This window comes from Cetorhinus maximus, chromosome 2 (genome assembly GCF_964194155.1).
Source record: "Cetorhinus maximus chromosome 2, sCetMax3.hap1.1, whole genome shotgun sequence".
NCBI lineage: Eukaryota > Metazoa > Chordata > Chondrichthyes > Lamniformes > Cetorhinidae > Cetorhinus > Cetorhinus maximus.
In genome coordinates this window covers 47556381-47960653 of record NC_135880.1, presented here as the reverse complement: position 1 = coordinate 47960653, position 404273 = coordinate 47556381, and the positions used below count along the sequence as shown (strand labels likewise).

Genomic DNA, 404273 nt, shown 5'->3' with positions numbered 1-404273 from the left:
TGTTGAGGATATCCTCCAATCTGTTGTGTGACACTACCACCGTGCTAAATGGGATGGATTTAGACCAGATCTAGTAACTCGTAACTTGGCATCCATGATGTGATAGGCAGCAGCAGAATTATATTCAACACTATCTGTAACTTCATGACTGGGTATATCCTTCAATCTGACATTAACATCAAGCCGGGGGATCAATGGTGGTTCACTGAAGAGAGCAAACCAGGTGCAGCATCAGGCATTCCTAAAATGAGATGTGAACCTGGTAAAGTTACAGCACAGGTCTACTTGCATGCCAAACAGTGGAAGCAACATTCGACTAACAGAGCCAAGCGATGCCACAACTAATGGATCAAAGGAAAGCTTACAGTCCTGCCACATCCACTCGTGAAAGGTGATGGATAAATAAACAACTCACTGGAGGAGGATGCTCCACAAATATCCCCACTCCCAGTGATGGTGGATCCCAGCACGTCAGTGCAAAGGACAAGGCTGAAGCATTTGCAACCATATTCAGCCAGAAGTGCAGAGTGGATAATCCAACTTGGCCTCCTCCTAAGGTCCCCATTATCACTGATGCCTGTCTTCAGCCAACTTGAATCACTTTACCTAACATCAAGAAACAGCTGAAGGCACTGTATACTGCAAAGGCTACGGGCCCAGACAACATTCCAGGAGTAGTACTGAAGACTTGTGCTTCAGAACTAGCTGGGTGCCTAATCAAGCTGTTCCAGTACAGCTACAACACTGGCATCTACCCGACAGTGTGGAAAATTGCCCAGGTATATCCTGTCCACAAAAAGCAGGACAAATCCAATCCAGCCAATTACCGCCCCATCAGTCAACTCTCAATCATTAGCAAAGTGATGGAAAATGTTGTTGACAATGCTATCAAGCAGCACTTACACAGCAGTAAGCTGCTCACTGACACTCGGTTTGAATTCCACTGGGGCCACTCAGATCCTGACCTCATTACAGTCTTGGTCTGAACATAGACAAAAGAGCTGAACTCCAGAGATGAGGCGAGAGTGACTGCCCTAGACATCAAAGCAGCATTTGACCAAGTGTGGCATCAAGGAGCCCTAGCAAAACTGAAGTCAATGGGAATCAGGGAGAAAATTCTCTGCTGGTTTGATTTATATCTAGCACAAAGGAAGATGGTTGTGGTTGTTGGAGGTCAATTATCTCAGTTCCTGGACATCGCTGCAGGAGTTCCTCAGGGTAGAGTCCTGGGCCTAAACATCTTCAGCTGCTTTATCAATGACCTTCCCTCCATCATAAGGTCAGAATGGGGATGTTCGCTGATGATTGCACAATGTTCAGTCTTGATTCCTCAGATACTGAAGCAGTCTGTGCCCATATGCAGCAAGACTTGGACAACATTCAGACTTGGGCTGATACAAGGCAAGTGACATTCATGCTACACAAGTGCCAGGCAATGACAATCTCCAACAAGAGAGAATCTAACCATTGCCTCTTGACATTCAATGACATTACCATTGCTGATTCCTCCACTATCTTCATTCTGGGGGTTACCATTGACAAGAAACTGAACTGGACCAGCCATATAAATATTATGGCTACAAGAGCAGGTCAGAGGCTGGGAATTCTGCAGCAAGTGACTCAACTCCTGACTCCCCAAAGTCTGTCCACCATCTACAAGGCATAAGTCAGGAGTGTGATGGAATACTCTCCACTTGCTTGCATGAGTGCATCTCCAATAACACTCAAGAAGCTTGACATCGTCCAGGACAAAGCAGCCTGCTTGACTGGCATTCCATCCACCACCTTAAACATTCAATCCCTCCACCTTCAATGCACAGTGCCAGCAGTGTGTACCATATACAAGATGCACTTCAGCAACTCTTCAAACCTCCTCAACAGCACCTTCCAAATCTATGACCTCTGCAACCTTGAAGGACAAGGGCAGCAGATGCATAGGAACACCGCTGTGAAGGAATGCAGCTATAAATACAGAGCTATATGAGAATCCAGCTTTAAATAAGGAGTTATAAGATTAAAATAGTGATTCTCCTATGAAGTAAGGATTAAAAATTAAAAGCAAAGTTCATTTGATGGACAAAGCTTTAAACATTTATAAACATGCCTGGGCACAACTGTGTGCTCAAGGACAACAACATCCTAAAGCATAGAATATAGTATATTCTCTAACAGAAGGCAGTACTGAAAAAAAAAACAGGAACTGGCCTCTACTTTACCTCAGCAAGGCATTGATAAATTGTAAGATACTACAATCTAAAATTGGATAACCTTAAGGATGACCCTAAATAACTTGTCAATTGAATTCTGGAAACTGAATATCGTGACCGCTATCTGCATCTCTCAGTATTCTGTTTGCTTGAAGGATGTTGACTAAAATAAAGGATGTTGACAAAAACAAAGGATGTTGTCCAGCGTGAGTGCTCAACATTCCTGTTGCTTCCTGTTAGTTCAGCTCTTTTATGGTATAACTATTGAACCACACAGTAGGATTTTTTGATTTGTTGGATTCATTCCAGCATCTCTCAAAGGTAAAAGGTTGGCACACAATTGTGCCCAGGCATGTTTACAAGCTTTTAAAGTTTTGTCCATCAAATGAACTCTGCTTTAAATTTTTAATCCTTACTTCATAGGAGGATCACTATTTTAATCTTATAACTCCTTATTTAAAGATGGATTCTCATATAGCTCTGTATAGCTGCATTCCTTCACAGCCATGTTCCAATGCAGTGTAGTGATGACAGTTCTCCCCTTAATTGGAATAGTGGTACCTTGCTAGGCTCGGTAGCTTTCTACACAGAGATTTAAGGTAAATGCTACTATAAATATTGATGGGTATCTTAAATATATTTATGTAATACGAATGAGACTTGGATTCTCTAATAGAAACAAGATTATGCTTACTTTTCCTAGAACTGTCAATGTTGCGATTATCATTAAAAGTGAATTGCATGTTCGGTCCTTTAATAAAGTTTTAAATAACTTAGAAAATATATTGTCTCTGTTAGTTTTCTGTATGCAAATTGGAAAACTCACCTCTGTACACTCTTTAGTGGAGAGGTACATTGTTGAGGAGAGATGCCCAGATCTTTTTCATATCCAGGCAGTTATCTGGCTGGACATCTGGCTGAGATGTGTTAAAAAGACTATCTGGAGGACAGTAATATTATCTGGATTCTTTTCCTTCGGGGAAAGTTAGATCAGTTCTTCAGACTCATTTAAGTGTATGTGGGGCCTACCTTTCTCAACCTTAAGTGAGAGTGATCATCTGAGGAGTATGCCTGACCCGGAATAGTCCCAAAAAGGGACAAGGATTATAATTCACTTCACCATCACCTGGAAGATCACCCCCAAGCCACATATTTGGAACTGTATTGCCATTTCTTCACTGTCGCGGGTCAAGATCCTGGAACTCCCTTCCTAACAGCACTGTGGGTGTACCTGGAGCACATGGACTGCAGCGGTTCAGGATGACAGCTCACTGCCACCTTCTCAAAGGTAACAAATGCTGGCCTGGAGAATGATGACCGCATCCTGTGAAGAGTAAAAAAAAAGAATTGGTGGAGCACAGAAATTCCAAAGGGTTATAAGGCTGGAGAAGTTTACAGAGATAGGAAAGGATTTTAAAGCAATAATGAAAACTTTTAAATCAAGGCATTAACTAGGAAAATGTAAGTCAATGAGCCCACGGAATGGCGTACATGGAGCAGCCTAGAATTCAGATATTCCCATAAAATTAAGTTTGTGGGTGCGCTATTGAGACAGGCAGGGTTGGACCCATAAACAGTCCCTGATGTCAGGTTCCTGATGTTCGCAGCAAAGTTCAGCCCAAAGAGTAAGATTAAATGAGCCATTTAAGGGTCAGCAGGCTGTGGCTAATCAGCAAGGATCAGTGTTGTGAAGAGGATGCAAAGTGGCTGCAAAGGGATATAGATAGGTGAAATGACTGTGCAAGAAGGTGACAGGTGTAGTATATTGTGGCAAAAAGTGAGATTATCCACTTTGGTCAGTAGAACAGAAAAAGTGCATATTTTTAAAAATATGATGACTAGTAAATGTTGGTGTGCAGAGGAATTTGGGTGTCCTGCTTACACGAATCAGATAAAATGAATGTGCATGTACCACAAGCATTTAGGAAGTGGCAGGGAGGCAGTGGCATAATGGTATTGTCACTGGACAAGTAACCCAGAGACCCAGGGTAATGATCTGTGGGACCTAGGTTCAAATCCCACTATATTTGAATTCAATAAAAAATCTGGAATTGATGACTATGAAACCATTGTTGTAAAAAACCCTATCCATTAGGGAAAGAAATCTGCCACCCATACTGGACCTGGCCTACATGTGACCCTCAGAGCCTTTGCAATGTAGTTGTCTCTCTAAAATGCCCTCTGAACATGGGCAATTAGGGATGGGTAATAAATGCTGGCCTTGTCCAATGAATAAAAACAAATGGTGTGTTAGCCTTTATTACAAGGGTGTTGATCTTGGTGAGATCACGGTGTATTGTTTTGGTCTCCTTAAGGATATATCAGCCTTGTGGGGGTTTGGGGGTGTTGCACCAAAGGTCACTAGATTGAACCATGGGATGAGAGTCCAATGCTATGAAGATTGAATCAAAGGGGTTTATATTCTCTAGATTTTAGGAGAATGAGTGGTGATCATATTGAAATATAGAGGGCTTGACAAGGTAAATGCTTGGAGGCTGTTTCCCCTGGAGAGTCTAGAACTATTGCTCAGTCTCAGGATAATAAGTCAGCCATTTAGGACTGAAGAGAAATTTCTTTACCTAGAGGGTTCTGAATCTTTGAAGTTCTCTATCCAAAGGCATATGGATGCTCGATTTTTGAGTATATTCAAGGCTGAGCTTGATAATTTTTTAGATACTGAGAGACTCAAGGGGTATGGGGATAGGATGAGAGTTCAGATAGAAGATCAGCCATGATGGTGCTGGAGGTTCAAGGTCTGCTCCTGTAAAACTGGAGTCTTAATATACTCAAATTTTGGCAAGCAATGATCTGGGAATTAGTGAGCATAACAAGACTAACATATGCTATTGGTGCTATAACACAATGTTATCTTAAAAGTGCTGCAGGAATTTCCTCATGGGTGTTCAGGGAGGAACTGGGTGAAATAGAGGATTCCCAACATTGCTGGCCAGCAATGGGTTCTTTACTCTCCCAGCAATATCTAGGCTAATAACTTAAACACAAAAATTACACTTAAAGTTAATAACTAGTTAAAGATGTAATTATTTGATTACAATTTCATGGTATAAATCAAATATGCAGCAGTGGATAGTCGGTGTACCAAAGCACGATGCTACCGACTGATAGGAAAGGAGGTCAGTGGCTGTAATTATTCTGCATAGGCCTGATAGAGGCGCAGATTTAAGAGCAGCAGGATGGTAGGGAAATCAGCAGCCGAATTATTTTACCCCTTTTTATCATGTATCTCCCAATGGAAATGTTCTCATTTGTGGAAGCCTGGGAATAGATTCCCTGGTCACTTGTATTGGAAGGGGTGGGGGGGTGGAAGAGGAGGTTGTGTCGGAGCTAAAAAAAACTTTTAACAAGTTAATGGCCCTTTTTAGATATTGTAATCATATATACATTTGTAAGTAAGCCTGACTTTCACAATTTGAGCAATTTAATTTGCTTTTTTTTATTCCGATAACTTACTTCTCTGTATATTTATTTATTTATTTATTTATTTTGCAAATCTATATGCTTTTAAAAAAAATCGCATGATTTAAAATCGCCTGACCAAAATCTTTGGGAGCAGAAGGGCAGGATATGATAGCAAATATGGCACGGGTTCAAACAACTCTCCAGCTGGCTTCATTCTTTTAATTACGCCGAAATTTAAATGCTCATTACACCTACTAATATTTCGCATTACATGTGCAAGAAAGACGGATGCACCAGATCTTTAAATGTGCCTCTGGCTCCCAACTTTGTTGTGGCAAGCCACTGCTGTCAGACAGTGCGGGAGGAAGCAGCATTAACTTCAACAGCTGTTTCTTGACCCCGGCTGTCAGTCTTCCCAAGAATAAATTTTTGGAGTGTCCCATTACAACCCTGTAGGGGATTATATAATACCGAAAGCCCTGCCTGCTCGCGGCGGAGCGCCAGGAAAGCCGCCCCGGCCGAGGGCCGGCTAAAAAGCAAGGCAAGGGGCTGCGTTTGCACAAGGCGGCGCCGGGCCGGAGGAACGCTGGGTGCCGCACGGCTCGGTGTTTACAAAGTGCGTTTCCCCTGTTGGGCGAATGCAGTTAGAGGGAGTCCTGCACAGACTACAGTAATTCCCCTGCAAGGGCGACTTGAAACCGGCTGCGCTGAATAGCATTTACTCTTCCCGCTGCCTCCCGCCGCTGCAGCGATACATACCCCGGAAGTTTAGCCCTTCATTGCTCGCGAAACTTTCTCCACACTGCCTGTTTTTTTAAAAAAAAATCTTTTGGGTATGTTGCTGCATCTTGTGTGTGTGACTCCATCACTTACTCTTTCTTTATATATATATATATATATATGTGTATATGTATACATAAAAAAAGAGCACCATTGATTCTTTAGTGGGGGGTTGGGGAAACCGAGTGAACAATGAGATGCGAACCTGCTGTTTCAAACTGCTCCATGCCCCATTTTTCCTAAAAAAAAATAACTTGTCACCGCGAGTTAGAATTGCTCCATATATTATTTTTATTTTAAAAAAAGACATAATATTGGAGATGCTTTCGGGAGGGGCGTGTATCTGGTGTGGTTGTAAATAATTAGCTCACCAGAGATTCTCTCTGATGGGTGGTTCCATGTTTTTTTAAAAAAAAAGCTGCCTAAATCAAGGATGTGTTGCAGTGTGCACTTGGGTGATGTTAAATTATCCCGGGTTAATTGCTGTAGGTTACAAACGCAATGTCTTTCGTTGCTGAAAGTCATGAACAGAATGACTCGATTTTGCCCCATCTCTTGTCTCTTTCCTGTTTAGCACTGCATTTACCATTAAGGGTTGTACTGTCCTGGTTCATTCCTGCAATACAATATGGCTTAACCATTCTTGATAAATAGTACTTTTGTACAGAATTCTAGCTTTTGTGCTTCAAATCACTCACTGAAATTTGATGTTTATTAAGGTGAAGTGTAAAATGTTCTACCTACCACCACCCCTGCCCCCCCACCCCCACCATGTATGTTTGTACATCCTCACTTGTGAAGTGAGGGGTGTGATAGAATTGGCCCTTGTAATTTTTTTTATCCTATTACTTATACTTGAAGGAATGCATTTCTCACACTTTTTGGGAGGAGGAATATTTATTACTGGCAAATGGCAAAGAATGCTAATGATGCAAATATTTGATGTATAAACGTTACTGTTATTTGTAAGGGAATGTATATGCGGTCTCGCAGGAAATCAAAGATACTTATTGTTGTGAGTGCATGCTGGTAAAACAGTTCTTTGCTTGGGGTGCCTTTTTAAAACAGAGTTACTTGCTCGGACCACTCAGGTTTAGAAATAAATGCATTTGGATTGTGGGTGAAAAGTATATGATGGCTCATTCATTATGTATTTTTCTGCTCTTCATGAGGGCCATGAATGCACAAAGCTCCTATAGCTGGGATAGTAGGTTGTCCCAATTATATAATTTTTTGTAACAGTTGGTAGTATTCTGTAATTGGTTAACAAAAGATGTGCTTGCAACTGAAGTGGTGAAGAAATGCAGGCACCATTAGCCATTGCCGAGCTTTTCTTCATAGTTGATAATGAAAGCCCCAAAAGCTAAAGTGATCCTGTCATGTCTCCATTATGACTGTCTATTTTCAGGTTGACGTGGCCCTACAACTTTAGCATATTTGGTGGTCATTTGGGAAATTTGAATTCAAATGTCAGTTGCATCTAAAAAAATGTTTTTCTCTGCTTCACAAAGTAGAGTAGTTTGCATCTGGCAGGATTTGGAGGAGCAAACTAATTGTTTGGAGAGTTGTTCTCTTGTGCATCATTCAGGTGGACCTCAAAGACACTTGATCAAACAATTGCTTAGACTGTATTGATTAGGTTTTCCCAACCTCCAAACTGCATAGAATATTGTGGATTGAAAAAAGGGGGAGGCAATGGGAAACTGACCAGCAATAAAATACCTGTACATCTAAATCATAGGAACAAAGTAGTCAAGATTGTAATTTCTATCCTATTGGTTGAGATGTTTTTGAGAATGTAATTTTATTATCTCTAATATTTTCTACTAGATGAATTTGCATGCTCAAACTGCAAAGCCGTGCGGTTACCAGGAGGCTGTTGGCGCATTAATTTAAGAGTGACATGGCAATACTCTGTTCTGTATAGACCTGTTGCAGATCCTGGCTGCCAGTGTTTAAGGTAAAATTTGGTGATCGGGATACTTTGGTAGCCCAGCTATTGTTGAAGCTTTTCAGTGGACATGAATATAATGATTTGTGGTGAAATATCTGAATCTGAGTGAAATCTTTTTGGTTAATGTATTTTGGTATATGTAGTTTTTGTTTTCTCTTTGTAAATCAGTGTCTTTTGGTGGGATATGGTTCCATAAGCACTTGCTGCTTTGGATACTTTATTGGAATGGGTTTTTAACACGAATGAGTTAAGCAAGTGAATTGTAGCAATATACCTTTCACACCCTTAGAATGCCTCAAAGTGCTTCACAACGAATGAATTATTCTTAGAAATATGGTCACTGTTAATGTAGGCAGATGTAGCAGTCAGCAGTAAGGCCCCACAAAGATCAATGAGATTGACTAGTTGAGTTTTTTTGATGCAGGTTTAGGGATTAATATTGCCTAAGACCCTGGGAGAATTCCCAAACCTTAGTTGAATAGTAGTAGGGGATCTTTTACAACCAACTGAACAAGCAGATTGGTTTAAATTCTTAACCAAAACATGGCATCTTCCCTGCACTTAAAAGTCTCAACTTGGACTTTGTGCAGGGGTCCTAGAGCAGGGCTTAAACCCATTCCCTTCTGACACAGGGAACTGCTATCAACAGAGCCAAGCTGACACCCTAATCCAAAATGATTTAATTTTAAAAAGAACCTTGAAAATTTTGCTTCAAAGCCTAATTAACCATTTAATAAGTTGCCAATATAAACTAAAAAATATTCTCATGCCCAGGTTAAGTAATACATTGTTAACTTTAACATTTCAATTTAGGGAGTCCTCTATATGAGCCATTTCCCTTGTGAACAATTCATCTTGTTGATAGAACACATTTGTCAACACCAGCACAAGTATGCATGTGTATGTTGTAATGTCACCAATGCATTCCTGACTTTTACTGAGGTCAACCTACCTATGGCTAGAATTAAAGTGATGGCAAGTGGTGCTGGCAGTGGCAACAGCTATTTAGCTCTGTCTATGATTGTGCTGTACGGAGACAAGCAGAGGAACCTCTCCTGGGGAGGGTTTGGCGGCACTGGCACCATATTATTCACATTAGTAAGGCTGATGGTGTGATTCTCATGGGAGACAGTGCTGCAAGGTAGATGGCATATAATATCTGATTTGCTTGAATGAAGAGCTAAAGCTCTCCAAATGTGACCATTATGAAGTCTAAAAGAGGGATTTCTAAGTTCTAGTATCTGCTGCAATCCTCAAAAGGTGGATTTCAGTATCCAGCTGTACCATTCAGTCTTCTACTTATGTTTTGTAAAAGGTGACCAAGTGATTGAGAATATTTGTGGTGAGATCTTTGACGGCACTCTCTCAATTAGCAGAACTTTTTTCGGTTTTGGTTATGTAAAGATTAATTTTTTAAGCATCGCGGATTATTTGAACAGGAAATACTGTTGTATATGGAGCAAGCAATGTATTTACAGCTTCGTATGTTTGCATTCCTCAATCTCCCTTTTTTAAAACTGAATTACAAAGGAATAAAGCATGATGTTTTTAAAAGTACGGGGTCCTTTATGAAAGGTTCAAAACCTATTTTAATTCTATACCCTATCAACGTTAGGATGAATGAAGTTTTTTTCAATATTCCAGTTTCTTGAATGCTATGTTCCAATCTTCTATCTCTAGTAGGTTGATTTCTCTCTTTCTATGATCCCAGTCTTTTGAAGAATTTTGGTTCATTCCCAATTGTTTATTAATTGGTTTTCTGGAATAATTTTTTGATTTTTCCCCCTCTCCTGGCTAGTCTTTATTCCTCTGTGTGCATATCTTCCTGCCTCCACTCCTTTGCCTCTTTATTAGATACAGTTGGAAATCTGGGCTCTGTGGCAGAGAAACAGATAAAATCATGTTGTTACTGGAATTTTGTTTAAAAGCATTGGTGTCAAAACAAAGCAAAAAATTCTCTTTACCATTGGCAACCTGAAAAACAAAGTTATTTCCAGTTTTTGCAAAACATCAGTGCATTTATCCATGTACCTCCAATTTTCAGTTTCTCATCTTGCTGTTGCTTAAAATTTTCTGTCCTGCAGCTTTTTGCTGTGCCTACTTTAATGCCTGCAACACAGGTTTTTTTTTTAACAATGCCTATAGATCTCCAGTGAGCAACAATACAATTGATTTATGTGGATTGATCTCTCACTGCGGTTGGTCATGAGTTAGCCTGTTTCATTGATAGTGGACCAGGAGTAGAGGTTTAGGCCTCAGGTCCTCCAAATTGTTTTGTTTGCTCCTCAGACAGTTATCAAATATGTTCTACACATTGGGTATGAACTAGGCTGGACTGTGGAGGTCAGAGGTTTGGGCTGATCTCGTGCAGTCTTTTATTTATTCATTTACAGGATGTGGGCATTGCTGGCTAGGCCAGCATTTATTGCCCATCCCTAATTGCCTTTCAGAAGGTGGTTGTGAGCTGCCTTCTTGAACTGCTGTAGTCCGCCTGGTGTAGGCACACCAGTCCACATGGATTGCAGCTCGCCACCAACTTTTCAAGGGCAACTAGGGATGGGCAATAAGCGCTGGCCTAGCCAGCGAAGCCCACATCCCGTGAATTAATAAAAGAAAACAGGGTCGGAGTTCCAGGATTTTGACCCAGCCACAGTGAAGGAACGGCGATATATTTCCAAGTCAGGACGCTGAATGCCTTAGAGGGGAACTTGCAGGTGGTAGTGTTCCCATGTATCTGCTACCCTTGGCTTGGAGGGGAACTCCCATGTGTCTGCCGCCCTTGTCCTTCTAGGTGGTACAAGTCGTGGGTTTGGAAGGTGTTGTCTAAGGAGCCTTGGTGAGTTCCTGCAGTTCTTGTACTGCTGCTACTGTGTGTCGGTGGTGGAGGAAGTGAATGTTTGTGGAAAGGGTGCCAAGGAGTGCGAGTGGAAGAGAGTAAACCCTAGATCTGTCCTATTGTTGAGCTCCAGTGGGATGAATCAGGGTAAACAAGAAGGAAGGGGTATTATTTGAAAAGGAAAATGAGCTGAAAGGTTATGTGAATTTTTAATTTTTTTAATGTATTTATTATGAGATTCATTTTTAGCAGTGTAAAAGGTTTGGTGGTGAGGAACATATGGCAAATAGTATTTTTGATCTGGGGAATTTGATTATGCCCAGTTTTCAATAGACCAATAATGATGCTTGATAAACAGCTCTAGAAGTCTTATCTGAGGATTAAATAATTTATATGTAATGTCTAATTAAAACAAATGAAGTATACTGCACTAAATCATAATATTATGTCAATCACACACTCTGTACCCTGTGATGCCCACTGGTTGTGGGCAGACTTGAGCATACCAGTTAACACGCATGGTTCCTTTCCATGGCCAACTGGGCACAGACAGGACTACTGAAGAAACAGGCAACCAGCACCAATCATTGTGGGGCCTGAGAGAAGCCGGTTATGTAGCTAATTTGTAGAATTTGTTGGAAGGATCTTTCTCTCTCTGTGTCTCCCTGCAATCTTTTTATAGCAGCCATAGAAACTTATAGCAAATCACTTGTGTTGTAAAGTTTTTTGGTGTCTCACCAAGAGGTCTGGAGGCGTGTAGAATTGCACATAAACTGTTTATTGTTAACACACATGTACACATCTCCAAGGTATAGCACCTAGACAGAGCTATCTTCATTCTGACTTCTCTCAGACACACTCTACACAACTCTGTCTCCTGTCATGTGTGTCTCTACATCACACTGTAGGTGGTACTGTTCTCCTGCCCCATATTAGCCCTTGATATGCCAAACACCCTTATACTACACACCCCCAAAGACAACATATTTACAATACAATTTTTCTTTACCCACCCTGCTACAACCCCATCTGCTTCCTCCCCCGCCCCCTGACTTTATAAATTCAAACGGGCTGTAGGCTCGACAATTCTTCCAGATCTCACTCTGGCTAGGGGAGTGTTAGGCCTAGTTGCTTTGGGCAAGCTTTGTTGGCTTGGAGTTGAAATCATAATACTCTGTTTCCAGTATTTGGGTGTCGCCATCTGATTTGCTTTTTGCGCTCCTTCGTGTTGAATTTCTCTTCATCAACCACCCGCCTTGCAGTCGGATACCATTTGCTTATCCCATTCCTTCTGGAGGGGATGTGTGCTCTGTTCATTCATAGACTTAAGGATAATATCGAAGTGAAAGAAAAACATACAATGTGGCAAAGATTAGTGGTAAGCCAGAGGATTGGGAAAATTTTAAAAACCAACAGAAGATGACCAAAAAAAAAATAAAGAGGGAGGAAATAAACTTTGAGGGTAAACTAGCAAGTAATATAAAAATGAACAGTAAGAGCTTCTTTAAATATATAAAAAGGAAGAGAGAGGCTAGAGTCAATATAGGCCCCTTAGAGAATGAGGCTGGGGAAATAATAATGGGGAACCAGGAAATGGCAGAGGAGTTGGATAAGTACTTTGCATCAGTCTTCACAATAGAAGACTATAGCATACCAAAAATACTAAATAATCATGGAGCAAAAGCGGGGGGAGGAAATAAATACAATAACTATCACTGGAGAAAAAGTACTAGGGAAACTTAATGGGGCTAAAGGACGATAAGTTATCTGGACCTGATGGGTTGCATCCTGGAATATTAAAGGAAGTAGCTGCAGAGATAGTGGATGCACTGGTAGTAATCTTCCAAGAGGCCTGAGATTCTGGAAAAGTCCCAGAGCTATGGAAAACTGCCAATTAAATTATTCAAAAAGAGAGAGAAACAAAGAGCAGGTAACTATAGGCCAGTTAGCATAACATCTGTCATTGGGAAAATGTTGGAGTCTATTATAAAGGATGTAATAGCAGAGCATTTAGAAATGCATAATATAATCAAAGAGTCTACAGAGGAATATAGACAGGTTAAGTGAGTGGGCAAAAACGTGGCAGATGGAATATGTGGGAAAGTGTGAGGTTTTCACTTTTCCAGGAAGAATAGAGGAGCTGAATATTATTTAAACAGAGAAAGACTGCAGAAAGCTGCAGCACAGAGGGATTTGGCGGTCCTCGTGCATGAATCCCAAAAAGCTAACATACAAGTTCAGCAGATAATAGGTAAGGCAAATGGAATATTGGCCTTTATTTCAAAGAGAATGGAGTATAAAAATAGGGAAGTTTTGCTAAAACTATACAAGGCACTAGTTAGACCACACCTAGAATACTGTGAACAGTTTTGGTCTCTTTATCTAAGGAAAGATATACTGGCATCGGAGGCAGTCCAGAGAAGGTTCACTCGGCTGATCCTGGGTATGGAGGGATTTTCTTACAAGGAGAGGTTGAGTAGGTCGGGCCTGTACTCATTGGAGTTTAGAAGAATGAGAGGTGACCTTATTGAAACATATAAGATTCTTAGGGGGCTTGACAGGGTAGATGCTGAGAGGTTGTTTCCCCTTCTGGGAGAGTCTAGGACCAGAGGTCATCATCTCAGAGTAAGGGAGTGCCCATTTAAAACAGAGATGAGGAAGAATTTCTTCTCTCAGGAGGGTAGTCAATCTGTGGAATTCATTACTGCAGAAGGCTGTAGAGGCTGGGTCATTAAAGTTGAGATTCAAGGTTGAGATAGACAGATTTTTAATCAGTAAGGGAATCAAGGGTTATGCGGAAAAGGCAGGAAAGTGGAGTTGAGGATTATTAGATCAGCCATGGTCTCATTGAATGGCAGAGCAGACTCGATGGGCCAAATGGCCTACTTATGCTCCTCCGTCTTATGGTCTTATGGCCTAGAGTGGACTTGGAGTTTTTTCCATGGGGTCTGCCCCTGTTCTCCCTAGAAGTTGACTTTTAAAAATGGAACCTTCATTTCCACTTGTTTCGCAATTTCACCAAAATATTTGTTTACTCTCTTATTTTCCAATTCTTTTTCAAGCTTCTAAATCTTTTCATTCAGCTCAGCAACTACTCTGGTGAGTTCAGTTGTTTTTGTTTCAGAGTTATCTGCGGAACTCTTAGACTCCGAAAGGAATTAAATGCCCAAGCTTGTTAAGCTTGTATTCCATCGCCACTGACTGCTCCTTAGACTTGTTCAATTCACTCATTAGATCCTGAACCTGTTTCTTAGCATTTTCTTTTATTTGGTTTTAAAGTCTGAATTTGCTCTTGTATGCTGTGCATCTCACCTTTTCGTATGTGAAAGTTGGCACTCTACGCTGAACAGTTTCTCCTTAGCAGAGCCTAATTCCCCTCTGCTATTCCTGAAGCTCACATTTTTAATTTTACTTCTGCTAGTTATTTCTGAGACTCTTCACGCTCCATTATGAGAACTTCTATTTTCTCTTGCAGCTGTTCACCTTTTTCTTCACCGTCTAGGCTCTTGATTTTCATTTCAGCCATTTCATTTTTCAACAACTCAACGGTTCTCAGTAAGTTTGAGGCGACCAGTGCTTTTCCTTCTAGTTCCTTGATCTTCATCATCAGGTTTACATCTTACGATCTTATTTCTGTCTTTTCTTTCTCCACCTGCAGCAGAGCTTTGTCCTTCATTTTGGTTTCGTTGTTGGCCAGGCCTGTCTCAAGCAAAGTTTTAATTTTGTTTCTGTTCTGTAATTGTGCTACTCATGGTTTCATTATCTGCTCGCAGCTTGGAAAGCTCTATGGCTTTTCCTTTCAATACTTCCTCTTTTCCTTTCAGGTGATTATTCAACCTATCAATTTTCACCTCTTTCAATTGGGTTTGCTGCAAAAGCAGTAGAGAATTCATTTTCTGTCTGTCGAATTGGAGCTGCTAGTTTTCTACTTTTTGTTGCCCCTGTACATAGGGATTCTTTATCTTTCCCTTCTCAGTCTGCAGTTTTACACTTTGCAGTTTGATCTCTGCATACTTCCTCACACCCTCATCCTTTTCACGCATAGCATTAACAATCATGTTTTTCATTCCTTCATATATATCTTTGGAAATGTACTTCCAAGTTTTCTTCCAAATATCCAACTGTTCTCTTCAGCTCTACAGTGTCTTTCTTATACCTCTTGGTTTCCTCCTAGGATATTGAACATTGTTGAGTCTTCTCTGCCAGCTGGTCCTTCAGTTCTTTTGGAGTGACATTAAATTCATTTTGCTTCTCTTTGTAATCTTGAGGAACAAGCTTTGACCTGAGGGATCCGTGTAGCATCTGATGGTCCTTCAATAAGTTTTCCTTTACTTTGCAAAGCTCAATTGCTTCGACTTGTGTTTTCTTGTAATTCAAGAGTCTTTGATATTTTTCTGCTGTTCATCCATTCTGTTGTTCAAGGCAGCCTTCATTTCTTCATGCTGCTGAAGGGTTACGTACTCCTTTAGCATTTGATCTTGAAGGATGATTAACTGTTCTTTTAACTGTTAATTTTCTTGTTGATCTCTTGCCAACTCATACCACACTTCAGTGCATTGCTTTGTTGCTACTGATAGTTCCAGTGCAGTTTTTTTGAAGTAGTGTTCAACATCTATTTTAACTTCATCTTTTTCCAGAGGCAAATGTCGATTCTTCAAATAGTTTTTCAAGGTGGCAGGTTCTTTGAGTATATTTTCTGCCTGCTGTTGTGCCTGGCTGTACTTCTGCTTGAGTTCTTCCAACTCTACTTTGATACTAACATTTTCCTGTGAAGTAGCTTTCATTTTCTTTTTGCAGGCTTTGTTGCTCTTCAGTTACCTCACATAACTTTCCTTCATTCACAGCCATCTGCTTGCTCTGCACTGCCGCCTGCTGCTGCAGTTTGGGTACTGTGTCAGCATTTTCAAAAAGCTCAATTTTTAAGCCTTCCGGCTGCTTCTCAGCCTTCTCTTTCCTCTGCACTAAACTCGTTGCCGTGCACTTCATTGTGCAGACATGGTCTGTGACCATTTTGTGTTTTGCTAGGGTATTGTCTTCCTCACCCTGGGGTCTCCTAGCCCTCTTGGTGCTTTATTGGGGGTGTTCTATACCTTTTTTTAAGGTCAGCACCCTCCATAACATGGAGTTTAAAATACTTGTCGAATGTGGTTGAGGATTCATCTATACCTTGTCTTACCTTGTAGGCAATTTCACCAAATAGATACAAGAATGCATTAACTTGCACTTTCTCTGATTTCCTACTTAATCCTGATTTAGCCCTGTAATCTAAATTTTTTCCTCTCTATGACACCCAATTTTGGGCCTGGTTTGGCCTTTGCATGAGCTCAAATTACCCTGGTAGTTTTGGTTTACTATTCATGGCTGCTTTTCATAACAGAGGGGTACTGCTTTAAATTTTTCTTTTTCAAGATGGCGCAGCAGTGACCATTTTTTTTCTCCATTTCCCACTTGCTGGTTCAGGCGATTTAGTTGCAACCTCGGAGCTCTCTTTAAAACTTTGCAATTCTGCAGGAAACCTTTTAAATTAACAGTTCTGGCCAGCGATTTGCTTCTGAGCTTGGGAAATCAATTTGAAGGTGGTTCTTTTGTTTTGCTCTGCCTTCTGTTTAAATTTTTTTTCATTCGTTCAAGCTCGACTGCCACGTGATATGGTGCTGAACCCAAACCTGGTTGCAGCATTCTTCCAGCTGCACACGTTAAACAATCAGTATGCTCTGCCTGATTACTGCCGTGATTATTTTTGAAAGGTTAGTTCACCCTTTTAGTGAATTTTGCTTACTTTTTTTGTGGTCTGGCTAGGCCCTTTGACTCTCCATTCGATCAGATTTGGCAGTGGACCTCCACGTGCACTGGTGGAATCTTTCTTCTGCCCTTTAGCCTCCATGCCTGTATTGGAGTATTTTTAGGTGACCTCCAGCTGTCTCTTCAATTTAGGTGCAATTCGCTCATGTCAGGCTGCAGTTTCTTTACGTTTCCTGTCTTGGGATTTTGGGGTGCTTCACTTGCTGCCACCATGCTGTAAGGTTGTTTTGTGTCTCACTAAGAGGCCTGGAGGCTTGTGTGGTTGAATATAAACGATTTATTGTTAACACACAACTATATGCATGTCTCCAAGGTATAGCCCTGCCTAGGTTTCCCCTCATCTTAGTCCTAAATGGTCTGCCCTGTATCCTGAGATTGTGACCCCTTGTTCTAGACCCCCCTCCTCCCAGCCAGAGGAAACATCATCCCTGCATCCAGTCTGTCCGGCCCTGTCAGAATTTTATATGTTTCAATGAGATCTCTCATTCTTCTAAACTCCAGTGAATACCGGCCTAGTTGGCCCAATCTCTCCTCATAGACAATCCTGCCATCCCAGGAATCAGTATTTATCTAATTCTCTTTTAAGTGTTACCATTGAATCTGCTTCCACCATCCTTTCAGGCAGTGCATTGTAGATCACCTTAAATCTGTGATGTGGTCCTTTACATTGAATTGACTTCACCAATTGCCATAGGCAGCCCTGAAGATTTTTCATAGTTGTTTTGAAGGTGATGTTTTTTCCCAAATGTTAATTTCTCTGGAGCCCAATGGTTGTACACCTAAATTATAAACAATATTTTTGAAAATGACATCCTAGCTTGGCTACTTCAAGCTTTCTATTCTTTCCTCCTTGCGGAAGTGCAACCATAACAGTAGCAACCCAGTGTTCTAGATTAAGAACCAAAAAAGGCTGGAAAAGCTCAGCAGGTCAAGCAGCATCTGTGAAGAGAAATAGGGTTAATGTTTCAGGTCAATGTCCTTTCATCAGAACTGAAGAGAGGTAGGAGTGTAAGAGGTTTTTAAACCGGTGGAAGGGGGTTGGGGGCAGGAAGAACAAAGGAGAAGGTCTGTGATCGGGTGGAGGCCAAGGGAGATTAAATAACAAAAGAGTTCATGATGCAACAGCCAAAGAGAGTGGTAATGGATATAGTAAAGAAACAAAGGTTGTGTCCAAATGAGGCATTCAGATGTTTTTTTATGTCATACTGTATCGCCTCATTTAAACACAACCTTTATTTCTTTATCCATTACCACAATCATTTGTTATTTAACCTCCCCTGGCCTCCACTTTATCACAGAGCTTCTTCTTTGTTCTTCTTGCCCCCAAGCTCCCCCCACCCCGGCTTTCTTGAGCTCTGATGAAAGGTCTTTGGCCTGAAATGTTTCTTTGTTTCTCTCCACAGATGCTGCCTGACCTGCTGAGCTTTTCCAGCTTTTTTATTGTTATTTTGGATTTCCAGCATCTGCAATATTTTACTTTTGTATCAGTGTTTTAGATTCTCTGGTGAACAGGATGAGGAGATACTGAAACTATGTGAAAGTGCCAGTAAAATCCTAGGATCAGGGGGTTCAAAAAAAAAATTTGGCCCTTAAAAGGGAGAGTTACTCATTCCACTTAATCTGTCAGGATGCCTTTTACTGTTGAAAGAATTCACATGCTCTCATGTGAGAGTAGGAAATGTTTAAACTGCTAATAGAGAAACCTTTTTACTGGTAGCTCACATCTACCTCGTAGCAATGGTACTTTACACAAAGGGAAATTGGGTTAGCAGTAATTGGGGCCACTTGTAGACCAATGGTTTGCAACAGGTGCTCAGGAAATGAATTGATGGATTATTTAATGTGTTTTGAGTAGAGGTGCAGGTACGTTTCAATAGGTAGTTCACCCATAAAGTTATACAACAAGCAAATGTCATATTTTGCAGGTTCCCTTAGGTTTTAGACTGGTTGCCATTCTCATGAAAGGTCACAGACCTGGAAGATTAACTCTGTTTCTGTCTCCATAGATACTGCCAAACTTGCTGAGTATTCCTAGCATTTTCTGTATTTATATAGTGCCTTTAACATCATAAAAAAGTGCCAGAGTGCTTCACAGGAGCATTATAAAGCAACATTTGACACTGAGCCATATATGTTGTCGTGAAGGTGGATGGCCAAAAGCTTGGTCAAACTGGTAGGTTTTAAGGAGTGCCTTAAAGGAGGAAAGAGGGTTGAAGAGGTTTAGGGAGGGAATTCCAGAGCTTAGAGCCTAGGCGGCTGAAGACATGGCCAACAATGGTGGAGCAATTAAAATGAGTGATGCTCAGGAGGCCAGAATTATGAGTGCAGATATCTCTGAGGATTGTGGGGCTGGAGAAAATGACAGAAATATGCAGGGCTAAGGCCATAATTTGAGGACCGAGACTTTCAAATGAGGATGAGAATCTTAACACGGAGGCATTGCTTGACCAGGAGCCAATGTAGATCAGTGAGCACAAGTTTGAAGGGTGAACAGGACTTGGCAGCAGCTTTGAGAGAGTAGAACATGAGGTGCTGATTAGTAGTGCCTTAGAAAAATTGCTGTAAGCGAGTCCTTTCCATCGTTTTGTATTCCTCCACCCACCTCCTTTTCACAAAATGCTTCTAGTTGCAGCTGTCTTGCAACTATAAAATGTCCTCAATATAATATTGCTTCAATAATGCTGCTTCTCAGAATTGAGGAACCGAAGAAAAAAATGCAGTGTGATTGGCTTTCACTGTTTCAGGAGTTAAGGTAAATTTAAATACTTAGCTGGAGCAGGTATTTGTTTTTAGAAAGTTTCTCTAACTTTAAAACCATCCAATTTCCTTATCTTTAAACAATAACCATTATGTTTTATAATTGTATAATTAGGAAAGAAAAATTCTGCTGAATGACACTTATTCAGAGTTGGACAACCACAACTCGTTTTGTAGCACAATAAGTAGAATATTCTTCCACTTCAGGAGGAATTTTCAGCTCAGCATCTTAGCTGAAAAGTTTCTCAGGCCATTACACGTGTCCCACAAAGTAATAACTGGAAAAGCTTTTCCCTTGACTTTGACATAAATCAGCCCAAGACCAACATACTCTAAAAAATTCATTAACCTTTGTGGGATCCTCCTCCTCCTTCAGATACCACACTCTAAGAGGGCATGGGTAACCATGGACTTCCATGGGATTGGCCCATGATTATGCTAGGCAAAGTACTACAGTGGTTTGCCGTTGCCTTCTGCAGTATGGCTGACCAGGAAACTCTCCACTTACTGCCTGTCATTATGTGTGTTGGAAGGATTGGCAGGCTGTAATCAACTTATTTGGTCATATTATGAATGCACCTTCCATGGCCATCAAATCCTGAAGTGGGACTTGAGCCCTGAGCTTCTGGTCCAGATGCAGGGCCGCTACCACTGCGCCACAAGACCTCCCTCAACCTTATGGAATAGAATGCCCAAATGCAAGGACTTGAGCTCAGAGTTTTCAGAATCTAGATGGCATATAAAGAACTGGCCTCCTATGTGACTGTGACAAAGGTAAGCTTTTCCATCTCATCCTGATGATTTGTCTGCAGCCTGTGACATGGTTGGCCACACTATCCTCCTCTCATGTCTCTCCAGTGTCCAACTGGATGGGTCTGCTCTCATGTGGTTCCATTCTTATCAATCTAATCGTAGTCAGAGTATCACTTGCAATGGCTTCTCTTCATGCTCCTGCACCATTATCTCTGGTATTCCCCAAGGATCTGTCCTTGGCCCCCTCCTATTTCTTAACTACATGCTGACCCTTGATGACATTGTCCAAAAACACAGTATTGGTTTACACATGTGTGCTGACAGCACCCAGTTCTGCCTCATCACCACCTCTCTCAATTCCTTCACTCTTGCTAAATTATTGGACTGCCTATCCGGCATCCAGTACTGGATGAGGAGAAATTTCCTACAATTTAATATTGGGAAGATAGAAGGCATCGATTTCAGTCCCTGCTCAAAACTCTAATCCCTAGCTACCAACTCCATCCCTCTCCCTGGCAACATTGAATGAAATCAGTCTGTTTGCAACTAAGTGTCACATTTGATGAGCTTCTGACCATAGCTGTGGCATCACTATGACCACTATTTCCACCTCTGCAATATCACTCACTTTTGTCCCTGTCTCAGCTCATCTGTTGCTGAAATCCTCATTCATATCTTTCTTACCCCTAGACTTGACTATTCCAACGCACTCCTGGGTGGTCTCCCACATTCTACCCTCTGTAAACCTGTCTTCCAAAACTCTGTGTCCTTGTCTTAGCTCACACCAAGTCCCATTCCCTTATCATCCCATGCTTGCTGACCTACATTGGCTTCAACAAAATTTTGATTTTAAAATTCTCATCCTTGTTTTCAAATCACCTCATAGCTTTGCCCCTCCATAATTCTATAATCTCCTCCAGTCCTACAACCCTCTGATACATCTACGCTCCTCTAATTCTGACCTCTTGAGCATATCTGGCTTTAATCGCTCCACCAGTGGTGGTTGTGCCTTCAGCTGTCTAAGCGATAAGTTTTGGAATATCCTCCCCTCACCTCTCCACCACTTTACCTTGCTTTCCTCCTTTTAAGAAGCTCTTTAACCAAACTCTTGGTCAAAGGGGTTTCTTTTATCTGACCTAATATCTCCTTGTGTGGCTCCGTGTCATAGTTTGTTTTATAATGCTCCTGTGAATCGCTTTGGGATGTTTTATTACATTTTAGATGTCCTAGAAATATACGTTGTTGTTGACTATCTGGCCTTCAAATATTTTCAGGCTCTGCTTCAGGGTTGACCAGTGTGTTAAAGGGCTGGCAATCACGGTGATATGTTAAATGTGTATTTTTGAAAGCACTGGTATATTCATTTTTAATTCTGGTCTGATCTTGCAGTGACTTGGCAAACATCCCTCCCTCAGCCAGTATCAAAAACATATTAACCTATTGTTCATCTCATTGTAAAGTGGTTATTTAGTGGCCATTTGCCTATTTAGAAGTACAACTGTGTTTTAGCAAGAATGGGGAGTTGACTTATTAGGGCAAAGATAATTCATAACTTGAAGTATTTATTTTAAATTTGGCTTGAAAATTTGAAAACAAACTAGTTGAGACTACTTAGTGCCACTTGGCAAAGTTCAAATAACATTCCTAATTATCATGAAACATTGGCCCAAAATATTCTATTTGAAAAATAAGCTTCACTACCACTTAGTACAACAGTGGGAAATTAATGCTGGACGTGTATAGTGATAGTGTACATGTACATAGAGCACAAAGTAAAACCAAACTTGAAATAATTAATTTTCTATCTAACCTCATAGTCTCATTTCCCCTGGAGACCTTCTCTCAACACCTCCAAACTCATAGTTCCAACCCCTAACTGCCCATTTCTACCTCCTCCCCGAGATCCAAAAACAGGATAGCCCTGGTAGACCCATCGCTTTGGCCTGTTCTTGTTCTACAGAATTCATTTCTTCCTATCTTGACTTTTCTCATCCAATCTTTCCCACCCACTCTTCTGATATCCTCCACCACTTGAACAGTTTCCAGCTTCCTTTTCATTCTGCACCTCCATGCCCCACCCGGATGGTCTGAGAGCTCCCAGTCCCCATCCACATTATCCTCCTCTGCCTGACTAAACTTTCTGTCACACTGATCAACTCCTCTTTCAAATCCCCTCACTTCTTCCAAATAAAATGTGCTGTGTATGGGTCCCAGCTATGCCTGCCTTTTTGGGAACATGTGGAACCTTGTTCTAATTTTGCTCAGACCACCTCCTGCACCTCTTTTTCTGGAACATTGATGTCTATACTGGCTCTGTTTCCTGCTCTAGCCTGGAACTGGAACATTTTGTCAACTTTGCTTCCAATTTCTACACTTCCCTCGCTTTCACATGATCTACCTCTAACTCTTCCCTTCTGTGACTTGTCTGTCTTCTTTTTCTGGGGATAGGCTATCAACCAATATTCAGCATAAGCCCACTGATGAAGTTCCGTACCTGCGCTTCTGATGTGCCTTCCTTTTCCTCAACTGAAGACTCCAGCCTTTTGCCCCCCTGCCCCCCTCCCAATGGTGTGGTTGACAGGGCACTTCTGCTCTCGCCTCTTTCCCCATCCCCCCCCAGAACAAACAAAAGGATTCCCATTCACCTTCAGCCCCACCAGCCTCCACATTCAACGTATAATCCTATGCCATTTCCACCACCTCCAGCGTGATACTACCAGCAAGCACATCTCACCGTTCCATTTTAGGATTCTGAAGAGACTGTTGTCTCCACACACTTGCCAACTCCTCAATCATCCCAAAGTCCCCAAAATGTTAACCTGTTTCTCTCTCCTTTCCCACAGCATGTTGTCATTCAAGTGCAGGGGATGCAACACCTGCCCATTTTCTTTCTCCCTTCTCACCATCCTGGGCACAAACCCTACTTCCAGGTGAAACATCGATGTACTTATACTTCTTTCAATTTAGTATACTGTATTTGCTGTTCACAATGTGGTCTCCTCTACATTAGAGAGACTAAGTGCAGACTGGGCGGTCACTTCGCAAAATGTCTTTGTTCAGTCCACAAGTGTGACCCTGAGCTTCCAGTTGCCAGTCATTTTAATTCTCCAGTCCACTTCCACTCTGACCTTTCTATCTTCAGCCTCCTACACTGTCCCAATTAAGCTTAACTTAACATAATCTAGAAGTACAGCACCTCATGTTTCGATTAGGCACTTTAGAGCCTTCTGGCTGCAACACTGAAGTCAACAATTTCAGATTATAACCTCTGCCTTCATTTTGTTTTTTGTTTTTTATTTTTTATTTGGTTTTGTTTTGGATGGCAACTGATTTCTAACACCTTTTTGTTTCTTTACTTATTCCATTTTGCCTTGCATCGTCTCTTTTGTCATCTAACCTTTCCTGTTTTCCACCCTATCACAGACCTACCCTTTTGTTCTTTCCTCCTCTCTTCCCTTCCCCTACAATGTTACATCCTAATTTTTAAAAATTCTGATGAAAGATCAACCTGAAACATGGGGCGGAATTTAATCCAGGCCGGCGAGAGTCCTGCATCACCTTTTGGGGAAGGTCCACTGTATTAAGCGCCAGTCAGGCACTTAAGTGGCCAGTGGCAGGCGTTCCCCAGGATTAAAGACCCTGGGAAGTGGAAATCCTCAGAACTGCCAACCAATTGGAGCCCATCAGTTCCTCATTGCCATCAACATCACCAGGGGAAGGGTGCTAGCTACCAGCAGTGCACCCACCAGAGGCCCACAATCAGCAAGGGAGCCAGACCACAGATGAGTGAGGGCAAGATTGGGGTCATGGGGGAGGGTGTTGGGAAAGGGCAGGGGGTGTTATTCTCAGTTCCCATGCCCCCCCCCCTTCCCAGTGCTGGCTCCCTCAATCAGGCAATGAGTACCTGACAACAAGGGACCCCTCAGGAGTCCGCAATTGCTTTGTGGGCTTCCCGTGTGGAGACTGTCCTGCCTGCCGCTAGTTGAATACCAGCACTGTAAAGATGAGGCTCTTAAGTTGACATTTATTGCTCGCTTAAGGGCCGCAATTGGGTTTGGGGCAGGAAGGCTGTCCACGAGTCTTCCCGCCCGAGACTTAATCGGGGTGGAGGCAGGAATGTGGAGGGGTCCTCACCCGGCACCCTCTAGTGGATTAAATACCTCCACCACCTGCAAACTCACCTTGGAGGAAGGCATCAAGTTCTACCCATGATCTCTGTCCTCAGATGCTGCAAGACCTACTGAGTATTTGCAGCATTTTATTTTTTTTAATTTAAAGTAAGTAAATTAGACAAAATTTGGCTCAAAATTAATAATAATTTTCTTTTCTTGATAAAACATAGAATTCTCTGCCACAACCTTTCATTGAATCTCTGCAAATTCTTTCAATAAGGAATTAGCTGGTTGCTTGAAGAAGAGGAACATTAAAGGGTTTGTGGAGAGAGAGTTAACTAGATGGCTCATGAGGAGAAAAATGCCAACCTAGATGTGATGGGCTAAATGGTCTGTTTCTTTGCTGCAACATTCTATGATTCCAGATGAGGTAAAATTGTCAGTGGAGTCACCTTGGATTGTTCTTGCACAGCACCTAATGGCTATTTGTAGCGTGAAATTGGCAGAGGACAAAGGGCAGGTCACCTGTCCATCTTCATTCTGGAGGAAATGAAGAAAACATCGCCATTTTAAAAGTGAACCAACAAAATATTGTAGTAAAACTATTGGATGCTTTTAAAGCATGTACCATATTTTCCCATTTTAATATATAAATTTAATTTAAAAATTGTGCTAGCAATTCTGTTGTGATTTCTCTTGGTTCTTATTTTTTTTTTTAAATTGATAAATAATGAGTGATATTGCACAAAAACCTTCTTTTCTGTACCCCCCCTGCACCCCCCCCCCTCCCAAAACTTATAAATAACTTAGCTAAATTACTTTTGTTACGACTGGATGAGGAGGAGTGAGCTGGCTCCCCTGCTATTCAGCCCCCTCGGTTGGTCGCAACAAAAGTTTAAAAAATGATTTTCCCTGTAAATGCCTCTTCCAGTCCAAATATATTTATTCGTTAATAAGGAGTCAATCAACCCACGCTTTCTTGAGTCAGCAAAAGAGTAAGTTTATTAGTTAGTAAACCGAGAAAAAATAATAAAGGTGTGATGACAAACACACACCCGTGCGCGCGCGCACACACACACGCACACACAAACACGTGCGCAAAGATATCAGAAGAAAATTAGAGTCCAATAAAAGTTAAAATGATATACGATTAAGTTCTTTGATTGTCTTTGAAATGCAGATTGTTGAATGTTGCGGCCATTTGAAATTAGGTAGAATTGACATGGTTGAGGTCTGCATTTTGTTGAAACCACTCTTTTAGCTTCAGAGAAAGAGAGAGAGAAAGATCTTTACTGCTCTCTTTCAGCAGTGTTTTTAGATGGTTGTGATGTTTCTTTCTCTTCCTCCTCCTCCTTCTTCTGATTCTGCTTGGCAGAACCAGTTTTTAAAACTCCTGTCTGTATATTCCCAGAAAGGAATTTGATTAGCTGATTGCAGTCATTATTGCAGACCAAGTAATTCATTTTTTTGATCTCTTCATCTCTGAAACTTTAAACACATTTCAGGATAGAATCACCAGGAGATGGGGTTATTTCATCCTCCATAGTGGGATTTGAATATCTGATGAGTATCTGTCTGGTTAGCAGTTCTCCCTATATTGAAAGAACTACAAAGTCCAGCACTTTGCATTTTTAATGCCTTCCTTTCAAGAGAGTCCCTGTTTAAAGTGGACCTTGACCTCACCCCCCCACCCCCCCCCCCCAACCGCCGCCCCCTCCCACCCCACAACCCGAGGTGTGAAATTCCATGTAACAGGTCTGCAGTACAATTCATATAGAGAATTCATCTAGAGAAGTGGTCAACTTACAGAATCAGACACGAGATGACTCATGGCAGCCACTTTTTAATCAGTGCCATTTCTTGCATTTTTGTTTAAATAGGTCTTATTTAAACAGTTCAATATGTCTGTGGTTAGTTGGTGAAGTTGTAGATAGATCTCACTCTCAGTCTCAGCTTCCCATCGTTTCTCCAATAATAAACTACCCTGGCAGTTCTTTGCACACTCTATATATCGCTAAAATTACATATTCATCACATGGTTCAGACAGAGCTATATAACTTGTTGCATTACAGGACCCTGATCCAAGTTAACTCCAACATCATAAGGCCAGGTCAAAGACTCTGGCTGATCCTCCTCCTCATGCTATTACCTTCAGTTCCTGGTCCAGAAGATGGTAAGAAGGATGAATAACAGACCCAGCGCATATTAACAGAAAGGGAAAAGAATACATATGGACATATGAGTCAGGAGCAGGGGTAGGCCGCTTGGCCTTTTGAGTCTGCTCCACCATTCAATAAGACCATGGCTGATCTGATTGTAACCTTAACTTCACATTCCCACTTTCACCCCCTTGCTTACAGTAACAGAGAAACAAGGAAATTAACAGTAAAAAGGGTGAAGAAAAACACCAAGAGTGAGTGCAAAAGGCTTATTTACAAAGAGGAAAACAGCATGAGAACACAGGAGCCATGCAGATATGGGATTGCTGAGAGCAGCTCTTTGTGTCTAATAGCCCTTCCTGTCTTATTTGAAACTAGTCATGTACATTTTTAAATACTTTTTAAAATTAAAGTACTCTGAAAAGCACACTTCAAGTAATGGTAACAAAAATATTAATGAACAATTATTAGTTCCTTTACAGGTGATTACACTTATTGGACAATTCTGGGTAGTTGATCTGAGTTGGTGGGTCACAATTTTGCCTTTACACCAACAGCAATATAACTAACACAGCTCCTACATTTTTCTAAGCATTTTCTAAATTGCTGCCATTAAGGAAAAAAACTTCTGGACTCTTTGCTCACAGAAATGTTTTTCTTTATGCTCGTGGTGTGTTTCTGACTAGGATTGGTGTTGGCCCATTCATCTGAGAGATTAGCATGTGCTCTAGCCACCAGCCATCTGATTTTTGCTGCCTTTTTAATGGCCCTGAGTCCAGCTTTCAATATTGTTTTCTTTCAGAGAGGAGAGTGGGGATGAGGTAAGGTTTGGAAAATAGTTCAAGTTAGCTGGAGGTTATTGATTAAGGAGTGATTTCAGGAGAGGTTGGTTACTACATTACCAACCCTTTGGCATCAGGTGGCCAGGAGAAGTTATGTTATTTTTCATTAAGTAAAAGAGCTGGACTGGTTCCAGGACAGGTAGGTTAAGAGGTGCAGCTGAGTTGAACATTCCTGAGAATGTGGGTCAGGCAAAGAGATGGAGTAGACCTGAACCTTGCAAAGGAAGGTAGATGAGATTTGTTTCGGGTAGGGCAGAGAGGCTTAGCAGATCAGGACCTAACTGTGTAAGGGGGTGGGAGGGGGGCGATGTGGGTTTAAATGAAAGAATTATTAAACAGCATGCTATGTTTTCTTGTGGTGAGCTGGCTGATCCATAGTGTTGTATAGTTGGAATGGACCCACACCAGGGACAGAATTTAATGCCCTCCCATGTGGTGAGTTTGGAGGGAGAGCATTTAATCAGGCAGGAGGGTGGTTGGTGGGGTCCCTGCTGCCTTCCCACCTCCATCTTGATTAAGTTTGTAGCGGGAAGACCCGTGGATGGCCTTTCTGCCCTGCATCAATGAAAGACTTTAAGTGGGCAATTAATGCCAGCAGCGGGCGGGAGTCTCGGCATGTGGGGAGCACAACAAGCAATCCCGTGTAGGGTTGCATGAAGGCTCCCAGGAGGAGCCCTTTTGTTCAAAGTTATTCAGTGCACGGTCAAGAGACCTGGTATTAGGAATGGCCATGGTGGGGGTGCGGGGTGGAGGGGGGGGTGGTGTGCGGGGTGGAGGGGGGGGTGGTGTGCGGGCTGGAAGGGGGGGGGTTGGTGTGTGCGGGGTGGAGGGGGGGGTTGGTGTGTGCGGGGTGGAGGGGGGGGTTGGTGTGTGCGGGGTGGAGGGGGGGGTTGGTGTGCGGGGTGGAGGGGGGGGGGGTGGTGTGCGAGGTGGAGGGGGGGGGGTGGTGTGCGGGGTGGAGGGGGGGGGTGGCGTGCGGGGTGGATGGGGGGGCTGGCGTGCGGGGTGGAGGGGGGGGTGGCGTGCGGGGTGGAGGGGGGGGTGGCGTGCGGGGTGGAGGGGGGGGTTGGTGTGCGGGGTGGAGGGGGGGGTTGGTGTGCGGGGTGGAGGGGGGGCGTTGGTGTGCGGGGTGGAGGGGGGGCGGTGGTGTGCGGGGTGGATGGGTGGATGGGGGGCGCGGTGTGCGGGGTAGATGGGGGGGGCTGGTGTGCTGGGTGGATGGGGGGGGTGGCGTGCTGGGTGGATGGGGGGGGTGGCGTGCGGGGTGGAGGGGGGGGGTGGCGTGCGGGGTGGAGGGGGGGGTGGCGTGCGGGGTGGGGGGGGTGGCGTGCGGGGTGGGGGGGGGGTGGCGTGCGGGGTGGAGGGGGGGACGTGCGGGGTGGAGGGGGGTGGCGTGCGGGGTGGAGGGGGGTGGCGTGCGGGGTGGAGGGGGGTGGCGTGCGGGGTGGAGGGGGGGGCGTGCGGGTTGAAGGGGGGTGTGTGTGCGGGGTGGAGGGGGGGGTGCGGGGTGCGGGGTCGAGGGGGGGTTGCGGGGTGCCTGCTCAGAGCCAATCCTCTACCCTTGCTGCTGCCCCCCACCCCTGCTATCACTCCCTTGTGGCCTCGGATCCAGCAATGATCCTAGGCCTTGGGCGGATGTCGTCTCAACAGTAGCCACCGCCTCCCTGGTGGGGTTGTCATTCAATAGACCTGCCAGCAGAACTTCCACCCTCAGCGTCCTCCATCCTGAGCCCTTGGGAAGGCACGCTGCTGAGTGGCACTTAATATGACTGGCCTTCCCGAAAAGAGTCAGTGCTCTCCAGCCAGCAGGCGAGAACACCATCGCCTCCTTTAAATACCTCTCTGTGATTTAGTGTGTGATAGTAAGCGATCAGCATGGATTAATACTTGCACCTCCATGATGTTATCCACTAAACATGATCATTAAGCAATGTTTCATGTTAATTAAAAATCTTCCAGCTGCAATAGTTTATTTGTAATATTTTGAATCATGAACATATAAAGGGTACTAAAAGTGCAATATAATTTCATTGAAAGTTCCAGTTTGTCACAATAGAAGGCACAGAAAAACAAAGGGTCAGAATCAACAAGTTTTGGTACATTGTTGTATCATGTCGAGAAAGCTTTTAATTCATTATCAACTTTAAAAACTGTACTGAAGATTTAACATGAACTACAGGATAAGACCCTACAGAGCTCTGATGATAATTTGCATGTTAACCTGTCTTTCCTTTGGTGTGATGCTCACATACTTGATATGAATTTCCAACCTTTTCTGTTTTTTATTCAAGTCTTTGGCCTGTTGTCATATTCTGTTATCTGAAAGATACATTGCTTAATTTAAAAAAAAAGTGAAATTTAAAAATTGTGTCAACAGTAGTTAGCATCTTGATTAGAGAGTTTTGAGGCAAAAGTGTAAAGTGTTATAGAATATAAAGTGTTATAGACATCTGATTGAGACAGAACCAAAATCAGTAAAAAATCAGTGCCCTGATTGGGAAGCTGTTATTTTAAAATCTTTGAATCTTTCCCAGTTGTATCTGTGTACATGGCTCACACTTTATTCAGCTGTGACATTATTTTTATTGGGTTTCTCCAATTGAGTTTAGGTTAATATGTGAATAAGAATTGCTAATTAAAATCTAACACACACTCTAGTCAATTGGAAGTGACTATTTCCCCAAAAACCTACCACCCCACCTCCCCCCACCCCTCTTCACCCTGCCTTAGTCTCTAATAATTTGATAATTTAAAAAAATACATTGTCTTGGTAGGGGTCTGAATTGACTTGGAAGCCCACTGGACCATCACCAGACATTTGTCACGTTTTGCTACATGTTTACAGCAGGATTGGTGTCTAGTACCTATGGAGCACTTATCTGGCTGTTACCAAGGAAAATGTGAGAAAGCTTCCTATCAACTCCCTTAAAATAATCTCTTTGGGTTAAGTTAAGCAAAGTACAATAATTTAATATTTAATAAGTTAAACCAGTTTCAGTATAATAACACACAAATTGTATCCATGAACTTGAGATGATTACTAATTTTCACTCTTCATTGTATTGCAATGCCAGGATTCAGTATGGATCAACAAACTACAGCTCAGTATGTTAGAACAAACCTGGTTTTGTAATATATATTGTGCTAACTTCACTTCCTGAAGAATTGGCCTGTCTCTAAATGCAATCTAGTTAGCAGTTACAGCATTTAAATCTATTGCACTAGTTTTTTTCATCATGTTTCATTGTACAGGAAGTACTTATAAACATTTGAAATTATGTGCCTTTTGCCAGTTTTACCATCTTGTAATATCCTCAAGTTCTAGGATAATTTATGAGTAGAATCTTGGGCCAGCTGATGGTACTAATGGATGTCTTAGTTGAAAGGTACTAAAATGTTTTTGATTTGATGCTCACCAAACCTTGCTTAAATCAAAAGATCCCAAATTTTCAGAAAATTATTCCTTGCAGGCATATTTATCAGTGTGTGCTAGATATTTAAACTGATAACTGTTTCCACAATTTAAGGCCTGTATTATACAGCTGCTGTGGAAGAGTGACATATAGTTAATGTGTTTTTTTATAATACTAAGTTCATTAAACTTACAACATAGAAAGAAACAGACTATTTGGCCCGTGGTGACGTTTGCCATCCACATGGGTGAACAGTTCAAATTACATTTACTTATGCCGCTCCTTTTCCTTCATCCACCTATCAAATTTAATCTTGAACAGTGGCATAATGGCCTTTGAAGTTAATACCATAGCCTAAGAACTCCCTGCGTAAGGATGTTTTTTCTGTCCTCCTGATAAACATCCTGTCCTCTAGTTCTAGAATGCTTACTAGATCTTGTATCTGTGGTACCTCACTGAGCCCCTATAACTGCTGGAAACAGTCTGGCTTGGATTTTTGTTCCCAAGGCAGAGTGTGCAGAGTTGGGAAATCTCCCGGCTCACCCCACTTCCCTTAGGAAATGTTTCTCCAAATGGTGGGTCCTTCGTTCCGGGGTGTGGGTGGTGCAGGATGGAGAAGATCCCATTAGCCACTCCCTGGTCACAGATTGGAGGCAGCCATTGGGGCTGCTGAGTGTCAGGGCAGGCTGGTTAAAAGGTCCACCTCAGTTCTCTTGGACTTTGTCTCAGTTGTTTTCTAAGACATTAGGCCCTGTAAGCCTCACTCCTTGCATCTGCTCATCCCTCCACCACTTCACATGCCTATACATGCCAAGTCATGCCAACCTATGGCCTTTTCTAGCCCACATGCCAACTTAGTCCCAACTCATGCCAACCCTTACATGTTTCATGCCAACTCGCCCAATATCTATAACGGGCAGACCTCAGGAGCCATGCTGAGATGAAATAAGATAAAATTCTAAATATCTATTATAGGCTTCACTCTCTAAAAAAAAAACACACTCATTCATGAAAGCCCGTTCAATATATTTAAATAGGCTCAAGTGCTTAATCCCTTATAAAAACAAACACTTATATTCATAAACCCACAAAAAGACAACTAATCCTTTAATAACCTCTTTGAGCCATGAAATCAAACCGTGAACTTGCAGCCCCCAGCTCCCCTACAGTTATAATGAAAGGTTCTGGAAAGCAGTCAAGCATTAATAATGTTGTAATGATAGCATTTATTAAAGATGAGATTTCAGAATACTTGGAAGTGCATGGTAAAATCGGGCAAAGTCAGCACGGTTTCATCAAGGGGAGGTCATGCCTGACAAATCTGTTAGAATTCTTTGAGGAGGTAATGAGTAGGTTAGACAAAGGAGAGCCAATGGATGTTATCTACTTGGACTTCCAGAAGGCCTTTGACAAGGTGCCGCACAGGAGGCTGCTCAGTAAGATAAGAACCCATGGTGTTAGAGGCAAGGTACTAGCATGGATAGAAGATTGGCTGTTTGCCAGGAGGCAGAGAGTGGGGATGAGGGGATCCTTCTCAGGATGGCAGCCTGTGACTAGTGGAGTTCCGCAGGGGTCAGTGTTGGGACCACAACTTTTCACTTTATACATTAATGATCTAGATGAAGGAACTGAGGGCATCCTGGCTAAGTTTGCAGATGATACAAAGATAGGTGGAGGGACAGGTAGTATTGAGGAGGCAGGGAGGCTGCAGAAGGATTTGGACAGGTTAGGAGAATGGGCAAAGAAGTGGCAGATGGAATACAACGTGGGGAAGTGTGAGGTCATGCACTTTGGTAGGAAGAATAGAGGCATAGACTATTTTCTAAATGGGGAGAGAATTCAGAAATCTTGAGTGCAAAGGGACTTGGGAGTCCTAGTCCAGGATTCTCTTAAGGTTAACTTGCAGGTTGAGTCGGTAATGAGGAAGCCAAATGCAATGTTGGCATTTATTTTGAGAGGGCTAGAATATAAAAGCAGGGATGTGCTGCTGAGGCTTTATAAGGCTCTGGCCAGACCACATTTAGAATATTGTGAGCAATTTTGGGCCCCGTATCTCAGGAAGGATGTTCTGGCCCTGGAGAGGGTCCAGAGGAGGTTCACGAGAATGGCCCCAGGAATGAAAGGCTTAACATATGAGGAACGTTTGAGGACTCTGGGTCTATACTTGATGGAGTTTAGAAGGATGAGGGGGGATCTGATTGAAACTTACAGGATACTGAAAGGCCTGGATAGAGTGGACATGGGGAAGATGTTTCCATTAGTAGGAGAGACTAGGACCCGAGGGCACAGCCTCAGAGTAAAGGGAAGACCTTTTAGAACAGAGATGAGGAGAAACTTCTTTAGCCAGAGTGGTGAATCTATGGAATTCATTGCCACAGAAGGCTGTGGAGGCCAGGTCATTGAGTGTATTTAAGACGGAGATAGATAGGTTCTTGATTGATAAGGGGATCAAAGGTTACAGGGAGAAGGCGGGAGAATGGGGTTGAGAATCGTATCAGCCATGATTCAATGGCGGAGCAGACTCGATGGGCCGAATGGCCTAATTTCTGCTCCTATGTCTTATGGTCTTATGGTCATTTAGGGCTATGTTAACAAACAAGTATTGAAATTACAAAAACAGATTTTTTTCAACTCTCTCACAGGCAGGCAACTTTTTTTTCAATTTTTTTTAAAAGGCAGGCTATTTAAATAACTTGACAATTCTGCAGACCTTATCTTTTTTTTTCATGGGATGCGGGCATCACCAGCTTGGCCAGTATTTATTGCCCATCCCTAATTGCTCTTGAGAAGGTGGTGTTGTGGCGCAGCCAATGGTAAATGCTGAGCTGCTCAAATCCCAAACGGAAACTTGAAACAACCGCCACAACTGTTTTGCAATTTGTATATATTTTAAGACCACCAAGTCTTATAGGTTTCTTGCAAAACTAAATTAATCTTTTATTCATAAAAAAAGATTTTAAGCACATACACAGGTCTACAAATTACTAATATAATAACTTCTAGCTCCCCTGATTAATCTACTCCCAGTTACACCTCAATTAAGGTAACAGTAAAACACACAGATTTTAAAAGACCCAGGCAAAGTAACACTATACCCTAAACAGCCGAATTCAAAGTGAATTTTCTTAACTTCAGTTCTTGCCGACATCAGTTTAGGCACAGAGGCCGGAGGCTTTTCACACTCGTTAGATCTTAGTAGCCTTCCCTTGCACACAGCCTTCTCTCCTTTGTACACATTTTCCTCTTTGAGTGCAAGTTCTCATTGTTTCACTATGTCTTTGGACTTTGTCTCTCTAATAATAAAAATCTATCATCGTACCAATTTTACCAATAATCTTTGGGAAAAATAAACGCACTGTTTCTTAACTTCTCCTGGCTGAGCGAAACATTTCACCCCTTCTTTTGAATTTAGCTACTCTGGTTTATTTATAAATGCAAATGTTTTCTTTACACCTCACAGTCTAAAACTACCCCCATGTTCACCGACTTAGCATTTCGAACCTAGTTTCCCATCTGATACATCAAAGCACCCAGACCAGCTATCTGCAATTCAGTTAACTCCCCACCACCTCCCCCACAACATACGCATGCACACACAGACCCTACTATTACTCTATTTTACAATAAATTCTAAATAACATTATGAAAATTACTATATCTTCCTGACAATGGTGGTGAACCACCTTCTTGAACCACTGCAGTACATTTGGTGTAGGAGCACCCACACAGTACTGTTAGGAAGGGAGTTCCAGGATTTTGACCCAGTGACAGTGAAGGAACAGTGATATAGTTCCAAGTCAGGATGGTGTGTGGCTTGGAGGCGAACTTGCAGGTGGTGGTGATCCCATGTATCTACTGCCCTTAACCTTCTGGGGTGGTAGAGGTCACAGATTTGGAAGTTTCTGTTCAAGGAGTCTTGATGAGTTCCTGTAGTGCATCTTGTAGCTTGTATGCACTGCAGACATTGTGCATCGGTGGCAGAGGCTGTGAATGTTGAAGGTGCCAATCAAGTGGTTGTTTTGTTCTGGATGGTGGCGAGCTTCTTGAGTGTTGTTGGAGTTGCACTCATGGAGGCAAGTGGAGAGTATTCCATCACACTCCTGACTTGAATCTTTTAGTTGATAGACAGGTTGTGGGGAGTTACTTGCTGCAGAATTCCCAATCTCTGACCTGCCCTTATAGCCACAGCATTTATATGGCTTGTTCAGTGTCTGGTCAATGGTAACGCCCAGGATGTTGTTAGTGGGGGACTCAGCAATGATAATAAGGACATTAAGAGCAAAGAAATAGGAGCAGGCATAGGCCATTTGGCCCCTCAAGCCTGCCCCACCATCAAAAGGATCATGGCTGACCTGCCCCAGCTCTCGACTCTTGTGTGCCAGCTCCTCATAGCCCTCAACTCCCTGATATTTCAAAAATCTATCTACTTCCTATTTAAATACTTTCAGTGATCTAGCATCCACAACTCTCTGGGGTAGAGAATTCCAGACATTCACTACCCTCTGAGAGAAGAAATTCCTTCACATTCAATTTTAAATTAGTGCCTCCTTATTCTGTAGCTATGTCCCCTAGTTTGAGATTCCCCACTAGTGGAAACCTCTTCTCGACATCTACCCTATCAAGGCCCCTCAAAATCTTGTACGTTTCAATAAGATCACCCCTCATTCTTCTAAACTCTAATGAATAAAGGCTCAACCTGTTTCACCGTTTTTGATAAGCCAACCCCTTCATCCCAGGAATTAGCCTAGTGAATCTCTTTTGAACTGCCTCCAATGCCAGTATATCCTTTCTTAAATACGGGGACCAAAACCGTACACAGTACTCCAGGTGCGGCCTGACCAACACTGTGTACAGTTGTAACAATTCTTCCCTATTTTTAAACTCCAACCCCCGAGCAATATAGGCCAAAACTCCATTTGTCTTCTTAATTACTTGCTGCACTTGCATGCTAACCTTTTGTGTTTCATGCAGAAGAACACCCAGATCCCTTTGTGCTGTACTTTTTTAGAGTTTATCTCAATTTAAATAATAGTCTGCCTTTTGGTTATTCCTACCAAAGTGCATGACCTCACTCTTTCCTACATTAAACTCCATCTGCCAAGTTTTTTTCCCACTTACTCAACCTGTCTATGCCCCCTTGCAGATTCCTTATGTCCTCATCACAACATGCCCTCCCACCTATTTTTGTAACATCAGCAAATTTGCATACATTACACTCTGCCCCCTCCTCCAAGTCATTAATATAGATAGTAGAGAATTGAGGCCCTAGGACTGATCCTTGTGGCACTCCACTAGTTACATCTTTCCAACCTGAAAAAGACCCATTAATCCTGACTCTGTCTTCTGTGTGTTAACCAATCCTCAATCCATGCTAATACATTACCTCCAATACCGTGAGCTCCTTTCTTGTGCAATAACCTTTTATGTGGCACCTTATTGAATGTCAAGGGGAGATGGTTAGATTCTCGCTCGTTGAATATGGTCATTGCCTGCACTTGTGTGGCGTGAATGTTACTTAAGACTTATCAGCCCAAGTCTGCATATTGTCCAGGTCTTGCTGTATATAGGCAAGGAATACTTCAGTGTCTGAGGAGTTGCGAATGGTACTGAACATTGTGCAATCATCAGCGAACATCCCCACTTCTGACCTTATGATGGGAGGAAGGTCATTGAAGCAGCTGAAGATGGTTGGGTCTAGGACACTACCCTGAGGAACTCCTGCAGTGATGTCCTGGAACTAAGATGATTGACCTCCAACAACCACAACTATCTTCCATTATGATAGGTATGACTCCAACTAGTGGAGAGTTTTCCCCCTGATTCCCATTGACTCCAGTTTTGCTAGGGCTCCTTGATGCCACACTCGGTCATATGCTGCTTTGGTGTCAAGGGTAGTCATTCTCACCTCACCTCTGGAGTTCAGCTCTTTTGTCTATGTTTGAACTAAGGCAGTAATAAGATCACAAGCTGAGTGGCCCTCATGGAAACTCTTTCGAGTTATCAACAGTCACAGATTGCAACTCTTTCGAATACAATCACAGTTCTTGGTTTCCGGGAGTGGGACATGAACCTACAGCCCTCTGATTCAAAGGCGAGCGTGCTATGAACTGAGCCACAGCTGACACCTCGTGGCCCTCATGGAACCCAAACTAAACATCAGTGAGCAGGATATTGCTGATTAAGTGCCACTTGATAGCACTGTCTACGAGCTCGTCCACCGCTTTGCTGATGATTGAGAGAAAACTGATGGGGCAATAACTGGCTGGGTTGGATTTGCTCTGCTTTTTGTGGACAGGACATACCTGGGCAATTTTTCACATTGTTGGGTAGATGCCAGTGTTGTAGCTGAACTAGAACAGCTTGGCTAGGGTTACAGCTAGTTCTGGAGCACAAGGCTTCAGTACTATTTTCTACTATCTACTATTACTGCTGCTATTATTACTATCTGCCTTTCATGAGCATTTAATTCTCCTCTAACAATTTGTAATGTGCACAATGTCAGATAGGTCCCTTTCTCCAGCGAAAATGGGGCCTGGTTGAACTTGGCACTGTGTGTAAGTCACGTTCCCACCCAGTTCCCTCCCCAATGAAATTATGATCTGTCAGAAATGGAGGCAGGACTTTTGGGCCCAGTTCCTGCCCACCGTTTTTAAAGGTCTCCTGAATGTCCATGACTCTGTGAAATGGAGGCCGCTGTTTCATTTTGCCCTGACTTAATATTCATAATTTTAAGCTTCTTCTATTTTGTTGCCCTGTCATTTATATTTTGTGAGAAGCTCCAAGGAGACAGCTGAAGGTCTTTAACTCTTTACTATGGGCATGTGAAGCAGTGGTGTTCTGCTGGCATAGCTGAGCATTTGAAAGGCAATGCATAGAAAGAAGTTTGAATGCATGTGATGACCCAGGGGAGAGGGACTTCGGAAGGAGAGTTTGAAACCCTGGAGGTGGACCCTTGCGGAAGGCATCGGAAAGAAAGCATCATTTAGGAGAAGATTCCAAAGCAAGTTCTTTGACAGTGGAGATTGGAAACCCCTGTGTGAAAGATGGAGTTCAGTGAGACCGATTGGCTAGTGGTGTGACAAACATCTGGGAGTTGGGGGGTGGGGGGTGGTGGTGGTAGTTGTCGAGAGATCCATAGCATCTGTTTGGGGTGGCATCTGTCACTTGGTTTCATAGTGTGGTATGTCTGACCACATGGACTATGTACTTACTGTGAACATTAGAGTATAAGAGCTTTTGTAACTTGTGTATTCCCATTGTTATATGGTTCACCTTCTGTTGTATAATAAATGTTTATTCTTTTGTTAAAAGTTCATCAGCTGACTCTTGTGACTCTGTTCAGTAGCCACTCTCCAGGTTTCTAAACAAAAAATAAAATTTAGCATCTATCAATCTGTGTTCCACCCTGGAATTTGGTTTGTCCAATAGTAGCATCAGCTGGGATCATAACAATCTTTCCGAAGGATCAAGCAGTAGCCCAAGAAATAATTTTCTCTTTGTTTATAGTTTAGGTTATGCTACTAAGAGGCAGCTGCTCTTAATTCAGTTAAAGCAAGATAGCTGAAATAAAAATAAAAAAATCAGGAAATACTCAGGAGGTTTGGTAGCATCTGTGGAGTGAGAAACTGTTAACATTTCTGATGAAACATTAACTCTGTTTCTCCCTCCACAGATGCTGCCTGACTTGCTGAACAATTCCAGCAATTTTTGTTTTTATTTCAGATTTCCAGCATCCACAGTGTTTTGCTTTGGTTGTAGAGCAAGATAGCTATCTGTTTTCAAGTAAATGTCAGGAAGTTCAGAGGACGAGATCCTTCTCAATTAGTTTTAATTTTTAATGTTACCTGTGAAGGTTTACCTGATCAAATGAAATTTGGTATTTATTTTATCTGTTTGATGCGGAGGGTGGGAGGGGAATAGGCTTACTTGCCTGTCGATCAATTTTTGCAGTTGCAGTGTCTCCCCTATCAAATTTAATTACCTGTGGGAAAGCATCTATTGAAACTAAATTCGATCTGGCATATGTTTTAGTGTGGTAATAATATTAGTTTTTATCTACCCCTAAATTCTGCACATCCTTATTTTGCCATGCACATTGGAAAGGAAATTTGTTCATTGTTTCTTATTTATTTATTCTTGGGATGTGGATTTTATTGACAGATTTATTGCTGGTCCCTAGATTCCTTGAGGGAACTGCAATCGTGCATAGGAAAACTATGGAGGATAGTAGGTCCCCTTCCTTGAAGGATATTAGTGAACCAGTTAGGCTTTTACAGCAAAACAGCAGCTTCCATGGTCATTTTCTGGTGTTAGCGCTGTGAAATATCAGATTTCTTGAATTCAATTTTATGATTTTCCATGGTGGGATTTGAACCTACCACCACTAGATTACCGTACCCATAGACAATGGTTGAGTGAGAATAGCATTAGCTTTGGTTTGCTTCAATTTTATGTCCAGAGCTGATTTAGCCAAGTCCAGGAGGACTGTTGTTAATATATATATAAAAAAACTTAGATATAGAATGCTATTTTATCAATACTAAATGCTTTCTTATGTCTCAGTTTTAACTGTCACTATTTCAACAGCATTCATTGGGTAAAAGAAGTTTTTCTTGGGCTGAATTCTTCCGTCAGCGAGCGGAGGCGGGGCCTGCTCACCGACGTGTAAAATGACGCGCGGTGACGTCGGGCAGGCATCCTGACGTCACCTCGCGTCATTTAGATTTCCAGCTCGGTGGGCGCGCAGCTGTCTCGGCTGTGCGCCCGCCGAACTGCCAAAGGCCTATTAAGGCCTGCTAAAAACTAATTTAAGCAATTAAATGAGTTGCCCGTCCAGCCTTAAGGTTGGCGGGCAGGTGAAGAGCCCAGGCGGCCTTTGCATTTTTCATGAAACCTCATCCACGGGCAGGACGATGTTTCATGAAGTGCTTTAAAATTCAATTAAAAATTTTAAGATAATTCTTTGACATGCGCCAGCTCATGGGACAGTGTTACATGAGGGGACATGTTTTAAAAGTTTTTAATTGCATTATTTCAGTTTTTGAATATCAAACTGATCTCCCTGAGGCACCTCTGTGCCTCATGGAGATTTCTGCACTCGCTGGCCCCGACTTGGAATCCCCCCACGCCCACACAGGGAGCGCACAGCGCTTCTGGGCGAGTGTCAAGCTGGGCGGGCCTTAATTGGCCTGCCCACATAAAATGGTGGCGCAGCCCCGATCGGGGACGCCGATGCGGTTCATGCCCACTCCTGCACAACCCCTCACCGACAGGGGGAATATTTTTCCCCTTGTGTCGCCATTGCTTCTTTTGCCAATCACCTGAAATTGGTGTCCTCTGGCTCTCGATCCTTCTATCAATGGAAATAGTTTTTCTCTATTAACTCTGTCTAGACTGCTCATGATTTTGAATACGCCAACAAATCTCCTCTTAACTCTCTCTCCTCCAAGGAGAACAGCCCCAGCTTTTCCAATCTACTTATGTAATTCAAGTTCCTCATCCCTGGAACCATTCTTGTGAATCTTTTCTACGCTTTCTCTAATGCCTTCATACCCTTCCTAAAGTGTGGTGCCCAAAACTGGATGCAATAGCCCTGAGTTCAGTTCATGCAGGTTGATCATAACTTCTTTGATTTCGTACTTGATGCCCAAAAATATTAAAATATTGATTTTTTAAAAAAATCAAATGATGGGCCGTGGCAAGTTTTTTTGCAAAGTTTTAGACGAAAGTTTGTCAACTCTGTCAAAGGCCTTTTCAGTATGTAGGATTATAGTAATTGGTGGAGAGCATCTCATGTTAAAACTGTATGGTCTTCTACGAGGAGATTTAGATCAGTACTTATAAGTAAAATCAGTTTTACTTTTGCAGATGCTTTGCCTGAAGGGAGATTATATGTCATCTCTAGCTCAGTTGGTAGCACTCGTGCCTCTGAATGACAAGGTTCTGGGTTCAAGTCCCATTCCAGGGCTTGAGCACAAAAATCAAGGTTGACCCCAGTGCAGTACAGAAGGTGCCTCTTTCAGATGAAATGTTAAAATGAGGTTAAAACATCTGCCTGATCAGGTGGATATAAAAGACCCCATGGCACTATTTCAAAGAAGAGTAGGGAAGTTACCACAGAGTCCTGGCCTCAATCACCATTGCAAAAAGCAGGTTATCTGGCCATTATCACATTGCTGTTTGTCAGAATTTGCTGTGTGCAAATTGGCTGCCATGTTTCCTACATTACAACAGTGGCTATACTTCAAAGGTACTTAATTGGCTATAAAGCACCTTGAGATGTCTGGTGGTCATAAGAAGTGCTATATAAATGTAAGTCTTTTTCTCCTTTTTAATTTTCTTGTTTTCATCTTGCTGCCCTGAAGACAGTGACTTGAGATGAGGGTATGTGTTAGGACTGATGCAGTTGGTAAAGTGGAGTTATTTAAAAAAACCCAGGGGGGATCTTTAAGCAACTGTCATAACCAATAATTTTAAGTGTTATGTTTGAGATGCGACTCTAAACTCAGGAATCAGTCCACTAGTTCTTGAGGTTTTACATTAAATTGAATGAAATATTTTATTAATTTACACAGGTTAAAATATATATACACATGGCTACAAATTACTACTACCATAATTTTTAACAAATTCCCAACTAATCTCCATTCAGGCAACAACAACACATAGACTTAACCAAACACCAGGCAAAGCATTTTTACCTTACGAATTCAAAATGAGGTTCTTTTCACTGTGGAGCCAGTTGGAGGACTGCAGCTGCCTTTTGATCTTACATTGCCTCTGCCTGCACACCCGAAAACTACTGAAGTTATACCTACCAGCCGCATTGAATGTCAATTCTCATTGTATCAACAACCTTTTTGAACTTCGCCTTTTAACAATGAACCCCCTTTCATAATACCAATTTTATTAGTAATATAAACATATTGCTTGGTAGCTGCTAGAAAGGCATAAATTTTCACCCCAAATCTTGAATGCGCAATTCAAAAAATGCAAATGCACGCTATCTCTCTTACATATCAAAACTAGTACATATCAAAGCACCCAGACTAGCTGGCTTTAATCCAATTAAGACATATCTGCAGAATAAACCTGTATTTTAAAAGAAAAATATTTTCCAAAATATTATACACATTAATAGCTTCATGACAGTATGTGTTTTGAGCTGTGGCAGCCCTCTTGTTTCTTTCCCGATCAACCAGACTAGGGTCCTGACAAGGTGGATGTGTAGAGGATGTATCCTCTTGTGGGAGAATCGAGAACTAGGGGTCACTGTTTAAAAATAAGGGGTTGCTCATTTAAGACAGAAATGAGAATTTTTTCTCTGAGGGTGGAGAGTCTTTGGAACTCTCTTCCTCAAAAGGTGGTGGAAGCAGAGTCTGAATATTTCAAAGGCAGAGCTAGATAGATTCTTGATTAACAAGGGGGCGAAAGGTTATTGGGAGTAGGCAGGAATGTGGGGCTGAGGTTACATTCAGATCAGCCATGATCTTATTGAATGGCGGAGCAGGCTCGAGGGGCTGAGTGGCCTAGTCCTGTTCCTAATTCATATGTTTGTATGTAATGTTAGTGGAATACCCACAATGAGCTTGATCAGGTCCTCCTTTGATCTCCACACACACTTTCTAGCAGGGATCATTGACAAATGCTCAGGAATAGCGCTCCTGAATAATAATTTTCCTTCCTACATTGCGAGCATAATGCTAATATGACCCATGGGAAATTATCCTATGATTGACCTACTCTTGAAGATCCTTGTCTAGTTTAGTTGAAATTATAGCCAGAAAAATATTTAAGTTATCCTGATACACAATTATTAAATTTAACAAAAGACTCGAGCATATATGGAAAGATTGTATAACTTGTATATGATGACCAATCACCTTGGATTTTAAGGGATCATCCTATAATTGGGCTGTTTGTCCCACGTCCCGGGCTGTTTGTGGCTTGGATGCCATTTTCCCTACATTTGCGATGTTGGAGCTTTGCATATGCGTAGTACGCACTTGCGCAGGCACAGTGTGCCCTCCTCTTCGATCTTCTCTCTGGCAGTCTGAAAACCTCTGAGAGTACCCTCCTCCACTCTCACAGCTCTAGAAGCACTACCCTTCCCCCCCTACCGACACACACAGCCTGGGAGGAAAACGAACTCCCCTCCACAGTCACTCTTTTCCCCCCCCCCCCACCCCACTTCAGGAATGTGACAGTTGTAACTATCTTCAGGAAAGGAGATAAATTGTGCTGTGGAAACTATTGAGGTATTTTCTCTCTTGTCCAGAGCAGTGAAAATCCTGATGCATGTTCTCCTGAATCATCTACTTCCTGTGGCTGAGGAAATCCTGCCAGAGACAGTGTGGCTATAGACCTTCCAGAGGAATCTCTGACATCGTCTTTGTTGCCAGACAAATCCAAGAAAAATGTCAAGAACAACACCAGGAACTCTTTGTTTTATTCATTGATGTGACCAAAGTATTTGACTCAGTAAATTTCTAGGCTCTGCATCGTGCTCCAAAGATTTGGATGTCCAATTCTGCAATTGCTTCATGATGATTTGGCTGCAATTGTCTTGAGCGGGAGATCTGAAACAGATGCTTTCAAAGCCTGGACTGGGGTTAAGCAAGTCTGTGGGATAGCCCCCATATAATTTACAATCTATCACACAGTGATTCACCTCATCAAAGATCAACTGCCCTCTGGTGTCAGTATTAAATACCGCCTAGGTGGAAAATTCTTTAACTTCATTCACCTCCGTGTCAAAACTAAACTGACCACCATTGGTGTTCGTGATCTACAGTTTGCAGTGACTGCAGTGTCATTGCCCACTCTGTGCCAGATTTGCAATATGCTCTCAATCTCTTCAATTTTACATTCTAGAAACTCAGCCTGCCTTTGAAAATTGCCAAAACAAAACTTCCATTGCAGCCCACACATGGTCAGCCAAACATTCCACCTCCCATACATTTTGAAGGAGAGATTCTGGAATATGTTGAGCCCTTCCATACTTTGGCAGCCACCTCTCTCAAAAGGCCACCATTGACAGGGAGATCCAACACTGGATCAGCTGAGCCAGCTCAACCTTCAACAAACTACGGCAGTGAATGTTTGACAACAAAGACCTCTGCAAGTCAACAAAAGCCGTAGTGTACAGAACAGTTGTCGCAACCATGTTCCTGTACTGTAGCGAGACCTGGACTGTGTATCAGTGACACATGAGAGCACTAGAGAAATTCAATCATGAATATCTCTGCCGCATCCTCTGGATTCAGTGGGAGGACTAGTGAACAAGCCATAGTGTCCTTCTTGAAGTCGGATCCCCAAGCATTCAGACAAAACCTCTGCAAAATTAACTTTGATGGACTGGACACTCTGTCCAGATGGTTTAAAAACATCTTTCTGCCAGGTCCTGTTTTCTCCACTCTCAAGTAGCCAACGTTCTGGGGAGGACAAAGAAAACACTTCAAAGACACTCTGAAGCTTTCCTTGAAGCATGGAAGAATTGCCATTAACGATTGGTTGCTCCCAATGTCCATCAAGTTGCATCACGCTTTGCGTTGCAGCCAACATCTTAATGGTGAGGCAGGGCGGTGGCAGAAAAGAAAAGAAGCAAATCCGGATCTCATGACTTCATGGGATGTCCTGCCCCATGTGCCCAAAGACCTGTGTGTCGAGAATCGGCCTGCTCAGTGACATGAATAACTATGGCAGAAGCTCACGACCATGAGTAGACATTATTCTTAAATAGAGAACAGCTGATGACGATGCCACTCCCAGCAGATAGAGCTGAGAGACAATAATTTGTGTAAAATATTTCTTCCTTAAGCTGGGACCTACATATTCTCAACCAAACTGAGTATTTAGCCTTTAAAATGCTGTACTGTCTGTCTCGAATATCTTGAATATAGGCTTCTTAATATTATTAATGGAGTCAACTGAGCAAGCAGTTTGTTTGGTCCACTCTTCCATCAAAGTACCCCAAAAATATCAGTGTCCATATGTAGATACAACAGTAATTGTTATGTTATTGGAACTTGTAACTTAAAGCAGTCAATTTGATAAGCATTCTGTAACATTTTTTTGAAGCCCTTGCCTCAAGAATTTAGCTTTCTCTGACTTTGTGTATGTTTTTCCTGAGAAAGATTGCAACATTTTCAGTTAATTTATTGTTATGGTTTTTGGGAACCCTATCCTATACAGATAATCACATTTCATTGCACTAGATAATAGACACGAGATAGCTTTAATAATGAAAATGCACTATTGAACAGGCATATTCCTCCGCATCAGTGCCAAATAATTCAGCCATTCAGCATTCTTCAGTGCACAGTCTTGCTTTAAGAAAACACTGCTGTGCCACTCTTGATGTGTTGCTACATTTCTTGTTCACTCTAGAACATTTGAAATATTTTGTGGAAGAAGACATTTATAAATATTATTGATCAGGCCAAGCAGTGACAGATCATTAGTGGAAATATACACTGCGTGTTTTCACACTAGTGTAGTTTAAATTGCATAATGGGAATCTTAACTGCTTTTCTTGAGCACTATGGAACCAAAGAATTTAAAGCACTTTTAGCTTAAAAGTAATTCTTGTGCATGGATCAAGTGATGGCTCAGTAGTTCAATGTTAGATGCTGGATTATAGCTCGAAATGAGAAGTGGACAATGCATGCCCTCAACTATTGGTCTCAGAATAACCTTCACCCATCCATTGTTTTACCTCCGAAATCCTTGGACATCTACCACTCTTTACCACCCCTCCATTTCCAAATTCCCTCAAAAAACCTTGGAAACATTTTTCTGTAATTCTGTACATTTGAGGATCTTTTTCTAAAATCAGTTTTTAGCTCCAATTTAAAAAACTTGTTTTGTTTCAAGGATTTTTGATATTAAAAATAAATTGAAAAGCAAAGAGAAATTATCCATTTGGCAGTACAGAACTTGAGTATTTAGGGGAGGCAGTGGTACAGTGGTATTGTCACTGGACTGGTATTCCAGAGACCCAGGGTTCGAATCCCACCATGGCAGATGGTGATATTTGAATTCAATAAAAATCTGGACTTAAAAGCCTGTTGATGACCATGAAACCATTGTCGATTGTTGTAAAAACCCACCTAGTTCACGAATGTCCTTTAGGGAAGGAAATCTGCCACCCTTACTGGCCTGGCCTACATGTGACTCTAGAGCCACAACAATGTGGTTCACTCCAAACTGCCCTCTGAACAAGGGTAATTAAGGATGGGCAGCAAATGCTGGCCTAGCCAGCGAAGCCCACATCCCATGAACAAATAAATAAAAAGAAAAAAATTGCCGAAAAGAGAAACTTTTTTGTTGTACTCATCAGGACAATTCTCAAGAATGTAAGGGAAACACAAATTTATACTGTATGAGAAGAGAGTGCTGATTGGTTGGCAAGTGAACTCTGATTAAGACATTGCCATGGAGAATGCACGAGTTGATGGTGACTGACTGTTAACTGCCAAGCATTGTTTGAAATTTAAACCAGCCAGCTTGACTCTGGTCAGGGCATTGCCCTGAGCAATGAACCAGCAAATGGCTGTTACGTTTTGTTTAGCTGAAGTAGGCGCAATGTGTATACATGTTCTTTCTGTCTGCAAACAGCTGGGCCCTGTGTATTAATATATGTAGCTTCAGTAGTTGCAAATGCGCCACGCTGTGATCCCCACTGACAATCTTAAGTTAGCTGTCAGTGTAATTCTTAGCACATGAGGATTATTTAGCAAATGTTGTCCAATCGTGAAATCATATCTAATGTTGGACACTGTGTTTTGAATTTTGCAAGCATGGGCTGGTTGGGTACAGTGTGTACCTTGTCTGTTGCAAACAGCGGAAGGGGCGTGCTGTTTGGTACGATCCACCAATCTTTGGGACATGCGGTCTACATACCGAGCATCACACTGGCAGTGAAATTCATATACCACCTTACTCATTTGTGTGATAGGCAGAATGTCTTTTTGGCTTGATGGCAGCATCCTGTTAGTGGCGAATACCACTTGTGTTGCTACTACATAGTAGCAGTGTGAAACGGCTAGCTTCACCTGTTGCTCAAATTTTTGAGATACCTTTCCCTTCCAGGGTAATCAACTTTTCAGGGCCGAAAGTGATGACTTAGGCCTGTTCTTGAGCTTGTGCAATAAACGGTGTTTATTTTGTGCACAAAATGATCTCACCAGGGTAGCCTTTAAGGATGCCTTTGATGCGCCCTATTTCAGCATCATGCTTGCCTGGTGTGCAAATGGCTTGGGCCCTATATACAAGGTTGCCGATAAGGCCAATCTTATAGTGCATGGAAATGTAAGAATCCCAACAGCCAGCGAAGGTTGGCTTGTGGTAGACCGTGGTAGAGAATCCCCTGGCAGATTTCTCAACTAGTATATCAAGGAAAGGGAACTCATTTGACTGCTCCATTTCAAAGATGAATTTGAATGCAGGATGGAGCCCATTAAGACATGTAAGAAAATTATCACATGCAGCTGCAGATTTAAATATAACAAATATATCATTCACATATTGGAAATATACCAGGAGCAGGAGGTCAGGTGTCATTCCATCGAAGACCTGTTTCTCATAGAACCCAACAACGATGTTTGAGAGAGCTGGGCCTAGAGGGGATCCCATGTCAACACCATCTTGCCAGAATGCACTTGCCAACCAATCAGCACTCTCTTCTCATACAGTATGAATTTGTTGTTTCCCTCACATTGGTATTCTTGTGAATTGTCCTGATGAGTGCAAGACGAAAAGCTTCAACAAAAAAAATGCCTCCCTTTTTCCCCAGAGATTAGCCCAATCCCAATAAACTCATGCATATTTGAGGAAATTAGCAAAAATTACTACGTATTTTGAACATCACTAAATCTGAAGTAAACAAACAGGCACCAGCAGAAAGGCAAAGTACAGCTGAACAGCAACCAAGAATAATTTTGTGGACAATTCAAAATTTTTGTATAAATTTAATTTTCATGAGCACAAAATATTGTCAAGTTATTTAAAAAAAAACCCACAATGGCCAGGATTTTCCATTCGTCGGGTGGGATCAGCAGGGGCGGAGGCGGATTAAGGCCCGCCCTGCGTGGACCGTGAGTGGTAGCGCCGAGCGCTACCTGTGCGGGCGAGGGGAGGAGGGAGGGTGGGCCTGGCGCACAGTTCACGCTTGCATGTGAAAGAGTGCACGGAGTTGTCTCGGAGATTGAAGCGCTTTTTGTAAGAATTATTAAATACAACAAAAATTCAATGAAACATGTCCCCTCATGTGACTGTGTCACACGAGATGGGACGTGTTTTTAATTTCAAAGGAAAGTTTTTATTTAATTTGGAGCAGCTTTGGGAAACCTCATCCCGCTCGTGGATGAGGTTTCCTAAAAAACATAAAGGCCGCTTGGCCTTTTCGCCTGCCCGCCAACCATAAGGTTGGACAGACAGTGTAAAATTCGGGTTAATTAGGTCTTTAGTGGCCTTAATAGGCCTTTCAATTATTGGCGGGTGTGCAGCCGACCCCGGCGTGCGCCTGCCGAGCGAAATATCGTGCGAGTTCGCGATGACGTCGGGACGCACGCCCGACATCATCGCGCGTCATTTTACGTTCCGACGTGTCGGGCGCGTGCCCACATGCCAAATGTAAAATTCTGCCCAATGTTTGCGAATAGACTGCATGCTGCAAAAAAAGGTGACAGCCAAAATAAATGATTAAAGTAGCACAGCACCATCATAGTATTGTGAAGAGCAAATATTTTAAACATCTGACAGAAATATGAAACAGTTGATGCTAAAGTTTAATTTTGGAATATGCCCATGATGATTTACTGCAATGTATCTATTTTATAAATAATGTAACTATAGACATTATCAAAGCTTTTCAACATGTGCCCTAACATTATAGTTGTAATGTAGATTTATCTTCGGAGATGGTTTCTTTTTTTAGTAGGTAAACTGTGGGAAACTGAGTTTTTTTTTCCCCTTGGATTAGAGGGGAAATGAGATCCTCAAAGCATTGTTCCTCCTCCAATGATTCTTAGGGGAGAATTTTCTCCCCGTTGGGTGGGCCGATTGGGAGCTGGCGCGGGCAAGCGAGGAGCCAATTGCCGCCTGTGATTGCCTGTGCGTCACCATTTTGCTTGGGCAATTAAGGCCTGCCCAGCGTGACACGTGCCGGGAGTGCTGAGCGCTACCTGTGCGGGCGGGTGGGGTTTGCTTTGAGGAGGGAGAGTCAGGGCCTGCGTTCTTTCACACATACGTACTAAAGAGTGCAGAAATCTCCCTGAGGCACGAGGCTGCCTCAGGGAAATTAAGCTCCGTCATAAAGGTTGCAAAAAATAAAAATAAAGTTATTCGGACATGACCCCTCGTGTGACAGTATCACATGAGCTGGGACATGTTTATGAATTTTCCAAAAAAAAAATGTATTTAATAATAAACAATTCGTGAAACCTCATCCCACCCGTGGATGATGTTTCATGCAAAATGCGAAGGCTGCCTGGGCTCTTTGCCTGCCCGCCAACCTTAAGGTTGGATGGGCAGTCCTGACAATCACTTCAATTAGTTTCTTAATGGCCTTAACAGGCCTTTGACAGCTCGGCGGGCGCGCAGCCAACTCCGACGCGTGGCTGCTGAACTAAAGTTCGGAATGACATGCAGTGACGTGGGGACACATGCCCAACGTCACCGTGCGTTATTTTACACGCCGGCGAGCAGGGCCCGACCCCGCACACTGACCAGAAGATTCTGCCCTTATATTTTTGCCAATAACCTAATATGCATATTTCTAATTGTTCTGGAGGCTGTATCTTAACTCAGTGTCACACAATGTGAATAACCTGTGCCTTGCTTGGTGGGGGTGAGGGAAATGAGGACGTGCCTGAGTTGTTGGTGATAGTCATGAGGTTTTTTGTTTTTACATTGGGGCTCAGTGGAGAAATAGAAACATAATTTTGATGTTTACATTTTCGGAATAGATGGATTCCATTCACTCCATGCTGATGGATGATTTTTCAAAAATAGAAACCCAATAAATCTACAGCTGCACAGGAGTGAAACTACTACAAATAATGCTACTGAAACAGTCATGTGCTAAGGTTCTGTGTAATGATTTTTGATTTTGGCTATGCTGAATGTGAGAATTTAAAGCTGAGGAGCTGCAGAGTAGAAGCCCCTTGCCACAGAGGAGGCACTTTGAAGGCTGAATCTCTCAAGTTTTAATGTAGTTCACTTCTGGGTCGGTAGTTTATTGATATTTGGTTATTTACAGTCTTGGATAGTGAATTGACCTGAGGACTCCTAAAAGGAGAAATATTTATCATCTTGTACAAATCTTTGTATACTTTATCCCATCAGATTTTATATTTGCTGTGTGGCCACAGTTGATTGGCAATAAATGATCTGGTTATTTAGTCTGATAGCTGAGTAAACGCTGCCACACCAGCCTCTTGGCTCAGTTTACCTCACACCAGCCTCTTGGCTCGGTTTACCTTGGCTGTGAAGCAGCAGATTATGCTCAGGCTGGTATAAGTGGCTGTTCCAAATGTCCTGCTGTTCTCTGCAAGGTCGAAAACTTGCTCCTTTGCTGATGGATACACTGAATCCAAATAGTTGCAAAATCTAGGATAAGGCATTGATGTTGGATCATCCCCATTCAGCTTCGAGTCAAAAAGACTGATGCAGAGAACAGTCATCCACTCTGGAGAGATGACTGCTTTTCTTTCCAGATTCCATATTCATCTTTGTACCAAATGCAGGTTATTTTTTTCAAAATTTGTTAGGCTTGCTAAAGAAAGCAGCAAGATGTCAAGTGTTCTTTTTATTGAATGAATTATTCTGATTCTATGTGTTTCTCTTACTCTAATTTGAAATCATTGTTACAAAAGCAAAATAAATCCTGTTTCTATTGCAGCAAATTTACACATCCCACCTTTCTGATGGTTTTTTTAAAAAATGACAACGTATTCAGTGATGAAGTTATTGCTTGTGCTGTTTGTGAAGTTACTAATAGGTTTACTTTCTTGCTTTTAGTATTTGCAGATGTCGCATAACTTTAACCAAGATGGAAGTATTTGCCTGGGAGAACAGCAATTTCAGCAGTTCTGTAAATTGTTTATTGAGCATTCAGATGAAATCTGCAATGGCTGGGAGTGGAAGCAAAAGGTATGTTGGAACATAGTATCTATCAGTTAAAATCAAACCGCTCTTTAAGGAGATCAAATATATTTCACTTAATTCAAGTTCTAAATTTATATTTCTTCACTTTCAAAATTTTCCCTCTTTTCCCCCTCCCCCATACCTTGCTCACTTTCCTAACTAAATGTCCATTTTAAGAAAAACAGATCAAAGAAAATCAGTTGCAACTCTCCACTGAATAACATTTGGATTTATTCTGACTTCATCATGCTGCTCCCATGATGCACAGAAATGTCGGCCTCAATCTTACAGAGGATCCCCGTGGTGACCCCATTTCCAGCCACCCTAATATTAACGGCAGCATTCGACCCTGGATGAGGCTTCCGCTAAAAACACACATGGTTAACATGCAAGGGTCGTCACATGTTCTTGACGCTGCAACCCAGGGGAGTCTTAAGGTGTCTCTAGCAGGTGGAGGGATGTGATTGGGGTGGCAAAAGGGAGGCATGAGATCTTGGAGCTGCAATCAGGAGCAGTTGGCTGGCAGGGTGGGTGCGTGAGGGTGAGACAGAAGAGTCTTGGGGCTGGGGAGCTTGAATGCCTTCTTGTGAGGCTGGGGAGAAGCATTCCTGCTCTTCCTGTCCCATAAGAGTTCAAAAACAGATTTCAAAACTTATCTAGATCTCTTCTGACCAGCTTTGATGGCATCCGACTTGTTTACACTATTCATCCTGTGACAGGTTGCCAGAGATTGAACAAAGTAAGTGATATTAAAGCTGGGTAAACCATTTATGTTTAGACTTTTATTTAAATTGGCCCTGATCGATAGTCTATTTTTTATAACTTGGAGGAAGTAAACCTTGTGTAATAGGGAATGCAGATGTGGAAATTTCTTTCATTATTCAGTATCAGGATATGGGTGTCACTAGCACTGCCAGAATTCATTCTTGAGAAGGTAGTGATGGGCATCCCACTTGAACTACAGCAGTCTACATGGTTGAGTTATTCATATATTCCTACATGCTTTGAGTTAGGAAGTTCTGTGACTTTGACCCAGTCATGATGAAAGAAAGGTGATATATGTCCAAGTTGGGATAGTGTGATCTCATTCCCTTGCCCTACAAGGTGGCGGAGCTCATAGTTTTGAGAAGTGCTGCCATCTGTGGTGACTTGTTGCAGTGCATTCTATAGAGAGTACATGCTGCAGCCACGATATGGCAATATGGAGTGGATATTTGGGCTGATGGAGGTGTGACCCTCTTGGAGTCTTTCTGATGCTGATCACTACTGGAGGAAGTTCTACCTACTTCACTATGAAATCTTGCTTTTAGTTGCAATCATGGGGGTGGTTTGGTGTGTTTAATGAGATTTATGTAAGTTATTTGTTCCATGTGCGACACTAAAGCTGAAGCCTGGCAAATGTGATCATGTTTGTAAAACTGAGGAGGACAAGTGGAATCGATCAAGATGCAATATGTGGAACTTGTCTATTTGTACACGGATGCATTGTTATTAACTGTACTTTTTCACCAGATCATGTTATTCGTTGCTTACTGTGAGCTCAAATTAGATGATCTTGAAATTATTGCCGGTTAATTCTTTTGTTCAGTCAGTAATCAAAGCTTCCTCATCTATAGTTACCTGTACAACTGTGCCTAAGAAATTGAAATTTAAAAAATTCCATTTGGCTGTTTTAATTTCCTTGTGTACTGTACCAAGTGGTGTAAAATCTAATGACAAATGGCAGATTTCAGTGGCTGGGAACTTGTAATTCCACCTGAATGAGAAAATCAAGACTAAATTGGATTAAGGAAGCACATGTTGAATATTTGTCCTGCACATTAAATCCATCTACTTTTAATTCAAAATCACTTAATTCAAATTATGATTCAATTCTTGTTCATTGAATTCCCATTTTGCTGTGCTATTTATATTGCTTAATAGAAATTGTACAACAATTCAAATATTTAGTGCAACAAGCGTTGGATTGATCAGAAGATTGAGCCTCGAAGTCCCCCTAAGAAACTTGCAGTATACCAAATAAAATGGCCAATAATCTACTGTGGGGCTGATTCCACAGCAAAAAAAAAAAGGACTTTGGCTGCAGATAAATGTATTTGACTCTCATTCTACCCTGTTTTTATCTTCACAGGAGCTCAATGAGGGGTACATGGTAAAAGTACACTTGAGAGCTAAAAATTCCAAAAACGACTTAGTCGTGAGAGACCATTGTTTTCAAGGTGTTCAGTGTCACGAAGCAGAGCCTTCGTCTGAGGAAGAGGTGAGAATAACCGATAAACTAAACATCTGTCACACAATAAATAGTTTTAGATTCTGTTATAATTGCATTGTATGCACCAAAAAGCCTTTTTTATGTTGTCAGCATTATAAATGATTTTATCATGAACTCACTTGGAACAAGCACAATAGTAAGTGTCGCCTCTTAGTAACATTTTCTGTTAAAAGTTAAGGTTTGCTGTGTGTTAATGACATTTTTTTATTGCAATGAAGAGTTGTCCCACCTACTCTGCAGAAATGACTTTGCAATTTGCAGTAAAACTAATGAGACCATTTCCTCCCTGATGCCCAGGAAAGATTTTGGCATACAAACTCAAGTGTTCCAGAAGAATGATTAAGTCATTAGCACTTTAAGGACCAGGCTGAAGGCCTGAAAATAATTTTGCAGCCTAACTGGAAACTTTAAATTAATGACCCAGGTTTTGCAGCCATCAGTGAAGCGACAGCGCTTGCTGCTGACTTCAGAGAAAGCTGCCCACAATGATCTAGCAATCTCTGTGGTATGGGTTCCCTCTTTCCGAACAATAGTTTGAATCTGGCGCCACGTCAAGGGAATTTCCCGTTGCCGGCAACAGGCCTGTCATCAAGCAGGGAAATCACATTGAAGAATTCTCACAGACAGCAGGCCAGGAAGTAAAATGCACTGACCCTTTACTTTTATTTCATTTTCTGTAAAATTTTATTAAATGCTTTGGACATGTGGAATTAAGGTAGCAGGTGAAATTTCATGAGCAAACTTTAAAAAAAAAGATTAAAAATATGTGGGTTTTTTCCCCCCACATACTCCATACATTTCACAAATTTAAAAAATAGTTTTTCGGGGCCAGGAGGGTTTCTCAGCAGTAATTATGAACATAATATGCCATTAAAAACCCAGTTACGTCGACTAATAGTGTAAAAAGGAAAGTTGTCGTCACTTCGGTGAATTCAATTTTGTCGGGGGCTTCAACAGCAACCTATGGAGAAATGTAGAATCACTGAAAGCAGCTTCTGGTTTACCATGCTTAACTATGCATGTGCGGACCCCAGAAGCTGCTTTCAGCTTCAGGGAATGACGATGGTGAATGCTGACTTTTGCCATAATTACTACCACAAAATACGGAAAAATATATGGTGCAGGATAAGGCCCCATTCAGAAATTGACCTGAAAATAAACTCCATGTAACTTCAAGGAAAATAGCTTTACTGTCAATTAGCTGTCCTCTTAATCGGGGTGCTGCTGCCTGACTACATTTCTGAAACTGTATTTTGTCCTCCAGTGGCCTTAGATCTCAGCTTAGGTCTCGCTGCTTTCGGTAGAGTCAGAAAGGTTGGGATGTGATGCTGAAACTGAGAAACTGATGAATTATGAGGCCATTTCAGCAATTTGAATAGATCATGTAACTCGTTTAAAGATCAGATTATGTTCTTTGTTCAAAAGATTGAATGATTTTGTTCCCTTGCTTTAATTAACAGCATGGTTCCTTTGGTAGGTAACAACCTATCTGTTTCAGTGGATTTTTCCAAGTGACAACCAATGTGAAGATCACCTTGGGTGAAATTTTATGGCCTCCCACCCATGGTTTTGAACGGGGGTGGTCTTGTAAAATGTAGCACGTGGCTTAAATGCCGTCCGCCTGCCCGCCTGACCTGTCTCCCATTTTACAGGAGGTGATGGGGGTGTCAGGCAGCTAACCTGCCCTTGGGTCAATTGAGGTCCCTAAGTGGCCAGTTAATGGCCACTTAAGTACCTCAGCTCACCCCTGCTGCTAATTTACCCGTGGCAAGGGGAAGCCCACACCAGTTAAGTGGCCTGGCTGCTTTTACTGTGCAGGCTGGTATCAGGGAGGTGGGAGATGGGTAATTCCTTGGGGATCCCCTGTGCACATCAGAGGCACCCCCCCTGAAAGTCATACACCCCCTTTAACCGTCTCCCCTTGGTCTCTCAAACCAGGCCCCTCAGCCCCTTGCTGGCGCCTGCCACCCAGGTCCCGATGATACCCCAGACTTAACTGAAGTCCGGTATACCCAACCTCCTTTTCTTCAGGGCCTGCCTGTAGTCCCAGCAGTGGCCATTGCTCAAACCTGGTGCTGGTGGGGCTACAGAGCTGCTAGCCAATTGGATTGGCCGACAGCTCTCTAAGGTGGGACTTCCTTCCCAGATTGGGGTGGAGTTTTCAACCTTAGACAATTAATGCCTCGTGGAGCAATAATGACTGTGAGGCAACTGGGATCGACGGGGATGTGTTCCCTGGCGACTCTTAGGGTGGAGGTGCAGGAAACCCCACCATCCAAAAAATCCTGCCCCTTATCTTTTGAGATTTGAAAATTTGTATTACTTGTTTAGTCATTGTCTGTTGTGTGTAAACATGGTTCAGAAGAAGTTTACATATGTGCACACTTGCTGTGCATCAGAATTCAGATGTCTGCCACAATTGAGATGTCACATGCCATCTAATGCAAATTTGTGCTATTTAAGAGAAAAATAGTATAAACAAATAGACTTAGTCATTCGCAAAATAGCCTAGAAACAGAAGAAAGCAGAACCACAATGTTTGTAGGATCTTGTTTGACCTTTTCATGATCAAAGCATTATGATTCTGATCTCCAGGATGCATAGCAATTAACCTTTCGGTGAACTCACTCGGTGTTTACTTATTTATTGGACTTTCATGCCTTTATAGCTTGAGATAAACTTCTGACCACATATCTGTGCAGTCACTAAAATCACCTATTTCCACTTCCGTAACATCGCAAAAAATCTTCATTCATGCTTTTGCTACCTCTTGACTTGACTATGCCAATGATCTGGCTAGTGTCCCATCATTCACCCTACATAAACTTGAGTTCATCCAAAACAGTGCTGTCCATATCCTACCTTGCACCTAGCCCCGTTCACCCACCACCATTGCTGACCAACATTGGCTTCTGAATTGGCAAACACCTCAATTTTGAAATTCTTGTTTTCAAAGCCCTTCATGGCTTCACCCCTCCCTATCTCTATAATCTCTTCCAGCCGTACAACCCACCCAGATCAATGTACTGTTCCAATTCAAGCCTCTTGCGCTGCCCCGATTTTAGTGTCTTCAGCATTGGTGGCTGTTTCTTCAGCTGCCTAGCCCCTAAGCTCGAGAATTCCTCCCTAAATCCCCTGCCTTCCTACTTTTCTCCTTTAAGACGCAGCTTAAAACCATCCAACCTAATATTTATTTATGTGGCTAGTGTCAAACTCTGTTTGATAATACTCTTGTGAAGTGCCTTGGAAAGTTTTACTACTTTACAGATGCCAAATAATTGTTATAAAATACTTTAACAGCAGAATTATACAATATGCTTTATATTGTACAAGTACAGTCCTTAAGTAACAAATATCATACTTTGAGCAGTGTCATGGAAGAGTAATTTTCAAGATTATATAAACAAAATCTGTATCTAAGCACATTCCCTGTGTACTACGTTTCTTTAAAAATAAAGGACAAAGGCAGAGTTGTAGCCTGAACCCTTCAAAGTAGTTAAACCCTGACATCACCCAGGTTTTAGTTTGCAACATTTAGATGTTGAGAGTTTAAGGGACACAAATATACCTTAGTAACGGTAATACATTCTCCATTTCATCCAGCTTATTGTGAGCAACATCAGAGGAGACCTGCTAGTTCTATACAATGAATGGTGCATTTCTTTTTTTGTCATGTTGTACATCCTACATTACACTTTTGTACTTGATTTTTTGAAAAAATTCTTGCAGCAAATTTGCTCATTTATAAATCTCTTCCAACATCTATTAAAAAAGAAATCTAATTAAAGCAATCATTTGGACTCTACAAAGAAACTCCTCCAGCACCAGAAAATATCTTCTTTATTAATGCAGGAGTCAGAATGTCTGTCTGTGTAAGTTAAAACTTAACCTTACAGCCACACTTTGTTGAACAAGAAAAGCAGGCAGCTCTGGGCTCTGACTCACAGCTTAAAGAGCAATTAAACTGTGACCTCTCCTGCAGTTTTGTTAGTGAACAAGTAAACTCAGGTCAATCAATTAGATTTGTGGCCTTTCAGGACACAGATCCACCTTAGTAGTGCAATAATACCTTGTGTTTCATGGGATGATGCTTCTGTCTTTATTAAAATATTATGCCATAATTTGATTTACCGTGAGTAATGCCATGAGATTCAGTAGTATGTGTGAGATGTATGAAATATTTATATGCATCCCCTCTAGAACATTACATTTAAAAGTTATTAACTGTTGGGTTTAGGTTTAACAATTAAAAATTAAAGTTTTGGAATCACTAACCAATGAAGATTTCTTCACATTCTAAGGCTTTAGGGGAGATGGTGGTGCAGTGGTAATGTCACTGGACTATTAATCCAGAGATCCAGGCAAATGCTCTGGAGAGAGAGGTTAAAATACCACCATAGCAGCTGGTGGAATTTAAATTCAATTAATAAAATCTGGAATTGAAAACTAGTCTCAGTAATGTCGACCATGAAACTATCATCGATTGTCGTTAAAAAAAAAAACCCATCTGGTTCACTAATGTCCTTTAGGGAAGAAAATCTGCAATCCTTACTGTTGTAATATGCCTTTAAGGCATAGCAGCATGCCATCACTAGAAGGGAAGAGTGTCATGTGATCCAGCCTCAGTTTCACTTTGGCCTGCGAGCAGAACATAGCACACACAGCCCTGCTGCTGATGTCTTCAAATTTTCTATCTATGTATATGTATATACATGTTCTCATGTGCCTAGTCTCAATAATGAACCCACAACGTGTTTACACAATCTCTAATGAGTGTTTGGTGCCTTTATATTGTTATAAAAACATGACATGGTGTTCAGTGGTAGTCAAACAGCCTGGCAGCAAAATTGAGAACAGATACGACATGGTGAACAGCCTATGTGGCACGAGACGACCGTTGATGTTTTGATCAGACCTCAACGAGTTTGCCGCGTCGGGGAGTGTTGAAATCGCAGTATAGTGACTGCACGGAAAAGCTTTGAAGACGTAGTGCAGAGATGGTGTGCAAGTAAAGAACTGGTAAACAGACAGATCCCTCGTGGTGGGATTGCAGTGCATTACCTGTCAGTTCCATGAGTGGGTCAGCGGGTTGAGAGGACCAGCACCAGGTTAGCTCAGTAGGGAAAGGCGAGTGACCAGGGTGTGGATCGGATTGATAGAAAGTGAGGGAGAGTCGAACAAAAAGAAAACCAAATAAAGCCATCATAAAAATTGGGCCAGAGAAGGTTGCAATTATAAAGGGCGGCTTTGGTAGTTGCTGAACAATAAATTGAATCAAACAAGGAGGAAGGTCACAGGATATTGTCAAAATGCCCACAAAATTCCCCAGTTTTAAATAGGAAGTAGCTGATTTATTATACAAATTCAAAATGTTCAAACAAGCATACAGAGCTATGGTTTCTTGATTCGGATGTGTCTGAACCAGACAAGCAAGCCATAAAAATTTGCCTAGCAATTGGGAATGAAGGTCTACACAGGTTGAACATGTCAGGATTAACAGCAGAAGGGCTAAAAGATTCCTAAAAGATATGGACTACATTGGAAGACTGGTTCAGAATAAGGTTAAACCTCCATATTCATTGACTAGGATTCATGTCATTTCGACAATAGCCTGCAAAATCCATAGACACTGCATCAGCAGATGCAGAGAAAAGGGTATGCACTATGATTTATCAAATGCAGAGCAAGCAGACAGAATTGTTGAGCTGGTGATTGCATCCACTCCCATGGAAGCATTCCAGAAGATCTGCTAGACAAGCCCAAAATCTATAGCACTAAAGAGCAACCCAATGTTGGACGTAAGTATGAAGTGATCCTCGCAGATCGACAAAGCTTACAGGTCCTAAGTACAACCCTAATTGTTGATGCACTCACTAGCACATCCAATCTAGCAAGCCATGTGGAATCACAGAATTAGAATCACAGTGCAGAAGAGACCCTTCGGCCCATCGAGTCTGCACCGACACGTGAGAAACACCTGACCTACCTACCTAATCCCATTTACCAGCACTTGGCCCATAGCCTTGAATGTTATGACGTGCCAAGTGCTCATCCAGGTACTTTTTAAAGGATGTGAAGCAACTCGCCTCCACCACCCTCCCAGGCAGTGCATTCCAGATCATCACCACCCTCTGGGTAAAAAAGATTTTCCTCACATCCCCCTAAACCTCCTGCCCGTCACCTTGAACTTATGCCCCCTTGTGACTGACCCTTCAACTAAGGGGAACAGCTGCTCCCAATCCTCCCTGTCCATGCCTCTCATAATCTTGTACACCTCGATCAGGTCGCCTCTCAGTCTTCTCTGCTCCAACGAAAACAACCCAAGTCTATCCAACCTCCCTTCATGACTTAAATGTTTCATCCCAGGCAACATCCTGGTGAATCTCCTCTGCACCCCCTCCAGTGCAATCACATCCTTCCTATAATGTGGTGACCAGAACTGCACACAGTACTCCAGCTGTGGCCGCACCAAGGTTCTATACAGCTCCAACATGACCTCCCTACTTTTGTAATCTATGCCTCGATTGATAAAGGCAAGTGTCCCATATGCCTTTTTCACCACCCCACTAACATGCCCCTCCACCTTCAGAGATCTATGGACACACATGCCAAGGTCCCTTTGTTCCTCAGAACTTCTGAGTATCATACCGGTCATTGAATACTTCCTTGTCACATTACTCCTTCCAAAGTGTATCACCTCACACTTTTCAGGGTTAAATTCCAACTGCTGTGGCCTTCCATATGGAAATGTCCAGAAAAGGCCATTGGCAGTGTCAGTGCATTAGAGCAAAGGGTGATGCAGCTGCAAAGAGCTGTGCACTAAACCAAACAGAATCCATAGACCCTTCGTCAGCAGATACAGAGAAAAGAGTACGTACTGTGATTTTTCAAATGCAGAGCCAGCAGGCAGAATTTTTGAGTTGGCGATCGCATCCACTCCTATGGAAGCATTCCAGCAAGATCTGCTAGACAAACACAAAATGTATAGCGTTGAAGAGCTACCCAATGATGGATGTAAGTCCATCACAATGAGTCCCTTCAAGCTATAAGAACGACCATTTGGTATCCCGTAAGAAACATACATGAAGTGATTGACAAACCAGAAAATGACGATAATGTGCACAATGCGATAAAGAGCAGTGAACACATGTTTCACACTGTCAATTTCGTGGAAAACATAGTTACCATCGCACCATTTGAGGTGTTTGTCAAGATTCCAATTATCTGCCCTAAGAAAGTTAGTAACTGCTCGTTATTGGCCAAGATTGACACCGGGAAAAGCGCCAACGTCCTACCTCTGCAGATTCTAAAAGACACGTATCCACAGACATGGAAGGGCATGATGAAACCTAAAACTGCGCAACTTTTGGCGTATAATGGTTCACCATTTCCATGTGCAGGATCCTGGAGTGCAAGAACAATCGATTCTCCTGGGTGTCACAGAGAGGTTCTACATCGTGGAGACTAAAGCCCCGCGATCGCAGGTCTACTGGCATACCATGACCTTGCACTAGTGACAATCCATGGAATTAGTCAGACCTCACACGGCAGATCAACTTCAGAAACAACTCCTATCACCTCAGTTCATGACCTAACATCCAAGTATCTAAAATATTTCGACAAAATTTGCGGTTTCAAGGGAGCTGTAACATTGCACCTGCAGGAGAATGCAAGTCTGTCAATTGATCTGGTATATTTTGCACAGCACAAATGCCAGCAGCTACAAGAAGAAACGGAGAAAGATTCTACACTACAGAAACAATGGGCAGAATTTTGCCTTCGGCGTGCGGGGTTGGGCCCGACATGTCGATGTGTAAAATTACGCAATGAGGTTGGACATGCATCCTGACGTCATCTAGCATAATTTCAATATTTCATTCGGCAGGCATGCGCCGGAGGTGCCTGTGCGCCCGCTGAACTGTCAACGACCTATTAAGGCCATTAAAAAAGTAATTAAAGTTATTAACAATCAGCCTGTCCAACCTTAAGTTTGGCGGGCAGACGAAGAGCCCAAGCGGCCTTCGCGTTTTTCAGGAAACCTCATCCACGGGCGGGATAAGTTTTCCTGAAGGTTCTATAAAATAATTAAATGAGTTTTGCAAAATTCACAAACATCTCCTAGCTCATGTGACACTGTCACTTGAGGGGATATGTTTCAATAATTTTTTACTTTATTTATAAAAAAGCTTTATTATCAACTTAATCTCCCTGAGGCAGCTCCATGCCTCAGGAAGATTGCTGCGCGAAAGAGCGCAGGCTCCGACAATGTGGAATCTGTATGGGTAGAGCTGAGAAACACTAAGGGGCAAAAAACATTAGTGGGGGTTGTATATAGACCCCCGAACTGTAGTGGTGATGTTGGGAATGGCATTAAACAGGAAATTAGAGATGCATGGAATAAAGGAACATCTGTAATTATGGGCGACTTTAATATGCATATAGATTGGGCAAACAAATTAGTAACAATACCATAGAGGAGGAATCCCTGGAGTGTATACGGGATGTTTTTCTGGACCAATACATTGAGGAACTAACGAGAGAACAGGCCATCCTAGACTGGGTATTGTGTAATGAGAAAGGAATAATTGGCAATCTAGTTGTGCGAGGCCCCTTGAGGATGAGCGACCATAATATGATAGAATTCTTCATCAAGATGGAGAGTGATGTAGTTGATTCTGAAACTAGGGTCCTGAACCTTAATAAAGGAAACTATGATGGTATGAGGCGCGAGTTGGCTATGATGGATTGGGAAATGTTACTTAAAGGGATGACGGTGGATAGGCAATGGCAAACATTCAAAGAGCGCATGGGTGAACTGCAACAATTATTTATTCCTGTCTGGCGCAAAAGTAAAACAGGAAAGGTGGCCAAGCCATGGCTTACAAGGGAAATTAGAGATAGTATTAGATGCAAGGAAGAGGTATACAAATTGGCCAGAAAAAACAACAGACTTGAGGATTGGGAACAGTTTAGAATTCAGCAAAGGAGGACCAAAGGATTGATTAAGAAGGGGAAAATAGAGTATGAGAATAAGCTTGCAGGGAACATAAAAACTGACTGTAAAAGTTTCTATAGGTATGTGAAGAGAAAAAGATTGGTGAAGACAAATGTAGGTCCCTTACAGTCAGAAACAAGGGAATTTATAATGGGGAACAAAGAAATGGCTGACCAACTAAATACATACTTTGGTTCTGTCTTCACAAAGGAGGACACACATAACATACCAGAAATGCTGGGGAACACAGGGTTTAGTGAGAGGGAGGAACTGAGAGAAATCAGCATTAGTAGGGAAATGGTCTTGGAGAAATTGATGGGATTGAAGGCCGATAAATCCTCGGGGCCTGATAATCTACATCCCAGAGTAATTAAGGAAGTGGCCCTAGAAATAGTGGAAGCATTGGTGGTCATCTTCCGAGATTTTATAGACTCTGGAACAGTTCCTACAGATTGGAGGTAGCTAATGTAACCCCACTATTTAAAAAGGGAGGTAGAGAGAAAACAGGGAATTATAGACCAGATAGCCTGACGTCGGTAGTGGGGAAAATTCTAGAGTACATTATAAAAGATTTAATAGCTGAGCACATGGAAAACAGTGGCAGAATCGGACAGAGTCAGCATGGATTTACGAAAGGGAAATCGTGCTTGACAAATCTACTGGAATTTTTTGAGGATATAACTAGTAGAGTTGATGAGGGGGAGCCAGTGGATGTGGTTTATTTGGACTTTCAAAAGGCTTTCAATGAAGTCCCACATAAGAGATTGGTGTGTAAAATTAAAGCGCATGGGATTGGGGGTAGCGTATTGAGATGGATAGAAAACCGGTTGGCAGAGAGGAAACAAAGAGTAGGAATAAACGGGTCTTTTTCTGAAAGGCAGGCAGTGACTAGTGGGGTACTGCAGGGATTGATGCTGGGACCCCAGGTATTCACAATATATATTCATGATTTAGATGAGGGCATTAAATGTAATATCTCCAAATTTGCAGATGACACAAAGCTTGGTGGGAGGGTGAGCTGTGAGCAGGATGCAGAGATGCTTCAGTGTGATTTGGACAAGGTGAGTGAGTGGGCAAATGCATGGCAGATGCAGTATAATGTGGATAAATGTGAGGTTATCCACTTTGGTAGCAAAAACAGGAAGGCAGATTATTATCTGAATGACTATAAATTGGGAGGGGAATGTGCAACGAGACCTGGGTGTCCTTATACACCAGTCACTGAAGGTAAGCATGCAGGGGCAGCAGGTGGTAAAGAAGACAAATGGTATGTTGGCCTTCATAGCCAGAGGATTCGAGTACAGGAACAGGGATGTCTTGCTGCAATTGTACAGGGCCTTGGTGAGACCACACCTGGAATATTGTGTGTAGTCTTGGTCTCCTTATCTGAGGAAGGATGTACTTGCAATAGAGGGAGTGCAGTGAAGGTTTACCCGACTGATTCCTGGGATAGCGGGACTGACATATGAGGAGAGATTGAGTCGATTAGGATTATATTCGCTGGAGTTCAGAAGAATGAGGGGGGATCTCATAGAAACCTATAAAACTCTAACAGGACTAGACAGGGTAGATGCAGGAAGGATGTTCCTGATGGTGGGGGAATCCAGAACTAGGGGTCACAGTCTGAGGATATGGGGTAGACCATTTAGGACTGAGATGAGGAGAAATTTCTTCACCCAGAGAGTGGTGAGCCTGTGGAATTCGTTACCACAGAAAGTAGTTGCGACCAAAACATTGTATGCTTTCAAGAAGGAGTTAGATATATCTCTTGGGGCGAAAGGGATCAAAGGGTATGGGGAGATAGCGGGAGCAGGCTATTGAGTTGGATGATCAGTCATGATCATAATGAATGGCGGAGCAGGCTTGAAGGGCCGAATGGCCTACTCCTGTTCCTAGTTTCTATGTTTCAATGGTGTAGATACACCGATAACGCTGTTAGGGATGGAGTTCCAGGCTTTTGACCCTGCGACAGTGAAGGAACGGCGATATTTGTCCAAGTCAGTATGGTGAGTGGCTTGGAGGGGGACTCCCATGTGTCTGCTACCCTTGTCCTTCTAGATGGTTGTGGTTATGGGTTTGGAAGGTGCTATCAAAGGTGCCTTGGTGAGTTGCTGCAGTGCATCTTGTAGCTGGTACACACTGCTGCCACTGTGTGATGGAGGGAGTGAATGTTTGTGGATGTGGTGCCAATCAAGCTGGTTGCTTTGTCCTGGACAGTGTTAAGTTTCTTGAGTGTTGTGGAAGCTGCACTCATCCAGGCAAGTGGAGAGCATCCCATCACACTCCTGACTTGTGCCTTGTAGATGGTGGACGGGCTTTGGGGAGTCAGGAGGTGAGTTACTCACTGCAGGATTCCTAGCCTCTGAACTCCTCTTGTAGCCACAGTATTTATGTGGCTAGTCCAGTTCAGTTTCTGGTCATTGGTAAACCCCAGGATGTTGATTTACAGCAGCCATGGCTGTTGGACTTTATTTTTGAGGGTTATATAACAAAGTGTCTAAATTCCTTCATGTGCCAGATACAATCATTTAATATACTCATCTCCTCTCAGTCCTTTTAGGAAATTATCTTAATAGCTCACCACTCACTGGTGGAAACAGTTCTTTATCCCCATTTTTGATGAGCAATATCAAGATTAGATAATTTTTCCAATTAGTAGGAAAAGTTATTTCATTTTTGTGTTCCTTCACTTTCCTTTTTGTTGGCTTTTGTCCCTTTGTCTAGTATGTAAACCGAGTCCAGTGGACTTTGTCTCCCTTCAAGAAGTGCATAAAAAAATAACTCGTTCCATGCCTCGGGGTGCAGAGGGCTCAGTAATGCACAAGAAGTAGTCTCTACATCTATGTGACAACAATGATCTGTTATTGCACCAGTGCCGGCCTTTGTGGATTGTTCCAGTAGGGAGATAGGAATTATGTCAAACAATCCTTTCTGTTGAAATGAAGGATTGAGAAGTACAAAGTAGAGGAATATTCCTTAAATTTGAGATATTTCCTTGATTTTTAAGAGGAATATAAGTCTCAAGCAATTCAAAGCTGACTGTTTCTTGGCACCTCTTATACCGTAACTATTTGAGGAATGAGGATGACCATCCTTACTAAAGCAAATCTGGCATTTCTGTTAAGATAGTATCAATTTTTTTTTACTGTAATAAATATGGATAATAATTATTTGTTACTATATATGTGCTATTAAACAGCGTTGCGTTGTATGTGTATAAGTCTGAGTAGAAATTGTGTCCAGGTGATTTTAGCTTGTGGTAGTGATTCCACATGATTTAATTTGTGTGTCAGACTTGGCCATCTAGATGCACTTGGACTTGATTTTATATAATTAGAGATAAGAGTTCTGGTAAGAATTCAGGTCTGTGGGTTGATAGCAGAAAAAAGGGGATGTACTTGTTCCTTGTTGGTCTCAATGACCTTTACTTGTTTTTAAGAGAGCTTCACAATACTAGAACTTTGTTAGAACTCTGAATTTTGCAAGCATAATTGTCAGGAAATACCAAATGTTAAGGATTTTAAATATAAATATTGTGTTATGTATATAAAGTTTTGGTTTTATAGCAAGTTCAGGCTTAACTCGGGGATGGCAGGAAATCTGGAGTTCTTTGTTTCCATTCAGTTCACAACACGCAAGATTGCATGGATAGAAATATGCAAATAAACTAACAAAATGTAAAACACTGCAGATGCTGGAAATGAACAAAAAATTGCTGGAAACACAGCAGCCTAGGTATTGTTTAAGGAGAGAACTGGCATGTTAACATTTCAGGTGTGGAGGCTTGATAGGTACTAAAATATATTAGAAACAACCAGCATTTAAAAAGGAATAGAACAAGGTGAAGGGGAATATATGAATATTCATTCAAACAAAAATAGAATGATTTGTAAAGAGCTGAAGTAGAAACCAGCAATGAAGCAGGCACTCTCCCACTCTGTGGCACTAGACAATAATGCTGTAGCCTGCTGCTCCACTGTGCTTTTTAAAATTATACTTCTCCTCTACCCGTTCCCACTCATAAAACAGCAGCTAATTGTAGTCTTCTCCATCTGTGCTGCAGGTGAAAAACTGAACAATGGACTTACGGATCTCTCCATATTTTAAAATCAGATTCCTAATGTATGATCTATTTTCCTTTTTTAAAAGCACGTTAAAATCATTCAGGCGGTGGTCCTATATTTTAGTAGTTGTACATGGTATTACGTTCAAAAGCTAAATGATAGACATTATGTTGCATAAATGAATTGAGGAATGAAGTACAGAATATGTAGAACTCTTGAAATGTTTCCAAAGCTGGGTTTATAATGCACATTTTGGGGACTACCATTAGTGTAAGACAGCTTCCTAGAGGGGGCTTCCTAGGTAATTTATCAATGTTCTAAGTTACATTCCCACTTTTATCTTGCACTCTAAAAACAAGTCTGCATTGGCCCAGAAATGATAGTAAAAAATTTCAGCCTCCGTTGGTTTTTGACACTTACTGTATTTTTTTCTAACTTTGAAGTTATTCCATACTCCATTGTGACTTCCCTAAAAAGAGGTTCCAAATAGTAAAGTGATGTACTTCACTGTCCGATGCTTCGAATAAAGACAATTTCTTGAATGTCTGTTGCTGAAAAAAAAAGTCATGCAGTTGGTTGTTTGGTAGTACAGAACTTGAGTATTGCTGAAAAAAAGAGACATGTTGTTGAAGCTTTCATCTTGCACTGATCGGGACAGCTCACAAGAATGCCAATAGTAAAGGGGACAATAATTTTTACTGCATGAGAAGAGTGCTGATTGGTCGGCAAGAGTCCACTTTACTCCCTTTACTGTTGGTATTCTTGCGAACTGACCTAATGAGTGCAAGATGAAAAGCTTCAAAAGCATTTCTCTTCTTTCAGCAATACTTAAGTCATGCTGTTGCAGCTTTTTGTCTTGCACTCATCAGGACAGATGCAAGAATGTCAAATTTCAAAGGGAGCAACGATTTATGCTGCATGAGAAAAGGGTGCCGATTGGTTGGCATAAGACTTTGGTTGAGAAGTTGCCATGGAGAATGAACCAGGGAACTATGGTATGTTGCTTTGTCTCTTCGGCTGTTTGCAATAGGCAGGGTCCGGATCATATTCAACTGTGCTTGCAAAACTCAAAACATAATGTTTAACATTAGATGTGATTCTGCGATTGGATTGCACTAGCTGAACAGCCCCAACTGTGCTCAGAATTCCACTAACAACTAATTTAAGATTATCGGTCGGGCTTGCGATGTGGCTCACTTATGCTTGCTGGAAAATACATATAGTCATACACTGGGACCTGTCCACTGCAGGCAAAAGGAACATGTCATGAATGGTACTGAACATCATCAGTGAACATGTATATTTTTGACCTTCTGATGGTGGGGGGGAAGGTCATTGATGAAGCAGCTGAAGATGGTCGGGCCTAGAACACCAGCCTGAGGAACTCCTGCAATGATATCCTAGGGCTGAGAAGATTGGCCTCCAGTAACCATAACCATCTTTCTTTGTGCTAGGTAAGACTAGTGGAGAGGTCCCACCCCCCTGCCCCCGATTCCCATTGATTTCCGTTTTACTTGGGATCCTTGATATCAAACGTAGTCAAATGTTGCCATGATGTAAGGGGCAGTCACTTTTACCTCATCTCTTAAATTCAATTCCTTCGTCCATATTTGGACCAAGGTTCTTATGAGGTCTGGAGCTGTGTGCACCTGGTAGAACCCAAACTGAGCATCAATGAGCAGGTTATTATAGTGTAAGTGCCACTTGGGAGCACTGCCAAAGATAGCTTCCATTATTTGCTGATGGTCAGGAGGAAACTGATGGGAAGTAATTGGCTGAATTGAATTTTTCCTTTTTGTTAACAGGCAATTTTTCACATTGTCGAGTAGATGACAGTATTGTAGCTAGTGTGCGGCTAGTTCTGGAGCACAAGTCTTCAGTACTAGAGAGGGGCGAGGTCATGGAGGGATTTGAAAACAAGGAAGAGAATTTTAAAATCAAGTTGTTGCTCGATTGGGAACCAACTTAGGTCAGCAAGCACAGGGTTGATAGGTGAACAGGGCGTGTTGCCAGTGAGGACATGGGAGACCAGCCAGGAGTGTAGTGGAATAGTCAGGTCTAGAGGTAACAAAGGCATAAATGAGGGTTTCAGCAGCAAATCAACTGCAGAATAAGGGGTAGGCCATTTATGACTGAGATGAGGAGAAATTTCTTCACTCAGAGGTTGGTGAATCTTTGGAATTTTCTACTCCAGAGGGTTGTGGAAGCTCAATCACTAAACATGTTCAAGATAGAAAGCGATAGATTTCTGAACACTAATGACACTTAGGGATATGGGGATAGTGGGGGAAAATTATGCACAGGTAGGTGATCAGCCATGATCTGTTTGAATGGCAGAGCAGGCTTGACAGGCCAAATGGCCTACTCCTGCTCCTATGTGCTACAGCCTGGTTATCAGGTTTTGCTATATTCAGTGCCTTCATTTGTTTCTTGATATCACATCTTACCTTGTTATGACTAACTTACGTCTGCGATCTCCGACAGAGCCTTCATGTGTGCAGCACAAGTCAGTGGAGGCAGCTGACAGTGATTTCTCAGAGGAGCTAAGTTCTTCTAAGGGCGCATCATCACAGGAATATACCAGCTCGAACACACTTCAGTAACCAGTAAGGAAAATAGTTGTGTTTTCATGTGGTGACTCACTTCACCAAGTGAGTAACAGCAAATGGTGGTGACGGGCAGCAGTAGAGAGTCCCCAACAAAGGGCACGGCTCTCTCCAACTCTCTGCTTTGCTGGAGACAGATGCTGTATCTCGGGAGCCTTGATGAAAAAGTAATATTTGAGGAGCGGCAATGTGTGATGAACTGACAAGCCTTCAAAGAGGAATCGCCACTTTTGCAAAGGGATTGGAGGAATCTACCTTGAGCATGAAGGGGGTGCGAAGTCACAGGCCACTGAAGTGATGTCTTCTTTTTTGGAGAGAGTTGCTAGGACCATGGAGCATCAAATGAATGTGTGCACGCTGTTAACACTACCTTGCAGACTGTGGTGCCAACATGTCTGCCAACTTAAATAGGTTGACACATACGTTAGCCTTGGCCTTACAGGGCCACACTGACCCTCGCCAAAGTGTTCTCCAGCACAGTGGTAACTGTGAAGTATGGCTGGTTCATGAGATGGATGATAGTGAAAGGGGTTATGGAAGCTGGGAATCCACTCAAGGTGCTTCCACTTTTCACCTACACCTCAGTCAGTATCCCATATGCTGCCTGGTCTCCTGTTGGCTGAATCTACCCCTACATAGGGGCAGTCTTTGGCAACATCTCACAGACAGGGATCTTAGCAACCTCCATCTCCCATATCTGTTGTTACGCCTGTGAAATATGGTCGCAGATTTATAAAAAGATTGATACCCTCATTTTTAATAGAACAGAATGAAAGGACAATTTACTTTGACCCAAGATGGAGTCCAGGGGGTTACGTGGCTTTTTGTGTGTTTTTTACTGATACAGGGACAGACATGTCCAGACTTATCTGTGGAAAGTCACTTAAAATGCAAACTACCTACCCAGATGCTGATGACCGCCTCTCTCCATTCAATTGAAGAGACTTAAGTAACTATTTCCCCTCCGTATCATCACCCAACTTTGCCTCTGCCTCCATTCATTTCCTGCTAAAACGCTCAATCGTGTTTGATACATCTGGACTTGGCTATTCCAATGCACTCCTGGATGGCTTCCTGTGGCCTTACTTGCAACAAGTCCTGTTCACTTATCAACCCTGTGCCAGCTGACCTACATCAGTTCTCAGTCAAGCAACAACTTGATTTTAAAATTCTCATCCTTTGTTTTCAAATCCCTCCATGACCTTGCCCCTCCCTATCTCTATAATTTTCTCCAGCCCACAACCCTCTGAGATATCTGCACTCATCTAATTCTGGTCTCTTGAGCAACTCCCATTTTAATCGCTTCACCATTGATGGCCTTCAGCTGCCTAGGTCCTTAGCCCTGGAATTCATTCACTAAACCTCTTCAGCTGTCTACCTCTCTTTCTTCCTTCAAGATGCTCCTTAAAGCCTACTTCTTTGACCAAGTTTTTGGTCACATACCCTAATAACACCTTATATGGCTCAGCATCTAATCCTGCTTCATAAAAGCTCCTGTGAAGCACTGTGGGGTGTTTTATTATGTTGAGGGCACTATATAAATATAAATTATTGTTTTAAAGATTTTAAAAATGTATTAGAATTCAAAAGTGTGGTTGTTTACCTAAGTTATTAATGTTCACACTGTCCATACTTTGCAATGTATGCATCCCAACTTACATTATACAATGCATCTATTAAAACTGCATGATTTTTTTATTTATCAAAATAAAGGAAACAGTAGTACATAAAAGTGACATTTTGGAAAAAATCTGTTACAATTAAGAATACATTGAAAAGAATTGTACAAGAGAAGAGCCAAGTTTTATTTTAAAAGCAAAATACTGCAGATGCTGGAAATCTCAATTAAAACACAAAAAATGCTAGAAATACTCAGCAGGTCAGGCAGCATCTGTGGAGAGAAACAGAATTAACATTTCAGGCCGATGAAAGCAAAATACTGCGGATGCTGGAAATCTGAAATAAAAACAGAAAATGCTGGAAAAACTCCGCAGGTCTGACAGGGTCTGTGGAGAGAGAAACAAAGTTAACGTTTCAAGTCCGCATGACCCTTCTTCAGAGTTAAATAGAAGTAGAAATGTGATGAAATTTATACTGTTCAAGGGAGATGGAACAGGTGAAGCTGGATAGAAAGCCAGCGATGGGTGGGGGCTAAGGAGAGATGGACAAAAAGACAAAGGGAGTGTTAATGGCAGTGGTAAGGGCTAAAGAAGGTGCTGATGGTGGCATAAAATTAAGAAAGCAGAATGTGTTAATAACAGAACAAGGGTCAGCAGTCTGTGAAAGAATATATCTTTTTATTCATTTATTCATTGTTTTATCCCCTTTTTTTAAATCCCTTTTCTATTCTTTTTCCCCAACCACCACCCCCTCCCCCCACCTCACCCCCAATAGGGTTATCTGTTCCTTGTTGCATGTTGTTCTTTCGCACAGTGCTGACCCTTGTTCTGTTATTAACACATTCTGCTTTCTTACCTTTTTGCCACCATCAGTACCTTCTTTAGCCCTTACCACTACCATTAACACTCCCTTTGTCTTTTTGTCCATCTCTGCTTAGCCCCCATCTATCGCTGACTTTCTATCCAGCTTCACCTGCTCCACTCCCCTTAAACAGTATAAAATCCATCACATTTCGACTTCTCCTTAGCTCTGAAGAAGGGTCATATGGACTTGAAAAGTTAACTCTGTTTCTCTCTCCACAAATGCTGTCAGACTTGCTGACTTTTTCCAACATTTTCTGTTTTTATTTCGGGCTGATGACCTTACGTCAGATCTGAAGAAAGGTGGACAAGTAAGAAATTCTCAGCCAGTGGGAGGAGGGAGGGGGCAGGAAGAACAAAGGAGAAGGTCTGTGATAGGGTGGAGGCCAAGGGAGATTAAATAATGAAAGAGTTCATGATGCAACAACCAAAGAGCGTGGTAGTGGATATCGTGAAAAAACAAAGGTTGTGTCCAAATAAGTTGTGAATAGCGACTGTTATGATCAGGTGGGGAGGGGAAGAATGGCTTCTCTCTTTTCCCACAGCTCGTTTGACCACAACAGGCCTTTTAAAAGGATATGCTTGCTATTTCAGTGAGAGTTTAACTCTTTTTACATGCTGTGACTGTAAAAGACACACACTGACAGGTTTCCTTTTTAAAAAGAAAAGAGTACAGTGTTTATTGTACTTAACACTTGGTCTAAATAAAATTTAAAAAATGCCCCGACTTCCATGCACACATGCACTCAGGGCTCCATACACACACACACAGGTAAGTTACGAAGTGGGAGGATAGATTAAGCAGTTTTTTTTTTAGAACTCCAGTAAAGATTAGTGATATACAGATCTTGTAGATTGATGATTTGGCTGGTTCCAGGCTGGGCTCGATGCTCCCTCAGGATTCAGCATTGAGATGGTTTAAAGATGTTGACGGACGATTATATCTGTTCTTCTTGAGGTATCAGCTGCTGTTCTTAAAACACTGCCTGCAGTGTATGGATGCTCAAATAGCAGGCAGGGCTCCAGCTTGCAGGATGGATGGGGGGAGAGAGAGCCCCACTCAGTGTCTTACTTCTTTGGCATCTCTTCTGCTTCTGTTCAGTGGCCTGGAGAAAAGCAGTTTCCTAAACACAAGACGGTTAGTTGGCTCATCTCATGATCTCCTGTCACCACCTGCCAGTTACCCAAACATAGTCATAGCTAATTGATTTCAGATCTATGGTTTACACGATTAGATTATGGCTGGACGAGTTCCTTTCCCAGCCAAAGTTCATTGTCTGAAGTGATTACATCTAATGTTTATCCCCACCCTTGAGTACAAAGATGATTGTCTGCATGTTTTATGAATAGGTAAGGAGATGGTCCATTCACAGTCCTTCAAGGTGATTGTCTCTGGGATTTTCTAGACAGGCTGACTCCAGTTTAATGGCTTTGGAATTTGTGAGGTACAGTCATGTAAATGTCGGGCCACTGTAGCTGTTGTTTTAAGTTGGCGGATTTCAGCCCAATAAGTAAATAAAGTCATTTCTGATATAATGTATGGCTTTATAACACTACATTAAAAACCATCTAAATGCAACGTGAAGGGATAAAGAAAGGAACAAGCCAAGACAAACCCAGCAAAAAAATAGGAGAAAGCAAGGCACTTTGCCTCCATAGCCTCTGCCTCCATCTTGTCCAGAGATTATGATCTAAAGTTGTTGGACTCGATATTGAGTTCAGAAGGCTGTAGAGTGCCCAGTCAAAAGATAAGGTGCTGTCCCTTGAGCTTGTGTTGAGCTTCGCTGGAACACGGTAGCAGGCCATGGACAGAAAGGTCAGTATGGGAGTAAGGTGGAAAATTAAAATATCAAGAAACTGGAAGCTTGGGGTTGTGCTTGCAGATTCAATGGAGTTGTTTCGCAAAGTGGTCACCCAGTCTGCATTTTGCCTCCACAATGTAGAGGAGACCACATCATGAGCAGCGAATACCGTATCCTAAATTGAAAGAAGTACAAGTAAATTGCTGTTTCACTTGGAAGGAGTGTTTGGGGCCTTGGACAGTGAGAAAGGAAGAGGTGAAAGGGCAGGTTTTGCATTTCCTACACTTGCATGGAAAGGTGCTGTAGGGAAGGAAGGGGTTGTTAGGGGTGACTGAGTTAGGGGACTGGAGTGTTGCAGAGGGAATGGTCCCAAGGAAATGCTGAAAGGGAAGGGCAGGGGAAGATGTTTGGTGGTTGCATCATGCTGGAACTGGTGGAAATGGCGGAGGATAATCGGTTGAAATTGGAGGTAGTGGTATGAAAAGTGAGGACAAAAGGTTCCCTATCTTGTTCTGGGATGGAGGGGATGGGGTGAGAGCAGAGGTGCATGAAATGGATTGGACATGTTGGAGGGCCCTGTCAACCATGCTGGGTGGGAATCCTCGCTTGAGGAAAAAGGAAGGCATGTCTGAAGCGCTGGTGTTGAAGGTTGTGTCATCAGAATAGATGCGACGGAGTCGGAGAAACTGGTAGCAAGGTATGAGGAAATGTAGTTGAGGTTGTTGTGGGAGTTTGTGGGTTTGTAGTGAACATTGGTAGATAGGCTATCTCCAGAAATGGAGACAGAGAAGTTGAGGAAAGGAAGGAAAATGTCAGAGATGGACCTGGTGAAAGTGAGGCAGGGGTGGAAATTGGAAACAAAGTCAATTAAATTTTCCAGTTCATGGCGAGAGCAGAAAGTAACACCGATACAATCATCAATGATGCAAGAGATGAGGGAGGGGGCCTGAGTAGGACTGGAGTAATGGATGTTCCACATATCCTACAAAAAGGCAGGCATAACTGGGACTGATGCAGGTACCCATAGCAACACTTTTTTTTTTGAGAGAGTGAGTGGAGTTGAAGGAGAAGTTGTTCGGAGTGAGAACAAGCTCAGCCAGGCAGAGGAGGGTGGTAGTGGATGGGGACCGGTTGGGCTGCCGTTTGAGGAAGAAGCCGCGAACTTTGAAACCATCCTGGTGAGCAATGGAGGTGTAGAGGAATTGGGTGTCCATAGTGACGAGGATCTGGTTAGGGCCAGGAGAATTGAAACTGTTCAAGTGACATAGGACATTCGAAGAGTCATGGATGTCGGTATGAAGAGACTGTACAAGGGGAGCAAAACATAGTTGAGATAGGAAGAAATAAGTTCAGTGGGGCAGGAATAGGCAGAAGTTTTATTTTTTAATTGTATTTCTTTTGTGAAAGGAAATAATTACAGTGATGAACTAATATTTACTTAATTAACATGTATTTTAAAATTGTTTCAGTATCTTCTAGTCCCTGACATTTGGTCAAATTGAGCATGTGCAAGAGAATGTGCACTTGGCATTCCCTGTCAATCTGGATTTATGTGACCTGATTTTTGTAAAGACTGAGCAATATCCAGCCACTGTGACTGCTTATCATGGATCAGCTTTACAAAGCCCCTAAAGAGGAATATGATCCTCTTGTTTTTTCACACTGATTCTCTCATTTGTCTTGGCTTGTGCAGACAACCTATGCCAGCCACCTAACTCTACTCCATAAACCGGAGTGTAGCGAGTGATTTGTGCATCATAAAGTTACATTATATTTTACAAATATTCACGGGTTTTGAGCCAACTTTTATCAGCTCTTGTTGATGACATAGCTTCTGACAAAGCTGACATATTAGATATGTGGCGAATCATTCTTAATTGAGCAGGTAGTAACTTAGGCTGGATCCGGATCTGGCTATGATTTTTTTTTTGGTAGAATCGTGGTCCAGCTGCTAATGGAGTTTCCCTCCAGCCATGGAATGCCATCCTCTCCGAAGTAAGATAAATAAAAGCTTTTGAAGCCCTTTGGACAGAAGGATTCCTCTTGGAGAGAAAACTCATTTTGTCAATGGTTTACTATTTATCAACTGACTTCTTTCTCACGTGTTTGCAAGCCATTATTCCAAAACTTAATCCTCTCCAAATGTACCAATTTCCTCTAAATTAACGTTACACGAAAATGATTGGCTTAGAAACAAAAAGTCACTATTTGACTAGAGCCATACCTGTACTTACTGATTTATTTCATTCACAGGATATGGGCATCACTGGCAAAGCCTGAATTTATTGCTTATCCCTATACAACTGTATAGCTTACTTGGCCATTTCAGAGGGCATTTAAAAGTCAACGACATTGTTATAGGTCTGGAGTCACATATAAGCCAGACCCAGGTGAAGGGCACCAGATTTTCTTCCCTAAAGGACATTAGTCAATCAAATGGGTTTTGATGAAAGTCAGGATATCTCATGATCACCATTATTGATTCTAGCTTTTTATTGCAGATTTATTTGATTTACTGAATTCAAATTTTCCAGCTGCCATGATGGGATTTGAAAACATGTCTCCAGATCTTTAGTCCAGACCTCTGGTTTGCTAGCCCTGTAACATGACCAAATATGCTACTGTATCCCCAAAATAATGGCCTTGCTTAATTCTTTTGCTCACCAGGTGGAGGCAATGGGCTGTAACTTATGAGCTCCAGGGCCTCATATTGGGGAGGCACCCAAAGATGCGTTAGGGAGTCCCTTTTGGAAGTTCACAGTTAAGGTTTGCACGGCAATTGCCCAGAAGTGCAAACTTCCCCTGGGCAATTGTCCTGCACTGAGAACGATCTGAAAATGCAATTAAAATCACAATCTTCAGATGATTCCAACCTGCTTACACTAATAGTTACCCAGAAAAATGTTAGAAGAGGTTTTAACCTCTGGGTAACTATTGCACAGACCTAGACCGAACCCCCACGGGATTACCTCCCCTCATCCCCAAGGGACTACACCCCCAACGGGAACTCCCGAACCCATGGGATTTCCCCTTCTCCCACGGAGTCTCTTTTTCTCCCTTTCTCCCCACCCCCGCTCACCAGCACCACCACCACACACCCCACCCCCTCGCCAGGCCCAACTCTAACCACACCATCCTGGCCCAGCTCAACTCTCACCCAACCACCCCCCTTCGCCAGTCCCAACTCTCTCACCCTCCCAACACGCGCCCCCCCCCCCACCACCCGGTGCCCTCTCACTCTCCTCCAAGGAGTTGAATGGTGAAGACATGTTTCAGAGCCTTAGAAAGAAAAATAAAGTTGAGGAATAGATTACTAATTGGAAGGCCTTAAGAGATTGTAAGTACACTTTTTAGTGAAAGAGAATGATGCCTGAGGAGAGGGATCATTTGTTGGTATTGGTGAACATAAGATTTGGGTTGAACGGTGAGAACGAATGATACCTAGTCAGAGAAGTGAGGGTTAAGTTTACAAAGATGATGCTGATTTGTAATGCATTGATCGGACAAAACTTGGAATACTCTGCAATTCTGGTCATTCTATTTCAGCAGAGACAAACTTTACTAAGACTGCAGAGAAGAGTGACAAGAATGAAAATGTAAAGTGCATGAGCTCTATGGGAAAATTAGAGAAATTTATGCTCCACAGTTGAAAAAATTAAAGAGCGATCCTTTGAGATGGGTAAATTATTAAGATGTATAGATAAGTAGTATTATCAGAAGACACCTTCTGATCAGTTAGGGTAGCAGAACAAGGGGCAGGAATTATATTGGTTAAAAGTACATCTTAGAAAAAATTATTTACTTAAAACGCGATGAATCTTCCAGTAATTTATCAAGTAGGGTAGTGAAATCAAAAACATTAGGAAAGTGTAAGATGCAGTTGGATGTTTGGCTTGGTGAGTTTAAATATTGGAGCCATTGCTGTTACCTCATCCTTGAATTCTTCTTTTTATGTTTTTATGCCACTTTACTTGCTGGAATTCTTCATCTTGTTGGAAATGTCAATGATCTCTGGTGCTGAATATTAAATGAGGTATTTTTATGATAATATTCATGATTTATCCACCATTTTAAGCAATTTACAATCCATTTCTAATTTCACTTGAGGCTATGTGGGCAGCGGCCAAGGTACAAATTCCATACATGGATGCAACTGTTCAGGTGCTGCATCTAATATTGAAATGTGGAGTAGGAGAGGCAGTGGATCTGTAGTCCCTGTTGAAACCTTCAGTATGTCCTGGTGCTTGGAGTGGGAAAAAGATATGATACATCTACTTAGAATGGTGACCACACTGTAGGCATTCACAAATTTCTAACGTTGTTAATTGTCTACCTCACAGTGGTTTGAAAGATTTCGGTGATGTCCTCTGTGGTTTTCAAACTACGAGAAGCAGGCATTTTTTGGTCTTAAAATGAGCAGTTGCAGAGATTTTTTTTTTGCACCTTCTCCTCCAGAACAACATTTGTAATGTGAAAGGAATTCATTTTTGCATATTCTTCAAAGCTCCTAATTGTTATGCATTGTTTTACAATGGCAATAACAGATGTTTGTTAATGGGATGCTATAATTGCTTTTCATTTTTAACCATGGGGTGGCATAACATTTTGATTGAAGTATTGGCTACTGCAGGCAATCTAGTAAATAGAAAAGTGATGTAAATAAGGATCTGGTAATCCTGGCCTTCCCTTTAAATTGCTGTCTGCCTAACATAATAATTTTCATTCTTAAGTTTTTGTTATCCCAGATTTAAAAATGTATGAAGTACTTGCTTATTTGGTTAAACGGGTCATCTATCAACACCAGCATTTGAGAGTTTAGTGGGGTTACAGAAGTGAATCAAATGCCATCCTACATCAGCCACAGCCTTGTGTTGAGTTTTTATGTTTTTTTAAAAGAGAATAATGTTGGAAAGGTGAATAATACAGGCAAGGTATTCATTTTAAAGCAATGTTCTCTGACCATAAACTAAAAGTAATAATTTTAAACTTTTTAAATTTTGCATCACTTGTATTAGAGTTTAGAGATTGCTATTTCCATATCCAGTGCTAATTCTTCTCAAGCACCAAATAAAAAGTTCTAGCAGTTTTCCTCAAGTTCATTCACTAAGGGAATGGTTCACTAAGAGAGGTCGTGGCAGTTTCCCTTGGGCTTTGGGGTCGCAAGTTTGCACTTGCTGGCAGCAAGACCAGCAAAGCAATCTTCTTGGAGGTGGCCTCCTAATTGGCCGCTTCTGTGTTTGCTGTCCTATTAAACACGGTGAGCTTTTTTATTCGTTCGCGGGATGTGGGCGTCGCTGGCTAGGCCAGCATTTATTGCCCTTGTTCAGAGGGCATTCAAGGGTCAACCGCATTTTTGGGGACCTGGAGTCACCTGTAGGTCAGACCAGGTAAGGACAGCAGATTTCCATCCCTAAAGGACATTAGGACATGCTCCTGGCTCAGTCAGAGGGCCAGAAGCTCTGGAGCCTCGGTGGCCCCATTGGGAGAGATGTGGGCTTGCTAGGCGGGTTGGTGACTGCAACATGGAGGTGCCCTCACTGGTTTGCGCATCTGTCAATAAATAACTGGGATCTAGACCAGGAGGTCAAGCAGAGTGGAAGGGAAACCACTCTGCTGGATTGGGAGGTTGCCGCCAAGGAGATTTTGACCTCAGCACGCAGCATGGGTGCCGAACATCCATCGGCAAAATGCCAGCAAGGCTGCAATATCACCTCTAAACAGGCTCTTAACAATACTAATTGGTTGCCCATGTTCATGGAGGGAGTAGCCGAACCATCTCCCCAATGGTAGGAATGCGTCAGGAAGTTGTCCCAGGAACCCACCCCCTCTCCCCCCCCCCCCCCCCCAATCCCGGTGCCTGGCCTCACACCCCCACCCCTCCCCCACCCTCCCGGTCTCGCCAGTGCCCCCGTCACATCAAGTACTCTTTAGTTTATCTCCTTGGAGTTAGTCAGTCTGCAGCCAATACTTAAAAAAACACGATCTGGGTCAGTTATCTCATTGCTGTTTGTGGGGCCTGCTTACTCACATTGGCTGCTGTGTTTACCTAGACAGCAACAATGGCTACATTTGAGATGTCATTCATTGCCTGTCAAGTGAGTTGGAACATACTGAAAAAGTAAAAGGAGTTATCTAAATACAAGTTCTTTCTTGCTTTCCATACCTGTAGGACAGCAAAAAACATTCTAATATAGCCAGTGTATTGTATACCCCAAGGTAAAACCTTCTGAGAAAGATGTTATGATTTAACTTGAAAATGCTCCATTACACACAGTCTATTGTTGTTTCCATATCCATGATCACTTGACCCTTGCACTGTTTGTTTTTCAGTAAGTGGTTTTACCACAATGAAAATGTAAAACTTGTGCTGCTAAGAATATCCCTGTTCTTCCCCCACTATTAGCTCTGGCTGAAGTAGTGAGGTAGTTTATAAATCTAGCCAGAAACAGGCAATAATAAAGATCTTTTCACTCCACCTGGTCATAAGTTTATTCTGCTTCAAGACGTGGCATTATTGTTTCATAGCCTAATTTTAGGCCCTATGGATCGATTTTTATAGTGCTGTTGCAGCTAGTAGGACATTTTTTAAATGCTGCTGCTTTATTTCTTGTTGCTAAGATTTTTATAATTGGCAGCAAGTGGTGAAATGATGTGGCAGCTGTTGTATTATATGCTTTTGCTTTATACATTGTATGGATACTCAAACACGCATAATAAAACCCAGTACCGTTTTCTTCTTCTTCTAACATGTAATGGTGTACATTTTTGAAATTCTATCTACAATATATCTAAAAAATTTTGGACACAGTTCAACTGGAAAACCATTGCTACTTGTCAATTTTCCTTGCATGGTTGCTTTTAATTATACCTTAATTTAATTCAGTTCTAGGAGGTCTGTTTAAATATTCAGCTTGTTAATCTAATAACTGGAATATTGTGCACCATCACACAGTTGATGCCTTTTTTAGTGTCCTAAAGCATTTCAGAGTTATGCAGATTTTTGTTAAGCTGTGAATATTTTAGATATTCTTTCTGGGTCTGTTGCTGCTTTTTTTCTCTCTTGAGTCATTCAAAAGCAGGAATTGAAGCAGCAGTCTCCCTTTTTTCAGAAAAAGGCTATCTGCCAACATTCTCTTGTTCTGTCCCCTTGCTTACAAAGTATTTGTCTTGTCCAGTGGAAGGAGCAACTTGTTTTGTCAGTATATTTACACGTTGGTAGCTTTTAAAAATTTCTTAAGTGTGATCCTATTTGGATTCTATTAAGGACACAATCCTTAAATTATTAAAGAAATATTTCACGACAATGCTGTCAATTCTGAATTTGATCCAGTTGTGATCTGAAATAAGAAAAAAAAACCTCTCAATTTTCTGTTGAAATGGGAAATTTTGCAAATCCTTTTTTCCTTCTTGCAAAAATCACTCCAGTTTTTCTTGTTTCATCCAATCCTTTTGCTATCTGCAGCACCAAATTGTGATGCTGGAAATACACCAGCACCGAGATGCAGCTGTATAACTGACTTCTCCCCCTTAATGTGCCTATTTTTTTTTCAAAAACAGGCAAGAGTAGAGTTCTGCCGCTTATACCCTAACAAGTCTCACTTATTAATCTTCCATTATTAACTAATCTGAATGCTGTTTTCTTTCAAAAATCCATAGAGATGGAGCAAAAATTAGGAGAAATCATTTTAATTTTTCTTTATCAAAACACATTTTAATCTAAGGCAGCAGTGAACATAGATTAACTGTGAAAAATTCACCAGGGTTGATTTTTAGTCTGAATGTCAGAAACAGGAGCAATTCTCTGCTACCCATGTTCCTCTAAGTCAATATTACAGTTATTTTTAGTTTTCTCTTAGGAATATTTTTATGAGATAAGATCTAGCCTTTTATTGTAGTTTGAAAGCTTTCAGTAATAGAGCATTGAATTTACGAATCCAGAGTGAACCTAAAAATAGCCTGCTTTGCAAAGATTGCAGTCAATGAATTCAACTGGTAACAATGCATTTGCTTTTCTTAAAATAAAAGAATGTTAATAAAGTCAAAACTAAACTTCTTGTCCCTGTGCCCACCCTGCCATTGTGGAATTGAGTTTACATGAAGAGCTTTTATCATGCAATCTGTGAGCCTACAGCCTGCCACATTTCCTTTTTCCCCCAAGTACAGGTGTTTAATCATCTCTTGTGGTTTCCCGAGTTGTTATTCTGCCCCAAAGCAACTATGTATGACCATATAATTAAAAGTAATTGTACAAATATCCTTAAGGAAGACCCAAAAAGCTATTAATCTCCTGAATCTTTATAGGCCGATGAGCCTGCTGACTTAAATCTACATGTGTGACAGATACTTCTCTCCTGGAGGTAAAAAAACATTAGGTGAAGGCTTATCTTTGCTCCTAAGTTGGCAGCAATGCCAAACAACAGAACTGCTGGGGAATACTTGAAGAATCAGATTGGGTAGAGATCATCTACATGGATGAAGATCATTAAAGCCAATTATTGAGATTCACTATGATCTTTCAAATATTCCCTGCTCCTATGTCTTGACTGCTGTCTGCTTTAAATTAAGCGCAATTCCATCTGTGAATCAATTTTGGCTTTCTAGGCGTTTTCTCTTAACTGCTAATTGATGCCTCGAAATTCTCAACTAGCAGCTGATATCTGTCTGTCCTTACTCTTCTGTCCAAATCAATTTCACCCAGTGCAGATACTCCTTTTCACAGGAAAATGTTTATTTAGACTGCCTTTAACAATATTGTGCCTGTGGCCTTCTGACTCCGAGGCAAGAATGTGACTGACTGGACCAAGTCGTCAACTTGCCTCAGTTGGAAGCCTCCTCACCTCTGAGAGTCAGAAACCTCAGTCTAGTACTTTAGCACATAACGTAGGCTGACACTTCAGGAGGCGATGTCTTTCAGGTAAGATGTTAAAATGAAGCCCTATCCCTTCAGATGGTTGTAAAAGATTCCCATTTCAGAGAAAAACACCGAGTTCTCCTGGTGTCCTGACCATTGTTCTCTACTTACATAACATCACCAAAAACAAATTAACTGGTTATTCACTTCACTTGACATTTATAGATCTTGCTGTTCACAAATTGTTTGTGGTATTTACCAACATAATAACACAGACTACACGTCAAATATAATTCATTTTAAAGTTCTTTGGGACATCTTAAGTCTGCTATATGCCCATCACCTCCCCATTGCCACAGGCATTTTACCAGTGCGGGAAAGATGGCAGATGCCCCGCCTGCCATTAGGCCAATTTAAGGCTCCTAAGTGTCCAATTAAGGGTCTCTTCCTGCCGCCACAGGAATTTGACCTTGGGCACTTTGCCATGTGGAAAGGCGGCCAGATATACCCCCAGGATCCCTGCCAGTGGCAAGGGCTGCCCCAAATGAAAGACCCACCCAGCCTCACGAACAACTACCACCCCCTACCAGCAGCCCCCACCCGCACCCCTCAGGTGCCCAATTGGCCTCAGTGAGCCCGACCTGACTTGACTTCACTCCATTTTGGTGCCTTCCACCATCATGGTGGATCCTGATTTGGTTGCAATCCCAGCAGTGGCCAACGCGCCAAGTGGCACTGCTGGAACTGAAGAGCTGCAGATCTTCTGATAGGTTAGCAGCTCTTGGGGATGGGACCTCTTCCCTTAAAAGGATGGAAGTCCCCACTGCAGACAATTAGAAACATAGGGCAGGATTTTCCCCCCATCGAGGACAAAGTTGAAGGGCGGGTGTGCACTGGCGTGCTTCCGATCGGCGCCATTTTATGTGGGCGGGCCAATTAAGGCCCACCCAGCGTGACGCCCACACAGAAGCACTATGCTCTCCCTGTGCGGGTAGGGGGGTGGATCCCAAAATCGAGAGTGCACTCTTTCACGCACGCACACAAAAGAGTGCACTCATCTCCCTGAGGCTAAGTGCAGCCTCAGGGAGATCAGCTCTAAATGTCAAAAAGCTAAAAATAGAAAAATAAAATTTTCCTAACATGCCCCCTCATGTGACACTGTCGCATGAGTTGGGACATGTCCATAATTTTTACAAAACCTTTATTAAAATTTTAAAAAACCTACATGAAACCTCATCCGATGAGGTTTCATGCTTTTTCTAATTTGCGCCGGGGCTCCTGGCCTGCCCGCCAACCTTAAGGTTGGACGGGCAGGTCCATTAATTACTTAATTGACTCTGTTAATGGCCTTAATTGGCCATTGACAGGTCGGCAGATGCACAGCTGATTTTGCTGCGCCTCCATCTACCTGAAAATTTAAATGGGACGGGGTGACATTGGGAGTTCCGCGTAAAATCCTGCCCATAGAAATATAGAAAAATAGAAGCAGGAGTAGGTCATTCGGCCCTCCGAGCCTGCTCCGCTGCTCAATATGCTCATGGCTGATCCTCCATCTCAAAGCCATATTCCCGTTTTCTCTCCATACCCCTTGACACCTTTAGAGTCTAGAAATCTATCTATTTCCTTCTTAAATATATTCAGTGACTTGGCCTCCATAGCCTTCTGTGGTAGAGAATTCCACAGGTTCACCACCCTCTGAGTGAAGAAATTTCTCCTCATCTCAGTTCCAAATGGCCTACCCCGTATCCTGAGATTGTGACCCCTTGTTCCAGAACACCCCCCCCAACCAGAGGAAACATCCATCCCTGCATCCAATCTGTCCATCCCTGTCAGAAATGTATACATTTCCTCTCTCCAGTGAATACAGGCCTAGCTGGCCCAATCTCTCCTCATGTGACAATCTTGCCATCCCAGGAATCAGTCTGGTGAACCTTCGCTGCGCTCCCTCTATGGCAAGTATATCCTTTCTTAGGTAATGAGACCAAAACTGCACACAATACTCCTCTGGTCTCACCAAGGCCCTGTATAGCTGTAGGAAGACATCCTTGCTCCTGTACTCAAGTCCTCTCGCAATGAAGGCCGATATATCATTTGCCTTTTGAACTGCTTGCTGCACCTGCATACTTGCTTTCAGTGATTGGTGTACAAGGACACCCAGGTCCCTTTGTACATCAACATTTCCCAATCTAACACCATTTAAATTATTCTCTGCCATTCTGTTTTTCCTACCAAAGTGGATAACTTCACCCTTATCCACATTATACTGGCTCGTAATGTTAACTCTGCTTCTCTCTCCACGAGTGCTGCCAGACGTGCCTGAGTTTTTCCAGTATTATTTGTTTTTATTTCAGATTTCCAACACCGGCAGTATTTTGCATTTTTCATGGTGATGGTGGTGTCTTGGACATTGCCTGTCAGGTGTGGTTTGATAAGTTTGCCTATGTCAGGCTGTTGCTTGACTAGTCTGTAGAGCAACTCTCCCAATTTTGGCACAAACCCCCAGATGTTAGTGAGGAGGACTTTGTATGATGGACTGTGCAGGGTGTACCTTTGTCATTTCCGGAGCTCAGATCAATGCTGGGTGGTCCATCAGATTCAATTCTTTTTCGACTTTTCTGTAGCGGTTTGATACAACTGAGTGGCTTGCTAGGACATTGCAGAGGACGGTTGAGTGTCGATACCAATCGTCTGAGTGATTGCATATAATAGCTAGTCTTGGTTCAAAAGCATTTAAACTATTTTTAAGAGTGGTAGGGTTTAATACTTAATTCACATATGTTTATAGTTGGATGGAGCAATGTAGTGGAGTAGAGATGTGGAAGTTTGGAATGCATGGATCGTTGAGAATATACTATTAGAAGTTGAGCGATGTGCATCTCTCAAAAATATTGGCTTTGGCATTGCAGAAAGATGGCCGTAAGAAGGAAGGATGATTTCTAAACGTTTTAAACTTATTAAGGAGTGGCAAGATTTAACGTATCAAATAACTGTCAAACAACACCAGCAGGCAAGGTGGCAGAAGGAATAAGAAATTAATAATAAAGGCAGTAAAACAACTGACAATACCAGCGACTGACAGCTCATGATGAACAGATGGATTCCTGCACAGAAAAGGAGTTTGAAGGAAACTGTTATATTAGTTAAGGAAATTTAATTGTACCTGCACCAGAATTATAGAACATCAATAGCCAAATTTTTATGCACTTCAAAGGAGATAATTGGGTGAAACATTGTGATGCCTTTACTTATTGTTTGCCAAAACTGGTAAGTAACCTAAAAACGGATGTACATTTAAACCTGGATTTTTGCTGAGTCGTAGAGACTCAGGAGCCCTTTTAAAAATGGCAGGCAGGACTCGATTGCCATCCTGATTCTGTTTCAGGCGATTTTGCTGGCGTGGGAGAAGGGTGTGGACAGTCACATCCTTGCAGTACTCCCGCCCTAGCTGACTCCATTCTGGGAGTGGGCAGTTTAATGCTCTCTGCAATGCTTGTGGTGTCGGGCCCCTTTAGTTAGTAGTCGTGGTTCACGGCCTCTCGGAGGAGGCGTGAACCACGAGGGAAATCCCTGTACCAGGTGGGGGCAAAAAAGCTGCCACCTGCTCCTGGAATTATTTAATTGACAGGCTTTGAAATACAAAAAAAAAGTATTTCAGTTTGACTAGTTCGATACTGCATTGTAAGTTAGATGTGTTTTTACGGTTCTGTCCAGCAAAGGTAAGTTGACCATTACGTTGATCAGCATTGTGTAAGTGTTGAGATGAATTAGAGCACTTTCCCCATTGGGAAAAGTGTTACTGTGCATTCAAAACTGAAGAAAACATTGCTTGGGGTGTCTAGTGTAATACTCTGAAGTGCTTTAAATGGCCAGAGCCCTTTTAAGTTGGAAAAAAAAGCTTCACATTCACTTAGACAAAAGAGCAGATACTTGGAATGGAACTTAATCCAGGTGACAGGGAATTCACCCATCAACCAGAGACCCAGTGGGAACCATGTACCATGTCCTTTGGGGAAGGCCCCTACTGTATTAAATGTCAGTCATCTAAGTGGCCAGCGGTGGCCCTTTCCCAGGATCAAGGGCACTGGAGGCGAACCACGCCCCACCCCCCCTCCCCCCAACCCCCCCTCCCCCCCTCCCCCCCCCCCCCCTACCCAGTGTTGAGAGCTGCCTGCAAACCGAGGCCAGCAACGTTTCATTGCTGGCAGCGCTACTAGGAGTGTTAGCAGCTGTTGACAATTAATCCGCCAGAGTTCGAGGATCAACGAGGGCCATGGCCACAGGTGAGTGAGGGAGGGCGGGGATCTCACGCCCCCCCAACCCCTTCCTGATGTCAGATCCCTCAAGCAGGCAGAACCTGCACCCCCACCACCCCCAACCCCCGACAGTGAGCCCGCAAGCAAACATAATAGGATTTACTTTCAGGCTCCCTGTTAGGCAGCTGCTCTGCCTGCCTCAGGTTGAATACCAGGCAGCAGCATGAGACCCTTAAGTGGGCATCATTTCCCACTCCAGACTTAATTGGGACAGAGGTGGGATTGTGACAAGGTTCCCACCCCACAACCTTTAGCCCAATTAAATGCCCCTGCCTCCAAACTTGCCTGAAGGAAGAGCATTAAATTCATTCCTGCTGCTGGACTGCTTTGATTGACAGGACATCTGGTGTAGCTTAGAAAGAAAAAGACGGCCTGATTTTTCAGTTTCAGTAGACTTAATTGTTTGCATTGGTAATGGTTTGTTATTACAGCTGAGCCTATTATGAATGCTTACTGAGTTTCAAAAGCTCCAGAACCACTTAGGTCAGCAGAGGGCCGTTTGCACATTTTGATTGACAGTTTTATGAGGTTATTAAAGGATTATCTGCCTTCAATGTGTTTCCTGAAATATATTTGTTTTCGCAACAGGTTGACCACTGGCGGGGACTTTCATTTTTTGAATTGATTCTACGAATGAGTTTCTTTTCAGTGCGAAGTCTGTTTGAATGAGAACTCTATTAGATTGTTCGAAGTTTAACTTTTGTTTCATGTTAATTTCTAAGCCATGGCTCCTGAGGCCTGGCCATGGTGGATACTGGGTGAACGGCTATGGAGGAGGCATGGAGAGTATGAAGTAGTATGTGGGGTGGGTGGGAGGTGTAGGGGGTGAGAGTTTGAGGGCCTGACATTCCCCAGTAATTGGAGACTGGTGTTCTAACCAGTTGGCTGGCTATTCGCCTGCCTCCGTTGCCATCTCGTGCCTGCCTTCTGCGGTGGTGGGCTGTCTTACTCCACCCTCACCTCCCCGGAATGAAAGTAGGGTGGGCGGGGGCCTTTTTAGAGGAGACGGGTCTACTGGATCAGAAAGTTTCCTGACTTGACCTTCCTACCGTCTCCACGATAGCTGGCCCTTAGGGTGGGATTTTCTGCACCCGCCCGCCCGCCGGGACCTCCTGGTCCTGCTGCAAGTCAATGGTCTTCTGGCTGGGGCGTCGCCTCGCCCGCGGCGGGTCCTGTCTGTGACGGGGCCAGAAAATCCCAGCCTTAGTCTTTTTGTGACAATTACACAACTAGATTTAATATTGTATCAAAATATTACACTATTAATAATGACACAGTAAACATAACTTCAGCGAAGATTTTTATTTAATTACAGTAACCAAATTTAAATTCCACCCATTGCCCTGATGGGATTTGAACCCATGTCCCCGCAGTGTTAGCCTGGACCTCCGGGTTACTAGTCCAATGATATTATCACTACACTACCATCTCCCCTGACTCAAGGGGCCCATAACCAGGTAGCATAGATTTAGGGTAAAGGGTAGGAGTTTAGAGTGGATTTGTGAGGAACTTATTTCACCAAAAAGGTGATGTGGACCTGGTATTTACTACCTGAAGGGTGGTCGAGGCAGAAACCCTGATGGTGGTCGAGACAGAAACACTGATAACATTTAAAGAATACTTTCAAAAGTATTCTTTTCGAAAGAAAAAAATCGAAAACTTGAAGTGCTGTAACCTACAAGGCTACGGACCAAGATGTGGAAAGTAGGATTATGCTGAAATACTACTTGTCTGCCAGTGGGGACATAATAGGCTAAATAGCCCAATTCTGTGCTATAAATTAAAAAAAAATCTATGATCCATGTAATACTAGATGCTGTTTCACTGTAATCAATTAGTGGCAGAATATGCCCTTTTGGAATATTTTTGAGATTATTCACTTTTTAATATATTACAGATAGATGTTTTCTTTGGGGTGCCCTATTTAAATGAGGTAAGATTAAAATAAATGTTAAAGGGCTTTTGAATTGGATAAATCCTTTATGTTTTACTTGTATAAGAGTGTAATATTTCTTTTAATAATCTATTAAAAATTTAGGATTGTGCTCTGTCTGCAGACAAAAGATATATTCTCTCCTGATGTTTAATTCTATTACATTTCTAGATGTAACCAAATGCAGTAAATCTTGAGCAATGTGTCCGTTTTCTGTCATTCATGTTGCTTATATTATGCAACAAACATTTGGTGTGCAGTCTATTAACCAGTCAAATTAATAAAGTAGCAGATTTTAATTGTAGGTAGACTTACAACTGAAGCACACTGCCTATGTTCTCGACAGTGTTCAGAAGTTCTGTTTGTGAAGTTGCTTGTTTCTATCCCTTTTAATGTGTTTATTTCAGATTCATGTTTTGTTTTTGAGACTTTTTCTGCTGCTTTTCTTCTGAAGAAGATGACTTATGTTGGGGTTTAGTTTCATAGACACTGACTCTCTTGTAACATAATAATGTTGTGCAGTCTTCATGTTTGAACAAAGATAGTAATTATTACAGGCTGTTCATTTGAAGGGGAATTCCAAGCTAGACCCATTCCTGTCTCCTTGGATATCCACATGTACAGTACACACTATTTTATCTGTCGTTGCCAGATAACGATCAGGAATGGGTTACTTCTTTTCCCTCTATCTATCCCAGGGCAGTTGAAGCCAATTGTAATATTTCAACCACTGTGACTGAGGCCAATTAATGTGGCACAAATCAAGGCCAAAATTTGGACCTTCCTTGTTTGTGTGCTCTGCTCCATATGAAAAGGTACCGAATGGGCCATTGGGGGAGCCACGCAATTTTTAAAAAAAATACTTCACTGGATAATTATGATAAACACTACAGTTAAAGTTGGTAAATGGGTCATTTACAGAATAAGAGACAGGATGGATTGCACTATACTGTGGTCACATCAAGGTGTTGACATGTTAAATTATTCAAATGTTACAGCTGTGGCCTGTGATGCAATCTGAATTTGAGTTGCATTGCATCTTTGAAACCCACCCTGACTGGTGTCGTTCCAGATGAGGTGCATGTGGATTTATTTTTTTTTTTAGATAAGTGTTTGGGGGTATGGTAGTGGGTTTCATGATATCCAATGCTGGATGGTAAATTTTTGTGACTGAATGAAATCATTTTCTTTAAGATTGAATAGACTGGACTTTATTTCACTGCATATTACAAAGGAACAATATATCATGAAATACTTGATATATACTGTCTTTCAAATTGAGAATAGACTGAACAGAAGAAATCAAGCAATAGACAAAGGAGTCCTTAAATTCCACTTCTGAGTTTGCATTTAAAAGCCAAATACTCTGTGGTGATAATTGATGCAGCAGGATTGCTAAGCTCCTGATCCCACCTGCTGTTTTTGTTCGAGCGTTTTATTGTGTGGGCCAGTTCATTTAAATCTAATGACCTGAATGTTTTGAAGAAATAATGGTGACTTCTGATCTTGACCACTCTGCCGACAGAAACAGTTTCTCCCTATCTCTCAGACCCCTCGTGATTTTGAACACCTCTGTCAAGTCTCCTCTTAATCTTCCCTTCTCTTAAGGAGAACAGTTCCAGCTTCTCCCATCTATTCATGTAACTGAAGTTCCTCATCTCTGGAAACGTTCTCATGAATCTTTTCTGCGCCCTTTCTATTGGCTTCACATCCTTCCTAAAAGGTGGTGCTCAGAACTGGATAGAATACTCCATTTGAGCCCAAACTAGTGTTTTACGCAGGGTTACCACAACTTCCTTGCTTTTGTGCTGTATGCTTCCATTTATAAAGTCCAGAATCCCATTTGCTTTATTAAACACTTCCTTAACCACCTTTAATGATTTCTGCACATTTATCTCCAGGTTCCTCTGCCCCTGCACCCCTTTTGGAATTGTACCCTTTATTTTATATTGTCTTCCCTCATTCGCAGTACCAAAATGTATCACACGTGTCTTCATTAAATTTCATCAGCCACTTGTCTGCCCGTTCCATCAGTCTGCCTATGTCCTATTGAAGTTTACTACTACCCTCCTCACAGTTCACAATATTTTCAAGTTCTGTGTCATCCGCAAATTTTGAAATTGTGCTCTCTACACTTATGTCTAGCTCATTAATATATATCAGGAAAAGCAGGAGTTCTAAAACTGACTCCTGTGAATCCCCACTATAAACCTTCCTTCAGTCTGGAAAACACCCATTTAGCACTACTCTCTGTTTCTTGTCGCTCAGCCAATTTTGTATCCATGCTGCTACTGTTCCTTTATTCCATGAGCTTTAACTTCGCTGACAAGCCTGTTATGTGGCATTTACCAAATGGACATCCATGTATGCCATGTCAACGGCATTACCCTCTTCAGCCCTACCTCATCAAAAAAACTAAAGCAAATTCGTTGCACATGATTTTCCCTTGACAAATCCATACTGGCTCTCCTTAATTAATTTGCATTTATCCAAGTTACTGTTATATTTGTCCTGAATTATCGGCCGGGATTTTCTGGTCCCGTCGCGGGCAGGACCCGCCGTGGGTGAGGTGGCACCCCAGCCAGAAGTCCATTGGCTTGCTGCGGGACCGGACAATCCCGGTGGCGGGCGGGTGTGGAAAATCCCGCCCATCATTTCTAAAAGCTTTCTCATCATCGAGATTACAATGGCTGGTCTGTGGTTGTTGGGCTTTTCTTGGCACCTTTTTATTTGAATAAGGATGTAACATTTGCAGTTCTCCAGTCCTCTGCCACACCACTGAATCTAAGGAGGATTGGAAAGTTATGGCTGACACCTTTGCGGTTTTCACCCTTACTTCCATCAATATCTTTGGATATGCCTCGTCCAGCCCTGGTGACTTTAAGTACAGCCTGCCTATCTAATACCTCCCCTTGATTAATTTTTGGCACACCCAGTGTCTCCGCTCTTGTCTTTCACTATGACTTTGGCAGCATTATCTTCCTTGGTAAAGACAGATGGAAATCACTCATTTAGTACCTAAACCAAGCCCCCTGCCTCCATACATAATTCCCCTAATCAGCCTCACTCCTCCATTTACAAATGTTATGGGTATTGACATGGCATACATGGATGTCCATTTGGTAAATGCCACATAACATTTACCACTCTTTTACTGTTTAGATGCCTATAGAATACTTTTGGTTTATGTTAGCTGCCTGTCTTCACTCATGCTCTCTCTTTGCTTCTCTTATTTGCTAGCTGGAGACATTAATGTTAATCCCAGACCAAGTTACACCAGTGAAGTTAAAATTAACCAAATATAGTTGGGTGAATATAAGTCAATCCAAAGTGAAACAACGCAGGCAGCAGAAAAGATAATTTACTCCACTAAGACTCAATCAGAAGATAGATGGTCACATGTAACCAGACCTGCACGAGGTCAGCAATCTTCCAATACCAACCAAGACAGAAACAAAAATACAGGAAAGACCAGAGCTCCTTTTCAAAATTGTTCTAAATTAAACCCTATCAAAATTGTAAACATAAATTGCAAAGCTGTTAGAGGGAAACTAATTCAATTGGAGTTACTCACCAGCCAAGAAAAACTTGATGGAACTGAATCCAAACTTGATGAAAATATTCACACTGCAGAAATATTTCAGGAGGTTTCACTGTAAATTGTAAAGATAGATCTACTAAAGGCAGAGGAGTTTTTATTGCAGTCAAGAACACAATTCCAGGTTTCGCAAGACACGATTTCTCCTCAACAAACATGGAGTTAGTATGGTGCCAATTGACCTTCTGGGGGAGATGTTTGTGTGGGAACTTACTATTGGAAACCCAGCAGTCCCAAGGATTCACGAAAGGACCTAGATGCTAGCTTAACAACGCTTTGTAGTGCAACTTCGTCACTCTCCAACATATTCAGTAGGGATTTTAATGTCTCAAATCTTCCTTGGAATCAAGACGGCCCCCAATGTGCAACAAACCCACTTCAGGAAAAGTTAATAAATGACCACTTGTTAATGCAGATGGCCGATTTTACAACGAGGGGGCACACCGATGGAACTGAGAGCATATTGAATCACCTTGTTACATGTTCTGCTTTGATGACATCTGTTCGGCCCCATCCCAGTATTAGTGACCACTCAGCAGTATTGGGTGAGTATTGTGTCAAGGTACTCGTGCACTGAAAACCACAAGGGAATGTACCACAGTGGAAGGGTATCAATATTGATGCCATTAAGAGCCAAGTTGCACAGATGACGCAACAGTTTCTCAACAGCTCTCCTGAGACCAATGGACAAGAACTGGAAGGTGTTTACCGAATGCATAAATTATCCTGTAAATCTACATGTTCCTCACAAAATCTACTCTGAAAAGAGGAGTACTCCATGGTTTCCAGGCTATCTCAAAAAGAAATTCCACTGGGAGAAACCATATGCCCATGCTAAATACTCTTGGTGGAGCAATGATCCTTCGAAAATAGGAAGTCTGGATTAAGTTTGAACAGTACCAAACTGTGGTTAACAGAGACAGAGACAACGTGCCAAGTGTAAATACGAAATGTAATTGGCCAGGACAGAGAGCCCCAGGAAATTTTGATGATGCATTAAATCAAAAAGACAGGATAATATTGGAATTCTAATTCTGCACGTAGGGGATGTTGCTACTGGGTGGTAAGGAAAAAGCCGAAGCTGTAATCTCGCCATTTCAGAGCATCTTCAAGGAATCTGAGTACGAACCTGTAGTACAAGGGCAGTGTTATAAAAACATGCCTGATGTTATAATTACAACAAGAGGTGTTGAGAAACTCCTCCACAACACTGATCCACCTAAAGTTTGTGGACCTGATGACATCCCAAACCATGAACTTAGAACCGCAGCAAGTGAACTTGCTCTAATGTTACAATATATTTTTCAACAACCAATAAACATAAGAAAACTACCCGTCAACTTGCAATGAGCTAACAGCTCTCCAGTTTGCAAGAAAGGACCCCCTACCGATCCAGCAAAGTACTGATCTATTTCACTCACTAGTGTTTGTCGTAAATTACTAGAATACATCGCTGATAGTCAGCTAATGAGACATCTTGAAAAGCAGAATATCCTTATTGATGAACAGAATGCCTTTCAATAAAACCAGTTCAACAGAATCACAACTCATCCTTACCATCCACAATCTGACCCATAACCTTGACAATCGCATCACCACAGATCTAGCTATTCGAGGTTTTTCCAAGGTTTTTGACGTGTACCAGATGTGAAACTACTGGACAAACTAGATAATCATGGAGTCTGAAGATACACTATGCAATGGATCAGAACATTTCTTACCAAACAGCAACAAAGAGTCACAGTGAATGGGGAAGCCTCAAACTGGAAACCAGCCTTAAGCGGCATGCCCTAACGTTGCTCCTGAGCCCATGCCGGAGATGTTTGCAGATGACTGCCTAATCTACAGAGCCGTTACTGAAGCAGCAGATGAGGTTAGCCTCCAGGAAGACCTGAATAATCTCATCAAATGGGCCAATATATGGGGAATTAAATTCAACGTAGAGAATTGCAACATCATGTGAATCAACAATACTGGATGTTCATTAGTACCCAACTACATTGTGCATAATTTCCTCCCTTGAAGTTACTAAAGAATGCAGTTACTTAGGAATCCACACTTAAAGTAACTTAATGCGGTATATACAAGCCAAAAAGCACCTTCCAAGGTTTCGAGAAATAGAACTTCCATCATTATTTAACTACAGTGAAGGAAATGTTGTACCAAGCACTAGTCAGACCACACTTTGAGTACGCCTAGCCGCTTGGGACCCATATACTGCTAAAAACATTACCCCTCTTGAGAAAGTTCAACATTGGGCAGCTCGCTTTGTTACAATTGCTCATAAGAATACAAGATCACAAGTAGGTCATATGGCCCATTGAGTTTGCTCTGCCATTTAATACAGTCATGGCTGATATTGGGCTTTAACTCCATTTCTGCCTGCTCCCCCTATCCCTTAATTCTCTGAGAGACCAAAAACCAGTCTCTACCAGCCTTAAATGTATTCAGTGATGCAGCAGCCTCAACCCTCTAGGGTAAAGAATTTCAAAGATTCACAACCCTTTCTCAGCTCTAAACGATCGGCTTCTTATCCTGCGACACTGCCCCCGTGCTTTAGATTCCCCAAACAGCAGAAACAATCTCCATCAAACCCCTTTAGAATTTTGTAGGTTTCAATGAAATCGCCTTTCATTCTTAACTCCAGAGAATATAAATCCAATTTGCTCAGCACCTCGCCATAGGACAATCACCTCATCCCAGGACCAATTTAGTGAACCTTCGCTTTATCACCTCCAACGCAAGTATATATTTTCTTAAACGTGGAGACTAAAACTGCACAGTGTATTCCAGATGTGGTCTCACCAAAATTCTATACAATTGTAACAAGACTTCTTTATGCTTGTACTCTAATCCCCATTCAATAAAGGCCAAAATGTCATTTGCCTTCCTAATTGCTTGCTGACCTGCATGCTAACTTTCTACATTCCTTGTACGAACACACCCAAGTCTCTACGAACATCAACACATACAAGTTTCACACCTTTCAAAAAAAAATTGTGCTTTTCTATTTTTACGACCAAAGTGAATAACTTCACACTTCCCTACATTGTACTCCATCTGCCATCTTGTTCCCCACTCACTCAACCAGGATACCAGTGTCTCATAGTTGGTCATGAGATACCAGTATCTCCCAGTTGGTCACATTGCTAGGCTGGCACCGTCTTCAGAACCAAAGAAAGACCCCCACAGGTTGGCGTGCCTCTATAAAATATTGAATTGACAATTAAATATTTCTAGTAAGTAATGGAAGTCCTTGGAGTGAGGACGATGCTTGCCACGGCTTCCTAGAGTAGGGAGAGGGAGAGTGGGAGAAGAGAGTCTGTAAGAGATAATGGTGAAGCCAGTGTGTGGTATAGGAGGTGGGAAAGAGAAAAAAAAATCCAAAATGCACATTCTGCATTGGCAGTCAGTCATTAATCAGTCAGTTAGCCAATTGGTGTCGATGAGGGGTAGTGTGCCTTCTTGAACTTTCTCCTTGCTCTTGCATCTTTGACCTTCATCATCCACCCTGCTTCAAAACCAGTGACTATACCTTGGTGAAACAGGGTTCGCCATCATGGGCAGTCCAGTGCATTCTCTTCCTAGCTGATGAGGCCAAAGCCAATCCTCTTCAAGTAGGTGTATTTCTAAGTAGCACGCCAAGCCCAAACTTGAAGAGTTTACAACCAACAGCTCCAATTGTACACGCCCCAATGTGCTTCCTTTGCTGATGCCTTTTTCCCAAGAACAATTAAGGACTGGAATAACCTCCCCCAAGCCTTAATCTGCATTACTTTGTTACAGCTACTTCCACTTAGGCTCATACAGAATATCTTGCTTTTAAATATTGGCTTAAATAAGAATAACTAGCGATTAGTTTCACTACTAGCTTCACTGGGATATTGAAGAAAACTCATGTAAAATGGAAAACTGGTACCACTAGAATAATTTTAGCCTTGGTACCTTTCTGAAGGAACATGATGTTTGAGTACATTACGATTTGCATTGATTATAATACTTACTTTATGGAAATTTTGCTAAAGTGATGAAGCACATTAGTTGTGTGATAAATTGGGGCAAGCCAATAAAATGAGCAGGGACAATATTTTGAGTTCCTGACTGGACAGTTTGTGTGACATCCATTTAACAAATGATGTATTAAAAATGAAGGTGCTGATATTTTATGAAAGGTTTGTGGATAACTTGGGGGTGTGGGGGGGCACTCTGGAGAGCATTTATTCTACTAAAAGAACTGAAAACAACAGCTGTGTGCTTACAATCAGGAATATAGTTTGACAGTATAAGATCAAGGGATGTAGATTCCATTTTAGTGAAAAATAAATGAGTGTAAAGCATAAGTGGACACAACTACATTAGCAATGCTCTGTACAGGGACCACATAGCATGAAATATCTTTATGCCATGAAAATCTATTTTGCTTAAAGAAATTTGACTTTAAACCGTCTTGAATTTCGAAGTTTCTTGAATTGGAAGATACATCTCTATTTTGGGTTTCAAATAGAACGTTAACCCCTCTTAAACTTCACAGTTTATAAGTGTTCAGCTTAACTTGTACAGCCAACTAGTGAATAATTATCGGACCTACAACACTCATTAAACCTACCTCATCCCCTCTCCCTGCTCTGACACTGTGGAGAATGTTTTCAGGATATTGTGATGTGCAGAAATAATTAATTCTTGGGGGAATCGGACAGTTCCTCTAAATTCTGAAGCTTACGCCATTTGCTGAGATTATTCTCTGGTAATTTTCTGTAACGAACCATCCAGAGTAATTGCATTGGGGTATCATATTCGATCTGACATTCCACCAGCACTTGGATCATATGGCCCTGCTCTGCTGGCAATGTGCCCCGTCTGTAATTCAACTTTTTAAAGCAGCTGAGGCACAAAGTGGCTCATATATACTGGGCTGTGAGGAGTTCTTGTACTGCACGGGCTGACATGCTCGGATCCAGCATTTTGTCCTCTGTGGAAGGCGAGGAAGCAGTTGGAAGGCAGTCAGTTTATTTTTTTTTAATGAGTTGTGGTTTACAGAGGGAATCGCAAAGATAAATTATTTGAGTTTTATATTTTCTGAAGCATATTCCTGTAAGGTTATGTTACGTCCTGATGCTGGACTGACATTCCATACTCCCATTGGCTGAGTTAAAAAAAAATTGTTCTCAGTATTTGTGTGACACTGGCAGGGCTGCACTGATTGCCCATTCCCAGTTGTGCTGATGTTGTTCTTCAGTTGCTACAGTGGTGCTTGGTTCTCCTACACTGGTGTTCCCTCATAATAGCCCAATATGTTTCTGAGTGCTCAATCTTGCTGCTCCTTATCTCCAAATTAATTATGTCTGTTCCCCCCAGTTCTTGCAACATTTCTTGTTATTGAGAATGAAACTGTTTCACATCTTAAGTGGGAAGTGCAGGTAGCTTTACTTGCCAGTGATTCTCCAACTCCAATAGGAACATGGGAGTAGGCCAGTTGGCCCCTCAAGTCTGCTCTGCCACTTAACTAGATCATGGCTGGCCTTCTACCTCAATGCCATCTTCCCACACTATCCCCCTACCCCTTGATGTTGTTGGTATCTAGAAATCTATTGACCTCTGCTTTAAACATACTCAATGACTGAGCCTCCACAGCCCCCTGGGGTAGAGAATTCCAAAGATTCACCACCCTCTGACTGAAGAAATTCTGCCTCATCTAAGTCCTAAGTGGCCCATCTCTTATTCAGAGACTCTGTCCCTTGGCTCTAGACCCCCCCAATCAAGGGAAACATCCTTCCTGCATCTACCCTGTTGAGCCCTGTACGAATTCTATACACTTCAATGAGATCACCCCTCATTCTTCTAGAGAATACAGGCCCAGTCTCCTTAATCTTCCTTGTAGGACAATATCACCATCCGAGGGATTAGTCTGGTGAACCTTTGTTGCACTCCCTACATGACCAGTATATTCTTCCTTAGGTTCCACACAAGCAGGAGGGAGCATAGGCAATTTCAGTATAAAGACGTATAAATAGCTGGGGACTTGGGCACTCATTGGATGGAAAGAGCAATTCAGAGACATAGTTTGGATCAAGAATTAGGCAGGGAAAAGATTTTGTATTCATTCATGGGATGTGGGTGTCACTGGCTAAGCCAGCATTTATTGCCTATCCCTAATTGCCCTTGCGAAGGTGGTGCTGAGCCACCGCCTTGAAGCACTGCAGTCCATGTGGCATAGGTACACCCAGAATGGTGTTAGGGAGGGAGTTCCAGGATTTTGACCCAGCGACAGTGAAGGAACGACGATATATTTCTGAGTTAGGATGGTGAGAGGCTTAGAGGCAAACTTCCAGGTTGTGGTGTTCCCAGGTGTCTGCTGCCCTTGTCCTACAAGAGCAGGTCAGAGGCTAAGAATCCTGCGACGAGTAACTCGCCTCCTGACTCCCCAAAGCCTGTCCACCATATACAAGGCACAAGTCAGGAATATGATGGAATACTCCCCATTTGCTTGGATGAGTGCAGCTCCAACAACACTCAAGAAGCTTGACACCATTCAGGACAAAGTAGCCCATTTGATTGGCACCTCTTACACAAATATTCACTCCCTCCACCACCGACAAACAGTGGCAGCAGTGTGTACCATCTACAAAATGCACTGCAGAAACTCACCAAGGCTCCTTAGGCAGCACAGTCCAAACTCACAACCAGTAACAGGCAGCAGGTACAAGGGAACACCACCACCTGGAAGTTCCACTCCGAGCTACATACCATCGTGACTTGGAAATATATCGCAGTTCCTTCACTGTCGCTGGGTTAAAATCTTGGAATTCTCTCCCTAACTGTGGGTGTACCTACACCCCATGGACTGCAGCGGTTCAAGAAGGCAGCTCACCACCACCTTCTGAAGGGCAATTTGGGATGGACAATAAATGCTGGCCCAGCCACTGACACCCACATCCCATAAATTAATTTTAAAAAGTATAATGCTAACCCAATTCAGTTTCTGGTCAATGGTAACCCCAGGACGTTGATAGTGGGTGATTCGGTGATGGTAATGTCATTGAATGTCAAGGAGCAATGGTTAGATTTTCTCTTGTTGGAGATGATTATTGCCTGGCACTTCTGTGGTGCAACTGTTACTTGCCACTTGTCAGCCCAAGCCTGGATATTGTCCAGGTCTTGCTGCATTTGGACATGGACTGCTTCAGTATCTGAGGAGTGGCGAATGGTGCTGAACATTGTTCAATCATCAATGAACACCCTACTTCTGACCTTATGATGGAAGGAAGGTCATTGGTGAAGCAGCTGAAGATGGTTGGGCCTAGGACACTACTCTGAGGTACTCCTACAGTGATGTCCTGGGATGAGATGATTGCCTTCCAACAACCACAACCATCTTCCTTTCTGCTAGGTATGACTCCAACCAGTGAAGAGTTTTCCCCCTCATTCTTATTGATTCCAGTTTTGCTAGGGCTCCTTGATGCCACACTCAAATGCTGCCTTAATGTCAAGGGCAGTCACTCTCACCTCGCCTGGGAGTTTAGCTCTTTTGTCTATGTTTGAACCAAAGCTGTAATGAGGTCAGGAGCTGAGTGACCCTGGCAAAACCCAAACTGAGCGTCAGTGTGTGTTAAGTTGCAATAGCTGCTTGACAACAAAAACAGAGACCAAGACTGACTTATCCAAACAGAGTTTTATTCTGGTACATAAGACTCCACAGCTGCAATGACTCACCTGTTTTCCCTTTATATACAAACCAAGCGGAGTATTTAGCTTGTTGACTAATAATTACCATTTAAACTCCTTGAGAGCCAACAGTTACCTTCCCCAACAGTGAGCAGGTTATTGCTAAGCAAGTGCTGCTTGATGGCACTGTTGATGACCCCTTTCATTACTTTACTGATGATCCAGAGTAGACTGATGGGGCAGTAATTAGCCAGGTTGGATTTGTCCTGTTTTTTGTGTACAGGACATGCCTGGGCAATTTTCCACATTTCAGGGTAGATGCCAGTGTTGTAGCTGTACTGGAACCACTTGGCTCGGGGCGCGGCTAGTTCTGGAGCACAAGTCTTCAGTACTATTGCCGGAATATTGTCAGGGCCATAGCCTTTGCAGTATCCAGTGCCTTCAGCTGTTTATTGATATCAAGTGGAGTGAATCGAATTGGCTGAAGACTGGCATCCGTGAGGGAAAATCAGGTAAAAACCATGGGCTTAATTCGAAAAAATGTAAAATTGGAGTTGTGTAATGGCTTGGAATCAAATACAGATTTATGAACTTGTAAGAGCAGGGTTGGGAGCTTGAGTAAAATCCTAAATCTTTGCAAACAATTAAATCAATTTTCCGTCTTGGTTGCGTAGCAACAGTTCACCTGACCTATAAGACCTGCCCTTATGGCTATTGTGGAGGAGTTCACATCATACCAGGATATGTTGTGATGCTGCTAATCAGAGGATCCACACTACTACAAGAATCAGTACGTTTTCTTCTTTGGGTTGGAAAAAAAGCAAGTGAGGCACAGATTTTGGTTGCTGCAACTGCACTGATGCCACAAGGATCATTCATTCCTCAATGTAATTCAGTAATCACACGTTTCTGACTGTGTTAATCTGAGGTGCAATACCCCTTTAAGAGTATGTGAGCAGATTGACCACCTGATTGTATTACCCAATTGCTGTGTAGCGCGGGCTACAATGTAAATCAGTAGTTTAGAATAGGGTCTGGTTGGAGAAGCACACATCGTGTAAGTGCTCTGTTAATTGTGTTAATTAACAGCACGTGCTTCATCTTACATTGGTCTCTGCATCTGCAGTATCTTGTTTACCAACTCACTCACCAGTAGATAGGCCTGCAACCATGTTCGCTGAGCAAAGCGACCCGACAAAGAAGGTACATAACACTGACACAGGGCTGAATTTTCCCGTGGGCATCTGGAACCAAATGCCCACGATCAGATGCCAGACCCAAGCCTGTGCCTGTCAACAAGGTGCTCATTGGCACAACTTTACGTAAGGTGGGCTCCTAGTTGGCCACCATCAGCGTTCAACATCCAGTTAGGGACAGCGGATGGGTTCCTGAGGTGGGAGGTCCACTGATGAGCCCACAGCACTTTCCGGCAGGCAGCCCCACCAGGAGAGGTAGGTGTCTCTGAGGCAGAATGATGAGTGAGAGTGTGCCTCAAAATCAGGTGTTCTTGGACGCCTGTTAAAAATTTAAAATTAAAGGCGGCCCACAGTTGCTCAGGCCATCTGTGTGGAGGGTAAACCTCTCCCCAGCCAAAGCCAATCCTGAGGCGAGGGGCTTATGCCTTTTCATACTTTCATAATTGACTGCCCACCTCTGTGGAGGATTGGCAATTCCCATGGCAGCCCATCCCAGCCTCATCCGGAGATAGGGCAGTGTTGTGGAGCCATCCCAACTTGGTTTTGATTTCCCATTACTTTCTCGGCCCCCCCGGCCTCTCTCCAAACTGCTCTCCCAGCCCCACTCCAACCTGCTCTACCAACCCTTCTCCAAACCCCACTCCTCTCCAAACTGCTCTCCCAGCCCCACTCCAAACTGCTCTCCCAACCCTTCTCCAAACCCCACTCCTCTCCAAACTGCTCTCCCAGCCCTTCTCCAAACCCATCTCCTTGGGGCTGGGAAAATTCAGCTCATAATCCTCATTCTTTGATTAAATCTTGATTTCTCCTTCAGGTGAAGTAAGTGATTCCTATTATCGAATAGTTAATTAGTCTAATCTCAGATTTTGAAAAGCTGACTGGATGGAATAGTTGAGCTGGAGGGTGAGAGGAAAGCTGCTGGGACGGGACTAGTGTGTCAGCCATGATGTAGCCCAGTAGCACAATCTGTTTTCTTTTAATTTATCATCAGCAGATTGGGTGTTTCTGTTTTTTTTTGAAGGTGAGATTCCAGTTTATAATGTCCAAATTTGCATAAATGAATTTATGGTTGGATGGCAAACACTAAGAATATTTCATAATGGCTGAGATTCAATGCCAGAGATTTTAAATGCTAGGCTCTGTACAAAGGGATAAGCCAAGAATGATTTCATTGTGTCCGAGTTGTTGACTGCTGCTCCTGAAGGTTTTCTCCTCTCTCCAGAGAAGAGGCAACAAAGGAAGGAAGCTAAATTTTCACATGTTGCCCCGACCAAAGTATGATGAATGGCTTGGCCAGCCAGATTTAACCGCTAACTGGAAATTTTCACACTTTTACTTCTGACCTTCATGAGACGAGAGCTACCAGAATTGTATAGAATCAGAAGGGAAAGGTTTAGGATCATCATTCAGGTTTATATTGATTAGGATATTAGAATGTGCAGATTATGCACATTGTTTAGCAATCTGGAATGTGTGTATATTGTTTACATTCTGTAACTAGCTTATTTAAAATTGCCTTTGGTAATAAAGCTTTTTATAACTGTGGCCTCTGCCTTGTGGTAGTTGATTGGGACTTAATGCGCACTGCAGTGTGTAGTCTTATGCTGGGAAGAAGCCTGTATAATATGAATGTATTAATCTGGATGGGAAATTCAGGCATGTATAACTTGTCTTTAAAGACTGTTATCAGAGGTTGGTGTTAATCCTGAGGGGTGAGGGGGAAGAGGGCAGCGGATAAAGCAATTTTGAGAAATTTGCAAGTTCATGCAAATCTGAGAAGAATGAAGACTTTCCAATGGATTTATGAGTATATCCTCTTAGTAGGTTACCAGTGACCATATTACCTTTGGTACAAGAACACTTGCTTTAAAGTATTCTTCTTTACGTACAATTGTCTTCAGTTGATTGTTGAGTCAATTAACTTGCATTATTTAAATTGAATGATTGAATTAAGCAATAACAGATGCATGGGAATACAGCTAATTGACACACAGCTTGATTGGGTCAATTCCTTCACTGAAATTGTGGTTTCCCCCATTCCATCCTTCTGTATTAATATAATTTTTTTATTGCAAATTTATTATGTAAACTTAAATATTTAAAATAATTCCTTGCTTAGCTCTGCTGAGACATTAGTTAGTTCAGCAGAAGTAGAAACAACCATGTCAAATATTAACTTTATACAGCAAGTTGTTGAAGATGTCACAGGTGATTTTTGCTTTTTCAGTTTCAATCCTCCAGATAAAAAGTTGAGCATTTACTATGATTTTATAAATGCAGAGTTAAGAAAGTATAATCGCTCATGATAAATATATAATCCAATTGACAAATGTTCAGCAAACAAGGAAAGTAATGCAATCTGTTGGCACCTTAAAGCACTGCACAATAATGAGTTTGGACATCGCTTTGGATGTACAAACTGCTTTTGCAATCATGAGCTCCCAATATCAGCTGTGCTAATGCAGCAAAGTGTAAAATAGAAACTAGATATCCCACCATATGGAGGCAGAGTCATCCTGGGCTGATTTTACTTGCTTACTAGTCCTATTTTAGGGTGGTATTGATGACACCAACTTTCAGGTAGGGGTGATACCTGGAGGACTAAGAAAACAAAGATAAAAGCAAAATGGTGCGGACACGGGAAATCTGAAATAAAAACAGAAAGTAGAAAGTGCTGCAAATACTCAGCAGGTCTGGTAGCATCTGTGGAGAGAGAAACACAGTTAATGCTTCCAGGTCGATTAAGACTCCTTTGAAAGTCCTTCTAAGAAAACACAGAAATGCCCCCTCGCCCCGTCTCCTCCTGCCCAATGAAAAATAGAAAATGGGAGACTGCTTTATAACAGCTAACCAAGAATGCAATTCTGTCTTGTCTGTTGTTTGCTTTGTTTTGTTGATATGCGCTTCTGTGTTGAGTGAGAGGCAAAGTTGCAAGCCCAGAACATAAGCCTAGAAAACAAATTTATGATCCACAAGAAATATTCAGTAGAATGTAACTTACTTAATTAAAAAGAAAACTGGTTATTGATTTTTATGGTAAGAAACGATATCATTGTTTAGCATTCTTCTTGAAAGCAAAAATAGCAAGTTTCAGAATTCAAAGTATTTTTGCTAAGATCAGTAATGATGCTACTTAGATATTTCATTTGCAAGAAGAAAAAAATCAGATGATTAGAACTTATCTGCAGTACAGATGGTTTGATTTAACTATCATCCATCTTTGTCTACTATTCCACTTTTGTCCAAAATGTCCCCATGATTGAGCTTTCTCTCCCATGCAGTTCCTGGTAGGATTCCTTGGTTTGCACAGAGGCTGTTGATGGTTTAAATAACAAGACCTGTCTTCTGCACACATTGCACCAATTAAACCCAGAAAAGTTTCACAAAGGAAGTCTGTAACCTAGTCTTGTAGTATCAACTTGTATTACAGCTTGAAGCACTTGAAGAATGTTTATAGCATGAAACATTATATTGTCCTTGTTAATGCAATATTTTATTGTACCTTTGGGCTGAAATCCTAAACGTGATTGGCTGAAAAGCAATCTTATTTTGCAAAATAGTTTCCCCAGTTTTCTGATTTATTTCACCCTTCAGTCAATGACATCAATAGGCAATACAAGCAATGACTGTTGGCCATTGAAGTCACACAATACACACTATTAACTATTCCAGAATTCACTAAATATGGCTGAAAGCTTTCTTCCATTTTTATTCGATTTAACTCAAATGTATAATACAACAAATATTAACTTCAATTTTCTGACTATAAATAGTAAGCTATTGCTCTTTTTTGGATTGTAAAATGATGCCTTGTGTGTAGTAGTACTGTAATTACAAATCTCTGGCTAACAGTTTACCGTGTATCTAGTACTGTGGAGAATTTCTGCACTGGACCATTTATAGGTACAGTTGATTGGAGTTTTATTTATGTTTACTATTAACGGTCATGTTTATAGATCTGTGATTAATTTTATTTTGCATATCCACTGAAGCTGGTCATGCCTGTATTTTCCTCCAGTCAGAGAGTAAAGTGCAATTCCTTCCTGGTAGTTGGTGAAAATGTACAATAACAACTTGCATTTATATAGCACCTGTAATTTAGGAAACGTCCAAAAGGGCTTCACAGGACCAAATCAAGATAAAAATTGACACCTACGCTACGAATCTTTCTTGCAGTTATTTATCCATTGGGCTAAGACTAATTTTGAATTTTCCATTGCGTCACATAAGAGGTCATTGTTAAAGCCCTAAAATGTATAAGGCCTATGTAATCATATTGTGCTTTGCCCTCACTTTCTCCCTCCCATGCCCATTTTAATTCTGCTCTCAGCCAACTCAACTTGATGAAACACCTAATTTGAATGATTAACAGCTTCAGTGCCATTCACCAATGACATTTAAATAGAAACAATGGGCGGGATTTTCCGCACCTGCCCGCTCCCGGGATCTTCTGGTCCTGCCGCAAGTCAATGGACTTCTGGCTGAGGCACCGCCTTGCCCGCGACGGGACCGGATAATCTCGGCCTTAGTGATGAACTGGTTGGTACAGTGGGTTAGCACTACTTCAGGATCTTGGATTTGAATACAGTTCAAACTGATATGAAAGTCTCTCTGCTAGCTACAATGACTCTAAGTGAGTTGAATTTTAAAAATCATACTAAACTGGTAGTATAATGAGAAGATTGTAAGGATCGATTTAATGGTCATTTGCTGCTCTTATAAGACATATATAAGAATATTTGTGTTAAAGAATGGGTTATATGGCAAATCAAATCTTGCACCATGGTGGTATGTGGTGTTTTTATGGTGTTTCACTGAAGTTAATGTTAAGTATAGTGGTGATTTATTCTTCATTAATCTCAGTACTTAAAGCTGAAAGTGGGTGGCAAAAGTATTCTGTTCTCCAATTCCAACATTCCTTACCTTTCATTCACGTGAAAATGTTGCCTAGAATAAAACTCAAGATGAATATTAGGGCCTGGAGTTTCTGCCACATTTGCACCCAAAAAATCTGTGTACAAATAAATTATGTGGCTTGAAAGGTCACAGAACTTTGGGCGTAAGTGTGCACAATTTCAACACACCCAAGTCTCCTTGATTTATTTACGTCCACCTATCAAACCCTTTGACTGAACAGATCTCTGCTTGTAAAACCGACTCATACAAGCTAGTCTCCACCAACTGTGCTGTTCAAGATTGGGGAGGGGTGCGGGGCATGGTCTCAACATTGCAACCAGATTTTCAGATGCAGCAGGAAACAAAGTTATCTTTATGATCTTTTAATTGCAATTTTTTTTGTGTCCTTGTATTTCTAAAATTATGCTCACTAGGATCTGCTCTGAATTTTCAGTTTCTTTGAAAGCATTTTTATGGTATAAATTACATGAAAAATTGAAAAGCCTCCCCAGTTGCAGGTTCCCAAATGTGCTATACCTGATGTGCATGAAAGAATGGAAACTTAAACTTTACAACTTAAAAAAGAATTATACAGGAGTAATATCGACATTTCCATGCGCCTTAATTGTTTGGACTGATTTATACCCACTTTGTGTTCAGACATTTGCAAATGAGTATAATATTGGAATCTAATTTCCAGGTTGCGCCCAGTCAGGAAACTACAAGCCCAAATTTCTTTTTGTGGGTCATTAAAAGTAAGAATTTGTGAAGCTGAAAATGATTTGGTAAACATGGCCTAATGTATGGCCATCCTGAGACTACTGGAGAATCAATGTATATGCATCATAGAACTAGCAAGAGAAGTAAATATATAATTGGATGCAAAGTCTGCCACTGTGCTGACCAAAGTTGGGTGTATTTTATGCAATTAGATTCAGGAATTTGACACCTCCCGCTAAACTGCCAGATATGAAAACAGTTAAAATTAAATTTTAAAAATCTGTTTGTTACTAGAACTGAGCCAGATGTTGGGTTTTGAGAAAGAGAATACCTAAGATTGGAAGCATATTTGGAAACCTATTTTATTAGGTACCAAGGTATTTCTGAAGCAGAAGTTGTCCAAATTCAGGTATATTAAAATCTATTTAAGCACCGTTTAAGTCTCATGGACAAGATGAGCTCAAAGAGGGCATGGTGGAAATGAGTGAGAAGCTTGGAGATAGAGTGATAAGGATTATATGCTGAGGTTGTAGAGTGATCCATAGGGACACTTTGCTTGGTGGGCAATGGGAAGGGGAGAAACTAGCAGAGGCTCATTTCACTGTGGTAAAATGAAATTCATAAGCTTCTCACACTTGTTTTTAGAGCTGAAGGGATAGAGAGAGAGATTTACAGTGGTAGTTGGTGATGAAGAAAGAGAGCATGGTGATCTTGGAATAGTGAAAAATTTTGTTGGAGAACAGCGAGCCATTGTAAAATGTAATGTAGTCCAGCCAAATCTGATGACAGAGCTAAGTCAGTTGTGTGTCAAGTACACTCATGTTTGTGCCTTTTGGACTTGAGGGAATAAGGGTCAAAACAATTGGGACAGGAGACGATGAAGAAGAATTTGTTTGGGACAATGGTATCGAAGATGAGTGATTGAGCATATCAGCAGCTGCAGAAGCAATGTGGTAAAAACGGAACAAAAGCCCTTTCAACAATTCCAAGTATTTTTTTCTTAATACTTGTTACATACACATACGTAACTTCTCTTAAAACGTCACCCTGGTTAAGTTGAGGACTGAACAACAAAATAATTCCTTTGCTTTCCTGTTCCAAAATTAAAAAAAACAAATGTGCAAGCAACCTTTCATTTTTGGAGAAAATTGGAAAGTTTATTGAATTTTTCAAATACTCAGCACAGAATGAAAACTGAAAAAAGATAATTTGATAGCAGCAACTTGCATCTATATATTGTATGTAACATAGTGTAAAGCCGCAAGGTACTTCACACTTGTAGAATTTGGAAAAGGTTAAGCAAGTTGACCAAAGGGGTGAATGAAGAGATGGGTTTTGAAAGTACTTAAAGTCAGGACAGATGTCCAAGGATAGGCTGTGGGTGTTGAAATTCAGAACGTTAAGTTATGATAACTGACCAATGATGGAAAAAATAAAGAAATATCAACATTTTGGAAGGTGAGGTTTATCTTTTGAACTCTCCTGTTTACCAACTTTGCATCAATTCTCAGAATCTTCCTTACAATGCAACATATTTTTTGCCTACCTCAGCCTAGCCCCTCTCTTCCCCATCATAGTAATAATGTTAATGTTGCTAATAGTGGAGAAAGTGCCAGGAAGAGAGGCTTTGTCAGGTGAGATGGATGCAGAGATCCAGGTTACTCTTCTCCACACATAAGCCATCTCGCTCATTGCTCTTTTTTTTTGGGAAAGAGCTTTTGCCTCCAGCCCACCATGCCTGGACTGCTGCAGCTAGAAAGGCAGAAGGTTTAAACAAATGGTTTAAGAATGGCAACTCGGGCACAGTAAGTAAAACGACATGAGAGGCAGGAAACACAATTCCCATTTGGCCCGATATGAAAAAATAAATCTAGGATGATGAGAACAAGAAGACACATGCGTACTCACACATAAAAACAGAAGATTAGTGATGGTGGTGGAGCAGTGTCTAGTTTGAATCTCCTACTTCTTCTTTTCACTGAGGGGACTCTTGTATTTGCCTTGTACCCTGGATATAGGCCCATGTATTAATGCGTCCCTGACAACCATCAACCAAGTGGACAGGTAGGATTTTAACTTACTGCGCTGTCCTATTGTGAAATCCCCCCGAATGCTGTCCATATGCTGGTGTTTACTATAATTGTGACCATGTAATCAGGTGGCTCTGAGCATGTATAGGACTCCCAGCATGTAAGTAAAATCCACTTAGATATGTTAGATATTTGGAAGATTTATATTAATCTAGAAATAAGAAAGCGGGGTTTATATGTTGGGTTGATTATTGGATGATAATAGCATTAGTAATAAAACAACCATGAAAGAGGGGCTCTGAAGAAGGGTCATACAGACCTGAAACGTTAACTCTGTTTCTCTCTCCGCAGATGCTGTCAGACTTGCTGAGTCTTTTTCCAGAACTTTCTGTTTTTATTTCAGATTTCCAGCATCTGCAGAATTTTGCTTTTATGAAAGAGAGGGTGACGTAATTGTATCAATTAAATATGTGACAAAACCAAGATTCAGTAAGATTAAAAATTCTAATTGCAAGATTAATCATGATTAATTTTTTAATCACTTGACAGCCCTATCAATAACAGATCTTAACAATGTTCCAATATGTACAAATTCACAAAAACACCAATATGTAATATGAAAATTAGTTTTCAGCTGTGTACTTTAAGATATACAGGTGTTATCCCTACATAATGCATATTCCTTAGGGAAATAGAATGTATTTTTTTATAAGCTATTTTAGGAGATTTAATGCTTGAATCAGTTCCCAAATATTTAAAAGAAAGGCATGCTTTGTTTTGTGAAGCTTTGTTTGGAATGGCTTGTGCAAGATTTAAGTAAATGCATCATCTTATCCTCTTGCCCTTCCCGAAACCCAATAATGGTAACGACTGTACCGAGTAATCTCTTACCAGTTCCAGTAAGGTTAACTTTATGTATTTCAGTTTTGGAAAGTTGCTCACATGGTGAGACTGCTGTGCTTTGATTGGCTGTCCTGCATATTACAGTTTATAATACGTGTGACAACAGGCCTACACGATGTCTTCAGAACCATGTAAGATTGCAGGCTGAAGCATGTAGAACTTAAAAAGCTTAGCTCCATGATTGTTTAATAAAAAAAAAATGCTGGAAAGATCTGTATAAGATTAACATAACTGCTGTCTTTGTGGCTTCCTGTTTTGGATTAAATATGCCTTCAGGAAACACAGTGTGTCCCAGCTCTTCAAAGCGAGGATGCTGTAACCCTTTCTGTACTGATTTTTTTTTTTTAACAGCACAAAAGCACAAGTTCTTAATTTACTGTGATGTTAGCAATAAGTTTGGGGTTAGGGATAAGAGAAGTCATGGATTTGGATTGATATGACATTGTTTTGTCTGCCAACATGTTAACACCTTTATAACTATTAGACCTATTGAAACTTAAAGGACGAGGGCAGCAGCCACATAGGAGCACCACTGCCTGCCAAGTTCCCCTCCAAGTCACACACCATCCTGACTTGGAACCATATAGCTTCCTTCATTGTCACTGGGTCAAAATCCTGGAACTCCTTCCCTAACAGCACTGTGGGTGCACCAACACCAAATGGATTGCAGCACTTCAAGAAGGCAACTCACCACCACTTTCTCGAGGGCAATTAAAGGTGGACAACAAATGTTGGCCTTGCCAGTGATGCTTGCATCCCATGATAGAATTTAAAAAAAGCTTTGATTGAATTAACAAAATGTATGAAGTGGCATTTGCTCATGAACTGATTACTCTAAAAGTGGCCACAATTATCATGCTGAATCCTGAACAAGGACAAACATTTTTAGCTTGCAAAGAGATGAGTAACTAAATGATAGCTGACAATTCAGAAACATTTCCTTATCTCCTATTTTATGAATGGACTGTGAAGAGAGAAAATTACGACAAACAAATATTAAGAGTTACGTGAAACAAAACTAAAACTGTGGATGCTGGAAATGTGAAATAAAATCAGAAAATTCTGGAAATAGTTAGCAGGGTAGGGAAGGGGAGGCGGTGGCACAGCGGTAGTGTCAGTGGACTAGTAATTCAGAGGCCCAAGCTAATGCTCTGGGGACATGGGTTCAAATCCCACCAGTTGATGGAATTTAAATTCAAATAATTAATCTGGGATTAAATGCGAGTCTCATTTATAGTGTCCATTGTCGATTTGTCAACGTGTGACTCCAGATCCGCAGCAATGTAGTTGACTCTTAAATGGCCTAACACACCACTCAGTTGTATCAAAACTCTATGAAGTCTAATAAAAGGAATGAAACCTAGCCACTGGAAACGACGATGGCACACCCAGCCCTATTGACCCTGCAAAGTCCTCCTCACTAACATTTGGAGGCAACATTGGGAGAGCTGTCCCGCAGACTACTTGAGCAACAGCCTGACATAGTCATACTCATGGATTCATACCTTAAAGACGATACTCCAGACACCATCACCATCCCACCAGAGGCGGTGGTACAGTGGTATATGGTCAGGACGGAGTAGCCCCGGGAGTCCTCAACATTGACTCCAGTCTCATGGCATCAGATCAAACATGGGCAAGGAAATCTCCTGCTGGTTACCACCTACTGCCCCTCCTGCCCCAGCCCCTCCCCCTTAGCTGGTGAATCAGTGCTCCTCTATGTGGAACACCACTTGGAAGGAGCACTGAGTGGCAAGGGTACAGAATGTACTCTGGGTGGGGACTTCAGTGTCCATCACCAGGTGTGGCTCGGCAGCATCACTACTGACCGAGCTGGCCGAGTCCTAAAGGACATAGCTGCTAGACTGGATCTGTGGCAGCTGGTGAGGGAACCAACAAAAGGGAAAAACTGGCTTGACCTTGTTCTCTCAAATCTACCTGTCGCAGATGCATCTGTCCATGACAGCATTGGTAGGAATGACTTCATCTTGTGGAGATGAAGTCCCGTCTTCACATTGAGGATACCCTCCAGCGTGTTTTGTGGCACTAGCACTCTGCTAAATGGGATAGATTTCAAACAGATCTAGCAACTCAAAAGTGGGCATCCATGATGCTCTGTGGGCCATCAGCAGCAGCAGAATTGTATACAATCACAATCTGTATTCTCATGGCCCAGCATACCCCCCACTCTACCATTACCATCAAGCCGGGGGATCAACTCTGGTTCAGTGAAGAATTCAGGAGGGCATGCCAGGAGCAGGCATACCTAAAAATGAGATGTCAACCTGGTGAAGCTACAGCACAGGACGACTTAAATGCCACGTAGTGTAAGCGGCAAGCGATAGACAGAGCTAAGCGATCCCACAACCAACGGATTAGACCTAAGCTCTGCAATCCTACCACATCTAGTCATGAATGGTGGTGGACAATTAAACAACTAACTGGAGGAGGAGGCTCCAGAAATATCCACATCCTCAATGATGGGGGAGCCCAGCACATGAGAGCAAAATAGAAGACAAGCATTTGCAACCATCTTCAGTCAGAAGTGCCATGTGGATGATCGACCTTGGCCTCCTCCTGAGGTCCCCAGCATCACAGATGTCAGTCTTCAGCCAATTCGATTCACTCCATGTGATGTCAAGAAATGGTTGAATGCACTGGATACTGCAAAAACGATGGGCTTTGACAACATTCCAGTAATAGTACTGAAGACTTGTGCTCCAGAACCATCTGTGTCCCTAGCCAAATTGTTCCCATATAGCTATGACACTGGCATCTAGCCGACAATGTGGAAGATTGCCCAGGTATATACTATGCACAAAAAGCAGGACAAATCCAAACCAGCCAATTCCTGCCCCATCGGTCTACTGTTGATCATCAGCAGGGTATTGAAAGGGGGCATCAACAGCTCCATCAATTGGCACTTACTCAGAAACAAGCTGCTCACTGCCCAGTTTGGGTTCCGCCAGGACCACTCAGCTTCTGGCCTCATTACAGCCTTGGTTCAAATATGGACAAAAGAGCTGAATTCCAGGGGTGAGACGAGAGTGACTGCCCTTGACATCAAGGTAGTGTTTGACCGAGTGCGACAGCAAGGAGCCCTAACAAAACTGGAATCAATGAGAATCCGGGGAAAATTCCTTCACGGGTTGGAGTCATACCTAGCACAAAGGAAGATGGTTCCGGTTGTTGGAGGTCAATCATCTCGTCCCAGGACATCACTGCAGGAGTCCCTCAGGGTAGTGTCCTAACCATCTCCAGCTGCTTCATCAATGACCTTGCCTCCATCATTAGGTCAGAAGTGGGAATGTTTGCTGATGATTGCAAGATGTTCAGTACCATTCGCGACTTCTCAGATAGTGAAACAGTCCATGTTTAAATGCAGCAAGACCTGGACAACATTCAGACTTGGGCTGTTAGGTGTCAAGTTACAATCATGCCACACAAGTGCCAGGCAATGGCCATCTCCAACAAGAGAGAATCCAACCATCTCCCCTTGACATTCAATGGCATTACCATCACTGAATCCCCTATTATCAACATCCTGGGGGTACCATTGACCAGAAACTGAACTGGGCAAGCCGTTTAGCTACTATAGCTACAAGAGCAAGTCAGAGGCTGGGAATTCTGCGATGAGTAACTCACCTCCTGATTCCCCAATGCACAAGTCAGGAGTGTGATGGAATACTCTCCACTTGCCTGGATGAGTGCAGCAACAACAATCAAGAAGCTTGACACTGTCCAGGACAAGCAGCCCGCTTGATTAATGCCCCATCTACCACCTTCAACATTCACTCCCTCCACCACCAACACATGTTGGCAGCAATGTATACCATCTACAAGATGCATTGCAGCAACTTACCAAGGCTCCTTCATTAGTAACTTCTAAACCTGTGACCTCTATCACCAAGAAAGACAGGGACAACAGATCCATGGGAACACCAGCACTTGCAAGTTTCCCTCCAAGCCACACACCATCCTGACTTGAAGCTATATCACCATTTCTTCACTGGTGCTGGGTTAAAATCCTGGAACTCCCTTCCTAACAGCACCGTGGGTATACCTACACCATATGGGCAGCAGTGGGTCAAGAAGGCAGCTTGCCACCATCCTCTCAAGTGCACTTAGGGATGGGCAATAAATGCTGGCCCAACCAGCGATGCCCATGTCCTGCGAAAGAATAATATATTTTTAAAATGTCAGGCAGTATCTGTAGAAAGAGAAAATGAGTTGATGTTTCAGGTTACATAACTTTTTTGGTTCAGTGTAAGGTTGTGATGTAATCAGTTTTAAGCAAGTAGAGACAGGGAAAGGAAGGGAAGGGCAGTAGAGGAAAGAACAAATCGGAAGCTCTGTGATAGGCTGAAAGGCTGGAGAGATCACGTGACAAAAGGAATGATGGTACAAGGCAAGGTAAAATGGTAAGGAAACAAGTAAAGAAACATAAAATGGATGTAACAAAGATGTGTAAAGGAAACAACCATTGCCCCCAAAAAAGGGGGACAGAGATTATGATCTGAAATTGTCCAGCTCAGTGATGAGTCCAGTAGGCTGTGAAGTGCTTAATTGAAGGATGAGTTATGGTTCCTGGAACTTGCATTGAACATAGAAAAATTAAGAGCGGGAGTAAGTCATATGGCCCCCTCAAGCTTCCTCTGCTATTTGGTAAGCTCATGGCTGATCTGATTGTGGCCTCAATTCTACTTTCCTATACCCTTGGACTCCCTTGCCCATCAAGAATCTAGTGAACTCAGCCTTAAAAATATTCAATGACCCTGGCTTCACTGCTCTCTGGGAAGAGAATTCCACAGACTAAACGACTCTCTAAGAGGAAAAAAGACATCATGGGCTGATTGGCTTCCTTTGTGCTGTAAATTTTCTCTTTCCTGCCTGCTTCCCATAACCCTTGACTCCCTTGCAGAACAAAAATCTGTCCAACTTAGCCTTGAATGACCCAGCCTCGGCTATTCTTTGTGGAAGAGAATTCCAAAGGCCAATGACCCTCCTAGAGAAGAAATTCCTCCTCATCTCCATCTTAAATGTAGTTGTAGATTCCAGAGCGAGGGAAAACATCTTCTCAGCATCTACCCTGTCTAGCCCTCTCTTGTATGTTTTAAAAACATTATTTCTCATTCATCTAAACTCCAATGAGTATAGGCCCAATCTGCTCAATCCTTCTGCATAAGACAACTCCTTCATACCAAGAATCAGCCTCATGATTCTCTGAACTGCTTCCGAGGTAACTATATCCCTCTTTAAGGAGACCAAAACTGTACACAGTATTCTAGGTGCAGTCCCACCAATGCCCTGTCCAGCTGTAACAAAACTTCCCTGCTTTTATATTCTATTCCACTTTGCAATAAAGGCCAACATTCCATTTACCTTCCTAATTACTTGCTGAACCAGCATGCTAACCTTTTATGATTCACGTACAAGGACACTGATATCCCTCTGTACTGCATCATTCTGCAGTCTCCCTCCATTTAAATAGTATTCTGCTTTTCTGTTCTTCCTGCCAAAATGGACAACCTCGCATTTTCCCACAATTTACTCAATTTGCCATTTTTTTCCCACTCACTTAATCTATCTATATCCCTGTGTGGACTTTGCATTCTCCTCACAACTTGCTTTCCTACCTACCTTTGTGTCATCAGCAAATTTGGCTACATTAATGTTGGTCCCTTCATCGAAGCTATTGATATAGATTGTTAATAGTTGAGGCTCTAGCACTGATCCTTATGGCACTCCACTAGTTGCAGTATGCTAACCTGAAAACGACCCATTCATCCCAACTCTGTTTCCTGTTAATTAGGCAATCCTCTCTCCATGTTAATGTCACCCCAACTCCTTGAGCTCTTATCATGCGCAGTAGCCTTTTATTTTATTGAATACCTTTTGTTACATCCTCAAAGAGCCTTAATAAATTTGTCAAACACGATTTTCTTTTCATAAAACCATCTACTCTGCCTGATTATAGTATGATTTTCTGGATGTCCTACTACTACCTCTGAATAATGTATTTTAGCATTTTCCTAATGACAGATGTTATGCTAACTGGCCTATAGTTTCCTGCTTTCTGTCTCCCTCCTTCCATGAATAGAGGTGCTACATTTGCAGTCTTCCAATCCACTCAGACCTTTCCAGAATCTAGGGAATTTCGGAAGATCACAACCCAATGCTTCCACTATTTCTGCAGCCACTTCTTTTAAGACACTTTGATGCAGGCCACCATGTCCAGGGGACTTGTCAACCTTTAGTCTCATTGGTTTTCGTAGTAATTTTTTCCAGTGATTGTCATTGCTTTAATTTTCTCCCTTCCTTTTGGCTCCTGATTTTCTACTATTTTTGGAATGATTTTTGTGTCTTCTACTGTGACGACAGATACAAAATACTTCTTCAAAGTCTCCGACATTTCTTTGTCTCCCAATATTAATTTCCCAGTCTCACCCTCTCAGGGACCAATGCTTACTTTTCCCTTTTATCTACTTGTTGAAGCTTTTACTGTCTGTTTTTCTTTTCCTGTGTTGTGAAAATTGAGTTCATGGTTTGTTTTAAAATACAACTTTTAGTTCCAGTAATCTAACTTTTAGGTTGGAGGTTAAAGTATTAAGTGTAAGATAAGTTGAGAAATTGGTAAAAATAACCCTGATGTAAATACAACTCAAACAAGCCTGGGTTTATTACACTTAAAAGGTAGACTGTATTTATCCTGCAAGGTCAAAGTTGTTGTGAAAAAACTTGAACAATGAATGATCCATCTCTAAACTTGTAATGGAGTCAGGGAGTCTGGAGAAAGGATCGTAAAACTCCAATAGTAATATAAATTATTCATATGGGTTGCAGAATCAAAGTGTTATGTTGAAGGTAAAATAATTTATTTGCATTTTTCTTTGAATCATCCCAAAGCATGCTATGTTGCCATAGAGATAGTGATTCAGGATTATGTCTTGGTTAGAAGCCTCTTTTGTTTAATATATGTGTGTGCGTGTTTGCTGACAAAAGCAGGCAGTTCAGTTTGGATTTTATGAGGAAAAAATAGCTGGAAGATTTTTTCTAGTGGAAGAAATCTACAGTGGTCCTCACATCTATCCTGTCAGCGAGTATGGGCCCAAGCTGCTGGTTCCTGGCCTTGGTAGCCTGAATTATGGGAAACGACTAATTTGGAGCTTTCTGTCTGGACAGGAGCTGACTTAGAGGTGATTTTGTAAAGATATATAAAAGATAGTAAATGCTATAGAAGAAGGTAATTAAACTGTGAGTAGAACACAGGCTTAAGCTAATGGGGGTTGGATTTACCTGTGGGCTGAGGAGAACCTGACCTGTGTGCTTTTGCGCCTTCCAAAATGCACACCTCACCCATGTGACTTTTTCATTGTTTCACTTTGGTTGGGTTCACAATGCCCGTCTGTTCTCCAACACAGCAGCCCAGCTCCCAACATCATTTAAAGGCCTCTTAAACCCCACCCCTCCCAGACCTCCACCCACTGCCATGAGACCCCATGCCCTCTTAGACTGCCCATGCCACCTCCGCCCCCCACCCCCCCCAAACCAATGTACCATTCGTTGTACCTTACCAAGTAGCCACTGTAGGCAGTCTTCAGGAGCCATGTAACAGCAATGTGAATTATTTTTACATCACTGGAAAAAATTAAAACTCGAGGAATCAGATAAAACCCTGAATTCCAACCCACTATCATTGGTACTAGAAAGGAAATAAAAACCTATTCCAGTATTAAAAAATGTAATCCTTTAAATGCCAATTGGGTTTGTAAATGAACAAGAAGCCATATCAAAGGCATATTCTGTTACTACAGCTTCTTAAAAGTAGCAATCGTTCTTGGATCAATTGAGCACCTGCTGAGCTGAAGCCATTTTTTTATTATTCATTCATAGGTTGTGGGCTTCACTGGCTGGGCCAGCATTTATTGCCCATCCCTAGTTGCCCTTGAGAAGGTGGTGGTGAGCTGCCTTCTAGAACCGCTGTAGTCCATGTGGTATCGGTACATCCACAGTGCTGTTATGGAGGAAGTTCCAGGATTTTGACTCAGCGACAGTGAAGGAACGGTGATATATTTCCAAGTCAGGATGGTGAGTGACTTGGAGGGGAACTTCTAGGTGGTGGTGTTCCCATCTATCTGCAGCCCTTGTCCTTTCAGATGGTAGTGATCGTGGGTTTGGAAGGTGCCTTCGAAGGAGCCTTGATGAATTTCTGCAGTGCATCTTGTAGATGGTGCACACTGCTGCTATAGTGTGTTGGTGGTGGAGGGAGTGAATGTTTGTGGATGTCATGCCAATCAAGTGGGCTGCTTTGCCTTGGATGGTGTCAAGGTTCTTGAGTGTTGTGGGAGCTGCACTCATCCAGGCAAGTGGGGAATATTCCATCACATGCCTGATTGGGGCTTGTAGATGGTGGACAGGCTTTGGGGAGTCAGGAGTTGGGTTACTTGTCGCATTATTCTAGCCTCTGACCTGCTCTTGTAGCCACAGTATTTACATGGCTAGTCCAGTTCAGTTTCCGGTCAATGGAAAGCCCCCAGGATGTTGATAGTGGGGGATTCAATGATGGTAATGGTATTGAACGTCAAAGGGCGATGGTTGGATTCTTGTTGGAGATGGTCATTGCCTGACACTTGTGTGGTGGGAATGTTACTTGCCACTTGTCAGTCCAAGCCTGGATGTTGTTCAGGTCTTGCTGCATTTGGACTTGGACTGCTTCAGTATCTGAGGAGTCGCGAATGGTGCTGAACATTGTGCAATTATCAGCGAACATCCCCACTTCTGACCTTATGTTGAAAGGAAAGTCATTGATGAAGCAGCTGAAGATGGTTGGGCCGAGGACACTACCCTGAGGAACTCATGCAGTGATGTACTGGGGCTGATATGATTGACCTCCAACAACCACAACCACCTTCCTTTGTGCTAGGTATGACTCCAACCAGTGGAGAATTTTCCCCCTGATTCCCATTGACTCCTGTTTTGCTAGGGCTCCTTGATGCCACACTCTGTCAAATGCTGCCTTTTTGTCAAGGGCAGTTCCTCTCACTTCACCTCGGGTATTCAGCTCTTTTGTCCATGTTTGAACCAAGGCTGTAATGTGGTCAGGAGCTGAGTGACCCTGGCAGAACCCAAACTGGACGTCAGTGAGCAGGTTATTGCTAAGCAAGTGCCGCTTGATAGCACTGTTGATGACCCCTTCCATTACTTTACTGATAATTGAGAGTAGACTGATGGGGCAGTAATTGGCCAGGTTGGATTTGTCCTGCTTTTTGTGTACAGGACATACCTGGGCAATTTTCCACATAGCCGGGTAGATGCCAGTGTTATAGCTGTACTAGAACATCTTGGCTAGGAACACGGCAAGTTCTGGAGCACATGTCTTCAGTACTATTGCCGGAATATTGTTAGGGCCCATAGCCTTTGCAGTATCCAGTGCCTTCAGCCGTTTCTTGCTATCACGTGGAGTGAATCAAATTGGCTGAAAACTGGCATCTGTGATGCTGGGGACCACCTCTGGAGGAGGCCAAGATGGATCATCCACTCAGCACTTCTGGTTGAAGATTGTAGCAAATGCTCCAGCCTTATCTTTTGCACTGATGTGCTGGGCTCCTCCATCATTGAGGATGGGGATTTTTGTGGAGCCTCCTCCTCCAGTGAGCTGTTTAATTGTCCACCACCATTCACGACTGGATGTGGCAGGACTGCAGAGCTTAGATCTGATCCGTTGGTTGTGGGATCGCTTAGCCCTGTCTATCACTCGCTGCTTGTGCTGTTTGGCACACAAGTAGTCCTGTGTTATAGCTTCACAAGGTTGACGCCTCATTTTTAGGTACGCTTGGTGCTGCTCCTGGCATGCCCTTCTGCACTCTTCATTGAACCAGGGTTGATCCCCTGGCTTGATGGTAATAGTAGAGTGGGGCATATGCCAGGCCATGAGATTACAGGTTGTGTTGGAGTACAATGCTGCTGCTGATGGCCCACAGTGCCTCATGGATGCCCAGTCTTGAGTTGCTAGACCTGTTCGAAATCTATCCCATTCTGCACAGCAGCAGTGCCACACAACATGATGGAGGGTATCCTCATTATGAAGCTGGGACTTCGTCTCCACATGGACTGTGCAATGGTCACTCCTATCGATACTGTCATGGACAGATGCATCTGCGGCAGGTAGGTTGATGAGGATGAGGTCAAGTATGTTTTTCCCTCTTGTTGATTACCTCACCACCTGCCGCAGACCCAGTCTAGCAGCTATGTCCTTTAGGACTCAGCTAGCTCTGTCAGTAGTGGTGCTACCAAGCCACTCTTGGTGATGGACATTGAAGTTCCCCACCCCGAGTACATTCTGTGCCCTTGCCACCCTCCGTGCTCCCTCCAAGTGGTGTTCAACATGGAGGAGCACTGATTTATCAGCTGAGGGAGGGCAGTACGTGATAATCAGCAGGAGTTTCCTTGTGTATGTTTGACCTGATGCCATGAGAGTTCATGGGGACTGGAGTCGATGTTGAGGAATCCCAGGGCAATTCCCTCCTGACTGTGTAACTCTGTGCTGCCACCACTGCTGGTGGGACAGGACATACCCAGGGATGGTGATGGTGGTGTCTGGGACATGATCTGTAAGGTATGATTCCGTGAGGATGACTATGTCAGGCTGTTGTTTGACTAGTCTGTGAGACAGCTCTCCCAATTTTGGCACTAGCCCCCAGATGTTAGTAAAGAGGACTTTGCAGGGTTGACAGGGCTGTGATTGCCGTTGTAGTTTCTGGTGCCTAGGTTGATGCCGGGTGGCCTGTCCGGTTTCATTTCTTTTTTGTGACTTTGTAGTGGTTTGTTACAACTGAGTGGCTTGCTAGGCCATTTCATAGGGCGTTTAAAAGTCAACCTTTGCTGTGGTTCATTGCTGTGGGTCTGGAGCCACATGTAAACCAGACCAGGTAAGGACGACAGATTTCCTTCCCTAAAGGGCATTACAACAATCGATAATGGTTTCATGGTTATCGTCAGTCTTTTAATTCCAGATTTTTATTGAATTCAAACTCCACCATCTGCTGTGGCAGGATGCGAACCCAGTTCCCTAGAGCATTACCCTGTGTCTGTGGAACACTAGTCCAGCGACAGTACCGTCACCGCCCCATTAGGAGCTTGTGAAATCCAGACAAGCATTCACAAAGGCTACAGATCTCATAACAAAAGCATCCAGCTATATTGCGTGAAATTGACAGAACAGAATGGTGTCCAATTTACATTTCAAATCAAGATGCCTGTCAATCAATGGAGAGGAGCAGGTGCTCCTCAAAAGCAGAGTTTTTTTAGTGAGCCAAAGCTCTCAGTCAATTTAAATCACAGTACAAAGCATGACAGCAGAGACTGACAGGACTGTTCTTTTACCTTTTTAATGTATTATAGCACTCTTCAATGGGACAAATACTATTATTTATGACAACACTTACACAATGGTGGTCAATGTAAGGGTCAACTTACCTTTGCAGGATAGATCCTTCTGATGAATTATTGCATTAAAAACACATCTACATTACAGTATGGTATCTAATAGTGACATTTGAAGGTTTATAAGCATTTTACACTTATTTTTCGGAATGTTCCTGACTCCTCAGCAGGCTTCCCTCAGTGGTCCTGAACTCTTCAAGGAGATGCTTTTTTTTTTAGTCTTTTTTTTTGCCTCCAACACCCACCCCAATGCATAAAAATTTTGTGCAGTTGGAAATGCAATTTTCCTGTGGTCCTCACAATGAGAACCTAACCTTGGAAGACATACGTGTTTTACATCCAAGGCCTTCCTGAACCGTGAAAAGCTCACACGAGAATGGTATGGGGTCGGGAAGGCAGAGGAAAATTGTTTTTCCAGCCAAAAAATACTAAGCTTGGTGTTTCGTGACCGGATTTGCATCTCCATTGGGAAAAAATCCAGCCCATAATTTTAACATTAATATCAGAAGAGACACAGTGGAAAGAATAATAAACACTTAGAATGGACTACTTCCTGCAGTCAGCATCGCGGTGAAACAGTCTGGGAAGTGTGCCCCGCATTCAGCATCACGGTGAAACAGTCTGTGAAGAGTGTCCTGCAGTCAGCATCGCGGTGAAGCAGCCTGGGAAGAGTGTCCTGCAGTTAGCATCGCGGTGAAGCAGTCTGGGAAGAGTGTCCTGCAGTCAGCATCGGAGTAAAGCAGTCTGGGAAGAGTGTCCTGCAGTCAGCATCACGGTGAAGCAGTCTGGGAAGAGTATCCTGCAGTTAGTTCTTGTTGAAAATAACAAGAGTGACATCACAAGACAGCACAAGAGAGCAACGGGGAGATCATAACCAGCGTGAGTGTGGGGAAGCTTCAAAAAGTGATGTCAGCACATTGGTGAGTAATGGGTAAGTGTTTTTTTCCAGCTTTTTTTTCTCCAGTTTTTCTCCAGTTTAAAAAAGATTAAGCTAAGGAAAGGTAAGGGTTCTAGTTTTTATTTAAAGTACATAGATAATTTAAATTTTTTTTTACTGTATTTAACTTAAAGTAAGGTTTTTTTTTCAACTAGAGGCATGGCAGGGCAGCTCAGTCCCGTGTTATGTACCGCCTGCAGCATGTGGGAAGACCTAGACACTCCTTGCGCACTGATCGACCACGTGTGCAGGAAGTGCCACCAGCTGCAGCTACGTGAGCTCCGAGTTTCGGAGCTTGAGCGGCAGCTGGAGACACTGAGGTGCGTCTGCGAGGCTGAGAGTTTCGTGGATAGCACGTCTTTAGACGTGGTCACCCCACAGCTTACAGAAGTGCAGACAGAGAGGGAATGGGTGGCCATCAGTCAGAAGAAAGGTGTCATGCAGGTAGTCAGGAAATCCCCAGGGTGTATCTCGCTCAAGAACCGTTTTTCTGTGTTGGAAAATGGTGAAAGTGACGGTTCCTCTGGGGAGTGCAACCACGCTCATGGCACTGTGAGTGGCTCAGCTGCACAAATGGGGGGTGGGGAAGAGGGGAAGAGCTATAGTGGTAGAAGACTCGATAGGGGAACAGACAGGGGTTTCTGCAGCTGTAGACGTGATTCCAGGATGGTATGTTGCCTCCCTAGTGCCAGGGTCAAGGATGTCACTGAACGGCTGAGGGCATTCGAAAGGGGGAGGGCAAGCAGACAGAGTACATATTGGTACCAACGACATAGGTAGAAAGAGGGATGAGGTCCTGCAAGCAGAATTTAGGGATCTAGGAAACAGATTAAAAAACAGGACCTCAAAGGTAGTAACCTTTGGATTATTTCCAGTGCCATGCGCTAGTGAGTATAAGAGGTTAGTCCAGATGAATGTGTGGCTGGAGAGATGGTGCAGGAGGAAGGGCTTTAGATTTCTGGGACATTGGGGACCGTTTCTGGGGGCAGTGGGACCTGTACAAGGCAGACAGGTTGCGCCTGTACCGGACATCCTTGCGGGGAGGTTTGCTAGTGCTGTTGGGGAGGGTTTAAATTAACTTGGCAGGGGGATGGGATCCTGAGAGGAGGTTCAACAGGGGGAGATGCACAGCCAAAATTAGAAGAGAGAGCGAGTCTGGAAGGCATAGAAATTATAGGCCAGTTAAGGCACAAGGGAGGTTGGCAAGATTGGCTGGTATTAATTTTAATGCAAGGAGTCTGACGAATAAGGCAGATGAGTTGAGGGCACAAATTAACACATGGAAGTATGATGTCATTGCTGTCACAGAGACATGGTTGAGAGAGGGGCAGGATTGGCAGCTCAATATTCCAGGATGTTGGGTCTTCAGGCGAAACAGGAAAGGAGGTAAAAGAGGAGGGGGTACTGCAATATTGATTAAGGAATCAATTACAGCAGTAAGAAGGGATGACATCTTAGAAGGCTCCTCAAATGAAGCCATATGGGTGGAACTGAAAATCATAAAAGGAGCAATCACATTGCAGGGAGTATACTATAGGCCCACAAACAGTCAGAGAGAAATAGAAGAGCAGATATGTAGGCAAATTTCAGAGAAGTGTAAAAATAATAGGGTAGTAATAGTGGGGGTTTTGAACTTCCCCAACATTAACTGGATTAGTCATAGTGTGATAGGTTTAGAGGGAGCAGAATTCTTAAATTGCATCCAGGAGAGCTTTTTAAGCCAGTACATAGAAGGTCCTACCAAGAGAGGGGGCGGCCCTGGACTTGATTTTAGGGAATGAAGCTGGGCAAGTGGTAGAGGTATCAGAGATGGAGCATTTTGCAGATAGTGATCATAACTCCGTTAGATTCATGGCTGTTATAGAAAAGGACAAGGATGAGCCAGAAATCAGAGTTCTAAATTGGGGGTAGGCCAATTTTTAATAATATCAGATATGATTTGGCCGGAGTGGACTGGGAGCAGCTACTTTTAGATAAATCTGCATCAGAGCAGTGGGAGTCATTTAAGAAGGAAATAGGGAGAGTATAGGGCCAACATATTCCAGCATAGACAAAGGGTGGGATCAACAAATCCAGGGAACCCTGTATGTCGAGGGATATACAGGTTTGGATAAAGAGAAAAAGGGAGGCTTATGGCAGATACAGAGGGCTCAAAACAGCGGAAGCCCTAGAGGAGTATAGAATGTGCAGGGGGGATCTTAAAAAGGAAATTAGGAGAGCAATAAGAGGCATGAAAAAGCATTGGCAGGTAAAATAAAGGAAAATCCAAAAGTTATTTTACAAGTACATTAAGAGTAAGAGGATAACTCGTGAAAGAGTAAGGCCCATTAAGGACCATAGTGGTAATTTGTGTGTGGAGCTGGAAGACGTAGGTAGGGTTCTAAATAATACTTTGTGTCGGTGTTCACAAGTGAGAGGGATGACGTGGGTATGGAAATCAGGCAGAAGGACTGTGCTATAATTAAAGAAATTAGCATAGAAAGAGAGGAGGTTCTAAGTGACCTGGCAGGCTTAAAAGTAGATAAATCTCCAGGCCCGGATGAAATGTATCCCAGGCTGTTGAGTGAGGCAAGGGAGATAGCAGGGGTGCTGGCAATAATTTTCAATACCTCTCTGGCCACAGGAGAGGTGCCAGAGGACTGGAGGACAGCTAATGTGGTACCGTTATTCAAGAAGGGAGGAAGGGATAAACCAGGGAACTACAAGCCAGTCAGTCTAACCTCAGTGGTGGGGAAACTATTGGAAGCAATTCTGAGGGACAGAATTAATCTACACTTGGAGAGGCACGGATTAATCAAGGACAGTCAGCATGGTTTTGTTAAGGGGAGGTCATGTCTGACCAATTTGATTGAATTTTTTGAAGAGGTGACCAGGTGTGTAGATGAGGGCAATGCATTTGACGTCATCTACTTGGACTTCAGCAAGGCTTTTGATAAAGTCCCACATGGGAGACTGATAACAAAGGTAAGAGCCCATGGGATCCAAGGCAATTTGGCAAATTGGATCCAGAATTGGCTGAGTGGCAGGAAGCAGAGGGTGATGGTCGAGGGTGTTTTTGTGACTGGCTGCCTGTGTCCAGTGGGGTTTCACAGGGATCGGTGTTGGGTCCCTTGCTGTTTGTGGTATATATAAACAATTTAGACTTGAATGTAGGAGGGTTGATCAGTAAGTTCGCGGATGACACGAAAATTGATGGGGTGGTAAATAGTGAGGAGGATAGCCTTAGATTACAGGAGGATATAGATGGGCTGGTCAGATGGCCTGATCAGTGGCAAATGGAATTTAATCCAGATAAGTGTGAGGTGCTGCACTTGGGCAGGACAAACAAGGCACAGGGATACACGATGAATTGTAGGACCCTGGGAAGTACCAAGGATCAGAGGGACCTTGGTGTGCATGTCCACCGGTCCCTTAAGGTAGCGGGACAGGTAGATAAGGTGGTTAAGAAGGCATATGGGATACTTGCCTTTATTAGCTGAGGCATAGAATATAAGAGCAGGGAGGTTATGCTGGAACTGTATAAAACGCTGGTTAGGCCACAGCTAGAGTATTGTGTGCAGTTCTGGAATCCGCATTATAGGGAGGATGTGATTGCAGTAGAGAGAGTGCAGAGGAGATTTACCAGGATGTTGCCTGGGCTGGAGAGTTTTAGTTATGAGGAGAGATTGCATGGACTAGGTTTATTTTCCCTGGAGCAGAGAAGATTGAAGGGGAAGATGATTGAGGTGTATAAAACTATAAGGGGCATTGATAGGGTAGACAGGAAGGAACTTTTCCCTTTGGTGGAGGGATCAATAACCAGGAGGCATAGATTTAAGGTAAGTGGCAGGAGGTCTAGAGGGGGTGTGAGGAAGAATTTTTTCACCCAGAGGGTGGTGGGAATCTGGAACTCACTGCCTGAAAGGGTGGTGGACGCAGAAACCCTCATAACATTTAAGAAGTATTTGGATGTGCACTTGCGATGCCATGGCATACAAGGCTATGGGCCTAGTGCTGGAAAATGGGATTAGAATAGTTCGGTACTTGTTTGACTGGTGCAGACTCGAAGGGCCTTTTTCTGTGCTGTAGACCTCTATGACTCTGTGACTTGCGCTTGTGCAGAAAATGAAGCTGGGAAGTGTAGCATCATTAAAAAAAACAACTAGATGTAGTAATGGGGAGGGGGCTCTGGATGAAGTTATGGGTAAGAGTATTCAGCCCATCTTAAGTATTTTGTAACATTTTTATTAAATACGGTTTTGCGTTTTCTATAACCACACTTACTCCTTCAAAAATATAATTCTTTGAATGCAGCATCAAACATGAAAGGCCAATGTGGACCAGTTTGCACAAGCATTTTGCTACATGATAATGTCTGAATATGCTTTTATAAAATGATGAAAGGACTCCTGATATCATCTATGAAAATATTGGAAAAATGCAAGAGTATGCTTGCAGAACACATTATTACCTTGTTAAGCATTTAGTTTAAAGACTCAGTCGAATCTAAACCTAGATCCCAGATGTGAAAGGAAAAAATATCTTAAAATGTTATAAATGTTTGGAGTAACCTACTAGGTAAAGTAGGAATTAAAGATATTAGCGGCATTCACAATGCTAAGCTTGGGTGAATTAGAGGCCTAGATGAATGAACTTTCACACTCTTAAAGAACAAGAAAAGCCCACAGCTTTTTCTTCTGTTCCAAATACCAATGTGATCACTTAGTAAGTAGTACAGAAGTTGAGTATTGCTGAAGGAAGAGACATGCACTCATCAGGATAGATGCAAGAAAGCCAAATTTCAAAGGGAACAATATACTGCATGAGAAAAGGGTTGATTGGTTGGCAAGTCAGCTCTGATTGGTCAAGATGTTGCCATACCGAATGCAGCCATTGTTCCCCCATCCTTTTGCTTATTCAAAAAATCGTGCACTGTCTAGACATATTCATTTCACCTGTAGCGGACTGGTCCCTTAATATGAATGCAAGTAGTTTCTAGCAAGCATAAGTGAGCTATATTGCAAACTTGACTGATCATCTTAAATTGGTTGTTAGTGTAATTCTTAGCACACTTGGGATTGTGCAGCAAGTGTCGTCCAACTGCAGAATCCATCTAATTTTTAAAAAATTCATTCACGGGATGTGGGCTTTGCTGGCTCAGCCAGCATTTATTGCCCATCCCTAGCTGCCCTTGAAAAGGTGTTGGTGAGCTGCCTTCTTGAACCGCTGATGTCCATGTGGTGTAGGTATACCCACAGTGCTGTTAGGGAGGGAGTTCCAGAATTTTGATCTAACATGGACATCAGCGGCCTGAGCCATTTGCTCTACTTGCAAACTTGACACTGAAATAGGGCACATCAAAGCTACTCTGCAAGATAAGTTTTTAAAAATTCATTCATGGGATGATTTCTGATCTGATCCCTGATCAGATCATGCTCTCTGTGTATTGGGCACAATCATGAATGGGCCTAAGGCTGTGACTTTTGGACCTGAAAAATACCCAGTCAACCTCAGATTACCCTGGAAGGGTAGAGTATTACAAAGAGCAACAGGTAAAGCTAGCCATTTCACGCTGCTACTATGCAGTGGCAACATGTAATGTTTTCCACTAACAGGATGCTGCCATCAAGCCAAAGAGACATTCGAATGCATGATGAGTTTTGTGAGTTTCAGTGCCAGTGTGATACAAGTAGGTAGACTGTATGTCCCAACGACTGGCAGGCGGATCATATCAAACAGTACATTCTTAAGCTGATCGCAATAGACGGAGTACTGACCATCTCAAACAACCCATGCTTGCAAAACTCAGAATGTAATGTCTAAAGTTAGATGAGATTCTGCAATTGGACAGCACTTTTTGAACAATCTCGAATGCGTTAAGAATTACATTGATAACCAATTTAAGATTATTGGTGGAGCACGCAACAAAGCTCACTTACGCTTGCTAGAAGCTACATATATTCATATGCTGGGAACTGTCCTCTGCAGGCAAAAGGAATATGTCCAGACATTTGCACCTTTTTTGAATAAACAAAAGCACGGAGAATAATAGCTCCCTGGTGCATTCGCCATGGCACCATCTTGACCAGAGTTGACTTGCCAGCTGTTATGCATTGAATGTGTTGTTTAGCTTGCTGCACTTTGCAAGCCAGTGCATTATGAGATCACAGAATCCATGTTGTTTTGTTAGTTCTGTTACTGCAGTAGAATAAATGAGAGCTGCAATGTTCAATCACCTCCACGTCTCTGTGAGTATTGATCAGTCTTAAATTATTGGTTGTGCCAATATTAAAACATAACAAAATGGTGACGAGGACAATGGACCTTTGTGGTAAGGCCACTGAAAGTGAAACAGCTAGTAAAAGGAAATTACTAGTTAAAAAAGCATGCCTTCTCCCCTGGAACACTCCCAAAGTTCAGACAAAAGGGATCTGCAAGGCGAAGATAAAGAGACAAAAAGGGAAGAAATCGCTGCTGTACTTTTCTGAGCAGGAAAGGTGTTTAGAAGAACACAACTTACAGAAAAAAGCGAAGCAGCCACGTTTATAGAAAAAAGAGACCCATGATCACGGTGATCCCGAGAAAGCGTGGAAAAAATACAGTGACAGGGCCGCCGGCTGCAGACAGCCTCCGAAGTTCCAAATATACAGGACATGCAGTGTTGGAAAAGATGATACAGAGCGAATAACATGCTGCAGTTTTAAGAAGTTTAAAAACTGACAGAAAGAGAAGGTCCACAATTGCTGCAGTGCTTGCCAAAAACCCGAAAAATGCGGGAAAATCCGCAGAGACATAACCGGCAGCTGCTTACAGCCTGAATTTAAAAAAATAGTTACTGTCTTAAAGCAGTAACAGCATTTAAAGTGGTAACTACAAAAAAAAGGAAACACCAGTAAATGAAAAGTAACTGACGAAGAGGAGAAAATAAAAAGGTGGAAAATGACTACACTTACCAGACCTATGGGACATTTTGATGAGCCTGTAGAACAGTGGCGCTTCTACACTGAGTGCTTTGAGTTTTTTGTCCATGCAAATGGAATTGAAAATGATAGAAAGGTGGCAACTTTCTTAAGTGTGATGGGAGCTAAAACCTTTGGCTTATTAAGAAGCTTGGCGCAGCTTGACAAACCTGGCACAAAATCATATGTGGGCATTGTGAAAGTCCTAGAGATACGTTTTTCCCCTAAGCCACTTGTCATAGCAGAAAGATTTAGATTTCACAAAAGAAACCGAGATGGGGAAACAATTGCGCAGTATGTTGCCGTACGTAAAACGCTCACTGAACATTGTGAATTCAAGAAAGTACTGAATGATACCCCCTGCGATAGGTTGGTATGTGGCCTTCGTACTGAAGCAATCCAGAAATGCCTCCTGGCAGAGGCTAACTTCACTTTGCAGAAAGCCACAGAGATTGCAGTCTCCATGGAGCTGACTGCAAAAAAAGCACTGCAGCTGAGTGCTTCAACTCGAGTGCATAACGTGACAGCTGAGTGTGCACACAAAATAACAAGCAGCCGAGAATGTTACTGTTGTGGAAAGCCTGATCACCATCCTTCTGAATAGTGGTGCAGAGACCTTGGATGCTGTCGGTGTGGCAAGGAGGGACACATTGAGCGCGCCTGCAAAAACAAAAATGTAACAGTGAATCAGAAAGGCAAACCAGAGAAAAAGGAATCTGCTGTCTGGCGTAACAAAAAGAAAAATCTGCATGTCATACATCAGGAAAGGGTGGACCAGAGTGACACTGAGTCCGAGTTGAAGCACTCAGCTGCAGTGCTTCTTTTGCAGTCAGCTCCATGGAGACTGCAATCTCTGTGGCTTTCTACAAAGTGAGGTTAGCCTCTGCCAGGAGGCATTTCTGGATTGCTTCAGTATAAAGGCCACATACCAACCTATCATAGGGGGTATCATTCAGTACTTTCTTGAATTCACACCACATCTTGCCGGTGCCAGGTGGTTCACAGGGCTACTGGGTAACACTGCTGCTGGAGGACCCACCAATACGTCTGGAACTGGATACAGGGGCAGCAGTTTCTCTGGTCCCAGATGCTGTGTATAAGGAGAAGCTTAAACATCTTCCCTTGACACTTGCAAAATCATTCTGAAAACATATACAGGGGAATCTGCACCTATGATGGGCAGAATGGAAGTTAAAGTGGAATTAAATGGACAGACTGCTAAGCTACCACTGTTTGTGGGGAAAGGCAACTACCCAGCTTTAGTTGGACGGTCATGGCTTGAGATGATCCAGTTAAACTGGGCAGAAGTACACAGCCTTGCAGAAGAAGTAACTGGTCTGACAGCTGTATAAAAAAACATGCTGCTGTTTTCAAAGGAGATTTGGGAAGTGTGAAGGGAATCGCCGTAAAATTGAATATCAAAGCTGATTCTCAACCAAAATTTCTGAAGGCCAGAACTGTGTCTTATGTCATACAACCAAAGGTTGAAGCTGACTTGGAGCATCTGGTCAAGATTGGAGCCTTGGTACCTGTCTCCCATAGTGAATGGGCAACACCCATCGTTCCAATGCTCAAGAAAGACGGCTTCATACGCATCTGTGCAGATATCAAGGTTCCTGTTAACCCTGTGTTGTGTGCTGAACAATATCCACTTGCCCATGTTGAGGACCTTTTTGCTGGCCTGGCTGGAGGACAGAAATTCAGCAAACTAGATCTATTCCATAATGAAAACAAAAAATGCTGGAAAAACTCAGCATCCTTCATCTGAAGAAGAGTCATACAGACTCGAAACGTTATCTCTGTCTCTCTCTCTCCACAGATGCTGTCAGACTTGCTGAGTTTTTCCAGCATTTTTTGTTTTCATTTCAGATTTCCAGCATCCGCAGTATTTTGCCTTTATTATAGATCTATTCCATGCCTACTTACAAATGCACGTTGATGAAAAGCACAAGCATATCTGACCATCACAACACACACGGGACTGTACCAATATTGCTGTTTGCCTTTTGGAATAACTTCAGAGGGTTGCCTTGTTTCAGAGGGCCATGGACCAGATCCTGAGTGACTTGCTTGGAGTTCAGTGCTATCTTGATGACATCTTGATAACGGACAGGACTAATGAAGATCATTTCAAGCACTTGGATTGCCATCCTACAAAGGCTAGAGGAGTATGGCCTATGGGCTCGCAAAGACAAATGTGAGTTTTTTCAGTTCTCTAAGGAGTATTTGGGGTACATGATTGATGCTGCTGGGCTTCACAAAGCACCCTCCAAGGTCAAGGCTATTGTGGATGCTCCAGCTCCTCCAGAATATCAGCCAGCTTCACTCGTTCATAGGGCTGCTGAATTATTACGGGAGATTTATTCCACAGCTGGCAACCCTGCTGAAACCCCTGCATGAGCTTCTTTGTCAGAACAAAGGCTGAAAATGGACAGAAGCCTATATACTGCATTCAAGAAGGCTAAAGCAGCATTGACAGATTTCGAGGTACTAACTCACTTTGAACCACAGAAAAGTTACAGTGCAGAAAGAGGCCATTCAGCCCATCATGTCTGTGCTGGCTAGAAAAAAATGAAAAAGAAACTAGCCACTCATTTTAACCCCACTTTCCAGCACCTGGTCCGTAGCCTTGCAGATTACAGCACTTCAGATGCAGATCCAAGTGCCTTTTAAATGAGTTGAGGCTTTCAGTCTCAACCACTGACTTAGGCAGTAAATTCCAGATAGCCACCAGCGGTACATCCTTGACCCCTCCTTACCTCTACAACTTGCATGTGATGCATCACCTATGGAGCTGGGGGCTGTTGTTTCACACATCACGCCCTCAGGTGTAGGGAGGCCCATAGTGCTTGCTTCACGGACTTCAAGCAAAGCAGAGAGGCAATACGCTCAAATCAAATGTGAAGTGCTGAGAATCATTCTTGGAATCTGGAAATTTCACCAGTACCTGTTTGGATGGAAGTTCACGTTGCTGACTGATTATCAACCACTCACCTCAGTACTTTGCAAGCAGAATACAGCGTTAGCGTTGGGCATTAATGTTGATTGCTCACACATATGACATCAAATATCTAAAATCTACCTTGCATGGCAATGCGAATGGCCTTTCAAGGCTGCCGCTGGCAGTCAGCCATGTGGACACTGCTCAAAGACATTTTCTACTTCGCACATGTGGAGAACACACACATCACTTCAGTCTAAATCAAGAAGAGCACTCGAGTGGACCCAACATTGTCCAAAGTCATGGACCCTGCGATGCAAGGCAACTCTTGCCCGAACTTCTGAGTCTCACCTGACCTTCATCCTTGTGTTCCCAGGAGGATGCAGTTACCAGACACCTCAGGATCTTTGCTTTGGGGTGTGCGAGTTATTATTCCACCAACATTGAGGAAACCAGCGTTGGACCAACCGCATGTTGGACACTGTGGAATAGTTCACCTGAAAGAGATTGCAAGAAGCTGCTTTTGATGGCCTGGCCTGGACCAAGACATTGAAGCCATGGCAAGATCTTTTTCTTCATGTCAGAGTGTGAGAAACATGCCTCAATTGGCACCCTTCCATCCATGGGATTGGCCAGAAAACCATTGGCAGCACATCCACATCGATTTCGCTGGCCCATTTGAAGGAACAATGTTCATGGTGGTTGTGGATGTTCATTTCAAATGGTCAGAAGTTTCAGTGATGTCCTCTACTACAGCTGAGACTACGGTTCAAAGGCTAAGAGAAATATTCAATCATTACGGGTTGCCAGAACAACTTGTGACCGACAATGGACCTTTGTCTCATAGGAGTTTGAGAATTTTTTGAGAAGTAACGGAATTCAACGTGTCACCTCAGCACCATACCGCCCATTCACCAATGAGTTAGCTGAGAGATTTGTTCAAACCATGAAACACACTTTAAGTTTAGCACAAGGACATTCCTTCATTCAAAAGCATCTGGACACATTTCTGCTGACATACCGAAACACGCCACAAGCTACGACTAAAGCATCTCCAGCATTCCTACTAATGGGATGGCAACTGCGCATTTGCTTTGATCTGTTGAGACCAACAAAAGCATGACAAGTTGTGCAAGATAAACAGCACGACCAAGTGGAGAGAAGAACACAAAGATCAAAGCCAAGAATTTTCTGTTCTGGACAAGAAGTTCTAGCTCGTAATTATGCTACCAGAACTAAACGGGTTCCTGCTACAGTGATTGCTCAGACAGGACCTGTTTCATACACAGTCCAAACCACAAATGATCTCACCTGGCGGAGACACATTGACCAACTGTTGCCAAGACGAGCATCATCTAAGGATACACTTCTTATGGAAGAGCCATCTCCAAGTCAAGGAATGTCAGCTCTAGTCTCACCTCCTCAGTCTAGCTTGACTGAAATTGAAGTTGTCTCTCCTTCACCTGCATCAGACACAACTTCAGATTCTGCTACAAGCCCTAAATTGCCATCATTCTCTGATGAACATTACCCTGTAAAAGCACCAGAAGTCTGTCATAACCCACAACAGGAGAGAAGACCTTCTGAGCATCTGAATTTATAAAATCAGAGACTTGAGATGAGTTCAGCGGAATTGGAGGCCGTCGACCCTCTTTCCCTCATTCAGAAAATGTCTTGTTAAACTGACATTTCCAATAAGGGACGAGGAATATGTTATGTATTGAATGTCTTGTTTAGCTTGCCATACTTTACAAGCAAGTGCATTATGGGATCACAGAATCCATGTTGTTTTGTTAGTTCTGTTACCACAGTAGAATAAACAAGAGCTGCAATGTTCAATCACCTCCATGCTTCCGTAAGTATTGATTAGTCTTTAAAAAGTTATTGGCCGTACCATTATTAAAACATAACACCAACCGATCAGCACCCCTTTCCTCATGCAGCATAAATTTTGTTCCCTTTGAAATTTGGCATTCTTGCATCTGTCCAGTTGAGTGCAAGACGAAAAGCTTCAACAGCACATCTCTTTTTCAGCACTACTAATGTCATCATTCATTCACCATCCAATTCCCAGCAATGTGGCATTTCTGCACAGAAGTTTAAGTACAAGTTCCATTGTACCCTCTGTTAGTGCTATTTAGAGAATGCTGCAAATTTCTACAAACCTCCTTGAAAGTGTCCACAACTGTCTTCAATGGTATTTAGTAAAATAGTAACATGCAATATAAAAAAACTTTTCACATTGTGCATAAAGTGGAATGATGTATTGCCATCTACTGGGAGAATTAGAAGAATAAACAGAGTAAAAGATGGATCAAAAATCATCACCTTCATCATGTAACTGTATTAACTAACAGTAAGTTCATGGAAGAAATGTATTTTTATTTTATTATGCAAATATATCCATATATAAAACTGTATTAATATGTTATGCAATCATTTTGGGCTTGCATCCTTTCCCTTAATAACTTATTTTCTTATCTACCATCTCTCTTCCTGTGGCATATTCCATCCAGTTTCCCTTTGATCAGTCTCTGGCTAAGGGAGATTGGGTTGCATTATATGGACTTACTGGTAATACTGTAAGAATGGTCCCATGTTTTAAAAAATCCGTATGGAGCAGAGGTTTACTCATAAAAGCAGCGCTAGCAAGAAGGAAGGGAAGTGAAAACTGAGCGATGCAGAAATGTTGTGCAGTATTTTCTTGTAGCCAGGGCGACAGACTGGGATGTGGCTAGGCTGGCAAAATAACGGGGGAAACACATTGGGATGGAAACCGAATGTGTTCCTGCTGCTGATGGTTTCCTGGAGGTGGGCAGACAATTGAGCCAGTTAAGGAGCCAATTAACGTGTATTTTCCGGAGGGGTTTGCAGATCTTTCCAGGGCGCGCCTGAAGAACGGAACTTGAGAGTCGAGTCTCGGCAGTTCTAAAGAGGCGGCAGCTCAGCGGCTGGTCTCTGTTGGCTGCCTTTGTACAGGGAAGATGAGGGTGAATAAAGCACGGGAGTGACAAGCTGGAGGCTGGGCAAACTTGGTGAACACATTGGAGCCAAAAAGATTGACGGATGTTTCCAAGATGCATCTTGTGTATGCAAATTAAGGGTGGTCAGAATCCTTCAGGAGTGAGCGCTACAAGTTACAATGGGTCTCAGCTCAACAAAATTCCGCCCACTATCCTTTCACCTCTGGCACCATGGGCCAAATCCAGTTGGAACTGATGGGAAGATCTATTGTGCCTTTTTCTCCCGTCCCTCCCCCGATTACCCCCGAATGATGGGCAGAAACAGCACAAGAACTGCTGGTGTGGGGAATGAGCTCAGACCAGTGTAATTTTAAGGGCAGATTATCATAGATTATTGAAGTAGAGTAATGCTGTAATCGATCTGGGAGTGCAAAGTGTTTTCATTTTGTGCTGGGAATATAACGTGACTTCTACTTGGTGCTGAATTTTCACGTTATACTGTATATTGCAATCTGAAGTTGGTTCATCTTTGACCTAGCAGTACTCACTCAGATCGGAGTTGTGTTGCCTCGCTGGTTTGAATTTTTCCGTGATTTCTAAACCATTTCCTAGTCACCTTGTATGTGCATTCAATCAACATTAGCATGATAACTCACTCACCTTCATGCCTGCATTTTCAAATGCATCCAAGTGAATACTGAACTGAGAAACATTTGTTCAACATACAATGTACAACTTTAACTTGCTGTGTTCAGGCATTATCATGATTGATGCACCATGTTCATGCCACCTCCTCTGACAGAACTGTATACTGGAAAACACATGTTGTACTGTCACTTGTGAGTTTGAATTTAGCTTTGAGCGATCACATTTGCTCCACAATCACAGTGGGCTTTTTCCACCTACATTCTCAAGGGCAATTAAAGATGAGCAACAAGTGCTGGCCTTGCCTGCGACATTGAAATCCCTTGAAAGAATAAAAAAGACATGGCTAAATGGAGTCAGCGCTCATTCTAAGACCTGAATTGAAAAAGAATTTGCTTTGCAGCAACCCAAAAGTGGCTGTATGACACTAGCCATAACAGTCAATGCGAATTGTAGGGTTAGACCAGTTCTAGACAAGTAGTTTGATTCCATTAGATTAGATTCTGCTTTGGGTGTGTGACTACATTAAAGACACCATCTAAGTGCAACATATTGGGATGGACTATATTTGAAATTGTATTGGTAGAAGGTTGCAAATTTTACAAAACAAATGTGAGAAAGGGTGATCTGCTACTGCACATTGGATTTCATAGGATTATGTAGGATATATGGTCCGGAAACGGTCCAACCAGTGCATGCCAGAATTTATGCTCCACTCACGCCTCCTCCCATCATTTCTCAACTCAATGTACCAATGTAACCCTCTATTCCCTTCTCCCTCATATGCTTGTATAGTTTCCATTAAATGCATCTATGCCATTTGTTTCAACCAGTCCCACGTTCTTTTCTCTCTGGGCAAAGAAGCTTCTTCTGAATTCCCTGTTATTTTCCTTGGTAACCATCTTATATTGATGGCCTTTAGTTATGCTCTTCCCCACAAGACGAAATGTTCTCTCTCTATGCACACAACCAAAACATTTAATGATTTTAAAGACCTCTATTGGTTACCCCTCAGCCTTCTTTCCTGATATGTATACCCATGCATTTATTGTATCATCCTTGGAAATCTTCTCTGTATCGGCCTTCTTTCCTGATATATATACCCATGCATTTATTGTATCATCCTTGGAAATCTTCTCTGTACCTTCTACAGAGCTTCTATTACCTTTTCATAATATGGTGACCAGAACTGCAAAAGATACACTAAATGTGGCCTAACCAAGGTTCAATATGGGTTTAGCATAACTTCCCTACCATTCCCTCCAGCAATAAAACCTGGTGCTTGGTTTGCTTTTTATGGCATAACTTTCAGTGATTGATGTATTTGTACTTTGAGATTCCTTTGTTCCTCTATGCCACATAGACTTGCACCTTCCAAGTAAGAAGTGACCTTTCTATTCTTCCTACCAAAATGTAAGAACCCCATTTGCCAATTTTTTATCCATTCTGCAAGTCTATTAATGTCCTCCTGTAATTTGTTGCAACCCTCCTCAGTATTGGCTACCCCTCCCAATGTGGTGTCATCCGCAAATTTGGAAATTGTAATATTGATTCCAAAGTCTAAATTAATGTAATTTGTAAACAGAACTGGTCCCAGCACTGACCCTTGTAGAACACCACTTCCATTTTCTGCCATTCTGAAAGCCAGCCTTTATGTCCACTTTCTGCTTTCTGTCTTCAAGTCAGCTAGCAATCCATCCTGCCACTGTCCCCTGACTGTATATTCTCTAACATTATTCATTAATCTATTATGGTGGACCTTATGAAAATCCAGATAAGTTACACGTATTGCATTACCATTATCTACTCTCTCTCTTACCACCTGAATGCATTCAGTAGGTTGGTTAAGCAAGATCTTCCCTCTTGAAATCCACACTGACTATTCACTATTATATTTCTCATTTCTGGATGTTCTTCTTTTCTCTCCTTTAGTAAGGATTCCATTATTTTTCCTATTGCGGATGTTACTTTGTGCATTTGTGGTCATCAGACCTTTTGAGACTCTGCTCAGTGAAAAGAATCTACCAACTGGAGAAGTGCAGTTCAGTCCAATGATTTCAGTATCAAAATAGTGTCAGTTTTTCTTTAAGCCTTCTCTATTTTTGTTTCAGTCATACCATTCATTCAGGAATTTAAATGGACTACGTAACACATTCAGTTATTTTTATAATAAAACCAATTCATGCACAATATTTCTTGGCAAACTGATTATGTTTAATGGTGTACATTTGTACTGCATAAACTTTGACACCTTTCATATTTAAACTTAATACAATTCTGGATAATACATTTTTTTTATCTAGAACATTTTCAGTTATGGAGAGAAATGAGTTATTTGTTTTAAACAAGATATTCTTCCTTCATCATCCTGTTTATCAATTTATCTAATAGAATTGAATTATCTCTGACCCCCAGCCTGCTTTCCAGATTTAGTTTACCTCCATAAAGCGTTATTCAAGGTTTTGGAGGAGGTGCATTAGTTCCCTTTATATCCTCTGTAATGCCTGTCGATCTTCTTGATTGATGCACCTGAAGTGGTATCAAGATGGGAATGCAAACTGTTACAGACAATCTTGTTGTGAGCCTGCAGCTCGGGGAAGCACAAATCTACCTTACTACTTTTTCCTTGCTCTCCTCGCAGATGCGTAGCTGCAATTATGTATGTTATATGTGTGAAGAATTGCAAGCTGCAGCTCATGCCCCACCACTTGTTGCGTTGGTGATGCCACTTTCTGCATCATATTTTCTTTTTGGTGAAGTGTCAAACCCATCTAATGTGCATGAATTAAAGAAAACTGAATAGTTTTACTTTAAGTAACATTAAAATCATTCACCAGATTTATTCAAAACCATTCTGAAAAAGTGAACTGTTGATGTCATACTTTTGTTTTCCATACAGTCATACAGTACAAAAAAAGGGCATTTGGCCCTTCTTACCCATGCTACCTCTCTGAAAGAGTTAGCAGTTGGTGTACACATCTACTTTTTCTCCATGACTGAACACATTTTCCTTTTAAGTAGAGATCCAATTCCCTTTTAGTTAGTTAGTTAGTATTGAATCGGCTCCACCACCTTTTCAGGTAGTGTGATCCAGATCACAACAATTCTCTGAGTAAAACAAATTCCCCTCCTCTCCCTGGCTTTTGTGCCAATTATTTTAAATCTGTGAACTCTGATTACTGACCTTTCTGCCAATGGAAACAGTTTCTCCTATTTACTCTACCTCAACACCTTTTTATAGTAAGTTTTTCTTGCACCATCTTTTAGTTGTTTTTCTACAGTTGTCTTTATTATCACCAACATTACCTACAAAGTAGTGTTTGTGAATCTGAGGCTGTGTGCGCCAACAAAATATGTGGTTCTGACCTGTATCCCTGGTAGCATAAATGCAAAATTACTTGTTATTAGCAGTGGCCATTTTTCATTTTTTGACTGCTCATGGGCAAAATGCTGAAAACCCTGACCCTTCCAGAACTGGAAGGCAGAGAAGCTGTTATACTACTGTTGATCTTTATACCTCTTTCCCAGGTTTTGAGGAAGGTTTCAGTCAAAGAAAAATAGTTGCTCTTTGTAATGGAAGTGCCAGTGGGATTAAAGAATTTCTTCTGTCTTAAGTGCAGAATTAATCAAAAGGTGCCCGTCCCAGCTCAATTGCGGCATTCTGCATTTGTGTAAGGCTCACTGTTTAGAGAAGGGATGCCTCAGAGCACTTCAAAGGATGATCCTAAACAGCATTGGAGAACCTGAGGATGCCTACGGAGGCAAAGGCTGAATGGAAGTTCAGAGATGGGCAGGAGCAAGGTGGGGCAGGAATTTCAAGTTGGGAACAAGTGTTAGTTGATTTCGTAGGAGACCGGTAGAGAAGTAGTGTCCTGAGATGACGAGTGGGATTTGGGTTTCAGCAGTGATTGGGGGGTGGGGGTGGGGGTGGGGGAGGAGATGGGGTAGAGGTGAAAGAAAATAGGTGAAAGATCAATTATGAGGGAAGAACCTGAGTTTGAGCCAAAGCAAGAGGTGTAAATTCCACATTTCATGAGCTAACACTGATGAAATCAGTGCTAGAGTGGGGATAGAGCAGGAGGTGAAGAGAACAGTTTCAGTTTTGACAATGTTCAGCTGGAAAGAGTTTTAGCTCAGCCAGATCTGAGAGTCCTATTGGCCATTGGAGATAATGGTAATAATTATAGGATCAACAGAGGAAGTGGCGAATTTGATCTGGATGCCTTCTGCTTAAACATGAATCCTGACTCTACGCTGCTGGTAACATTGTAACAAGGGGTAGCATGTAAGTGACAAAGAAGAAGGATAACATTTTTGGATATGCCGGAGATGATCATGCAGGAAAGATAAAGTTAGTGATGAGACAGTGTGGGGGAGGTGGAAGAAAAGCTGGGAAGTAAAGAATGAACGAGGGAGGCCGAGAAAAGGAAAAATCAAAAAGAGTCATAGCTTAACAGAAACACTTGAAATTCAATGTGAAAATGTTCACGAACTGCTTGCAATGAAACGAGGAGACAGTTTGATAGAGAAAATAGGAGCTTGGAATTGTTCCTGCTATCCAGGAGTAATATAAAATGATGGTAGAAAGGGAGCCAAAGCCACTGTTTAAAAACTCCCCAAATATAAGAAAGGGAAATATGTATTTTTGTAGCTCAGGCTTTTGAAAACTGAGCTCTTTCACTAACCATACTATTTACATTCCTATGCATTTATTTCGACAAGTTAATAAGTTGTCTTTTGACAGTTTTGATGACAAACAGTTTTTTGGGAGCATTCACATTTCTAGTTAAATTGGATGCAAAAAACATATCCAGAGATTCCAAACCAGACAGAGGGTGAAAAAGGTGCCTAAGATTCTAAACACATGGCATTGATTTTCCTTAAACAAAATCCATTCACTTGTCTTGCTTTTCTGCTACAAAGCATATTTGCCTAAAATTTATGGTAGTGACTATTTTTCCTTCCTTCTTTTGACATGAAGCTTCCTATGGAGAAACAAAATGAAGTGGATAAAAAAAACCTATGGGATTAACATTTCCAACAGGAAGAATGGGGTGAGAGGGAAAGGGAGCCTCAAAATTATAGGTTTGTCGTGTTTTCCCGTGCTTAACTTGGCAGTCGTCTCTGCTGCAAAACTGATAATAGCTACACTGCTTTAATCAATAGTAGGAAAAATTGCAGCATTTTCAGTAAATATAATTTATTTCATTCTCAGCTTGCAGTTTAGCAAAATATTTGTCCCCGTGCATGGAAATAAATGATATGATGTAAAAGAATGATATGCTGCATATGTTCTGGATTAAAATGTACCGCATATTACTATGGTGGGTCCTCCTCTGAATGAAAACATTTGTGCCTACATTTTGTGCGTTAATCAGTTTAAAATGTTAAAAATGTACATATTTGGGTGGCCTCATGGCTCTCGCCATTTTCAACAATTCACTTGATGCTTAATGTTCAGCTGAACTGAGGGGAGCAGCCGACTTGAAAGGAGTAACGAGCAAAGTTAGCCTAGCCTGACAAAAACATACCTGCTGTCATTCAATTGAAATAACTGGCTGGTGGTATGGAAAGATCTGTATTAGCTATTCTTTTGACTGAGATACGTTACTATATAGTGGGAGAAGATGAAAATAGTAAATTTCATATATACTGATTTTGAATTTCCGTGTGAATTCCTGCGTTGGGGATGTCGGGTTGTGGGGGAGGGCGGTGGTGTGGGCAATGGGGTTCCGTTGATCTTTTGTGAAAATTCTGGATGGCTTTTTTAAATAAAAGTTGTACCTGCTAACTGCAGAATCGTCCAGGCTACAAAGTTGTATCCCATGACTATCACCTGAATTTGCTAACCTTACTTGGTTCTCTTCTTGTTTATTAAAGGTCCATTCCTCAGAGTTCTCTCTCCAAGAGACAAAGCTCAATTTTGAAGTGAAATATTTTGTGTTTGTCAAAGTAAGTGATTACTGCATCCAGATAATCTGTGATCTGTTGTCAGTATTTACTTGCAAATCTGGTACACCAGGGAGCAGATGCAGAACAAGTTGTTTTTGTTCTTTCTCAACAATGTATCTTAACCCAAACTGAAATGAACACTTGCAGCTATACATCTAAATTTTTCTATTTTCAATGTCAGCCATCCCTATGGATAGTTTATTTTTTATTATAGGCTGTCCCTCGCTAGTGAGTCTTCCTTAGTCTGAAGATGGCTGATGAGGCCGATTCGGGATCTGCAAATGTTATAGCTTGTAGGGCATTTGTTGTCGTGAGATGTCTGGTTGTGTAGTATCATTTCAGGTCATGACATGTTCTTTTTGCTGCTTTCCTTCTTCATTTTGTCATCGTTGGGTCTCAAAATGTTGGGATCCTTCCCACAGACTCTGCCGTCATCTGGTTTGGTCCAAGGTGATGGTCTCCCAGGAGCTGATGTCAATGTTGCAATTCTTCTTGTTGGCTTTCAGAACATCCTTGAAATGCTTCTTCTGTCCTCCTCTAATGTGTCTGCCCTGACTGAGCTGGGAGATTGGTATCTGATGTCCAAACTTTATGACCAGCCCAGCAAAGCTGATGGCGGATGATCACAGCCTCGAGGCTTGTGGTTCTTGCTTGTGGGACACAGCTGTTGGTACACCTGCCCTCTCACTTAAAATGTAAGATCTTCCTCATGGCATGACTCAGTGCTTTGAGGTGCCTCCTATATGTTGCCCATGTTTTAGCCCTGTATAGTAAGGAAGGAATCACGACCACATGGTAGATCATGAGCTTGGTTTCAGTTTTGATGTCGCGATCTTCAATTACTCGCTCCCTCAAGTGGCCAAATGCTGCACCAGCAGATTTCAAATGATGCTGGATTTCTTCTTCAAAGTCAGCCTTCTGTGAAAGATAACTTCCAAGGTTCCACATTTTCCAGGCACTCATCATGAATCCTAATCAATGGGATAGTAAATGGATCAATCAATGGATAGTTCACTGATGAACTGTGAACAGTTTTGTACTGTTCATTAGAAACCTGATTGACAGTACTCAATTATTTATGTGGAATAATTGTAGCTAGCAGAGGAGATTTCCATCCCTAAATCTCAGCTTTCCTGCACACACAGCAACTAAAGAGCTGATAATTGCCCTTAAAGGTGTGCTTTTCCTCTTGCAAATGTAATTGAGACAAAGTGGTCCCATTCAATGATCAGACTTTGTAGGTTCTTTTGCAACAGGTATCTCTATTTGATGAACAGGGCAATCCAGGAATGAAGACTACAGCCAGAACAGAATATTAAGGGCGACAATACATTCTCACCGATGGTCTGAACCTGGGAGCAGGTGAGGATTTTTTGACAGGGGCTAGGTAAGGTTGACAAAGCAAGTGAGCAAATACACAAAAACATCTTAATAAGTGCCTTGTCAAGTCTTTTTCAAAAAGCTCCTCACTGTAATCTTGCTACACCATCGCATAGGCAGATTGTAGAGATATGCAGTTTTGCCAAATGCTGTTCTTTGCAAATGCACTGGCATGTCTATTCTTTTCTGTTTACTGTGCTACATTGCCACAAAATGAGCTTAGGTACAGCACCCCCAAGTACAAAGTCTCTTACAACTTTATGTTGCCACTTGCATACAGTAGCTGATTTCCTGGTAGAACCCCCATTCTCATAATTCTCTTTCATTTACAAGTGCCTCTATTATACCTGCTTGCAAATGGAGGCTGCATGTAACAGAGATAATACTACAGTTGGCAGGGTAGAGGTGGGAGCTCGGGGTGTCTTCCAAGCTTTAATCTTTGCTGCTAGTAACTACAGCAGCGAGTGTTGGACAACAAAGACCTTTGTAAATCAACAAAAGTCGTAGTGTTCAGAGCGGTTGTCGTCACCATGCTCCTGTACTGCAATTAGACCTGGACTATGTGTCAGCAACACATAAGAGCGCTAGAGAAATTCCATCAACAATTCCTCCGCCGTATCCTTCGGATTCAATGTGAGGACTGTCGAACAAATGCTAATGTCCTTCTTGAAGCCAGCTCTAGTAGTATTCGGGCAAAACTCCTGCAAAATCAACTTCAATGAACTGGACAATGGACTGGATGGCTGACGAGCATTTTCTCACCAGGTTCTGTTTTCTCAACTCTCAAATGGCCAACATTCCAGGGGAGGATGAAGAAAATGCTTCAAAGCCACTCTGAAGTTTTCCTTGAAGCATGGCAGCATTGACATTAATCATTGGGAGGAGTTTGTAACCAATCGTTCAAAGTGGTGTAATCTTGTCCATCAAGCAGCATCATGCGTTGAATCACAATGTCTTCATGTTGAGGAAGAGCGGTGACAGAGAAGAAAATAAAAGGAAACAAATCCTGCACTCTGGGTCTCACTACCTCATTGGACATCCTACCCCATGTGCCCAAAGATCTGTAGGTTGAGAATCAGCCTGTTCAGTCACATGAAGACCCATGGTAAAAACTCATGACTAATTAGAGGTCATCCTCGAATTGAGAGACAGCTGATGATGATTGCAACGAGGAGGAGGCCTCAGGTCTCTGGCGCCAAGAATATGGAGAGCCAGCATGCAATGCACTTTTGGCGGCTGCCATTGCATTATTAGCACCATTTGTTCACTGCTGTGCTGAGGAGGTGTTGCATTTTAGGAGATGCTGTCTTTTTGATAATATGTTAACCAAGGCTTTGTTTGACTGTTGAGGTCAAAGTAAAGGATCCCAGTGACCCCCAACCAACATCACTGAAACAGATTAACAGGTCATTCATCTCATATGTTTTTTGGGATCTTGATGTGTGTAAATTAATTGCAGTGTTTGCTGGCAAAACAGCAGCGCCCTTAAAAATAATTACCTTGTTGTCAAGTAATTTGGTATATTGCGATTTCTATACTAAATATAGCAGGTCATGAGAAACAATTTTTATATTTAAAATTAAGTATAGAATGTAAACTGAAAAGCCAATTGATTTTTGGTATGATACCTTGTGTTAGTGGATCAACGTACCTCTTCCCACATTCATCTGCCTGAACAGGTGTGTACGTTTGTGTTTTCCCATTGTTGATTACTCTTTCACCAGTAGAGTATCAATCTTCCTCTCTTCTCATCCCACCAAAGTACTTCTGCCTTTAGTTGTCTTTCTCCAGTTCCTGATTCAAATCTCTCATTCCCTCCATTTTCCATTGAAAATTTCTGTTGCTTCCCCTCCAATCTCTGCAACATCTTCTTCCTTTCTATTCCTTCCCTATTCCCTGGAGTGCACGGCTGCTAAAATAACTAAGGATTTCTTCCTGAAAGATAGACGATTGCATTTTGTTTTGCCCTCTCTTCCGTCAATTCTCTCTTCCTCATCCAACTTTTAATTTTTCTGCCCGAACCCCTGTCCACCTTTCATTGCTTCACTCATTTCTTTTTTTACCATTCCATTTTAATTGTTTCTTCTCCCTCTTCCACCCTCCCATCAGATTCTGCAACATTTCTTCTTTCCCTATTCCTGCAGCATCTGTAACTGTTTGTGGTGTGTGTGTGCAGAGACTGCAGGACGTTGAAGTAAAGAAAAGCACAAAAAAGATTGAGAAGGAGCAGGCCATGATAAACTTCTCGGGGGTTGTCACTGGAAGTTTTAGCACTGGTTGATGAGGTTAGGAAGCAGACAAAGTCTTAGCAGACAGATGCCTATGCATGCTTTGGCCAACGAGTCTTATGGCTCATGGGAATTGCAGTTCTTGAGATTCAAGTGAACAAATTTAATAATAATTCTGCCCAGTTGTTTGTAACTCAGAGGGTGTGCCCAGAGCTGGAGATTTTCAGATGTCTGGCTGGTGGCCCTATGCTACTGGTTGAAGTAGTGGTAAGTATTGATGTGAATCTTTAGTATGGTTGTGTTATGGAAAAAAATATACTCTTGAAGATTTATATGGTGTCGATAAGGAATTGTCAAGGTACATTTAAGATGTTTTTTAAACTTGAATGTAATTGGGTAGGGTTCTTTTGGAGGAAACTGAGTGCATGAAAATATTTGGGTATTGTGATTGGGTAAATAATGGAAGAATAAAGAAAATGGAAAATAACCAGATGAAAAGTAAAAATCAGTTAGAAGAAGAAAAAGAAAATTAATGGATTGAAGCAAGACATTGGCAGTTAGATATCTGCATATTGTTGTAAACAAAGACAAAATTACATGCACTGCAGAGGCTGACTGAAAAGCGAACACCGAACCTGGGGAGAGGGAAGGGGATAACACATTGGGGTGGGAATTAATTTGGATGTTAGCACAAGTAACAAATCAGCAGCTCGCTTTACACTTTGCCCAGTTCTCTCTTACATCGTCCTTAATAGAAAAGAAAACTGGACTGGTGACTCGCTATCCACCATTTTGTTTTATTGTCCTGGATGAATTTTTCCCTCATTGAATCAAGATATTTGGGAATAAAATAAATGCATAGAATTTCACAGTACTAACAGTCAGTAAGTGGAGCTATCTGCAAAAACATCTTGCCAAGACATTGTCAGATCTGAAGAAAGAATTGTGATTCTAGCAAAACTAAAGAATGTCTGTAAAAGAAGTGCAGGAAACCCAGTGTGCCCTTGGAGGGGAAATAAATTGCTTCAAGCAATGTTTAGAAATGTTTAAATCTTGCCATTGGATTGAACAAAGTCTGGGGAGGGAGACGAGCAGAAATTCAAATTATGTTGCAATCTAGTAAAGCAGTGTTTTTCCGAGCTGCGATGATTTCTTTTTGTCCAGGTTAAATGCGGCATATTGATGCTGTTAGCTGTTCTTTTGTATGTCAGTGTCTGAGGGAAGCTTTACCAGACGTTTTTACATCCCCAAATGCCACACTGCTCTGTTGGAGAGACATAAAGAAATTGTATGGATTAATCGTACTTGCACTTTCACTGATGCAAACCCAGATTGCCAAGAAACAGCTGTTGAGTATTGGTTTTAAAGCTTCAGAGGGCTGGCTTAGATGATTTCCAACTCTTGTTCAGATGGAAAGCTGAAAACCTGCCAACCGTTACATGTGGAGCATGGGCTGCCACAGGCATTCTTTGCACACATGTTAGCATATGGTTCCATTTCAACAGGGAGCAAGCAGCGATTGTTAATTTGTTGACCAATTTATTATGATAAACAAATTCAAGCCTAGGTATCTTCGGTTAGTCAATACTATTAATTATTTATCTTGATTATCGATGCTAACTAATTAAAATCATGAGAAAGAGACTTAATTATCACCATTGAGGATACTGAGAAATGGGGGTGGACATTCAAAATGTTTAACTGTACCCAGAAGACATAGCTGAGTTTTGGATTTCCCATTGACTTCAATTTACTAGCATTCTTTGTTGCTAAACATAGTCAAATACCGTCCTGATGTCAAGGGCAGTCACTCACACCTCACCTTTGGAATTCAGCTCTTTTGTCTTGTTTTGGATGAAGACTGTAATGAGGTCTGGAGTAGTCCTGCGGTTTCCAACTGAGCATCAGTGATGCTTGGTTCCAATTGAAAGCACGGTCGATGACACCTTCCATCACTTTGCTGATGACTGAGAGTAGATTGATGGGGCAGTAATTGGCTGGATTAGTTTTGGCCTGTTTTTTGTGGACAGGACATACCTGGACAATTTTCCATTTTGTTGGGTAGGTGCCTGTGTTGTAGCTGTAATGGAATAGATTGGCTAAGGGCACGGTTAGTTCTGGAGTACAGGCCTTCAGCAGTGTAGCCGGGATGTTGTCGGGGCCCATAGCCTTTGCCATGTCCTTTGCCATGTTCACATAGAGTGAAATGAATTGGCAGAAGACTGGCATCTATGATGCTGTGGACCTCAGGAGGAGGCTGAGATGGATCATCCACTTGGCACATCTTGCAGGGGATGATGGCTGCAAACATCGCAAACTTGTCTTTTGTGCTGGGCTGTGCAAATTAAGGATGGAAATGTTTGTGGTGCCTCCTCCTCCCATCATTTGTTTAATTGTCCACCACCATTCGTGGCTGGCTATGGCAGAACTGCAGAGCGTTGATCTGATCTGTTGCATTGCTATGTCTATAGCATATAAAAACAGAAAATGCTGGAAAAATTCAGCAGGTCTAGCAGCATCTGTGGAGAGAGTCACAGAGTTAATGTTTCAAGTCCATGGACTCTTCCTCAGAGCTAAGGAGAAGTAGAAATGTGATGGATTTTATACTGTTTAAGAGGGGGTGGAGCAAAATAGAAGGTATGGGATAGGTGGGGGCACAGGAGAGATTGACAAAGATGTCATGGACACAAGACAAAGGGATTGTAAATGGTAGTGTTAAAGACTAAAGAAGATGCTGGCTGTGGCATAAAAGTAAGATAGCAGAATGTGTTAATAGCAGAACAAGGGTCAGCGCTCTGTGAAAGCAAAACATAGAAACAAGTGACAGATGGCCCTGTTGCGGGGGGGTTGGGGAAAATGATTAAAAAAGGAACAAAAGATTTAAAAATTAATAAATAAAAAAATACATTTAAAAATGGATTAAAAAGGGGGTAAAGTTGGAGGAGAGAGTTCATGGTCTGAAGTTGTTGAACTCAATGTTAAGTCTGGAAGGCTGTAAAGTGCCTGATTGGAAGAAAAGGTGCTGTTCCTCCAGTTTGTGTTGGGCTTCACTTGAAACATTGCAGCTGGCCAGGTACGGGCATATGGTCATGAGAGCAGGATGGTGTGTTGAAATGGCAAGCGACAGGAAGGTCTGGGTAATGCTTGCGGACTGAGCGAAGGTGTTTCCCAAAGCATTCACCCAGTCTGCGTTTAGTCTCCTCAGTGTAGAGGAGACCATATTGGGAGCAATGAATACAGTAGACCAGATTGAAGGAAGTGTAAATGAAGTGCTGCTTCACCTGAAAGGAGTATTTGGAGCCTTGGACAGTGAGGAGGGAGGAGGTAGAGGGGCAGGTGTTGCACCTTCTGCAATTGCATGGGAAGGTGCTGTGGAAAGGGGATGAGGAGTTGGGGGTGATGGAGGAGTGGACCAGGGTGTCTCGGAGGGAATGGTCCCTACAGAATGCTGACATGGGTGGTGATGGGAAGATGTGTTTCGTGGTAACCTCATATTGGAGTTGGCAGAAATGGCGGAGGATGATCCTTTGAATATGGAGGCTGGTGGGGTGAAAAGTGAGGAAAAGAGGGATCCTATCATGGTTCTGGAAGGCAGGGGAAGGTGTGAGGGCAGAGGTGCAGGAGATAGGTTGGACACAGTTGAGGGCCCTGTCAACCACAGTGGGGGGGAACCCTCGGTTAAAGAAAAAGAAAGACATGTCAGAAGCGCCGTTTCGGAAAGTAGCTTCATCGGAACAGATGCAACGGAGATGGAGGAACTTACAGGAAGCAGAGTGTAAGAAGCTGTAGTTGAGGTAGCTGTGGGAGTTGGTGGGCTTGTAATGAATATTGGTAGACAGCCTACTACCCGAAATGGTGACAGAGAGGTCAAGGAAGGGAAGTGTTGGAGGTGGACCATGTGAAGGTGAGAGAGAGATGGAAATTGGAAGCAAAATTAATTAAATTTTTTCAGGCCCAGAAGAGAGCATGAAGTGGCACTGATACAGTCATCAATGAAAAAAGAGCTGTGGGAGGGGGCCTGAGTAGGACTAGAATAAGGAATGTTCTACATACCCCACAATCCCCAAAAAAGACAAGTACAATGGGACCCATACAGGTACCCATAGCCACACCTTTTATTTGTAGGAAGTGAGACAAGTTAAAGGAGAGATTGTTCAGTGAGAGAACAAGTTTAGCTAGACGGAGGTGGGTGGAGGTGGATGAAGATTGCTCGAGCTTCTGTTCAAGGAAGAATCAGAGAGCCCTCAGACGATCCTGGTGGGGGATGGAGGTGTAAAGAGATTGGACATCCATGGTGAAGAGGAGGCGGTTAGGGCCAGGAAACTGGAAATTGTTGAAATGACATAGGGCATCAGAGGAACCGCGAATGTAAGTGGGAAGAGACTGGACAACGGGAGAAAGAATGGAGTCAAGGTAGGAAGAAATGAGTTCCATGCAGCAGGAACAGGCTGACATGATGGGTCTACCTGGATAGTGTTGTTTGTGGATTTTGGGAAGGAGGTCGAAGCGGGCTGTGTGAGTTTGGGAGACTATGAGTCTGGAAACTGTGGAGGGAAGATCTCCAGATGAGATGAGGTCAGTAACAGTCCTGGAAACAATGGCTTGATGTTTGGTGGTTGGGTCATGGTCCAGGGGGAGGTAGGTAGAAGTGTCTGAGAGTTGGTGCTCAGCCTCTGCGAGGTAGAGGTCAGTACTCCAGACAACAACAGCACCACCCTTGTCGGCAGGTTTGATAACAAAGGCAGGGTTGGACCTGAGAGAACAGAGTGCAGCAAGTTCAGAAGGAGACAGGTTAGAGTGGGTGAGAGAAGCAGAGAAATTAAGACAGCCGATGTCACGCCGACAGTTCTCAATGAAAATATCAAGAACCAGTAAGAGGCCAGAGGGAGGGGTCCAGGTAGAGGGAGAATACGGGTATACGAAGCGGGTGAAAGGATCTGTTGAACGGGGGGAGGACTCTTGCCCAAAGAAGGGAGCACGGAGACGAAGGCGACAGAAGAAGAGTTCAGCATCGTGCTGAGCCCGAAATTCATTGAGGTGAGGGCATAAGGGGATGAACCTGAGTCTGAGCACAGAACGTTCAGCATCAGAGAGGGAAGCTCCGAGGGTATGGTGAATAAACGACAAGGGATGGGGTCAGAGGGTATGGAAGGAGTGGAAGGTCATGAATGGGCGTTGGTATCAATAAGTTGCTGGAGCTTGTGTTCCTTGAGATGAAAGGGTAAGAAACGACACTTATGACATGTCTTCCTTTTTCCTTAACCAAGGGTTCCCCCCGACTGTGGTTGACAGGGCGCTCAACCATGTCCGACCCATCTCCCGCACCTCTGCCTTACCTCTTCCCTTTCCTCCCAGAAACATAATAAGGTCCGCCTTGTCCTCACTTTTCACCCCACCAACCTCGGTATTCAAAGGATCATCCTCCGCCATTTTCATCAACTCAGCATGAGGCTGCCACCAAACACATCTTCCCATCACCGCCCATATCGGCATTCCACAGGAACTGTTCCCTCTGGGTCACCCTCATCCACTCCTCCATCACCCCCAACTCCTCATCCTCTTCCTACGCCACCTTCCCACGCAATCGCAAAAGGTTCAACACCTGCCCCTTTACCTCCTCCATCCTCGCCATCTAAAACTCCAAACACTCCTTTCAGGTGAAGCAGTGCTTCACTTGTACTTCCTTCAATTTGGCCTGTTGCATTCGCTGCTCCCAATGTGGTCTCGGCTACACTGGGGAGACCAAACGCAGACTGGGTGATTGCTTTGCAGAACACCTTCAGTCTGTCTGCACCATGACCTAGACCTTCCTGTCACTTGCCATTTCAACACACCACCCTGCTCTCATGCCCACATGTCTGTCCTTGGCCTGCTGCAATGTTCCAGTGAAGCCCAACACAAACTGGAGGAACAGCATCTCATCTTCCGATTAGGCACTTTACAGCCTTCCGGACTTAACATTGAGTTCAACAACTTCAGATCATGAACTCTCTCCTCCCATCTTTATCCCTTTTTTAATCCAATTTTTAAATTTTTATTTATTTATTCATTTTTTTAACATGTTTTTCTCTTTTTTTATCCTTTTTCCCCAACCCCCCCACAGAGCCAACTGTCACTTGTTTCTATGTTTTGCTTTCACAGTGCGCTGACCCTTGTTCTGCTGTTAATACATTCTGCTATTTTACCTGTATAACACTATCAGCACCTTCTTTAGCCTTTAACACTACCATTTACACTCCCTTTGTCTTGTGTCCATTACATCTTTGTCAATCTCTCCTGAGCTCCCACCTATCCCGACCTTCTATTTTGCTCCACCCCCTCTTAAACAGTATAAAATCTATCACATTTCTACTTCTCTTTAGCTCTGAAGGAGAGTCACACAGGCTGAAAATGTTAACCCTGTTTCTCTCTCCACAGATGCTGCCAGACCTGCTGAATTTTTCCACCATCTTCTGTTTTTATTGCAAATTTCCAGCATCCGCAGTATTTTGCTTTTACCTTTGTGTCCAAAGCATATTGCTTCTGTTGTTTAGCATGAATGTAATCCTGCCCTGTAGCTTCACCAGCTTGACACACTTGGAGTGCCTGGTGCTGTTCCTGGCATGCCCTCCTACGCTCCTCATTGAACTAGGGTTGGTCCTCTCGCTTGCTGGTAATGGTAGAGGGAGAGATATGCCTCGTCATGGCGTTCCCGACTGTGGTTGAGTACAATTCTCTCCTGCTGATGACCCATAGGTGCCTAGTTTTGAGTTGCTTCATCTGTTCTAAATCTATCCTATTTATCACAGTGGTAGTGCCACACAACACAGGAAGAGCGTTTTCTCAGAGTGGAGGCAGAACTTTGTCATCAAAAGGACTGTGCAGTGGTTTCTTTTACCAATACTGTCATGAATAGATCCATCTGCAAAAGATAGATTGGTGAGGACAAGGCCCAATAGGGTTTTTTCTTGTGTTAGTTCTCTCAACCACCTGCTGCAGACCCACTCTGGCAGTTATGTCCTTCAGGGTTCAGTCAGTAGTAGTGCCACATTGAAGTCTCCCACCCATATTACATTTTATTCCCTTGCTACCCTCAGCGTGATGATCAACATGGAGGAGCACTGATTCATCAGCTGAGGAAGGTTGGAAGGTGATAATCAGCAGAAAGCTTCCTTGCCCATGTTTGATCTGATGCCATGAGACTTCATGGGATCTGGAGTCAATGTTGAGAACTTCCAGGGCAACCCGCTCCTGACTGTATGGCACTGTGCAGCCGCTTCTCCTGGATCTGTCCTGCTGGTGGGACAGGACATATCCAGGAATGTGGATGGATTTACACTTCCTTCTTATTCCTTGCATTCTTTATTTCACAATCCTTCAATCTGATTAGTTCAGAAGCTACACAGTTGCTTTCCCCGTTCACTCAGGTCCCAGATGTCTGGTTTCCGTCACTGTGACACTATCAGCTTGCACTTTCAGCAACTTACGGCACAACATATTGAGATTAAACGGGTGAAGGCGAGCCTAACAATCAGCAGGTACCGTTAGATTCACTCCTATGGTAAATTATAGTTCAATATTTTATACCTAATGACAATATCAACAAGGCTGGATGAGTACAGAAGAAAGCAGAGACTGGACTGGAAGTGGAATATGAATGTTATCCAGAGGTGTGAGGGAGGAGCAAAAGAATGACCTATATTTTCCATAGAAAATCCAGAAATGGATGTCAAGAGGTCTAAATGGCTGACAGATGAGCTGGATGGTTAAATTAATGAATATACTAATGAAAATAAGATACATTCACTACCCTAGCCTGCATTGTGGGTTGAAGCAGGAGATCTACTTTCTAAATGGGATGTTGCCTATGTCTTAAGAATAAAAGAATATAGATTTCAGTCTTCTCAGAACATAACACAGCATCCACATCATTGTGACTAAACAAGTCATTGGTATGCTATTTAGGAAATTGCCTGGGAGAAGGCTGAATTCATTGGGACAACATTTCTAGAATTTTATTAGCCTGCGTGGAGATAAACCAGACATTGCACTTGCTGGCTATAACTACTGCTCTTTGACAAACTGTGACTGAAGCAGAAAATGTATTTGCAATTATAGGACGCCTCAGGTTTCTTCTCGAGAAGTTGGAAAAGGGGCAAACTAGAACCAGGAAAATTTTTACTCTGCCTTTCTGGCTTTTAAACCCTCTGCATCATGGGAATTAAGTTTATACAGTTATCTATAAAAGGACTTAACTATAGTCTACATTTCTTAATTCAAAGATACTTAACTTAAATGATCTGTTCATTTGAATTGAAATCCTGCAAAAGAGCTTACTAAGTTGTTTTATTAAAATTGCTTGATTCATATGATTTGATATTAAGGATGTAATAACTTGATGTTGACAAGAGTAGACTGTATCATGCTGTGTTGTCTCTGTGTCAGACTAGAACACATTTCAAGTCCCATACCCCAGCCTTGCATCTTGACTAAATCCTTTCTTTTTTCTCTCTCTTTCCTGGCTCTTCTCTCTTTTTCCAGAGAGCCCCGAGAAATGGGAAATCCAACAGACAACATAAATGTGACTCGTGGCATTCCTACACTATTAAAGCAATAAGCTTACCACCTAAAATTAACTTGATAAAATTTATGGATAAAGTTTATAGGAAGACAGGAACTAAATTTTAGTGAGGAATGGAAAATTTAATTTGTGAAAGATATAAATTGCATTTATATGGTGCCTTGTTATTTCCTCAGGATGTCCCAAAATTATTTACAACCAACGGACTTTTTGAAGGCAGTTGCAATTGCTTTGTTGCCAAACATGGCAGGCAATTTGTGTACAACAACGCCCCATAAACAGCCAATTAATGATTAGCCAGATGACCCTATTTTGATAATGGTTCATATGTTGGCTGGGATTTTGTGAGAATTCTTTACGAATAGTGTTATGGGAGCATATAATCAGGAGTATAAACACCTTATTTTTGATCATGAATGGGTGTCCCCAGTAGTCTGTTTATTTCTCGTGCTAGAGTACATCCCAAACCGGTTTAAAAAAAAATATTTTTGCGGGTGGAAGAGAAGGGGCAGCCAAATATTGTTGCTCACCTTGTAACCACCATTAGAGACGGAAATAGGTTTTTGAATTTGCAGATTAAATTTAAGGAGTTAGGCACTGGACTAAAAGGAAAGATCTCAAGGATAGTAATCTCCAGACTGGTTCCTCTGCCACACATGTTCATGAGAGAAAGATTAAAAGCCAATGTGTAGCTCAGAGCTGGTACAGGAGAAAAGGGTTCATATTCCTGGGGCATTTGAGTGATTTCTAGAACAAAGGAAGGCTATAAAAAGAAGACAGCCAAAAAAGCACCAAAGTACTTGTGGAAAGTGTAAATAGAGAACTGGGATAGTTTGGACTAAGGGGGACGATTTAAACTAATTAAACAGGGGCCAGAGAAAGTCTAGGTTTGGAAGAGAAGTTGAATGAATAACTCTACTGGAATAGAGGTAGGAGGCTTAGCTAGAATAAGTAAGGGAAAGGAAAAGGCTGGAGTAGTGTGAGATAAAAACAGTGTTGTAGAAGAAGTAAGGGATTCAAAAAAAATTAAATGACAATAGCTGGAAAATCAATGAGTTAACATGAATAAAATTTGAGTTAGGATTTGTGTGAATACACCTAGCATTCAAACAGAATTGGAGATTAATAAGCATTGCTAACTATGGAGGGATGTGATATATTGGTTATAACAGAAGCTCAACTTTGGACAGGACTGAAAATATAATACTTTTGCTTCTTACGGCCCAGAACTTAAAATCCCAGGGAAGGCTGAACACGCGAGGTACCCCAGAAGATGTACTGGGGGCCCCCCTGGAAGTCTCCATGCAAGGACTGCTCGAGAATTGTCTGGGAACTTCTGATGGGCAATTACCCTGCACTGGGAACCCTCCAAAACTCTGATTTTAAATCAGAGACTTCGGGTGGTTCTAACTCCCTTAGCAGAATAGTTACCCAGGAAAAGTTAGAAGGATTGAAACCACTTAACTTCTGGGTAACTATACTAGTGACCCCCCTCGTCCCCCCACGGAACCGTCTGATTACACCCTGCCACCCAAAGCCACCCACCCTCCCCAGCCACCCACCTATCCCCCCACCCCTCCCAACTGAACACCCGACGCCCCCGACGTATGCTATGCCCCCATGACCCATCCTATGCTCCCCTGACTCATCCTATGCCCCCACCAACCCATTCTATCGCACCCCCGACTCATCCTACCCCCACCACACCCACCCCACTATCCTACCCACTTAGCTTACACGCTTACTTTCCTTCTCCCTGGCTTCTCAAAGTGGCTGGGACCTTAAACTTACCTGTTTTATGGCAGCTAGTGCTGTCAAAAGAGGGTGTGGCTCCACTTTCCCCATCACTGCTACAATGCACAGAAGGGTCCCAGTATGTTGCACATTTCTCACCAGGCCCGAGTCGGGAGGTTGAGCGTGAAATGTGCAGTTTCCCACTACGGTAAGTAAAAAGGAGTGGAGTGGCAATCCAACTGTGATTGCCTCTCCATGGAAGTTCTGGCCCAATATTTTTAGGAGAAATAGGGAGGGGAAAAAGAGTTTTAGTGAATGATATTGTCACAACGCTGGACTGTCAGAAGAGTTTGTGTTAAGATAGAATCCATATGGATAGAATTAAGAAATAGGAAGGGAAATAGTACAATTTTCTCTATTCCGGACGACCGAACAGGGGAATGAAATAGAGGTGGAGGTCTGCAGACAGTTGTGAGAAAAATGTGAGAATAGCAGAGAAATAACTTTGGGTAATTGTAACTTTCCTAAGATAGCCTCAAATAAAGGTAATGCATTTCCAAGTGAGGAATACTTTTTCGAACGCATCTGGGACTGCTTCCTAGATGAGTACATTTCAAATTCAACAAGGAACGAACCTTGATTTAGTTCTGATCAATGAAACAAATACATGGTTTAGTTCTGCCAAGTAACTGATAAGAATAGAAGAACAATTGGAAAATAATGACCATAACTTATTTAGATTCAATATATGAAAAGAAAAAGAGTCAAAGATAAAGGTGTCGAACTGAAAAATACAAACTTTAGCAAGATGAAAGAGACTGGGCCAAGTTAACTGGGAGCAAGTTATCAAACAGGCTGACAGATCAGCAGTGGGAAATCATCAAATATAAAATGCATCACGTACAAAGTAAACATATAAGGCAAAAGGAAATTCATTTTCATAAAGTATAAGAGTTTAGTTGGTAAATCAGGAAATTCGAACTAAACTGGTGCTTAAAAGGGAGGCATAGAATAAAGTAGAGTTAACAAGGCTAAAAATAATCATGGGGTCTATAGTAAAAGGGACACCAGAAGGGCTAACGGGAGTATGAAAGAAGTGTAGCAAATAATGTAAAAGGACTTTTGTATGAATATAAAGAGTAAGTTAGTAAATTAATTAGTAAATTAATAAAGGAGTAACATTCACGCCACACAAGTGCCAGGCAATGACCATCTTCAACAAGAGAGAATCCAACCATCTGCCCTTAACATTCAATGGCATTACCATTTCTGAATCCCCCACTATCAACATCCTGGGGGTTAACATTGACCAGAAACTGAATTGGATCAGTCATGTAAATATTGTGGCTACAAGAACAGGTCAGAGACTGGGAATTCTGCAGTGAGTAACTCACCTTCTGACTCCCCAAAGCCTGTCCACTGTCTACAAACACAAGGAAGGCGTATGATGGAATACTCTCCACTTGCCTGGATGAGGGCAGCTCCAACAACACTCAAGAAGCTTAATGCCATCTAGGACAAAGCAGCCCATATGATTGGCTCCCTATCCACCACCTTCAACATCGACTCCCTCCACCACCGATGCACAGTGACAGCAATGTGTGCCATCTACAAGATTCACTGCAGCAACTCACCAAGGCTCCTTGGACAGCACCTTCCAAACCTGTGACCTCTACCACCTAGAAGGACAAGGACAGCAGATGCATGGGAGCACCACCACCTGCAAATTCCCCTCCAAGTCTCACACCATCCTGGCTTGGAACTATATCACCGTTCCTTTACTGTTGTTGGGTCAAAATTCTGCAACTCCCTCCCTCCCTTGGTGTTCCTACAACACATGGACTGCAGTGGTTCAGTAAGGCTGCTCACTACCACCACAACCACATCAAGGGCAATTAGGAATGGGCAATGAAAATGTTGGCCTAGCCAGCGACTCCCATGTCCTGTGAAAGAATTTAAAAAAAGAATAATTAGAAAGGGGGATGAAGGAAGGAACCTCGATGGAGGATGCAGGTATGTTTGAGAGATTAAATATTTTACAAATATCCATTTGGTAGTACAGAACTTGAGTATTGCTGAAAAAAGACACATATTGGAGCTTTTTGCCTTGCACTCATCAGGGCACTTTGCAACAATACCAATATAAGGGGAAGAAAACAATTTATACTGTATTTTTTAGAAAACAGAGACAGTTTAAGTCAGTTATATTTGCACTTGTAGGTGTTAGGAATGAGTTTTAGCTTTAAAGTTTAAGTTTGATTTGTATTCGTGTTAAGAAAGGTCAAGTTGAGTTTTAGTTTCACTTAAAAGATGCCTGCATTTCTAATAAGTTTTACAGCTCCGAAAGAGAAATTAAGCAAACAAGAGTAGAAAAAACTGTGCTGTTGCCTAGCAACAGGAGTCCAGAGAGGCAGGACACACCCATACACACACACACAGAAAAACTAAAGAAAGAGCAGATGTGAGTTCAGTTGGGAGCAGCTGCCAAGCAGAAGCAACCTAGAAGGGGCAGGTAGCCAGACCCAAGCTAAACTTGGTTGAAAGTGGCTGCCAGAAAGAGACTGGAGCTAGAGGGACAGATAGCCAGTCCCAAGCTAAAGAAGGAAGTCCCTAAATCCAGTGTAGTAGAACCGGAGAAAGTCCCAGGAAGACCTAGTCAAAGGAAGGACAGGAACCTGGAAAAGGTCCTGCTAAGTTAAGTTAAAAGTGAGGAGCAGAGAAAGGCTTCAAGCTTAAAGAAATAAATGCTTGGGAAAAGTCAGAAGGTCCAAAGGGACAACTGAAGGTCTGTAACTCTTTGCCAAGGGCATATGAAGCAGTGGTGTACTGTTGATAGCTGAGTCAGTGAGAGAGAGTGTGTGGAGGAAACCTTGAATGCATGTGGTGACCCGGGGAGAGGAACATTGGAAGGAGACTTTGAAATCCTGGAGGTGAACGCTTGTGGAAGGCGTCTGAGAGAAAGCATTGGTTTGGGAGAAGATTCCAAGGTGAGTTCTTGGAGAGTGGAGATTGGAAACCCTCATGTGAAAGACGGAGTACAGTGAGACCGGTTGGCTCATGTCTGGGGCAGGGAGTTGATGAGGGATCCATAGCATCTGGTTCAGTTGGCATCTGTTACTTGGTTTCAGAGTGTGGTGTGTCTGACCACAGGTTGCCTATTGGTTTACATGGACTGTGTATTTACTGTGAGCATTAGAGTATAAGATAGCTTTTGGTAATTTGTGTTATCCTTACAAATCTGTAAAAGTATAGTTATGGGTGAAGGAGTATTGTGATATAGTTAACCTTTTCTTGTTTAATAAATGTTTTATTCTTTTGTTAAAAGTTCATCAGCTGACTTCTGTGACTCTGTTTAGTTGCCCCACTCCACGTATCTAAACAAACAAATTAAAAGTTAGGATTTATCAAGCCGGGATCCACCCTGGGATCAGGCTTGTCCAGTAGTAACATCAGCTGGGATCATAACGATGAGAAAAGAGAGTTGATTGGTTGGCAAGTGGACTCTGATTGGTAGATGAGCATAAGGTGATAAACTTTGATAGCAGCATCTAGTAGTAGTATCTAGTAGCACATAGGACATTCCATTTCTTCTACTGCTTCGAGAGCAGATTGTGCTCTGGGTTGTTTCTGTAGTGAAGATGCTTTTTACATGAACAGGTTATTAACTGACAACTCACTACCAGATACTTAAACAATAGTGGATGAGGGTCACCACTCCTTCCGGATGTGAGTACCTCACTGGTTGTTGATCCAGTTTTCAGAGGCTAGAGTTCTGATTTCTGGGTGATGGTGTTTTAATAAGAAGACATTCTACTTTCATCGGATGCCAAATCAAGTCAGTATTCAAGGATTGGAACTCTCTGCTTAATGTGGCAATGAAGTAAACACTTAATGGAAAGAGTCTGAAGAGTGTGGATAAATAGAGAGACCTAGGGATTCAAATAAATAATTTCCCGAAAGTGCAAGTGCAGGTTGATGAGGACATAAAAAAAACAGTACAGTTTGTCCAAAAGCAAACATTGCATGGACATTTTATATAACAAACAAAAAATGCTGGAAATGCTTGGTAGGACAAGCAGCACCTGTGGGGAGAGAAACAAGGTTAACATTTCAGTGTAATAACCTTACATGAGAAGTACAACCTCAAAGCTAGGTAAGGATTGCATTTTCAGTAGCGATGAACTTTTGTGCATCTGGCTGCTTCCAGGATGGAGCTGGAGGTATTTGCAACACCCTATGGTTTTCAGTCCACTGTTGAGTCAAGCAGGTTGCTGAGGCTTTCCATTCAATGAGAACTAGTTCAATTTCATCCTCTCTTGCCAGAGAGCAGCAGACAGATCAAGCACACAGCTTTATTCGAATTGTAGGTTTCTCCACAGTGTTGGTGCCATTAACTGTGCACACAAGGCTTTGCTGGTGCTGCATGTTGACTCTGCCAAGCTCCAGATTCAAAAGGGATTCCACATCCTCAGCCTCCAGCTGTTGTGTGAGTTTAGGTGACAAATAACCAGGGCATGCCAAAGGATGCCTAAAGGGCGACAAGGGATATCTGTTGATGAAATGGCCGATGACTCCATTGGACAACCCATGCACAAGTGAGCAGCATGCATACATTTGAAAGTGATGCTGTCACATAAAATGTGATAGGGTAGACCATGGATGTGCTGAAACAATGCTTCCACTGCTTGGACCACTCCGGAGGAGCCCTGCAGTACTCGACAGTGTGAATGTTAAGATTCAAGGCGGTCTGCTGTATGTTGCACATCCTTAACATCATGAATGGGCAGCCTTTGCCACCATATGGCGAGGAGCTGGAGCATGAGGAGGAGGAAGGGAGGAGGAAACCTAGAGAGGCTCTTCTGACCTGGGCTGCTTGTGAAAAATTCATCTGAGTACGGTACCTGTAACCACATCCTCTAATTACTTATTCACAGCAGTCCCACATCTTACCTTCCATCTGTCACTGACCATCACACCGTCCACATGGCTGCAATGCAAAAAATAAAAATTTCAAACCAAATTTATAAGTGAAATCATGTCAAATTGCATATAAAAGTCAATTGCCCTAGCACATTCCCTTAGTGTCTGTCTTCCATGTGCCTTTGCCTGTCCTAGTGCCCTAATGCAGTGCTACCCCAGTGACTGCAGCGTGGCTGGTGGTAGGCTGCTGACTTTCAGTGGTGGATACTGCAATTGCCTTGGAGGATGACCTCGAGCAGCCCCGGGCCAAGAAAACCTGGCTGTGTACTGCACCAACTTGGCATGGGCACCATCACTCTTGCCCAAACCTCCCTGTCGCTTGCCGTTTCAACACTCCACCCTGCTCTCATGCCCACATGTCCGTCCTTGGCTTGCTGCAATGTTCCAGTGAAGCTCAACGCAAACTGGAGGAACAGCACCTCATCTTCCAACTAGGCACTTTACAGTCTTCTGGACTTAATACTGAGTTCAACAATTTCAGATCATGAGCTCTCTCTTCCATCCCCACCCCCTTTCCGATCCCCCTTTTTCCAATAAGTTATAATTTTTTAACAAATATATTTTTCTTTTCACTCCTATTTTTAAATTTATTTCGATCTATTGTTTCATCTCCACCTTTTAGCCCATTTCGATCCCTTCCCCCCACCCCACCCCCACTAGGGCCATTTGTCACTTGCCACTAGGGCCATCTGCCACTAGCTTGTCCTACTTGCTGCCCTTAATGTCCCCATTAGCACATCCTTTAGATAATACGACCACCGTCAACACCCCTTTGTCCTTTTGTCTATGACATCTTTGGCAGTCTCTTCTTGACTTCCACCTATCACTAGTTCCCTATCGAGCTCTACCTGCCCCATACCCTCTTCCAGCTTATATGTCATCTCATTTCTATATGTCTTAGTTCTGATGAAGGGTCATATGGACTCGAAACGTCAACTGCATCCCTCTCCGCAGCTGTCAGACCTGCTGAGTTTTTCCAGGTATTTTTGTTTTTGTTCTAGATTTCCTGCATCCGCAGTATTTTGCTTTTATCACTCTTGCCTTGCTGGCTGACATGCAACAGCAGGGGCACTAGTGGAATGGCAATGGTGGGAGGTGACTGCTATTTTCCTGAGAGGGGACAATAAATTTGTGCTCCATGGAGTCAGTCCCACTCCCCCAGGGTGGTGCTTGTTGGAGGATCGATTGCTGGACTGCTGTGAAACCCTATAGACCAATTTGTACAGTCATGATGGCAACAGTCTAATCTTGCATGGCAGCAGCATTTGATCATTGGGTGGCTGCAGTTTGTGCTGCAATGGAAGCTGCAATATCAGCCATCAGCTTTCCATCATCATGCTTGGGTCCACAAGTGTGCAAACGGAGTTGGCCACCACTTCTATACTGGGTTCAAAACTGTGTTCGTGCTGGAATCTTCCATGATCCTTGGCATTGTCCCAGGCTTTCCAATGTATCAGAAATTTTTGTGTGTATACCCAGCTGTAAGTTGCCCCATTAAAATGTTCATCTGAGTTCTCTGCAGAGGAACCTATCTCTCCTCTGGGGAGCTGGCATGCGTGCTGTCCTCCCTGGCCCTACCCCTTGACCTGGCTGCAACCCACTCTTAGCTGATGTCTCACCAACTGCAGATCCTGTCTTGTTGCTATCAGATATATGCAGTATCAGTATCTGAGCTGGTGACTGCAAGTGTGAAATCAAGTGATGGAACTGTGTATTTATCATCACTCCCTTGTTGTTCTTCCACTACTTGGCTAGGCTGCACCTTTTAGCTATCTGAAAGAGAAAGGCACAAGGGCAGGATTGAGATGTACTGTGTTGGGGGAAATAAACGGAGGGGGCATTCTTAAGTCATTTGCAGCTTGCAAGTCAAAAGAGATTGTGTGCTGAGGAAGAAATGGGACATCAGAGGGAGGATTGGATATGAAGACACCATCAACTTAGATAGTTTAAGCCTGGCACTAGTCACAGCCTCAACAATGGACATCTCAATGATGGCCAACAATGACACCTCCATGGGATCTAGGAAATGCATGTGTGCCTGGCCCCTCTGGTTAACTCCTGTTGCCTCTGGTTGTAGGCCACTCTGTCTTGCAAGAGAGAGAGAGGGAAATGTGTCTGTGAGTGCAGACACGTGTGATTGGGTGATGTAGCAGCCATGGTTGAAAAGTTGACAATAACAACAAGTTTGATCCTGTCCTCACTCATATATTGTAACACATTATATTGTTTGTATTACAGCAGGCTCACAAAATGTTGCTCAAACCCAGGAACACAGAGATAAATGGATAATTATTTCCTATGCTAATGGCTGAAACATGGCGAGTGACTGACAGAAAGGGCTTGCAGAGTTTAAATCGCCTTTTCCATCGAATGTTAATTAAGACATTGTCAGTCATTTTTGTGCAACTGGTGGTATGAAATGTTAAAATTGCAGTGGTCCAAAAGCTCAGTGGCTGTGCTATAAACCGCGCCTGTTGGAGGCAGTAGATTAATCCTTTGACTTATCACATTTTCATTTTGGTGTTACTCTTTATGCCATTAGAGGTGCTGCCCCAACACTTCAGCCCACAGGTCAGGTGCATGAACTATTTTTTCCTTTACTCACACCACGATTACGTTGATACGTTTTGTGTCTGAAATTTGAAGACCATGTTTTAAGATGTGAGGGGTAATTTTGATTTAACCCGCCTGGTGGGAAACTCACTTGATTCAATTAGTTGCTGTTTCACACACTGCCCGATTTTATGGCATGACGAGCCTGAATCTCCAATTTATAGTGACACTTTTCCCTCTCTACTCTCCTAAAACATTTTGGCACAGCTTTCCCTTTCCCACCCAGGAGTTGGGACCCCAACTTATGACTGTAAACTTTGGAAAAACAGACACTGACCTCAAATGCTGACTATATAAGTGAAATGCAGATGATTGGTATGGTAATGCCTGTTCCTCTTCCCTCCTATTACTTTCTATAAGGTGGCTAGATGCAGAAAAAGCCACCCAGCTGAAAGAGATACAGAGATATAGTGCTACAAATATGAAGTTTGTCAGATTGTTGTGTTTTGGGACTGTGTCTTTAATTTGGGGTAAAATGGAGGAATGGAGGGGATCATGTGACCTGTTCTGAGTTCTACCTGAAACAAGCTTGGGTGACTTTGTTGTTATAGGGGGGCCCAGGTGGCCTTACTGGGAAGAGCTTGCAAGCTGTTCACTGCTGTAAACAATGACTAAGGCAGCTGTTCTGACAGTTAGTCGCCAACTCACAAGGAGGTGTTAGGAATGTCAGGTTTTGTATGTGGTTATACTTTAAACTTTCTGTTTGATTTCAAGATAGAATAAAGTTGGGAGTCTAAAGGATAGTTGCTTAGCATTTCTACCTGGGTATAAGGCCCATCTGATTAAAGTTGCCATGCAGATAGGCTTTGGGAAGGGAGAAATGCAGGATTGGGTTGCAGGTTCTTCTAAAAGATCCCCAAATCTCACAGAACGATCAGTCTGCAAGGATCTGGGGGAGAGAGAGAGAAAGAGAGCAGGAGGATAGAGGCAGCTGGTCCTGCACTTCAAGTAGAGAAACTTCTGGCCCTGTCGGTCACCATACAAAACACGAGTAGGAGTTCACACTCAGATTGATGAGTCGGAGATTGTGATGATTTTTAACAAGATTCACCTAACTTTGCTAAAGGGAAGAATCTCCAATCTGTTGCTAACCGTGGAAGTCAGTTCAGGGAAAGGGAAAAAGAAACAAGCCATGGGGACTGATTCCTGGAAAATAAGGTGTCCATTTAAGGGACAAAGTAAAGAATAAAGATGGAGAGGAATTTTCTGTTGTTCTAAGAGTTAAATGGGGGATCTTTTCTGTAGTTTAGAATATAAGTTGCCTACTGAAATAGTGATTAGTTAATATTGCTTTTAATTTTTTTATTACAGTAAAAGTCTTAAAAGTTGAAGTCTTGTGTGGTTGTTTCATTCAGCCACTGGAAATTTGAATATCTTTCTAAAAGTTTCAGTCTCTACAAGGATTGAAACAACAGATTAGAAAGGGTTAAACAGGCTGTACCAGGATGTATTTATGAGTTACCACCTTCCCTGGGGGGAAATACAGAGGGGAAAAAAAACTAGGAAAAGCTGCCAGGGTCATCTGGAAGCCAACCACAGCAAGATACCAGGTGCTAATCTGTTCCACATTTAATGTACATCAAAAAAATATGGTGTATGCAGTTTGTAATGTGCAATGACCTGCTATAACTGCAAACAAAACTTAAGTTCTGAAAAGACTGGTAACTAACAGAATGGCTTGATAATTTGATATCCAGGATCGTTAGCATGAAAGCACATTAGGTGCTGTTTCACCATAGTAACGAGTATGAAAACCTGAGGCCTAATTTGTTCCCAACGTTTCTGGTTGTTATGCAATACACTGGGAGCCTGAGCGCTAACAGTGCAATGGACTCCTTTAGACCTTCTTAAGTGATTCAGATTCAGGCTACACCACACAGTGGCCCAGATTGTGTGGTGAATGGTGCTTGCCATTCATTTACACCTACACTTGTCTTGAGTATTTTGTCAGGGAGCACAGAGTGATTCGGGAACCAAGTGCTAAATCAGGAATTTGGTGCAGAGAGGGAAGGAGGTGCTGCTTTTTCTTTTGGTTTTACCTCCAGTAGCTGATGAGTGCTCTTCTTTTGTCACCTAGATAGGAACTGTAACTTGCTAATACATTAGCAAACTAACTTACTAACGAATTGACTTGTCAAATAAATAAGGCTAGACAGACATGACAAGGCTGGTGGTGTGCTATCACTGCAACATGTGGAAATCTGGAATGCATTGCAGTCCTGGACAACCATATCTGTGTCAAGCGTCTGCAGCTTGAGCAACTTCGATTTAGAGTTACTGAGCTGGAGACTGAGTTTCAGACATTTTGGGGCATTAGGAAGGGGGAGAGTTACCTGGACACTTTGTTCCAGGAGATAGTCACACTCTTTAGGTCAGTAGAGCTTTAGAGCTGATCAATAGTCAGTGACAGGGTGTGACTGTGAGTCAGATAGGTAAGGGGATCCAGCATGGAGTGATATAGGATCCTCAGTCCTTGACCTTACCCAACAGGTACAAGGTGCTTGCTTCCTGTGTTGATGAAAACAAGAAACGCAGGATAGGTCAACAAACCATAATGCAGGATGCCATTCAAGTTGGGGGGCTGGGGGTGGGTATGGCGAAAATGAATGTGGGAGTGATTAGGGATAGTATAGTTATGGGGATAGATGCTGTTCTCTGTAGCCATGACCTGGAGATGACCAGCTCTGAAGAAGAGTCGTACGGACTTGAAACATTTCAAATTAAAAACACATCTGATTGTGCGAAGCACCCACAATAAAATAGATGAGCTAGTGCCACAAACAGAGATAAATGATTTTGATCTAAAGGCCATAACAGAGACATGGTTACAAAGTGACCAAGATTGGGAAATAAATATCCCAGGGTACACAACATTTCGAAAAGCCAGGCAGAATAGAAAAGGAGGAGGGGTAGCCCTGATTGTAAGGGATGACATCAGGGCATTATTGAGAAAGGATCTTGGCTCAGAAGATTAAGTAGTAGAATCAATATCCTTGAATAGTGGTATTCCACTTGCTTGCTTTCAATCTGCAGGATCATTCTAGAATCTCGGGAATTTTGGAAAATCAAAACCAGTGCATCCATTATCTCTGTAGCTATCTCTTTTAGAACCCAAGGATGTGGGCCATTAGGTCTGGAGATTAGGAATAACAATGGTCAGAAAACACTGGTGGAATTAGTTTATCAGACCCCTCAAAGTAGTTACCGTTGGACAGAACATTAAACAACATTATTGGAGCTTGTAAGGCAAGGTAATAATTTTGGGGGACGTTAATCCTCATAGACTGGACCAATCATATTGGTAAAGTGGTCTGGAAGGTGATTTTACTTTTGTGACAGTTTCCTGGAACAATACATTATGAAACCAACTAGTGATACAGCTATTTTGGATCTAGTATTGTGCAATGAGGCAGGGTTAATTGGTATTCTCATAGTAAAAGATCTGCTGGGGACTGGGATCATAATTAAATTCCATATTAAGTTTGAAAGCAGCATACTCCAATCATAAACAAGAATCTTAAACTTAAAGCCAATTACATAGGTATGAGGGAGAGCTTGCAAAGATTGATTGGGTAAATAGACTACAAGGAATGACGGTAAATAAACATTTAAAGAAACAATTCAAAATTTTCAACAAAAAAAATCATTAAAAAAACAAATGCCCAGCCCTGGATGGAACTTTCTTGCTTATGAAGGAAGTTAAGGATAGTATTAGATTAGAAGAAAAAGCTTGTAATGTTGCAAAGAATAATGGTAAGTCTGAGAATCGAGAGTGTTTTAGAAACCAGCAAAGGGCCACCAAAATGTTGACAAAAAAGGGAAAAATAAAATGAGAGTAAATTAGCTAGGAAGCTAAAAACAGATCGTAAGGGCTTTTATAAATATATAAAAGGGAGGAGAGTAGCTAAAGTAAAGGTTTTCCCTTAGAGGCCGACACAGGAGAAATGATCATGAGGAATGAGAAAATGACAGAGATATTAAACAAATATTTTGTGTCTGTCTGCACAGTGTAAAATACAAGTTATATACCAGAAATAGAGGATAAACTAGTGGCTAATAAGAGTGAGGAAGTTAAGGCATTATCAGCAGAGAAACTGGAGAAAATTAAGGGACTAAAATGCAACAAATTCTCAGAGTCTCATGGCCTACATCTTGGGGTTCTAAAGAGATAGCTGCAAAGATAATGGATGCACTGGTTATGATTTTCCAAAATTCCCGAGATCCTAGAATGGCCCTGCAGATTGGAAGTTAACAAATATAATACCACTGTTCACGGGAGGAGGGTAAGAGAAATGGGAACCACAGGCCAGTTAGTCATGAAAATGCTGAAATCTCTTAAAGTGTCTTAAATAAGTCTTAACAATGCACTTAGAAAATCATTGAATAACAAAGTTAGGATCCTTGAATGACAAAGTCAACATGTTTTTTGAAAGGGGAAATGGTGTTTGACAAATTTATTAGTTTTTTGAGAATATACTTAGTAGGGTAGATAAAGAATTCTTACTGAGCAACGCACAGCCTAAACCACAAAGTGTAAGTTATAAAACTTATTTCATGTATGGAAAGTGAAATAAAGGGAGGGAAAGAATTATCAGACTAAGAATTAGCAATAAAAGAGGAAAAAATGTACTTAAAATTTTATTTTTAAATTTTTTAAATCTCCAACAATAATTAAACTTTGAAGGAATAATTCTCCATATTTATGAATATAAATTGTTAATGGCAGAGAGGCTGTTCAGCAGCTGTTAAGACATATGCTATTAAAAGTTTGATTAATACTTCAGTGCAACATTTTCTGAATGGACTCACTTTTTATGGCATGTTTAGTGGGTAAGAATTGCAAATTCATGCCCTTCCAGTGCTGATAGCCACACATTATTCTTAACTGCAAATTCTGGGTCATTGTGTCTGGAGCACCCGAGCAGCATTACAGTCATTTTACATATGCAGGCTTACTTAAAAAGGTATTTTCTTAGCTGTGCCTTATACTGCGCTTAGGCCAACCTGCCTACCTCCTATTTGCCTGGTGAATATCAAAATATATATTTATTTTATAATTGTTCATGGGATGTGGGCATCACTGGCTAGGCCAGCATTTATTGCCCATCCCCAATTGCCCTTGATCAGAGGGCATTTAAGAGTGTACCACATTGATTTCCTCCCCAACCCCGCAGTTCATTTAACTGGAACAATGATCTTGGTATTGCGCAGCTAAGGCCACATCATCAGCCCTGAGTGATCAAGACTTAGACTGAAAATGTGAAAATTGTTTTTTTTCTAAACATCAGCTTCTTCATGCTTTTCCTGTTTCTTATGTTCATCCATATATTCTGAATATTTCATCCTGAAACTGCTTCATCTTTTGGGATGTTTTCCTGCTGTTAACATTCTGCACATGCATTACGAATAACAAAGGGCTTTTCTTTAGCCACTGAAAGTAAAATAGGAACAAAAGAGCAAACAAGGAAATATTTGATTTGGCCTCTGACAATAAAAAAGAGAAGAAAAGCCCTGCATTTATATAGCACCTTTCATGATCTAAGTACGTCCCAAATTTCCAGACTTAACATTGAGTTTAACAAATTCAGTACTACTGCTCCTAATTTTTCAGACAGCAATTTTTATGTTTTTGGTTATTGGGTTCGCTTTGGCCAGCGAACGCTAGCTGCACCCTTGATATAAAAACATTAGTTGGTGCTTTAAACAATACGGGCAGAGAGACCGATTAACTGAACAAACACTGGTAGCTTATTGGAACTAAGAACAGAGCACTAGCACCATATGTGCTTCTTCAATCACCTCCAGCTCTAGACTTCCAGTTACCCAAGAAGCCCCTGCTGTGTAGCGATTGGTCAATATAGTCACATAGCCAACTAACTGCATTCTCTTAAAAGTACATAGCACGCCACTTTATCACATCCCTCTCCCTTTACTTGAAAGTACAATTGACAAGCTTCACAACATCCCAATTATTTACATGAATAACTATTTACCAGTCAAGTCTCTCAGGAGGCTTCCTCGTACATATTAAGCATCGTAGTTCAACGGCCTTGGCTGGTTTTTCTGAGAACCCCTTCTCTGGGGTCAACTGTCCACCAGACTCTTTGGTGGAAGTGGACAAGTTTGTGTCTTCAACCCTTTCCGGTCCAACAGTACTTCCCAATCGTGTGACATTTCTTCCACGTGCGGTGCAGACTCAAACGCAAGTGATGACAGCATTCCTTCTTGTGGGACTGTCTCTCTCTCTGGAGATGAGCCACGTGTCATCTAATTATTCGGCCATTTACCGACGCATTATAGGAGAGAGGTCCTGTCACTGCACTCACTTCACCTAATAGCCAATTGGGCCAATCTCCAAAGTTCTTCGCGAGAACTGCATCTCCCATCATGAAATTTCGTTCATGATTATGACCATCATGTCTAGCCTTCTGGGCCTCTTGGCTTCTCTCCGCCTTCCCCTCTAAATTCGGCCTGATAAGAGTCAAACTGGTGCAGAGGTGTCTCTTCATTAGTAAATCAGCGGGTGCAATACCAGTGGTTGTGTGTGGCATCATCTGGAATGCAAACAAGAACCGTGATAATCTGGTGCTGATGGAATCCCCATCCAGCTTTTTCATCCCGGACTTAAAGGTTTGAACCGCTCGCTCAGCCAAGCCATTAGAGGCGGGGTGGTAAGGCGAGGTTTTGATATGAGTTATTCTGCTGAGGGTTGTAAATCTATGGAACTCCCTGCTGGTAAATGCAGTCCTGTTGTCTGACACAAGCACCTCTGGTGTAACCCATGCACTGCAAAACTCTGTCACAAACGGTCTTTGTGGCAGCAGATGTGGGTAACCAGACTTCGTAAACATCCATCCACTTGGAATAGGCGTCCATTAGTAAGAGGAACATCATGCCCAAGGAGGGCCCCACGTCATCACCATCGACGTGGAGCCGTACCCATGGCCGCCCTGGCCATTCCCAGAGGTGCAATGGAGCTAAGGGGGGTAGCCTTTGAAGGGGGGGCTGCCATTGAAGACAACTTTTGACTAGAGTTTCGATGTCCATGTCCATCCCTAGCCACCACAAGTAGCTGCGTGCGAGCATCTTTATCCTACCAAAGCCAGGGTGAGTGCTGTGTAATTTGGCCAGTAATGGTCTTCACCCTCTCGGGAGCAGGAAAACCCTTGCTCCCCAGAACAATATGCCATCCTGGCAGGTGAGTTCATATCTGTGATTGAAATAGGGCTTCATGTCATCAGACTTTGGCTCTCCTGACCATATTCTAGACCTGCTTCCAGGCGTGTGATAAAAGTGGATCTCGACTTGTCCACTCACAGATTTGTTTGGCCTGGACAGGGGAAGGATCCAAAATTTTTAATACCAAGACAATGTCCTGGGGAATTGGAACCTTCACGTTGTTATCTAGCAGGGGGAGGCGGCTCAGCGCGTCAGCATGTGCGATCTGGCTTCCCGATCGGTGAATAAAAGTGTATTCGTAAGCAGCCAATATGAGTGCCCACCTCTGGATGCAAACAGATGCTATGGAAGGTATCGCCTTATCCTCTCCAAATAATCCCAGCAGAGGCTTGTGGTCGGATATAATATGAAAATAGCGACCGTGGAGGTATTGATGGGATTTCCGAACAACAAACACAACAGACGAGCCTCCTTCTCAATTTGAGAATATCATCGCTCTGCAGCACTGAGCGTGCGAGATGTATAACCAATGGGTCGTTCGGAGCCATCGGCCCTTTAAAGCAGCTACAAAGCCAGAAATTGTCTCTCCTGGAAGCCTATGCCTCAAATTGAATTTAAAATGCTGCATAGTGACTGAGGGCTTCAGCTTCAGGCGATTTTTTACAATGTTTTCTAACTCGTCGAAAGTCTTCATATCGGGGGTGTTAGGTGATGTAAGGCTGCGGATCAGGCATACGTGAGCCATAACATTTTGCTCCCGCATGTGGACAAAAGAATCGCCCTCTTCTTGTCCTCCCCCACGATGTCGTTAGCAGTAAAGAAGAATGCCAGGCATTTGACATAATGAGACCAGCCATCGGAAATGGGGTCGAATGGTTCAAGATGCCCAACCAGTGGTATACTCGATGACTAAGGAGACTGCGCTGTCAAACACCTTTCAAGGTAGCGGTGAAGTAATGTAGCTGGCTTACTGCGGCTTTCTTGACCACCGTCAATTCATCCGGTTTATCCTCGTCACAAGTTTTATGTTTTTGGTTATCAGGTTCACTTTGTCCGGCGAAAGCTAGCTGTGCCCTTGATATTAACACATTAGCTGATGCTTGAAACAGTACAGGCAGAGAGACTGATTAACTGAACCAACATTGGTAGTTTATTGGAACTAAGAACAGAGCATTAACACCCTGGGTGCTTCTTCAATCACCTCCAGCTCTAGACTTAGTTACCTAAGGAGCCCCTGCTGTGTAGCGATTGGTCAATATAGTCACATGGTCAACTACCTCCATTGTCTTAAAGGTACATAGCACTCCACTTTACCACAGCAATGTTGGATATGATTCTGATATTGCCATTTACACCTCCACTAGACACATCTTTTGTTTCTTTAATTATCCCATCATTAACTACCTCCCCACCTTTGCCTTGCATCATCGTTCCTTTTGTAATTTAATCTCCCCTGCCTTCCTGTCTATCATAGGTTTCTCTTTTATTCATTCTTCCCTCCCCACTTTCCATACTACCTGTATTTGCTTAAAACTTATTTCTAACTTTTTCCAGCTTTGATGAAAGGTCATCAGACTGAAACATTAAGATAAAAGCAAAATACTGCGGATGCTGGAAACCTGAAACAAAAACAAAAATAGCTGGAAAAACTCAGCAGGTCTGACAGCATCTGCGGAGAGGAATACAGTTAACGTTTTGAGTCCGTATGACTTCATCAGAACTAAGGAAAAATAGAAATGAGGTGAAATATAAGCTAGTTGTGGGGGGTGGGACAGGTAGAGCTGGATAGAGGGCCAGTGATAGGTGGAGGCAAAGGAGAGATTGCCAAAGATGTCATAGACAAAAGGACAAAGGGGTGTTAACGGTGGTGATATTAGCTAAGGAATGTGCTAATGGTGACATTAAGGGTAGAAAGCAGGACGAGCAAGTGACAGCCCTAGTGGGGGCGGGGTGGGGGGAAGGGATCAAAATAGACTAAAAGGTGGAGATAAAACAATGGATGGAAATAAATTTTAAAATAATAGAAATCGGTGGGAAAAGAAAAATATATATAAAATTTTATATATGTTTTAAAAATTGTAAATTATTGGAAAAAGGGAGACCGGAAAGAGGGTGGGGATGGAGGAGAGAGTTCATGTTCTAAAATTGTTGAACTCAATGTTACGTCCGGAAGGCTGTAAAGTGCCTAATCGGAAGATGAGGTGCTGTTCCTCCAGTTTGCGTTGAGCTTCGCTGGAACATTGCAGCAGGCCAAGGACGGGCATGAGAGCAAAGTGGTGTGTTGAAATGGCAAGTGAGAGGGAGGTCTGGGTCATGCTTGTGGACAGACCGAAGGTGTTCCGCAAAGTGCTCACCCAGCCTGTGTTTGGTCCCTCCAATGTAGAGGAGACTGCATTGGGAGCAGCGAATGCAGTCGACTAAATTGAGGGAAGTGCAAGTGAAGTGCTGCTTCACTTGAAAGGAGTGTTTGGGCCCTTGGACGATGAGGAAGGGGGAAGTAAAGGGGCAGGTGTTGCACCTTCTGCAATTGCTTGGGAAGGTGCCGTGGGAGGGGGTTGAGGTGTAGGGAGTGATGGAGGAGTGGACCAGGGTGTCCCAGAGGGAACGGTCCCTAAGGAATGCCACTGGGGGTTGAAGGGAAGATGTGTTTGGTGATGGCATCATGCTGGAGTTGGCGGAAATGGCGGAGGATGATCCTTTGAATGCGGAGGCTGGTGGGGTGATAAGTGAGGACAAGGGGGACCCTATCATGGTTCTGTGAGGGAGAGGAAGGTGTGAGGGCGGATGCACGGGAGATGGGCCAGACACGGTTAAGGGCCCTGTCAACCACCGTGGGTGTAAAACCTCGGTTAAGGACGAAGGAAGACATGTTAGAGGAACTGTTTTGGAAAGTGGCATCATCAGAACTGATGCGATGGAGGCAAAGGAACTGAGAGAATGGGATGGAGTCCTTACAGGTAGCAGGGTGTGAAGAGCTGTAGTCGAGGTAGCTGTGGGAGTCAGTAGGCTTGTAATGAATATTGGTGGAGTCTATCACTTAAAATTGAGACGGAGAGGTCAAGGAAGGGAAGGTAAGTGTCAGTGATGGACCATGGGAAAATGATGGAGGGGTGGAAATTGGAAGCAAAATTAATAAATTTTTTCAGGTCCAGACGAGAACATGAAGCCGCACGGAAGCTGTCATCAATGTACCGGAAAAAGAGTTGTGGAAGGGGGCCTGAGTAGGACTGGAACAAGGATTAACTTGGTTACTTTCTCCACAGGTGCTGGCTGAGTAATTCCAGCGTTTTCTGTATTTATTTCAGATTGCCAGCATCTGCAGTATTTGACTTTTACATTTACATAATGCTGCTTTTGTGACTGTGTTGACATTGAAATTAAATATTGAAACCGTAACTTTGCAGCTTCAGCATTAAACTGTAATATTGCATTTAACCAAATTACTGAAGAAAACTTTGCCTATAAATGCTCCTGTGAAGAATCTTGGGATGTTTCATGACTTTAAAAGTATGATATAAATGCAAGTTGTTTTCTATATGGACATGGAAGTGAGTGGCCTTTGAGATGGAGATGCTGTAGGGTAGAAAGCACAGCTCAAAGTTAAATAAAATGGGCGGGTTGTGGACCCGAGGCTGTGGCCAGTGAGGGGTTAAAATTGGTGGCAAGGTTATAGAATTTGTGACTAGGAGTGAAGACAATCACTGTATTCTTCCAAATAGTTAACCAGAGATAATTCAGGTTCATTCAAGACTGGATGTCAGACAAGCAGGCTGATAAGACAAAGGTAGTAGAGGGGCCGAGAGATAGTGGAAAATTACAGCTAGGTGTAGTCATTATACATATGGAAGTTAACCATGTGCCTTTGCATGACGATACTAAGGATCAGCGTGAAGTTTAGGAAAACGAGGGGGCCAATGGGGGGGTGGGACAAACTGGATTGCTGTATGAAAGCCAACACAGACTCAATGGACTGAATGGCCACCTTCTGTGCTGTATTATGCTATGCGTTGATATATATTAATGATTTCAACTTGGGTCCACAGGGTACAATTTCAAAATTTTCAGATGACACAAAACTTGGAAGCATTGTGAACTGTGAGGACGATAGTGTAGAACTTCAAAAGGACATGGACAAGTTGGTGGAATGGGTGGACAACTGGCAGATGAAATTTAATGCAGAGAAATGTGAAGTGATTCATTTAGGTAGGAAGGACACAGAAAGATAATATAAACTAAAGGGTACAATTCTAAAGGAGGTGCAGGAGCAGTGGGATCTAGGAGTATATGTGCACAGATCGTTGAAGACGGCAGGGCAAGTTGAGAAAGTGTTTAATAAAGCACACAGGATCCTGGACTTTATCAATCAAGGTATGGAACCAAAGCAAGAAAGTTATGATGAACCTTTATAAAGCACTGGTTCTGCTTCAACTGGAGAATTGTGTCCAATTCTGGGCATAACACTTTAGGAAGGATGTGGAAGCTTTAGGGAGGGTGCAGAAATGATTGATGAGAATCGTTCCAGAGATGACCAACTTCAGTTATGTGGATAGATTGGAGAATCTGTTTTGTTCTCCCTAAAGAAGATTTGATAGTGGTGTTCAAAATCATGTGGGGCCTAGATGGAGAGATACTGTTCCATTTGCTGGAGGGGTCAAGAACCAAAGGATACTGATTTAAGATGATTGGCAAAAGAAACAAAAGCAACCTGAGTAAAATATGTTTATGTGGCAATTGGTTAGAATCTGGAACTGACTGCCTGAGAATGTGGCAGAGGCAGATTCAATCATGGCTTTTAATAGGGAGTTGACCATAAGCACCTGAAGATAAAAAATGTGTAGGGTTCTAGCAAAACGACAGGGGAGTAGGACTAGCTGAGTTGCTCTTGCAGAGAGCTGGTGCAGACTCAGCAGGCTGAATGGCCTCATTCTCTGCTATAACCATTCTATAACCATTCCATGAATTCGCCTGATATGTATTTAGCTAACTCTTAACCATTTCTGTGAGGAAGGTTGGTTTATTGGAGCATACTGTGCTGCGAGTTTTCTTTGAAACAAAATATCTTCAAATGGTACACATCTGCAACAAGGGAACTAAATGATAAATAATTCCAGTTGTCAACCTTTGACCCTATCTTAATAAGTGAGGAACTCCAAAAAGTTGTTGGTCTCTAAGTATAATGCACTAATGCGCTAAAGAAGCATTAAAAACATGTTTCCTGTTTTGTGTGTATGGCTCAATTTGCATATATGATTGTGTTAAATAGGTTTAAAAAATATACTGCTGCTCTGTTAAGTTTGGAACATATTTTTAATGTTTTATGTTTTGGTTGTTCCAGTATGCCTGCATGTAATTACTGCTCAGGGTTTTACAATGATGCCCTGTAGGTAGCATACCAATATGCAGAGTTTTTTTGACTAGTGGGAGGAGAAACAGTAAACTGAAACTCGGTTCAATGTATTACTGTTGTACCATCACCAAAAATGTGAAAGTCATTACTGTTTTTCCCTTGAATTTATTTGTGTTCAAAATTTTAAATACAGAACTTCAATTTATAGATTTTCATTTCATATAATGAAAAATATTTGAGTGGCATAAAACTGCAAACTAAATATTCAATGCACAAGTTAAATGACTTCTGTAGCATTTCTTCTTGTTTATTTTTGAAGAACTTTACAGTTTTCAATGTAGCTATTCATGGATATGCACGAAAAAGTCAAAAACGCTTCAATTTTTTTCTTGCAGTAATGTGGGGCAGGAGTGAATGTCATGATTTTAATGCAGCTTTCTAAATGGTCAACAAGCAGTGCACTTTGTGTGATGAGGTGATTCTCAACAATTTTGCCCTCATCTAACCCACCTTCACCTTTTGTGGAGATATCTGCTGCAATGGTTCTGTGACTTATACGCAGGAAGATATTTCTCATTGTTGACTGGCATTTTTTCCTCCAAGGAGTTAAACTTGAATTATTGTGGAAATCCAGCAGAGAAGAGACTCAGGATATGTGGTTTACATATTTTGGTGTCTGCCACAACCCCAGATCTTCCCAACCACAGTGATGTGAATCGTGTGTCTAATCACAGCAGGCACTTCCCTCTCCTTTTATGAACCTGTTTACTTTTAATCTACATTTTTAATTTTTGTTCAATTTCCAGTGTAGATTGATTGATTGTCTTCTCAATATATCCTAACCCCCCTCCTGGAAACTATGGGGCAAATGGAACACAGCTAAACCTAGGACTAATACTGCTTCAGTGCCCACTCTATCGAATTCTCCCTTGGGGTTTTCCACTATCGCCTCTGCTGTTATCTTGAGATGTCCATTCCATGCATTCACCACCCTCTTCTTAGTTTGAACCTGAGTTCCCCGGTTTTAGTTCGTGGTGATCTTGAGCCTACCATTGGTGACACTTTTATCTTTTTAATTAATCCTTTTCAAAAGACTCTCTCCTGAGTTTTCTTTTCGAGAGCAAAAGATCCTCAGCTTTTCAAACTCCCCTCATAATTCAAATACCTCAAGTTATGGTGTCACTTTGTTTTCCCTTTTCACATTATATTTAATGCCTGGATGTCTTCACTGTTGTAGGGCAGTCAGAATTGTACAAAGGTGTAGCCATACCAATGCCTTATACATATTCAGCTCCACCCACCTGGCCTTTGAGTTTTTTCTCTCTGGTTATGCGTCCCATGGTTGGGTTAGCTGCCCTTACTGTTGCTGCACACTGAGCTGCAGGTTTCAATAAAGTATCAAAGAATACCCCAAATTCCCCTCCTGCATTTTTCCTATACCATAGCGTCATTTCACTTTCAGTCTCACTGTTGTTGCCACCGAAATCAATGCCCACACTTCCCGAAACATCACATTTTAATCCCTCCAATCAGATTTCTGCCCCGGCTTAGTGACAAAACGGCTTTTAGCAAAGTTACAATGACATCCCATGTGACTGTGACAAAGGAAAACTTTCCCTCCTTATCCTTCTTGACCATACCAGAGGCTGAATGCAGGTAGACAATCCTCCTCTGTCACCCAACTGGGTGGGACTGTACTCGCATGTTTCCATTTTTATCTAATTATAACTAGAGAATCACCTGCAATGGCTTCTCTTCCTGCTCCTGCATCATTACCTCTGGTGTCTCCCCAGGATCTGTACTTGGCACCCTCCTGTTTTCCATCTACATGCGGCCTCTTGGTGAGATCATCCAAAAACAGTGTGTAGTTTTCACAAGAGCATTGATGATACCCAGCTCTACTTCACCATCATCTCTCTCAACTTCTTCACTGTTGCTAAATGATCAGAATGCATGCCCAATACCCACTATTGGATGAACAGAAATTTCCTCCAATCAAGTCTTTGGTACCCACGACAAATGCATTTCCTAGCTAACGACTCCATTCCTCTCCCCCACAGCTGTCTGAGGCAGAACCAGATTGTTTGCAACTTTGATGCCATACTTGACCCCAAGATGTGCTTCTAACCACACATCTGCAACATCACTAAGACCCCATATTTTCACCTCCATAACATCACCTGACTTTATCCCTGCCTCAAGTCATTTGCATCATCCAAAACTCTGATGCCTTCACACGCAGTATGTCCCAATCGCCTATCCATTCCCCCGCAATGTGCCAGCTGGCCTACTTTGGCTCATGGTCAGACAATGGGTGGAATTGGCTGGTCCTGTTTGTGATGCACATCATGGCAGGCTTGGGGGCACAATTTTGCAGGAGGGGCAGGAATTCGTTTTACGCTGACGTGAAATCACAGTGGGATCTTCTGATGGTGGTCTGCCATGGCAGAACATGAATCCCGCTGTAGGTCGGTGTGAACCCAATTTGCATTGGCGTGATTCCTGGTAATAGGATGCAAAGTAAGGCCTGACTGGAACTATCTCATCATGCCTAATTTACCATTACGCTGGCGGGAGAAAACGTCGGCCCAGAACACGTCTGGACAAGCGAGACGTGCAGAAGTCGGGACTCACCTTTAGGGCCTTGCTCAGATAGTGGACATTCGAGAATCAGAAGATGCTGGAGCCCTACAGCGACTGGACCCTGGAGGAACATGTGCTTGGCTCGCTGAGTGGATTCTCATGGATGTGGCTCCGTCGCAAAGCAACTCTCAGAAGGTGGGAGGTCTCTGTTGATGCTTTGGGTCTGCTTCGGAGCAGCATGGTTTTGGCCATAGGCTGCTGCGGATGATTGACGAGGGGGGAGAGAGGAAGGTCTAGGTGTGAGTGGCAGAGGAAGATGTACCGGGGAGGGGAGGTTGGGAGGGGGGTGATGAAGGTGTTGGTTGGGGTTCAGTTTGGGAGGGTATGAAGTTGGGAGGGGGAGGAGGGAGTATGGGGGGAGGAGAATGTAATGGGAGAGAATGCTGCAACTGGGGAGGAAGCTATAAGGGAGGGTGTACGTGGGGGGGAGGGAGTGCAGGGGGGGAGGTGTTCATGGGGAGGAGGGAGTGCAGATGAGGGAAGGTGTTTGGGGAAGGAAGGCATAAGGGTGGAGGAGGGAGAAGTGGGAGACGTCCAGGTGAACGTGCAAGGGAGGGGTCTGTACAGTTAATGACTGCCTCTTGGAGAGTGAACTGAGTGTGAGTGTGGTTGGGGGGAATGCTGAGTATGAGGGGGGCAGAGGGAGCCGGTAGAGTGGGAGGGTGAGGGTGCGATGGTAGCGGTACAAGGGATGACGAGGGTGGTTAGTGGGGACTTGGAGGTAGACATGGATCCTGGGGTGGGAAGAAGGAGGTTGGAGAGGTCAATGTGGATGGGGGCAGGATTCTCAGGAAGGTAGGGACCGTGCACATTCACCTGGACATCCTGGAAGTGACGAGGGTTAGGGTTGGGAGGTGACGGTGGGGAGGTGGAAGGTGATGCCAGGGAAGTCGACTGTGATGGGGGAAAGGACATGGGTGACTGGGGGAGGGGAAAGAATGGGGGAATTGACGATGTACTTGACCATGACCACGGTTGTCGAAATCGAAAGTGAGCGGAGCCTCGTGTTGGACGGGCACAGGTGCTGCATGGGAGTGCAGTCAGTGGGTGGGAGGAGATGCAGGTCAGCTCAGATGGACAACTGAAAGAGAACCCCAGCAGGCAGCATTGAAAATGGTCAGGACAGTGAGATGAGTGTGATGGATGAAGGCTCTGCTTGTGTGGGAGAGTGCTTGCACGAGGCTCCAAAAGGTCCTGCCACACTTCTCCCTGCAGAATTCCTGATGGTCCGGCTGTGTGCAGCTGAACTGCTATTGGGCGCGGTTGCAGCGGAGAGACAACATTACACATTATTCAGTGAAAGTGAAACTATTTTCAGATTTGTGACAAAATGTGTTCCCCGTGCAACCACTTGTGATCAGAATTTCTTAACTTTTCTAGAAGGCCTACCACTTCTAGGTGCTGCCCTGACATCCGCAACAGGGGTGAAGACAGCCTGTGAAATGATTGGCCCTGTTACCTCTGATGACTTCGGCGTGCGTCCTCTGGAGAGTCGAGGCCTTGAGGGTCCTAGCCTGCTTTGGCTGTCCTCCTGTGGGCCAGCTGCTGCCCGTTTGGTGACAGAGGATGAGATTGAGGGGGTCACAGGCAAAAGGGACTCGGAAGGAATGGACAACCTCTGAGACCCCTGAGTGGATGGCCCAAGGGTGTCCAGCTGCCGCCCCTTCTCCCTTCGGGTACCCGAGGGCCCGGCCTGACTCCTTGAGGGGAAAGAGCAACTGGAGGGACACCGAGGTGCCCCATTTCCCCTTCGCGGTGCCACTGCACAAACTCACCCATGGCTACCACGATGGAGTGCAGGTCTACACACATCTCCCGTGTTCTGCTGGACCAGGGTTTCCATTGCGTCTGCCATCCTTCCCATGGAGACCTCCATGCTTGAACATTTGAGCACCACTTCATCAGACAGCAGGTCAGAGAACACTCCTCCGACTTGCATGCCACTTTGTTGAGGGCCTCCAACAGTTCTGCATGATGTTCCTCTGCCTTCTGCTGACTCTCCACAATGAGTTGGAAGGCCAAATCAGAAGGCTTGTAATCTGACTTGGACCTCACAGATGCCTCTTCCCCAGCAGCCCTCCAAGTGCCGGGGAGCTCAGCTGAAACTGCCTCCTCCTGTTGTGGACGCAGGTCCGTATGGTGACCACTAGGTTGTGAACCTGAACCTGCTTTAGATTTAGGTTCCACTAAAGTGTGTGGCTCTGCACTAGTGGACGGTGTGGGTAAGCGCTGTGACTGGTCTTCCAGACTGCTTATTTCCAGCTCTTCAATGGAGCAGGTGTCCTTGTGGATGGAGGTGAGGACGTGAATGGAGCTGAGGGACTGGCTGGCTGAGGGTGTCGGTCACTTGACAGAGCTCCCTGTGAACCAAAGTAGAGATGATTAGTGCATGGCTGCACAGCCAAAAGCAGGAGAGAGAGCACTCACAGTTGTATTGAAGGAGGGATGATGTGGCGTAGGATCCTCACATGGGTGTTCACCATTGACCTCACTATTGTCGCAGGCACGGTCCACATCCTCACCAGTCAGCACAATGGCATGCTCTTCAAAATGAGTGAGGGGTCTAATATGGGCCACTCCATCCCCAGTCTGGGACCTCTCACTGCTGTTGTGAGCCAGGTTCTCCTGCATGAAAACAGATGAAGAGAGTGTGAGCAGGATGCATGGCACTGTGTGGAATGTTTGTCTGGTGAGTGGAACCCATGGATGGGATGAGAGAGCAAGCTCCAGAGGATATGAGCCCATTGGAGATGTGAGGGTGTGTATGAGAGTTAGTGGTGTTGTCCCTTGAGATGTGAGATCCCTGTGGATGTGTGATGGGTTTGTCAGTGTGAGAATTGAGAGCGATGAGTTGGTTGACCTTACGCTGGCAGAATGGATGAGAGCATTCATCCTCTTCCTGCACAGGATGGCTGACCTCCTCTGTGCTCCGGTGGCGCTGACTGCCGCTGCCACTACCTCCCAGGCTGGATTGGTGACTGGTGGACCTCCTGCGACCAGAGTCGGGATAAAGGACATTGCGGCAGCCGAGGACATTGCGGAGGCCTTCCACTGTGTCCGGCAGGCACCCGAGAGAGGCGTCATTAAGTTTGGGGACTGCTTTATTCTTTGATTTCGGGGCCATATGACGCCTGGAACAGTCCTGGTCTTTAGACATGAAGTAGGCTGCGGTCTGGTAAGCTTTAAATATGGTGCCCGAAGCGAATAAATGCTGAAATCATGGCATGGCAGGCAAATCCGAGCCTCCCTGCCAGCTATCTGGTGTGTTTCCCATGCATCATAAATGAAGCAGGGCACGCTAGGAAAGGGGGTGATATGGTGCAAAAACCCACCATTGCAGCCGGCAGGCTATATGTCGTTTTTCACATTGGCTACCGCACTTAGTGCAAATCTGAGACGATTCCACCCAATATCTTGATTTTAGAATTCTGATCCTTGTTTTCAAATTCCTCCCTGGTCTCGCCCCCTCATTGCTCTGTAATCTCCTTCAATCCCACAACCCTATGCGATACCTGAACTCATCCAATTCTGGCCTCTTGAGCATCCCTGATTTTAATCGCTCCACCATTGGTGGCTGTGCCTTTAGTTGCTCAGTCCCCAAGTTCTGGAATTCTCTCTTGGCACCTCTCTGCTTCCCTGCCTTGCTTTCCTTATTTAAGTCACCCCTCTTAACAAGCTTTTGGTTATCTGACCTAATATCTCCTTATGTGGCTCAGTGTCATATTTTGTTTTATGATGTTCCCGTGAAGTACGGTGGGATGTTTCAATACATTAAAAGGACTATATTAATATAAGTTGTTGTTTTGTTTATTTCCCTTCCCCAACCTTATGACATTGACCCAGATTCTACGGTCACCGGCCCTCATCAGGCATCACACTTACAGCTACCCACGGACGTATTGTGAGATTTTGACTGGTAACTTACTATTCCTCGAGATTGTTTTTGGCACGCCATCTTCTAGAGGAGATCTGTGGCTTGTCTGGGCAGGGCAAACAACAGCATGGGTCTTCAACTAGTCAGTTGGAAGAATTTTTACTGAGGCATGCACAGCCTAATTCTGGAAGTACAAATTAAAATACTTAATTCATTGTAAAAATATGTACAGAACGAGAAATCTCCAACAATAATTAAATTCCGAAGGTTTGAGATTCCACGTTTTAAAGATGGGCCGTTTGACAATAATTAAGACTTACACCTGAATGTACCAACGATAACTTTTTCTGGTGCGTTTAGTGGACAAGTATCCCAACTTCACGCCCTTACATGGATTTCATAATGCCAAGTCTCTGTGAGGTACTGTTGTAGCGGAGCCTATGGAAGAGCAGGCAAATTGGACAGCAACTTTCTTGTTTAACTGTTCGTGTGCAGACTCTGGAAGTTGCTGTCTGATTTACTACAACCTCACTGTTATTCTACACACAAAATCTTGGCCCATTTTGCTTGTCCACATATCAGTCCACCTTCTCAAACCTTCCAAATCATTTTCTATTTTCTTTGCTACTTCCCTACTATTTGAACCTTGCCCACATGTAATTAATGTACAAAATTAGACCACCTTTTTTCTGTCTTCAGCTCCAACTTGTTTTTATGTTCTGTAAGCAGCCGTGTCCCCAGCACCAATCACTCTGACATTTACAAAGTGCCCTGCATTGTTACCCTTTATTTTCTCTAGATCAGCCAATTTTCAACCCCCTCAGAAGCCTGCCTCTTATTTAGACCTTCTTACCTCATTGACTGTGTGGCACAATAGCAAAAGTCTTAATAAAATTGAAGTATATTACAGCAATACAATTTCCATTTTCAGCATGCATCTGAACTGAACTAGGACCAAGGTCTCAGTTCTGCTGAAGGGTCATGAGGACTCGAAACGTCAACTCTTTTCTTCTCCACCGATGCTGCCAGACCTGCTGAGTTTTTCCAGGTAATTCTGTTTTTGTTTAGGACCAAGGCCTAGCAGAAAGAAAAAGTAGGACTGAAGAAAGTACTTTAAAGTAGTAAACTGGGGTGTGGGAGGAGAGTTCAACTAGATATTAATAGGTAAGAAAATAAATTTATGAAAAAGTATTACGTACAGGAGAGAGAGAGAGAGAGACAGGCAAACTGTACGTATTTCCTCTCACCTCCTGTCTGTAAGCAGAAGGTGTTTTGAATTATTTTTAAAATATGCATTGGCTTACTTTCCCAAACCCTCGGTTTGTGTGATCCAATTTACTAATAACCCGCAGCAAACTTGAGTTATGATTAAATGGAAGGTTAGTTTATTTCAGTTTCAAAACCCAGGGGAGGAGTGTTCGCAACTTTCCACTCCACTATATACAGGCACACAGACAGACAGGCACACAGACAGACACACACACACACAGGAGGAAAGAGAAAAATCCCTCCCTAATTGCCCTTGCGAAGGTGGTGTATCGCAGATCATCAAATGAAAATATGTGAAGAGAAAAATATGTAGGAAAATCTGTATGAGTAAAAGATACAGAATCGTAATCATGGGAGATTTCAACAAACTGGATAAAGTGACAGGGGGAGGGAATGAATGTGCAAAAGGGAGTAGAATTTTTACATTGCTTACAGATTCCTTTCTGACCCAAGAAATCCTAGCACCGCTAAGTTTAGTAATGGGAAATGATATGCAAATGTGGGAGAACTTTTAAAGAGTAGTGATCACAGTTAGATTTAAGGTAACGATTGAGAGAGATACATATAGTACAAAGACCAAAGTAATAGACTGAAAAATCTATGATGGAATGTTGATGGACCTAAGGAAGGTAAACTGGAGAAAAATATTGATATACAATTATATATTTTAAGGGGAGATTAGTGGAATTGAGCTGAAATATACTCAACTAAGAATAAGATCAAACTAACCAATAATAAAATATCATGGATGGATAAGGAACTTCAGATAAAATTGAACCTAGAGAAATAGGCAAATACCAGGTACATAAACAATAAAGGAGAAGATGATGGAAGAAAATATGATGAACTGAGGAAAGTGTTAAATGGACAATTTGAAAGGTAAACTGAAAATTTAAAATTAAAATATCAATGATAAAAAGGGTTAGTGAAGTATTCCAAAGGCATTGAAGTAATGAAAGGGATATTAAGATAGGAATGGTGTCACTGATGAGCAACCTAAAAGCCCTGGATTTGATACTTAAATGGCAAGGAAGGTCGAGAAGGATATTACAACAGTAAATTAGAAAGAGTGAAGATACTGAACATGACCACAGGTCCAGATAGATTGTATCTGCAGATACCCAAAGAAATGTGTGAGCAGAGAATGTTAGTATCCATATATACAAACTTGTTTAAAAATAAAGAGGAATAGTGCCAGAGGTCTAGTGAATAGCAAGTTTAATTTCCATCCTCAACATGGAAAATAGACTACCCAAAGGGGCTATAGGCTACTTAGTTTAAAGTCAGTGGTGAGAAAGGTACTGGAATATTTTCCAAAAGATAAGTTGACAAACATCTAGGCCAGGATATTTCAGTCGGCGTGTGGGGGCTGGCCCGGCACGCCAGCGCATAAAATGACACACAATGATGTCGGGCGTGTGTCCCGACGTCATCGCACTGTCTCGTAATGTTTCGTTTGGCGGGCGCGTACCAGTGTCAGCTGCATGCCCGCCAATATTTAAAAGGCCTATTAAGGCCATTAATTAAGTAATTAAGTTCAACTTTACGCTGCCCGTCCAACCTTACGTTTGGTGGGCAGGCGAAAAGGCCAAGCGGCCTTTACGTTTTTTAGGGAACCACATCCACGAGTGGGATGAGGTTTCCTAAAGCTTTTACAGCTTAAATAAAGAGTTTCTATGAAAAATAAAAAACGTCCCATCTCATGTGACACAGTCACATGAGGAGTCATGTTTCATTCAATTTTTATCGTTTTTATTTTTTTAACAATCACTTCAATCTCCCTGAGGCAGCTCCGTGCCTCAGGGAGATTGAAGTGCTCTTTCGCGCACATGTGCGGAAGAGCACTGGACCCAACTCTCCCTCCTCCCTCTGCCTGCACAGGTAACGCTCAGCGCTACTGCTCGCATATTACGCTGGGTAGGCCTTAATTGGCCCGCCCACATAAAATGATGGTGCGGAGCCGATCGGAGCTGACCACTCCCGCCTGGTCCTGCCAAGCCTGCCCGACGCGGGAAAAATTCTGCCCTTCGAGTCTGGAAATATGATGCAAAAATAAGCATGGATTTGCAAAAGAAAGGTCACGTTTAACAAACTTTATTGAATCATTTGAAGAAATAAGGAGTAGGTGAAAGCAATACAGTGGATGTGGTATGTATAGACATGTCATGAACCTTTTTTATTGCATCTTATCGAATACCTTTTGAAGGACAAAGGCATGCGGAGTCAGAGGCCAGGTAGCAGAATGAATAGAATACAAAAAAGAAATGAATACAAAAAAAGACAGACGGTAGGAGTTAAAGGAAGTTTCTTAACCTGGCAGAAAGTGGAAAGTAGTATCCCACAGGGATCTGTGCTCCGACAGGTGTCAGTACATAGATGTATAATTTGAACTTAGAAATTGGAGGTTTGCAGTTGATACCAAATTGAGGATACAGTGAATATTATAAAGGGCATAAACAAACAGGCTTGCAGAATAGGCAAATATAATTCAATATAGCTAGGTGTGAGGTGTTCATTTTGGTAGCAAGAATAAAGGGGAGCCAAGTGCTGTAGAAGCATAGGCACGTAAATCACTATAAGCAGAAATACCGGCTGATGAAGGCATAAAGAGGGTAGACAAATGGCTGAGTTTATTTCTAAAGAAATGTAATATATAAAACAGTGGGGATGTTAAATTTATATAGGCCCTTGAGTGCTATGTACAGTTCTGGTTTCTAAACTTCGAAAAGGACAGAGTAAGCGTAGGAAAATATACATAAGATGTTAGCAGAATTGAGAAATGCAACTATCAGGAAAGATTGAGCAGGTTGGGCTCTTCTATTGGAAAAGTGAAGGCGAAGAGAAAACCTGGTAGAGATCTTTAAAAGTATGAGCAGTTCAATAAGGTGCTTGTGGCGAAACTGTTTCCACTTGATGATGAGTCCAGAACATGAAGGCATACAAGGTAAACCCTAAAAAGTCAAAAAATTAATTTTGGAAGTATTTGTTTCTGTAGAGAGTGGTGAGAATACAGAACTCACTGGCACAAGTAGTTGAAACATACCCCAGAAGGAAATATCAGTTATCACGTAGTCGTTTAGTAGTACAGAACTTGAGTACTGCTGAGAAAAGAGACAAGTCGAAGCTTTTTGACTTGCACTCATCACAATACTTCGCAAGAATACCAATATAAGGGGAAAACAGCAATGTATACTGTATGAGAAGAAGGTGCTGATTGGTTGCCAAGTGGACTCTGGTAGGTAGAGGCATTGCCATCAGTAATGGTGAATGATAGTTAACTGCTAAGCATTGTTGAAATTTAAACCAGGCAGCTTGACCCTGATTGGTCAAGGCATTGCCCTAAGGAATGAGTCAGTGAATAGTTGTCACTTATTTTGGTTAGCTGAGACAGACACAATGTGTGTATATGCTCTTTCTGCCTACAAAGAAGAGGGCCTGTGTATTAATATATGTAGCTTCCAGTGTACACACACATGTCACACTGTGAGCCTGATTGACAATCTTAAATTGGTTGTCAGTGTAATTCTTAACGTACCTGAGGATTATTTAGCAAATGTTGCCCAATTGCGGAATCACATCTAATGTCAGCAATAATCCGTTATTAACAGGTCTAGTTTTAAACAGGTATTGGAACTGGTCCATTTGACCTGCTTCCCAGTTGAGCTGCGCCCTGTCGGCCGGTTGAGCCGCGCCCTGTCGGCCGGTTGAGCCGCGCCCTGTCGGCCGGTTGAGCCGCGCCCTGTCGGCCGGTTGAGCCGCGCCCTGTCGGCCGGTTGAGCCGCGCCCTGTCGGCCGGTTGAGCCGCTCCCAGTCGGCCGGTTGAACCGCGCTCTGTCGGCCAGTTGAGCCGCTCCCAGTCGGCCGGTTGAGCCGCTCCCAGTCGGCCAGTTGAGCCGCTACCAGCTGATGCATTTAAGAGGAAGCTTGATGCACGCCTTATGGGGAATGAAATAGAGAGGTACCAAGGCAGGGTGGCAAAAGGTGAGTGGAAGGGGGATTGTATGGAGTATAAACACCAGCATAGGCCAGTTGGGCCAAAAGTTATGTTTTTGTGTGCTTGTTCCAATGTAACAAGGTAAAACATTTTTCCAAGATCTCCAGCCTATTTGTTAGGCAAGAATTCCCATAGATACTTCCTTTTTCATGTTTTTCATCACCAGTTGCATCACCACCACTTTCAAAACCTGCCCATACCTGGATCAGGTAGGTCCCCTCCACTTTTATTATCAAGTTATATCTCACACAAAATGGTGCCCTTGAACACTTTCTACCAGTCCAAAGTCTACATTACAATTGAGGTACAATAATTATGGACAACAAACTTCTCATTTGTAAGGAATTAACAATATTATATCAACATTAATATGCTCAATAATAATAGTTGTTTTCATTCCCACTTAGTTTCTTCTGTGGGCGAATAGTTTGTTGGTGGTGATTTCCCCAACTAATAAAGTTGATTTTTATCATAGTCAATTGTGGCTGTGTGATTTTTAGGCTGAGCAGGTGGTTTCCGAATCAAACAGTGCAACATGAGGTTTACTGTGTGTTAATACTTTGAGAGGTGTCAATATTTAATTTGGTGACCTGTAGCCACTTAATGATTGATGAATTTGTAATGAATTTGCCTTTCAATTAAAATGAAGTGTCAGTGGGAAAAACCCTGAGAATTAAAGGCTGCCAACAGTGAAAGCTTCAAACTAATATCTATCTGCACAAGCCTTGTGTAAATATTAACAGTTAAGTAAGAAAGATGATATTAATACTCAGTCACAGAGGCTTGTGAGTTTCAGTTGTAATTTATTTTAAGTTTTGTTAATGTGTAATAAATTTCACATGTATGAAACAAGGTGCAAACAAACCTCGATGCTTACTACCACTTGGCAACTGCACAAAGTTAATGGGCGCATGCCAGGTTTGTTATTTTACTGAACAGAGCTTAAGGTTTCTGTAAGTAACAAAAGCCCAAATCTTCTGGTCGCTAGATTGTCAGAAGTGGGGAAAAAATTGGGACCTGTGCGTCAGGACCCTGCAGAAATCCTGACGCACAGACATACACTGAAATTGCCTGGGAACTTTAAACTTCTGATGGGCCGATTTCCGTTGCTTGGGACCATCTGCGAATGTCTCCGACCCTGAGCTCAGGGTGCAGACTTGGGCCAGATGCACGGGCCTTCTTAACCAGGAAATATTACATAGGAACATAGGAATAGGCTGCTGAGCCTACACCGCCATTCAATTAGATCATGGTTGATCATCTACCTGAATGCCACTTTCCGAAACTATTTCCATATCCCTCGATGTCCTTAGTCTCCAGAAATCTATCGATTTCTGTCTTGAACATGCTCAATGATTGAACTTACACAGCCTCTGAGGTAGAGAATTCCAAAGATTCACCACCCTTTGAATGATGACATTTCTCCTCATCTCAGTCTTAAATGGCCTACCCCTTATCCTGAGATTATGTCCCCTGGTTTTACCCAATTTAATACCTGATCTAACTCAAGTGGTTAGCCAGTGTAACTCAACTGAGCACCACAACCGACCTGCCTATCCCTGGCCTGACTACCTCCCTGACCTGACTACCCACCTACCCATTCACCCACCTACCCATTCACTCACTCAGTTACTTAGTGAAAGACTTGGGCATTCAAAAACTTACCTGAATATGGAAGCTACTGTCATGAAAAGGGGGCTTGTCATTCCTTCTCCTGTCTGTTCTTGCGCCCGATGATGATCTCATGGATTGTTACGCTGACCCTTTGATCCTACAGCTGGGGTCAGAAGATACAGTTGAAAAATTGTAAAATGGCCAGATCATAGAAACCTTTTCAAGCAGCCTCAATTAGCACAGTATCCACACTGACTCGCAGATTTTGGTTATTGAGTCCGCTTCTACAGAGTAAACTCAGGGAATTTGATAAGTGGTGGAATTTTAGGGTTGATATCTTCCTAAAATTTAGTTAAGCTTTGCATTTAGCATTTAACTTCATTTAACCTTAACTTGTAGTTGAGGCGAAGCTGGACAAGCATATGATGGAGAATGGAATAGAGGATTACCATAATAAATTTAGATGAGGAAAGATGAGAGGATGTTCAAGTGGAGTAAAAATGTTGGATTTGTTGCAAATGCAAAGTATATAAGATTGTTACATTTTGGTACTGTCTCTTTAAGGTAAAATGGAGGACTGAAGGATTCATGTGACCTCTGAATTCTGCCTGACAACAAGGGTGGCTTGGTTGTTAAAGATTGTCTTACTGGGAAGGAGGTGTTAGATGTCCACACCTGTAGACGATGGTAAGAGCAGTTGTGCTGACTGTGAGTAGATTGTTAATGCTGGATTTTTGATTTCGATACGGGTAGCTCGAGTTGGGGGGAAATTTTTCAACTCACTGGACCCGCCTCGATAGGAAGTGCCCTGTCAGACCTAATTTTCATTTGGAGGCTAGGGGGAAGTGGGTGCCGGATAGAGTCAGGCCTGCCGCCCCCAGAAGTAGATCGAAGGTGGCCACAGAGGCAGCTGAGTGCCAAGGCAGTCTGATTGGAAAGCTACTTCGGTTGGATAGGTTTTAGGTCCATACCCGTCAATCTCCATTATTCACCCTCGCCCCACGACTCGCATGTTACCTCCGTGCCCTCATGCCAACTCATGGCCTTTCCATGCCCATGCACCCAGTATACACTATACACAGAACCAATGAACCCTATAATAACAATGGCAATTGTGAAACTGCTTAGAAAGAAAGCACCCATTCATGATTCTTTGAAAAAAATCTGGTGTTCCTACAACCCTATAAAACTGTCAGTCAAATAGACCATTAAGGTATCAATTACAGAAGCTTTGAGCATTTCACACTTCTTAGTTTTGTGCAAATAAACATTGAGATTTTGACAAACGATGTCTCAGAAAGAACACCTTATTATAACCACATAAAGATGTCAATCAAGCAAAGTCAACAGTTCTGTCCAGCTGTGTATACAACCTCCGGACTCAATTTTTTTATGGGCCTGGGCTCTCAGCCAAACCGCATTATACATGCTTCTGTTATTGATGCTTTAATAGTCTCTTTGCCACTTTTATGGGGTTGTAGGTACATCAGTTTTTTTTTCAAGGAATTATGAATGGGTGTTTTTTTATAAGCAGTTTCACAAATCCCATTGTTGCTATAGGGTTCATTGGTTCTATACATGGTATATACAGAGCGAATGAACATAGAAGGCCCATGAGTTGGCACTGGGGCTATAAGGAGCCATGGGGATCGGTGTTGAGCATAAGTTGACTTGGGGGGCATGGGTAAGACCTTTTGGATGTACCTTTCAAAAGGTTCCCAAATTCAGATTATGGTTCGAGACACTGCTGAGATTCATGAATCATGGAGAAGTTGGTTTGACTCCATGGGTAGAATTTTCCGCTTGGCATGCGGGTGCGCGCCTGACACGTTCGAGCATGAAATAGCGCGCAATATTTTGGTCAGCGGGCACGTGCAGGAGTTGACAGTGTGCCCAGCGACAATTAAGAGGCCTATTAAGGCCATTAAAGTAGCAATTGGCGGCGATTTTTCACTGCCCGTTCAACGTAACAGTTGGCAGGCGGGTGAATTGGCCAGGTGGCCTTTACATTTTTGAGGAAACCCCATCCAAGGGCAGGATGAGGTTTCCGTGATTAATTTAAGAAAAGATTTAAATGATTTGAAAAATTTTCATCATCCGTGTGTTGAGGTGTCTTATTCTGACATGTGGACATTTTTATCTGATTTTAAATTCTGTTTTTATCGATTTTAAATTTGTCAGCTCCCTGAGGCAGTTCTCTGCCTTCAGGGAGCTTTCCTTCCGTGTTCCCCTGCACCCATGCTGACTTCAGCACTTGCCCACCTCCCCCTCCTACCGCAGCAGCGCTGAGCCTTTCAGTGCGCCTTTCACGCTGGGCTGGCCATTAATTGGCCAACCAGCATGAAATCGAGGTCGGGGGTCAATCGCGGTTGGCAGTCCGTTCCCCGGCCCCTCCCGGGCCTGCCGATTGCAGCCACCTGCCGACCTGAAAATTCTGCCTATGAAAATTGAGGGGGCGGTGGTGCTAGGTGATGTTTACCTCCTTAATACAGCTGGCCAGATTGGGATTGTAGCGTGCGGGCTCACTACCCTTATCATGCCCCATTGTGCATGGTACAAATTGGGGGCACTGGAAAAGGGGGCAGGAATCCCACGATAGTCCAGCATTTTAAAATCCCTTGCCTCCATTCAGACGTGGTTAGAGACATTAAATTCTGGGCCTTAGTCTCTAAATCTCAGTGTTAGGAATGTCAGGCTTTATAAATGGTTATACTTTAAACTTTTTTAAATTTTTGCTGGTTAGGCCCATTGCCAATTGCTCTTGTTCAGGGAACATTTAAGAGTTGAGATCTGGAGTCACATGTAGGCCAGACCAGGTAAGAACATTAGTGAACATAAGTTTTTATGACAATCTTTAATGGTTTTGTGGATATCATCAGATTTTTAATTCCAGATTTTTATTGAATTTAAATTTCACCATTTGCCGTGGTGGGATTTGAACCCAGGTCCCCAGAGCATTACCCTGAGTCTCTGGAATTTTAGTCCAGTGACAATACCACTATGCCACCACCTCCCCTTAAATTAACCTATTTATTTCCAAGATAGAATGAAGTTGGGGGGGCCTAGAAGATAGTTTATTATCTGAAAATAAGTACTTAAGTGATTCACATTGCCATGGAGATGGGGCTTTGACTGGGAAAAAGTCTGTTGTAGTATCTGGTTGAGGGGTTTCTAAGATATTCTTGAATCACTCAGACACAAGGCAGTCTACAGCCATCTGAAAGGCGGACAGCAGGAGATAGAGGCAGCTAATCCTGCAGCTAGAGTAGAAAAAATGCTGACCCTATGCATCACGCAGGATGCAGGTGGGAGCTCATGGTCAGATTGAAGAGGTTGAGTTTGTGAGGATTTAAAGGAGGCTGGAAGGTTTGCCTAGCTCGAGCTAAATGGAAGGGATCTCTAGTGTTAACCCACACAGTGAAAGTCAGTTCTGTGATTGGAAGTAACTCAGCTGGGAAAGGTAAAAGGAAGCAGGCTGTCGGGAATGGAGAAAAGCTTAGGATTGGTTCTAGGAACATGAAGTGTCCACTTAGGGGACAGTGTAAAGTATAACCATAGTGGGGGATTTTTGGTCATTTTAAAAGATAAATGGAGAAGATTTTCTGTAGTTTAGAGTTTACGTTGTCTACAAAAATAGTGTTTAGGTAATGTTGCTTTTAGTTTGTTTATCACAGTAAATATCTTAAAACTTGAAATCTTGTCATGTGATCATTTCGACCTGTCACTGGAATTCAAATATCTCTTTAAAGGTTATTGACCTCTACGGAGATTGTAATAGAATGGACTGTTGGGCCAAATGGCCTGTTTCTGTGCCATATATTCTATGTAATTCTCTGGAGTTTCTTTCACAGTGTTAGTCAATGGTAAACAAGCTGCCTGCTAGTGGTAACTCTTGTAGAGTTAAAACAATTAACTAAATTAACAAAAACATGGGATAAATCAAGCACAGCCCCTAAGTCAGGTCAGCTGTAAAATCAAGGAAAAACTTTAAAGGAACCTTATAAACATTAAACCAAAATGTGATTAAAGGGGTCAACAAAACACCCCAGTCCCCGCGGTAGTTAGATCAGGGAATTAATGTCAACAGGGGCTAACTCAGGTCTTTGGAATTTTTGCTAGTTTAAGTATAAGAGGCTTTTGTTAAAGCACAGAGTCCAGTTCCACAGAGTACTAGGCTCGGGGAATTTGGTGACTGAGGGTATTTTGTACAGTGAGGGAAGAGATGCTGTTATGGTATTTAAAAATAAAATCAAGGAATGGTCTGAGATGGGGAGCAGGAGGCAGTGAGACCTGAGAGCTGAGATCCAGAGACATTCACTAAAATTAATAGTTTAAACAAGGAACTAACTAGATTCTAAAAGCAGGATTAGATTTTTTTTTAGCTCATGGATGGGCAGCTGAGACCTGTTGCTTATAATTCCTGTACTATGTGGAAACTTCAAGACATTTCATGTGTCTTGTGGGATTGCTTATGTAGAAAGTGTCTCCAGCTGCTTGAGCTTATGCTCAGGATTTCTTGCTGGAGTCGATGCAGAACATTAGGAAGGTTGGGAGTTTCCTGGTTCATACGTTCCAGGTGGTGGCCACAGTCAGAGAGAGTTCAGGATAGTAGATCGATGGCCATCCAGAAGAGTCAGAAGAGGCAGGAGATACAGAAGACTTTGGGATGTATATCACTCTGAAACCGGTACTCAGCATTGGAGACCGCTAGGACTTCCGACACCTTGAAGGAGTGCAGGCTAGTTCATGGCATGAATGAACAAGGGACTGCATAGGATGAAACAGCAAAGTGTAGAAAGGCAGTCTTTAAAGGAGATTCCATAGTTAGGGGCATAGACAGACTTTTCTATAACTGCCATCTTGAGCCCCACATGGTGTAAGATAATATCACAAGAAAGGAGTAGGCCATTCGGCCCCTCAAGCCTGCTCTGTCATTCAATACGATCATGGTTGATCTGATTGTGGCGTTAACTCTACTTCTCTGCTGGCCTCCATTCCTTGCCTCCCTTGCAGATCAGAAATCTGTCTAACTTGGCCTCCATTGCTCTCTGGGGAAGAGAATTCCAAAGAGTGATGACCCTCAGATATGAAATGTCTTCTCATCTCTGTCTTAAAGGGGAGGCCACTTATTTTTAAACTGTGTCCCCAGTTCAAATTCCCCCACTAGGAGAAACATCCTCTTAGCATCTACCCTGTAAAGCTCCCTCAGAATCTTATGCGTTTCAATAAGATCACCTCTCATTCTTCTAAACTCCAATGAGGATAGATCCAACCTGCTCAACGTTTCCTCATAAGACAACCTCTTCATCCCAGGAATCAATCTAATGAACTTTCTTTGAAATGGTTCCAATGAAAGTACATCCCTCCTTAAGTAAGGTGACCAAAACTGTATGCAGCTCTCGAGGCGTGGTCTTACCAATATCTTGTGCAGCTGTAGCAAGAATTCTCTACTTGTGTACTCCATATCGCTTGCAATAAAGGTCAATATTACATTTGCCTTTCTAATTACTGCTGTACCTGCATGCTACCATTTTTTGATTCATATACTGGGACACCCAGATCTCACAGCATTCTGTAGTCTTTCTCCATTTAAATAACATTCTACTTTTCTGTTCTTCCTGCCAAAGTGGACAATCTCACATTTTCCCATGTTATACTTCACTTAACCAATCCGTACCCCCTTGCAGGCTCTTTGGGAAGAATAATATGTGGCAAAAATGGTCCTGTACCACGCCCACGCTTATGTATTATCATGCGTGTTGACATTGGGTTGCTATGTCACTATGCCTGAATGTGATAATATGATAGGTGGGTGGGCCTAGAAATTGGGAACCCCTCCACCTTATTCAATTTCAATTAAATTGCTTAATTAAGCTTGTTAATGTCCCAATAGACTGGAATAATATGTGCTGGGAGCAATAAAACACTTAGAGAGTGTGAATCATGGCAGGTGGGAATCCATTTTTTTCACAAAGATTGTAAGGGTGACTTAAAAGTCACCAACTGGGCCCTTAGTGTGACCTCAGCAGCTCGGGGTGATGTGAGTGCTGCCAGTATTTGATATTGAAAGCTGTGTTTCCAGGGGATACATTTGCTGTTTTTGAGGTGTAACCTTTCCTGCAGAAAGGTGAATTTAGACCCTTAATTGTACCTCTGCCTTCTTGGTAGTGAAAACATGGGAATAGTCTCCAGTGAGGAGGAGGAGAATGAGAAGCAGAGGAAGAAAGCCACATGATGAGGTTCAGGATGCATGGGTGGTGCATGAGGATGACAGACCTGCGCCGGCGCAAGAAGCTGATGCTGGCATAATGCTGTAGCAACAGAGGTGCCAGTAGGACTTACGTTGCTAATCAAGTATTCTAGGCAGACTATATAAGCTACCTTCAGATGTCGGAGGCACAGTGCCAGAGGAGAGTTGGGCTTTCCAGAGCCACAGTGACCTCTCTTTCTGAGATGCTGGCAGGAGAGATAGCTTCCAACTGCGTTGGTGGTCACCCAGTGCCTGTGCGCTGTTTCTTTGTCACTGGATCCTTTCAGGCTCAGTGACATAATGCATCCTGCTGCACATCACTGCATTAAGATCTTTACAGATGTAATGTTCCAAAAGGCAAGTCAGTACATAGCATTTTCAGTGGATGGCCACAGTCAACTGGAAAGAGCCAGAGGTTTTTGCCAGGGGCAATAGACTGTGCTCACGTCGCCCTAAAGGCTCCAGGAGGCCAGCCCTATACATTCATTAACAGGAAGGGTTATCATTCCTTAAACATCCAATTGGTGTTTGACCACAATTGATGAATTATGCAGGTATGTGGAAGGTATCCGGCCAGCAGCCACAACTCGTACATTCTCCAGAACTCCCAGGTGCCAAACATGTTCAGTGGACCTGATGCCCTGGATGCTTGGCTTCTGGGTGACAAAGATTACCTTTTAAAGAGATGGCTCATGATGCTGGTGAGGGCCTGTAGAACAGATGTGGAGAGGAGCCATAACGACAGCCACGGAACCAGCAGGCAGTTGGGCTGCTAAAGATGAGGTTCCGATGCCTGGATAGATCAGGAGGAGCATTGCAGTGCGTGCTATCCAGAGTTTCACTGATAGTCATTGTATGCGGCACTCTGCATATCCTTGCCATTCAGAGAGGGGATGTCCTGAAGTAAGAAGAGATGCCAGATAGCGGGCATTCCTCTGATGATGAGGATGAAGAAGAGGTGAGGGAACACTCTAATGGAGAGGTGCAAAGCCCTGAACATGAGCACATGGATGGCCGTGATGTAAAGGGAGCCTTGATAAGCCAGAGGTTCCAATAGATCAGGGATTCTCAGCCTCAGAGATGTGTGCATTGCCTGTGTCTCAATGTCATTCCATCTAGAATGTGAGCTCACTGAGAACGTCCTGTCAGCACAATTACCATCTTGATTTCTCAGGCATTGTTGCATCGTAACCAATGTTCATTATTGGCAAGGCAGGAATATTTTCCCAATAAAATTCCTAGAGCGCTTATGGATAAAATGAACCTCTGCATGAGGGATAGTAAATTGAAGATTTATTTACATATTGGCAATGGTCCATCTGATGATCACATTTACCATGTGACTGGCTTTGTGACCAGTGTGGAGTTTTCTTAATTCTTCTCAGTTTGCACCGGCGCAATACTCTCCCCTCACTTGCTGCTGTGCTGGACAGAAGCTGCTGATCTGCTTGTTCCCTTGCCCTGGATGACTTTGGAGTGTGTCTTTTGTGCAGCTGAAGCCTTGAGAGCCTTGAGGTTAGAAGACTCCTGCTGAGTTGCAGGAGTAGCTTCTACCACTGTGGCAATCGAGAAGGACTATGCCAATGGCAGATGGGTGGAGGAGAGGCTGTCCCCATCAGACGTACCCTGAGAGATGCTTCCAGATGGTGGCAGCAGCTGCTCATCCTTCCTCACAAGGACCGATTGGTCCTTCCTGCCTTCCCGCTAAAAGCAAATGGGCTCCTCAGCTCAGAGCCGGGGCAATGCCGTGCAGGTCAGAGCGCATACCCACAAGAGCATCAGCAATGCGGTGGGTTTGACCCTCCAGGACAGTCGCCAGTCTGTCCATGGAGGCATCCTAGTGCTCTGAAGAGTGGTTCATTGCAGTGCACATGGCATGGATGGACACCTCTACAGTCCGGGCCGGAGCCTGCAACCTATCTGTTAAATCCAGCAAACCTCCACGCACTTTGCACTGCACATCCAGTATCTGCCACCTCACTGACTACCCCAGAGGCTCATCACCCCGTACCAGATTGTGCTTGTCCTTGTCCTTGTCCTGAAGTCCTAATCCCTGCCAAGGTGCCAGTATCTGCTCCGGTGCTTGGTTGAGGGAGAGGATGTGATGCTGCACCCTCCAACATTTCCGCTTCCTCCTCGAAGGCTAGTGTCATCCCCACAGGGCTGGTGGGGCCAGCAGAAGTAGGTTCACCTGCACAGAGTACACAGGAAAAAAGGGCGTTAATTGGCTTTCAGGGCCTTCATTGGGTATGCAAGGTCACAATGCTCAACACCATTAGCTGAATGTGGATTATGAGATGTGACACCTTGCAACCATTAAAACACACTTGTAGCAAGCTCTCAATGTTTCTACCAGGAAGTTTCCCTGTCTTTAAATGCATAAGCTACACATGTTGTATTCATTGCAAGCATGCCAGGCTTCAGTCCCTCTCCCCCTAGCCCTCTCTCCTCTGTGTCCCAGATCTGGTTTCAGCCCCTTGCAATCTCACCAGCCCAGGCCTTCCTCCAATCTCTATGGATCAGGTCATTTCCGTGGAGGACAGCAGCAGAACCTCCTCCTCCAGCGATGTGAGGGTTACAGCTCGGGTATGCCACCTCCAGTCCAGTTTCTCTCCCGGGCATTGTGGTCCCGCTTCTCCTGAAATGAAGTGCAACATTGCAATGATGATCACTCTCCGGTAACTTAATTTCAGCACTCCTCTAAGGTAAGAGAGGAATGCATGATCTGTACAACGGTTGGCAGCTAAGATGCTGTGTACCTTCCTCAAGTCTAAGGCCTTCCCTTCTAACACCCACTTCCCCACCCCTCCCCCCCAGAACAACATCTCCACAGAGGCATCAGGGCCACAAACTATGACATTGGTGTATAATGCTGCCTTGACCTCTTGAGGTAGTCACAAGGCTCGAGCATTTTCCAGCTTTCCCTGTAACTTCCTTGCATAATAATAGACTTACCCTTGCTGATCTCGAGAGGTCATTCAGCCTCTTCCTGCATTGCCTCCACTTTTGAGGCACGACCCCCACGTTGCTGACCTCCGTGGCCACCTTCATCCAGGCTGGAGAGTGTGGAGGGATTCATCATCTGGCCTTTCTTCCCTGCTTCTCCTCTCATTCCCTTGTCTTGGCCATCTATGGAGGAAAACATGCTGGAACTAAGCAGCTGCTCAATATTAATACCTTAACATCATGTGCATGATCAGATTTAATGCCATCTGTGTTCACTGGCAACAAACAACTCGAAGCATCTGCAGAATTTAGCACACTTACAGAATAATAAATCACCTCAAACAATGCCTGATAATATTTCTGAAAAGAAACATTTCCTTGTGGCTTTTACCTTTACACATTTGTAGGGTCACCTGACACTGCCTCATGCCAGGTGGCTCTTTAAATGAGTGGCCGTGATCTCCTTCCAGGTCACGGCCAACAATTACGGCCACTGGACATCCTGCCCTCCTCCTTGAATTGGATAGATGAACTTAAATCCTCTGACATCACTGGCTTAAAACACGCCCTGAAGCCTTCAATTGGCTAATTGCTGTTTTATATGGTGTGCAGCGATGGTGGGGGTGGGAGTCGGAAATCCACCCAATTCCCATCCACCGAAACGTGACATGTTATTCAGCCCTTTATGCTCTCCTTGATTTCCTACATATCTTTGTATCGTCAATGAATTTGGCTACAATATAGTCAGCGCCTCCATCCAGGTCAGTAATATGGATGGTAAATCGTTGAGACACCAACAGTGATCCCTGTGGCACTCCACTAGTTACAGTTTGCAAACCTGAAAACATTTCCTGTTAGTCAATCCCCAACCATGCTAATATACTACCCCCAACACCATGTGCTCTTATCTTGTGTAACCTTTTATATGGCACCTTATTGAATGCCTCCCTGTTGCCATGGTAAAGGATATCATGGTAAGGGTGCAGAATATTCTGCAGAGGGAAAGGAGTGAGACAGAAGTTGTGGTACATGCCAATACCAATGACATAAAGAGTGCAGGAATTGAGGTCCTATGGTCAGACTTTCAGGAGTTAGGCAAGAAATTAGAAAGTAGGACCTCAAAGGCATTAATCTCTGGATTACTCCCTGTACCATTTGCCAGTGAGACTAGAATTAGCAAGCATTGATGTGTGGCTTAAGGCATGGAGACATGGGTAAAGAGATGTATTTTTTTAGGTGGGAACAAATTAGCCCCCCCTCACTGCTTTGGTTGATTGGTTGTTAGGCACGGTTCTGTCTTCTTGCTGAAGGATGGTGCCCATTGGGCTCAAGACTGAACTGTCCCTGGCTGGTCCTTGGGATTATAAAATGTGATACCTGAAGTCAGATTCGATCATATGGCCACTTATATGCTTATGTTGTTCAAACAAATGAATTGAAGTTAGATGGCAATGCTACACAATGGGGGAACAAATGGTGGCTGTTCATAGGAAGGAGGGCTTCAGATTCTTGGAACATAAGGACCAGCCCTGGGGCAAGAGGCACCTATTCAAAATGGACATGATGCACCTCAGCAGGGCTGGGACCAATGTCATCATGGGGAGGTTCACTAGTGTAATTGGGGATGGTTTAAACTAAATTGTCAGGGGTTAGGGACCAACATATAGAAATAGAGAAGAGGAATAATGTACATAAACAAGTGAGAGTGTTAGATATTATTAGAAAAGGAAGTAGCACATTATTAGATAGGAGCAGGCTGAGAAGGGTTACGAGGAATACAAAGACAGGTTTAGAATGCATGGTGGCGAATGCAAAGTGTGGTGAATAAGTCTGGTGAGCTCCAAGTACAAGTAGCTGTGTGGGAATATAATGTTGTAGCAATACAGAAATGTAGTTTAAAAATGGTGAGAACTAGTGCTTTCATGGATGCAAAGTGATCAGAAAAGATAGGGGTGTGAGAAAAAGGAGATGGGGTAACAGTAGCGATTAGGGAAGACATTGTAATGTTGGAAAGGGGATGTCTTTGAGGGGGTAAGGACAAAATCCATTTGTTGAGAATTGAGAAGCAAAAAGGGCATGATTATGCTGCTGGAGATTATTCTCTAGGCTTTCAAATAGAGAGGAACAGTGAAATCACAGAGATGTGCAAGAACTATAGAATATAGATATTGGGGGACTTTAATTAACTAAATGCCGATTGGGATAATTTTAAAAGGAAAGGAGGAAATATCTGAAATGTGTTCAGGGGAACTCTGTTGATTGGCATGTTCTCCGTCCAACTAGGGAGGAAGTATTGCTGGCTCTGATGCTGCGGCCAAGTGGACCAAGTGCCTGTGGAGACTTGGGTAAAGAGATATATTGTTTTTTAGGTGGGAACAAATAAGCCCCCCTCTCGCTGCTTTGGTTGATTGGTTGTTAGGCACAGTTCTGTCTTCTTGCTGGAGGATGGTACCTCTTGTGTCCTATTGGTCTCAAGGCTGAGCTGTCCCTGGATGATCCTTGGGATTTTAAGATGTGATATCTGAAGTCAGTTTCGATCATATGGCCACTTATAGGCTTATGTTGTTCAAATAAACGATTTGAAATTAGAAAGCAATGCTACACAATTGGGGAATGAATGGTGGCTGTTCACAGCTGCTTATGATAAACTGGTTTTTCAACACCCTTTGTTAAGTTTTGTGTTAAAGACACTGTGTCTGGGGCACCATTATATTTGAGTTTCTGTAAATGCTCAGACAATAGGAGCTGTAAATTCACAATTGATTTCACATCCAGAATACCTTTTCAAAACTGGGGGTGGGTAGGGGGATTCTACCCAATGACATTTGCATTTTAATAACTTTCCAGAGACAAGAGTTAGTTCTTGTAAACACAAACCAGGTCAGCTGACCCTTGGCAGCCATCTTTCCCGCAGTATTTTGTTCTTTTTTTTTAAAAGAGAGGGTGCATTTCAAAGAGCCCACATCAAATAAAGTTTGTATCTTAAAAGTTAGGAATATGACATGTCTTTACTGGGCATGACAATATCAAAAACTGCAGACTGCAAAAAATGAAATCCTGGTTTGAAAACCTATGACCCAGAACTAGTCGTACCTTTAGCCAAGCTGTGCAGATCCAACACTGGCATTTACCTAGCAAAAGTGTGGAAAATTGCTCAGGTATGTCCTGTCCACAAAGGACAAATCCAGCCTAGCTAATCACCCCACCAGCGTACTCCCAATCGTTAACAAAGTGATAGAAGGGCCAGCTAGGCTATCAAGTGGCAACTATTCACCAATAATTTGCCCATCAATGACAACTCAGCTTCTGCCAGCTTTGCTCAACTCCAGATCTCAATACAGACTTGGCCCAAACAAGATCGGAATTCCAGAGTTGAGGTGAGAATGATTACCCAGAGAATGCTGCCAGGTACATCCATGATTGACTCTGCGGCACCTAGTGCTACGTGTAAGTGTGGGTGCCATAATGGGCTGAGATTGAACCCTCAAGATCAAAAGATAAATGATAATCAATCCCTGAGGATTTAACTGAGGTCCCTGAGGACCTACTTATAATGAGGAATAGTATAAATTTTGTTGCCTGTTATTGCCTGTCAGAATAACTTCTATGACCCCATGGGCACCGCAAAATGACTGCTGCCTGTGTAGACTGGGCATTGTGTTGAGCCCATTGTCACAGATGCCAGCTCCAATTATTTAAGTAATTATGGGATTTGGGGAGGGACCATGTTGGGAACATAGCAGCTGGCTAGATTTGCCCTTTGTGGGGGGAGGTGTAGTGGCATTGTGACTGGACTGGTATTCCAGAGACCCAGGGTAATTCTCTGGGGACCCGGGTTTGAATCCCACCACGGCAGATGGTGAAATTTGAATTCAATAAAAATCTGGAATTGAAAGGCTAATAATGACCATGAAACCATTGCCGATTGTTGTAAAAACCCACCTGGTTCACTAATGTCCTTAGGGAAGGAAATCTGCTGTCTTTACCTGGTCTGGCCTATATGTGATTCCAGATCCACAGCAATATAGTTGACTCTAAAAAAAATGCTCTCTGAACAAGGGCAATTAGGGATGGGCAATAAACGCTGGCCTAGTCAGCGACACCCACATCCCATGAATGAATAAAAAAAAAGGTGTGTGAAAATGGTTATGGAAAGTTGCATTGAAATTGCCCTTTCGTACCCAAATAGGAATAGAAGCAGATGTTTGGTTTTAAGTTTATAAATTGGTATACTGATTCAGTCACATCTTGCTACTGAGTTGAACCAGCCAGTTACTAATGGTTACCAGGTTTTTGCCACTGCAGACAGGCAGCTGTTAACATTCCTGCGTACAGCGCTTGAAAGTCTGCTGTTGGTTAAACCACACCAGTTATCATGCTTGAATCCCACTTAATTATTCTGTTGCTACAGGCTATAGGACACAATAGGGGAGAAGAATCTGGGAATGTTTGTGGATTGCTCACTGAAACCAATGCCACAGTGTGTGGCACCAGTAAGGAAAGTGAACCCAAACTTGGGGTATATGGACATAGAGGCCGAGCAGGAGGTGATAAAGATTGTACACAGGCCATTGTATATTTCTGTTGCTGTGCTACTGTAAGAATATCCTGTAATGAGGGGGACTGCAGAAAAAGGCAGCCAAACACGCCAAATTTCTGAGTGCAGTGAATTACCCTTTGTCCTTCAGTTTTGCTTTACTGTTTAAATATAAGAAATGCTTACCGATACCATTGGATTGTGTATATTTATATATTTATCATTGAAGCAGCTTTAGTCATGTTACTAAAGTGAAACAGACAAAGCTAAAATCAACACTGCATTTCTAAAAAGAATAGGGGATGGAATTTCCTGTGTGTTTGAGCACAGAGACCTGCATAAGCAGCATGTAAATCAAGTACCCAGGACAAAAGATCAAACAAACTTGGGTGCAATATATACTTAATGCCACGCCCAAATTTCTTAAATATTTCTTTTATGTCTAACTATTAATCCCTATGACTGAATACATCCTGATTTAGTGTAATGGTTCCAGCTCAGGCTAAAGAGCCCTATGAACGAATAATCTGCAATTCCGCTGGTTCAAATTGGATGTAAACTTAAGTCCAGAATTTTAGTCCCAGCATGAAACAATGTCATTTCTCCAGTGTTTTACTGTGAATTCTTTTAACAGCAACTTGCGTGCATATACTTGCATGCAATTTTCATGTGGAAAAACGTCCCAAGTCACTTCACAGGAAAATTGTCAAATAAAGTTTGACAACAAGCCCCAGAAGGAAAAATTAGGACAGGTGACAAAAATCTTTCTCAAAGAGGTGGGTTTTAAGGAGCATCTTCAAGAAGGAGAGAGAGGTGGGAGGTTTAAGGAAGGAATTTCGGAGTTTAGAACTCTCGCGGCATGGCCACCAGTGGTGGGGCAGTTAACATTGGAGGTGTTCAGACAGTAGCTAGGGAGAGGGATGAAGTTAGTGATAAGGGGAATGGAGTTTGTGGCATGAATTGAAAGCAATGACCTTGGTTTTCCCCATATATTTGGAGGAAATTTCTGCTGGATGTCGGACAAACAGTCTAATAAATTAGAGACAATGGTTCTTTTTATTTAAACCTCACTAAGACCTGCACTATATTTCCCAAGAACATTGAAGGAAGTGAGATTGGAAATTGTAGAGGCACTGGCAATAATCTTTCAATGTCCCCTGGATTCGGGGGAGGTGCCGGAGGACTGGAGAATTGCAAACATTACGCCCTTGTTCAAAAAAGGTTGTAAAGATCTGCCCTGCAATTACAGACCAGTCAGTTTAACTTTGGTGGTGGGAGAACTTCTTGAAACAATTATTCGAGATAGAATTAATAGTCACATGGAAAAATGTGGATTGATTCAGAAGAGTCAGCATGGATTTGTTAAAGGAAAATCATGGCTAACTAACTTGGTGGAGCTTTTGAAGAGGTAACAGAGATGGTTAATGGCCATTAATGTGTTGTATATGGGTGTATATGGACTTCCAAAAGGTGCTTGATACAGTGCCACAGAACAGACTTGTGAGGAAAGTTTAGGTCATAGAGTAAAAGGGGCAGTAGCAATGTGGATACAAAATTGGCTGAGGGATAGGAAACAGTAATGGTTAATGGGTATTTTTCGGGCTGGAAGAAGGTTTGTAGTGGAGTTCCCCAGAGGCCGGTTTTGAGACCCTTGCTTTTCCTAATATATATAAATGATTTAGAGCTTGGTGTGCAGGGGACAATTCCAAAGTTTGCGGATGACACAAAACTTAGGAGGATTGTAAACTGTGAGGAGGACAGTGTGGAACTTCAAAAGGACATTGACACAATGGTGAAGTGGGCAGATAGGTGGCAGATGAAGTTCAATGCAGAGAAGTGTGAGGTGATGCACTTTGATACAACCAACAAGGAGAGACAGTATAAAATAAAGGATGTGCAGGAGCAGAGAGGCCTGGGTGTATATGGACATAAGTGATTAAAGGTGGCAGGACAGACAAAGAGCACTGTTTCTAAAGTATACAGTATTCTAGGCTTCATTAATAGGGGCATAGAGTATAAGAGCAGGGAGATTTTGATGAACCTTTTATCAAGACACTGGTTAGACCTCAGCTGGAGTATTGTGTACAGTTCTGGGCACCACGTGATAGGAAGGATTTGAACACATCGGAGAGAGTGCAGAAGATGTTTATGAGAATGTTCCCAGGGATGAGACACTTCAGTTATGAGGAAAGATTGGAGAAGTTGAGACTGTTTTCCTTGGAGAGGAGAAGGCTAAGAGGAGACTTGATAGAAGTTTTCAAAATCATGGACAGAGTAGATAGGGAGAAACTGTTCCTGCTCGTAAACGGATCGAGAACCAGAGGGCACAGTTTTAAAGTGCTTTGCAAAAGAAGCAAACGCGAGGTGAGAAAAGACTTTTTCCCACAGCGAGTAGTTAGGGTTTGGAATGCACTGCCCGGAAGTGTGGTGGAAGCAGGTTCGATTGAGGCATTGAAGAAAACATTGGATGATTATTTAAATAGAATCAAAAGGCAGGAGATTGGCACTAAGTTAAAATGCTCAAGAGAGCCAGTGCAGACACGATGGGCCAAATGGCCTCCTTCTGAACCGTAACAATTCTGTGTTTCTGTGATTCTGTTTCTTTGAACACATTTTTATGGCTTTAGTGTGAACCATATTAAAAATTGCAAGGTTTCCATGACTGCATGTTCGAAAGATGGTGTGCCTAATGTGCGTGAACAAATGTTAGATGGCTTGAAATTTTAATTTTCGTACTGTTTATATGTTCTCCTCTGGCCCTGATTCATTCTGCTACATTTTAAATTTTAGTTAATTTGATTGGCAGAAAATTTAAAGGTGAATTGATAGAGACAAAATGGGCCTAATTTTGGGTGTATTTTCCTAATTATGCCCCCAAAGAAAATTCCACCCCGGGGAGGCGGAGGATATTTGGTATGACCATGGCCAGGATATTGCCATTGGTGTGCGGGGGTGGGTCCGACACGCCATCACGTAAAATGACGTGAGATGACGTTGCCGTGCGTCCCGACGTCATCGCGCGTCATTTCGATGTTGCGATCGGCGGGCGCGCATTAAGGCCATTTTGCACAATGACCAAACATGTCATCAACACTGTCACTTGAGGGGACATGTTTAAATAATTATTTAGGTCATTTATTGAGAAGTTTCATTATCAACTTAATCTCCCTGAGGCACGGAGCTGCCTCAGGGAGATTGCTGTGCCCTATCGCGCACATGCGCGAAAGAGCGCAGGTCCCAACTCTCCCTCCTCCCTCCTCCCTCCTCCTCCCGCCCGCAAGGCTGAGCGCTACCGGCCGTGTATTATGCTGGGTGGGCCTTAATTGGCCTGCCCACGTAAAATGGCGGAGCGCAGCCGATCGCAGGTGACGATTGGCTCTGTGCCCGTTCCCGCCCAGCCCGCCCAACATAGGTAAGATTCAGCTCTATATTACCAAGTTAGTTGAGAGGGGGAACAAAGGGAGAAATTATCCCAAAATCTCCCACCCTATCCATAACTAAACTACAATTGCTGTACCTTTTTAAAAGAAAACCATTTACTTCTATCGTTAGGCTTTCTAGGTTTTCGTTTTTGGCTTTTCAGATTTTGGTGTTTCACCAAATTCAGTGGGTTGAATTTTACGTGCCCTCAGCGGGCGTGTTTCCCGTGGAGGGGGGTGCACGTAAACTGGTGTGGGCGCTCATCTCACTACCTTCCTGACCACCCCCCAAGCTCGCCTCCATAATATGGGGGGTAGTTGGGTGCCGAAATTGGCAGCTAGCCCGCCATATCGAAATCAACAAGTAAGGGTCAATTAGGCTTGTTATCAAGTCTGTTGACCGTGATAATATGCTGTCCACCCTATAACACATTTGGCGTGGGCAACAGGGTGGGAGAATGAAGCTCGATTTTTAACCTGAAATGGTGAAAGGGTGGGGTGGTGGGGTCGCACTTTGGGGCCTGCCCTTAGACTGAACATCACCTTCCTTCCTAACTGCTCCCTCCCTTAAGCCCACCTTCTACCCCCCACGGCGCCACTCCCTAAACCTTCCAAGTTGAGACCCCGGACCTACCTGCTGCAGGGATCTGGGGCCTTGGGATCCACGCCTCTCTTGCAGCCCCGGCAGCTGCCACTGGCACCTTCCTGACAGCTCCAGAGGGATGTCCCGCTCAGCCCTCATTAATGAACCCCACAGTGCTTTATTGCTGCGGGGCTGGGTCGGCGTGGAACGTGTCAACTCCACACCGCCGTGGTTTCTGGGGGTCTGCCCCCAACCCCTGCCCCCGCGACTGCATATTATTCTGCCCCATATGTTTTTTGGTCACTGAAGATCATGTTTTTGCTGTCATACAAAGGAAGTAAAAAGAGTGGATGCATAATTAACCCGTCGAAAGAAAATGTGAGCATGAACATTTTGGTCATCAATTTCTAAACCAATTGTCACCTACAATTATGTTATTTTTTAAAAGCAGCTTGATGGACTTAAGTGGAGCTTTTGGTCAGAATGTGAATTCTTTCATGTAATTTTCTGGTGTTTGTAAGGTAAATATTGCAAAATTTTGTGTTGGTGACATTTTAACCCTGAAAACTGGGAATTTTAATAATAATGACCAAGTATAAAGTTATGCATGCTTTATTTTTATTTTAGGTTAATATGGAAAATGTTAGCAATGACACTGAGGAAGCCCAGGTCACAACACCCGAATTAATTCGGTACGAGTACCATGTTGTCTACTCCAGCAGTTATCAGGCACCTGTGCTGTATTTCAGAGCTTGTTACTCAGGTATGTCAAACTCAATGTCAATGGAATGTCTAATGTTTTAATCTCTGTCTCTTTTGCCTTTAATGTTACATGTCATGGCTGACACCTTGGACCCAAGCTTTTCTGCCTCTATCCCTGTTGCCTCTGGCTTTTAAACATCCTTCCCCTTTTGCCGTATTCCCTTAAAAAATTCTCTTGGCCTGTCTTGCTCCTTGGCTCTACTTTTCGCTGCTTCCCTTTTGAATTCCTTCTCTCCACCTACCCGCCCCTCCCCCATCAACCCATCCCAATGACTTTCATCCCAGCTGAATGGGCTTGCGTCCTTCCACTGGCCGGGATTTTCCATGCCCGCCGGTGTAGGGCATGTTCTAAAATTAGGGGTCGCCCTTTTAGGACAGAGATGAGGATAAATTTTTTTCTCTCAGAGAGTTGTGTGATGTTGTAATTCTCTGCCTCAGAAGGTGGTGGAGGCCGAGTCATTGAATATTTTTATGGCAGAGGTGATAGATTCTTGTTAGGCAAGGGAATCAAAGGTTATCAAGATTAGATGACAATGTGGAAATCGAAACACAAGGAGATCAGCCATGATTTTATTGAATGGCGGAGCAGGCTCGAGGGGCCGAATGGTCTAATCCTGTTCCTATTTCTTATGTTCTTATGTTTAGTGGCGTGAACAGATGATATGGCGAGAAGGCCAAAAATAGGCTTCACGATGCTGTGAAACCCATTTGCAATGGTCTGTGCTGTCTGCTGATGGCGGGCTGTGTTCCCCACCATCGGACGTTGGGAACCTCATTGTAATACATCAGCATATCATTATAAGGCCAGCCCGCCAGACTTGTACCCTCCCCCCCTACCCTTGCTGGATCAGCAAAATGTGCCGACTTGATTCACAACAGCCTAAGGCGTGCACTTAGCGGGTTGCACTTCACTCACTCGGGACTTCAAAGTTTGTTTGACTACCTTGCTTCATCAGCACCCACAGTCAGCCAGCGCCAGGCTTCACAGACAGCACCACATCACTTTTAGTGGGGGGTTCACGGGCAGGTCTCTCTCTACCAGATCAGTCATATGTGTTCAGCTTTTCAATGGCTGCAGGGCAAGGTCATGCTTGGGGAAGGGGGAGAAGTGGCCTCAGGCAAGGGAAGAGGCTGCAGGACGAGAGCTGTACTGGGGAAGGAGGGTATCCCAGGGTGTATGTGGGGGCACATGTTGATCTGTGCAAGTGGCTTCAAGATGGTGAGGGCTGAGGAGGCAGTCTCCAGAGGAGATGAGGCCAGATGGAGATGTGAGGGTGTGTGTGTGAGAGTGGGTGGTGATGTCCCTTGAGCCGGCAGTGAGTGAGATGCCAGTGAATGTATGATGGGCTTGAGTGTGAGAGTTTAGAGTGATGAGATTGTTGCCATACCCTGGCTATTGGGATGAGATCATTCATCCTCTATCTGCATTGGATGGCCAACCTCCTCAGTGCAACATTGGCACTAATCACCTCTGCCATTGCCTCCCAAGTTGGAGTGCTGCCCCTCCTGCGGCAGAGCAGGTTTAGAGGATATCACAGCAGGCCTCCACAGCGTCCAAAGGGTGCTTGAGGGCTGCAGTTGCCTTGCCTTTCAAGGCCATGTCTCTTTTGCTGCAGTCCTGGGCTGGAAGCATTGAGTGTGGCTTTAAATATGGTGCCTGACGTGTTGAAATGGCGAGGTGACGGTGTGGCAGGCGAATTCGAGCCTGCCCGCCATTGAAATGGCGTGTATCCCAGCAATGCATAATTAATGTGGCGGATTTGGGACAATACAGTGTGAAAAGCTGCCATTGCATGTGGCAGGTAAAATGTCTTTTTACCTGGCCGCTACCTCACTTAATGCAAATCTGGGACGATTCCACCTACCGTTTCAACCTAAGAGTCTGTCACTGTACTCATTGTGGCACTCACCAGTGCCTCCTCTCCTGTACTACCCAATTTGCCTTATTTTCTTTAAATGCACACTTTCCTTGCCAAAATACACTCCTGCAGTAAACCTCTCTAACTTACTTTCCATATCTTCTTGCTGCCTGCTTCCCCAAGTAAGTCTTCTCCTCGCATGTTGCCTCCCTGTATGCTTCCATTTAATACTAGGCTATACAATGCTTGCAGTCAAAAACAATATACACTGTAATCTCTCCAGTCTGGAATCCTTGGGACCAAGACATTTCTGGATTTCAGAATTTTCTGGATTATGGAAGAACGTTGGAATGTGTCCTTTATAAATGTTCTTTAATGCCTGTTAATCCCAGTGCATTCATAGTATACATCTGAAGACACCTGCGGTTATCTCATGTTCTTACCTAATCTGTACCCTCTACACGAGTGCTTCTCAAACTATTTCCCAATGTGACCTCATTTTAACACAATGCAATCAGCCCCACTTTTGGTCCAGTGCCTGCGAAGCAGAGTTTCCAGCTTGGAGTAAGGAGCCTGTACAACAAGCAGAAAGGAGCCGAAACACAGCAAAGTTTGAAGCTGCAACTCGCCTTCCCAGCACAGCTGCATCACCACCTGGTTTTTCTTGCACTCAGAACGCACCAGTCACTCAGAGTTACACTTGTCTGTTCTGCCTGCACGAAGTTGATACACAGATATCCCGGACCCGCTCGGCTCTCAGTACTAAATGTGTTTCCTAAGGTTTAAAAAGTGCTTTGAGCTCACGGTCCGCCCCTTGCTGTTTTGCAGCATCAATCCAGTGGGCCCAGGGTTCTCCTGCCAGACCCTCCAGAATGGATAGTTTCCTCGTCACAGTTACCATTGCTACCTCAGAGGAGGGGGAGATTGCCATCACCACATGAACTGCTCACCACCACCTTCTCAAGGGCAATTAGGGATGGACAATAAATGCTAGCCCAGCCAGGGGTGCCCACATCCCATGAATGAAATAAAAAAAAAAGAGACTACAACACCATGGGCTTGTTTGGACCTTGACTTACTGGTATCATCATCCTATACTCCATCTCTCTCAGCCTGCTTCACTCTACCTCTTTCATTTTCCTCCACCCCACTCACCTTGTTCCCTTCCATGCCAACCCACTTAATCTTATCCCTTACATTCACACATGAGAATCCATTTGACTTCATAATAAAATATTCAAGGCCTCTGGGCTTATGCGTTTTCTTCAATTGGAATGGAACAATGTGCTGATAAGGTACGTTGAAGTAAGTTGAGAGGAGACACATGTGAAGTATAGGCAGTAGTATGGGCATGTTGGACCAAATGGCCTGTTTCTATGCTGTAAATTCCAAGTAATTCTCTTAATTCATAAATGGTGTTCCACCCCATGACTTCTCCAGTTCAATTGTCAACTCTGAAGTGCCCAATTCGTAGATCATAAGCCAGAGTGCACATGGGAAAATTTTGGTGTGACCGCCTTGTTCTCTACTGTTTAAATTTATACTGCAAATCTTGTACCATCTCCAATATTTTTCTGTCCAGACATCTGCTGCATGTTGTTGCCTTGCAGCTATTTTTCCACCTATTCCTATTGCCTGTTCAAGCTCTTTCAGTCATCCAGCAATTCCTGTGATTCATTGTTCTCAGTGGCTCATCAAGGAGGATCATGTATGTCTGTAATGCAGCTTTTGTGGCTATTATTCACTATTGGGGGTGTGGAATTGGATCTTAGGTTGCATCATAAGAAAGAAGCTACAGCGGCTTGTCTTTGTAATCTAAATGCTGAAGTTGAATTATGATTTTAAATCACTGAAATAAGTTTGAAAAGGTCTGCTTTTCTATCGATGGCAACTGATTTCTCTTTTATGGTTCTGATGAAAGGTCAAAGACCTGAAACATTAACCCTTTTTTTTATTTCCACAGATGCTACCTGACGTGCTGAGTATTTTCAGCATTTTCTGTTTTTATTTCAGCTTTCCAGCATCTGTAAGTTTTTTGCTTTTGTTACTTTCACAGATGTCTGCTTTTTTTTTGTTAAAAGTAAAGGTGGAGAAAAAGACCTTACAGAAAGAATACACTGTGTGTAGTATTACCCTAATGTTGTAATTCATTCTTCAGAACTTTTTCATTTTTTAAAATCCTAGATGGCAAACCACTTGCATTAAAAGAAATTTGGGAAAATGCTCATGATTGCTACAAAGAACGCCTACTTCAAGGACCCTGGGGTACTATTACACAACAGGTAATCAATTATACATTTGAATACTTTGTGTCAGTGTTCACAAGTGAGAGGGATGACGTGGGTATGGAAATCAGGCTGAAGGACTGTGATATAATTAGAGAAATTAGCATAGAAAGGAAGGAGGTTCGAAGTGGTCCGGCAGGCATAAAAGTAGATAAATCTCCAGGCCCGGATGAAATGTTATCCCAGGCTGTTGAGTGAGGCAAGGGAGGAGATAGCAGGGGACTGGCAATAATTTTCAATACCTCTCTGGCCACAGGAGAGGTGCCAGAGGACTGGAGGACAGCCAATGTGGTACCGTTATTCAAGAAGGGAGGAAGGGATTAACCAGGGAACTACAGGCCAGTCAGTCTAACCTCAGTGGTGGAGAAACTATTGGAAGCAATTCTGAGGGACAGAATTAATTTACACTTGGAGAGGCACGGATTAATCAAGGACATTCAGCATGGTTTGGGGACCAGTAAGGGGAGGTCATGTCTGACCAATTTGATTGAATTTTTTGAAGAGGTGACCAGGTGTGTAGATGAGGGCAATGCATTTGACGTCATCTACTTGGACTTCAGCAAGGCTTTTGATCAGGTCCCACATGGGAGACTGATAACGAAGGTAAGAGCCCATGGGATCCAAGGCAATTTGGCAAATTGGACCCAGAATTAGCTGAGTGGCCGAAAGCAGAGGTGATGATCGAGGGGTGTTTTTGTGACTGACCATAAGACATAGGAGCAGAAATTAGGCCAATTGGCCCATCGAGTTTGCTCCGCCATTCAATCATGGCTGATAAGTTTCTCAACCCCATTCTCCTGCCTTCTCCCCGTAACCTTTGATCCCCTTACCAATCAAGAACCTATCTATTTCGGTCTTAAATACACTCAATGACCTGGCCTCCACAGCCTTCTGTGGCAATGAATTCCATAGATTCATCACTCTCTGGCTATGACTAGATGCCTGTGTCCAGTGGGGTTCCACAGGGATCGGTGTTGGGTCCCTTGCTGTTTGTGATATATATATATAAACGATTTAGACTTGAATGTAGGAGGGTTGATCAGTATGTTCGCGGATGACACGAAAATTGGTGGGGCGGTAAATAATGAGGAGGATAGCCTTAGATTACAGGAGGATATAGACGGGCTGGTCAGATGGCCTGATCAGTGGCAAATGGAATTTAATCCAGATAAGTGTGAGGTGATGCACTTGGGCAGGACAAACAAAGCATGGGAATACACGATGAATGGTAGGACTCTGGGAAGTACCGAGGATCAGAGGGACCTTGGTGTGCATGTCCATCGGTTCCTTAAGGTAGCGGGACAGGTAGATAAGGTGGTTAAGAAGGCATATGGGATACTTGCCTTTATTAGCTGAGGCATAGAATATAAGAGCAGGGAGGTTATGCTGGAACTGTATAAAACGCTGGTTAGGCCACAGCTAGAGTATTGTGTGCAGTTCTGGAATCCGCATTATAGGGAGGATGTGATTGCAGTAGAGAGAGTGCAGAGGAGATTTACCAGGATGTTGCCTGGGCTGGAGAGTTTTAGTTATAAGGAGAGATTGGATAGACTGGGTTTATTTTCTCTGGAGCAGAGGAGATTGAAGGGGGAGATGATTGAGGTGTATAAAACTATGAGGGGCATAGATAGGGTAGACAGGAAGGAACTTTTCCCCTTGGTGGAGGGATCAATAACCAGGAGGCATAGATTTAAGGTAAGTGGCAGGAGGTCTAGAGGGGATGTGATGAAGAGTTTTTTCACCCAGAGGGTGGTGGGAATCTGGAACTCACTGCCTGAAAGGGTGGTGGACGCAGAAACCCTCATAACATTTAAGAAGTATTTGGATGTGCACTTGCGATGCCATGGCATACAAGGCTATGGGCCTAGTGTTGGAAAATGGGATTAGAATAGTTAGGTACTTGTTTGACTGGTGCAGACTCGATGGGCCGAAGGGCCTTGTTTTGTGCTGTAGACTTCTATGACTCCATGGCTCCATGACTATGACAAGGCGGCTAAATGTTGAAGTTATCTAACTAGTTACATACTTCAATCAATGAATTTAAACAAAATGAATTATTGCTCACAACAGATTCATCAACAATCACTGTTCAGTTTAAGGCTGTGATCTCAGTGATATAGACGCTTAATGTGGTATCGAGTTTGCACTTTGGTGAAAATCTTTCAATTTGTTAAGGGTATTTGGGATAAAATTCAGTGGTTCTGCAGTGGTAAGGTGGCATGGACCCTGAATTGAAGAATGTCAATCCTGCCTCAAATTTTGAGGACAGAGTCTGTGTGGGGTGGGTGACCTGCAATGTAAGAGCACATCAGAGGTACCTGCCCCAATTCGCTAGGTGGAAATAGGTTGACCCTAGGCCCTTGCCACCCAACAAGTAAGTGACAGCCATAACGCTAAGCATAAGATAATCAATCCCCTTTGGAATTGATCATTTAAAAAAAATCATTCTCCAGATGTGGGTGTTTCTGGCAAGGCCAGCATTTATTGCCCATCCCTAATTTTCTTGAGAGGGTGGTGGTGAGTCTTTTTCATAAACCATTGCAGTCCATGTGGTGAAGCTCTCGAGCTCTCAGCTGGTCAGTGCTTCTACACTCTTGGAAGAAAGAACAATCTAATATGTATTTATGTAGCATCTTTCATGACTACAGGGCATTCTAAAGTGATTCACAGTTAGTGACCCATTTGGTGTGCAGTCACAGCTGTAATGCAGGGAAACATGGATGTAAAATGTGGAATATTGTTAGAAATTCCCAGAGACATGCCTTTGATGTACGGGTGTGGCAAAGAAGATCCACTTGTGCAACAACTTGCATTAATATAGTACTTTAATATAGGTAAACATCTCAAGGTGCTCATCAGATGTGAAATGTAAAAAATGATCACTGAGCCAAAGAATGGAATTTTTAAAATATATTCTTCCATGGGATGTGGGCGTCACTGGCAAGGCCAGCATTTGTTGCACATCCCTAATCGCCCTTGATCTGAATGGCTGGCTAGGCCATTTCTGAGGGTAATTAAGAGTCAACCACATTGCTGTAAGTCTGGAGTCACACGTAGGCCAGATCAGGTAAGGATGGCAGATTTTTTTCCCTAAAGGACATTAGCAAACCAGGTCGGTTTTCACGACAATGAATGATAGTTTCATGCTCACTATTAGCTTCGATTCCAGTTTTTTAAATGAATTCAAATTCCACCAGCTACCATGGTGAGATTTGATCCTGTGTCCCCAGAGCATTAGCCTGGGCCTCCGGATTTCTAGTCCAGTGACATTACTAGTATGCTACGATCTCCCCCTGAATATTAGGAGGAATGACGAAGTGGGTTTTAAGGAGATACTTAAAGGTGCAAGAAGGAGATTGAAGGTTACTTGGAAGGAATTCCAGATCATGCAGTAGATGATTGAAGGCATGACTGCCGGTGGTGGGTCAAAGAGTGTTTGGGGAATGTGCAAGAGGCCAGATTCAGAGGAATAAAGAGCTCTGAAGTGGTTATAAGTCTGGGGAGAGTGCTAAAACTAGGAAGGAAATTAAACACTACGTTGAGCATTTCAAAATGATGGTGTCGCGGGACTGTGAGTGGAACTTGGTGCAGGATAGCATATGTGTAGCCAGTTAGGAGTTTTGTAGGAGCCAACATGAACGGAAGGTGGAAGACGAAAAGCCAGTCAAGAGATCATTGGATGAATTAAGTCTGGAGCTGGCAAAAGCATGGGAGAGAATTAAAAACTCGGAACACCAAAGCCATATTCATCAGTTCTTGCCGCACGTTCCAGACCCTAGCCAACATTTTCATCCTGCTCCCCAGTTGCAGACTCAGGGGTGGAGGCAGCCGATGTAGAGAAGTGAAAGTAGATAGTTTTTGTGATGGAGTGGTTATGGGGTCAGAAATTCAGCCCAGGGTTGAGTAGGATGCTGAGGTTTCTGGCTAATGTGGTTTAGTTGGAGGCTGTGTCTGGGGAGGCTATATGGGATAGAAATGGTGGCTAGGGTATGGAGCTTGTTGCAAGAGCTGAAGAACATGGCTTCAGTATTCCCAGTATTTAACTGGAAGAAACAGTGGCTCATTCAAGACTGAATGCCAGATGAGCAGTTTACCAAAGAGAGTGGAAGGCACAAAAAAAATAGAGGTGGGTGTCAAATGTGTACTTGTGAAAGTTGACCCAATGCCTACTGATGATGTTGCCCTGGCGCAACATATAGAGGAGGAAGAGGAGGGTGCCAAGGATATATCCTTGGAGAAACTGGAAATAACAATCTGAGCATGGGAAAGGAAATTATTGCTAGAGATGCTCTCACTCTGATTGTATAGGTAAGAGTGGAATGACCCAAGAACAGCCCTACTGAGCTGGACATTGAAGAGCAGCATAGGAGGAACTTCATATGGGCAACCATGTCAAAGACTGCAGAGATGATAAGGAGAGATAACAAGCCATGGTCACTGCCACAGAAGACATCACCTATGACCTTACTTAAGGCTAGTGGCAGGGATGTAAACCTAATTGGAGATTTAAGCATGGAGTTGAAGAAAAGATGGGCACTGGTTTGGGAGGTGACAACACATTGTCAGACTTTGGGAAGGAAAGGGAGTTAGGAGTGGTAGCTGGCAATAACTAAGGATTCAAGGGTAGGTCTTTTGATCAGGGGATTGATGACTGTAGTTTTGAAAGGAAGGGAAAAGTGCCATTGGTGGCTGTGTCTTCCCCCACCAAGGCTGCACACTCTGGAAATTCCTTCTTAAACTCCTCTGCCGCTCCATCTCCCTTTCCAATTTTAAGTTGGTATCCACTGTTTTTTCCTGTCTACATCTCCATGAAGCAACTTGGAATTTAATTTTACATTCAATTCACTATAAAAATGCTGTTGTAGCACTGGGGAAGGAATGATGGTCAACAGTTTAGCAGGAATGCGGTCAAGGGAGCAGGAGGTCGGTTTCATGGATGTTGATGTGCTTGGAGAGGGGAAATGGGGACATAGGAGTGAAATAAGAGAAAGACACAAGTTCCATGATAGGGTAGTAGAGACACTGCAGAGAAGTTTAGCTTGATGGCAAGGTTGTAAGGAATGCAGCAGAGGCAGCTGACTAGATGGAGATTAAAAAGTCTACTTGTTACTGAAGATGAAAGCAGACAAGGCAGAGGAGAGGGGTTTAAGGAGGCAGTTGACAGTAAGGAAAGTGGCGCCTAGGTTATCTTTACCCTCCAGAATGATCCTGGAGTGGTGGATGGCTTTAGCAAAGCAAATTATAGTCTGCTGGTATAATAAAGGCAAAATACTGAGGATGCTGGAAATCTGAAACGAAAACAAATAATGCTGAAAAAACTCAGCAGGTCTTACAGCATCTGTGGAGAGACAGACGGAGATAACATTTTGAGTCCGTATGACTCTTCTTCAGATCTAAAGGGAGGTAGAGGTGTGGTGAAATATGTACTGATTAAGGAGGGGTGGAACCGGTGAAGCTGGATAGAAGGCCAGCGATAGGTGGAGGCAAAGGAGAGATGGCAAAAGACGTCATAAACAAAAGGTCAAAGAGTTGTTAATGGTGGTTGTACTGGCTGAAGGAGGTGCTAATGGTGACATTAAGAAATCGAAATGTGATAACGGCCAGACCAGGGTAAGCACCCTAGAAAGTGACAGATAGCCCTAGTGGGGGTGGGGTGGGGGAAGAAAGATCAAAAATAGGCTAAAAGTTGGGGATAAAACAATGAATGAAGATGGGAATGAATTTAAAAAATAATAATAATGAAAATAAGTGGGGAAAAAATTAATGAACATTTTTTAAAAAATGAATATGGAAAAAAGGGGAATGAAAACAGGGGGGTGGGGATGGAGGTGAGAGTTCATGTCTCCTCCATCCCCACCCCCCCCTTTTTTCATCTCCCTTTTTTCCATTTTCATTTTTATTTTTTAATTTTCATTCATTTTTTCCCCACTTATTTTTATTATTATTATTTTTAAAATTTATTTCCATCTTGATTCATTGTTTTATCCCAGCTTTTAGCCTATTTTCGATCTTTCTTCCCCCGCCCCACCCCCACTAGGGCCATCTGTCACTTTCCAGAGTGCTTACCCTGGTCCGGCCATTATCACATTTTGTTTTCTTAATGTCGCCATTAGCACCTCCTTTAGCCAGTACAACCACCATTAACAACTCATTGACCTTTTGTTTATGATGTCTTTTGTCATCTCTCCTTTGACTCCACCTATCGCTGGCCTTCTACCCAGCTTCACCGGTTCCACCCCACTTAATCAGTCTATATTTCACCACATCTCTACCTCCCTTTAGATCTGAAGGAGAGTCATACGGACTCGAAACGTTATCTCTGTCTCTCTCTCAGATGCTGTCAGAGCTGCTGAGTTTTTCCAGCATTTTTTGTTTTCCTTACAGTCTGCCTGTGTTTGATATGATTCAGCTGGGTCTGTTGATGAAGGGCTAAACCAGTTATGTGCCAGGTAAGCTCAAGTCTGCACCTCTTGGACTTGAATGGATGAAGATGGAGGCCGTAGCAGGACAAGAAACTGAGATAGGAAGAAATCATCAACAATTAGGCATTGCAAAACTCAGTGCAAAACTCAAGATGAAAGAAGGGAAAATATCATGGTGAGAGACTCAGGTGGGACAGGAGAAGGGTGGAACAAGTTGAGGTGCTCTCGGGAGAATGAGGTACCAGAGGAGTCAGGGTACAAATCAAAGTATGATTTGGTGTTGAAAGTCATGCTGCCACTGTACTAATTTGGGCAGGCTAGGTTGTGGATAGTGTAGCCTGGCAAGGAGGTTCTAGTAAGGAGCACAATGTCAGCATTTGTGATTCACATTTTAGTCAAAGTTGTTAGGTCAATGAAATCATTACAATAAGGTTGTGGATGACAAGGTCCTTGTTGTGAATGAATGGACATTCTGAAGGGAAATGATGAGATGGGCAGTGATGGTTGATCCATTGGCAAGTGAAGGTTGTGACAGGGAAGAAGTTCTAGCAGGTTTCTGCAAGCTGGTGTGCTGGGCGAGAAGGTAGATAAGGGAGGAAGCTGGGACAGTTAGGATTATTGCTTGTAAGGAGGCAAAGAGTGATGCCTTGATGGGCCTTTTGGAGAATGCCAAGAGAGGCACAGAGTGCAGTGGGATTGAAGCCTGGGATGGTGTCAGGAAAGTAGCATAGGCATAGAAGCAGGGATAGGTTGGTATAGACAGTGTGGAATGATCTTGCAGTGCCCACAAGCCAGTGACTGGTTGCAGGAGTGGATCCTGGAGCTGTTTAAAGGGAAACATGTCAGCAGAAACACTGCTAGATGTTGTCCTGTGAAAATGGAGGACTGAGGAGTAGAGTCAACTATCAGCCAGCAGAGGTTGATGTAGTGGCCCAGCAGAGATGTCTAATGACTTGAGGTATCAGCTGTACACAGCAGCATTGTTGGCAAATGGTTGAATTGAAAAAAACAGAGTGGAATCTGCAGGTAGCCTTGTTACTCCCATTTTCCAGCCCTCAGTTGACTGATGCCTCCAGGGCTGAATTGCAACTTTGGGCTTACGATTATTGCTTATCATTTGCAAGTCAAACAGCTCCTCATTAGTTAATTTCCTCTATCTGCTCTGATTGCAAAGGAATTCCCATGGGCAGAATTTTATGTCCTGCGAGCAGGCATGCACCCAACCTTATCGGGCGTAAAATCACGGGAGCACGCAAAAGTCGGAAGTGGCCCACCGACAATTAAGAGGGCAATTAAGCCCATTAACGGTGCAATTGACTCTGATTTTTCGTGGCCCGTCCAACCTTATGGTTAGCGGACAGGCGAATCGGCAAGGTGGCCTTTGCATTTTTCATCAAACCTCATCCAAGGGCGGTATGAAATTTCCACTATGAAATAAATAAAAGTAAATATCTGTGGACAGCACTTTTATCAGCTATATTTCCAGGTGCTTGATTGTGATGCTTGGACAATTTTTTGCAGCTTTTTAAACGTTTATTTAATCATTTCAGGTCTGCAGCTCCCTGTCTGCCTTCAGGGAGCTTTCACTCAACGCTCACCCACGCCCATGGAAACATCATCGCCCACCCTCTTCCCTCCCCCACCCTGGCAGTGCTGAGCTTTTCAGCGCAAGTTTCACGTTGGCTGGGCATTAATTGGCCAGCCAGCGTGAAATCGTGGTCGGGGGCCGATTGCAGTGAGGGGCCCGTTTCCCAAACGCTCCTGGGCCCGATTGCACACGCCCGCCAAAGGTAAAATTCCGGCCCATGACTTTTCCTTTGCTAAAGTTCCAAGAAACTTGGTTCCCTATTTGGCGTCAATTATTTCTTGCTTAACTGCTTTAAACTATTCATAGAGCACAATCATGTCAAAACTCTATATTGCTTTCCTACTGTGAGACTCTCTTCTTCATATTCCTGGAGGAGAGTGTAGGAGAAAGATTGTTGTCTCATTTGGATTGCACTCTCTCTATTTAAATCTTTATTGTGTCTCTCTTTTATTGAAGTTTCTTTGCCTTCCTGCCTCATTCTTTCTGAGCTCGAAATCCACCATCTTTGATGCCCCTCCTCCTCCTTGACTGTGTGGATTGTTAAGTCAGGCCCCCATTCGTGTCCTACACTGATTTTTCGATGGGCAGTTTTAGATGAGATAAAGAGATCTTACTGCAGATATGCGCAACCCACATTATTATATGTGAAACTTACATCTAAATGTGTCATTTTTTTAATTCATTCATGGGATGTGGGATTTGCTGGTTAGACCAGCATTTATTGCCCATTCCTAATTGCACCTGTGAAGGTGGTGGTGAGCTGCCTTCTTGAAATGCTGCAGTCCATGTGGTGTAGTACACCCAGAGTGCTGTTAGGGAGGGTGTTCCAGGATTTTGACCCAGCAATTGTCAAGGAACGGCGATACAGTTCCAAGTCAAGATGGTGAGTGGTTTGAAGGGGAACTTCCAGGTAGTGGTGTTCCCATGTGTCTGCTGCCCTTGTCCTTCTAGATGATAACAATTGAGTGTTTGGAAATTGCTGTCTAAGGCGTCTTGGTGAGTTCCTGCAGTGCATCTTGTAGATGGTACACACTGTTGCCACTGTGCGTCAGTGGTGGAGGGAGTGAATGTTTGTGGATATGGTGCCAATCAAGTGGGCAGCTTTGTCCTGCATGGAGTCAAGTTTCTTGAGTGTTGTTGGAGCTGCACTCATCCAGGCAAGTGGAGAGTATTTCATCACGCTCCTGGCTTGTGCCTTGTAGATGGTGGACGGGCTTCGGGGAGTCAGAATGTGAGTTACTCACTGCAAGATTCCTAGCCTGTGACCAGCTTTTGTAGCTACAGTAATTATATGGCTAGCCTAGTTCAGCTTCTGGTCAATGGTAAATCCCAGGATGTTGATAGTGGGGGATTCAGTGATGGTAGTGTCCTGAAATCTCCAGGGGCGATGGTTAGATTCTTTCTTGTTGGAGATGGTCATTGCCTGGCACTTGTGTGATGTGAATGTTCCTTGCCACTTGTCAGCCCAAGCCTGGATATTACCCAGGTCTTGCTGCATTTGGACATGGACTGCTTCAGTATCTGAATGGTGCTGAGCATTGCGCAATCATTAGCGAACATCCCCACTTCTGGCCTGATGATGGAAGGAAGGTCATTGATGACGCAGCTGAAGATGGTTGGGTTGAGGACACTACCCTGAGGAACTCCTGCAGTGAAGTCCTGGAACTGAGATGATTGACCTCCAACAGCCACAACCATCTTCCTTTGTGCTAGGTATGACTCCAACCAGCAAAGAGATTTTCCTCCTGATTCTCATCGACTCCAGTTTTGCTAGGACTCCTTGATGCCACGCTGGGTCAAATGTTGCCTTGATGTCATGGCCAGTCATTCTTACCTCTGGAGTTCAGCACTTTTGTCCATGTTTCAGCTAAGGCTGTAATGAGGTCAGGAGCTGAGTGACCCTGGCAGAACCCAAACTGAGCGTCAGTGAGCAGATTATTGCTAAGCAAGTGCTGCTTGCTACCACTGTTGATGACCCCTTCCATCACTTTACTGATGATAGAGAGTGGACTGATGGGGTGGTAATTGGCTGGGTTGTATTTGTCCTGCTTTTGTGCAGAGGACAGACCTGGGCAATTTTCCACATAGCCAGTGTTGTAGCTGTACTGGAACAGCTTGGCTAGGGGCGTGGCAAGTTCTGGAGCACAAGTATTCAGTACTATTGCCTGAATATTGTCAGGGCACATAGCCTTTGCAGTATCCAGTGCCTTCAGTTGTTTCTTAATATCATGTGGAGTCAATCGAATTGGCTGAAGCCTGGCATCTTTGATGCTGGGGACCTCTGGAAGAGGCCAAGATGGATCATCCACTCGGCACTTCTGGCTGAAGATTCTTGCAAATGCTTTAGCCTTATCTTTTGCACCGATGTGCTGGGCTCCCCTATCATTGAGGATGGTGATATTTGTGGAGCCTCCTCCTCCAGTGAGTTGTTTAATTGTCCACTACCATTCATGACTGGATATGGCAAGACTGCAGAGCTTATATCTGATCTGTTGGCTGTGGAATCGCATAGCTCTGTCTATTGCTTGCTGCTTATGCTATTTAGCATGCAAGCAGTCCTGTGTTGTAGCTTCACTGGGTTGACACCTCATTTTTAGGTATGCCTGGGGCTGCTCCTGGCATGCCCTCCTGTACTCTTCATTGAACCAGGGTTATCCCCTGGCTTGGTGGTAATGGTAGATTGGGGGATATGCTGGGCCATGAGGTTACAGATTGTGGTTGAGTACAATTCTACTGCTGCTGATGGCCCACAGCACCTCATGGATGCCTAGTCTTGAGTTGCTGGATCTGTTCAAAATCTATCCCATTTAGCATGGTGGTAGTGCCACACAACATGATGGAGGGTATCCTTCAGGTGAAGTCGGGACTTCATCTCCAAAAAGACTGTGCAGTGGTCACTCCTCTTGATACTGTCATGGACAGATGCATCTGCGGCAGGCAGGTTGATGAGGATGAGGTCAAGTATGTTTTTCCCTCTTGTTGGTTTCCTCTCCACCTGCTGCAGACCCAGTCTAGCAGTTGTGTCATTTAGGACTCGGCCAGCTCGGTCTGTTGTGGTGCTACTGAGCCACTCTTGGTGATGGACATTGAAGTCCCCCACCCAGATAACACTCTGTGCCTTTACCACCCTCAAATTGGTGTTCAACATGGAGGAGCACTGTTTTATCAGCTGAGGGGGGATGGTTTGTGATAATCAGCAGGAGCTTTCCTTACCTGTGTTTGACCTGATAGCATAAGACTTCATGGGGTCCGGAGTCGATGTTCAGGGCACCTCCCTCCTGACTGTATACCACTGGGTTGCCACTTCTGCTGGTCTGAAGTGCCTATAGGACAGGGCTTACCCAAGACTGGAGATGGTGGTGTCTTGGACAAAATCTGTAAGGTATGATTCTGAGACTGTGATTATGTTGGGCTGTTGCTTGACTAGTCTGTGAGGCGGCTCTACCAATTCTTGCACAAGCCCGCAGATGTTAGTAAGGAGGACTTTGCAGGGTTGACAGGGCTGGGTTTGCAGTTGTCGTTTCTGGTGCCTAGGTCGATGTCAAGTTCCTTCCTTATTGACTTGTTTTTAGTGGTTTGATACAATTGAGCACCTTGCTAGGCCATTTCAGAGGGCATTTAAGAGAAAACCACATTGCTGTGGGTCTGGACTCACATGTAGGCCAGACCAGGTAAGGATGGCAGATTTCCTTCCTTCAAGGTCATTAGTGAACCAGTTGGGTTTTTAAGACAATTGACACGGTTTAATGGCATTTGAAACCGGGTCTCCAGAGCATTACTCTGGGTCTCTGGATTACTAGTCTAGCGACAGTGCCATTATGCCACCACCCCCACTACTCATGCCCAGTAAGGATATCATATTCCTAACTTTCATGATATGGACTTTAGTCAATGTGGACTTTTAAAAATTGTTAAAAATGTTGTCCAAGATGGCTGCCAAGGTTCCGGTAATCTTTTGTGATCATGTCTGAACATGCTTCTGCAATGTTTTTAAAATGTAAATGACCATGGATGGAATGCCTTTCTTTGAATGGACGTACCACGAAAACCATCTGTGGAATTCACACCTCTATTGTTTGTGGGCTTATCCAAAACTCAAAATCAATGGACTTCCAGACCCACTGTCTAAGAGCTCAATACTTAACAAAAGATAGCTGCCGAAACCAGTTAATCGTAAACAGGTATGAATAACCCATCTACTTCCCCATTGTGTAACAATGGCTTTGGACTTCCAAACCATTTTGGGTGGACAATAGAAGTATTGATCGTGACCAAAAGTGTCTTCAGGTAACAAATCTTTTACCCCAACCACCAGCGATAAACCAGCTCCGTCTGAGACCAGTAAGACAAGAGGGACCATTCCTCCAGCCAGGAGAACAAAACCCTGTCTAAAAATCAGTCAATTCAGACAATGTGAGGGATTCTAATTTGATTTTACCTGTAAAGATTTGCTTCAACAGCAACTTGGCCATAGCCTTGTCTGGAAATCCAGAGACTTCCAACTTTCATTCATCTCCAAAGAACCACAAGAGAGAACCCATCCTGGTCTGCACCATTTAAAGGACTTGACCTGAATGTGATTTGCTACTTGTTTTCTTTTAATACTCTTGCTGCATGCTCTGTTCTCCAGAATCCATCTTTACTTGTGTGTGTTTGTGTGCATGAGAGAGTGAATGTTTTTCATTGTGTTTACATTTTGGGATGTTGTGTGAATAAACATTATCTTTTCTTCTGATTTAAACTTACCCAAAAGCATGCTTCATGTCTATTACTAAAAGTCACAGCACTAAAAGGGTAAAACACTCCCTCTAAACATGCATCTTGTTGTGGACACCCAAGAGGTGAGAAGAAAAGTTAGCCCACCACCTCTCTCCCTGTTCTTAGCAAATATAAAATTGCATCTGTTGCAGTATAAACTCCACCCCATGGTATAAAATTGACACATGACAAAGAAACTGGCTTGCTTCTGAGTATTTATTGAAGTTAGTTTGCTGTCGTTGTTTGACTATTGAAGTATAGTTTCTGGCGTGGGCATGTCTCTACAGCATTGAAAATCTGTGTACTGTTCCTCTCCTCTATATTTTTTCCTTTTTATGGAAACTTTTCCTGAGACGCACGCTCCTGAGTTTTGACAGTTATTGTCCACATACAAGGTGCAGGCAATGAAGTTACAAAAACATAGATCACTTTGTTTTTTCCTTTAGTACTACATGCATTGGAGAATAACACTAATTCATTAGCATGCACCTCAGTGTCCAAACACATCAGATCTTTGGCGTCTGTATCCTAGGGCTAAGTTTATAGACCGTGCCACTCCTCCCTGGGTATATCAGGTCAGCTATCCTCAGCAACACTGGGTTGACGAGAGGCAGTGACCAAGCTGTTCCATCTGCGGCAGGTTGGTCTACAAATATCTTTACGGATTGGGCTGGCTCATCCTCTAGCTGTGAAGGTCACTATATCATTAATTGTGCCAAGGATCGTTCCAGACCACTGGAAGCAGCATCTGCAAGATAAACCTGTTGACAGTTCAGAGTTGTATACAGCAACTTCCTGACACTATGCTTGCTAGGAGAAACATCTTTATCACATTTCCAGTGAAAATGAGACACCAAGTTGAAGGGACATAGAATTATTACTGTCTGGCTGACTTCCCAAGAGTGCATGATGTTCCAGATGGTACCCATGTGGTGTTAAGGCTCCACATGTGAAGCTGAATGCATGCATCATCAGGAGATTCTATAAATGTGTCGGTTATTTCAGAACACACAAATCTCATCCTGTGTAATGATGCTCATTATTTAGGGAGCAGCTCAATTTTTTTTGATGCAGCAATTCTGGCAATATTTGAACTGATCTTGAAAAGGAATAGGGTTGTTTTCATTGGTGTTGCATGTATGGTATTGTTACTTTCCACTTGAAAATGCACAAATATTGACGCCTGTTCTAATTTTTGGGGGGACCTGCCAAGAGCCAGGCCTAGAACAGGTCTGAACCCCTTACATAAATATGGAAAGGGTCAAATGATGTCATGACCTTCATGTAATTGACAGACCCTGCTGTCTCTGACAGCTTCTGCCTGCCAAACATGTGCTGTACGATTTGGGAATCATTTAGAGTGATAGTTAAAGTGATTAGCAGCTACTGTCAGTTAAAACTGGATGGAGCGTATGGATGCAATTTCTGAGAATTGCTTATAGGTTTTCCAAATTAATGGGTCTGTGTTTCCGCTGGGTAGCAACTTTTGCTCAGCAATTGTTGGGTACGGTCCAACCAGCCTGTGCCTGCAACACTTTAAACATAGTGTCCAACATTACATGTGATTCTGCGATTGGATAACACTTAGTAAACAATCTTGATTGAGCTAAGAATTAAACTGGCACCAAGGCTCTTTCGACAACTCCTTCCAAACCCACGACAACTACCACCTAGAAGGACAAGGGCAGCAGATAGATGAGAACACCATCACCTGCAAGTTTCCCTTCAAGTCAATCACCATCCTGACTTGGAAATATATCACCGTTCCTTCACTGTCGCTGGGTCAAAATCCTGGAACTCCCTCCCTAACAGCACTGTGGGTACACCCACACCACATGGACTGCAGCGGTTCAAGAAGGCAACTCACCACCACCTTCTCGAGGGCAATTAGGGATGGGCAATAAATGCTGGCCCAGCTAGCGAAGCCCAAATCCCATAAATGAATTATAAAAAGTCGGGCTTTCAGTATGGCCCACTTAAGCGTGCTAAAAGCTACATTCACAGACATGGTCTAGTTCTTTGCAGACAGAATGAGCATGTCCACGCATTGTGCCTTTTTCAACTAAACAAAAGCTTGGGGGACAGCTATTCCACAGTTTATTCTCAAGAGCAATGCCTTTGCCAAACAGAGTCAACCTGCCTGGTTTGAATTTAAACAAAAGCTTGGCAGTTAACTGTTCCATGGCAACACCTCTACCAATCAGAGTCCACTTGCCAACCGACCAGCGCTCTTTTCTCATGCAGTATAAATTGTTGTTCACTTTGCAATTGGTACTCTTGTGAATTTGTCCTGATGAGTGCAAGTCAAAAACCTTTGACAGCAGGTCTCTTTCTTCAGCAATATTCAAGTTCTGTACTACCAAACGACTATTCTTAAAACCAATATAGCCTTGAGTGCAATTTGTGCATGTATTCTCAATTGTGCACAAAACAGAAACTCTTGGCCTCATGCCTTTGCTGCTATATTTTCTGAAGGTGAATTGCCTGCTGCTCCACAATGTCACTTCTTTTTGATCCTGATGCTAAATACACCATTGACAAGCAGCTGGACCACCTGATTTCCACCTCCAGTGAGCCTTTACTTTAAGTAACACATTATGCGCTAGGAGCTTGCCAACCATATTATAATAAGGACTGACTATTAAATCCAATCAGGGCGCACTCTGACTCCTCCAGTTGGCCACTGTGCATGTCCTGCCCTATACCCACTGCCCACCTTACACCCACAGCACATGCGTCCCACTACCCACCCACTGTCCATCACTGCCTAGGACACATGCCCTGCCCAATGCGCCCGCATGCACACACACACCGCACACATTACACACCACATTACCCAAGCCATGGTAAAAGAGGAGGTATTTCAGATATTGGAAGCATTTAAAATTGAGAAGAAGGAGGCATTAAATAGGTTGTCTGTACTTAAAGTTGGTAAGGCACCTGGACCGGATGCACCCAAGGATATTGTGGGAAGTGAGAGTGGAAACTGCAGAGGCACTGGCCATTATTTTTCAATCTTCCTTAGGCTCAGGGGCGGTTTTGGAGGACTGGAGAATTGTAAACGTTACACCCTTGTTTAAAAAGGGGGCTAAAGATAAGCCCGGCAAATACTGGCCAGTCAGTTTAACTTCGGTGGTGGGAAACTTCTAGGAACAATTATTCGGGATAGAATTAATAGTCTCATGGACAAATGCGGGTTAATTAAGGAAAGCTAACATGGATTTATTAAGGGAAAATTGTATTTGACTAACTTGCTAGAGTTTTTTCGAGAGGTAACAGAGAGGGTTGATGAGGACAATGATGTAGTGTGCGTAGAGTTCCAAAAGGGGTTTTTGATGCAGTGCCACACAGCAGACTTGTGAGTAAAGTTATAGCTCATGGAATAAAAGGGACAATGGATATGGAATGACTGAGTGACAGGAAACATAGATTAGTGGCTAATGAATGTTTTTCAGGCTGGAGGAAGGTTGCCGGGTCTTAAGGAATTGAGTTACAGGGAAAGATTAAACAGGTTAGGACTTTATTCCTTGGAGCATAGAAGAATGAGGGGAGATTTGATAGAAGTTTACAAAATTGTGAGGGGTATAGACAGAGTAGATGGGAGTAGGCTCTTTCCACTTAGATTAGGAGAAATAAACACGAGAGGACATGGCTTTAGGGTGAAAGGGGAAAGGTTTAGGGGGAGCATTAGGGGGAACTTCTTCACTCAGAGAGTGGTGGGAGTGTGCAACGAGCTACCATCTGATGTGGTAAATGCAGGCTCACTCTTAAGTTTTAAGAATAAATTAGATAGATACATGGATGGGAGAGGTCTGGAGGGTTATGGACTAGGTGTAGGTCAATGGGACTAGCGGAATAATATTTCGGCACAGACTAGAAGGGCCGAATGGCCTGTTTTCTGTGCTGTAGTGTTCTATGGTTCTATGGTTTGTAGTGGAGTTCCCTGGGAGTCAATGTTGGGACCCTTGATTTTCCTGCTATTTATTAATGACCTAGATCTTGGCGTTCAGGGCACAGTTTCAAAGTTTGCGGACAATACAAGACTTGGAAACATTGTGGTTTGTGAGGAGGACAGTGTAGAACTTCAAAAGGACATAGGCAAGATAGTGGAATGGGCGGACAGGTGGCAGATGAAGCTCAATGCAGAGAAATGTGAAATTATTCATTTTAGTAGAAAGAGCATGGAGAGACAATATAAAATAAAGGGTACAATTCTAAAGGGGATGCAGGAGCAGAGGGACCTGGGTGTTTATTTGCATAAGTCATTGAAGGTGGCACGACAGGTTGAGAGAGCAATTAATGAAGCATACAGTATCCTGGGCTTTAATAATAGGGGCATAGAGTACAAGAGCTAGGAGGTTATGTTGAACTTTGTAAGTCACTAATTCGGCTATAGCTGGAGTATTGCGACTAGTTCTGGCACCACACTTTAGGAAGGACGTGAAGGCTTTAGAGAGTGTGCGCAGAAGAGATTCACTAGAATGGTTCCAGGGATGACAAACTTCAGTTATGAAGATGGATTGGAGAATTTGGGACTGTTTTCCTTGGAGAAAAGAAGGCTGAGAGGAGATTTGATTGTGGTATTCAAAATCATGAGGGGTCTGGGCAGAGTAGACAGAGAGAAACTGTTACCACTCGTGAAAGGACTGAGAACGAGAGGACACAGATTTAAAGTAATTCATAAAAGAAGCAAAAGTGACATGAGGTAAACTGTTTTGATGCAGTGGGTGGTTGGGGTTCGGAATGCACTGCCTGAGCATGGTGGACGCAGGTTCAGTTGAAGCATTCTAAAGGGAATTTGAATGTTATCTGAAAAGGAAGAATACGCAGGGTTACGGGGAGAAGGTGGGGAAATGGAACTAGGTGAGTTGCTCAATCAGAGAGCTGATGCTGACAAGATGGGCCAAATGACCACCTCCTGTGTCATCATAATTCTGTGGTTCTGTGAAAATTAATTCCGCACACATGAAAATTGCCCACAATATGTTACTAGTATGTTTGTAATTTCTGGAATATATTTGACTGACTTCCTTGCTCTTGGTATTTTTTTTTCCAACAAAAATAAAATATGCTGTGAGTCTTAAAAGTTAAACTTTTATTTGTGTTGTGCTCCTTTGGCCAGGGAAATATGTGCAAAGTGTGGAAATAATTGATTCTTTACAATTATGTGAAAATGAATGAAAGGAAGGTGTTTATTATTTCAATAATTTGGATGCCTATAAATAGACCAAATTTCATTTTACCTGCATCTTCAGAGTATAAAACCAGACACAAACTAGCTACAAACTATTCACAATTAAGCTTTGTGAAGTAATTTAAGATTTGTTTTATAGAAACTAAGCAGCATGATTTTCTTTTTAAGTTTATTTTCCAGCACAGCAATTTCATTATTAACAAATCATTTGAGGAAATTAATGGCACTTATTTCACGTGCGTTCTTGATGGACCAACTGATGTTCTTTCAGTTGGCTTTTGTCTCAGTGGGAATCTCCCTTGAGTCATCATTCATCCATTTTATGTGCACCAACATTCAGTAATTTGTCTTAACTGCTTTTGTTTTAAATACTGTAAATCAATTGCAACACACAGCTGTTTAATGAAACTTCTGAAATGTTGCTAGAAATCCCTGTGACCATTTCCTGGTGGCTCATAATGACACCAATTTACCACACCTGGCACAATTTGCTCATATTGAAAGGGTCAATTCTAAAATTGGATGAAAATTATTAACTCTTTCAGTCTTGGAGTATGGCTGCAAGAGCACAAGACTAAATTGACTATTTTTTTGTTAAGATGATTATCTGAGATCCCCAAATGTCAAAGCCACAGCCAGTGTAGCGTAAATTGTTAAATTCAACACCACCCTTTATGTTCTACCCTATCAACTATTTATAATGTGAATGTGGTTCTCCATTTACTCTTTACTGTGGGTCGCTGTGCATAGTTTGTTCATTTTGTGACTTGAGTTAATAATTCCTTGCTCTGCAGATTTTACTTGATTCAATTTTTCATTTCACTTGTTAGCAGTATGCTGATTTTGAAATTGCCACTGTTTGCAGAACTAACTTGATCAATCACAGTTTGCCTTCCATTGAATTTCTCAACCTGTTCAATCTGCTAAATTGCTGCCTTAAATCCACCTGTCCTGGGAGGAAAACCTTGGAGTCACAACTGAGTAATAGCACAGAGGTTCCAAAGTGCCCTGCACACTGTGCAAGCCCTGATAAAGGCATGAACAGTTAAGTGACATTTCTATGCTGAAGAGGCCCTGCAACAAATCAGCTAAGGCTGCAAGGAGCTTGGCAGGTTCATTGTAAAGAGAATGAACTTTGGGTCCACCACCATCTGGACCTGGAAGGAGGGCCATAAAGAGTTCTGTGATTTTAAAAAATACAGCTGAAATAAAAATGGCCGTAACTAATACAGGATGTGGGATATTATTAGCAAGGACTTTACAATTGTGAATGAGTAGAGATTATGAATGAAGCTCTGTCTTTATAGAAAACATCACTATACCGTGGATCAAAGTCTCTGTTCCAGTACAGGGAGAAAGCCGTTATTTGGATTTTGCATAATTCATGAACAAATTTGACTAAATCTGAAATACTAGTGTGAAGATGAACAAATTGTCTCTGCAAACAAGGAAAATGAAACTTGATTTGCTGTACAAAAAGTATTTTTGCAATGTTAAAAATTAATAAGCACTCATACTAATAACTGAAGATTATGCCTTATGTACAATTAACTGTAAAATTTCCCTTTAGTTTGCCTCACAGACAAAACAGTAATATGGGCCTGAATTTTACACTTGATGGGTGGAACCGGTCAGGAAATAGGCCCCCACCCGCGATCAGCCCCGACCGCAATTTCATGCTGGCTGGTGAATTAAGACCCACGTTCATCGAGTGGAAGCCCTTCCAGTTGACAAAGGCACCAGCTGACCCGCTGGTGCCTTGATGGCCACATCTGTGCAGTTGATGGCACTGTGGATGTGGAGGAACCCAGCAATCGCTGAAAAACCCTCTGGCTCGCTCAGCCTGGCTGGCCTCGTCCGTACGGAAATGAATAAATGTCATTACCGGTTTGAACAGAGCTTCTGATTGACGTAACTGTGGAAAGCTGAATGGGACACTCGACAAAGATCCTTCACTGACCCCTGGAAAGAGCCAGAGGCATCTTCCATTACCTTAAGAGCCACTGGCATGGAGTGCCCACCCACACAGTTGGAGCTGATCTCAGGACCAATCATATGACAAATGGTAGTCATGGTCTCCCTGGAGAGGCGGAGCCTCCTTTGGCATTGCACCTTGGACATATTAAGATAGTTGCATTGCTGCCTCTAAACCCTGGCAGCAGGATAGTGGCATTTTCTGAGGCCCTTTCCGCCTTGGACTACCTGCTGGCCCTGCACCCCTTGTCCCTGCGCCTCTCCTCCCTCAGGTTGCTTCCCTGGAAACTGCATTGGGACACCTGGCCTCCTCTCCCTTCTGCCCCTCTCGCTCTCAGAGGAGGAGGTGCCTCCAGCGGAGACCACAATCTCCATTACCAGGGTGACAGAAGGCTGTCTGATACCTGGAAGGGTCCACACGGTCAAAATCCTCTGGGGGCCTTGGAGACACCAAGAGTCCTGAAATGAAACCTAGAAATGCCAAAAATGAAGCTCAGAACTGAGATGAAGCTGTCAAATTCAAATAAGCAACCAGCAGCAAACTATCTCCTAAACTCCTCACTACTCACACTGGCAATGCTGCTGACCCTAGTTATCCCGCCCTTGGATGAGGTTTTGCAAAATGTGGGCTGCCCGTTTTGCAGTGTGACAAGCACGAAATCGCATGGGCAACATAAAATCTAGTTCAATTAGCTTTTTAATGGGCTTAAGTGGCATTTTAATTTATCGCGGGTGCGTCTCTGACACCTGTGCGCCTGCTGACCTGAAGATTGCGCGTGTGCAGCTTGAGGTTGGGACGCTCGCCTGACGTCTTCTCGCGCTATTTTACGCCCGATCGAGTCGGGCACGCGCATTCTGCCCATGGAACATGAGGGTCAGTGAAGCAACACGTGGCAGAGTCTACCAGGACAAAGTGTCAATGGTTGATGAAAGGCAATTACTATAGTGTTTTGATACAAAGGTTGAATGTCCTGTCAGGGGCCTTGTGTGTAGCATGCCAAAAAAAAAACCCTGCGCTTCTCGTATTATGTTGATCTATTTATGCACACCCTTGTGCACATGTTTCATAGAACACCTGTTAAGAAAACAGCAACCAAACTGATAAAAAAAAATCTTGTATTTATGTAGGAGCTTAGGACACTTGATAGTCGATGAAGCCTTTTTTAGTGTAGTTACTGTTATCATGTAGAAAACAACTAATTTACACACAAGTTCTCACAAACAGCAATGTGATAATTACTCGATAATCTGAGATTTTATTTAATTATGTTGGCTGAGGGATAAATATTGGCCAGGACACTGGGGTGAACTCAACTGTTCTTCTTCAAAATAGTACCATCAGATCCTTTTCTGTCCACCTGACTGCACAGATGGGACGTTGGTTTAACATCTCATCTTAAAGATGGCACTTCTGACAGTGCAGCACGCTCTCAGCAGTGCACTGGAGTGTCAGCCTAGATATTTTGCTGAAGTCCCTGGAGTGAGGCTTGAACCCACAGCCTTCTAACGCAATGATGATTGTGCTATGAGTGACACCTGGAAAAGCAGAGCACAGTTCACAGATGATGAATGTGTAGCAGAGAGATGTGTATTATTAGGCCAACACATCATAAATGTCGCTGTAGTCCCAGAGGACCATAGGCTGCTCTCTCATTAGAGAGAGACGACTAGTGGTGAATTTAACCTAAGGGTCACCACACCTCAGACGAGGGATGAGGATGAGAAGGCAGGGCCTTCATGGATGACCTCAGCCGGTACGGGAATTGAACCTGCATTGTTGGTGTCACTCTGCATCACAAACCAGCCATCCAGCCAACTGAACTAATCGACCCCCAAGTTTTGCATACAGGCTGCCTAGGAAGAATTGACTTATTGCGCCTGCTTCCTGTTACAATGCATAAAACATGTGGAGCAGGTATTTGACTCCATACTTTAGTCTCCAAATAGAAGGAAGTATGAACATAGAAACATAGAAACTAGGAGCTGGAGTAGGCCATTCGGCCCTTCGAGCCTGCTCCACCATTCAATATGATCATGGCTGATCCTCTATCTCAATGCCATATGCTCACTTTCTCTCCATACCTCTTGATGCCCCAATATCCAAAAATGTATCAATTTTTTCTTGAATATACTCAGTGACCCGGCATCCACAGCCTTCTGTGGTAGATTATTCCACAGGTTCACCACCCTCTGAGTGAAGAAATCTTTCCTTATCTCAGTGCTAAATGGCCTGCCCTGTATCCTGAGACTGTGGCCCCTGGTTCTACAGTCCACAGCCAGGGGAAACATCCTCCCTGTATCCAATCTGTCTAGCCCTGTTAGAATTTTATACGTTTCAGTCAGATCCCCTCTCATTCTTCAAAACCCTAGTGAATATAGGCCCAGTCGAACCCATCTCTCCTCATACGACAGTACTGCCATCCCCGGTATCAACCTAGTGAACCTTCGCTGCACTCCCTCAATGGCAAGTATATCCCTTATGAGGGAGGGAAACCAAAACTGCACGCAATATTCCAGGTGTATTAATATCAATATTAATACTCCAATACTCTCACCAAGGCCCTGTATAACTGCAGTAAGACAACCTAACTCAAATCCTCTTGCAATGAAGGCCAACATACCACTTGCCTTCCTATTGCTTGCTGCACCTGCCTATTTACTTTCATTGACTGGTGTACAAGGACACCCAGATCCCTTTGTACATTCACATTTCCCAATATATCACCATTTAAATAATACTCTGCCTTTCTGTTCTTCACACTGAAACATATAACTTTATATTTATCCACGTTATACTGCATCTGCCATGTGTTTGCCCACACACACAACTTGTCTAAATCACCCTGAAGCCTCCTTGCATCCTCCTCACAACTCAACCCCGCCCAGTTTTGTCTCATCAGCAAACTCGGAAATATTGCATTTGGTTCCCTCATCCAAGTCATTTACATATTGCGTGAATAGCTGGGGCCCAAGCACTGATCCCTGAAGTACACCACTAGTCACCGCCTGCCACACGGAAAAAGACCCATTTATTCCCATTGTCTCTTCCTGGCCTGTCAACCAATTCTCAATCCATGTCAGTATATTACCCCTAATCCCATGTGCTTTAATTTTGCTCACTAGCCTCTTATGTGGGACCTTATCAAAAGCCTTCTTGAAATCTAAAAACACCATATCCACTGGTTCTCCCTTATCTATTCTACTAGTTACATCCTCAAAATACTCTAGTAGATTAGTTAATCATGATTTCCCTTTCATAAACCCATGCTGACTTTGTCTTTTCAAGTGTTCTGTTACCACATCTTTTATAATAGACTGTAGCATTTTCCCCACTACTGATGTTAGGTTAACTGGTCTGTAATTTTCTATTTTTTCTCTCCCTTTTTTAAGTAGTGGGGTTATATTTGCCACCCTCCAATCTGTAGAAACTGCTCCAGAATCTATAGAATTTTGGAAGATGACCACCAATATTTCCAGGGCCACTTCTTTTAGTACTCTGAAATGTAGATTATCAGGCCCTGGGGATTTTTCAGCCTTTAACCCCAATAATTTCTCTAGCACCATGTTTTTACTAATACTGATTTTCTTCAATTCCTCCCTCTCACTAGACCCTTGGTTCCCTAACATTTTTGGGGAATTACTCAGGTCCTCCTTTTGTGAAGACAGAACCAAAATATGTGTTCAATTCTTCTGCCATTTCTTTGTTCCCCATTATAATTTCTCCTGTTTCTGACTGTAAAGGACCTACGTTTGTCTTCACTAATCTTTTTCTCTTCACCTATTTATAGAAGCTTTTGCAGTCAGTTTTTATGTTCCCTGCAAGGAGCATACTCCATTTTCCCCTTCTTGATCGACCTTTTTGCTGAATTCTAAACTGCTCCTAGTCCTCAGGCTTATTGCTTTTTCTGGCAATTTTATATGTCTCCTCTTTGCATCTAATACTTTCTCTAATTTCTTTTGTGGTTGAGCCACCTTTCCTGTTTTATTTTTGCGCCTGACAGGAATGAATAATTGCAACACCTGCCCCTTCACTTCCTCTCTCCTCACTGTCCAAGGGCCCAAGCACTCCTTTCAAGTGAAGCAGCATTTCACTTGCATTTCCCCTAACTTAGTCTACTGCATTCGTTGCTTCCAATGCTGTCTCCTCTACATTGGAGAGACCAAACGCAAACTGGGCGACCGCTTTGCAGAACACCTGCGGTCTGTCCGCAAGAAAGACCCAAACCTCCCTGTCGCTTGCCATTTTAACACTCCACCCTGCTCTCTTGCCCACATGTCTGTCCTTGGCTTGCTGCATTGTTCCAGTGAAGCCCAATGCAAACCGGAGGAACAGCACCTCATCTTCCGACTAGGCACTTTACAGCCTTCCGGGCTGAATATTGAATTCAACAACTTTAGATCTTAAACTCCCCCTCCCCCCATCCCCACCCCGTTTCTTCCCCCTCCTTTTTGTTTTTTTTCCAATAATTTATATAGATTCTTCTTTTCCCACCTATTTCCATTATTTTTAAATCTACAACTAATACCTTGTTAGTCTTTCCACCCCACCCCCACTAGAGCTGTACCTTGAGTGTCCTGCCATCCATTCTTAATTAGCACTTTTCTTAGATAACATCACCACCTTCAACACCTCTTTGATCCTTTTGTCTGTGACATCTTTTGATTATCTGCTCCTATCACTGCTTGCTTGTCCCCACAACCACCCCACCCTCAACTTCTCTCTCCCCCCGCCCCCCACCTTAAACCAGCTTATATTTCACCCCTCTCCTAACTACACTTCAGTTCTGTTGAAGGGTCATGTTGGACTCGAAACGTCAACTCTTTTCTTGTCTACCGCTGCTGCCAGACCTGCTGAGTTTTTCCAGGTAATTCTGTTTTTGTTTTGGATTTCCAGCATCCGCAGTAGCTTTTTGTTTTTATCTCTATGAATAATTGTTGTAATTCATGCATACATTCCTTAAATATTAGCCATTGCCTATTCACTGTAAACCCTTTTAGTAAGGTTCCCCAATCCATCATTGCCAACTTGCGCCTCATACCCTCGTAGTTCCCTTTATTTAGATTCAGGACCCTAGTTTCGGATTCAACTTCTTCACTCTCCATCCTAATGAACAATTCTATCATTTTATGGTCGCTCTTCCCCAAGCGACCCTGCAAAACAAAATTGTTAATTAAACCCTTCTCCATACTCACAATACCCAGTCTAGGATAGCCTGCTCTCTAGTTGGTTCCTCAACATATTGGTCTAAAAAACCATCATGTACACACTCCAGGAAATCCTCCTCCACGGTATTATTGCTAATTTGGTTTGCCCAATCTATATGTAGATTAAAGTTACCCATGATTACAGTTATACCCTTATTGCACTTGTCTCTAATTTCCTGCTTAATGCCTTCCCTTACATCTCCATTACTGTTTGGGGGCCTATAGACAACCCTCACCAACGTTTTCTGCCGCTTGGTGTTTCTTATCTCCACCCAAACAAATTTCACATCATGATTTTCCGAGTCAATATCCTTCCTCACTATTGCATTGATTTCCTCCTTTACTAACAATGCTACCCCACCTCCTTTCCCTATTTGCCTATCCTTCCTAAATATTGAATACCCCTGGATGCTCAGTTCCCATCCTTGGTCACCCTGCAGCCATGTCTCCATAATTTCAACTATATCATAACTGTTTATATATATTTGAGTTGTTAATTCATCTACCTGATTGCGAATGCTCTGTGCATTAAGATACAATGCCATTAGACTTGGCTTTTTAACCTTGTTAGTCATCTTAGCTTTATTTTGCACTATGACCCCATTTGTTTTTCGCCCTTGTTTTTTTTGCCTTCCACTTTTGTTTCTTACTTTTCTGTCTTTTGTTTCTATCCTTGTTTCCCCTCCTCTGTCCCCCTGCTCAGATTCCCATCCCCCTGCTATTCTAGTTTAAACCCTCCCCGACCGCACCAGCAAAAGCACCCCCCCGAGGACATTGGCCCTGGTCCTGCCCAGCTGCAATCCATCCTGTTTGTACTGGTCCCACCTTCCCCAGAACTGGTCCCAATGTCCCAGGAATCTGAATCCCTCCCCCCTACACCATTTCTTCAGCCACGTATTGATCCAATATATCCTGTTATTTCTACTCTTGCTAACACATGGCACTGGTAGTAACCCTGAGATTAGTACCTTTGAGGTCCTACTTTTTAATTTACGTCCTGACTCCCTATATTCAGCTTGTAGGACCTTATCCCTTTTTTTTTTAACCAATGTCATTGGTACCAATATGTACTGCGACCACAGGCTGTTCACCCTCCCCCTTCAGAATGCCCTGTAGCCTCTCTGAGACATCCTTGACCCTGGCACCAGGGAGGCAACATACCATCCTGGAGTCTCTTTTGCGGCCACAGAAACATCTGTTCCCCTTACTCTTGAATCCCCTATTACTATAGCCCTGCCACTATTCTTCCTCCCCTCTTGTGCAGCAGAGCCACCCGTGGTGCCATGGACTTGGCTCCTGCTGCTTTCCCCTGAGAAGGCATCTCCTCCAATAGTATCCAAAACGGTATATCTGTTAGAGAGGGGGACGGCCACAGGGGACTCCTGTACCACCTGCCTTCCTCTACTCTGCCTGGTGGTCACCCATTCCCTTTCTGCCTGTTCAGTCTTTACCTGCAGTGTGACCACCTCACTGAACATGCTATCCACAATAATCTCAGCATCGCGGATGCTCCACAGTGAATCCACCCGCAGCTCCAGCCCTGAAATGCAGTTATTCAGTAGCTGCAGCTGGGCACACTTCCTACACAAATGGTCACCAGGGACACTGTAAGAGTTCATGACTTCCCACATAGTGCAGGAGGAGCATATCACCAGTGCAAGCTCTGCTGCCATGACTTTCCTTTAGATTAAGCTCGTTAATTACTCCCTTTAAAGAATACTAATTACTCTAGGAGGCTTATTCCACTCCAAACACTCCCACTACAGTCCAAAGTCCTCACCTTATTTTGTTTAAGCTAATGGACTGCAGCAGTTTAATTAGTAGAAAAAGTAGAAATTGAATTACTCACCTGACTCTACTTTCCAATCAGCTGCCTCCCCTGCGTCATCACGTTTTGAATTGTGAAATCCACGTGCCACTTTCAGTCCCGAGTCCAGCTCCCGCTCTTTTTAAATCTCTGACAATCTCTCCTCCCAACTGCACTCTGCCATAGGACAGGAAACCATAGCAGTGACCAATGCAATTAAAACCTCACTTACAAAGCATAAAGGTGGGCCAAACACTTCTCCTGCCTGTTTCCCACTCTTGGGCCTGAATTTTCAGTTCGGTGGTCAGGAACGGACCGCTGACCGCGATCAGCCCCCGACCGCGATTTCACACTGGCTGGCCAATTAATGGCAGGAGGAGGGCATGCGCTGGAGTCAGCGCAGGCGTGGGGGAGTGCTGAATGAAAGCTCCCTGAAGACAGAGAGCTGCCTCAGGGAGCTGAAGACTTTAAATACACAAAATAAACATTTTAAAAACATGGGAAAAAATGCCCGCGCATCGGAAACAGTCACCTGAACATTTACAACATGAAAACTCTGTCCAAACATTTTCTTTTATTTAAGGACAGAAACCTCATTCCGCCCTTGGATGAGGTTTCCTGAAAAATGCAAAGGCCACCTGGCCGATTTGCCTGGCAGCGAAAAATCCCAGTTAATTGCGCCGTTAATGAGTTTAATTGCCCTCTTAATTGTCGGCAGGCACGCTTCCGAGTTTAGCGCGTGCCCACCGTCCGAAATATCGTGCGAGTGCTTGATGACACTGGGATGCTTGCCCGATGTCATGGCGTGCTATTTTACGCTTGAGTATGTCAGGCGTGCGCCCGCATGCCAAGCGAAAAATTCTGCTCTTGGTCTGGAAACTTTGGGTTCCAAGATTCAAGAAGCAGTAAAGCCTGGCTTCCTTTTGTCATGTGCACAATCTGACAACTAAGGAGCTTTCAGAGAGAAATCCAGAATCCTGTGCATAAAGAGGTCATTTTGTCTAATGAGGAAATGGCTTCCAGGCCTGCACTGAGCAACACAACATTCATGTAGTATCTTATTGCGTGTCTCCGAAAAGCCTGAATGCACTTCACTTTACTTTGAAGTGTAGTCACTTATTATGTTGGGAAATGCGATGGCCATTTTTCACATAACAAGGTCCCACAAACAGCAGTGATTGACAAGTTAAGCTATTATTGGTTAAGTTAGAAATATTTGCTCGGATCCCAGGAAAAACCTTTTTTGAATAGAGCTGGTCAGCATTACCTGAATTTTTTTTTGCATGGCTGCACTTGCGCAGTAACTCGTGCTTGACTTGTGCAGGAAACTCTGGGTTATTGTGTGGGCACACGGCCACACAGCTAAGAGGGAACATTGATGCCAGGGTATCTTTCACATCTACCTGAATAATCTGAACAGGAAAATAGAACCGAAGCCTAGGTCTGACAACTTATATGATGTGCAGTGCTTCAGACAATCACTTCCTCACAATGGTATGGAAATTTCAGCTAATGCGCTTGATGTGGGACTTAAGCCAATAACCTTCCTAGTAAGAGAGAATGTGACCAATTGAGCCAAGTAATACTGAATTCAATTTAAGCTTAGGACCTGCAATCCTACATAATTGACTGCGCCAGTACCACAGAAAGTATTGAACTCCAGACAACCAGAGCACATGATTCTCACTGCACTGTGGCATATACCTCACGGGTAGTTGCTCTTGCAGGTAATCACTATTTGGAACTCATTTGCTTTAGCCATGTAATTCCATTGCTACAACTTCAGCTTGTAGGCATAGTGCTCAGCAAGCTAGATGTAGCAGTACTCAAATTCCACTGGGTACTGTAAAACACATTAAGAAACTAGATCACAATCACCCTTTCATCCCATATGCACTGGAACACAAAAGAAACTGCAACTTTGCATGCATGCTTCACATGTAGCTGACAATATTTTTTATAATCTCATCAATTTAAATATATTGTAAGAGAAACTTCCTTCGAGCAAAAAGAATGACAGTGACTTTAGGAAGCAGTTACACCAAATTAGTGAGGTAAAGCAACTAGCTTTTTTGCTATTTTAAGTATTCACAATGTACTCTTATGACCCTCTATTCCAAAGCCTAACAAAAGGTATGTGAATTGAGAGGACTAAGAAAATGTTCCTGAGATTGCTCAGATTAAGATGCTTTTGGCTCCAGATGATAATCCAAAACTGTGCTGATGAAATTTTACTGTAGTGTTCACTTCTGAAAGTTTTGTATTGAAACTTTAGAACCTTTCATATACTCTGCAAAAACACACAGACTTGTGTGTAAATAGTTAAATTCCCTTATTAACTCAAATTCTGACATGGCTGTACATTTTAGTCTCATCTATAGATCCTTCCTCAGCTTGACATCAACTTTGTACCTACAATCTTACATAATTGTGGTTTCTTAATGTATTAACCTGCCGTTTCTCTTCGCAGATGCTGATTGAACTTCTGTGTATTACCAGCATCCTCTGTTTTTATTTCATTGATTAACTACCAGAACTGGGAGCCTTAGCTGTTTATCGCCCAGTTCCTCAGCCTTTGAACAGTGAGACCAATTGTACTGACCCCAGCACATACTAGCTGAGATCAGCTATCCCACCACAGACAAGGATACAAAGTTAGATATTTCCTGTTCTGCATTGCTCAATATCATAGTCTACAATGCATTTCCCGACTGGCCCATTGGGAATGTCCTCACTGATGGAGACTTGGTTTAACTTGGAGCAGGTTTAGTTGGCTTAGCTGTAGAGACCAATGCTTCCCTCTGAATCAGGGGAACAACATTTAACAGCTAGGTCAATAACACATTGAAGGTTTTGGTAAATCTGTCAATATTTTTATCAAGGGTTTATTCATCCAGTAAAATCTGTTTACTATCAGAAATGGAAAAATTGGTTGTGTAAATGCTGGCTCATTATACAAAAGTGTGGCTTGTATTTTAATTCTTCAGTACTTGATTTGGTGAGTGAGAAATAGAGTAGTTATTTTTAATGTCAGAAAACTGGTACCACAGTCATACAGAATTTCTTTCAAACTTTTGTCTTCAGTTCTTTTTCTGTTCATTGGACTGAAAATTGGCCTCAGTGCTTAACTGTTTATGAAAGGATGTTTTCACTTAATCATTCCCTTGCTTTTTGAGGCCCTTCCACAAACCAATGGCTCATATTTGTTTTAAAGATGCACATATGAACAAGGAGCAGGAGTAGGCCATTCGACCCCTTGAGCCTGCTCTGCCATTTAATAAGATCATGGCTGATCTGATAGTAACCTCAAATCTGCATCCCACCTACCCCTGATAACCTATCATCCCCTTTCTTACCAAGAATTGTTATGGCACAGCCAATGGTTAATGCTGAGCTGCCCAAATGCCAAAGTGAAACTTGAAACAACTGCCACAACTTGTTGTGCAATTTGTATAAATTTTGAGGTGCATGGCTTGAATTCAATAGTACTAAGACCACCAAGTCTTATAGGTTTTTTACAAAACTAAATTAAAGCTTTATCAATAGAAGAAATTATTTTAAAAACATACATAGGCCTACAAATTACTACTATGATAACATCTAAATCCCCTAGTTAACCTAACTCCCAGTTACACTTTTGTTAAGGCACACAGATTTTAAGAGACCCAGGCAAAGAAACATGATACCCTGAACAATCAAACTCAAAGTGAGTTTTCCTAACTTCAGTATGTTGTAGACAGCAGCTTGAGGTGTCGATGCTGAAGGTTTTTCATACTTGTTAGATTTTAAAATGCCTGCCCTTACACACAGCCTTCGCTCCTTTATACATATTTTCCCCTTTGAATTCAAATTCCCATTGTTTCACTATGTCTTTGGACTTTACCTCCCTGATTATAAAAAATTATCATAGTACCAATTTTACCTGTAATCTTTGGGAAAATAAACATACTGGGCAGAATTTTGCCCTTGGTGGGTGTGTGGGCCCCACCGGCTTGGCGGCGGGCGGACAGCTGACCCCCGCCACCGAAACGGGGCCCGCTGCCATTTTGGGTGGGCGGGCCAATTAAGGCCCACCCAGCGGCCTGCCCGACAGGAAGCGCATAGCGCTTCCTGTGCGGAGGAGGTGGGTGGAGGGAATCCCCAGCTGTCAAAGTGCCCTCTTTCGCGCATGCGCATGAAAGAGCACACTGCTCCCTGAGACTAAGTGCTGTCTCAGGGAGATTACTGACAGTCTAAAAAATAGAAAAATAAAAACATTATTAACATGTCCCCCTCATGTGACAATGTCACACAAGATGGGACATGTTAATAAATATAATATTACATTTATTAATGTTTTTAAAATGGAACATGAAACCTCATCCCGCCAGTGGATGAGGTTTCATGTATTATCAGAAGCCCGCTGGGGCTCCTGGCCTGCCCGCCAACCTTAAGGTTGGATGGGCAGGGCCTTTAATTACTTTAAGTACCCTGTCAATGGCCTCAATTGGCCATTGACAGGTCGGCGGGCGGACAGCTGATTTCATTGTCCGCCCACCTTCCTGAAAATTTAAAGGAACCAGGATGACGTCAGGGGTTCCTCCCGACATCATCCCATGTCATTTTCCCGTTGGTGAGCGGGCCCCGCCCCCAAATCGCCGACGGGAAAATTCTGGCCACTGTTTCTTAACTTCACCTGGCTAGGTGACACATTTCACCCCTCCTTTGAAAACAATCTAGTCTGTTTTTTTTAAAAATGCAGATCTTCTTTTACACCTTACATTCTAAACTTCCCCTATGTTTACTTAATTAACATTTCAAACCCAGCTTATCTTCTAACACATCAAAGCCTTCAGACCAGCTGCCTTTAATCCAATTAAGTCACACACACACACACACACATATACACACATGTATATACACAGATACCACTATTTTACAATAACTTCCAATAACATTGTTATAACTTCCTGACAGAATCTATCCACCTCTGTTTCCACTGCTTTTTCAGGAACGGAGTTTCAAAGACTCACGACCCTCTGAGAGAAAGTTTTTGGCTCATCTCTGATTTAAATGGGCGATGCCTTATTTTTAAACAGTGACCCCTCGCTCTAGATTCTCCCACAAGAGGAAACACCCTCTACACATCCACCCTGTCAAGACCCCTCACAATCTTATATGTTTCAAACAGGTTGCCTCTTACTCTTCTAAACTCCAGCGGATACAAGCCTAGCCTATCCAACCTTTCCTCATAAGACAACCCAACCATTCCAGGTTATAGCCTGGTAAACCTACCCTGATCTACTTCCAACGCATTTACATCCTTCCTTAAATAAGGTGACCAATACTGTACATAGTACTCCAGATGTGGCCTCACCAGTGCTCTGTATAACTGAAGCATAATGTCCCTACTTTTGTATTCAATTCCCCTCACAATAAATGATAACATTCTATTAGCTTTCCTAATTTCCTGCTGTACCTGCATACTAGCCTTTTGCGATTCATGCACTAAGACACCCAGATCCCTCTGCATTTTAGAGCTCTGCAATTTCTCACCATTTATATAATATGCCTCTCTTTTATCCTTCCTGCCAAAATGGACAATTTCACATTTTCCCAAATTACACTCCATTTGCCAGATCTTTGCCCACATGCTTAACCTATCTATATATTTTGTAACCTTCTTATGTCCTCCTCACAACTTACTTTCCTACCCATCTTTTTGTCATCAGCAAATTTGGCAACCATCACCTCCATCCCTTCATTCAAGTCATTTATATCAATTTTACACAGTGGAGGTCCCAGCACTGATCCCTGTGACACACCACTCGTTACATCTTGCTAACCTGAAAAAGACCCATTTATGCCTACTCTCTGCTTCCTGTTAGCCAGCCAATCTTCTATCCATGCCTATACCATGAGCTTTTATTTTCTGCAATAACCTTTGATGCAGCCCTTTATCATATACCTTCTGGAAATCTAAGCACAATACATCCACCGGTTCCCCTTTATCCACAGCACATGTTACTTCTTCAAAGAACTCCAATAAGTTGATTAAACATGATTTCCCTTTCACAAAACCATGTTGACTCTGCCTGATTACCTTGAACTTATCCAAGCGCCCCGCTATTGCTTCTTTAATAATAGCTTCCATCACTTTCCCTTAGACAGATGTAAGCTAACTGGCCTGTAGTTTCCTGCTTTCTGTCTCCCTCCCTTTTTGAATAATGGGGTTACATTTGCTATCTTCCAATCTAAAGGAACCTTACCCGAACCTAGGGACTTTTGGAAAATTAAAACCAATGCATCAACTATCTCACTAGCCACTTCTTTTAAGACCCTAGGATGAAGTCCATCAGGACCCGGACTCTTATCAGCCTGCAGCTCCAACAATTTACTCAGTACCACTTCTCTGGTGATTGTAATTTTCCTGAGTTCCTCTGTCCCTTCCATATCCTGATTTATAGCTGCTTCTGGGATGTTACTTGTATCCTCTGTAGTGAAAACTGATGCAAACTACCTGTTCAATTCACCTGCCATTTCGTTGTTTTCCATTATCAATTCCCCAGGCTCACTTTCTACAGGACCAATGCTCACTTTGTTAACTTGTTTCTTTTTAAAATATTTATAGAAACTCTTGCTATATGTTTTTATACTTCTGGCTAGCTTTCTCTCATACTCTAATTTTTCCCTACTTATTAATCCTTTAGTCATCCTTTGCTGTTCCTTATATTCTGTCTAATCTTCTGGCCTTCCACCTATCTTTGCATGATTATGTACTTTTTCTTTAAGTTTGATACTGTCTTTAGCCTTTCTAGTTAACCATGGATAGTGTGTCCATCCCTTGGACTTTTTCTTACTTGTTGGAATGTATCTATTCTGTGTATTCTGAAATATCCCCTTAAATGTTTGCCACTGCATTTCTGTTGACCTATCCCTTAACCTAATTTGCCAATTTACTTTAGCCAGCTCTGCTTTCATTCCCTCATAATTGTCCTTATTTAAGTTTAAAAACATTGTCTCAGACCCACTTCTCTCTCCCTCAAACTGAATGTAAAATTCAATCATATTATGGTCGCTGCTACCTAGGGGCGCCTTCGCTCTGAGATCATTATTTAATTCCATCTCATTGCACAATACCAGATCTAGTACAGCCTGCTCTCTGGTTGGCTCCAGAATGTGCTGTCCTAAGAAACTATCCCAGAAACATTCTATGAACCCCTCATCTAGGCTACCTTTGCCCATCTGACTTGTCCAGCCTTTACGTTTATTAAAATCTCCCATGATTTTCGCTGTGCCTTTCTGACAAGCTCACTGTTAGGGGGCCTGTACACGACTCCCACAAGTAACTTCTTGCCTTTACCATTTCTCATCTCTACCCAAACCGTTTCCACATCCTGGTTTCCTGAACTAGGTCAGATGTATTAGGCAGAAGTGCTAAAATTATATAACTGTGCCTTCAAATAGTTGGTTAGTGCATTGAATATAACATATTACAAATACATGACATGCTTGAAATCAAGTTCAGTTCTCAGTAGCAAAAATTTGTTTAAAAAAAAAAGAAAAAATGCACCCAAACTGAAGAAATCGCTAACTGGCAAAGCTGACAAACCTCCTCATTTTGAATTTGATAATTGATATGGGTGGCTCCTGCACCATTTGCATATCAATCTAGCTTATCCCCAGAGCAATAGCAGGTAAGACCAAGAAATCTATATCTACTGCCCTGGCTGGTAGCAATAAGCAAATAAAGTCAACCAAAGACTTGGTGAGTATATTGCTGGGAGGCTCAAAAAGTGCAAGGAAGCTTGAAAGTCTTTTAAAGGTGGACAGATGAGGGAAACAACTTCTATCAGAATTATCTCATATGAATTAAAATGGTATTCGGTCTTTCCAATATGCCAAAAATGTACGAAAATTCACTTCCTTTGTTTCCTGTTTAATCAGTGGAAGGAATTCATAGGAGCTCTATCCCTTTTAAGACATTTTTATGTTGTGATGTCTGTCACATGACCATTGCTTTCTGAATCATTTATTAATCCTGGCCTTGGGCTATTCCCTCAGTTATTTTTCTTCCATCATTTTCAGAAGTGTTGGACTTCTGCCAAGCTTTTGGGAACAGCGTTGCATCTGTGTTTTCTTTGTTTTATTGAAACTCCTTGGAAAAATTGCTGACCCTGTTTTACAGTGATTGAAGTTTTTTGGTCAAAACATCTCACCGGCCAAATTTTAAAGCCATTTAACTTAAGTCTCTGAGGAATTTTAAATTTTTGCTGGCCTTGTCAAAGTCTTCCTGGCCATAACCAGTGTTCCGTGTCTTCAATGTTTGCCAATGTACCACCATTTTAAAGACTACCTACTCTGGGGATGTTTGCTGATCAGGGCAAGGAAAGCAGTGAATGACTATATTGAAAGATAGATGGTTGAAGTAGAATCGGATTGTGCTAATACTTATTGAGAAGGAACCCAGGATGTCAACATATCACAAAGGAGAAGTTCAATTATTACTTTAGAAACCATATGGATGTAGGTTGGGTAAGAAGTTGACACTTCTAGAAAATAAACCATAGACCAAATGACTTAAACAACTTTCTGGGAATCCCTCCGGAATCTTTATTTAACCTCACTGCTAAAATACAAGATTCACAAACCTATGATTTTACAGCCTATCTGAAATTGTTGATGTTTTTGGCACAGACCCTTTGGTTGTAACTGCTGCTAACTTTAACAGTGCACCAGTCTTTCTGCCTTTACCAAAGGATGTGTTTCTATTTGATGAGGATGATCACAGTGGGGACTGGTAGCTAGATGTGCAGACTTGAAGAAAATTGCTGAACAAATATAAATAAAAACAAGAATATGTCCTTGTCAACACTTACCAAAAAAGCTTGCTTTTATGGGAATTTGCTGTGCTCAATTGGCTTCTCTGTTTACCTACAGAACAAGTAATTTCTGTACTTTATAAAGTAAATCTTTGGATTTTAAGCACTTTGAGATTTTTTGGAAGATGTGATGAGTTGATAAATGCAATTTATTTAATTTGTTTGACTTAAAAAATAGTAAATTTAGCTTAAAGCAGGTTGTTAAAGTGTCTAATCTGGGGATTTTTTTGAATATTCAGTTGCTAATATGTCACATCTGGTTTTGGTAGATTTTTGAAATAAATGGGTACCCATTTCTTATGTTCTTTTGATTAAAGTGTAGTTTATTACAATATTTTCAGAACTATTTTAAAATTCCCCTTTCATAATATAATTGTAAGCAGTAAGGTAAATTATTTTAAAGAGTCTGGAAATGTTATGTAGACCTTCTTTTCCCTGCAGCCTGTGGTCCAATTAGTCCCAGGTATTTTGTTTGGTGCATTATACTAAGGTTTGTAGACTTGCATGAAAGTTGTTGATGCTGTTGCCTTTTTTGCATATATCACCTTACATGATTGATAGTGTGGTGTAGGTTGTGAATTTGCAGTATGTATTTTAATGAAGAAATTGGAAGTATGGAAGTTTCATATAGTATAAAATATTGACTTAACGATTTAATATAAGCAATTGGCAATCTGGATTTTATTTTCAACTAACTGTGTCCAGTCAAAATGCGGTATCCACTTCCTGTAGTTGATAGGCTGTGTGATACAAATTGGTTGTGTCAGTGAACAAGTACTAAGTGTTAGGTTTTGCTAATTTTTGTTATCTTACTTCTAGGCTCCTACATAGGAACTGGAATAGGCCATTCTACCCCTCAAGCCTAATCTGTTATTCAGTGAGATCATGGCTAATTTGCGATCTAACTCCATATCCCCACCTTTGTCCCATATCCTTTAATACCTCTGGTTAATAAAAATCTATAATTCTCAGATTTAATTTACCTTTCCATTCTTCTAGTGATGCTGAGTTTGAGCCCATTGTTACCAATTCACCAGCCAGTAGAAACTATTTTTTGTTATTTACACTTTCAAACCTTTTAACATTTTGAAAATCTCTACTGGATTCCCCTGCTCCATACAACTTTCCCTGCTCCAATGAAAAAGCATAATTTTTCACACTTTTCTCCATTTTTCATTCTTGACATAATTCTAGTGAATGTTCACTCTGCTTTCCATGGTTTTAATATCTTTCCATAATGGAATGCCTAGAACTGCATACAGTGCTCTAATTATGACTAACTGCTGTAACTTCAGTGAAAGATCAGCATTTATATTTCTCTAGAGTTTCCGCTGATCTTCAACCTAAATTACAGCAATCAGGAGATCTGCACCTTCAAAATTCAATCTCCAAATTCCATGAAATCTGCAGAATCATGTTCCTCCATTGTAATTAGTATATGTCGTTTTTTTGAGTCCTTCTAATGCTTTGCAGATTTGTATAAAAATACTGAAACTCTCTGACCCTTTCATGCTCCTAAGTATGCTTTCCATTCTGTTTTTGTTGTTATTTCTTATTGTTTTGCTTTCTTAATCTCTCTTCTATTTGCCACAAGGTATGTCTTTATAACCTCCTTCAGTTTACTATTTTAAGACTGTTTTGACTCCTCATTTTATTTTTAATCTAGCCGCATACATTCTAATGCCTTTTTCCTTGCATTGCACATTTAAACTATTTTTGGTTCTAAAGCAGTTAACTAAATTGAAAATGTTCATTATACCTGCAATAACACAAAGAATACTTGAAAAGTTTGGGGATGTGCATAATGGATACAGGGAAACAGCAGAGATTCCAGCTCAAATATGGAGCTAGCGCAGATATCGTGTGTTGAACTGTGGTTTCCTGTGGTAAAACTGCTAGGAAACAATAATCTGGTTGTTAAGTATCCTTTTATTATTTATTTGTCTAGGAGCACCATTTACTTGGCCAACCATTTTTTGTTCTCCATCCTTGTCGAACATCTGAATTAATGACTCCAATAATGGATGGTGCCACACAGGAGCAGAGGTAAGGTGTTTTAACAGAGGGTCTGTTGAGCTGTACCAATTGAACACAGGTGAATTAAAATGCATTGAATTATTATGAGGACAATGGAAATGGATGTTAGCCTTTTTTAAGCAATTAGATCTACAGTTTAGATAAGAACAAATGGATTTCTCCAATTTGATAGACAAGAGTAAAGTGAGGAGAATAAAAGAGGGTAGTTAACCATTGAGTGAAAAATCTTCTGTCATTTTGTAAAAACCTGAGCCTGTTTTTCATTACATAGCATCCATAAATAGGGAATGGAAATTAAATGATTACTGTGTTCATTATAAATAACGAGACATAAATATATATCTTAAAGGGGAGAATTTGCCCCCCTGTTGGGGGGGGTTGTGTGGGGGTGGGTGTGGACCCAATTGGGTCCGCGCCGCCATTTTACGTGAGCGAGCCAATTAAGGCCCACCCAGCATGATGCGCATCTGGAAGCACTGTGCGCTCCCTGTGCAGGCAAGGGGCGGGTTCCGAGTTGGGAGTGCGCTCTTTCGCGCATGCGTGCGAAAGAGCGCAGAAATCTCCCTGAGGCACAGAGGTGCCTCAGGGAGATAAGTTCTATGTTTGAAAAATTTTTATAAAGAAAAAAAAACTTAAGATATGTCCCCTCATATGACAGTGTCACATGAGCTAGGACATGTCAATGAACTTTAATGAAAAACTTTATTTAATTTCTAAACCCTTCATGAAAGCTCATCCCGCCAACCTTAAGGCTGGATGGGCAGCTTTCTCGATAGATTTAATTAGTTAATTAATGGCCTTAACAGACCTTTGACAGTTTGGTGGGCGCGCCCGCCGAACTGAAAATGTAAATGATGCACGGTGACGTCGGGACGCACGCCCGACGTCACCCCGCGTCATTTTAAGCCTTGGCGAGCAGGCCTCACCCCCGCTCGCCAAGCCAAAAATTCTCTGCAAAATATATGTTTCAATGTAAGTTTTTTTAATGTTATTTCAAGAACATTTTACAAAAAAAGGGTTAAATAATTATTTATTAAAGATGATTGATCTCTCCATAGATCTTTCATAAGGTTTTACAGTTGGTCATGTCCTCTTTGAGTCTTAAAAATTTGTTGAACATTTGTAAAACTGTATTATGTTTTAAGTTTTCCTTGCTTTCTGTATTAAAGCATAATTCCTTCAGGACAACTATCTTTGACCTTCGTCAGTTTTAACAAAGCAGCAGGCTAAAACATCCTGAAGTAATTATGGTGCAGCAGCACAAGGCAAGAGAGACTTTGAACGCATGGCAAGTCTTTGGTGCATTAAAAAAAAAGGCATAGAACAACAGAAGGTGCACTAAAATTCCACTACTATTAGATGTGTTTACTCATGTCTGCAAAGTAAGTACATTTACTCGTTTGTTCTTAAAAGTTTTGATGCATCCATCATCCAATAGTAAAATCACAGGAATGATGGCCCTTTCAAGTTTTAATCTTCTGCAGTCTTGGAAGAGATGTACAATATTTCCTGTCTTATGCCGTATAATAGGGACAGCAGCAGACTGCAAAGAAAAGATGGGGATTCAGATTATTTACACTACCTTGTGCTTAGAATGGAATACTCTATTCTAATTTGGAGTTCCAGTGGCAGCCTTCACCTGAATTTGGCAACTTTTTTTTGCATTGTTATATGTTTCACCATAATTCTATTTTTTTTGTTCCTAAAGTAGTTCCACAGTTCACAATAGGTCTCCCAGAACATGCCTGCATAAGTTTTGCTAGTCCTGTTATGGGGTCATTCCAGAAGCTAAATATCCTCGTTATTATTTTCCATTGAAACACAATGTCAGAAAATGAAAAGCTCGCTGCTTTTTGTGAATGGTCTTATTCATTCTCACCTCCAGTGACAGAAATATGACTATTGGCCATGCACCTGCAGTCTAAAGCTAGAAAGGAGATGAAGCCTTTTATCTCAGATAAATATTTGTCTGACTTCTGAGAACAAAGTAGTAATTAGTAGGGAAAATTGGCTGATATAACAATAACTGTACTTCAGTAGTTACTCATTGGTTGTAAAGCACTTTGGTTTACTCAAAACATAAGAAGATGCTTACATAAGTGTAGCTTCTTTCTTTTTCTGTTATAAGACGACAAATGAGTTGAGATCTATTTTGTTTGGGTGTTGGGAGAAAACTGGACCAGAATTTGGTATTAATTCTCCAAGTTACACCCTAGGGCATTATTGTCACAGACTCCCTGATCTAGAACTTGTGAATTTGTGGACTAGCTCTTTTGGTTCCATGAGGTCCCTGGATTATTGGTCAGAAACCTCTGCATCTCTAGAGAATTTCTGGCTGAATGATCAATCTGCACCAAAGCTAGAATTAACTCTATGAAGTCCTCTATTAGGAAGCTTATCCCAACAACACGACCACCAACACTGGCAACAATTATGTTAATCATGGAAGAATTTCTTGATGGCAATCATTGTGGGTCTGGCATGGTTGGTTTGACCAAATTGACACAGATTTTGGCAAAAGAAAAATACTGCAGACTTTTCCCCCAGTTTAGGCTGAGGAAAAATTATAACTGCTATAGAATTTCAGCTCCGGTCTGTTTCACATACTTTCAAATTTCAGCTTTTCCTCTGGTTCCAGTAAACCTTTTGGGATTTCTTGAGTCAGTACTGCTGGTGCTCTGACCTCAAAATCTGAGGTACAACCTGAGTATCATCCATTTCGGGATATCTGCTATTTCTGAAGGATCAGGACAAAGTTACTTATATCCATGGCATTTCATCTACTTTTATGGGGTGCCAAAAATTCAACATGAAATGGTTTGTTTTAAATTCTCATAAGCTCAAGCTAAGGTAGACAAATGGTGATCCTGTAATAACTATTGAGGGAATCACTTCTCTTGTACAAGTGTAACTGTAACCTGAATGTACACCAAGTATATGTTCATTTTGAAGAATAAATCCTTTATCCACTGAAACACATCCAAGAAATTGGAAGCTTGGGGCCAGAAGGTGTTCTTGTAGGGCACATTACAAACAAGATTAACATATGGTAACATTTATCAGTCAGCAGTGGTTCAGAACTGACCTGCCGTTAGGCTGGCTCAAGCTTCTGTGATTGATAACACATTGAAGGGGCATAAGGCAGTTAATATGTAGACTGTAAAGTTGTTTCAATAGTGTGCTACTTTTGATGTAAGGACGCTTGATTGACTCCTTTAGTGCACGGGTGCCTGGTTACTGATCTTGGATCTTTTTCAGGATCTGCAGCCAAAAGGTGATTGAGGCTTCATTGAGCAAAGACTGATATGTTTAACAAGGTTCAATAATTACTGAGATGTTGTGAGAAACAGCAGAAAACCACTGCAGTAGTGATGACTACCAAGGAATAACAAGCTCCTTTTCATGATATGAAAAGCAGAACAGATATCATTTTGAGTTCAAGAAATACATTTTGAGCGACTCATTATTTGGAGAGTGATGTAACTCTGATGGCTCCAGTGCAGAACCTGGCTGGTGCAGGCAGGTGAAAGGGAACGGATGTGATCCCAGGAGAGGACAGTGACATTGGTTTTTAAGGGGCCTGGGAAAGCATTGTTGTATTAGTGTCATCCGTTGCTCGTCTAATAGCACTTTTGCTCCTGAGTCAGAAAGTTGTGGGGTCAAGTCCCACTACAGACACTTGAGCACAAAATCTAGGCTGACACTTCGCTGCAGTACTCAGGGAGTGCTACGCTGATGATGGTGTCATTTTTTTGATGAGGTGTTAAACCAAAGCCCCGCCTGCCCCCTCAGGTCAAAGATCCTATGGCACTATTTCAAAGAATTGCCCCAGTGTCCCGACTGATATTTATCTCAGTTAACAACACAAAAACAGATTATCTGGTTGTTATCACGTTGTTTTTGGGATCTTGCTGTGCACAAATTGGCTGCCGTATTTGTTACTTTACAACATGTTTACTCTTCAAAAGTATTAAAAGTGTTGGGACATCCTGTGGTCATGAAAGGCACTATATCAATGCAAGTCTTTCTTCTCCTGATCCCTCAAAAGTCATTTCTACACCTGAAGTTTACCTTTTTTTTAAGCAGTGCCTTTAAGGAACATTGGTTAGTCCACTCAATGCCTAGTACCACTTGGTGCAGTGTACTCGGCAAATGCTTCACCCTCCAATGTATCATATGTGTTAGAAATTAGAATATCTGTCCCACGGGTGTAAACTATTAAGTTTGACCTTTACTGACTGTCAACAAAACACAAAAGCTAAATTGAAAATCCAGACATTTTTTTTAAAGGTAGAGCGTTAGCATGAACAAACATTCTTTACTCCCTACCTCACCAACATGACCCCTAACCTCGCTCAACACAGCTTAAACTTCACCAAACACAAAAGAAATACTACAACTATTGTGTAGCTACCACAATCATTTTCTCTTATTCTCACACACTGGCAGAGTCCCTTTTTGAAAATTAAATATAATTTTACCTCAATTTAGCTTTTGAAACTTGCCATCTTGTTTTTCAAAATTAGAACAAAGAACAAAGAAAAGTACAGCACAGGAACAGGCCCTTCAGCCCTCCAAGCCTGCGCCGATCATATCGCCCGTCAACTAAAACATTTTGCACTTCCGGGGTCCGTATCCCTCTATTCCCATCCTATTCATGTATTTGTCAAGCTGCCTCTTAAACACCACATTACTTGAAGAAATGCTACTAGGCAGAGTTGAAGAAAACTATTGCATATCAGGGCAGCTAACCAGTGCTGGGAAAGGTGCAGTATATATGCTCAGACTATGCCATCTAAATTTAGTTCAGAGTCACAGCTCTGGACAAAAATATCAGATCCAAGCCCAGGCTTTTAGGAGAAGCTGAGGCCTTCAAGTAAAAATGATATAATGAAACCAACAAATAATTTGGTGGATAAGTCTAATCATATTATTGTGAAAATGTCACCTTTAAAAGGAAGTTTTTGGTTAAATTCTCTGTTGGACACCAGAAATTTCATTTGCTGAGGAAGTGGCTGATGGGGAGGCGGTGGTGTAGTGGTACCGGACAAGTAACCCAGAGGCCTAGGCTAATGCTCTGGGGACATGGGTTTGAATCCCTCCATGGCAGCTGGTGGAATTTAAATTCAGTTACTAAGTCTGGTATTAAAAAGCTAGTCTCGGTAATAGTGACCATGAAACCATTGTCGATTGCCCTTTAGGGAAGGGAATCTGCCATCCTTACCTGGTATGGCCTACATGTGACTTCAGACCCACAACAATGTGGTTGAATATTAGTTACTCTCTGAAATGGCCTAGCAAGCCACTCAGTTGTATCAAACTGCTACAAAATCCACAAAAAGGAATGAAACCAGATGAACCACTCAGCATTGAACTGGGCATTGCAAATGACAATGGCAAACTAAGCCATGTCGACCCTACAAAATCCTCCTTGCTAACGCCTGGGGGCTAGTGCCAAAATTGGGAGAGCTGTCTCACAGACCAGTCAAGCAACAGACAGACATAGTCATACTCACAGAATCATACCTTACAGATAATGTCCCAGACACCGCCATACCATCTCTGGGTATGTCCTGTCCCACCAACAGCACAGACCCACCAGAGGTGGTAGCACAGTTGTATACAGTTGGGAGGGGGTTGCCCTGGGAGCTCTCAACATTGACTCTGGACCCCATGAAGCCTCATGGTATCAAGTCAAAGATAGGCAAGGAAACCTCGTGCTGATTAACACCTACCCCCAAGCCCCACACCCCCTCAGCTGATGGATTAGTACTCCTCCATGTTGAATACCACTTGCAACCATCTTCAGCCGGAAGTGCTGAGTGGATGATCCATTGCTGTCTCCTCCTGAGGTTCCCAGCATCACAGATGCCAGTCTTCAGCCAATTCGCTTCACTCCACGTGATATCAAAAAATGGCTGAAGGCACTGGATACTAAGGCTATGGGCCCTGACAACATTCCAGCAATAGTACTGAAGACTTGTGCTCCAAAACTAGCTGCGTACCTAGCCAAGCTGTTCCAGCTACAACACAGGCACATACCTGGCAATGTGAAAATGTCCACAAAAAGCAGGACAAATCTCAACCCGGCCAATTACTGTCCCAGCAGTCTACTGCCAATCATCAGTAAAGTGATGTAAGGGGTCATCAAAAGTGCTATCATGTGTGTCATGAAATCTACTTATCTTTGTGTTCCTGGGTGCTAAATTAGCAGTCTGAAGAGATTGTAACGTATAAGGTACAAGATGCTCCAATGCTTGTTACATTGGTTCCTGCCTAGTAACAAGGGTAGGGACAGTCTTGGAGTGTTTTGATAGGTCAACAGATCAGTTCAAGGGTCAATGAACAGCTCTTCTTGAGGCAGTCAGTTTTGGGGAGTCTGCCTGCCAACAAGTGTCACAAAGACAAAAGGGACAAACAGGTCCCAGTTAAGTTAAAAGAAAGGAACAGAGAAACAGACTCCAACTTAAAGAAAGAGCTGTGGGGAGCAGACTTTAAGTAAGGAGGGCCACTGGGGCAAAGGGAACCCTTTGGAACAGTGGTGTGCTGCTGAGCTATAGATCTGAAAGCGTGCTTGTAAGCTAGTGTTTAGGTCTACTCAGGAATCCAGGGAAAAGGAATTTCGGAAGGCGAGATTGAAACCCTGTGAAGTGGGCCATTGTTAGACCTGTCTGAGTGGGAGTGACATTTGGAGAGAATTCCAAAGCAGGATCCTCAAATGTGGAAATTGGAAACCCTTGTGAGAAAGATGAAGTGAGATTGGTTGGCTCACAATGTGACAGGTGCCTGGGTGGGGTGGGGTGTTGAGAAATCCATGGAATTGGACTTCATACTTACCTTGAATGTTAGAGTATAAGACAGATTTGTAAATTGTTTTATCTTTCTGACCTTGTATAGTAAAGTTTACTTTTGTTTGTTCAAAACCCATGGGGCAGAATTTTGTGCTTGATGTGTGGAGGGGGCGGGCCCCACACTTCAGTACGTAAAATGATGCGCGGTGACATCAGGTGAGCATCCCATCGCGATATTTCGCTGCACAGGCGCGCGATGAAGTTCGACACGCGCCCACCATTAATTGACGGGCTAGTTAAGGCCCTTAAATCAGCAATTGACGCTGATTTTCAAGCGCCCGTGCGATCTTCAGATTGGCGCACGGGCGCAACGGGCAGGCAGGTAAGAGACTTTTTAATAAAACTTATCCACAGGCGGGATTAGAGGGCTCAGTGGGGTTGTCAATCTGGCATTTGAGTATTTATTGCAGAAAGTTTTTAAAACTTGCCTGTGTGATCTGTAGCAGGACAGAACGAATTCCAGCAGCTTTCTGTGCACTTTTAACCTTCAGGTCAGCACTCTGCAGTCAGGAATCTTTATCGGGCCTGCAGCTTTCCGGAGGCCTCCCTTTAGCCTGGGTATGGGTTCTGACATGTCCTCTGGAGGCAGCTCCTCTGAGGAGGAAGGGAGGGCTAGAATAAGGAGGAGCCAGGAGTGCAAAATCAGCCTCCACGGGTACCACCTTTGGGAGTACAGGCACAGGCACAAGGGTGCAGGGCCAAGAGGTAGTCCAGGGTGGAAGGGGCCACAGAAGAAGCCACTATCCTGTTGCCAGGGTATACAGGCAGCGAAGCAGCTACCTCAATAAGTCTGAGGTGCAGTGCCGAAGGAGGCTCCGACTGTCAAGGGAGACAGTCAACTATGTCTATCAGATGATCAGATGGCCCTGAGATCTCTCCTAACCGTGTGGGTGGACACCCCACGCCAGTGGTTCTGAAGGTCACAGCTGCCCTCAATTTCTATGCCTCTGGCTCCTTCCAGGGGTCGGTGGGTGATCTTTGTCAGCTGTGCATACTTGTGTCAAGCAGGTCACAGACGCTCTATTCAGGCCTGCATTGACCTTCATCCACTACCGTTGGGACCAGGCAAACCAGACACAGCGAGCCAGAGGCTTCGCGGCGATTGCTGGCTTCCCCCGCTCCAGGGTGCAATTGACTGCACACATGCGGCCATCAAGGCGCCAGTAGGTGAGCCCGGTGCCTTCATCAACAGGAAGGGCTTCCACTCTATGAACGTGCAGATAGTGTGTGATCACAGGATGCAGATTCTACAGGTCTGTGCAAGGTACCCAGGCAGCTCCCGTGACGCCTACATCCTCAGACACTCCCAGGTACCGGGGCTCTTCAGTGCTCCAGCCCGGCTGGATGGATGGCTGCTGGGTGACAAGGGCTATCCCCTCAGAAGCAGAAGGTGGCTCAAGATGCCTCTCTGCCATCCAAGAACAGAAGCTGAGCAGCGCTACAATAGGAGCAATGCCTCCACAAGAGCTGTGGTGGAGAGAGCCATCGGTCTTCTCAAGATGCACTTCCGATGCCTGGCCCACTCAGGGGGCGCACTCCAGTACCCCCCAGATCGCGTCTCTCTGATAATGGTTGCATGCTGCGCTCTCCACAATCTTGCACTGGAAATGGGGGACGCAGTGGACGATGAAGTCATTGACGCAGCGGATGTGGCTGCACACAGAGTCCAGCATTGATTCTGAGGATGAGGAGGCACAGGGGAACGATGAGGGGTTAAACGCTGACCCGGGACTACACCAAGGAGGCAGGGACACTTTAATGCAACGAACCTTCAGCTAGCTCCACACAAATGGATCAGGAGGACCAGCCTTGCCTGGCACTTCCATAGTCAGTACTTAAGTGCTACATCTGCCACTTCATCAGTTGCAACTAAGGGCTTTGGACATAAACCTCAATGTCCACTCAAACACTCATGACATGTATGTAAAACATACAAATGCAGAACAAAGGAGCCACCCTCAGCCATGGTAACACATCTGGTTTTAATTTTCTCCATCATAAGGTCACACAAAATGAAAGCAAAATGTTTTTCAACCATAAACAAATAATAATTCCCTAATCTAGGGCCAACACAAGAACAGCAGTGAGAAACCTGTGGTGTGCCAAAGGTGCTTTATGCTTACGTTTATGGGTGCTACGTCTTGGTGCCGCCCCATCGCTCAGAGTGGCTTGTGAGACAGCCTGCTCACTCTGCTGTCCTGTTGGCCTTGATGACCTTAGCGGCCGTCGTCTGGCCCGTGGAGCCTGTGCTGGCCCCGCCTGGGAGGGATCTGCCAGTTCCACAGCTGGCATTTCCCCAGCCGTTGCAGCCTCACCCGATGAAGCAGTCACTGGGAGAGGGATGGAGCAGCTGGTGCCCTCATCCAGAGCGCCGTGAGAGGAGCCCGCAAATATGATAGGCAGCTGCTCCGCCGACGTGAGGTCATCCTGGACGTCCCTGCTCACCATCGATGGATGGGCAACGAGCTGGGAAGCTTGAAACCAACACCATCTCCCACATTGGCAATGACCAGCTGTGGCCACTGGCGCCGTGAGGGTTTGCAGGTCCAAGCGTAACCTCAGGAGAGCTGCTTGTTCTCCTGGAAGCCTCTCTCCACGAGAGTCGCCACTCTCTCCATGGAGAAAGCATGACGCTCTACCATGAGGCTCATTGCATCACTGATGTTCCGCATGGACTCCTCCACCACAGACACCAAGCTCATAGTCTCGTGCAACACTCCAGATGCTCCCGCACACCCGGCCGCATTTCCTGCAGCTGCTACGTCATGAACAACTCCAGAGGCACATCATCACGCCCCGACTCAGTATGTGCCTGGTCCCCTGCAGTCCTCTGACTGCTGGCGCCATCGGCACTCTGTCTCTGCCAGCTCCTCCACTGTACCCTGGGACACTAGCCGATGTTCCAATGCCCACTGATGTGCTAGTATCTGCGCTGTTGCCTGCCTCGCAGAAATGGTGTGACGCAGGTGACAGCTGAGGGCCTTCAGGTTTGAGAGGGGGCATCTGTAATTGCTCCTGGTGTACAGGCTCTGATGATGCTGAAAATAACAACAAGGACAGTGGATCAGTTAGCGTGCACACAGTGACACACTTCATCCCTTTCCCCCTGGCTCATTATGCGCTCAACCTTCCAGAACCTATGGAGATGAATTTTGGTGGGGTGGCAAATAGTCAGGAGGAGACCCAAACATTATAGGCAGATACAGATGGGTTGGTCAGATAGCCTAAGGAATGCCAAATGGAATGTTACGTGGATAAGTGTGAGGTGATGCACTTGGGCAGGAGAAACAAGGTACTTGAATACACGAGGAATAGTAGGACAGTGGAAAGTAAAGAGGATCAGCGTGACCTTGCTGGGCATGTTGACAGGGGTTAAGCTAGTGGGGCAGGTACATAAGGCGTTGAAGAAGGTAAATGCCATACTTGCCTATATTAGTTGAGGAATAGAATATAGGAACAGGGAGGTCATATTGCAAGTGCAGAAAACGCTGCCTAGGCCACAGCTATAGTTCTGCGTGCAGTTGTGATATGCGCTTCATGGGAAGGATGTGATTGGAATGGAGAGACTGCAGAGGTTGCTGACCAGGATGCTGGCTGGGCTGGAGAGTTTGACTTATGAGGAGACATAGCATAGACTGGGGTTATTTCCACTGGAGCAGAGGAGATTGAGGGGTGACATTATTGAACTTTATAACATTTTGAGGGGCATAGATAGGGTCGACAGAAAGGAACTTTTCCCCTTGGCGGAGGGATGAGTAACCTGGTGGCATTGATTTAAGGTAAGGGGCATGAGGTTGACAGGTGGGGTGATGAGGAACTTTTGCACACACTATTGTGGGACGCACTGACTGAAAGGGTGGTGGACGCAGAAACCCTCCTAACATGTAATAAGTATTTGGATGTGCAGTTGTGATGCCATGGCATACAAGGCCATAGGGATAGTGGTCGGAAATGGGATAAGGCGACTTTGGAAGGTGGTTGACGCGCGCATCTTCAAAGGGCTGAGGGACCTTTGTCTATGACCCACACGTCTGACTCTATCAGTCTGTGAATGAGCAAAGTTGCAACAATAACGATTTAAACAATCATCAGTGCTATGGATGGTGGGAAGACAGAGCGGATGTCACTGTTGACCTCAAATACCTGGCCATTCCAGCCTCACCGACATCTGTGGACCTGGGCGCATGGCACCTCTTGAGCTCCAGGGCCTCCTGCTCAAATTGGCTCAAAATCATCAGCTGGGCCTGGCTGCCTCCAGGCCGTGAACACTCACAGACATTGTGAGCATTTTTCTTCTGAAAAACAGAGAAGACCATTCATTGCGGCTAATCGCACATGGACTCTGCACGCGCACACCGCACCCCAACCACAGTGGCCCATATCAGGCCTCCAATACCTCCTCTCCCCACTACTGCTGATCAGTCACACAAAGATAGTACTCCTGCTCCCAACCCCCCACCAACAGCCACCTTGGACACATTCTGCGTCCATCACTTTTGGAAAAACACGGTCTTAGCTCCCATAGCAAGGAGGCACAACTACGTGCAGCTGCAGTTGAGGACAGCAGATAGCTCTTTGCCATGAGACCTTGAGGCTCCCCTTCCACAATCTCATCACCGTGAATAGGACATGTGTTGGAGTTCTGAGTATGCGCCTAGCTGCATCTCCTGCAGGTTGCCCCCAGACAAGTCATGTGCTACTAAGAGCAGCACATGGTGCGAGGGAGAACCCATCTCCTCATGAACCATTCAGGCTGATGTAAGCATGGGCACTATCTGCTTGCCCACCCAGCGTACAAGAAATTCAATGCAGTCACGACAGTAAGACTTGGGTGGGTGGGGGTGGCGGGGGTGCCTCAAAGGCTAAGGCTACCTGCTGGGTTAAATGCCCAATGCCAACATGGTACTCACCCTTCGTGAGCGCAACAAATCGTTGAAGCGCTTACGGCACTGGACCCAGGTGTGCCGCACCACGTCGCGGGAGCTCACCTCCTCCGTCATCTCCTCCCAGGCACGTTTGATCATGTGGGGGGGGGGTACTCCTCCTCCCATCCTGAGGGACCAACACCTCCCGTGGTGCTGCCACCTCCTCGAGGAGGGCAGCAAGGCAATTATCAGGAAAGTGGGGGGCACATTGGCCCCCCGCTGGCCAACCCTGCAGCCTGCCCTGCTCCTCTGCCCTTCCCTCCAGCGTACCCTGCTCAGCAGACCCCCTGTGTTTGGATCTCCAGGTGGCCATTGCGAGCAAACTACAGGCGACTGCCAGGTCGCCATTGGACCTGGCGGTCTGTGCACGCCTGCCGCAGCCCGCACACTCCTGCTATCCATAAGACCATAAGACATAGGAGCAGAAATTAGGCCATTCGGCCCATCGAGTCTGCTCCGCCATTCAGTCATGGCTGATAAGTTTCTCAACCCCATTCTCCCGCCTTCTCCCCGTAACCTTTGATCCCCTTACCAAGAACCTATCTATCTCGGTCTTAAATACACTCAATGACCTGGCCTCCATAGCCTTCTGTGGCAATGAATTCCATAGATTCACCACTCTCTGGCTAAAGAAGTTTCTCCTCATCTCTGTTCTAAAAGGTCTTCCCTTTACTCTGAGGCTGTGCCCTCGGGTCCTAGTCTCTCCTACTAATGGAAACATCTTCTCCACGTCCACTCTATCCAGCCATTTCAGTATTCTGTAAGTTTCAATCAGATCCCCCCTCATCCTTCTAAACTCCATCGAGTATAGACCCAGAGTCCTCAAACGTTCCTCATATGTTAAGCCTTTCATTCCTGGGATCATTCTCGTGAACCTCCTCTGGACCATCTCCAGGGCCAGCACATCCTTCCTGAGATACAGGGCCCAAAATTGCTCACAATATTCTAAATGTGGTCTGACCAGAGTCTTATAAAGCCTCAGCAGCACATCCCTGCTTTTATATTCTAGTCCTCTCGAAATAAATGCCAACATTGCATTTGCCTTCCTAACTACCGACTCAACCTGCAAGTTAACCTTAAGAGAATCCTGGACTAGGACTCCCAAGTCCCTTTGCACTCCAGATTTCTGAATTTTCGCCCCATTTAGAAAATAGCCTATGCCTCTATTCTCCCTACCAAAGTGCATGACCTCACACTTCCCCACGTTGTATTCCATCTGCCACTTCTTTGCCCATTCTCCTAACCTGTCCAAATCCTTCTGCAGCCTCCCCGCCTCCTCAATACTACCTGTCCCTCCACCTATCTTTGTATCATCTGCAAACTTAGCCAGGATGCCCTCAGTTCCTTCATCTAGATCATTAATGTTTAAAGTGAAAAGTTGTGGTCCCAACACTGACCCCTGCGGAACTCCACTAGTCACCGGCCGCCATCCTGAGAAGGACCCCCTTATCCCCACTCTCTGCCTTCTGCCAGACAGCCAGTCTTTTATCCATGCTAGTACCTTGCCTCTAACACCATGGGTTCTTATCTTACTGAGCAGCCTCCTGTGCGGCACCTTGTCAAAGGCCTTCTGGAAGTCCAAGTAGATAACATCCATTGGCTCTCCTTTGTCTAACCTACTCGTTACCTCCTCAAAGAATTCTAACAGATTTGTCAGGCATGACCTCTCCTTGATGAAACCATGCTGACTTTGCCTGATTTTACCATGCACTTCCAAGTATTCTGAAATCTCATCCTTAATAATGGACTCTAAAATCTTACCAACGACCGAGGTCAGGCTAATCGGCCTGTAATTTCTCGTCTTTTGCCTCATTCCCTTCTTAAACAGGGGGGTTACATTAGCGATTTTCCAGTCTTCTGGGACCCTCCCCGACTCCAGTGATTCCTGAAAGATCACCACTAACGCCCCCACTATCTCTTCAGCTATCTCCTTCAGAACTCTGGGGTGTAATCCATCTGGTCCAGGTGATTTATCCACCTTCAGACCTTTCAGTTTTCCTAGCACCTTCTCCTTGGTAATGGCCACCATACTCACCTCTGCCTCCCCGACTCTCTTGAACTTTGGGGATGTCACTGTGTCTTCCACTGTTCTCCAGCGTTATTTTCCAGTGGCCAAATGTCCACTTTTGCCTCTCTCTTACCCTTTATATATCTAAAAAACTCTTGCAATCTTCTTTTATATTACTGGCTAGTTTACCCTCATATTTAATCTTCTCCTTCCTTACTTCTTTTTTAGTTGTCCTCTGTTGGTCTTTGTAGGCTTCCCAATCCCCTGGTTTCCCATTGCTCTTCGCCGCATTGTATGCTTTCTCTTTAGCTTTTATGCTGTCCCTGACTTCCCTTGTCAGCCATGGTTGCCTTGTCCTCCCTTTAGTATGCTTCTCCTTCCTAGGGATCAATTTTTGCTGTGTCTCCCAAATTACTCCCAGAAACTCCTGCCATTGCTGTTCCACTGTCTTTCCTGCTAGGCTCATCTCCCAGTCAATTCTGGCCAGCTCCTCCCTCATGCCTCTGTAGTTGCCTTTATTTAACTGTAATACCATTACATCTGATTCCAGCTTTTTCCTCTCAAATTGCAAGGTAAATTCGATCATATTATGGTCACTTCCTCCTAAGGGTTCCTTCACCTTAAGCTCCCTTATCAAATCTGCCTATTACACATCACTAAATCTAGAATTGCCTGTTCCCTAGTGGGCTCCACCACAAGCTGCTCCAAAGAGCCATCTTGTAGACATTCCACAAATTCCTTTTCTTGGGATCCACTACCAACCTGATTTTCCCAGTCTACCTGCATATTGAAATCCCCCATGATCACTGTAACCTTGCCTTTCTTACACGCCTTTTCTATCTCCTGGTGTATCTTGTGCCCCACATCCTGACTACTATTTGGAGGTCTGTACATAACTCCCATTATGGTTTTTTTACCTTTGCAGTTCCTCAACTCTACCCACACAGATTCTACACCATCTGACCCTACATCATTTCTTGCTATCGATTTAATTTCATTTCTTACTAACAAAGCAACCCCACCCCCTCTGCCAACCTGCCTATCTTTTCGATAGGATGTATATCCTTGGATATTTAGCTCCCAGTCCTGATCCCCTTGCAGCCATGTCTCCGTAATGCCCACCACATCATACCTGCCAATTTCAAACTGCGCCACAAGCTCATATACCTTATTTCGTATACTGCGTGCATTCAGATACAACACCTTCAGTCCTGTATTTCCTGTCCCCTTTCTCATTGTCGTCCCTTTATCTGATGTGCTTGAAGTTAGATTCCTAGCCCTTTCCAAACACTCTGTCCTATTTTGTGTTCTGGAGACTTTAATAGCCTCTCCTGGGCTCTCCTTTCTTTTCAGTTTTTTCAGAGTTTTCCATGAAGTTGAATCCACCCCCCCACACGCTAACCTGCTGCTTTGTTTCTCATTAGTCATACTTCTTGGAGTTTTACCCTTCCCCCCCCCCCCCCCCCCCCCCCCCACCACTTTCTAGTTTAAAGTCCTGTTGACCACCCTATTTACCCTTTTCGCTAGAACATTGGTCCCGGATCGGTTCAGGTGGAGACCGTCCTAACGGTACAGATCCCTCCTGTTCCAATACTGATGCCATTGCCCCACGAAATGGAACCCCTCTTTCCCACATCACTCCTTTCGCCATGGGAGTCGGAAATGCGCTGGGTGGGCCTTGCTTGGCCCACCCGTGCAAAATGGTGGCGCGTCCCCGATCGCAGGCGCCGATCGGGTCCGCGCCTGCTCCACCTGCCCGCCCGCCAAATGGAAAATTTTGGCCATGGACTCTTGTGACTTTATTCACTTGGTAAGCATCTTGAATCTCAAACTTTATCTACTTTAAACAAAACTTTATTGGCCCTTAACTCATTTCCCCTGCCTACGTCCCAGGGTCTGGCAGAGGATTGTAACAAGCAGCACTTACTCAGCAATAACCTACACACTGACGCTCAGTTTGGGTTCCACCAGGGCCACAGCACATTCAACACCTCTTTGTCCTTTTGTCTGTGACATCTTTTGGTTATCTCCACCTATCACTGGCCCTCTATCCAGCTCTTCTTGTCCCACCCCCCCCCCCCTTAAACCAGCTTATATTTCACCCCTTTTCTATTTTTCCTTAGTTCTGTTGTAGAGTCGTGTGGACTCGAAACGTTAACTGTGCTCCTCTCCACAGATGCTGCCAGACCTGCTGAGTTTTTCCAGGTATTTTTGTTTTTGTTTTGGATTTCCAGCATCTGCAGTTTTTTGCTTTTATCCACTCAGTTCCTGATCTCATTGCCGCCTTTGTCTAAACATGGACAGAAGAGCTGAACTCAAGAGGTGAGGTGAAAGTGGCTGCTTTTGACTTTAAGGCAGCGTTTGAAAAAAAATCCCACCATGGCAACTGGTGGAATGATGATCACAGGACCATCACTGCAGGAGTTTCTCAGGATTGTGTCCTTCCCTCTATCATAAGGTCAGAAGCGGGGGTGTTTGCTGCTGATTGCACAGTGTTCAAACCATTCGCGACTCCTCAGATACTGAAGCAGTTCGTGCCATGCAAGACATGGATGACATTCAGGCTTGGACTGACAAGTGGCAAGTAACATTCATGCCACACAAGTGCCAGGCAATGACCATCTCCAACTAGATAGAATCCAACCATCTCCCCTTGACATTCAATGTATTACCATTGCTGAATCCCCCACTATCAATATCCAGGGGGTTACCATTAACCAGAAACTGAACTGGACCAGCCATATAAATACTGTGGCTGCAAGAGCAGGGCAGGGGCCATGAATTTTGCAGAGCGTAACTCACCTCCTGACTCCCCAACTCCCCAAAGCCTGTCCACTACCTACAAGGTACAAGTCAGGAGTGTAATGGAATACTCCCCACTTGCTTGAATAAGAGCAGCTCCAGAAGCTTGACACCATCCAGAACAAAGTAGCCCACTTGATTGGCACCCCTTCAACATTCAATCCCTCTACCACTGAGGCACAGTGGCAGCAGGGTGTACCATCTACAAGATGCACTGCAGCAACTCACCAAGGCTCCTTTGACAGCATCTTCAAACCCGCGACCTCTACTACCTAGATGGATAAAGGCAGCAGATGCATGGGAACATCACAACCTGCAAGTTCCCCTCCAAGCCATACTGACTTAGAACTACATTTCTTCACTGTTGCTGGGTCAAAATCCTGGAACTCGCTCCCTGACAGCACTGTGGTGTACCTACGCCACATGGACTGAAGTGGTTCACAAAGGTGGCTCACCACCATCTTCTCAAAGGCAATTAGGGATGGGCAATGAAAATACTGGCCTGGCCAGTGACTCTAGCGTCCTAGGAAATAATGAAAAATAAATAAACGGCGATTGGGAAACCTGTCGGAAGGCATTTTGAGTGACTTATGGGAACTGGGTAACCAGAATGCAGTGTGATGAATTTGCTAAAGTAATATTCACACCACATGTGCACTATATTTAATGAGAAGATGTTTAACAAAACCTGACATTGGTAAGTCAAGTGGTGCATTCAGGAAATGTATGCAGACACAGATTTTTAATACAAAAACAGAAAATGCTGGAAAAACTCAGCAGGTCTAACAGCATCTGTGGAGAGAAAAACAGAATTAACATTTTGAGTCCGTGTGACTCTTCTTCAGAGCCTTTAATATTTTATTTGGCAAAATCAAGTAGCTGATTCCATGCCCAAGTGAAAGGGTTTTGCTCACAGGAATTGTTCTGAGAGTGTGCTTTTACTACTTTGGAGGTGATTTCCAAGAGTTTGAAGATTATTTCTGCCACCTTGGAATTTTTTTTTAAACTGTTTAATCTGCATTTTCCAGCTGTTGGCCTCAGCAGCATGGGAGCCATTTATGTAGCTCAACTTTGGACCTCTGATGAGGAAACAGCAGCAGTGGCACCGGTCTCCTCCTGAACCACCCGCTGCTCCACCACCCACAGAGAGGATGAGCACAGAGCACCGGCTTTCTGGAGAGAATACCTCAAATACATGGTATACAAGAAGATGAGTAGCTTTCTGGATATGACTAAGCACCAGTGCCTCAGAAGTTCTAAACCTTCCCTTCAAGTGTTTGCTGGCTTTTGCCTGGAAGAAGACCTCCTGTTAAGTGGACCATGCATTGCCTGTGGTGATCAAGGTCACCAAAGCACTTAATTTCTTTGCCTCTGGCTCCTTCCATAACCTGCTGGTGATGTTTGTAGTCATAAGTGCATCTCCCAGATGACAGATGTCAAGTTTGTACACTCATGTGCGCTTGACTATTGATGAGGCCAGTCAGTATGAGAGGGCCCAAAGCAAAATACTGTGGATGCTGGAAATCTGAAATAAAAACAGAATTTTCTCCTCATCAGATGAAAGGTCAAAACCTGAAATATTCACGCTGTTTCTCTCTCCACAGATGCTGCCACACCTGTTGAGTGTTTCCAGCATTTTCTGCTTTTATTTCAGAACAAGAAGGCCCTTAGATTTGCTGCTCTGGCTGGATTCCCACAGGCCCTTGGAGCTTTAGATTGCATCCATGTTTCAACCTAGATGCCCTCAGATTACCCAGCAGTACTCAGCAACCCAAAGGGATTCTACTCCATTCATATTCAATTAGTTTGCAATCACCGCAAGATCATCAAGCATGTCATAGAAACAGTGACGTAGAAAATAGGAGCTGGAGTAGGTCATTTGGCCCTTCAAGCCTGCTCTGCCATTCAATATGATCATGGCTAATCCTCCATCTCAATGCTGTGCTCCCGCGCTCTCCCATACCCTTTGACACCTTTGGAGTTGAGAAATCTATCTATTTCCTTCTTAAATATATTCAATGACTTGGCCTGCACAGCCTTCTGTGGTAGAGAATTCCATTGGTTCACCATCCTCTGAGTGAAGAAGTTTCTCCTCATCTTAGTCCTAAATGGTCTACCCGGTTACCCTGAGACTGTGACCCCTTGTTCTAGACCCCCAGCCAGAGGAAACATCATCCCTGCATCCAGTTTGTCCATCCTTGTCAGAATTTTATACATTTCAATACATTTCAATACCTCTCATTCTTCCAAGCTCCAGTGAATACAGGCCCAGTCGGCCCAATTTCTCCTCGTATGAAAATCCTGCCAACCCAGGAATCAGTATGGTGAACCTTAGCTGTACTCCCTCTATGGCAAGTATATCCTTTCTTAGGTAAGGGGACCAAAACTGCGTACAATACTCCAGGTGTGGTCTCACCAAGGCCCTGTACCGCTGCAGTAAGACATCCTTGCTCCTGTACTCAAGTCCACTCACAAGGAAGGCCAACATACTATTTTCCTTCTTAACTGCTTGCTGCACCTGCATACTTGCTTTCAGTGATTGGTGAACAAGGACATCCAGATCCCTTTGTTCCCAATTCCCAATTTATCACCATTTAAATAATACTCTGCCATTCTATTTTTCCTACTGAAGTGGATAACTTCACACTTATCCATGTTATACTGCATCTGACATGTATTTGCCCACTCACTCAACCTGTCTAAATCACCTTGAAGCCTCTTAACACCCTCCTCACCACTCACATTCCCATTTGGTTCCCTCATCCAAATCGTTGATGTATATTGTGAATAGCTGGAACCCAAGCACTGATCCTTGCAGTACCCCACTAGTCACCGTCTGCCACTTTGAAAAAGACCCGTTTATTCGTACTCTCTGTTTCCTGTGTGCTAACCAATTCTCATTCCATGCCAGTATATTACCCTCAATCCCATGTGCTTTAATTTTATATGGGACTTTATCAAAAGCTTTCTGAAAATCAAAATAGACCACATCCACTGGTTCTCCTTTATCTGTTCTGCTAGTTATGTCCTCAAAAAACTCCAGTAGGTTTGTCAAACATGGTTTCCCTTTCGTAAATCCATGTTGACTTTGTCTAATCCAGTTGATATTTTCTAAGTGTCCTATTATCACATCCTTTATAATAGACTAGCATTTTCATTACCACTGATGTTGGGCTAACCATTCTGTAATTCATTGTTTTCTCCCTCCCTTGTTTCTTAAGTAGTCGGGTTACATTTTCCATCCTCCGATCTACTGGGGCTGTTCCAGAATCTACAGAATTTTGGAAGATGACAATCAACGCATCCATTATTTCCATGGCCCCCTCCTTTAGTACCCTGGGATGTAGATTATCAGGCCCCGGGGATTTATCGCTTTTCAGTCCCACTAATTTCTCTAGCACTATTGTTTAGTAATACTATTTTCCTTCAATTCCTCCTTCTCACTAGACCCTTGGTTCCCTAGTATTTCTGGGAAGTTATTTGTGTCTTCTTCTGTGAAGACAGAACTAAAGTAGTTGTTTAATTGCTCTGTCATTTCCTTGTTCTCTATTATAAATTCTCCTGTTTCGGACTGTACGGGTCCTACATTTGTCTTCACTCATCTTTTCCTTTTTACATACTTATAGAAGCTTTTACAGTCCACTTTTAAGATCCTTGCAAGTTTACTCTCATACTCTATTTTTCCCCTCTTAATCAATCTCTTGGTCCTCCTTTGCTGAATTGTTAATTGCTCCCAATCATCAGGCTTGCTACTTTTCCTAGTAACTTTATATGACTGCTCTTTGGATTTAATACTATCCTTAATTTCTTTTGTTAGGCATGGTTGGGCCACTTTTCCTGTTGTGTTTTTGCTCCAGAAAGGAATGTGTAACTGTTGCAATGCACTCCAATTCACTACATGTGATATCAAGAAACAGCTGAAGGCACTGGATACTGCAAAGGCTATGGGCTCTGACAACATTCTGGCAATAGTACTGAAGACTTGTGCTCCAGAACTTGCTGCACCCCTAGCTAAGCTGTTCCAGTACAACTGCAACACAGGCATCTACCCGGCTATGTGGAAAATTGCCCAGTATGTCCTGTACACAAAAAGTAGGACAAATGAACCCGGCCAATTACCGCCCCATCAGTGTACTCTCGACCATCAGTAAAGTAATGGAAGGGGTCATCAACAGTGCTAACAAGCAGCATTTGCTTACTCACTAATGTCCAGTTTGGGCTCTGCCAGGGCCACGCAGCTCCTGACCAAATTACAGCCTTGGTTCAAACATGGACAGAAGAGCTGAACTCCCGAGGTGTGGTGAGAGTGACTGCCCTGGATATCAAGACCGCGTTTGACCGAGTGTGCCATCAAGGAGCTCCAGCAAAACTGCAGTCAATGGGAATCAGGAGGAAAACTCTTCACTGGTTGGAGTCATACCGAGCACAAAGGAAGATGGTTGTGGTTGTTGGAGGTCAGTCATCTCAGCCCCAGGACATCACTCAGTTCCTCAGGGTGGTATCCTCAGCCCAACCATCTTCAGCTGCTTCATCAATGACCTTCCTTCCATCATAAGGTCAGAAGTGGGGATGTTCGCTAATGATTGCACAATGTTCAGCACCATTTGCGACTCCTCAGATACTGAAGCAGTCCATGTCTAAATGCAGCAAGACCTGGATAATATTCAGGCTTGGGCAGACAAGTGGCAAGTAACATTCACTCCATGCAAGTGCCAGGCAATGACCAACAAGAGAGAATCTAACCATCGCCCCTTGGCGTCCAGTGGTATTACCATCATTGAATCCCCCACTATCGACATCCTGGGGGTTACCATTGAGCAGAAACTGAACTGGACTAGCCATATACATACTGTGGCTACAAGAGCAGGTCAGAGGCTTGGAATCCTGCAGTGAGTAACTCACCACCTGACTTCCCAAAGCCTGTCCACCATTTCAGGCACAAGTCAGGAGTGTGATGGAATACTCCCCACTTGCCTGGACGAGTGCAGCTCCCACAATACTCAGGACAAAGCAGGCCGCTTGATTGGCACCACATTCACAAACATTCACTCTCTCCACCACCGGTGCACAGTAGCAACAGTGTGTACCATCTACAAGATGCACTGCAAGAATTCACCAAGGCTCCTTCAACAGCACCTTCCAAACCCACAACCACTATCAGCTAGAAGGACAAGGGCAGCAGATAAATGGGAACACCACCACCTGGAAGTTCCCTTCCAAGCCACTCACCATCCCGACTCAGAAATATATCGCCGTTCCTTCACTGTAACTCTGAGTCAAAACCCTGGAACTCCCTCCCTAACAGCACTGTGGGTGTACCTACATCACATGGACTGAAGCGGTTCAAGAAGGCAGCTCACCACCACCTTCTCAAGGGCAACTAGTGGTGGGCCATTTTATAGTTCTAGAATGCTCCCATTCCTCATAGGATTTAAATATTGGGGCTGAAATAAACTGCTTTGGGCGGTCGTCAATCCTGCCCTCTCTAATTGGTCGGGAAATCCGGATATCAGTTGCACGTACCGTTGCCGAGTTTAACACCCTGCTGAAACTTCCCTTTGTGCTGTCGGTTTCTCCCATTGTGAGTAGGTTGGAACATTAAAATTCAGCCCATACATTCTGTCCTTATTTCTATATTTCATTACAAATTCCCAGGACAACATGTATAATAGAAACTACCTATGTAAAATTGTCATGCTGTAATTTCATCCTCCCTCCAGTTCTTAAGTTAAAGGTCCTATTTCAAATAGTATTCTTAAATGATGAAAGGTCATGAATCTATCCTTGAATACAGCTTCTTGAATAAAAATAACTAAAGAGATGAGGTTAAGCTGACAATAATTCCATAGACAATACTGACATTGCATCTAAAATTGGTTGTAAAATTCAACATCTTTCATCTGTACTCTGGAAGTTGGTAATTTATTACACATGCAGTGTATGCTGTCGTTTTTGAAAGGTTATAGCAGTTGGAATTTCGGATCAGATAGGATCAATGTCTAACTTCCAAAGTTGCTCAGTCAGAGGGTCACTCCACAGATGCTGTGGCTGCGAAATTCAGCAAGAACTGAAAATGGGTGTGGGGATCATGATGCATGATAAACCCATGGACATTCCTTCTGATTCAGGTAGCATGCGAACTTTGTGCTATCTGCTCATTTAAATGATTGTAGCTAAACATTGTTGAGTGGCTGCACACCTGAGTAGGGCATGCAAGATCATGGGAGGCTAGCATGGGTTAAAGTTAGCCAATGCTACTTAAAGCCAACCAGGACCTCTTAAAGGAGAGGTGAATTTTGGCTGGAGCAGATGCTGGAAGCCATTGTAAAATTGTGTTTCATCTGCAAAAAACACAAAAATGGGCACAACATGGCAGAGAACGTCTTCAAGATTTTCTGATGCTGCACTGGAGGACTTGGGGAGCCTATAGTTTCTCCCCTTTCTCCATGACACCTGGACCAATCATATTGACAAAGTTAGCCTGGATGATGAGTTCATAGAGTGTTTTCAGGACAGTTTCTTAGAGAAGCATGTTCTCACACCAACCAGAGAGCAGGCTATTCTAGATCTGGGAATGTGCAATGTGGCATGATTAATGCATGACCTTATAGTGAAGGCACCTCTAGGTAGCCAATGATCATGATATGATTGGATTTCACATTCAATTTGAGGGAGAGAGGAATGTGTCTAAGACTACTGTTTTAAACTTAAATAAGCATATTTTTGAGGGCATGAGGACAGAGCTGGTTTAAATGAACTGGAAAATTAGGTTAAGGGATAGGTCAATAGAGATGCAGTGGCAGACATTTAAGGAAATATTTCAGAATACTCAGAAAAGGTACATTCCAGTGAGAAAGAAAGGCCCTAAAGGGATGACATGCCATCCATGTCTAAGTAAAGAAGTTAAAGATAATATCAAATTGAAAGAAAAAGTGTATAATTCCGCAAAGATGAATGGCAGGTCAGAAGATAAGACATAATATAAAGGACAGCAAAGAATGACTAAAAGATTAATAAGGGGGGAAAAAATTAGAGTACAAGACAGAGCTAACTAGAAATATAATATCAGATAGCAAGAGTTTCCACACGCACACCCACAGTGTTGTTAGGAAGGGAGTTCTGGGATTTTGACCCAGTGACAGTGAAGGAGCGGCGATATATTTCCAAGTCAGGATGGTGAGTGACTTGAAGGAGAACCTCCAAGTGGTGGTGTTCCAATGTGTCTGCAATCCTTGTCCTTCTATATGGTAGTGGTCGTGGGTTTGGATGGTGCTGTCTAAGGAGCCTTGGTGAGTTCCTGCAGTGCATCTTGTAGATGGTACACACATGAATCACAAAAAGTTAGTATGCAAGTAGAGCAAATGATTAGGAAGATAAATGGAATGTTGGCTTTTATTGCAAGGAGAATGGAATATAAAAGTAGGGAAGTTTTGCTACAGTTGTGCAGGATGTTGTTGAGGCCACATCTGGACTACTGTGTACAGTGTTGGTCTCCTTATTTAAAAAAGGATATAAATGCATCAGGAGCAGTTTAGAGAAGGTTCACTTGACTGATACCTGGGATAGGGGTGGTTATCTTATGAGGAAAGGTTGGACAGGCTGGGCCTGTGTCCATTGGAGTTTAGAAGAATGAGAGGTGATCTTATTGAAACATATAAGGTCCTGAGGGTACTTGAGAAGGTAGATGCTGAAAGGATGTTTCCCCTTATGGTAGAAACTAGAACTGGGGACACAGTTTAAAAATAAGGCGTCCTCCATTTAAGACGGAGATGGGGAGAAATCTTTTCTCTGAGGATCGTGAGTCTTTGGAACTCTCTTCCTCAGAGAGTGGTGGAGGCAAGGCCATTGAATAGCTTTAAGGCAGAGGTAGATAAATTATTGACTAACAAGGGAGCCAAAGGTTATCAGAGATAGGCAGAATGTGAAGTTGAAACCACAATTAGATCAGCTATGATCTCATTGAATGGCGGAGCAAGCTCAAGGGGCCAAATGGCCTACTCCTGCTCCTAATTCATATGTTTGTAAGTTCGTATCAGAGTCAGCTATTCAACCAATCAGCACCCTTTTCTCGCTAGTATAAATTGTTGTGATTGTTTGAAATTTGACATTCTTGTGTTTGTCCTGATGAGTGCAAGACAAAAATATTCAGCAACGTGTCTCTTTTCAACAATATTCAACTTCTACACTGCCAAACAACTGTTTGAGAACTTTGTCCTTTGTACATAACTGTACTAAATTTAACTAAATTATGATCACTAACTCCAAAATGTTCTCCCACTGATGCCCCTTCCACTTGCCCAACTTCATTTCCCAAAACTAAGGGCTGGATTTTATGTTTCACCACCAGTGGGTTTGAAGGTGGGGGTTCGTAAAATTCAGCTTGAGGCCTTCCTGCCACCTATCCCCCATCCCCAGCCTGTATGAAATTTCACAGAGGGCAGTGGAGTCTTCAGGTGTCCATCCACCCTTGGGCCTCTTGAGGCCTTTAAGTGGCCAATTAATGACCCCTACTGCTATTTTACCCATGGCAGGGGGAACCCCACACCAAGTAGGTAGCCTGGTAACTTTAGATGCATGGGCTGGTGATGGGCAAATGGCGGTGGGGGGAGCTACCTTTGCAGGACCCCTGTGCTCATTGGAGGCACCCTCCCTGAAGGTCATACTCCCCCCTTTACCTTCTCTGCCTGGTCTCTCAAATCTGGTCCCTCCCACCCTCCTCAACCCCCTCACTGAGGCCTGCCAGCCTGCACCCTGTGAAATCACCCCCGCCTCCCCCACTGCCTCTAGTCCCAGAAATGGCCATCACTCCTGCCTGGCGCTGCCACGGCTACGTAGCTGCCAGCCATCCAATTAGTTTGCAGCTTTGTAAGGCAGGACTTTCTGTCCCTGAGTTCTTTTACAACCTCAATTTTCTGACGTAGAATTTGAAACCATGACTTTCTGACTCGGAGACAAGCGTGCTACCAACTGTGCTGTGGCTCACGAGCATTAACAGGGCTTGCTTTCATTTAGTTGGGACTGAATTGACCTGCGTGAAATGATTGCAGCAGGACTTGAACCTGAAATTGCCTGATAACATCACATGATACACGGAAATCAGGCACCTTATCCATTAGGCCATATGGCCACCGGGGTGGAGTGGGGCAGAAGTCCTGCTTCCTGCCTATTAAAGGCCAATTGGCCATTAAATGACAGTGGGCAGCCGCTCTTCCCATGGAGATGGGAGGGTTCCCCACTGATTTTTTAGGTGGCAGGGACCACAGCACCCTGTAAAATCCAGCCTTAAGTCTAGAACTGCCCCTTATGTGCTGGTTAATAAGTTCTCCTGAATGCAGTTTAAGAATTCTGTTCTATCTGTTCCTTTTACACTAATTCTATCCCAGTTAATATTAGGGTAGTTGAACTCCCCTAATATTATGGCCCTATAGTTTTTGTGCTTCTCAGATATTTGCCTACAATTTTTGCCTATACATCTCCCTCTGATTGTTTGGGTGTATGTAGTACACTTCCAACTACCTGATTGCTCTTTTCTGTTCTGCAGTTCAACCCATATGGCCTCATTTAATGATCCAATTAGCATATCATAAGAAACATAAGAAATAGGAACAGGAGTAGGCCATTCAATCCCTTGAGCCTGCTCCGCCATTCAATAAGGTCATGGTTGATCTGCTTGTGTTTTGAATTCCACATTCCCATCTGCCCCCGCTAGCCCTTGATTCCCTTGCCTAACAAGAATCTATCTACCTCTGCCTTAAAAATATTCAATGACCCCGCCTCCACCACCTTCTGAGGCAGAGTTTCAAAGTTGCACGACCCACGGAGATGAGGTGAATTTTTTTCTCTCAGTCCTAAAAGGGAGACCCCTAATTTTAAAACAGTGCCCCCTAGTTTTGGACTCACCCACAAGAAGAAACATCCTTTCCACGTCCACCTTGTCAAGATCATTCAGGATCTTGTATACTTCAATCAAATCATCATTCTTCAGGGCGGTGATTGTTTCTATAACCAACGTTGCAACCTCACCTCTTATTTTAATCCCTCTATCAACCTGGAAACTCTGTCACCGGGAACATTGAGCTGCCATTCCTGCCCCTTTTTAAGCCATGTTTCAGTATCACACTTCCAAATGTCTATGTGTGCCCTCAATTCATCTGCCTTATTCACTAGATTCCTTGCATTGAAGTTTAAACTAATATGCATTGCCAAATTATTTTGCTATTTCTAGTGTTTCCTCTGCATTTCACACGCTCTTAATATTCTGCTTTCCATTTCGAGGTTTACATCTTTCCCTTCTGAGTCTACTCTCAGGTCCCCATTCCCTTGTCAAGATAATTTAAACCGTCCCCAACAGCATTAGCAAACCGCCCCATGAAGATATTGGTTCGACCTGGATTGAGGTGCAACCTGTCCAGCTTGTACAGGTTCCACCTCCTCCAGAACCAATTCTAATGTCCCAAGAGTCTAAAGCCCCCCCTCCTGAATCATCTCTCCAGCCACAAATGCTGGAGGGCATTCTCCTCCTATATTTGTACTCACTAGCACGTGGCACCAGGAGTAATCTGGAGTTTATTACCTTTGAAATCTTACTTACCAATATTTTTCTGGCTCCTAAAATCTTCTGCAGGAATACCTGTCTGTCCCACTAACTACTGAATCTCCTATCAATATTGCTCTCCTGATCTTCCTCCTCCCCCTCTGCATCCTTCGTACTGTAGACTTGGCTCTGACTATATTCCCCAGAGAAACCCTCACCAGAACTGGATATCAGTTGGAAAGCAGGGTGCACTCTGGGACTCTTGCGCTACCTGTTTGGTCCTCCTTGTCTGTGAGGAGGCTGTGGGGTGACCACCTCCTGAAACTCGCTGATGCATTGGAGTGATGCCAGCTGCTGTCACTCCAATGCATCTGTGAGATTCAGAAGGTGGTCATCCTGCAGCCTCCACGCAGACAATGAGGACTAGGCAGGTAATGCAAGAGCCCCGAGTGTGTCCTGCTCAAGTTCCGAAAACTGGAGCTTGAATTCCTCCAGCTGGCGTCACTTCCTACACAAGAAGCAACCTAGACTTCTAACATGGCAAAGGATGTGCACTCCATGGCACTGAGTGCCCTGCCATCCCTCTATTTATGAGACTGCAATGTCAACTTACCAGAAATAAACTAAGGGTGTGTCCCTGACCTTGACAAAAAATAATACTCAAGGGCTGATCAGAAAATCTTAAAGTGCTGACAACGCTTTAGGTGTTTTCCCTTCTCCCTGGCATTTATGCTGCCTTACCTCCAGTATCTCACTGAATCGCACCGTTTCCTCTCAGTGTCTCTCAGTCTCACTATTTTCTGTCAGGCGCTCTCTCCACTCTCATCGACTCTCACATTGGACAGTATTTAATGGAGATGATAGGAGTCTTGTCTGCAGGCTGGAGAGCCGGTGAGAGTACCGTGTCGCCCCTTTTAGGGAAAGCCCGCCAGATTTAGTGCAACCCAGGTACTTAAATGGACAACGGCGGGCCTTTCTCCAGATCAAGGATCCCAAGGGTGGAGGTCATGCCTGCTGAGAGCTGCCAGCCAATCAGCGTCCAGCAGCTCTATTGAAGGCAGTGCCACCTGGGGTGCTGTGGCTGTTGCCAGTGGGGCACGCATCTGAGGCCCAGGCTCATCACCAGGCCACAGGCTAGTAATGGCGGGAGTGGGGTGTGGGTCATGGGGCAGAGGATCAGCAGCAATAGACAAGGGTGGCTTGCACCTGCCGCCCGCCCACCCCATGCACTGAGTGCCTTTGAATGAGGGCCATCCTCCAGGAGCTCGCAAGCAACCCCACATGGATTTGCTTGTTGTGCTCCCCACGTGGCAAGTCCCCTGCCCACTTCTGGTATATACCAGCGGCAGTGGGATGAGGGCATTAATTGCCTACTTAAGGACCTCAATTAGCGGTGAGGCAGGGAGGCCATCACGAGTCTTCCCACCATGGACTTAATTGGGATGGTGGTTGGAAGGCAGTAGGGTCCTCGCACACCACCATCCCACCTGATTAAATGCACCGCCACCACCAAACACAGCATGGGGGAGAGCAGTAAATTCCGCCCATTGTTTCTCTCAAGCTCTCCCTCTTCACTCTCACTGACTCTCACACTGTTTCCCCTCAGGGTCACAGTGACCAGTAGATGATGCTGCTGAAATTTCACTGTGCTTACGTGTTTTTCCCAATGTTATTGCTCTCATTTCTGGAGATTCTGAAATGCAACATGCCAACTTTACTTAACCAGGAGTTATGATGGTAAAATGAAAGTAATTGGTAAGTCAACAGAAATATACCTTAAACAAAATAAAAATAAACTTGTGTAAGAGTTGAAAGACCTTGCCACTAAGCTAAGATTGTAAATATTTCAACAGTGCTTTTCAGGACCAGACAGTTATCTTTCTTACCTATCAGTTGAAGTGGGGGTGGACATTTTAGTTTCTGAAGTATTGAATGTGAATTAGTCATTGATTCCTGTAAAGTGCTGTTGAACTGGAGTAATATTGACCGACTGATTACTGCCATGCTGAGAAAAGATGTCCTCTATTGGGGGAGAATAATTCTGGCATGACATTTACTTCACCATTTTTATTGATGCTAATGGAACGCTTTAAAATCCATAAGTAGGCAAGGGAGGTATGAAAAGTGAAAGAGCCCAAGGTGGTTTCATGATAACTCTATGAAAGTGCTATAGGGTTTTAATTTATTCACAGGCATCGTTTGCAAGGTCAGCATTTATTGCCTATCTCTAATTGCCCTTGAGAAGGTGGATCTGAGCCGCCATCTTGAAATGCTGCTGTGAATGTGTTGTAGGTCCTACCCACAGTGCTGTTAGGGAGGGAGTTCCAGGATTTTGTCTTGGTGACACTGAAAGTTGTGCATTTGGAAGGTGCTGTTGAAGGAGCCTTGGTGAGTTGCTGCCGTGCATCTTGTAGATGGTATGCATCACTGCCAATGTGTGTCAGTGGTGGAGGAAGTGAATATTTAAGGCAGTGAACAGGGTTCCGATCAAGCAGCCTGCTTTGTCCTGAATGGTGTTGAGTTTCTTGATCGCTGTTGGAGTTGCAGTCATTCAGGTAAGTGGAGAGTTTTCCATCACATTCCTGGCTTGTGCATTGTAGAGGGTGGACAAGCTTTGGGGAGTCAGAAGATGAGATACTCGCTGCAGAATTCCCAGCCTCTGACCTGCTCTTGTAGCCACAGTATTTATATGGCTAGTCCAGTTCAGTTTCTGGTCAATGGAAACTCCAGGATGTTGATGGTGGGGGATTCAGTGATGATAATGCTGTTGAACTTCAAGGGAAGATGGTTAGATTTTCTCTCGTTGGAGATGGTCATTGTCTGGCACTTGTGTGAAGTGAATGTAACTTGTGGTACAATCCGCATGGGACAACCATGAACCAAAATAACCAAGTTTACTGAATTATCTCAAATAAAGAAATTACCAATGAACTCCCACATTTTGAATCTTTTACCTTAACAGGAATCAGAATCCACATAAATTAAACATGAATTTGCAGGCAAATTATGGTTGGTATGAACTATAAATTACACATGGAACAGCAGATACAACAAAGGTTATCCCTTGAGATCACAAACATTCTTTTCACATTCCACATTAAATTTATCACTATTTGCAATATCACAGTCTTTCCAACCTGACCTCAGGAACACAGATCTTTCACTTTTCTCACTCGATGGATTTGGTCCTGATGTGACCTGCAATGGTAGCTCCACTCCATCCGAGTCCCCCTGGAGACAGTCGTCATCCAAACAATACACTCCTTCAGAATCTCCTTGCTAGGCTTACAACAGTCTTGATGCCAGATTCCCCAGAGGCTCCTTTATCTGACTCCTTTAATTAACCTTGTTAAATGGTCTGATCGGTTTTGCCAAAACTGAAGCATAGCCATAGAATTGTCCAATTCACAATCTCTGCTGTAACCCTGTCTTCAGAATTCTGTCCTGTTTAACTGTATTACACACATCTTCCGACTAAGCACTTTACAGCCTTCCGGATTGAATATTGAATTCAACAACTTTAGATCTTGAACTCCCTCCTCCATCCCCATCCCCTTTCCGTTTCTTCCCCCTCCCTTTTGTTTATTCCAATAATTTATATAGATTTTTCTTTTCCCACCTATTTCCATTATTTTTAAATCTATACCTGTAATGCCCTGTCAGTCTTTCCACCCCACCCCCACTAAAACTGTACCTTGAGTGTCCTGCCATCCATTCTTAATTAGCACATTCTCTTAGATAATATCATCACCTTCAACACCTCTTTGTTCCTTTATCAGTGACATCTTTTGATTATCTGCTCCTATCACTGCTTGCTTGTCCCTACAACCACCACCCCCCCAACTTCTTTCCCCCCACACCGCCCCCCCCCCCACCTTAAACCAGCTTATATTTCACCCCTCTCCTAATTTTACTCAGTTCTGTTGAAGGGTCATGAGGACTCGAAACGTCAACTCTTTTCTTCTCCGTCGATGCTACCAGACCTGCTGAGTTTTTCCAGGTAATTCTGTTTTTGTTTTGCATTATACACACACAGCTTCTTGTAAATGTGCATTCTCTGCTCTCCCCTCAGCTGTAGCTCTCCTTTGTTCTTTATAGCAGTAGCTTCTTTGTCTTCTCTGTTTCTTGGCAAATGGCTTTTTTGTATCTTAACTTCCATCCTGTTGATACTGCTTCCAGGCCAATGATCGCCAGGTCACATGGATCAGTATTTCTTATTATCCAAGAAAATGACAATTGAGTTACAAAATTACAATTTTATTGGGGAGATAGTGGCATAGTGGTAATGTCGCTGGACTAGTAATCCAGAGATCCAGGCTAATGCTCTGGGGACGCGGGTTCAAATCCCACCACTGCAGCTGGTGGAATTTGAATTCAGTTAAGAAATCTGGAATATAAAGCTGGTCTCAGTGATGGTGACCACAACAACTGTCATTGTCGTAAAAACCCATCTGGTTCATTAATGCCCTTTAGGGAAGGAAATCTGCTGTCCTTACCTGGTCTTGCCTACATGTAACTCCAAACCCACAACAATGTGGTGGACTCTTAACTAAGGGATGGGCAACAATGCTGGTCTCACCAGCAATGCCAACATCCCATGAAAGAATAAAGAAAATCCCTTTACAATTGATGCAATCTCTTAAAAATGCTTTTCAAACATTTTTTAAAAAAATTATAGATTCCAGACATTTTAAAGAAATTACAAATTTTCCTGATGCTACTGCTTCTGGGTCAAAAGTCGTCATACTTGCCACTTACTAGCCCAGCCTCAATGTTTTCCCGGTCTTACTACATGCAGGCATGAATCTCTTTAGTATCTGAAAAGTGGTGAATGGCGCTGAACATTGTGCAATCACCAGCAAACACTCCTACTGCTGACCTTATGATGAAGGGAAGGTCATTGATGAAGCAGCTGAAGATGGCTGAGCCTAGGAACTCCTGTGACAAAGTCCTGGGACTGAGATGATTGGCCAGCAACAACTACAACGATCTTCTTTTGTGCTTGATTCCAACCAGTTGAGAGGTTTCCCCCAATTTCATTGACCTCAATTTTGCTAGGGTTCCTTCATGTCACATTTGGTCAAATGCTGATTTAATGTCAGGGGCAGTCATTCTCACCCCACCCCTGGAATCTGAGGCTGTAGGGAAGTCTGGAGCCAAGCCCTAGTGAAACCGAAACGGAACATTGGTAAGAAAATGCCACTTGATAGCACTGTTGATGACAGGTACCATTACTTTGCTGATGAGTTACAGTAGACCAAGAGGGCAGTAATTGGCTCGATTGGATTTGTTTTGCTTTTGTGGAAAGGGCATACCTGGGCAATTTTGCAATTTTCCACATTGTTGGATAGATGCCATTGTTATAGCTGTACTGGAACAACTTGTTTAGAGGAACAGCGAGTTCTAGCACAAGTCTTCAGTCCTACAACCAGAATGTTGTCAGAGCCTATAGCCTTTGCTGTATCCAGCGTCTTCAGCCATTTCTTGTCATCATGTGGAGTGAATCAAATTGGCTGAAGACTGGCATCTGTGATGCTGTGGACCTCAGGAGCAGGCTGAGATGGATCAACATTTCTGGCTGAAGATGGTTGCAAATGTTTCAGCTTTATCTTTTTCACTAATGTGCTGGGCTCCTCCATATATAGGATGGAAATGTTTGTGGACCCTCCTCCTCCAGCTGGTTGTTTGATTGTCTAGCAACATTCACAATTGGATGTGGCAGGACTGCAGAGTTTTGTTCTGTTCCTTGGTTGTAAGATCACTTAGTTCTGTCTATATATTGCTTCCACTGTTTATCATGTGCATGTACTTACTCTGTTGTAGCTTCACCAGATTAGCCTCTCATTTTTAAGAATGCGTGATGCTGCTCCTGGCATGCTTTCTTATATTCCTCATCGAACTAAGCTTTGACCCTGGTTGGATGATAATGGTAGAGTGGTGGATATGCCAGGCCAAGAGATCACAGAATGTGGTTGAATACAATTCCGCTGCCCACAGTGCCTCATGATGGCCAGTTTTGAGTTGCTAGATCTGTTCTAAATCTATTCCATTTAGCATCGTGGAAATGCCACACAACATGATGAAGTTAATCATCAGTGTGAAGACAGATCTTTGTCTCCACAGGGACTGTGCGGTGGTCACTCCTACCAATATTGTCATGGATAGATGCATCTGTGACAGGTAGATTAGTGAGGACGAGGTCTAGTAGGTTTTTCCCTCCTGTTGGTTCTCTCACCACCAGCCATAGGCCCCATCTGGCAGGTTTCAGCCAGCTCAGTCATTGGTCGTGCTACTTGGCCACTCTTAGTGATAGACATTGAAATCCCCCACCCAAGTACATTCTGTGCCCTTACTACTCTCAGTTCTTCTTCCATGTAATGTTCAACATGGAGGAGCATTGATTCATCAGTTGAGGGAGGTGGTGATCAGATGGTTTCCTTGCCCATGTTTGACTTCATGGGGTCCATAATCAATGTAAAGCAATTAAATAAACAAACGACAATGAACTGTATTGATGCAGGAGGGATATAACGCTTAGTGGGATGAAATTGTGCTTTGCGATATTACTAACAAAAAAGTATTGCTGAACAAAGAGATATACTGTCGACGCTTCTCGTCACATTTAACAGCAATCTCATGAATAGGGCCTGAGCCATTTGCTCACCATGCAAGCTTGACACCAAATTAAGGCCCATCAAAGCTATCCTAGGGGATAGTGGCTACCCCGATCACTGCCTGCTGTTTATCGCGCATACTCACAAATGGGCCTAAGGCTTCCACTTTTGGACCTGAAAAGTGCCCAGTCTACCTCAAATTACCCTGGAAAGATAAAGTATGTCAAAAATTTGAGCAACAGGTGAAGCTAGCTCTTTCATGCTGCTACTATGCATTGGCAACACGACTGGTATTTTCCACTAACAGTATGCTGTAGTCAAGCCAAAAAGATGTTGTGCCTACCACACAACTGAGTAATGTGGTATATGGATATCAGTGCTAGTGCAATGCCAGATACGTAGGCTGTACCATCGACTGGCAGATCATATCAAACAGCATACCCCTTCAGCTGTTCGCAATAGGCAGAGTACTGACCGTACTCAAACAACCCGTGCTTGCAAAACTCAGAATGTAATGTGTAATGTTGGATCTGATTCTGCGATTGGGCAATATTTACTGAACAATCCTGAGTGTACCTGAATTACACTAACAACCAATTTAAGGTTATCAGTCAGGCATGCAATGAGGCTCATTTACACTTGCTAGAAGCCACATATGTTCATATGCTGGGACCTGTCCTCTGCAGGCAAAAGGAACATGTCCAGACATTGTACCTTTTTGAATAAACAAAAGCATGAGGAACAATAGCTTCCTGGTGCATTCGCCATGGCAATGTCTCAACCAATTAGCACCCCTTTTCTCTTGCAGTATAAATTGTTGTTCCCCTTAAGTTTGGCATTTTTGCATCTGTCCTGATGAATGCAAGATGAAAAGCTTCAACAGCATGTCTCTATTTTTCAGCAATACTTAAGTTCTGTACCACCAAATGACTATTAGTTGAATTGTTTGATTCATTGGCCAAAATTTTCCCCTTGATGGGCGTGCGGGCCCCACCGGCTCGGGTGCGGGCGGGCAGCCGAACTCCGCGGCTGAAAAGGGGCCCGCCACCATTTTGAGTGGGCGGGCCAATGAAGGCCCGCCCAGCAGCCTGCCCGACAGGAAGCGCATAGCGCTTCCTGTGCGGGGGGGAGGGATTCCCCATCTGTCAAAGTGCACTCTTCTGCCCATGCGCATGAAAGAGTGCACTGCTCCCTGAGACTAAGTGATGTCTCAGAGAGATTACTGACAGTGTAAAAAACTTGAAAAATATAAAAATGATTAACATGTCCCCCTCATGTGACAATGTCACACGAGATGGGACATGTTAATAATAAGCACATAAACTTTATTAAAGTTTTAAAAAACAGACATGAAATCTCATCCCGCCAGTGGATGAGGTTTCATGTATTATCAGAAGCCTACTGGGGCTCCTGGACTGCCCGCCAACCTTAAGGTTGGACGGGCAAGGTCTTTAATTATCTTAATTATCTTGTCATGGCCTTAATTGGCCATTGACAGGTTGGCGGGCGGACAGCTGATTTCGTTGTCTGCCCGCCTTCCTGAATATTTAAATGGACCGGGATGACATCGGGGGTTCCTCCCGACGTCATCCTGTGTCATTTTCCCGCCAGTGAGTGGGCCCCGCCCCCAAATCGCCGATGGGAAAATTCTGCCCATTATTTTGTTATGATCCCCAGCTGAGGTTACCACTGGAAAAGCCTGATCCCAGGGTGGAATAATCCTAACTTTTATTTGTTTGTTTAGATACTTGGAGAGGGGGCACTGAACAGAGTCACCGGAGTCAGCTAATGAACTTTTAACAAAAGAATAAAACATTTATTAAACAAAACAAGATAAACTATATTACAATATTGCTTCACCCACAACTATACCTTTATAGATATATACAGATCTGTAATGATAACACAAGTTATAAAAGCTATCTTATACTCTAATGTTCACAGTCCATGTAAACGAATAGGTGACCCGTTGGTCAGGTGTACCACACTCTGAAACCAAGTAACAGATGCCACCTCAAACGGATGCTAAGGATCTCTCCTCAGCTCCCTCCAGATGTTTGTCATACTGTGAGCCAACTGGTCTCACTGAACTCCATCCTTCACATGAGGGTTTCCAATCTCCATTCTCGAAGAACTCACTTTGGAATCTTCTCCCAAACTGATGCTTTCATTCAGACGCCTTCCACAAGGGTTCACCTCCAGGGTTTTGAACTCTCCTTCCTATGTTCCTTTCCCCTGGGTCACCACATGCGTTCAAGTTTTGCTCCACGCACTCTCTCTCATTGACTTGGCAGTCAACAGTACACCAATGTAACTTTTTGCTATGGGCATGTGAAGCAGACCTTCAGCCATCTCTTTGGAGCTCCTGACTTCTCAAAACCCTGCATCGCTTTGACTCTGCTTCCTGCAACTTGAAGCTTTATGCTTGGAACCTTTCTCTGCTCCTCTCCTTTAGCTCCACTTAACAGGACCTTTTCCAGGCTCCTGTCCTTCTTTTGACTAGAAGATCTATTTGTGATTTTCTCTTGTACCACTCCCCTGGATTCTTGAGAACTTTCTTCTTTAGCTTGGGATTTGCTTTCTGTCCGTTTTCCAGTCTCTCTCTGGCAGCTACTTTCAAACAACTTTAGCTTGGGACTGGCTATCTGAGCCTTCTAGGTTGCTTCTGCCTGACAGCTGTCTTCAAAACTGAACTCAAAAACTGCTGTTTCTAGTTTCTTCTGTGTGCATCTGTGGGAGGGACCTGCCTCTCTGGACCCCTGCTGCTAGACAACAGCCCGATTTTTCTACTCTTGTGTTTGCTTAACTTTCCTTAGTCGTAAACTCTCATTAGAAATGCAGGCACCTTTTAAAGTGAAACTAAAACTCAACTCGACCTTTTCTTAACACACAGATGCAGAAATACAAATCAAACTTAAACATTAAAGCTAAAACTCATCCCTAACACCCACAAATGCCAATATAACTTACTTAAATTATCTCTATTTCCTAACAATTTGAGCAAAGGTATCGACTATGTTATGTTAAATGCCTTTGCTAAAATAACAAACAGATTAATTCATTAACTTCATCTGAATGCTTGTGTGTGTTCTTACTGATATTGCACAATGTGATTTCAACCATTCATGTCCGTTGTTACTAATAATCATTTGTTAAAAGGTGCTGTGGAACAGTAGGATGAGGATGCATCCCTTTGATTGTCTAGAAGACAAATTTTAAGTGCTGGTCAGTGAAAGAAGAGAGATAAGTAGAAGCAAGTTTGTTCCCTACATGAGTGGAGAAAACTGGTGGCAAGATCTGCTTTGGCTGATCTTGTGTTTCATCTAACAATTGGTGACAGATTAGTATTGACAGAAGTTTAGTAATAGCTACCCATCTGCCCTCATGTAACAAATTATATCCAAGAAAAGGCAAATATTCAGAGTTTGCTTCAGCTTGTTTGTAGAATACTGTTAATTGACAAAGATTATGTAGTTACATAACCTACACTGTAACATTCTGCTTTCGAGTTACGGAGCAGAATAAATAGTCTTTTATGGTTAGCATTCAGACTGCTAAGGAGATTGCAATGTTAAAGAATTGAAGTACATTCTTAAAAGAACAAGATGCAAGGATTTTTTAGAACGAATTTAGCACAAATACAGTTATTTCTCTGTCAGATTTGCACTGCCTGGTTTCTTCAACTAGTTTTGTCTCATCAGTATAAAACTTGTAGTGGGTGGGAAGGTTAAAAATCTATTAAGGCTTCCCCCTCAATGGTTTATTGACCTTATCAACTGAGGAGTTTAGTGATATAGACTAAGAAGGACCTACATTTGACCCTAACATATGCTGCATTAGCTGATCACAGCCACAGCAGCAGTTGGGGCACTAAAATTGGCCTCAGCACTCTTGGATTAAAGAGTGGGAAATCAGCTAAGGTTGTTGGTCCTGATCATTATCCAGCAATCCCTGTTGGAACTGATTGTGTTTAGATGCTGGATGAGGACAGCACAACGTTCTGTCTGTAATCCTCCCCCCCACCCCACCTCCCGATGATGGTGAAACTGCTTGCTTACACTCACTGTAAATGTGAATAATGGCCATTTGAGCGAGGCCCTGGAGAGCACCCTGCGCCCACTGAGCCATATCCTTAGCAAGGAGTCAGTTACTTCAAGAAAGGGGAGTGGAGAAAACCGGTGAGTAAAGAGAAAAATATGTAATGAGGGGAAAAAAAGCATTGCAGAGCTCAAACTCTGCCTTTCAGACATGTCTAAAAATGTGACTGGTTTCTCGTGATTGGAAACACATTTTAGAGTTACTGACATTCAGATTCAGAATACTTCGGGCTGTATGAGCTGTGCTGCCATGCAGGCAATCCTTTTGTAATTCATTATAAGTGCCTTTGAAAATGTCCGTTTTACTTGTATTTGTTCCACATGGTAATGCAAAGCATACACTTATTATGTTGCAAATACTGCTTTGTTAAGTCTGGTAATACAGAAAACAAAAATGTTTCAAAACTGTAATCGCCTATATTTAAAAAAAAAAATTCAGTGTGCCTTTTTTTTAAGACAATGTCATGCTTATTTTATGTTTCTTTTGTTTAGGAATGTAAATTACATCACAAGCTGGCTGAGCATGATGGGGCCAGTAGTGGGACTCGATGTGCCGTTGAGCTATGCCACAGCTGTGTCACAGGGCATTTTTGACCCAAATTGAAAAAAGTATGTGTGTACAATATATTTATTTTCCACAATGTGCTTTCAGTTTAACAATTTTTTAGCAGAAGCAAATATGTGGAGCAGTAGTTGGAAACAAAGGACTGAAGTCAAGAATTGTGTTTTTCATTGTTGTAGGGAATGTTTGTGATGAGAAATATAATGTGTAGATGTTTCAATTATCAACAATCCCGCTTAGCTTGTAAATCTTTAACACCAGATCTTTTGTACTGAGGAACAGGGAAGGTGGTGGCTGTATTGGAGAAAGAGACGTGGAAATGTTTTTGAAAGCAAAGTGGTAGTGATCCAATGAAGGGTCATGGGGATTGAATGTATATGAGCATGTCAGTTATTCTAGTTTGATCAAAAAGGGTTTGCTGTTCTCGCTGTTACACAGTAGGGATTTCCTAATAATGTTCATATTGATAAATCTTAACATGCAATAACATTTCCATTTTCTTTGCCAGAGCATTAGTTCAAAATAAAACATTTCAATTTCTTGTCTGGTGTAAATGAAAGATTATTTAGGTTACATAAAATTAATATTTGTTTGTTGTGCATAATACTCTACTCTTAAAATTCATATTATACAACTACAAATCACTGATGCTGCCTCAATGGGTTGAATGTCCTTTTATCATGCTATCACATTTTATGGTTCCATGAATGCAAGTATAGCTGAGGGACTTGACTAACTTTAAATTCTGCACTTAGGTTTTCTGCAGGGGACAAGTTCCAGCAAACATCATCTTGGTAGGTGGTCCCTTCCCACCTCATTCCAGTGGGGTGGGTCACTCGAGGAACAGAGATTGGTAAACTGAAATGTGTGCAAACCATTATGCACTCCTAACTAAGAAAAAAAATGTGCGGGGAGGAACCAGAAAATTACATAACAAAGAAGATTTTCTAGTTTCTTTTTTTCTAGGGAATGTTTGGAGTGGATAAATTTTTTAAAATCAGTTGCTGTTTATTGCTGAGAATATAGCCACCACTGAATTCTGAGAAGAAAAACAACAATCTTTATCCAAAATCAAATGACCAGCTTCTTACTTGCACTGTCAAGCTTCGTTCTTAGTATTTACTACTTAATCACTCTGTGATTAGTCTGCGCTGATGAAGAAAACTTACCTTTGACCAGTATGATTTTAATAGTTAACAAAAGAATCTGTGTTCTCTGAGCTTTAAGATTTTTTTTTAGACACTGTGGCAGTGAAAGCTAATGTGGACATGTGTGCTGAAGTGTAGCAGAATGCACGTAACACTAAAAGGAAGACAAATTTTCTGCTGAAACCTTGGAATGATTTAGACACGATAAAATGAAATTAAAACTGAGAATAAACTAGATCATCCTGAGAAGAGGAAAACCAATCTTTTTTGTTTATAAACATTAATAATATGCTGTAATTTTTGAATGATACAGAGAAGTTCTCTTAAAACCGTTGCTTCTTGCTCTAAATAGCTGCCACAAAGATTCAAACACGGATGGATGCATTTTGTTTTGAACATATAGTTTACATTTTCTTTGTTTTTGGAAGTGTTTTCGTGTCTGCAAATCTAGCTTAATGTTGACACATATTGTGCAAAAGAAATAAGTGAAAATAAGGTATTATAGAAGCTGTTACTGAATAGCACAAATCAGAATGAAAATACAATGGAGCCCTCTTCAGGTCAACTTCAGTTACCTCTAGAAATGCCTATAACTGTCAATTTAAAAATAGATATTAGCATATCTATTAACATAAGTTAATGTTATAAAGTTGAACTATGGAATATTCTTGGAGAATTTTTTCATGTATTTGTACTCACTAATTTGTTTTTATTTCTAATGTTTAATTTGTTTTGTACTTACTCAAGCAATAAACAAGTACTCAAGATACTGTTTACATTTTTCATTCACTGCTTTTACATTTGTTTAACCTTGTCTGCTTATATTCCAGTTGCAGTTTTAAGGTTAAGGACGCACTTCCGAATATTAGCAAAACAAATGCAGTTGACTGACTTTTGAACATAAAAAATCAAACCAGAAGTATTCCTGGAAAACCTATTAATTCCTTTCATGCAGTGAATCAGTCATTAAAATAACAATGTACAAAACTTTAAAATTCTGAAACTGTATTACTTTAATTTCCTTGAACTTCTATTTGGCATTTTTTCAACAGAGCACAGAAGATTTATCCAATTGAGTGCATGTGTCCTGCATTTATTTTAGATAAATATAAATCTGGTGCACACTAAAGGAATAGTGACAGGCAGATGCTGAGACCATGTTGAACGTAATTTTGCAAGTCTAGCTTATCAGCTATTGCAAGTACAGCATATACATGTGACAACAGGCAAAATAATTGAGTGAGTGTGCGGACTTCCAATCTTGAACCAAGGCAACTAAACAGCAATTCTTCAGTTACTTAAAGGTTCCAGAAAGATAAGAAGCAAGCACCTTGCAACTTCATTAACCTTCTCCCCACTATATCTTAAGGTGTTAAGCTCAAAAAAATCACTGCACTAACTACCTCTCTTCATTCCATGCATTTTGGTTGTTAGGCCAAATTAATATTGTACCCTTCCACTCAAACATATTGTTCCATTCAAGCTGTCATGATGGAATTTCAGACACATTCTTCCATTAGAACAATTCATCATAAAGGAGAACACTGTACCATCAGTAGAATTTACTAAATCGCCCGTTCAATGTCTGGAAAATATGTATTTAGATGAAAAAATTTGTTGAACTTATTTGTGCCTTGGAGTTGAAAATCTTAGACATCTTGCAAGCTGAACACTAAAATACTGCATGCTGTTGTTTGTGATTTTGGCTGTTAACTCCTATTGGTTGAATACCTTTTGCTCAGATTACACATTCTGCCATGTGTGCAGTTGTTTTCTGTATAATAGAGCATATAATTCTGAGATTATAGTGAGTTAAAAATAATATAGATTGCACTTCAGAAAATTACCCTTAATGTATCAAAAGAAACAAGCAGAAATCTTCTCTTTTCACTGCAAATTCTTTTATTATGGAAAATAAGCAATTCAGGTTCCAGAAATAAACTGTAGAAACAAAAGAAATGAGAACAAGTCGAGGATACTATCCATTAAGATGCTACTCGGTGAAAGGCTTGCATATATTGCACAGTGAACTTAGGAACAGGATGAGCCCATTCAGTCCCTTGAGCCTGTTCCACAAATCAGTTGGATCATAGATGGTCTGACCTCAACTCCATTTACTCGCCTTTGCTCCATTCCCTTTGAAACCCTAACCTAAGAAAAATCTAGCAATTCTGAAGATTTCAATTGTCCCAGAATCCACAACCTTTTGGGGGAGGGGGTTCCAGAGCTCCACTGCCCCTTGTGTGGAAAGATGCTTCCTAATTTTTCCACTGAATGACCTAGCTCTAATTTTAACATTGCACATACACCTTGGAAAGTTTTTTAATTGATTTAACTATCTATGCCTCGTTGCCGTTAATAGAATTATAAGTTAATAGCATAGTGGGACAGGCTTCACTTGAACCGTGCTGGGACCAGTGTCCTGGCGAATCGAATAACTAGGGCTATAGAGATGGCTTTAAACTAAGTAGGGTGGGGTGGGGGGGGGGGGGGGGGGGGGGTGGTTCTGGAGAGGGGATACATAGGCATACAAAGCAAAAGGTTACGGCAGCATTGTAGGGCAGCTATTTAGGTATTGATACCCAGAGTGTGACAGGAAGAGACAGAGGGTACAAACACAAAAAAAACCGCAGCAAATAGGGTCAAAGGTAGGGGGAGGGGGAAATGGTAAAAAAGCAAAATTAATGGCTCTTTACTTAAATGCTCATAGTATTCGGAACAAAATAAATGAATTAATGGCAAAAATAGCAGTTAATGGGTATGATCTTATAGCCATTACAGACACATGGTTATAAGGAGATCAAAGCTGGGAACTAAATATTCAGGGGTATGTGACTTTTCGAAAGGACAGACAGGAAGGAAAGGGTGGTGGGGTAGCTTTGTTAGCAAGAAATGATCTTGGATCGGAAGATGTAGATTCCATATGGCCAGAGGTAAGAAATAACAAGGGGAAGAAGACCCTGGTAGGAGTAGTCTATAGGCCCCCTAACAGTAGCTATACTGTAGGACAGAGAATAAATCAGAAGATAATGAGGGCTCATAAAAAATGCAATACAATAATCATGGGTGACTTTAATCTTCATGTAAACATGGAAAATCAAATTGGCAGAGGTAGCCACAAGCAAGAATTCGTAGAGCATATTCGGTACAGTTTTCTAGATCAATGTGTTGTGGATCCAACCAGGGATCAGGCTTTTTTGGATCTGGTAATGTGTAATTAGGCAGGTTTAATAAATGTTCTCAGAGTAAAAGGTCCCATAGGAAACAGTGACCATAACATGGTAGAATTTAGCATTCAGTTTGAGAGTGAGAAACTTGGGTCAGAAACAACTGTGCTAAACTTAAATAAGGGTAATTACAAAAGAATGAGAGGAGAGTTGGCTGGAATGGACTGGGAAAGGAATTTAGCAGAAAAAACAGTTGATGAACAATGGCAGATGACTCACAAAGTTGTATCCCAGTAAGAAAGAAGGATTCGAGGAAGGGGATAAATCAGCCATGGTTAACCAAGGAAGTTAAGGATAGTATCAAAGTGAAAGAAAAAACAACATGGCAAACATTAGTGATAAGCCAGAGGATTGGGAAAGTTTTAAAAGCCAACAAAAGATGACCAAAAAATAATAGAGGGAGAAAATAAACTTTGAGGGTAAACTAGCAAGTAATATGAAAACAGTAAGAGCTTCTTTAAATATATAAAAAGGATGAGAGAGGTCAAAGTGAACATAGGCTCCTTAAAGAATGAGGCTGGGGAACCAGGAAATGGCAGAAGAGTTGAATAAATACTTTGCATCAGTCTTCATGGTAGAGAACACTAATAACATTCCGAAAATACTAAATAATCAAGGGGCAAAAGGGCAGTGGGGGAGGAAATAAATAAAATAACTATCACTAGGGAAAAAGTACTAGGGAAACTAATGGGGCTAAAGGCTGATAAGTTCCCTGGACCTGATGGGTTGCATCCTAGGATATTCAAGGAAGAAGCTACACAATTAGTGGATGCACTGGTAGTAATCTTTCAAGAATCCTTAGATTCTGGAAATGTCCCAGAAGATTGCAAAACTTCCAATGTGACGCCCTTGTTCAAAAAAGGAGGGAGACAAAAAAAAGGTAACTATAGGCCAGTTAGCTTAACCTCCATCATTGGGAAAATGTTAGAGTCTATTATAAAGGATGTAAGAGCAAAGCATTTAGAAATGCATAATATAATCAAGCAGAGTCAATGTAGCTTCATGACAAATTTATTAGAATTCTTTGAGGAGGTAAGAAGCAGAATAGATAAAGGGGAACCAGTAGATATAATATATTTGGATTTCCAAAAGGCGTTCAATAAGGTACTGCACATAAGGCTACTTAATAAGATAAGAGCCCATGGTGTTGGGGTTAGTATATTAGCATGAATAGAGGATAACTAATGTCAGACAGAGAGTTTGGATAAGCGGTGGGGGGTGGGTGGGATTTTCAGGATGGCAACCTGTAACTAGTGGAGTGCCACATTGATCAGTGCTGGTGCCACAATTATTCACAATATATAATTATGACCTAGATGAGGGAAGTGAATGTACTATTGTCAAGTTTGCGGAAGACACGAAAATAGGTGGGAAGGCAAGCGGTGAGGATGACACAGAGTCTACAGAGGGATATAGGCAGGCTAAGTAAGTGGGCAAAAACTTGGCAGATGGAATATAATGTGGGAAAATGTGAAGTTACGCACTTTGGCAGGCAGAATAGAGGAGCTGAATATTATTAGACCACATTTAGAATACTGTGAACAGATTTGGTCCCCTTTTCTAAGGAAAGGTAGACTGGCATTCGAGGCAGTCCAGAGAAGGTTCACTAGGTTGAACCCGGGTATGGAGGGGTTTTCTTATTAAGAGAGGTAGAGTAGGTTGGGCCTGTACTCATTGGAGTTTCGAAGAATAAGGGGTCACCAATTTAAGACAGAGATGAGAAGGAATTTCTTCTCTGAGGATAGTAAATCTGTGGAATTCTTAAACGCAGAGGGCTGCAGAGGCTGGGTTGTTAAGTATATTCAAGGCGGAGATAGACAGATTTTTAATCAGTAAGGGAATCAAAGGTTATGGGGAAAAGGCAGGAAAGTGGAGTTAAGGATTATCAGATCAGCCATGATCTCATTGAATGGTGGAGCAGACTCGATGGGCCAAATGGCCTACTTCTGCTCCCGCATCTTTTGGTCTTACGTAGGTGGTCACAGTTTTAGATATAGTCGTGTTAGGTTGGCAGTCCTTCAACAGTTGTTTGTAAGAGACTCTTTTATCGAACAGGCCTTGTTTTTCCCGTGTGCATATATTTTATTTATTCTTTCACGTGAGGTGGGTGGTGAGTCGCCTTCTTGAGCTCACTGCAGTACATTTGATGTAGGTTTATCCACACTGCTGCAAGGAAGGGAGTGCCAGGATTTTGGCTCAGCGACAGTGAAGGAATAGCAATACAGTACCTAGTCAGGAATGTATGTGACTTGGGGAGGAACTTCCAGGTGGTGGTTTCCCATCCATCTGCTGCCCTTGTCCTTCTAGATGTAGAGGTCATGGGATTGGAAGGTGCTGTCGAAAGATCCTTGGTGAGTTGTTACAGTGTATCTTGTAGATGGTACACATTGCTGCCACTGTGCATCAGTGATGGAGGGAATGAATGTTTAAGGTGGTGGTTTGGGTGTCAGTCAAGCAGGCTGTTTTGTCCTGGATGGTCTTGAGTGTTGTTGGAGTTGCATTCATCTAGGCAAGTGGGGAGTATTCAAACACACTCCTGACTTGTGCCTTGTAGATAGTGGACAGGCTTTGGGGAGACAGGAGGTGAGTTACTTGCTACAGAATTCACAGCCTATGACCTGTACTTGTAGCCACTATACTTCTTTGGCTGGTCCAGTTTCAGTTCCTGGTCAATGGTAACCACCAGGGGGGGGATTCAGCAATGGTAATGCCATTGAAAGTCAAGGGCAGATATTTGGATTCTCTCTCGTTGTAAGTGGTCATTTCGCGCCATGTCACATGCCACTTGTCAGCCCAAGTCTGAATGTTGTCCAGGTCTTGCTGCATCTGGACTCAAACAGTTTCAGTATTTGAGGAGTTAAAAATGGCACTGAACCTTGTGCAGTCATCAGTGAACATCCTCACTTCTGATCTTACGATGGAAGGAAGGGCATTGATGAAGCAGCTGGAGATTGTTGAGCCTAGGTCACTACCCTGAGGGACTCCTGCAGTGATGTCCTGGAACTGAGATGATTGACATCCAACAACCACAACTATAAGAACATAAGAAATAGGAACAGGAGTAGACCATTCGGCCCCTTGAGCCTGCTCCACCATTCAATAAGATCATGGCTGATCATCTTGTATTTTGATTTCCACATTCTAAACCCCGATAACCTTTGATTCCCTTGCCTAACAAGAATCTATACATCTTTGCCTTAAAAATATTCAATGACCCTGCCTCCACCACCCTCTGAGGCAGAGAATTCCAAAGTCGCACAACCCTCCGAGAGAAAAAATTTGTCCTCATCTCTGTCCTAAAAGGTCGACCCCTAATTTTAAAACCATGCCCCTTAGTTCTGGACTCACTTACAAGAGGAAACATCCTTTCAACGTCCACCTTGTCAAGGCCATTCAGGATCTTGCATAATTCAATCAAGTCACTCTTCTAAACTCCAGTGGAAACAAGCCCAGTCAGTCCAACCTTTCTTCATGAGCCCACTCATTCCAGGTATCAATCTAGTAAACCTCCTTTGAACCGCCTCGGATGCATTTATATCCTTCCTTAAATAAGGAGACCAAAACTGCATACAGTATTTGAAGTGCGGTCTCACCAATGCCCTATATAACCGAGGCATAACATCCTTACTTCTATGTTCAATCCCTCTTGTAATAAAGGATAGCATTCCATTGCATACTAACTTTTTGTGACTCATTTACTAGTACACCTAGATCCCTCTGCATCTCAGAATTATGCAGCCGTTCTGCATTTAAGTAGTACTCTGCTTTTTTGTTCTTCCTGCCAGTGAACAACTTCATATTTTTCCACATTAAACTCCATTTGCCAGATCTTTGCCCAATCACTCAACCTATCTATATCCATCTGCAACCTCCTCGTGTCCTCTTCACAACATACTTTCCTACCTATCTTTGTGTCATCTGCAAATTTAGCTACCACGTCTTCGCTCCCCTCATCTAAGTCATTGACGTAAATCGTAAAAAGTTGAGGCCCCGGTACAGACCCATGGGACGCCACTCGTTACATGCTGCCAATCCGAAAAAGACCCGTTAATGCATACTCTCTGCTTTCTGCCAGCCAGCCAGTCTTCTATCCGTGCTAATATGTTACCCACTACACCATGCACTTTTATTTTCAGTAATAATCTTTGATGTGGCACCTTATAAAATGTCTTCTGGAAAAAAACTATCTTCTTTTGTTCTAGGTATGACTCCAACAAGTGCAGAGTTTTCCCCAATTCCCATTGTCTTCAATTTTGCTAGAGCTCCTTGATGCCACACATGATCAGGTGCTGCCTTGATATCGAGGGCAGTCACTCTCACCTAACCTCTAGAGTTAAGCTCTTTTGCTGTTATTTAGATCAAGCCTGTAAATGAAGTCAGGAGCCGAGTAGCTGAGGCGGAACCCAAACTGAGTGTCAGTGAGCAGGTTATTGTAGAGTAAGTGCTGCTTGACAGCATGGTTGACGACCCCTTCCATCACTTTGCTGATGATCAAGTAGACTGATGGGGAGGTAACTGGCTGGGTAGAATTTGCCCTGCTTCTTGTGGACATGACATACCTGGGCAATTTTCTACATTGCTGGGTAGATGCCAGTGTTGTAGCTGTACTGGAACAGCTTGGCAAGGGGTGTGGCTAGTTCAGAAGCACAAGTCTTCAATACAGTTGCTGGAATATTGTCAGGGCACATAGCCTTTGCAGTATCCAGTGCCTTCAGCTGTTTCTTGATATCATGTGGAGTGAATCAAATCAGTTCAGTTCATCTGTGATGCTGGGAACCTTAGGAGGAGGCCAAGATGAATCACCCACTGGGTACTTATGGCTGAAGATGGCTGCAAATGTTTCAACCTTGTCTTTTTCACTGACATGCTGGAAACCCCCATCATTGAGGATGGGGACACTTGTGGAGCCTCCTGTTAGTTGTTAAATTGTCCATGACCATTCACAACTGGATGTGGCAGGACTGCAGATCCAATTCATTGGTTGTGGGATCGCTTACCTCTGTCTATCGCACGCTGCTTCTGCTGCTTTGCATGCAAGTACAGTAGTCCTGTGTTATAGCTTCACCAGGTGGACACCTCATTTTTAGGTATGCCTGATGCGGCTCCTGGCATGCTCTCCTGCACTCTTCATTGAATCAGAGTTGATCCCCAGCTTGATGGTAATGGTAGGGATGTGTGCCACACAACATGATGGAGGGTATTTGTAATGTGAAGATGGAACTTCATATCCACAAGGACAAGGCAGTGGTCACTCCTACTAACACTGTCATGGACAGATATATCTGTAACAGGTGGATCGGTGAGGGCATGGTCAAGCAGTTTTTTTCCCTCTTGATGGTTCCGTCACAACCTGCCGTAGGCCCAGTGTGACAGTTATGTCGTTTAGGTCATTGCTAGTGTGACTAAGCCACCCTTGGTGATGGACATTGAAGTCCCATACCCAGCGTACATTCTGTGCCCTTGCCAACCTCAGTGCTTCTTCAATTGATTTTCAACATGGATGACTACTGAATCATCAACTCAAGTATGGGCGGTAGGTGATAATCAGGATGTTTCCTTGCCCATGTTTGACTTGATACCATGAGACTTCATGAGGTCCAGAGTAAATATTGAGGACTTCTAGGACAACTCCCCAACTGTATATTACTGTGCTGTCGCCTCTGGTGGGTCTGTCATGCCGGTGGGACAGGACATACCCAATAATGGTGATGGTGGTGTATGGAACATTGTAAGGTATGATTCTTTGAGAATGATTATGTCAGGCTGTTGCTGGACTCGCCCCCAGACATCAGTAAGGAGGAGTTTACAGGGTCGATAGGGCTGGTTATGTCATGGTCATTTCCGGTGCCTAGGTTGATGCCAGGTGGTCCATCCAGTTTCATTCCTGTTTGGTACAACTGAGTGGCTTTCTCAGCCATTACAGAGGGCAGTTAAGAGTCAACCACATTGCCATGGGTCTGGAGTCACTTATAGGCCAGACCAGGTAAGGATGGCAGATTTCCTTCCCTAAAAGAAGTTAGTGAATCAGATGGGTTTTTTCCACACCAAGCATGCTGAAAATTGGATTTTTTGTTTTATAAATAAAAGCATGGAATATCAAAGTAAAGTGATGTTGAATTTGAACAAAACATTAGTTAGACAGTGGAGGGAAAACATTTCGAGTCCATATGCTTCTTCAGAGCTAAAGAGAAATAAAAATGCTAAAAATTCTTGTCCTCACTTTTCATCCCACCAGCCTCCGCATTCAAAGGATCATCCTCTGCCATTTCCGCCAACTCCAGCATGATGCCACCACCAAACACATCTTCCCTTCACCCACCCTTGTCGGCATTCTGTAGGGATTGTTCCCTCTGGGACACCCTGGTTCACTCCTCCATCCCCCCTAACACCTCATCCACCTCCCAAGGCATCTTCCCATGCAATCTCAGAAGGTGCAACACCTACCACTTTACCTCCTCCGTCCTCACCGTCTAAGGGCCCAAATACTCCTTTCAGGTGAAGCAATGCTTCACTTGCACCTCCTTCAATTTGGTCTACTGTATTCGCTGCTCCCAACGCGGTCTCCTCTACATTGGAGAGGCCAAACGAAGACTGGGTGGCCGCTTTGTGGAACGCCTTCGGTCTGTCCGGAAGCATGACCCAGACCTTCCTGTCACTTGCCATTTCAACACCCCATCCTGCTCTATTGCCCACATGTCCATTCTTGGCCTGTTGCAATGTTCCTGTGAAGCCCAACGCAAACTGGAGGAACAGCACCTCATCTTCCAATTAGGCACTTTACAGCCTTCCAGACTTAACATTGAGTTCAACAACTTCAGACCATGAACTCTCTCCTCCATCCTCACTCCTTTTTTTTATCCCCTTCTTTCAATATTCATTTTAATTTTTAATTTTAATTTTTATCCATTTATTTTGAGTTATTTTCGTTTTTATTCATTGTTTTATCCCCATCTTTTATCCAATTTTCAATCTTTTTCCCCACCACCACCTCCTCCCCCCACCCCACCCCCACAAGGACCATCTGTCACTTGTTCATGTTGTTCTATCCAGAGTGCTTACCCTTGTCCTGCTATTATCACATTCTGGCCTTAACGCCACTGTCAGCACCTCCTTTAGCCAGTACCGCTACCGTTAACACCTCTTTGTCCTTTTGTTCATGACATCTCTGGCAATCTCTCCTTGGCCTCCACCTATCACTGGCCTTTTATCCAGATTCACCTGCTCCACCCCCCTTAAACAGTATAATTTCACCACATTTTACTTCTCTTACGCTCTGAAGAAGAGTCATACGGACTTGAAACGTTAACTCTTTTTTTTCTCTACAGATGCTATTAGACCTGCTGAGTTTTTCCAGCATTTTCTGTTTTTGTTTCAGATTTCCAGCATCCGTAGTATTTTGCTTTTATCTTATTGATTAGACAGTATTGTGTACAATTCTGACCATTTCATTATAGGAAGGATATTCCAACCATGAAACAAGTACAGCAAAAGTTCGTTAGAAATTATTCCATATTATTGTGTATTGCTATTGCCTATCTCGAACTTAAAACTTCTTTCCAAGATTTTTGAATTCATCATTGACTCCCAGCTCTGTGCCCATCTCTCCTGCACCTCCTTATTTACACCTTCTAACCTGCTTTCTATCCCTCCATTGACACTGAAATGCACTTATCAAAGACACAAATGACATTCTTTGTGACTGTGAACATGAATTATTTCTCTGCTATCTTTTTCACTGTTGACTACATCATCAGCCTCTAACACCTCTCTTGTATTGTCTGCTTGCCCTCTTAATTATCTAATCATAGTGAGAACATCTCTACCAATGGCTTCTCGTTCCAGCTCCTGAGTCCCTCATGATCCAATTCTTGGCATCTTTTTCTTCCTCATCTTTGCCCCTTAGTGACATTTTCAGACACTTAGCCAGCTTGCACATTAACACTGATGACATTCAGTTATACCACCTCCTTCAATTGCTCTATTGAGTTGGATTTAGCCCACCCTCCAGGGGTCTCGCCCACGAGTCGGAGAACTGGCAGGGAACCCCTGTCAGTTCCATAGGGGAGATCCAACAGTATTAAGTGCTCTTCAGGCACCCTGGGATTCGGACACGCCTGCCGAGAACAGCCTACCAGTCAGAGGCTGGCAGCTCTTCATAATTCATAAGCACCGCTGAGAGCAGTGGCAGCTGCTGGCAATGGATCCAGCAGAGGCCCAGGATTACTGAGGGAGCCAGGCCAAAAGTGATCGAGGTGTGAGGGTCATAAAAGAGGGATGTAGGAGGCAAGAAGGGTGCTGGCTGTCAGCACTGCACCACTCACCCATTCCTGATATGGGTTCCCGATTGGGCACTGAATGCCTGATAATGAGGGACCTCTCCCAGGAGACTGCAGGCAAACCCAACAGGGTATGTGTCAACCATATCTGCCTCTGACTTAATTGGTGGAAGTTTTGTCACGGCCAGGAGACTGACGCGGGGCCTGTCCCACAATTAAGTGGGTCTGGTTGCCATAGTTCCTGTCGCTAGGGCTGAATTAAATCCAGTCCATTTTCTCTGTTCTATCTGCACAGGCACCGTGCCATTGAATTTCCAGGCCTCTTGTCATATGACATCAGGGCTGGAAATTCAATGGCACTATGCCCGTGCAGGAAGCTCGCACTGATTACAAGCTGGTGGTACGCTGCTTGTCATATTGGTTAGGCTTACAATACCTACACCTGAAGCAGGCATTAGGTGCCTTTGTATGTAAATAATAACCTATTGCCTGTTTGAAACACCTGTGAAAGATTGGATTAACCTGGCACTGGAATGACTGAGTTCAGGAAACCAGGTCTGTTTGAGACCTAACCAGCAGTCCTTCAAGCCACCACCAAAAAGGTAAGATTTTAAAATGTACTTAACTGAATGTGAAACCAGGAGCTGTAGGCGTGCTCCTCTCATCTCCATGTTCAAATCATGGACCATTGATCCCCACCCACAACTGGAGGCACTCAGGTCAAAGCCACCCTGTACAAGGGTGACATTACTGTCTTCTGTTCAGATCTGCTGTCAGTGTGCAGACTGATGAGCATCTGCGACAAGTTTGAGTCTTGGGAACCAAAGTAAACTGTGGCAAGAACAAGGTCATGTTCTTTCGGAACTGGGCTCATTGATCTTTGCTCTCTCCAACATCAGGTCAGACTACCTGAAGGTGCTTGGGATGTGGTTTGGAAGGGCCGGGGTGTGCGCCAAAAACTGGAAGGAGCATGTAGCTATGATGAAACAAAAATTGGACATGAGGGAGTGACACTCGGTCTCCATTGCTGGTAAGAACCTGGTTATCAGGTGCAAGGCACTCTTGATGTTGCTGCATGCAGCGCAGGTCTTATCCTTAATCCCATTCCTGCACTGTGGTGATCACCCGAACCATCTTCCGCTTTGTCTGGAGAAGGAAAATGGACCGGTTCTCCAAGGACACGATGTACAAATCTCTAGACAAGGGTGGGGGGTGGGGGCGGGGCAGGGAACATACCCAACATTGCCCTCATCCTGATGGCATTTCATGTGCGGCTGCAGCAAGCTGACCCCCAGTACGCAAACACCAAATGTCACAAATGAGGTTCTATCTGTCCCAGCTGTTGTGAAGGATAGGTCTGGCCACATTGCCACAGAATGCTCCAAGCAGTTGGCCCATGCCGTACCAACTGTCCTTCATGGAGAGGTTTATGCAGAAAAACATTTTTGACCACAAGTCTATCAGGCAATGGTCTGCATGTAACATCGTCAAAGCCCTACACAAAAAGGTGGTAGATCCTGTCAGATGATTCCATGAGTAGAGTGTCAAAGTCATTTGGCAGATTGCTTCATCGCCAGAACTTTCAAACAAGTTTGGCTGGTGGTGAGAAAGGCCTTCCCTGACAGATCCTTCCTGCACACCCAGAGTCTCACCACCTTCACACGTTGCCCTCGAGGTGGCTGCAGTAGGGAAGAGACCATTGTCCACCTTCTTCTGGAATGTGCCTTTGCAAAGAAGATCTGGAAAGAGATGCCGTGTTTTTTTTTGTCAAGGTTCATCCTGAGTAGACCCGTGATGCAGGACTCTGTCCTCTTCAAGCTGTTCCCAGGGGCGCACTCTGAGACAAACATCAACTGCTGCTGGAGGACCATCAATTCACTGAAAGACGCTCTTTGGTCTGCATGAAACTTTCTGGTTTTCCAGTGCAAAGAGCTGTCCACGACCGAGTGTTGCAGACTAGCACATTCCAAGGTCCAGGACTGTGTACTGAGGGACGCACTAAAATTTGGGGAAGCTGTTGCAAGGGCGCAGTGGGGAAAGGCCACCATCTAAGACCTTTCAGTCATAGTACACCGAGGGGCTGGAAACTGGGTAAACCCCTTGGGTTATATGTTTGACATGCAATGAACTTTGTAAATATTAATTGTGATTATAAATGTAGTGAGTAACATACTGGAAGAAACTGATTTGCTTTGCAACTTACATGTCAACTTTGAACGATCATGTAACGTGCTTTTTAAATTTTATGAATAAAGTATATTTTTCGGGAAAAAAAAGACCCCACGTCTTTGTTCTACAAGCTATTTCCAGCAACACACGCCAAGATGGACATCAGCTGCTGCCAGAGGACCTTCATCTCACTGAAAGAGACTCTTTGGTCTCCCTGTAACTTGTTTGTATCCAGTGCAAAGAGTTGTCCACACCTGAGTATTGCAGACTGGTGCATTCCAAAGTTCAGGACCACGTACTGAGGGACGCACTAAAGATTTGGGCAGCCACCACGAAGGTGCAATGGGGAAAGGCCACAATTAAGGTCTTCTTACCATAGTATACCGAAGGAGTGGCAACTGTGGAAGCCCTTGGGTAGTATCTTTGTCGTGGAATGTATGTTGTAAATATCATGTCATTGGAATTGGTATTGAAGCACCTCAGAATGCCACATTCTGTATGGAAAGAACTTGAGCTAGATTGTACTTTTGGTGGTGTCCAATTTGAACTGTTATGGAATGTAATTTAACAATTTTTTAATGAATAAAGTATGTTTTTGGAAAAAAATTGAGACCCCATGATTGCCACCACCTCAGCATTTAGAATCATGGAATGGTTACATGTGCAGAATAACACGGAAATGCAGAAGTTGCTATCAGTGATTCTGTGTTTCTCCAGAGGTGGTGGTGTGGAGACAAAAGGCCAGATTTTCACCATCGAGGTAAGAAGCTCAAGTTGGGAAATTTAAGGCTGTGTTCGATATATTGTTAATTGACACGGGAGTCAAAAGGGTATAGGGGGTAGGCAGGAAAGTGGAGTTGAGGCCACAATCTGGGGAGACAATGGCGTAGTGGTATTGTCGCTGGACTAGTAATCTAGAGACCCAGGGTAATGCTCTGGGGACCTGGGGTTGAATCCCAATATGGCAGATGGTGGAATTTGAATTCAATACAAACCTGGAATTAAAGGTCTAATGATGACCATGAAACCTTGTTGATTGTTGTAAAAATCTATCTGGTTCACTAATGCCCTTTAGGGAAGGAAATCTGTTGTCCTTACCTGGTCTGGCCTACATGTAACTCCAGACCCACAGCAATGTGGTTGACTCTTAAATGCTCTCTGAACAAGCGCAATTCAGGATGTAAAGGCATAGCCAGCGATGCCCACATCCCATGAATAAAAAATAATCAGCCATGATATTATTAAATGGCAAAGGAGGCCACTTGGTTCATCAAGTTCATGCTGGCTCCCACCCTTTCCCTGTAGCCCTGCACTTTTTCTCTTCAGGTGTTTATCCAATTTCCTTTTTAAAAGTTGGGATTGAATCTATGTCCACCACACTCTCAGGCAGTGCATTCCAGAGCTTAACCACTCACAGCCTACTAGCTGAGGAAATCCTTCCAGAGAAACCTCTGACATGGTCTTTGTTGCCAGACAAATCCAAGAAAAACACCAGGAACTTTTCATTGCATTTCAGTGGCCTGATCAAAACATTTGACTCAGTAAATCGCAAGGCTCTGTTGGTTCTGCTCCAAAGATTTGGATTTCCGAGAAACTTCATCACAATCCTGAAATTGCCTCATGATGAAATGACTGCAACTGTTTTGAGTGGGAGATCTGAAATAGACGCCTTCAAAATCCAGACCGGGATCAAGGCAAGGCTGTGGGATAGCCCCCATTCTATTTACAATCTATCCGATAGTGGCTATTCACCTCATCAGAGATTAACTGCCCCCAGGTGCCAGTATTAAATACTGCCTAGATGGAAAACTGTTGAAACTCAGTCACCTCCGTGCAAAAACTGAACTGACCACTGTAGACATATTTGATCTATAGTTTTCAAGTGACTGCAGTGTCATTGCCCACTCTGCACCAGATTTTCGATATCTCTTCAATTATGCATTCAAAAAACTCAGCCTGTCCTTGAATGTTGCTAAAACAAAACTCCTATTGCAACCCACACCTGGTCAGTCAAATATTCCACTTCTCATATATGTTGAAGGAGAGACTCTGGAATATGTTGAGTACTTCCCATATCTTGACAGCCACCTCTCTCAAAAGGTCATTGCTGACAAGGGACTCTAACATTGGAGTAGGTTACACCAGCTCAGCTTTCTACAAACTACAGCAACGAGTGTTTGACAGCAGAGACCTCTGCAAGTCAACAGAAGTCCGATTAAACAGAGCAATGAGACCTAGATTTTCATGGAGTTGTGAAGGCTCCACAGCTTATCTAAAATGGTGCTGTAGCCCAGATACGGATGTCCTGCCCGCATTTCCGACAGATCCTATTTTCACCAGCAAGAGAAAGGGGGAGGAGATGACTCACATGTGAAATCATTGTTGAGTTCAAACAGATGTCATTTTCACTGGAGCAAGGACTTTATCCTGCAGTGTGAGAGTTACAAATTTTTAGAGTAGATGTAAATGCCCATAAAGGACGGATAAGGTCTGTGGAACTGTGAAGCTGTCAAGTTATTTAAAACCCCTGCCCTGTACATTTTGACAAAAAAACAACCTATGGTCTATGGGTTGAAAAAAATCTGTGCTTGCAGTTTCAATAGAAGTTTGTTGATATAAATCTAAGTGCTTTTATTATAGTATTATTACTGCTTGGCTGTTTCCATAGCCTGTCATTGTCACAGTGTGGCAATATTCACAGTTTGATTTACAGCTCCAATGGGTTATTAAAGGATTAGCTGCCTTTGATGTGGGGTCATGAATACAAATGTTTGTTTTTACAAGGGATTAAGTACTTCATGGATTTAAATTATTGAATAAGCTTTTATGAATAAGAGCTTTTTTTTATATAGTGAAGCCTCTATTTGCTACTTAGAACTTAATTTTATTTCAGCTTTCATCTAGCTCCTGAGGTCATCCCCTGGTGGATACTGGGTGAGTTGGTATGGAGGGCAAAGGATGGAGGTGGGGGTCATGGATTGGCATGAGTTAGCTCTAAGTTGGCATAGGGGCTATAATGGTCTATGGGGCTTGGTGGGGGGTCATGAGTTGGCACTAAGTTGACATAGGGACTATAAGGAGCCATGGGTTGATGGGGGGGGGGGGGTAGATGGGTTGGCATGGAGGGTATGAGGGGCCATTGGGGATGGGTGGAAGGTCATGGGTTGACATGGATGGAGCACAGGGAGTGGGTGAGAGGATGTGAGTGGGGGGAGGGAGGGCTTGACGGCCTAACAATATTTAACAACACAATTGAGACCAAATCCCAGAAAATCGAGATCGACCTTTTAACCAGCCTGCTTTGGCACTTGGCAGCCCCTGTAATCTCCAATCTGTGTCTGGGGGTGGTGTGCACCCATCTCCTACTACACCCCACTGTTACCCTCCCCACCCCTGAACGAAGATGCTGCCATTTGGGGCACTTTTTCCTAAGGTGGGTGTGGTGAGCCAGAAACTTTCCCAACTCTGCACACCTGCCTCGGGAGTGAAAATCCAGGCTCTGGACTGTGTGTCAGCGGGCCCCACACGCCTGCATGTAAAATGACACGCGGTGAAGTCAGGCGAATGTCCCGACGTCACTGCGCACCATCGCGATGTTGAGCTGGTGTGCGTTGATCTCCGATGCGCGTCCGCCATTAATTAACCGGCCACTTAAGGCCCTTGAGGCGCCAATCAACGATGATTTTTCGGCACCTGTGCAATCTTTGGGTCGGCACATGGGCACAACTGGCAGGCGGGTAGGACACATTTGTATAAACCTCATCCATGGGCGGGTATGAGGGCTCAGTGGGGTCGCAAGTTTGCTCTGAAAAATATTGTTTTTTCAAAGTTACTGATACTTGCCTGTGTGATCTGTAATACTTCAAAACACATACCAGCTGCTTGGTCTGGACTCAACCTTCAGGTCAGCACTCTGCGGTGAGGAATCTTTTTTGGGCATGCAGACTTCAGGAAGCCTTCCCTTAGCCTGGGAATGGGAACTGAACTCTCCACTGGAGGGACCTCCTCTGAGGAGGAAGGGAGGGCTAGAAGGGGGAGGAGGCCAGGAGTGCACATTCAGCCTTCAGGGGAGCCACCTTTGGGAAGACAGGCACAGACACAAGGGGTGCAAGGCCAAGAGGTAGTCCAAGGCGGAAGGGGCCGCAGAAGATGGCACTATCCTGTTGCCAGGGTTTACAGGCGGCGAAGCAGCTACCTCAATATTTCTAAGGTGCAGTGCCGAAGGATGCTCTGTCTCTCAAGGGAGACAGTCAACTCTATCTGTCAGATGATTGGGCCTGAGATCTCCGCGAACTGTGTGGGTGGACACCTCATACCAGTGGCTCTAAAGGTCACAGCTGCCCTCAACTTCTATGCCTCTGGCTCCTTCCAGGGGTCGGTGGGTGATCTTTGCGGTGTCTCCCAATCAGCTGTCCACACTTGTGTCAAGCAGCTTACAGACGCTCTGTTCAGGCATGCACTGGCCTTCATCCACTTCTGTTGGGACCAGGCAAGCCAGACACAGCGAGCCAGAGGCTTCGCGGCCATTGCTGGCTTCCCCCGCATCCAGGGTGCAATAGACTGTACACACGTGGCCATCAAGGTGCCAGCAAGTGAGCCCGGTGCCTTCGTCAACAGGAAGGGCTTCCACTCCATGAATGTGCAGATAGTGTGTGATCACAGGATGCAGATTCTACAAGTCTGTGCAAGGTACCCAGGCAGCTCCCACGACGCCTACATCCTCAGAAACTCCCAGGTACCGGGGCTCTTCAGTGCTATGGCTCGGCTGGATGGATGGCTGCTGGGTGACAAGGGCTATCCCCTCAGAAGGTGGCTCATGACACCTCTCTGCCATCCAAGAACAGAAGCTGAGCAGCGGTACAATAGGAGCCAGGGCACCACAAGGGCTGTGGTGGAGAAAGCCATCGGTCTTCTCAAGATGCGCTTCCGATGCCTGGACTGCTCAGGGGGCGCACTCCAGTACCCCCCAGATCGTGTGTCATTGATAGTGGTTGCATGCTGCGCTCTCCACAATCTTGCACTGGCAAGGGAGGACGTTGTGGGCGATGAAGACATAGATGCAGTGGCTGCGGCTGCACACGATGAGTCCAGCAGTTAGTCCGAGGATGAGCACACACAGGGAAATGCTGATGGGCTAGATGCTGACCCGGCATACTCCAGGGAGGCAGGGACACCCGGGAGGCTTTAATCCAACGAACCTTCAGCTAGCACACTACATATGGACCTCCAGAACAAGCCCGGGCTGTAGGCTCCATACTCAATACCCAAGTGCAAAATCTGACTGGTTAGGAATATTAACTAAGGGCCTTGTTAATAAAGCTGAATTTCCCACAAAACACTCATAACATTTTTGGAAACCAAGCACCTGCAGAAGAAAAGAGGCACCCTCAGCCATGGTGACATGTCTGAATTTAATATTACAAGCACAGAAACTTAAGCAAACAAAATGACAAAGGTGTTAAAAATCACACCAACTCAAAGACTTCATTGCGGGCCAACACAAAAGCACCAGTGAAAATCCCGTGATGTGCCTAAGGTGCCTTATGTTTACATTTTCGGGTGCTATGTCTTGGTGCTGACCCCTCGCTGGGAGTGGTATCTGAGACAGCCTGCTGACTCTGCTGTCCTGTTGCCCTTGGCGGTTGTCCTCTGGCCTGTGGAGCCTGTGCTGGCCCTGCCTGGGAGGGAGCTGCCAGTTCCACAGCTGGCATCTCCCCAGTCGTCGCAGCCTCACCGGATGCAATGGCAGGGGAGCTGCTGCCCTCATCCAGAGCGCCCTGAGAGGAGCCTGCAAAGATGACAGGCAGCTGCTGCACAGACATGAGGTCGCTTCAGACCTCCCTGCTCATCGTGGATGGATGGGCACCGAGCTGGGAAACTTGGTGCCCAGGCCATCTCCCACACTGGCACTGACCAGCTGAGGTCAATGCTGATGTGAGGGCTTGCTGGTCTGAGCGCATCCCCAGGAAGCCCAGATTGGACTCCTGGAGGAGCCTCTCCATGAGAGTCGCCAGTCTCTCCATGGAGGACACATGGCGCTCGGCCATGAGGCTCATTGCTTCGGTGGTAGTCCACATAGACTCCTCCACCACAGACACCAAGCCAAGCATAGCCTCATGTATCTCCACCAGATGCTCCCGCACACCCTGCCACATTTCCTGCCTTTGCTGCGTTGTGGACGACTCCAGAGGCACATCATCAGGCACCGACTGAGCATGTGCCTGGTCCCCTGCAGTCCTTTGATGGCTTTCACCATGAGCACTCTCTGTCTCCGCCAGCTCCTCCAGCGATTGTGAAGTACCCTCACTGCTGTGCCCCAGGACACTAGCCGATGTTCTAATTCCCACCGAGGTGCTAGTATCTGCGCTGGTGCCTGCCTAACAGAGATGGTGTGACGCTGGTGACGCTTCAGGGCCCTCAGGTGTGAGAAGGGCCCCCCGCTGCTCCTCCTCCCGGCCCTGCTCCGCTGATGCTAAAGGAAGAACAAGGACATTGGATCAGTTAACGTGGAGACAATGTCAATGCGCATCCCTGTCCCCCAGATCATTATGCGCTCACTCTTCCATAAGCAATGGTCAAGCCAAGTTGCAAACTTCAATCATTGAACATTCAGCACTGCCATGGCTGTTGGGAGAACAATGGTGACCTCACTGCTGGGCAAACATACCTGCTCGTGGCACTCCAGCCTCACCGACACCAGTGGACCTGGGCGTATGGTACCTCTCCAGATCTAGGGCCTCCTGCTCGAAGCAGCTGAGAATCGCCAACTGTGCCAGCCGGCCACCAGTCCTCACCCACTCGGCGGCATTATGTGCATTCTTCTCCTGAAAAGGAGAGAAGTGCACTGATTAGTGCTACTTGTACCTGGACTCTCTTGGCAGAAGGCCCACCCCAACCAGAGTGGACATTGCAGGGCTCTGGTGCCTCCTCAGCCCGCTGCTGCCCAACACTCACACAAAGTTGCTAGGCCTGTCCCCCACCCACCCCCTTGGCCGAATGCTGCCTACATCACATTAAGCACTACACGGTCTAATCTTCCATTGCAAGGAGGCGCAAGCACGTAGAGTGCAGAGGGCAGCAGATTGATCAGTGCCACGCTACCTTGAAGCTCCCCTCCCAGCATGTCATCCCCCTGGCTTTAACATGTCCTGGAATTTCAGCACTGCGCCTAGGTGCAGATCCTCCAGGTTGCCCCCAAAACAGTCATGTGGGTCTCAGTGTACCACATGCTGCGGGGGCAGAACCCTTCTCTTCACCACCCTCTCAGGGTGACCTCAGCATGGGCAATATCTGCTGGCCCACCCAGTGAAGGACACATGCCACCAATGATTCAATGCAGTCACTACACTCAGACTTGGTGGGGGGAGCCGCTGCGGGGGAAAGCCTACCTGTTGGGTTAAGTGACCAATGCCAACATCGTACTCACCCTTCCTGAGTGCAGCAGGTCGTTGAAGTGCTTGCGACACTGGGTCCAGGTCACACCACATCGTGGGAGCTCACCACCTCCGCCCAGGCACGTTTGGTCATGTGGGGGGGGGCCTCCTCCTCCTGTCCTGAGGTACGAGGACCTCCCGCCGTGCTACCACCTCCTCGAGGAGGGCAGCAAGGCAATCATCAGAAAAATGAGGGGCACAGTGCCCCCCTGCCCTACCCTCCTGCCTGGCCTGCTCACCAGCAGCACTCTGGGGAGCCCTTCCACTGGCCGTGATTCACAGCCTTTGAAAGGCTGCAGCAGCTTTTTAAACAGGCCGCGGGGTCACCATTGGACCCGGCGCTCACTGCAGACCCGCTGCTGCCCACCCACTCCCGCTGTCCTCGGGAGCCGCGATTCACGCTGAGTAGGCCTTAATTGACCGCCCGGGTAAAATGGCGGCGCGGACCCGATCGTGGGTGGTGATCGGGTCCGCGCTCACCCGCTCTCGCTCCGCCCGCCAGACAGGCAGAAAATTTTGCCCATAAGAGTGCTAGAGAAATTCTATCAGCAATGCCTCCACCACATCCTCCAGATTCAAAGGGAGGACCGTCAACAAATGGCACTATCCTTCCTAAAGCCAGCTACACAAACATTAAGGCAAAACTCCTGCAAACTAATCTTTGATAGACTGGGCACTGCATCCAGATGGCCAAAAAGCATCTCCCCTGTTAGGTTCTGTTTTATCAACTTTCAAATGCCAACATTCCAGGGGAGGACAAGCAAAACGCTTCAATGACACGCTGAAGCTCTCCTTGAAGTGTAGCAGAATTGACATTAATGACTGAGAGGAGCTTGTTATCAATCATTCAAAATGATTCATTCACATGAAGACCTATGGCAGAAACACACGATCCTCGAAACTCTGCCAACTCACTGCATAAAAAGAGTTTTTGACTCATGTCACTGTTGATTCTTTGCCATTCAGTTTAAATTGGCGTCCACTGGTCCTCAATTTTTCTGCCAATGTGAACTGTTTCTCGCTACCTACATTGTCTTAGTCCCATGTGTTTTTTAACGCTTCTGTCAAATCTCCTCTCAAAAGAACAACCTCGACATCTCCAATTTATCCACATAACTTAAGTTCCTCATCACTGGCACCATCCTCAAAACTCTTTTTTGCACTCTCTCTAAAGCTTTCACATCCTTCCTCAAGCGTGGTGGTCAGAATTGAACACGATACTTTAGTTGTCAATCGGTGTTGTATAAAGGATCACCATAATGTCCTTGCTTTTGTACTCTATGCCTTTATTTATAAAGGCCAGGGTCCAGAATGCCTTTTTAACCACTTTCTCACCCTCCCTTGTCACATTCAATGATTCATGCTCCTGTTCCTGCACCTCCTTTAGAATTTTATATTGCCTCTCCTCGTTCTTCCTAACAAACTGTATCACTTCATGTTTCTTTGCATTAAATTTCATCTGCTTTTCGTCCGCCCTTTCACCAGCCTAATTCTTCTTATTACTATCCTCACCGTACAAAACACTTCCACGTTTTGTGCCATCTGCACATTTTGAAATTGTGCCATGCCCAAGTCTAGGTCATTAATATATATCAAGAAAAGTAGTGGTCCTAATACAGAACCTTGTGGAACACCACTGCATACCTTCCTCCAGTCTGAAAATCAACCGTTCACCACTACTCTCTGTTTCCTGTCACACTCAGTCAACTTCGTATCCATGTTGTCACTTTCCCTTTTATTCCAATGGCCTTCAACCTTGCCGGCAAGCCTTTATCAAACACTATTTGGAAGTCTATGTACACTAAATCTGCATTACCTTCATCAACCCTCCTCAGATCTTATTGAAAAGGGTAATTAACCTCAGTGAAATCAGTTGTCTTTAAAAGGCTGCCCCTTGGTGGGCAGAGGAGACGATGTTGATTTAAAAGAAAATCACAACTACCTGGGCCTCAGTTTCTCCAACTTCCATCACTTCATTAGGATGGGTGCACCATTGTGCCTCCATTGGTGCAAGGTGTCAGTCCTAGGTTTATGAATGAACCTGTCTTTATAGATTGGGAGGTGGGGGGCGGTCGATGACAGAACAAAGCAGCTGATGAAAATCTACCTTGCCTCATAGCTGCCCCCTTAAAAACATCCATGCAATTTCACGGCCATTGTCATTGGAAGATCATACAACCCATATTTCCTGGGCTTATGCAGGTTCAGAATGAATATAAATTTAGACTGGTGGTTGAGGTTCATGGATTTTCTTTCAATTTATGCTCAAGATTGGCAAAAGCAACCCCCAGTCTGGGAATTCACTTTGTCATAATACCAGATTTACTCATTTAATGAAGAAAGTATTTAGTAAATTAAATCATATTTAGCAGAAATATCAAACAAAGAAAAGCTTGCACTGAGTGAGACAGTTGCCAAAGAATTACAACCCAACAGCAAGTGTCAGTATCGGATTTTCTCACAGAGTGAAATAACAATTAAGCATTAACTATTAGCAGAGGTGAAGCCAGACCAGGCGGATGACACTGCACCACACATAGAAGCGGAACATTTCATGAAAATTTTTTTTAAAAATGGCTGTGGTTTGTAAACGTGTATAGGCTAGACCTTCATATAATTCAACTTCATAATCAAAGCTACAAAATATTAATACTGATTACATATATTGGGCCAGATTTTTGTGGAGGAGGCAGGAAGGTCAAGTTGGAAAACTTCTTGACTTGGCAGGCCCCTCCCCTTTAAAAGGGCCCCCGCCCCTCACATTTTTGTTCCGGGAAGGCAGGGGCGAGATAGAGTCAGAAGTGCAGCCTCTGGAGACAGGCCCGAGGCAGCAAAGGAGGTGGATGAATGGCCAGGCCATCTGCTAGAATGCCTGCTTGCATTTACTGGACATTGACCCAGTTTTAATGATAAATATCCAGCTGTCAAACTCTCATGCCCCCACATATCCCTTCATGGTGCCACATATCCCTTCCATGGTCCCTCCATGCACCCATTATCCTTAATGCCCTTCATAACGCCTATGCTGCCTTATATCCCCAAGCCCCTTCTATGCCCCCTTATATTCCCCAATGCCCCCTCCATATCTCCTCATACCCCTATGCCCTGTCCAAATCCCAATGCTTCCTCCATGTCCCCCACGTATTCTCCACAGCCACTTACCCAGTATCCACATGGGCAGACCTCAGGATGTCTTTGATTGGACATTAAGACAAAATAAACTTCTAACAATCTAATCCCATTCAAACACATAATACTGAAAAAAACTATCCTTCAAAAAATCTCAAGTGACCAATCTGTTCTAAAAACAAACATCTATTTCACTAACTACATCAAAGACAGCTAATCCTTTAATAGCCTCTTAAAACTGTCAATCAAAATGTCTATATAGCCTCCTCTTGAGGTGGGTCTGGACCTTTTGAAACTTAGTCAAGCTTCATAATGGTCTCCATTATAATAACAAACCCTGGGAATTGTAAAATTGGAGTCTGTTGAAACTGAAAAATCAGGTTTTTTTTCCCAGCTACAACAAATGCCCTGTCAATCAAAGCAGCCCAGGAGCAGGTGGGGGCTTTTTTTCTCTGTAAATGAAAGCTGTTGAAGGTTTTTTCCACCTATTTCTGTAATCTCCTCCAGCTCCATAATTATCTGAGATATCTGTGCTCCTCAAATTCTAGCTTCTTGTGCATCCCCAGTTTTAATTGCTCCACCATTGGTGACCATGCTTTCAATTGCCTAGGCCGCAAACTCTGGAATACCCACCCTACACCTTTCTGCCTCTCCACCCTGCTTTCCTTCTTTAAGACACTGTTTAAAACCTACCTCTTTGACCAAGCTTTTGGTCATCTGACCTAATATCTCCACATGTGACATACTTTGTTTTATAATGCTCCTGTGAAGCTGCTTGGGGCATTTTATCACATTAAAGGCACTGTGTAAATACAAGTTGTGTTGTTGTGGAGCAACTATTTCTGGAAAACACAAATGCTAATCTAGATTCTGAAGTATTTGTTAAACTTGATTACCTCAAATCTTTGGCAGCAACAGAATTCTGCACAGACTTACTGAGTTGTGTAGCTCGCCAAATTCAAGAGTAAAAAGTACAAATAAATCACAGCTAAAAGGAGAAAACATGAGCGCCTTACTTCAGTGAAAGTGCAAAATGTTTATTAAACTAGAATTCTGAGTCATCATGAAAAGTATAAATCAACCCAGTCAGTCAAGTAGATAGTAGCTGGGATACAGGGTTGTAAATAATTTATTTGGGAATGATGATTGTTTTTAGTAAGGCATTGGTTAGATGTGAAAATAAGATTAAGGATTTCAAGTCAAGATTTAGGATTTTAAAATTGTGCTGAGAAGCCAATGGATATCGAGAAAAGAGGAACAATAGGTTTGTGAGACTTATGTAAGGCAGCATATAACCACAGAGATTTGGATGCATTTCAGATTATGCAATGTAGAGTTTGGGAAGCGGACAAAGGAGAAATCAAGCCCTGATGCAACAAAAGCATGGTTTCAGTGGCAGTGTGGGTGGGGTACTGAAGTATTTGGTTGTACGACAGGGGTAGTATTACAGAGGGACAGAAGTGAGCTTAGTGGCAAGCCAAAGTTAGGATTTGAAGCTTGCTTCAAGGTTACATAGAATACTGGGAAGGTGCACCATTGGATTTAGCCTGAGCAAACAGCTGGGTAAAGGAATGGGTTTGGCATGTGAGATGAAAACTTTCTACTGGAAGCAAAATAAAATAGTTCTCTTCCTGTGTTAATATTGAATGAGAGAAAGTTCTAACTTATTCACAAATGATGTTCGATATGCAGCTGAACACCACATCAGCAGTTGTTGAGTCTAAAGTGGTGGCAGAAAACATTGGAGAAATAGGACTGAGGTACACTAGTATTTGCAACATGCATATGCAATTTAATTTAGTGCTGTTGATGGGCAAGCCAAACAGTCATTTTTAATCCTCTTATGGTGTATTTAGGCTACAAGTTGAGCATCATTACAAAGCTATTTTGGCTTTGCATTTGTTTAAAATTTTCCTCTTCACACAAATCTTGTGGAGAGAAGTACTGAAAATCTTTCAAGGACTGAAATTAAAGGTTCCAAATTGACTCATAGTTTCAACAATTTTACGGAATTAACTTGAAAGGTTTCATACTTTCCATCACATTGGAACATCAGGCACAACTGAAAATCAACCAGGACATGTGGGTGTGAATTTTGTAAAGAAAATGCATTCCGTTGACACAAACACACACACATACCTTTAGTTTTCACCGATTCATAGATGTCTCAATTCTTCCATGATGTATAATGATTTAGAAAAGACACACAAATTCCATAATATTTGGTGGCAAGATTACTTCCTTTGTGCTTCTGTACTTCATAATGTGTTCATTCTTATGCATCAGTATAACCACATTGGATTTCACAGTACTGGAAAGAACATTGTGGTCCATTTCACAAGTCATAATATCTAGGAAATTTATTCCACAATATTTCTCGAACGCTTCTAGCAATTCTTCACCAGGTACTTAGCCAATTATCTCTGATATAATTAACCCTCGCTACCTCCCTTGGAAGTACATCCCAGGCATTCACTACCTATTACATAAAAGTAGCTAAATCGAAACTACTTTCATCCCCCCTTCAATATCATCCCACTTATTGCAGAGTCTGTTAAGTATATTTTCTTATATCTTTTCTATACCCTTAGGAACTTTAATATTTAAATAAGATCACCCAAACCTTCCCTTCTCTAGTATTCTCCCGGCTTCTATAACATCTCCTGATTATTCAGGTGCCTAATCCTAGCTATCAATTTAGTTGCTCTTTGCTGCACTCTCTCCAGCGCTAAGTATCATCTTCATATTGTGATGACCAGCATTGTACATCCAATCGCAACTGGAGCCAGGCAAAGGTTCTGTTCAAACTCAAAATCACATGAAAATTAAAATTTATTTAGCTATACATCCCAAAGTCTTATTGGCTCCCGTTCTTGTTGCTGTACACTATGCTGATGGCTTCAGCGATCTGTCCACAAGTGCCTGCCAATGTCTTTCCTGTAATGTGTCTTGCAAAATAATCCTATTAGTTTATATTGCCTGTGTTGATTATAGAGCGGAATCGTCCCAGATTTTCACTAAGTGCGGTAGCGAGCAGGGAAAATGACATTTTACCTGCCAGCCGCAATGGCAGCTTCTCACGCCGTATCGTCCTAAACCTGCCGCATTAATTATGCATTCCTGGGAAACACATCATTTCCATGGCAGGTGGGCTCTCGTTTGCTTGCCATGCCATCACCTTGCTGCTTCATCACGCCGGGCACCACATTTAAAGTGCAGCCGCGCACACACCTCTGTGTTTCCAGCCCAGGGATGCCACACGGAAGACTGCAAATCCCCAGTTTAGTGACATGTTCCTGGAGTGCCTTTTGGACGGTGTGGAGGCCTGCCGTAATGTTCTCTACCCCAGCTCTGGTTGCAGGAGGGGCAGCGGCATCATCAATCCGGCTTGGAAGGCAGTGGCAGTGGTGGTCAGCACCAATGCCCTGCAAAAGAGGACAGTCATCCAGCGCAGAAAGAGGATGAATGATCTCCTTCGTTCCACTAGGGTAAGTCACTGTCCTCCTCACTCCCAACTCATGTACTCACAAACCCATCACACATCCACAGGGCCGTTACTTACTGCCAGTTCAAGGAACATCACCATTCACTCTCTCACACACACCTTCATTGTCCTCATTCTGTCCCTTGGACCACTCACCACCCACATATGCCACGCATACTTATCATCTGGCCTGGGAGACATTCCGCTTGCACTCTCTCCATCTCTATTCATGCAGCACAAGCTGGCACAACAGCAGGGAGAGGTTGACTTCCGTTGGAGGAATGCCTGCCATCAAGGTTCTTAAGCACTTCGAAAATACAGCCATTCAACTGGTTGGTGAGGATCTGGACCATTCCTGCACTGACCGTGAGGTTGGCAGTGCCCCACCAAGTGAGGATCCAGCAGCGCAACATTAATCAGACAACCATACTGTGAGTGATGTGTCCTGTTTCACGGGCCACTGCCATGCACTAATTATCTCTCCTTGCTTTCGCAGGCACGTCTGCCAAACAGCCAAGAGAGTCCATGATCCAGGGCCTCCAATCAAGCCCCGAGGGAAGCTTAGAAGAGGAATCCACTGAAACCCTCCCTGAAGACCCATCACAGCGCTCACCCACACCCTCCACCAGTGCAGAGACGCACATCTCAGTAGAGTAGCCTTTGAATCACAATCTGGTGAGCACATCACACATTCTGATCCACAGCAGGTGGTGGCAAGGACTTCCCAGGTTCCCAGGACTTGTAGGACTACTGGAGGCCAGAAATTCCCTGAGTCCGAGTCAGATGACGAGCCTCTGGACTCGGTCATGTCACAGTTGCTGGAGCTGCAAAGCCAAGCTTGGGAACATCGGGAAGGGATGTCCACTGCACTTCTCAGATTGTAAGGCACGATGGAGGAGGCCGTCCGCCTTCAGGCTGAGGTGATAGCACCGGCATGCCAACGCACCAAGGTCAACTCTGGTAGGATGGCTTCACCTTGGAGACCTTTGTCCAGGACATCGTTCCTGTACTGCTGTGCGGCTGAACTCTATTACTGACGCCATAGTTGACCAGCAACAGTGTGCATGCGAATGGGGTGCGGGGCTGCTCGATCTCACTCCAGCTACCCCTTCTCCTCAAGGAGTCAGCCAGGGGCCCTCAGGCTCCCATAGGAAGGAGGATCAGCAGGGGTACCCCCCCCCCACCCGGGGCCATCCATCCAGGTGAATCCAGGAGCGTTCGGCCCATCCGAATCCTCTCTTCCTGTGACCTCTGCAGCTCCAGCTCCACAGGTCGAGGAGGGTGCCATTGCCATACAACAGAACCCCAAAAGCAGGCCGTGGCCTTCCCGGTCTCAGCCACGCGGAAGATGCTGGCCAAGGTTATAACAGCAGGCTGCCTCCACCTTCGCTGTGGATGTCCGGGGCGCATCAAGACATAGCGGCAAGGTTAGGAAAATTAAGATGTAACTCTTTCGAGTTATCAACAGTCACAGAATGTAACTCTTTTGAGTACAATCACAGTTCTTGGTTTCCGGGAGTGGGACATGAACCCACAACCTTCTGATTCAAAGGCGAGGGTGCTATGAACTGAGCCACAGCTGACACCTCTGAAAATTAAGATGTAACTCTTGTCGAGTCAAAACAATTAACTAAATTAACAATAACAAGGGAGAAATTAAGCACAGCCCCTAAGTCAGGTCAGCTGTAAAATCAAGGAAAAAACTTTAAAAGAACCTTACAAACATCAAACCAAGATGTGATTAAAGGGGTCAACAAAACACCCCATGCCCCGTGGTGCCCACCGGGCACAGAAGGCCTCGATGGTGCCGGCAGACACCGCGTGCTCCCTTTCCAGGGACACCCGGCCACAAACATAGCCGCGGAAGAGGGACAAACAATCGGGCGGGACTCCCCCGTCGATCGCCCGCTGCCTGGACCTGTTGATGGCCAACTTGGCCAGGCCCAGGAGCAGGTTCACGAGAGGTCCTCCTCCTTCCCGACCCCCTTCCGCACCGGGTGTCCGTAGATCAAGAGCGTGGGACTGAAGTGCAAACAAAATAGTAATAAAAGGTTTTTTAAATAACTAAAAAGGGAGTGCAGCCTACAACACCCTATGTAAACATGGTCCACGGACTCCACAAGACCACAGAAAAGGCAGGTGTCTTGGGAGTCCGTGAACCTACACATTCTACGGTTGTATGGGACTGCTGCATGCAACACCCTCCAACCCAGGTCCCCGATAGAAAACGGGAGGACACCTCCGTAGAGGGCCTCCCATCGGGGGCCCCTGCCGCCGGACGGCAACAAGGCACGCCAGGGCGTGTCCGGGCGGCGGACCAGGGCGAGAAAATGGAAGGTGTGCAGCAGCAGTCCAAATGGCACGGAGGGCATGTCCCCGAGGCGGCTCATTTTATTGCGGGGCACCGCCACCCGAAGGAGGGTTCGGGGCTTGGGGCCAATGTGAAATTCCGTCCGAACAGGGGAACGTTCAGCCGGAAGATCATCGCGCACCTGGGCCACCTCGAGACCTAAAATGACATCGGGTCCGAGCACGACCGTCCTTAGGTCTTGGATGGCATCGGCTGCGACCTGGACACTCACTGACGCGCGGTGCGCGTCCTGCGGGAGCATCCAGCCGAGTCCTCCGCCACCCAGCACGTCCCCGATCCTGGTCACCCCGGCAGCCACAGCCCTCCTCTCCGCCAGCCACTGAAAGGGACGGAGGGGCGGATTCCTGAGCAGCGGCTCTCTGACGATAGCCCCTACTCCTGACGGGGGAGAGCTGCGTCGCGAGGTGACCACGTTCCAGACTTTGGTCAGGTCCTGGTAAAAGACGGGCAACGCCTGTAAGGAGCCCCCGAGGCCCCTCTGCTCTATAAACAGGAGCTGCACGTCATAACTCAGGCCGTGCACCTGGCGGAAGAAATACGTCGCCAGGGCACACCATCTTGGAGGAGGCTCGACGTAAAGGTATCGCTGCAGGGTCTGAAGACGGAAAGTCGCCACCTGCGTGCGTAGGCACACTAGCGCCTGACCACCCTCCCTAAGCGGGAGACTCAGAACCTCAGCAGCGACCCAGTGCAATCTTTTGTCCCAGAAGAAGTCGATGAGCATTCTCTGGATTTTTACGACAAAGTCCGGGGGATGGGTCAAAGTGACCAGCCGATACCACAACATGGCGGCGATCAGCTGGTTTATGACCAGAACTCGACCCCGGTAAGACAGCACTCGGAGCAGTCCTGTCCAGCGCCGCAGTCGAGTGGTGACTTTTGTCTCCAGTTCCTGCCAGTTCGCCGGCCAGGATTCCTCGGCAGGGCAGAGATGGACCCCCAGGTAGAGGATGTTGGTCCTGCTCCAGGTGAAAGGCCTGAGCTCCTCGGGTAGGGGATCCATCTGCCACGGGCCGACCAGGAGTCCAGAACATTTCTCCCAGTTGATCCTGGCAGAAGAAGCCGCAGAGTAGACCTCCTGGCACTCGCGCATCCTCCGCAGGTCAGCCGGGTCATTAAACATTAGGAGCACGTCATCGGCGAAAGAAGATGTAACTCTTTCGAGTTATCAAGAGTCACAGATTGTAACTCTTTCGAGTACATTCACAGTTATTGGTTTCCGGGAGTGGGACATGAACCCACAACCTTCTGATTCAAAGGCGAGGGTGCTATGAACTGAGCCACAGCTGACACCTCCGAAAATTAAGATGTAACTCTTCTGAGTCAAAACAATAAACTAAATTAACAAAAACAAGGGAGAAATCAAGCACAGCCCCTAAGTCAGGTCAGCTGTAAAATCAAGGAAAAACTTTAAAGGAACCTTACGAACATCAAACTAAGATGTGATTAAAGGGGTCAACAAAACACCCCAGTCCCCGCGGTGCCCACCGGGCACGGAAGGCCTCGATGGTGCCGGCAGACACCGCGTGCTCCCTTTCCAGGGACATCCGGCCGCGAACGTAGCCGCGGAAGAGGGACAAACAATCGGGCGGGACTCCCCCGTCGATCGCCCGCTGCCTGGACCTGTTGATGGCCAACTTGGCCAGGCCCTGGAGCAGGTTCACGAGGAGGTCCTCCTCCTTCCCGACCCCCTTCCGCACCGGGTGTCCGTAGATCAGGAGCGTGGGACTGAAGTGCAACCAAAACAGTAACAAAAGATTTTTTAAATAACTAAAAAGGGAGTGCAGCCTAAGACACCCTATATACACGTGGTCCACGGACTCCACAAGACCGCAAAAAGGACAGGTGTCTTGGGAGTCCGTGAACCTACACATTTTACGATTATAGGGGACTGCTGCATGCAACACCCTCCAACCCAGGTCCCCGATAGAAAGAGGGAGAACACCTCCGTAGAGGGCCTCCCATCGGGGACCTCCGCCGCCGGACGGCAACAAGGCACGCCAGGGCGTGTCCGGGCGGCGGACCAGGGCGAGAAAATGGAAGGTGTGCAGCAGCAGTCCGTACAGAAAACCCCTCCGCGCCGTGCCAAATGGCACGGAGGGCATGTCCCCGAGGCGGCTCATATTATTGCGGGGCACCGGCACCCGAGGGAGGGTTCGGGGCTTGGGGCCAATGTGGAATTCCGTCCGAACAGGGGAACGTTCAGCCGGAAGATCACCGCGCACCTGAGCCACCTCCAGACCTAAAATGACTTCGGGTCCGAGCACGACCGTTTTTAGGTCTTGGATGGCATCGGCTGCGACCTGGACACTCACTGACGCGCGACGCGCCAACTCCTGCGGGAGCATCCAGCCCAGTCCTCCGCCACCCAGCACGTCCCCGACCCTGGTCACCCCGGCAGCCACAGCCCTCCTCTCCGCCAGCCACTGAAAGGGACGGAGGGGCGGATTCCTGAGCAGCGGCTCTCTGACGATAGCCGCTACTCCTGACGGGGGAGAGCTGCGTCGCGTGGTGACCACGTTCCAGACTTTGATCAGGTCCTGGTAAAAAATTCTTTCGAGTTATCAACAGTCACAGATTGCAACTCTTTCGAGTACAATCACAGTTCTTGGTTTTTCCGGGAGTGGGATATGAACCCACAACCCTCTGATTCAAAGGCGAGGGTGCTATGAACTGAGCCACAGCTGACACCTCCAGGTTAAGATGTAGTTGCACAGTCCGGGCATGGGTGTTAATCACTTGTACACACTGTTCACTATTGTAAATAAACTCCCAAGAATGTCTCCCTGCCTATTGCTCCTTGTTCTTTTGAGCAGTGTTTGTGACACTCAGATGTGAAAGCTTGGTTCCTGCACAAGATAATGGCAGGTGTCTCAGTCCAGGGCCTCTTCCCTGTGCTTTGTGCAGCTTTCAGACCAAAGTGATGGTCTGGCCTCACACTCCCTGGACATATTAGTGATGCCTGCATCTCGATTGTGCTTGTCATTGCTGCCAGAATGTCGTGGGCAGGCGTCACAGAGTTTCATCATTCTCTGTGTGCTCTCAGCAACTTTAAGGTGGGGCGGGCCCCCATCTCTTCGACATCTGTGACCAGTGACCCTGTGCTACGAAGAGGTCAGGTGCTGAAGGCGGATAAAGGATCAGATGCTTCTAAAGTTTCATGGCTGCATCTCTATGATATGACCCTGATCAAAGAGCGCAAGCGAGCTGCCCTCGGACAGATTGGAGTCAGACATTCTCAGAGGCTTTGTGAAGATCTATGGGGTGTCCCCACTACATGTTGTCATCATCCTCCTACAACTGAGTGACTATTAGGGCCTCCACTGTATCTCCACGACAGGAGCATTATCACAGAGGGTATGTGCGCTGCCAGACTGGAGTCAAATGTTCATAGATGCAATGTGAGGATCCATGATGTCTCCTCACTGCATGTTGTCATCATCCTCCACAAATCTAGCAGTTATAAAGGGTCTCCTGAGCACGCCTGCCTTGTCTGGCCAGCACGAGAACCTCATCGCTGTCATCATCGCCTTTGAGGACCTCCTCACCCTCATCACTGTCGACGTCCTCCGCATCAGAGCAGACCTCCAGCTCCTGCATCTCGTCTACAGCTAGCTCCTCTCCCCATTGCAGAGCTGGGTTGTAAAGGCCACAGCATGTGACAACAATGCATGACACCCTCTGTGGACTATATTACAGGGCTCCACCAGACCGGTCCAGGCACTGGAACCTCATTTTCATCATCCAGATGGTTTGCTCCACCAATTGTGAGCTGCACCATGAGCCTCATTATACCTTCGCTCTGCTGCAGTCTGAGGTTGCCGCATGGGTGTCATCAGCCACGGTCTCTGTGGGTAGCCCTTGTCCCCGAGGAGCCAACCCTGCAGTCCTGACCCGGAAGACGACAGGGTTAGCTTGGGTATGCTAAGAACCTCTCTTGGCTAAGCAGCCCTTGTCTCCACCCCCAAGTCAATAGGGATCTGTGACCAACTGAGAATGTAGGAGTCGTGGTCACTCCCTGGAAACCGTGCACAGACCTGCAGGATGCATTTGTGGTGGTCGCACGCCAGCTGCACATTCAGTGAATGAAAGCCCTTGTGGTTAACATAGTTGACCCCTTGTTGCTGTGGAGATCTGAGCGCCACATGAGTGTAGTCGATGGCACCCTGCACCTGTGGGAAACCTGAGATCTGGGCATATCCAATTGCTCTTGCATCCTGGCTCTCTTGGTCCAGGGCAAAATGCATAAAGTTGTGTTCCCTTGCAAAGATGGCATCCGAGACCTCATGAATGCATTTGTGGGTGGAGGCTTGTGATATCCCACAGAGGTCACCTGTGGAGCCCTGAAAGATGCCACTGGTGTAAAAATTGAGCGCCATGGTCACTGGCATGGCCACTGGCAGCGGATGCCCTCCATGTCCCTGTGGCGCCAAGTCTTGCAGCAACTGGCAGATGTGACCGACCAGCTCCCTGGACATGCACAGTCTTCGGCGACGCTGGTTATCAGTCATCTGCAGAAATGAAAGGCAGCGTCTATAGACCCTGGGTCTAGTTGGGGGCCGACCGACAACGGCTCTCTGTGGCTCTTCAGCTGTGTGTGCAGAAGCCCCAGCCCCTATTTCTTCCTGAGGGCGCTGCCCCTCCCTCTGCGCAGCCAGGCGCCTCCATCGCTCTCTTCTCCGTTGTCTCTGCTCTCTGCAAGCCACTAGGCATACAGCTAGCTCACCAGGCTCTGTGTTCCTGATGTACTTCTCCTGCAGGATGAAAGAGAGAGACGCATGGGTTAGCTTGGGTATACTAAGAACCTCTCTCAGTTAAGCAGCCCTTGCCTCCACCCACAAAACGCCTCAACCGCAGGGCAGCCCTTGCCCCCACCCCCAAGACACCTCAACCACACAGCAGCCCTTGCCCCCATTCCCAAGTCCCCTCAACCACAAAGCAGCCCTTGCCCCCACCCCCAAGTCCCCTCAACCACAAAGCAGCCCTTGCCCCCACCCCCAAGTCCCCTCAACCACAGAGCAGCCATTGCCCCACCTCCAAGTCGCTTCAACTACAGTGTAGCCCTTGCCCTACCCCTCCAACATGCCTCAACATTGAAATCCAGAAGGCAATCCGGGGGAGCACTGTGCAACGTTACTGTGCACTCACCTCCGAGTTCCCTCAAAGTGCAGCCCACCAAGTGCACACCTTATATATGCTGTTGAGGGTGATCCCGGCGGGCTGGCCTGATAATGATATGCAGGTGCATTGCTATGAGGTTCCCGATGTCAGGAAATGCGGCACGCCATTGACAAGCTGAGCGGACGATTGCAAACTGGTTTTACAACGTCATGAAACCAAATTCTGGCCGTCTCGCCATATTGTCCGCTCATGCCGCCGGGTACGCCCGCGTCAGCAGACACGGAAACTTCCGCCCATAGTTTTCCAATTTTGCATTTGTCCACATTAAATGACATCTGCCGCTTGTCAGTCCAGTTCCCTAATTTATCCAAGTTCCTCTAGTTTTAGGTAGCCTGTTTCCTGTTGTTTATAGTGTCTTTCAGTCTGGTATCATCTGAAGATGTGGGAAAGCTTTGTTTCCATTCCCATTTCCAAATAATTCATGAACTTTGCAACAAAACCTCCAACATTGATCCCAAGACATCCGACAGCTTTATGTACAACCACTCTTTTGGTTCCTCTGCTACCATCAATTATTGATCTATTTCAGAAGCAGTCCACTTATTCTGTACAATACAGCATCTTGTGTGGCAACGTGTCAACAGCTTTGCTGAAATCTAAATAACTAACGTTCACTATGTTTGTTACCTTCTCAAAGAATTCCAAGATATTTTCAGGCATGATATCCCTTGAATAAAACTATGCTGGCTCCCTCTTATTTGTCCGGATAGCTCATCAATACTTCTTCATGTCAACATCTGTTATGCTCCCTATATTAGATGTAAGGCTGGTTCTTTGTAGATCAGTATTATATTTGCTTTTCTCCAATCCTCAGGCACAGTCCCAGTTTTCAAGGATTTACTAAAAATGCACATTGGAACATGCCCAATTTCATTATCTACTTATTCAAGTACCTCAGGATACCATCTGGACTGGGACCTTCAGTCTATCTTCACTTCTGTGTTGATTACATTATATTTCTTAAACTGAAATAATTGTCAGTAGAAATTTTATTCAGCAATATGAAGACAGTTTGTGAATTTGTCTGTGAATAAATTGCATTTATATAGTGGCTTTAATATGTAAAACCTCCCAAGGTGCTTCAAAGTAGTGTTAGCAAACAAAATTTACACCAAGCCACATTAAGTGATACTAGGACTAAACAGCAAAGGCTTGGGCCAGAATTTTATGTTCCCACCAAAGTCAATGGAGTTTAATATGGCTCGCCGCATCTTACGCTCATGTCCCCGCCATGATGGGGCTGTAAAATTCCAGCCATGATATCAGTTTTAATGAGCACCTTAAAGGAGAAGAGAGAGAGAGAGAGAAAGGTAGAGAGGTTTAGACAGGAAATTCCAGCCCATTGGGCATTAGCAGCTGAAATTAGCACCCCTTGCTGAAGCTTCAACTTTAGCTAACAGTCTCTTATGAGTCTCTTTATCAAATGCCTTCTGGATGTCTATACTCAAAGCATCCATAGACATTCCACTGTCCACTACTTTAGTCACTACTTACATTCAGGTTCATTAGGCATGATCTACTCCTTACAAATTCATTTTGACTCCCTGAGCAATTGAAAAATTTCAAGGTGTTCAGTCACTTCATCTTTAATTATAGGCTCTAGTAATTTCCCAATTACAGATATTAAACTAATTGGTCTATGAGTCCCTGGTTTCCCTCTCTCACCTTTTTTTAAAAATAGCAGTGACATGCACAACGTTCCAACCTAAGCAATGGTTACTGAGTCAAGAGGACTTTAGAAGATCCTAGTAAGGTCATTTACAATGTTCTCACCTACATTCTTGAAAATCTGGGGATGAAAACCACCTGGTCCTGGGAAATTGTCACTGCCATTATTTTCTTCATTAACGTTCATTTGCTGACATTAAATTTACTGAGGCACATCCCTATTTCAATTAGTTTCCTAAAAACACAAGTTTCCTTGGGTTTTCTGACATGCTGTCCCATTCCTTCACTATGAATACTGATGCATATATATTAATATTTATTTTTGTTTATAATATCACCATTATTAATTTTTAAGGGTCCCACACTGATTTTAATCACATTCTTTCTAATATAAAAGTTTTTGTGTTGAGTTTGAAATCCTTTGCAAGTTTCTTTTCATACTCCCCCTTTCTTTAAGCTCTTACTAAATGTAAATAAAGCAAACATTATAAAACAATAGGTAAACTGTATTTTGTATAAATATTAACTATTAATGGTATAACGCTAAATATTAACAGTAACATTTAACAAATAGGGTTCATACAATAAAATTGAACTTAAATCGCAATACTTAATCCTTAATATTCTAGTATAGTCTGGGATAGTAATAGTGGAAAGGACAGAGAGGGGGCAGTCTCTATAGTTTGTGCAGGAGAATTTTCTTGATCATATGTTTCCAGCCCAGTGAGGAATCAGGTATTGCTGGACCTGGTTCTGGGAATCAAATCAGATGAGTCAAATGGATCAAGTGTCAAGAAAAATTTAGGGAACACTGACCATAGTCTCATAAGGTTTTAGTTAGCAATGGAAAAGGACAATGAGCAAACCAGGCTAAAAATATTTAATTGGAGAAGGGCCAATTTCAGTGGGATGCTAACATATATGTACCAGGTAAACCGGAAACAAATATTGGCAGGCAAAATTGTAATGGAACAATGGGCTACCTTTAAAGAGTTCAGGTACAGTGAAAGTGCATTCATACCAGGAGGGAAGGATAGGGCAGCCAAAGGCCAGAGCTCTCAGGATGGCAAAGAGATAGAGAGGAAGGTGAAGCAGAAAAAAAATGCGAATGATAGATGTCAGCTTTGTAATATAAGTGAAATCCAGACTGAATATACAAAGTCCTGAGAGGAAGTCCAACAGGTAATAAGAGAAGCAAAGAGATGGTATGAGAAGATTAGAGGCCACAAAGAGGATCAATGCATTGAGGCAGAGGGTATAATTGAGATACTAAATAAGTGCTTTGCATCTATCTTTACTATGGATGAAGATGCTGCCAAATTCATAGTGCAAGAGAAAGCCACTGAGATACTAGTTAGGCTAAAAATTGATAAAGAGATATTAAAAAGGCAGGCTGTATTGAAAGTTGATAAGTCAGCAGGCTCAGATAGGATGTATCCAAGGATGCTGAGCAAAATAGGGTGGAAATTGTGGAGCTACTGGCAATAATCATTCAATTTTTCTTAGATATATGGTGGTGCCAGAGGACTGGAGAATTGCAAATTGTTCTAACCTTGTTCAAAAATATGTGTATGGATAAATTGAGTAACAGAAGCCAGTCATTTTAATTTTGGTGGTGGGAAAGCTTTTAGAAATGATAATTCAGGGCAAAATTAATGTTACTTGGACAAGTGTGCATTAATTAAGGAAAACCAGCACAGATTGGTTGAAGACAGATTGTGTTTAACTAACTTGATTGAGTTTTTTGATGAGGTAACAAAGAGGCTTAATGAGGGTAATATGGTTGACTTCACAGAGTGTATACGATAATTCCGGATCCAGCTGGAAAACTGAAGTATTTTGATAGAAAATATTAAACATTGGTTTTTTATAATACCTGATTTCTGACTTCCAAGAGGCATTTGATAAAGTTCACATTACAAACTTGCCAACAAAGTTGAAACCCATGGAATAAAAGGGACTGTGGCAGCATGGATACAAAGTTGGCTGAGAGTCGGGTAACAGAGAATTGTGGTGAACAGTTGTTTTTGGATTGGAGGAAGGGATACCGTGGGGTTCCCCAGGGGTCGGTATTAGGACCACTGCTTTTCTTGATATATATTAATGACCCAGGCTTGGGTGTACAGGGTACAATTTCAGAACTTGCAGATGTAACAAAACTTAGAAGTATTGTGAGCTGTAAGGAGGTCAGTGATAGGTTTCAAGAGGATTTAGACAGCTCGTGGAATGGACAAACAGGTAGCAGATTAAATTTAATGCAGAGAACTGTGAAGTAATATAATATCTTTATTTTCTAGAATTCTAAATGGGAAGAGAGAGACCTGGGGGTATATATGCACAAATCACTGAAGATGCAGGACAGGTTGAGAAAGTAATTAAAATTGCAGACAGAATCCTAGTCTTTATAATAGAGGCATAGAGTACAAAAGCAAGGAATTTATGATGAACCTTTATGCAACTCTGGTTTGTTGTCAACTGGAGTATTTTTTTTTCTTTTCTAGCCATCACACTTTAATCAGGATATGAAAGCTTTACAGAGGATGCAGAAAATATTAACAAGAATGGTGCCAGTGATGAGGGACTTCAATTGCATGGATAGATTGGAGAACCTGGTGGTGTTCTCCTTAGAGAAGGTTGAGAGATTTGATAGAGCTGGTCAAAACCCTGAAGGGTCTATAACAAGTACATAAAGATAAATTGTTCCCATTGGTGGAAGGGGCTAGAACGCGAGGACACCAATTTAAGGTCATTAGCAAAATTCACAACAAAAAATATTAGGAAAATCTTTTTTGTACAGGAAGTGGTTAGGATATGAAACATTTTGCCTAAGAATGGGGGGGGGGGGGGGTCAGGCTTTCAATAGGTAATTGGATAAGCATCTGAAGAGAAAAATAAAATTGCAGTGCTATGGGGAAAAGGCAGGGGAGTGGGAATAACTAAGAAGCTTTTGTAGAAAAACAGCATGGACACAATGGGACCCTTTAAGCTGTAGCTATTGCACTACAATGTTCAATAACTTTTGCATGGTGTCAAAGCTTTAAGAATAGAGCAAAGCTGAAGAAACGTGTGGTTACTTTATGAAATAAGCCAGTCTTATTTTTTTTTAAGTAACAAAGGGGGATAATGAGCCAGTGCCCAGGCCAGGTAGAGCGTACACCATCCGGGCTGCAGAGTTTCACCTTTTTGAATTTGGCGGGAAACCGGCGTTGCGAAACGGTCTGATCTCATTGGCTGGCGAAACCCAATGAGGTAACCAAAACAGAAAATGCTGGAAAATCTCAGCAGGCCCAGCAGCATCTGTGGAGAGAGAGAGAGAGAGAGAAACAGAGTTAACGTTTCGAGTCGGTACGACCCTTCCTCAGAGGCTTCTCCAGGACCAATGAGGTGGCAGCTGAGAGCAGCAGGTGTTGCCGCCGTCCCCAGCCGCGAGCTTGCAGGTGAGCGCGGGCCAGCCGCGAGCTTGCAGGTGAGCGCGGGCCAGCCCGAGGCGAGTCAGGTCCAGTCACCCTCCCTCATGAAGCTGGTGCCTCTGCTTCATCTCCACTTGGCCTGAAATATGCAGCCCCGACTGAGCTCCCGTGGCCACCCACCCACAGAGGGCCAGATTTTTTTTTAAAAAAACATTCATTTTTAAAAACTGCAGCCAAGACAACTAGGCGGCAAAATCTTAATACGTCCATCTCCCAATTTGGAGTTTCAAAGCGGGAGCTTGAATATCGTAAATATTTCCGTCCCGGATGGAGATGGGATTGGGCGATTCCCCCTGTCAATCTCTCCTGCAAATGACTGACTGGAATTGATTTTACATTTAACATCTGTATTATAGAACTAACTGTCCAACACTTTACCGTACGCGGTGGTGCATTGAGGTCCTGCCCCGGACATGCGATCCATCTCGTTTAAATAATATTTAAAATGATGTTCCGCGGCAAATGTCACTGCTTCGAGTGAGCACCATATATAAAATGGCCTGACGGGAATTTCGGGTACTGGCTGAATCAAATTGGCTTCTTAAAGTGAGAGCGTTTCTGTTTGGATTTTGTCCGCATCTGTATTCCGCGAACATCAAATTGCTGAAAGGTTTTGTGCGTTTAAAATTGTGTTTTCTTGGGCAGTTTTCAGTTTTTGCAAAGATTTTGACATTTTTTTCTTCCTGCCAATACATGTTGAAAACGGGTGAGGATGGGAAATCCTTTGGGGGTGGAGTGTAGCATATTTGAAATGAGGAAGACAAGTTCGTGAGGGAACAGCAAACATACGTTCAACAACAAACACCATGAATAATATAATTTGCAACTATCATTATGCCAAAGGCTATATCAGTAGGTTTCTCTGCAGTTGGATGGTGTTATCTGTCTGGAAATCTATCTTGAACACCTCCAACAATGCATGCTCCAGAACAAGTTAGCAACTGAGTTTTAACATACCAGTAGCTAATTAAAATGAGGTAGGGTCTCTTATTGGAGAACTTCCTTTGGCCTGTAAGTGTACTGTCAGCACAAGTCAATTATTCCACTGACCAGCTCAAACCTATTATTCAATATATTTTTGTACAAACTCAGTGGTTAAAAGACATTCATGCACTATTTTGCAAAAGAGTCTTTTCACATTGATATTGCATCTTTCAAACTGTTTTTATGAAAATGGTCTAAGCCTTTCACCCTGAATTGTCTTGGATGTTTTGTAGTAGGATTCTTCCCCTTTCTCGTATTTTAAAAAAAATCACTTAATGCCATTTATTGTCAATCCCTAATTGCTTTTGGGAAAGTGATGATGAGCACCTCCTTGAACCACTGCAGCCCATAAAGTGAGCATACCCCTTCACCAACAAGTGTTGTCAGGTCAGAAGTTCCAGGATTTTGATCCAGTGACAGTAAAAGAACTGCAATATATTTCCAAGTCAGGATGTTGTGCGACTTAGAGGGGAACTTGCAGGTGTTGCTGTTCCCATGCATCTGCTGCCCTTGCTTTACCAGGTGGTAGAAGTTGCTGGTTTGGAAGGTACTGTTGAAGGAGCCTTGCATCTTGCATATGGTACACACTGCTGCCACTGTGTGCGGGTAGTGGAGTGAATAAATGTTTCAGGTTATGGATGGGGTACCAATCGAGTGGGTGCTGCTTTGTCCTGGATAGTGTCAAGCCCTTTGAGTGTTGCTGGAGCTGCACCCATCTAGGCAAATGAAGAGTATTTTATTACGCTTCTGAATTGCATCTTATAGATGGAAGACAGGCTTTAGGGGGTCATGAGGTGAGTTATTTGTTAAAACAAACCCAGCTTCTGACCTGCAGTTATAGTCACAGTAATTATATGGCTGGTCCAGTTCAGTTTCTGGTCTAAGTCTTTCACTCTGAATTGTCTTGGGTTTTTTGTTGATGGTGGGGGGATTTAGCAATGGTAATGCTTTTGAATGCTAAGGGGAGATGGGTGGATACTCTCTTGTTGGAGATGGTCATTAGCTGTGTTAGGGGGAAATTAAAAATGCTAAAAGGAGAACACAGTAAGAATTTGCTGAACATACTTAAAATCTCCAGGCAGCCATTGATGCTGAACATATTAACAGTTGAGGATAAGCAGATGGACATTGCATACAAAGAGGCTTTGAGTTTTTGTGTGATTTACACAGAAGTCAAGAGATGAGCTAATGTCCAGTAACAAGCAGGACATAAAATAGATTAAGTGTACTCCTCTCTCAGATAGGGAAGGGGAAGATGGTTTTAGCTTCGATATGGGAGGACATACAATAGACAAAGAGGGGGCTTTGATGAAACACAAACAATCTTGAGTTGTGAGAACCAAGGTCTTTGCATACATGTTTTAATTTTGATTGGATAATATAATTATGTATACATCCTTTAGAATAATTGGTTAGCAAAATCAGATGTTTATGTACTCAATAGGATAGTGTTAACAGGGGACCTGTGTGTCGGTTACCGATTGGATGTATTCAAATGTACTCAAATGTATTGTGATAAGAAAAAGTACGAAAGTAATGAAATGTAATCAATCTGGGAGCTGGGTCTTCATTCTTAGGAATGATTGTGGCTCCCTTGCATATGCTTGAAAAAAATCGGTTAAAGGGAGCCTAAGTCTCTGTGATCTCAAATTCAAAATTACCTGGGAACAGTTCTGCGTACTCAAGTGATGGTCACACGTGGTGGGGCCAAGAATGAAGGAGTAAAAGAAAGCAAAAGCTGTAAAAGTCAAGGCATTGCTTCAATCTGCTTACTGATGTCTCAGAGGAACTTGGATTTTCGCAGGTAGGAAGGAAGCCTGCTACCTAAAAGCTGAGATTGTAACTCCTCCTCTTCAACTGGCCTATGTGGTAGTTGCTGGATTGGAGGGGGTTCCTTCTTCAAGCTGGTCATTGAGTGGTGAAAATGTTATAGAATTATAGAATGGTTACAGCACAGAAGGGGGGCATTTGACCCTTCATGTCTGTGCTGGCTTTCTGCAAAAACAGATCAGCTCCTCAGACTCTCCGGTCTTTTCTCTGCAGCCCTGCAAAATCTATCTTCATTTTGAAGGCTCCTTTGAATCTGTCTCCGCCACACACTCAGCCAGTGCATTCCAGACCCTAACCACTCGCAGCGTAAAAAAGATTTTTCTTATGCCACCTTTCTGGGTTTTGGAACTTGAGCAGCAGCTGGTGCCACTGCAGTGCATCCCTGAGGTTGAGAGCTTTGTGGATTGCACATTTAAAGATGTGGTCACCCCACAGCTTAAGAGAATGCAGGGAGAGAGGGGAATAGGTGACCAGACAGCAAAAAAGGAACAGACAGGTAGTGCAGGAGTTCGCTGAGTGCATCCCACTCCCCAACCAGTATTCAGTTCTGAATACTGATGAGAGTGATGGTTCATTTGAGGAGTGCAGGCAGAGCCAAGTCCATGGCACGATGGGTGGCTCAGCTGTACTTTGGGGGGGGGGGGCAGTGGGGGAAGGAAGTCTGGAAGACTAATAGTGATAGGAGATTCGATGGGGGAATAGATAGGTGTTTCTGCAGATGTGACTCCAGGATGGTGTGTTGCTTCCCTGGTGTCAGGGTCAAGGATGTCTCTGAGCAGCTGCAGAGCACCCTGATTTGGAGGATGAACAGCCAGCAGTCATGGTCCACAGAGGTACAAACAACATTGGAAGAAAGAGGGATTTGGTTCTGCAGTCAGAATTTAGGGAGCTAGGAAGGAAATTAGTAAGGAGGACCTCAAATGTAGTAATCTCCGGATTACTCCCAGTACCACGCACAAGTGGGTAAAAGACAATAAGACGTAGGGGCAGAAGTAGGCCATTCGGCCTATCGAGTCTGCTCCATCATTCAATGAGATCATGGGCTGATCTGATAATCCTCAACTCCACTTTCCTGCCTTCTCCCCATAATCCTTGATTCCCTTACTGATTAAAAGTCTGTCTGTCTCTGCCTTGCATATACTTAACGACCCAGCTTCTACAGCCCTCTGCGATAAAAAATTCCACAGATTGACTATCTTCTGAGAGAAGAAACTCCCCCTCATCTCTGTTTTAAATGGGTGCCCCCTTACTCTGAGATTATGCCCTCTGGACCTAGACTCTCCCATAAGGGAAAACAACCTCTCAGCATCTACCCTGTTAAGCCCCTAAGAATGTTATATGTTTCAATAAGCTCACCTCTCATTCTTCTAAATTCCAATAAGTACAGGCCCAACCTAGTCAACCTCTCCTTGTAAAAAAAATCCCTCCATTACCAGGATCAACCTAGTGAACCTTCTCTGGACTGCCTCCAATGTCAGTATATCTTTCCTTAGATAACGAGATCAAAATTGTTCACAGTATTCTAGTTATGGTCTAACTAGTGCCTTGTATAGTTTTAGCAAGACTTCCTTACTTTTATACTCCATTACCTTTGAAATAAAGGCCAACATTCCATTTGCCTTCCCTATTACCTGTTGAACTTGTATATTAGCTTTTTGGGGGTCATGCACACGGACTCCCAAATCCCTCTGTACTGCAGCCTTCTGCAGTCTTTCTCCATTTAAATAATATTCAGCTCCTCAATACTTCCTGCCAAAGTGCATAACCTCACATTTTCCTACATTATATTCCATCTGCCAAGTTTTTGCCCACTCACTTAACCTGTCTATATTCCTCTGTAGACTCCTTGCGTTATCCTCACCACTTGCCTTCCCACCTATTTTTGTGTCATCCACAAAACTGGCGATAGTACATTCACTTCCATCATGTAAGTCATTAATATATATTGTAAATAATTGTGGCCCCAGTGCTGATCCCTGTGGCACTCCACTAGTTACAGGTTGCCATCCCAAAAATGTCCCCCATATCCCAACTCGCTGTTTTCTATTAGTTAGCCAATCCTCTATCCATGCTAATATACTACCCTCAACACCGTCGGCTCTTATCTTATTAAGTAGTCTTATATACGGTACCTTATGGAAATCAAATATATTATGGCCAGAATTTTTGGCTCAGCGAGCGGGGGCGGGGCCCGCTCGCCAAGGCGTAAAATGACGCGGGGTGACGCCAGGCTAGAGTCTCGACGTCACCACACATCATTTAGATTTTCAGTTCGGTGGGGCAGCTGACTCATCAGCGTGCCCGCCGACCTGTCAAAGACCTATTAAGGCCATTTAAATATCAATTAAAGTAATAAACTGAACTGCCTGTCCAACCTTAAGGTTGGTGGGCAGGCGAAGAGCCAAGGTGACCTTCGCATTTTTCATGGAACCTTATCCACGGGCAGGATGAGGTTTCATGAAGGGTTTATAAATTAAATAAATTTTTTCATTGATGTACATTGACATGTCCCAGCTCATGTAACACTGTCACATGAGAGGACATGTCTTAAAATGTTTTTTTCTTTATTTAAATTTTTGAAACTTAAACTAAACTGAGGCCCCGACTCAGGGAACCCCTCCCGCTTCCGGGCGCACGTCACGTTGGGCGAGCCTTAATTGGCCTGCCCACGTAAAATGATGTTGTGGACCCGATCGGAGGTGCCAATCGGGTTCCTGCCCGCTCCTGCTCACCCCTGCACAACCCCCCCGGAAGGGGGAAAATTCTCCCCTTTGTCTACTGGCTCCTTTTTATCTATCCTGCTTGTCACCTCCTCAAAGGATTCTAATAAAATTGTTAGGCATGATTTCCACTTCATGAAGCCATGCTGACTCTGCTTGATTAGTTTATGTATTTCTAAATGCTCTGCTGTTACATCCTTTATAACAGACTTCCAACATTTTTCCAATGACAGACAACAAGCCTATAGTTACCTGTTTTTTGTCTACCTCCCTTCCTGAATAAGAAATAGGAGGATAAAGCAGATGAATGCATGGCTGGAAAAATGGCAGGAGGGAGGGCTTTAGATTCTTGTGACACTGGGACTGGCTCTGGGGGAGATGGGACGTGTGCAGGCCAGACAGGTTGCACCTAAATAGAGCTGGGAACTGAGTTCCTTGTGGGGCATTCTGCTAGTGTTGTTGGGGAGGGTTTAAACTAACTTGGCAGGGGTTGGGAACCAGGAGGTAATATCAGAGAGGAATATCAAGGTGCACATTGTACTGAGAGAGAGAGTAATAGAAAATAGGGAATAGTAAATTAATATGTGGGATCAGAGTAAGGGAGAAAGTAATAAAGTCTAAATCAGGGTTACTGTGCATGTATGTGAATGTGGGGAGTGTGGTAAATGAGATTGATGAGTTGCAGGCGCAGATTGCCCTGTGGAAACATGATGTTGTGGCTATAACAGAGACCAGACTCAAAGAAAGATAGGACTGAGTGTTAAATATTCCTGGATACAAGGTGTTCAGGAAAGATAGGAAAGGAGGAGAGATCAAGGCCAATACTAGAGCTTGCATTCCAGCCACTCGTGGAAAATTATTTTTGGCCTTTCTGACTCAAAGTTGAATGAAGCTTCATGCACTTCTCAAACAATGGTAAAAAGAAAGAAATATACTAAGCTCACTTACTTCCCCTGAGCTCAAAGATTTCTCGAATGAGCATGAAGCAAGGTTCAGCAGGAGAGTCTCTTTTGCAGTCAGCCTTGTCCCCATAGTTGACAGATTGCTGTCCTCTTCGGTCTCCTCCAGAGGACAGCCATGGAGATCTGTCCAAGGGTACTGAGGGAAGTGAGAGTGGAAATTGCAGAGGCACTTGGCCATAATTTTTCAGTCTTCCCTAGACTAGGAGGTGGTGCCAGAGGATTGGAGAATTCCAAATGTTACATCTGTCATGATCACAAGGCTAGGAACTCTGCGGTAAGTAACTCACCTGCTGGCTCCCCAAAGCCTGTCCACAGCTACAAGGCACAAGTCAGGAATGTGATGAAATACTCCCCACTTGCCTGGATGAGTGCAGCTCCCAAAACACTCAAGAAGCTCGACACCATCTAGGACAAAGCAGTCCACTTGATTGGAACCCCTTCCACAGACATTCACTTCCTCCACCATTGATGAACAGTGGCAGCAGTGTGTACCATCTACAAGATGCACTGCAGAAATTCACCAAAGCTCCTTGGACAGCACCTTCCAAATACATGACCACTGCCATCTAGAAGGACAAGGACAGCAGATACATGGGAACACCACCACCTGGAAGTTTCCCTCCAAGTCACTCACCATCCTGACTTGGAAATATATTGCCATTCCTTCACTGTCACTGGGTCAAAATCCTGGAACTCCCTTTCTAACAGCACTGTGGGTGTACCTACACTACAGGGACTGCAGCGGTTCAAGAAGGCAGCGGTTTAAGAATAAAGCTTGACGGCTGGGTTATTTTCAAATTGAATCACTCGCAAAGTAAAAGGGAACTACATTAACATAAAACCACACAAATTCCTAGTCCACGGACCACTTTGAGGAAACGCCTTTATAAAATTCATTTATGGGATGCGGGCGTTGCTGGCTAAGCCAACACTTATTGCCCATCTCTATTTGTCCTTGAGAAGGTGATGGTGAGCTGCTTTCTTGAACCGCTGCAGTCCATGTGGTGTAGATATACCCACAGTGCTGTTAAGAAGGAAGTTCCAGGATTTTGACCCAGCGACAGTGAAGGAACGGTGATATATTTTCAAGTCAGGATGGTGAGTGACTTGGAGGGGAAGTTCCAGATGGTGGTGTTCCATCCATCTGCTGCCCTTGTCCTTCTAGATGGTAGTGGTAGTGGTTGTGGGTTTGGAAGGTGCTGTCTAAGGAGCCTTAAATGGTACAGACTGCTGCAACTGTGCGCCAGTGGTGGAGGGAGTGAATGTGAATGTGGTGCCAATCAGGCGGGCTGCTTTGCCCTGGGCGGTGTCAAGCTTCTTGAGTGTTGTTGGAGCTTCACTCATCCAGGCAAGTTGGGTGTATTCCATCACACTCCTGACCGGTGCCTTGTAGATGGTGGACAGGCTTTGGGAGTCAGGAGGTGAATTACTCATTGCAGGATTCCAAGCCTCTGACCTGCTGTCATAGTCATAGTATTAATATGGCTAGTCCAGTTCAGTTTCTGGTCAATGGTAACCCCTAGAATGTTGATAGTAGGGGATTCAGTGATGGTAATGCGATTGAACATCAAGTGGCAATGGTTAGATTCTCTTATGTTGGAGATGGCCATTGTCAGGCACTTGTGTGGATATTGTCCAGGTCTTGCTGCATTTGTGCATGGACTGCTTCAATATCTGAGGAGTCTCAAATGGTGCTGAACATTATGCAATCATCAGCAAACATCTCCACTTCTGACCTAATGACAGAAAGAAAGTCATTGATGAAGCAGCTGAAGATGGTTGAGCCGAGGACACTACCCTGCAAAACTCCTGCAGTGATGTCCTAGAGCTGAGATGACTGACTTCCAACAACCACAACCATCTTCCTTTGAGCTAGGTATGAGTCCAACCAGCGGAGAGTTTTCCCCTGATTCCCATTGACTCCGGTTTTGCTAGCGTTCCTTGATGCCACACTCGTTCAAATGTGGCCTTGATGTCAAGGGCAGTCACTCTTACCTCACCTCACCTCAGGAGTTCAGCTCTTTTGTCCATGTTTGAATGAAGGCTGTAATGAGGTCAAGAGCTGGGTGGCCCTGGCGGAACCCAGATTGGGCATCAGTGAACAGGTTATTGCTAAGCAAGTGCCGCTTGATAGCAGTGTTGATTACACCTTTACTGATGATTGAGAGTAGACTGATGGGGTGGTAATTGGCCGGGTTGGATTTGTCCTGCTTTTTGTGCATAAGGCATACCTAGGCTATTTTCCACATAGCCAGTAGTGCCAGTGTTGTAGCCATACTGGCTACAACTGGCTGCTATGTTAATTTTCAACGAGTCATTATTTCACCAGGCAAAGAAGTTAGTTACGTTGTGGTCTTTTAAATTCCCTTTCTGTTCCCTTTGAAGTAAAAGGATTTTTCATGCCTTTTAGAAGATTCAGTGGACATCTCTGGAGAAGTGTTTTCATGTTAATGACCCTTCATAGCCAGCTGTAGAGTTATGAGTCTGACAAGGTTTGAACAAACAGAGGAAGGTGCCATAATATACTCAAAACGTCAACTTTGTTCTTCTCCACCGATGCTGCCAGACCTGCTGAGTTTTTCCAGGTAATTCTGTTTTTGTAGAGGAAGGTACCATGTTGTCTGTCCATAGTTTCATATTGAAAATGTCTTTTAAACTCAATGGGCAAAATTTTCTGCCTGTCGGGTGGGTGGTCGGGCCTGACCCAATTTCTGACGGGCGGGGAGCCGATACCCGCCGGAGAAGCGGGCCGCGCTGCCATTTTATGTGGGCAGGCCAATTAAGGCCCGCCCAGGGTGGCGCCCAGTGGGAAGCGCTATGTGCTTTCAGTGCGGGCGGGGGGATTCCCTAAAAGCGAGAGTGCGCTCTTTTGCGCATGCATAAAAGAGCGCACATCTCCCTGAGGCTAAGTGCAGCCTCATAGATAAGAGCCCATGGTGTTGAGGGTAGTATATTAGCATAGATAGAGGATTGGCTAACTAAGAGAAAACAGCAAGTTGGGATAAGGGGGGGCACTTTCAGGACGGCAACCTGTAACTAGTGGAGTACCACAGGGATTAGTGCTGGGGCCACAATTATTTGCAATATATATTAATGACTTAGATGAGGAAAGTGAATGTACTATCACCAAGTTTGGAGATGACACAAAAATAGGTGGGATGACACAAAGAGTCTACAGAGGGACAGAGACAGGTTAAATGAGCAGGCAAAAACTTGGCAGATGGAATATAATGTAGGAAATTGTGATGTTATACAGGTTATGAGGCTTTGGCAGAAAGAATAGAGGAGCTGAATATTATTTAAATGGAGAAAGACTGCAGAAGGCTGCAGCACATAGGGATTTGGGGGTCCTCATGCATGAATCACAAAAAGCTAGCATACAAGTTCAGCAGGTAATAGGGAAGGCAAATGGAATGTTGGCCTTTATTTCAAAGGGAATGGTGTATAAAAATAGAGAAGTCTTGCTAAAACTATACAAGGCACTAGTTAGACCACATCTAGAATACTGTGAACAGTTTTGGTCCCCTTATCTAAGGAAAGATATACTGCCATTGGAGGCAGTCCAGAGAAGGTTCACTCGGTTGATCCCGGGTATGGAGGGATTTTCTTATGAGGAGAGGTTGAGTAGGCTGGGACCGTACTCATTGGAATTTAGAAGAATGAGAGGCGACCTTATTGAAACATATAAGATTCTTAGGGGGCTTGACAGGTAGATGCTGTGAGGTGGTTTTCCCTTGTGGGAGAGTCTAGGACCAGAGGGCATAATCCCAGAGTAAGGGGGCACCCATTTAAGACTGAGATGAGGAGGAATTTCTTCTCTCAGAGGTAGTCAATCTGTGGAATTCTTTACTGTAGATGCTGGGTCGTTAAGTATATTCAAGCCTGAGATGGACAGATTTTTGATCAGTAAGGGAATCAAGGATTATGGGAAAAGGCAGGAAAGTGGAGTTGAGGAATATCAGATCAGCCATGATCTCATTAAATGACGGAGCAGACACAGTGGGCCAAATGGCCTACTTCTGCTCCTACATCTTATGGTCTAATGGTCTTATGCCACCAATATCTAATACAGAAGGCTGTGCTGTCATCTTGAACCTGACCTTAGGATAAGACTTACTTCAAGACAGCCCTGCCATGGCTGTGAATAAATGTTTCCAAACCAGCACTGGTAATATTAGTGACATGAGTCCTACAATGCTTTACAGCCAATGAAATATTATTGAAGTGTCACTGTTGTAATGTGGGAAATGCAGCGGCTAATTTGTGCAAAGCAAGGTCTCACCAGACAGTGATTGATAATGACCATATAGTGGAGGTGTGTTACAGTTCACATAGGGAGTCTGAGTTGCTGTGGCAACGTGCACTTCTACAAGCGTGTTGTAGTCTGGAGCTATGGATAATGATGGTAAAGGCTCCACATTCTTTCCATTACATGGCTGACTAGGAATCTCTCCCGCTCTTACCGTCTGCCATTGGCATGTGTTGGAAGGATTTGCAGATTGATACTTAACCTGTTTGGTCACGTTATGAATGCAGTGTTCTTGGCCATCAAATCCTGGGGCGGGACTCAAAACGAGAGATTCTGGCTTAGAGGCAGGGATGCTACCCACTGCTCCACTCCCATTAATGACCATGTATTGAGGAAAATATATTTGCCAGTATACCAGGTAGAACATCATTCTTCTTGAAATAGTGCTGTGTAATCATTTATGTCCTTCTTAGAAGGTAGATGGGACCTCAGTTTAATATCTCATCTGAAAGATGGTGCCCCCAATGGTGTACAGCACTCCCTCAGTTGTACTGGAGTGTCAGTCTAGATTTTATGCTCACACCTCTGGTGGGATTTGCACCAACAACCTTATATCTCAAAGGTGAGAGTGCTACCAACTGTGCTGATATCATAGCCATCAGAATTCCATGGCATTAATGAGTAAGATATATATTTATTCTGTTGATGATGTTCGCATCTCATGAGAGAATAAAATAAAAGATTTTGATCTTGGACCACAGGAGGAAGATAACGGAAGTCAATGAACTAAAGTCAAGGAGCAACAAAGGTGCTATCATTTTGCATTGTGCTGGCATTACATAAAGTAACAAGCAGATTGGAAATTGGCTGCTAAGGAACAAGTTTATTCGCTGCAAACTTGACTAATGCCCCATTGAGAGTCTGTTGAACTGGGATGAATTCAGGTATAATAAAACTTAAGTCTCCTAAAATGGTGTCAAAAATTATTTTCATCCAAAACTCTGCCCATATCCTACCTCAGACCAAGTCCCATCTACCCGTCACCGCTACTTGCTGGCTTACAGAGGCTCCGAGTGCAGTAACGCCCCTATCTTTACATTCGTGTCCTTGTATTCCAATCCCTCTTGCCTCGCCCCTGTCTATCTCTAACTTTCTCCAGTTCTACAACTCTCTGACAACTCTGTATTCCTCCAGTGATGGCCTTTGTACATTCCCTATTTCGTCACTGCACCAATGGTGGATATACTTTCAGCTGTCTTGGAATTCCCTCCCTAAACCTCTCTATCTTTATTTCTCTCCCTTCCTTTAAAACACTCCTTAATACTGACTTCTTTGACCAAGCTTCAGGTCACCCAGTCCCAATATCTCCTTATGTTGAATCATTGTCAAATTTTGTCTGATAATATTCCTATGTAGTGCCTTGGATGTTCAGCTATGTTAAAAGCACAGCATAAATACAAGTTGTTGCAAATTATTTTGTATTCTGTAAATTGCACAGTATTTCTCTCAGTGAGGGGACACATTCAAGAAGGAGAAAAAGCCTGTCAGAAGAGGATAAAGATATAACTGAGAATGATCTGCAGTTAGAAAAACTAACAAAAATGTCATTTAGCTTTGTAATTATATCCTTACAATAATAATCATTTGATCATGCCCACTATATAGTTGCCCCATAAATATTAATGCATGTCTAATTAGCATCCATTTGTATCACTGTACATGCCTTTCAAAGCACTGCTTTATTAATATGTACCTCCTGAAAATAAAGCTTCTCACTACAGAAAGAAGGAGTAGCCAAAGCTACTAGAACTGTCTGGAAACCCCCCTGCCCATCATCCCCGAAATCATATCAGCCACTAGTTTCTCTTCCGTTTCCTCTCATGCATTCTCTGAGCTCATTTTGTCCATGTGACCAACCTCATGTTCCTTTTGTCACATTCTGACTAAAGCTGCTGAACACCCAAATACCTTTCCTGGTCCTTAAGATAGCTGACGTTACAGTGGTTCCCTCTCTGTGGGTATTGCTCCTCTCACTTTCAAAATCTTTTATTTTATTCTCTCATGAGATGCGAACATCGTTAGCAAAGCCAGCATTTGTTGCTCATCCTTAATTGCCCCCGGGAAATTGGTGGTGAGCCGTCTTCTTGAGCTGCTGCAATCCATCTCTTGGTAGGAACACCCACAATGCTCTTAAGAGGAGAATTCCAGGGTATTGAACCAGCGACTGTGAAGGAACAACGATATAGTTCCAAGTCAAGATGGTGTGTGACTTGGAGAGAAACTTGCAGGTGGTGGTGTTTCCATGTATCTGCTGCCCTTATTCTTGGTAGAGGTTGTGAGTGGGAAGGTGTTGTTAAAGGAGCCTTGGTAAGTTGCTGAAGTGCATCTCTCATCACTCCCTTTCTCAAAAGTATGCTCCCCATCATAATGTCCTTGAATCTACCATGCCATCTCTATCTCTTTTTTCTCTCTCCAGTTCTTGAGCATGCTGTTCTCAATCAAATTTGTAGCCATTTTCCCTGCAACTTCCCATTTGCATTTCTTCATCTAGATTTCCACTATTGCCACAGCACTGACTTTTAAATGCCTTCTGAAGTAGCTTAGCAAGCTGGTTTATTACTAGAAATGAGTAGCAAATGCCAGCATTGCTAGTGAGTAAGATAAAATTGTTAAAGTTGTTTAGATGCTATCAAGCTGCCATGCGCCTACTGGTTCTATTGTCTGATTTCCTAATTTGAAGGGCATCCTTCTCTTGGCGATTAGCAAGAATTAGAGGTTGGTAGAGCCTCTACCAGCCCATTTTGCACCTCTCTGGTTGTGTATAGTCATTTTTCAAAACAGCATTCAAAAAGCATAATGATGAAGAGTCATATGGACTCGAAACGTTAACTGTCTTCCTCTCCACAGATGCTGTCAGACCTACTGAGTTTTTCCAGCAATTTTTGTTTTTGTTTCAAAAAGCATAATAGCTTTCAGAATTTGCAACAACAGAATGGTGCCTAATCGCCAGCCAGCATCCCACTTTAGTTTGAATAGATAACTAATTAGCAGGGATGTAACTTTAGATGGCATACTGGCTTGGTAGCACTTTTGTTTTCATCCATTCATGGGATGTGGGTGTCACTGGCTAGGCCAGCATTTATTGCCCATCCCTAATTGCCCTTGAGAAGGTGGTGATGAGCTGCCTTCTTGAACCGCTGCGGTACATGTGGTGTAGTTACATCCACATTGCTGTTAGAGAGGGAGTTCCAGGATTTTGACTCTGCAACAGTGAAGGAATAGCAATATATATCCACGTCAAGGGGTGATGGTTAGATTCTCTCTTGTTGGAGATGGTCATTGCCTGGCACTTGTGTGGCGCGAATGTTACTTGCTACATGTCAGCCTAAGCCTGGATATTGTCCAGCTTTTGCTGCATTTGGACATAGACTGCTTCAGTATCTGAGTCGTGAATGGTGCTGAACATTGTGCAATCATCAGCGAACATCCCAACTCTGGCCTTATGATGGAAGGAAGGTAATTGATGAAGCAGCTGAAGAGGGTTGGGCCTATAGAACACTACCCTGAGGAACTCCTGCAGTGATGTCCTGAAGGTGAGATGACTGACCTCCAACAACCACAACCATCTTCCTTTGTGCTAGGTATGATTCCAGCCAGTGGAGAGTTTTCCCCCGATTCCCACTGACTCCAGTTTTGCTAGGGCACCTTAATACCACACTCGGTCAAATGCTGCCTTAAAGTCAAGACCAGTCACTCTCACCTCACTTCTGGAGTTCAGCTCTTTTGGCCATGTTTGAACCAAGGCTGTAATGAGGTCAGGAGCTGAGTGACCCTGGAGGAACCCAAACTGAGCGTCAGTGAGCGGGTTATTATTAAGCAATGCCGCTTGATAGCACTGTTGATGACCCCTTCCATTACTTTACTGATGATTGAGAGTAGACTGATGGGGTGGTAATTGGCCAGGTTCGATTTGTCCTGCTTGTGTGTACGGGACATACCTGAGCAATTTTCCATATTGCTGGGTAGATGCCAGTGTTGTAGCTGTACCGGAACAGCTTGGCCAGGGACGCAGCAAATTTTGGAACACGAGTCTTAAGTAATGTTGTTAGAATATTGTCAGGACCCATAGCCTTTGCCGTATCCAATGCCTTCAGGCATTTCTTGATATCACGTGGACTGAATCGAATTGACTGAAGACTGGCATATGTGATGCTGGGGACCTCCATAGGAGGTCGAGATGGTTCTCCCACTTGGTACTTCTGGCTGAAGATTGTTGCAAATGCTTCAGCCTTGTCTTTAATGATGTGCTGGGCTCCCCCATCATTATCATTGAGGATGGAGATATTTGTGGAGTCTCCTCCTCCAGTGAGTTGTTTAATTGTCCACCATTCACGACTGGATGTGGCAGGGCTGCAGAGCTTAGATCTGATCTGTTGATTCTGGAATCGTTTAATTCTGTCTATCGCTTGCTGCTTATACTGTTTGGCGTGCAAGTAGTCCTGGGTTGTAGCTTCACCAGGTTGACACCTCATTTTTTAGTATACCTGGTGTTGCTCCTGGCTTGCTGTCCTGCACTCTTCATTGAACCAAGGTCGATCCCCTGGCTTGGTGGTCATGGTAGACTGGGGTTTATGCCGGCCTACGAGGTTACAGATTGTGGTTGAGTACAATTCTGCTGCTGCTGATGGCCCACAGCACCTCATGGTTGCCCAGTCTTGAGTTGCTCGATCTGTTTGAAATCTATCCCATTTAGCACAATGGTGGTGCCAAACAACATGATGGAGCATATCCTCAGTGTGAAGATATGACTTTGTCTTCACAAGGACGGTGCGTGGTCACTCCTACCAATGTCATGGACAGATGCATTTGCGGCAGGCAAGTTAGTGAGGATGAGGTCAAGTATGTTTTTCCCTGTTGGTTCACTCACCATCTGCCGCAGACCCAGTCTAGTAGCTATATCCTTTAGGACTCGCCCAGCTCGGTCTGTAGTGGTGATATCGAGCCAGTAGTTATCAGAAGCATTCTTAAATGTCAGCCACAGAATCAGTGTAGACATGCAAGTGCAGGCATGAAAGATGTAAAAGGTTGTGTTAGTCTTCACATTGCTGTCATTGAGGCTCTCTTTCCTACATTACAACAGTGACTACACCTCAGAAGTACTTCCTTGGCTGTAAAGTGCTTTGAGACCTCGAGTGTTGTGAAAAGTGTTATCTAACTACAAATCTTTCTTTCTCTCTGTTATTGTGAATTGTGGCATTTATGGATTAATTTGAGGTGTCAGACTGGGAAGCCTTACCTTGGCATTCTTCCTTCCTTCAGGCCTCTGAGTTTCTTGCTTATCTGTTGCTATGACTTGCGATCATGGGAGACATCATTAAATCTGTTAGCCACCTCCTGCCATGCTTGTTCAGCCCCAAATACAGCTCCCCTCTGGTAGTTTTTCTAATAGGCGATTAATACTCTCACCATCAAAGAGGGTAGCTCTGCAAATGTTCCCTTGTTGATCTTCCACCACTGCTTCTGAGGGCAGACAGAACAACTAGTTATGTTCAAATGGAACAGCAGCTGCTGTTTTCCAGAATCTCTGTCCTCTTCCATTCATAAGAAATTACAGGGAGCAGCTTCAAAATAAAACAAATGACTCACTGAATCCAGCACGATCAGCTCTCCTCTCTAGTTATGTGAAAGATTATGGAAATGCAGCAATCTTGGCTCCATTTTTGACGCACTTGCTGAACCAACCCTGTAATTTATTTTGGCAGCCAATTTTTGTTTTGCACCTGGTCAGCTACTTCTGGAAGAACAGTGAAGGTAAGTTAAAATCTTTGATATCAAGTGGCAAAAACTTGCCATATGTCTGGTTTCCAACTGCAAACTGTGGTGCAACATGTTTGGCTGATGTGGCTGTCATGGTTGAATAGCTTGTGGTGTGTGCAAGCTGTGAACTGTTTGTAGCAGTGTTTAGTACGTGAGGGTGAGATGATATTAGTTTTGAATCCTGATTGGTAGAGATTGCTGGTAGGTGAGTCATGGGTTTGTGGTGCATTTAGCACTGTGTGAGGCTAGTGGTGCAGTTGGTGGAATATAGCATTTTAAGATCCATTCAACTCATGTAAGCTCATTGAACTTTTGTGGCACTGCATCCAGGTCCCTGGGGTTTGAATCTTGGCATTAATTGCCATGGCTACCTGGTTCCACCGCCTTCTTAGAGCAAGGAGGACTTCGAGACTCCGGAGCACATATGTCTGCCTCTGCACCATATTGGCCAAGGTCTCCAGTGCAGTGTTGCAAAATGTTGGAACATGCCCTTGCCTATGTTATATGCCATTCTATTGTCTTTCCCAAGTCAGAATTGGCTTACAATGTGTTCTGGCACCTGCTTCAGCCATTACGCACCTCCCCTTTAAAAAGTTGTGGCAGGCTTAAATAGTGCAGGCTAGCTTTAACTGATGTTATCTTCTTGCTATTTTGGGCTCCCTGCTAAGACACAAACAGCATGGTTAGGGCTCGTTGCACATGACAGCCATGTTAATTAGCAAGCAACATGAATTTGCGTGCTGCCTGCATTGGAAGAAATGGAGGCCGGTTAATCCCTTTTTGCAAGCACCACATCTATTTTCGGGGGCTATTGAGTTTAGTCCCCTTAGAATCATTAAGCACAAAAGTGGGCCATTTGACTCATTATATCTGTGCCGGCTCTTTAAAAGAGCTATCCAACAGTCCCACGCCCCTGCTCTTGCCCTATAGCCCTGCACATTTGTCCTTTTCTAGTATATGTCCAATTCCCTTTTGAAAGCTATTGGAAGAAGAAGGAGATTCAACAACATCCAAGAAGAGGATTTCAGATCATGAGCTGAATTAACATACTGAAAGTAGTACCTTGGAAGCATAACTGCCATGATCGCACCAGTCTTCAATAATACGGTGGCCAGGCAGGCTTTGAAATCATTTTGAAATTGGTAATTAGTGGCCAATTAAGCATGTTAGTACTCCAATTGACTGTATGCTTCCGATGTTATAATAGGGAGCGTACACATGAAACACGCCAGGTGGGAAGCTCTTATTTTTTCAGGGTCTCTAAAAAGGACGGATACAAATGCTGGAGATGGGCTAATGCCTGACTTCAGCAGAAAAGACTGTTGACAGTCATTTCATTAGGAAATCTTTGCTGTGCATGAACCTCTGAATGTAATCAGGGCTATACATCATAATAGCGTCTGTAAACTTGTTGATCCTGTAATTTTTCATCGCTGCACCATTGGTGCTGAGAAATGGTATCCCCTATGGGCATCATATATTCTTTGTGTAAGAATGGATGTTATTTTTTTTATATATTTTGGGGAATATTGTGTTATTATGTAAAGAAGGCTGGATGTCTGTGCCTGTATGTGTGTGATCTAATTAAGCTGGGCAAGAATTTGATAGGAGTCAAGTTGTTTGGGGTTTTGGAAACATGAAAAGGGTAGAAGTGTTAAGTTGACCCACAAGTAAATAGGTTAGATCTAACATTTGCATTTTTAGATAAGTTGGGAGGCTGTTTGAATATCAATGGGGAGTCAGAGCCGGCAAGAAAAATGTTTCCATCTTGCAGGAGTTCATAGGTAAACATGTAGTGGGTTATGATATTTTATTGACCCAAAAGTAAAGACAAGATGGAAGCATGAAAGATCTTGGCCAGAATTTTATGTCTCACAGGCGGGCACGTGCCCGATCTGAATGGATATGAAATAGTGCGAGATGGCATCTGGCAAGTGTCCCGATGTCATCTGGCATGTGAGCAATCTTCAGGTCTGCAGGCACGTGTGGGTGTTGGAGCTGTGTCCACCAACAATTAAACGGCCACTGAAGGCCATTAAAAAGGCAATTGATCCCGATTTTATGTGGCCCGTGTGATTTTGCGCTCGTCACATGGGCAAAACGGGCAGGTGGGCAGCCCACTTTTAACGAAACCTCATCAAAGAACGGGATATAAAAGATCTGCAGCATTGCCAGTGCGAGTAGTGAGGAGTTTAGGAGATGGTTTGCTGCTGGTTGCTTATTTGAACTCGACACCTTCATCGCTGTTCTGAGCTTCAGTCTTAGCAAACTGGAGGAACAGCACTTCATCTTCCAACTAGGCACTTTACAGCCTGCCGGACTTAACATTGAGTTCAACAACTTCAGATCATGAACTCTCTCCTCCATCCCCACCCCTTTCCGATCCCCCCATTTTTTTCAATAATTTATATTGATTTTTCTTTTCCCACCTATTTCCATTATTTTAAAATGTATTTCCATCCATTGTTCCATCTCCACCTTTTAGCCTATTTCGATCCCTTCCCCCCCCCACCCCCCCCACCCCACCCCCACTAGGGCTATCTGTCCCTTGCTCGTCCTGCTTTCTACCCTTACTGTCACCATTAGCACATTCCTTAGCTAATATCACCACCGTCAACACCCCTTTGTCTTTTTGTCTATGACATCTTTGGCAATCTCTTCTTTGCCTCCATCTATCACTGACCCTCTATCCAGCTCTACTTGTCCCACCCCCCTCAACCAGCTTATATTTCACCTCATTCCTATATTTCCTCAGTTCTGATGAAAAGTCATACAGACTTGAAACATTAACTGTATTCCTCTCCGCAGATGCTGTCAGACCTCCTGAGTTTTTCCAGCTATTTTTATTTTTGTTAGCATTTCTAGGCTTAATTTCAGGACTCATTGGTGTCCGAGGCCCCCGGAAGATTTTGACCATGTGGACCCTTCCAGGTATCAGACAGCCTCCTGTTACCCTGGTAATGGGGATTGTGATCTCTGCTGGTGGCACCTCCTCTGAGAAGGAAGAGAAGGGCAGAAGGGAGAGGAGGCCAGGTGTCTCTATACAGCTTCCAGGGAGCTACTTGTGGGAGGAGAAGTACAAGCACAAGGGGCGCAAGGCCAGCAGGTAGTCCAAGGCATAAGGGGCTCAGAAGACGCCACTATCCTGCTGTCAGAGTTTACAGACAGTGATGCAGCTACCTCAACATGTCTAAGGTGCAATGCCTAAGGAAGCTCCGCCTTTCCAGGGAGACCGTGACTTCCATTTGATTGGGCCTGAGGTCACCTCCAACTGTGCGGATGGACACCCCATGCCAGTGGCTCTGGAGCTCACAGTGGCCCTCAGCTTCTATGCCTCTGGCTCTTTCCAGGGATCATTGGGGGATCTTTGTGGAGTGTTCCAAACAGCTGTCCACAATTGCATCAAGCTGGTGACTGATGCTTTGTTCATGTGGGTAATTTATTCATATCCATATGGATGAGGCCAACCAGGCTGAGCGAGCCAGAGGGGTTGCAGCAATTGCTGGGTTCCCCCGCATCCAGGGTGCAATCAACTGCACACATGTAGCCACCAAGGTCAGCTGGTGCCTTTGTCAACAGGAAGGGAAGGGCTTCCACTCGATGAACGTCCAGATGGTTTGTGGCCACAAGACGCAGATTCTGCAAGTCTGTGCAAGGTGCCCTGGCTGCTCCCATGATGCTTACATCCTCAGACATTCACAGGTATCAAGACTGTTCACTGCTCCAGCTCGACCTGGATGGATGGCTGCTGGGTAACAAGGGCTATCCGTTGAAAAAGCGCTTATGATGCCTCTCTGCCACCAAAGAACAGAGGCAGAATAGTGTTATAATAGGAGTCATGCCTCCACAAGGTGATAGAAAGGACTATAGGTCTTCTGAAGATGCACTTCAGATGCCTGAATCGTTCAGGGGGAGCACTACAATACCTTCCAGAGCGGGTGTCACTGATCGTGGTTGCATGTTGCGCTTTCCACAATCTGGGTTTGGCAAGGGGGGACCCACTGGATGAAGAGGATCTTGAGGCAGCTCCACAGGCCATAGAGGATGAATCCAGTGGTGAATCAGAAGAGGAGCCCAGTGAGGAGAACACTGAGAGTGTGGAGGCAGACCTCTGGATCCTTCAGAGAGGCAGGGACACCAGCGACGCCTTAATCCAATGCTCCTTCAGCTAGGCTGCCAAAGATCTGCTTCCGCCTCATGCCAGAGGTGCCACCTCCATCCTGGATGTTTGAAATGACCCTTTCATTTGAACCCAAAATCCACTCAGTGCCTGTGCAATTAAGTTTAGAGCCACTCAGGTCCAGCATGAGGTGTGCCCTGCACCTACAAAACAAGTGAAGCATAAGACAAAAGCAAAATTTATATCATGTTGGCACTCACATCAAATGAACATAACAATATATGGTGTTAATGGTCACACCAGTAAACATATTAACAAAACATGGCAGAACAGAAGTCACCTGTGAACAATCCCTCTTGTGCTCATGGTGCCTTAAACTTACGTTTGCGAGTGCTGGGTCTTGTTGCCCATCCCTGCTGGTAGGTAGCGGCATTGGAGACAGCCTGCTGACTGTGCTGCCCTGTTGGCCTTGATGACCTTGGTGGTCGTCCTCTGGCCAGTGGAACCTGTGCTGGCTCCGCCCAGGAGGGAGCATCCAGTGCCACGGCTGGCATCTCCCCAGTCATCGCAGCCTTAGCAGATGCCACGGCCACTGGCAGAAGGGCGGAGGAGCTGCACCCATCATCCAGAGTGCCTTGAGGGGAGCCTGCAGAGACAACAAGCAGCTCGTGCACCAATGTGAGGTCACCCTGGACATCCCTCTCGTCATTATTGGAATGGTACCTAGTTGGGATACTGGATGCCTCATTCATCTCCTACACTGGCACTGACCTCCTGAGGTCATTGCCTGTGTGAGGGCTTGCAGGTCCGAGCGCAACCCCAGGAGCCCTTAATTCTGTCCCTGGAGTTGCCTCTCCATGAGAGTAGCCACTCTTTCAATGAAGGAGGCACTGCGCTCAGTGATGAGGGCCAACACAGTGTTCATGTTCTGCATGGATTCCTCCACAACAGAGACCATGGCATGCATACCCTCATGGATCTTCACCAGATCCTCCGGCATATTCCACTGGACATCCAGCAGCTGCCGGCAAATGGATGACTTCAAAGGCACATCATCTGCCTTTGAATCAGCATTGTCCTGGTCTCCAGCAGTCCTCCAGTCTCTGCCTCCGCCTGCTCCTCAAATGAGTGTGAAGTGTCCTCACCGCTATGTACCAACATTCTAGCCGATGATCTAATGCCTACCGAGGTGCTGGTATCTGGTCCCTGGTTCAGAGAGGGGGTGTGACGAAGCTGCATCTAAAGCCCAGTTGTCCTCTGGCGTCATGGATGGCTCTTTGGGGTCCAATGTTTGAGGACGAGCTGGCAATTCTAGGAGAGAACAACGACATGTCATTAGTTTAAGTCATCATACTATCACTGTGCATGCCAGGCACCCTGGTGAGACAGTGGAGATATGCATCATGCTGCCATTGTCTTTCAATGATCAAGGGAGGCTCCAGGTTTGAGGCTTCCATTAATGATGAGACTACACAAGAATGTTTGCACAATCCGACACTCTCACCTCTATGCACTGCACTCTTACCTTCTTCAGAGACCCCTGCCTCTCCACTACTGGCTGACCGAGGTGGGTGGCGGCACTCCAAATCCAAGGCATCCATCTCGTACCTTGTCAGAACGAGGAGGTTTGGGGGACCTCCGCCTGCCTTAGTTCTTTCGTTGGTGTTTTGGCTTCTCTTCTCCTGAAATTACAGAGGAGCATTGATTTGTCCAACCACACGCGCACCAAGTGTGAAATTCAGGCCCTTATATTTGGAAGGGTTTTGAGTTTCAAAGGGGTGTGAGAAAATGGGACTGAGATGAAAGGGAAAAAAAGGTACATTGGAGTTTCTGTGGATAGCTGGTTTTTAGCTATTGAGCCGGTTAGCTGTTAAGCTGGAGATGGCTGGAGACAGTTGGAGCTGTTTGAGCTGTTGAGAAGTCTTTGGCTGCAGCAAGCAGTTTTATTCTGAAGTGAATTCCACCGCAAAGTGGAAGAGGGTAAAGGTCATGTGGTACACCTTTACTGATTCTACAGCAATTTGCCATGTGTGATATTACTGGATTTCATATTTAAATATCTATAAGGGAGTGTTGCCTGGAAAGTGTTTACTTGTGGGCTTGACCAAGTAGAGAGTTTTTGGGGGAATGCTTTGTAAGGCTAACCGTAATTGTGTAACTGCAATCTTGTGTGCTTAAGTTTTCTTTTCTTGTTAATAAAACTTTTACTTTTAATTTTTAAAAACCCAAAAGTGTTACTCGACTCTTACTGCTGAGATCGGTAAGTCTTCAGCTCGTTGTCAGAATACAAAAAAATGGGTTGTGGCCCGTAAGCCAAATTTCCCTCTGGGATTTGGTTTGTGCAGTAATTAACACCGGCTGTGGTCATAACAAATTTGGGGGGCCCTTTGTGGGATTATTTATATTCCTTGCTTGGGTTGGAGTTTGTGAATCCAAAGGATACAAGTATGAGAAGAATGCTGAACTCAGGAGTTTGGTGTTGAGGGGCTTTAAAGTGGGTAAATTGCAAGATGGCTTTGGTAATTGCTATGACTTTTCAGGGAGTGGAAGATGTACCTGTGGAGTATTTGAAATCTCTGACTAAAACTCAGTTGAAAGAATTACCAGAGAAAGCGGAGTTGGAGATAAAAGTGGAATTTTGTAAGGCTGATATGATTAAAGTACTTACCCAGCATTTAAAGTTGGAGGAAGGGATACCTGAAACTAGTGTATCACCGCTGGAGGTAGTAAGACTTCAGTTGCAAATGAAGCAGCTTGATATAGAAAGAGATAGAGAAAAGCAATAGCTTGAATTGGAAGAAAGAGAAAAAGATAAATGAAAAAAATTGAGTTGAAAGAAAAGGGTCGATTGAAAGATATAGAACTAAAAAAAACTTGGATGGGAAAGAGAGGGACAGGAAAAGGAAAATAAAATATTACAAGAGATAGATATGCAAAAGCTTCAATTTGAGCTTCAGAGAGAGAAGTTAGCAATTGAGGCAAGAAAGAGGGAAAAAGATAGGGACATTCAGAGAGAGAAAGAAGTTAGACAGTATGAATTGTCCAAAGTGAAATTAGAATAAAGGAAGAAAGGAGAAATAGTGATTCAGATGGTGATTTTGATGCCTCTCAGGAATTTGATTTAATTACAAATCTGCGGTTAGTGCCTAAATTTACAGAGGATGGAATTAAAAGATATTTTACCTCATTTGAAAAGATAGCTATAAAATTGAATTGGCCGAGACATGCTTGGGTTATCCTGTTACAAAGTGTTTTTTCAGGTACAGCAATGAATCTGTATGCAAGCTTATCAGAGGAGCAGTCTGCAGATTACAAAATAGTAAAGGAGGCAATATTAAATGCTTCCGAGCTTGTCCCTGAAGCTTATCAGTTGAAGTTTAGGACTGTAAGGAAAAGACTTAATCAGACTTATGTAGAGTTTGCAAGAGGAAAATAAATTATCTGGGACCCATGGTTCAGGGCATTAAAGTTGGATAAGACTTTTGAAAATGTAAGAGAGGTTATGGAATTTAAGAGTAGTGTTCCAGTAAACATTAGGACATAGTTAGATGAAAGACAAAGCAAAAAGATGAGGGAAGCTGTTGTTTTAGCTGATACGAATGATATTTTCCACAAATAGTTAAGTGTAGGAAAGGGGTCATATGGAAATCAGCAGGGAAGCTGAAGACCTAGAAAATCTACTGATGGTAAAAACGTTAGTAATAAGGATCAAGCTGAAGGACGCCAGTCTGTTAAAGATGGAAAGGTGGAATTACAGTAGAAGGGTTTAGATTTAAAGAAATTATATCAGACAGTGTATTCTGAAACAGAAGCAGAATGCATTCCAGAGTGTTATTACATTAAGAACAATGTGTTAATGAGGAAATGGTGACCGCCTTATGTTCCAGCCTTCATTACAGATGACAGTAGTCAACTGGAAAGACCCAGAGGCTTTATGGCCATGGCTGGTTTCCCAAGGATGCCAGAAGTCATTGATTGTACCCATGCCTCTATCAAGGCACCAACAGGGCAGCCAGGGGTGTTTATAAATTGAAAGGGGTATCACTCCATCAATGTAGAGACCATCAACAATGTGTCATGCAGGTGCGTGCAAGGTACCCAGGGAGCAGCCATGACTCTTCCATCCTCAGGTACTCCCAGGTGCCAGGTATGTTTTCGGTCCCAGAGACATTGGAGGTATTGCCGCTTGGTGATGAAGGTTAGCCTCTGAAGGAGGGGCTGATGGCACCTATTAGAAGTGCAGGGACAGAACCTGAGTGCCAATATAACGAGAGCCATGGCACCACCGAGGTCCACCACTGAGCAGACCATCCAGAGTATCCCTCATAGTCATAGTCTGCTGTGCACTGCACAACCTGGTGATGCAAAGAGGGAATCCCCTTTTGGAGGAGGAGTCGCGGAAGACAAACCGTTCCTCTGATGAGGTGTTAGAAGAGTAGTTGAAGAAGAAGAGGAGGCTGATCCGCAGTCGCTAGATGTTCGCTGATGATTGCACAATGTTCAGCACCATTCGCGACTCCTTAGATACTGAAGCTGTCCATGTCGAAATGCAGCAACCTTGGACAATACCCAGGCTTGGACTGACAACTGGAAAGTAACATTCGCACCACACAAGTGCCAGGCAATGACCATCTCCAACCAGAGAGAACCTAACCATCACCCCTTGACATTCAATGGCACTACCATTGCTCAATCCCCCACTATCAACATCCTGGGAACTTAGGCTAGAGGATAAATCAATAGAGAAGCAGTGGCAGACGTTTAAGGGGATATTTCAGAGTATTCAGAATAAGTACATTCCTACTATAAAGATAAATTCTAAGGGAGGATCCACCGTCTGTGGTTAACTAGAGATGTTAAAGAAAGGATCAAACTTAAGGAGAAACCATACAACTCTGCAAAGATGAGTGGCAGGACAGATGATTGGATAGAATATAAAGAACAGTAAAGAATAAAAGGTTAATCAGGAGAAAGAAATTAGAGTATGAGAGGAAGCTAGCTAGAAATGTAAAAGCGGATAGCAAGAGTTTCTGCAGGTATGTAAAAAGGAAAAGAGTGAGTAAGTGAATGTTGGTCCTCTAGTGAGTGCCAGTGGGGAGTTAATAGTAGATAATAAGGAAATGGCGGTAGAAATGATCAAATATTTTGCTTCTGTGTTCACTATAGGAGATACAAAAAACATTCCAGTAATAGCTGCAAATCAGGAGGTGAACAGGAAAAAGGAACTTGATGAAATTGAAATCACTAGGGAAACAATACTGAGCAAATTGATGGAGCTGCAGGCTGGCAAGTCTCTGGGTCCCGATAGATTACATCGTAGGGTCTTAAAAGAGGTGGCTAATGAGATAGTCGATGCGCTGGTGTTAATTTTCCAAAATTACCTAGATTCTGGAAAGGTTCCATCAGACTGGAAAGTGGCAAATATAACCCCTCTATTCAAGAAGGCAGGGAGGCGGAAAACAGGAAACTATAGGCCAGTTAGCTTGACGTCTGTCTTGGGAAAGATATTAAAATCGATCATTAAGGAGGTTATAGCTGTGCACTTAGAAGAGCTCAAGGTAATTGGGAAGAGTCAGCATGATTTTGTGAAAGGAAAATCATGTTTAACCAATTTATTGCCGTTCTTTGAAGGGGTAACATGTGCAGTGGATAAAAGGGAGTCTGTAAATGTACTGTACTTGGATTTCCAGAAGGCATTTGATAAGGTGCCACATCAAAGATTATTACGGAAAATAAAAGCGCATGGTGGGTAACATGTTAACATGGATAGAAGATTGGCTGGCTGGCTGGCTGGCAGAAAGCAGAGAATATGCATAAATGGGGCTTTTTCTGATTGGCAGGACATGATGAGTGGCATCCCTCAGGGCTCTGTACTGGGACCTCAACTTTTTACGATTTACATCAATGACTTAGGTGAATGAAGACATGGTAGCTAAATTTGCAGATGACACAAAGATAGGTAGGAAAGTATGTTGTGAAGAGGACATGAGGAGGTTGCAGATGGATATAGATAGGTTGAGTAAGTGGACAAATATTTACAAATGGAGTTTAATGTGGGAAAATGTGAAGTTGTGCACTGGCAGGAACAACAATAAAGCAGAGTACTACTTAAATGGAGAACGGCTGCATAATTCTGAGGTTCAGAGGGATCCAGGTGTTCTAGTACATGAGTCACAAAAAGTTAGTACACAGGTACAGCAAGTAATTAAGAAGGCTAATGGAATGCTATTCTTTATTATGAGAGGGATTGAGCATAAAAGTAAGGATGTTATGCTTCAGTTATACAGGGCATTGGTGGATCGCACCTCGAATACTGTGTGCAGTTTTGCTCTCCTTATTTAAGGAAGGGATGTAAATGCATTGGAGGCGGTTCAAAGGAGGTTTACTAGATTGATACATAGAATGAATGGGTTGTCTTATGAGGAAAGGTTGGACAGACTGGGCTTGTTTCCACTGGAGTTTCGAAGAGTGAGAGGTGATTTGATTGAAGTATACAAGATCCTGAACGGCCTAGACAAGATGGTCGTCAAAAGGATGTTTCCTCTTGTGAGTGAGTCCAGAACTAGGGGGCACTGTTTTAAAATTAGGGGTCACCCTTTTAGGACAGAGATGAGGAGCAATGTTTTCTGAGGGTTGTGCGACTTTGGAACTCTCTGCCACAGAAGGTGGTGGAAGCAGGGCCATTGAAGATTTTTAAGGCAGAGATAGATAGATTCTTGTTAGGCAAGGGAATCAAAGGTTATCGGGGTTAGATGGGAATGTGGAAATGGAAACACAAGAAGATCAGCCATGATCTTCTTGAATGGCGGAGCAGGCTTGAGGGGCCGAATGGTCTACCCCTGTTACTATTTCTTATGTTCTTATGTTACTGTGTTTACCATTGACCAGAAGCAGCTGGACTAGCCATATAAATACTTTGACTGCAAGAGCAGGTCAGAGGCTAGGAATCCCGTGGTGAGTAACTCACCTCCTGACACCCCAAAGCTTGTCCACCATTTACAAGGCACAAGTCACGAGTGTGATGAAATACTCTCTACTTGCCTGGATGAGTGCTCCAACAACACTCAAGAAGCTTGACCTCATCCAGAACAAAGCAGCCCGCTTGATTGACACCCCTTCCACAAACATTCACTCCCTCCACCACTGAATAACAATGGTAGCAGTGCAGTGCGTACAATTTACAAGATGCACTGCAGGAACTCACCAAGGGTCCTTAGACAGCACCTTCCAAATCCACGGCCACCACCTAAAAGGACGAGGGCAACAGACACATGGGAACACCACCATCTGAAAGTTCCCCTCCAAGTCACTCACCATCCTTACTTGGAAATATATCACTGTTCCTTCACTGTCGCTGGGTCCAAACCCTGGAACTACCTCCCTAACAGCACTGTGGGTGTACCTACACCACAGGGACTGCAGCGGTTTAAGAAGGCAGCTCACTGCCACCACCTTGAGGGCAACTCTGGATGGGCGATAAATGCTGGCCTAGCGAGCGATGCCTACATCCTGTGAATGAATGAAAGGGAAAAAAAATGTGCAAGCTGCTACCAGGGAGTGACTTGATGGCTGTGGGCCATGAGTCTCCCCAAATATATCAGTTTCATGGCCAGTGCTCGTTCTTCGCGCTCCTCCCTTACATGAGAACCAGTTCATCATTTTGGGCAATTTCAAACATCTGAACCATGTCAATTGTTTGGATGCACATAATTACATACTCAAATAAGATCATTAGTTGGATTCTTCTCCATACACTCACACACGCAGTTAATAAACTAATGAAGCCTTGCAAAATGTGGAAACCAGAAATTATTTATATATACAAAGTCATTAACATGTGCAAATATCACAAAGGAAAAATACACCCATGTGCACCCAAGCGTATCGGCTGTGGGGTTTCCTTGAATATTTTCCGGGTGCTGCAGAGTGGTCCTCCCCACTTGCTGCCAGCTGAGGTGGAGACAGGTTGTTGACCATTATACCTCCTTGTCTGCGATGGCATTGGCAGCCCTCCTCTTGTCCCTGAGGCTGAGTGCCTGGCGGGAGTCTTCTGCACAGTGGCAGGAGGCCGATCTGTCGACACAGCATTCAAGGGTATCGGTGCCAGTGGCAGAGGGGTGGAGGAGAGTCTGTCCCCTTTCAGAAGTATCCTGAGAGGTGGTGCAAATATCAGCTGCTGCTCAGCCCCTGCCACGAGGTCTGTTTGGCTCTCCCTGCTTTCCTGGGATGGATCAGGAGCTGGATGTGACTCCAGGTTCCCCATACCCCTATCACCCTAGCTCTGAGCTACTGACCAGCAATGGAATGCAGGTCAGAATGTTTACCCATTATTGCATCAGTAATCTGCTGGGCTGGCCTTCTATGACAGTCGCCAGCCTCTTAACGGAGGAAGCCACGCATTCTGTTGAACGGGTCATCGCAGTGTTCATGGCCTGGATGGGCCCCTCCAAAGTGTGCCAGAATGCAGAACCTTTCTGGAATCTCTACCACATTTCCATATGCCTTGCACTGGACATTCAGCATCTGCCACCTTACAAATGACTCCAGAGGCTCATCATCGGACTGGGGCTCAGCATCTAGGTCGCCTCCAACACTCCTCTGAATTCCAGAAGCCTGTTCCATCTTGGTCTCCGGCAGTTGCACGTGTGACTGTGATGTGCTTTCACCAATTTGTGTTTCCCTTGCTTCCGAGGCACAATTCCCCACCACAGTGCAAATATCTGTGCTGGTGCTAGATGCAGAGCAAGGATGTGACACTGCACCTTTTGAGGCTTGCTCTTCCTCCTCAGAGGTCATTGTGGGACCCTGGTGGCCAGCAGTGGCAGCAGCCAATGTTGCACCTGTGTAGGAACAAGAGTAAGGGTATTTAGGGCCATCTTCAACCTTTGAGATGAGTGCTCTGAGACAAGCTTCCTCATTGCAAGCACTGGAACCATTGAGATGTTACTCAATATTTGCATTTTACACCTTTTCAACATGCAGTCACACATTCCTCTCCAATGCATGAGAGCCTTCAAAGTCACAAACCATCAATGCCTCATTCCTAACATACACCCAGCCCTCTTAACAACACAAGCTTGTTTCAATCATAGAGATGCTCCCTTGCAATCTCACAACCCCGGGCCCTTCCTCCTATCTCACCTCGACAAATTGCTCGACTCTACTCATTGCCAGCAACCTCCTTCTCGACGGGAGTTAGCACGGCCAGGTTTGGGACATTGCCAAACATGGATAAAGGGGGGCATGTTCTGGATGGCAACCTGTAACTGGTGGAGTGCCACAGGGATCAGTGGTGGGATCTCAATTATTTACAATATATATTAATGACTTACATGATGGGAATGAATGTACTATCGCCAAGTTTATGGATGACACAAAAATAGGTGGGAAGGCAAGTGGTAAGGATGACACAAGGAGTCTACAGATGGATATAGATAGGTTAAATGATGGGCAAAGACTTTGCATATGGAATATAATGTGGGAAAATGTGAGGTTATGCACTTTGGCAGGAAGAATAGAGGAGCTGAATATTATTTAAATGGAGAAAGACTGCAGAAGGCTTCAGATTGGGCCTGTACTCATTGGAGTTTAGAAGAATGAGAGGCAACCTTATTGAAATATATAAGATTCTTAGAGGGCTTGACAGGGTAGATGCTGAGAGGTTGTTTCACCTTGTGGGAGAGTCTAGGACCAGAGGGCATAATCTCAGAGTAAGGGGGCACCCATTTAAAACAGAGGTAAGGAGGAATTTCTTCTCTGAGGGTAGCCAGTCTGTGGAATTCTTTACTGCAGAGGGCTGTAGAAGCTGGGTCATTAAGTATATTCAAGGCGGAGATGGACAGATTTTTAATCAGTAAGGGAATCAAGGGTTATTGGGAAAAGTTGGTAGGGGTGTGAGGGGGAGTGCTAAATGCCGCACCAATTAGTTCTGAAAAGTGTGCTGCGGATAGAGTTCACATTGGCCAGGCATGAGAAGGAATGATTGTACAAGAGAATCACCATCATTACAATGTCGCCCTTTAACGCCAGGGAGAGAAGCATAACTAGAGACCATAAGACGTAGGAGCAGAAGTAGGTTATTCGGCCCATCGAGTCTGCTCTGCCATTCAATGAAATCATGGCTGACCTGATAATCCTCAACTCCACTTCCCTGCCTTTTCCCTATAACCCTTGATTTCCTTACTTCATACCCACTGGTGCCATGCATTTAGGTAACACACAAGATTGCCCTAATGGAATCATCACACAACCTTCCATGTATGTACATCTCTAGAATATGACATACTCACCCTTGTAGCTCTCAGAACGTCATTGCGGCTTTAGCGGCACTGAAGCCAGGTTCGCTGGATGACCCCAAAGCTGCTTATCTTCACTGCGACCTCTCCAAGCTGCTTTGGTCAGGCTGGCAGGTCTCCTCTTACCATCAGCAGGCATTAGGACCTCCCACCTATTGTTTGCAGCCTGGAGGAGGGCTCACAGGGGCTCATCGTCAAACCTTGGGGCTGTCCTTAACCTTTTGTCCTTCCCATCTCTGGGCTTCCTTCTCTTGGCCATCTGTGGAGAGACACAGATTAACAGTCTGTTAATCAAGTTAACAGCCTGATGTTTACATTCATGTTCCAGTACCATTTCTTCCATGGCAAAGGTTGAGAAAGCTTCCATCTGTAAATACAGATTCACTTACCTATTGCAATAGTTCAAATAAAATCATAATCACCAATGGAACGTTCGCCAAACCAATGTTCCCTGATGCAGCTGACGCTGTCCCCTGCCAGGGATCCTTTAACTGAGTGGCCATGACCTCCTTCTGGTTAATGGCCTGCCACCTCTGCGAAGATTGGGTGCACAGCCCACCACAGCCAGAAGCTGTTGGCCAACTCCCTGCCACCTGCCCATTAATTGGACCATTTCCACACCGTGTTTCAAAGGCAGGGGCAGGAGTCAGTGAGCTATTCAGAATGGACTCCCTCCCACAGCCAAGGTGGATAAAATTCAGCCCCTTAACAACTCGCTGAGTAAAGGAATTCTTCCTCCTCTTGCTCTTTTGCCTGTTATCTTAAATGTGTGTCCTCTGGTTTCTGCTAGTGGAAATAGTTCCTCTCTATATATACTTTTTCACCTCCTGGTTTTGAATTCCCCCTTAACTTTCCTTGTTCTAATGAGAGCTGCCCCACCTTTTCTCGTGTCTCCACATATTGGGTGGAATTTTCTGTGCCCGCTGGTGGCGGGTGTGATAGGTGGCGTGAGCGGACAATATGGCTCGATCGGTTTCACAACAGCGGGAAGGCAGGTTGCGATTGTCCACTCACCCCGCCAACGGCGGGCTGTGTTTCCCGCCATCGGTCATCGGGAACCTCCAATGTAATACATCAGCATATCATTATCAGGTCATCCAACCAGGCACTTGCACCCCTGCTGGATCGTCTGTCTACGTCGTCAGGAAAGCACACCAACGTGTTTCACAACAGCACAGAGGCAACATACACTTGGCGGCCTGCACTTTGGGTGAACTGGAGGTGAGTGCACAGCAATGTTCTGCTGAGCTCGCCAGGGTCGCCTGTTGGTTTGCAGGCTTCAGGGGCGCCAGGGGGGCAGGGTTAAGTCCTGCCCTGTCCGACAGGTGGCAGGGGGATCAGGGGTCAAGTGCAACCGTGCCTCTGAGGTGTCTTTTGAGGGTTTGGGTGAGCGCCGTGACGGTACTTCAGGGAGGGTGCCTCCAGATTCCTCTTTCAGAGGTTTCTTCGGGTCTTGATTGAAAACCCTAGTTCATGGACTCTGTTGGCTGTTTGGCAGATGTGCCTGCGAAAGCAAGGAGAGGTAATTAGTGCGTGGCAGTGGCCTGTGAAAGAGGACACATCACTCACGGCATGGTTGTCTGATGGATGTTGCATTTGGTGGAGCACTGTCGACCTCACCGTCAGCACAGGACCAGTCCAGATCCTCACCGGCCAGCTGGATGGCTCTTTTTTTCATGTCCGTGATGACCTTGATTTCGGGCATTCCTCCACCGGTCTGCGACCTCTCTTGTCGTGTGCCAGTTTGTCCTGCATGGATAAAGATGGAGAAAGTGTAAGCAGGACGCCTGCCAGGCCAGATGACAAGTATGCCTGGCCTGTGTGGTTGATGAGTGGTCCCATGGATGAGATGAGGACAATGACAGTGTGTGTGAGAGAGTGAATGGTGATGTCCCTTGAACTGGCAGTGAGTGAGATCACTGTGGATGTGTGATGGGTTTGTGAGTGTGTAAGTTGAAAGTGATGAGAAGAGCGATTTACCCTGGTGGAACGGAAGAGACCATTCATCCTTTTGCGGCACTGGGTGGCTGTCCTCTTTTGCAGGGTGTTGGCACTGACCACCGTTGCTACCACCTCCCAAGCCGGGTTAGTGTTGTTGCTGCCCATTCTGCAGTCAGAGCGGAGGTAGAGGACATCCCGGCGGACCTACACGGCATCCAAAAGTTGCTCGAGAGATGCGTCGCTGAACCTGGGGGCTGCTGTCTTCTTCTGTTCCAGGGCCATGTCTTCCGTGCGGCAGCTGGAAGCACTGAGATGTGTGCTTGTGGCTGGACTTTAAACATGGCGCCCGGCGTGATGCAGTGGCAGGGTGATGGCGGACGAGCGAATAAGAGCCTGCCCGCCATGGGAACGGTGTGTTTCCCGGGAGTACATAAATAATGAGGCGGGTTCGGGATGATACGGTGTGAAAACCTGCCATCACAGGTAAAACGTCGTTTTACCTGTCCACTACCGCACTTAGTGCAAATTTGGGAAAATTCTGCCCATTAGATCCCCTCTGCATCCTCTCAAGACCTTGACATCCTTCCTTAAGTGTGATGTGCAAATTTGGACATAATGCTTCAGCTGAGGCTTAACCAGCGATTTAGTAAAGTTGAATATCAACTTCCTTGCTTTTGTACCCTATGCCTCTGCTTATAAAGCCAAGCATTCTGTATGCTTTTTTGACAGCTTTTTTGTCAGCTATTCCTGCCACCTTCAAAGATTTGGAATGTGAACTCCCAGGTCTCTCTGTCCCTGCCTCCCCTTTTAAATTTTACATAGGGACATAGAAAAAGGAGTTAGCTATTTAATGCCTCACATCTGTTCTGCCATGCAATAAGGTAATGGTTGATCAGCAAAATAACTTCATATTCACCCTTTCCCCTTATACCTGGATACCTTTGGTTAACAGAAATCTATCAATTTTGGATTTAAAATTAATAATTGATCTAGCGTCAATTGCCTTTTGCAGAAAAGAGTTTCAAACTTCTACCACTCTTTGTGTATATTTTCACTCCTGAAAGGTTTGTCTCTAATTTTAGACTAGTTCTAAACTCCCCAACTAGTGGAAATAGGATAAATAGAGAGAAACTATCTGTTCCCCTTAATATCTTGAAAACTTTAATCAAATTACCCCTTAAATTTCTAAATTCCAGAAAATACAACCCTATTTTGTGGAATTGCTGTTTGGAATTTAAACCTTTGAGTTCAGGTATCATTCTGGTAAATCTAGCCAGCACCCCTTCCAAGACCTATATATCCTTCCCAAGGTGTGGTGCCAAGAACTGCTCACAGGTACCCTTCGTGTGGTCTAAACAGGGCTTTGTCCAAATGAGGCATAACCTCTATCCCTTGTATCCTAATCCTCCAGATATAAGTTCTAGAATTCCAGTAACATTTGTGATTATTTTATGTATCTGTTCATGAAATTTTAATAATCTTTTTACATGGGCCCCTAAGTGTCTTTGAACCTCCAATATTTATAGCTTTCCATCATGTAGAAAGCACTCTGTTTTTAGGTCCAAAGTGGATTTACCTCACATTTCCTTACATTGAAATCCATTTATCATAGTTCTGCCCATTAGTGTAATCGATTAATATCTCTATTAATTTATTAATATGTGGCTTTCAACCACATTGCTTGCATTGCTACCTATCTTTGTGTCATGGATCTGTAGCCTCCTATCCCATCATCTAAGTCATTAGTAAATATGTGAACATTTGAGGGTCAAGCACAGATCCTTGTAGGACACCACCAGTCACATACTACCAATTAGAGTGCTGGAGGTATGTCACAGTTCACTTGGAGTTCAAGTTGCTGTGGCAACATGCACTTTTACATGCAAATTGTAGTCTGGAGGCTACATCACATGGCTGACCAGGAATCTCTCCCACTCTTACCATGTACCATTGGCGTGCATTGGAAGGATTTGCAGATTGATAATCAACATGCTGGATCGCATTATGAACGTGCCTTCCTTGTCCTGGGGTTGGACTCGAACATAGAGCTTCTGGCTCAGAGGCAGGGACGCAACTGACTGCACCACAAGACCTCCTGCTAATTTGAGTATCTAGCCATCATCCTTACTGTCTTGCCACTTAGCCAATTTCTTAACCAGATTCCGTGAACTTCAATGTTAGCTGACGATGTCCATTGAAGGACTTGATCAAAAATGACTTGTCCACATAAATAACATCCATACACAGACCACTACTTTAGTTACCTCTTCAAAAAAATTAAATCAGGTTCGTCAGGCATGACCTACCCTTTACAAATCCAAGTTGGCTCTCTCTGGTCAGCTGCAAATCAGTGCTCCATCCTGAATTATAGACTCTAATAATTTCCCAGTAAAGGATTTTGGGCTAGCTGGTCCATAATTCTATGGATTCCTCCTCTCACATTCCTTAAACAGGGGAGTGACATGCACAATTTTCTAATTTAAAGCAACGGTTACTAAATTGTGAGAACTTTGGAAGATTATGCACAGAATATTGCGCTCATCGGGCAAGCATGCACCCGACCCAAATGAGTGTAAAATGACATGTGATGACGTCGGGTGAGCGTCCTGACATGATCGTGCACTCGCGCGATATTTTGGTCGGCGGGTACATGTGGGAGTCAGCAGCGCACCTGCCGACAATTAAGCGGCCTATTAAGGCTCTTAATGAAGAGATTGATTTAAATTTTTCGCTGCCCGTCCAACTGTTCGGTTGGCGAGCGGGCAGAAAGGCCAAGCGGCCTTTGCATTTTTGGCAAAACCTCATCCACGGGTGGGATGAGGTTTTGACCAGTGACTTAAAAAAAAGATTTTGCACTCATCTCTAACAAGTCCCTGGCTCATGTGACAGGGTTACATGAGGGGACGTTTTTTTAGCATTTTTAAATTCTTTATTGTTTATTTGGAAAATCTTCAGCTGTCTCAGAGAGCTTTTACTGTGTGCGCAGGATGCAGGCGTGAAATTCTGCGCTCCCCTCCACAGGCAGCGCTGACCGCTTCAGCGTGCGATTCACGCTGGCCGGTAATTGGCTCATTAACGGCCAGCCAGTGTGAAATTGCGGCCGGGGCCCGATTGCGGGTGTCAGTCAGCTTCCCAACCTCACCTGGGCCCGCCCACCGAGCCCGCCCGACAACTGGAAAATCCTGGCCTATAGGTCTGACACCTGCAATGTTCTTACCTACCTCCTTTAAAACCCTGGGATAGAAAGCATCTAGCTCTGAGGATTTGTCACTCTTTAGTGCCATGTGGTCATGAAAGACTCTATATAAATGTGTGTTTTATTTTCTTTATTGTTAACTTGCTTATGTTAATTTTGATGAGTCCCTGTCTCTGATGCAGTATTAGTTTCCTTGAGATGTCCAGCAGCCTATACTCTTCCTCTACTGTGTTAGCAGTGACTCAGTTGGTACTGCTCTGGCCTGAGTCACAGGTTCTGTGTTCAAGTCCCAATTTCAGGCCTCGAGCACAAAATCTAGCCTGATATTCCCAGTGCAGTACTGAGGGAGTGCTGCACTGTTGGAGATGCCGTCTTTCAGATGAGACATTAAACTGATGCCCTGTCTGTCCTCTCGGGTGTAAAAGATCCCATGGCCCTATTTTGAAGAAGGGCAGGAAAGTCATCCGTGGTGTCCTGGTCAATATTTATCCCTCAATCAACATCACTAAAACAGATAATCTGGTCATTATCATGTTGCTATTTGTGGGAGTTTGCTGTGCACAAATTGACTGCTCCATTTCTTGCATTTCAAAGTTACTACGTTGGCTATAAAGCACTTTGAGACATCCAGTAGTCATGAAAGTATGATACAAATGCAAACCTTTCTTTTTGTAATTACTTTCACAATGTAGCTATTCAACATGTCCACCATTTACTTATTTTCATTGACAATATCACCATCATCAGTTTTCAAGGGGCTCTCATTGCTCCTAACTATCTTTTTCTTAATATAATTGGAAAAACTTTTTGTGTTGATTTTTGACATCCTTGACAAGTTTTTTTTCATACTTCATTTTCATAGCCGTTGTTATCTCTGTTTTCACCCTTTCCTATTCTTTGGGCGGAATTGTCTGCTCCTGTTGGCGGCGGGCATCAGTGGACAATATGGCAGGAAGGCCAAAAACTGGTTTGACGCCGTTGTGGAACATGTTTGCAACCGTCTGCTCCGCCCGTCAATGGCGGGCTGCGATTCTCGTCGCCTGACATTGGGAACTTCATCATAATACATCTGCATATCGCTATAAGCCCAACACGTCGGAATCATCCCCCCACACTGGATTATGCCCCACGCTGGATAATCCGAGCAAGCCAACACGTTTCACAACAGCATTTATAAGGTGTGCACCTGGTGAGCTGCACTTTGAGGGGAACTCAGAGGTGAGTGTACAGTAACATTGCGCAGCACTCGCAAGGGTTGCCTGTTGCACCTAAAGGTTGAGGCACTGCACATTCAGGCGAGTCACTTTTTCCCAGCTGGCTGACAGTGCGGTGCCGGGACAAGGGCTGCACTATGGTTGAGGCAATTGGGGGGTGGGGGGGTGGGCAAGGGCAGCACTCGAGTTGAAACGAGTTGGGGTTGGGGGGCAAGGGCAGCACTCCGGTTGAGGCAAGCTGGGAAGGGCTGCAGAGGCAGCACTCCAGTTGATGGTAGTGCACACACACATGCAGCCATGCAGTGTGAGTTAGGAGAATGCCTGAGCTGAGAGCACAGCATGCAGTCCAGTAGGTGAAGCTGCTGCCAATCATCAGGTGGAGTGGGGCGGAGGTGGGTGGAGTTTCGAGCAGCCATGCAGCGCACTAAACTCTGACCACCCAAGTGGTGGCCAGGACTCTCTGGGCTGCATTTAGGGGCTTTCAGACTTAATCAAGAGAGGTCTTAATACACTCAAGCTAACCCACAGATCTCTCTCCCTTTCATTCTGCAGGAGGAGTACATCAGGAGCATGGAGCCTGGTGACCTAGCTGTATGCCTCATGGCTTACAGAGAGCGGAGATGAAGGAGAAGAGAACAATGGAGGCACCAGACTGGGCAGAGAGAGGAGCAGCATCATCAGGAAGAAGGGGCACCTGGGCCTCCCGCACACGCTGCTGAATAGCCACAGTGAGCCATTGCTGGTTGGTGTGCAGCTAGACTCAGGGCCTATAGATGCAGTCTTTCATTCCTGCTGGTGACCGGGAACCAGTGTCGCCGAAGACTGCGCGTGTCTAGGGAACTGGTCGGTCACATCTGCCACCTGCTGCAGAATTTGGTGCCATGGGGAGGGTATCCACTGCCAATGGCTGTTAAAGTGACCATGGCGCTCAATATTTATGCTAGTGGTTACTTTCAGGGCTCCACAGGTGACCTTAGTGGGCTATCACAGGCCTCCACCCACAATTACATCCAGGAGGCCATGGACACCATCAAAGGCACACAACTTTGTGCATTTCGCCTGAAACTAGGAAAGCCAGGATGCAAGAGTACTGGGATTTGTCCAGATCTCGGGTTTCCCACAGGTGCAGGGTGCCATCAACTGCACTCGCATGGCACTCAGATCTCTGTTGCAACAAGCGGTCAACTATGTCAACCGCAAGGGCTTCCGCTCACTGAATGTTCAGCTGGTATGTGACCACCACAAACGCATCCTGCAGAGGTCTGCACATGGCTCCTAGGCAATGATCACGACTCCTACATTCTTAGTTGGTTGCTGATCCCTGATGTCTTCCAGAGGTCCACAGAAGTTGCAGGGTTGGCTCCTAGGGGACAAGGGCTACCCACAGAGCTTGTGGCTGATGACAACCCTACGGCAGAGGATGTGGCTGATGACAACTCTGCGGCGGGCTCAGTGTGTGGCAGAGAGGCAGTACAAAGCGGCTCATGCTATAAATCGCACTTTGGTGGAGCTTCCCATCAGGATGTTGAAAATGAGGTTCCGGTGCCTGGAACTGTCTGGTGGAGCCCTGCAATGTAGTCCACAGAGGGTATCTCACATTGTTGTCACCTGCTGCGCCTTTTACAGCCTGGCTCTGCAATGGAGAGAGGAGCTGGCTGAGGAGAAGGAGGAACTAGACATCTCCTTTAAAGAGGAGACGTCGATGGGGATGAGGGTGAGGAGATCCTTGAAGGCAAGGATGCCGGTGATGAGGCAGACGTGCTCAGGAGGCCCTCATGGCTACTAGACTCGTGGATGATGATGAGAACATGCAGTGAGGAGACACCATAGATCCTCACGTTGCATCTGTGGACGTTTGACTCCAGTCTGGCTGATGACAGCGCACGTACCCTCTGTGATAATGCTCCTGTCATGGAGACACAGTGGAGGCCCTAATAGTTGCTAGATTCCAGGAGGACTATGACAACATGCAGTGAGGACACTCTATAGATCTTCACATAGCCTCTGTGATGTCTGGCTGAGGGCATCATGCTTGCGCTCCGTGATCAGGGTCATATCATGTAACGCAGTCGTGAAATTTTAAATGCACCTGATCCTTTGTCAGCCTTCGGCACCTGACCCCTTCAGGAACACAGCGTCACCAGTCACGGATCCCGAAGAGATTGGTAGGGGCCAGCCTCACCTCAAAGATGCTGAGAGCACACAGAGAGAATGATTGTACTCTGTGACGCTTGCCCACTACACTCTGGCAGCAATGACAAGCACCATCGAGTTGCTGGCATCCCTAATGCATCCTGTGAGTATGAAGCCGGACCATCACTTTGGTTTGAAAGTTAGACACTGCACAGGGAAGTAGGCCCTGGACTAAGACACCTGCCATTATCTTGTGCAGGAACCAAGGTTTCACATCTGAGTGACACTAACACTGCTCATTATAACAAGGAGCCATAGGCAGGGAGACATTCTTGGGAGTTGATTTACAATAGTGAACATTATGTACATGTGATTAACACCCGTGCCAGAGTTGTGCAACTACGTCGTCTTAACATCCCTAACCCTGCCACTATGTCTTCATTCTCCCCTGACATCCACAGCAGAGGTGGAGGCAGCCTGCTGACTGCTGCACCCTGTCTGTGATGACCTTGGTGGGAATCCTCTGGAGGGCCCTGGCCTGCTTTTGGGGTCCTGCTGTGTGGCAATGGCAACCGCCTCGGCTGTGGAGCTGGAGCTGCTGGGGTCACAGGAAGAGGGGATTCAGATGGGCCGGACACTCCCGGAATCACCGGGTGGATGGTCCCAGAGTGCCCACCTGCTGATCCTCCTCCCTTTGGGTGCCCGAGGGGCCCTGGCTGACTCCTTGAGGAGAAAGGGAAGCTGGAGTGAGATCAACATGCCCCACACCCCTCTCACATTGAAACTGTTGGAGGCCAGCTATGGCGTCAGTGATGGCGCTCAGCCCGCGCAGCATTGCAGGACTGATGTCCTGGACCAAGGTTTCCATGCCAGCCGCCATCCTACCAGTGTTGACCTCAATGCATTGGCATATTGGCACTATCACCTCAGACTGAAGGCAGACGGACTGCTCCATCATGTCTTGCAATCTGAGGAGTGCAGCGGACATCCCTTTGTGATGTTCCCGGGCTTGCCTTTGCAGCTTCAGCAATTGACATATGACTGAGTCCAGAGGCTCGTCATCTGACTCGGACTTAGCAAATTTTTGGCCTCCAGCGGTCCTCTGAGTGCCAGAAACCTGGGAAGTCCCTGCCGCCTGCTCTGGATCAGACAATGTGATGTGCTCACCAGATTGTGACCCCGAGACTACTTTAGAACTAGATCCCTCCGAGCTGTGTGTCTCTGCACAGGTGGAGACTGTGGGTGAGCGCTGTGACGGGTCTTCAAATGGGATTTCAGCAGATTCCTCTTCTGAGGTGCCTGCGGGGCTTGAGTCAAGGACCTGAGTCGTGGACTCTGTCGGCTATTTCCAAGATGTGCCTGTGAAAGCAAGGGAAGATAATTAGAACAGAAACAAAAATACCTGGAAAAACTCAGCAGGTCTGACAGCATCTGCGGAGAGGGATACAGTTGACATTTCGAGTCCGTATGACCCTTCATCAGAACTAAGACATAGAGAAATGAGATGAAATATAAGCTGGTAGAAGGGGGTGAGACAGGAGAGCTCGATAAGGGGGCCAGTGATAGGTGGAGGCCAAGAAGAGACTGCCAAAGTTGTCATAGACAAAAGGACAAAGCAGTATTTTGCTTTTATCTTAGAAGATAATTAGTGCTTGGCAGTGGCCTGTGAAATAGGACACATCACTGGTTGTCTGATGGATGTTGCGCTGAAACTTAGTAGAGCACTGCCAACCTCTCCGTTAGCACAGGAACTGTTCAGATCCTAGCTGGCCAGATGTATGACTCTGTTTTCAAAGTCTGTTAGAACCTTGACGTTGGGCATTCCTTCACCAGTCTGCAACCTCTCCCTCTTGTTGTGTGCATGAATACAGATAGAGAGAGTGTAAGCAAGACGCTCGCCAGGCCAGATGATATCTGTTGAAGGGTCATGAGGACTCGAAACGTCAAACTCTTTTCTTCTCCGTCGATGCTGCCAGACCTGCTGAGTTTTTCCAGGTAATTCTGTTTTTGTTTTGGATTTCCAGCATCCGCAGTTTTTTGGTTTTATCAGATGATAAGGATGCCTGGCATGTGTGGACTGTGAGTGTGGCCATGGACGGGATGAGGACAGTGAAGATGTGTGTGAGAGAGGGAATGGTGATGTCCCTTGAACAGGCAGTGGGTGAGATCCCTGTGGATGTGTGATGGGTTTGTGAGTGTGTGAGTTGAGTGATGAGAAGAATAACTTACCTTGGCGGAACGGAGGAGATCATCCATCCTCTTTCGGCACTGGGTGGCTGTCCTCTTTTGCAGGGTATTGGCATTGACCACCATTGCCTTTGCCTCCCAAGCCAGATTGGTGATATTGCTGCCCCTCCTGCGGCCAGAGCTGGGGTAGAGGACATCACAGCAGGCCTCCACGGCACCCAAAAGGCGCTCCTGCGAGGCATCACTAAATTGTGGGGGGTTGCAGTCTTCTTGTCTTTTGGGGCCATGTCTTCGATGCAGCAGTCCTGGGCTGAAAGCAGTGAGAGGTATGTACACAGCTGCACTTTAAATATGGTGCCTGGTGTGAGGAAACGGTGAGGTGATGGCGTGGCCAGTGAATGAGACCCCACCCGCCATTGAGATGGCGGGTTTACCAGGAATGCATGATTAATGAGGGGGATTGGGACGATACAGCATGAAAAGTCAGCATTGTGGCCGGCAGATAAAACGTTCTTTTTCCCGCCCGCTACTGCACTTAGATTCCGCCCTTTGTACATCCCCCATTCACCAGAATCTATGCCATTTTTTGCATTTCTGTATGTTTTATGTTGCCTCTTATCTCTTTAATCACCCACAATGCTATCTTTTGGCAAATGGAGCACTTTCCCATGTGGGTTATAAATTGGTTCTGCATCAGTTTGGAACACTTCCCATTTATCTTCCATCATTTTACCCAGTAATAGATCTGCCCAGTTTGCTGTAGGCAGTACCTGTTTCATCGTATTTAAGTCAGCCTTACCTAAATCTAGAATCTTATAGTAGCTGTTTTGCATTTCTCTCCTCAAACACTATATGTTCAATCACGTTATGATTTCCATTGGTAAAAGTTCATGCACAGTCAGCCTGTTAACAAAATCTGGCTCATAACTCAATATGAAATGTAATATGGCATGCCCCTTTGAAGACTTTAGGGCACATTGTTGCAGAAGAATATCCTGAACACACTCAAGAACTTCACCACCTCTGACATTATCCCAATCTATGTGAAAATTAAAATCACCATGAAACCCACTCTGCCTTTACTACATGTTTGTCTAATCACTGCATTTATACATTCTACTGCATCACAGCTAGTACAAGAGGTGTATACACAAATCTTATTACAATCCTTTGAGATATCATAATCCTACTTGTAAAGTCAATTTTACTCGTACATCTCCACACCTGCTTATCTCTCATATCCTCTCTTATCATCAACGTGATTTCATTCTTAAATCACTTCCTTAATCACTAAGGTTACTCCCCTCCCTTCTCCCATTTTCCTATGTTTCCTGTAGACCTTATAATGTGGAAAGCTTGGTTTTCAGTCCTAACTGTTTTGCAGCCATGTCTCAGCAATAGCTTCCAGGTCATTCCCTCTAAGTTGATCTTGTGCTAGCAATTCATTCAGTTTGTTCCTTATGCTCCCTGCATTTATATAAATAATGCTTATTTGGGTCATTTAGTTTATACTGTCCCCTTCTAAAATGCATCGCACCAGCCTATGTCCTTCTGAAGTCTTCTACTATCCTGCTCAATGTTTATTACATTGTCAAGCTTTGTGCCATCTGCAAACTCTGAATTTATGCCCTCTATACCCAAGTCCTGGTCATTAATCTAGGACCTGTGGTTACTGGTTCTGAGTTCGATGCTAAATGTTGTTTTGTGTAGGTTATCTTCAAATCTGTATTTGTGGTGGAATCTGGATAGTTCCTGGGGTTGCTGTCATTTTACATTTGGATCTGTTGCTGTGCGTTATTTTAGATCTCCCCGCCTGCCTCCGTCCCTGTGTTTTTGAATTTTTTTGTTTGGTTTTCTTTTTTAAATGTTTGTAGTATTTTCTCTTATGATTTCAGGATTTCTTCAATACTGAGCACTATCCTTGGAAGTGTTTTTATTCTGTTGAGAAGATGTCCTTATCTCTGCCTGCATTGATTTGCATTTCAAATGCAGGCTGAATTGTTTAGGTGTTTTTCAAATGGAGCTAAGAAAAGTAGAATTCAGAAACTCAGTATCCTAATTTAAATGGAAATAGCTGACTATGCTCTGGATAGTGGCTAATAAGTTCTTCCCCTCCTCTATATTTTCATTTTCTTTTGTATTTAGATTTTAAATGATTTCCCAAAAAAACTGTTATGCAAGGTATTTGTCAGATTTCTTTGCTATTTTAATTTGTTTCACTATCTCACTTCAGTTTTCCCTGCATTTCATACTTGCGTAATTTAAGGTACTTGCTGACCATGAAATACTTTCATTTTTCTGATTTAATAAAATTCCAAAATAACTTTTGATTCCATGACTCTATTCAGAAATCTGTTCCATGTAGTAATCACTTTTTGTTTGAAGAAGAACTTCCAGATATCAGTTCTAAATTTGCCTTTTACTAGTTTGAACCCATATCTCCTTGCCCTGCTTCCAGTCAAAGTAACTGTCCACAATTTCATATCATTTCATATTATTTTCACTTGTTGTGAGATCATCTTTTAAGACAACCTTTTTTCAAGGATGAAAAGCCTAAGTTTCTGCGACCTTTCCCCACGACTCAGATAACAAACAACAACATTTTGTATTTAAATAGCAGCTTTAAATAATAAAATGTCCCAAAGTATTTCACTGGAGTGTTATAAAGCAAAATTTAACACCAATTCACAAAAGGTGAAATTTGGGCAAAAGTTTGGTCAAATCTTAGCATCATTCCAAACCTTTCCACCAGTGGGAACAGTTTCTATCTACTCTGTCCAGATCCCTCATGATTTTGAACATTTCTATCAAATCTCCTCTCAATCTTCTCTTCTCAAAGGAGAACAGCCCCAGCTTCTCCAATCTATCCTCATAACAGGAGACACTCAACCCTGGAACCATTCTTGTGAATGTTTTCTGCACCCTCTCTAATAAGGGGAGATAAGAGAGAAACAAGAGAAAGATGTGAGTTCAGGGTCAGGGCAGGGAAGAACTTGAGTGGAAGTTGGGCTTGGCGGGCTAGGGGGAAGGGAGAGAAGCGTCAAAAACATCTGAACAGATGGTTTCAATCTTAGTGACAAAGAAGACCATGATCTTCTCAAACTTGCAGTTGGAGTTAGGGGGCAATGAAAAGGAGGTAAAGAAGATGGTTTGTAGTGAAGACAAGCTGGGGTTAACATTGCATTCTAGGATGATCCTGGAATATTGAGCACTTGGCACATGAGAGCAAGTCTTGATTGTGTTTTATGTGGTCCAGCCACACCTGGCAATGAATGGCTAAACCAGTTGTAAACGTTCAAGTATGCTGCCCTTGGATTTATTATGCTTTTGCAATGCACACGTAAACTACAAGTCAAACTTGAGCTCTTCTTTTCAAAGAAAAATATGATTTCGCATCCAGGCTGCAGTCACAACTTAAACTGAATTTTTGATTTAAAAATGTATCTATAAATGAGTTAAATTAGTAAAGGCACCTAACCAAGTTGTGAACATCAAATTACCCAGAGGCCTTCACTGCCTTGTTGTTAATGCACTAATGGTGTAGTTGAAATTGTTACAAAGTGCTACAAACAGTTTATTTCTCTTCACTGGCCTTTCCATCTATGAAAAGTTATACCAGGGCTCAAATGGCTTCTTTTCATTTGTTGGATGTGAGCATCGCTGGCAAGGTCAGTATTCATTGCCCATCCCTAATTGCCCTTGAGAAGTTGGTGATGAACCAACTTTTTGGATACAATTGAGTGGCTTGCTGGGGCAATTAAGAGTCAATCACATTGCTGATCTGCACCTGGAGTCACATATAGGCCCGACTGGGTAAAGACAGCAGATTTTTTTCCTGAAAGGACATTAGTCACCAGCGGGGTTTTATTTAATCCAGTAGTTTCCTGGTCACCATTACTGATACTAGCTTTTTATTACAGATTTAATGAATTAATTGAATTTAAATTCCGCAGCTGCTAAACTGAGATTTTAACTCATTACTTCGGATCATCAGTCTCAATCTCTGGATTACTTGTCCAGTAAAAAAACCCATTGTTCCACTGTACCCTGATAAATTATAAGGTTATGCTTAAATCTAGCTTGCATTCCCTTGAATTTAGAAGGTTGAGGGGTGATCTAATCAAGATCTTTAAAACAATTTAAGAGATTTGATAAGGTAGACAGAACAGTGCATCAAACCTTTTTCTAGTTTTAAATTTAGAACATTATTTAACAATCAAGAGGCAAATACATAAGAACAATATGTATATTTACAGTAGATATTTTATCACACACAAACATAAATATTAGGAGCAGGGGTAGACCTCTTGGCCCCTCAAGCCCGCTCCGCCACTCAATAAAATCGTGGCTGATTTGATTCTAACCTAACTCCACATTCCCACCTACTCCTGATAACCTTATCAAGAATCTATCGACCTCTGCCTTAAAAATATTCAAAGACTCTACTTCCACCGCCTTTTGAGGAAGGGAGTCCAAAGACGCACGACCCTCAGAGAAAAAAATTCTCCTCATCTCTGTATTAAATGGGTGACCCTTTATTTTTAAACAGTAACCCCTAGTTCTAGATTCTCCCACAAGAAGAAACATCCTTTCCACATCCACCCTGTCAAAACCCCTCAGGATCTTATATGTTTCAAACAAACCCCCTCTTACTCTTTTAAACTCCAGCAGATACAAGCTTGGCCCATTCTAGGTATTAGTCTAGTAAACCTTCTCTGAACTGCATTTACATCCTTCCTTAAATAAGGAAACCGATACTGTACACAGCACTCCAGATGTGGTCTCGCCAATGCCCCGTATAACTGAAGCATAAACTCTCTACTTTTGTATTCAATTCCCCTCACAATAAATGATAATATTCTATTAGCTTTCCTAATTACTTGCTGTACCTGCATACTAACTTTTTGCAATTAATGCACTAGGACACCCAGATCTCTACATCTCAGAGCTGTGAAATCTCTCACGATTTAGATAATGTTTTTAATTCTTTCTGCCAAAATGAACAATTCCACAATTTCCCATATTATACTTCATTTGCCAGGTCTTTGACCACTCACTTAATCTATTTATATCCCTTTGTAGCCCCCTTATGTCATCTTCGCAACTTACTTTCCCACTTATCTTTGTATCATCAGCAAATTTATCAACCATACCTTTGGCCCCTTCATCCAAGTCATTTATATAAATTGTAAAAAGTCGAGGCCCCGGCACTGATCCCTTTAGCACAGATCATTACATCTTGCCAACCAGAAAATGACCCATTTATGTCTAGTCTTTCCTGTTAGCTAGCCAATTTTCTATCCATGCCAATATGTAACTCTCTACACCTTGCGCTTTTATTTTCTGCAATAACCTTTAATGTGGCACCTTATCAAATGCCTTCTGGAAATTTAAGTACAATACGTCCACCTTTATCCACAGCACGTTACTTCAAAGAACTCCAATAAATTGGCTAAACATGATTTCCCTTTTACAAAACCATGTTGACTCTGCCTGATTATCTTGAATTTATCTAAGTGCCCTGCTGTAACATCTTTAACAATAGCTCCTATTTTCCCTATGACCACTGTTAAGCTAACTGGCCTGTAGTTTCCCATTTTCTGTCTCCCTCCCTTTTTGAATAAAGAAGTTACATTCGCCATTTTCCAATCTAATGGAATCTTCCCGGAATCTAGGGAATTTTGTAAAATGAAAACCAATGCATCAACTATCTCACAAGCCACTTCTTTAAAGACCCTAGGATGAAGTCCACTGGAACACAATGACTTGTCAGCCTGCAGCTCCAGCAGTTTGCACAGTAGCACTTCCCTGGTGATTGTAATTTTCTTGAGTTCCCTTCTTTTTCCTGATTTACAGCTATTTTCACTAACATCTATTTTCTTGACAGAAAGTAGCCTACATCAATTATTGCCCCTTTTATCTTATCCCCTTATAAGCTTTGGAAGCTAACTAAAATTTGTCTTTATATGAAGAATTCAGTTTACTTTGATACAACTCCACCCTTTCTTTGAAATTTGCTCATTTAATACTCCTGGACAAGTTGCCAAAGCTCTTCAGAAATTCCTAACTGTCAGTGTATAAAAAAAGCTATCATATCCATGATTGAACCAAAAACATTTGAAATCATGTGTTTGATCTCCTCTTTAGCCTGTTCACAGGGAGACAGGCCTTGCACCATATAAAGATATAGGCCGAGGCATCTTTCAAAACTTTCAGTTCCTGTGTTTGATTTAAAACAGCAACTACCAAACCAAAACTCAGCAGAGACGTGTTCATATTTTTCACATTTGCCATATTTTCCTAAATAAGGTACTGAAAATAAAATATCTTGTAACAGTTGCATAACCATACAGCCATTTGGAACATACATGCAATATTGCTGACCCAATTACTTTGCTATAATGATGCAGTTAATGAGCTAAAATCTGCTGAATTTGCTAATAATGTGGTGTAGAGAGCTTTTTGCAGGTTTTCTTCTGACTAGCTTAACTGAAAGAGTGGGAAACCTGATGCACTCAAACGTTGGTGTGCCCTTTATACTTTATCTTCTGATTTAGCACATAAAATATTACAAATTGTTAAATATTTTTTGTGGGACTGTCCTATTGATGATTATACACAACCTTCTATGTAGTGAGGAATAAAACATATGCTTTGGAAGAAGTCATGTTTAGGTCATGGAAGTGTCTACATGATAATACATTGTGCCTGCTGGTTAAATATGGAACATAAGGATCAATTTCCACTGGTGTGTCATGTTGCATGGAAATCTAAAAGACAGGTGATGTAAGTAAATTGCTTTGTGATCTACTGCCACGTGATCTTGAAATAATTCATATAAAGTATGATGTATTTTGCTGGAAATATTTAGGAGTTAAAATACCTTCTGTGCAGAAATATAGGACTAAAATTCCTAATGTCCAATCCAGGGCTATAAATATGGTGGAGTGAGAATTCCGCAGCACCTGTGACCTCTGTTCTTGATTCTACTCGAGCATCTAGCATCACAATTAGTTTATCTAATTTGTAAACTTCCAGCAGATGCGTGTGCGGAATAGGTACAAGTTGGGCACTCGCTGGGCGGGGGGAGAAACATGCAACAGTGGGGAGGGACAAGCTGGCATCACAGGCTTCAAAGGCTACTGAGCATTTCGATCCAGGTCATTTTCAATAATCATTTTGCTACTTTTGGAGTCATTCAGGCCATGCCTCTACCTGGAGAATGTGGTAGGCAATATTTATTTTGGAGGACCTGGATGCTGTTTTCTTTCTAGTTTTCAAATTACTAGGTGCAGAGGAGGTGGTAACCATAGAAAATTAGGTGGAGTAGTTAGCTGTCAACCCCACTTCTTTGTGGTATCAGTGGCTTTGTGTGGTGCAGATGACTTTTTGCTCACATCACATCCCAGAGCATTTCCAGTTGTTTCCATTGTATTTAGAGATCCAGCATTATTGATTTCTGTCTAATTTTATGTTCGCTCTGCTACACCTCAAGTGGGTTAATGTCTGGAGTGAGCCCCAAGCATTGGAAAAATCCCAGGCCAGATTTCCTTAATGACTGGCATTTTATCCTTGAATTAAGCTAGCAAATTAGACCATTGTTTAGAAAATTTAAATCGGGTTTTCTAAAATTAAGTGGCATGACCTAATTATGGTTTAAACTTTGTTCTCCAAAGGAAGTATGTAATGCCAAAGTAAATAGTATTCTGTGCTACCAGAGATCTTTACTTCAAGAACTAGAGTTCTCAGTAATGTATTCTAAAATGCATGTAAGTCAATAATAATTTGTATTTATACAGCTCCGTTAATGTAGAAAATGTCCCAAAATGCATCATAAAGGACTAGTCAAAAAATGGATGCTGAGTAAAGAAGGAGACATTAGGTGAGTAAAACCTTGGTCAGAGAGTTTTAAGGAGAATCTTAAAGGAGAAGGAGAGGGAAAGTCAATGAAAGTTAGGAAGGGAATTCAAAACAAGTTGGGGGTGAGACTAGTCAAAGTATGGTTGCCAAAGGTGGGATAAAGGGAGAGAAAAAATGCACAAGATGTCATAGGAGCAGGAGTAAAAGCAGAAAATGCTAGAAACATTTGGCCGGTCAGGCATTACATTGAGAGAGGGTTAATATTTCAGACCAGTGATCTTTCATCAAACAGAGAAGTTAGAAAAGTTTTTAAGCAAGTGTGGGGCCAGGGGAAAGAACAAAAGTGGAGGTCTGTGTTAGGGTGGGAGGGATGAGAGGTCAAGTTACAAAAGTGGGATGATGATGCAAAGCAAAAGAATGGTAATGGGACAAATAGAGAAACAAAAGATGTGTCCAGAGAACAGAATAGCACAGACAGAAGCCATTCAGCCCACCCAGTCAGTGCTGGTTCTTTCATAAAGCAATTCAATTAGTCTGACTCTCCTGCTCTTTCCTTATATTCTTGTTTTTTTCTCCTTTATGTATTTAACCTGTTCCCTTTTGAGGGTTACTATTGAATCTGTATTCACCACCCTATCTGACATCACCATATTCTCCGAACTATGAAGGAAAGCTGTGCAAGCCTTCAGAAAAGAAAATTAGTCAATTGATCAGCATCAAATAATTAACTTTCCTTCCCTGCCTTGAAAAATGATACCTGACATTAAGCAACAGGAAGTGCTGGAAAAACTCATCCGGTCTAGCAGCATCCAGGGTGAGAGAAACAGAGTTAACGTTTTGAGTCCAATATAACTTCTTTGGAACTGAAGAGAGGTAGAAATGTGATGGATTTTATACTGTTGTAAAAGGGTGGAGTGGTAGGTGGAACTAAAGGGAAAGTCAGGTTAGAGGGCGGGGGAGATTAAATAATAAAGATGTCATGGAACAAAAGGCAAAGGGAGTGGTGATGGTTGTAATAAAGAAACAAAGGTCCAGAGTAGGTGTTCAGAGCAGAATAAAAGTCAGCTATGTCTAAAATCAAAAGCAAGATATAAACTGGCACTTGGCAAAAAAGAAAATCAAAACAGAGGACAGAGTTCATGGTCTGAAGTTGTTGAGCTCAATGTTGTGTCCAGAATGCTCTAAAATGTCTAATCGGAAGATGAGGTACTGTTCCTTCAGCTTGCACTGGCTTTCACAGGAACATTGTAGCAGGACGGGAACAAAAACGTGAGCATGAGAGCAAGATGGTGAATTGAAAGGGCAAGCGACCGGAAAGTCAGGGTTATGCTTGCAGACTGACAAAGGTGTTCCGCAAAGCGATCTACATATGGTCTCTCCCATGTAGAGGAGACTGTGAGCAGCGAATACAGTAGACTAAATTGAAAGAAGTAAATTGCTGTTTCACCTGGAAGGAGTGTTTGGGGCCTTGGAAAGTGAGAGGGAAGCAGGTAAAAGGACAAGTGTTACACCTCCTGTGATTGCATGGGAAGGCACCTTGGAAGGGGATGAGGTGTTTGGAGTGATTGAGGAGTGGAGCAAGGTGTTGCAGAGGTAACAGAAAAAATGCTGATGGGGAGGCGAGAGGGCGGTGTGTTTGGTGGTAGCATCAAGCTGGAGATGGCAGAAATGCAGGATGATTTTTTTGAATACGGAGGCTGGTGGGGTGGAAAGTGAGGACAAGGGGAATCTATCATAGTTCTGAAAGGGAAGGGACGAGGGCAGAAGTGTGGGAAATGGCTTGGACACAGTTGAAGGCCCTCTCAACCACAGTGTATTGTGGGTGGTGGTGGGGGGGGGTGCAATCCTCAGTTAAGGTAAAAGGAAGACATGTCAGAAGTGCCATTGTGGGAGGTAGCATCATCAGAAAAGATGCAAAGCAGTTGGATAAACTGGAAGAATGGAATTGAGACTTTAGAGGAAGCAGGGTGTGTAGAAGTATAGTCGAAGTAGCTGTGTGAGTCTGTGGCTTTGTAATGAATATTGGTGGACAGCCTATCCCCAGAAATGAAGACAGGGAAGTCAAGGAAGGGAAGGGAATTGTTGGAAATGGACTATGTGAAGGTGAGAGAAGGATGGAACTTGGAAGTAAAATTGATTAAATTTTCCAGGTCTGGCGAGAGCATGAAGCGGCACCGATATAGTCATTAAGATTCTGGAAAAACAATTGTGGGAGGGGGCCTGAGTAGGATTGGAATGAGGAATGTTCTACATACCCACAAAATGACACGCCCATGTGGGTATCCATAGCCACACCTTTTATTTGGAGGAAGTGGACAAATAAAAGGAGAAATTGTTCAATGAGGTCAGCCAGGCAGAGGAGGGTGGTTGTGGATGGGGACCATTCAAGGAAAAAGCAGAGAGCCCCCAGACTGTTACGAAGGGAGTTTCAGGATTTTGACCCAGCAACAGTGAATGAACGGTGACATAGTTCCAAGTCAGGTTGGTGAGTGGCTTGGAGGGGAACTTCCAGTTGGTGGTGTTCCCATGCATCTGCCGCCCTTCCAGATGGTAGAGGTTGTGGGTTTTTAAAGGTGTTTCGCAGAAGCCTTGGTGAGTTGTTGCAGTGCATCTTGTAGATGATATACACTGCTGCCACTGTGAATCAGTGGTGGAGGGCATGAATGTTCAAGGTGGCGGATGAGGTGCCAATCAAGTGGACTGCTTTGACCTGGATGGTGTCAAGCTTCTTGAGTTATTTTTGGAGCTACACTCAACCAGGCAAGTGGAAAGCATTACATCACATTCCTGACTTGTGCCTTGTGGATTGTGGACAGGCTCTGGGGAGTCAGGAGGTACCATAAGATGTAGGAGCAGATGTAGGAGCAGAAGTAGGTCATTCGGCCCATCGAGTTTGCTCTGCCATTCAATGATATCGTGTCTGATCTGATAATCCTCAACTACACTTTCCTGCCTTTTCCCTATAACCCTTGATTCCCTTACTGATTAAAAATCTATCTCAGCCTTGAATATACTTACGACCCAGCCTCTACAGCCCTCCGTAGTAAAGAATTCCACAGGTTGACTATCCCCTGAGAGAAGAAATTCCTCTTCATCTCTGTTTTAAATGGGTGTCCCATTACTCTGAGATTATGTCCTCTGGTCCTAGACTCTCCCACAAGGGGAAACAACCTCTCAGCATCTATCCTGTCAAGCCTCCTAAGAATTTTATATGTTTCAATCAGGTTGCCTTTCATTCCTCTAAATTCTAATGAGTATGGGCCCAATCTACTCAACCTCTCCTCATAAGAAAATCCCTCCATACCCGGGATCAACCGAGTGAACCTTCTCTGGACTGCCTCCAACACTAGTATATCTTTCCTTAGATAAGGCGACCACAGTATTCTAGGTGTGGTCTAACTAGTGCCTTGTATAGTTTTAGCAAGACTTCTCCATTTTTATACTCCATTCCCTTTGAAATAGAGGCCAACATTCCATTTGCCTTCCCTATTACCTGCTGAACTTGTATGCTAGCTTTTTGTGATTCATGCACGAGGACCCTCAAATCCCTCTGTGCTGCAGCTTCCTGCAGTCTTTCCCCATTTAAATAATACCCTGCTCTTCTATTCTTGCCAAAGTGCATAACTGACACTTTCCCACATTATATTCTATCTGCCACATTTTGGCTCACTCATTTAACCTCTGTATATATCCCTCATATAGCTCTGTAGACTCTTTGTGTCATCCTCACCACTTGCCTTCTCACCCATTTTTGTGTCATCTGCAAACTTGGCGATAGTACATTCATTTCCCTCATCCAAGTCATTAATATATTGGGGAGAATTTTCTCCCCGTCAGGGGTGGCTGAGCGGGAGCGGGTGTGGGCGGGCGCGCAGACGATCGCCATCCGCAATTGTCTGCGCGCTGCCATCTTACGTGGGCGGGCCAATTAAGGCCCGCCCAGCGTGACGCACACCTGGAAGCGCTGAGTGCTTCCTGTGTGGGTGGGCGGGGGGGGAAGGAGGCTGAGCTGGGGCATACGTTCTTTCGTGTATGCGTGCAAAAGAGCGCAGAAATCTCCCTGAGGCACTGAGCTGCCTCAGGGAGTTTAATTTCATTATCAAAAAGTGAATAAAAGATTTCAAAAAATTATTCAGACATGTCCCCTCATTTGACAATGTCACATGAGCTGGGACACGTCTATGAATTTTATTAAAGTTTAAAAACCTTCATGAAACCTCGTCCCGCCCGTGGATGAGGTTCCATGAAAAATGCGAAGGCCGCCTGGTCTCTTTGCCTGCCCGCCAACCTTAGGAGTGAATGGGCAGCCCTGTTAATTGTTTTAATTGCTATTTAAATGGCCTTAATAGACCTTTGACAGTTTGGCGGACGCGCAGCCAACTTGGTGTGCGCCTGCTGAACTGAAGATATGAATGACACGCAACGACGTCGGGACGTAAGCCCGACATCACCGCGCTTCATTTTACGCATCAGCGAGCGCGGCCCGCCCCCGCACGCCAACCAGAAGATTCAGGCCATATTGTAAATAATTGTGGCCCCAGCACTGATCCCCTGTGGCACTCCACTAGTTACAGGTTGCCGTCCTAAAAATGGCACCTGTGTCCCAACTCTCTTGTCGTCCATTAGTTAGTGAGTTCTCTGTCTATGCTAATATGCTACCCCCTACACCATGGGCTCTTATCTTATTAAGTAGCCTTATGTGTGGTACCTTATCGAATGCCTTTTGGAAATCCAAATATATTACATCTACTAATTCCCCTTTATCTATCCTGCTTGTTACCTCCTCAAAGAATTCTAATAAATTTGTCAGGCATGATTTCCTCTTCATGAAGCCATGCTGACTCTGCTTGATTAGATTATGCATTTATAAATGCTGTCCTATTACATCCTTTATAATAGACTCCAATATTTTCCCAATGACAGATGTTAAGCTAACTGACGTATAGTTACCTGTTTTTTTTCTCCCTCCCTTTTTGAATAAGGGTGTTACGTTGCCAGTTTTTCAATCCTGTGGGACTTTCCCAGAATCTAAGGATTCTTGGGAGATTACTACCAGTGCATCCACTTTCTCTGCAGCTATTTCCTTTAATATCCTAGGATGCAACCCATCAGGTCCACGGGACTTATTGGCCTTTAGCTCCATTAGTTTCCCGAGTACTTTTTTTCTAGTGATAGTTATTGTATTTATTTCCGCTCCCCCTTTTTGCCCCATGATTATTTAGTATTTTTGGAATGCTTTTAGTGTCTTCTATCGTGAAGATTGATGCAAAGTATTTATTCAACTCCTCTTCCATTTCCTGGTTCCTCATTATTATTTCCCCAGCCTCACTCTCTAAGGGGCCTATGTTCACTTTGGCCTCTCTCTTCCTTTTTATATATTTAAAGAAGCTCTTACTGTCTGTTTTTATATTACTTGCTAGTTTACCCTCAAAGTTTATTTTCTCCCTCTTTATTTTTTTTGGGTCATCTTCTGTTGGTCTTTAAAATTTTCCCAATCCTCTGGCTGACCTCTAATCTTTGCCACATTGTATGCTTTTTCTTTCACTTTGATATTATCCTTAACTTCCTTGGTTAACCATGGTTGGTTTATCCCCCTCCTACAATTCTTCTTCCTCACTGGGATGTATCTTTGTTGTGAGTCATGGACTATTTTCTTAAATGTCTGCCATTGTTCATCAACTGTCTTTTCTGCTAAACTCCTTTCCCAGCCAACTCTGCCCCCATTTCTTTGTAATTACCCTTATTTAATTTAGCACAGATGTTTATGAACTAAGTTTCTCACTCTCAAACTGAGTGCTAAATTTCACCATGTTATGGCCACTGTTTCCTAGGGGATCTGAGGTCATTTATTAAACCTGCCTTGTTCCACGCTACCAGATCCAAAATAGCCTGATCCCTGGTTGGATCCACAACATATTGTTCTAGGAAACTGTCCCGAATACACTCTATAAATTCTTGCTCGTGCCTACCTCTGCCAATTTGATTTTCCCAATCTACCTGGAAATTAAAGTCACCCATGATTAATATACTGCCTTTTTTACATGCCCTCATTATTTCCTGATTTATTCCCTGTCCGACAGCATAGCTATTGTTAGGGCCATTGTTAGGGTCTATTTTATAGACCATTCTCACCAGTATCATCTTCCCCTTGTTATTTCTTACCTCCACCCATATGGATTCCACATCTTCTGATCCAAGATTATTTCTTGCTATCGTACTTATTCCATCTCATACTAACAAAGCTACCCCACCACCCTTTCCTTCCTGCCTGTCCTTTCGAAAAGTCACATACCCTTGAATATTTAGTTCCCAGCTTTGATCTCTTATAACCATGTCTCCATAATGGTTATAAGATCATACCCATCAATTTCTATTTGTGCCGTTAATTCATTTATTTTGTTCCAAATACTATGTGCATTTAAGTAAAGAGCCATTAATGTTTGCCTTTTTACCATTTTTCCCCCCTTGACCCTATTTGCTGCTGTTTTTTTATGTTTGTACACTCTATCCCTTCCTGTCACACTCTGGGTATCATTACCTAAGTAGCTGCCCTGCAATGCTGCCATATCCTTTTGTTTTGTAAGCCTATTTATCCCCTCTGCAGAACCCTACCCCCCCCCCAATCCCCATTTAATTTAAAGCCCTCTCTACAGCCCTGAGTTACTCGCCACAGAATTCCCAGCCTCTGGCTTGCTCTTTTAGTCACAAGGTATGAGTGAGGAACACTCCTTGTTCCAGTCGTACTCAGGCCTCCTCCCACAACTCCTTATTTCGGTACGTCAATGACTGCATCGTTGATGCTTCCTGTTTTTGCCCGGAACTGTAAAAATTAATCAATTTTGTTTCCAATTTCCATTCTTCTCTCACCTTCACATGGTCCATCTCCGACAATTCCCTTCCCTTCCTTGACTTCTCTGTCTCCATTTCTGGGGGTAGACTGTCTACTAATATCCATTACAAGCCCACCAACTCCCACAGCCACCTTGACTACACGTCCTAATAGCCTGCTTCCTTGAGGACTCCATTTCATTCTCCCAGTCTTTCCATCTCTGTCGCATGTTCTGATGATGTTAACTTCCACAATGGTGCTTCTAACATGCCTTCCTTATTCCTCATCAAAAGGCCCTCAACTGTGTCCGACCCATTTCCTACAGTTCTGCCCTCACCCCATTCCTCCCAGAACCATGTTAGGGTTTCCTGTGTCCTCCCATTCCACCCCAGCAGCCTCCATATTCAAAGGATCATCTTCCACCATTTCTGCCAACATCAGCATGATGCCACCACCAAACACATCTTCCCCTCCCTTCCCTGTCAGCGTTCTGAAGGCACCATTCCCTTCGTGATACCTGGTCCACTCCTCAATCACCCTCAACACCTCATCCCCTTCCCATGGCACCTTCACATGCAATCGTAGGAGGTGTAAAGTCTGCCCCTTTACCTCCTCTCTCCTCACTGTCCAAGGCCCCAAATACTCCTGCTTTCAATTTAGCATACTGTAGTCAATGCTCACAGGGCAGTCTCCTCTACATTGCCATTTCAATTCACCATCTTGCTCTCATGCTCACATTTCTGCTCTTGGTCTGCTACTGGCCTGCTACAATGTTCCAGTGAAGGTCAATGCAATCTGGAGGAACAGCATCTCATCTTCCGATTAGGCGCTTTACAGCCTTCTAGACTCAACATTGAGTTCAACAACTTCAGACCCTGAACTCTGTCCTCCATTTTGATTTCATTTTTTGCCAAATGCCAGCCTGTATCTTGTTTTTGCTTTCAGACTGAGCTGACCTCTATTCTGCTATTAACGCCTATGTTTTGTTACTTTACTTCAACCATTACCACTTTCTTTGTCTTTTGTTCCATGACAATTTTGGTATTTAAATCTCTCCCCCACCATCCCCTAACCTATCCCTGATCTTCCTTTTTGTTCCACCTGACCCTCACTCCTTTTCAACAGCATAAAACCCATCACATTTTTACCTCTTCAGTTCCCAAGAAAAGTCATATTGGACTCAAAATGGTAACTCTGTTTCTCCCGCCACAGATGCAGCCAGACCTGCTAAGATTTCCAGCCCTTTTTATGCTTTTTTTATTTCAGATCTCCAGCAGCCACAGTATTTTGTTTTTATTACTTTAAGCAGAGTACGTAAAGAACTGTTCACAATAAATCTTCTTCTCTCCGACAACATCATTGCTGAGGGAGGCAACTCTATTGATGTATGCAGAGGCATGTAGGATAGTGAACTCCATCACAATAGGCTTGAAGCATGCCATCTGAATCACTATGCTTTGGATGCAATTTGAACTAACATCAAAAAATTAAGGTAGGGACACTCACCATTTTTAGATTATAATGCGATCAGACTGCAACAACGCACAGGATGTTTTCAAAAAATGATTCAGACTGTGGTTATTTTCTGACAATGCTGCTTCTTAAGCCACTTAATATACAGAAACACATTATAACAATTTTTTAAAAGCTGCAGGATCTGGTTGGCTTTGAAGCAATCCTACTTCAATAAAGGCCAGAAATCTCATTTGCACTTATAAGGGAGGACCATAGACCCCAAGCTGCTGTGTTTTGTGACAGAAGTTAGAACTAATTGTCAGACTGAGTCAAACAGTTTACAATAGGATCTATAAATGGCAACAACAGAATTATTACCAGTACCTGCAAACTGGAAAAAAAAGGGGAGCAGTGGTTGTAAACTTAAGTTTTGAAGTCAGCGGAGTTCAAAGGGTTGTATCGGATCAGGAGGGCTAATTTCATTCCTGATTGGTTTAACCCTAATTGAGATTAAACTTCCTTGTTCTGCATTCTCCCAACAGAGCAAATGGTTTCTCGTTATCTAGCCTATCAATTCCTTTTATTGTTATAAAGATCTCAATTATTTTGCTGATGACTGAGAGTTGACTGAAAGAGTTGTAATTGACCAGAGTAGATTTGTTCTGCTTTTTGTTGACAGTACATACCAGGGCAATTTTCCACCTTGTTGGATAGATGACAGTGTTGTAGCTGTACTGGAACAGCTTGACTTGGCGTGCAGCTACCATAAATCGCGGTGTATAAATCAATCTGGCATATAAAATGACCCAATTTTTCCAGCCCCAAGGGTTTTTGCATAAACCTGGCTTATAAATCGACCCCTTTTTCAGCCATGACCTGCTATGCTTGTATTAGTAGCCAGCCTCAACTTTTCTCCCCACAAATGCATGTTTACTTATTGGTACCTTATAACTGGAGGTAAGGGATCAAGCAGGTGATCCGGGCTGTGTTGCAAAAGTATGCTGGAGTTTAAGACGTGTCCACTCTTTGCTTTGGAAATAAATAACATTTCAAAATGGTGACCACCCACACCCATGCCAGCATTTCACTTTTGTACTCTGCATGTTAGTTGATTCCCATTTATGGAGGGATTTTTCAAGGCTTCCAAGGTCGATTCATACGCTGACATCTACAGTAATTCTGTACAATTGAAGCAGCACTTCTTCACTTTAAATTCCAACCCTCCTGAGAAAAGCCAACAATGTATTTGCCTTTTTGATTCATGTTTTGTACCTCTTCATAAGGTTTTAATGATTTGTAGACATGAATACCCAAATCCCTCTTCTCCTCCACCACTCCTAGTCACTCATCATTAAGAAAATATTCTGATTTATCTTTCTCAGCTCCAAAGTGGACTGCTTCACACCAGGCCACATTGAACTCAACCTGATAATGTTATCCCTACTCATTTAACATGCCAATGTCCCTTTGTAACTTGTTCCTTCCATCTACATAACTTAATACCATCTGCGAACTTAGGTATACAACTGCTTCAAGTTGCTAATATAATAACAAGAAATAGCAGAAGTAGTACTTCATGCAGCTCCCCGAACCTGTTTCACCGTTCAATAGGATCATGGCTAATCTTTTAACTCAACTCCACTTTCCCATACATTCCCCATATCCTTAATTCCAATACAAAAATCTATCGATCTCAGCCTTGAATAAACTGATCGACTGACCATCCACAATCCTGTGGTGCAGAGAATTCCAAAAATTCCTAACCCTCTGAATATATATGGTGAAAGGTTGAGGCCCCAGTATCGATCCCTGTGGACTTCCACTTGTTATATCTTGTCAATCAGAGAATGTTCTTTATTCCTACTCTGTCTGCCACCTCCCAACTAATTACCAAGCCCTATCTCAAGGCCAATCAGAAGAATGAAGAGTTGGGAGAGGTTGTGTTTAGGAGGTTAAAGGAGTGGAGAGGACTGAGGCAATGAAATAATTTAAATTGGAGGATGAGAATTTTAAACCTGAGGAATTTGCAGAATTCAGCAAGGACACGGGTGATGGGTGTACAGGGCTTGATGTGGGATAGGATACGGACAACACAACTAAAGGTGATGATGAAAAGGAAGTTGGCATTTAAACAGTTTGGTCTGGAGGTGACAAAGGCATGAATGATAGTTTCAGCAGGTAGATAAGTTGAGGGAAGAAAGACAATGTCGTGGAGATAGGTGGGATTTGTGGTGGTGAGGATACGGGGTCAGAAGCTCAACTAAGTTGCAGGTCATGAATGTCGGAAGCTGACTCCTTCTCTGCATTTAATGTCGCCAAGAACCAATTTGTGGGTGACAATGAGGTGGGTGCCAAGGATGGATTATTTGATGACCCTGGAGTAACAACTTACCTTTATGTATTGCCTTTAACATAAAATATCCCAAGGCACTGTCTTAAAGGTGGAAAGAGAGGTAGAAAGGTGGAGAGGTGCACGGAGGGTATTTCAGAGCTAAGCACCTAGGAAGCTGAAGGCTTAGCCACGACTGGTGGAGCGATTAAAATCAGGGATGCTCAAGCAGCCAGAATTAGATGGATGGAGATATCCCAGAGTTTTGTGGGGCTGAACAAAATGACCGAAATAGGGAGAGGTCGAAGCTATGGAGGGATTTGCAAACAAGGATGATAATTTTAAAATTAAGACATTGGCTCATGTTCAAGCAATGTAGGTCAGTGAGCATAGGGTTGATAGATGAATGGGACTTGGTGCGAGTTAAGACACGGATAGCAGAGTTTTAGATGACCGTAAGCCTAAGGAGGATAGAATGTGGGAGACCAGCTAGGACTGCATTGAAATAATCAAGTCTCGAGGTAAATACACAAATGAGGATTTCAGCAGCAGATAAGCTGAGACAGGGGTAAAGTCAGGTAATGTTACAGAGGTGCAAATCTTAGCGATGGTGCAAATATGTGGTTGGAAGCTCATCATGGGTCAGATAGGACAACAAGATTGCGAACAGCCAGGTTAAGTCTCAGATAGTTGCTGAGAGAGGATCTGGTTGGTAATTAGGAAACTGATTTTGAAGTGGGGACTAAAAAACAATGGATTCAGACTTCCCAGTATTTAATTAGAGGAAATTTCTCCTCATCCAATACAGAATGTCAGACAGTCAGTTTGATAATTTAGCAACAGTGGAAGTGTCGAGGTGATGTAGAGCTGGGTGTCATCGGCGTACATGTGAAAACTAATGTTGTGCTTTCGAATGATGTCACCAAGGGGAGGCACGTAGATGAGAAATAGGAGAGGGCCAAAGTTAGATCATTGGGGGACACCAGAGGTAACAGTGCAGGAGCAGGAAGTGAAGCTATTGCAATTGATACCCTGGCTATGATTAGATGGATAAGAATGGAATGGTGGAACACTTTAAAGAGAATCATACAAACATCCGAACAAGGAGCAGGAGGAGGCCATTCGGCCCCTCGTGCCTGCTTCACCATTTAATAAGATCATGGCTGATCTGAAAGTAACCTCAAATCTGCGTCCCCTACCTCTGATAACCTATCACCCCCTTGCTTACCAAGAATCTATCCACCCTCCACTGCCTTAAAAATATTCAAAGACTCTGTTTCACTGCCTTTTCAGGAAGACAGTTCCAAAGGCCCACGACCCCCTGAGAGTAACAATTTTGCCTCATCTCCGTTTCAAATGGGCGACCCTTTATTTTTAAACAGTGACCCCTAGTTCTAGATTCTCCCACAAGAGGAAACATCCTCTCCGCATCCCCCCTGTCAAAACCTCTCAGGATCTTATATGTTTCAAACAAATCGCCTCTTACTCTTCTAAACTCCAGCAGATACAAGCCTAGCCTGTCCAACCTTTCCTCATGAGACAAACCCCTCCCCCATTCCAGGTATTAGTCTGGGAAGCCTTCTCTAAACTGCTTCCAACGCATTTACATCCTTCCTTAAATAAGGTGACCAATACAATTGCAGAAGATTGTCTGGTGTGGAATTTGACAGGTAAGAGGAGAACCAAGCAAGGGTAGTTTTACTGACAACTAAGGAGAAGCTTTGGAGGAGGTTGGTGCAATCAACCATATATAGGCAATCAAAAGGTTGAGGGTAGATAATACAACATGATCACAGTCACGGAAAATGCCATTTGTGAACTTGGTTAGAACTATTTGGTACTGGGTGGAAACCTGATCGGAGAAATTCAAACAAGAAGGAATAGGGAGAGATGGGCATGGATTTGGGTGGCACCAACATGTGCAAGAATTTTGGAGAGGAAAGGAAAGTTGGAGATGGGACAATAGTTTGCAAGGACAGAGACAAAATAATTGTTGCTTCCCAGAGGCCTTGAAATCACACTGCAATATTAGCACATGAATGCTTAATGTATTCATTTTGTTAGTTAATCCATTTATTTTAAATGGATTAATGCCTCCTTTTAAAATAGGATGCAAAAATTTAATATGCTAACATTGCACAGAGTAATTTAATTTAATTAACTATAAATTTCAAATGATCAGATTTCCTTCACAAAACTCCTTCTCCACGACGAGCAGATTGGAAGCCTCTCGTCTGGGGCCTTTACAGATTTACATCTTTGATAGGCAACTGGGGGGGGTGGAGATTTAGCTACTTCAGTCAAACCACCTTTGTAAACCATTGAACAGGAAGGGTGAATTGGCCAGAAATTGCAGGCAGGTTTGACGTTGTTAATTGGATTTTTTACACTCACTTTTGACATCTCGCAATATTTGCGTTTCAAGTTGCTGGAACATTGATACGATAAAAGCAGAGTGACATCAATGTAATATCTGAGACCTCATATATAGTGCCCAATGCCGTATCTCCCTCAGAAACCACGTGATACTATAACATTCTGAAAACAGACACCATGGCCGGGATTTTCCCGCCAGTGTTGGGCATGTTTGGTGGCGTGAGTGGACAATATGGTGAGAAGGCCAAAAATTGGTTTCATAACATCGTGAAACCAGTTTGTGATTGTCTGCTTCACCCGCCGATGGCCACGTTCCCCGCCATTGGATATAGGGAACCTCATTGTAATACATCAGCATATTATAAGGCCAGCCCGCCAGACTCATCCCCCCACCCCGGCTGGATCGTTCGCCTACGTCAGCAGTAAAACACGCCAACGTGTTTCACAATAACATATGTAAGGCGTGTACTTGGTGGGCTGCACTTCGCTCGGGACTTCAAGGTTTGTTTGCCTTCCTTGCTTCAGTCAGCATTCGCAGTCATCAGCGCCAAGCTTCACAGACACCACATCACTTTTAGGCACCACATTAGCTTTACCAGATCAGCCATATGTTGGTGGATTTTCAATGGCTGCAGGACTAGGGCTTGGGGAAGGGGGAAAAGTGGTCTTTGGCAAGGGATGAGGCTGCAGGATGAGGGCTGTACTGGGGAAGGAGGGTATCCCAGGGTGTGTGTGGGGGAACATGTTGAACTGTGCAAGTGGCCTCAAGATGGTGAGAGCTGAGGAGGCAGTCTCCAGAGGAGATGAAGCCAGATGGACATGTGAAGGTGGGAGAATGGGTGGTGATGTCCCTTGAGCTGGCAGCGGGTGAGAATGTGTGATGGGCTTGAGTGTGTGAATTTAGAGTGATGAGATGGTTGCCATGTCCGGGCTGTACGGATGAGATCATTCACCTTCTATCTGCATTGGATGGCCAACCTCTCCTGTGCAACATTGGCACTGATCACCACTGCCATCGCCTACCAAGCTGAAGTGGTAATGTAGCTGCCCCTACTGCGGCCAGAGCAGGGTCCAAAAGGTGCTGGAGGGCTGCAGTCTTCTTGCGTTTTGGAGCCATGTCTTCTTTACTGCAGTCCTGGGCTGGAAGCATTAAGCGCGGCTATACTTTTAATGTAATGAAACGTCGACACTTTTCTTCTCCGCCGATGCTGCCAGACCTGCTGAGTTTTTCCAGGTAATTCTGTTTTTGTTTTGGATTTCCAGCATCCGCAGTAGTTTTTTGTTTTTATACTTTTAATGTGGTGCCTGACATGATGAAGCAGTGAGATGATGGCATGTCGGGTGAATGAGAGCTCACCCACCATGGAAATGGCGTGTTTCCCGAAAATGCGTAAGTAATGAGACGGGTTTGGGATGATATGATGTGAAAAAACCCCTGCCATCACGGCCGGCAAGTAAACGTCGTTTTACCCACCTGCTACCGCACTTAGTGCAAATCTGGGACGATTCTGCCGCATATTGTATTAGGGTATGGCAGCTTCCAACAAGACCTTAAATTAACTTTGAAAACACTATTAACATCTAAGAAAAGTACTTAAAATAAAAGACTTGTACTTATATGGCACCTTCCATGATCTGCGGATGTTCTAGAGCGCTCTACAGCCAATTAAACACTTTTCCTTTGAAGTGAAGTCACTGTTGTAATGTTGAAAACCTTTTCAATGCCGTAAATGTAATTCACAATTCTTACATATGGTTATTATGTAGTGTAGAAACTTCCCCACAGACCTCCTGGGAATCCACGCTCCTCTCCAGCTCCTGTCCCTCCAGCTCTGCACGCGACACACTCAGCTCTCCTCTAGGATGGTAACCTTGAAGCTGCTAATGTAGGGACTTGTAACCTAATTCTGACTTTTCAGAGGATGAGGAACCTGGAGTTGGAGGAGAAGCACCTGGTTCCCTATAAGGCCTGGGTACGTGTCGGGCCCAACATAAGGACAACTTTGAGCAGCACTAAAGAGGTCCAAGACTTAGAAGGAAGATGTATTGTTGGAAAGAGAGGATGTCCTTGAGGAGGCAAGGACAGAATCTATTTGGCTAGATTTAAGAAGCAACTACTGGGTGTATTCTATAGGCCTCCAAACAGAGAGAGAGGTAGAGGAGCAAACCTGCAGGGAAATCACAGATGTGCAAGAACTGTAGATTGGTTATATTGGGGGATTTTAATTATCCAAATATTGATTGGGATAATGCTGGAGTAAAGAGAAAGAATTGGCAGGCATTTCTGAAATGTGTTCAGGAGAACTTCATTGTCCATTATGCTCTCGGTCCATTTGAGAAAGAGGCATGATAAACTGGATCTGGTGCTGGGGAATGAGGTGGGTCAAGTGGGCCAAGTGTCTGTGGGGGACACTTGGGTAAGAGTGATCATTGTATCATAAGGCTTAGATTCGTAATGGTAAAGAACAAGGAGCAATCTATCAAGTAGAACTTCTATTTTGGAAGCAGGCTAACTTCAATGGGACAGGAGGAGATCTAACCAGGGTAAAATTGAACAAACGTATAACAGAAAAAATGATAATGGAACAATGGATGATTTAAGGAAGAGATATTTCAAGTACAGGCTAGATGCATTCCAACAAGAGGGGAATGAAAGCCAAGCCTCATTGGATGATGAGGGGCATAGGGATTATGATGAAACAGAAAGTGTGTGTACGATGCATGTCAGGTGAATTCTTCAAGTGTGAACCAGGCCAACAACAAGAAGTTGAGGGTGGAAGTGGGCAGGAAAATAAGACTGGCCAGGAGAGAATAAGATAATAGAATGGCAGTTAACATGAAAGGTAACCCAAAAATCTTCTACTGGCATGTAAATAGTAAGCAGGTAGCAAGAAGTGGGGTGGGGCCCATTGGGGAAATAAAAGTGGGTGATGTATGCTTAGAGGCTCAGGGCAGGGCTAGATGAACTGGATCTTAATGAGTACTTTGCGCAAGAGATACAAGGAAGAACTGAGGAAGAACTTATTTATGCAGCGAGTGGTAATGACCAGAAACTTGTTTACAATGAACATGGTGGAAGTGGAGATGATCGACGATTTCAGAAGGAAATTGGATAGCTGCTTCCCAGAAATAGAACCTAGAGACACTGATGAGAGTTTGAAGATGGGGGAGGGGCAGGGGGGACAGTGGTGAGGCGATGAGCCTGTGGGTTCAGAGCATTCCAAAGGAAATGGAAGTCTGATGTAACAGGAAAGAAGGTAAGTGATTGGGTGGTTGGCAAGCTTTGTCTCTTATCTAAACTAGGAATTTTAATCTGAGTAAGCATAACATTAATTGAAATAATAAAAATAAAAATATAAAGACAAGCTGGAAGAGAGGCATTAACTAAAATTTAACTAAGAAAATAATGAATTAGTAAATTAAAACATAATAAGGATGGCAGGGCAGGTGATGTGTTGCAGCTGTGGGAGCTGGTGGATGCCAGTGTGACCCACGGCAACTACTTCTGCAGTAAGTGTTTGCGGCTTCAGGGACTCCGGCTCTAAGTCAATGAGCTGGAGGCCAAGCTCCGGACACTGTGACACATCAGGCAGTGGGAAAGTTACCTGGGCACTTTGTTCTAGAAGGCAGTCACACACCTTAGGTTAGTGTCTTCTGATTTGGTTCGTGGTCAGAGACAGGAGGGTGTGACTGCGAGTTAGGCGGGTATCAGGATTGAGAAGATCAAAGTGGAGGAACCTCTCAGCTCTTGCAATTGTGCAACTGGTTCAAGGTGCTTGCAGCTTAAATGGACAGCAGCAGGGCTGCAAGATGGATGAGTGAACTGACAATGGCACCATGGTGCCATAAACCATTCAAGTTGGGGGAAGAAACAGAAATGTAGTGGTAATAGAGGACAGTATGGTCAGGGAACAGACACAGTTCTCTGCAGCTGAAAGTGAGAGTACAGAAGGCTGTGTTGCCTGTCCAGATGCCAGGACATCTGCTCAGGGCTGGAGAGGAACATGCAGTGGGAGGGGGAACATCCAGTTGTCGTGGTCCACATGGGTACCAACGACAGAGATAGAACTAGGAAAGAGGTTCTGCTTAGGGATTATGAGCAGCTAGTTCTGGATTATTACCTGAGCCATGAGCAAATTGGCATAGAGTAAATAAGATTAGAGAGTTTGAGCATTGCTCAAAGATTGATGTGGGAGAAATGGGTTTTGTTTCACGGGGGACTAGCACCAGTACTGGGGAAAGTGGGAGTTGTACCGTTGGGATGGTCTTCACCTAAAATGTGCTGGGAACAGTGTTCTGGTGAATTGTATAACTAGGGAGGTAGAGAGGTCTTTAAATTAAGTTGTGGTGCTGGGGTGTGGTGGGGGAGGGGGGTGGGGGGATCACATGAGGGGAGATGTGGTAAAATTAAGAGAAAGGGAAAGGCAATACTGCAGGATAGTGACATGATTAATGATGACCAGAGCGTGACAGGAAGGGACAGAGTATAAAAACTTAAGAGTGTATTGGCAGAGAATGCCAGAGTTTGCAAGAATGATACTTCGGAAGGACAGAAAGCTAGGAAAAGATGGAGGGGTAGCTCTGTTAATTAAGGATGATATTAATATAGTAGTGAGAGATGACCTTTGTTCAGAAGATCAAGATGTAGAATCAGTTTGGGTAGAGATAAGAAATAAAAAAGGTAAGAAGTCACTTATGGAAGGAGTGTATAGGCCTCCTAACAGTAGCTACACTATAGGGCAGGGTATACAGGAAGAATTAATGGGGGCTTGTAAAAAGATACTTGCAATAATCATCAATGATTTCAATCTTCATATAGATTGGACGAATCAGATTGGCAAAGGTAGCTTGGAAGATGAATTCATAGGGTGTATTTGGAACAATTTCTTAGAGCTGTATGTCCTAGTGCTAACCAGGGAGCAGGCTATTTTAGACCTGGGAATGTTCAATTAGACAGGAGTAATTAATGACTTCATAGTAAAGGAGCCTCTAGGTAAGAGTGATCATAACATGTTAGAATTTCACATTCCGTTTGAGGGTAAGAAGGGTCAGTCTAAGACTAGTTTCTGAAACTTAAATAAAGACAGTTACAGGGGTATGAGTATAGAGTTGGCTAAAGTGAACTGGGAAAATCGGTTAAACGGTAGGCCAGTAGAGAAACAATGGTAGATATTTATAGAGATATTTCATAACTCTCAGCAAATATATATTCCATTGAGAAAGAAGGACTCAATGAGAAGGATGCACCATCTGTGCCTAGTTAAGGAAGTTAAGGATAGTATCAAAGGAAAAAGCATACAATTCTGCGAAGATCAGTGGTAGGTCAGAAGATTGGACAGGTTTTAGAAACCAGCAAAGAATGAGGGAGTGTGATAGAAAGCTAGCAGGAAATATAAAAGCAATAATAAGAGTTTCTACAAATATTTAAAAAGGAAAAGGGTAACTAAAGTGAGCATTGGTCCCTTAGGTGGTGAGACTGGGGAATTAATAATGGGAAATAAGGAAATGGTGGAAGCATTGAACAGATATTTTGTGTCTATCTTCATTATAGAAGGCACAAAAAGCATCCCAAGAATACTGGAAAATCAAGAGGTAAAAGCAAGGGAGGAATTTAAAACAATTACAATCATTAGGGAAAAGGTAGTAGGAAAATTATTAGAACCAAAGGTTGACAGATCCTCTGGACCTGATGGCTTTCATCCTAGGGCCTTAAAAGAAGTGGCTGCAGAGACAGTCGATGCATTGGTTGTGATGTTCAAAATTTTCATAGGGTGGAATTTTACGGCCTCTTGCGCTAGCGGGATTTTTCTGTCCATAGCATTAGTGCTCAGCTGGTTTACTCAGTGTATATGCACATAGAAGTCACCCATGATTACTATATTGCCTATGCTACATGCTTCTCTCATCACCTGATTAATACCTTGCTCCACATTACCAATACTGTTTGGTGGCTGATAAGCAACTCCAAACAATGTCTCCTGCCATTTACTGTTTCTTAGCCCCACCCAAACAGATTCCATACATTGTTTTTCAGACCTGAGATCCTCCCTTACTAATGCACTGATCCCATCCCTTATTATCAGCGCAACTCCACTTCCTTTCCATTCTTGTCTGTCCTTCCTAAACGTCGAATAACCTTGAATATTAAGTTCCCAGTCTTGGTGACCATGCAGCCATGTTTCCGTAATGGCAATTATATCAAACCCATTTACCTCTATTTATGCCTTTAGATCATCTACCTTATTGTGAATGATGCATGCATTCAGGTAGAGTGGACTTAACTTTGTCTTTTTGGCATCATTCCACATTTGAAGCACACTTAATGCTCTGCTTTGTTTCTCCTGCCTTCTGATCTCACTACTACTTCCTGTTACCAACGTTACTGTCTTCCAATTTGGGCCACCCCTCAGTTTCCCACCCCCCTGACAACCTAGTTTAAACCCACCCCAACAACACTAGCAAATCTCCCTGTGAGTATATCAGTCCCAGTCCTGTTAAGGTGTCACCCATCCAGCTTGTACAGGTCCCACCTGCCCTAGAGCCGGTCCCAATGCCTCAGAAATCTGATGCCCTCCCTCCTACACCAGTTCTTCAGCCACGTATTTAATTGATCAGTCCTCCTATTCCTATGCTCGCTAGCATGTGGCACCGGGAGTAATCCTGAGATTATTGCTCTTGAGGTCCTGCTTCTTAATTTCCTTCCTCACTCCCTGAAAATCTGCTTTCAGGACCTCATCCCTCTTCCTACCTATGTCGATGATACCAATGTGGACCATGACTTTTGGCTGATCGCCATCCCCTGAAGGATGTCCTGCAGCCGATCAGTGAAATCCTTGACCCTGGCGCCAGGGAGGCAACATACCATCCCTGAGTCATGTTTACAGCTGCAGAAATGCCTGTCTGATACCCTGACTGTGGAATCCCCAATCACTATTGCCCTTCCATTCTTCTTCCTCCCCCGACCCTGTACATACCGCAAGATGTACACTCCACTTGGCCGAGCTCACCTGCCATCCCGTAACTCTAAAAACTATTTATTACACTTGGAGTAAGTATAATGAATAGAATAAATTGCTACTAAATTGTTAAATTGTAACTTAACTTTACTGCACTTACGCTAGCTTTATCTAACTTTAGTTTACTTTATTACTTTATTTCACTTTGATTTGATTTAACTTTACTTCCCTATTGCTGGTGTTCCTTGCTGAAATCCAAGTAGCTCCTTCTTTATAAATGAAACGTTTTTCTAGTTTTGAGCTATTTAAACACACTCCCTAACAGCAGCTTTTCACCAACCAATGAACTCACAGTTTTCCTCTGATGTCACTCCTGGATGTATTTTTCAAAGTCAGCCTGCTGGCCGAGTAGAGGTGTCCCTCACAGGTCTGGCTGTCTCCACTCCCAGAGGTTTTTTGCATGAGAGTGTGAGTGAGAGAAGGAGTGATACATAGTTTCTTTCGTAACCCCCAGGGCAAGGGTGTGAAAAATAAACTAACCTTTTCCCGTTTAAAGACAAAAAGCTTGCTGCTGGGCTATTTAAAATTGATATGTGTAAAATTGATGTGTGTAAAAAATATGCACATCTCACATTCAAATATAAATGGTCATTACCAATAAAAGATAACACCTTAAAATTGTCCACGACCCTGGGGAATTTTCTTCCCCAGAGAACAGTGCAGGCTGGGTCATTGAATATATTCAAGGCTGGCTTGGACAGATTTTTGATCTACAAGGGAGTCAAGGGTTATGGGGGATGGAAAGGAAAGTGGATTTGATGCCCCAGTCAGATCAGCCATGATCTTCTCAAATGAGGAGCCTACTTGAGGGGCCAAATTGGCTACTCCTGCTCCTGATTCTTGTGTTTTTGGCACCTGAGGGAAATGAACTTGAGGCGTATGGGGTTAGAGCGGCAGAATGGATTGCTCTATTTAGAAACTGGCATGGGCTCAATGGGCCAAATGACCATCCCTTGTGCTGCAATGATTCTACCACTATGATCACCGGTTTCTGTGACATGGCTGCTAAGGATGATGCTTCAATGATGAAACCTGCAGCTACAGCATGATGGGAGGCCTGTAGTCACAGCCCACCTGCCCCATCTATCCCCTGGGAATAATATCTGGAATTCAATTCTAAACTTCCTGATTACGGCCAACATGTTGGATGCAGAGATAAAAACAAAAAACTACTGCGGATGCTGGAAATCCAAAACAAAAACAGAATTACCTGGAAAAACTCAGCAGGTCTGGCAGCATCGGCGGAGAAGAAAAGAGTTGACGTTTCAAGTCCTCATGACCCTTCAACGGAACTGAGTAAAATTAGGAGAGGGGTGAAATATAAGCTGGTTTAAGGTGGGGTGGTGGGGGTGGTGGGAGAGAAGTTGCGGGGGGGGGGGTGGTTGTAGGGACAAGCAAGCAGTGATAGGAGCAGATAATCAAAAGATGTCACAGACAAAGGAACAAAGAGGTGTTAAAGGTGGTGATATTATCTAAGAGAATGTGCTAACTAAGAATGGATGGCAGGACACTCAAGGTACAGCTCTAGTGGGGGTGGGGTGGAAAGACTGACAGGTATAGATTTAAAAATAATGGAAATAGGTGGGAAAAGAAAAATCTATATAAATTATTGGAAAAAACAAAAGGGAGGGGGAAGAAATGGAAAGGGGGTGGGGATGGAGGAGGGAGTTCAAGATCTAAAGTTGTTGAATTCAATATTCAGTCCGGAAGGCTGTAAAGTGCCTAGTCGGAAGATGAGGTGTTGTTCCTCCAGTTTGCGTTGGGCTTCACTGGAACAATGCAGCAAGCCAAGGACAGACATGTGGGCAAGAGAGCAGGGTGGAGTGTTAAAATGGCAAGCGACAGGGAGGTTTGGGTCTTTCTTGCGGACAGACCGCAGGTGTTCTGCAAAGCGGTCGCCCAGTTTGCGTTTGGTCTCTCCAATGTAGAGGAGACCGCATTGGGAGCAACGAATGCAGTAGACTAAGTTAGGGGAAATGCAAGTGAAATGCTGCTTCACTTGAAAGGAGTGTTTGGGCCCTTGGACGGAGAGGAGAGAGGAAGTGAAGGGGCAGGTGTTGCATCTTCTGCGTGGGCATGGGGAGGTGCCATAGGTGGGGGTTGAGGAGTAGGGGGTGATGGAGGAGTGGACCAGGGTGTCCCGGAGGGAACGATCCCTACGGAATGCCACCAGGGTGGGTGAAGGGAAGATGTGTTTGGTGGTGGCATCATGCTGGAGTTGGTGGAGGATGATCCTTTGAATGCGGAGGCTGGTGGGGTGATAAGTGAGGACAAGGGGGACCCTATCATGTTTCTGGGAGGGAGGCGAAGTCGTGAGGGCGGATGCGCGGGAGATGGGCCGGACACGGTTGAGGGCCCTGTCCACGACCGTGGGTGGAAAACCTCGGTTAAGGAAGAAGGAGGACATGTCAGAGGAATTGTTTTTGAAGGTAGCATCCTCAGAACAGATGCGACGGAGGCGAAGGAACTGAGAGAATGGGATGGAGTCGTTACAGGAAGCGGGGTGTGAGGAGCTGTAGTCGAGGTAGCTGTGGGAGTCGGTAGGCTTGTAATGGATATTGGTGGACAGTCTATCACCAGAAATTGAGACAGAGAGGTCAAGGAAGGGAAGAGAAGTGTCAGAGATGGACCATGTGAAGATGACGGAGGGGTGGAGATTGGAAGCAAAATTAATAAATTTTTCCAGGTCCCGACGAGAGCATGAAGCAGCACCGAAGTAATCATCGATGTACCGGAGAAAGAGTTGTGGGAGGGGGCCGGAGTAGGACTGGAACAAGGAATGTTCCACATACCCCATAAAGAGACAGGCATAGCTGGGGCCCATGCAGGTACCCGTAGCCACACCTTTTATTTGGAGGAAGTGAGAGGAGTTAAAGGAGAAATTGTTCAGTGTGAGAACAAGTTCAGCCAGACGGAGGAGAGTAGTGGTGGATGGGGATTGTTCGGGCCTCTGTTCAAGGAAGAAGCTAAGGGCCCTCAGACCATCCTGGTTGGGGATGGAGGTGTAGAGGGATTGGACGTCCATGGTGAAGAGGAAGCAGTTGGGGCCAGGGAACTGGAAATTGTTGATGTGACGTAAGGTGTCAGAGGAATCACGGATGTAGGTGGGAAGGGACTGGACAAAGGGAGAAAGAAGGGAGTCAAGATAACAAGAAATGAGTTCCGTGGGGCAGGAACAGGCTGACACGATCGGTCTGCCGGGACAGTTCTGTTTGTGGATTTTGGGTAGGAGGTAGAAGCGGGCCATCCGAGGTTGGGCGACTATCAGGTTGGAAGCTGTGGGAGGAAGATCTCCAGAGGAGATGAGGTCAGTGACAGTCCTGGAAACAATGGCTTGATGTTCAGTGGTGGGGTCATGGTCCAGGGAGAGGTAGGAGGAAGTGTCTGCGAGTTGACGCTCAGCCTCCGTGAGGTAGAGGTCAGTGCGCCAGACAACAACAGCACCACCCTTGTCAGCGGGTTTGATGACAATGTTGGGGTTGGACCTGAGAGAACGGAGTGCAGTAAGATCAGAGAGAGACAGATTAGGATGGGTGAGAGGAGCAGAGAAATTGAGACGACTAATGTCACGCCGACAGTTCTCAATGAAAAGATCAAGAGAAGGTAAGAATCCAGAGGGAGGGTTCCAGGCGGAGGGAGAATATTGGAGGTGGGTAAAAGGATCCGTTGAACGGGGAGAGGACTCCTGTCCAAAGAAGTGAGCACGGAGACAAAGACAGTGGAAGAAGAGTTACCCCTCCATCATTTTCACATGGTCCATCTCTGACACTTCCCTTCCTTGAGCTCTCTGTCTCAATTGCTGGTGATATGTCCACCAATATCCATTACAAGCCTACCGACTCCCACAGCTACCTCGACTACAGCTTCCCACACCCCGCTTCCTGTAAGGACTCCATTCCATTCTCTCAGTTCCTTCACCTCCGTCGCATCTGTTCTGATGGTGCTACCTTCAAAAACAGTTCCTCTGACATGTCCTCCTTCTTCCTTAACCGAGGTTTTCCACCCACGGTCGTGGACAGGGCCCTCAACCGTGTCCGGCCCATCTCCCGCGCATCCGCCCTCACGCCTTCTCCTCCCTCCCAGAAACATGATAGGGTCCCCCTTGTCCTCACTTATCACCCCACCAGCCTCCGCATTCAAAGGATCATCCTCCACCAACTCCAACATGATGCCACCACCAAACACATCTTCCCTTCACCCACCCTGGCGGCATTCCGTAGGGATCGTTCCCCCCAGGACACCCTGGTCCACTCCTCCATCACCCCCTACTCCTCAACCCCCACCTATGGCACCTCCCCATGCCCACGCAGAAGATGCAACACCTGCCCCTTCACTTCCTCTCTCCTCTCCGTCCAAAGGCCCAAGCACTCCTTTCAAGTGAAGCAGCATTTCACTTGCATTTCCCCTAACTTAGTCTACTGCATTCGTTGCTCCCAATGCGGTCTCCTCTACATTGGAGAGACCAAACGCAAACTGGGCGACCGCTTTGCAGAACACCTGCGGTCTGTCCGCAAGAAAGACCCAAACCTCCCTGTCGCTTGCCATTTTAACACTCCACCCTGCTCTCTTGCCCACATGTCTGTCCTTGGCTTGCTGCATTGTTCCAGTGAAGCCCAACGCAAACTGGAGGAACAACGCCTCATCTTCCGACTAGGCACTTTACAGCCTTCCAGACTGAATATTGAATTCAACAACTTGAACTCCCTCCTCCATCCCCACCCCCTTTCCGTTTCTTCCCCCTCCCTTTTGTTTTTTCCAATAATTTATATAGATTTTTCTTTTCCCACCTATTTCCATTATTTTTAAATCTATACCTGTCAGTCTTTCCACCCCACCCCCACTAGAGCTGTACCTTGAGTGTCCTGCCATCCATTCTTAGTTAGCACATTCTCTTAGATAATATCACCACCTTTAACACCTTTGTTCCTTTGTCTGTGACATCTTTTGATTATCTGCTCCTATCACTGCTTGCTTGTCCCTACAACCCTCCCTCCAACTTCTCTCCCCCAACTTCTCCCCCCCCCAACTTCTCTCCCCCCCCCAACTTCTCTCCCCCCCCCAACTTCTCTCCCCCCACAACCCCCCCAACTTCTCTCCCCCCACAACCCCCCCCAACTTCTCTCCCCCCACAACCCCCCCAACTTCTCTCCCCCCGCAACCCCCCCCCAACTTCTCTCCCCCCACAATCCCCACCCCCCCCACCCTCTTAAACCAGCTTATATTTCACCCCTCTCCTAATTTTACTCAGTTCTGTTGAAGGGTCATGAGGACTCGAAACGTCAACTCTTTTCTTCTCCGCCGATGCTGCCAGACCTGCTGAGTTTTTCCAGGTAGTTCTGTTTTTATGTTGGATGCAGAGGCCATGCCATAGGCAGGAATTTATGCACATGGGGCAAGGGGCAGTTCCATAAAGAAAGAGGGTGCCCCTTGGTTGCCGAGTGCCCCTCTTCCTGACACAGCTCACTCTCACGCAAGCTTCACATGCTTGTAAATACTGTGGTGTATGCTTTTATAATTGTTGTTCTAATTGCTTTGTTTTCCTCTTCTATTGTTATTTAATATTCTTTTTGCTGCTTTTAAATAATG

The 404273-nt window shown here is 43.6% G+C and overlaps 1 protein-coding gene across 3 annotated transcripts; it reads left to right on the top strand.

Moving 5' to 3' along the window:
• The first annotated feature begins 6196 nt into the window (after positions 1-6196).
• On the top strand, positions 6197-289551 carry atg10 (ATG10 autophagy related 10 homolog (S. cerevisiae)). 3 transcript variants are annotated; one of them, XM_078564566.1, is made up of 8 exons: positions 6197-6460; positions 8238-8367; positions 51059-51190; positions 53316-53444; positions 207101-207236; positions 211279-211376; positions 249137-249234; positions 287549-289551. In XM_078564566.1, exons 3-8 carry the CDS (start codon positions 51068-51070, stop codon positions 287658-287660), a joined length of 696 nt encoding a protein of 231 aa, XP_078420692.1. In that variant the 5' UTR covers positions 6197-6460; positions 8238-8367; positions 51059-51067; the 3' UTR covers positions 287661-289551. The 3 variants fall into 3 exon arrangements, with proteins under 3 accessions (XP_078420692.1, XP_078420698.1, XP_078420704.1); XM_078564572.1 differs by lacking the exon at positions 8238-8367 and having other exon boundaries at positions 6197-6435; positions 51039-51190; XM_078564578.1 differs by lacking the exons at positions 6197-6460; positions 8238-8367 and adding an exon at positions 23385-23452.
• Positions 289552-404273: the final 114722 nt, after the last annotated feature.

Bases quoted from the DNA above. Each gene is read 5' to 3' on its own strand.
- atg10 (XM_078564572.1), top strand. From the start codon at position 51,068: ATGTCGCATAACTTTAACCAAGATGGAAGTATTTGCCTGGGAGAACAG. The intron at 53,445-207,100 runs GTGAGAATAACC...TTTTTATTTTAG, and splicing joins AGCCTTCGTCTGAGGAAGAG to GTTAATATGGAAAATGTTAG. The intron at 249,235-287,548 runs GTAAGGTGTTTT...TCTTTTGTTTAG, and splicing joins GGTGCCACACAGGAGCAGAG to GAATGTAAATTACATCACAA.